General features: G+C 38.1%; 4 protein-coding genes across 13 annotated transcripts; 2 read left to right on the top strand and 2 right to left on the bottom strand.

Annotated features, from left to right (window-relative positions):
- Positions 1 to 31771: 31771 nt before the first annotated feature.
- On the bottom strand, positions 31772 to 38363 carry ZBTB18 (zinc finger and BTB domain containing 18). Of its 2 annotated transcripts, XM_032185177.1 has the most exons (3): positions 38309 to 38360; positions 37480 to 37563; positions 31772 to 35329 (listed from the first exon to the last, which is right to left on the bottom strand). In XM_032185177.1, the coding sequence occupies exons 2-3, from the start codon at positions 37490 to 37492 to the stop codon at positions 33747 to 33749; spliced, it is 1596 nt and encodes a 531-aa protein (XP_032041068.1). In that variant the 5' UTR covers positions 37493 to 37563; positions 38309 to 38360; the 3' UTR covers positions 31772 to 33746. The 2 variants fall into 2 exon arrangements, with proteins under 2 accessions (XP_032041068.1, XP_032041069.1); XM_032185178.1 differs by lacking the exon at positions 37480 to 37563 and having other exon boundaries at positions 38309 to 38363.
- Positions 38364 to 110222: 71859 nt separating this feature from the next.
- On the top strand, positions 110223 to 261196 carry AKT3 (AKT serine/threonine kinase 3). Of its 2 annotated transcripts, none has more exons than XM_032185287.1 (14): positions 110223 to 110330; positions 122669 to 122823; positions 189747 to 189872; positions 203034 to 203145; positions 204621 to 204765; positions 213817 to 213948; positions 218428 to 218493; positions 220143 to 220211; positions 226306 to 226428; positions 228103 to 228231; positions 245303 to 245517; positions 248197 to 248284; positions 257798 to 257900; positions 260114 to 261196. In XM_032185287.1, the coding sequence occupies exons 2-14, from the start codon at positions 122778 to 122780 to the stop codon at positions 260197 to 260199; spliced, it is 1440 nt and encodes a 479-aa protein (XP_032041178.1). In that variant the 5' UTR covers positions 110223 to 110330; positions 122669 to 122777; the 3' UTR covers positions 260200 to 261196. The 2 variants fall into 2 exon arrangements, with proteins under 2 accessions (XP_032041178.1, XP_032041179.1); XM_032185288.1 differs by lacking the exon at positions 110223 to 110330 and adding an exon at positions 110652 to 110684.
- A 5255-nt stretch (positions 261197 to 266451) lies between these two features.
- SDCCAG8 (SHH signaling and ciliogenesis regulator SDCCAG8) lies at positions 266452 to 376001 on the bottom strand. The gene is given in 21 exon segments (XM_032185286.1): positions 266452 to 266797; positions 271363 to 271445; positions 272616 to 272639; positions 273314 to 273440; positions 307374 to 307505; positions 313557 to 313590; positions 313593 to 313664; positions 315779 to 315906; positions 335005 to 335147; positions 346740 to 346856; positions 350206 to 350340; positions 352583 to 352735; positions 355609 to 355747; positions 357386 to 357574; positions 359799 to 359863; positions 361221 to 361361; positions 361654 to 361779; positions 362169 to 362282; positions 368668 to 368750; positions 368870 to 369049; positions 375919 to 376001. Coding segments are annotated over 20 exon segments (2220 nt in total). The 5' UTR covers positions 375986 to 376001; the 3' UTR covers positions 266452 to 266797; positions 271363 to 271394.
- Positions 376002 to 376423: 422 nt separating this feature from the next.
- CEP170 (centrosomal protein 170) lies at positions 376424 to 484619 on the top strand. Of its 8 annotated transcripts, XM_032184582.1 has the most exons (20): positions 376425 to 376587; positions 397831 to 397976; positions 403200 to 403289; positions 412509 to 412587; positions 413213 to 413271; positions 413378 to 413540; positions 415670 to 415804; positions 423996 to 424472; positions 426881 to 427047; positions 427126 to 427518; positions 440669 to 440818; positions 446973 to 447099; positions 458483 to 460306; positions 465940 to 466174; positions 470403 to 470580; positions 472006 to 472173; positions 472448 to 472536; positions 477570 to 477663; positions 479913 to 479964; positions 482770 to 484619. In XM_032184582.1, the coding sequence occupies exons 2-20, from the start codon at positions 397872 to 397874 to the stop codon at positions 483054 to 483056; spliced, it is 4872 nt and encodes a 1623-aa protein (XP_032040473.1). In that variant the 5' UTR covers positions 376425 to 376587; positions 397831 to 397871; the 3' UTR covers positions 483057 to 484619. The 8 variants fall into 8 exon arrangements, with proteins under 8 accessions (XP_032040477.1, XP_032040473.1, XP_032040475.1 ...); XM_032184584.1 differs by having other exon boundaries at positions 426881 to 427518; positions 466048 to 466174; XM_032184583.1 differs by having other exon boundaries at positions 426881 to 427518; positions 470403 to 470499.
- The last annotated feature ends 92097 nt before the right edge of the window (positions 484620 to 576716 follow it).

The raw sequence follows: 576716 nt of genomic DNA, 5'->3' as shown, positions 1-576716 counted from the left end.
ATAATAAATGGTCTCACTTTGCATGCAAGATGTACCCGGGACATTAATGAAGAAAATGTACAGGAAGGAATCCCTAAAACACTGTATATCAAATGCTCAATTAACACATTTGAGCTGTAAGTGCAGATATGTACTAAAAGAAAAGAAAAGAAAACAAAAGAAAACAAAAAAAAAAAAACAACACCATAGTCTCTTGTGTGTTGAGTCCATTTCATATTCAGTTTGGAAATTCTAAGCTAAGGCAAATTCAAAATATTTCAAAATACACTTGAACAATCCAGAGTCAGCGACCCTTAACTCTGCCCACCACTGATGGGAGCATGCCCTCTATCACTACGAAGAGCAGTGTGCCCTGTGTACCCACTGCTAAGGACACGGCAGATGTCCGTGTGATTCAAGGTACCTCTGTACCTTATGGCTGAGAAAACCCTTCTAATCTACAGCAAACTGTTTCCTAGATTTGCACTTTACAACATGCCCTGTGTATCATACATGGGCTAACTGGCTGAAAAGCAGCTTTGCAGAAAAGCCCCTGGGGGTCCTTGTGAACACCAAGCTGACCAAGGGCCAGCAATGTGCCCCCGATGGAAAGAAGACCAGTGGCATCCTGGGCTGCATTAGGAGCAGTGTTGCCAGCAGGCCGAGGGAGGGGATCCCTGCTCCCAAGAAGGCAATGTTGTCTGCACAGAGGGAGAGGTGAAACTACTGCAGGGAGTATAGCAAAGGACCATTAAGTAGATGTAGGGACTGGGGCATCTCCTATGTGGAAAGGCTGAGAGCTGGGCCTGTTTGGCCTGGAGAAGAGAAGGCTTAGGGGGATCTCATCATTGTATAGAAATACCTGAAGGGAGGGTGTGAAGAGGTCAGAGACGGGCTCTTTTCTGTGGTGCCCAGGGACAGGACAAGATAACAGCACAAATTAGAACATAGGAGGTTCTGTCTGAACATCAGGAAGAACTTCTTCACTATGCAGGTGGTGGAGCACAGGCACAGGTTGCTCAGAGAGGCTGTGGAGCCTCCCTCCTTGGACATCTCCAAAAGCCCCTGGGCAGCCACCTCCAGGTGGCCCTGCTTCAGCAAGGGGCTAAGGGACTCAAGAAGACCCTCCTGACCTCAGCCATGCTCTGATTCTTAGTTCTGCAATACTGTTAAACCTTCCAAACAGCAAACTTAAACCTACTGACTAGAGGTTTCTTTTCCACAGGTCCTTTTTCTCAGGCCTACCCAAATACCTCTGGGCTTTGTGTACCACACTGAAAATAACTTCTCTCTGTCAAAGAAACCAACTTGCAACTAAACTGCTGTCCTAATTTTACCTTTAAAACAAATAATGATCAAGCAGTCCAGCATTTATAAACCTGCAAAGCAATTAGAAAGATTTTGATCTGTCATGCTGTTAAGAGCATATGTGCACGCTGTAAGGACATCTATCATAACTCTTCTGGTGGAGTCAGCTTTGATCACAGGGATGTCTTTCATTGTGGCAGAATATTGAGGGAAAGTTATTGGGGGGGGGGTGGCGTGGCCTCACCCTGTTTAAAAAACATCTACTGCTTGCTCTTTTAAAACCTTTACTTTCCATATCAAGATCTTGACTTGGAAAAAAAAAGTCTTAAATTAAAATGTTGAGTATTATTTTTCTTCAGTATTTGTTCTGTTTTTGTTAAATTGTCTTCATTTTCTGACCAGAAAGAACTAATTTACCCAGGACTGCTATTTATTTTAGTAACTGATGCAGAGCTCCAAGTTTCTGGTGCAACCTGGAGGGGATGCTCATACCGGCGGCCTCATGGTTACCTCCACAGGGGAAAGCCTGTCACTGTCGCTTGTCCTAAGGAGTAAGGAGCCCAATTTAGAAAAGCGCAGCCTCTCTAACCTCTATCTGCAAAACCAGCCTTGTGCTCACATTAAATTCCATCCATTTTAGACCTGAGCTGGAAATGTGTGTGTGCAGCAGGTCCGAGCAGCAGGAGAGGTGCCACATGGCTGCTGGGGGGGCCGTGCAGGAGCCATGGTGGGGTGACGGGCACGAGGGGGGCACTGTGAGGAGGGGATGCTCCCCCCGCACCCGCCGAGCTGTTGCCTCCGCGCGCGTGTGTCCTGTGTGTGATTTACGGTGCACGTAGCGTTCCTCATTCAAGCCTCACACTGAGGCGAGTCATTGCCAAAAAGACCCCCCCCCAGGAGACTTCAGTCCTTCCTCACATCATATATTAGCACCTCAGATCTCCTGCACTACTGCTCAGACTAAATGTGCATTTAAAAAGAAAGAAAGAAAAAAAAAACACACACACACACCACAAACCACCCCACACGCGTTGCAGTCTTCCTGCGAATAAGAATCACAAACATGAGGATAACACCCCAGCCCCGGCTGTCGGGAAGCAGTCGTGGTTTGGGGGGGCTGCTAACTCGTCCTCGCCGTGGTGGCCGAGCCACCTCAGCACACAGGTAGTGGAGCGTGTGGAGCCCACCGAGGAGCTCAGCCCTTCTCCTGCTAGCAGCATTACAACCCCTGACTTGCCACATAACTGCAGCCCTCGGAGGTGCGCGGGGCGCCCAGTGACCCTCGTAATTTCTCATTTCTTCCCTCTGATGGAGCGGTCGGCAGGCTGTGCTTTAGGTAGCAGCCTGAAACACGTAGCAGCTCTCAGATGATCTCTGCAAGATGTGCTTTCACTTACCCATGTGCATCTCTTTGTTTCTGAATTTAAAATGTGGTACACTGAAGTGAGGAAAACTAGGTTTCTATGCAGGCTGCTTCTTTTTCAGCTCAGAAGTAAAAGATGTTGAAATATGCTTTCTTAAACAAACGTGCTTAGAGGCTAGAGGCTTTTTCTAATGATTGGAGAAGCTCAGAATGACCAAACTGAAGTAAAAAATCCCAGAATGCTGGGGATCATTATTTTTTACAGATGGCATGTCTGAGCAGTGCTTGGCTTTGGTTCCTGGACAACTGCATCATGTTCTTGCTGCCGGTAGTGGCACATCCAGCCTACCAGAGACGGGGGTGCTGCGAGACACTCCTAGAGGTCTCCATGCTTCTTGCAGCCTGCCTCATTTGGGGCCCTGTGGCCCCTTCTCCAACCCTAAAAATACAGCTGTCAAAGTTGAGGGTACTGAAGAGAACCTGGATGGGTTTCTGAGGAGACAATGAACAGAAATTCCAGAAGTGCATAGAAGAGTTTAGTCTGAGCACCTGAGACACATAGCATCTCTGATAGCTTTATCTGCAGTTTCCCCACTCCAGGTCTGGTCCCTGGCAATGCAATTTCTAACTGGATTTTTTTTTTTTTTTTCTCCAGTGATTTGTCTGAATTCATCTCCAACAGTTTCCCATTGCCAGCACCTGGAGGTGTGTGTAGCCCAGGCCCTGTGATGAGAAAGGGCTCTGGGTGCTTTGTGATTCTGGCTCCCATGCTCCTTCCTTGCAGTCAGCAACTGGATGGGAGGGGAGGAAATGAGCAGCTCCTCCAGAGCCTCCCTTCAAGGCACCCACAGCAATCCATACATGCTGCCCAGGGAAGCATGAGCAAGGTGTTGTGATGGCAAGGTGAAGCACCAACTGCTCGTGGCCTTTGGGCCTGGCCCGACCCCGTGCCTGACCCAGGACAGGCAGGGAGCAGAACTGGAGCCAGGCTCAGCTCTCCCATCACCGCTAAATGAAGCTGTTCATTAGCCAGGCGTACGGCATGAAGCTGAGTGTCAAAACTGGGGATTGACTCGTAAGGCAGAGGTCTAACAATCCCATGGAAGAACTGATAGCATTAGCATAGGCAGCATGTGCCCCAAATCTCTGCTGGCAATAGTCCCCAGAAAATCCAAGCGAGTCCTAAAATGCCAGGTCAGGATCTGGTGGAAGAGCCTCCCCCACCCCCAGCGGTTTCCATTTCATTTTTTGAATTATTAAAAGATCAAATGCTGGAATGCTAGATAGCCTGAATTCATTTGTCAGATCACGAAGTACTCATAACATTTCTCAGCCTTAATAACACATCTGCTCTTAAAATGTGGTCTCTTGATAATAGCTGGCTGAAAGTGTCTGAATTTAGGGATTATTTGAGACAACAGATTTCCTTCTATTTGGAATTGAATGAGGCATCTGCTCCCTCACCGTCAGCTTTGTGGGATATTCTCAAGGCAATCATAAAAGGGCAGATCATTTTGTACATTATGAGAAGGAAAAAAGACCTCTGTTGGCAATTATGAGACTTGGAAGGGTGAATTAGGGACCCGCAAAGACACCACTTCACGTCCAAAAAATCCAGCTACTCTGTGCATTCTCCCCTCTGTGTACGGTGGGAGACGGATTTGTCTGATGAGCAAAGGGGGAGGGGGCAGTTCTCCTGTCACAGCCCGTGTTAGCAGAAGGGAAAGAGAAAGAAAATGTGTTAGGCAAGGATGCACGCCCTCCATCTTGGATAAGTGACCCAGCAACATGTTACAGGGATTAGGGCTTGGGACAGAGTGCGAGGCAGGGATCCCTTGGAGGATTAAAGGAAATTCTGCCAATATTTATGCCAGTTTAATACGTCGGAAAACCAGAACAAAAAAACGAATGCTTGCAAATTATTTAACACATATTCATCATCAGAATCTCCTCCCACATACCAGTAGGAGATGATTAATAAAGGATTAAAAACAAAAGCAACCAGAGCAGAGAGGAGGCGCTACTTTGCACTTTGCAGGTACATCATTTGCTTGTAGACGTGAAATGTTGCAGTCCATGCCCTGACAATGGCATTTGCCAGGGTATGACAGAGTGCGTGTTCTAAACTGCACTCACTTTCCTACACACAACTGAATGCACACAGGCAAATACATATATACATACATATGTACATGTGTATCTGTGTACATACACATATATAGCATATGTGTACAGTCTCATACATACCATACGTATATATGTGTATAAATACATATATATAGCTTCTTAGTCAAGTGACGCATCTTCACAAACTGCTGCAGCTGCTCACAAGAAGGCAGGCATGTACTTAGACATATTTATGCGGTAGGAAATGTGTTCAAGGGATGTGAGCTGTCTCAAAGCCTTTGTGAGAGGAGAGGGAAGCAACCCGTGAGACACCTTGGCTGCACTTGGGTCTGGGGATAATTACATACTGTAGGACTGGTCCTTATGTGAGACGCCCAGAGAGGGACCGCCTGCTGCAGTGAGGGATTATCGCTGGTGGAAGCAGCCCTGCTGCCTCACCACACCGTGCAGGGGGCCTGTCACCAGCTCCTGCTGGAGGGCCAGGTTCTGAGGTTGTCTCTGAAAAGACTTTGGGTTTGGAAGCAGATGGGCTTCCCTGTCAGTTTTACCTAGGCATGGCAGAGAGGCGGAGTCTCTCTGTGGAGATATTCAAAAGCTGCCTGGATGTGGTCCGGGGCAGATGGCTCTAGGTGTGCCTACTTGAGCAGGAGGTTTGACTAGGTCACCTCCAGAGGTCCCATCCAACCTCAGCCATGCAGTGATTCCAGAGAGTGCCTGGCACTGGGCTCTGGTGTGCAGACAGATTTATGAAAATATCTAGCCTTAGACTGGAAAGGCCACCAGGGCTTAAGGGAGCTGCCAATTATTTCACACCTACAGATACCTGCTCAGATACCCAAAGACTCAATTAGGAGCATCATGTAAGGAACCACTTTGGAAAACCTTGGCTCTTCATTTTCAAGGACTGACATCCTGGAATAACACACTAGGACTTTCCTGTCCTTGCCTCAGCTCCAGTACCAGAGCCATAGGCATCATAGGCTCTCCTCCTGGAGATGGCGAGGCAGTGGCCGGGCTTTCCCCCTGTGCAGGTAGTAGTGCCACTGGGTGGGAGCAAACCTGTGGCATATTATAACATACCCACAGGTCAGTGACCATGGCGCATCCCACTCCATGCCTGCACTGCAAAGCTGGTGCCTGTTATCGTTCTCAACCCCAGAGACACACTCTGTAGCTAAAGCTGTAGAGGCTTATGCATGAAGGTCCGTGCAGTCCCCAGCCAGGCAAAGCATCCCCATGGGGCTGAGTGCTGCTCCAGACCTGGGCTATAACAAAATTGTCCTCTGGGCGAAGGGCTGCAGCTGCTGGGTTTTCATGTGGGACCATCGCAGTTTCAAAGGCAGCATTTTAGTGCTTCGATTGAGGCCCACATCAATTCTTCATGTTTTATTTTAAATAGGGCAATTTATATTAGAAGAGGTGTTTGATGTCTCTGATTTTCCCTTTGGTCACCTTCAAATCTCATTTCTAATCCCTTAGCCCCTGTAATGAAGTTCTTGGTAGTTTACATTGTTATTAAACCTCTGTTTGGGGAATACCATTTTAATCCTCATTAAATGCCAAATATAGGTATCAAATATTCATTGTGTAATTACAATTAAAAAATATAGCCCCCCAAAGGATCTTTTATATTAATTTAAATTATCCTGCTCTTATATTGTGGTCGGAAATAGCCTGCACTCCTGAAAATGTCTTCATTAAAGCAATGTCTGTAGTTATAGTTAGAACATCTTGTTTTGGATAAATCCTGTTGTTTTTTATGCCGGAGTCACACAGATATAGAATTACAGCAATATTATATTTGAACCCTTTTTTCCCCCCTCTTTGTACTTTAAAGAAATGGTTGAAATCACTGATTTTGCTTTCAGTGTTAGCAAAGTAGAGTAATTAATTCAGGCAGCATTTTTATGCATTTGACAAAGCTTTGTGTCACATGAACCGTTTTCTCTTTATAGTCAGAGAGAGAGATTCTTTACTCCTGAAAAGCCCCTGTAAATATCAAGAGAGTAGAAAAATCCCCACATAAAAAATTGAAGGACTTAAAAATATGGAGTTTGCAGTTTCAAACTTAAACATGAAAAAAAAATTGTAATCTCTTGCTTATAGATATCAAGGATTGGAGCACATTTCCAGTGTATTTCAATAAAGCAAACTGCTTGCAGTTTACAAGATTATTCATTTAAGCTAGTGTTTGTAGATAATAACACAAACTTAGCTTTAATGTAGCTCTTTTTATTCTTAGGCTGAACACTCTTTACAAGAAGTAGAAAGGTTTTTTGAATCCTTTAGATGATGAATGTTATATTTACAGATGATCTCCGTATTTGAAAAGCTGCATTAACTTGCATCATCTTAAAGTGGAGCCCTTTAGGCACAGCCACACTGCGCATAATGTAGCAGGTCCATTATGATGAAGGAAATCCAGCCCTGACCCTTGGAGGTGATGCTCCCACCAGCCAGTACCACCAGAGACACACTGCCAATATGCTGACTGTGTAGACAGGATCAGATATCTGTATTTAATGACTGTAGAAGAAAACATAAATGGGTGCGTTTCTGTCTGCCACACAGAACCTTTTTTTTTTTTTTTTTTTTTTTTTTTTTTTATAGATGTAGTAAGTATTAAATGGAGAAGCTGTTGGGCTAAAATATAATTAGGATTAAAACAAATTTGGAAATCCAAATCCCACTACACTTGGAGGAAATCCGTAGGCGATTTTTGCGGTCTGTCCTCTATTTCTGCAAACTGACAAAACCAAATGGGAGGGCCAGGCGCAAGTGTTCAGGCTGAAGCCCATCCGTGTTTTAAGCAGGACCTTCAAGGAGAGTGGTGGCAGAGGCAACAGGAGCAGGAAGAGGATTTGGCATGGCAGCAGAGCTGGGGTGCTCCCCACACCTTCCCTTTAACACCCCGCTGTGAGCACTGACTTAGCATGGCAAGCTGCCCAGCGGGACCTCCAGGGAGTGGAGATACCTGTCAGGCCTCTTGGATGCTGTTAGCAAATGACCTTTGGAGGCCAAGCACTCTTCCAATGAAGATATACTAGGCTACTCTTTGAGGTGTCTTCTGCCACCAAAAATATTGTAGGAATATATTAACAACAGTGAGAGACTTGTGTTGTAGTAGAAGGAAGGAGGAGAAGGATGGAAAGTTAAATGGAGTGAAGGCATGAAAGCCACATCCATGATTCCTTGTGTCCTGCAAAGACTGACAGCAGCAGTCCAGCTAAATACGAGTCTGAAGCCTCTTGTGATCCCTGATGTCAGTTTGGGTTGCTCCTCATACTTCCAGCTCTGAAATTTCTGGTCATGACCCATGTGGTTGGACCTGGTGCAGGGCCTGAGCAGCAGGGACTCCACTCCAAGCCTTCATGCCCAGGAGGTCTTATTGCTGCTCTTCACGTAACATCTCCCCTCTTTCTGTTGCTTGCAGTCTTCACTTCCTTGGCCCAAAGCTCGCTTCTCTGGCCACCTACAAGGCAGCTGGGGTCTTGAGACTCCTCCTTCTCCTGGGGTCTCAGCAAGCAAATCCAGGTGGTGTTTGGGAGTAAAATTCAGCCATTACAGGGTAGGCGAAGGGTATCAAGTTGCCCAGGCAGGGGAGGATGCTGGGGCCTCTCTACTCTTAATGTGGATCAAGACACTAAGCAGCACTCCACCCATCACCGGGATTCTCTGTGATGGGGTGAGGCAAAAGCCCTCTTTAAACTGTCAGCGTGGTGGGCCATCACCTTGCCTGTTCACGGTCCCTGTCTAAAACTGTGACAATGGCTGTTCTTGTGGCCATCTGACTTGCAGTTGAGCACTAAGAGGGTCCCTGGGTGTCCCCTTGGCAGATATGTGCCAGGCTGGTTTCTGTGGGCTCCTGCCATCAGGACTCATCCCACAGAGGTCAGTGGCAACCGTGGGTGATGGCGAAGGTCCCAAGGAGCATTATGCTGGGGAGCGTGGGGGCATGGGGACCTTTCTTAATTGACAATACTCAACATCCCTTCCTCAGAGGGCTTGTTCACTGTTTTTAAATAAGAAGCATTGCGGGTTCACTGTCCAAAATTGCACCTGCATTTCTTTCACCCGCTGGTATCTTATCTCTGTCCCCATCGCTAATTCCATTTACAGGCAAGCATTGTTAGTACTTCAAGAATTAATCACATACTGTTCGAAAGAATTTTGACATTTGCATTTCAAAACTCTTACCAATTCTAAACATTTATTCTACAAAACTTGGAAAGATTGTAGTTCTGTTTCAAATTATTCCAGCACCGTGGGCATTGCCACAGAATGTAAAATTACAGAACATATGAGACTGAAACCTGACACCCGTTCTTCCCTGTTGTGAAGTGTCGTTGATGAAAAATATACTAGTTTGAAGAAAAAAATAATTATGTAGGAGCGTGACCTGTTCCCAAAACAGCTAGCCAAATTCACTCTTGTTTCAGAGAGAGATGGGTATGTAAATAGAGTGGGGGACCCCTCGTCAAGTGCAATTAATTCAATTTAAAATAGTAAGAAAACATGAAGTAGTTCCTACAGAATAATCTCCTGATGCTCCTGGAAGAATGTGCGGAGCGTTAGCAGAAATGGAAAAGGGCAGGGTACTTTCTGCAAGCATCTTTCTTCTGTAACAGTGATTTTGTAATCAGAATGACACAGAATTTAGTAAAATCATTCTTTATTGCTATTCTATAATCCTTCTTCCCTCCAGCAGTTTCCAACTAGGCAGTTTTAAGTTTTGTAACCAAAGAGACAGTGACTTTTGAATGTAATAAATAGTCTACTCAGACATTTCAGTCCATTAAAATGATCTAGAAAAGATGATGAGATAAATGTAGAAAGGAACACTTGTATGGAGATGACATGAGTAAAACTGGAATTGGAATATAAATGCAGTTGTATTTTTTTTTTCTAGCAATAAAAAGATGAGTATGCGATACATTTTCTCATTAAAAAATCTCATTTGTGTATTTGTACACATACGTGTGTGCATTTCCATACACATACAATGAGGCAGGTATATGACTTTTTCATCTGAAGAACCCCTTCAGAAAGCTGAATACTGCATTTTGCTGCTCTTATTTTACAGATGGGGAACTTAAAGTGCAGAGAGGTTACATGTGCAAAGCACATTGCTATCTTAACTGTAATAAACAGTAAATGAGTTCCCAGCTCACACAAGAACTGCTTCTGCCACCTCCAGCAAACCACCTGTTGCTTTTGAATGGAGCATTAGCCATTTTGACCCAGATGTTTTGTCTTCCCATTCCTACCTGAAGAAGGTTTAGGATTCCAGAAAGAAATTTTGACATGTTTCAAACACAGCAGCATATTCTTTGAAAAAATAAGCACAGCCTCACACGACATGCACTATTGATTTTCCCAGTTCTGGCTGAAGACCTGCTTCTCACCTGTGCCATGGTTAATTCACTTCCACAAACCCTTCTTTAAGTTGGTAGGTGTTATTTGGTAAGGAGTGAGTGAGAGCAGTAGGCTTTAGCTTTTGAATTTCAAGGGTGGAATAGCTTGTGCTCATAATATGCTGCCTTATTTGAAACAGAAAAATACTTTTTCGTTGTGAAAATTAAATTTAAAACACATGACTTTGAATGTCTATATCTCTACCAAAATGTGTGTCTACTCCTAAGGGCCCTGATTTCACAAAGGTTTGATAATTTTAGTTTGATTCCTTGGGCTGTTCATTTACTCTTCTTTCTCCGATCTGTCCAGGTTACCTGGACAGATAAAAATGAGCTTTCCCACAGAAAAGGTCTGTCCTGGAGGTGTCTGTAGCAAGAAGCCCTCCAGACCCTCAGGGCTCCACAGCTGGCATCCCCCCCACCAGCTCCTATACATTAGATCCATATATATTCGTGTGACTGATCTGGTCACACAAGGTGTGAGCTCACCCGCTGCTGGCAGTGATGGCTGGGAAGAGCTGTGAGAGGAAACCTCTCCCCTACCTGGACAGGTTGTTCATGCTGCGGTGTAAAACCCTGGGGGCAAGGCTTTGAACCTTGCTCAGCCCTGTGCAGGTCTGGGGTGAACATGGGCTTGGAAAGATGGAGCAGTGAAACTGGATAATGGGACCTGCTGTATGGAAGGAAGGGCTTTTCAAAGGCCAGCTGGAAGCACAAAATGGGAGGGCAGCAATGAGGCATGGCCCTCACCTCAGGTTGTGGCCAGCAATGACACACAAGTGCCAGAGTTCACCAGTCAGACCATCAGAAGACCAAGGTTTTAATATGAGCAAACTATAAAAGTGCTCCTCAGTCCCACCATTTAAAATGGTGGATCTGCTGCAAACTGCTGGATTAACTCCAACCACTTCCCTAAGACACTTTCGGTTTCATCCCCCTTATAATAGTTTCACTGGGATTTTGCTAAATAGTATGCTCCTCAGTTGTGAATGATTCAGAGCCAGATTTATAAAGACATTTAGGTGCTCCTTCCCACTGATTAAGGAAGTAAAAGCCTAAATTGGTTTAAAAATCTGCCCTTGGGAGCTGCCATGTGTGTCTGGGCACCCGAAACACTTGAAGATTTACTGCATCTAAGGACCCAGTGAAAATCAGAGAAATTCTTTGCCAAACACAAACGGCAATGAGACATATTTTGCACTGTCAGAAGTACTGCCTTTAATTTTCTAAAGATCAGTGTCAATGAAGAATATACTGAGCCTGGGTTTGGGGGCCAGTTCTGCAAATTGGGTCTAATGCTGCTGCGATGGGACCAAGTGCCATCTCCACGAGAAGCCAGACCAGATCTAAATTGCTTACTGGGTGGTGCATTTTGGTAATATTTCTCCTGTTGAATTGTACCTTATTTGACACGTATCTTCTCTGGAGGAGAGGTGAGATGCTGTGCCCACCGAGAATCAGTGCTGCATGCCAGCCAGCCTGCAGGAGCTGTGTGGCAAGCAAGTGTGCACACGAGCGCTTCTTTTTTAGCATCTGACTTTAACTGCGCGCCTGGGCTTTTCATGCCTAGCTGGTAATGCGGGGCTCTGTAAGGCTCACGCATTTGTTCCTAATGGGAAGCTGGAAATGGAACGTGCTTCGAGATACTTATGCAATTTTTCTATGTGATCTGATTAAACTGATTAGAAGATGTCAGAGAATCAACAAGCAAAAAATGACCTTTTCAAACACAGTCAATTTGTTTGAGTCCATTAGGCTTATGAGAATAAATAAAACCTCTCTAATGCTTCATAATATCAATAATACCCCAGAAATTATTCCACACTTAATGGCCAATTTAAGAGCATTAAATGCTGTTAACAATCAATTTACTAGGTATTATTGTGCTTCTGTTTATAAATGTCTAATTAAACAGGTCATATTTGCTCGTAGCGTGTTACCTTCGGTAGCCAACAGCAGCACCTCGAGTCAAGGCAGTAAAACACCACTGCTTTGCAAACCTCTCTTAAAAAAATAACCTGAAGCCCAAGAGCAGCGCCGGCAGTGTTCCCGTTGCAGATCGTGGGGCTTCACCACGGGCCACGCTCTGGCAGTTCTCGGGGCAGCGCTGCGCGGCTTGGCACAGCCTGTCCCTAAAGTTGTGTCCTGTAGCTGCGGGTGCAAACTCAAGCTGGTCGAGCGCAGAGCTCCAGCACGTCGAGCCCACTACCCCTCGGCACAGCCAAATGGTTCAGCAGCTGCCCTTTTGTCCTGTTTCTTAAATAAACAAAGAGGAGATACAAATTAATGACCTAAATTTATGGCAAAACACACTGCCTTCCCAGAGCAAATAGCCTTAAAAGAACAGATGTTAAAATAGCGTTTTGTACTCACAGATAGGGAAAACAGCTACTGTGCAAATGTAAAAGCTTGGGATTTATAGAAAATTATATCTAAGGAGCCTAATTGTGCCACGCCGCCTCCCTCTGCACCGCAAACAGCGTAACCCTCTGATGGCGTGCTGCAGGGGATAATTATCCACCCCGCGGCACCCCCAGCTCCTCATTCCTTCTCTGACAACCCCAGTAAACTTTCTCCTTTCATTCCTTTATATCCCTTTTGGAGACGAAAAGAGCAAAATGATCATTTTGCCAGCGTGTTAAATAGTGACTGGCAGTCCGGTGCTGTAATCCTAAATGTAATTTAGTCTCAAAGAATTGCGCTCACGCAACGCACCATCTCAATCACCCATTCCTCTGAATTACCTCTTTGTCTTACCCCGAAGGGTGCATTCATTGTGCAGGAGAGATTATTCCTTAGCAATTTTTTTTTTTTTTTTTTGCTGAGACTTATCTTGTGAACACCTATATTTAAGCAATTGTTAATTACGGACATTAAAAAAAGAAAAAAGAAAAAAGGGTAATTAAGAGGGACAGAGGGTTGGGGGGGTATTTTTTGATTTATTCTCCTGCAAAACCAGAGCGAGACAGGATCATGCGCGGGAGGCGAGCGTGCCTTGGGGTCGGCCAGCCGTCCCTGCCGCGCAGCGCTGGCAGGAGCCAGCAGTGCCGGGTCATCACGCCAGGAATGAAAAGGCGTCTCCGCTTGCCGCCCGGCGAGTGCATTCTGTTTATACTACACCACATTGTATTTCCAGTCTTACTCAACATTTTAATATACATCTTCTTGTCAGGCGTCTTGGCAATCGGGTACACGGCTTGCAAGATGGACTGAGAATTCCACAGGTGGACTGATTAGTGGGTGGCATTTCTGAGCTCCAGCAAGCTGTTAGCATTATGTCTGTTTGCTTTAGGTACAGATGTGAAATGATTTGACAGTCAATCTCAAAGTGTGTGCGAGTACTTGGGCTTCTTTTTTTTTTCCCCTTCTTGGTATGTCAAACTCTTCTTAGAATACAATCCTTACCCGTCTGGTTGTCCATTGAAAAAGCATCCCCCCTTCCCCCTCCCGGAGCCAATCTGGATGCGCCATGCATTATTCAGAAGATATAATTTGTAAGTGTCAGAAGTGGCTTTGGTTTTTTTGCTGTTAGCTCGCTCAAGGACCACAGCTGTCGCGACCAAGAGTCCTCTTCGGGCACAGGGGTTATCCCGCCGCAAAGGCGAATTGTTGACTTCGTGCAGCTTGTCCGAACGCAAGTTTCCTTAACAAAGCCACAGTCGTAAGCAAATGGTGTTTGACAAGTGGAATTTTCTGTTGACTTGCTCATTTCATTTTCTTCTTTTGGCAGAAACACTTGGAACTTGATTTTCTTGCAGTTACTATGAGCCCAGAATAATAACTCCTAAATCAACACTGAGGAGGTGGAAAGGTACAACAACACAAACACTCAGTAACAGTCAGGACAGCGACATGGAAATATGAGTTGACATGCAGAATAACCACAAGTGGTGCATAATTTATTGATTGCACCTTGTCATGGGAATGATGAGCTCTCAGCTAGAGGAATTATATTTTATATATTTCACAACTTTGGGGGAAAAATATAAATATTATATATACAAACTGCATATACAGTAACTAATGGATAGAGCAAGATTCCTATTTCCAGATAGTGAAAAAGTTGCGTGCATCCCACAGCAACGTTGTCTGGAGCCGGGCGAGCCCAGGAGAGGGGCAGCAGGCGGGCTGTGGTTCGGCAGTGCTGCTTTGGCACTCGGGTGAATGTGGCCAGCACAGAGTCAGCCCACCTCAGTGGTACAACTGCACACATGTCTGAAGGCAGGTGTGTTACACCGAAAACACTGAGCTTTAATCTTGCCCTCAGTTACGGCATATTTCAGTATGCATCCTAAATGCAACCCCATGGAGAATCGCAGCACGAAGCAGCACAGAAATAACTGCAAATTACACTGAAAATGGAGGGTAAGAAGCACGGGAGCTGTCTTCCTCTCCCCACCCATACAGCCCCCCAGAAGGTGGGCTCTGAGGGATGTAGCCCCAGCCCTGTCCCTGCCTCACCCCTCATGCTTGGTGTAGTGGCTGGGGTGTGTGCTGGGTGTCTGGCTCGTCCTGCCCTGTCCAAGCCACCTGCCGCTTCCTCGCTGCAGTAATCACTCAGTAAGCAGTGTGCTGCAGGTGCTAAGCCTTGCTCTGGCAGTCAAACAGGAGCACCACAGACACAGCACCACTCGCTGAAGGGCTGTGGCTGAGGCTCGGGGTAGCCGGCAGGCAGGGGATGTGCAAACAGGAGGACCACCGGTGACTCCACCAGCATCCCGACTTCACTAGATGGTTGAAACAGTGAACACAAAGGTGCAAGAAACCCAAGTGTTCTCCCTGTCTCAGTTTCATCCCATGGGAGCAGGTTAACAGGCTAGCCAACTGAGAAATGCGTTTCCACTGCTTTAAATAAATTGATCTTTCCTCTTTCTTTCTGCACTGGAAAAACATGTACGCTCTTTGATTTCTGCCGATTACCTACTACACTGCTCCATTTCCAGCCCTGGAATCAAAGCTTCCCCCAAGTAGCAAAGCTGTTTCTCCAAGTGCCTCTTTTCAGTGCTATGAAGAAACATGTCAGAGGAGACACAGCAATGCACTCCAAATGAGAAACAGGGGCTCAGCTCAGAGCTTGCTGGTATCAGCAACAGATTTGTCTATATCACCTTCTGCAGCTAGGAGAGTTACTGCCGTACATTTGCCATTTAAGTTGCGATCTGGTCTCATGCTGCTTAAGGAACAGCTTAAGTTGGAAAAAAAAAAAAAAAGCAGTTTCATCAGAAGAAACTTGTAGCAAAGCCTTGGATAGCGATAAATTTCAGTGGAGAGGTGCCCCTCCGTACCCCTAGGAGCAAAGAGCCCCCAGAGGGCTGGTGGCCTTCTCGAGAACAGCAGCAGCCTGGGCTGAAATGCAGTTTGGCTTAGCTGTGCTCAGGGCCCACCTCAGTTATGACACACGCTTTGCTTTATTTTCTCCCTCAAGACCCAGAAATATGTTTACCACCCTGCTCCAGGCAATATATATCTCACCATTTTCCATGATTTACAATTAAATCTTATCTCACAAGTGGAAATAATTTCTGAGCTGTTTATAATGTGAATGTGATGGAGACCTATGACTAAACATCTCATTTATTATTTTGCATTAGTCTTCTGACTTTTTATGAGGTTCCTCCACGTTAAAAATAGAGAGCGCTCCTGTTAAACACGTATTTTGGGCGACCTTCTCGGCAAAAGAAATCACCGGGCTGCTTGCACCCAGATGTGAATCATGAGGAGCGTGAGGACGACTGTCACAGGAGGTGAAGGCCCCTGTGAAAACGCTACAGCAGGCTGCGGCGAGGGGAGCGGGCAGAGGTCTGCTGCCTACAGCAGGATCACGGACCTCGGCAGCCAGGAGCCTGGTGGGCACAGGGACACACTGAGCCCTTGCTGGAGAGAGAGGAGCAGAGCATGGCAGTGCTGAAATGCCCATGTTTTACCTCACCTCGCCCACGGTGCCTGCAGCTCCCCCGTCCTGCGCTGTGCCGCTTACTCATGCTTGGCTCCGTCTAGATGCCAGGGATGCGGGAGCACCACGGGCAGTACCGGCACACCAGGCCATGGGCCCCAAAGTGCACGCTGCTGCCTCTTCCTCGGAAATTAATATCTCAGCTAGCTAAATTAAAGCAAGCGGGGTTTCACCCAGGCGTGTTGTGATCACACCTCCGGCTTGCAGTAGAGACTTACCATGTAAACTGCTAAGCAAGGTAGAGCGCTCTCCCAGCAGGAGAAGACAATGTCTGGGAGCAAGGAGAAAAGGCGAGCACATGGCCTCAGGAGGGAGAAGGAAGATGTCTGCGGCTCCTTCTCCAAAAAGCTCCCAGATAGATACGTGCCTGCACTGAGGAGAGCACTGAGCTCAGAGGCACACACCTCGCTGCACAGAGGAGGCCAAGCCCACCCCACCACAGGGCTGGGCAAGGTGGAGCAGGAGCTGCAGAACCACCGCTCCCCAGCCCGCTGCTCGTGGAGGAGGCTGTCCCTGTGCACCCCAGCCAAGGGACACGCTTTATGGTTTCTGTGCCTCTGTGCAGGGCTCAGGGTTTGCCTCTGGGTTGCTTCTCCTGCTCTCCGCGCCTCTGTGGAGTGCTCTGCGTGCAGTTTCGCTTTCACCCGCCACGCTGGTGAGGCTGCTGGGTTTTTCTTCCCTGCTTCTAAATCAGTATAGCTGTTACCATTTTTTAGAAGTGTGAATAGCTGCAACAGAAGCCATCAATTAGCACGAGCAAGCAGGGCCAAAGTCCTTCCTTCCTCCTCCCCCACAGCATATTGTGAGGAGAGCTGTGTTCTTCTACTGTAGGGGTTGCTGGAGAGGCTCTGGAGTTGCGCGGTCCCACTGCCGCCGTTGCATCTGCTGCCGGCCGGCCGGTGTGCTCGGTGCGAGGGAAGCAGGATGGGCTTTCAGCGCTGGCAGGGAGACAGCGGGAGAGAGACCAGCTCCACAGCAGCAGCAAAGGAGAGGATTTTTCCCCTTTCTGTTCCAGAGAGCCTTCCAGGGCTGGGGGATGTTGCCAGAGGTTGCTGTTTTTTTCAAGCACCGTTCCCCTTCCCAGAGCGGAGGAATCGGCAGAGGGAAGCCCCTCCAGCAGCTTTGCTTAATTACGCTGATCTGTGGAGAGGCTCAAAAAGCCTCTCTGCTGAATAGTTTGCAAACTGGACCGCACATGCCAGAAGATTTCTGTTGATTAGATGATGCAGAGTATTAATTAGAATATAGATTATATGCAGGGGCTTTACCATAAGTTTGCTGCCATTTGGTACAGGCATGTGCATTTCTTGCCACATCATGTTTTCTCCCAGAAAACCGTCCTTGTGGAGCCCAGTTGCTACCATGGCTCCTGCTCAGCGAGGAGGAGGCAGGACTGCATGCCCATGTGTTGCCCCCCTGAGCATTGGTCCTCACCAGCCCTGTGAAGGATGCCAGGAATTGCAGCAGCATGGATTAGAGCCCAGGGGTGGGCGAGACCCATCCCGCCTGCACAGCTCCTTGGCTGTTGCCACCATACTGTGGCTGGACGCTGGTCACCGGCCCAGCCAGGCGTGTTTGTGGCCACTGCTGGAAGTGCCAGCGTGTGCTCAGCACAGGCTCTCTGCTGTCCCTCTTAGACACAGCCTGCAGGAGAGGCAGGCTGCTCCAGCTGCTGGCTGCCCATGGTCAAAGGGGTTCCCCCGTATCATGCCCTACGTGCTGGGAGTTGCACTCCAAGTGCAGAAGGACATCTGGGATGCAGTTGCTCCTAAAAAAAAAAAAAAAATCATTTTTTTGGACCACAATACAGGCCCACAACCCATCTCACCTGCTGCTCTTGCCACAGATACTTGAGAGTGAGGAACAAGGAGCCTGTATGGGGCAGTTTGGGAAACATACGGCCCACGGGTGGGATGTTTCTTTCCAACCTTTGGTTGGCTTGCTTTCTAAACTGTGATTTATAGCTCATTATCCATATAAATACCTGTGTTGTTTTTTTTTTTTCTTTCTGCAACCTCCTTATGCTCTTTAAAGGACTGGTACATGGTGGCACAGCGTTCCAGTGGTATATAGCCCACGCTTGATGAAAATTTTCTGTTGCCGATCATGTATAAGTAAATAAAAAATTACAGTCTTATATACAGGGAACGGGAGCACATGCTCATCTCCACTGTGCTCTTCACTGCCTTACATACCTCTAATGTGCCCCTCTTCCTTATCCTATTTCTAAATTAAACAGTCATCCTGTTTTTCACATCTCTCATTATATAGAGGTCTTTCCATATGTCTAACATTTGTTTGAGTCTCAATACATCAGACCATGTAACATGCTGATTCACAGAAATCTCACGTACTGTAATGACCCAGCCTTCAAAATCTGCCTGCATTTTTTAAAATCTGGCTCAGATTTTGACTTATCAAATGTTATCTGACCACCTCTCTTAGTCAGGGGGTTGCTAGCATCACTTTCAAGGCAGATTTAAGTTCAAACATTCAAGTTTGATTTTATAGAAACTTCAGTTTACTGAGAACAGCAATTTTATTCAGGCTTTTACAAGGCAGATAAACATTCCCCTGCCATGTTTGCAATGTGGAAACATCTTGCCATTACCCCCTATTACAGCTCATTTAAAAGCAGGCAACCTGGCTGCTGCCCACTCCAAAATGCCAGCGTTACATCCCAGAGCTTCTGCACCACAAGATGTCTTTGAAACAACTTTAGCCCTTCTGAATCAGGTAGTGTAGTGACAGGATAAGGGGTAATGACTTGAAACTAAAAGAGGGAAGGTTTAGATTAGATATAAAGAAGGAATCCTTCACTCAGAGGGTGGTGAGGCACTGGCACAGGCTGCCTGGAGAAGCTGTGAATGCCCCATCCCTGGAGGTGTTCAAGGCCAGGCTGGATGGGGCTTTGGGCAACCTGGTCTGGTGGGAGGTGTCCCTGCCCATGGCAGGGGGGTGGAACCAGCTGGTCTTTGAGGTTCCTGCCAACCCAAACTGTTCTGTGGTTCTGTGGTTCTGTGATTCTAATGCCATGTTCCTGCAGCAGAAAACAAGTGCCTCATGGTACCAGGGGAACTCCTGACACCTGCTTACGAGGCAGGACAAGATGTGGTGATGCAGAGGAGGGCAGTGGGACCTTCCTGTAGCTATTGCATCGGTCAGTGCTCAGTGCAGGTGGAGGTGGGTCATAGCAGGTACCACCTGAGAACAAAGCACTCTTCAAAAAACTAGCCAGGCAAAATGGCATCAATCTTACTTAATGTTTGACACTGGATATACTCCTGTCTGCCTGGATGAGGTCCTGGGCAGCTGGCTCAAGGTGGCCCTGTGTGAGCAGGGTGTTGGACCAGATGGCCTCTGGAGGTCCTGTCCAACCTCAGCCCTTTGGTGGGTGAGCTGTGATCCTGCAGTGACATGTCTACGTCTGTGACTTGGCCAGACACAGCAGTCTAAATAATGAACAAAGTTGCAAAGTCAGCACAGGTCCAGGAGTGCAAGCTCAGTCCTGCTCAGGTTCACTGCAGGGAGAAGCCATGTGGCTTTGGTCCTGCTGCGCAGGCCTGTGTGGACAGCAGGTCCCCCAGTGACAGGGAGGGCACGTCCTGCCTGTTGGATTTACTACAGCTCAATATGCCTGGGCACATTGAAACATCTCATCTGTCACACCCTCATCTGAAAAACACCTATTTCTGGACCTACGTGATGTATTTCAGTGATATGCATAGGTAGACAAAGTAGAGCCTCCCTGGCTAGCTCTGGAGGCTGGAGGCGCAGAGGGCTTGCAGGGCCCCCTGTTCAGGGCCGAGTGTTTTTCACTGTGCAATTCCCTGAAAGATTTCACATCTCTCCTCCTCTACCTATGAAGCAAACCTGATCCTTTGTCCCCCTCACAGCAGGTGGCTGTTCTTCCCCCCCACTATGTTCACAGCAGTGTCCGAGCAAATCGATCCAGGCCGAGAAGACTTCCTACACACCACTCTTCCAGCTACCCTGCAATGCAACCCTCCCTGCCTTTCACAAAGCTTTGATGTAAAACACCCTAATTTCATGGCTGTAAGAGCCTCTACCTTCTGTTTCATGTTTCACATACTGGTGGATTTGTTTCCCCCTTGTCCTAGCCCCACACCCCTGCTGAGCCTCTGCTTCTTCCTCAGATAGCCATCCTCCAACTCCATTTTCCGAAACACATTTGCTCTTTAGAAAAAAATAAATAAATAAAAAATTTAAAAAAAAAAGGAAAAAAAGAAAAAAGAAGAAAAAAAAAAGCTTTCTTTATTAATTACAATAAATTGCATCATTTTTTACTGTCTACAGATCACCCCATATCCTGGCTTGGATCAATCTTTATGCTCCTGTAACTGATTTCTGTTGCACTGAAAGGTTTGGATCTCTTTTCTGGGGCAGATCACTGGGCTCTAACACAAAGGTATGGCTGCACACAACTCTTTGCTGCTTTTAACCCGTGCTGGGAGCAGGGAAGGGATGGTTTGGGGGCGCGGACACTATGCAGCAGCACAAAGGCTGGTGTGCTACCATTTCTTTTCTGGCACCAGCCTCCTGCCTGGTTTGTGGTGGTAACTTGGTGTGTTTGGCTGTGAGTGTCACAGCGAGGGCTGCCGGTACGGCCGCACCTCCCAGCTGCCACACGTGCCTATGGCCTGGTTTGGCGTGAGATGGGTTTTCCTGCAACACCTTAAAACCCACTGCTGCAGCATGATAATCTAAACCAGAAAAAGAGGGCTGTATTGCTGTAAATGAGAATAATTTAAGTTCTGTTTTAACGCTGCCGATTGACACATTTGCATTGAAAAGCTTTGCTAACGTAGACCGGGGCCAATGCATCTGAGAACCTGACGCAGGAGGGACAATAGGCAATCCAGGCCTCACAGACTATTTAAGAATAAACTCCAGACTGTGAGCTGCTCAGACATCTTGGTTGTCGACTGCATATAGGTGCCATCCTAAAACTGTGAAACTGAATACCCTTAATTTAAAAATTCATGCCCAGATCTGTGCTTTGCCCTTCATCCTTGCATTTACAGAAGGCTAAATCGAGATCCCAGATTTTACATCCAAGCACCGAAATGTTCACAATTCAGATTCCTGCGAAGGCTTGCAGACGAGCACATTTTAAAACCACATCGCGCAAACTGTTTATGTGCTAGAGGAGAGCCAGTGATTTTTCTAATGACAAAGAAATAGTTCTCTCCTCAGGTATAGCTCAAACAATCCCTATAATAACCACAAAGCCCCCTCTGCTTGAAATTTGCTTTGGGTGGATGGCAAGATTAAAGAACACAAAGCCCAGTGACAATTTTTTGGACCACTTTAGGGGCTTGAGGAGACGCTCAGCAGACACGTTGCCCTCTCCCCAGGCCCAGCAGGGCTGCAGGCTGGCTTGGCGGCAGGGACCCGGCATGGTTCTTGCCCTGCGTCCTCACCTCACCCTGCACCTCCTGCCCACCGGGCTGGCCAGCAGCTCCTGCAGCAACCAGGGCTGATGCTGGAGAGCTGCTGGCCCAGCCAGGTCTGCAGGAAATGAGGTCTTGCAGCACTCTTGGCCCACATGGCCCAAAGTGACCCCCACCCCCTACCACAGCTTGCAGACGCTTGTCAGAAGCCATCAGAAGGCATGATCCATACAGAAAGGAGCTTGGGAAAGTGATTTGAGCCCCCTCTGCTAGCTTTTTGCAGCGTCAGCGTGATTAAGGTGGTAATTTATCGGGGTTTCCAATTTCCCTCTGAAAACCTAAAGTATAACGTATGTATCCGCTATGTATGCATGAAATTTCTGGGAACTCCACAAACCTTGTGATTTTAATCCTATTATACGGTTTATATTTAATTGATTGCTAGTCAAAGATGGAAATTTCACAGATCTTCTAAAAGAATGAATATTTTTAATCATCTCATTTAGCTCGCGGAAAGGATGCGTGTCCTCTCTTTAAACCAGCATTTTGCAGTGCTGCGCAGGTTCCGCTGACTGAGGAAGGCAGTTACCCTCGAAAAAAAAACAACACCAAAAAAACATGAAAATTAATCCAAAGCTAAATTAGTGACATGATTGTATTCCCATTGCATTACACTTAAATGCATATGTTTACAATATCCTTTAATAATAATAATAATTAAACATAGTAAAATACTTCCAAACTTGGCTCATAGCATAATTGTACTTCTAGTGGAAAAAAAATTATCTGAAGCCTTGTCAATATGCCACTTCCTCCTCCCCCATCTTTTAACAGAAGCAGCCTCCAGTGAAATAATCCAAGCTGTGTTCAAGAAGTTGGCAAGTGGGTCCAATTAAATGTGGTTTTAGTGTATTCTGGCATTTGCATATCTAGTTTGCCAAGAAGTAATGTTTTAGAAAAAAACACCATCAAAAAAAAAAAAAAAAAAAAGAAACAGAAAAAACCCTGTATCGGTCCAGACAGACTGGATGGTGTGATGCATCACAGAACTTTGTCCCGTGAATCATACAGATTAAAAAAAAGCACTCATTTCTGTCTCAACTATTGCCCCTTTTTGGTTGACAGGCTTTATAATAATCTGTACATACTGTAAAAGCAAACACACAGTGTGAATATTAGAACATCGATGCAGCGGAGCAAAAACCAGCTTTAATATTTAGTGAATCATTCAAAAACTTAAAATCACAATGACCTTTATTTCAGGGAAATATTTAACGTCGCAGCCGAGCCGCTCCTCAGCTATGCGGTGATTAAACACCACCGTCCATCAAAACAGCGCCTGCTCACCGGGACACACCACCGAGGAGCCGGCTGCTGCTCCAGAGCACTGCCGGCAGCGGGGTGCCTGCTGCTGGCTGTCTCCCCGTTCCCCTTGCACCCAGCCACCCACCTTCCTCCTCAGCCAGCGCTGTGCTCGCCCGGGCCCGGCCTCGGCCACGGCCTGTGGGACGGAGGGTGCAACTGCTCACCTCGGCAAGCAGCAAGGAGCACAGGCAGGGGAAGGATGTGTCTGGGGAAAAAATTCAAGTGAAATAAAATAACAAAACAGAACAACCCCCAAAGCCCGCACGCCTTAGTCCTCTGCGATGCTAAGCGTGAAGTTATGCTTAATGCCCACTGGCCAGCCCCTTCTCTCATTTATGCCATAGCCAGGACAACCTGCGTACAAAGCAATGAGGGTTAATTAATAAAATTAGGCAGAGCGTGGTTCTATGGAATCTTTAAAGCCTTTATAAGTTTGCCAGTCCATTAGCAGGGCTGCATTCTCTGCAAACTCCCTGCTCCAATATGTGCAGCAGAGCAGTTAATTTCTTTTGGACTCGGTCTATGGCACCAAGCTGCTTTTTTTTTTTTTTTTTTTTTTTTTTTTTTTACATCTTTATCCAAACAAACTATTAAATAATCAACAAATAAGAATATTTAACCAAAAATAATGAGAGGAATGATCACTCTCCTAAAAACTATAAATTAAAGCTATCCAGTCACAAAAGAAAGTTGAGTCATCCATTAAGCAACAAAGGAGAAGGAAAAAATAGATCACACTCGGATGTTTTTGTGGAGTTCGTCGCCTCACAAATGTGCATCATCTGAGGCCCGAGGAGGACAGGCGGCTGGAGCCTGAAATGGCTCAGAGACCATCACGGATGAGATGCCAAAAGTATTAGAAAGCTCCTATTTAAAAAAAAAAAAAAGAGGTTTGGGGAGTAGAAGGGCTGTGTCCCTCTCTCCAACCTGTGTGTAGGTTCAGACCCATAGCAGATGGGCGAGGAGGCACCATTTCCCTCGCCTTCCCATGGGCAGGGGGGTGCCTGGCCCTGCTTCTTGGGGCCAGGCTCTGACGGGAGCTGTGCTGGTGAGGAGTGTGCCGGGCACCAGGCTGCACGCTCATGGCCACGTGTGCTGTGTGGTCCCGCAGCCAGTCACCAGGCCACAGAATGGCCTCCTGGGGACAGTGGGGCTGGGGGTGGGAAGAGGTAGGGTGGTTGGCCCCTTTGCCTTTTTCCAAACAAAAGATGCTAACACACATACAAAAGGGGTCTGGCAAGTGTCCCCTGATACCTGAGGAGGATTTCAGATAGAATGAGCACCTCCACAGTTACCACCGCTTCGGCCTAAAACCCAGGTGTGGACTTTAATTCAAGCACACACCTCTAGCATTACCCAGAGGGCTTTAAAATTATGTTCTCTCCCCGACAAATACCTCTCAAAGACTACATCCAACTGAAACCCGCTGACAGCAGAGAGGCATAGAGCCAAGTGTAACATCAGGCATCAAACATGGTGCACAAAGGGTCTAGAGAGGTAGCACAGAAGATGTGGTGAAAACACTCGGAAATATCAAATCCTGCATCCAGCCCCAGGATAAACACGGCTTTCACTTGCATTTTTTTTCCATCCTTCTCCAGTGACTTCGGTGCCTTTGAAAGCGGCACATCCCTACTGAGCACTGCCACCATAGGCTCCACGGCCCCAAGCTTTGCGTGCAGGGTCTCGCCCTGACCTGGTGAAGAGCCTTCACAACTGGGGTCCTCTTGTCTGTAAAATCAAGGGAATGACTCTGTCCTTCCTTTGTTCAAAATAAAAAGAAAAAAAGAAAAAAGGAAAAAGAAAAAAAAAAAAAAAGGAAAAAAAAGGAAGCCTTTGAGATGAATTAAAAGTGCTTCATCTTCCACGACTGGACCAGAAGTGAGGACCACAAACTTCCAGTGGTATATTGCTTCCTTCCTCAGAGCAAGCAAAGAAAGAAAAAACTCATAATGCTTTTTGTCCTTAATAAGAATCAAAGTGGTGTAGAAAAGGGTTTTTATACCTCCCATTCCCATATCCTGATTAATGTGCTCTGTCTTTCAACATGTGCTTTCCCTTAAACCTCATTTTTCTGTAATTTCCTTCATTCTTTTAACAATGTGCTTATCCTTCTTCAAAAAAAAAAGCCATTATTTACAGATGTTCCCTCTCTTCTCACCACATTTCAGTCCCAAGCACAGACTCCTCCTTCTTGTTCTAAATAAAAGAAGATAAGATTGGAGATATGATTGTTTCAAAAGGTGAGCACTGATACTAAATTTTAGAAACGCACGTCTTCGTAAATATATATATATTTTTTCTGCTCATGACTATGGTGTGACATATTTCTACCTGCTTTGGGAAGTCACAGTACCTACCCAAAGGACTGAGTATTTCCAAAAGAAGAATTTTGCTGTTAATACAGGCAGTTTTGAAACTTAGCAATCTGGCTTACCCATGAACACTTGTAGGAACCATCAAAGACTCTTGTTAAAAAAAAAAATGCACTAAATGGTAGCACTTTCATGTGGGGGAGCCCTGAATGTGAAGAGCATCAACCTAAAATAGAAGACTAACATTAGGAAGAGTGCTAGTCATCTACTCGGTGTCTTGATAGTGACTCACATGCAGTTCACATCAGGTAGGGCCCACATCTGAACATTTCCGCTTGTATGCGCGTTCCTACTCCGTGAAGAAAGGTTGAGAGATTAGGCAAGTAAATTCACTGCGTTTTTATTTTAATTAGTGCTTGCGAAACAGCACCTAGATATCAAGCCCCAGACCATCTAGTGTCACAATTAGCTCAGAGCATAACATTTTAAAATCAGCTTCTATCATCAAGTACTTGTATGGCTTACAGATCTGTCAGCTCTGGGGAGGGCAGCAAGTGCTCACATCTCCATTGTGTGCCGAGGAAGTGTTAGTGCAGATATTTCAATTCCCTGTTTGCTTCACTCCTCCTCACCCGTTGTCCTCCCACTTCGGCCACTGGAAATCATCGCAGAAGTGTCCCCACAAACCTGTTGTTGTCTTTTGAGGACAGCACTTCTTGCTGCTGGGTGTTTGCCTCTAGTGTGCTTATTGGCAAAACAGCAGGATGTCTTCCAGGCTGCACCTGCAAACCACCCCATACTGTCACCCTGGCTAAGCACAGTTGGAAAGTGGATGTGGCTCTGCTGTGTTTTTGCCACGGTGCAGGAATCCCACCTTTTCTTCCAACCCTCACATCATATATTAGAGAGAATAAAAGAGCATGTTAAAATTGGCGCTCTGATTGAAAAATAAAGGTCTCTCCGTTTACTCCCATTTTTAACTACTGATTGCGGGCTTTAAAAGGTCTCCTTGCAGAGATTTTAAAGTGCATGGGTTTCTTGATGCAAATGTAGGCTATGAATACCAAATTTGGTAAGTGAAGTACCGCTTTATGCCATTTTTTTTTGCCCTCACTATTTTTGAAGCCTTCTCTCCGTGAGACTTTCTTGATCTTTACAAAAAAGAAGTATGTTTTGCGGGGCTTATACTTCTCATGCTGAGCTGGGCAAAACAATGCTTTGCATCTGGCTGGAGGCTCTCCCACAGGGGTACGGGGTCTGGCCAGCAGCAGGGGGCCCAGCGGTCCCGGTTTCATCAAGTGATGTCCTCACAGGTAGCACAGGGATGTGCAACTTCCCGTGCTCAAGAAATTCAGGATTGCCTAGTTAATCCTGAATCCTTAATCAGCTTGTTAAGAGGAGATTCCTTCCTTGAAGCCATTCAGCCATTTGAAATCGATGAAATATTGGTATTTGCAGTATTTTCAAACTGTCACACGTGTACCTGAAAACCATCTAAGAGCAGAAATCAGATTCTGGATACACACTGCCAGTCAAACTACTTTAAAAAATAGAGAACAAGCTACAGAAAATAAAGACCTGGTAGCAATAGCCTATGGAAACTGGATACGTTTCATTAAGATTTTAACAGTATTTTATCTTGGAATGAATTTCCAAAATTATCGTGACACGAATCCTCACTAAGCATGAGTAAATGCAGTTGAAAATAAATCATGTCTTATATGATAAACCTCTATCAGTTTCAAGGGGGTTTATTTATAGGTAAAGTACATTTTTAAAATTGTAAAATGTATTTTGGGCTCACATCCAAAAGTTTATAAAAAGTAGATTTAATGCTAAAATTGAAGACAATTTTACAAAAGCCTAAAATGTAGCATTGAGGGTAGTTTTTATTTTCTTAATAGCTGTAAATAAAACTTAACCAAAATGTATTTCAGGAAGGTTGTGAAAGAAATATTTAAACCCATCTCTATCTCTACATAAAGATACAGCTTATAACATGCCATATAGCTGTTTGGAGACAGTTTAGCCCTTTAATTTACCTACTGCAGCACTAAGGCAGTAACATATTGCATTACCAGTTAAATCCTTTCGGAAGTCATGATGCACATGTAGCTCGCTCCCAAAATATTTTACTGATTTAGAGCCGGGTTTTGTGCACTGGGCTGTAGCGGCTGGTGATGTGCTGTGTGCATCCAGAGCTGGCGTGCTCCCCCCGTGTCTGAAAAATCCCTCCTGGTGCTCAGATTAGCGCTGATAACTGGAAGAACGACAAGCAATAGGTCATGCAACGCAACGTCACGTTGGCTGCCGCATATGAGCACGAAACACGTCTCCCAAAAATCTTCAAGGAATAACTGAGAATGTGATTTCAAAGCACACCTAAAGAAAAATTAGCAAGTTATTTTAAAGCACTTCCTCTCACACACACATGTTCATATACAGTCTGCATTGTAAAGCCCAGCCCTGAGTTTAAGAAATTGCAGAACACCGTACATTAAAATTTCCTATAAAATAACCACTAGCTCCATCTTGTAATTAATCTTTTATTTATTTCCTGCAATCCCAAAAATCCCAAATCAACTCGAAATTTCAGCTCCAAGGCTAGACTGCATGTGCTCTATTTTATAGCCCCAAGCCAAGGCTTGTTACGGCTTGGCTGTAAAATCTCAGAAATAAAAGTATGCAAAAAAACATGTGGCCCAACGCTGGCAGGGGTGGTGCAAGAACCACAAATCCTGCCCCACCGAGGTAGGGGTTTTCTTGCGAAGGGTTAATGACAAGGACTTATTGGGAATGGCAATTCTATAATTTCTGCACAACTAATATGATGTTTCAGAGTAGCAGTCGTCTTGCTAGGAAAAAAAATAAATAAGAGAACTAAATGAAACTGAAATGAACCTTAAGATTTCAAGCATATGACTGAATCAAGTTCTGATAGTCAATAAAATCCACTAACCCAAGGAATTCAGGAATTCCAACGTAAGAGAAATATACCCGGTCAAATATTTAAAAAAAAAAAAAAAACAACAAAACAAACAAACAAAAACAAACAAACAAAAAAAAAAAACAACCACCTTTTTCTGGAAACATTTCTATCGCTTGCGATCTCTGCAGCATGTGCCGTCACTGTCACAGCTAAGCCTACCTCACCTTTGGTTTCATCCGAGCCTTGCTCTACTGGAAGCCGGACGCCTCTCGGACGTTGATGGAGACGGGCATGCTTTGGGTGGTTTTCTCGGAGAACATCTAGACTCTACGATCAGCTAAAAGTACTCTCTTTTTTTAGCTTACAATAATAAAACATATAGTATTTCTGAAAAGTGTGTATACTCTCATCAGTACCACCCGTTACCAGGTTTAGCTAAATTTTATCACACCAGAATGAGCTCCTGGCTCCAGGCTTTAACAAGCAGTGTTCTTATTCCTAGGAGGTTTTTAATTTGCCGAAAAAAGCTAACATTTACACCTTCTACTCAAAGGCACCCTTACGAATACAACTAAGAAAGAACTTCTCTTTTACCAAATAGAAAATAATATTTATTGCCAAGTTCACTATATGTAATGACACGATTAAAATATGACTGGAGAGCATCAAGAATTAAATAAAAAATCACTAAAAAAAAAAGCAGAATATTTTGAAAGAGCCCAGAACATTTGCTTTTTGTTTTTTCCTTCTTTTAAAAATAGCGAGTGGTTCTGTTAAAATTCACGTTTAGAATCCCACTAAACTAAAATAAATCTTACTGCTTTTGCTACCTTTCTGTAATAAAAGATCATACTCCCTGGAAACATTTCTGTTTCAAAATCAGGTGGACAAATAGTGTTAATAATATATAAGTTTGCGAACACTGCTACATAGGACTGCATTATAATATCTTGGACTGATTTCCAGTGTTAGTGTACTTGTGCAGACCCGAAATGCAGTTCACTTTAACTTGGAAGGAATTTACGGTGCTTCGATAGGAAAAGAAGCAGCATGTAGAAATGTTCTCCCCTTCCAAATCTTCCTCGGCCATAAATCGCTGCAGCTTTGTTGACTGTAAAAAGGGGGTCAGGGGTTTAATTTTAGAAACTACTCTGGGAAAATGTATTTTACAAGTTATGATGCCTGAAAAGTCCATGAAAGAGTTAGAATACATTGTTATTGTAGAAGCCAGCTTTAATGAGGAAAAAGTCGATGCAGTGCTGAGACCCCGCTGTACCCGCTGTCCATACCAGTGAAGCAGAAGACACAATTCGGCAGAGGAAAGTCAACCTTGGTGTGCTGCCTGGGCAGGTGAGCGAGCGCAGCTGCCGGGGTGAGGCAACAGAGCAGGGAAAAGCAATTGCCGGTTTCCAGAATTAATTTTAAAAGCATGTTTAGGCTTTCAAATGAAATGATTCTCATTCTGAATATACCTGGAATTGTTTGGTCTTTGCTTTTTCCTCAACAGCTGGGAGCAGAAGAATCACTGGCGATGCCTTCCGTTCATTGACCTGAAAGTTGTGTTTTAAACTCCCGCCAAGTTCTTTAAATTTCACCCAAAGCACGCGATGGTCTTATTAAATACGGGGCGTAGAGAATACCACGCCTGATAGAAAATTTCTCTATTACACCAACCCCGAGTTTAGAGAAATCATGCATAACTAGAGAACAGTAAGTTAACACAGGCAATGGTTAAAAAAATACCTGACTGATATATTTAGTGTATTCCCTGAGAGTCTTAGGCTACAAGTACGTGCAATTAAAAAGTAACAGCGGGCAGTGGCCAGAGAAAGTCTACTGAACCTCTGAAGTTCGCGGCATACTCTCCATCCTCGCAGTTTGCCTTAGACCATAATGGCAATATGAAGAGTAAGGGTTTTGTTACCACACATCCCCAAGCCAAATAAAACATTCTCTCATCATTCACTGTCTAGGGGCTATATTAAAAAAAAAAAAAAAAGAAAAAAGAAGGTTACAGCTATTTAGATATGTCAGTACGTTAGACCTTATGGAGAGAAGCGGCACACAGAAGTATGTTTCATCTTTTCATTGAAGAAACACTTTGATAGCCACAAGCAAGTATGTGCTGCACATGTATATACAGTCTAGATAAAACCCGAATGTATGAAGTGTATTTTGAATTATTTTGTCGTTAATGGCTGAGTTATGTTTTCTGTTACCCTTCTGAAGAAGGGCTCCTTCTGAGTCTAGCCTCATTCGTGATCCTGCGATTCTTAAAAACCTTATTGCTCTAGAACAAATGGCAAATCTGCCTAGAGCTACATCTAAAGCTCATCATCCGTATGCATTTCAGAACTCCTGTTAGGGTTTTTCCAGTCTTGATGATGCTTTAAACTGTTTTAACTACGCACACTACTCTATCGCATGCAAGCCTGGACTGCAGAACAGGTTTGCTGGTAGAAAATGAGGAAACTACATGGCCAAGGATATTAACATTTACAGAAGGAAATGTTTCCAAAATATCCAAAATAACCCACTTTATTAAAAAATAAAAGATGCTTTGAAAATTATTATAAAGAACCAAAGAGTGAAAAGGGTCATTTTGGATAAGTACCAGTTACTGTAAATGTAGGAAGATAAGCAGGATAGTGTTAGGTCACGAGATTCATTTGGTCAAGGTACAAAAACTGAAGATGTACCTAGGCAGATGACAAATGTAATGAAATGTTTAAATTCAGATTTTTTTTTCCCCTCCAAATTCACACTGCCGTCACTGCTACAGACTTCTAATTCAGCACTACTTTTGTATTCCCATTGGGCTCTGCAGGGCTGGTTTCATCCCTAGGAGGGAACAATTTCCTTAAAGAATTCTGGGTATATCCTAAAAAAAAAAAAAAAAAAAAAAAAAAAAAAAAAACCCAAAACACTCCAAAATGCCTTTTACAAAGGTTTCACCATGCTTTACTTAAAAAAAAAAAAAAAATAATAATAATAATAATAATAAGGTTTAGTCTGTAAGAGAAACTCACAAACAGTTGTAGGATTATTCTAATTTTCCTTTGTAATCTAGACAGTTTTGATGGATTGCCGATATTTTGGACATTTTGACTGCTGCTTGCTCTGTAACGTAGACTGACAGTCCCTACCCGAGCAGTACTTCAGATTAAGTTGTTTCCTCCTGCTCTGCTCTCCTGATAGAAAGAAAATACAAAAGGGTGAGCCTGAGAGACCTACTTGGGGCGAAATTTAGCCCAGAAAAGGAATTTTGTATCTTTAGAGAAATTTGAGTGGAATGAAAATTTCTGGAATTGAATAGATGGCTTCTGCAGAAGTCTTTAGGGGAAAAAAGCAAAAATCCCTCTACAGAATGATAGAGAGCTACACACACAGAAATGCTTTCAAAACACAAGCATTTAATTTTTTTTTTTTTTTAAATGTTAAGTGAGATGTAAATATGTACGTTAGCAACAAAGTGCTCAAAAGCATACTGAAAACATATTCAATACACAGTTAGCAATATAAGTCTGTACAAAAGTAATAAAGTTACACATTATAAAAAATACTCCGTAACTATAATTTAAAAGAGGGAAAAAAGACAAGGGAATTGATTTCTCAGTTCATATAATTTATTGCAGTTAGCACACAGTTTAAAAATTCACCAACACACCAATAGTACAAAACTAAACAGCATTATAAGTTATTCCCCCCTCAGGAAAATAAAACATACTATGATTGTCAAAGCTAGATGTCAGTCTAAGTTTTAGAACAAAAGAAGAATGTGAAACTAATAAAAGGAAAAAAGCAATCACTCACAAGGACCACAAAAAAATCCAAGAGAAAGTCCATTTTTCTCAGACACTGATTGTCTTCTCTAAATTAATAAAAGAATGTATTTTTAAACCTAGAAACTATTCAAGTAACTAAAGATAACGCTCCAAGGCCATTTTCACAGCTTTTTTTTTTTTTGTTTTAAATGCCATTACAGCCAAATTAACACACATTTGACCAAATATTTCCAAAACAGTCCAGCAATACACAATGGAGTTTTCCATTCAGTATCTTAAGCACAAAAATAGGCTATGTTTACAGTAGTTAAGGCGATCAAATTTTAAACAAAAGCGGAAAAAAAAAGGAAAAACAGCAAACGTTTTCCATGCTACTCCCATAGACCTTATTTGTAAGTGCAAGACAGGAAAACAAACACTGTGCAAAATGCTTTTGACCTGCGTGTTGGTCATTAAAACCACACGTCAGGCTGCAGTCTCTGCTGCTTGGATACACAGAGCCCTCTACCCTCCCCCCGGCCCCCCCGTCAATCAGGGCTTTCCAGTCCTTTCAGCCCGGGGCTTTTTCAGTCCACAGACCCTTTTCAAGGGGGGAAAAAGAATGACCTATTGTGGATGTGTGCAGCAGGAATCCTAAAAATGCTCATCTGGGTAAATGTATGCACCTAAAGTTTGAGCTGGCGTGGGGTTTGTGCAATTAGAAGGTTTTCTTTTAATGAATGCACACTGCACATGCAAATCTTTAAGCCTGTTTGTAAACATTCATATTTTCCTTGTTATGTAGCTAAATTGTCAACTTGTAGCTTAAGTTTGTCTCAACTGAAAGACAGTGGGAAAGAAAATTTAAATTATATAAAATAAAAACAGTGCATTTATGTTCTTCATAACACCGGCATTTTCAACGGTGCCTTTTCCTAAGGAAATTAAATAATTTTAAACTCACTCATTAAAGTTATACAATGCAAACAAAGACAAAAATATACTGAAACTCATGCATTTCTGTAGCGTTAATATTTACTTTTCAAGACTCAACTAAGAGCATCAACACAACCTGCCAAGTTCTTTGATACCTCCCCCCGGCCCATGTAATCAATTACAGTATACAATAACAGTAATTCACATTTTTTAAACACACAGTTCATCACTGCTGAAGCTGCAATATCCTTTTTCATCCCAAGCAAACCTTCACATAAGACAGAGTCCCAGTGATCCCAGTGTACTCTCAGGGTTTTTGTTTTGTGTTTTTGTTTTTTTTCCAGTGGGAACTGTCAGAAATCCAGAAGTTGCTGTAATAAGTTTTAAGTCAACCGCTTGTTTAAAAATAGATAATCCAGCATTTCAGAAATTTTCCATTTGGGTCTAAAAGCATTCAGGTTTCCAACAGCTAGAAAGGACTCATGCAATTAGAGAAATGTAAAGGAACTGATATAATTGGGAGAGGATTTCTACATTCAGATTTTGAAAGGAAAAGTATCTAGAGCTCAAAATAACGCAGTGTTTTGGGGAGAACAAAGCCAAGCCAACATTTTGGAATTGGAGATTCTTTAAAACTAAAGTATCCACTGGCTTCTATTCCAAAAAGGGGGAAAAAATACGCTCCGTTGTTTATTACTTTGTCATGTCACCTCTAAAGTTCGGTTTTATCAGAGTGCTAAATTAGTGAAATATTCATGCTGCCTTAAAGTGCAAAAACAAGCTAATAGCCAAACTTTGAGTTCAAGGAAACAAGATTGCTTTTAGACTGTACCACAACTATATAGATTTATATATATATTATTTATATATATAAAAATTTTATTTCCAAAGTTCTTGTGAGCTATCTTCTAAGGTCCAGTCTCTGACAGTAGGTAAGCTCAGTGCTTCGCTTTTGACAGACAATGAGTTCACCAACTCACAGTGAAACTTCCGAATGTGTCTGTAAAGGTCTCCGGACTGCGTGAACCTGCGTTCACACCACTTACAAGCATGTGGCTTCTCCCGTGTGTGAACCACTGCGTGGCGGCTCAGGTTGTGGGAGTACTGGAAGCTCTTCCCACACTGGGTGCAAGTGTAGGGCTTTTCACCTGAATGAGTCCTCTCATGACGTTTCAAGGTGTACATGCAAGAAAAAGTCTTACCACACAGCGAGCAGGTGGGGACATTGACATCAGTAGCAGGCTTGCTGCGGATCCCGTCCTGCTCTCGAAAGTGCGTGCTTAAATGGATCTGCAGGATGTGGGGACTGGGAAAGACCTTGTTGCAGAGAGGACACATAAAAATTTGGCCAGCGGGGCTAAGTATGTTTGACACATAAGGGAGCAAGCTGCTGTCCATGTTTCCTTCCACGTGGACTCGCTCATTCTCTGGAGTTATCATTTCATCATCACTTGCCTTGTCCTCTCTATCTAGCTCCCTCAAGACCGAATCTTCCCTCATTGGAGCCAGATGGGTCGGCTCGTACTGTACCCTGTTATTAGTGCTCACACTTTCTTTCACAGTGCTATGTTCCATATCATAGTCATTAGTGCCAACATCACTCTCATCACAGGAAGCCTCTTTCTCCACCTTCACCTGAACCAGGCTGCTTCTAAGCATGTCCTGCGAAGAGAAATAAGAACTGTTCAGATTTTCAACTCCTGAAAGGCTGGACTTGACAGACAGGTCCAGCACGCAGTCAACATCTGCTGAATCCCTCACGGAGGTGACAGACCTCTGGGACAAAGACTCTGTTGAGCTGCAGGGGCTGGCTACTGTTTTTCCAGCTGCCGTTGCGTGTGTCTCTGCCTCTCCGCCAGTCTGGGGAATGCCTGCTGAGTCTGAGGGCAATCTCATCCACATGTTCCCAGGCTCAGCCGCCAAGTCCCTTTTGCTAGGCAGGATGTTCAATTTTTCATCTTCTCCTTCATCTTCATCGCTGGGCAAGTCTCCTGGCATGTGGCTGCTGCCGTCGGAGAGGCTCTCCACTTTGTCTGAGCAACTTGAGGCGTCTTCCTCCTTTTTTGTACTGTCTGCCTCCGTGGTTGCTTTCTCTTTCAGCTTCTTTTTGCAGACTTTGACAATGTCATACATGTGGAGATAACTGGCAGCTGCAAGCACGTCTTCAATGGGCAAGTCTTTGAACTGGAGTTTTCCTTCGTACATGAATTCAAGCAGGAGAGCGAAAGCTGGGGCTGTAACAATGTCGCTGTTCAGATGAACAATGTCTCTTTTGTCCAGCTGGTCCTTGTAAAAGAGGTGGAAATACATGCTGCATGAAGCCAGTACAGCTCTGTGCGCTCGGAACTGGGCATCTCCTACCAGAACAGTGCAATCACAAAGAAAACCCTGATGTCTCTGCTCACTCAGACACTGTAGCAAATGTCTACTGTGGTCAGGAAACTCCATGCTGTCTTCATAACCTATAAGCAACGAGATTTTAAAAAATTACATGTAGGTCAAAACAACAGAACTCACGAATCCAAGTTACTCCACTCCAAACGCCTGGCATTTATATTGCCAGAATCCTAGCGCTGCCCCTACGCAAAGATTATTTAACGCGTACGCACACTGGCCACCCTCTCCCATCAACCACTGAAGTCATGCCTTCCTCTCAGAGGGGAAGATGCTATTCTAATAAGCACTCAGCTGCATTATTATATATATATCTACGGTTTTTTTTTTAATTTTTTTTTTTTTTTTTTTTTTAAAGTAGCACAGTTGTTCATAAAATCTGTTCAACAGTTATTTTTCCAGGGAACTTCCTCCAGGTTGCGTCCCTAGGAGGGCAAATCAAAAAAATTAAAAAAAAATAAAATTAAATTAACACCAAGTTCGAGAGATCACAGAGCGGGGGAAAAAGAGAAAATCAGACCATCAATATTCTTTTTAAAGTCAAATTGCAGTAACGAGGGAGTCCTGAGCACGAAGAAATGTTAATGTACCCAAATCTGAAAATCTAACATTCATAAAGAACATAGATCGACAAGGGTAAATAGTATTTATCGATAGAAAAAAAATCAAAAATTTAAATTTTTAGAAATTTAAGTTTGCATTGTTTTGTTCTCCTGGTAGGTACAGTTTCAGGTTTTGAACCTTCTCCATACTGTACAATAGAACATAAACATTTTTTGCTAATATGCAGAATTTACAAAAGAAAAAGAAAACTGTCAACTAAAATGCCAATGAGCATCGCTTCCCCTATGCAGAAGGACAGAAATTTCCCTCCCCTCCCACACCAGCCAGTCTGCAGTACCAAACTTAAAAAAAAAAAAAGTCATTCAGCACGAGTGTGTGTGCACATTTAAAACGAGTATCCTGAGCACCGCTCTTAGCCAAGTATTTTTCTATACACCCTCCTTGACGATAAAAAACAAAACAAAACAAAACACACTTCAAAGAAGTAGAGAAGTCAAAACTCAAACAGAAAGTAAAATCTCTCAAAACCTGTCTCAATCTATTCTTCTGTGACTGATGGCAACGCTCTCCCAAACCATCCAGACAGATCGTGGATCTCGAGGCTGGCAGATATTATTGAAAAATAGTCATCGCCGGCAAAGCAAGGCGTACTAAAACTTGCAGCACAACCCCTACTATATTCTGAAAAATACCATCGCTAGAGTAAAGCACGAAGATTTACAATACAATCACTTTAAGTGCCCCACAGCCAACATCAATCCTAATCCTTAAGAGGGCTAAAAATAAAGATTGGAGGGCAGCTCACAAGGTAGCTGTGATCAAATTAGGAGGCTGAAAGGACAGAGAGGGACGAAGAAGGAAGCTTATAAACATCTGATCCAGCTGACTGTGGCCATATGGCAGCTGCTGCCCAGATAAAGAGATTAAGAATAGAGGAGTGCGATTACAGCTGTCTGGCCAATTCAGGCAGCTCAAATCTACAAGTTCTAAATTAGTCGCAAATACAAAAACTCCTTCAAATAATTATTGTTACGCTGGAATAAAAGATCTCAAATACTACATGCAGGAAAGAAAAGAGGAAGCCAGTCGAGCTATTCTCCTGGGTACAAAAGTTTTTAAACACATAACTGATTTCTATCTTTCAGAAGCACTACAGCTGTATGCTACTACAGTTCTGGGCTGCTGGATATTTAACCACGAAGTTTAATGAAAGACTGCACAACAAACACATTTGAGTTAGCACGGTTCTTTTTAAAAAAGCACGCTGGCGTATGCTTCACCAAAACCCCCCATAAAGTCGATTTAAAGATGCAACACAAAAATACAAACCAGAACTCTCATTAGGCTCGCCACTAAATACATTTCGGTTTTTGGTCTCCAGAAATTAAGCCCGGACTTGCTCTCGCCACGTCCTAAAACCAGAAATTTTCTTCTCACGACATGCATTAAAGTTAATTCTATCAACGTGCATCAGAACTGATACTCTCAAACTAGAGCCCAAGCCTTTTCGACTAAGTCCACTTATCTATTTAATACTCGATTTCATATATTACCTCTAAACTTGGTTAGAAAAGTAATGTGATTTTTTCCTGAAATTCAATAAACAACACACCAAAACAGAAATATGCTGTATCTAATCTATTGCTACTCCTACCTTTAGTACACATAAACCTGATTAAGTCCTTTCCTCTGAGTCTTGCTGGCTCCAGGTCTGTTAGATCGGTGGAAAAAAAGCAGACTAGGAGAGACAGATGCAAAGTGGAGATGATGTTAGAGAGGAATGAGATACCTTCTCCACACACAGATCTGCACACACTAACTCCCTGTCTGTGTGTTAGAATAAAAGGCTGAGGGATGGCAGGCTGTCAGCTGCTCTGACATCATGTTCAGATGGAAATGCTACCTCCAGCTGTGCTCCTTTTAATGCCATATGCTACTCCTCTACACTCCTGCCACCAGCTTTTTCTTAGGAGAACTTTTCTCTTCTGTTAGTATAAACAAAATACTTCAAAGTCTCTTTTTTTTTTTTTTTTTTCAAACTTTCTAACAGGGGGAGAGAAGAAAAAAAAAAAAAAAAAAAAAAAAAGAGGAGGGAGAGAGAGAGCGAGAGGGAAGAAAATCCTAAACATATGGGGCTCTGCCGTCTCCGCAGCCCCGCTCCGCTCCGTGCCGGCTGTGCTGGGCGGGCAGCGGCCCCGGGGCTCCCCCCGCCGCCCCGAGCCGAGCCCCGGGGGCGCCCCGGAGCCTCCCCCCCGCTCCCGGCGGCGCCCCGAGCCCAGCCCAGTCGAGAACTTGCACGGGGGTAACCGGGGGGGGGCAGGGGGGGGCCCCCGCATCCCCGGCGGCAACTTTGCAACGGGGCCGGCCCCGGGGCTCCCCGCTCGGTGCCCCGCTGGCGGCGGCGGCAGCAGCGGAGCGCCCCCGCCCGCCCGCCCCCCTCCCCGGTCGCGGCCCGTCGCGGGGCTGGGGGCGGCGGGACTCACACTCGGCGGCGGCCCCGAAGTCCCCGCGCTGCCGCCGCCGCCGCCGCCCGCCGCCCGCCGGCTCCTCGGGGCTCGCTCGGCGCCGCGGGAGGCGCCTCAGCCCCCCCCCGGCCGCCCGCCCGCTGCCGCCCCCCGGGCTCCCCCCTGGCGGCCGCGAGCGGAGCGGAGCGGAGCGGGCCCCGCGCTCAGCGGCTCCCCATGGCACCGCCGGCCGGGGCCGGCCGCGGGGGAGGGGAGGGGAGGGGCGGGGGCCGGCGGCGGGGCGGGCGGGGGCGCCGGGCGCACGCACACGCACGGCGGCGGCGGCGGCGGCACAGCCGGGCCCGGCGGCGGCAGCCAGATGTTCCCCCGCCGCCCCGCCCCGCTCCGCGCGCGGACCCCGCTCCCTGCCCGCCCCGCCCGCCCGCCCGACTGACTGAGTGACGGGCCGGCTGACAGCACGGCCCGCCCGCCCCGCCGCCGCCGCCAATGGGCGCCCAGCCCCGCCGCTGAGTGACGGGCGGCGGCGGGCGGTGAGTGGCGGAGGCCGGCCCGGGAAGGCCGGCGGCGCGGCCAATCGGCGGCCCGCAGGGAGGCGAGGGGCGTGAGCGCCGGGGAGGAGAGGCGGAAGGAGGCGGGGCCCCGGCGGCGGGGAGGAGGGGGCGTGGCGAGACAGCGAGCGAGGGGCGGGGCCAGCCCAGGGGGCGGGGCGAGCGCGGGAGGGCGCGCGCGGGCCGCGGCCTCGCGCCGCTTGCCCGGAGGGGAGGGGGCGGGGCGGCCGGGGGGCACCTGCGGGGGCGGGGGGCAGCCGGGACACAAAATGGCGGCCGCGGGCACGGCCGCACCTGGGGGCAGCGGGACCCGGGGGGGAGGCTGTGGGCGGTCCTGGGGAACCCCCGGCGTGGGGCGGAGGGGCCGGTGGAGGTCGTCCGAGGGAGCGGGGTCTGTGCCCTGCTGCCCTGCGGCGCCGGGTGCGCGGTTAGCTCGGCAGGTCGCCTGGAGGGAGCGAGCACCGCCGGCAGAGGCTCGCTCGGGGCGCGGGGCGAAGTAACTTGAGTGCTAGTAATCAGAACTGCTCGAGCGGCCGCAGGAACAAGGCGTGCGTTTAGTCCCCTTCAGCAGCGTGAAGCCGCTACGAGGAGGCGCAGCGAGGTCTGGCTGTGCCTAACGTGTTTGACAGCACTGCTGCCGGTGTCACGCAGCGTGCCTCGAGGATTGCATAAATAAAAAAAACAATACGTACGCGCACAAAAACACTTTTATCTCTGTCCTTTGTTAAACTGACCGCTCATGCACACCTAACGTTGTTTTCCTAATCATTTCCCTCGTCGTGTTTTCCGTTCGTCTTAGTGATACGATGCCACGCTTAAGCTGTTGGTGTTTTTTTTCCTTCCATTGGTAACGTGTTCCTCAAACTCAGCGGGGTTTTGCCCTCGTCTTCAAGATGCAGCAGCTAAGATGCTGACTCTTCATGTTTTCCTGATTGTGTCCTCAGTGCTAATAATCACTTCATCCGAGAAAAATCAGTACTCCGTTCCCTGCTGCCCATCATTTCTTGACCGTCTTTCTAACAACATTTTTTCTTTAAATTCCCAAAACACATTTCAAAAGAATTTTATTGGGAAGTACTGCTGAAAATAGCTCTACCAATTGTTTTAATACAAAACATACAAATAACTTATGCAGTTATGGATGTTTGAACTGTCAGTGATTGTGCCTGAAATGATTACATTAACTATGTTGTCCTAGTTCTGCGAACTGCATCCTTCCTCCTTCCTACATCACCAACTTCTTGGGGTCTGTTAGTAAGACCTCATTTTATGTATACTTACTTATACAAGTGCAGCTTTACTGAGGGAGGCAGATTTGTCATTCTCACGATACAAAACTGGGGAAAAAGGAGGATGCTGAATGTGAAAAAATCAAAGAATTTATTTGCTAAAGTAGATATTTAACAAGTAGACTTTTATAGACTTTGACAGCAGCTAGAATTACTAAATACTTTAAAAACAAAATTTCATGGGATGTTATTGTTTATATTTTTGGTCCACTTGCCTCCTCACACACATAAACTTACATTTTTATGTTTTAAGACATACTGAGAAAAATCTTATTGCTCTTCACTTACTATTTACAGTGCCAATTACTAATTAAATCTGGTTGTTTTCTCTTTTCCATTCTATCCCTTGACAATATGACCTTGGAGAAATCACTGTCCTTTTTGCCTCCTCAGAGTGACTCACCTTCAGGGCTATGGACTATTTCTTACTACAGTTATGTTGTATTTAAGAGAGTGGTCTGCAGTTGCAATTTATACAACTATTATAATAATAAAACAATTTTTACTATTCCTAAGTAGGTGATGAAGTGAAACAGAAAAGAAGTCAATGTAGGTAACACTTCGAGATTAAAAATCTTCTTGGCAGCGAGTCAAGCTTCATTCATTTAAACCTGGAACTGTTGACATTTCTCTGCGATTTTTTTTTTTACGTGAAAGGAACTCTAATTTTAAAGAGTACTTAGAGAGGTTTAAAGACTTAGCATTATTTTAAATATAGAAATGAGATGATAGATAAGTGAATTAAGAAAAAATCCTATACTGGGAAAACTCATAGATACCTTGTAGTCCAGTTGATGCTCTATTAGAAAAAAATAATATAGGACGGGCCTTGCACTGGAAGGGATCGTGAAGCCTTGTTGTAAAGGGACATAAACATCTGGCAATACACCTGGTCTCTACACACATTTATAAATCACCTCAGGCATCCCAAGGTACCGTGGAGAACACACGTGAAAATTGAACTAAGAGCATTCATAAGCCAAAGAAAATAAAAATGGTCTCAATTCAGTGTGGAAAGAAATGAGTCTCATTTACTGCATAAACACGGTTTGGAAAGATGTGATGCAATTCTGCACTTCTTGCACCTTTGCACCTGCTGACTTTCATTTATATCCTCCAGGCAACAAGCAAGCCTGAAGGCCTTTGGCTCATAACCAATGCTGACGTTGCAATGTGGTGCTACGGGACTGCCGGCGGCTCTGGTGGATCCTTTCTGCTTGCCTCTGATCTGATAACACATTGAGGTTTCTTGGCATTTTTAAAAACAATTTGTGTGGTGAATTTCCCAGTATGGTATTGTTTGTTGCTGCTCAGGATTGATTGCTGTGTAGCAGGATGGTTTGCAGAGGCCAGCTTGCCTACAGTCCTTGAAATGTGTTTTTCACATTCATTTCTGTGGCCTAAATTTTATTATCTGCTCTTGGAAACTCTTCTTGAGAATGGTCCCACAGAGAAGTGTGAGCTGACAAAGGTCAGAGGTGCCTGCAAGGTATTAAGGTCCAGAGCCATAGATTTCAATGTTAATGTAATGCACTTATACTGTGGAACCAGCTGCAAATTCCCCTGTTAATTCTTCTTGTTATACCTGCTACCACACAGCTTTCTACATTTTCTTGTAGAGTAGTGCTGTGCTAATTACCATACATGCCATCCATTTTGTTCTTTTTGAAAAAAATCAACAACTTACCCCACTCATCTTAGCCAGATGCTTTGGGTTTTTGCTCTAAAGGTTATTTAGGACCAGATACCATCACCATAGGCATTGCTGCTCTTTTGATTGATAGGACAGCGGGAAGTAGGTACCCCCTTGGTTAGTTAAAACTCTCCCAGAATGCTTTCACTAATGGGGTTGGAGGTACAGCAGCAAATATCCCATGGTTATGGATCCCAGTAGAGTGAAAATTAAGACTTGTGATCATAGCACTCTTGATCTATTCATTTTTACTTATTTTTTTTAAGTCGTAGTGAAACTTAATTAATGGCGGTGAGGTTTTTAGAAAAAAGAAAGTTAAATAGTATTTGGAGCTGTCATCCCACTTGTGGTTCAACTGATGTCACTATGGAACAGAGTTTTCTCTCTGGGGAACCACTTCTGGGGAAGTGTCAAGGTAATATAATACAGCCTTTGCGTGAATTGGCTAAGTGTAAATCTTACTGTGCCAGAGTCTGCCTAGATCGGTAATTCTTATCAGCCTTAGCTGTGCTGGGCGAGCCACCATGATTTGCTCAGCTAAGAGCTTTTCTTAGCACATGGGCCAAAAATTTCTCTCTCCTTTCAAATTCTGTCGTGTAAAGGAGAAAGAGCACCATGTACTGAAACTTATCACCGTGGTGGCTACTAGCATGCTTGCTGCAATCTGAGGCACCACTGATGTACCTCCCCTAGGTCCAACTGCCCTTTTCTGGAGCATACGTAATCCATCTAGCTTTAAGCTACAGCGCCTGCTTCACATGGCAAAAATTACTGAGATCAGTGACTTCTTTGTTATGTCCTGAAACAATTCCAAGGCTCTATGTAAAAATTTGATCATAAAGAATGGAGTTGGCCTTGTGGATGGAGACTTGAGCTGGAGTTCAGTTGAATTTTGATTGTTGAGTACTAGTGAGATGCACTCGGTCACTAGAACCAGCACAGAAGTGCTTCCTCTCAAAAGATGGCTAGATTTGGATATGAATGATTTGCCTCCAAATTTTTAGCATAGGAATGCAAGGCTGCTCATGCCCTGTGGCCCAGAGCTCTGGCCAACCATGGTACGGATGCATGGTCCAGGACAGACCTACTCCACGTGCCACCGCATGCTCCCATGCACAAGAACACAAAAGGATTTCCCCAAACACATCACAAATGCAAGACCTAGCGTTCAAAAAGACAAGACAGAAATCAAAGTGTACTGAAAGAAAAAGAGTGTGAGTGGTTTTTAATTAATGCTGTAGGCCCCTACAGTGGCAAAGAATTTATTTGGTGAAGATACTCAGAGGATATCTTCCTTCCACAAAACTATTCTGCGTTCCTATTGAGATTGCAGAGGTGCGGTAGTGTATTGTAACTGGAGTAATTGTTGGGAAGTTTGAAAGTGTGAAGTCTTTCCAACTAGTGTTGTGGCTGAACACAAACTTATGTTGCATTGCAGTGTTTGAAAGTTAATAAATAGGACTCCAACTTAGTTTTGAAGACGGTTTGCTTATTTTTTCCTCTTTACCTGTTCTATGTGGGTGTACACATCTGTGTACATTTGGGGGTTGGCCTCTCTACAAGGGCATACTGCAGAAACTAAATAATAGCTGCTACGATGTTATTTCACTATATTTAGGGCAGACCTGAAAAATACAATATTTAACCAAAACCCAATTAAATTGTCTTATGCTTTTTCTGTAATTTCTTTCCTATCATTACAGATTACAAAGACATCTATGCCTAAACAGAAGCTGTCTTCTTCCAATCAGCCTGCTCTTTCTGCTCAGTTCATTCACTAAATCATTTAATCACCCAAGGCCATATGTTACCATCTTGTGTAAAACGGGTGGAAGAGAAAAAAAAACATGCAAAAATCTCTGCACAAGAGTGGGTGTCAGAATCCAGCATAGCTCCCACTAGGAAGCACAAAATATGAAATGTTATCACCAGTGAATGTGGCTACAAAAATAAACCTAGACAGACAAAAGGAAGAGACAAGACAGCAAAGGTGAAGGAGAGCATCTTGGAACCTCACTTTTGCATGGAAAAGTTACAGACTGGATGTTAAGTGTGAGTCCAGATGCTCACAGGCTCAATATTCTGCCTGTAATATAGTTGTTGTGCTCTGCTGTAATTAACTTGAAAGTGCATTAACTCATGCTCGCTGTGCATTCCCATTTTTTACATCACATGGGTAAAATCACATCTCTTGCTTGGTTCCCACTTGGCTCTTCTTTGTCTTTCTCCTCGTGTACTCCCCAGGAGCTGCACATACGATAGCCTGCTGGCACACACTTTGTCCCAGGTATTTCTATATGGAGTCATTTGCATGTAGCACATGTTTTCAGCTACTGTTCTCTGTCGTGATTCTTTCTCATGGCTTTCTTGGCACATTTGCTGGGCGACAGACCCTAGGGAAATGCATGGCTCAAAGTAAGTCATGGAGTATTTGCTCCAGCAGGGAACAAGGAGGTTTGAGAGAAGTTAGAGGTGGAAGATCTGTTGTTTTTAAAGAAGACCTTCCGCTTTTATGAAAGGATCTCTGTAATCCATCCTCTCTTCAAACCTTCAGGAACCCATTTTTGAGTTTTCTTGCCAGTGAGTAGGTGCTACTGGTGTAGCTGGAGGTGGGAGAGCAGCTCTCATCCCGACAGAGGACAGCTTTCCCCATCCAGGCTACTGAGGAGCTACTGCTTCTCTCTCCACTTGCAGAGGCTCCAAAGACAGAGGCATAACAATGCAGACCACAAAAAAATACTTTTCTAAAACTGCACATGCTGATTTATCCTAAGACTATGAAAGCATAAAAGATTATATTTTCATTTGCATGGTTTGCTGGTTTTTATTTGGCAGCTACAATAACAACAGGCTACACTGAGCCCATAAAACAAAGTGAGAACAGCAGCTCATTTTTGTGGCAGAATGTAATGGCTATGGCTAAAGGGCTTACATAATTCATCTTAAACCCTTATGCCTGTATTTATTGATGTTTAAATGAAAATTAAACTCTTAGAGCCATAAGGAGGCTTCTGGTATCTGAAACGGGCTTTTGATGCTGATATTTTTATCTTACCCAACTAAGTGAAAGCTCCAGTCCGTGGCACTTAAAGAGAACAAGGGAAGCATTTGGTAAGTGAGTCCTGCATCTCAGCAGGGTGGTGCCTCCCCTCCCTTGCCTGCTTCTCAGGGTGACCATGAAAGCCCTTAGAGAAGGATGCTAGATGCTAGAGCACTGACTGGCCATACCTGGGGGTCTGACCTGGCTCAGGAAAAGAGAGGCTGCCACCATAAGCTATTTCTCCATGGTAAGAGGGTGGTCACTTGGGTGACCTACTAGAGTGTATTTGCCACTTTGACAAACCATGAAAAGCTGCAGCAAAACCGAGGCATCTGGCTTCTTTGAATGCAGCTTATTGGAAGCACAGCATCACCATGAGTACTGTTCCTACTACATGAAAAGACAAAAGATTCAGCTAACTGTACTGTTAGAGAAAGGATTTTTATTTCCCAGAGGCTTTTAGAAAGCTATTTTGTTTATTTCTCAGATTTTCCTGCAATGTGTCATTTTTTTTTTCTCTCTATTCTCCACAAGATAGAGCAGACTCAGGAAGTGAATTGCTGCTTAGGGAAGTGTCCTGCCTCCAAGCTGACTTATATAGTAGGACATATGGCATAAGTTATATTTGGACAGATGTGAACAAGTAGTCAGTAGATTTGATAAGATTCTTTATTTAAACTAACTTGCACAGTGTCACTGTTCTACCATCTTTCTCTCCTTCCTCAATCTGATCTTTTGCTGTTTTTAAATATTTTAAATATACTTTGCTTCTAACTAGTCTGTAATGCTTTAAATGCATTTAAGAGCATTTAGTCATGACAGCAATATCTGATTTTCTCCACAACATGATTGGCAAATATCTGCTTTTGGTGATAAAGCCGGCACAGATGATAAACCGTATGAGTTGCAAACCTCAAATGATTACTGGTTTGAGGCAGCCAAGTTCAGTGGGAGTCATTTTCATTGATTCGTTCAGCTTGGCCTCTGATACTTCTGCTTCACTGGTGTGCAGTTGAGGCACAAAGTAGCTCTGTGCCTCCCATGAGTAACACAGAAATCACAAAAAATAGGACAGAATGAGCTTCAAGAGATCACTTATTTTATCTTCCTGTCTGCATCCCTGTCAGGATCATCTGTATCTGTGTTGTTTCTGACAAATGCTTATCCCTCTTTTATTTATTTATTTATCTATTTATTTATCTATTTATTTATTTATTTATTGACAATTCCAGTGAAGGAGATTCCACAGTCCATCTAGGCAATCTGTTCCAGTGCCTGCTTAGCCTCCTTAGCATTAAGTTTTTGCTGGTGTTTTCTCATTAGTATTGTTATAAGAAGCTGGTTACCTTTTGTTCTACACAGAGTGGCCATGCAGAAGAGTTTCTTTCTTGTTTACACTAATACCTTGCATATTGGAGGTCAGCCATCGTGAAGGAAGTCACCTCCTTCAGTCTTGTCCTCTTTAGATTAAGCAGACCTACATGTTCCTTTTAGGTCGCATTTTTCACGTTTTGTTTCTTTGTTTTCATCTTCTACATTGTCCAGTTGGTCCACATCCCTCTTGGTCATTCCCTGACTGTGAATCCTGAATTTGCAGTTTGTTTCCTACCAAAGCAGAGGGTTTTTTTTCTTTCATTGTATCTGCTATGCACCAAGCTTTTTCTGGCCATTTTCCAATTTGCCAGAACCCTTTTGAATTATGATCTTTCCTTCAGCATGCTTGCAGCCCATTCCAATCTGGTGTCATCTGCAAATTTAGGAACTGTAATCTGTTTAATCTGCTTATCTGTATCATTAATGAAACACTTGAGTTGTATCAAACTTAGGATGGCTAGCTGGAGAACTAGCCTCATATATTACTTCAGTTTGGCAGTGTGTCTTCAGTAATGATTCCCCATGTGTGGCTTTTCAGCCTGTCTTGCAACCATGACTGCAACCAGCTTCAGCTTCAACGTGTGCTCTGGTTTGGGCCAAAGAGCATCAGGTAGGTCAATGCAGACAGCCCAGCTGTAGGCAAGATGTGGTAACTCTGACCTCTCCCCTTCACTCAAGGCCTCTTAACCTGTCTCAGAGAGGAACTGGATTTGTTTAATGTGATTTATTTGTGACAAATTATTTCAAGATATTGCTCACTTGCTTGTGGTCTTCTAGGTGTTTTTAAAATGTTTGATTATTTGCTCCAGTTTGATAACTGGCCTGTAATTCTCTTTTCATCCTCTTATAAGGATAAAGCACCCTCTTCCCGTCAAAAATTCTCAAAAATAACTGCTACTGATTACCAGATTGCTTCAGCCAGTTCTTTCATATCCTAGTGCTTGAGAATAAGTGCAATACAGATTATGAAATAATTACATACTGAGATAATGAGCACCTTATAAATAGCACTGGCACAGGTTGCCCAGAGAAGCTGTGGATGCCCCATCCCTGGAGGTGTTCAAGGCCATCTGGATGGGGCTTTGGGCAACCTGGTGTGGTGGAAGGTGTCCCTGCCCATGGCAGGGGGTTGGAACCAGGTGGTCTTTAAGGTCCCTTCCAACCCAAACCATTCTGTGATTCTGTGATACATTGAGACTATTTGGTAATGTGATGGACAGGTGACATTACAGGGTTTCATTCCAGCACAACGCTTTCTCACCAGCCTCAATGGACCCTGCTCCCTGTGTGTTTACTTCTAAACCACAGTTCCTCAAAATTAAGCTTTGAACTTTTATAACGTTATAACTCTCAGAGGATAGTGTGGGTGAAAAAAATGCAGTCCTCAATGCTTGAAAATAAATGTAAGTGCATATTTGGCATAATGCTAACACACGCACACACACACACACAAATCTATGGAAATGCCTTAATTGCCAGGAAGATGAGTTTTGACTGCCAGTGGCGATTCAGCATACAGGTCGATAACTTTGCCCTATGATCACCTTTTTGGTGTAGGCATTTGCCACACAAGCATATGTGCTATCTTCATTTGCAGCCCAACTTTGTAATGGTTAAAAGCTAATTAAAACATACAGTGGCATTTCGAATCAATATAGCGTATGGACTGCTGCAAGTTCTCTCATCAGGCGCGTTGCCCTCAGGAAGCAGCATTAACTTCAGCAGCAAAATACTGCTATGAGCTCATTAATCATCACATTCAGAGGCTGGCTTGGTCACAGCGGCAGCAGCTCCAAGTCTTTCTTGTGGTGAAGAGCAGATACAATGCTTAGATACGTGAAGTGTTGCACAAACATTAACTGCTATGGCCAACTGTCTTTGCAATTGGAGTTTGTTGTCTCAGCTCTTCAGATCAAGAAGCTGGGACATTTCCTGAGGTGGATTTCCCCAAAGTGACACAATAAATGGGTATCATGCTAATAATATTAGAATTCAGCACTCTGAGTTGCTAACTCTGAAGTCCCCTTATTTCCCTGTAATAAAGAAAGGAAAAGGAAAAGGAAAAGGAAAAGGAAAAGGAAAAGGAAAAGGAAAAGGAAAAGGAAAAGGAAAAGGAAAAGGAAAAGGAAAAGGAAAAGGAAAAGGAAAAGGAAAAGGAAAAGGAAGGAAAGGAAAGGAAAGGAAAGGAAAGGAAAACAAAACAAAACAAAAGAAAAGAAAAGAAAAGAAAAGAAAAGAAAAGAAAAGAAAAGAAAAGAAAAGAAAAGAAAAGAAAAGAAAAGAAAAAAAAAGAAAAGAAAAGAAAAGAAAAGAAAAGAAAAGAGAAAAACAACACCTATGAATGCGTAGGGAAGACAAAATTTAAAAGAGGGAGAAAAAGATAGGGAATGCAAGTGGAAAGAAAAGAAGTACAGAAATCTAACTAACAGCTTGAACGAGATCTAAGGTTAGAAGAAATCAGGCAGTAAAGGGAAGGGAATTGATCTGGATACATTTATATATATAAACAGTCTTCAGTGCCCATGAGAAACTTTGAGAGAATCTGGTGAGCTCTCTGCTCCAGTACAAGGTGCTCACTGAAACCAAAGATGTGCTTTTGCAGCCCTCCTCCCCAGTAAGAACCGTCCTGGTGGGTGAGATAGGGCTCACCAGAACAGAGCAGGAAAGGCTCCTCACAAACCCCTCTGTCCTAAACTGGTCACCCAAAGGTTCACAGGCACAGTTTTCTACTACAGCCTGCTAAGCCATGGCAATTTTGCTGTGTTTGCTGTAGAAAGGAGCCCTTCTTACCTTTTGCTGGGGCTCTGATGAGCAACTTCCAAGACATACAGCTGACATGCATCGTGTGATCCTGCAACATATTTTTGTGTACCACTGTGGTTTTCCTTGGATGTGTGGAAGAACAGAGAGAAAATCTTAATACTGGGCATCAGCTTTGTATAGGATTGAGATGCTCAAGTTCCAGTAAAAATTCTTTTTGTTGGGACTTTTTGTGTAGAAGGATTCAATTTTTTTCTCTCCATTAAGTCTTTCTTATTGTATTACTTGTATTGTATCTTATTACCGGGGCATTGCTAGCCATAAGCAATAGCCATACAGCACACATGAAGCTAAGCAGAGCCTTTCAATGCTGTGTGTATATGCTGTAAGGGAAGCTAGAGCCTTCTCCTGAGTCCTTATGGATGGAAGGTGAACAGTTAAGCTGGGGATATGGAAGGATAACAGTTAAGCTTTGTGTCTTCCTCCTGCATGGCTTTCTCCATTCCCCGTGACCCCTCTTCACTCCTGCAAGAGCGCTGTGAGCCAGGCGCTGCCCTGCTCAGGGGACAAGGTGGTGTGACTGCAGACCTGTCCTCATAAAAGCTGGAGACAACATAGAGAAACAGCAGTGATTGATGAGGGCTGAAAAATTGCCAGGAAAAAAAAAGAAGCTTCCAAAGAAAATGCCGTGCTGTAGGGTCTCAGGCTGCAAATACGTGATGCCTCTGTGGCCGCCAGAGCATTGGTTGAAAGTCCCTCCGTTCATCCAGGTGGAAATACCTGCATCATCCCCATGGTGGTAAAACTTCTACTCAGCAGCTGCTGGCATCATGTGATTTATGTACTCCCTCATCACTGTCCCTTATAGCTCCATTGGTCCTGCGTCTCCTCACAGCAGAGTTGATTTTTACGCCAGGCAGAGAGTTTTGCACCTTGCACTTCTACCTGGGGAGCCCTGCAGCTTCTCAGAGCCCCTGCCAGGCTGTCCCTCCTTAAGGTGCTGGGGTACTGGGGTTTGTTCTCTCTCTTTTTTTTTTTTTTTTAAAAGCAATTTTTGAATGGAAGATGAAAAAAAAGATGTGGGGGGAGAAGCACAGAAGCACAACAGGGAGAGAGGAATGCCCGTAGGTCTTCGTGCACCTTTTCTCAGACTCTCCCGACAGGGTGCTTTGTTTGGCTGCTGCTGGGGCAGGTGCCACCACAAGGCAGCTGCTCGGTGATGTCTGTCCATCTGTCCGGCAGCAGGGAGGGCTGCAGTGCTAACCCTGAACCAAGCAGGGTGAGCCCTCACCAGGCCTTCCAGGCACAGGAAAGAAATAAGGTGGTGTAACATAAGAGGGCACAAGAGAAGGATTCTGCTCGGTAATGGCAAATTACCCACTCAAAAATAACATAAAGAAGGGAGGAAAAAATTAACGAATAAAGTCTGCACATTATTTTAAATCACAGAAGTGTCAAAAATGGTAATGCCTATATCAAGGCTGCCCTAATGTAGCTTTAATTTGCATGCCATTGGCATTGATTTGATGTGAATATTTACTCTCCTATTCAATTAAGAAAATCCATAACTGCCACCATATTTTAATGTTAATGTATTTTTACACAGCTCTCTGTTTACCTTATTTTCTCTTCTATAACATTAACACTTTTTTTTTGTTAAAAAATGTGTGAAAGATTAATTTGTAGAATGACGGGATATGTGGGTGTGTAGCACAGGCCAGATGGAAGGGGTGTAACATGACAGTTTTCTTCTGTGGCTTCGTTTTGTTTTTATTGTTGCAAGCGAGCAAAGTATAACTAAAATTATCATTTCTTCTCTGGGCAAAAAGAAATAAGTGGTAAGTTCCTCTTTTACTCCCCATGGCTCGACATGATTGTCATGCAGCTGCAACACTGTTCAACAGAGCTGACAGGTTGATAAACATTTGTCTAAAACTTCAGTTTATATGTTTGAAGAACACTGTTATTTAAAGAAAGGAATTTGTATGTGGGGCTCCATAATTCTGCATTGTAGAATAGGTCAGGATGCATATTTAGTCATAAATGAGAACAGTTTGGTGATTTATCAGTCTTCACTTGTGTGATAGGTACATAAGGGTAGAAACAGCTACTAATGCTGAAAAAAGGAAAGAAAAAAAGAAGAAAAATCTATTCAAGACAAAGCCTTTTTATCTATAAAGCTATCCATTCAAGAAGGCTTTTTAACTGTTGAAAGAGGGCTGTTCCAAGGCCAAATTCTAATTTACACATAAGTATTGTAGGAGTTTGGTATAGTAAATGTCCTTATTGAAGAATAAAGCAATTAGCACAGTAACTCGTTGTCATCTGGCACGTAAAGGCATTCCAAGAAAAAGTTAAGTGTTGAGGAAAGGAGAGAAATTCAGGACAGCATGTGGGAGAGGAATATGGAGGCTCCTTTTTCTGCCACTCAGGAGAAAAGGAGGGGAGAGAAAACCCACTGCAAACTTCGTCTGCCTCCTTACCTCATCATAAATTGACCCAAGTTTCTTCCCTTCTTTTCAGAGAAGAGAAAAAAAAAAAAAAAAAAAAAAAAAAAAAAGCCTGCCTAAGTTTTTAGAGGCTGAAGTCCTGAAACCATTTGTCATAAGTGATACTTGTACATTTGGCATCCTTGTACATAACTGCTTATTTTGCTTTGCAAATGTGCATGCGTGCCTCTGAATATGCACACCCTTTGTGAGTGAAAATGTCTTTTAATCAGCCACTCTTTGAGCCTTCCACGGGAGAGCCACTCACTCACCTGCATGGGAAATCGGCACATAACAATTTTTTTCCACAATACACACGCACACCTCTACTGCTATGCTTCAGTGCCTTGCAGCATGCCAGGTACACTGGCTACAACAACCGGGAGCTCTGAACAGGCACGTGGGACCTTGCTGTGTCTATAGGCACCTACATACAAAAACGCTATTAAGTGTTTGCGTGTCAGGAGACATTATCACTTGTCATTTCAGTATGGGTGCATGTACATGTGTATAGCTGAAGGATCTCTCTTGCTCCATTCTCTTGACTGAAGAAAAAAGGTTTTTCTCAAGTTTTCAAATAGATAAGCACATTGGTTTTGTTTAATGCTAAGCACAAGCCATTTCAGTCCAGGGAGAGGAAACTTCTGAAAAGCCAAAAGCTAATGGAAATTGAACATTACAAGTCAAATAACTACTTTAGCAATAACTTAATTTGATTTTCTACTGTTAGAATAATAAAATAGAGCTAGGAAGATGCATTACATTTCCCCACCACTGTCCATCCATCCTACTGTAAATGGAGGATTATTCCATTTTGGATGTTTTACCCAATCTATGTTGCTCAGTCTTTGTTTGGTGGTTTCTTAAGAAAAAATATTTTTTTACCAGTTTCTCTAGGAAAATATTGCTTTATGCTAGTGTCATGTCATTAGTCTGGGTCTTGCTGTGTCAAAAATATGTTTTCCTTCTTATATTTTCTTTATCTTTTATCTTTTTTTTATTATTATTATTATTTTTATTTTTATTTCAAAGATTAACAGGTCTATGCCCTAAATTTAATTGACAGATAACAGATTTCCACTTTTTTTCTCTTTAGTATTTCCCTCAAAATTAGTCGTTCCAAAGCTGTGACATGTGTAGGTCCCCCCGTTTTCTTAAGATGTTGATGTTTAGCTACTTACTGAGAGTGACTGGAGAGTGCTCCAGAGCCACTGCTGGCTTAGCTGAGCTGTCTTGGCCCTGTTTGGCTGGTGATGTTTTGCTCATATGTTGTATTGTGGACTCATATCTAAGGCTAAGGAAGTGATGCAACTGTGAGAAAAAGGAAAACACTTCCAGTGAACCCCAGAGGATGCTAGAGCAGACCACAATTGTTAACATTTCTGCTTTTCTATGTGTCTGTGTGTCTGAGTGCACATCCCTGGTCCAGCTGCATCTCTTCCTGGCTTTGACCATCATCTCTCTGCAAGGCTTGTCAACCCAGCAGCTGACAATTCAGAGCATCAGCAAGCAGTTTTGCTGAGCAAGGCTTCCTTGCATAACACCGCGTTTGCAGAATAACACCTGAAGGGTGAACTTCCTTGCAGATGTGTGCAGGCTCTGGGGTGCCATCATCACAGCGCCTTCCCAGAACTGGCTGGGTGTGGTGCACGGCATCCAGGTGCCCCTACCCCACAAGGATCTCGTCACCAGGCCCCCACCAGCTGTGCAGGACTCACCCCAATGTGCTTTATGTGTGCACTTTAAAATGTGCCAGTTCTGTGTCTAGCGTGCCCAGCCCCTGCCAGGGCAGGTTTCATTTTCTAACCCAACAAGAAATGGTGAAAGAAGTGAGACCAGTGAATGCCATCAGGGAGGGACATGTAGAATGTAGGGAGAAAACTAGATGAGGAGAACGGGTTCCACTTCCACTAAAAACATGGTGCTGCTCTGGTTGACTACCAGGAGCTGTCATTATTTCAGCCCGTATAGCAGTGAGCAGTAGCAAGGCTAGCTGCAGGGAAGGCAGGCTGCCCATTTCCAGGTAGCCGTGTGCTCCTGGCTCGCAGGAGGGTGCTGGAGCCGCTTCCGCCAGGCCCAGCAGCTTCCACCCACTCCTGGGGATGCGGCAAGTGCAGGATGAGGAGATAACTGAGCAGAAACAAAATGCATCGGCAGGCAGGAAGGTATGTTTGCCTGGGAGGACCCTTTACAAATCAAACGAGGTAAAGCAAGCAGAAAGAATAACAAACAAAAGCTTCCTCAGCCCGGGGAGAGAGACTCAGTTCTCAAGCCTCGGCAGGGAGCCACGCTTCCCCACAGACATGTTCCCCGTCTCTCCAGCTGCCTTTATTATGTCCTGCCTCTCCCTTCCTTCAAGGGGTGGAAAGGAAAGCTGGAGCTAACCGCCTGCTTCATACGGCCATGTCATGCCTGTGGCTCGTGTCCTGAGGGAAGCACAGAGCATATTCGTTCTTCCCACCTTCCCCGGATGGCGTGTGCTTGGCTGCTGCAGAGCAGGGATACCTCAGTCCTTCAGCAGCACTTTGCTGTTTTGGGGTAATACTTCTTCTTCCCCTTCCACCACATCCCCCCACTTCTTTGGAGATGCTGAACTTTGGTTCCTGGTTGAAGGTGAGCAAGAGCTAGCCGGTGAGCCACTGGTTTGGAAGCTGGGCCATGCCAACACTGTTCATGTGAACCACTGGCTGTGTGTTTATCTGTTTAGATATGGACAAGCAGTTTTTAGTTTTCCACTAGGAATATAAATAACAGGGATCTTCTTTTTTCCTTTTAAATAATCCCAATTAAAACCCAGGTTTTCACGATTAAAAACTAATTGCCAGTATCTTTTCTTAAAAAATAAAAAGTCCTGAGAAATCTGTCATCAGAGCTGCTAAGACAATAGGGCTTTGAGGATGAATGGGTTTCAGGAGAGTAGGCTTCAGAAGAGGAAAAAAAAGTGTGCATTTCATCACTATGAAAAAATACACAAATTCTGACTAAAATCAAAATATTGAGGGACAGCAAGCAGAATGTCAAGCTGCATAACCTTGTCCACTGCCATCTTCGTACCTGGTGTGCTCCCTTCAATTCAGGACTGCATATCTTAACTACATTCAACATTTTCTACCCTCTTTTCAGAATGCTGCTGCTCTTGCTGGGTGCTTTCTTTTTGTCCTTTGGAGGGCTGTGCTTTCTCTCTAGGTGCAGTTTGGGGTGCAGAGGGGTGGGGGCATGCCAGTACTGGTGAGCACTAAGAGCACTATGTACTGGTGATGCAGAAGTTTCTTGTACATCTGTCACTACTAAAAGCCAGCTTGACATGGAGTCACATGCTTTTTCCAAGCACAAGAGTCAGTTTGACCAATTTTAGCAGGAGGCTGGAAAAAACTTTATGCACAGCTCTAGAAAATATTCCTTGCCCCAGCCAAATGAACAAACATTTTGCAAGGCTGAGCAATAGCATCGTACTTTCAAGATATTCTCTGCCAATGTTTTTGCTCTCCTGATGTTACTTAAGCCTTCTGCTGACAGGACAAAGACCTCCAGGAGCTGACCACAGCCAGAGCTTTCCAACCTCACTGAGAGCACAGGGCTAGCAACAATTTCAGGGAAAGGGATGAACAGGCAGACTCCACTGCAATCATCTGTAAAGCAATAAATAATTTGCCCTTGTTCCTTTATTTCAGAACCGTTAGATAGTGAAATATTGCTGTTTCTTTCTTTGAGACCTTAACCTCAGGACAGGCCAGGGACAGGTGACTGCAGCCCAGCCCCACCACCTGCCACCCCTTGGTGGGGGCAGATTTGACCTGACCGCCTTGCTTCTGGGGAAGTGCTGACTGCTGTCCTGCTGCATGGGGCCTGGGTGGAGCTAGTATGGAGAGTGTTTACTTGTTGATGTGCTCCATTTAAAAAGGCGATGCTCTCAAGATGCACCCTCTGCGTTCAGGATGTGTTTTGTCAGAACAGTGTGATGAGCTGCAAGGAAGTCATTTGGGAGGTATTCAGTTTGAACTGCAGCACCTGTAGGAAGTGTATGGTAGAGAACATCACAGCTACACTCCCACTAAGCTACTTCAGGCAAACCTCTATTTCTTCAGTGGCATCGGGGGTTCCCTGCAGGGACCCCAAGAAGGGAGAGAAAGCAGTGAAGGTCACTCACTGGGCAAGGACTCGGGAGATGGCCCAGGCTCCTCTCTCAGCCCAGTGGTGTCCCCTGCCTTGATAAGGGAGGTTCAAGTTACCAGTGATGTGCTCTGCAGAGCTGCTTGGGAGGTTCTCAGATCAGACGGCAATGAGCTCCACAGAAAAGCTTATAAATATATTAAATTTATGAACATTTACTGTACGCTGTACTCTGAAATCTGCCAACACTAATCCAAAAGAATTACACATTTTAGGCCTGAACATAACATACTGTATGCAGTAACTCACATCAGAGCAACCCATATGCTACTGTTAATGTGCCAACTGACACATGTTAAGCCACAAACATAAGAAAGGATTGGATTTCAACTGCATTTTTGTATTCCAGTTATTCCTCGGGTCCATTCTTTTTATTCACCATCATCTTCTCTCCTTTCTCCAGACAGCCTGCCCTCCCTTATACGTTTTCCTCTCCCCCTACCAGATTTCCTGCTGGATAAAGCCTGCCCTGGAGACAAGGCAACTAACATAAGCACACAGGGCAAGCAGCACAGAAATAGAACCTCTCCCCCCCAATCTAGGTCACTTAATATCCTACTTTCAGGGTTCTCGGTGAACCCTGTACCCACTCCTGCTAGGCAAAGAAAAACCCTGAGAAGAAGTGGGTGGATGAGTAGACAGCCAGCCATTCCAAGTGTCAGATCTGACTCCTCGGGAGAGATGCGCCGAGGATGCTCTGACAGAATGTGTCTGAGCTGGAGACAAATGTTTTTGTATTACATTCATGTTACAAGAGTTCTGCCACCTTACAATATGTGCACATTGTCACTGCTTGATGGTAATAACTGGATTTTTCCAGGGAGCCGATGAAAATGCCCTGATCCTTATTACAATAATTGGGTCTCAAGGTTTATTGAGCTAGGATAACCCTTGAAAAATGGGTGCATTTTACATAAAGCAAGCCAGGAGCAACAACAGGAAACTCTGAGCAGAAATGTGCCCCCTGTAGCAGAAGGGAATCTGCTTCTCACCTTTGAGGTTTGCCAAGGTGTGACACCAGCAATTGAAACATGTGACAAGGGACAAAAACGCAAATGGCTTTGGGTTTCTTCCCTACCTAGTCACACTCGTGGATTTGCATGGCATTAGGGGAAAAAAAAACAAACATGTTAAGGATGTTATTTCATTATATAAGCAGAAGGTTTTTAAAGAGGAAAACTGAAAACAAAACAAGAGCACATGTCACCATGCTGATTTAAACCACAAACTTTCAGTTAATCAGATAAATGCTACTTAGGGAAGCAACTAATGTATTTTATGTAGGCCAGCTACTGAAGAGGATCTGATACAGATTTAAGTGATAGATTCCGCAAGTATTTGGCAATGCATCAATAACGTACTGGAGAACCAGACTCCCAAGTCTCTCCTTGATTAAAGGAAAGCAGCTGCTAGAGCCTCAGAGCTAGAAAAAGCGACAAAATGTGCCATGTGGGAAACCAGGATTCTGTTCCCACCTCTGCTAGAACTGACCTGGTATAAATTGTGAAGTGAGGGAAATAATGACTGCCTTGTGCTTCAGGCATAATGTGAGGCTGCACAGTTAAAATGTCCTCCAGTGCATGGGTGGAGGGAGACCGTGATGCACATAACCCCAGCCTTCAGTTCAACATATTCCTGTACATTACTCGGAGCCTCCCTCTATCTCTGTCTTTTTGGCCTGTGTGGGCAATGCAGCATAACCAACAGCAGCACGTGCTGCAAAAGCTAATAATACCCTGGAGATGATGGAAATAGAATCCTTGAGGTAAGAGCATGCACTTTAATTCCAGCACAGTGAAATCTTGTGGGATCCCCTTATTCAGAGTTATATACCTCACTCTTTTCTGGAAACTTCAAAGACTTTTATGCTAAAGATCCCTTTCATCATGTTCTCAGGCTGGCTTAATTAAATTTAGGAGACTACTGCACTTTTATAAAATAAGCAAAAAAGTCTCTACCATTTAAACATACTGCTATATTAAATTTATTTTTAATATTATTCTGATTTTGTATTTTATTTGAAAAACACAGATAAGATTTGCATGTGAGTGACTACAGAGCCTAAACCCAATGAGGTTAGTCGTGTTGATAGCCATACTCATGAAATCTGCAGGTTTTAGGCATTTAAGACAGTTCCGAATATGTCAGAAGGGTATTCATGATTTTTAACTTTAGCCTGGTAAAGACAGGCTCCCAGGACTCTCCTTCTAATTACTGAAGATAGAAGGACTCCCCTGAGGTTTCTTTGTTAGACCTGTGCTCCAGGACTGTGCCCAGCTCAGGGTCCAGGGCAGGACCTCCCCTCTCTCTATTGCCATAGGGAAACATAGCAGACAATAGCTGCTAAGCAACGTCCCTAACAGAAGTATTTGGAACAGGGTAGTGTGAATGATCTCCACAGCGTGTTCAAAACAATGCCTGCTTTTAAAGCCTAAAGCATTTGCCCTTAGAGGTGAGACAGGAGTCCCTATGTGCAGTAAATGTCTGAAGTTCAGTAGCTGAAGTTCAGTTGTGGAAGTTCAATGGCTAACATAAGACATGAGGAACGTGAGAATGCTCTGTCAGACAGTGTTCATCTAGTCAGATAGTCTGTATTCAGCAGTGGCCAAAATATGTTGCGGGAAGGGTATAAGAGCAAGAGAAGCACATGGTGAAACACCTCCCATAGCAATTCCCCAGCCTACAGCAGTTTGTGTCTCAGTGACCTTCTGAGCTAAAGGGAGTATTTTGGTGCTTAACAGTCCTCAGTGTGCTTATTTTTTCTTCTATGAATTTCTTCAGCTGCTTCTTAAGCCTGTCTAAACCATCAGCCTCTTGTGGCAGGCCATTCTGTGGCTAAGTACATCCTGTATGTCAAGGTGGTGAATCTTCCTTCATTTATTTTGAACCTACCATCTGACAGCATAGCTCTTGTATGAGAAGAGACAACAAAAAATCCGTCCCTATTCACCCTTCTTACACCACTCTTCTTTTTATAGACTCTTGTAATCTTCCAGGCAGAGTCCAGCTCTACTTTGTCATTCCTAGTATGATTTGCATAAATCTAAAAGAAAGATGAAAATTAAAATGTTTTGTTCAAGAAAAGCTAGAGTAGATACATGAACCAGAATGCTTCAGCAGAAGCATAGAGAGCACCAGGAAAATGATTAGGTTTTAGCAAACACGGTACTTCTAGCCCAGGACTCTCACAGGGAGAGGCAGCTGGAACTCCTGCCTCAGTCTCCACAGGTGTTTCTCTTGGACTGATGACATTCCCTCAACATTTACCAGGAAAAGCAAAACCTAATGTTTTCCATTTACCCTATTTTTCCATCACAGCTGTAGAAAGACAGGTGAAAAGAAACATCCTTCATGCTCTAGAAGTTGTACTGGGAAACCCTCTCTTCCCCCAAAACCTGTTTTCCTCCAGGCTTGTTCTATAAGCAGACTAAACTGGAGAACTTCTTACAGGTTAATCCTTTCCTCCCAATAGCTTCAGTTGATCAGGGATGACCTGCTACCCTCCATAAAAACAATGAATAACATTGTGAGCATGTGTATGTGTGCATTCATGCATGTATGCTGCTTCTGCCAGTGAGGAATGCCGGGGAAGATGCTGATACTGGGATGCTGCCGGGGTATCTGCATGCATGGTTAGCATCCCAACTGCAGGCACAGCTGGTTGGGAGGCAGGAAATCTTTATGGATGACTCCTCCTGAAAGCGAATGTGGTCACTGCATAAACAAATGTCATTATGACATCTTGGGCTCCATTCTAACGCCTTTTCAGCTTGCACTAAAATTAATAAGGAGAGCAGCACAATGGCTGAATTTAAGACTCTGTATTTAAAGTGATTTTAAAGCCTAATATTGTCTTATCACATCTGGGGACACTGCAGATGGAGTTGGGACCAAGATATTGAAACACTACAGCGTTTCTTTAAAAATAGATTATATTCCTAGTGACCTTCCCCTGCCACATGTTATCTGGAAATAGAAGAGAGCAAGTCGATAATTTCATTTCCATCATTTGAAGCAATAGATTTGAGATGTTGAGACTTCTCTTTCCACCATTCAAGTGAGAATGCAATCTTTTTTAAAGTGCTGCTTTCATTTAGCCATAGGACCTAGTTTGTTCTTGTTGCCAAATGGAACATGGGTATACGTCAGAGTAGATCACTCTTGACTAATGAAATGGCAATTAGTTTATGCAACTTATTAGCATTAGTATTTATTTTACTTTACAATATTACCTAAAAGCAGCCTAGAGCAATTTAAATTGCAGTATTATCTGTTCACTGCTATCTTTTAAATAAATTGTTCTACTAAATGTGAAAAGCTGGCATTTGTACCGTGTGCACCTATGTTATCATCGTCGCAAAGCAGATGCAGAATGTAAGGCGACTTGAACAATCAGCACTGTAATTTGCACAGTAACATTGTTTTAGATCTAATTAGCGCTTATGCAGATCCCTTACAAAAATGTGAAAACCGCACCAGGATGTAATTGTTAATGAATTTAGTGCAAAGCACATCTGCATAAATTCCATTTCAGCAGGAAAAAAAACCCAACCTCTAAGTTCAACTGCTATTTGCTCAAGAGCCAAAACACTGTGAATTGTGCCCACTATGTTTTAGCCTTGCTCTGCTGGCTTTGATATTTCAAATAAATACTACAAAGTTAAAGCCTCCAGCTGCAGACCAACCCATCTGTAGATGTTTGTTATATTTGGCAGTATTCAAAGATGATTTGCCTTCCTGCTGAAAAATAAAATAAAAAAAGAGGTTCTCTCAGCAAAAAATTAAAAAAAATTTTTTGAAATACTTATCAGCCAAAAAATAAAGTTTAAAAATATTCTGTGTGGGTCAAGTGGCAGAACTTTTAGAACAGAAGGCATGTATACTGCACCTACAGCTTGAACTCCATACCTCACTCCATGTGTGTGTGTAAGTCCATCTGCATTTGGCTTTTTCTGTGCTGCAGAATATAACCAGGGCTCGCAAGGAGTGCTACTGATGAATGTGGATAACTGATCTTAAACTTCATTCAACAGCTACCTTAGAAACTGCTTACCTGCCCTTCAGGAATAGCATGAAGGTCATCTCCATACACATTTGTATCTTCAGAATTGTCTTTTAGGTTTTAGACAGGTCTCTGAAGTTAATCTTCAAACAAATAACTGGACTCAGAGCTTTTTGTGATAGCATCAGAAATCTCACTCAAGATTTTGAAGTTTGCCATGGGCCAGTTTCAAGATGAGAACATCTGTTTGCTGGGTCTTAGCTTCATTTATGTAAGTCTTGTGACCGGTTCTCCTACTCGGATAGAGTGGATGTGGTTTTAACAAGACCAGTTAATATGATTGTTCTGAGTGACATTAGTCCATTTTAGAATTAGGGGAACATAGGAGCAGAAGACAGGCACATCCAAAATACACGCCTGTCATCCTACCCTGTTACAGCTCAGAAACATCTTCTGACAAACTTAAACCAATTAGAACAAGGTCTCAAAATCAGAGACATAACGTGTGATATTGAATGATATGTGTTACATAATGTGTGATATTGAAGAGGTATTACAGACCTGCACATTTATACTTATAGGTACACAGGACGTATACTTGAAGTAGACTGTCAGTCTCAGTCTTATTTTTGGAATTTCTGGCAAGTTTTCTCCCACAGCTGGCATACACAGTCAGTTGCAGACCCTTTCACTTGGTTATTGTTATCTGAAGCATTGTTCATATCTGCAGTTTCTTATAAGTATCATTTCGGTTTTCTGTCCACAAGGTCTGCCCATGTATTTTGTCTAAGAAATCAAAATGGATGCATTGAAGAGGTGGTGCTATTCTAAGAGCTATCCCTTACCAGAAGCACTGTCACAGACTTCCTATAGATGATTAAATCATGCAAGCAATTTAATCTTTCCACACCTTCATTCATCATTTCTGAAAATGAGAAATGGTAACACTGGTTTACCTCACTGGGACATTCACGATGGATGGCTACATTAAAGATTTGGAGACATTCAGATATCATTTGAGGGATTCACATAAAAGTCTTAATATAATCCAGATTCTTGGATTGAAATGGATAGCTTCACAAATTAATACACAAGGCTGGTGAAAACCTCTGTGAGATTGCAATCCTTAAATTTGTTAAAATGAAATTAGTAAAATACATCCTGGTCAGCAGGTTTCATGTTTCCTTTGGTGAGCAAAAGCACGTACTAAGTGCCTGAGGCCCTCAGCACTTTAAATTTCAGCTGATCCCACGCCAGTGACAACTACTGTGTTAGCCCCATAGAGACTGAATCAGTGCTCCCGAGCTGCTAGCAGTGAGTGTTCATGCTACAGCCTCCATAGCCCGATGGAGTAACAGGAAAGGAACAAGAGGTAACCATAGCAGACTGATAAGTGATGGAGGCTGGAGCTTGAGGACGACACCTAACATGCAGTGAGATGCCCACAGCATTGTGCCTTTGTTGTTTGTGTGTTCCTTTGTACATTCATGCATCATGCATAAGAAAGCTTCCCTGCCACACCAAGTACCACGCAAAGAACTTCAGAGAAGTTCTGGTGTGTATGGTCTTTTTTTTTTTTTTTTTTTTTTTTAATTTTATTATTATTATTTTTTAACATGATATTCACAAATGTGGAGGACTTAAGAGACTGAGGGAAAGAAAGAAACTCTGATGGACTGAAGTACAATTGAACTTGATGGAAGGAGAAGTGGAGATGAGATGGTCAACTGAAGGAATGGAAAGAGGTCAGAGAAAGGTAAGGAGGGCAGAGAGAAGTGGGTGTCTTTTCAAGGAAACCAGGAGACAAAGAAAGGAGTAGATGTGTGTGGTCTGTACAGTAAGAACATCTAATGCAACTGGTTTGCACTCACTTGTAGTGGCAGAGAGTTTTGGCAGGCATGCTGGGGACATTAAGAACCTATTTTCATTCAGAAAGTAGAAAGTCAGAGATTGTGGGCAACCCACATAACTGTTTCCCCTTTTGTTCCTTCAGGATTGTTAAAATAACTGGGATGATTCTGTGATTCTGTGAAAATACAGTTTCCTCATTTTTCTGATCAGATCGTCAAGCACTTCTCAGTTTCCAGTATCCAAAGCCTCATTTTGTACACTGGGAAGAAGAGGGGATATGCAAGTCACCCAGAGAAATGGCAGCCAATGATGGAACCAGTCTCTCATCTCCTGATCTGTTCCAACATCACTGACCCGAACTTCAGATACCAGAAAGATTTTTCTGCTTAAGCAGCAGTTAATGTTTCAGACTTTACTCATAGAATCATTAAGGTTGGAAAAGACCTCCAAGATCATCTGGTCCAACTGACCCTCTACTACTAATGTCATCCACTAAACCATGTCCCTAAACACCATATCCAGCCTTCCCTTGAACATCCCCAGGGACGGTGACTCCACCACTATCCTGGGCAACCTGTTCCAATGCCTGACTGCTCTTTCTGAGAAGAAATGCCTCCTAATTTTTCATTGTTTTGGTTCAGTTTGGATTTCTTTTCATTTATGTTACAGCCATTTCCCTGTGCTCTCCATCTGTTGCTGGAGATGACCATGTCTATCTGCCTCTTTTGAGAACGAGTTCCTCCAAGCAGTTGCTTGTGTGACTTGCGTAGCCAGGGGAGGTAAGGCAGGAAACTAAAAAATGGGAGGCAAAATGGGAATTCTGTGGGACTGTAGGAGAGGGGAAGCCTCTTTTCAGTCAGCACATTGGCTGAAACCTTGCATGCAGGGAGGACAAGCAGATATTTTCCTCCTTGCTCTGAGAGTCCTTCTAATGTTAACTGAGCAGTACAGAAAATTCAGCTGTTCTCCATTCCTGCAGGTTAGCATGGATAATAAAGGCGCTTCAGTCTTTGCTTTCAGATATTTTTCTAAACAGTTTTGATCCTTGCAACATTTATACTAACAAAGAAATTCCTCTGCCTCCTTGTCTCCCTCCCTTCCACCCCCACCCCAATAACTTGCTCTGTCTTGTATCTCCGACTTGATTTTTGGCATATATTTGCATACATTAGAAACGGAGAGAGGATTAAAGTTTAAGAGGAAATTGTGGCTAGTGTGAAAGGGGAACAAAAGGACATCTGTGAAGTAGCCCACAACTGGCAAGGAAAGCTATTCCACCTCCAGCACCAGCTGCAGGGGAAGTGGTGCCCACTACCCCAACAAGACCTCCTTTGTTGTGCTGCAATAACTGGGAGTGGCAGCGTTTAAAGTGATACAATTTGAGGTGAGGATCTTCTCTTTTTGCTGCTCAATTCCAATATTATACAGTAGCAGATGTTTCCTAAGGAATTAATTCCTCCCACTATTACCCGAATAATCTTCCAAATGCAGAGGGGGCAGAGATTCGCGGCTCTGGATTTCTCTGCACCCCCAGGCAGGCATGCAGGAGTCCCCTCTGCAGACCTCCCCAGGCCCCGCCACCTCCTCCTGTGAGAAGGGGACATTTTCCAGGGCTCTTTGGTCCTGCAGCAGCAGGAGCTGGGGGCTGTGCAGAGGTCCTAGGAGACCTTGGTGAGGGTCACGCAGGACAGAAAGCTGGGGGTGAACGGGGAGCCTGAGAGCAAATGAAGGGAAGGACAAAAAGCAGGTGCAAACTGAAGGAGGAAATGTTGTGTGCATAGCTGGCTGTGGGTGAGGTGAGAAGGAATTGAGCTTCTGAATAGGAATCAGAGAGAGGAAGGAGATGGGGAAACATGGCAACACTAACCTTATCCCTTCCAGCTGCAGGACCCTTCTTCTCTTCTGAAATGGTTGAGGCTGTCCAACCACATCATAAGTGTCCTCAGTGTGGATTTAGAAAGTTTGCTCATAATACGCACTGAAAACCGTACTAAAGCTGTACTTGAACATCCCCTAGAAGATGTAATATGTTCATCCTCTTACTGGGGAGCATAAAAAGAGAGATTTTACTGGTCTGGAGGCAGACTGGTAAAACTGCTGTCCTAACATTTTCTTTTATAAAGAGTTTAAAGTTCTGCTGACAATCCCCCATCAATATTCCCTGAAAAAAAAATATATATATATATATTTTTTGCCATGAGCTATGAGCCATTAAGCCTATGTCCTGCTTTCCTGGGTGTGATAAGAACTTGAACTGTTTGGTTTTATTCCTGTCTGCGTTGGTCACTTTACTGTTCTCTTCACCCCCAGTTGACTTCCCACTTAATGACTGTTGGAGGCAGTGAGACCAAAAATCAGTCTTGGGGGATTTCTTGTGTGACAGTTATGGCAACATATTGGTGAAAACTGCCCATTGAGTGCTTCAGATGGCCTGCAGTGTGCTGCTTGCCTGTTGTGATGAGTAGCTTCCAGAAAAACTCATCCATGCCACTTTTATGGGGTTGTCAGAGTCCCTCCCTGTCTTGCACCATTGAGCTTTAATTAAAAAATAAGTCTCCAACCATCAGCTTTAAATAACTCTCATGGAAAATCCAATCAGCCAGACAAAAACAAACCCTGACTGGGCTTTTATTTGAACATATGTGACTAAATGTTTTTAAAAGTCTCTGGAAACTCTCGTGTTGATTTGATCTTCTGTAAAGCACCCAGTAACCACCAGGCTCTGCTCATTTGTTGTGCCACTTGGAAGAGGAGAAAAGGAGGATAGCTAAGCTTAGAGCATGCCCAGGAGCGGCAGAGCTGAGGTTTTTCAATTTTTTTTTTTCATTTCTTGTTTTTTTTCACTTTGTTCACAATCTTTAAGATGAGAATTATAGTTGAAACCACTGACGAACAGGAGTAACAGCTGCTCTGCTCAAGGTCACATAGTTTTTAAGGACACTTGCAGTAAAGACACATGGAGAAGTTCTACAAAAGAATCTTCCATATTCAAATGATTTTGTAGGAAAATTATTTTGGTTCTTGAAATTGTAACCTGTTTTTTGCCATTGTTGGCATACCCATGTTTAAGCTGGTATGTTTCTAGCTGAGAACTTCCCAAATTCCAATTTGTGAGGGGGAAAATTAAACACCAGATGCCACTTAAAGTTTTACATTTCTACCAAACAGTTTCCTTTTAAGTTGTTACATGGGATCTTCTGATGAAAATTGACTTGGATAGATTTGAAAAACTGTCGTATTTATCCATACTGATAAAATATATTATCAGTATGGATATATATTTTATTATCAAGCTTAATATATATATTAATTTTTATTATCAAGATTTATATATATATACACACATATATATATTATTTAATTGTCAAGCCTGAAAAATAGCCTAGATTATGAAAGAGGATATAATTTTTTTTTTTTTTTGGCTCTCAGCTTAACTAAGCTGACTTTCCATTTTGGCCTCTGCTGACTCCCACTTTATTGTGGGTACCATCAATCAAGTAGACCAAGTCTGCTGGCTTCTCTCTTTGTTGGCTCCCAGTCACTGTGGAATAGGCTGTGTGTATTTCCCAGGCAGAACTAGACATTGCAGATGGAATTTGAGGGTTGATAGCGGTATGACTAGTGCATCAAAAGGAAAGCAGCCCAGATGAAAAGTTGTAGCTTTTCAGAACGTGCCCACATGAAAAACAGTGAAAAATGACATTTATCACCGAAATAATAGCATGGCTGTATCAGCAAAAGAAACAGATCTCAAGTGTAAGATGGTGCCATGTTTTCATGGCAGTTTCAGAGGAGACCTACCCTGAAAGATGAGGTGATGAGCTAGGTAGCCAAATAACACAGAGCCGAGGAACCTGTTCAGAAGTGCAGAGTATGCAGATGGACAAACATTTAGTGTGAGAGATGATTCATCTCAGATTGAATGGTAACAGCCACTGGCCCTGAAAAAGGAAAACCTACCTCAGAGAAGAACCAAGCAACTTGCAAAAAAAAAAAAATCACTGAAAAAAAAATATTTATTTATTTTTTACTTGACACCTATGTAGCTGTTGGATATTAGCATGTAGTTTTCATTATGGTGCAGGCAGATTTTGTGTTTACGCTTAGTGGCTGACTGAAAAAGGAAATAATATTAAAAACAAATGTATATGTTTGAAAGTGTTGAAAATATAATGTTTTCCTCTATTTTCACAAGAGTGAGACTGACAGTAAACACATTTCAAAGTGGCTGTTTGCTGTTCCAACATTGTTCTATGACCTTTTTTGACAGTACACAATCTAGTGCTGATTCAGGACAACGTTTCATGCCATGTCAGCCCATCATTGGCAGGGGAAAGAAAAGAATGTATCCAATCCAGATGTTTCTCAGAATGTTCTGATAAACTCAAGATTTTAATGGCATTTGCTACAGTAGAAAAATAGTGAAACAAGGGGGAGAAAAAGGAGAGTTGGAATGCTGGGCAGTCATGCAGAGGTGATCACTAAATGTCCTTTATGTACGCAATTCGTTCTTGATACTTAAGGACACTGTGGTGCTTGTACATGAACTGAAGCCACTTGTCGCTGGAAAGGCTGCCAGGATTAAATCAGTAAGAAATTGTTTATTCAGCCTGCTCAGACAAAAAATGAATTGTTTTGATGAATGAGATTTTTTTTTTAAATGAATTAGCACATGTCATGCCAGTAGTTTTTAAATGTAAAGCACTGAGAGGGTTTTTATTTTTTATTTTTTTTTATTTTTATTTCCTTTTATTCTGACATAACTGCCCTAAAATAACTGAAGGATCTGGGCTCCTGCAGCACATTACATTATGTATTCCGAAGGACATACTTGCAACTGTAGGTAGACAAACAGTACTTAAAAACAAACAAACAAACAAACAAAACCCTTCATACATTGTTTATATTCTGTAGTAGCTTTGGCAATATTGTCTTTATCTTCTGCAACAAAAATCCAGTGTTTCAGTTAAATGTGCTTCCAGTGATGATGGACATTTTTAAAGTCCCTCTTTTAGTATTATCACCTGGGCAAAACTCCAGGTTCTCTTGAGAGGTGGTAAATTGCGTATATCAAACTGACCCCCAACCTTCCTTACTGTTTTCATGCAAGAAATAGCATTAATTTGGGGTTTGAGACAGAGGACTAACTTTCCACTTGCAGAAAGTTTTGTACTTGCTAAATCTTAGGTTACTAACAGGAGGTGACCACAGCCACACATTGCAAATGGATCTTTGGTTGAAAGCACCACCAGTACCCCCGGCTGTTTCTACCCTTCTGCAAGGGGTGGAAAAGATGGTGCCCCTCCATCTCCCAGGTCTGTCTCACTCCAGTAAGTGAACCCAGATCGAAGATGGAGGCAGTTTCAGCAGGTGTGACTACATCTGCATCCAAGCTCTTTAGGGCAATACTAAGGCCATTAGTTGTAGTGTCCCAGGGGTAGTAGTGGCTTCAGGTGCACAGTGCTGCAGCATTAAGGTTTGTGGCCTTGCATTTGCTTATGATCTAACTCTTCACCATGCTACTCAGATGTAGAAGAATGTCTCAGTCCGTGTATTACACTGTTATAACCCTTGTTTGTGAGGAACACAATACAGCTGTGCAGTTTAGAACACATTGCAGCTGGAATTCAGTATCTGGAACAAGATAGAGGTTTTGAAGGTAAAGATAACAATATTTGGGCTGTGGAATACAGAAGAACCAAATCAGGGTGAAATTCATAAGGGGTAAATTCAATTATATCTTTGATGTGAAAAGAAAACCAAGAAAATCATACATAGGTTCACCTTGTCTGTGTGAGCACTTTCAATATTTCAGCTTCAGTTAGCATTATTGGGCATTAAGATGGCATTGGCATAATCTAGTTTACACTCTGGTCAAGATTGGTTCCCCTTGGAACAAACGTGTGACATCAGGCGAAATGAGGTCATGCCCATTGAATCTTCGACATCATACCTATTGTGGATTCTGTCTGGAAGGGGGAGGGCATCCAGAAAAACCCTTCTTTGTAATTAGCAACCAAAGCTTCCTCCGTGCTCGAGGCAGGGAATCTGACATGGCAAATCTCCAAAAGATTTTCCATCTCATTCCAAATTGGCCACCATTGTAACATAATTAAGACAATAGGGACTTTATATTTGGAAACAAGGTGCTAATAATAGGTTACCTGATTTAAGGAGCATCTCTTCCCCTGATAAATTTTGGAGATTACTCGCTGAAAGAAGAGAGGATGAAGAGGAGATACAATTCACTACTACACATGGAAACAAGTAGTCAAAATCTAAATGCGATTCGAAAACCACACCACCAAATTCATTTTATTTTATAAGATTTCTCAATTCCTTGATTGCAAAAATAAACATGAAGGAAAAAAAAAATATATATATATAAAACAAATAAGTACAGAAATCCATATTGGTTGTCTCTTCTGCTGTGTTGATCACTTTCTTTTGAAGTTGTAATTTGATGAAACAGAACATTCACAACCTGCTTTGATCAAATGCCATGACATGCAGGAGTGCTTCCTGGGTACCCAACCTTCTTACTAGATTCCCCAAAGCAGCGTGCCCTTCAGTAGCTGGTGGTTGTTGCTGGCAAGACCTTTCTGCATTTTATTGCTCAAGACTAGCTAATTAAGAAAGCAAACTGGTAATGAAACTCTACATTTTAGCTATATTTAGAAAATCCTGAGAAATTTTGCATAATCTCCATGCCCAGATAGATTTATCCCTGTTAGCACTTGGATTACATTTCTTTGGTTAATCTTTTTAGACAGTAATAGATAATGTTTACAGAGCTTTCACATGAGGACTTGGATTTATGTTGCAGTTTTCATGTTTTTACTGTTTCTTGTGCCTATTGATACAGCAGATGGACAAGCATTGTTGGTTTCATTTTACAGGTGGTGGAAGGCATATGCAAAAGAACTTTGCAGACTTTGGTGAAATCTTTCTGAGACTTCTTTTCCTCGTGTATAAAGTGTAAATGTTGCTCCTGGTAGTTCCGAGTCCATCATGGTGACCCAATGGGGTGGTCATACACCCCAGCAGTGGAGTCACACAGTAATAGCACTGCAGCATTACTGGGGGATTTCCTTGCTATCCTTGAGTTCACAGTGTCAGGTTGAGCCTGGAGAGGGGCTGGCAGGAGAAAGCTACAAGGTCCTTTACAAAATACTGGCCACTTGTTCTGTTTTCCATCTGAAAACATAACATATGGCATATACAGATAATTAATATCTTGTGCTGTTCTTGATTTTGTGTGGTATTGCTTTCTTAGACCTTTGGTAAAGTTTTATGTACACACAAACATACTAAGTCTATTATCAAAATTTCTTCTGAGATTTCCCACCAGCTAAAAAACATTAGAGCCACCAACAGACTGTACCAATACACCAAAATGTACTCTGGTCTTTCTACGGAGTTTGAAGCATTCTTTTACAAGTGATGGGAAATAGTAGCTGATAGCACTAAGGGCAGGGTAGGAATAATTTTACAAATGACCTTTTGAAGGGTCAGGAAAAAGTTAAAGACATACAAGTCTAGCGACAGACAAGTGTCTATCAGATGTATTAAGGACAAAGGAAAATAATTTAAAAAATCTAAGGTGCAGATGGGCAAGGGAAAGAGGAAGAAGAAGAGTATAATGCTGGATCACTGTCTGCACAGTAATTTAGTCTTTCTTCCCCAGAGGAGTACACAGTGGTATTCTCTCTGAGAACTGAACTCCAGTTGACCAAAACGTCTATCACCTGAAGCCATACCATGTCTCCTAGCCTTTCGTGGCATCAGATGCCCATGCTAAAAAGCAGAAAAAAATGCTCCTGACTGTAGAAATATTTTGTTATTCATGCTTGAGCTTCACCTAAAAATGGAACCTCTTCTCCAGCCCCTCCCCTGTGTCAGACAATCTGCCATTTTAAAAAAACAAGGCAAAACTAAAAACTAATAGATCTGGTCATATTTGACTTTAAATGGCTGCATTATTCCCAGGGTAATCCTTGGAGGAGCATTTAGAGCTGCCCAGTGGCTTGGGGCAGTCTCCAAGGAGGATGGAAGGGATCTCAGTGTTCCCAGCAGCTTCGTCACCTCCTCACCATTTTCCATACTCAGCACTTCTGGGTTTCATGGTGTGAACACTGGCTTTCAGAACACTTCCTTCCCCTTGATGCTCTAGATAGCCAATGTCAACTTTGGGTAGACTGACATTGTATAGACTGACCTGCTACTTTGGGCTGTTTTCCTTAGTTTGATCCCTGAAGTTAAGGTCCTCCTAGGAACATTTGCTCAGATGGTTTTATCCTGGGGCTGGTAACACACTGGGCTGACTTGGGCCTGACAACTATTCTGCTTTCACATCCTTGTGGGAGTGGAGTGACTAGATACAGAGAGTAGTCTTTCACCAAGGATGAGCCCCTGATCAGGACAAGCTCCAGGAGCCTTACCTCCTTTATTCCCATTTGATCAGCCAAGGGTGAAATAATACTTATGCAGCAAAACTCCACATAGGCAAGGACATCCATACAGACAGAAAAGGCTGGGGTTAAACTGAGAGGTGGACTGCTTCTCCTCCTCTCCTTCAACAGCGTATTCTGAAGCCAGTGAGATTCCTCCAGCTTTGAACCAGCGTATCTAAGAATCAAATATGGTCCTGCACTTGGCAGAAACACAGATACAGAAACATTATGCACAGCCAGATCTGCAAATAAAGATCTGCTAGATTAAAGGGCAGATATACAGTACATGTTTTGCTTTCCTGGTAGCCCGGAGAGAACCACCCAGACATCTAACTTGTGTACGTATACTTTCAAAAGGGCAAAAATGTTGCTTTCATAAATTAATTTCACACACTTTACAGAGATAAAAATAATCACTGTGACATTTTGTTTGTCTTCCTTTCTTCCTGTGTGCAAGCAGCCAACTCTCAATTACTTACAGCCCTAAATTTGTTCCGCTCAATTGTGAAAAGCCCCCGCAATATTCAACAGGAGGGGAAGAATTCTGATTTGTGGAAAGTCATCGTGTTTGCAAAGAAAGCAAATTTCCTCCTCTCCCAATATGCTGTATATATCAGCCAAAACAAGACTCCTATACTGAGTGCCAACTGGTATGAATTCCAACCACTTCATGTATTATATATTAATGTTACAAAAATATGCACCCCAATTTCTTATAACAAGAGAATTTGTTATGGCAATATCTGACACCACTTCTGAACTGACGTAGAAGTGACAGCCTAACAAAAACATGCCTGCCAGACTGATGGCATTGGCTATGGATACAGAATTGCCGCAACAATTCGCTGGGTTCTGTACTGGCTTTTCTTCAGTAACAACCATGTCAGACTTGCAGAGCTTTATTCTGTCTACTTACTACACAGCAAGCTCAGCTAGGTCTAAAAAAAAAAAAAACAACAAACAAAAACCAAGTTTTGATTCTTCTGCTTTTTATATATTGCAAGTAACAGAAACTGTAGGCACTATTTTGCTGTTAATATTTTTCCATTGCCTGGTGAGTGACTGTCCTGAATACGTGAGTTGGATTAAGAGAAGCCCCTTTTTTACCCTATAAAATTTCATCTACATTTTCCTCCATGAGGGGAGCTGTCTCACAGGAATATATTCCTTGTTCAGTTGCTTCTTTGTGGTTTCGGCATGCATTGAGGGAAATCATTACACAAACTCGATGAGCCTCAGGAGATGCCCAGCAGAGCTGCACCTTACACAAAAATAGGGTGCCATTGGCATAGCGGTGTGCCTGCTGGTGTGACCCACTGCTGTGGAGTTCTCCAGAGGTGCCACATGTGTGTGTGTGGTGTATGCACAGACTGTTGTGAAAGCCTGAGATCAGCACACAGGTTATTGAATCTGTTTTGTCCTGAATATAGAGGAAGCACTGGATAAGGGCATGTGGAAGCTGGGAAGAAAGGTCCTGTTCTGACAAAGGGCAGAAAAGGTAGGAGAGAGTAAGTGTTCATTAGTGCCAAGCATCTCCTCAGTGCCGCCCTTGACTCATAGCATTGAAGTATATAGGAATTTAGAAAATTTGGCTGATAACATCTCTGAAGATACACCTAAGTATTTACTTTCTCATGCAAATTCAGTGAGCCCTATCTTAAGGTAGTGCAAGTCAAGCCTATTGCTGAGACATGGGATATGAGTGGATGTCCTGCACCTCAAGCAAGTGGTGCAAAACAGGCGTGAGTGAAAGAATGAGACACTTGCATAGCAAGTGCAGCCCTGTCCTTTCATTTGTCCTCCAGTCTCACGAATTGTCTCTCTGAGACTGGCACAGACACTGATTAGTGGGTGGTTATGATAGAAGTAAATGAGATGGTCTATTTACATAATTACCAGAAGGTATGACAAAGCCAAACACTGCCATCTCTACTCATCGTGAAAGCTCGTAGGAATAACTTGCCTGGCTAAGGACAGTTTGCTGGGCTTTGGGCTGCAGGGACAGGCATTTTCCTGGGCCCACAGGCGGTCCACCAGCTCCGTCTGAATTTCAGGGGCGGCAGTGCCAGGGGCCTCAGTGCTGGCTATGTGTGGTGCGGGATGCTACGTGCGGCTGTGCTGGCCAGCTGCTGGCGGGGATTAGGAGGATCTGCCCCGTCAGTTGCTGGTGTTGTGCCCCTTCGTGAGACATTTTTATGTGCTGGTAACCTCCCACGTAGGAGGCAGCTGTTCTTTCTCCTTCTTATCCAAATGCTTGCTTCCCTTTAACCTTTGGTTTAAACTGCCAGCTTCTGGTTGTGGTCCTGCGAAAGAGAGACCGCTCATTGATTTCAAAGAGCAGCCCAATAGAAGTTAGTGTAAAACACTGGCTGTCCTGAGCGTATGGTTTTATCATTGTAACTTTGTTAGAAAGCTGGTTTTGTTTGTTTTCCCTTTTCCTTTTCCTCTCCCTTTCTCTCTCCTTCTTCCTCACCATCTCCCCCAAAACCAAAGTGATTTCCAGCTATCTTCTGTCAGACCAAGGAGGAGCTTCCCCTGAACTATTATATTCTGTTTGATCTGTTTGATTTTTTCCACCTGTCCCTTCCAGCAAACCTACTTTTTTATGCTGCTTGTAGGCACAAAGTCACGGCAGCTACAGGAAATGAGTGGTTCCATTCTGTCGTTCAGGTGGGATGTGGAGCTCATTTCCACTTCAGCAGCATGCTGTTAGTATTCCTATTAGTATTGCTCATAATAACTGCAATGTGCATCACACAAGTCTGGGAACCAGAAGCAGGACCCCACTTCAGGCTAGAATTATTTAAAAATACATGAACACCCCAAAACACTTAAAAGTAAGAAGTGACTTCACTGTAGGGACGGCTACTGAAACACTGAATATGGGTAGCCCAAGAAGATTATTCCAGTCATTTATACCATCTCTGAACATCAACTGCTTTTAAGGGAGTGTTGCAGATGAAAAGACCAAAGAATACAGAAACCTACTGGAAGGCGGTGAAGCCTGATGTGTAGCCCTGCAGCACTGAGGGTTTGGGGATGTGGAGCTGAATTAAACATAATTCAGCAATACTGGTGCCAGAAATCTCAATAAACTGTGCTTCATCCAAGATCCTGGTGCACTGGGTACCAGAAAGCAAAGAAAAGAATATCCCAAAGGGACAAAAAAAGCAGTATAGTTTTTTATCATACTCTGCACTGCCACTCACAATAGAAAGTGTAAATCCCATTTCCTCACTGGAGAAGGCTCCTCCGTTAAGTCCAGTGAGGGGAGGCTGTGCAAATCCTGCCCAGGCTCATAAACTGAAACGGAACAGTGGGCTGTGCCCAGTAGCTGAAAACAGTTGGTGCTGGAACTGGCTTTGCACCTCACAAATTTGCTTTCTCAGGTTACAAGTAAGAAAGGCAAAGTAGAATGAATGTGTAAAAAAAGAAGGAAACTGGAGGCCAGTATCACAGGCTTGAGGTGACATGGAAGGCCCCATGCAGAGGCAAAACTCAGTTTGTGTTTCCCAGAGTGATTGCAGCTCCTGAGGAATGGAATTAGACCTCTGAAATGCCAGGATATGTGGTCCTGGGTACATGGCTAGCCTCAATAATGAAATTTTATACATGAAAAGTCCAGTCTTGATGGGAAAAATATTGTGCAGTTCTTGAGCATACAAAGCCCAGTAAATCCCAAAGACAGAATCTGCAGAGCCATTTGTCCTCTCTCAGCCACAGTCACATCAGAAAACTGCAGCAGCCAAGAAAAGCAGACGATGTAATGAGATGACTCTCACCCAGCCCTATACATCATTACTTATTTTATCTTCCAAGGCAAATGTACAGGTATTAGGCCCTGGTCCAGGAAAGCACTTAAGGCCATATTCTGATACCATGCAGAACAGTGCTTTGCTCAGTAAACAGCACCACTGAAGTCTTTGAGATGATTTATGGAGTTAAATTTGCGCTGTGTTAGTGAAGGCATCAGAGTATGTCTTCTGAGCATTTGCGTAGTGTTAACACCCATGATGCAAATCACTTGCTGGAGGTTGCTCACATGCACACTGCGCTTTGCCAATAGACCTAATTGATTACCCAGGACATGGAAAGAGCAGCAGACCTGCCTCTCTGACTCCCACATGAAGCCTGCAGTGAGCGTGGTCAGTCAGTGACCTGCAGAATTTGGGAATTTGCTGCAGAAGTGCACCTGCCCTGTGGGCCATGAGAGGGTGTTTCAGGCCACAAGCTATTAATTCTTAATTAACTACATAAACTATTCAGGCAGGAAGCCAAAGGTACCACTGGATGAAAGCACAAATACTCTGGGTTAATGTTGGACTAAGAGAGATGGGTCATCTTCCCTTGTTCTTCTCCAGGGCCCCTAGAAGATACCCACTGTACAGTCTAAGCAGTCTAAGCACCTAGACCAGTCCTGGGTAAATGATTTAGGGAGGAGTGAATCTTGAAAATGCCCTGATTCAGAGCCTAAGGGGCTCTGACCTAATTGAGTTTTGACCTAATTGAGTTCTGGGTCAAGGTCTACAATAGTCTTCTCCAGATTTGACTGTAAAATCTACACAAAATACTGGGGACAAAAATTGACAATTATCTGATGTAGCAAAGATCCAATGCTGCTAGATGAAAGAGTGCTCATAATTTCGATCAACAGAAATCAGGTTAAAATTAATTTAGAAAGTTAGATTAACTCCATCAATATAGGAATCAATTCATAGTAAGGTATGGAATTACAACAAAAATTGCTGCCACTCTGTTCATAAATGATTAATTGGTGATAGATACACTTACTGCAAACGCTGTGACTCTGAGGCTCTGGGCAGTAAATGAAGCCACTATTCCTTTTATTCTGTGTTTGAGGCTTAGTGTAGCAATGGTATGAGAGACAAAAGTACTAAAGTGGAACTGTTAACCAGACAGGACACAGGGCTATTTATTTATTTATTTATTTATTTATTTTGAAATGGGAAAGCTGGTCTCCCTGCCTGCTCAGGCAGCTAAAAGCAGACATGCTATGGTTCCTTATGGCAGTACCCAAACAACCAGATTTGCTTGGGTACTGGGAGAATACATCAGTCACAGTGGGCAGCATGTGAAGTGGGTAAAAAAGGAACTCGCAAAGGCTGGTGCCTGAGCATACAAAGGGCCATTACTCATTATTTACTAACTTGATGTCCAACCTGTACCTCCTGTCACAACAGCGTGTGCTTTAATCATATTAGAAAAATTGCACTCCTGCTTCCAAAATCAATTTCATGGAGATGTTGCCTCCATAATACACAGGGCCAGATCCTCAATAAGGCAATCAGCAGAGTTGTGTTGACTTTGGAGAAGATGCAGTGATTCAAATCTGCTGGGGAACTGATCCTCAATCAGACAGTATTGAGATGAGAGAAAATGTTGAGCTGTGATGACTGAGCAGTGTCTTGAAAATGATTAACAGGTTTCCTTTCCAGAGGGGTGGGTGAAATATAGTCTACGCGCAGAGAGGTGGCACTGGTCATGGACAGTAATTAAATCCCACATGACCTTAATTTTGAATGTTTAAGTGGAGTACAAGTGGTGCATAGGAGTTGATTTTACAAACAGCCTTTGTTTGCTTTAGAACACAGCAATCTCAAGTCAGAAATTTGGGAAGAGAAAATAAAAGCGCAACACCCAATGCAGTAGTCAGATGGCCGTCATATATCATTAAGGGGCATCCACTACACCAACACAGCAGGGGAAGAATGGACTTCCACTGCTACCATTTCTCCATGAACACATTTGTTCAAGATGCTGCTTGGTCATCACTTTTCACTGCCGGACAGGCAGAGAACGTGAAGCCCACCCCAAGGTCGGCAGAAGTGTTCCCGGGGTGTGCCTGCCCACAGAGGAGGGGATTAGCGGCCAGTCCCCAGTTGCCATCCCAGCTGGAGCAGCAAGATCCAGCAGTACTTCTCCGGGGACAGCAGCAAGCCAGCATGTGCAGCAACTGTTTGAAGGGGGGGATTAAAGCACGTCATAAAATCTTGCAGCCAGAAGCAAGGGAGGAATGTTTTCATGAGACGTCAGTAGGTTATAAAGCTCTGGGCGTGCAGACAGCTATTAAATAAAAGGCAGATAGCAAAGCGCTCATGAAACACAGGAAACCACATGTTTATTTCTTCTTAAGAAGCTGAGCAAGCAGCAGGTCGGCAGCCCAGGGGAGCTCCCCGTCCCCCTGCCCATTCCCAGGTGCTCCGGTTAGCTCCTGTAGCAGATCTGCACCTCGTGCATGACAGCAGTGACTGGTGTGGTGGCTGACAGCTCATCGCTGTGCGACCAGCCATGTGGGGTGATCGCTGGCACCAGGGAGGCTGGAAAAGTGATGTTGGCCACCCAGGCACTTCCAGAAACCAGGAGAGCTGTGGTGATGAGCTACCCTTTGCTTGAAAGAACCATACCTGTTTGTGGTTGGAAGGGCCAGCTCATCAAACAGGCAGCCTGTAAAACAAAAATTCCTACAGCTAAGTCAATATAAGGGACCCCTTGCTAACTCTGAGGACATTTACAGCCTCGGTTTTGCAGCCGTCCACTCACACCAATACATATCCATGTCTTGCAGGCAGGAAATGGAGGCACAGGAAATTTGAGTTTTTGCTTTGAATGTCTCCGTGACTTGTGGCATAGCTGGAGCCACAGCTGAGCGGTACAGCTTCTGCTTCCCCTACTCCAGGCTATTTCCTTTTTGTTTTATGAGGGTTTAAATTGTAGTTATCGTTTGATATAAAGCACATCTGACTAACTAGTGGTTTTGCACTCTACAGCACGAGGTAGGGGAGCACATGACTAAAGAGAGGACAAAGACTTGCTTAAAATGGCTGAGTATGAAAAACCTCTCCAGCCGCGACAGTACGTATGCATTTGTGGTTTTTCAAGCTGTTAAATATTTTTCAATTCAATATTTTTATTAGTTTGTCCTGGGTCTTGTCCTTTTTTTATAAATCCCCTTTCCTGTGAATTCACTTTACTAAAAATACCAGCCAGCGGCCTCTTTGTGCAGCAAAATCAGGTTGGTGAAAACTGGTTTTGTGCAAGCAGCATGATAAAAGATGCATTCAGAAATATATCCAACAAGTAAGCTCTCTGCAGGGTGTAAGTCTTCTGAAAAGGGAAGCTGAGTCCTGCAAGCCCTTCCATTGCAGGCTTGTGCTTCTATTGAGGACAACCGTGAATAAGGTTTTGCAGGATCAGGCCCCAGAGTTCAGCAAAATTTACTTCCTGGCTGCTGTCCACACCATTTAACAGCCTAAATAAAAGAAGGAATTAATTTCTGGTTTAAATCCTTGGCAAGCAACTTCATTTCATTGCTTATCTTTTCATCGGAATCAGAGGACCCTGCCTCGTTACAGCCACTCGCAGAGCAGGGGCTCGAGGGAGAGCAAGGTATTTGCTTTCTCAGATGAAAATCAGATTCTGAACAGTGATATATTCAATAATGTTTAACAAAGCCACGTTGCTGAAGAAAAGGCAGTATCATGGCTTCTCCATTCTTTCACTCTTGCCTTGTTCATTTTTCAGCCAGAGTTAACCATTTCTGAGGTGTACTCTTCTCTTCCTGGTGGTTTCTATCAAACACCATTTTATTGTGAAATGTTGCACTTTTGGAAAATATATCCCACCAATTTGGTGGTAAACAAGTCTTGGCTTTAAGACAAAGCTTGTTTTAATCTCCATGATCAGGCTACAGATCTGACCATGTTTTTTAACAAACCTCTTATGAAGAAATCCTATTCATGATTATTATCTATATGAGAATAAAAATGTCTAATTACCTTATATTAAATCTGTATTTATCAATTGTGGCTTTCTCTGGGAAATTGTAATTTGCAGAAATGCTCCACATTCCAGGCTGTAACAGTTGGAGGTGGATGTCCTTAAGGATGGGGAAAAAAGTTCTTTTTTAAATGGCACATTTACTAATTATAAAATGCTCTTATCTCTCTGCAGCCAAAGCCAAAATGAACATGTGCCTTGCACTAAGAAATCCCAGGATTGTCACAACTTGTGCCAGCTGTTGAGGTTATGACACCTGTGCCAGCATCGCCAGCTCTGCCCACTGTCATCTGTTCCAACTGTTCCATCTGCACTGTTTGTACCAATTCTCCCATTTCTGCATCTGTACCTTCTGCAGAAACGGGTCCAACAATGCCAGCTGTGTCATCGGTGCCAAATATGCCAGATGTTCTATTTGTCCACCCTGGGCCAAATCAATGTAGTTTTGTGCTCATTAGTTTTAGCTGGTAGATTCTATTTCACAATTTTTTGAGATGTGCTTAGATCGAATCAATTCTAAATCACCACTACAACTGCTTTACATCTATCTAGCCATAAACAGAACTTTGTTTGTCATTCCGCATTCAGTCAAAATTATTTTGATCTTATTAAATCGCGCGTGATGATACAAATTCTGTCTTACTGACAAGATTTTTTTTCCTGTAGAGGATGTAGCTGCAGAGAAGTGAACAGAAAAAGATAAGGGTCGTGGCAAACAGGCTGTAAATAATCCCTGTGGTTGCCATGAAAATGGCCCACACATTGATATGCTGACCTAGAGAGCTCTGGTTTCGATCCCCTGACCCACCCTGCAGACCAGGAGTAGCCCACCAGATGCCAGTTTAGCTGCACGGAGTAGGTTGAGCTGCAGCCCAGAGAGGAGAATGAAGCTCATGTTGTGTATTAACCAGGGATGTTCTCTGGGGCTGTGCTAAAGGGCTGTGCTCCCCAGGATGTGCTCGTGAAAGGGAAACGTGCTGCCACATGCCTATGTTCACTGAAGGTGGTGGGACTTCTGGGAGCATGGTAGCCTCTGGGGTCTGGTGGGGTCAGGAATGAGACAAAAGCTGCCACTGTCAGGTACCTGGAAATAAAGACCATTCCTGCCTGAGAGCACAAGCCCAGTGCACAATCCCTGTCATCTCTCCCTTTACATCCCTGCCTAGGAACAGCAACAGGACAGCACTGGAGACCACGCTGAGCTTGTCCCTTGGCTGTCAGGACAAATTTCATCTCACAGGCTCCTTGAGCCCTGCAGGTCACTGTGCATGAGGGCTCCAAAGTGCAGTCGCCTCTGGCCTGTTTGTCCCTTTCTTTGATGGGATTGAAAAATAGGGAGAAAACAGAGAGAGAAAATAAGAGAGAAAAGTTTTCTGCCTCTGGTTTAGGACAGATTTATAATCAAGGAATAGCTCTCGCCATTTCTCAGACAAAGCTGTTGAAAACTATGATTCATAACATTAGAAATCCCTTGAGGTCCCAAATCGCACAACTGGAGGACACAGTTCCCCGGTCTGCCACCTCTTCCCCCATGGTCTGCAGCCACCTGTCAGGCTTGGTCTTTACCTGTACAGTAAAGCCCTCAACATGGCAGGTAACTTTGTGTTTCTGCAGTGTTAACAGCAATGGGGCCCTGATCTTCACTCTGCCTACTGCCAAATACAGTCTGAATTAACAGAGTTGACAGTAGTAACTAAGTAACACTTACCCTGCTTCACTGCCTTTGTGTAGTCTTCCCCATCTGCCACACAGTCACAAAGCAAGGCAAGTCCTTCACCCCACCTGCCTCAGCAGGCTTTATGTCCATAGGAAGCATTTCTGAGGCTGCCTTCCTCAGAGCTCCCTGAGCTGAAAAGGTTCTGAATGAACCTTTTTCTCCAAGCTGGGTTGTCTAGGGCCTTTGGGCTATTTACTTACTACTCAGTGCTTACCACAGATCCTGTCTTTGCTATAGGGCACTGGGACATGTTTGGGAATTGTTGCCACTCTCCGTGCTGCCCCAGCCTGAGCAACAATATCAATTGGCTGCCTAGACGTCTGCTCCATGAGTTTTGGAAAAAAGGAAAGCCAGTCCTTCCTTTAAGGGAAGGAACTGTGGCAGAGCCCTGAGGATATTATCAGTTTTCAGTTCTGTCTAAATCTCTGAAGAGATTTATTGATTTATTCCTTTATTCCCTAAAGGCCATTGCTTCCTCCCCTTTCAAGTCTTCTTGAATTACATAAATCTCCTGCTCCTTGTCCCAAGCAGCACAGCTGACCCTTTAATCACTCTGCTTGCCACCTAGCTAGCAAATGTAAGTTACTTTTATTTATATCTATATATATCTATATATATAAGCCTGGGAATACTGAGCAGCTCCCACTTCAGCTCATATGCTCATAAAGGAAAGAGAAAGTGACCAAGAAGGCTATGTGTCAAAACCTGACATTACAGAGCAAGAACTATTTAAAAATACTCACTTTGCTCCTTTAACACCACCATGAACGTGCACGCATTCACACGCACACACAAATTATTGTCTCTTTACTACCATGTTCGCAAGCAGTACAGTCCAGCTCCCATTAAAGCCAAACTTGTGATTTCACTGGGCATAAACCACATTCTTTTTTTTTTTTTTTTTTTTTCAATACCACTTATAAATAAACATAAGAACTAAAGTATGGAGAATTAAAAATATTTTATTTTTCCATTTTATCAGCACAGGAACTCTCCAGATTTACTGGGAGGGAAGATTTGCTCACAAAAGCCACGTGCTCCATCCCAATTTGCTTCTCTGTCTGGCCTAATCTTAGGACTGGCCAAAGGTCAAAAATGGTCCTTATCCCATATCCACTCTTGGCAGCTGTCCCTATGGAGAGGGATGCTTCATCAAAAGGCACTCCCACTCTGGCTGCCCCCCTAGGGGAAATTCACAGTTAGCAGAGTTTAGCAGAGCAATGGAAAAGGGATGTAATAGGAACTGAGATTGTTTTGAAAACTTTTACAGTGCTCCTGTTCTTTCTCAGCTTTTTCCCACTCTTCTGGCTTCATCTGGGGAACAGAAACAAAGACTGAAGAATCCACTTTAAAATCCTCCCGAATTCCCCCAAAAAGGAATTTCCACAGCAAAGTCTGCACATGAACAGCTCAATGGGTGTGACTGGAGAGAATTTTTCTTGCAGCAGCAAACGCATGGATTTTTTAAAAGAATGAACATGATTCAGTATTTTTATTTATCTATTTATTATTGCACACCATTTAACAGATGTCCTTACTTCTAGCTTAAAAAATGACACCGAGTTTGTGTGAGGTCTCCTGATGCTTTTTTCATTACTCTGGTGGGCAACAGGGACAGAAAGGGGAGAAAGGAGGAAAGCAGCTGAAGGGTGCCAAAACCTGACAAATATCTGTGCAGCAAGAAACATTTAAGCGGTACTGAAAAATTTACAGCAGTAAGTGGTGGTATTGGATTGCCTGTAGAAACTTTTTATAATATGAGAATAGCTCATTTGTTGGATTTTCAACAAATATCAGATTTCACACTGGGCTGCTATGAAGAGTGGAAATTTTCTTGAAAAATTGTCATTTTATACAACTCTAATTAGCAAACTGTTCATATAAACCCGCAAGCTGTGCAGCAGATTTCACTTCCAACATCTCCACAGACAAGACAGAATTTCACCTACTTATTTACTGATCATGCAGCAGCATCCTTTTCCTAGTCGCTGATGACTGTTCAGTGGCTTATGTAAAATGAGCCAGTGACTTCATAGCATTTTTATTGAACAAGTGTCCACGTGCTAAAACAAATCACCATCACTGGCATGCTCCTGTTGGCAGTCTTGTTAGGCAGCAACCAAGGAGCAAAAGACTGGATCATCTTTTTGCCCTGAGAGGTGGTACAACTAAAAGCACTTGAAACACTTAGATGGGGCTGTTTGGGATGTCATGTATTCCCTTTTCCCTATTGGTGTACCTTTCAGGGACATGAATATTTATGACTGTACTTTGTCCTGTTACAGGCAAAATAAGGGATGCCCGGGGGGATTCAGTCAATGCAAATAAAAACAACATTTGCAAGCATGAGTAAATCTCAGTCACAGTTCTTGGCATTTTATGTCAAATGCAGCTAAAACACAAAATTGCAAGAGATAGAAATAATTTCAGGACAGAACTGTTGTTGGAAAGTCACTGAAGAACTGGAGCCATGAGTGTTGACTCCTCCTTCTCTCAGGCCAAGGGTCAAAAAGGGCTGTCTGTGCTTTGCATGCAATCACTTGGGGATCATTCATTCAAACCGAATCTCGTGCTTCATTGAGGTGGTGAACTCACAAATGCTGTCTGGCTTTCTCAGTCCTCCTACAGCCCACTTAGAGCTTTCACTGTTTTCTTACATGTTGAAAAATGCACTTTTATGCCTGAAAAGCTTTTCCCTAAAAATCCTTCAAATCTAGAGCTGTTGGACACCAGGACAAAGGTTGACGAGGAAGGATAACATCTGATTAAAAACAGGTCAATTAATTTCATTCTTAACTCATCGGCAGCCCATCTGTAAAGAAGAAGGAAAAAAAAAAAAAAAAAAAAAAAGAAGGCAGTGCAAGAAAGCTCATACTCTGTGCAAGCATCTGCTCAATATTTCTGATGAAAAGTTTGCTTTCTTTCCCTAATTGTCTTTCACTATATCATGTGGAACAGAAAACTCCCTCTAACCATATCCATTTAATTCCACTGCTTTTGCCAAAATTTAGAAATACAGATGACTAGGACAGTGCAGTATTGTTGTTGCATTAGCACTATTGATAGTTAAATGAGATGCATGACATTAAAACTGTTAATATTTATTTTGCCATTCATTTATACGTCAATCAAATTAAATTTCTCCCAGTAGAGACAGACCAAATGAAAGTCTCCCTGTGTTCTTCATCTGGCTCTGTAAACTTAAAGTATTCTCAGATACACTGTCTTAGTATAAAACAACATGATTCTTTGTTCATTTTGCCTAGAGTCATTGTGACTTCCAGTTTGCAGTGACATTACTAAATGTGCATTTAATTTGAGCTGTGAAAGAAGGTGACAGTAAAAGAACAAGTGTGGGGAGAGGGGTCACTTGCCAGTGCTTAAAATGCAGACTGGCAACCAAACCTAGTCCATTCTTTCTAACATACCTCCAGTGTAGGGATGGGAGTCCCTGAAGATGCAAATCTGAAATGAGTTTAAGTTCTTCACCTACTTGTAACTAAGTGAAGGTATATGGCAGCACACTTTCAGTGCAAGTATTGAGTCTCACCCATTTAAGCAAAAAATCAAAGATGTGGTTTCCTAATAAGGGCACAAGCAGGGACATTTATTGAATTCCTTAATCCATTCGAACACAAGCTTTCTTACAGATCTAGAGAAGGAACTTTGTCTTCTGAATTAAACATCGGCTTTTTGATAACAAAGCTCGTGAAAGATCAAGAACGATTCTGACATCAAAACTATTCATCACCAAAGACATTTCTGAAGGCTGAAACACTAATGCTGCATATAATTATGCACTGTAAAAGAAAGCTATCCCAATGCAGAAGACCAGCACAAGTCAAATGGAGTTTAAAATCCTTGATCACTTTATCAGTGAAGTTGTTATGGTACATAGGACTCATGCTGTTCATACTAGATAGGGATGAATTTTTTCCTAAATGAAAGAAAGATTGGGTCAGAAGTGCATATTTATCATTATATTTAATATGACAGTTTTGTAAAATACATCAATTTTGTTCTGTTTTTGTTGTATGTATTTAAGATGATATATTTTGTTTTTACTACTTTTTAACAAAGATTTTAATACACGAGAACCAGCTTCAATGCATCTTGTAACATGGACTGCAAATGAAGGAAAATACTTGGCTGTGACCATGTTTGGAAGCCAGGCTGTGTTACCTTGATGTTAGGAACAGGAGTTCACTTGAGACATTGCTTAACATACACCATGCTATTGTCTACAAAATGTCAATGATATTGTCATTTACTAATGACTGTCCTCTTGGAAGCTGAACATAAATGACACTGTTCCCAAGCATGGGAACTATCTCTGCAGTCTCAGGTCTTCTGTTGTAATTCTTGATGAATGTTTATTTTTCAGTAGGGATGACAGGATGGTACTCTGTATTGCTCTTATAGCTCAAGTCAGGAGTGATACCTCAAAGATGTCCTCAAGAAAAAGAGATCCTGAGTGGACTGCAATGGCAAAAAGATAACGAAGTGACAAAAAGATGCACAGAGAGATGCTGACAGAAAGCTTGGATCTTTAAAAGCCAAGATTTTGATCAAGGAAGCTCATAGCTTGTCTTTTGACAAAGAGAACAACAAAGACTTTAAGGAGGGAACATGAGATATTAATTTTCACAGGGCTGAATGTATCAGTGAAATGGAAAGAGAGACTCATTTTTCCACAGGGAAATTGCCAGGGTCCGACATTAAAAGATGATCACAGGTATCATTTCAGTATTTATAAAACTGGTTGCTTGTTTATCATTTGACTTCCTTTGTTGAAATACTGCTCCAACATGTCATGGAAGGGTGACAATGTGTATTTTCTGCCTTTGATTCTGTGGGTCTTTCTGGTGAAAGGGACATGTTGTCCACAACAGGACATGGTACTGCAGCTCGGGTACAGAGGAAAAGCTAGTGATGAAAACCAGTCTTTTAGAAACTCAAAATTAAGGACCAGTTTGCTAGAAATTTAGCACACACCAAGCAAATATAACCTGCACCTGCATAGTTCCACTATAGGAAATATAGTATCACGGTTACCTCCTTGCAAACAAATTTTTTTGGAACACACAGCAATTTCCTAATGTCGGTATTGACCATTTCCTTTATTATCAGTGCTGCAGAGGTTTGAAGAATCCTCACAGGGAGGAGGCTGGACTCTCCCCTGGCGGAGTCCTGTTCTGCTCCCTGAGGGCATGTTGGCCACAGGCAAAGCCGAAATGCCCAGCACCTCCCAGCCTGCACCCTGTGCACCCTGGAACACATTGTAAGTCCCACACTGCCCTGTGGTGATTCCCCAGCTGAGGTTGGACTTTGTGTGGGCTGGCTGGAGCAAGAGCACACGCTTGTCTCCTATCACACGCACATCACACAGTGTGTGTCAGGATGTCTTTCCTCAGGGTCCAGGTGCTTCAGGGGCAACCCACTCTAGTAGTGCAGCCTTGCTGTCCCTGCAGCCCCTGCTTTGAGCATATATGTGGGTTGGCAAAAATAGGATGCTCCAATAATGTTGCGTATCTTGGATAAACCAGAGCTGAATGTCTGAAGTTGGGATCCCAAGCAACTGGACAGTAAGAGGTTTTGGCCTGAATTTTCTTATCTCACCTCTGTTCTATAACATGAGTGTAATCAAACTGCTTATGGTCATAGGTGCACTGTAAAGAAAAATGATTAGAATCCATGGTTAGAGCAATGTAGAAAAAGTGGTGAGGTTAACAATTTTGTTTTCAGTGTAGAGTTTAAATCACACTACAAGGGGACAAATAAAAGTTTAATGTGTGGTATTACATCTCCTATATACTAACTGGGATTATTTGACTTTGTGGCTATAGCATGCTTTCACCTTTTTAAAATGCTGGTGTTGATTTCAGTGGAGTTGCGCTGACCTACATCTGCTGCAGATTTGCCCCACTACAATTCTGTTGGACAGACATGATGTCTAATCACAGCGGCTTCATTATCAAGGCCTTCAAAATGTGGTTTCTAATTTTTTCTGGGAACTTAAGTAGTAATTCTAAAGGGAAAACAAACATCCAGTATGAATCATTGGGAATTTTTTGGGAGCAGAAAGAACTGTTAGTGGAACTCAGGGTGATGTCAAGTTGCATTACTGAGACATCTATTATTTGTAAGGTCAAAGAATAATTTATCAAAGAAATATGTGAACACTGTGACTTGGTACACCAGTCATTGAAATGAGCACTATCTATTGTAAGAGTAGTATCTGTTGCTGTACATGTTTTATATATTTAAAAGTGTTTCTTTTAACTTCAGAGATGTATTTCCTCTTCCTTAATAATGGAAAATATTTGCATGTTTACCACTTTGGCCTGGGTTTTAAAGGCAGAAAAATCACAGAGTAGAGCCCTCAGCACATCAGTACACTGAAGACACTTCCTCAAGTGACAGAATAGTCTTAAAGGCCTAAAATGAAGAGAGATTTGGTGAACTTCCAGAAGGTGGCTGAGCCAGGAAAGAGATTGCCTGAGCCTTTGCTTGTAAGGGCCACTCCACGCTGCTGATCAGCGAAAGGCTTAGCAGGCAGCAGGTGTGGGATGCCTGTGGCTGCTATAGTCCGTGTCTCTTGGCAGGGGTTGTGATGGTGCGTGATCATATTTTGAGCTTCTTCAAAGGAATGAAAGGAATGAACAGAGGTTACTGTAGTGCATTATCAACAGAATAACCCCCATTCTCCACTTAAAGTAATAATCCTCTCTTTGTGAGCACCAGTAATCTGCAGCCAGCACGCACAAAGTCATTTGTAATTTTCTTTCACTTCTGGACAACCTGCAACAGAAAAACACAGAGGATACCCAAAATAACTTGGCAAGCCATTTTCTTATGTGTATACAAGCACAAATGAGCAGGATTGCACTGAAAAGAATGTTACAAAGCCTGAACTTCTCTCTGTGGGCTCATGGCTTTCTCATTGGATCGCATAAGTTTCCACTTGTTAATGGAGCCTTCATTTTTCTTTCTTCCTAAAACTTCATTTTAGCATACTAAAATGTTTTCCATAAGTTGTCATCAGAAGCAAGAGTAAGAATGTTGCTTTTCTTGGGCTAAATGTAAACTCTTACACTTTGTTGAGCCGCTCTTTTTGATTCTGAAGAACAGATTGAACAGAGAAAGGCTTATTGTTTCAAGCTACTTGTGCAGAAGTATTTTTAGAGCTTGTCAAAATTGCAAACAATTATGCACAAATTTGAAAGGTTGTGCCACAAATTAAAGAAGCAGCAATTTACTTTGTCTTTTAATGAAAAGGTGGAGATAAAAGGCAACAATGGTTTTATGAATGCATTAACAAATAGCCTGAAATAAAGAAGAAATTAATTAGTTTTAAAACCTTGAGAAACTCTTCAGAAAAATAACTTAAAAACTACTGGTAACTCTGCAGTCTCATAAAAATAGTTTCTCAGGTATCATGTTTTGTTGAAAAGACAGTATTCTTGACTTTTCATCTTAATAAAATCTAACGACCTGTAGTGCCTTCTTTATTCCTTTCACAGGTATAGCAAGAAAATTTGTAATTATGCTTTGTAATATACCTTATATTCCTAAATTCAGTACATTGTTACAAATTCTCAGGTATAAAAAGACAGAGGAAACACAGTTGATACCTGATGCTAGAATTACTCCAATACACTAGCATTAACAGCTGAAGACCAGAAGTATTAGGCTTCTTACTAACATGATGATGAGCAATGGCCATCTGTCTTCACACAGGATTCCCAGCCAAAAATGATTACCTCAGTCCCAGTAAACTCTTGAACTTTTCCTCATGGCAGTAAGGAGTTTAATGAAGGAGTTAGAGAATATAGGCCCAGACCCTCCACAGTCTATTTAGGTGTTAATTCTTGTATAGGCTCTCTCTTCCATGAAAAACTGTACTCCAAAATACGGTCTAAAAAACTACTTGGAACAATGTATACCTTCTTTTTGGAAGATCTGGAATAAAAAAAGTCTGTGGAACCTAGATTCTCAAGAGCAAGCTTTTTTCATCCCGTTCAAGTTCTTCTCTCTTCTGACTTCACCAAAATCTGAGTTTTGAAGTGGAAATGTATGGATATTTGCATCCACACAATTCAATTGAAATGAAAAAGCCCTACCGAGGGTCTATCCATATGGATCCAATTCCTGTAGAAAACCTGTAAATTATTAGAATTAGATGGTACATAATCTGAACATGGTCAAAAGAATCACTGAACTGCTGAAGGTAAAAGGACCAACACCACTATAATTGAGAGAAAAAAATAGCACTAATTAGCATGGAACTGTAAATTATTACTCACATTGATAGAAAACAGGCTGATTTCAAATATAAGATAGATGAAATTACAAAAACAAATGCAAAATATTGCTATTTAGGACTTCTGGAGCACTTTTTTATTCATAGATCCCAAAGCATTCCAGAAGAATATATGAAATTCCTTCCTCCCGGGTTCGTATAGAGATTAAGTAGGGCATAGAGGAACCGCAGTGACCTTGCTAACATTTGTCTCACAGTGCTTCCATAACTACCAGCATGGGGAAAAAAGGTCCTTGGGGCTGGATTTTACAAAGGTAGCTGATACTGAACATATAAAGGAACAAAAAGGACTTCAGAAGAAGAAGATGAAGAAGAAAATAAAAATGGGAAATAAATAGGAACAAGGAATGAATGGAAATGTAAAAAGAAAAGGAAAATACACTAGAGAGTAAAAGGAGGTTTGTACAAGTGTGTAAATACATGCACATTTACTGCAGATACACACGGGCAGATTTACATAGCACTTGTGAGTTTTTGGTAGGGGTACCTGGGCAGACGAGGAATGTGCCTGAGCTCTACATGTGGGGCTGTGGCAGAGGGCCCACAGCACAGCTCCCACAGTGGGCTGGAAGTAATTCCCACTAGCATCACCTTGAGAAGCACCACCTAGGCCAGTGAGATGGGCCCTTCTGTTGACTAGGATGCAGTCAGCTCAATGACTAAACAGTTCAGCTTCCTACAGAAAAACCTGTGAGTTAGTGCTATATTAGGACAATTTTCTCACCCTGACTTTTTTTTTTTTTTTTTTTTTTTTTTTTTTAATCAGCGAATTAAGAAGTTTCTTACAAGGACAACCTGCATTTTTTAAAGTCAATTAAAAAAAATGTAATCCGTATGAAATTTGAAACCAATACAGGCAGTATGGGGAAAAATTGTTTGTAAGTATGATACTAAAATGAAAATCAATGATGTAAAATGGTAGCTTTTTGCCCAGAAATATTTAGTCAGGAACTGCTGTTTGCTTTAAAAGCAACAGCTTCAGTGCTGCTTGTTTGTGCTCAAAATGCAGCAATGCGGTGTCTCATCAATAAGCTAGTTTACCTGGTTTTGATTGATTATACTTGTGCCAAATTTTCAGACCTCTTCCTTTGGTGGCCTGATCCGAATCCTGATGAAATATGGTCTTTTCATTCACTTGTAAAAATTTATCTCAGAACCATGAAGATTGGAGCTGCACAGCTTTTATTTAGAGCCTGAATTTCACATCCCGAAGCCCTATGTTGTATGAAAAAAGAACTCATGCCCAACTCTAAAATGTCATGCTGATTTTTTATAGCTAGCTTATAGAGAGTAATTTTTTTTAACTTCTAAAGGAAGTAGAATCAATATAAAAGGGAATAAATGCAGTACCCTACTAAATCATTTTATAAGATCAATCTTCAGATATTTATAATTGATTTACTATAGCAAGCTTTCTTTTATGACTTTCATTTCTTCATTACTGTTTTTCCTCTATGTGACTGTAATAGTCCTTTAATAATTTTCTGTTTATAATTTCTTTAGCTGTAAGTAAGTAACAGAAGAATAATATTAAATAGTTTGATAGTGAAAAATTTGAAATAGTCAATTTCCCATGCAAATTAAAGAGTCAATGAATGACTTGAAAGAAGCAAGAAAATTCAGTGTGTTTAAAAAATGCATCATCAAAGCATAACACAAGCCTTTCTCATTTAAACATTTAAGGTGTGCAATTATTTAATTTCCAACTGGGACTACTTATACCAGAAGTGGGATAATGAGGACTAAATTGCTAAAAACATTTAGGTCTGGATTTAGGCATCTGTGCATTTTATGCCATTGCAAATTAGCCCCTGAAAGCCACTAGAACTGACCAGATTCATTCAATAAGAACACTCCTTCATTTTTCCAAAAATTGTGAATGCTTCACAGTAAATATGTGCTTCATACTGCAGCTTAGGCTCCACTGCATATACATTTGCAACGTAAACATGAAGGATGATAACAGCCACAGGTCTCAAAATATTGAAGCAGTCCCAGAATAGGATTTGGGTAACATGTCCTAGGCAGATCTCTTCTTCGATGACAGATGTCCAAGATGTGAACCAATCTTTTGTAGTTATTGATAAAGCACAGTTGACCTATGAAACAGAGATTGTAAGTACCAGCTCCACTCATTCCAGACAGTGTGTAGGCTGTAATTATCATGCCAATTTTTACCCACTGGAAAGCATTTAGGTTGTCATTGCATAACTTTTACAATATTTAATAAGATTTCTCAAGATGTTCATTTTGAAGGAGGGTTAATATCACAGTGAACTAATAATAGATTAAAAGGAATTCAGTACATCAATATTCACATACTTTGTTAATCCACAGAAGCATGCTTTTCCTTACTCTTTATTACTTTTTTTTTTTTTTTTTTTTCATCTTAGCATTTTCATTTTGAAGGAATATTTCAAATTTACTTCTAGTACCAACAGGGATGGTGTCAAAATTCCTGCTTTGACATCAACCATAGACCTGCTACAGACAACAATAAGAAACTTATAAACAATATAAATAAGCATGGTTAGGTGCACTGCCTTCAAATGTGGGGCATGTCATGGAAACATGCATCAGGGCTTCGGATTCAAATGGAGGATAAATGAGAGAAGAGCCAGTCCTCTAAATAAAAATATTCTGAAAACTGCTATACTCTCCTGATATTTCGAGCTTTGGGCCTATTTATACTCCCACTGATCCAGTCTCAAGAGTCTCTTTAGAAACACGATATTGAATAAATCATTATAATGATAAGATTTAATGGGGAAAAAGTCAGGTTCTCTGACTTAATGAATTCTGTAAGAAAAAAAAAAAAAAAAAAAGAAAAAAAAGAACAAAAAGAAAAAAGTTTAGGCCATAGGCTTTCTAGATAGCATGACAACTACCACAAGACATGAATTACTCAGAAAGCTATACCAGGACCACTGAGTAAGCAAAGCACATCCCACTCTTGACGGAAACTGGAGAAAGCCTGGAGACCTGTTGTTATTTTTTCAGCCCAGTAGGGTTGAATCCCCTGAATGAATGGATATTTGAGAAGAAAGTCCTCCGGATATATTAGATAAATCAGAGGCATTCTCATTATTTTCTGAAATATAAGATTTACACACATCTGGATAGGAAAGGGCTGATATGACTCAAAGGGTGGGGGATAACAGAAGGAGGGTAATTTAGGGCAAAGGGAGAAGATGAGCACTGGTGAGCAGCTGAAGCATGGGCTGGGCAGGAGGGGAGCATGAAACTCTTCAGAAGGAAAGAAATCACACACACGTACATTTCTGATCAGGGTCAGCCTGGTTCTCCTCAATGTGGGAGGACTCTATAGGCTCAAGAAAGACAGAGGAACAGTTAATCATCAGGGTTTCTGCTGAATCTGAACTTAGTTCAGAGCATCCTCAGAGTATGAAGTTGAAACAGCAGTTTTTAACCATTCTGCCTAATTCAAATTCTAGTATGTTTTATAAATATATGTATAATTTCTCATTACATAATTATTTTCTATTACTTCTAAGCTAACTTCTGTTAGAAGAAAAATTGCCATTAACAATTGCAGCTGATTATTTTCGTTCATTGTAACAATACAAACCAAGTGAACATACTAAATATAATTCAGGACTGACTGTATTAGTACAGTACTAGTGCATTCCAGTGGACAGTAGATGATATTTGTCATACAAAGAGCTTATTTAATAAAAAAGCTGTTTTAAGGGCAGTCACTGAACTAAGCTAATGTTGAAGACAAAAAGCAAAATGAATAGTATTTTGTACTTTTTTTTTATTATTGCTACATCTTGAATTTGAATTCTAATAAACAACAAAAAAATGCTGAAAATAAAACAAAACCCCCTTTTGATTTACACATTTAATTCAGCCTTAAATATTACTTTCTGTCGCATGAAGCAAAAAATCAGAAAATCAGTTATTCTAGAAATTTGAAAAAAAAAAAGGAAAAAAAATATTTACTCAAGCACACTAGAATTTACAGTTAAAGCAAATTATGACTACCTAAATTAGACTTCTTCATAATAAAAAAATAATAGCAACTAAAATACTAGCCTTCAAAGACATGCACACACCTCTTTCCATTCCACATACAGGGGAGCAGGCCCTTTTCCAGCCTGAGCACCACAGTCACTGCTCATCCTAATCCTTCCACTGTTCAACATGGCTATAGCTAGTGAAGTTAACACAAGCATTAAACTTTCTTAAGGTTTTGTCTTTGTCTCTACTGTTAGAAAAACATTTTACAGATATGTTTGTGAATAAATGACAATACCCCTAATATTAAAGCGTCTGTAAGTACATATTTGAAAAGGAGGGAATTTTATTTGAGTGCTGTTGAGAATTGTGAGTCTAACTTTTTTCTTCAGACATACAAAAAGTATTGATAATGAATATTCTTTACCAGCATTATATAAGTTCAAAGAAACTTTAAATAGGTGTATGAGTGATGAGATTCATCTAAAATTCATAAACGTTCACAGAGGAGTTTATACTGAAATTCAGTTACATAAAGAATTCCAAAAAAAAGGCGAGGCATAGTTAGTAAAATTGAATGGTTGCTTTTCCAGTTTAGCTATAAAGGCATGCTGGGTTTCTCCTTTACCCCAGTTTCATACCACCTGAGTTGAATGTGTCATTTCCTCCTCAGTTTTCTGCTGCGGTTCCATGACAAGGCTATCAGGAAACACACCTTATTTTTCATCAATAACTGTAATTGCTGGACTTCATGAAGATCTCAGCTGCTGTGTTCTACTCTGTGCTAACCTCTGCATATTAACAATTTTTTTTTTTCTTGTTTCCAAACAGAAAGAGATGTGCATTCAGTGAAAGATAGTATGTAAAAATAATTAGTACACATTCATAGTACGCTATAAAAAAACACTGAACTAACATAAAAAAGTGCAGAGAAGAAACACATGAGGTAGGCCAACAGGGATATCAATAGATGTTACACTGCTTACAAGGAAAGATTGACATCTAAACATTAACAGAAACATGAAACAAAATCTGTTCACTTAATCGCTTGTGGCTATTACCTTGAGTTTTAGGGAAATGAAAGGGGTGGCATGTAAAAACAGTGGCTATTGAGTAAGAAACTCATCTCACTATTTGCATTGCTATATAATGAGACAGGAGAATAAAAATTAGAATGTATACACAACATTTTTTTAGATGTCTTTTCTTGTTATTTCCAGTAGAATTTTAATGGATAAATTGTCACAGGACAAATTATTGCAACATCAGAGAATCAAAAGACCCTTTAAACTTCTGGTTATGATGACTTTCAAACTCCAACACAAATCTTTTTTATTTCTTTTTTGATGGTATGTATGTGGCTTGACTTCTATGCTTTGCGAAGAACTGTGAATTAGCAACAGTGTTGTTATAGTTCCATTTTATCTACTTGACATTCAAAACTTGGTTTGAATTTTATTTCAGGTGGTAATTGTTGTGAAAATTCTCTAAGTTTGTTTGAAAGCAAGCGGGACCGTACCCTTTTTTTTCTCAATTGCAATAATCCTTTCACCATAGTTCTGCAGTTCTACTTCCTTATGTAGCACCCTTCTCTACATAAGTTAATGGAGGTTTCCTGGACATTTTTACATTTGATACCCATTTATTATCTTTCAGGGAACTTTCTTACACATAGTATCAACATGTGATGTCAAATATCTATGTATACATGTTCAAGGGCCAGAGCCAAACTGGTGCTGAGAGTTGTAGTGAGTCATTGCCTGAGGATGAATCATCCCCTCAGCACCTGGGACTGAATCATCCTTCAAGCAGGCAACCATTGGCTGCTGTCTTTACAGACACAAACACTGTCTCATAGATAGCAGTTGTCTACATTAGGATTTCACTTGGCTTGTTATTGCAACCATTAATTGAAGAGAAAAGAAATGGCTAAAAAAGTCAGCTTTGAGTTAGAAAGTCTTCCAGCCTACTTTCTCCATCCTTCAGATGCTTTCTGGTGTCCTTGGAGGATACTTTCCAAACACTCAAGAAAAATGCATGAAAACTTTGTCACTGATTTCATGTGAGAAGTGCAAATATTGCTCACAATCTCTAGTCTACACAAATGTTGCCCTACCCCTGCCTTCCACTAATTCCCTATTCCCCGCCCGCAGTTATAGGCTTTCCAGAACCATCTTTCAAATCACTGCTTTTCCTGATTAATCCTGCTTCTGACTTTGGTACCAGTTTCTTTCTGACTATAGTATGGCATGACCAGTAGTTTATCTGTCTTGGCTTATGGATATTTGCTTCATGAACTTGTTATGAGCTGAGGTTTTCCGATCTAGCTGTCTGAACCTGGCTTGATCTCTGATTATGGGCTGTCTAAGACCATGAGTGTGCTATCCAGGACCTGGACCAAGGCACAGGACATTGTTTTCCACTGTTCCAGTCAAAACAAAAATCTAAGAATTTATGTACTGGTGTATATTTCACCAGTAAAGGCAATACAGTTAAAATACTTCTTAACACAGAAAAGTTTTTTTATGGAGAGAGAGAGACAGAGAGAGAGACAGAGAGAGGGAGGGAGAAAGAAATGGTGTTTGGGGATTGGTGACCTGTAATGTAGCAGAAATGGAGAAGAAAAAACTTGCTCATTCTGAAATACGGGTTAGGTATGCTATATCTGCTATAGTTGCAGTGATCTAAATTAACACTATGGCTTATAACAACTTACAATGTTTACAAGCTCTAAATGAGCTGAAAATGACACACTATTGAAGTAACAAAGGTTTCTTATTGTGTACAAATGCATGCTTTCCCCTCTCATTTCTGAAAAAGAGTATCTATTTGCTATGATTATTTAATGATGGTATTCAGATACCATAGGTATCCATGCTATTTTGGATGCCCTTGGTATGTTGTCACTCCAGGAAAGCAGAAGTCTCCTGCAGGTTCTGTGTCTATCTAAAAAAATTTATGGCATCTTAAAAGGTACTAGACACCTAGAGACTACACTGGGGACATTCCTTGCTCAGCTTAGAAACTATCAAAACAAGTTGCTTTACCTTTCTGCTGTAAAAGCAGAAAGTGCTACTGCTTTCCTCCTCTGCCAGACTATTTTCAGTCTGAAACAAGTTTTACATAATAGAAGCAAACAGAAAAGTCTAGACTCCAGCTAATGTTTTCAGAAAATTCTCCCGTTGTTCATTTAGAAAAATGGTTGTTTCATGAGAATAAAAAGATAGTCTGGAATGGATGTAAAATAGCACGCATATATAAATACAGATGTCTTCTTGGCCATTTCTGAAATGAAGGCCAAATTAGCCCAGATCTGCCTCAATAGGCAGGGCAGTAGCTTTATTCTACTGAATATATTTCCTTCATTGAAACAGAATCTTTCTGTGAAGTCAATGCTGTGACTTTATCAGAATAGAGTTTATGTCCCATACTTCTTTCACAAGCAGCCCAGGTCACACACAGCAGTCTTCACACCAAACTGGGAAGTATCAATAAATCCATATTATGAGGAAATTATTTCAGCTTTGTTTCAATAGCCAAAACAGCTGAAGCCAGCAGATTATCCTGAATATGCAAAATGTAATTTCACCTATGATATTCTCAAAGTAATTTAACAGCTTTTCTTTCAAGAGATAGATCTCAAAATATTTCAAGACGTCAGAGATTATTAGTAGGCTCATTAAAATTAAACAGTTTGCTCTAGTTGTTTTGTCTTCATGTATGTGTGTGTGTGTGGTTTCCTGAGCTCGTGGTAGAACCATGAGTGCTCTCCAAGGTCCTGAAACACAAGACTGGACCGGAATATATTATTACAATTTCACAATATTAATTTTGTATTGGCACCTTTAACTAACTATGAACAAATAGATATTTACTTAAAAATAATGATCTAAATTCAAAATGAGCAGGATCAGTCTTGGAAAAGAGAACTTTGATTTAAATGCATACATGTATTTATATCACATTTAGATACTACAGAGTACAAATGATAGAGAAAAAAAAAAAGAAAAAAAAAAGAAAAAACAAAAAATAAATAAACAAACCAAACCAAACCAAAACAAAAAAACACAAAGCTAGGCAACACCAGAAATGCAAAATAACATCCTTGTGAATGAAAATATTTGGGAAGAGTTTTTTGTGGATGTTGATTTGCTAGAAAACAAGGTTGCCAAGATTTGCTAGACCAGTTGAATAGTATGAAATTATTGCTGATATTGAGATATCAGTATGTTCAGTATTAATAAACATTGCTGTTTTTTCCTCTTTTCACGTATGTCCCCTAACACTTTTGAACTTGGCAGTGGCTTTTGTACCCAGAAGAAAAGTAACAGAAGAAATGTCATTAGCATTTGTCCTGAAAATTGAGGCATTGTGCTTGTTTTCCATTCCCCTTTAGCACTAACTTAGTATGACAGAGTGGTGTAGTGAATGTTTTTAACTTTTGGATTTGTTGTCCAAAGTTAATGTAGCATCACATGAATTCAGGATAGCAGAGATTATGTGTAGATTTCTATATACTTGTTCTGATCTGCAGGAGCTGATATTGTGAAACACCTCTTCAAGCACTGAACATACTGGTAGTAGTCCAAGTTGCTCAATATATAATGTATATTTCCTGTAAGTTACTGTGGTCTTATTGCAGAAATATACACCTAAAGATGCAACCAGCTGGTAATCTAGTAGACTTAGCGAAGAGTCACTAAGATTCACTGAATGTGAATGTTGGCTGAGCTATCTGCACTTCCTTGCTGTTCTTATCCTGTATCAGAGCTCAGGAATAGTCACCAAGTTTTTCAGAAAAGCCTGCTCTGCTGAGCTATTGATGTCTTTTTTTTTTTTTTTTCCCAGATAATTAAATGGCTTTTTTTTTAACCTACCTTTAATTTGATTTTTCTTAACCACTACCCTAATTAAAATGAATAACACAGTATAAATTAAACTTGTATTACTCCACTACTTCAAATTTCAGGGAGAATTTATGAGTAAAGTCTCCCTACCATAACCCCTGAGAGGTAATTTATTTAGAATGCTTTCTTCATTTCTTGCCATGCTTTCTAAATTTTATTAAGATCACATACAAACAAGGCATAGTTCTTATCAAGCAAAAATCAGGACTACTGAACACAATGCAGTATGTCAAAATAAAAATATCAGGAAATACTTTAAATTATGAAGTAATATGAAAATACTTTAACCAGAATTATAGCATAAGGAGAATATAAATCATAATCATGAATTAGTGGTAGAGCTGTCACCAAAATAAATAATTCTACAGGTAGGAAATTAAGAGTAAAACAACAAAGAAAACAAAAACAAAAACAAAACAAAACAAAACAAGACAACAAAGAATACTAAAAATATTTCTTCAGAAGTTCTTTCTCATTTAATTACTGCTTTGGACACCTGATTCAAGAAACTGTGTAAAGGAAGAAGGATTTTAATCAACAAGCAATTCTCTAGGTACTTCATCAAGAAGAGCAGCTAACAAAGTGGAAAGACATTTCTGGACTGGAAGACACAAGAGTTCATTATGAGAGTAAGCACAATCAGACAAAAGTGAAATTAAAAGAACATTCATTATAATTGGAAACACCAAAACCTAGAATCTCTAGATTTGCAGAGGACAGTAAGAGAAAGTTGTATGAGCCATTTAAGGAATGGGCTCTTAAATACAGAATTAATACTGAAATAGTAAGAATACACAGAATTAATACTGAAAAACTGAAATAGTAAGACTTCTTGCAAGCATGCCTAAACAAAACCAGTGAGCTTGAAACTGAGCTTTAAGGGTATTCTTCTTGTTAATTTTAGTAGTTTAAAAAAATTTACCACCCACTTTTCCACTGCATATATCGATAACCATTATGAAGGACTACTGAATTTGGTGCCACAAATAAAACATATTTTTGCACATGTATTTTTCAAAAAATACTTGGAGCTTCAAAAGAGTGATCGAAATAAATCAAAATTATCCCTCTCAGCAGCTTCAGGAGCATACTTCATAGGCAGGAGATGAAATCCATGTAAGAATTGTTCCATTTCAGCAAGGGATAACTTTTGCGTAGTTGTAGGGATATTTAAAAAGGAGGAAGATCACCAACTTCATTAACCACTTAACTGTGAAAAGAAGATATGAACTAAAATCTTTGCAAAATCTACACAGAGTAGTGTGGATATCCTATTGCAGATTTATTTGTGTGACTTTCAAATTAATCTTCTATTGCAGATAATGGTGTTAAACTAAGACTTGGACTTAGAATTTGAAGGTTGAGAAATACTGCTCACAAATTATACCTAGATGATGATGAAATTCAGTTTCCTGAGTTGCAAGGTAAGGATTTAAGTCAGTATTATTTGAGATTGGTAAGACAAAGCTCAGGTGTCCACACCTTTAGTGCCAGCAGCTACAACTACATCTATTTTTTTTGTTGTTTCCTGGAGAAATCTCTTAAGGTCATAATATGCTTCCTTGTGTATAAAATAAAACAGATTTCCACTAGAAGATAAAAAGATATTGAATGTTACTCATAAAGCTTGTGTTGCTCCACTCCTAGGAAATTAAAAATATTGTTACCAGATGTTCCACGTGGCCCTGTGTACCGAAGCTGTGGAAGCTTATGTCTCTACTTCATTTATTGTTTCAAAAGCCAGATGCAGAGAAAATAATGGTGTTTACATGTATAAAGTGGCACTCTGAGGAACTCTGCTGTGCCACTGTCCTCTAAACTTGAGGGCATCAAAATATCATAGGCTTTAGTCTGTTTTCCTAAGGTTATCAAGTTATTTCATGTTGTTATTGTCTGTTCATCTTCCAGTTCTTCCCAATAATTTTTGAATCCATTAGCCAATTCCAGTCAAATTTAGCAGGGACATAGTAGTCTCAAAAGCACTACATTTCTTCATGAAATTTTGTAGCTATTCAATGAAGAGAAAAAAAAGAATCCTTCCTTACCTCCTCCACCGGGGGGTGGGGGTGAGGGTGTGGGGGGTGGGAAGGGGAGGGTGGGGGGGGAGAAGAAAAAAGTACAACATTGAATTCAATAATCAGCTATCACATTCTGTTTCTGAGCTGAAAACATTTTCATATGAACTTTAGTGTTTGCATAAACTCATCTAGAAAGACCAATTCAGTTCAAATTCAAGTCTTAAGAAAAACTGTCTTCTGTCTTGTGAACCTGTGCAAACATTGCTTATTGTCATTACCAGTTTTCTGATGTCTTTCCATCCAGTTGCTGCAAGATTTGAATTTCTACGGAGTACACATTTCTTGAATATTTTGGAAGAATCTTGTACACACTGTGGAATACTGAAATGGACTAAGAATAATGGGTCTATCACTTCTTCTAGCCAAGAGTGACAAAGTTTTATTGACCATATAGGGTTCTTCTCTCACAATCAACTTTCTTCTTTCACACTATGAGAAACAGATGACATTTATTTTGTTGCAATATAATTCAAGAGCCAAATCAAGATGGTAATTAGCACAGCACTAAACCATTTTTCCTTCTATATTAGCATTCTCTACTATCACATTGTTCCTTAAAAAATGATGGAATTGCCATGGAACAGACCAGTAGAAGTAAGGTGATATTCAACACATGTAACTTTAGCCACCCAAATTACATTTTTGAAACAGAAAGCAAATCTGCTGAGACCACTCACAAAGTCAATGGAGCCAGGCAGGTTCTTCTAAAAGGTGATTTAGAGCAGGACTCCATTAAAAACATAGCAATCATCAAGGAATTAGCCTTCTAACTAGTATCATAACTTAGACTTCTAAATGTATAGTTGGGAATTCTAATAAAGATTAATCCTGAAATCCATTTTCATCTTATTCCCATGACTGTAACCCTGTGTCCAGGTTCAAGAGTTACTATAGTAATTCGTAATTACAACCCTTGTAAAACAGATAAACCTACCAATGGTTGCACTGACTAGGACAGTAGAAACAAACAAACAAACAAACAAACAAAAAATTAGATTTTCACATCTATTGTACACAGAATTAAGACCTGGCCTTTAGTACATTTGGAAGGCTTTGCTAGCTTTGTTTGCAACTGGAAAGCAGGAAATAAAAAGCTGTGGCAGTGACAGTCTTTCTGCACAGAATTGGCTTGCATAGATGAAGGATGCTAAGGAATAAATAGTTTGAAAACAAGATAAATGATAAAAATTCTATGACCTTATATTCCAGGTGACGTCTGTTAGTAGTACTATGTTTCAGAGATGATTCAAAGGAATCAGCTTATAACTTGTGTCAAGAAGATAAGAGCAACAACAGTCTTAAGTGAATTTACTCTTCTGTTATGAGTATAATTTAAAGAACTACTGCGCAGTAAGAACTATGAGTTATTTAAACATTTCTGTAGGGTTTAAAACATTCTGATGAATCATTTATAATTAGCTATGATTAAAAAGTCACTGTCAAATAGACAACCCTAATGAAAAATATGTTACAAAGCAACTTTCTCAACTAACAATACCTTTTTTGAAAAAAAAATTAAAAAGATTTTACTATAATTACAATCCCATATTAATGATTCATAAGGAGATACGATGTTAGAGTGCCTTTTGGTAGCTGGCCTTGCTGGCTAGTGAAGGGAGATAAATGTTTTTTGTTCATTTGAAATTTCATCTGAAGATTCTACAAAAATGTTTTTCAGATCAAAAAGGGACAGAAGTGAAAAGGCTTCCAGAAATACATGCTATATAATAGAAAAAAATATCAACCATATGTGCATTTTAGATTTGTAGATGAAGATATAAGTTATAATCAGATTTTGACTCCCTAAATATTCTAAGAGTTCTAAATATAATGTTCTGTTTTTTTTTTTCCCACCTGAAACAGTTACATAGCATTGCAATGTGCAGTAAAGCGAGCCGTCTTTTTCAACTTAGAGAAGATTGGATTTGGTTTGTGAGTGAAATGACATTTAATACTCCAGTACGGTCATGTATGAGTGTAAAGCATACTGTAGAAGCAGATAGTATGCTTTCATACAATCAGTATTTATTTAAGCAGTCTCAGCCTCTTGGAATGTTCATTAAAATGTATGGCAAGGACAACTTGCAAAGGAAATTCTTCCACTGTCTTTATGACCCTCTGACTACCTGTCCTTTCCTGTCCAATAACTTTTTATGTCTTCCTTCTTCCATTTTTAAAACAGAGGTGAAAGCTTCAGAGATAGTGCCTACAACTTTCATGAGAAATGGACACTGAGTGAAAAGGTTCTTTTCTATATGACAAAGTCCGAAATAAGAACTTAATGGCTATCTTGCTTGCCTATCATCTGGGCTATCAGTCTGTGAAAGGTGGCCACTAAGTACATATGTCAGAAGCAGCTTACTGATTTTTGCCCAGCAGACAGTTAGTGGGTGCACTGGATACTCTCAGAACAGAGACTGGTATGGAACTGGCAGAATTACTGTGGTCTTGGGCACACGGGAAGGACTTACTACATTTTTGAATAGGTGAGATATTAGGGATCTGCAAGGCAGATGGAGTCAAGAAGTGTAACGATATGGGAAATAGGAAAGAATTAGTCTATAAAGAATCCTAGATTCTTTAGTTCCACTGCCTGTGGAACATCTTATTTTTTGACTTATGCTTATCTACATTTAACAGCCAATGTTTATCTCCAGATCACTATCTGGATCACTAAGGTTCAACGTAAAGAAAAAACAACAATAAAAAAATGTTCATAAACTCAGATTTTAAGACCAGAAAATATTACCACAGTCATCAAATCCTGACTGTCAAGTTAATACAAACTTCAGCAATTTCCTAATTTCTTAATCTTAGGTGAGCTAGAACAGGGTATTTAATTGAGATCTAAAGTAGCAGAGAATCTAGCACATGTTACTTAAATTATCACAATTTAATACTGCTCCAGGATTTAATAATTCTTGTGGGTAAAGCTGTAATTTATTTCTTTTTGAGTTTTGAGTTTGCTCTCAGTTTTCATTCACTGGATCTTCTCAAAGACCCATAAAAAAGACTGTTGCCATTTTATGTTGAATTATAGAGTACTCCATAGAGTGCTCTAATTACTCTACCATAAGTTCTTACACAGGAATTTTCTTACTACAAAGTCACACTGCAGTCTTAACTCTTCCTTTTGTTAAGAAGATCAGACTATAATCTTTCACTGTAAAGTAAGATTTCAACATCAGATCGTTCATTTTAAAATTCTTTTTAATTCTTTCTGCTGATTTTAAAATGGGAGCACTGTCTGGGCATAGTGTTCTAGTACTGCTTTAATTAATATGGTAGTAACCCATCTATCTACAATTACTGAAATTAATACTTCAAGTTTACTAACATTAATTCACCTTGAGCAGCTTATCATGTTACCTTTATTTCAAACCAGATGTCACCTCAATAAATAGGTTATACCCTCAGTGTAGGTTCCTTGTTAAGGATATATTAAAACTATTTCAAAATTTCTTGCAGTTGTCCTGGATAAGAAAATGACTTATTGAAAGGAGCTGAAGACTGGTACTATGAAGACGACATACTGACAGCTTACTAGGAAGTTCACCCTTGAATTGTCTATAATAATAGTTTTTTCTTGGTTTACAAGATAGATAGATTATAGAATGAGACAAGTTATGAATTCTGTTCAATAGTAATAAGAATTCTTATCTGTTGTTCTGAAAGGGAATTGCCAAGAGTTTTTAACATAACAAACAACCAATAATGCTTCTGACAGCATGAACAGTTACAGAGATAACATACAGCTCTGAATTCTAACCAGTAAATCTGAATCTGTACACAAAGGAAGATATCACAAAACCCATACAAACACAGAAGTAACAAAACATGACAAGAAAATCAACTGCAGAATTTCACAGCATCTCCTCTGGCAAAGCAGGACCAAGAAAGAGGAGCTTCTTTTAGGCCATAGTGAGACAACTTGAGAGAAATTACCCAAGTCCACTAATTAAATATGGACGTCCCCTTTGCAAGCAATGATAGATGGGCCTTCAAAGTTTATATCTTAGCTTTAGTAAGTGAAGTTCTTATTTTCCTGCTACTGCTTTGTTTTCTTCCCAATTCCTTCTTTGCAAAAGAATATTTTATCACCATATATTTGTGCATTTTTTTTTTCATCTCAGTAGTATAAATTCCATAATTTCTACTGGGTGGAATTCAGCTGTCTTCAAATGCAAGTCCAGTTTATAAAACTGCTATAAAAATGAAATCTGAAATAAATGAATGATTTACCTACTGTCTAAATCTAATAAGCAGCAAGCTACTCTACAATATTGCATTTTAATACACTCAGTGAGAACTCATTGTTTTAATGTTAACTTGAAATAAATTACTATAAGAAAACGTAGGTTAGAATTACAATGATTTTTGAAACAATACAGGCACTAGTGCAGTTTTTGCTTTGTTCATGATGGTGGGCTTAAAACAATTCAGGGAGAGGGGACAGTTTTGTTACAAAAGATTAAATCCTTCCCATGTTAATGTATATGCCATTCTCACAGAAGTCAAGGACATAATCGTGACTCAACAGTGTCAATGGGAAGTCAGAGGATTAATTAACTAGGAAAACAAAGCAAATTCTTAAAAAAGACAGTTTCAGTGGCAGAATTGTTAAGGATAGTACTTGGGGCTTACGTTGATGAACGTCTTTTCTAAAAAATACACTAAATTCTTGTTGCAGCCATTATAATATTAACCACCAGTTTATAACATTTACCTAAAGTTTATTTTAAGAGAAGCCTTGTTTTTAACAATCATCTTAAATCCTAGTAAACTGAAGAATTAATTAGCAAGCATGGAGGATCAGCAAACTAATGCTTTAGTCTGTTAAACCATCTGCTCAGGAGCACCCTGTTCAAATCTTGGCATTATGAGAAGATGGGTGAATGCTTTTGTCTCTTGCACTTAGTTAGAACTTGCCATTCTTAGCTAATATCCTTTTTTTTTTTTTTTTTTTTTTTTTTTTTTTTTTTTTTTTTTTTGTCTTCAGCTCATGGTAAATAAAGTTAAAAAGAGGTCAATAATTGATCAGATTTCTGTTATCATGAAGTTTGCTAAACAGATTGCTAACAAACGTGGCAGAAAATCTTACTGTAGACATTCCTCTTTTTTTTGTGTGCCATGTTCTTGTATACAATAGGTATGTACAAAGGGCTGGATTCATCATCATCTTTTGTTAGTTTTACTTTGTACAAAGCAGATATATATCCAGTCAAACCACCGGAACTTGTGCAAGGTAACTGAAGGCAATCTGCCCTTCAGTTTTGAAGACTATTAATGAATGCACCATTAATATTTTAGTATATCGTTATACCTCTTTATTAACAAGAACATACATATGAGATCTGAGAAGGTCCTTGTTATCACAACCCCAATCTGTCTTCGTGTTCTAAACTTTTGTGCTAATTCTTTGATTTCATGTCACAGCTTAGATTCCAGAAAATGCAGGTACTCTCTAGCATGGAATGTATCAAAGGCAAAGAGTGTAGCCAATGGCTTGGCCGGAACCAGTGGAATAGCGTTATTGTTGACACTAAAGCAGTCTCCTTGTACTTCAGCCACTCTCTTCAGACAAAATCACGGCTACAAGCCAGGGGATTGATACTGTGGAGAAGCAGCCCAGCAAATCACATGGTAAAGTCTGTATGGTATCCAGGGGTGAAGGAAGGTGCTTTAAGTATCACACTTAAAGGATAAGGTGTGCTTTACCACTAATAACTTGATCATTTGCCAAAGAAAGTTCCAAGCAAAGGCAAAGATCTGGGCTCCATCTGGCAATAGATGGCTTCCCTTCCCTTCATCAGCAGCCAGCTTTCTCCTCAGCTGCTTCTTTCTAACTCTGGGCAGCCATGACCCTCTCAGGACCACATGGGGAAAATTCACCTGGTCACAAAACCTCTGAAGAGAAGACATCTGTTTAAAATTCTGTCCCTCTCCCCATTAAACTTTACGTTCTCTGATTTTGCTCATGCACTACAGACTTGAACCTTCCAAGTAGCATCAACTGGCATTTTCTCATTGACTTCAATTAAGTGAGACCAGGACACAGACAGGGTGCTGTGTTAGAAATTTCTGTACGCTGGTAATTGCAGAATTTTATTCAAAGACATTTTTTATCTGCACTGATGAAATTAAAATCGGATAGGAAAGAGAGGGAGAAGAAAGCTCAGGCAGAAAGGCTGGCATTTTATTTCTCTTTGGCTTTCTTCTGTGGTAGATTGACCTCCCTCAGATAAATCCGTGCACCATGGAAACTATTTTCTCACTGAGGAAAAATTTCCAAGTTCAGCTGCAGGCCTATACATCAACTTAAGCATATAGCTAAACTGTGCATCTGTGTAATCTTACTGCCCTCTTCCCATCCTTCCCTCTCGTTGTTTGTCATACTTACTGTCATATCTTGTTTCAAAGTCGGGTAAGGTCATTGGGGCAGGGCACGTGCCTTCCTCTGTGTTTGCAAAGTGCCGGTGTGTGGGAGTACAGGAAAGAAGGGGAAGGAAAACACGGTTTCAGATCTTTGGAGGATAAATAATAAAGCAATAATAACATGCTGTAAAATAAATGCTATCAACTGATATTTACACAGTCCTTTATCTGAAGTCTCTAATGTGTTCAGCATAATTATAGTGCTGTTCAGCAAAATATAGGTGGACAGAATAATAATTCCTTTATTGCTATCTTGCTTTACTGCATATTCACAGACAGCCTACACCCTGTGGGTCTAAAATAATAATAATTTGAGTCCATATATTAATACCTTTGGTAAGCACTGATGAACCGTGACTGTCCACGGAAAGCAGAAATTTCTGAATCCAGACAATTTTTGCAATGGACCAAGGAGCCACCTCGCAGCGTGGGGCAGCTCAGCCGCATGGCACCTGATGGTGAAGCCCAGTCTCATGGGACATGCAGCAAAACACTGGGTGCAAAGGCAAAATCTACATGGCAAGGTTTTCTTGTTTGAAATAAATGGATGACTCTTTCATGTTTTTGTTTTGTTTTGGTTTGGTTTTATTTTTCCCAAACAAGTCACAAATATCCAGGGACAGGGGGAAGAAAACAAAGCAAGTTTACAGAAGCAGTGGGATATTGCCCTCTGAGAGAGCCTCAGAGACAGAAATGCCAAAAAGAAATCAACTGGGAATCAAAGAGAGTAAAGAAAAAGGAGAAAGGTATTACAGCAATAAAGTTATTTAGAAGTGAATGTGACAGAAAGGAAAAAAAAAGCACTGTAAAATCCAACTGCACTTGTGTAAGTTTTGTTTCCTCCCAGCATCCCCTGGATTGCAACATCCCCTGCCTATGCTTTTCCTAAACGTCTTATCTAAATTGTGCAGCTTTACAATGAGCTGCCTCTGGTCGCCAGGAATCTAATTGTCACAGGAGACAGCTAGGGTTTGGGCAGCAGTGGTTAGAGTCCTGAATCAGCTGTGTGCCTGTGACAACACAGAGAATCCAGTCACAGCTCAAGATAAGACAAACATGTTCTCCCTCACAGCAGCTGAACTTATGCTGACAGACGTTTAAACTTTTTAAGAACTACGCATATATAAAAAAACTTAGGTCATGACTTTTGGAGGCAACATCTTAACTCCACTACAACAAAATGCATATCTCTTCTAAGCATCACTGCATGTAGTGAATTTCTTTGCTTTCCTGCCAGTCAGTTGCCACTGATACTTGTGTGCTCCTCAAAGCATAACAAGACAGACATTAATAGGGAGTTTAGAGGCAGAGATTGTCTTCTGACCTACTGCCTTTTTTTTTTTTTTTCTGAAAATTGCTGCACTTTGAGTTAAAATTGTTTTTAAAATGCATTGTTACATGGAAGTAAGCTTATTAGCTGACACAAGAAAAAAGGAAACAAATTAAAATGAAGGCAACGTAATGCACAGAGGCAGAAAGAACCAGTGCTCTGCAGGCTGTCTTCTCCTACTTAACTATTTATTTGCAGGAGTTATATCTATCTCCACAGTCTTAGACTCTATCACTCTGGTAGTATCACACTTAACATAGACATGTTAGGTGAAACAAGGCATATGTCCTTTTTTTTTTTTCTTTTTCTTTCTTTCTTTCTTTCATTTTTTATTTTTTTTTATTTTTTTTTTTATTTTTTTCTTCAGAATGGGTAGAATTTGCAGAGACTGTATTTGAGTTTTCCATTTGGTTTCTGTAGAATCATGATTATCAGTGATCATATAAAAGTTTATCAACCTTATTGGCCGTGCCAGTATGGGTGACAACGAATGGGTTTTATTCAGGGTTCTGTATTAGGAGCATGCAACCGCAGAGGTTCCTGTTTTCTCTTGTATTTACATGTAGTCCTATTGTCCTTACCATGTGAACTACAGTAGTTTCTTCATTAGCATATGTTGTTAATATGTTCATTAAATTCATGTCACATAGTCATTAATCTGAAAATGATGTCATTTCTGCAGAACCTACAACCTCATTATGTTCACAGTATGTACATCACAGCCATGTTATTTCTGAAAGAGGTATGACACTATTTGGTTATTAATCCAGAGGTCACTTCTGCCAACCTTGCAGTGATTAACTCTTTGCAAGAAATCATTCTGATGTCTTGGAGTAAAACACTAAGCAGTGTTATATGCTTTATATGCTGTAAGAAAAAATAAAATACAAACTGTGGCATAGAGGCATTTATTTATATAGCACATTTAGTAATCTGTACAAAAATTATAGGTAAGATTCGGCTCACTGAGGTCAATATGTAAGGCTGAGCAGCATCAAAATGTTAGGACTAGTTAGTAACTACGAATTTCCAAACGGAGCAATGATCTTTGATTTCTAGGGAGTATGAAGGTGGTGAATCTGATTTCAAAGTCATGCTGGGCAAAATACTATTAACTGGTGTATAGTTGTCCTTATTGTACAGATAAATCCAAAATATCCTAATGGAGAACTACTGAAAAAAATTCATTTAGTCTCCAGATCAGTTCAACAGATTTCAGCATACTCTTTCAGCAATTTGTAACAAAACAAAAACATAGAAAACTACAGTTTCTTGGAGATAAGTGTTAGCCTCTCTAACGAAAGTGTTTTCACCATGGAGCATTTTTTTCTTCTTTTTAGATTAAAAAAATGTGCATTTAGGCCAGATTTTCCTGGGTGATATACACTGAGTATATACGGATAAAATTAAGCAAATTGCTGTCCTCCTAGAAGAAGTATCTGTTAGGCAGCTTTTTGAAAGTGAGGAGAAATAAACTAGGATGATCAACTACACAAATATACTAGTAAGAAATTTGCTACTGTTTGCCCCAGGGATCAATACACAGCAGAAATGCTACAAATTCCCGGTCTGCCTAATACCAAATACCTCTGCTTTCTGTGGGCCCAGATTTCACACTACACATTTGGTGCCTGAACAGTTTATTGCCAGTCCATCAGCTACTGCCCATGCAGACTTCATGCTGCCTCAGGTTCTGGGTTCTCTGCGGGGATAGCGGCCACCAGAAGGCACCTTCCAAGAACCAGCCACACCTTTCGTTTCTCAGAAGCAGCATTGTGACAATGGTGAGGGGAGACGTTAATGCATACATCCATTTGAATAATGGATATTATGGCTTTACGTGCATCTTGATAGATGATGAGATACTCATCTCAGTCAAGTTATTTTGAGGAAAGAGGAAGACTGAACCGTAAATTCGGGGAAAGGAAGTAATGCTTGGCAATGTACTTTTATTTTTATTTTTATTTCCCAAAAAGTTGTGTTAATCAAATAAATATTTTGTTGCTTTTCTTCAGAATTCAGGGGACGGGGAGCACAGGGTGCAGCCTGCTAGTGCAATCAGTAGGGCAAACAAACTCTGCAGCTCGAAGATGAAACTCAGCAGCTTTATGAATGGGATTGTGCGGTACGGTTGCCTACCACAGCAGGGAATGGATTCGCTGCCCCTGGAGGCAACTTTCCAGTCCTATGCCAACTCATACGATTATTTGGATCCTCTAGAAATTCTCGGCGAAGCCCTGCAGCAGGAGAGGCAGAAGCAGGACTGGGCTTTCAAAGGGCTGTAGAGGAAGGCGGGGTGCGGGAGGGAGGACACCCTGCGACACCAGTCTGGGGCACCGGCGCCGCGTCCTTGTCGCGGGTGGCACCGGCAGCCGAGCCGTGCGGGAGCATCGCCGCGGCGCATCCGTGTGCCCGTCGGGGCGACCGCAGCCCTGCGGATGCCGGGGCTGCAGCACCACCGGGGCCGCCCCGCGGCGGGCGGGCGGGCGGGCGGGCCCCGTCCCCGCCGCCTCCCCGCCTCCTTCCGCAGCCGGCGGCGGCCCCGTCCCCGCCGCCCCCCTCACCTCAGCCGCCCCCCTCTGTCTGGCTCCCCCCGCGCCGTCTGGCGGCCCCCCCCCGGCCCCGGCCCCGGCGCGCTTCTCGCGAGAGCTGGGCATGCCGCCGATGCCGCCGCCGCCGCCGCCGCCGCGGAGGGGGAGACACGCGGGGGGAGCCGGTGACGTCGGGAGTTTTCCTGAAAGTCAATAACGAGCCCGGCGGAGGCGGCGGGAGGAGCCGACAGCGGGGCCCGGCCGGCTCCGGGGTGAGTGCGCCGGGGGGAGCCGCCGCCGCCGCCGCCCTCCTCCTCCTCCTCCTCCTCCTCCTCCTGACCCCCGCGCGTCGATGCCGCCGCGGCCGCGCTGCCCGCCCGGGCGGCTCCGTGCGTAGCGGGGCGCGCGGCTCCATGTAGCCGGGGGGGGGCCGGGGCCGCCTCCTGCCGCCCCCGCGGAGCCGCCGGGGACCGCCGAGCCCGGCGGGGGGACGGGGGAGGAGGAGGAGGCGGCAGCGGCGCCCTCCTCCCCTTCTCCCCCCGGAGCCGGAGCCGCCGCCGCCGCCGCCGCCGCCGCCCTCCGGCTCCGCAGCAGCGCCCGCGGCGCCGCCGCCGCCGCCTCTGCAGGTACGGGGCGGGAGGGGCCGGGCGGCGGCGGGGCGGGAGGGGCGGGAGGGGAGGGAGCGAGGAGGCGGGCGGGGAGCGGGGGGGGAGGCGGGGAGGGGGCGCGGAGGGGGCGCGGGGCGGCGGCGGCGGCGCGGCCGGGCCGGGCCCGGGGCTGGGGGGGGACCGGGAGGGAAGCTGGGGATCGGGGGCGGGGGTCCCCCCCCCGGGCGGTGCGGGCGTTATGTAACGGTGGGGGGGGGGTCGGGCAGGGCGCGCCCCCGGCGGGAGCGAGCGCAGCCCCCCCGTTATCCTCCCCCCCACGTTTTTTTATCCCCCCCACCCCGCGGGAGCGCGCCGGGGGTGACTGCGGCGCGGGGGTCTGGCAGCCCCGCGCGCGTGCCCGCGGCGCGCGTGCCCGCGCCGCCCGGGTGATGCCGCCGCTGGCGGCTCCTGCCTGCGAGTAAACAAACCGGCCGCCGCCCCCGAGCCCTCCTCCTCCTCCTCCTCCTCCTCCTCCCGCACCAGCCATCATGGAGGCCGCCGCGCACATGCCGAGCAAGTTGACGCGCGGCGGGGGCGCGCCCCGCACGTGCTGCACCCCCCCCCACCTCATGTCGCCGGGGCGCGCGTGTCGCGATAGGGGGGATGCTGTCGCCGTGTCCCAGCCGCAGGGGCCGGGAGCTGGCGGGGAGGGGAGGGCAGCGCGGCGGCGGCGCGGTTGCTGCTGGTTCGCTACCCAGAGCCTGCCACGCTGGGTTATCTAACGGGGTTAGGCTAAAAAAATGTAAAGAAAAGCCCCAAATTCCTGGTTTTGTGCGGCTGGTAGGGAGTAAACAACTGCATTGCTCCACATCTTCATGCTATATTTTTAATGTAGCTATCAGTTGGTTGGCTACTCGGCTACATCTACAGGATCTCGTTTTTATTTTTATGAAAATAACGCCTACGGCTTGACTCGCTTAACTTCTCCTGAAGAAGTTCTGTTCTGAAAACCCCAATGCCCCAGGTACCTCCATCGCCAGCCTTTCCCAGGACTGAAGGAACTCGCAGCCGCCTCTTCTGCCGCTGTTTGATTAGGACCTACCAAAACTTGGCGAATAGGCAGATGTACTTCCCCCATACCTCACCATATTTTGTACATAGCAATCAATTTCCCAGGGCAAGAGGCATGCAAATGAGAGGTCCTAAACTTCTGAGAAAGGACTTCTTCAGCGTGACCTGTTGTTGCTAGCTTCTGTATACAAATATGAAAAGTGTGTATGAAATAGGGAAGAAAGCTTATTTTGGCTCTTAAGATAAGCATACAACTCAAGATCCCGCCTCTAGGACTGTTTTTTTTTTTTTTTTGCTTGTTTGTTTATTTTATGGCAGGAGCCTTTAAGTTGACCCCAATATCACTAATTGGATTGGATTGCTAATTATAGCCCACGTGGATCTGTTTTGGTTGGATGCGGACAGTCAGTCAAGTTCAAATGAGAGCCAAAGAAAAACTGTAGAGATAAGAAAAATCCTGTTTCCTGGAAAGCTTTGTATCATATTTCAATAACTCATTTTTCCTCTAACATAGATGTTTGGTGTATGCACACACACACAGGTAAAACCAGTGAAACTCATATTTGAGGTGGTCAATGCTGTGGTGCGTTCCTGCCTTCCTCTAGCTAGGTTTGCCTTACCTCAGCGGGCTCTTCAGCTTCATGGGCAGCTTCATAGAAAGTTGTATTTCAGCATCGTGCTCCCTCACTTGTTTGGCAGTTTGGGGGAAGATGATGCCTGGTTAAACAACATGCTGCTGCTCTACAGGAAGCCCATGAGACATCTGACACATACGAGTTTATATCTTGCCCCAGTTGAAGCAGATACAGTGTTAAGGCTGTGATGGCATTAACTTGTACTGGAAAATGTTGACATCTTGACACTGGAACAAATGCTTTGTGGAAGGAAGGGATAACAGTAGTGTTTTTTCTTTAGCTTACCCCAAAACCACCGGAGCTCTGCTATTGTTTGCAACCCAAGCTTCTGTTTGCAAGATGTTCCCAGAAACCATATCTTGACTTCCGACTTCAGTTTGAAACAGCATGTGTCTGAAGTTTGTATAATAACTGCGGCATCCTTCAGACTACTTGGAATTTGTCTGCCACTGGTTTATTTAGTCTTCTTTCACTTTCCGTGTGCAAATTTTCCCAATTTAAAGAGATAGTCATTTCTATACCCAAGAAGTTTTTTTGTTTGTTTGTTTATTTGTTTTGGTGAAATAACTTTGAAATACTTGATTGCTTTGGAAGGTATGATACCTTTATTGCAGTAGTTCAAATGTTAAAATAAATTTGAAATTTCTGTGCTGTTCTTAGTATAAAGAAGATTCAGTTTCTAATAAATGTATTTGGTTGTAATTTCATTTTGTGCTGCTAATGATGCAGCAGGAGAGGTCGACTCTGTGCGTGGAAGTCCAACTTTGGTGGCATCTTTGGTGGCTTTGGCACGATGCTAGTTTTAACCAACACTGGAGAGTGGGAGGACCTTGAAATAGGTAGAGTGAAAACTTTCTTGTAGTGTACTTCCATTTCAATATGGTTAATGCATAAATGGAGTTGCTTTAAAAGGAATGCACTAGACTGTAGCTGCATGCTTAGTAGGGATGTTAGTTGTCCCAAGTCAGCCAGCACTATGTGCCCAAAGACCTCTGGTTTGTTTTTCCCAGCTAATAAAGTAAGCGTTCTGTTCAAAATGTGCAGTGCTCCTTTTGTGAACAACATTGATGGTTCAAAGAGAGTGGAACAGATAAATGTGTGCCTTCGCAAGTTTTATTTACCTTAAAATGTCAGTTTTGTTTCCAATATATGTATGAAATTTACCATCACTTGTAAGATTGCCCTTCATTCTAGAGTATTAGATTGGCTCTCATTCTGTTAGGAGATGGTTACCAAGGATATCATGTCAGGGACAGGGGTTGCTGTCTAGCACAACAGGTCCGTCAGGGAGTGTGGCACTGCCTGGAAAACAAGGGATCTTTGGGATGAGGAGCCTCGTGTCTGCTAGTATGTTGCCTCCTGGTTACATGGAAGGGCAGCCCTGAGTGTTGCAAATTCTTGTTGGTAAATTTGTGGCACTTGTTGCTTGTCTTTGCAACAGGTTGGCAGGCTATGTAGAAGACTCTTTTCTAAGCCGTAGTTACATAGTAAATGGAAAAGCTTATTCAAAGTGTTTTACAAAACTATTAAAGCCAGAGAAACAAACAAAACTACTGAACAGGAAAGGTAACTTCTTAGTGCTTTGTGTGGTGTCAAATCATATTTAAAGTTTTGGTTTGTGTTTTCTTCTGGGCTGCTTGTATGAAGCAGATTCAGGGCTGCTTATATGAAGAGAAAAATTATAAAAAAAGCTTGCAGAAAATGCAAGGCTGTAGTAATAGATGGTATGGCATTTTGTCCTTGTCCTGTAGCTCTACATCAACATTAAGTATGGCAATTGAAGTAGTTTTGGCACATGTGATGGATTCCAAACAGATTCTTTTTGTCTTTGTTATTTAAAGGTGTTGTTCAGGTATATTAGGAAGCTGTGGCAAAGTCTATACTTACAAAAAAAAAAAAAAAAAAAAAAAAAAAAAAAAAAGTTACAAATATCATTAAATATTCTTTTCAAGGAGAGGAAGCATTTTTGTCCTGTGTATAGAAAAATGCTTGCTTTTGATCATTTTAAATATTTCTCAGACTTTTGATATTAGTGTCAACATTGACTATGTTTAGATGAAATAACTTCTTATGTCTCGCATCCATCTTGAGCAACCCTATCTTTCCATGTGTTTCTATGCGAGTGTCTAGGTATGAGTCCTATTGATCAAAAAGAGTATTAAGAACAAGCTCTTACCCTGTGAATTTTTCTGGAATATCCTGACTAAAGAGCAGCAATAATTCCCTTAAGAATGCAGCCAGGACCTCAGTGTTTCATACATGGCTGAATGACGTGATAGCACTGTTTGTCAGATGTTACTGCATTGTGTGTGCGATGAAGTTATTTGAATGCATCCCACAGTAGGAGCACAGGTGAAGAGCCTGATTCAGCTTTACAGAGATCAATAAGGTCTTGCCACTGGATTTTTTTAGGTGTGGGGTGGCAGTGCCTAGAGGTCAAAAGCTTCTCTTACAGGTGGTTTAACCCCACAAAAGTGATACAGTATTTCTTGGTGGAGTCTCAGCAGGCTTTCAAAACAATTTTTACCAACAAAAGTGTTTTTTTTTTTTTTTCTCTCTCTCTCTCTCTTTTTTTTTTTTTTTTTTACCAACTGTTTAGTGCGCTTCCTGGGATATGTGATTGGTACAACTTGTCTTGTGTTTTTCTTAAAGCTACATACTATAGGGCAAAGAATTAAGGTTAAATGTGTGAGTTTCATGTAATCTGTCTTTTTGTATAACATTTGCTGAAGACCTTTGTCTAGTAGGCACTGCATCTAGCCTTAAATGTGTTCAAGTGACAAGATGCTTTTGAAAAATGAACAGTGTACATTTGTGGTTGTAGAGAATTCATTCTGTGCTTAGGACATTCAGATCTCAAGTTGATGAGAATAATGCTTGTGGAAGATGAACAAGCAGATCCAAAAGGTTTAGATTAGAAGCTGGAGTGTAGTTCTGGTCATGTTGTAGTGGTAGAATTAGCAAGTTCAGCAATTTTTGATGGCTATGTGGGAAAGAATCCCTTTTTCAAGCAAATTCAGAATTTAATTTGTACAATACATAAATAATAATAAATAAATCCTAATTTAGGAGTTTGAATGAAAGTCTTTTGGTAGACATGTCATTGAACTTTTTTCATCTTGTATATTAATAGTTTGAGAGCACATATTTATTTCAGTACTTTCCTTTTCCCAGTACTCATGGTACTTTGCTTATTTCTGACTTTTATTGTCTTAATTCTTTGTGGCTTCACCTATGTGCTTGGCATTGTGTATGCACTATGGTGCTGTGCTCCACAAAAGTTACTATCTTACCAAAAATCAAACATATGAGCTTAATGAAGCTCTATTTTGTATCTCTTAGATATCTTTTAACCTATCTCATTGCAGAATGTATGGGAATTTCTTGGTTCTGTGACATTTCACAAATTAGACAACCTGTTTCAGGGTATTATAGACTTAAAAATCCAATTTAATTTGTTTTCAAAATATGAAACTTGAGTTTAATTTTGCTTGGTAGTTTGAGACATTACAAAACTTTTTTTTTTTTTTTTTTTAAAGAGTGAAGGAACTTCATCTTGAAATGGCAAGAAAGAGTATTCCTATGTTAATCCTCAGCAAGTTAAATTTATTATATTTTGAAGTGTTGAGTGGAATATGGCTGTCATAGTTATGATCCTCAACTAATCTTTAATTTGACTTCTTTTAAGTCTCAAAACTCTCCCAAGTTCGTTGTCTGAGTAACTTTTTTCTCTAATGCATAACTTTAGCCCTCCATTCACATTTACTGCTTTAAATATATTCTTTGGTTGAATTTCAGACCTGTATTCTCATACGTTTTATTTTCTCACTCTCCTGTCTGATTTTTTTTTTATTTATTTTTATTTTCTCTGACTGGGGAGAGAAAAGGATTCAAAGCATTTTTGTCAATAAAAACAATGCAAACAATGGGTTGTTATTTTTTCATGTGGGATTCTAGAGAAACAATTTAGCTACTGTTAGAAACTTCCTTTATACCTTGGTAAACAAAGACAAGGGTGGGTTTGTTCACCTTACCTTAATTGTACCTTTGTCCCTTAAAATAGCTTAATTTGTCATTCTAATATGAAAAAGAATACAGGATTATAGTTTCTTTATTGGCAAATTACTCAGTTGCAAAATCTAACTGAAACACATAACTTAATATATTAAAATTTAAGTGTGACTGCAGTCACAACTGAATTTATCTAAAGTCTCTAACTCGCTTATCTAAACATGTATGAGTTATGTGCAGCTTTTTGACATACAGTAAGTGAAGACAGAAGACTGAAAATATTAAAGCACAAAGTATACACATATGTGTGCTTTATAAAGACCTATTTATCTTTTCTAAAGCATCTTGTTTTTCCTTACCACAAAGTGTAAATATTGCTAGTTTTGTTATCCTCCTTCTAATTCCAAGCCAAGGCTTAGGAAATAAAATTGTCAGGAATAATTTTTAATGTCAATATTCTTAATGACATCGAGATTTTTAGTGCAGAATACGATTAAAAAAAATATTTGCAATGCCTGTTGCAGAGATATCTTTTTTTTTATCTTTGTTGTAAAATTTGTAAAATAGGAACATATAAAATTAGAAATTGTTTAGGGGTATGCTTAAGTGTCTTAATTGTGCATACAGCAGTAAAGATTTTATAGATTTAGAATGTATTTAGAATGTTGGTTTTTATTATATTTCTTTGTATTGTAAAACCAGTTAATGTATTTTTTGTGATTTTTTTTTGTTGTTTAGAAGTTCTTTGAAGTTGAACAAAAATTATCTTTCTGCAGGTTCCTTTTTCTCAGTCTAAGTAGTGACACTATTTAAATTAGTCAGTTCTCCTGAGACCATAAAGAGGGGCATAATCCAACTGCACCGTTTTTGAAGTATAACCAAAATTGCAGAATATGTAGTTTGTAGAAGCCTGTATAAATACACTACTTTTTAGATAAACCACTGAACTGGATGTGATTCTTCCATTAGTAATACAGGTTATTTTGATTTAGGAAGTTTTGTAACAATCTCTGTTCTGCAGCATAGTCTTTTGTGTAATTTCTGATGCTGTGCAATGTATCCTCTTATTGTTTGACCAGACTTTCAGATAACAACTTGTGTAGGGGAAGAGGATATGGATGCATTTTTCATATAAATAAAACTTGAATCTGAACTTTACATCCTACAGAGAACTGTTTTTAGTTTGGAGCCTTAACTTTTTAATTTCTCACTTTGTGATTACAAACAGTACTGAAGACTGCTACAGTACAGTCTGTTTGGATGCATTGGAGGATTCAGACTTTGGAGGATATGAGAAAACCTCCTAAGAACTTGATCTGGAAAAAAAATGCCCCTAAAACAGATAAACAAACATGGGTATGATAGCCACTAGAGGATGACTAATTAAGAGCTTTTTTTTTTTTTTTTTTTGTATTAGTGTGTGTTTTGTGTGTGCAAACATAATTTTTCAGTGTACCTTTCTGAGAAATGATGTAAAGATGAGGAGATTTGGCTCTGATTATGTTGAAGACCAAGGAATCTCAGTGAGTCAGGCAAAGAGAAAGATTCACTTGGACATCATCCTCTATCCCCACCTCCCCAGAGCATTTTATTAAACAAATGGTTACTTGAAAAAGGTAAAATGGCAGTTCCCTGATACATTTAGGTTTATATAATCACTGGGTTGTGAATGGTATGTGAAGTTGTAGGGGTAGTCATTGGAAGAGGTGAAGCTGATCCTGTTGGTATTCTCTCTGGTAGCTTAAGTTGGTAAATGTGAGAGTATCTGTTTTTTCTCAGCTCCAAAATTGTTGAAAGTAGGAGCTTCTGTTTATGAAAGTTCTTACAACAGAAACCTGAATCATACAATTTACATTGAATTTATGGGCACTGTCTTCTGTACTCAGCTGTCTCTTGTCACTGGGGAAATGGGAGGATGCCCAGATTCCAAGGGAGTGTTGTCTGCTCTTACGAGTCTTGATGATTATTCACTTGCACATAGTGGTTGTTAAGTGTAGACCTGAAACACTGTTCTTGCTCCTTCTGCTTGGAAGGAAAATATTTCCTTCTCCCCATCCACTGAGTCTGTGGAGGTGCCTGACTGCTGCAATGGGCGTGAGTGCCTCATTTAATTCAAAAATATAAGTTGAGAAAAGGTGTCTTCTCCATACTGAATAGCCCATTGCTTCTTTTAAGAGTAGGTCCTATAGTTCCTAGGCGATAGCATCATGAAACGAACTTTTTCTTTATACTGCTGTTAGTCTCAAAAGTTCAAGATGAAAACTGAAAAGGTGTTGGTTTTTCACCACACTTTGGGAAAACTGTGAGTCTCAGTAGGATCTGTTGCATGTAGAAGTTTCTGTTTGATCCTTGCTCAGAAAGATGTCCTTGTGACCATTACAGCTAGGAACTTAGAATTCTTTGTAGTATTAGTCCTTCTGAAGTGTGCTGAAGTGTTCCATGTAATGCCAAAATGTGGCTTAATAGTTTTCCAAAGAGGAAAGAAAAAAAAATTAACTTTTTTTTTTTTTTTTTTTTACAAGATCCAAAAATAAATGCAGACATTTCGTTCTTGTAACCGGTCACGATGGAGTAAGTTGTCATAACTGCACCACAAAGCATGCAGATGATAGGTTTTTGTATTTATTATGCATATTCATGACTGACTGATACATTGTGCAAAATACATACGATGTACTGTTGGAAAATTACCTCTTAAAAGTTCTGTTTGATAAAGTGGAAAAGAAAAAAGAAAAAGCAATCCAACCTGTTCTTCAGTTGTTGGAACATAAATAAAAACCTAAGTTAGGTTTTTCCCTGTAGGTAGCAGCTGGAATGCAAAACATCCTCAGCTTCAGTTCTTACACATTTTTTCCCCATTCCATCCTATAGCAACAGGGGAAACTGTAATATTTACTCTGTAACAGCTGCTGGAACTTGAAGTGCATTGGGAGAGCAGAGTTGATGGCTAAGGAGTATTTAAGCTCTGTGCAGGCTGTGTAGCATGAACGTTTCTGTAGGTTTTCTTGAAATAGTTGGACTGTAGATGGAATGCTATTCCCTTATGAGAGTTCTTGTTCCATATGTTATAGGGAACTATTTTATGCCTGTAGAAATGCACCAGTGCATCTTCAGGGTAAAGGTTTCTGTATGTCTGTTTTTCATTAAGGTCAGTTTTCGTCACAATAGGTAATTTTCAAAAGTGTGTTGCTGGATGACTTTCTGAGTGAATGAGTGTAGCTTTTAGAAAGCCTCAAAGGAATTTAATAAGGGATAATACTACAGATGCTTACAAATGGCTTCTTGAAAGTGTAGTGTGAATGTATAACCTTTATTTTCATTAGTCTTTTAATGCTTCGATTTATCTTCTACAGCTTCCTGTGTAATTCAGATTGACTTTTAATTACCCATTAAGGGAGTGATCACTATAACCATTATGTCTGCATACAACTGTTGATAATTTTACTTAAGTTGTTTCTGGTAGCACTGTGAAGCTGAAACAGAGATAATTTGGTTAGTTTTGTCACCATATTTATCTGATTTTTGCATTTTGGCATTTTTGTTTGAAATTCAATGTAGTAGTCCATGGAAGGAGTAGGATGCTGTCCTACAGGCTTGCATTTAAGGTTATTGGGACACAGGCAGAGATAAAAATCAGTCATAGATCAGATTTTGATTAAATAACACTAACTTAATCATGATCAGTGGATAAATAGGGAGCTTTAAGCATAAATTCATTCATTAAAACTATATGTCTACAGGAATCATGGACTTAATGATCAGTATGTGGGCAGACAAGATCATTGCTACTTAGTGCAGAAGTTCATTTCTTACAGCTTAGTCTGTACCAATAAAAATAAATTATTGCACTTTCCATAAGAACACACCAACATTGGGAACTGCATTAGATTAACAGATAGGATAAAACAAATCACAGCATATGCCAGCCCAGGCTAAGTATTTTGCTTATTTTGTCTTTATAGTTGAAAAAAGTTGCCTGTGATCATGTGTTAAGGAATGCACTGGAAGCCTGGTAGGAAAGTCAAACCGAAGTCGGGTGTTGGGATACTGATGTGCTTGCTTGTGTATCACAGAACAGCTGTTCTTGCGTCATTGTTGCTCCCCCTGGTTCTGTAAAGATGTGTGTGCTTGGAGTAGGAACTGATACCGTGCTGCCCTCATCCATCCAGGAAGGCAGAACTGGCACCTGTGTCAGCCGCATGTCTCAGTCTCTCTCTGTCCGGGCACAGCTGTTGGGCTTGCTTATCACTGGACTGAAGAGCATAAACAAAACTTCTGATAGAGTATGGCCCAAAAAATAACTCTCTAACTAGTGAGGTAAAGGCCGTGGAAAGCTGTGCTTGTTGTGTTTATTTCTGCCACATTGTCTTACCTGGTAATGCACAGTCTAACCAGATAAAGATGAACTGACACTAATGAAACCATCTCCTGTCCTTCCAAAACCTTGTATGTAACATTTTCTTTTAATTCTTGTAAAAACATGAAGGTCTGAAGGCAGTGTGTGTTTACATAAACAGAGGTGTCTGGTGTCCTTTTGGACACAGTGGGGCGTGATGCTGTTGCAAAAGGGTGTGCATCACCTGCATGGGACTTCCCGTCATATCTGCCAGTGCAAAGGGATGTCACAGAGGCAATGCTTTCAATATTATTTAAACTTTGTGCTACTAAATGATTCAACGTTGCAGTTTTTAATTTTAAGTACCTGAATTACTGCCTGTTTTTGAGAAAACAAGTGAACGCGTAACTGTAAAATGGATACACCCTCAGTATTTCTGAGTTGTGCTCTACTGCATTATTTGTTGCATGCCACGTGAAAAAATGTTCATACCAAGTTTTATGTTGCACAGCACAGCATCCATACAGAAGTAGCCTTCCATCTAGCTGCTGCATGGTGCAAATACACATTTTTAAAATGACATATTGGAAATAACCTGTGCACATATAATGGTTCATTTTTTACCCTGTTTTTGGTTGGATTAGAACAGTTTATTTCCCCGTCCATTCTCCATTCATTCATTGCACAGGTTGCTTTTAGGAGAATTTGTTTCTATTGCGCTTACATTTGTTGGTCAGTACACTAAATTGATATGTATATGCTGGATTTTTTAGTACTGAACTGGACTGTGTGTCCCTCCTCCAGTGTGTACAGGTGTGCTCCTGTGCGTACAGCCATAGAAGGGTGTTCCTCCACCATCACAGAAGTCCCTTTCCTAGATTGGCATGATTTGGATGTTCCTCCTTGTTTTGAAGGATGGAGGGGAAAGGCAGTCTGCTGGCAAAAGGAGACCTCTCCTGCCCTCTGACTTCTCTTCCTGCTTGGTTGCAGTGCTATTATCTCTTCTTCTCAGCTTGTTGGTAGTCTGGGAGTGAGGTGGTGGAAGGGAGAGCTGTGGCTTCTGGGACCGGCATGTCCTGTTGTAGGGCTGGCCTCCTTCCGCCCCCTGCGAGCTTTTTTTCTTCTTTGTAGGGAAGAGAGCGCTCTTGTCACCGCTTGGCTTAAAGCCCTGAGAAAACATGCACTCCTTCTTTTCATAAACTAAAGTGTGGCTTTTTTGGTTAATTTGCAGTCCTAAAAAGTTGCTTCTCTGTTCACATACTTGTTGGTGCTGCTGTTTGTAAAAACTTAGAGGTTTGTACTGGCTATCATGTAGGTATAGTGGAAGTAGGAAGAATATTATATTTCAGTAGCCTTTACTATTTCTTTTTCTTCCTTTTTTTTTTTTTTTTAATTAATTGAAACATTTTGAAAAAAATAACTGCATGGCTGGTGAATTGCTTAATACAGATTTTAACAGTTAAGCATTATAGGTATGGTTATCATCATAAGGCTTTGGCTTTAAGTGCCTTTACAGAACCTTTCCTTCCATTTCCTTTCACTCTTGATCTGATCAATGCAGTCTTAATAATAGAATCACTTACCAGTTGCATGGATTCTGACAAATGGGGGAATGGTGAAAGATACTGTGGCTTCAAAGCTGGACCTGTGAAGCAGTACTGGCACCGTTTCATTTAACAGCATCCTGTGCATCAGTACAAGGAATTTTATTGTGTGCGTTTTATAATAGTGCCACGTGACTTAAAATGTAACACATCCTGGGTCTGTTAAGTAGCAAGGTGTTCATGGAAAATGTGCTGTAAGACTATAGAAATATGATTCCGTTATATGGTTAATTAATAAAAAAAAAAAAAAGCAGATTTTTAGTGTGAGCTCAGTCAGTGGAAGACATCAACAAAGACTTTTTTTGTTGGCTGTCAAATGAGAAAAACAGAAAAGACTTAAATTCTTTCTCTAATATTTCCTTCCAGGGTGACTCATCAGTAGAAATTGGGAAGAGCAGCAGAAGAGAAGCCAAGCAGACAAGCTGATAACTCAAAGAAATACTCTTTTGAGTCGGGGGTTCAGAGTGGAGCCATCATGAGCGATGTTACCATTGTGAAGGAAGGCTGGGTTCAGAAGAGGGGTAAGTTCCACTTCCTAATGCAAAGTTCTTGTGGTGTGTAGCAGGCTGTGTGCAGTGGCATTGTACAGTTATGCTGGGAGCATTCTTGATTTATTTTCTAGTCTGCAGCAAGCTAATCTGACCATATGGAATTAATGGCCATTAAGACCTGGGTCATGTTAATACTTAACTCTCAGCACTGCCCCTGTTTTACGTGGGTAACTGACAGTAAGGAGGAAGCTGGACTTGGTAATTCCCACTTAACCTTGCTGCTGCAGCTCTTGTCACCCCTGTATCAGACTAAGTAGGTGGTGGTGGCAGCTCTTAGAGGTAGAAATAGAGGGGCACAGTTGAAGGTTGCATAGGAGCTGTTGTGGGTGCAATACTTTGTGTAACTTCCTCTATGCCAATATGTGGCTCAGCTTATATTACATACTCAAGTAGTCCCTGTAAAATCGATATACTACTTGTGTAAAGCTCAGCATATATCTAATTGCCCTGCAGACCTTGAAGCCATATGATTAAAGAGTAAGTTCCTAATTATAAGCCAGTCTAAAGTAATATTTTCTGTTATGGTTAAATTCCTGTGAATTATTGAGATGTCACATCATAATCTGTTACCGTGTGATTTTCAAATTTGGGAATGTTGCTGTATGTTTTGAGTGGGAAACCTCTAGAAATAGATGGCATTTGTACCATGTAATGGACTTTGAATGAAATCTTCCATAATTCATGCTGCTTTGCTTTGGGTTGTGGTGTTGCACAAGATTATTTCCAAAAGAACATCATCTCTCTTGCAGAGAGAAGGTGATCTGGATTACAGGGTGATGTATGCCACAAGCTTCTGTGATTCTAGCCCAGAAGAATTTAGACTTGAATAGTGTGAACGAAATTGCCCTTAATTTAAAAAGAAATGCTTTGTTTCATTAGCAGCATGCAAAGACAAAGATCATCATTAGCTTTCTTATTGTAGATTGACATTAAATGTTAAAGAAGCCAAGAGAATGAGAGAAGTTTATTATTCTGTTATTTCTCCTGCATAACTCTATTTCGGTATTTCATTGTGGGTATTGCAGATGAAAATGGGCTAATGTACAAGAAGCTGAAGGCCTGCTTCCCGTTTTGGAGTATATATTTTTTGTATATAACAAATCAAATTTTGCATGGCAGGAGCTATTTAAATTTTTTAATTGTTTCTCCTTCCCAACTTGTTGCTTGCTCTGTTTGGTTATCTGATTTCCCTTGTTGTTTATTTCACATAATTTCTTTCAAGCATATTATAAAATGATTAGGGTGATCCAAATAGTTCTTTCTTACATAATGTCATATAAATTGCTCATTCTTACTAAAACACAATAGCAACTGTGATATGCATTAATAACTGAGGTCCAGAAAAGGATTGTAATGTTGTACAGTGAATCTAAATGTCTTAGTGAATATTTGAAAATTGGAAGTGTAAAAGTTTTCCCTCTCATGCTGTTTTACTAATCTATTAATTAAAGAAAAGCTGATGGATTTTGCATTTTTATGTCAGTTTTGTTAGATATTTTATTTTCAAAGACACTTCATGACATGCATTTTTTCCCTCATTTTAATGAACTTTGAGTGAATGTATGGTTGTTTTGTTCCTTCTTGCTATTGGTAACTTTTTTTTTTCTATGCTTTCTAATGTTTTCCTAAATTTTCTATGACCTATCACACTTATTGGTCAATTAAAGTGTTTGTTTTGCTTCTGAAAAGAAGAAAAGTGTAGCAGAGTTTTTCAATGTCAAAAATTTGTAAGCATGTAATTCGATGGTTATACATTTCATGTAATTACAGATTCTACCCTGACCTTGCTCTGGAGACAGAGTTGCTAAGCACTTTTGTTATTGTTGCCAAGGAAAAGTATCTGAACTTAATCTAAACTCTGAAAGTTGGAATTTGTCTGTGCTCAGTGTACACTTTGTCAGCTGAATATTCTCTGTCTGTACCAAGAGGCACGGTGGGATTGGTTAAAGTTGCACTGCTTCTGCAAGCTATAATGCTGTTACAGTTTTAAAGGCTGCTCCCTGATCATCCCTACTTAACGCTTCTTGCTTCAGTTCTCCAAGTGGTTTTGGTTTTGGTATGTACAAACTAGGTTCCTCCTGGAGGAAAACAGTGTGGAATCTCCTCTACAGGTATGCGCTGAGTAAATTCCAGCCCCTAGCTGAGGCATAAAGGTACAAACCAACAGCTGGTGCTTTGGAAAGCCCTAAGCCATGTGCATGGTGTAATGTTCCTTTTGAGGCACCAGACTGAATTTAACTTGAAATAGACTTGTAAACCCTATATGCTGTAAAAACGGGGGCCTGGGCACCAGCTGTTTCAGTTGACTGATCTGCTTCTATTATGCCAAATTACTTGGTCATGTGGATATAGCTTGGGACCTTTAAAATCTATTGCCTTTAGCAGTCAGGGTGGTGATATACGTCAGGGTGGTTTGTGATGTAAGGAAAAGAACAGAGCAATCTCTTGCTGCAATTTGGAGCCCAGTCAAGGAGTATGAGGATGACTTGAAAGTATGGGGATGAAGAAGAGTTTTGAAAAGCCAGCTAATGAGATAGGCCAAAAGTCGAGTTAAAGGAACTGAGCGTAGGAGTGAGAGGGGAGGCCGAAAAGTTGAGATGGCATCAACTAAAAGTTGAAGCTGAGATAGAGACTGGGGAGGAGAGATTCTGTTAGTGCAGGGTATTGTGATTCTTAATGGCTGTGAAATGCACTGAGAAAATGTTTGCTTTATTATTCTTTGTGCTGTATCCGTGTCAATAGAGGGCTGACAGTCGTACATTTGTAAGTCTTTAACCCTGCTCTTGAGCATGAAGAGTCAACGTGATTCTACATGAGAAGCCTCAGTGTGCTGTTGTTCTCCGAACACTTAAATGATGAAGCTGCTAAATTATTCCTATTTTAAAATCATTCAGCACTCAGGGTAAAGAAATGCCAGAATTAAGTTTACTTAATTAAGAATGGTCATACTTAGGCCTTGAGCAGTCTTCACAAGAAGATGTTTCCTTGCGGTGAGAGTAGATGACACTGAGGAAAAGTAAGCTGTTACATGAGCTTAGGTGAGCAAAAGGTGACAGTCAGAAGTTGAGAACTTCAGATGATAGAAGGCAGTGAAACCCAACATGAAGCCAAGCCCGAGAAGCTCAGAGAACCTCAGGAGCCGTCAGGTCCCATGTCATAGGTGAAAGGAGACCCTGAAGCATAGTGGCTGGGCCTGCCTGAGCAGGTGATGTGGCCCAGTGAGAGCAGAGCCAGAGAGTAAACTAGTTGGTGATGAGGACTTGGTACTTAGCTGCACTCAAGGCATTTGCAAAGTGAAGTGGGTGTTACTTTGGTCTGGCTTTGGACTGCTTCTGTGCCCCATTAGCAGTGGTAGTGCTCCGGCGTCCGTCTTGTGGTTCACTTTCATCTGAAAGGAGCCAGGTTTCTGCACTCCCAGACTGCATCATTCAGGAAAGTGCATTAGCTGGGGTGATAAGAAGTTTTGTTCTCCTTATCTGAACTGAAGTACTAACACAGATGTACCCTATGAGACATCACAACTTGTCCGAGCAAGAGGCAGATGTATGACTTTAATGGTTTTGGGTTTTCTGCTGGAGTTTTCTGGAGGGAGTCTCTGCTCAGTCAAGAGAGCAGTGGGAATGCTTTTCGTACAGACGCTCTTATGTTTGTCTGTGACTTGCTGTCTCGGCTCTAGTGATAAGAACCAACCATCTCATGGCCTTCTGTGCCTGTGCTGCTGGAAAGATAATGTTGCAATTTACTAGCTGAGTGTGTTTTGTTTCAGAGAGGATAATCATTTTTGTTTCTTCTCTCTGTTTTCCCACTATTCCTGTGGCCAGATTAGAATACAGATGTGTTGTCTTCCTTTGTGAGTGTCTTTTTTAAATGACATCAGTGTTCTTTCCTTCTAATGCATATAGGTGAAAGGGATGTGATTTTGACGAAGAATCTGAAATAGACTGATCCAAACCTAGCTGGTGACATGCAGAAGTTATAACATGTATTTAATATTCATGCAGTTAGTGTAAGGACTCTGCAGAAATTGCTGAAATTACTTTTCCATTTTGGGTTTGCTTATGTGCACAGTGTTTTGCAGTGTCTTTTCAAATTATTGTAAGATTTAGTATTTTTAATTTTACTGAAAGCAAATTGAATGTCTTACAGAGTGGGGATGTATTTTGAATGTATCAGTTTGGAAACAGCTGTTCTTTTAAATGGATGAACATGTTTAGTATGATTAGAGCATATCATTACAAAAGAGGTTTTTATGCGTATAATTCAGGTGATTTTTTTTTTCTTTAAAGCTAGTTTCACAAGTTGTAGAGCTGACCTTGTCTGTGGTCTATAATAGTCACAACAATTAGATTTAACAATCATTAATAACTATGCTTAATTGCAACCTAATTTCTTTATATATAACCTGTGCACAAGATTTCAATTAGTTTAAACATATGAAAAATTTTAAGAGTCTGTGTTACCATGTTATTAAAAGATCATTTGGGACAAAGGAAAAATTGACACAGATGCTAACTTTTTAAAGGACCCAGTTTTAAATTTAACATGTCAATGAACTTTATTTTGTGTGTATGTTGAAAGGGTAATGGTTTTTCATTGGGGAAGAGTATACCTAATGTGTATTACATAACAAGATGGCTAAATGATTAGCGAAAGGCAAAACAGAATGTCAGTTTAAGTCTGTGCTTCTATTGTACTTCAATTACTAGGCCTCTGTTGGACTTCTGCATTCAGGTATGCTAAATTAGATAATGCTGTTTGTCGTGGCCATGTTTACCTTGCTTTATTAGATATTTTTACACAAATTATATGGGATAGATAATGAATCTGACTTGTTTGTGGGGGTGACATTAGTCTCAATTTTTGATGTCCTGATTTTATCTTGCAACATTCGTATCAAGTACAGAAGTACTAGTCTACCGATTTTATAGAGAGGGAACTGAAGTACAAAGTTGCTATAACTTAACAATGGTAACTTAAGAAGTTTGCTATAATGAGATGGCAGTAAAAAACAGATGTTGTGAAGCTTTCTTGTAATGAGATTGTCCTGTAATGATTGCATCACTTGAAATACTGTAATATCTTTTTCACTCAAATGCTGTTTATTTATTTATTTAAAATTATAGCTTTTCATAACTTCCTGGTATCTGGAATACAATTACCTGAAGTAATGTTAATATTTCTAAACTCATAGATTTATAGAATAAGATGTGTTTGATTTATTGTGATGAGAGATTAATTCAACTGCTGGTTTGTTCTCATTTCTGCAATGTAAGACATGATGCGATCATGTTTTAATCATGTCGAAATCATGGGATTTCATGAAATAACCACGTGGAAAATATTTCATGTTGTTGTATCTACTAATTAGAAGAATAAATAATGTGGTGGAATAAATCTGTTGTTCCAGGTAGGAATCAAATTGATCTTTAAAGTTTGAATTGTTTACAGTTCTACAGTAACTTCTCTTCTATACTCCCCCCTCCCTCCCCCAAATCCTGAAAAAAGCATGAAGTAAATTAATGGACATTGGGGTTTGCAGCTGAATCAAGACCAAAAATATGTTAATTTTGGAAATACACATGAGAGCTTGAATTCATGTGGTATGTTTTTTTTTTTTTTTTTTTTTTTTTTTTGGGTGGGGGCAGGAATGCCTTGATTGAAAAAATAATCTCAGAAGTTATGGTACTAATTGGATGTTATTCACAACCTGTCAGAAATCTTGTTTGCAGATTGTCTGAATTATTCGAGTAGTTTAACACACCTCTAACAAAGACAAATTTAAATAGACTGTCTTGAACATCTGCTACAGAAAGTAGAAGAAATGCAAACTATTTTTTTCTAATTGTCTTAGCAAATAGTAGTTTTAGGTAAAATCTTCATCGATGAACCACTTGAAACTAAATAAATCTTTGAAGTTCCATTAAAACTTTATTTATTTTTTTAATGTTCTGGGTTCAATATAACTGTAATATGGCCTTTTCTCATTTCTAAATCATTTTACAGTTGAGATTCTGATTGGTAAAAATTATGCTCCTCTAGAGCTGTATTGTAGATGGTAGTAGCTAAAATTCTGTGTGTGTTCTTTGATTAACCATATTATTTCCAATAATGATACATCAGATAGAAGATGCAAAGATGCAATAATACGTTCAGAGGGAGAAAGGTGTTATCCTACGTTTAAGAGGATATTATTAGTGGGTAAAAATCACGGGAGCATCAACATGTTTGACCTTGGTGCTATTGATTTTCAGATGTTTGTTTTTTTGCAAAGTTGAAAGATTCAATACTCAAACCGAATCCCTGTTATTCCCACCCTTCTGGTGGTTGGTAAGGCATGTTTCTGGGCTTATCACCTTGGTCTCTGGGGTGGGGGGAAGAGGAAAAGGGAGAAATCATTTGACCTCTCAAGTGTCCTGAGATTTATGGTAGAAAAGTGCTTCTACTACTCCTGACAACAACAGGTTGCTTGTTACACAGGAAAACACCTAGGCAGTGTTTTTTTGGAGCGTTCTGGATAGATATGCATTATATTTTCATGTATTTCTGTTCCAGTTCCTATGCAGTGAATGCTGCCGTAGTGTTTGTTTTCTGAATCCTTTCTCCAGTCACTTGTATTCTTTCCAGTTTATTACCCATGAGAGCAATACTTTCCAAGAAGCAAGGTTAATGCTTGTGGTTGCAGGGACTGGAAAGCAAGGCTCTAACAATTCAGTGTCCTTTTCCTACTCGCAGCTCTCACAGCCTGGCAGTGCTGCATGACCAGATGTTTGAAGTATGCTGTCAGGGAGGACTTTGAGGAACTGTTTCTCTAAGACATGTTCCTTATTAAATAAAACATTTTATTTTATTTTATTTTTTAAGCTTAAATGGTCACTTTACCTAATGCTTTCGGCATCCTATAGTCTGCTGATGAAACTTAAATCCACTTGTGTTTATGCCACTTTCACATTAAGATTTCATTCTTGTAATAACTTGCTTGTAATAAAAGAGTTTTTGAAAGTTCACGAGAAGTTTTATTCCCTCAATATACCTATGTGCCAGTCTTAACAAATGTTTCTCCTAGTCCTTCTTTTATTTCAAAGGCAATCCATGTACCCTTGCCTCAGCTGGGCCGGTCAGTTTATGTCTCTGTGGGACCCACTCCTCTTACACTACCCTGCTGTAGTTGTCAGAAACATTAATGAGGTCAACAGCTGTGACATGAAACTAGGTCCTGAAGGAGTTTTAGGGATGGAGGGAGAAGTCAAAAAGGTCTAGGGCACAAATATCGAAGAGACAATTGAGACTGCAAATTGAGATCCTGAAAAATCAGATTTGAGAAGAGATCAGGCTAGTGATGATTGAGAGAGTGAATAGAAGGTGGAGGACAAGAGAAGAAGGTTTTGTAACCACTCAACTGCTGTCTTGGTTGCACTTTGTTTTCTCAGAGAAAGTATTGACCCTTCATGAACATCTGTGCAATCTATTGGCAAAATGAGGTTTTCTTTCCCAGCAAATATGGGAGGAAGTTGATGGTAGTGCCTGGGATTTATTCAGCCACAAACTTACTGAGAGCTGACTGATCTTTTCCAAACTGCAGGCAAAAAAAAAAACAGCGTTGCTCCATTTCAGCAGCATAGACCTTACTTGCACTGTGTGGGAAGGATTTCCTGGGTTTTGGGGTAGTTCTCCATTAGCACCTAACACAGCACAATAGAAGATATTCACAATCTGTCTGGACACAGTCTTGGGCAACCTGTTGGAGCAGAGGCTTGGACCTCCAGAGGTCCCTACCAACCTCAGCCTTTTGTCATTCTGTGGATCTGTCGAGTGGAGCAGCTAGTGCTTAGATTTTGATGTCCATGCTGTTCATATTTCCAGCACTTTGGTTTGGACTCATTGTCATGTCCGTTCCTGTGCTTTTAGCAGTGGGAATGTATTAAGTGCAGTCGTGGTGTAAGCCAGAGCTTGTAATAGTTGGTAATTCAGATATTTGCTTCAGATGTATATTCCCTATCTGTAAAGCAGATGGACTTGCAGTCTAATTTTTTTTCCATCCCTCTTCAGCCCCATCTCTAGCTGTGTCTTGGGTACTCTGTGCTTTTTATTGGTATTATTATCATATATTGTTTATAATAAATATTACTTTATGGTATTATTGATAATTTCCCTTGCAAATCAGGGCGATGCTAGCCAATTTTTAGTAAGCCAACTATAGTAAACTAACTAGTAAACTAACTACATTTCTTTGTAATTGGATCCTTATCATCAGACTGACGTCCAGGTTACCATAAGTTCTGAATTTATTAGTTTGCTTTCTTATACAGTGCTTTCTCAAGACTGGCAGGGAAATAGGAAATGAATGTATTTGATACCAGTACACAGATAAGAAAATGCTTGCTCCTTTCCAGTTAGATTTGGAAATTCATTTGTGAAATGTTGGGGGGTAGTCTTCACAAGAATATTTATTCACAATATGGTAGCATATTACTAGTGTGAAAATAGAAAGTCACCATTTTCATTAATGGTTAACATTTTTACATTGAAATTCCAAATTGTGTAATCCTCAATTCCATTTGAACAGTTGAAGTGTAAAAATTTTACTGTAAAAAAGAAAAACACAGTATTTTTCACAGATTGCTGCTAACTAGGCCTAGATAATGAGAAACACACAACTGGAGAGGGATCTGGTATCTACTTTACATGAGTGCTCTGTGGTTTTGGCTGCAATGAATTTGGGGACAACTATCTAATGAAGAAAGATGCACAAGATGGTAAATGCTGTGAAGAACTGGGCCACCAATGTCTTAAATTTGGCACTCTGTGTTATGGATTTTAATTTGTCCAAGCCACAGTTTTCTTCTGATAAAATGGAAGGTAGTATTGGTACTTTACTTTAGGGGCATCCTGAGTGTGAGTTTGGTAGTCCTTGTGAAACTTGGGGTGCTTCACATTGCAATATTTGTGCTTTTGATAATGTAGCTGTTTATACTGTTTATATAGAAAGTAGAATGAGCCTAGCACTAGCTGAAGTTAGCATGAAGAAAAAGCAGTGGATTATTTGTTTGTTTTGTTTATCTTCCTGATGTTTTGCAGAGAAAATGGTGATATTTGCCAGGGGTGTGTAAAGGGAGGAGTTTATAATTAGGTGCAAAAACCAGTAGTACCTTATCAGTTCTTAAGGTTAGGTTTTTTTGCTAGATGTCTTGCAGAGCAAATGGAAGAAACCCCTGATGAGCTGTTCCTGGGCGAGGATTCCATAGGAACATGGTGACATCTCCACCTACTTGTGTGCTCTTCTGACCTGATGAAACTGCAGATGTATTAATGGTCTAACTTTTACACATGAAAATACTTACAAAACAGTGTATTATTGTACAGCATTGGTTGCTTTACTTTAAGGCTAGTGTTCACTCACTTTGTTCTGAACTGTGCTGGCTTTTATAATATCATGCCAATTTGTGCATGCTGACTAATACATCGGAAACTTTTCTGAACAAGTTTATTCTTATCTTGAGAAACAGCAGCAGCTACTGAATTTTAATTAGGATCCTGTGAACTTGCCCCTGATAGATGCAATCCCGTGTTTACTTGAAACTTGTATTAAGTGGAAGCTGTTGCTGAAATGGGGGAAGTGTCATGTCCTCTTCGTGCACTGTTGTGTTGGCATTTGTGTTCATAATGGTCACAGGGTGAATCATACCAGGAATTTTTTCTGGCTGAAAACTAATCTATTTTTATTTTCTAAGCTAACTTTCGGATGGATCATTTCCCTGGTCTGACTCACTGCATAGCTGCACAAACAGTAGTGCTGGCACAAATGGGAATGAGAAACCCAGTTGTGGAGTTGTGTGAGAGACCCAGAGGTGTGGAGGGGCAGGGCAACTTCTGGTACTGGGAGCCTGCACCTTTGCAAGAGTAAATTGGTTATGGAACTGCACCGAAAACTCAGGCTGTGACTACAGCCAGGCTGCAGCACAAAAACTTTTTTTTTTTTTTTTAAATTTATTTTTTATTTTTTTTATTTTTGTAACTCATGTTTAGAGAGAAGCAATTGACTTGATGTTGGTGCTGGTCCCAAACTTGATTGAAGTAAAAAATGCTTTTGGGAGGTTAGCTAGTTCCTATTCCCATAGGTTTATAGTTTTTAAACAGTAACGTGTAACAGCGTAGTGACTTGGGTAACGTCTGAAACATTAAGCAATGTCTTAATCCATGGACACAGTAGCTTTGTAATCCTCTTGGTTTTAGACTTTGAGAGTGTTAAAAAAAAGAATATTTTAACTAAAAATAAAATAAAATAAAACACCAAAAGCTTATGTTAAATACCCTTTTGAGGCTGGTAAGTTTGTTGGCTTTTGGGTGTTACTCAAGATTTAAACTATAGTTACTGTTCTCAGACTTCATAATGTGTAGACTACGTTGGTGGATGATCAGTAAAACTTCAGATAATGTTCATTTTAATGCCTCCTGTGTTTTTGCAGATTTTCTGCAATATTACTGCCACATTTGATAGTATTCTTGTGAAAGTATGCTTTGGCTGAAATATGTTCTTTGTAAACCTGCTTCTGGTTTTGTTTGGTTATATACCAAAATTTGGAGGAGGCTTAAGTTCTTTATGATTACATCTCACACAATGAATACTCTATTTTTGTTATAAACATTTGTATTTGGGAACACCATGGAAATTTTTCCATCACAGTGAAAACTTTACACATTTAATTTATATTATGTGCATAGGATTTTATGTAGACCTGCTGTTGGTACATAGGGTCTTGTGTAGAGCTGATGAACTTTCCCCTCACTTGATCCAACCATCCTTTCTTCTGAGAAGACAGGGAATTGCTGTCATGTGCAGCAGCTTGGGCAGCCACACTGATGTTACACCAAACAGCATGCACTGGCCGTGAGATTTGTATTTTCCTGGTACTTACAAACATGTTGTAGTTTACTCTCTGCTGCAAACATAATGCTAGCTCTCCTTTCTTAAATAAAAAGCCAGCTTTTTAAAGGATATTTTTTGATGCTGTGTGTTCCCATGCAGCCAGTCCAGGATAAGAACCGTTACAGACATTATTTGTTCTACAAACACAGAGTTAACAAAACAGTTATGGTCATGGTGCATTATTTGTGGTATATAATAGCTGTGTAATGCACAGTTATATGTAAATCTAAGTGAGGTATTTTTCTCTGTGCCAGCCTCCCAAATGTTAATATACTCATTAATTGAGAATGCCACAAATGGTGTGAATATTGCTAATGTCAAATGTATTGGTGGTGGGGTTTAAATAATCTGCTATAGATATGCAAATAATAATAAATATTGCTTTTGTTAGCAAAAGCGTGATCCACTTAAAGAAGATCACAGTATAAACATTTCTAGTATTTTTTTTTTTTTGAGGAACATACTATCATAATTTTATGTTCTTATGTAAGTGTAGGTTTAATCTGGATTTTTTATGTTGGCTTTTTATAATGAATTTTCCTGTAAAAGACATAGTAGGTCACAACTCCAGAGCTGAGTAAAATGAGGAGAAAAATGCCTATTTTTTTAATTGTAAGGCAATGTGAGTGCAAAAGCGTCACTGTCTGATTTTCCATCATGTGTCTAACCTTTCTTTACAAAAGGAAAATATCTCTATGAAATAGTGAATTTTGCCAGAGAAAAAGTTGCAGGTCTTTATATTCAGTGCAAACATGCAAACTTGTAAATTGCCTCACAATAGGCGTTTGTATTTTTGTTGTAAATTATGATACTGCATTAGAGGTTTAGCATATTAATAGCTTTTTCTTTCTTCCAATCCACTTTGTTTCCTAAAAGCCAGCCATAGTTGGTAGACTGTTGATGTCAATATATTTGCAGCTGTAGCATAGAAGAAAGTTTTATACTGATTAGATGCACAGTTTATAAAAAGAGTGGCTTACCACAATCTCTGTGTTTTGCCAGTTGACATATTTAAAAATGCTCCAAATATCTTGTTTTCTTTGGAGTTCCTTGAAAATCTGTTCATATTTCTTGACTTTGGGAGTACATATATATTTTTTTTAATATACAAAGCAAGAAATGAATCCCCTTGTTAACATTTTAATCTTTCCTCAAAATAGATAAATATCAACAATTGCTGTCTAGCAAGAAAACATGACGCATCGTAATTCAGCATTTGAAGAACATATTATTAAATGCTGCTTAGAATGTACCGTGCAAGAAGAGAATGGTGTTTAAAAATGCATTGTCATCTTAAATATAAATGCTTTTAGTGTACATAAACCCTTACAGAGTTAAGATCAGAAAGATAAGACTGCATCTAAAGATGCCAGCTTCCTTAAGTCCTCATTCATTGTGAGAAGAGAGGTGGATCTCTTGCTCAATTTTAGCTGTATTGATGTGCCTTTTCAATTATAGAGTGGTGCAGGGTGCTGTGGAGTCTGGGATATGGAGCAGACACTGACAGCAGAAAAGATCAGGAGAACTTTCTGAGTCTGTTGTGAGCACATTCTCCAAGGAAATGGCCTTTTATGCTCATGCTGTGCCAAAGAGAGCTTTGGTCTCTGAAAGAGAAATATGCAGCAGTGATTTCAGCTTCTACTGTAGTTAGAGATTCTGTTTCTGGTCTGAAATGAAAAAAATGCGAATTGGGATGTTTTACAGGTAATTTCCTTTTGCTTCATACTGCAACTGCTATTAGTAATTCGCAGTGTAAAAGTCTGGCATTAGTGTTGCTACACCTTTGCCTTGGTCGCAGTTGTGAGGTTGGAGGAGTTGCAGGTAAATGCTGCTGTTTGTGCTGGCGGGCCTGTGAAGGATGGAGAGCGATTGGTATAAATGGGAAGGATACAGAGCAGGGAAACCTATTTGAAAGATGTGTTGGCTAGACTGGGAATGTGAGTGTCTTTGGTACAGAAATCAAATAACCATTGCTATATACAGTAATATAAAAACAAACAAAAAAACAGTTAGAAAGTTTAGTGTGAGTGTAGGGTTTCTGAAAAAGTACTGAAAACTTAGATTGGAGAGACTGGTAATTAATTATGAGATCATGGGAAGTTTCCATAACAAAGAAAAATTACATGGTAATTGCAGTAACTCCTGAGATGCCCCAACATGTGCTTGTCCTTCAGTGACTGGGAGATGAAGTTAAATAGAAAAGCTTTTTTTTTTTTTTCACTGTTACTTATTCAATAGTATTACGTTATTAAAAGAAAAAATCTAAGCAAATATAATTAATCCCTGGAAACTCCCAGCTCGAATACTACACTGGAAAGTAAAAGAATAAAAGAAGGGAATAAACTTGTGTATCGTGGTCATAAGGTGCCTGTCATCTGGGGATTCCGGAACGGAACTGGCGTTACAAATTGGCAAGGCAACATTTTCATTTACCAACTAAATAAGATGCGGTCATGAAAAAATCCGTGTTTTAAAGACCAGGGTGTGAAACTTCAACTCAGATATTTCTTTCTGTCTCAACATATGGATGTGAAAGCTGGAAATCTAACAAAGGTACAGACATCTAAATGCCTTTGAAAGCAAATGCCTTAGAAAAATACTACGTATTAAATGGAATGAATTTATAACAGATGCCAAGATTCATTAGACAGCTCAAAAACCCCTTGGCTCTAAAGTTATCCAGAAAAGAAGATGGAATTATCATCTGGAACATATGTTAAGAATGAAGCCAGAGCATCTGTCATGGAAAGCATGCCACTGGGCAGCTGGAGGAACAAGCAAAAAGCACCAACTGAAAGAATCTCTCCATTGAACACCTAGGTAAAAAAAAAAAAAAAAAAAAAAAAAAAAAAAGACAAGAATGACAAAGGAATTTGTGGGTTGTTTTCTATTTTTTTCCCCTGGTGTGTGTAAACTGGAGGTTTTGGGTTGTTTTCTGTTAAGATTGCAGATAATAAGGGATCATTAATAAATGAAGGTTGGAATTAAAAAGCACAGAATAAGTACAGTACTTAATTGTCATGTATTTCATTTATTTTATAATTTGTATATAACTTTAGACATGACAAGAGAAATTAAATAAATCTTCAGATACAGATTAAACCAACAGGAATGTGATAGAGAATTCTGGATTACATGGATAAAAATCATGGTAACCTAGAGTTAATGATTGAGTTAACTATGGATTTTCTTTTCTCTGGGAATGTTAGCTCTTATCTGTTTCTATGTAATAACATTAATTTCTGTCACTCTGCAGGAGTTCTTGAGTTTCTGAAGTAGAAGCTCACTCTGCTCTACTCTTTTGATTTGTCCTAGTATTAGCCTAATGTTACAAAGGTTTGTGTTGGAAACACCTTGGGAGGATATAAATTTCTTAAAAGACTTCTAGTTGAAATGTAAGATTTCAAATCTGTTATCTGAATCTATCTGCTGTTCTCATGTAATGGAAAACATTTTATTAAAATGTAACAATCTGAATTAATTTAGGACAAAGTAGGCATTTGGTACTGTATTAGACTTCTTAAATTGACTTTTTTGTTGTTGCTGGAGTTTTGTTTTTTCTTCTTCCACTTCCCTTATGATTTCTCAGGCAAAAAAAGGAGAACTCTCCACTTGATAACATGGAGCTGCTCCCAAGCAAGTGTGTGTGTGATAAGGCTTTTCTTTTTTTAATTTGGTTTACCTTTTTTTTTTTTTTTTAATCTAATTGAGTAAGCTCGCTGACACCCAACCTGACATGTGGGGCATAAATGCTACTTGTGAGAAATTTGAATGTTTTCACCTTCTGTATACTGAAAAATCAGAATCATGGTATTTCATAACATTGTTGAAGCCACCTATGATTTACCAGAAACAATTTTAAAATGTATGCGTTGTAAATACAGAGAAACAGTCTCCTGTTTTTTGAGTCTTACGTAGTGAGCCAAGATTCAGTTAGTTCCACTTCGCAGGGTAACAAGTTTAGGCAAAGGGAATAGCTCCTCAAACGTTTTTGAATGTGTATTGATAGCTACAGCTTTTCTGTTTCTTCCACTTACGGTATAATGAGTATTAGGCTGAATATATTCCTTAATGGCTCATAAAGGTGAGAAAAGCTTGCAAATGCAATTCAGCTGCAATTAAAGCTTCAACACTCAGGAAACATAATTTGGAAACATAATTTGTTTTTACTATTCTTTTTAAAAATGTTTACCGGTTTCTTTTTTTTTTATTATTATTATTACTTTTTTTTTTTTTTTTAATCCACTTTACATATTCAGGGTTGATAGAACAAAGTTGAGGTGCCTTCCTCCCATTTCTGGGAGTTGAGACATGTAGGCTGTGAAGCACAGTCAACAGCTACTTGGTCAAGATTTTCTACTTAGCCAATTTTACAGAGTCTACTGCTGATCTGTTGTGTAATTAGATGCAGTTAGGACTGCAGATAAAATGGTGTTTAACAAAACTTTATTTATTCTGCCAAATTCAGAGCTGCCTTTGGGTATGTTTTATGGAAAAATAAACCCAGAACACCCCTGATTATCTTTTCTCCCATAGTTTTCATGGCTCTTTGCTCTTTTGTGTGCTTGGGAATTTCTGTGTAGTTTGTAATGCTTTCGGTACTACATTACATGTACTTAAAAGATAGGTCTCTGGAAATAAAAGAAGTAAAAAGGCATTGTATGGTATACTATTTCAGGTTGTACGTTGACTAGTGTTTTGAAATACAGTTGTCCTGTACTCACTGCTAAAGGTTTTTGCCAAACAGTACATAACAATGAAAAATACTCAAGTGCTAAAAATACAGGATTACTACATGCTCTGACCTCTGGTCAGTGAGTTGGCAGGAGTAGCGTTGTATTGTTCGTTCAAGGTTTGTTTGAAGAGAACAATTATAGGATGATCATTAAAAGTATTGACATATTATTTTTCAGGACTAGAAGATTAAAAACACCTTGAAGAAACAGGGTTTTTAAGAATTCAGTAGGATTGCATTAAACAAAGTAGGAACAAAACACAAAACATTTGTAAACACCTTCATTTGAAAACATACTGAATTCTAGTTATTGAGGAAGTGGTTGCTTATGGAAATTGTGTATTTTTTGTATATTTTTATTGCAGTATTTTGAAACAATATACTAGAAAATCTTGATTTAACAAAATTTTGATCTCTAAAGAAGAGAGGCTACCCCTTCGGGTCGAAGGTCTTATGTTGGATGAATGGATTTTTGCCAAACTAAAAGATTTCCTCCCCCCATTTTGATAAATGGTCAAAACCAAATGACACTCACAAAATGGTAGTTAGGTCTAAGAGGGGTTGAATGAGTGAGTCTCTGCTGTAGAAATCTGGCTTCCACGGGTGAGTGTGTGTGGGGGTTTCCAGAGCACAGCCTTGCTGTTTATGCCAGACTTTTGACTGAATTAGTTCTGTAATAAAATTGGAATGTTTCAGCCTTTGTTTTTCTACTGTGTATGGTCAGCATGCCTGCATTATTTTGTTCTTGTCCCTGTCTAAACTTTATTCCTTTCACAGCTGATTTGAGAGTTTTTTTGGGGAACTGACTGTGAAGAAAGACTGTAATTTCCTTCAAATTTTTCTTTGAGTGTACGGAATATAGTTGATTCCTTCCTCCCAGAAACCAGTACCTATAGCTGAGGTTACAATGAGCAATAGCAAGCAGATAGGACAGAGCTGACTTCTTCCCAAGCTGGGAAACGAGCCCGTTGGGTTGGAATATGAAAGGAGATGCATGGATAAAGGACCTTTATGTTTGTTTGTTTGTTTGTTTGTTTGTTTATTTATTTATTTATTTATTTATTTATTTATTTTAACTTCAGTTCAGGTTTTATAGTTCAGATAGAATTCAGTGCTTTCTGCGCTGTTCCTGTTGCCAGGCTGGAGGAGATGAGATGCAGACTCTTTGTCTGTGAACAACTCCAGTTGGTCTTACTGAAGATCCAGGTGGAATGAGAGGTGCTCCATGTTTTCCCCAGTAAAATTAAGTGCAATAAGAAATTTAACTCATGTCCGATTAAAAAAAATAAATAAAATAATCTTCCTTCAAAGACACTTTTCTTCAGATTTAGGTAATTATAAATTTTTGATGTTTGAAGGTGCTCCATGACTCTTGACAAGGTTGCAATTAGGATGATGAAAGAGTTTTCCATGTGTATAAAACAGTATTTATTGAACAAATGGGCAGATGCAGGTCTTTGTATGACTATGCATTTCTCAATAAGAAAATCTGCAAGAAAAGTGTATCACTTCCTCATTAACCTCACTGAGCTAGGTGAACTAGTACAGCTGTCCTTATGTTGCAAATTATCTACTAAAATAACTAGTTAACTTCAAAAATCTTGGCCTGTGTTTCTAACAAGGCTGCCAACTTAGATTATGTATTGATACATTTTATTGGACTTAAAAATGTACTGTTGGATGAGATTTTGAGTGCTAGTTGTCTGTCCCCTGTTTTGATGAAGAGACAAAACCAGAAAAAAGTCCTTGCGCAATGTTTGTCAGTGGTACTCTTGAAAGCTCCAGCGACCTCCTGACACTAAGTTGTTCTACAATTTAACAAACTTTATTTGGACCAACTTTCTAACAGTATGTAATCTAAATTTCCCTGCTGATCAATTTTTGTACTGCCATCTGTAGATGTGAAGCACAATTAATCACTGTCCTCCTTATGAGACTCTCGCATATTTTAAGAATATTATATTCCGCCTCCCTCTTATTCCCTACCATATTCTTTGTTCTAGACTAAGCTTAGCCAGTTATTTTAACTCTGTTTCAAACTTCTTGTTTTCTGCAAGCAAACACAAACTTTATAGTTTTATTGTTCTCATAGGGCCTTTTCCAATTTATTTATTTATTATTATTTTTTTTAATTTGGTAGGTCTCAAAATTTGTAAATGGTGATATTAAAGAGCTTTTATCTTTGCATAGTAAAGAACAATAATTTCTTGTGGTTAGATATTTCCCTTGATTTAAAGACAATATCTTTGTTCATATATAGCATGGTGATATTTATCTCTTATTATATTTGTCTCTTTTGTAACATTATTGTATTGTTTGTTCTTACCGGGTTTTTTCAAAGACAATTAAATTTCTAAGTTTGGATTACTTTTCTAAAGAGCTATTGCTGTCTGCTTGTCCCCTGACTGATTTGCACCCAGATATTTTTATTTTATTTTATTTTATTTTATTTTATTTTATTTTATTTTATTTTATTTTATTTTATTTTATTTTATTTTATTTTATTTTATTTTATTTTATTTTATTTTATTTTATTTTATTTAACTTTTGGAGGATTTCTCTTGTATTTTATTGTTCTTTACCTGATTTACTAAAAAACTCTAAAGTCTTTTTTTTTCTTACTGTTTTTGAGATGCATTTGTCTGTTCTATAATAAATAAAGCCAGCAAAAATGCTAAAGATAGATTTTTCTTTTTTTTCATTATACCTAAATGAATGGCCTCTTCAGTATCTCTGTGACATTCAGGTCACTGATCAGTAAAACAGAATTCAAATAAATAAACAGAAAATTATTTTTCCTTCCATCTTAAATAAAAATCTTGGGGAAAAAACAAAACAAAACAAAACACTGAGGCATGATAGTTTTGGGATACTTTAGTTGGCTTTTAATGGGATGAAGCATCATAGTGATCTAGCATATTTTCCTTATTTTGGAATAGATGAATAATATTAAAATATTGCTTTTTTGATCTGTTGACTTCCATCAACTGTGGTAGTGTTATTGTAATCTCATCTTTTATTAACATATCCTGTTACATTTAATTTACCACTGTCTTCTTTTTTTTTTTTTTTTTCCCCTGAGGATTTTTTGTTTGTTTGTTTTGATGTACTATAAAGAGAATTGGAAATAGTGTTTAGTTGTTTATTTGTTTTTAATCTTTTGTTTCTGTTAGGATGTTCTAGTAATGTTTAGTCTTTCCTAAGGAAAGCAATGACCTTTTTAAATAGAATATATTTTTGTGATGTTTTACTCTTGGAAAAAAATCAATTTCTGTTTGTTTATATAAAGAACAGTAATTTCACCTGAGGAAAAATAAATACAGTGATCGGAGAAAACAAATATAATGATATTCTGAATTATCAGAGGTGATAAAGATACCCGGAGCAATGTTGTATGAAATCTTTGACCAGTGATTAGCACAGAGCTCTTGTTTTGATGCAAGATCAGATTATGTCTGCTTGTGACCCATGCTATTAGGTATTTTGGATAGATTTGCACATTGTGTGAGGCTTACAAAGTCTGTTTGAAAATTGGGCTGAGCTTAACTGGTATGTTGTTTCCAGTATATTTACTTCAGTTTCAGAGGTTTTCTTTCAAATTTGTGGTAGCACTAACTTCAAAGAAAAATTAGCAATTTCTCTTCAATTTGTTTGCTTGTTTGCAAAAAGGGCTCTGTGGTTTGGTGCTGCAGTAGGCTTGGAAGTGACCTTGGTAGTCTGGGGAAGCCTTCCTGGTGCTTGTGTTGCCTTGGCTGTTCCCTTTGTACAAATGGCTTGTGAATGTGGTTGTATGGGAAACACATTTCTGAGGTGTTTCCCTCTTTCCCTTTTCTTTATCCCTAACAAAATACAGTAGGGAGCACTATACCAGTATGTCCATGTCCCCGAATGTTAGTGTGATATGATACAGGTTTCCTGAATAGATCCCGAACCTTTACCAGCTATTTTATTCTTTTTTGGGAAACTTCTAGGCAGCTTTCTCTCATACCTATCTCTGTCGGAGGCCTTGCATATTGTCGTTACAGCAAGGTAATTCCTGGGAGCGCAGAGCTACACGTGACCGCTCGCTTACACTCAGCAGTTCACCTTGCTCCACTTAGCAGTCAGTGACAGACTGACTAGAGTATCTGAGGCTGCTGGAGAAGAGATAATCTCTTTACAACCCAGCGTGAATCCCTGCACGAAGGAGAATTCCTCCTGGGCCTGCCCTAGTAAGAAATGGGTATTTCCTGCAGGACCGATATATTTCTTGAACAAGGGAGCTATGTTAGCAGGAATTGGTACAGCAAATAAAGTCTTAACGCAGGGGATTTTTTTAAAAGAAACTGTTTTGCCTATAAAGCAGTCTTTATTTATTTATTTATTTATTTATTTATTTATCTATTTATTTATTTTTGCCAGTGAGTTCTTAGCTTCAGCTCTTGGATCTCCACAAAAATATTTGTGATTCTAGCCTCCAGTGTCAGGGCCCATCACACTAATACAGCTTTTCCTTTTTTAACCTTCCAGCCAGCGACTATAGAAGCTCCAAAATCCTTAGAGAACTTGCTGATCATAGCTTCCCCAATATATGGGTAGCTGGGAATATGTACCAGGGAACACTGTTTCTGATAGATGTTGATTTTCGTTTCCCTTCTCGCCACCCCCCAGCTTTCCCTGATCTCCACTGTCAAGGACTTCTGAACATGATGTGCTGGTAAGCACTTTTCAGGGCTTGGATTATTTTGGAGATTGGAAGCACAATGCAATGCTAGCTGAAGATATGACATTCAGTATACTTTTCCCGGGAAGTTACTGTACATTTCTGTATAGAATTCTGCCTAAATTCATTGCGTTCACTCCTCTTCTGGTACAGTTTTTTCATAGCATGGCATTTTACACTCCTTTTGTAGTTAGAGACTCACATTCCCTACTTATTAAGCAAATTGGGTGTTTTAATGTGATGCTACAAGTGCTCATTAAAGCTATTTTTCCAACAGCTGATCATTATTTGTCCCTTTTTTGATTTTTTTTTTTTTTTTTTTAGTTTGAGAAAGCTAGCCAGCAGAGACTTTTATTTCATTTGTTCTACGTAAAATAGTCAATTCCTTTTCCATTCTTTGTTCTTACACTTAAACACTTCAAAATCTGTTTTCAGTTGCACAAGTAGCCTGCAAAAGTTTGTCTGTTTTATTCTTACCTGTGGAATATAGCTGGACGGTTTATTTGTGGTGTCAGACACAACAAGGACTCCATAATCTGCTAAATTCTACTTTTCCAAATGGGTCAAATGTTACAGGAATGTGAATCTGCTTTCTAAATCCTACTTCCGAATTTTGAAGTGTCTCTTCCAAGAAGCGTAAAACATGGCAGTAGAAGAAATGGAGTTGCAAACGTTGATGATATTGTAGCTTTATTTTTTCATGTACTTATTTCAAAATCAATTTCATTTTGTTAGATATGAGGATATGAGTGCCCAGTGGCCCAGATGGCGTTATTTTAATGTTGTAGATGATGATATAGATTCTTTTTAGCATCTCTTTTGATTTTGCATTGCATAAAGAACTTTTCTGGATCAAAAAAAAACCCAAATTCTAACCTGAGTGTTACTTGAAAGTTTTTTTTTCTTGCAATTGAACATTACAGAATTTTCTTGAAGTTGGTAAGTACACAAAACACCACTGCAGCAGTGTAAGAAGATGATACTGTAATAGTTCTAAATGTGGCCTAACTAATTTGTAGCAACAATTTTTGCATTTTCTGCTTTTAAAAGTCATTTAGATGGGTGTGTTTTCTTCAGAAAACATAGCAATGAGAATGTTGTTCCCTGGCATAATGTAATATTTGCATAATGGAATATAAGGGATGCATTTTTGAATTAGTACGCTTGTGCAAATTGCATATTAGGAAGTAAATTAAATTTCCAATTATTCTTTTTTTTTTTTTAATCATACACCAAATATTTGTAGTTTGGTAGAAATGTCGAGACTACAAATTTATTCCTTGTGTAGAGAAATATTTTCATAATTATGGTATAGTCCCTTGACTTACTGCCTTGTTGCCATGAGATTTAGAAGACTTACTCAAAAATGGACCAAACTGTGGTCCTAGCCACACTTAGGATGTAAAGCTTAGAACCACAGCCATCAAGGTTTGGGCTGGGGAGGAAGGACCCGAAGCTGTGAGTAAAACTTACATTCTGTTAGTTCACATCAGAAACATAAATTGGGACTTCCACTACATTGAGGGCCTGTCAGGGAAACTGAGTAAAAGTATTAAATATTTAACAGACCTGTAATAATAATAAATGCTAGTTGACATCTTTTAAAAGTTCATTGTCAAGCCCCAGACTTTGAAATTGAGGCTTCTAAGATGAAACAGGAATTGTGTTTAAATACCTGAGATCACCTGTAGAAATTTGTAGTAGTATTATATGTGAAACAGCAGTCATCCTTTAGCAGTTTACATATACAGTGAAACCTTACATAGATAAAAGTATGAATGCCTGAAGTGCAATCCAGCTCTGCAATGATACTCGTGTAATTGAATGCTTACGTTCTGCAGGAGGTTTTGCCTGTAAGGGTCTTTGATGTCTGTGCTGAGCACTGTTGAGATGCATTTGAATCACTGCCAGTGTATTGCTCTGGTCTGTTACAGCCTTATTTACAGCATTGCTTTCTCCTTAAAATTACAGATTCCAAGCTAACATGACACTGCATTTTAAATATACATACTTGAAGATCGGGTGTAGGGTAACAGGTAATAAAAGAAGACTGAAGGAAGGCCTTGGCCTTGCAAATGAGCAGTGACCCTGCCTTCAGGTCTGTATGGGAGCTGGCTGTGGGGGCCTCCATGGGCAGCGCCCATGGCTCGGGGCTGCCCTGGGGGCCCCTGCGCCCCAGCAGGGCTTTGCTGGAATTTGGGCTGGGTGACCTATGCTGCTGGCTGGCAGAGGCCTGGGAGGGGAGGAGTGTGGCGAATGAGCCCGGTCTGTTGTTTTTACCCTGCTCCTGCTGTTACTCTGCCCAAATTATTTAAGTCTTTGTCCACTGCTGTATTTTGTGTTCTCTTTCTTTCTTCCCCCATCCTTAATAGCCAGGATGTTAACAGCTTACTAGCCAAAACAGGTACCAGAATTGTACATCCTTAAGTATACGGCTGTTTTTCTGAAGGTTCTGCATCCCTGCTGGCTGTATTAACCTTGGTGGAGCCTGTAATGTTACACGTTGAACTGTCTCTAAGTATTGCACTGCCTAAAGAGGTACTTAGGGTCTGCCCTCAACCAATATATCATTGCACTTACATAGCTCCCCAAAATCACATGTGCTATAGCTATTATAAAGTTATATGAATATTTATATGCATAATTTGTTAAATGTTAATGTTAAAATTGGAAAAGTATTTTGAAGTCTGCTCTTCACATAATTGCAAATTCATGGAATCCAGGCAGAATCATAAAATATTCTTTAAAGATTCTTTTAAGATGATATTTTATTGCTTACTTGTGTCCACAAAGGAATCTCGCGGAGTAGTGGTCTGTTCTCCAGAAATGATGTTACTCTAATTCAACCCACCTCAGGAACTTGGTGGTAAAAATTTTGATGAGAAACATACTTCTACAGCAGAAGAATGCAGGTGCAAAATAGAAAAAGCAAGCATTTTTTCAAGTGGTATTGATTGTTTTCACTGCAATATGTAGGAATACCAGAATATTTTTAGATTAAAAAGATTAAAAAATTATCCATTGCATTTGCGAAAGCTTATATGTTTGGGTTCATATTTACCATTAGAAATATCCATCGTGCTATCTTAAGCATTTTAATTGGGTTTCAGCATCCTGGCCTCAGGCTGGGAGGCTCTCGTGCAGTTGTTGTTGTGCTCGGGGCGAGCGCAGCACAGCTGCCTCGTGATGTCACGAGCTATTGAGACGGCACCGAGCGGCAGAGGAAGGGGATGAAAAAGGCAGTTTTTAAGAAAAAAAAGTGTCTTCAGTAAGCAAATTATTTTCGTCTGTGTTGTTTTGATTAGGATATGAAATAACAAGCAAAGTCTGATTGCTACAAAAGAAATTACATCTGGAGAGTTTAACTGGGGCAGTTTCAGAAACTTTTTTGGTGAAGTGTCTCATCTTGCCCCTGAAGTTGGGAGAACTGTGGAGCACCTCAAGCCAAACCTCCTGTCGTGCTCCTGGCCATGTCCATGTCCCGGCATTCCAGCAACATGGGATCTTCTTGGTGCCTGGCACTTGTCATGGTATTTGAGGGGGTTTCTTGGATTTCGTAGGCTGGGGTTAAAAGAGACAAAGATAATTTCTGTTTGTTTTTGTGATCAAGGGTCTTGGTTTCCAGAGGTGAAAGATGTTTCTGAAACATTTTGTATGATGGATTGGCACTTTCCTTTTTGATACATCCTCACTGGCACATGGGTCCTGTGGGAGGGCAGGAAAGGTGGCTTGATCAATGTTTGTAGTGAAGCATCTGGTTCAAAAAAATAGAAAAAAATCAGAAGATTTGTGAAGTACATCAATAGAAAATCTATTTTAACACGTGTTCATTAGAAATTCAAACATGGATGCAACTTTAATGGTTAAGTAAAATTACTAATATGAGAAAGGTCTTGAGCAACTAAAAAGGTGGCCAATATGTGCTAATGGTTGTCATGAGATCACCAATGCGGGAGTATAAGGATTGTTGCTTGAGCATACCAAAAAACATGTTGTGCTATCATTAAACACGTTGTCTGCTCGGTAGCTGAAACCCATGGAGGTCATGATTTTTGGTTTGCATGTTCATGTCCCTTACAGCAGTCTGAATAAGAACTGATTTTCTTCAGGGTTCACTACATCTCTTTGTGTGGGTGACCTGAAAATGGGATACAGAGGATGATAGTAAAGATTAAAATTTGCATTTTTAAGTATGCACATATCCCTAGCACACAAAATTTCAGTTTAAAAATAAGTATGATAAAAAGATGTACATGTATTTTAATGTAACAGAGCTATTTCTGTGCTACCTTCAGAGCACCTTTAAGGATGTAAAAGATGCCTGTGTAAGGATTTCTTCTGAAGGTAGGTATGATTTCTATCAGTAAGGAGTCATCAGCTTTTTCAGAATGTTCCTAAAGAGATGTCAGTCAACACCTGTGCACAGAGGACAGGAAAGCAACCCTGCTGCCTTTATGCCTATTCCGTAGTGTTTGGAGACTGGTTATTAGAAGAATATTGTAAACTCAGTTTTCTATTTCAAGCAGAAGCATCCCAGTCTTCTTTTTGGAGTGGAAAGATTTTTTTTCCCCCCAAAGTGAAACAGATAGAATGAACACTTTTTAAGATTAGTATTCTGCTTATGCTGAAGTGCAGCCTGCAGATGGTCCAGTCAGTCTGGCTTTTGGTGTTGAAGACAGCTACCTCAAAATCCTTGCTGGCTGTAAGCCTCTTCAGCTACTGAGCAGGGTGCATTGGGGTGGCCTGGGGACCGTGCTGGGGCTGGAACTGCTGAATGCTCCTGCGCGCCTCTGTCTTGGGGCTGCTGGTGGCTGCTTGTGGCTTGTTCCCACGTGTGAGCCCCTCCATGCACATTCTTCTGTTGTCCACTGTGCATGTTCCCCCTGTCCAGCTGGTTATGTATCTACCCCTCTCCTTGACAGAGGTGTCTGCTTTCAAGGATTTTATGGGAATGAAGGGGAGATGCCTGCAGCTTTGTCACATGTAGGTGGTATCAGCTGCTGGTTTTAAAAGCTGTGGGGGAAGGAAATAGAGTTGTTACTTGAGCACCTAATTTCCCTGGTCTGTTGTTGGCTGGGCTTTCTGGCAAAACTCTTTCCTATAATTTGCCTCTTTCGCTCATCCATTGCCTTATGAAAAATATAACTCTATTGCAGAAGCTAACTCAAAGAGAAAATAGGAGCATATGTTGGCTGAACTGTAGTTTCCCTGAGACACCACAGCAACAATTCCAAATTTAATTTGTCCTAGCTTTTTTTTTTTGGCAAAACTTATATTTTGTTTTAGTTTTGATACAGAAGACATGGAAAGGCTATGGGGAATTATTTATGTGGGAATGGATGAGTTATGGGGTAGGCTATAGTTATGGCTTGCTGGTTGTAGAGAGTTTGTCTAGACAGCATTTTTTTCTTTTCATTTTTAATGTATGATTTTTTTTTTGTATTTTATTTATAATACAGCTGTACTCATGAATTTTCACTCATGAATTTTTCTTTTTATGCTGTAAATATTTTGAATATTTATTTTGAAGTCAATTTTGTAGCATCATATTGTCCCTGTATGTTTTATCCAAATATAATTTCTATGTGGTATGATCATGTTTCACTATAATTGGCCCATTGTTATTTTGTATACCCGACCGTACAGTAACAGATTTAATTAGAACTACTGCATACTGACACCTTTTACTTAAATGAGAATAGTAATTTCTAGAGAAAGATAGATTTACAGTTCAGCATACACATCACTAATTTATATTTCTAGCAATTCTGGTACACAGAAAATCTCACCAAATTTAGATTGAAATAAAAATAAAGATATCCAACGACAGTTGAATGAATACTTTCAAATAGCCATAGCTACTCAATTAAAATATTTGAAAATATGTAGACACGAATAAGCTTTTGAATTACTTTTTCTTTTGGAAGACAGCTTTTTGTTCTTTCATTCATTCTTTCTCATTTTTAGTCCAGTTATGCTGTCATTATACAGGGAGTTAGGGTTTGTTAAATGTGATTTTATTGTATTTTTTTTTTTCCACCATAGTTAAAAAAGACTGGGTTTGTCTTAACTTTTGGCTTAACTTTGATAGCCTAGGTTTATGGTACCTGTAGACAACGACAGGAATAGCATAGCTACCATCTGTCCTGTTCAAAAATGTATTCCGTTTTAGTATTTTTACGTGTGAACCCTTGCATGTATATGACTGGCTAAATTTATATTCTTGTAGCAAGGGGTAATTTTGACTGTGGATAAAGTGGTAAGAACCTTCCTCTGAGCTTGGAGGAGAAGAAAATGTAGTATCGAATTACTTGTTTTACTTTCTGTGGTGACATGTTACATCCTGCTGCCTTAAGAAAAAGTCTTTGATGTCCGTTGGTCAAAACATGATTGTTTCATGCTTTTTCTTGAATTATTTGATTGTTCATTGGACCTTTAGTTGATAACTCTGTGCAAGGTTAATGGCTTTGTATAGAAGTTCCTGAAGAAACTCCGAATGTAAACCTTCAATAGTGATGTAACGTGTTTATTTTCATATTGTTTGATTTTTACAATGAAGTACTGATTCTTTTCAAAGAGCCCTATACTATTTTGCTTAATATTTTTGAACAATAGAATATAGATTGTAATATTAATTTGTTATTTTACATAATTATTGTTGATAGTAAAAACATTTAGAATTTGTGTATGCCTGAATTAAAATAATTTAATGTTAATATTTTTTCTGTTGGATAATTTTTAGACTTAGGAAGCTGTTGGAATAACTTTTGCAGATATTTTGTAACTGTCACAACAAAAGAAATCAGATTTGGTTGTGAATGCCATCTACCAAGACTGTTTGTTATCTGTAAGATAAGCTTGAGACCCTCTGCCAGGATGGTAGGTGGGGTGTACTGTTTTATTAGTATATATCTTTGCTTGTTGGTGCTCTGTCCTTCTGACTTTTTCCCCTTATATTTTATTAGGTTCCTAAATATGGAATCAATCAGTCCTCATTGTGCTCATGTTATTCTTGAACTTATTTTTTGCTATTTTTTGTGAGCTGAGGTGGCAGTTGAAAGCTGAACTTTCCTGTATTGTTTCAGTATATTTGGTTCAGCTGAGAGTCCAGGTCAGCTCTCAATATTTTGTATAAATGAACCCAGCTATGCGAATTTATTAGAATACATTCTCTTCAGATTATTCAATGTCCAGTTAAGGTAACTGGTATTTTAATGTTGCTCGTGTTTCTATATTTGCTATATAAAATGATGACTGTCTTTGTAGCATTTTTGCAGTTGAAAAAGTAATATTAATTTAAAATAAATGGTCTTTTTATTATTAACTACATATGCAAAAGAAAAAAAAAGGAACATCTGCCTTCCAAATGTTATTCAATGATAGTAATTAAAAGGTTAAATAAAAGCTGAGGCAAGCTTTGAATTTTGAAGCATTTGCAACAGCTAGTAATCTGACTTACTGCAGACATTTTTGTCAAAGTTGAAAAAGTTAGAGCTAATTAATTTCTTGGGAGACATATGATGAAATTGTAGGTGTGATAACATATTTGAGTAACATATGGTCGTTATGGGGCACCTTTCTAATGACTGAGCACCAAGTTAAATATAGACTTCCCAGTTTTTCACTTCTTCTATTAGTAGTGGTTCTTTGTTACTACGATTTAAACTCCTCTTATTTTCCATTGTGTGTGAAATAAGATTTTCTTATATAAGTAATTTAAAAATATTACTACCACAGTGCTGTGCTTTGGTAAAATTGAGTCTTCTGGGGCAAACAATTAATCTCCCTTTCTCATAGCCTTCTGATTTTGATAACATTAATTGAGATTATGTGCATTTTGACCTTTATTTTGTGAAACATGAAACGTGCTGCTGAATGTTTTTGTATGCATGCTTGAAGGTAGGAGTGAGAATGTTTTTGGAAGATTGGTAGAAAATGCACATTACTCCACCCAAAATATAATATATTGAAAGTTTATTTAATAAGCTATTGTTATTTATTATGTCATGAAAAGGAGAACAGAAGTATTTTTGAAATGATTTCTCAGTCTACAAGTCATAATAAACTGTTCTGTATAATGTTTTTTGAGAGGTGGTTCTGCCATTCGCCAGGAAGCTGTATGTAAAGACTGTATTAGAATGAATAAATTAGAAAGAATAAATGATTTCTTTTGTACTAAAAGTAACTGGAAGTTTTACCTAATTTTAAATCGCACTGAACTATTTTTATAACTTAAAGCAAACACAAAAAACTTTGTTTTAATGTCAACAAGTGAAATGAGCAACCCAATGTATAGTTTAGTGATAGTAATAAACAAACAAGATAGGAAAAAAAATCATTAAAGTAGAAGGAGAAAGGTGCCTTTTCTGGTGGTGTTCTCTACCGAGAAGGTAAAGGACACTTAAGAAAGCTGCTTTTGTTGGGGCAGAAAGTAAAGGATGCATGTTAAATGGGGATAGGACTTGTATTCTGAATTGAAGAAGCTTGTTTTTTTGTTGTTTTTGTTCATTTGTTTTGCAAGTCATACTTTTGTCTGTATTACAGTATCAAATGAAACTGAAGATGTAGGTTTTTTATTGCTATGAAATTGTTGATGTTAATTCATTTAGTTCTAAAGGAGCTCTTCCTCACCAATTTTGCATTGCCAGAGATCACAGACTGCTGGATTATCACAGGATCTGAATTCAAAGTAGCTGCAACTTCACTTTTGAAGCCTTGTCGTAGAGCCTGTAGCTGTGGCTACAGAATGAAAAAGGGGTCTTAACTATTGCAAAAAGCATGGTGACAATTACTGCTTGAATGTGGACGTGCTATTCTGACAGAGTGAAATCTGTGCTGATGCTTAGAAAGAGAAAGAAAAACTTATGTTGCTTGAAAGGAAGGAGTAAATGAAGAACTGTGTCTTGGCAGCTATGGTATTAGTGGGGAAAAAAACGTCCCGAGGAAGATAAGACTGGGAGAGTCTTTTTCTCTTAGCCAAGATGTCTAGTGCTACGTACAATGTTATTTGAATTTCTTCTTGCACGTTTACGTTTTTTTTTTTTTCTTTTTTTTTTTTTTTTATTTATTTTAGGTAATATTTGCTAAAAGGGAACTTTAATATGTTTCTTGACTCTTTTTGTGTAAGGTGCTCAGATGACATTTTTGGTTTTCCAGAATCCGTGGTAGGCTTTTGGCTAGAGAAGAGAACCAAACTATGATTGCTTCACATGGAATTGTGTTTTCCTGTTTGGTTTGCGTTGATTTTGCATGGGACTTACAACATTTACTAAGAATTACTCATGAAAATATTTTTAATGGATATAGTAAACTTCTTCTAAAGTTACATTTCTCAGAGCTGGCCTTCCCCCCAGGCCCTTCAGCTGAACAAAATATTTATTTACTTAAATATTTAGTTCTGTATATCACTGGATTATTAAGAGCACAGATGGAAATAAGGGGAAGCAGTTTAAAGTTTAGAATCACTTTTACTTGATTTAACATTTGAAGATTTTGCTTTTCGTTAATTTAGAAAGATTTCTGTAATCTTTAATTGATAATTTTGTCTAAATGGTATGAACTTTGTCAGTAAGTTACTCTTTCAGGAGCAGGAGGTGATTGATTACCTGCTGACAATACGCATAGAGGAATGTGGCTGGGGAGGAAAATTTGAGGCAGATATGTTCCGTCTGATAAGCCTGATTTGCTGTATATGTTTTTATACAGTTTATATACATGTTTTTATATTTTTATTTTAACCTTTTTGCCTACAAATAGATATGTTTAATTTCCAGAATCTTTGTGCCTAAAATCAGCAATAGTATACTCACTATGTGTAAATTGTCATGCCAGATGTGAGGGGGGTCATCACTCCAGCCATTCACAGATCTAGTTATTGTTAAAAATTGCCTAAGCCCTGAAGGGACTAGTGATCAGGAAGGAGGGTGTATGTTAAAAATCTAATTAAAAAAATAAGAAAAAAGCATCTTGTGGCACATGATGAACTCTCACATCTAAGCATTTTTGGACGCTTTCATAGCCATCTGTAGAGGGTGGATCATTGATTATGCATCAGCCAGATAAAAGAAATCATTCTGATACATTTCTTTCTTCACCAGATAATGTTTTACTGCAAAATAGTATGGTATCTTGATCAAATGATAAAAACGATTTTTAAGGGGTGGTAATAAAAGCATACTGTACAGAGAACAAAGGATATGCTACAATGAAAGGTTGAGTTTATCTTGGTGGTTTCTGATAGCTGTATAAATCAAAGGAGGGAGGAGAACCTTGATGAATCACATTTAAAATCAGTCACCACCAGGACCCCCCACTTCCCTCTATAGGTGCAGTTTTGCTACAGCCTTGAGTTGGAACACAGCAAAAATAATTGTGATAAAACAGTGGTTTCTACTTACAACTTCGAATGTTCAGGATTGCATTAATGAATCTTCATATGTTAGAGAGCTCATGAAAAAAGATCAGTCGTTACACAAAATCAGTTGTTACGTACAAATTTACCACCTGCATTTCTTTAAGAAGATAAGGGATACTGTACTAAGAATGTACCTCAGACCAGTTAGATTCTATAATAAAGAGTGTACAGTAGTTTACAAAAAGAGACATGAAGGGAAGATCCCCATAGTTTTCATATGTGAGACTGACGTGATTTAGCATGAATTCCTGTTCTGTTGCTGATCACTTTGTTAGAGGTGTTAGATCACAGCATAAACTTCATTTGCCTGATATGAGTCCTGTAATGATTTCTAAGGAATGGCAGATAGCAAGAAAGCATTATTTTTTGTATTCATTTGTTTGTTTTCTCTTTAAATCAGTCTTTCAGTTTTCAGTATTGAAGTAATTCCAAACATTCAAATGTTAAAATATCACATTTGGCATATGACATTTCTCATTGAGGAACAGATCTGTGTTTATCGCTTTTCTGTGGTTTGGGGTTTTTCTTGGGGCTGGGGGTGGAATATGATAAATGTTTGCAAGTTCTCTATTGCATTTCTATAAAATTTAAAGGAATTTTTATATTCCAATGCTTTGCTACCTGTGGGAAAAATATGGAACTGCAGGAAATAAGAAAGGGAAATTGCCCATTTTCTTTGCAGGTTTACCTCAGCAGTTCAACACTGAAAGATACGCTCATGTATTTTAGGTGATGTATGAGCTGGAGCAATTTCTGTTGTTTCACAATTCTCAGTTATTTGTTACTGTCAGTGAATACTCTTCTATTGCCTTTTTTTTTTTTTTTTCCCTGAGAGATCTCTAGATGCAGAAATGCAAGAAAGATATGGTACACCAACAGTTACTCTTTGAAATAAAAACATGAATTAAATTGTACATTAATAATGTAATATGGAAAATTTGCTAACAAATACATAGATATAAAAATAAGAGTATTTTACATGCATTCAAGGCTTTTTAATACATAACTGCATATAATGATTCTTAAATTCAGAGAATCTGATGGAGAATTTGAACAGAGAATATGAAATGGAGTTTGGGACAACCCCTAAGTAAAGAGAAAATATTGAGTATCTTCTTGCTCAGTGACAAGATACCCATGCTAACATGTATGTACCTGAAACGAAGCCTGCATAGTCAGCTTTAGTTTTATTATTTTTAAAACTTCCTTCAGTTTGTAATGAGTCAGTCTTTTAAAGGAGTTTTCTTTGGATGTGATTTCCTATTTAAAAGCAAACTGAAAAGTAATTATATCACTTGAGTTACAGCATCTCTCAGTTTGGGTTAGAACAGACATTTGCACTTGAAATATTTAATTGGTAGCTGTAACAAGCTCTTATCTGTAATGACAACTAGCTACTAGAAGCAGTTCAACACAGCTTCCAGCGGTTTTCACAGCTATTTGCTGACAGAAGAACGTAACAACTTAGGACCCCTAAGTTCAGCTCTTTTGGGATAATGTGCTTTCTGACCTTTCCACTCACTTGTCTTTCCCCTGCTACTTAATCCCACATTCCCTTTGCTTTTGTATTCATGCTCTCCTCTTGGCTACCCTGCTGCTATTCTTTTGCTCTCACACCCTCCAGCACTGGCCCTCTTCTTTCTCTTTATTTTCTCAGACTATGGGAGTGCCAGCTCCTGTTTCTTTATTTCTGTAATCAGTTTGAATTTCACTCATCTCTCTATACTTTCTGGCCAACCACTTGCCCCCTCTGCCCATCTTCTGCATTTTATCTACACCTGTCCTATAACCGTCAGAGTTCTGCAATGCATTTGTCCCAACTTGAATTAGTCCTTTTGGACTGCTTCCTTAATCTTTATGCTACCTGGACATCATTAAAGGCAATGTTTGGAGTGCAAGAAAGTGTGTCTGTGCTCTCATTTAGCTGCGTGGCACTGTTGCAGAAAATTGATTGTCAGAAGGAGCAATTGCAGGAAATGACCTGGTCAGACCCTGCATCAGGGGAGAGAAAAGGGTCTGCGTAACAAGGCTTTGGAGAATTGGGCTGCCAGACTCAACAAGTCTATTTTACCAGGTGTGAAGCATTTTATTTATTTATTTATTTATTAAAACTCATCACAATTGGGTGGCTCTTCTTGGAGACATCTTTGACATCAAGTAAATCCCATGCCAAATTGCAAGTTCCAAGTTAAATTTCAAAGCCTAGTTACTAGTGCTTCTCAACAGAAGGGTTACTGTAATGTTTTTGTACAACATTTGGACAGTGTAGTAGCCCCCGATTCCCTGAGAAATAGCCAACTTGCTTCAACTTGTTTCAATTTGTATTCAACTTCTGCTAGATCAGTGGACAGACCACCTCCAAGTAAGATGGGAACTGGGTCAGGCGGCTGAGGTTCCTCCTGTTCAGGGAGGTGGTGGCAGCCATGTGTCCAGTTTTGCTTTTTCATGCTTTGAATACGGTGATGTTGCTCTTTAGTACTCCCAGACTTTATTCTAGAAAATGATGGTTGTTACACCGGTAAGGAGGAAGGTAGAGAGGTTGAACAATGTTGACATATTCTTCCTTGAAACACTCAGGTAATTTAAATGAATTGATTTGCATTATGAGAAAAAACAATTTCAAAATGCACATACAAAACCTATGATTTAAGTGTATGTAATCTAAATATGAATGTCCCATTTATTTGACAAAAGTACTATAGCTAATCCAATGCAGTATTTGAAGAGCTCTTAAAATGTGGATGTGTTTAAATAAGAAAAGGAAAACATATATATTTGTGTGTGTGTAATTTTGTATTTGGGACAAAATAAACTGAATTTTGATAAATCATAGTTTTAAAATTGTTTAACGTTTATAATTTTGGAAAATTATTTCTAATGTTAGTTCAGCAAAAATAATGGATAGTGGTTGCTGGATGTGGATGCCCATATCTTGGATAGTGGATGCCCAAGAAGTCCAGACCTGTAGGTCTGTCAAAATAACATGTGTGAAGTATGCCAGTTAGTTTCATAGTGTCATCAGCACACAGTGGAGCAGGAGTATGTCCAGCATCCCAGCATCTTGCTTAGCACCCTTGAAGTCCGCAGTCTGAATGACCAGAGAATGAAGTTTACAGTGGATGTTACTTAGCAATTTTCATTACACAAGTATAATAAGAACAGCGCTTGTACACTTGATGTCTAGTAAGATTCTGTAGGTATGTGGTGGCAGAGTTGTTACTTCTTTTTTCAACTCATTCTATTAATGTAAGAAGACTATGAGAGTGAGAAGTTCAAAAAAAAAAAAAAATCAGGCTGGCGGGTTTGTAAGGAGATGGCTTGAAATGATTATGTGTACTTGCTTTGTGAGTGCGCGTATTGGGAAGTACTAATTAGCATGGTTATTTAGTCACTTTGATCCTGATAGAGCCCTGTTTTTGTTCAAAAATGTTTTGTTGCCTCATATCTCAAACCTGCTTTTTTCAATCTTTTTTTTTTTTCCCCTTTTAAATTCCGTAGAAAAAGTTTCTATCCCACCATTCTCAATGTTCCACTGCAAATAAATGTTTAGATGTAAAATGTGACTTAATAGTCTCTTTCACATTCTTTTACTGGATTTTTTAACATCTGTAAAATGATCAGTTCTGTTTCCCTTTAGTTATTTTAATGATGCTGTACTTCAAAATTAAGATTATCAGTGTCCTGCTCTCTTGGAATCAGCCCTTGGTTTTAAGGGAGTTTCTCAAATAATGATGTCTCTGTTTAGGAAGATGAAGTTGAGAGTTACGAAAATGGAACATGACCTAGAAATCTAGAATGGTCATTATATTACTAATTTTAACTGTGCTCATAGTTGTTTATAAAGATGATGATATTTATACTGGAACTCTGTAGATAGTGAATTAGTCATCAATAAAATGAAACTGCAGAGGTTCTTTTTCAATCCTAAATGTATCAGTGTTTTCTTTCCTCTGTCTCTCCCCACCTCGCTATATATAATCTGTTTTGCAAAGATGCTCTTATATTGGTCAGATAATGAAATTCATCTCATCTGTAGATTTTACTTTCTGCTGTGTATGTGGTCTCAGTGTAACTACCTGTTTGATGCAACAAATATGAAATTTCGACATCTGTTTTAATTTGAAAATTGCATGTCAAAGCAAATATGGCTTGAGTGTGGTCAGCTCTCACTAAAACCATATGCAAGAGCTAGGATTGACATCAGAAAAAAATCTTCATCTATCTGTCTATCTCTGTTTTTGAAATTCTTTGAAATACACAGCACTCGTGTTTATAGCACCTGTATCCAAAAATGACTGAAACGTAGTTCTAAGTTTTGAGACCTTGCTTCTGTGTCCCAGGCTTTAGAGACGTTCATGTAGGCAGGGATCAGAATTTGAGAGAGACTTGAGAAAGATATATAAATATGACAAAACTATCAAAACAAATTTTTGGAAAGAAATTACACCTCAGAAATCAGAGTTGACCTCTTGGATGCCTAAGAAAGACTCTCTACGATGTTTTAATATTGAACAGAAAACCCTGTCTAGAAGAATCATTCAGGAGAAGCCACTTGGAGGCAAACACAAACAGTTTAACAAAATCCATCTCCAGACTAAATCTTGAGACAGCCAAAGTCCTGGAACACACGCATGGTTGTGCTGATTCAGGAGCTTATTATCAATTCAATTTGGTTATACCTATGGAATGAATATGTAGGTTAAGAAAGAAGTAAGAATAGCCCCAGTGGCCAGTCTGATGTATAACCTGTGATGTTAGGTGAAGCTAGGGAGAAGTATAAGGAATAGGGAAAGATGTTGTCTGAAGTCTTTCTATGGTTCATTACAATTGGCTTTCCTCTTTACTAGGCAGAACATCTTTTCTCATCACCAGCTTTGATTTACCACACCTTCACACACCATATCTTCTTTTCCCAGTCATTTAAGTCTATGTCAAACTCAAGGTAGGTCACTGCGCGTCTCCACTGATGACCCTCCTTTCATTGTGAAAACTGACAATTTCGCATATATTTTATTTATTTATTTATTTATTTATTTATTTATTTATTGGTGAGAAGATCATCCCTTTTATCTTGTGGGGAGTAGGATTTTTAGTAGCCTTTTAGCCTTTTTTTTTTTTTTTTTTTTTTTTTTTTAACGGATATTGCCAAATGTTGTTTGGAAACTGAAGTAGTCTGTATCAACTGGATTTTTTTCTGATCAAAATATTTATTAATATTTTAATACTTTAAAAGGAAAACAACTCTGATTTAAGGTGTAATTTCTTTTTACAAAAGCTGTTTTGATAGTTTTGTCATATTTAAATCTCTACCCACTATTTCTGTTCTCAAGAATAGGTTATACTAATTTGCTCAATACAGATACTAAGATTTTTAATTTTCAGTTTTCTGGCTCTCATTTAGAGCTCAGAGAAACCAAAATTACTTCAAACTAGATATTGCAGGAGGAATCAGAATTGCTCAGGAGAAATTGCCAAGGTAGCACTTCTTGAATTATTAGCAAATTCAAAGCAGAAAGTTAGGCCATTATTTCACAGAGGCTAAAGGTTTGAAAGCATTGTCAGACACCAAAGGATGTTTGCTTTGAAGGAAAGCTGTTACTTTTTACATTACTTACCTCATTTGTATTTTAGCAAGAATTGTTAAACCATTTGGTCTGATTTCATTGGTTAGTGTTTGAACTTAATGAAGTTTATAGCTTTTTTTAGCACAGCCACTTGGGCAAAAATCCTCAAAAAACATGATCAAACTTGTAAATGTGTAGTAATCTTTTTAAAGCGAAAGTCCTCTGCCTGAGGAGGCGGCAGAGTGAGTGTACATACACAGGCTAGTGGAAAAAGGTCAGAGAGGAGAAATGGATGCTTATGGAATTTGCTTGTCAAAAAATACAAGACTTTCTCACCTGATCTCAAAACCATGCAATAGTTCAGAAACACATCTTTATATGAGCTGTTCTGCTTTATACCTTCCTTTTTTTTTTTTTTTTTTTTTTTTTTTTTTTTTTTTTTCTTGTTGTATGTAGAGCTTTTAGCAAAAGATAGGGAAGGTGATGCCACTATGAACTAAAAAGCTGAGGAGATCCTTTTGCTTATATATATGTCATCCATTGTGGCCAAGATTTTTTTTTCCTTACTTTTTTTTTTTTTTTTTTTTAATCATGAAGTGGACTTCTTTCATGTTGGAAGAAAACATGGCATGTTGGCTTTTTATATTCTGAAGATTACAAGTCTCTTTAGTTTGTAGGCTTGAATGGGTTTGGGTTTGATTTTTTTTTAGAGAGAATTGTTAAAATTCTTGAAAATACAGTAGCTCTGCACTTTCACAAAGTGAGTGAAAGAAGATTGGAGTTTAAGAACAGAACCTGAAATAAAATTACAGGATGTTACAAACTGGAGAACTGAGGAGGGAAGAAAAGGGATTTTCAAAAACATATTTTGTTTCTAATTTCCTAAAAGAGTGATTAAGTTCCTCAAATAAAGTTACTTACCTATATATGATCACATTGCAAACTGCTATTCTGCTGTGGTCAATATATAACTATTTATTGTGATAAGTATCCCAAAATAAGTAAAAATCTGTTTGGGAAAGAAAAGTAAAATCTACTGTAACTGTGAGACTTTGTCAAACTTGCATGGCCTCTGTATTTAATACATAGCTGATATGTTGCTAGTTGGCATCCTTCTGAAACTGTTGTATGTTCCAGCTGCTGTTGTGTAGTGCTGAGCACAATGATTTGGTCTGCTATGAATATGAAGGTTGTGGCCATGTACTAAGTGTTGTAAGTGCAGTCACTATGTAAAATTGTTACCTTCATGACCACTATGATGCTGCATGGATTCTGGGAGAGAAGATGAAAGAAGAAAATGGAAATGGACAGTTAATTTTATCGTGGTATTCTTCTTAATAGATTTCACTTAATATATGGCTTTTTCTGATACCTGCCACAAGCAGGTGATAAGATAAATTAGTAGTACAGTCCTGGTCTAAGAAACAGAAGCTGACAAACTTTGAAAATCCACTTGGCTGAAACTCATGAGGAATCTACTCCAAGACAAGAGCACCAGGGAACTGAAGTGGTTGTCTCAAACTGTGGAGAAAGCTTTGAATTTCCTCTGGGACTGTATTCCAGTGCCTGTCAGCTAGTGGTTTAATCAGCCGACTGTCAGCCTGGAGGTGCACATCGCTATGGTAGGGGTGTCAAGCATGTGCTTTTCAGCAATACTGAAAGCATTGCTGAAGACTTTGAATAGCTGGGGTCACAAAGTGATGCAAGGTTTATTGACTATTATTTTTTTCCATGAACTTACTTCTGCTCTTTATAAGTTTGTGAAACTCGCTAGAAAAGGTTTGGTTTTCCACAGTCACACAAGACCTTGATCACTTTGGAAGGGTCATAATCGATATTCTGGGGATGTCTCATGTCAAAGCTAGAGACTTCAGAGAGTCTAACTTACTGATGTTGAAACCCCTTGCTACGTAGACATTTGTGATGGAAATACTGGGAGCCTGACTGAGAAGCTGGGAGGCAGACTTGGGAATATTTTCAGTGAATTTTGTTTAAGTTTTTGTAGGAATGTATCTATTTAATGCCCTTACCTGCCAGGAATTCAGGTGAACACTTGGACATTTGAGAAAAAATGATGTATGGTAATAAAGGTAATGGATTGAAAAGAACATGAGATATGCCTTACTAAATTATTTCCTAAAAAGGTACAGCTTATAACCTAGATCTTCTTTAATTATTTTAATGCAGTTTTAAATATACACATATATATATATTTATAAATATATTGTATTTATATTTACAAATATCACACAATTTTGTTTTATCATATATGCAACAGTTACTCCATACTAGTTTTCCATGCTCACAGGGAACATCCAGAATGAATGAATTACTGTAGGTAAAATAAAGTGAAAAGGCAACCTCCCCCTCAAGATCATATCATATGCCCAAAATATATCACCAAAAATTCTTTTTTTAATGTATCTATACGTGGAAGAGTTTGCAAGTTCAAAAACATATTAGCACCCTTTCTCAGTGGGAGAAGTAACCTTGCTTTTAGCAAAGCTATTCTCTTAACTGCTTCTTCCTTAGTTTGCGGTTTTGTCTGACAAGTTAATGAGCAACTTTGCAATTTTTTTCATTAATTTTTGAACTCTACTGTCTAAAATGGGAATTCCTTCTAGAAATCAGTGGATACGTTACAGTTTTCTGTCACCTTATCTCATGTAATTCTGTATAATAAATACCTTCTAATGCAGAATTTTAGTAAACATGCATGAAAACATGTTGTTACCAATTATTTTTGCTATGTGAACAACATGTTTCATTGTGTGAAATGTAGTTGCATCATCCTAGAAATCAAGGCATCCCTTCCTTTTTGGGTTTATGAGATATCCTCATATCTAAGAATTCAGAGTGTTTGAAGTTAAATTTTCCTTCAAAAAAATTGAAGCTTAAATTTCCAATTGCAAATGAAAGGTGGTAAATTTGAAAATAGAAATTTGAATTGTCCAAATTTTTAGATCAGAAAATTATTAATACTCATAGATTCAGCTATAGTATTGGTGAAAAAGGCGGCATGCATTGTAGGTCTCATTTTTTTTCACTGTTTACATCAAAAGCAATAGTAAGAGAATAAGTTAACATTCTGTGCAACTAGCAGATAATTATGGCTCTGCCGCCAAAAGTAGAAATGATGTAAAAGATTGGAAGTTACTGCTGCCTCATAACTACTGATGTTGATGGATTATGTACCCATTGCCATCTTAAAAGATCTGTTGTAAGTGTCAAAAAAGAGAATTTCAAGATGTTTGTAACAAATCTGGGCAAAGAGATTTTTGAGCACTTTTTGGCCTGCTACACTATTTCTCATGATGTGCAACAAAAAATAGTAGTTTTAAGTGTGCGATACAGGGCTTGATTGAATGGGGACTATAAGGAAAGCTAGGGATTTGAATGGTATAAAGCCAGTACACCAGAGTTAGCATATATTAAACTGGATACAATCTGTGTGTTGGTATTAATTGCAGTAATCTTGTTACTTCAATTTTGAGATATGCAAGTTTATTTGATTTTAAAGTCAATGTAAATCGGTCTTCATTTCTACCTGTCCACTAGGGGGTTGAATTTCATTGATGATCCTAGGAATTCAAGATAGGCACCAAAGCAAACAGAAACAAAAGATGAAGAATATGTATTCTTTGCTACTTAAAATAAAATGTAATGGCAATTGTGCATTAAATGCTCTTTGCCCAGTGTGGCACTCAAAGGAAAGAACATGTTGTTGGCTGTGTTTCTCAGTCTCTCAAGCTTACGAAAGTAGCCCAGACAGTTTGCTGACCTCAAATAGACCTTTAAGTCTCTGACTTGTCAGACAAGAGGGGCAGTGCTCCTCATTGGCATTCAGATCACAGGCAGCCACTGGGCTCAGTGCATAGCCAAGTACTGCTTTAGGATTTAGACAAAGCCGTTCTGGCAAAACATCCCAGTTGTCAGGGTAGCTGGCGGTTTCCTAAAGAACTGTTACATAATGGAGAGACTGAGAAAAGCTTTAGGATGCAAATTTTTTTAAAAGTAAAAATTAAAAAAAAAAAAAAAAAAAAGTGGCGGTAATTTGTGAAAAGAAACATCCCCCCCCCACCCCTCTAGATGATCTCATTCGTTGTTTCCTCCTTCTGTTTAACTTCTCAGGGTCATAAATGTAGTTTGCTGTTTAAAACTGTAGTGATGTCACTCCAAAGGTATTTTGTGGAAGAGGGGAAGAGAATTATCTGAAAGTATTTGGGAATCAACACTTAGGGATTTATTAGCTTTACTAGAGGTCAGCTATTTGTATTTCTTCTTTGTATTTATGGTAGTGTAGACTGGGAATTCAGCTGCAGAGTTAATGTTTACATTTGAAACATCGCATGTAACAGAAGTGGACGTTCTGCTTATTGCTTCAACTGCCTCCCAGAGCGAAGCTGTGATCTGAAATCTGGCTGGTCCGCGTCCAGATTTACAACCTGCATCCATCCCTGTGCTGATTCCGGCGCACAATGAGGGGGTTTGGCGCTTCCTGGTACTGACTGTTCCCCTCCAGCAGCACCACAGTGACATCATGCTCGGGCAGTAGCGTACTCAGGCTGCCTGCAGGCCTCTCCCTCCCTGGGAACTGGATGTGAGAGAGCGGCAACAGCGTTATGCTGTGTTAGGGTCGTGAAAGTACCATATAAATGTAGGGTGAGGGTTGTGAAAGTTCCATAAAAACATAGGGGGCTCCACTCTGTTACAATGTGCTAGCGCTGCTGTGGATATTTTGGCATAAGCGTTTTTGTTTAGTCAGGCTTAGTTGTAAATGTGTTATATTGTTTTAGTTATAATATGGCCCTGTTTAACAAAACACTTTTGAAAGTGTACTTATTTAAATATTGTACAAGTGCTGCTGTCTCACCCCTTTTAAATACTGTTCCAACAAGTACACATTGCTTATTTGTCAAGCAGCAAACTGGTGGAGTGCTTTCACCCAGTATGCTGAAGAAGGATTTCAAAGCACATGTATGTTTTCTGTTAGCATATGGTCTTGTTTTGTTTTTGCAGGAAATTAGTAGGAATGGGTTATGGAGGCATCCAGAGAACACAACTTATCAGCACAAGTTTTGCAGGAGAGTGTATTCTTTCTAGAAGCTTGGTCTTATGAGGAAGTATGCAATTCTTTGCCAAAACCCTGTTGTTAGGTGTTTGAGGGGTCCTAATGGAAAGCTTATACATCCCCAACTTAATTTCTTTCTTAGGAAACCAGGATACTGAATTATGTTTCCTAGGTGTGGTCTGTAAGCATTAATTTCCCCATCACAGAAGGTCAATAACACGAGGAAAAGATGATGGAAGATCAGTTTGGGAGGTCTGAACCACTGAAAACAGAATCATAACAGCATCAGTATTCATCCCCCAAACATGCTGGCAGTACTCCTGACCCAAATCTCCTGCAGCTACGAGGGCTTGCCAAAGTAGCCAGCCACTAATCCCATTCCTCTAGTTGTATTCCATTCAGTTTGCTGTTGGTAGAGTAGTCCTACCTAGTGCCGGGGTGTTTATTGTCCCCAGTTGCCAGGTTGTATAAACTGTTGTAACTTAGGGTAGTCACTATTGTATGGGTTTTAGTGCTCTAGAATATTGATTTGAAGGGTGCATCCATGTCAGGTTGTTTCTATTGATCATTTTAACTGCTCATACTAACTTTGTTCACTGGTAGTCATTTCCAAAACTGGACTGGTGTCTGACTGCTCTCACTAGTGATGCTTGCTCTGTCAACCAGTCTTTTTGCTGCAGCTCTTTGGATCTCCTCTCATAGCAGCCCTGGAGTGTTTCAGCTTTGCAGTAGAGTCATGTAGGTCTGCACCCAGAGGGTGGTCGGGCACTGGGACAGGCTTCCCCAAGGGAAGCGGTCACGGCACTGATATGCAGGAGTTCAAGAAGCATTTTGACAATGCTCTCAGACACATGGTTTGAGTTTTTGGTGGTCCTATGTGGAGCCAGGAGTTGGACTTGATGATCCTTGTGAGTCCCTTCCAACACAGGATGTTCTATGTACACGACGTCTGTGAAGTCCTTGTCACAGAAGGCAGACTTTCTGATAAGGGATTTTCCTTTCCTTACCAATTACACCTCTCACTTCTTTGGCTAAAGTTCAGTTGTCAAAGCTTACAGGTTACATCCACGACCATGGCCTACATGTGGAGAGTACTGAGCACAGTTGAATTGTCCATGCTTTGCTGGTTAGCATACTAATAAATACCATAATTCCTCTGTCATTGCAAGTTAGCTCATCTTAACAGGAAGGCTTCAAAATAATATTGAAAATACATGCAAGGCCTGTGTAGGTATGATGCTTTGGCCTGTGCTAGCCACTTACCTGTTTACTCCTGATGAATACTAGCTATCAAAGTATTCTTTGGAGTTCTGAAAGATAGGATTCATCTTCCCATTCAGACTTCACCCTTTGCTTACATGAGCATTTGAAAGGAGCAACTGGTTCATCCTAAAGATGACTAAAGTCTTCTTGAGGCAGTTAGATCTGACCAACTCAAATACAATGCATTTATAATTACTATATTTGTTTTGCAGGAAAAATATAATCTCAAAACCATAGTCTGTTATGAGACTTGCTTGGAGCACTAGCTCAGGACATCAGCTTGGTACAAAATATTCTGTCCTTTTCATCTGCCTGACTGTCTTTAGGAAGATCTCACCTTTCACTAGAACACATGGAAGAAAAAAAAAAAAAAAAAAGAAAGAAGATCTAGATGCAGCATTCATGGAAAAAAATGTTTTTGAGAGAAGAGTGTTATGAAAAGCAGTAAATTAGAGGTAACTGTACTGCTGTTAAAGCTCAAAAGGGTCTCGTTAAAATTACGTTTCTTTCTTCTTTTAAACCATGCTGAATAGTATCATTGGTTTTTCTTTGATTCATTTAAAACTTGTGATTTCAGAGTGTTTCTTCAGAGTGATTTCATATTGATCTCATGTGCATGCTTAAATATATATCCTGTAAATGTAAACACATGCATAAATTTTTCAGGATGTTGCTAGTTTATACAACTTTAATATCAAACAATGTGCAAATACTGATAGTGAACCTCTACAGAAACTTTCAATTATATGCTATTCTTTTTTTCTCTCTCACATTTTACTTGAAAACCAGAACAGTACACATTGTGTGTGTAAATAGGATACCAGTTCTTATACCCCTCCTTATGTTTGGATCAATACAGTTATTTCTCTTAATTAGATCCCTTGTGTCTAGCAGAGTGTCTTTAAGCAAACAAACCAAAGTGGACGTGTCTGCATGTATCTTTATGTGTGGTGATGATGACATGAATGAGCAGTAAACACCCTTATAGCTGTATATTTTGCTTAGCATATAGTTGACTTATTTGACAATAACTGAACCATATTTGCACATCTACTTAGAGCTGTTTAAGCATCCCACAGCTGGTTCATTTGCCCCTTCCAGCCCCTTTCTTGCAGTGACTGTAGAAGTTACCATTCCCATTAGAAATTCTGCAACAAATTACTACTCTTAGCCCTTCAGATTTTGAAGTAAAAATGGGCTGTTTTTAAATCATACATATCTGTTCATATAATGAGACAGATTATAATAGATTAGCTAAACTAATACTGTGGTTCTCTTTAGAATGGGAGGGAGTGGGCTGCTCACTGCAACCTTTGCATATGCATTTCTGCAATATCTTTTGCCCTACCAGCAGTGTTCATCTAAGCAAGCAGTGTTGGAACAACATATTAAACCAGCAGAAAAAAAATGCCCTGAAACAGAAAGATGTAATTGCTTCCTTTCTACTGGTCTAGCTCCTCGGATTACCTGACTTCAGGTCAAAAGAATGGTTGGTGCTATGGAGTGGTTGCATTTTTTCAGTGGCTAGCTGTGACTGCATTGTGAAATTTGGTTTTCGATTGCAGTGTAAGAACTAGGAATACAAATCACAAAGATTACATTAAGACAGACAACATTCTCTGGTGTTCCTTTGCATTTAAATACATAAGCTGTAGATTTAGTGATGTATCACTTTCAATGCGTGCCGTATGAGCTAATGCAAGCCACAGTTGGCTTTTTGTCCTCTGTTTGGGCTAATCAAACGGTAATGTGTCTCTGGAAGAACCCCCAAAATTAGTTTTGCCTGGAATTTTCTAGACATATGATGCTCCCAGCATTTTTGTGGGAGGTCTTGTGATATTACAACATTTATTAAAATCTTTACTTGTTCTTTTGTTCTCTTAGGGAATAACTGCTATGAATACAGTGTCGTATTGCTTGGCTGGCCCAAACGAGCTGAAGCTATCGTATCATTTCCAGCTGAGCAGACGCTGCTGGAATGAAAACAGTGGACATTGTAGAAAAAATTATAGAACTCTGTAGATCACCCATTGTGGACATACCCAAAATAGAACTCCTCTATTACAGATGGAGAAGCATTAGAGGGACCTCAGGTATATTTTGATATTGGTGGAGGATGTCAAATTAACTAGTCAACAGAAGGCTGTCTTCCTGACTTGGAAAGGTGCTGCATTCTGATGATGACAGATTTTCCTGCCTGTTTCACACAAGGTGAAAGAGACTCTTTCTTTCAGTCTCCTGTAGCCTGTCCTTATCTTAGTACTGTGTATTTATCATCTTTAGCCCTTCTTCCCAGCTGTGTTCTTACTCCCTGGGCAGTCCCAGTCTTTGCTTGCTAAGCTTTTCATTTGTGAAAAAAAAATCATCCCTCAGCAGATGCTGAATATGGAATTATTCTGTTCAGTCGTTAAAATCTGGCAAATCATAGGGTAGGAGAATCAGATTTTAGCTATCTATAGGTGGCACAGCCAAGCTTATGAAATTAGCACATTAGGATTTGACTTTGGAGATGAGGCAACTAGATTTATTCATCGTTCGTGTTGAACTCACCTGTAGAAATGCATCACTGCGGCAGAAAATTTGGAACTGCTGAAAACCAAAGGCTGTGCAGATGCCATGAAATGCTGAGGCAGGAATGGTCAGATACTTAGATAATTATTTAAATAATTATTATAACATGTAGAGGTGCTTTGTATGTATTATTTTTTTCTTCATTAAAGAGAAGGAAGCACGTGATTTCTCTCTAGATAATTATTTTAAACATTTACTTGAAGCATGTTCTGAGGAGTAGATGTCTACAATCAGGACTTCTCACCACCCATTGTCTGATAAAACTAGAAGTAAAGTTCTTGTTATTAAAAATAAATCTTGTTAGTTCCTGGGGACATTTCTGTTAAAAAGGGAAATCCTGAACATTGAAGGCTTACTATTTTTATGGTGCTATTTTGGCAGTTGTCCTTGTTTTCCTACTCATGATGAGTGTTACATGAGTGACCTGACATTTGTAGGACTGCTAAGTTATTTTATGCAAACATCATCTTATAACTGGTGGCACTTTAATGATAAATATGAACTTATCATAGTTCATGCTGAACTGAAAGGATAGTAATCTTTAAACAAGAGGCTAGAACCTCAGTTTCACTTGAGCTTGCAGATTGCAACCAACACAATACTGAACAGGTACAGGAAAAAAAAATACCCAAAGTGTAGGAAAACAGCTAATTATAGTAATTGCAGCTGGTTTCAAAGTACTTCTAACAGTTTGTGCATAATGCTTACTTGAAAGCATCAAATGGGCGCTAGTTGTGAAATAGAACACCTGTTTGTTGTTGAGCATGTGTTTATGCAGATGATTTTTGTTGTCAAAGCACCTGATGTAGAGTAGTCCTGTTTACATTTACATTCTCCCAAAGGATTAACAGTGTTCTCTCAATAAATTTGCAGTCTATTCTCCTCTCAAAGGCTGCTGTTTGGAGGGTGGTGTGAACGAGGCAACAAGTGCTTGCTAATCACTTGAATATACATAATTAGCGACAGTCTGGTGCACTGGAGTCTTTGTACAACCATAACAATACTGATTGGCAGCAGCAGATAACAATGGTTGTGGCAAGGTGCTATTTGTTGAATATTTGAAGGTGTTTTTCTTTTATATTTGCAGTGGGTATTTTGAGTTAATTATGCCATTATTCTGGAACACTCTTACCGTGATGTGTTCATGTCAGAGTTAAAGATCGGTCATGAGGCCTCTTGTACACAAAGGAGTAAGACTTCCAGTAAATACTTTGCCTCTTTTGAGACTGGACTGGGGTTTTTTGCTTCTTCTTTCATATTTTATGACCGGTAAGCCTGGATTCCCTCTTTTTCTTTGGTATTCCTATACAACTCACTTTCTACCTGAAGTCAGACTGGAAGGTATGTCTAAAAGTTTGGGAGATGAAGGTATGTGATGATACTCTACTTGTATCCTGCAGCGATCAGTTTTACACCTGTCTCTCTTTGGCAGGTTCAGCACTTAAGAAAACAATTATGAAATCGTCTATGATAACATTTAGAGATCACAGACTAGTATAATAAATAACACCGAGAAAGTTATCCGGATTGCTTTTCGTGTATTTTATGTTCAACCAAAATGTGTTTTAATAGGGCAAAATGCTTGACATCGATTTAACAGAAAGGAAAATACTAGAATAAGTAGACTATTTATGAACATCTAGAAAATAATGAGATGAGTCACTGTGGATTTGGCAAAGTTAAATTGCATCAAACTAATCAAATTTCCTTTTACTGACAAGGTAGCAATCTTTGTGCATAGGAGAGAAGCTTGGGATGTTGTATCTTGGATTTAGTTATGCTTCTGATATCTGTGAATAACATTTTCATAAGGAAATGAGATGCAGAGATTAAATGAAATAACTGAGCTTTGTTTCTAGCAGCAAAAATGGTTTAAAAAAAACACAACAACTGTGCTGAGCATTTATTAAATGCTCTCTATCAAAATTGAAGTAAATATGGAACAGAAATCTGCTAGGCTCTGTCATGCATTCTGCCTAGTCAGTACTTTCATTGCGGAGGTGCTTAATGGAGAAGAGAATGGTTATTGATGTCTTCAGGTGCCTCCAAGGCAAAAGGGACTGCAGGTGTGTTGGAAGATAGGATTGGTATTTAGAACATCAATAATGTCGAGATGTGGTTGTGAGGAGCTAGAAGCTATTTGGGGGAGCAAGTTTGACACAAACACTAGAATGATCAACTTTACAAAAGAACAGATGGAGAACAAGTGCTTCAGAAAGAAGAGGTACCAGTAGGTACCACGGATCGCAGTCAGGATAATAATTATATCTCAGTGTTCTGAAGAAGGCAAATGCAGGCATGCATACACAGTTTCAGAGCCTGTGAGAAACATCTTTCAGCTCCACTGAGCACTTTAAGTCTCGGTTGTCAACTGTGTCCATTTCTGGGTGCTGCAGTTCAAGATCATAAAGACTATTAACAGAGACCAGCAATGAGAGTGATCAGTGTTTTATGAGTATAGGTTGAATGAATTGTAATTACTGAAGCTAAATGAAAAAGAGGAAGTGATCACATCTGTTCTTCATGTTACAGCAGAGAGTAAAAATAAAATAAGAAATGGTCAAACTATATCTGAGTCATACCACTGTCCTATCTAGCCCAGTAATCTGCCTGTAGCAAAGGAGATGCTGTTCAAGGAGAGCCTGAAAACTTGGCTATGTTCTTGCCATTCATTCCCCTTGCATTTTCCCAGTGTCCAGAACTGTTGTATTAGTAATGTACATCCCTGTGTCATCTGTGTAGTATCCATGTATGAACCCGTTGTCCGTGAATTTAAACTTTTTGAACATCCCAATGCAGTCTGGCTCTGCAGCTCCCTGTGGCAGTAAGTTTCAGAAGTACATTAAAAAAAAAAAAAAGGCTTGCATAAAAGGTTTTCTTCCACATTTTCAGTGTATCTCCTGGTAGCTTTGCCAGGTGCCCTGGTTCTTGTATTGTGGTATTGGGTGAATGACAACTCTGCACTTATTTATGGCCTTTTGATTTTGTAAATGTCAGCCATAACCCCTCAAACATCTCCTCTCTGAACTGAGAAGTCCCTGCTTCTTAATCCTCTCTTAGAAAAGGCAGCTGCTCCATCCCCTGGATCCTTTTGGTTGTCCTTCTCTCTATGTCTATTTTTTTTTTTTTTTTGCAATTGCATTGCATCCTTCATGAGATGTGGAGACCAGACTGTGCAGGTTAATGAAGATGTGGGCACAGCAGTGTTTTCTGTGTCAGCAAAATGACATCCGTTCTCTTCACAGTATCCTTTTTGAAATGCCCAACATTTTGTCAGCTTTTTTTTTTTTTTTTTTTTTTTTTTTTTTTTGGCTGCTGCTGTACATGAACTTATGATTTCATAAAGCTGTCAGCAGCGACTCCAGGACTCTACTAAACTGTACTTCCTCATTCTAAGATAAATGTTGCGATGCATGGTTTAGATTATTTTTTTATATATACATTATCCCACATTTTATACCTGTTGTTCATTTTCACCTTTGCCAGCTCAATTTTGTGAGGTCCTTCTTTTTCTTTTTTGTTTCATGCCATTGACATTATATTTGACTGTCTACAATAGCATGATGTTACCTGTAAACTTTAAGAGTTCATGGATCATACCAACGTCCATTGATTAAGATGTTGAATAAAAATGATCCCAGCATGGATCCCTGTGGGACCTACTGTCTGTCTTTCTCATGCTGAAAAGAGGCCGTTAAGCCTTATGTTTTGTTTCCTGTTCCTTAGCCAATTTTCAGACTGTATAAAAAAACCCTCCACCAGTCCTGTGCAATGTAGTTTCTTTAACTGTATTTGGGGAGGAACCTCATTAAACACATTATGCCTACTGGGTGCCTTTTACCCTCATGTTTATCACCTCCTTATTGAACTCATCAGGTCGGTGAGGCAGGCTTTCCTTTCATAGCCAATGTGCTGGCTTTTTCCCAGCTGATTGGAGTTCCGTTCCAGTTTCTCTTTTAATATTTAATATTAAAATGAATATTTAAATCTGGGAAAAAAATAGTAGAGAGGAAAGATTGTTTTCAGTGTTGAGAGAATTGCTTTAGAGCATAAGAGTGAGGAAACCTGTGCAGATATTGAGAAGTATCCAATTGCTTGGACATAAGAATGGGGCAAAGAGCTCTCGAATGTAGCAGGGTAAGGATATTGGGACCGCATGACTGAGTGTTGAATCCAGATGTATTCAGAATGAAGATGCGGGTGACTATGAGGAAGACTGGAAAAATACTAAGGAAAGTGTTTTGACAGCATCAAAACAAGATAGTGCATGAGATATGCACTTAGAGAACCAACATTACCAATATATACATAACAGAGAAAATCTTTAGCCTGTTGTTTTCATGAAGAGGTTAGACTGAAATGATCAGATATTCTTTTTTGTCTTAAAATATATGATACCATGAGTAAAAATCACAGAGTGTCCTATACAGGTTTGAGCACAAGAAATTCAGGGTGGTAATGAAACATGAGCTTGTTAAGAATTTGTCCGAGACCTGTTCAGAATATTATTCAGATCCAGTTGCTCTTTGCTGAGGTGCCTGTTGACACGCACTGTGTCAATATTAAAAAATAAATTTACTGTAGTTCCTAGTGAGTTTCATAGTCCTTCTTGGCTGGGTACTGCTTTTAGAATCAGTTTAGTGCCTTTGTGCTCAATATTATTGTTAGTTAGAGGTCTCTCAATTAATGTAGTGTCTACATACTTCCCTTGCTGTGCTTCTCTGCTTTCTGTTCCACCGAGTCAAGCCCATTGATCCTTTGTACTTTTCTCCATGACGGCATGTGTTTGTGATAATCAAGTAATTTCTTAATATTTGTTTGCTAAATTATGTAATTAGTGGTGTTTAACAACAATGCAGTGTTACTTCCTGTAGTGTGCGGAGTGTTGCTGGGTTAAGAATTAAAACGTTGTGTTGGTGGTAGCACAAATACAGATTTTGAGAGAAAGAGAGAGAGAGAGAGAGAGACTAAAAGTATCATTTAAGGCACTGTTCATTCTCCTTGAATGAAGGCAGAGGTTATTACTGTTTCTGCACTTTTCCTACCATAAGGAGCAAACGTGTGTAAAGGATGCAACTGGGCAGCATGATCGTCCTTTCGCAAACAGAGGCCACAGTAAGAAGATACATGTCTTGTGCTTTGGTGCATGTACAATTAACAATAGATAGTCATGCAGCCGTCCTACTTGTTACCCACATGAATACAGCATTTAAACAGATGCCTAATGTGCCAGAGAGAGGGGGAAATTTTTAGAACAGTATCCAGAGGTTGTTTTCTTTCTACTCTTCATCGTATCTAGCAGATGCTGCTAATGAATGAAGGAGGAGGTTGAGCTAAACCCTGTCTGGAACGCATGCCTGTGGCCACTTCATGCAGATTCCAGCAAGAACATGACTTCCAGGCTGATGGGGTCAGTGATATGATTTGATGGGACACTGTCCTATTCCTGCTCTCACCTCCCCATTTGACATCCCCCCCCTCTTCTCCCCCCTCTTCCCCCCCCCCACTTTTTTTTCTTCATGTTGTACAAGTGAGCCGCACAATTGGTATATCAGATCAGTAAAAACAATGGGCTGCAGGATCCAAAGGGTGAGGAAAAAAAAAAAACACCCCAAACCCTACAAAAACAGCATCTGCACTTCTCTGAGGTGTATGGTTGGAACTGGAGGAATCTGCAAACAGACTTATTTCAAGAGAATGAAAGCTTCTAGGGGGCCAGAGTGTTTCTATAGTTTACTCATTCTTGATCACTTGGTCCGACCTTATTCTGCTCCGTACAGAGATAAAAAGTGCATCAGAGAATAGCCAGATCTCTGGGAAATGGCCCTCCCCTTAATCATCTCAGATTGTCTGGAGAGGGCTTGCTGTCTGTAACCAATAATCATGTCACTAAATTTCAGTCATTCCCTATCAAACATGTGATCTGTTGGTACAAGATCAAGCTGTCACTGAAAACTAAATAGTCTTGGTATAAAATTTAACTGAATTAAAGTGTAGGCAGTCAGAAGACAAGCTTTTGTTGAAACTGTTTCAGCTGTGCTGCCACTACTTGCTATTCTTACATGCACACTTGATAAACAAAAAAATTGAAGACTTTTAGGACAGAGGAGATGAAAAATTTCTGTCTGTTTCACTGATGGTGAACTCAAATTCCCTCGGGATCTTAGCACAGAAAAATGCATCAGCATCATAACGGGCACTCATCTGCAGCACGACCCCCAGAAGACAAAGCAACGTTTTACCTCGTGGGATTAACAAACATGTGTGAGCTTTAGTACGGTTGTTTGGTAGTCAGGTGATAGACTGCCCATATGTCCTCATACCTAATTCTGGTATTAGATTTGTTTCTCTTTGAAATACTAGGTAGAAGCATAGATTTATTCCGTCGTCATTTGTTCCAGTTCTTAACTCATAAATACGAAATTTTAAAAGATGTTTTAAGGAGTTCTGTATATAAATCTCTTTTTCTTACTTGCAAGCTTTTCTTGGCAAGGCTTTTTCTTCATTTGATGAAGTTTACTGGGGTCATATAAAAATGCTTATAGAATATAGGTGGCTTGTATCAAATGAATCTTACTATTTCTGTGCTCTACATACCAAGGTGAATGTTTATGAGTTTTTCAGGCACCTGCACAGTTGGAATCCATTCCCAAAGGGCAGCATGGCACTTCTGGTGGTGCCATGTTTCCCAGCTGCACAGGGAAAAGGGAGAGAAGCAAGTTTATTTTCAGATGCCTAAAACCTTAATCTAAGTGAACAAATATCCCCATCTTTTTAAAACTCTGCCTCTAAATTTTTTTTCTGGGTGTTTGGACTGACCACTAAAGTGAGGATTTCTTGACTCAGGTGCTCTGTTAACACCCAGATGTAAGAAAAGTAATTGAGTAGTTAGTGTTTTGGAGTGGGGAAAATAGAAGAAAATATTTTTCTCCAAAGTACAATGAAGTTGAAAGGTTTATAATACTTTATCATTGGCATTTTAGTACTCTGAGGAAGTTATAATTTGTAGGACGTTTCAAGCAAAGGAGAAGATGTGAATGTTACATCAATGTTATGTGAACATCATTATTAAAGCCTGATGAAAGTATAAAGTATAGGTTTCCCCTCACTCTTACATGATTTTCTACATCCATTATAGATCAGATCCAGATAGTGTATTTCAGATACATAGACTACTTAATCTATTATTTTTTAAAGGGAGCTGCAACCATGATTCTTTAGAGAACTCTGTAATTCATTAAAATAAAAACAAAATACACAACTACCTCTAATAAATGTTTTGATTAAAATGGACGTTTCTGAACCTTCTACAGACAATACCCGCTCAGATGTGACAGCATTTGTGACATCACCAGTACAGACTTTCACAAGGATTTTGAAGTCAGTGTTGTAAGTCAGTTTCCATTTTGTTTGTATTAATTAGAAAATTGTGCTGTTTGCTTTCTAGAGGAAAAAAATCCACTAAAACCATACCAAATTGGTTTTGTTAATTTAATATTAATGCAAATATATTTTGGAAAATTACAGTTCCTTATTGGTCCCTATTATTTTGGTGTCACAAATGTTGAATATTTGGTGTCAGTTAATAACTGTATATATAATCAGTCTGAATTTCAGGAAGGCCAGTTTTAGGAAGAGATTATCACAGTTTTCTCTTGTATAAAGTTTGCCTTTGGCATTGAATAAGATAATTTGAGTTTGCCAGGATCTATTTCAGGTTGTCTGATAAAATATTAGATTACCCTTTGTGTCAAAATTATTTTGGAGGCAAAATCAGTAAAAACTGTTCAGTAATTCAGATTAGAAAAAAATGTATACTTGTAGTAGAGAAACCACAAGATGTGCATGTTAGTGAAAAACAGTAACAAACCTTATCCTGAGTTTACCACATTTGGTTAGTTAAACTTGTGTGTCTTACCTAGGTCAGTCATTTTTCAGTTCTACCTTGTGGCTGGAATTTGGGGGTTCCTAGTTAAAAGCTCTGTTTTTAAGACGTTCAAAAAGAGTGTTTGAAAATGAGGCAAAATTTTTGTACTAGTAAAACTGCAGGTTAAAGAATTTCACATTTCTGCTCACGAGCAAAGCTTTCTTTTAATTCAGAGGAGTGGAAAAACTAAGCCTTTACAAGTATTTCACTTGCCTGAACCTTTATTCCAATTGTAATATAACAAAATCATGCAAGATAAAATATTGTAAAATATGTATATTAAAATTAAACTGTATTGTGATTCATATGTGGGTGTTAGGAGCAGTTTTATTCATTCTAAGGCAGTAAAATATTTTAGAAATATGTAGAATCCTGTGGTTAAAAACTGGAGTTTTTTTTTTTTATATATATACATATAGTTTTGATTGCATTAATTATAGTCTGCAAGTTTAAGAAAATACGTTACTGACCAAGTTCTCATCTTCTTGGTGCTGTTTCTAGTATAGGAATTACTGCATGGCTAACTCAAAATATCAATTAGCACTGGGATCTCTGTGTTGCTAAGATTTTGTTGACATCATTAAATTGTAATTGCTACTTCACAAATACATGTCAAAGTACTTTATTTCAAATGATTTTTCACATTGAGAATTTTAAGTGAATTTTCAGTTATTTGCCTGAGTAGAAGGATTCGTGCATACTCTTTAAAGCTAACAAAATTTTTTATCTATAATTTTTGTATATACATGTATGAATAAGGTTGTCAGGATATATTCTGACACAGGTCAGAATATACTTTGTTTATATAAAATGTGAAGTTGTATTAGGGAATTTCTTGGCTTAACATTGTGTCAGCAGTAGCATCATTGCTTAATGATGCAGTTGATCTTAGAAATTTGAATCATTCAAACCTGCTCTTGTAGCTTAACTGGAAAACAAGAATTGCAATCACGTGGTAGACCAGCACTCCAATAAATCGTTAATCTTTCAGAAGTTCATGCTGATGCCTCTTCTCCCTTGCATCTTTCATGCCTCCAGCCTATTGTTCCCCCGTTTCTCCTTTGTGCAAATACTCATTATACAGTGAGCTGAAATAGGTCAAAACTTTCTTTTTTTTTTTTTTTTGGCATGGGCTGGCTCAGCAGACACAGTGAAGTGGGTGCACATGGGGTGCACAGCACACTTCCTTCACACATATTCCTTGCCATCCCAAGCACATTGTGCTGGTGGTAGGTTGCACATAAAATGACCCAAAGTGGCCAAGGACTGGGACTTTAATTTGCTGTCAGCACTGTCTGGCTGAGTAGCAGATTCGCGATAGGACAGAAATACATCGCAGTTAAAAGGAACAATCTGCCTCTGTCGAATGTTTACTCCAATTTCCTCAACGTGAGACTTCCTTTTAAAAAAAAAAAAAAAAAGTGTCCACACGAGTTTGAAGATTCCTTACAGCACTGAAGGAGAGGCTTGATTTTTCTAAAGGTGCGAAGAGATACTGGGTGCTGAATTGGTGGCAGAGTGGCTGCATTGTAATGGTGCAGACTTCAGCTGTAACTGTAGGTGCTGGATGCTTGAAAATCCGCTCTTGAACCCTTCTGAAAATTCGTTCTTTTCAGATAACTGGTATTCTGCTGTTGGTCATTTGTAACATTAAATCCTATAGCCATAGACCTTTCTTTGAAACTGAAGCCTAATCTAGTCATTCTCTCCTCTGTAACTCCGGTGATTTTTTTGTTTGGTTGGTTTTGGTGCATTTTGTCTCTGAAGCCTTTCAGTTCTGTTGCAATTATTATTATTTTTAAATATAGTCAGCAGAACTGTAATTGTTTATCATGAAATGATAATATTTTCAGTGTTCCTAAAATTGTGTACCTTTAAAATGATAACATTTGATTTTCTTTCTTTACAAAGCTGCACACTTAAGCAATGGTTACATTAATTGGTCTTTGGTGGTTAATTTAAAACTATACACCTTGTATGAGTATTGAAAATTGTTCCTGTATTTATTAATTTCAGTAATTCTTCAGTGCTTTTCATCTCAGCTCACTGGAATAGCATTGCCACTCAGAAATGCTTCACATTCTTAGTAGTCTTGAACAGTTTTACTGCCTTGCAGTACATACAGTGGTGATTCCAGATCACTGATGTACATATTAACTAAAAATGTTCCTATAAAAGAACTATAGAGCATTAGTAATTGAAGTTTGACCATATGATCCTGCTTAGCCGTCTTTCTTTTACCCAGTTTCCCATTTCTATTTTGTTTTACCACACAGCTTTTTTTTTTTTCTTCTCCACAGAGCTACTGTTTCTTTAGACTTATTAAATGCTTTTTAGAAGTTGAAATAAATTGTGTCAGTTAGTCTTTGTCCATTTTATTTTCTTGATGTTTTAGAAGAAATCCCTTAGGTATGATGGGCATGATTTTTCTACTGAAAGGCAGTGCTGCTTTGTTTAACTTCTGTCAGTTTGCATTAGTTAAGAGTATGATTAAAAACAGAATTATAAACAGTTTTCTTAGATTACCATCCAGCCAATTGACTTGAAATTTCGGTTTTTGGTTCTTATTTAGGGGAGGGAGTTCTTCTCTGTTCATTGCCCTAAGACACCTTAGCCCCTAGCAAGCTGCTCAAATACCTCATTTTTGATCTAGAGGCAGTGAAAGTATTTGTCTGTTACCTGGAAAGGCACAAAGAAGATTTCTGTTGTTGTCTTCTGAGGTGAAGGCTAATAGAAAGACACCCTTCTGGTTCTTTGCAAATACCAGGATCCTCAGTTGCAGACTTTGTGTCTGGTTAATTTTTCATCAAATTTGCATTTTTTCTTCTGCAAATTTTATTTTCCTTGCTTGGAAGTTCACTACATTTCATTTTCTATAAACAGCACCTCTAAGATTTATTGGTCTTGCCACTGATATACAGCGTTTTCTTTAAATAAAGAAACCTACATTTTCCCAGCTTAGTTCAGCTGGTTCCTTATCTTCTGTGCTTTCCATCTGATTTGGTGGCATAAGCAGGGTGAAAAGGTGGAAGTGTGTGGCAAAGAGTGAGCAGACCTGGAGGGTTGAATGGTATATTTTCATGATTTTGAAGATTCTTGTGAATGAAGTGTTTGAATTACTAACAAAAATACTGGAAAATACGATCAGGAAGAAAATAGGGGATGAAAACGGGGGGGTGGACTTGAAGTCTATGTCTCCCTGCCATGCCACACTCCGAAGTTTAGTTTCAGCATGTTAATTTTATGGAGCAATTCCTTTTCCAAGTAGGATGGAACTTAAGTGTTTTGGGGTTTCCCTTAAATGCTTCTTGAATTAATTCCTCTCTCTTCTCCTACATGGATGACAAGGGAAATGTGTCCTGCTTGTGCATTTTAGAGTCAACTGTATCAAGGAGTACTGGTGTCAATAAATTACTTCTCTGAACCTTATTATGTATGATATTTAGCCAGTTTGACAGAAATAATAAAAAAAAAATCCTTGAAGTGGACACTATTTAAATTTGGGGGCATGGGATTTTCTGCAATTAACTAGATTGCTACGGTAGGCCAATATATTAAGCTCAGGCAGTTTTGTTGCTAATTACACACAACTTCTCTAGTGTATCGGATATTCAGATCCATTTTATGAATATGGTAGAGAGAATAACAACTGTAAAACAAAGCACTGTGCATGTAAGTGACTGTTAGCGTGTATTTCAGAAGGGATAAATGCTCACCATATGGTACAATTACTGTGTCCAAGTTTTCAAATTAGCTTCTCTCATCCTCCTTATTACTGTCTTTAAAAAGAGAGGAAAAAAACCCAACATGATTTATCTACTCTGCAGCAGAACTCTTGACGCAAAACAGCAGCCCAGTTCTGTCCAGTTTTTTTTTCCTAGCATAATAGAGGCTGTCGGACTTTTTTATACTAATTACTGTGTGAGCCTCAGATGAACCCCCTTCAATTCACAGGGCTTTGTTAAGGGAGGAGCTGTCAATGTGTCTGCCCGTTTGCAGCTGTGCTGTGGCTTTAGCTTGCTTAACATTATGCTGCTTTTTAGACTTGACAGAAGGGATTTTTTTTTTTTTTTTTTTTTTTTTTTTTATTAAGGCAAAGCAGCCTTGTAGCGAAATGGTTTAAGCAGCTGCATTGTGGGGAAGCACAAAGAAGTTATTATTGTGTCTGTTTAGGGGGGTCGGATGGAGGGGGGAGATATTCGGCTGCTGTTGATGCCGATTGTTGACTTGCCATCTGCCAGATAGGGAGAAGAAAAAAATGACAGCTCCAGCAGGGTGTTCAAGAGGTTGTTTGGAGAGACGCATAAACATGTGCAGATGTCGAACTGAATAATGGCAAGAACTTGAGACGGTTTATGATGCTGCTGTTGTGTGTGCATATACAGAATGAATGTATGTGGAGATTTGGTTAGGAGGAGGGTACATATTAATTATCATTGTCCCCCACCGCCTCCTTTACTTCTGTTAATTAGTTCAGGAGTTTAATATCTTCCCTCCTTCCATTGTTTATTCCTAAAAAGAGCCTTTTCTTGCAGCAAAGAAAACTTTTGATTTCTCCATGTGGTGGATTTAAAGAAAAAAAAAAGTCTTGATAAATTTGGTACTTGGAGAAGTAGAAAGAATAACGCAGTTATTTCAGTCTCAGACATTTGGTGGACAGGTGCTACACAAGTTCCTACGTAGCTTTGTCTACTTCAAGACTAATATGTTGCATACCCTTACTACTGCATCCTGAGCTTTTCATATGCAGACATTGCCAATCGATGATTGTCTGGCATATAGTAGACAAATAAATGCTAGGGGTTAGCATGAGATTAGCAACTAATTTTCTCTTTCAGTTGATCTTATTTTCAATTTTTTTTTCTCCAAAGGCAAGGAGCTGGTCAGCCATAACTTGTGTATTTTCCTGTTTGACAGTTCCAAATAAAAAATAAATAAAAAATTGCATCACTATATAGGAGTATGGTTTTCTTTCTTTCTCTAAAATCCTTTCTTATTTCTTGTTTGGCGAGTGCTTTTCAATATGAGTTTCCAGGATAATGTGAAAGAAGTATGAAAATGGATACAAACATGAAAGGAAATTAAGCTTGCCCCAAAAGGCTAAAGGAAAGCAATATCTTATCCAGATGATTTAGTTTAAAAATGCAAAAGGGAACTTGTAAGCCTTATTTATTTTTCTTAAATATTATGTGCAAATTCAGCAATCTGATATCTGTATTGAATTGAAAAGTGGAGAATGAAATAGTGGTTGAGGTGTACTGTAGCTCTGCGTTGCAGATTGTCTTCCAGTTACTAGTATATATCAGGGATTTTTGGTTAGTCACAATATGCCTTAAATATTACCAGAATGAATCTAACAACTGTTTAACCCCAAGATTTCCTCCCCACCCTCCAAATTTTCTTAAGTCTTCCATCTTAGATCATTGATAACAATAACTCTTTATGGGAACATTTTATGTTTCCTCTTACCATCATCTTGTCTAAGCATAAAAAGTCAATTTTGGATTATGTTTACAACTGAAAATTTAGGTGTGACTGCTTCCTACCCAAGTACTGACTTCTGCACCTGAATCTAGATGCAGGTCAGTGGCACTGCAGATGGTGAATTGCTTTTCACCTGTTACCTGAGTTGTTGGTTCTTCTCTACAGAAATGTTCAATTTTCTGTTGTGTCATGGCTGGTGTGAAGCTCAAGGTACTCTGGGCAATCCTGTGTCATTGTTTATCATGATTTCATGCACCCAAAGAGTTTTCAAGTAAATCCTGAAGCATACAGTGGTAACAAAACTGTTCTTTCTGCTCAAGCATATTGAGGAATGTTTCTACGTGTCTCAGGTTGATTGTTTGCAAATGATGTGGGCTGAATGATAAAATGAAAATGTTGACCTTAATGGTATGCTTGAGGAAAAAATTCAGATGAATGATGTTAGTGCTCGTTTTGTGGCACTTGATAAGGTCTTAGGCTACAAGCATATTTAGTGACAAGCATAAAGTTTAGAGGAGCTATTTTAAAATTATTGTGATGTGCCAGTTGTAAAAGTGAGACGGTTTGCTTTGAAAAAACATGCTAGGAAGTATACCAGCTTTAAGAGGGGTAAGACAGTTTTTGACAACACATTAATCTGTCAAAGAAACTCAACTCAATGATAATACTATTGTCAAACTTATCATACTCTTTTTGAAAACAATGGAAAGTTTGAGGTTTCTTGCGTAAACTAGAGTTGGCTGTTATACAAGAAGTTGTAAGTAGGGAATGTTAAGATGATGTTTAATTCAACATAGCTACATGTAAAAAATCATTTACATTTTATTATCTTAATAGATATATTTCTACCAAGTACATCTATTTAAATCATTACTGCCGCAGCTATCTTTTTCAGTGTAATTTATAGATAAATATTTGTATGCTTGTTCTACTCTTAAAATACTTGCAACATCTAAAAAAGGTCTTTTGGTCTACTAGTACTTGACAGAAAAAAAAAAAAAGGAAAGTCTTATGTTTTCTGTTATACAGTCTACTAATTAGTGCCGATAGTTCTGTATAAAAAAAAATATAAATATTTAAAAGTACTGAGAACTTGAAGTTTTTTTTACCAATACAAAAATCCTGTGAGACTACTTTTTTTTTTTTTAATTGTACTTAGTACAAATACATCTCAATACTATTAAAAGCTACAAAACTCCTTTTAGAAGCAGCTGAATACTGTAGCATTTTGTGCTTTGATACTGTAAAACCATAAGCAAGAGAGAGACTTAAGAAATGTGAGCAGTGTCCCCAAATGTTTCCAGCATGGGTTTCCACTCTTGAATAGCAGACATTTAGAAAATATTGATCTCCTTTGTTGTTCAGGGATGTCAATGGAATCCAGTACTATGTTATTCCAGACGGTATGTGCTAATATCAACTTCTATTTAATTTATTTATTGTTCTAATTCTTATCCTTTAAGAATGGAGGGGAAGTGAGAGTGATGTTGAAATTGGCAAGTTTTTCTTCCTGTTGGCTCAAAATGGACATGGTAAAGGTCAATTCTCAATTTGTCAGGATGTCAGATAACTTTGTATTTCTGGTACAGATTTCTAAAAGGACAAAATTTTGTGCATATCAAAATTGAGTATGAATTGCTACCATTTATTTTCCATGAGATGCCAAAACACATCGGTAATTTTTAGATACCCATTTAGAAAACTGCTTGCCATTTGAATAGTGGCATGTCTGTCTTTTACGGAATATTTTCCTCTTGATTTTTATATATTTTAAAGAAAAGATTATTAATGCAACAGAAAAAAGGTTGAATAAACAACAGAAGCTGAAGTAGGGTTGCATTTATACAAGACAGGACACTGACTCACTCCAGTGGTCCTAATGAGATGATGAGGGTGGGTAGTGATGTGAGCCCTGGTGAAACTCTCACTCACTTTTGTAGGTTGCATTCAGAACCTGAGAGGAAGCAAACCCAGGAACAGAAGCAGGGAAGAACTTCCCACTGAGAAACTCAGTTCTTCCTGTACCTGTATGTGCAGAGAAGCACACTGAGACCATGGAGAGTTTCTTAGTGCCTCCACCCTACGTGGTGACTCCATCTCTGCTTGGAACTTGCCTGCCTTACCTGTAGCAGTCCTTAGTTTTGATCACAACCTACTGTTGCTTCAGAAAAAATGATCCTTTTGTTTGCCAGCTCTTCAGTACATCTTGGTTGGCGTAAGAGAGAGCGTTGTGTCTGCTTTCTTCTTCTCTTGCTCAGCTGAGTAACTTCTAGAGCATGTTCCTGAGTCTGCTTGCTGCATTATGCAAAATCATAGCATCTGTGTAGTTTCCACTGGTTTCTCACCACACAGCTGTGAAAAGCGGAGCATAAATTGACCAGTCTTTGTAACTTCGTTGGGTGGTTGAGATGTCATAAAGAAGTTCAAGTGCTTTGAACTGTCCATATGACAGCATTTTGCTTACGCTGGTATCCAAACCTCATGTTTGGAACCATTGCCCAGTTTGTAGGAAGTGTAATGGAAGCTTAGCTGTGGTATACACTGATGCCCATGTATAGCATGAAATGCTATATACTATTTTCTTCTTGTGACTGAAAAAAATCATTTGTCTAATGTAAGTACAGATGTGCTCAAAATGTCACTTAGTGAACTGGGAACTGTGGGAAAACCGTTAGCATGAATAAATAATCATTGTGTTGTGGTATAAAAGACAGAATCAAAAAATTTTAGTTCCAAATTCTGCTCTTCTTTGAAGTGCTGGAAAATTCTTATGAGTTAGCATGTAATAAAAAAAAAAGTTTTAAAAATGCTAACGCATGTTCAAAAAAAATAGTTTCGCTTATTTTTTTTGGCATGCAGTAAGATTTTTGTCAAACCTTTTGCATGATGGTATAGTTACACACATTGTATTGAAGAGCATATATTGAATCATGAGGACAGGTATATCTTTTAGCTTTTTAAAACATTTCTTTTTTTACAGTAGCTTTGAACTGTGTTGCAAATTTGTTGTCATGAAATCACAAGTGAGTAAATATTAAACAGGAGTGCTTTACATTCACTAGTGTCTACAGACTTAGTCAAATAGTCTACTGCTGCTTCTAATCGTGCGTTAGGTAACACTGCCCTCAGAGGGCCAAGGTAAGTAAATTCAATCTCAGAACCACTGGCATTGCTTCTGATATTTTACTTGACCTGGCATTAATTACAGTTGTTTCTTTTAAAGAAAAACTGCATATGCCTATAGTTATTTTTTAAAAGTTTATTTACTATAATTTTGTTCTTAGACACATTCACTTTTTTTTCCCCAACTGTTTATTAAATGCTAGTGCAGGGGAACTACGGTCTGATTTAACACAGAAGTGCCTCTTAAAGGAAAAAAAAAAAAAAAAAAAGAGGAGAGAACCATATTTGTATATTATTTCTGTTAAAGCCATTTTTGTAAATTGGTGACACAGACGAGAGGCAGATTTTTGGTGTTCTCTGCTTGGAGGGCTTGGTTATTTTTTTTCCCTTCCCTTAAATCTCACTTATGTCTGTGTGGCAGCTGTTGCTTCTTTTAAGGAAGCAAGTTTTTGAACTCAGGTTTCTGTTGCTTATCAGCACTGTATATTAAAGACATTTCCTTCACACCTCTAAAACCATTTACATATTAAAAAATGTAGATGTTTTGCAAAAGTGATCTTTTAAAACTTACAGTTAATTAATTAATTAATTTATTTATTTATTTTAATAATGAGATTAATTTGGCTTTACTAAGTAAGTTTTTGAGAATTTCTAATTTTCCATATGCTGGGGATTACAAATGGATGAGGCTAAAAACTGCAACCATTGAATGCAACTTGAAGTGTATGTTTGAAGAGATGATTTGAGTCCTCAGGTGAAGTGAAAAAATTGCAAACTTAGAGTGATATGGTTAATCTAATGTGGGTTTGTTGTACACTCACATGGTTTCTTAGAAAACACTTCTTTGTGAAGCTCCTCCGCAGTATCAAAACTACAAACATTGCATCACTAGAATAAACATATTTTCTGAAATGTCCTGAAGGCAGGATTCTTGTTACTATCTGTCAAAGGCAAAAAAGAAAAATCATTACAATTGCAGTAGGCAAGTACAGAGCTAGCTGCAAGGGTCATGTTCTCTGAACAGACCTTCTTTAAGCATTCTTTGTTACTGTTGTTATCCAGTGTATTTATTATTAAATCCAGCATTAGTTAAAGAGTTGCATTTTGTGAGGGTGCTTTTGCACAAAGATCAGATTGTATTTTCATGTGCCTCAAGAATGCTCTGCTGTATTATTTCCACTTTGGGGTGTATTCTGCTAGTAGCTGTTAAAAAAGCACACCCCAACAACCTAGACCTGATTCTAAATTTGTATTGTGAATATGTAGTTATTGTCTGTACATATTTGAGATATGCATTTTAGTGCCTCTTTTCTCAAGCAGCTTTAAAAACTTTGACAAGAATTAAAAACATGTATGTATTACTTGGCTTTCTTTGCTGTGGTGGTTGAAATTAGAGACCTCTTCTTACAGTCTAATAAATAGATTCTATGAGTACATGCTTTTCAACTTAGAAGGGTGTAAATTTAAGCAAAATAATAATTTAGCTTACATTAACTCAGCAGGAAGTCGGGTACAAACTGATTAATTCTCTATGGCAGATCCACTGCTTTTTTAAGTACCACAGCTACATTTCATTAAATTGTCAGGCTGTCTTGTGTGTTGGTTAGCCTGTGTGGACTCCTTTCTCCTGGAATTTCTTTTCACTTGAATTACTGACTTTCCAGATGTAAACTTCTTGTTGTTTGTTTTTTGTTACTTTGTTTTTTGTTGTTTGTTTTTTGAGGTACTTGTTAAATGTACACCCCAGACATATTTAAAGTAATTAAATACTGCTTAAACTATGAAAGATGTTTTTGTTTTATTTGGGCTGGTAAAGTAGAAGTCATGAAAGTGTTTTTTCTTTCCAATACTCTGTTGTGTTTCAGTGTTGGGTTTCTTATTGTTGTTATCTTGTTTTTTTTTTTGTTTTTTTTTTTCTTCCTCTTTTTGTATGGAGGATTTTTCTCTTTCAAAACTGTCCATTAAACATGTCTATTAAGAAGTATGGACTAAAATATTTTTCTGTCGTTAAGCAAATACTATAGAAGGAATGTGGTTATAAGAGATCACCTAGAGTGCATCTTGGGAGCCATTAAACCACTTCAGCAGTTAAGTGAACTGCTTACTGATGGCACTGTTTACTTTATTCTTCAAAAGTGTTCACCCATTTGTTAATTAAATTACAAAATAAATAAAAGGCAGATGATAAATATTCCTGTATAGGTGTTGAAGAGGGATTGGAATATTGGTCATTTCAAGGAAAAAAAGGGTTATATATTTGTGTATGTGCATGAGTTTGTACAGATGCCCTGAAAAAGGGGTGTTACTGATTTCATCTTGGGGAACCACTTAGGAGAAACATTCTTCAAAGAAAAATGTCTGTGAAAGAAATATACAGTATTCTTATGAAGCTATAGCTGTTGCTTTTAAACTGTGTGTCCTGTGTCTGGCTATAGTTTGCAGGGTGAAGGGAGAGTTGTGCTCATGGATAAGCTGTTTTTTTTTTTTTTTAATTTTCATTCAATTATTTATATCTTCCTGTGATTAACTTTTGTCCAAAGTGCCTAACTCTCTTCAAAAAAGCTTGGAAGTAGTAGACTCTTCTAACAGTTTTTCTCTAGGCAGGATGTCAACTGCATAACTGACTAGATGATCAAAAATCTGTTCAGTCTTCTGCTTAAGAGACTGAGTACCTAGCAGAAGCTAAATGTGATCTTAAATGTTGCCCTAAGAAGAGAAGGGAGTAAGTGATAGAGAAGTATGCACTGCATCTCTTAAGAGCATGTGTATGTAAGTTAGTGATGGTTTCTCTTTTTTTTTGAGGCGACTAACTACTGTTCTTACCTTGTCATCCCTAATTCTGAGAGTCCAGTCTGCTTATCTCCCCGTCCAGTTTATTCCTCACAGAAAGGAGGACTTTCTTTGAAACCTGAACCTTTGAGCTGGCTTGGGTGTACTGGTGTTCTGTCCAAACTTCCCTTGAACAAGTTTTCTTCTATTAGCCACCTGCCTCCCAGTGAATGCACCTTCCAGAGAAGACTAAGATCTTGATAGGTTTTAAATCAACTAACAGGGGCACTGTCTGTCATAGCAGTCTCCTAGAAACAAGTAAGATGTAGTGTATGAGAACCTTACAGAAGGTTGTCATTATGATCTGCTCAACTTTAGGGAAGTGACCAGGCTGCTAATATTTTTAAAACTCATACTGGATGAACTGATATGTAAGGTTTTGCTTTGGCTTCAGTTCTTGAGTCCAGGCAGATTTCAGCAAAAAATGGAACATGTATTTCATGGAACATATTTAAAATGTTCTTGGAGTCATACTTTTCCTTAGGCCTATGATTATCTTGTTTTCAAATATTCAGCAAACTTAATTTAAGAAACGTATTCACCTTTTTGTGTAATTATACAGTTTTTGCGCTTTTTTTTTTGGGGGGGGGGGGGGAGGAGGGGAGGGCTTACTTTTATTTGAGCAGGGATTTCCCATTCTGAAATCAATTTAGACCAGCAGGATCAGCGTGGATGTTCCCAGCTGAACTAGCACCAAAGATTTAAGATAGAAAGCTTTGGGTCAATACAAATGTAATCAGTGCTGTATATCTGCTCTATTTTTTGGTCAAATTAAGTAACACTGAACTTTTTGAGTTTTCTCTCTACTTACGTGAAAATCTCTAGATAACAAAATCAAGCGGGTGCCTTGCTATCCAGAGATATGAATAACTAAAAGTTTTGCTACCGAGGGTCAGGAAACAAAGATTAGCCTCTAATGGAGCAATCTCGGTGTAAATTTCTTTTAATGGGTGTAAATTTCTGTCTGACCTCTGAATTGTGTAAAAGCTGTGTAGCTACAGTTAGCAGGGTGCTGAGGTAATTAAGCACTACTCAAGGACTGAGTTTAGTCCAGGGACAGTGCAGCCTCCAGTTTGTAGTCAGTTCTGAGCATTTTGCAAACTGAAAAATTGAAATAATTTTTAAGTTTCAGCCTTACTGAACTTAAAATTGTGTGTGTGTTTTTTTTTTTTTTTTTTTTTTAAGTTAATATGAGTAGGTCATGATTCTTATTTCATTGTGACACATTGCTGTAATCTTTAGAGTCTCAGAGAAGTATTTTAGCATGCAGCTTACAAGTGTGTAATAAGTGGCAACTTCTAAGGACATTTGGAAATTCTGTGTTGGTACATGCACTTTTTTTTACAATGGCTTATTTAAAATCTTACTAGATGCTTGTATGTATATTATTTGCTCTGTAGAGTTGAAAGAAATCAAAGATAGGGAAAGTTGGGCTGGTCTAAATGCACTTGTATTTACCTGAGTAATTACACATTAAAAAAATGAAGTTGTTGCTGAGATTTTGGTGTGGCATTATAAAATATTGCAATATTAAAGAGATTTTTCACCCTTAAATAACAAATAAATGACACTGATTAAGGTACCACCTCTGTGCTGTCCTGTTTACATTGCGGTTTCTGAATGAATACCTCATGGCTTGCAGAACTTTCTGCTCAGACTGGGGTAGGAAGATAGTGGAGGTGATGAGTTTATGGGTAGACTTACCTTATAAAAGATTACTGGCTTCTGCTTTTTCTTCTTTATATATTCCTTTTGCTTTCAAGTATACTTGTTAAGTATGCTTTGTGTACATTCTTCATTACCTTGAGTCTTCTTACTGATAGATTATATTTTAAGGAACTTGATGTTTTTTGCCTCAGCAGAGTGAATATTCTACCTTGTAGTAGTTGAGATTTATTTATTTATTTTTTATTAAAAGTTGAGCTGTAGTGCTTATTTTCACCTGTATCAAATTTCAAACTGTTTACAGGTATGAAAATGTAGGATTTGGAAGAGTATAGTATAATAAAATTTAGGTTTATGGAGTATTACTGTACAGTTCTTGTAGCTCCTTATTACAGAGGCATTATTCTATAGCCCAGGCTTACCATTGCAATTCCATTTTCTCTTCTTTTGGAGGGAGTTAAAGTTCCTTTAAGTTCCTTTGTAAATTGAAAACATCTGAAAAGATTTTGGTATAATTAATGTTAGACACTGATGATATGTTATGCTTTTTTAATATCAAAGTTTTTTTTTTTTCTACATTACTAATGAACGTGTTTTTTTTTTTTTCTTCTTCTTCTTTAGGAGAATATATAAAAAATTGGCGGCCAAGATATTTCCTGCTAAAGACAGATGGCTCTTTCATAGGCTATAAGGAGAAGCCCCAGGATGTGGATCTGCCATATCCACTCAACAACTTTTCAGTGGCAAGTATGTATTTCCAGTATTTATTATTCTCTCAGCATATTGACAAAATATCTGTTACATATTGCTTCATGTGAAGGTCAGAATTTATTGGTAACAGTGCAAGTTTGATGCCACACGTCATGCTAGTTCCCCCCTAATCTCATGTCCAGCTCTACAGGATATTTTTACAGATGGCATTAAAAATTTTACCATGGGTTGGTTTTTGAATATTTTTTTAAATCTAAGTACTCAGTTTTTATCTTTTTTTTTTTTTTGTCTGAGGTGTCTGTAACTAACAATAACATTTGAGAAATGATTGCTATAAGAAGAAAATCCTTGGAAAGCTTACCTGTATTCAGATCATTGACCTCATTTTTTCTTTTTTTGGTAGTATCCCTGAATTCACTTGAAAACTCAAATTAATTAGAAAATTATCTAGACTGTCAAATGGCACAAAATCATGCTAAATTATTTATCTCTTGGATAATCAGGTAATCAGCTCTCCAGCCTGGTTAATCAGTAATTTTGAGCAATCAGACAATTTGCATATATTAGCAAAGCTATGAAGTATGTATCTGTTGGGTAAAGTGAAGACATTGTGATTTCTTCTTTTCCCAGAATGTTTCTAAGAGATCAATTTGTAGGTTTTTTTTTTTTTTTTTTTTTTTTCATCTGGCAAAGTGAGATTGATAGAAGAATGTTTCTGAATAGAAATTAAATTATTTGTGGAGCTAAACTAATCAGGCAAGAAAATCTCCCATAATATAACTGTTTTGTATATCATAGCTAGAAACTTCCAAAAGAACACTAGAAAACCAGAAAACTTTGTCAACTTCTTTGAAAATGTTTTTAGCATACTGCAATATAATAAATAGCAGCATTTAATTTTGTAGGGGAGTACTGGAGCCACAAGAACGTGTACTTAGGGAATCTGGATACCCTTTCTCTGCATTGCTGAAGGTGGAACAAATTCTACTGAGACTGAATTTGCCTATTTTCTTGATAGGATTGTTCTTGAGATTGAGTCAGCTAGTGTATACAAAGTAATTTGCACATTTTGTTATTAAAGAAATCATCTTGTGCTCCAAGCCCATGTCTTGTCCTACAACCAGAAGAGGAAAACCTTGCATATTCTGATTATGACAGAAGTCTTTGAAATGGTATTGAGTATACAAGCCTTTTAATAAATATACAAGCCTTTTAATAAATATACAAGCCTTTTAATAATATTAGAGGCTCATTTTACCTTGTTGCTATCCAGTAAAAAAACAAACAAACAAAAGAAAACAATAATACCTTTATGTTGTTCATATGAGTGGGTAAACCTAGCATTGACTAGGTCATAGGCCATTATTCTTTAGTTATTCTACTTAACGTACGAACCCAGTCATTTGTAGCAGTTAGTAGTTTCTTAGATACTTCTTGCCCTATACCCAGCACAAAGAACACTTGTAGTACTGAAGTACTTGAAGCACTGAAGGTTTTTTTTGTTTGTTTGTTTTTTAATGTCCTGATTTACTATGCTCTTCATTGCATTTCTAGTCTTCCTTTGCCATTACAACTAGAATGATGATCCAAATAGTCGTGTTGCCAAGTTGATTGACTGGTGTTGATTTTTTTTTTTCTGTCCTGATACCCAGAGGCCAACTTATGTAATGCTGATATTAGAATGCTGCCACTAAACTTTGTTTTGATGGGAATTGGAAGATTTCTTATTGTTTCCCCCTCAAAAAAAAAGGGGAGGGGGGGAGGAGCAGTGAGCAGGGAGTCCTTTCTGCATCTTGCAAAATACAGTTTTGGTAAGCAAGATGAGTTTTTCTGTTTTCTGACAGGAAAAGCAGTAGTTTAATCAGAAATCACTGCTGATCAGGGCAAGAATAGAGAGATATTTTCACTCACTAAAATAATCCTATAAAATCTAAGTGAAGTACCTATATGGAGTTCACAATGTGACAAACAAAACATTTTCTAGAATCAGAATTCTTGGATAAGATTCCAATTTTTAACTTGGTTTTAATTAAATGGTTTCTGTTTGATTTTGAATAAGAAGTACAGAATTGCATGACAAGGAAAAGCTGAAAATATAAGGCAGTATGATAATACACTCTGAATTGCAAAGGACTGTAAGTTTTTGTTCACCTATTTTATCTGTCTGAAGATGAGATCATCAGCAGGGCAAACAAACAAAAAAAAACAACCACTAACACTATGTGAATGAATTGGATCTCATCTGCAGTACCTGGTAAATGTCAAGTACTGGTCTCATGGCCTCCGATCTGTAAGTTCCTGAGCTGTTGCAGTAGGTTTGTGGCCGCAAGCAGTGCAACATATTTTTCCTGTAATAGTGAAGTACGTTTTTCATAAATTACTAGCCAGGCAGATGGAGTGTGAGATCACTGTTAATACCATCTTGATTAGGTTGGCAGGGATTTAAAGATATGTCTTTATAGTCCTATCTTCATGTAATCTTTGTAGCTATCTGTAAAGTGAGTGTGGTCTCAGTCTACTTTTGCTCTCCAAATGATAGACATCTTTGGCTCTAAGTTACAGCTTGTTATTTAAGCAGAAAAGGCCAAGGCTATGGTATTATTTTCCTTGCACTGTTGGAGTTGAACACTGGAAAGTTTGTACTGCTCTGCTTTGTATGATACTTGTTCTGTAGTTTAAAACTTCTTTATCCACTCTGTCAAACCAGTTACTTTGATCGCATAGATATTTTCCCAACAGTGTGGCCCCCTTCCTCTCTTGCAAAAGACTTTCCCAGATGTAGTATTGTTTTCCCTATAGTTGCTTCCTGATTTTTTCCAAGATAACTGTAAGAAAAGCAGAGCCAGAGCCCAACACTTAGCACTTTTCTCTCCTTGATGCTGTGTAGCCAGTGTATTCCCTCAGGAATCCTGTGAGTGAGAGGAAGGCCTGAGAACAAAACTATTTTATATCCTGTTAATGATGCTTCCAGGAGTGAATATGCCTTTATTCATAATGCCTTTCTCATCAGGTGTTATTTTCTCATAGGATGGAGTGTATGGATAGCATTTCTTTTCCATGGAGTGGCTGGGGAGGAAATAGAGGGGAAGGCATGAGGACACAGCACTTGAACAGGTAGAAGCTCTCTGTAGACAGGGAGAGCCCAAGGCAGCACATGCTCCTCAGCCTGCAGTTGTCTGCTCAAAAAGCAGGGAAACTGTGTGGGCCCAGAAATGGTGGTGGGTCCCTGGAGGCAAGATGAAGTTGACTGAGGGGCACATGGGGCATGGCGGACTGGGGCTGGATGGAGCTGAGCCCTGTGGGTAGGTGTGGGACTGGCCCATTACTGGCTGTGCCCTGAGGCTCCCAATCAAGGGCTTGGCTTCCCCATGGGAGCTGCTCCCCAGCCCTCCTGGGGCACATGCAAATGTCAGCAGGAGTGCCCTTTGCCACATACACTGAGCTGCCACGGGGTTGTGGTGGGGAGAACAACATCTTGTGACACTGAGTGGTGTGTAGGAATCACTCTGTCAAGCCAGCTTATTTTACAGAGCTTTTTTTTTTTTTAACACCTTAGTTCAGAGAGAGCTGTGCTTTTGAGGTATGCTTTCAGTTCTTAATGGTCATCCCCTGACACTTAGACTCACTAAGAGTTGTGCTGTGGTATTTAGCCATGCACTGGAAGATAAATGAGGTAGGAAATTCAGTGTGGAAACTTAATGCTGATTGATGCTGGTTTTTGGGAGGTAACCTCAGAAGTATAAGCTTACCTGAACTGACTAGTTCAAAATCAGCTTAGCTCATTTCAGGTATAGACAAGCAGTTGCAAGTAATGAAGTTATTGTAGTTTGAAGAGACACTGCTGATTGACTGAGTCATGGTAACTGAGTGGGTGTGCGTTCCTAGCCCACCTCAACTGCAAAATAAAATATGTTAATTTAAATTGCTTTTGCTTAGGCATTTATGCAGTCAGAACCAGTTTAAAAATAATTTTGATTTGATTGCTGTAGCTTCTCTGTATAGGCAGGGGCCTAAAAAATGCCCTGTCTTTTAAAACTCCATTATTTTTTGAACAAAACTAGTACTCAGGCTGTGCAGCATGACAGGATTTATACCCTCAGTAGTCCCTAAAAAGAACAGTATGGTTGCACAATACTGTTTTTAAGTGGTCCAGTGCTGCTGAAGCAGAATCAATACTGCTTTGTGTAAACCACCTTGGTCTTTGACGGTCGTTATTATTAGGGAGAGCAGAGTGGGGAAGAAGAGGCGGTTGTTTCCAATCCTACTTAAGGAGCTTTTGTGGCCTTACTGGTATAAATAAATAAATAAAAACAAAACAAAACCACTTCTCACACATGCAATGAGTATGTAAGTAATCACACAGTACATTTGGGATGAGGTATCTCTAAGAATTGGCCCTTTGCCTTCATTTTGATCTTCACGCGGAGAATAATTGGAAAGAGATGTATCCCATTGCAGTAGCCTTTGAGCTTTGGCCAAAAGTGATGTCACCTGGAATTTCTATGGTATCTTGAAAGATTTTGCTTTCTAAGCACTCTGTGGTACAGCTACCCTCCTTGCCTTTGAAAAGAAATAGCAAAGGTGAAATAAATTCTAGTTATTGTGAGAAGGTATCCTTTTATAACATGTTTTTCTTATTTTTTTTTCTTCTGTGGAAATTATTATTGATGAACCCTGGCTACTCTAAATGGAGAATCTGTACTACTTTTTACTAGTCTTAACCTTTTCAATGGGCCAGAGACAAGGTTTATTATTTTGGGGATTAAAAAATCTTCAAAACATGAGGATTGAAATGTTTTCAGGGAATGGTGTTAGGAAATGAACAGGAAAACGAAACAAAACAAAACATGCTTTAGCTGAGATCAACTTATGCATGAAAATACTTTGCCATTAGGCATGACTTTCTGTACCAGCAACTCCACAGTTAATTTTTCAATGAGATTTAATTTTGAAGTCCCAGGTGTTTTTAGTCGTCTCAACATTGGATGACATGAGCACATGGATACACATGTAACTAGTTACTTATAATTACAGTACAAATTTAATTCCAAAGTAATAATGGTAAAATTGAATAAATAATGTTCATTCAACACTGAAAATATTTATGGGGAGGAAAAGGCAATGTATATGTAGTTTACTGCATATGCAAATATGTCTATGGAAATTCAAATTCAAATCCACTGTGTATAACCAATATTACTGTGTTAGATGGGCCTATGCTCATCTTTTTGGAAAACTGGACCAGTACTTTTCTTTGGGAGCCTTTCCTATTACCTTATGAATGGTTTCTAGGTGGCATAGTTGGTATTCTGTCATTTGACTTAGAAGTTTGGATTTAGTTGTTGGCTTGGGTAGTGAATGAAAATAGGTTCCTTGATCTTATCCTTCCATTTTAATGGACAGTGCTTTCTCAGAGAGCAGTTTACTGTTACTTAGTCCCCAGTTATCTTTAAATAGGGCCTGGTATAAGCATGGCATGTCAAAGTGAAAGTGTATTGGCAAGTCTGAGAGTTTTTTATCCTGTTGTGATACACCCAGTTGCATAAATGAAATCAAGGTGTTTGTATGAAAGACAGAGGGATATATAATGTTACTACTTTCTGTGATAACAAGCAAAACCCCAGGTAAAGCCCAACAATAAGATACAGAAATCTCTCGTTTTCATTCTCTCTCTGCATGAAAGGGTGACCAGCAAGCTAGTTGTCATGATAGAAGCGTGTGGATACTACTTCAGTGCTTTTTAGAGTGGTGGAAATAAACTTTTCCAGTATGATGAAGTGCATCAACAGTGATCTTTTTCAGTTTCAAGGAATACATACATATGTTTTTTTTTTTTTTAATGTGTGTGTGTGTTTGTTATGCAGTCATATATGTTGTTGTGGCATCAAAGCACATACAAGTTCTAGTCATGAGCCAAGCACTGCAGAAGTGGGATTTCTACCCATACAGAACAAAAAGTCAGTCCCTGCTCCAAGATACTAAAATTCCAAATATAAAACAAGGGACAGCAGATGGATGCAAACAGATGGGGGGAGTATGAGAAAACAATGAGACAGTATTAGCCTGTAGTACAGGCAGTGGTCTCAGCACATCAACAACTAATCCATTGTCAAGGTTAGATTTTTTGTCTCTTTTCTGTTCTCCCTCCCTCCTTCCGCTTTTTAACACATCATGGTGAAGGAGAGTTTTAAGGAGGATTTAAAGGAGAACAGTACAGCAAACAGAGAGAAATTAGGAATGATTTTGAGAAATGGTGTTGAAACTGGAACAGTGGGAGGAGGATGGATGGCAGGAATGATCGTTTGGATACTGAATAAAGAGTAATAAAGAGGATGAGATTAAGCTGTGGGGATAGTCCATGTTGAAAAGTTACCACTGTCTGATGTGCTAGAGCTGTGTAGGAAATGAGGAATGTGAAGAGAAGAATGATGTGATCAAAGGGACAATGGAGAAAAATAATCTGTGGATTTTTTTTTAATTTTATTTTGTTATAATCAGTTTGGGTATGACATTTTTAGGGGAAAACTGCATTTGCTGAGACCAAGGAAAGGATATTATGTCATTCACATATATCTCTGTGTGACCAAACTTATCTTTATGGGTAATATAAAACAAAATAAACATAAACAAAATGTAGTGAGAAAAGAGGAGACCAAGGACAGAGTCTTATGGAAAGCCTCAGAGAAGAAGAGTTACCCTAGGGAGTAGATAAACAGCTGAAAGAATCAGGAAAGGAACAAGCTAAGGGAAAGTGTGTGTATACACATGTATTTGTGTGTGTATATATACATATATATATATATATATTATCAGGGCTTTTCATACGTATATGAGCAAAAACATGTTTATCTATGTCAATGTTATGATAATGGTACATTAATTCTGCTACTTGTCTAACAAAAAAGGTCATTAGAGAAAACTGGGTATTCAGAGCACAAAGAGAGTGGCAATAATGAAAAAGTAATTGTAAGCAATGTGTTTCTACATGAGACATAAAGCATTGGAGTAACAACTGAAGAGGCAAATGTTGGGACAGTGAGGTGTATGTCTTCTGAAGGAAAGACAGAAGAATAAGAAATTAAGGATTCAATTATAATGCAAATAAATATGTAGGTATCTGTTTATAGCTATCAGTCTATATATGGAAAAAATACATATATGCTACGCAATGAAATCAGTGGTCCAGTACTATTTCTTTTATATCATGTGATAATTATAGGAAGTTCTCTTTTGTGCTAAAACTCAGTCTGCATTAGAAATATTTTCTCAAATATGCAACCTTCTGTTCATTTTTTAGTGCATTTTTTATGGCTGCTTTTATGTTTAACATGCTTGTCTAGCCATATCAACAAATTCTGCTGAAGTTGAAAACTTCCATATATGAAATAATAATATGATACTAGTGTTGTTTCTGTGTTTTTGTTTGTTTGTTTGTTTGTTGGTTGGTTGGTTTTTGTGCTGCGGGAGTGCATTTAGGAGAAGAACACTGGTGATTATATGGTTAAAGTTATAGAATTCAAACTTTAAACTTTTTAATAAAATCTGAACAGATGATCTGTGCTTTTTTTTTTTGGAACTGGCAGGTTTCAGGCCCTCTAATTGGCTTCCCAGCTTTGCAGAGTAATTACAGCTTCAAGCAAACTTTGTCATCTGTGGTTCAGAATGGTGTAAAGTAAACAGAACGTTTTGAAATACAGTTTGTAGTTAGAGTTGCTCAGGAGAGTTTAACTAGCATAACTATTTAGATAGTAGCATTTATTTGAAAAAGTCTAACATTTCAGAATTGTCACACTGTTTGTGGGTAAGGAAATGAAAGTTAACCTCTGGTATAAAAAGGTAACCTTACCTTTTATTTATTTATTTATTTAGTAAGGAAAAAAAAAAAAGCTCGATAATTGAGAAATATCCATTGCATTTTTTCATATTGGTTCTATTTCATTTTTCCATTTTTTAGATCTGAAAATATTCAAGCAAGTACCACAGACTTGCTGGAACTGAATTGTCAGTTTCTGTTACAGATTTTGTATTTTGCTGCTTTGAACAAGTGTTCTCCCTCAAGGTTTTTTATCTCCTCTAATATTAAAGGGGAAAATTTTCATGACCGATGTTTAATCCTAGCAAGACAGAACGCTTTAGGATTAAAATGTGTAATTCCAAGTTGTAGATGGCTAGCATACAAGAACACAAAGTTGAGTCTGTCTGTTTACTGGCTTACTCATCTTTTTGAATGATAATTTAGAGTTCCAACTGTTTTGAGTTGAGATTCAGCCCTTTAATTACATATGTTTATGTATAGTAGCAAACTTGAAGACATTATGGTAGAGTGTTCTCTCCTCTTGGTAATGACCCAACTATCACTCGAGATTTCCGAGCCAGCTTTCAGTAGCCAGTTTCACTCATTCTTCTGTGCTTTTGTAGTTTCCAAACTATTCTCTCTGTCTAAAACTACTACAGGTTTTCCAGTAATTAGTAGAAAAATATTTTGGTAATTAGCAGTAACTGTGTATTAGAGTACTTATTCATCTTAATAGATTATTTTTTTTGGTAGCTGTAGGTGAAAGACATCCACAAAAGTTTTTATTCATGTTGCAATCATGATAGGAATGTTGTTTATCCCGTACGTTTGTATACAGCAGCATGTGAAGCATGTGGGTGACTAAATATCAGCAGACTTCAGTTACTTTTATATACTTCAGAAGGATGGGTAGCACACAACTTTTAGAAATACATTGTTCTTCCACTTCGTATTGAAACTCTTTGTTTCAGAGAGTAAGACACGAACATATTCAATTTTAACCATATACAAGGAAATTACACCTTCATCCAGTTTTAGTAGAATATAAAAATTAAAAAACACAACAAGAAACAACACTTGAGTAAGGTTTCCTGGATTTTATTTTTCAATAGCCTTCAATTGTAATGAAATGTTTTTTGTTGTTTGTTTGTTTTTATGTTTTCAGTGTCTTTTTCAATTGCCACAGCATTTTTTTTTTATTATATTTAATTGATTAAGTTGATATTTATAGTTAAAACCTGAGAGAGTTAAGTACTCTGTGGTAGTTACAGAGCTCAGTATATGCATCTATAGCTAAAATGAGTGTTTTGTTCTTGTTAATAAAGTGCATCACTTTAAGGATGGTCTGAAAAAATAATGATATGCAGTACCAATAATACATTTATGTTAGATACAGATTTACATGCATATCCATACAAGTATATATCAATAATATATTCATTATATACAGAATACCTTGTAAGTAGGTAAAGGTCATATTAGATATAGCATTTGGACATAGGCAAGTTTAATTCCACTTGTTCCTATTTTTGAGCGTTTGAGTTGGCAAACTTAAATTAATGCTATTTTAATGTATGCATTTTTGTATGTATTTGCAATCAGCAAATGAATGGTGAAATTCAAAATCTTTGGCTCTATTAGAGGCACCGGGAAGGATGTGCTTTAATTGTACAGAATTTTCTGCAAGTTTGACTCTGTACCTTTTTGCCTTCAGATTGCACTAACATAGTCATCTCTCTTTTCTGTACCTGGCAGCTTCTTTTACCTTCCTTCCTACCTCCTAAACTAGCTCATTTGTATTATCACTTTATGGTCTCTTGACCAACTGCCACTTGTAGTTTCCTCTTGCAGTCTCCCCATGTTAGCTGCAATTTAATGCTGTTCTTCCAAGTGAGCCTTATTTTATCCCCCTAGTTTTTCTTTCCCACACAGGTTCCAGTCTTTTTCTTGTCTATTTACATTCTTCTGCCTTTGTTCCTTGTGGTTTTTTTTTGTTCCTGATATCTCTTCTTTCACTTGCTGTATATCATTCCATATTGGATTTTACGTCAACCAGGTTGCTTCTTTATCATACTGTCTGAAGATAGCAAGAGTTGTTATGAACATAGTGCTTTCTGTTTAGCAGTTGTAGAGGCAGGAGATAGCTGTAGCCTCTGGATTATATTTAATGCACAGATTTGTAAGAATTTTATACTTTAGTAAGGTGTTTTTTTTTTTTTTTTTAAACCAACCCCACCCTCCCCTCAATTTCTTCTGCACTCTTCTCTCTCCTGCAGGTAGTATGGACAGATGTGTCACATTTTCATGGGAATACTGGAAGGATATCAATGGTCTTGGTTTGCCAAATTTTAAGTCTCATCTCCAAAACGTAGTGTTTTCCAGCAGTGTGCAGCTTTAGGCAGACACCCAGCAAAGAAAGTTTCAGCCTACGTGATTGAAGTGTGATAGGATTAAAGATGGAGGAGATGGTTTTGTTAGGGATAAGATCAGGTGATCTTAGAACAGGCAATGCTTGCAGTCTTGTCTGTTACAAAATTAGCCCTATGCTTTCCTCAAAGCTACAACTGAGGAAGTTAACAAAACAGATAGCCTGTTACCCCTATGCTAAGTATCATTGTGATTGTAACTTGGACTTCAGCTGTATGCCTGAAGAAAGGGGTTTCTTTGCTCTCATAATACTTGCAGCCAGCCACAAGCCTAACTGTGTATCCTAAGCAGCACCACTTCATCATGCTTCCCAAGGTCCCTTCATCTGCTTCTGTTCTCCGTGTTTCTCTTCCAGCTTTTGTGTTAAGTTCCCTGTTCTTGTATCCATCCTGCTCTAGCTCTTTCCACTAAATGCTGAGGACGGCTATCAGCCCAACCAAGACTTAGCAGAGTATATAAAAGCAGTGAGATTGGATCACAAAATCACAGAACTGTAGGGGTTGGAAGGGACCTTGAAAAATCATCGGGTCCAACCCCCAAATTACTGTTTACTGTTTACAAATTACTGGATTACTGTTTCTCTTTTGAGTCTACATAGTATATGCAGGTTCGTGAAATGTACTGTCATCTCCTTGAACAGCAACTAGTCTGCCTTATATAAGTTATACATGTATGGAGAATACATTGGTTTATGCATTAAGGAATACACACCTGTGTAGTACAGTGTTTACTTTATTCTTTTTTTTTTTTTTTTTTTTCTACATATGTCTATCAAGCTTCTGAGGCATTCTGCTGATCTGCAGAAAAAAAATCCTATTGACAGACTTGTCCACTTCTGCCCTTGACCAATTTTCCAAAAACACCATGCCAGCCTTTACAACAGTTCTTAAATCTGGGTTTCCTCACAGAGAACCCCTGAACATCAATACTTTCATGCCTGTATTAAGGATTAAGTACAAATGCACTGTATGCCAGTACAAGTAAGTCTGATGACATCTGCTGTAGCTTTATAACAGAGACAGAGGCCATTTCTCAGATAATGGGTCCCAAAACATGTAGGTCTTCAGGCATACAAATTAATGCCTTGGACAAAGGCATTAAGCTTGTTATAAACTAGTAAAATGAAAGAGAATTGCTTTAATGTATTTTCAGTATGGAGCTGCACTTCAGAAGGTCAGTTATGAGTATGCAGCTTGTACAATTAACACTAGCAACAGGAATAAGAGAGAAGGGAAAAGCAGGCTAGAGGGTACTGAAGTATGTTGAGTGTTTAGAAATTTGCTTGGTCTGATGCGGTTCCTTGGAGAATATTTAAAATGCATTCCTATAAAATTATGGATGACAGTTGAGGTGTCAGGACACTGAATTTGTGTGTGGGGAAAAAAGTTAGCCAATATAATATATACTTCAATGAAAGAATAGCCTGCCTTGCAAAGTGGTACGTGTCATATAACATGACTTTTGTAAAATGTCAACATTAACTTGAATAAATAATACGTAATTCACCAAGAGTAAGTGCAAGGTTTTATGCAAGATTTTTATGTTATGCAATTTTTTATAGAATTCAACTCCATTGGTGAAAGGTGCAGGCCAGCTGGTAGGTGGTAGCTGTAAAACAGAATTTAGAGTGGATCGTAAACAGGAATTCTGTTGCCATATTCATTGTTGATCAATTTGTGTACTTGATCAATGACTTGCGATCACACATTTGATCTGGATCAGGTTTGAGCAAACGATAGCGTTCTTGTTGAATTACCGGAACACGAGACGTGATGTTCATGTCAGCTTTGTGGTGGCTGCAAAAAACAAGTCATACTTTTGACAGAGTAACCTTGTCTTCCCAAAAAAAAAAAAAAAAAAAAAAAAAAAAAAAAAAGTTGTTTAAATATGTTTGCATGAATAAAGAGTTCTAGTAGGTCAGAGTTCTGCGTCACACAAATGTAATTTTTTTAGTATAGTATTCTGTATTATAAAATCTAGCATACAGTCTCATCGAACCATTGCCTGAATCGATAGTGTTGTGCTCTTGTGACAGAGGTATAGTAGATAGTCTACTGTATGTCTAGATTTGAGTGACAAGAAAGATCTTGGATCTGAATGCACAACCTGTGAGGATAGACTGGTTGAACTGATGTAGGCCTGAGAAGACTGAAGAGAGAAAAAATAGTCTTCAGATGTCTAAAAGGGATAGCTGCTAAAATAAATAAACTGCTCAACAGGGCAAAAACCAATATGCTTAAATTATTGGAACAGTTGCATTAAATGCTAGGAAAAGTCTTCTAGCTATAAAATAATTAATTTTCTTATAGCTGGATGAAATATTTGCTTACAGAGGTTTTGAAATTACTACTTTGGGGAATTGTAGAAAGAGTTTAGAGAAGCAGGAGAAATAGTCTAGGTGGACCTGGTTCTGCTTAGGGCCACTAAGAAAAATCAGATGACTTCCTGGGGCAGCCCCAGGGTGTGTGTTGGGGGGTAATCCTGTTTAATAATCAGACTGGTTTCAGCATCTGAATTTTCCCAGGTAAGATTTATGATAAATCTAATCCTGAGTTGATGGTAGCCTGAGTTATTGCAGCATGATTACCATTGAAGGAAAAATGTCATATTCCTCCTGCCAGGTACAGATGGAAAAATGTGCCTTTGGCTACTGCTGTTACCTTGGCATACTGGAGCAATCTGGGATCTAATACTCTTCTTACCCTCAAAACAGACCTAGTTTGCAAATGGACATTACTCTCTTTATATGTGGAACAGAACAAGCTCCATCAATTCCTTTGACTGATTTCTTCACCTTATGGTCATTACCTTCTACCTTTTGTTCAAGCCCATGGTTATATTGGCATTCTGTATTTCCTGCTATGTGCTGGATAGGTGTATATGTAAACTATATGTATTTTATCAAAGTAATGTTATTTGCTCTTCACCCATTAACTGGCAATGTATAAAGGAGGAAATGTCATGTATTTCTCTAGAATGTCAGCTAATGAAAACAGAGCGACCAAAGCCAAACACGTTCATTATCAGATGTCTTCAGTGGACCACTGTCATAGAGAGGACGTTCCATGTAGACACTCCGGAGGAACGGTGAGGGTTTTATTTTTGTTCTGCTTTCTGTATTCGTTATATACAAGTCTCAGCTGGGATTGCTCAATAATCAGAGTGGGGAATTGTGACATTCTGAGCACTTCTGAACAGTTATTTGAAGATTTTATGTCAGCTTCTGTAAAGTATGATCCGAGCTCATAGCTAGTGTAAAAACTGCCTGCAACTAGGTAGGATGAGTGTGTTCAAATAAGCCAAAACTATGTCATGATATGTCTCTGAAGTGTGAAATTTTGAACAATAGAAGCCTGCTTTTGGAGTATTTTCCAGCCTTGCTGTCTTAGATTTTCCTTTTACTCCTCCTAATGTGCTCCTTTTTTTTTTTTTTTTGGCACAGAAAGCAGTACGTTTGTTATAATTTATGTTGCTTATTAGCTTTTATTATTTCAGTAACACAAACACACTCTTAAGAGTTAACTTTTTTAAGACACCAGAACTCTATAGAAGATAGGACGATGTGCCTTGCTGAAATAATCTTTACTGTATCTCTGGTTAGATCCACTGTGTCTTTCCATTGTCCTGTTGAGACCAATACTATGGTTTGGCTTCATTCTTATTGTTTATATTAATAAGTAAACAACGATTTTGCTTTTTGCACTGTTTCCTCTTTTACATGTATTAGTGTATTCACTTAGAGCTTTTCAATTTTACCATGATACTGTTACTCCACCGTATCTTCCTTCTGTGTATGCAGCACTGTACCTCCTGCTGCATTCCATAACACCACCAGACTCCTCTTGCATCCCTTGGCTGAGCAAAAAGCAGCAGATACTGCACTTGGTGTGGGTCTGTGGTGTGCAGATTGGCCTGCTGCTAGGTCTATGCAGACCAGCCAGCATGCCAAGTAGCCAGGGGCTCAGCTGCCCCTGCTTTTCCCTCGGTGGAAACCCTCATCTGGGCCTGCGCCTTCCATGCAGCTGCTGGTTTTTGTGGTGTGTGTTGGAATTTAATTATCTTTGAGGACCTTGGATTCTGAGGGGCATGTGAAATTGGCCAATAAGTTCAGTTTTAAGAGGAGACAGACAAAGAGTTGAACATATGGTGTAGATTAATAAAACAGTTATTTTCTCATGGTGAGGGGGAACACCAAAAACACTCTTAAAGTAGCAGATTATTATCATACAATATCAGATAGGATATGACATACTATGCCCTGACCTGTATTATACCTGTAGCAAGAGTTTTCAAGCTTTCAATATTAAAGTATTGGCAAGATTAGATACTGTTAATTCTTGAAATAAACTGTGCAGTGATTCTTTTTTTTATGCTGATTAATTTCACCGTTTCTGTTATGCAGAATTTGGAAAGAAATTGAAACAATTAATTTATATGAGTCTACTGTTGTGTAACATGAAAATTGCACAATGAAGCAATGTTGCATGTGAAAAACATTATATATAATTTATTTGGATCAATTTTATAAGTTTCTAATATGCTTGTTGGCCTGTTCGTGATAGGGAAGAATGGACAGAAGCAATCCAGGCTGTTGCAGACAGACTTCAGAGGCAAGAAGAGGAGAGGATGAACTGTAGTCCAACTTCACAGATAGACAATATAGGAGAAGAGGAGATGGATGCTTCAACAACCCATCATAAAAGAAAGGTAATAACCTTCAAAAATATCTAGTAAGTCTAATATGTAAGTAACTTCTGCAGAATGGTCTACTTGGTATAACAATATACAAGCAATAGTGTTTGTACACAAATTTCAGCATATTACAAGCATAAAAGTAAATACTTGTTTTATTTCAATGAAGCTGTACTGCTCTAGTTTTATTTATTTGTTATGCTGTCTGCTACAACAATTTTCAGACACAAAGTTCAACCATTCAGGCAGATGTTAGCATTCTGCTTGTTGTTTGAATATTATTTTTGTCTTTCCCTTTTCATTTGTTTACTTTTTTAGAAATACAGAAATAAAATATTTTCTTTAGACAAGTAGATTTGCCCCCTTTCTCATGCAAATAATACCCAGTACAAATTAGATGATTTGCATGAGAAAAGCTAGCAGGACTTGGCTTTTAATGACCTTGGTTTTGCTGTCTGGGAAAATAACTCTGCTTTTATTTTCAGTGACATACAAGAAAATAATATTTTACTTTTTGCTATCCTTTGCAGCTTCTGCTGTAAGTAGGAATATAAGCATAGCTGGCTACAACATACTTGTAGGTGTACCTTCAGAGTTAACAGGACAAACACACAACTAAATGTATGTTTAAAAGATAGTGTTACACAAAATTTGTTATTATTTTGTGTTTCCATTTTCTCTTGTGTTTTTGGAGGTACAGACTGCTCTTGAAGAATAATGAGGGATTCAAATGGATGTTTCTCGTTTACTACATGGGATTGACATGGCTCAAGAAAAGCATTGAAATTGCAGGAGAAATAATAACCTGTTTCTATAGGACTGGCTTCATTCTTTCTAGATAGAAAATGAAAGCTGTAGAAAATTAAGTGGAAGTCTGCAGACAGTGCATAATAGTCCCACAGCTAGTGTAACTGAATGTCTTTGAATGATGAACAGTGAAAAGGAATATTGAACATATGCCTTTACTCATAGAGCATGTTTTGTTCTTTGCACTATATGAAGCAAGAATTATAGAAAAATCAGTGGCTGACAACTAAACTATATCCTTATGAATATAACAAAGGTGTGACAGGAAATCTTAGTTCTATCATGTCCTAACTTTTGATAACCTGAGTTTGCAGTACAAGCATAGTACTTTTATGTGGTTTCATTGTATGTAATTTTCTAGGCTTTCTTTACTAAACAAAAATGTAAAAGCTAATTATGTACAGGTGTAACAATACTCTCATCATACATTATCAGGTTGGAGAGGTTGGCATTGAACTTTTAGCCTTGCAGCACAGAGGTTTAGTGATTGTGTTCCAGGGTGAAATACGATAAGTGACAGCAAGACAGAGGCTGTGTTCAAGATGTGTCAGTCTTCTAAGAGGCTGTGTGATTATGTGGAAGGGATTTGGGTTTGCTTTATTAAAGATCTGACCACTATTCCAAGCTTGTGTATCCTCTTAGTGGAATACAAAAACACTGCATAAAAACAAGCATTTTCAAGGTGTCAAAATAAATGCTGTCTAATATAAGTTGTTTATCTGAAACGTATGCTTTCCTTGTTCACAGTTCAGTGCATTTTCCAGTACAACAAAAGGGTCTGTGAGAATACGAGTAGGAGGAAGATCAGTTTTGTTTCTGTCTTGCAGCTTATGCTCTAAGAAATGCTGAAGATACTGGGACAGTGCATGTGCAGTGCTACAGAATATTTAATGGCTTTGGCAACAAGCCAAAAACTAACTCTACAAATCAAACATGAAATGAAAATTGGTGATATTCAATACCTAATAATAGATTGGAATGGAGTCTGCGTAGCCAGTGAAGAGCACACTGATAACACCAAGGAATTTCCTTTGCTAAAACTGAAAATCATAGGTTTCTGACTGTTGGGAGACTTAACAAAAGGTTCTCAGAAGTTTTTGGAATAAAAAAGTACTGAGAGACCATAATGAAGGGAGTTGTTACTTCCTCTGTGTTAATAGAAATTGCGAAAAATATTTCTTTGCGGAACTGTTTCTGAAAAGCTTCTGTTCAAGCATTTGTAGTTGTTAACATAATCAGAACCATTTCAGTTATAACTCCTAAACGCATTTTTATTGCCTTTTCTTGTACTGGATTTCCTTTAATTTCAGGGATTTTTTGCACATTGTGTCCTACAAGCTTGTTTTGTCACCTGATATTACATCTATGCCCAGCAAATTTTGCTTGTGCATGCACCAGACGGTATACATATGAGTAGAAGAGCATAATCAGATTAAGAAACAAGGCAGAGAGGAGTGGCCTGTTCTCTCTAAAAGGTAGCAAAAGATTTACAAAGAAAACAGTGTTTAGGATATGGAACATGATTGGAACAGACATGACAGCAACATCCCTGGCCAGATTAGCTGGAAGAACCAGAGACACTTTTTCACTTTGCAATTTTGATAAATGGTGTCAATATTGCCACTTAAGTTCTACAGTAATAGTAACATTTCAAATACTAGAAATTGTAGCAAACTGCTGCTTTTATTCATTGCTGGACTATTCTTTGTAAGTAGAGTTTTCTTCCTCATGATGTTGGATGAAAACTCCTAGTGATATATTCTTTGTGCATATCAGGAATTTTTAAAAATTAGTTCCTTGAAAGGAATTTCAATACCTGTAGTAAACTGTAATGTTTTGAACAGATCCATAGCAGGAGTAAATAGGCTTTAGAGAAGGCTGAGCATTTTGTGGTTCTTTGGTTAGTTTTCTGTAGCTTCACTGGTTTTTATTTATATACAAATTTGTTTTTCAGGGTGCAGTGTGAGTAAAGAATGGATTTTTCAGATAAACCAAAAGTAATGTAATGAGGAAAAAAAAAGAAATCACTCCTCAGAGTTCAGTAGGAATAAAAAAGTGAGAAAATTATCAGGGAAACAGCAATCAATCTTATGGAAGCCTCCAAACTTGCTTACCAACATCCCTCAGGTTTAGGAAGTATTTCAAATTTTCCACCAGTTTTTCAGTACACCCTTAGCTATGGCATCTGTGTTTTTATCTCCCAAGGTCTTGTGTTCTTTGGCAGACTTTTTGAGTTACCCTGCACTGCGTATCATCTCTAAGCCTTCTGCTAAGATTCTAAAGAATGAGAGCATCAGGAGACTTTATTCTTAGAACTAGCACTACTGCCATAACCTTCTGTTAAGCCACAGCTTAAAATCTTGCAAAACTATTACTTTCCTCTTTCAAATCTACATATTTTAAAAATTTGTTTGCTCTGAGCTTGCAACTAGATTCATGACTGCTTTTGTGAACATTATGGTAAGCAAATTTTGGGCGAACAAGTCTTTCAATTTGACTGGCTTGCTGCCCTTAGCATCAAGCCCATGTCTGTGATCAGTTGAGCCAAGATCCTCCCTCTGTGTGTGGGCAAAGGGCTCCTTTATGAGCTGGCTTTGTTCAGGTCTCTGATAGTCTCTCTCTAAATCCAGTCTCTCAAGGAAGATCAGAAGTATGGGAAAAAGTTACCTCTTTTATGCTGTTTATGGTCCCATAAATTTTTAACTGTTAGAAGTTATGACCTTTTACGGTTGCTAAGTATTTCTTTATCAGTAGAACTGTTGGCCTTTCTTTGTGAGGGAATTTGATAACTTTATGAATGAAGATGGGAAGGTTCTGCCCATCTTCTACATAAATTGTTGTGTTAAATGCATTTTTGTTTTGTGTGTGTGTGATTTTTGTCATTTTTCACTCCTTTAGCACAAAGGCAGTTTCTTTGTGTGTTTTTCCTTGATGGTTGTCGTAGAATTATCAAAGTAGATATCCTGACTTCCCAAAATTAGGGTGACGAAGCTGGTGAGGGGCCTGGAGAACAAGTCCTACGAGGAGCGGCTGAGGGAGCTGGGCTTGTTCAGCCTGGAGAAGAGGAGGCTCAGGGGCGACCTTATCGCTCTTTATAGTACCTCAAAGGAGGCTGTAGCGAGGTGGGGGTTGGCCTGTTCTCCCACGTGCCTGGTGACAGGATGAGGGGGAATGGGCTTAAGTTGAGCCAGGGGAGTTTTAGGTTAGATGTTAGGAAGAACTTCTTCACTGAAAGGGTTGTGAGGCATTGGAACAGGCTGCCCAGGAAGTGGTGGAGTCACCATCCCTGGAAGTCTCAAAAGACCTTTAGATGTAGAGCTTAGGGAAATGGTTTAGTGGGGACTGTTAGCGTTAGGTCAGAGGTTTGGACTCGATGATCTTGAGGTCTCTTCCAACCTAGAAATTCTGTGATTCTGTGAAAATACTGACTGTGATATTTGTGAAGTCTTCTCTTTAGTTGACGAAGTAGCAGTTGTGACTGTAGTGGTAGTAGTAGTACTAGGGTACACTGTACAAACATTGTAATAGTGTTTGGATCACAATCTTACATGTATGTTGTACCAGTTAACAAAATTAAAAAGAATAATTTGAGAACGCTCTTTTACAGAGTAAGTTTCAGGAATTCCCAAGGTAGGATGTGTGACCTTGAATGTATTTCTTTTAACTTGATGGAAGTAAAAAATTGTTGGTATTTTTTTTTTTTGGGGGGTGGTTATGACCAGTCAACAGTGATTTCCATGTGATCCAGTTGCGCTTGTACAGAGAGGGACATAGCAAAGCTAATAGATTTTTTTAATGCATGTTTATGCATACTCATGCATGTACATGTGCATTGGACTTGTTTTTCCATAAATTGTAACTTTCCCTTGTTAATTACTGTAGCTTGTTTTGTATCTTAGTCTTGGAATCCCAAGTGATGAATATGAGTGGAAATAGTTTTTGTGGAAAGGAAACAATCAAAACAAAAATTCTAGGTTACAGTGAAAAATCCATCTGTATTTCATTGTTTCTTACTTAATCCTCCTAATGGTCCCTTTGTATTTTGAGGTAGCTGAGAGGGATTTGTTCAGGCTAAATAATATTATTTTTAAAATTGTCAGTATAGTTGGTGATATGTAATATACAGAATGAAGTTTATCATGAAAGTCTATCTTGAAGAGGTTTAGACAAATTTGTTATTCAAACTCCCTTCTATCCAGCCTTTTTTAAAAACATACGTGCGATTTCCTTTACTTATCTCTGCATTTTCCAATACTTTCCTGTAAAAGATATTTTAATTCAAACAATAAATGCGCTGATTATATTTGCTACATGACTAGAAAATAACTATGTGCTCCTTCCATTTCGAAAATCACCAACCTCAGATTGATTGCCAGTGCCATTTTCTCAATATAGATAAAAAGCTACTACTAATTATTACTTACACTTGATATTCCTGTCGGTGATGGGAAGTAACTTTTTAGATTGATGGTAGTGCTTTCTAATATAGACAGCATTTTCCTCTTGCATAAGGCACCTGCATTCCACCAGCTCTCCATTACTTACTGAATGTTTTATGACCTTGTGAAAATGTCCTGCATTTATATAACAGGTTATTTGTAGAGCTAAGAAAAATAATTTTATGAACAGAATCAAAGATTAAATAGGTTATGGTATTAAGGCAGTATATATTGATTTAGAACAATTTGTTAAAGGTTAGGAGCTTGTGACTGAAAAATGTTCACATATGCCAGTTCAAAATCAAAATCCATGTATTAATATTATTGTCTGTCCTCTAATAATTCTTGCTGTTTTACATTAATTACTCTTTGCATTGTTTATCAGGATTATAACAAGTCGTGTGTATTTTCCTTTTCTCTCCTAACCAAAGAAGAAAGCTCAAAATTATTTAAAGTTTGAGTTTGCAGGAATATGACTGGAGACAGAATAAATGGAAGAAAAAATTAGAACCCTGATAAACAAAAGGCTAATGTGTTGAAAGGATGCTAGTGCCATAAAAGGCACTTTTAATTACTAGTTGGATCAGTATTTGGAATAAAAAAGATCATAAAATATTTATAGAGAAGTAACTATTGTAGGTTTTGACTAAGTATTAAAAAGATGTACAATTGTAGCTGTATGACATACTTTTCTTGAGCTTGAGCATCGTTTATGTTTTGGTTCTAAAGTCTGTGCATGATCCAAATCCTAGAGTTTACTGTTAACAGAAGTTTCATTTTGACAGGAAAATGTTTCATAATTATTTTGTAACCACTGATATACAATGAATGAAATATGAGCTTCTTGTACTAATAATAAATCTATAGATGCATTAATGATAGACCTGCATTTATACTTACCTATAATTTTCCCAGTTTTGTGCATCACTAGTTGTAGCACATTTTATTAGTTTTTGAAAAAGTTGATCATTTAAGGTGATCATTAAGTCTGTGGTCATAAACTTCAAGTTTTCTTGCGTGAATTTACTTTAACTAAAAAGTATTAGTAAGTATTTTAGTATTATCTGAAAGCCCTGTTACTCATATTTCTCTCTGGGATAAAATGGAGTTTTATTCTTCCTGATGTGAATTGTTTTTGGCAGCAAAACCAGACCCATCAATTTACGTGTGAGCCAAGAATGAAATTCACCAAGGTTAGTTTGCTTAGCAGCTACCGAACTGACATTACATGGGAAAAATATGTAATTTCTCCTGATTTAGCAAGACAATTGATATGTGGAAAGCATCTTTAATTAAGCTTTGCAACATCCAGCTATTCAGATGTTACCTGAACTAGTTTGTTGAAAAATTTTTAAAGCCAAAGAGCTTTTAAGCTGCAGGACAAAGACCTCCAAACGAGGGAATTACAGCACTAATGTGTTGATGAAACTTGAGTTCTAACCCCTTCCTGAGCAGATTTCAAACTGACTCAGGGTGAGTGACTGCATAAATTATTTCCACAGTTTGTTGGCAGGACTGGAACACAGCAACTTCAGATCTATGGTAACAGTCTCAGCACTTAAATTTAAAGGAATAAATGATTTTAGAGGTAAATTTTGTCCTCTATTCTTTCCCACGGGAGCAAATGTATTTTGCTGCCAGTATTTCTGACTACATATTTCTGACTGGGAATATGCCCAGTAACTCTACACTACTGGAATGCGTACGGGATACACAGACACTTTTAGAGGTGTTTCTAGTAGGAATAAGGAAAGTACTAGTTCTGTTTCATAAGATGCAAATAGAAGTTTATCTAGAATGCCATTGTTCAAGAAAGCTACTTGAAACTGCAACTGGTGTAAGAAAGGGATAGTAGGAAGGTGAAAAGAAAGGCAAGATCTTTTCTTTTCCTTGTACATAACAGAATTAAATAGATTTAGCTTAGTGAAACTGAAACTCAGAGAGAATATAATTACTATTTATAAATGTTTGGAGGCATATTACTCAGTAAGAAAGAAGGGGAGAGTTATTGATACTACTGGACAGTCAATAAAAAGAAGAGTTGAATACATGTGCAGATTGTAGAAAGAAGTTCCAGACTGTGAGACTGTGAGTGTCTGGAATAGGCTTCCCATTGGAACAGTGTAGAAAAATCAGGAAGAATCATGAGTAATCTATACTTAAATCATGCTTAATGCATTTATAACAGGGGTTGTATCATCTATGACAGCAGAGGCCCTCTTTTCAAGTTGGAATCCTGCCTGGTATTCCCATCCATAGTAGCATTGGAGCTTAGAAAGTGCTATTCAAAGGATGTATTTTGTGCATTTGCTTTTTTTATTTTTTTATTTTGCCTTTAATTAATAATCCTTTGTGAAAAACAGGGCTTCCTTTGGAGAATCAGCCGAAGCACTCTTGTGTAGCTTCTGGAACGGTTAGCAGAATTAGAATTTCCTTTCCTTAGAGAAGATGGGTGTTTAGTCAGCAATAAGGCTTATGGAATTCAAAGATAATCACATGAGCAGTAAAAGAAACAAGTCTAGGGTCCACATTTATCTGCTTCTCAACCGCATACTTCTGGCAAAGTTATTTTAGGAAGGTGACTTCTCTTTCTTTTTTTCTTTTTTTTTTTTATATCTCCTACCTATTGAGATGACTACTTAAGGTGTAGCCAACAGTATTCCTATGGAATAGACAACATTTCTGATACTCATTAAGATAAAATTTTCACTTTTTGCCTGGGTGGCTGTTGTGGATATATCCTGTCGATAAGCAAAGTGAACAAATGAAGCTTGATGAGAAAAGGTGTTAGAACTAGAATAACTGTTGAGACTACCTTTCTACTACAGCCAAATAAGAGTGAGAAATACATGCTTGCCCAGGAGCAACCCTGCAGTACGTGGGTTGTGTTGTCTTTCAGAGCTTTTAACTGCTTTCCTCAATGCTCCTGGGTACCTTAACAGGCTTTGTGTGCTTGTGCAGTGCTGCACCCAAACCAGTAACACATTAGGCTGAAAAAAAGCATTGTGGAAACCACTGCGATTTGGTCCTGAGTTGGCCAAATAAACTGTATTGTCAATCCAAGGCAAACCCTGCACAGAGCTACTCTGCAGTTGCTGCGTTATGCTTCCCAAATGGAACTCAAATTGTCTGGTGGTGGAACCAGCTCTTGGATGCCTGTGGCTGTAGTATGTTTACTCTGCAAAACTCAGGCAATACTAGATGCTTGACAATTCACTATAATGGTATCACATGAAAGATTAAAATTTGACACTTCCTTCTTTTTGGAGCTGTATTTATTAATGTAAAACCCATGTAATAGTAATCTATACTTAGAGTTTTAGAAGTCAACCTCTCATGCAAATGTCACTGTATACTCTTACTGGTAGAATATTGCAGCAAGGGTTACGTATATTCAAAAAAAACAAAACAAACAAACAGTAGTGCAGTGGCTGGTGTTATGAAAAGCCTGCTGAAATGCTGCATTATTGTGGTAGTACAGGAGTTGATGAGCTTTCTTAGAATTGCAGAATTCATGAAATGCTGGTATAGAATAAGGTCTTGTTTTATATGTGATTTCTAAAAATTGTGTGTGTGTGTGTGTGTGTGTGGTATACTGTGCAGTATTTGACTTTAGGGAACCGTACTAATAGTAGTGATCAATACACCTTTATGGTTTAAGGATATAGCTATTATGAGCTTAATCATAGAAGTGTACCTATTTTTGTAAATTGGTCTTATTATATTGGTAATATCATTTGATTATATGCAGAAACATTTTTGTATATATTGGAACTGCATAACAGAAGTCTTGGTAATCCTTGTTCTTTGCTCCTTATAGACAATGAATGATTTTGACTATTTAAAACTACTGGGCAAAGGAACATTTGGCAAAGTTATCCTGGTCCGAGAGAAGGCCAGTGGGAAATACTACGCCATGAAGATTTTGAAAAAAGAAGTTATTATTGCAAAGGTAAGGGAGGTTATAGTTTTAATATTATGTCAGTTTTTGAATGGAATAATCAACATCCAATACTTAAGGTGTATTTGATTTTTGATGGTAACTAAGTTTGACAGAAATATAAGTGCAAAGAAAATGAGTGAAATATACTTAGGTGTACAGATTTTGTATGCCTTTTTCCACTCTCTTATAACCTAGAGTGTGCAAAGGCATTGAGATAATTCACTGTGCAAGAAAATAATGTGATCAAAGTTTAAAAGAAGAAAAAGAGCATTGTAGGGTATATTGTACACCTAAACATTTCCTAAGTGATCTGCAAGTTTATTCAGATAAATACAGTTAATTTAGTGGGCCTATGCTCTATTTTTGCTATGTTAGATAAGAAAGCTGTGCATGGGAATAACATGCACATTGTTTCATTTTTTGAGGAAAAAGAGAAGTCTGAAGCTGATGTCTGAAAAAAATTATTTAACTGGAATTGTCCAGTCGCTTAAACTTGATTAGAGTAGCATTGTTAGCTCTTGTGGTTGGTTATAATTTTACTCAGTTTAAACTTGAAGATCATGTACTCTGAGCTCTATTTCTTGAAGTTCTAGAGTTTTGAATCCTGTTTGCACAAAACAACTTGAAAATAGGAATGCTACACACAGTTGTTATCATTATGCAATTAAAATAATCCCAATTACTAATTAAGGTGGTTTTTGAGGGATATGGACCTAATTGAAATTTTTTGAATGCTTGAGGCTAAGAATACTGTTATTCCTAAAGACTGAATGTGAATGGCAACTACTATGTATTATATATATTTTATTTTAAAATATTCTTCATGTTTTTCCAATTTTCCTGTTGACCAATGGAAAGAGAGCTTACAGCATTCTGCAGGCTATTCTATGTTCATTTGTCTGCCTCTCACTCACTATCTAATAACTTTTGAATGTGTTGATCATTCTTGATTAAATTTAATAAAGGAATAGAAACCTCAAAGCGATTACATTTCTTTGAGCTTCATGAAAACCAGCCCCTGTGTTGCTTTTTCATCAACTTGATTCTGATCTAAACCTCATGATTCACTGGAAAATGGTAGATTCCTTTTTTTCCCCATGAGGGTGATAGCAGTTTAGATAGGTTGAAGATTTGCTCAAATTACAATTGATGAAGAATGGGATTTCCAAAAATCAGTAAATGTTGTCTCAGTTTGTTTTCATTAACATGAATAGGGTCAATATCAAATTAATGTTTTGTGCATTTGGAAGCTTAATAAAATAATTAATGCTCAGTAGTAAGATTAGTGAGAAAGTGTAATTAATCCTTACCTTTTCCTTTAACAGTATTGAAAATTATACCAAAAAGTAAAAGTAAATTAGTTAAATAAGAATTAAAATAGATTTTTCATCACAGTGTAAAAAGTCTCTATAGTAGTATACTGCAATGCTATGTATGTCTATTAAAATTTTCCTCATAGATAAGCTCTTAAGTCTACCTCCACAAAATTAACATACGAGGGAAGCTTTTGAACTTGACATTTCATAAAATTGAGCAGATACCTAAATAACTCACATTCATTTTTAAAAATATTTTTAATTTGGGATATTATAAAATGCATTTACAAGTAATGTTCTGTTCTCCCTCCTTTTTAACCTGTAGTCTGAACCTGAGAATGAACTTTTTTTCCACATCACCAATAAAAAAAATTATTGCAGACTAAATTAGATCACTGAAGATCAGAAAGATCAGTAGCAAGTCTGTTCAATTTATTTTCATGTCACTGTTTATTACAAGACTGTCCATCAGATATTAGATAAAGTGTTTTATTCAGTTTTGCTATATCATTGTTAATTTTTTCTTACCTTTTCACTAACTCCTTCATTAATAGATACGCTTCATACTTTAAAGTGGCCATTTATGTTGAAATCTGATGGTGTTAAGAGTCATTGGTTGGGTGAAGACATTGAAGTTCCAGTTTTAGCAGTAAAGCAGAACTTTAACACAGACCTCCTTAGTATGGAATTTTGAATTCCTTCTTTTTCAGTAGTGATACAGAAATGTATTATCCTTTGCTCAGTAGAAGATATCGATGTCACATAGGTTGTCTTGGGTTGTGAACTAAACTGGGTACTTAAACTTTGCAGACGTACTGAAAAATTTTATGAAATTAATGGAATAGAAAAAAATGTAGCAATAAAAACGTAAGTTGAAGTTTACATTGTGTTAAGATTTATTTTTGTTAGGCTAGAAACATCCACTTTAAGTCCTGTGGTTCTTAGGCTTTTTCCTGATGTTGCCTTCAGCCTTTCTCCTTTGTCTTCCACAGTCTGAGCATCTAGAGTATGTGCTGGGTGTGAAGCACAGAGTTGCAAGGTGCAAAATAAGGGTGCAAAAGTTTCAAGGCTTTTCTTTGAGGAGCATATTCCTCTTAGACAGGGGCCCAAGATGAGTAATTTGGGAATTATTAGGAATATTTGTCTATCAAACAATAGAGAGAGAGGGTTCTGTGAGCACCACTCACTGCTGGTGCTCACAGTGGTAGCTGCTACCTCCTGTTCAAACTTTCATGTCTTTCTCAACAACGCAAGACCCAGTCCATTCTCTGGCTCCAGCACCTTCTTAGCAGTTGCACCCTTCCTCCAGTTCCTCCACCCAGCTGGAAATTGTTCATCAGGTCAGTTCACAACTTTCAGGAAACACAGCTGTATACTTAAGGGAGAGAGAGTGAAACTTTTTTTGTTTATTCATATATTTTAGTAAACACAGTGAATGGGTTTCGTGTCCCCCTTACCCCAAGGGGAGAAATATCCACAAAGCAGAGGATGCAACTTATAAAGTTACTTCATATTGCCATTGTTCATACGGAAAACTTCTAAAGATATGCTGAAAAATCTTTAGACTTGCTTTTTCCTTTGAGTGTTTTTTTTGTTTTTCCTCCAGTATGTGGCTGTCTGTATTAGCTACATTCAACATTACGCTGTTATTCAGCTAAATGGCATCATAATTTATTACTGCTAATTCTGTTGTTATTTTTTAACTTCTTATTTTGACAATTTTAAACGTATAATTTAAAACTCCTGACATCTGTGTTTACTTTGGAGTTTAATAATACCTTATCTTCAGAGCAGAGCCTGATAAGCACATACAGGACATTAATGTTATATTGGTGTTATTTGTAGCAATATTAAAGTATGTTCTGACTAAACAAATTTACTTATGACTGATGCTTGAGTCACCAAGTTAGTCTTTAGTTCAGTCTAATACTCAGCTGATGCTTAATGCCACAGTAAATGTCAAAAAATAGCCTTGTGCTTCTCAGGCTTTTTAGGTCAGGACCCCAGCAGCCTGGGGAGAGGGGGATTCCCAACATGTGTTACTCAAAGAGCAGCATAAAACAACCATATGCATATAATATGAACTTCCTAAATTTACTGTCCTCCTCCCTGTCCTCAGGAGCTGCACAAGCCCTCTTCTGTGCCATCCTCTCCTGCTTGCCCCGCCAGGCCTGTGCCTGTGCTCTCTGCAGGCCTGGTGGTGCTGGGCTATACCCTGTCTCCAGGACTTTGCTCCCTCCTTGGAGGCTCCTTCCCACCTCTGGCGTGCCTCCTGCCTGGGGACGGCCATAGGTGCAAGGACGGGCGAGCTTCCCCAGGCACAAATACCTGCCGGGGCCGACTTAGTTTCTTTTCCGTTTGGAAGGGGCTTTTGGTAATCCCTGCCACATAGGCTGAGGGACAGGAGAGCACGTCTGTCTTATTCTGAATTGCCCCATTTTCAAAATCTATCTGGGAATGAGGAAAGTCGTTTCCTGGATGTTTCCCATCTTGTTTGGAGAAGGTCTGCATCCTTGGGGAGGGAGAGTAGGCACTGCCAGCGAAGCACTTCTCGTGTGGCTTCTGTAGGATTTTGTGGGGTCTGAGGAGGGCTTTTGTGTGGTTTCTCTTTAATTTTGGCTGAATGATTTTAAACAAAAACAAACAAACACCAAAACAACGTTTAGAAAACAGAAAAATGTTGTGGCTATTCTTACCATTAGGCTAAATTAGACTATATTCTACAGTTGCCTGTCAGCTACTAACTGTGTATGTTTCGTGCATATTGATTCAACTTGTGTGTACATTGTTCAGATAATGCACATCGGAATGGCATTTTCTGATGACTACATTTTTAAACTATCAAAACAGATATCTTTTTTTTTTTTTTTTTCCTTTTCACTATGCAGTGGGTATAAAGACTTCATTTTAAAGCAATAAAATAGAAGAAAAAGAAAAGAAATTCAAATATGCATAATTGCATGGTGCCAAACTTAGTTTACTTTAAAATGTATTCTCAAAAATTCAAAAATATGAATACTTTTCATTTTTCCTTTAAAGCAAGCAGGTTAATTCATTTTCTAAATCTGAAATATTGCTTTGTTTTTGGAAGTGTTGACTTTTTCCTTGTAGTTAATTAAGTAGGATTTTATATCTTACTTCAAACCTGCTTCTTGTACTTTTTATTTCTCAGGATGAAGTGGCTCATACGCTTACAGAAAGCAGAGTATTGAAAAACACCAGACACCCTTTTTTAACAGTAAGTATGAGGAACTTAAGTTTTAAGTGCAATTAAGAACTTGTAACAGGTAATTTTGAATGACATGGGCATTCCATTATGAACATAATTTATGAACGAGTTTTTTTGAAGTCTTTCTTATGATGATTTATAAAGATGCAACAGCTGTCTGGTATTTACGATATCTTTTATATCTTTAATGTTAAATATGCATTTAACAGTTCAGAAATAAAGTTTTGTAAAGCTTAACTGCACTGAAAGCAAATTTAATCGTAGAATGGAACTGTTGAGGGACTTTTTACGATTTTTGTATATGAACTCTTTTAATAAATCTTTTAGAAGTTATTGATTTCACATAGTTGTCAAGGAAGTAATTTTTGCAAAGAAAACTTCAAATTGTTAAGAATTCAATAAAATGATAAAATACCTATTAGTTCAGCAAAAGCAACCCATGACGCAAGAAAGCTTAAATACCTTCAATATCTGTGTCTTCATGTGGTTAATATTTAATAGAAACAAAATACTGAAGAGAATATGAGAATTTTGATACTACTGACAAATTATGGTTAATAATTTTAATTTTATAACATACTTCCTTCTATGGAAGTAATTCTTACACTCCTGCTTTGGTAATACATTAGAAAATCTTTAAGTTGATTTCAAAATAAATAACATGTTATTCTGAGATAGGAAACTTTTTTTTCTCTACTAAAAAAATGAAAGCATGGCATGGAAGCTTCCTCATGTAGAAAAACATAAACCCTTTAGAAAGGAAAGGATTGCATTTACATTGCTTGGCCAAAATACTCTTGGAAGTTCAGTCAATGAGATATTTAAAAGTTTCTTAAATTAGAATGTAAAAGGTAAGGAGGAGTAGGTGTATTTTCACTGAAGTCAAGCAAAAACGTCACTATGGTTGTATCTTTATATCTTTCTGAGATGAACAAGCGTTTTAGAGACACAGTATTTAAGTTATGTGAGCCTCCTTATGATTTTGTTCTACTGCATTTCTTTTTTTTAGGCCAAACCTGCATCTGTAGATTTTCTTTTGTATCATTTTTCCTGACAAAATCAAATAAATTTTGAAAAGTCAAAAATTGTAATTGATGAAAACATTTGTTACAATTTAAAAATGATATGTAAACAATATATGCATTTGGCACTCTGTGTTTTTAACATTACATACTATGCGCAAATAGAAAGTACTTGTTTTGGAATTGAAAGCAAGCTGGAGGGTAAGATAACTTCAATTTTATTTGGAAGAAGAATGAAAGAATATGTACTCTCAATTGTGTAAATCAACATAATAAGATATTAAAATGATGAAAGTAGATGAATGGTACTATGTATGGCAGTAAGAAATGCAGTAGAAAATTTTGTAGTTTAATAGCTATTTAATATTTTATTATAAAAAGCATCCTGTTTTCATTTTCAGTGGACATGTAACAGAGATGAGGGAAGACATGAAGGTTTTTATGTTAATTCATCTCAAGCTCCAGATAGGTTAATTAAAACAGTGAAAGTTCTCACCAAGAAAGTTCCTGAAAGTTCTCACCAAGTCAGAATTGTCTGCTTAAGAGGATAAAATTAAATTTTGTTACTGTTAAAATGCAAGAAATTGGTTTAATACAAGATGATAATTGGTTTGCTTTTGCTGTTTTCTTTGCAAGTCCTTGAAATATTCCTTCCAGACAAAGGATCGTTTGTGTTTTGTGATGGAGTATGTTAACGGAGGAGAGGTAAGTTTAAAAAACACATTCTGCACTTTTAATGGTAGTGATGCCACTGGGCCACAATTTAAAGGGTGTATTTTTTTTTTGCCATTTTTGCTTTCTAGTATCTTTGAAGTATCTTTTTTTTTTTAAAAAAAATTATATTAAGAAAAAAAAAGACTCTTTAAAGTATTATCTCAAAAACACTTCCCATTCTTGAAAAATTAGACTGTTATATTTTGAAAGATAATTTCACGGGAGAGAAATAATTAAAAATACCTTTTTAATTTAATTTAATTTTATTTTAATTATTATTTTTTTTCTTCAGGTTCTGGTATGATATGGTTTTAATCCAGTGCAAACAAGCTAAAATAGTTTAGGGGTCTTGCTTTTGTCTTAATGTGAAATATGCATTCTTTTCTTTCCTATAGCCATTGCAAGTACCCAGGAGAAAAGAATGGGGTGTTCATGTTTTTCTTTACTTCTTTCCCCTTTGCTTGATATACTCTCTGGAAATTTAAACCTAAGTGCAAAATTTTGTATAGTGTTGTAAACCTTTGTTGTCCTCCAGGTGTTTTACTGAAGAGTAGAGTATCAAAAACTCTAGAGTATCAGTCAAGTGGAATTAAAAATAATTGCAATATAAGAAGAGAGCTTTCATCTACCTTTTGAGTGCCTTTAACTATTCAGATGTTATCTCATTACAACATGAACTAGGGGGAATTTGTTATTTTGTATACTGCATGCTGCATGATAATGTTAAAGGACTAAGCATTTCCTTTATCTTTTTTTATGAAAAAAAAAAGTGTTAATTCAGGAATTGTTGCAACATGATGCTATGTTTTACATTATAATTTTGCTGCATTCTCCTTCAATAAAACTGTCTTCAACTGCAATTCTAATGCCTAAGCACCCGCAGGGTCTTGTGTTCCTTACTTGTCTCATGTTCCTTGCTCTTGCAATTTCTGGGTCCAGTGTCCATTTACATTTTAACTCATCTGTGGCTACCCTATACCATTGGTGGCCAAACATGTTGGTGTGGGTTCTCATATAGGAGGATGTATTGTTCAACTCAGTATGCATGAACCCAGCATCACAGGCATTGAACCATTGTGGCTAGTGACAGTAGATACAGAATTTCCCTCAATGGTTATGGGATAATAACCTTCTATTGAACACTCAGTTGGCTTATTTGGCGTTAATCTTGTATCACTAATACTAAATCAGTGCTACTTACAGGGAGTTTTTAAAAGGACTCCTTGTAAACTAGCTAATTCTTCATAGTCATTTCTGTAATCTCAGGAGATGTACTTTGAAAGTATGTTTTAAACAACAACCTTAGAATTTCTGTCAGAAATTTATGTCAGTATCCTTGACTCTGACCCAGGTGAAAGCAAGAGAAATTCAGGCTTCTGCCTTACTACAGTAATAAAAAGTCTATTCAGTACTAGGAACCTTCAGTTTCTCTTCCTATGATTAGGAAAAAGACAGTAAAATGAGGGGTCCTTGATTTTCATTCTGGAGGAAAATAAGTTGTGTTAAAGTGTGTTACTGCATACAAAACGTAAACTTACTAATTTTCTTTCAACTTGAAAAAAATTATTTTCTTTAGCTAAATATATAGAAACAAAATGTTCGGGGATTTTTTGAAGGAAATTATTCAGATGGAAATATTGACTGAAATTTTTCTTATCCTGGCAACTTTTATAGTTTATTTTCTGCTGCTTAAGGACCCAATCTTGAAATAAGTGTTTTTTAGTGTTACTGTTAGACACTGTGGTTGAAATGTTTAGCAATGTCTATTGATCATAAACTATGTTACAGTATAAAACTAGGATGATACTTCTGGCATTATGTTTACTTCTGAATACCATTGTTATCTTGAAGGAATTACATTAAAGTACCATGTGATTACAGTTTAAGGTTTAAGTTAGTAGTATATTACAATGTTCCCACAACCTTTTGGATGCACAAAATGGGTAAAAAATGTGGCATATGAATTAATTTACTAACAATGGCTCTGTTCTTGGGGAATGCTTTCAGGGTGTATATTTCCCATTTTTGATTTCTGGTATTTTGCTGTAAAGGCTTAAATGCTTTAGGAGTGAAATCTATCACATACATTACTCTACAGGATACACTGATTCAGTTGATTAATAAGTTGATTAACTTCCGTGCTTTGGACTTTCAGGATAATTCCACATTCTATACTCTTTAACTAACTTAATTGGTAATTATCTGTATAATAAAATTAGACTCTAAAATTTGTTCAGATGGTTGCTCCACACCAGGATTCCGAATCATTGTTCTGCTTGCATATTTCTTCTGCGGTTCTTACTTCAATTCATTAGTGAGACAGAACCAAATGTTTTGTTGTAATTGAAAAAGCGTTATTACTGTCTAGAAAAAAACAGAGATGATTCACAAGCTACCTGATGAAAAATAACTGAATATCATTGTAAAATTTGTTATTTTTATGTGGATTGAGTCCTGTTTTCTTTTCCTGAACTCTGCCTAAGAGAGAGTATTCGTTGGCCTTAAATTTTAAATTCTTACAGTCCAAAATACTGGTCCCTGTATTTCTCTGGGTATGAAATTTGCCTAGAAGTTCTATGAAGTCTGAAACGATAAAAAAAAAAATAATTCAAAGTTTCAAGGATGTTAGTTTGCAAAACAATCAAAACTGTAAGCATACGAGTAAGCTTTATTACAGAGCTGAGCAAGCCTAATACACAGTAGCAAGAGCCAGTCATGCAACATTCAGCATACTAACTAAGGCACTAACATTTGTAGAAGTTTAACACATTGATTCGTAAAGGTTGGGTCTTTTACATATTTGGCGTGCTAGGCTCTGCAGTTGAATATGCTTTTATATTTGACTTTTTATTTTTATTTGTAGAGATTTTTCCATTATTTTTTTATTAGAAAAAACACCATGGCAACATTGTTATTCAGTTTTTAAATACAGACATACTAGGAAATTTATAGCTACAATCTTCACTGTAACTATAGCACCCTCATGTATGCCATCAAAAATTATGCACAAAATGGCTTTCTTTGTGCCAAAGCTATTTCTACAGCAATTCTACTGACTTTAGCTCACATATTTAATAACTGTAAATCAATAAATAGTGCAAATGTTGGAAGCTCTTTTCATAACCTGCCATCAGATATCTTATTTTCCTTCCCAGACATAATAAATCCTGTCTTCATGTTCTGACAATTGTAAATGGAGCCTGGTGGCCTAATCATTCCAAAACAGTAAACTATACAATTAGCTGAAAATGCTGGTGTAATTTCATGGAATTAGATTTTTCTATTATAATTCTTAAGGTTGCTTTAGGATCTTTAGCATATGTGTGAGTGTATATGAATTCACTTCTAGCATGCATTATTATACCTAAATAATCATTCTTCATCGAAAACTACTACATATGGTTTGATAACAACTATGCTAGGTGCTATAGTAATACGAAGAATGCTTATGACAACTGACTGTATTAAAATGGTAATGTTTTACTTACAAGATAGTTCATATTTCCCATCAGACACACTGCCCACTCTACCTGCTAGGTAAGTAAGGCCCCAGGTTCCTGCTGTTTCACACATGGTTAGTCACCACTGTTGCTTGTGGATGGAGATGTCAGAATACATGTGCATGTCTTAAAACATTTTCAGGGGCTCTGATTCACAAACAGAGGATTCTGCATTGGATGGTTTTAGTGGTCCATAGTTGTGCTTATGCTAACAGTTCAGATGCATGGAAAGCAGAGGCTGGTCCACCACAATCTGTAGCTGAGTTTTGGCTTTGGTTTTGTATACTGTACTGGGCTGCAGTCGGGGGGTATGCTGGCTGCAGTGGGAACAACTGAGCAATTCCAGTGGCTAAACAGCTCAGGGAGAATAATTTGGCTCTTCACCCAGTTGGAGAACCATATTAACTTACTTCTCCTTAAGCCGCCTCGTGTTCAAAAATTGGTTCTTTCTCAGCCAAGACAATGATGAAAAGAAAGTGGTTTTGGTTGCCTTTTTTTGTTTGTTTGTTTTTGTTTTTACCTAGTCATACGTAAGGGAAGTGCTTAACTTTATAACTTGCATGTGTCCACTTTGTGAGTTACTGGTGGAAGGAAAATTGGAGCATTTGTTACAGACTGGACATACTAATGTGCATTAGTATGAGCTAATAAATTCTGGTTGTATGTAACATTAACATAAACTGACTTGGGAACTCACAATCTCCTTTGCAAATACAGAACAATTGCTAGTTGTTTCTAACTGGTCATTTTACTTTGAATGAATATTGATAGCATTTTGTTGGAAAAAAAAAAAGAAACACTAAAGAAAAATTTTGTCTACACAGTTTATCTACTCATAGATTCATACTGGGACACTTTATAAATGTTGTATTTTGCCTTTTTGGGATGAAGATCTAGTTATTTAATGGTGTTTATTTCCTATGTAAATAAATATCCTGCAAAAATGCATGGAAAAAAAATATATTTATTCTTTACTCAATTTTCTAATATCTGAAGCACTTAATGAAAACAGAGTTGCTTGCTTAGACTCTGTGTATCTTCTGTTTATGCTGGCAAATAAGCTGTGGGATAGTACAGAAATCAGGGTACAATAGGCTTGTCTGATATCAGCATCAGGGGTTGCTATTTAAAGAGGGTATGAGTACTAGAAACAATTGAAATGCACACAAAATAATGATCCCCCTTGTCATGCAGGTATTCCGTTTTTGTACAGGGTATTTTGAGAATTCAACAAGAGATTGAAAGGGTAATGCAGATACAATTAACAAAAATTAAATACTCTCTTTAAATCAAAAGTATATTAAATTATAGTTTCTGTGTGTTTCTCTGAAGTCTTAGGTTATAGAAGGATATACTGCCAAAAGGCTCAATTTAGTGGTAAGTTTGTTTAGCTTCAGAAACAATATACGTTTTTTGAAGTACTGCTGTCAGGAAAGGTGACTTTTACAAGTTTGTAGGACTGACTTTTTTTTTTTTTTTTTAGCAGAGAAATTTAAAAATACACAGTTATGGACACCCTTGTCTATAATGTACAAAATCATGTTTCCTGTATTTCTCTTTTGTTGCTCATTAGTTTTTGTGGTAAAATCAAAACCATCCTGACACGGAGTAAGGAAGGCCTGCTTGGTCTTAAGTAGATTATGGAAATATACTTACTAATCTGTTTAAAGACTTTCCTAAGCATTCTTAACACAGTAAATGCAACTATCAACTTTAGAGTGACTTTGAATTAAATGGACAAATCCTGCTTTCTTGCACGTGCGTGTGTGTTTCATGTTTAGAGTGATGTTTTATCTGAGAAGACAATGATAACCCCACAGAACTTTAGCATCATCTTAGGCTTTTCCATTGCAGATGATGTTATTGAGAATACATAATGACTAATAATTTTCACTGAAAGACTTATGTTAAAGAATTGTTTGTGAAGTATTGTTAATTATGACGTATTGAAAAAGAGAGAAAAAAGAAAAACCAAAAAACAAGGAAATGTCTACGCTGTAGTAAAGAAATACAATAAATGCATAGGTTCCTTCTTATAAGCCCTAAGCAGATGTCTGTTTGCTTTTTCTAATGACTGTAATATCATTAGCATTATGAATTTGCTGTTTTTGTAAAATACCAGTTCACCTGTTCAGTCAAAGTCTGCTGAAGAACTAGACATCCTTACAGTGCAAAGAAAAGTTACTAAATTACTGAAAAACTTAAGGTGGAACCATCATATAGGTATTTTAATGATATTTCTCAATGGCTTAAAATAAAATTTTGAGGAAGTGGTGGAGGGAGAAGCACAGAATGCTGCTGCTGCATACTTTTTTTTCCTCCGGTAACTGAAGGTTAAATGAGTAGCAAACAGAATGCCTTAAACAAGATTGGTATATTGATTAAAACGCTGATTTAACAGCTCGCTTTCTCCCTTTGGAAACCTGGAAAAGATAAGCCAGCTGCTGTCTAAGAGTGCTGAGTGTCCACTGAGAGTATACTATCTATCATCACAATATGGTGATGAGAGGTGTTTTATGTTTGTGTTAATTTCCCCCACTAAATCAGTAATTATTACAATCCTGTCCCTGCTGTTTACCCTGCAGCTGTTTTTCCATTTGTCGAGAGAGCGGGTGTTCTCAGAGGACCGCACACGCTTCTATGGTGCAGAAATTGTCTCTGCTTTGGACTATCTGCATTCTGGGAAGATTGTGTACCGTGATCTCAAGGTAAAAAAGAAAAAAAAAAAAGAAAAAAAAAGAAAAAAAAAGTAATCAAAATTTTGTTTCTGCAGAGACTATTGGGACAAACACGAAGTAATTATAAAGTTGCACTATTCAGAGTTAATGGGGAAAAAAAATCTGTGTTCAGTTTAAAGTTCTAAGTACCTTTATACTGAAGGAATCAGTTTGGTAGATACAGTAGTCTATAGATGGATATATTGCTTGAGTTTTTCCTGAACACAAACAAACCAACAAAAACAACATTCCTTAATGATACCAGTTGAAGGAAATTTAAACTTCCAAACTTTTTTTTTTTTTTTTCCTGTTAATTACAACTTTATTCAGGTTTCAACACAAACCTCAAATATGTTTCCCAGTGTCTCCAAATGAGGGAAATGGGGAATTGGGAAAATGTGACTACATTCTGTTTATCTCATCAAAGAACTATGTTTTGAGAACATTCCCAGAATAGTTCAATAGGAGAAGAATTTCAGCATTAATTTTAAAATTAATGTCTTTTGTATATTGGAAAAGATAATAGTGGAATGTAGTTTGTCTTAGATTTGTTTGTGTATGCAGTTATCTTACTTGCTCTCTTGCCTGAAGTGTCTTTTATATGGTGCTGCAGACACACTATGGGCATGTTTTATGAAAAACAACCCCACTTTCAATAGAAACATTTTCTAACTTACATGGGAGGAACCTCTAATTTCCATGATGAGACCATTTTATTTTTGTGAAAAGCCTAATATATATATTTTTTTTTTCTGTGGGAGATTGTGCCATTATACATTGTCACATTTTACGTGTGCACCAGTGGAGTTCATTCATGAACTCCCTTGTACAGGAACTGAAAACAATGAGGCTGTGGTAGGCAAGTTTTGCTCAGGGCAGTAGACAGAAAACAAGATACCGGATTGCACGTTGGTAGCAGAATCTGTCGCAATAACATGGAGTGCTGTGATCTCTTGGAAAAATATGCAGTTATCTGGCCAAGGAATGATATGATATGTCATGATTTTTTGTTTAAATTCCAAATAAGGAAAGAGTAATTTGAAAAAATTCTTTGCAAGTATACAAGAATTAATTTGCCTCAAGATTTTATTTTTACAATAGCCTCTCTACCCCCAGTTTTGTCTGTTATTAAAAAGACTGTGGAAAATAAAGATATTTTAAGAATTTATTTTCAAAGAATGGGACATGGATATATAGTAAGTGTTTGATGACAACACAGTAAGTAAAATACATTATGATAAATGAAGATCATGTATCAGCAAAGGAAACCTATGAAGTCTTACCAATTGATAGTCATGTTTGTGACCTTGAATTCCTTGATTTTATCTTGAGAATATTTAGAAAATTATTTTTCTTACTTTTTATGGAAGATGCGCCAAACTTGTGAATGAATATAACTTTAGAATGAAAGGCCATGCTTTGAATTACAAGTGATTTACTATTCTAAACTGTATTAAGTAGCATTAAATAGTTATTTAAATTGTATAAGAGTAAACACTATTAAATGCTAGTATGTAATAGATGTTGATTTTTTTTTTTTGGTAAATTATAGACAAATTGAACTGTAAGTTCGTAGCTTTTAAAAAAAAATAAAAAAAAATGATGTAATGCATCAGCCTGTCCTCTTAAGAAATACTAAGGGAACTTTTTTTCCCCAACACACAGTTAGAAAATCTAATGTTGGATAAAGATGGACATATAAAGATTACAGATTTTGGACTTTGCAAAGAAGGAATCACAGACGCAGCAACTATGAAAACATTCTGTGGTACTCCAGAATACCTGGCACCTGAGGTATGATTTAGAATATACTCTTATAATGTACTATGCAATGTTTATTTTTCATTTAATTTTAGACTGCAGTGTTTGTATGATGAAAACTGTTCATTGTAGTGAAGAGCTGACTGTCTGCCTGAATAATACTATACAGTTGTTATTCAGAATTTTATATGCTTGCTTTTAGTGATTTTAGTGATTGTATGTATACTGATGCTGTGCTCCTTAGTGTTTAAAAATGCCTTTAACACGCATTTTCCTTCTCATGTTTGCCTTTCTCTGTTAAAATTTTTATCTTCTGATGATTTCTTCAAAAATAATCTTCCATCTGTCTGTCACTTGGAACATATGATTTTACTTGACTGAGCTGTATAACTAGAGTTTATATAGTCCTAGTGGACCAGAGGGGGGGAAGAGGAAAGTGTTGAGTTTGCTGGGTTTTATCTGAACTCCCCTGACTCAGGGAGAGAGTGTTGACATTTGAGATATTTCTGCTAAAAAGTTGAGTGTATCAATCCCTGAACTGGTTGAGGTAGGCACCAAGAACCAGCGATCTCCTAGTATGTATGCTGAAGTGCCATCCCAGATAGTACAGCTCCGTCTTTACTATTAGCTAGTGCTTGGAGTGCAAAACATCACACTTCTTCAGGATTGCCAAAAAGATAGACACAAGGATGTTGTTTTGGTTCCCTTCATAACTCTGGTTTGGCCACTCCAGAATCTGCTGTGAAAGCTTGTCAGTCAAGTAATATGCTCCAATATTAGTGCTGACAGCTCTGCTACTGATGATGCCTATTGAAAAAAAAAGCCAGGGAAGCACACTGAGCATTGGGTTTTTGTCCTCTCTGGTTTCAGTTAACATGTACTGACTGTGGTGCTAGGAGAGGTCATTCTGCCTCTCCCCTGAGGCTGTGAAATTGCAGCATGGTATTAACATGAGAGGCAGCATTGTTTCTTAATGCCAAGGATTCTGTGGATCCTGAATAAGCCATTAGTTCCATTCTCATCTGTATTGAAGGATCAGGAATGGACACAGTACATACCTGATACACAACTTTCTATGTAACTTAAAGGACTTTACAGAGTTCTTCAGCCTGTAAGTTCTTTTTAAGAAGCATTCATCAAGGGATTCCCCACCTCTTGCAGCAACACAGTGCTACCAAAGTTTCTATCCAAAATCTTCTTTGAAGAAGAATATGCCTTAGTTTAAAGAGAGGGAATTAAGTGTCACTGGTTCAGCATGGCTCTTCACGCTCCTGCTTTTGGGAATATTGAATCCTGAGCAGCAGTAAGAAACCCTGGAGCCTATTTGAGCAAGCTGGTTTAGATTGCCTTTGAATTCTCATTCTGAACCTTACAATTAAGGGATGTGTAGGAAACAGGTAAACATCACCTTCAGGATACCATTGGCTGGATACGAAGATCTAAGAATGGACAGGTTTGAGGGTCTGAGAGTGTTCTGAAATGTCTTAAAGCAAATTTAAAGTCTCCTTCAGTTTTTGCTCAGGGAAGAAACTGAAACTGCTAATAGTTGGTTATGAGTTTAACATGGTATGTAGAATTAATGAAACCACCTTGCATCATAGCAAGATCTTTTGATACATTCTTTTTCTCTAACTATAAAGTAAGTATTGGCATTCTTAGGAGCCCCTAGCTTTCTGTCTCCATCTTCCTTAACTGTTTCAGCAGTGAAGAGAAATATGAGTAGTCATACTCTCACACTACAAGTTTGAAGAACTTAAATAATTTTGGTTAAGTGTGTTTGTTCATTTCAGCTGTCTAGTGAGTCATCGCCTGCTCTAGTTGTGAAGGCAAACTCACCCATGTTGGTCTCTTTTGCAGAACTCCATCTCACAGATTCCAGGGAAGACTTGGATGCGGATTGTTGTTCTCTTTGATGATGTCTGACAGCACCTTTGCGTTTAGTGCAGGGGCACTTGAAATTTATCTGAATTTGTAGATTCCAGAGCTATTCGTGTCCTGCTTTGAATCCTGGCTGCTTAAAAGAAGTTTCACTTCCACTTGTTTGGCATGGTACAGTGGCCACTCTTCTTGTGTTCCATACCCAGAATCTGTTCTAGAAGAGCACAAGGGATGATACTATCATCTCTGGCACAGACCACAGTTGTCATTGCCAGCTCTTATCCCCTCATTGTCTTCTTGTCAGCAGTCCTGAAAACTTTCTCAAAGATGCAAATATCCTGTTCAGTTGCTTCCATCTACTTTTCCATCTCTCACTTTTGGAAACGTTAGCTCTCTTCTATCAGACTAGACAAGATTTCAGTTATTGATGTAGCATGAGAAGATTCAACACCTTTATCAGCACATTCTTATTTGAAAGGGTGAAGTTAGCAGTAGAGGAACACCATTAGAAAAAATAAACCTTTCCCTTTGAACTCTCTGCTGCTGCAATAGCATTTACCAGTTGCTCATGTGAGACAATTGTGTCTATTTTCATACCTGGGAGATCTGACTGATAACTGGACCGTGATGAGACGGGGTGCTCCATCTTTTCATGGGCATGTGTCAGGGAAAGAACACGCAAAAATCACTTCTTGTAGGTCAGGCTACAGAAATCATTACCAGATGACAAACACTGTTTTTTGTTTGTTTGTTTGTTTGTTTGTTTGTTTGTTTTTGACAAATTGCAGTTCATACGAACTTAATGTTACAGCTGGACTTTAATCCTTTTACTATGGTGAATTCCTGCTTGTTTATCCCAAGACAAATGGCAGCATATACTTATATCTTACTGGTCATGGTGTGTGTAAAGGCAGTACCCTTTCTTCACTAGCAAGGTATTCTCCAGTTATGTAGAGACTTACATTCAGCATCTGTACTTTTAATAATACCTTTTCATCCTCTATAACATTCAGAGATAGCCCAAGGTTCCCGTGTATCAGCCAGGAAGCAGTTGATTGACCCAGAAACTGTTGCACTGTCAAGAAACTACATCTAGTCTGAGAACTGATTTAATATTTTTGTTTATATGCACTCAGTGTTATGGATTCACTTGGTTTTCTGAATGCTTTGTGGACCATTGTTTGAGGCAGAGTCCTGCTTGCTGTCTTTTTGTGAAAGACAGACTGCAGTCACTTCAATGGGAAAAAATGAAGTAGCAAATCCTGTGTAAGGGGGCTTTGTTCTTACATGACCTTCTTGCAAGTGCACGTGTCCCAGTGGATCCATACAGAATTATTTTCCTTGGTGATTTCAGAATTGCTCTTAATCAGAAAGTAAGTGTACCTGTTGCTGTATTTTGCTTGGAAGCCTTATGCCTCTGGGACTGTCCCATCCAGTGAGGAATATACTCTTTCATTTTACATTGATAAGACCTTTTATACAGGACCCCAAGACTGACTACTGATGTCTGGCAGAGCCAGAAGAATGTCCATGCGAGGATAAATGGATAGTGGGTCACGGGAAAAAAACTTGTAATGAGATTGCCAGGCTGGAACCAGTTTTGCATCACTGGAGCTAGAATTACTTTTCTGGACAGTCAATGATTTATTGTTCATGACAACCACCTAGAAGTGTATGCATACCTTCACCAAGCACTGTGCTGTTACAGGGGTGTGCAGGGCTTCAAGCTAGGTGGCCTATGTGTACATTCCCTTCCCACTCTCCTCTCTTTGTCCTTCGCTGTTACTCAACCCTGGTATTCTACAGTTCAAAGAAAACTAAAATAACATTGACTGTGCTTTGTCTTAGATAATCATGTACCAAGAATAAAAAGGGGTAGGTTATGAATGCATCCTCTAGGCAGAAAATGGTTACTACTGTCAAATAGCAGGGCTTAATATATTTACAGTACAGATGTATGTTTTGGTCACAGTTACTGAAGAACGAGTAACTTTTTATTTGTGAAATGGTATAGGCTTTTGAGAACAATTTGGTTATCTGATTAATAATGAAATTCTTCATTACAATTAAATTTCATTATCAGTTGAAAATCTTTTGCAGTTTTGCAGTGGCAAAGGCAGGACAGGACCGTCTGTGTTTTCCAAACAGTATCATTTGCTTAATAAAGAAAGAGTAAAACTGAGAAAGTACTTGTACTTGTAAACATACCTTTGAGACATTTAAAAGCAGTTCGGATTTTGATGGTTTACAGTTGATCATCAAGGATCAAAGACTTGTTAATAAAGATACAGACCTCTAGAGTCTACTTTCTTTAACAGAATATTCATGAAATTAAGCTACTTGGGCAGAGAAATAAACGTTCTTGTAGCTCCAATCATGTATAAAGGTAATTTCTTATATGAGATTATACTTTCTGAGTTTCAGCTCAAGCCCTTACCAGCAAGTATAACAGCAAACCCTTAGCAAGAGTAGGGCAGTCACTGTGGTACTAATTTTTGGTGTCATGGGAGATGTGAGATGAAATATCAGAAATTAATTTTGTATCTTTTCACTAACAAGAAATGGGATGTTTTGGCTATGAACAAGACTGTAAAAGACTTCCATGCTTATTCAAATGACTCATCGTAGATATTGATGCTTAATGATATTGGTGTGTTTCTCCATAACAGGAAAATGGTAGAACCTCGTTAAGTTTAATCCGTGTAGAAGCACAGAGTAGATAGATGAATACATTCCTGCAAGAACAGTAGTTTTTATTTAAAAAACAATCAATCAATCAAACAAACAAAACAGCAAGACCACTTTAATATAGTTTATGCAGTTTATGATCACTTAAAGCTATACAACAATAAATAAGACAAGAGTAGATTCATACTTTTGTCCATAGGCATAAAAAGGTCTGTATGCTTTATAACTTGCTTTATAATAAAACCATTGGATGGTTACATTATGAATATGTATGAGATGAAAGACATGTTAAGATATGTTACCTGAAACTTGTTTGGCTTCTTTATTTTTTTATTTTATTTTTTTTTTAATCATATTTCTATTAGGAAAAGGAGTAAGAAAGCTCATATGTAATCAGTTATTTCCCTGAATGTTACCTCATAAAAATGAAAGGTAAAACTCTTCCATCAAGAAGCAACCACTGTCTTTCCTCACATTTCACTTAATTTCTTATTTACAGCTTTTACTTTTTGGAAGGATATGGCTTTGTTGTGTGAGTGAACCAGAATGTAGAACTTGGCCATTGAAGGTCAGTGGCTGAGTTTAAGCAATGGGAAGCATGGTGCCCTGTGTTGCAGGCACAATCTGAATCAGAGTAATTTGTCTTGCAGATTTTGTCATAGCAAGAAAAAACTTTTACCATGTTTTACGGTAATTGCAGTTGAATTTTTACGGAATGTTGTGGTGCATGCAGATTATATGGTGACAGAGGCAGAAAAAGCATTTTGTCACCGCTGCAGCTATACATTTATTTCATTCTTTTAGCACTTGCTTATATTGGATCAGGCTACTTACCAAAGGCAGTCTGGTAAATTTTTGTACTGAGAATAAGATGATCTAGCACATAGCTTGTCTGATGCAAGCTGAAATTAACGGATGTAGGCAGAGAGGGAACCCCTAGAATGCAGTGAAACAGTCTAGCATGAAAATTGGTGTTTTAAGCTTCTGCAAAACCGTGTGTTAAAGATGGATTTTAACTCAGATAAAAGTAGTGATGTGAATATTACTGAAGAGCTCCTTCGGGTGTGGAGAAAAGCATGAGGGTGCTTGTTTGCACAGAATTTGATGAAGGTACCAACATCATGGACAACAGAAAGGGCTGGGTACTCTGGTACCAATTGAGAGGGTTAGGTTAGGGTGAGAATGTAAAGAGATGGGCATGTTACACAACAGAGAAAATTAAGTTGCATGACTAATATAGCCAAAACTTTTTTTTTTTTTTAAGTTTTCTTTTTACTTTTTAAATGGGGGGAGAGGTGAATTTCAGTAAACTAAAGAAGAGAATAATGAGGAAGGTTAACAGGAGAGAAGGGAGATTCAGGAAAGGAATCTAATGGTCTCACTGGTAGGTTGCTTGGCCAGCAAACAAAGCTTGGAGATGAGAAGGTTTTTCTTACGGAGGAAAACATGGTTGTGGGCAAGAAGGAAAGCTTGAGCTAAACTAAAAACAATTATATTACTTTGTTAATTTTAACATAAATTAATAGAATGTTTTGCAGAGAGACAGGAAAGGCAGTAGAAATTGATGAGCAAATTAAAATGGAAAGGAGCTAGCTGGGGAGCTGTTTGTCCAGGAACATAGAGGAACTGAAGAACAAGATGATTTTTGCCATGGCTTAAGCACTTTCCTTTTTATCTCCTTTTCCTTTAAATTTCATTTGAGTTTAAAGATAATGGAGGCATTTACGTAATGTGTTTTTTAAAATTCTCTGCAACTTTATATAAATAATAGGTATGTGCCATTATTTTCCATCTCTAGAACCCATGGATAATAAAGGTAAAAAGGGAAAAAAGGAATTTGTGGAAAATGGCATAAGTTAAGGTATGGCATCTGTTAAGATGTTGCTAGATGGCACCTGCATTCACAAGGCTTTAAGAACAGTGTGAATTTCAAGAGCTGGAACAGTGCTGTTAGGAGAAACAATGGAAAAGAGACTATTTTGTGCTCCATCTTCCATCATGCTGTAGAGAGCGAGTTCTCACTCCTGTTGAGTTACCTCTGGTGAGCATTAATAAAGCCTACTTGTTGGTGGCTTTGGGGGTTTATCTGGGGGAGGGGATAGTTTCAGTTGCTAGTGAGATTCTTTTTATTTTCTTCACTCAATTCTTTTTTCAGGAAAGGATAAGGAGACAGTCCACCAAATTGTCTGTATCAGTACTAATATATTTGTAATATTGTGCATAGTGGTTATGCTGAAACCTGAAGCCTGTAGTGGTGCTCTAGCAGGCTGGAAAGAATTTCATACATAAAATTTTCTTAAAGTGAAGTTCTCTTTCCTTTTTTTTGGAAGGTAGGAGATAAATATGTTTCTTTAGCTTTATACTTTTTTTTTTTTTCTCTTTTTCTAGTAAAATTTGATTAAGAAGAGCATTTTGTGCTTTGATGGCAATTTCCAATTACTTTGCACCTAGAAGCAGTGCCTGCTGTGTTGTTAAGAATGCATTCCATTTCTGTGCATTCCTACTCTTGTCTTAGCTTCTTTGCTCCTCCAGTGTTTCCATGAGATTTCATACACTCTTGTAATTATGGGAGTCCTTTATTCCTTGTCCCCTGGCAGCTTAGAAAGAAGACAGGTTGCGACTGTCCGGAAGTAAGCTTCTTGTAGCATCTTATCCGATGCCTCAGGCAACATTGTGCAGACAGACTCAGTCGAGATGGATGTGTGAACTCGTGTGGATGTATTTCTGGGTTTTGTTCCTGTCTTTGAATATAATCTTTTTAGTGCTGAGCTAATTATGTAGTCTCAGTTTTACTGTTGAGTTAGAGTACCTGATCAACTTTCCAACTGTAAAACAGTTTGAAAATCAAATGTAGCTTACATGCAAGACCCAACAAAATTAGAAGTGTTAAGTACGTTTTGGCAGTTCACTTTTATTATGCCCAGTCCTCAAATGTACCAGCAGACAATCATCTGAATGTTAGTTATTTTTCACATGCTTATGTGATCACACAAAAAGTACATGCTAAAAAGAAGCAGATGGTGACAGATGGGGAAGGTTGAATAAGGTGGTTTTGGAAACCTAGAAAAATGCACTTCTGTAATAGTGTAAAAATAAAAATTCTTTGATCGCCAAGTTAGAATGAACAAAATTGAGTGCCCCCCTTCCATTCTCCCCCCCCAACCACCAAAAAGAAAAAAAAAAAAAAAAAAAAGAGGGAAAAAAAAAAAGAAAATCAACCAGCAAGCCCACAACACCCTCAAACTTTACTGATAGAAAGAAATGGAACCTACAAGTGTTCAGTGTATATTTAGGAAAATATGTCATATGGTGGTGTTTTGTCTGAGGACAGAATATTAATTTTTATCAGCCAGAGACTTGAAAAGGTGGAAGTTGTGTTTTTTTCTTCCTTTGAAAATGATGCATTCGAATCAATTGTTTTCCATGCTCAAAGAGTGCTGTCAGAAGAGTTGTACTTTGATGTCACCTATTTGTAGTGTTACTTGTATATAGGCATGTCATACTTTTCCTGGGGACAGCTGTATAACTAGAGCTAATCTGTAACAGGCAGTATTACATATTTGTCATATAGGCAAATATAAGGCTGAGAAAGAAGAGAAGATATAATCAACGAAAATAATATTGCTGTTTTGTCTGTGGATTGCTACATCCAGTAGACCTACCATTAGCATGAGGGTTTAACATTTGCTTATTCCCTTGCATTAGTTTAATGGAGTTTTAACATAAATATCTGTTATGTAAATAAATTAAAAAAAGATACCTTTAAAAAAATTTCAGTGGATGAAATGTATTTTTCTCCATAAATTAAAAAGTATTTGATCTGTTAATCTGATAAATACTTGCTAAGTCTTCTATCGACGCTGATGCCATCATTATTTTTTTTATTTTGATAATCAAGTCATACTTAACCTATAGCATGAGGCATTACTGCTTCGTAGTGACAGAGAACATTTTGCTTTTGGTCATTACCTTTTGCTTAAAACCAACCCCCCTCTAATTCTAAAAAGTGGTACTCGTTTTCCTGAAAGTATGTTTAATTTCTTCAGTACCAAAACACTTGAGTTACGTTATATTCTGGTTCACTAATTTACTTTTGGCTTCAAAAGGATAGTTCAAGTTTATTTACTCTCTGTTTACCATATATAATCTGATTCTTAGTAGAGAAACAATAGAATTTATTTTACCTGTGGAAATGTGGTTTAGTGTTGGCGTGTGCTCTTGAACAGCTGTCTGTTTTATATTTGGCTACATTTCACTTCTGGGTGAAGACCAGTCGGGGGTGGGAGGAGAAAGAGCACGAATGCCTGAAAATAGTTTCCCTTCTGATTTATGGGGATTTTACAATGCGGAATTTTCTCCTTACACTGGAATTCCAAATACCAAATTGATTTTTATGTTGAAATGAAATGGAAATACAAAAAGTTGTTTTAACTTGAAATGCTAGTACCTCATGAAAATCTCAAATGTGGCCTTTTTTCTGTTTTGTTATCACATAGTATATTTTAGTGTACCGCATTGCCTCTTCTTACATGCTTAAGTCATCAGAAATGCTAGGAACTTGAATTTGAGCATTTTTGTCAGCTTGGCATTGCCAGCAGGGCCCCGAGGTGAACATGATGGAATATGGACAAGACACGGTATCCAGAGCAGAATATTTATTTATTTGTAATCACCAGCATCAAGATCAAAAGATGAGTATATGAAAGCATTGCTCTGTTACACATAGAATGAGCTGCTGCAACAAGAGATAAATTGGTACAGGAGTTAGACTTTCACCTGAAACTGGATAACCAATGACGTAACATGATTTTGAATTTTCATGCAATCTAGTTAATCTCACCAGACACAAAAACTAATTGTCCACAAGCAATATCAGACCTCTCAAGGGGAATGATGTAACAAATAAGCAAAAATAATAAAACAAACAAAAGACTAGAAAACAGATTAGCTCCATGTTGCCTACAAATAAACTGTTGTATTCAAACCAGGACTTAAAAGCACAGTGCGATTTTCTTACGAAAAACACATTTTTGTGTAATACAAGTATGACAATTCTTATACAGACTGTCTCAATAATATACTTGAAGCTTTTTTCATTAATTATCATTTAATCAATGCACACATTATTCCAATCTCAGCAAAAATTTGTGAGCAATGAAAAAAAACAAAAGCTGAATAAATTCTGTTTAACATGGGTAAAAATTCAAAATTATTCCAGCAAGAATGACAAACAACCAGAAAGATTTATCACAATATTATTATTATTTGTTATTTCTTACATGTGTTGCATCTTATGCATGTTATGGACTCTGCTGCCAGTACAGTGACATTTAATAGAGATATTAACAGGTCTGCAGTTTTTCATAGAATGGAACCAATCTAGCAGAGTCATGAGAGAGAACTGCCACAGAATCATATGAACAGAGAATCGTCTAGGTTGGGAAAGACCTTTATGATGATTGAGTCCAACTATGAGCCTGACCTACTGAGTCCCATCACCAAAACACGTACCTTAGTGCCACCTCCACACATCTCCTGAATACCTCCAGGGATGGGGACTCCACGGCTTTCTTGGGCAGCCTGTTCCGATGCCTGACCACTGTCTCCCTGAAGAAATTTTTCCTAATCTCCAACCTAAACCTCCCCTGAAGCAACTTGAGACCATTTCCTTGTGTCCTATCAGTTGTCACCTGAAAAAAGACACCACCACCCTCCTTTCTGCAACCTCAGGTAGCAAAAGTAGCTGCTGGAAAGGCAGTTGTAGAGAGCAATGAAGTTTCCCCATAGGCTCCTTTTCTCCAGACTAAACAGTTATTTTACTATCTCTGGTTTTTGGTTGGTTGGTTGCTTTGGTTTGGTTTAGTTTGGTTGTATGTATTGAATAGGTTTTACTTTTGGGGGGGGTCTTTTTAGTGTGTTTTGATATATTATTTTTGATTGCTGGGTTTAAACTGGTGTCTTAACAGTTCTTTGTTAGAATACTTTTTTTGATGTGCAATAGCTTAATTCCTTTTTTTTTTTTTTTTAACTCTATTTAAATTCTGTTGCAGGTTCAGTCCCTTCTAGAATGTTGAACACTATCAGTATTGCATGCTTTTAGCTCTAGTAGGCATTGCTTAATTGCTTGGTATATATTTATACCAAGACATAAAATTTCTGACACAGCCCAGCATGTGCCTGTGAATGAAAAAATTTAGTTTGCTATTTATTTTAAGGTTACACTAGGAGAGGCTAGGTAGGATGTAGGAAATCTGTAGAACAAGAATGTATTAGGGAGATTGTCTGTATAATGACCAGAAGTAAAACAGAAGTGCAAGCCAGATAAAGAATAGAAAAAAATGATCTGCAAAACTTACAGCAGTATTGGAAAACTTTTTTCCTTTATTCAATTCTCAGATATCCATTTCCAAGGATATCTATAACCTTGACAATTTGTCTTTTCAGCTCTGTAACACAAGCAATAAGTATCCATTTAAGCAATGCTTTCCCTGTTCATAAGAAGATGCAGTGACAGTAACTAAATTTGTATAATGTTCGGCAAACATACCCTTTTCTAGGGAGAATTTTAATACATTTAGGATAAACATCTGTTTCTATTAAAAAAAAAAAAAGTGTATAACCTCAGTTCATTAGTGTTAGGTCATAAACTTTCTCTTTGTTGCAGTAGCTACTGCAATTGCTAGAAAGTTCTAGCAAATACACTTTATAACTTTTGTTGAATAATATGTGGATGAATATTTGTTAGCAGACCAACACCTGCAGCAATAAAAATGTGTGAAGGGTTACCAGGAACGCTTATGGAACATACACTCCACCTGAACTGTAAGGTTAATTGAAAACAGTTTTTTCCCCTTAAATTAACAGTACATTGGTGTATCCAAGTTCTCAGTTTTCTATCACAACATAGGTGTGCAGACAGTTTGTTTAGATGTTTAAATCTTTTCCCATCTGTTCTGTCGAATTTATTGATTGAGCAAGCTATTTGTTTGTAATGTCCTATCGGAGAGTCTATATATAATGTATTAAGAGTAACCATAACTAGGTAAATATGCAATTTTTTTCCCGATAAGTTGCCTTAGTTATCTAGCAGAAAGTACCAAAATGAGATTTTGAAGCTGTTCTTTTAAAAATGAAACCCATTTGTAGAAGATCAACAACAAATTATATGAAGCCTTCCATTTGCAATGCTATTGCTATATTTGTCAGTTTGTAGAGTCCAGAAGTTGTAGCAACTAATTAATGTTTAGTGGTCTGTTGGAAGTATAGTTCTTGATTGTGTAAATTTTTGGTGTGCAACCAAAAAATATTCCAGAAGTTGCTTATCAGAGATGTATTCTTTCAAGAAAATGCAGTACAAATAAAGTTAAGGGTTTTTCTATATTCATCTCAGTTTGTGATTATTGACATATCAGAGAATCCTAGTTTCACTGAAGTCAAGGGGAGAAAAAAAAAGACTGACTTTAGATGATCATAGGTTTCATATAGGCTGCCAACCTTCCTTTTTTTTTTTTTTTTCCCTCCACAAAATCATGCGCATTGCATATGTTTATGTTGACTTATCTTTTTTCTGATTCATTTAACTGCCTGGTTTCTAAGTCTCTGTCCCAAACCTTTGTAAATAAGAGTTTGCAGATGTATCTACAAACAGTTGTGGCAGGCCAGAAAACTTTTGGCTCTAGCTACTTAAGGTAGAATTTTGAGTTTTGTTTAGAGGGTTTGATGGTCTTTGCTCTGTTTACGTAGCACTATCTCATACATCCTTGGCCATTTTTTACTGTCTTATCCTTACCAGCAACTCTGAAGGGTGTAGACACCCTTCAAGAGAGTAGAATCTCTGGTGAATGCTTACTTTTCACTTTTTACAGTTTTTTTTTATTTTTTATTTCCCCTGCTATTCCAGTAAGTTTTAGAGAGAGCTGGGAGCAGTGTTCTGAAGCATGAGAAACTGTGGCATGGACTACTACTGCTGTCCAGCTTTCTTTGAAACGTATATATATGTGTGTGTGTCTGTATAGAGATGTAATACTTCTTATATATAGCTCCTGACTAATGAAACAAGTACTGTTTTAGCTAGTGTTGAGATTTTAATGTAAAACAAGCATAAGAGCTGTGCTTTGTTGCCTTCTGTGCACAATACAAATGAAGTTATAAGGTAAATAAATAGCTTTCCCTTAGCTGAAACTATAATATTGTCCAGTGCATCTAAAAGATCCATAAAAGCACTAAAGTACCTGCATATGCCTGGAAGCAGATGCCTGACTAATGTTTCTTGGTTGTTACAAAGTGTGTATGTTATTTAACCTCCTGCATGTTTATCTAAAACTGGAGAAACACAAACTTTAGTAGCACCTGTGCAGCTTTTTAAAAGCATCCATATAAATCCAGGCTATGTCCTCTTATTACAGATGTAAGTTTTAAAGCAGCATCAATGCCCATAAAAATGGCAATGGTTTCAGTGCAGCAATTAGTTTTTGCCCACTTTGGAGCCCTTTCGTACTGCTAGAGTGCTTTAGAGAAATACAGGTTGGGAAGAGAATCAGGCCCTTCATCTTGTCATTAAGTGAGAATGGCTGCTGCAGCTGTCTGTGTGCAGGAATAGCTGGGAGAGTCTCTGTAACTGCTGTGGTGAGGACTGTGGGTGGAGTGTAACAAGCATTTCTTTCGGTGGCAATTCCATGTTCCACACCACCTGCCCTGGGATTTCCACTTCTGCCTTCTCACTTGTGCTACTACAGCTGTTCAAGTAATTATTTAGTGACTTAGGCCCAAAGACTTGATTCAGGTTGAATAACCCAGGGTGAAACACTTTTTTTCTTTTTCTTAGTACTGGTCTACTCTCTGACGTAGTGTTGCATACTTTTAGCAAGATAAGTGAAGTTGTGGTGAGGGAAGAGAAATGAGAGCGTGCATGAGGCTGGTGCTGCCTCTGGAAGAACCAGTCACTGAGCTAGAGCCCTTAAAACAAACAGTAAGATTCTGTAATAAAAGTAATAAAAGTGATGGTCGCTTCTTGTGTTTTATTTCTCATAATCTATGGCATCATCCAAACTGAACATCACTCAGCAGACCTCCTGTGTTACTTGACACTGGGAAGTCACTGGTACAGTGCTGGATGTGAGGTGTAAAATAGGGATGAGTGACTATGAACGTTATCCAGGCACTGAAATCACATCACACTGGAGCTCTCATCTCCTAAAACCTCCACTAGATCTTGATGAGGTGGCTTGGAATTTTCATACCTTATGTGTAATGGTAGAAGAGGCAGATGAAGGAAGAGAAGTTGTATACTTGAATGATTTGACCATTTTAATCTGGGGGAAGAAAGCATATAAACTTCATCTGTACATGAAAATACACCTGACTGGAGTATGTACTCAGTATAGCTGCTCTGTCTGTAGTTTATGAGTTCCATGTGATCCTTCTGTTTGATACCTTTAGAAAACAACATATTGGTTTGTAACAAGTATCAGAGTAGATGAGCATGTGCCTTTTATGATAGTTTTGGTGGTCCTGCTGCCTACCCTGCTGCAACTGTGAAGGAAGTGGGTTGTTAGGATAGTGCATTGTCTTAAAGACAGATTTGTGTGCCCTTACAGGGGAACAGGAATTGGATGGAGATGATGGAGGTTGCTTTAGAGGGCAGTGTACAAAGTCTGAGACCAACATTTCTGCTGAGGCTGGCCAGGTGCTTAGACTGGCACCCCCTGTATACAAGAGTACCCCACATATACTGGAGGAGAGCAATAGCTGTTCGCCAGCCCTCACAACCTCAGGAGACATTTCTAAAAGCAGGCATCTGCCTCCTGATATGCAAAAGTTTTAATTACTCACAGGTACAGAGTATGCAACTGTGTCATGTTTGTTTAGCACTGGGCTGAAGCTTTCTTGTCCTGTGTTCAGTGTAATTAAAACCAAATCCCTAAACTCGAAGAATTGTTTGAAAAGGACCCTGTAATGCTATAGACGTGTGCATATAGACACGTTCTTGTGCCTACTGTAATTGTATAGATTTCATCATAGGAGCTGTTGGACTCCAACACTTTCATTGATTTCTCACAGTCCAGAAATCCTGGGATTTCTTAACACCATGAGGAATAGAAATGTCCTAAAGAAAATAGTTGTGTGTATTTACTGTGAAAACATTAAGCGCCATTTTATTCCATTTATATTAAAATAAATTGAGATGCAGTTTCCTTTATTTACACTGTTTTCAGGCTGTTTTCCTTTTGCCTAAACGAAACCCTTTTGATGCTCTTGCTGGTCTGGCTGGCTGTAAACCAGGTATTTAAACAAAAATAAAGAGTTGCCAGTTTTGCCAGCTGGGGATGAGAACCCGGCTGGTGATATGCGGGTTCGGGTGGCAGTTAATCCAGCTTTTATGCTTTTTTATGATTTTATGTAAAAAGAGGTTAAAAATCACATTTGGCTCTTTCTTTGTACCACTGTTTTGTTGCTGTTGTGGGAATGCAGCAAAAGGTTGCTCATACTTTTTATTATTATTAGGTAAAGTCCTGCATAAATTAGGTAAAGCCCCAGATACAGTTTGCTTTAGCTGTTGGGCATGTGATTTGTCTTGCTCAGAGAATGAAATGTTTTATGTTCCTGTTGCCTTCTTTTGTAAATTGTATGTGCAAAACACACCTCAGCTTGCTTGTAAAAAGAATCTACCACTGCCTCACAATTTTACGTATTTTAGTAACTTCAAAAGAAAAAAATAGCTAATGGTACAAATAGGAGAAATAATAACAGTGGTAACACATGTATCAGAAAAAATATATAAATGTTTAAAAATATATAATGTTTATATTTATATTTATATTTATATTTATATAATTTTATTCTGTGGCAGAAGAAATGGTGATTTAAAGACCCAGTGACACAGATTTCATATAATTTTTTTCAGCAAATAGCTTGCAGTATTCTGAAACTCATAGAATGTTTAATTATTTTTAAAATGCAGGAGTTATTTTAGTTGGTTTTGTCATATGTACTTATTCAGATAATTTGTTGTGTTTTACACTTTCCAAAATTTCACCCTCTATTTAGAAATATCAATGATGTAACGAGTCTGTGTGTTTTGGCACAGTTGTAAATAGTATGTGTTAATGTGTTAATATTTATGATTTTTTAATCATATATACACAAGAGGGATTTGCAATACACTTCTTTTCATCATGTTTCTACTACGTATCCTTAAGGACAGTGAAAACTAGGAATATGAATGCATTAATTACCGTGGGATTGTCAAAATTGCCGTACTGAATCAGATGTATGTTCTACTAATAGCACGTAGGAGATACTTCAGAGCAGGACTTGGTTTCACTGTGGAAGAAAAAGGAGAGGCAGATAAATGAGCTCTACACCCCATATTAGGACTGGCTGGTGTAGTGCGCATGTCCTCATATGATACGATGTGGTCATGGCCACTTGGTGTCCCCCGATAGGTGAGGTCTGTGTCTGCCCTTGCTTCACAGAAAACTATTGGAAGTATTCTTATGCTTTTTAGAGAGTCACAATATAATATGCTCATGGAAAAAGTTTATTTCTGATCTTCTAGAGTTTGCCTTATTCCTTGAAGCCTGAAGGTGTTACTACACATCACCAGGCTTTCTCTAGCATGTATCTTAATGACAGTTTCTGTGTGTCTTCCTGTTTGAATCGGGATAAGCTCTTGGTCGTTTTTGTTGTCTGCAATGGTGTGTTGCAAAAGGCATTTGTTTTCTGTGGATTAGTTTATGTTTTTTAATCAGTCGTGTATGCTGCTTTTCAGAAGCTGCCTTTTAGTGATACAGAAACCACGGAATATTCTTTAATTCTTTATAGAGTTCATCTATATTAGGTGCATTTCTTTGGTCTTTCTTTCTGCTCATTATTTACATCTAATTTCTTGTTTTAAGGTTTTTGCCTCTTTAAAATACATTTCTACAGCAAATACTGGCAATTTAGGCACACACCATTGTAGTGCCCTCTGTTACCATTTATGAACTTCTAATTTTTATGACTTTTGAGTGAAAGGGTGTGATCACCTAGTAATGCACAGAACTATGTATGTATACATACAGTAACCTTTAGTTTCCTTATCCCTTATACAGACTCATTCTGAGTCTATGCTGTTGTTATGTTGCTTCTATTTCTGTAATTCAGTATAAAGAGGTCAAGAGATACTGTTTAGATTCCTTATTGCGATTCTCTAGAGCTCCTGAGAGGAGGACTGTGGAGTAACTATTTTTAAGATAAGACACACAACATTGGAGGCATTATCATATTAACAAATGATATAAGCATTATATTTCTGTGATCATATCATATAAACATACAGTATCGTGGTAAACATAATATTGTATAAATGTTGCCGTACTTCTATGCACTAGTACAGTTCAGCTGTTTCGGACTACTTCATGGAACATAATGAACCTTATTGCATGGTATAGAAGAAAACACATTCATATAGAGATGCATTGAATAGACTGAAATTATCATGCCTGAAGTAGTGCGTGTATTACACGTGTATTACAGTTGGCTTTGATTTCTGTCGTAGGTGTTGGAAGATAATGACTATGGTCGCGCAGTGGACTGGTGGGGATTAGGTGTTGTCATGTATGAAATGATGTGCGGAAGATTACCGTTCTACAACCAAGATCATGAGAAACTATTTGAACTGATACTAATGGAAGACATAAAATTTCCTCGAACTTTATCTGCAGATGCAAAATCATTACTTTCAGGCCTACTGATAAAAGATCCAAATAAGCGGTAAGTAAAATTACTTAGGTATACAGTGATAGTAAATACTCTGATTATAATGGGTAATGTAGGCCAGTGGTGCCTGGTCTTCCTGACTGAAGGATCTTTCAGTCATAGGAAAGGGCCATACACAGCCAGACAGAGTTCCACACAGCCTCAGAGTTCCACTTTTTCAATGCAGCAATAATATACAACAGTGAGTTTAACAAGCAAAAGGAGAAAAGGGATGTGGAAGAGAATACTTTTTTAATCCTTCACAACAAAGTCAGATCTTTTCAGGTTTAGATTTTGTACTGGAACAAAGGGAGTGCTCTAGATTGCTTTTCAGAATATGAATTAGCCCTGAGTTGGCTATAATGCTTAATGGGAATAAACCACTTTTTCTTGGAAGTGATCATGCCTGAAGACATGTAAAAGCTGCCACAGCTAAGTTTTATTAAAGCACGTAAAAAGAAGACGTATTAGATCACGTAAACTATAAACTTGTTAGATAATACATCTTATGTGTGAGATGTAAGTTGTTTGGAAGCAAGCATCACCCAGCTGCTGCCTACACCTCTTTGTTGTGGGCTTTTTCCTGGAAGATTGTTGTCTAGGTGATCTATTTTCCAGTGCCTCCTGCACTGGGCCAGCAGCGTCCAGTCCCTCTGGTTCCAAAACAAATCTCTGTCTCTGTAAATGAGTGAGATTTGTCTCTTTTTCCCAGTCTTCCTGGTCTTCTTGGTCCCTTAGGCTGCAGGCATTCTTCTGTGTGTCCTTCTCACTTCTCTAGTCCTCCTTCATCCTCAGTTTGTACTCAAGTTTTCGGTAGCAGGCTTATGCTTGCTGGCACTCAGGGCAGGACCAGTCACCATGTACCTCTGAGGGACTCAGCTGCACTGAGCTTGGTGTAGCAGCCAGGACAGTACAAGAATTCAGCCTTTCCATTGCTGCCCATCAATATCTGTTTTAACTAAATTTACTCCATGTACTAAAAGCAAATTGTGACCAGCCAAATAAATACATGGAAAGTAAAGTAAAAATTTATCTCTGTAGTAATTCCTAGTGCATTTTAACCTCCAAACAATTTGAGCCATCAAACATATTAACCTTTAGAATTGTAGATACTTCCCTGTAATTAATCTTTGCAGACAGTAGTGTTTATTACAGACTTATATTTACAAGCTTATTCATATCCAAGTTCCGGTGCTAGCTACTGATAAATAGGGTAGGAGCACAAAGGTTAACCGCAGCACAGCTTTTCTCTGAGCAGCTGGATGGGAAGATACTGAGAGAAGTCTGGAGACTGCAGATTTGGATGCTTAGTGGAGATGTAGCAAATTTTGTAATGGATAGCTGAGAAACAAAGAAAAATACTGCATGGAAATGAGAATAACTTCATACCCAGGCACTACAGGACTGAGGTAGTTGTCCAGAATGCTTCTGTAATTTTGCAAATTATTGTTCTTTGCTATAAATGCATTAGAGAGGAATTTATCTTAAAAGGTTGCTTTAAAAACTTTCTTTATATCTTTAGCAATTCATTTTAATGAAACACAAACTGCCTGTGTCATTCTCCTTGTTAGTATTTAACAATTATGGGCTGTTTGTTCACTTAAAATTATTATTATTTTTTTTTTTTCATGTTGCAACTTCTTTCAGTTAGACCATAGGATAGCTGGACTTGGGAAGAAGTTAGATGAAAGTTGAGCAGTCCTGAAGTCCAACAACTGTTGAAAGGGGGCAGAGGTTCCTTCCCCTGGATGTGTGGCTCTATCTCCACCAACAACAGCTTAAGGGAGCTCACTGAATGTTTTTGAGTCAAATTTGATTTGCTAAAGCAACAACAACAACAAAAAAAGCCAGTTCGTTCTTGTTTTCTTGTTGTAGGGTTTGTTTTTTTCCACATTAGCGAGCTGACTCAGCTCTCGGACTCCAGTGAGTATTATGATCAAAACGATGCTGTAGTTGGAAGTGAGAGGGGAGAGGTATGGGCAGGTGTGGGACCCTCCTCTTTTGGCAGCAGTGACTGCTTACATGAGCTCAAATCACCCCGTGCAAGTTCTCTCAAAGTATGTGGAATTCACCTCCTAAGATGATTTGCCAGAGTCTGGCTTTGGCAAGCTATGGGCCACAGTGAATATTGTGGTTATTTACAATGGCCTTTAAATAACCTTCTCAGCAGGCCTACAATTTATTAATTTATACTAATTGACTCAGATTGAGACTATTTTATGGTAATTGGTTAATTGTTACAGCACCCAGATGCAACAGCAGCGAACACTGTATAAAAATGATGTGTGAATCATTACTGATTCAGTGCTTGGCACCTCCCTGGCAAAATTTTGTGTCAGTGCTGTTAGGTTGGTTATGGTTTTTAATAGTGCCAGAACTTCAGTTGGTCTTTCAAGAAAACTAAAGTTAATTATGTCTTTTAAATGAGTGGTTTATTAAAAACTGATTGTGGACAGTAATGAACACCGTAATTGGAATAATCAAATAGAACAGAATATGGTTTGGACAATTCTGTTACTGCTTTTTATCTTGATATCACCTGAATTCATATTAAACAAGTGAGAATTTCATATTAAATAGGTCAGAGTTGTTCCTGGATATTCAGAAGTTGTCATTTTTCTAACAATTAAAGCAATTTAATTTCCTTTTAAGAGTAATGATTGTTTAATATAATTTTTAAAATTCTCTCTTTAGACTTGGTGGAGGCCCAGATGATGCAAAAGAAATCATGCGTCATAGTTTCTTTGCTGGAGTAAACTGGCAAGATGTATATGATAAAAAGGTATGTTTTTATATGACATTGAATAATCTGGCTTCTGTTAGATTGTTTCAACTGATAAGTCATAGAACCGTTGCTCTTTGGAACCACATTTTTCTTTGCAACTTTTCATGTTAATACATGCAAATAATTATTCTGAACTAGGTGAACTTACTTAATCTTCCATTTTTCAATTTGCCACTGGACCAAAAATAAATTTTGCAAACCAAACTAAACTCAGCAAAGACTTTTCTTTTGTTATGGTAACGTCCATTTTTTTCCTTTACTTTTTTTATTCCTGGTTGTTCAAGAGAAAAGTAGGTGTATGAATCAAGAAAATGTTAAAAAATAAAAAATAAAAAATCCTGAATTTTATTTCTGCCTTTTATTGAAATATTGATTTTTTTTTTTGAAATTTTATAATGGGGAGATTGAAAGCAAAAATCTACTTTCTGATTATTTATGTTTAAGTAGATATTTTTTTCAAACTAATTTTTAGAGAAATATATAGGAAAATTAAAACAGCATTATACTTCTGAGCCAAAACAGCTTGTGGAGAAAGAGAGTACTGGGAATTGGATTTGAACAGTTTTGTCTAAACGCAGTCCTGTTCCCGTAATGATCAACACTTAGAGAATGATTTTAGAAAATGAATTTATCTTACTAAGTAGTGAAACTCAGTTTGACTTAAGTTGTTTTTATATACATAAGCTGATTTTATCTCAGTACTTGTGTAAGAAGTTTCTTGTTGCTATAAAACCCTTCTATTTTGATGAAGTCTTTTTTCTGTGCTTTTTTTTCCAACTGTTATATATTGTTAATCTGCCAGTTGAGCTGCGTAATTTTAAAATTTTTCTCCTCTTTTGCTTTGTTCAAAAAAAAGGAAAATGGAAGACATACGAATGAGCAGAATATGTTTATGCTCCAATGTCAATGCTACAAACTGTTTTTTCAGTTGTTGTTGAACTGGGATTTTAAAAATGTGTGGTTGTTGGTGTGGTATTTCTCTGACAAATACCAGAATTGAAATGCGAACCTTATATTATGATACAAAATATGGTACTCTCTGAAGTTACTTGATACAAGTGTGATTTTTCCCTGGCAGTATCATGATGTTTCAAGAACCTTGAAAATAAATAATCAGGACAAGTATATTGATTAGGTTACTGGTTGGTTGAGTAAGGACATTGTAGAGAAATATTTGAGGATAAAATCTGAAAATGGAAGTTGAGGACCTGGAATTGGTTGGATTGACACGTGCTATGATTGAATGAGAAAGAAAAAACTGTTACATTACTCTTCCTCTGTTGAGAAAGATTTCGTAATTGTTTTGCATTAGAAACTGAGTTCTCAATTCTACACTGTGTTCAACATCAAATTCAGTTAAGAAAATATATATACTCTTAACTTAAAAGCATGTGCTTCAAATCTTTCCAAATCAACATGGCAAGTGCTTTACAGTCATGATCTTATTCTGAGCAATTAAAATAAATGGAGGTATTTTGCTTCTACATAAACGTAGGTATTATGTATGCCTTTATGCTCGTGGAGGTGGATATGGCTTGTTGGAGTGTTATAACTGGAGAAATTGCAGTCACTCTTTGTTTACTCTGTCCACTGCTGCTTTGAGAAACTAAATTTGATAGTAAAAAATGAATTGGATTTCCTCAGTTAACTTCAAGGACCACAGGAATTATTTTTGTGCAGTATTGGCATACAATGTGTTCTTTATGGGTAAAATAGCTCATTAAAACTACTTCTGACAGTACATTTTTCTGTTTAATTCAAAAATAGTTTTATTGCTATTATGAAGCCATTTGTCTGGTTGGTTGAGGTATACAGTCATTCCTCCTGTGCACGCACTGTCTTACCAGTTCTGAAGTATGCAGAGTGGAATACTGTGCTCGGAAATGTAAACTTCAAGCATAATAATAAGCTTAATGAACTTTAACTGAGCATTTTTATTACAATGCTTATGTGAATATTTTTGAGATTTTGGTGTGTGATACAATTTCTAAAATAACTCAGGAGTATGCATCAAACACATTTGATTTTCAAATAGCTTTATCCTTTATGCTTGTTTCTCTGTTGCTGTTTATTATTAGTAGTAGGGTCACTTGATTAAATTTATAGTTGATATAATTATTTGCATAGTAAAAGTATTTCACAGTATTCTTGTTTGAGGTTTATGCACCATGAAACTGTAATTTTCTGGCTGCATTTCAGGCATGTGTTTCTGTTAGTAACGAAAGAACTGAAGTTCACATTCAGAGTAATGGAAACCAAAAAATCATGTGGATTTCAAGTAGTTTCTGGGGAATGGTTTTGTGCATGTGCATGCTGTGCTGTTGTGCCACTGATTTTATCATTTTTACTCAAGATTAAGGACATCACTGTACTTACAAGGGTGTCTCTTTACTGGTGTGATTAGAGACAGAATTCTCTGTCTGTAAACTTGGAGTGTTTCATGCAACGAACAGCAGCTCTGTCAGGTCAAATGGATCCAAATGGTCAAACAGAATTATTAGCTCTCTGATACTGCTAACTAATTCAACTAATTTGGTACTTCACAATGATAATAAAATGTTGCATGGTACACTGGAGCAGAGAAGGTCGTTGCCTTTAAATGAAAAATGTATAGTACTTAGCATTTGCGATCAGATGTGTTTATTTTTGGCAGAAAAATCATGAGGGCATATGAAAGAGAGCAATCTGTGCCAGGTTCTTCCTGTGATCAGCTCAACCCTGATGAGTTTTCATCTCTGTGCATGAGTATGAGAAATTGAATAGTTTGGCAAACTCTGAAGACTTCAAAAGCCCGTATACTTCTAAATAAATTATTTGTTTTATTTTTAGCTAGAATCAGGAAGCTTTTTGACATTTCTCTGTTACTCATTTAAGAACAGTTTTAGAGTATTTTTATTTGGGTTGCAAAAATATTCTAAAATTGTCAGATGTTCTGTCTAGGATCTTTCACTGAACAAAAAACACATGGGCATTAATTTAAAGGTAGGAATTTGGGTATGTCTTCAGGCATGCAGCTTGAAGCACTCGGGTAGCCTCATGTTAGAGGAGATCCAGACCTTTTAGCGAATTCTGGGTTTCCTTCTGCATGTAATCTGGATGAAAAAAGGAGGAAGCTATGCAGGAATTTGGGCTGAGTTGCATATATCATCTGATTTCTGCTAGTGTCTCTGGTTATTCCTGGAGCAAATTTCTTTGTTAGTACTGGGAGAGGAGTAGGGGCAAGTGGCAGCAGTGGTTGCAGCTGAGGTGCCCAACCTCGCTGAAGACTGATGGAGCAGTGCTGCCAAAGGCACCTCTCTTACAGCAGCATGAGGTCGGACAGCTGCACAAAGCTGTTCCTTATCCTCCAGCTGTGACGGCTTTTGCTTTAGTTAAGGCACAACCACAACAGATGATGAAATCCCATGATTAAAGCTCAGGGTTCAGGTCTGGCAAAATCTGCGACATAACTACAATGCTGAATACGTATTTAAGTGCTTTCGTGTATCAGATTTTAAGGGAAGGGGCAGGAGGGAAATATGAAAATGCCAACATCTGGTTCTAAGCAGTTGCTGTTTGAGTCGTACTATTTTGGCACAATTACCTGCTGTGTAATAAAGCCTGTAGAAATGACCCTTGTTGCTTGCTTTTGTGTTGTTGCCATGCAAAGTAGTAAAAAGATCAGAAAGCTGCTAACCAGTCTGATCTTTTCATTGTGTTTCCAGTGATACTATAAACTGTACGTGCACAGCTAGTGATTGATTACCACCCCTTTGCCCAGCTGCTTGAATTTACAAAGAGGAGAGTATAACATAAGGGTGTCTGATCCTTAAACAAGCCATTGCTGCTGTAGCCCTAAGGCTCGTGACTTCCCTCTGCCTTATCAGCTGCTGGAAAAACTGGGTTCAACTGTGGGCAACCTCCCCGATGATGTGGTGTGTCCCCCTGCACTAAAACCCCAGATCTGCCTCCTCCAGGCTGTCTGAGACCACCTCCAACCCCACAGCACATATGGTTGGTTTCCTACCAGGGCTTGTAGGCTATTCCTGGTTCCCTGCTGTCCTTTGGCTTGGCCACCCGCATGGGGCAGAGGAGCCAGTCCCCATGGCAGTACTTGCTGAGCAGCATGATGCTCAGCTCCGGTCACTGTCTTGCCCTCAGTGGAAACCAGTTTGGGGGTGGGATGCAGCTGGGGATGGCTCTTCTCTTCAGTGAGCTCAACTCAGTAATTTTGTGGTCTTTGTCTTTGCTCCATCGTGGTGCATTTGCCCAACCATTCAGAATTTATTATGGAAGGACGTACAGACTGACAGAGTGCTCATCAGCTCCTTTTTCCTTTGGTAACTGAGCTAGCGTCAGAAAAAGGACACAGGGTATCATTAGGAAAGGAAAACCAGTACTTTAAAGAACTTACATATTTTTATTTAAAGTGTTGTTGACAGCCTATTGTTGAAAACTGAGCTAAAGGTTTTGTGTTTTGGTTTTGTATCTCTGCATGATTTTTAGGATCACCAGCTATTTGCTTTGAAGGGAGCTTAGAAGATATAAATGAGGAAACACATTGACAGATATGCATCAGAAAAAAAGTCAGATTTTGAGACAGGCTTTGCTAGTGTCCTTTTAAGGTTCTTTATTGTGGTATTTGGTTGTTATATTCATTTATATAATGAATTTCAGTTTATGTGAAAATAGGCTGTTTACTTGGAATGTCATTTAGTAAATTATCCAGTCTGTTAATGCAAATACATATTTCTTTAAGTTAGGAAGTCTGAGAATTGTGACATGTTTTCAGCACTTAAAGCCAAGCCTGCCTGTGATGAAACACAAAGGTGTGTTGCAGTGACGTGACCCCATTCTCTTCTTGCCGTGTTATGCACGTGTTCTGCCATTCTCATTAGTCTCATCTGTCTCCTCTGCTTGATTCTTGAGAATAACAGTTTTGCAGTTTGGTAACATAGCTCTCCAGGGAAGGTTAACAGAGAAGGAAGTTTGATTCCTGGACATCAGATTATGAGCACTTAACTACCAATACATAATTAACTTTCATAGCCAGAAAGAACTGTAACATTTGACACAATTTTTGACATATGTCAGACCTGAATAATAAACTAGATGGCAACTGTTGAAATACAGCATATGATGACAATACAAGGCATTATTAAAATATCTGTTTTGTAGTTATTTTTATAATACATTCTCAAAATACATAAGCTGTGAGAAAAGCAGAATTCATCTCGTACATTGTAATTCATTAGTAAAGAGGAAAACATGTTGGGATGCAACAGTGCTTTTTTTTTTAATTGGACAGCTCACAATGTCATATTCAAGTTGAACCATACATAAAAGTCAAACAGTTATTCCTCATGATTAAAAACTGAAACAGGACAGCAGTGCTTACTTCTTAATATTTATATGATACTTAAAGAATTAGTGTGTTTGTGAGTTTTGTGGTTATAAAATAATTACTTAGTTTATTTAAATACCTTGGGTAATTCAGTGGGGGTGGTGTATAGCTGCACCTCATATGCCTTTAACACTCATCTCAGAGTATTATTCAGCTGTAGGCTGTTGGTGGATGAGATTTTTATGATTGTGTTAATTTTGAGTCTTTGGAAGGAAAATTCCTTTTAAATTAGAAGGAGAAGGAAGATCACACTGCAATTTTCATTTGACAGGCCAGGTCCATCACAGTCACTGAAGTAGCTTCAGCCACTTCCTGTGCAATCCAAGACAAACTGATCCTGTCTGATAATCTTTGAGCTAATAAAGTTACCTATTTTCTCTCATACTGAAGTATTTGCAAAGTTGTTTAGTCAGAGTGAAAAAGCTGAAGGTGTAGCACAGTCTGTCTGTTCATCCTCATGAATGCAGTAGTCAGGTACTGTATCTACCCCTTTTGTTCCCCCAAGAGATGGGTGTCAAGTTTCCCAGGTCCTGAATTGTGGAAAAACAGTGGTGGTCCTCACATGCTGCTCTTGATGGATGCCAGGTGGGAATGCCACTCCCTGGAAGTAGTAAAAATACTGAGAATTTGATACTGCTTCTGCTGTCATTTCTAATATCAAACCTTGGAAATGGCTGAGGTACATTCAGACTGACAGGTGCGAAATAGGATTTGTCTTAAACATCAACTCTTATAGCCATTAACTCACTGCTGAATTTGGTTTTTCATTTCTTTATTTGTACGCATGTGTATGTATGTACATATACATCTCTGTGTGTGTGTAACACATGAACACACGTGGTCTGTACTTCTGGTCCTTAGAGGCAACTGCTGAGTGCTGAACATGTATAACTCTCCTGTTTGGTCAAGTGTCCTCCTCCTGAAATTGACCAGGCTGCTACGAGAGGGCAAATTGTCACGAGGTGAAGATAGGCAGCCAGGACCAGGACTGAGCACCACAAGCCTTGCACAGACTGACAAGGCAGAGTTTAACCGAAGCTGGTATTGTTGCTTTTGGCCACCCATTACCCTGTGTGCCTCGCAGTGCTCACATTCTCCTTTTGGACTTTCTGACTTCTTGGGTCAGAAGTGGGGAGAAGCTGTGGTGAGAGCGGCTAGATGCCATGTCCTTGTGGCATCACAGCACAAAATGTCACTGGGTATAGAGAGACATCTTCATGTTGTGATCATCAGAGATGTACTCAGTGTTGTGTGCATTGTTCTTTGTCATTGAGCCTCTGAGCTTAAAGCTTTTGGGCTGTATGGAGAAATTTCTATGTTATTATTCAGGCCCTGTGTCAGTGTAAGTGGTTATCTCTGCAGCAGTTGCATCTTATTCATCTTTCTAACAGTTTCATTACAGCTGAAATTTTGGGAGATTTTTACTTTCTGCTTTTAAATAAAATCTGACAATTAATGAACAAAGGTGGCATCCCTCCAGAAACATAATTGCCAAATTTCTGTAGCATGGCCTGGCATGTTGGTGACATGGCTTACAAAATCTGTCTCACATGAATGGTTCTGCCTCTAATCTCCTGACTGTATTGTGGAGGTATAGTGTCCTTCTGTGTGCACTTGTGCACATCATTTGTACCGTGCTCCCTGCTCCTGCTTTATGTGGAAGGATGTAAGGAAAGCACTTTATCCCATTTGCTCCATTTTCTTCTGGAGGTGATACGCAAGCACTGCATGCCAGTTCCTTTTTTCTTGACAGGAATTGTGCAGCAACTGGTAAATTATTTTAGAGGCTCTCCCTTTAAATTGGGGAGTCTGTGTTGAAGGTATCTCAGCAATTATGTGGAGGTCAGAGAGGGAATTTATCTCTGGAGGGGAAGGTGTGTATGTGAGGGCAGAGCAGGCCCCTGCAGCGCGACTCTGAGACTTTAGGCTTGGCTGTTCTGGTGTGGGGGGTTAGAGCAGGTCGAGGGGAATGAACCCTGTCTCTGGTTATCCTCTCAGCTTGGAAGGTGGTGCTGAGAAGGAGGCAGAGCATGTGGGAAGAGAGAAAATACCTTCCTCTTGCTCTCTCTTGTGTTGTGTTTATGCCTCTTGCTCTCAGCTGCCATTTTCTCTTTCCCCTAGGCTGTCAGTGTTGGTGTACGTGAAGGTACAGCCTGTGTAAATACCAGCCACGTGGCTGCAGGGTTTGTGTTTACAGCCACTGAAGCCCACTACTGCTTTTCATGTCTCAAGTATGAAAGGTACTTCTGTAAGATGACTGAATCCCGTAGCACCAGTGACATAAATCTGCATCAGGTTCCTCCCTTCTGGTTATAGACTGGAGTTCTGTTTGTTTTTCTTGTTTCACTTCCCCAGACTTGTGGCATAGCCGCTGACTTACTGAATGGCGTTGATAAAGAGTTTCCTATTAAACAGTTGGAAGTCTGGCTACCGAGTGTGGCATGGGAGGACCAAACCCCCTCCTGTTACAGAATGTGCTTGTTGCTGGTGACATTTGTGTTAGTGGTGCTTGTAAAGCCTGACTGAAATTATTGTTGTAGTCACTTGTTCCTGAAGAGTCCTGAGTACTGTACTTCCCTTACTAACATCATAGCAAAGCCTGTTGATCTCAGTGGACAAAAAAGAGAGGACAAAAAAAGAAGAGTAAATCAGTAATTAGCCAGAATTTTTTTAAGGAAGAACCTGCCAGCTGATGCATTACTTTTTTCCTCTTCAGTTGCAAATCCATGCATTGCTATATATTATGATCTTACCTTGCCTGTCTTGTCTTTTTCATTACATAATTTTCTGGATAGAGATCTATTCTTTCTTGAACAAGGTCTTTCCTTGGCTGGTTTTATAGCACTACATAGTGCTATAAAGGCATAGCACTACATATGCACAATATGGCCCTGATAGGACAGGCTAGCTATGTAAAAAAGTCTTTAAAATATGCATTGAACATAGTAAAATAACGAAGACTCATACTACCATAAAAAGGGATTATCAAAAGACAGCTTCTTAAAGTACATCATTTCTGTCATGAAATGAGTCTAGTGCATTGAGCCTAGTGGGAGGAGGAGGTTAACAGCAGCTTTGCTTCCTATGTGGGGTAAAATTAACAATTTACTTGCTCAGTGTTGGTGTTCTGGAGTTGACAGAAATAAAATGAAACTAGCGAAAAACACGCACAAGGTCTGATAACATCAGTGAGCCATAACTTAAGCTCTTATGTAGAAAGGGAAATGGATATGCTGTCTTCAGGGTTTGCATTTTAAGTCGTATGTGAGTGGATAACACCGAAGGGCTCCAAGTTACAGACCAAAATGCTTCCCTTCCATGAACTGCATTACAATATCATATATATTAACCTGCTGTGTAGTTTTGGACTGGCACAATACAGCATGAAATCCCATAGTCAATGTGCCTTCCAGTTAAAACCTGTGGCCTGTAGGATGTTCTTTTAGAGGAGAAGGTTTAAGGTGAGGCTGATGTGAGGGAGCGCTGCCTGTAAGCAGTGAGCAAATACCAGTTACCTGCTGCTGGGAAGCACTGCACTGTGTTGTGGAAGTAGGGGACAGGATCAGATCCAGAAATGTTGGGTTCAGGAACCTTACTTAAGTATGAACTGACCTTTTTCAAACATAAAATTTATTTTCACATTTACATGATTTATTTTAAAGGTAAGTTCTCAGCCTTACTGCTGAAAAACGGAATGCAGTGTGCTTACTGTACCCTCTGTGCTGTCCCTTTTGCCTCAGCTGTTCGTGCCACGCAGGTCTGGCAAGTACCTGGAGGTGCCTTTGCCTGACAGCTATGTAGGTAATTGAAACGGCCCAAAGAGTTTCTAGGTAATTATGCAGCTCAATTAATCTGCAAGTCATGTGAAAGTGATACTTTGAATTTAGCCTTATCTTGCTATTAGCTAGATTCTGAACTAGTATTTTTGGGATTGATTCTAATGACATGTATCTCTTACTAGGAGTTAGAGACTCAGCTGTCTCTTGTTGGACCCTCTTGCAACTTCTTGTTTGACCTAGGGCGTAGAGAAAAAAAACAACTTAAATTAAAACTTTAATTCCTTTCTTGGTAGTAATTTGGTTGGCTTTAGGTATAGTAATTTTGTTTTGTTTCTTGGTCCCTTTCAGCTTGTACCTCCTTTTAAACCTCAAGTGACATCTGAGACAGACACCAGGTATTTTGATGAAGAATTTACAGCTCAGACTATTACAATAACGCCGCCTGAAAAATGTAAGTCAAAAATTATACATAAGCATAACTTAAAAATAATCGCTTTATAATAAAGCACTATGTATGAAAGTTCTTTTGTTTGAATGGAAAAGCTTACTAGCAAAAATCTTCACGTGAAAGTGTGTAAATAAATTCTCAAAAACAGTCTTCATTTGAAGAAGGAATAATTACAAAGCTTGAAATATTAGATGTTAGACATGCTTTTGTTTGTTTGTTATATTATTACTATTATTTAACATAGGTCACAGTTCTGTAGTTCTTTCCTTAGGGAAAACACCAGCTTCAAATGTTTGCTGGGTGTCAGTAAAGGTCCCAGTTCAGCAAAGTAAATTGGAATATAGACCCTCCTTGGAGACTGCTATTGATTTCAGTGGGTTGTTTAAGTTTAGTGAGACACACATATTTTAAAGTACTTCATAGACCCCACCAATCCCCAGCCTCATCTTCCTGCTTGCCCACCCCCCAGAAAAAACCAATCCCTTCCCCACGCCAAACTGACAGAGATGAGTGGATGCCTTTTGTGTTGATATCCATTACTTGAAAATTGAATTTCTTAACAAGTCCTGTGCTTTTTCTGAGCACTTAAAGAAGTTATTAATATAGATGTAATCAGTGCACTGAGGCTTGCACAGACCTTCTTTGTAGGAGTGAATTTCACTCCACCACAGTTTGTATTTCTTCATCTTCCACTGCACACACAGGAATCGGACAAGCTAGGGCTTAACAGAGTTACTACCAAGCTAGTGCTAAAGCATAGTTAAAGTCTTGCTGCTGAATTCTTGAATGAATTCACTTTCTAAGTGAGATTTTTTTTTATTATTTTTTTATTTTTTTTTAACTGGGGGGTTGAGAAAGGAGGAAAAGGAGGATCATAAAAGTAGGCAGGAAATACTGTAATTAAGATTGATTATCCTGTCATAGAGCTAGCTCATTTTTGGGTGGATTAGGATTCTCAGGTTTAGCCACAGTTCTCTGTTGCTGAACAAATCTGGAGTAGTTTTCTGGGTTTTGTATTTATAGTGGTTCAGTTTTGTATTTTTAATATAAGAATTTTTTCATATTTGTAATTTTAACAAATTTTAAGTTTGGATTAATTTAGAGACTATTGGTTCGATCCTATAAAGCCATTATCTCTTAAAACTCCACATATGCAATGAGAATGGATATTTCTCCATCAAATGTTGAAGCAATACAAAATACGAAGATGCTACCATGACTTCAGCTTTAAATTTATTGAGTTCAGGGTGGTCAATTAATAAGAACTCTGGGAAACTACCTGAAATTCCTGTCTTAGCCTCTAGTAATGGCGTGACTGATGCAGCTTGAAACAGTGCAAGGCTACAACCCACCCTGCTCATAAAAATAATAAAATAGGGGTGATTGCCAGCACCAGTGCACAAATGTTGAAAGTATATCTTGTATCTACAGTAACCAAACCGCATATATCACAATAAATTTATGCATATAAATCTATTGTTAGGATAACAATTTCAATAGGTGTCTTTAAGGACACTGTTTAAAAATCCATGCGAGAATGCAGATCCAAATGCTCAGAGTTAGGCAACATCTGGTGTCTGGTTTCCATTGGCAATACAGGAAATATGTAAATAAAAATATTTATGAATTTGGCTTAGTCCGTGTTTCCTCTGATCCCAGAAAATACTGTAAAAATAAATAGTTTACTAAATAATTGTATGTAAAAATTGAACTAAAAAGAACTTGTACGAATTGTTCATTTTGTTGGTGTGCTTTCTTTTAACTCCCTTCAAAATGGAGAAGCATTTAAGTATGTCTACAAGATTATAATTTTCTGAACTCAGTTTAAGAAGCAATGAAAACTGCTTCTCTGCTTCAATCAGCAAGGACTTCTTTTCTTTTTCTTCTGTGCTACCAATAAATAGATGTGCTGGTGTGTTTTGATTAGCCTAGAAAGGGTAGTAGTGATTGAAGTCCTTGTGTGATAGTCATAATAAAATAATAAATAAATAAACAAAAAAAAATCCCCATACTGCTGTAGTGATGACCTACTGAAAGGATATCTTTTCCATGAGCATCAGTCTACTGTATGAGCATAAACTTATGTGAATGAAGATGTATTTTTAACTCGAGCCTTTAACTTCAGCATTGAACTCTGAAAGATGGGCTGCATGTTAGGTGAATAATAAAATTTTATAGTAAATATAATGATGTTTTGAACTTCTGCCTTAATACAGATGACGAGGATGGTATGGACTGCATGGACAATGAGAGGCGGCCGCATTTCCCCCAGTTTTCCTACTCCGCAAGTGGACGAGAATAACTTTTTTGTTCTGCTGCTTCACTGTCATCTTAGGTTTATCACTGAAAATGATTCCTGAACATCACCACCAGTACTAGATACTATTTAAGATAGCAGGGGCACTTTCAGAGACCATTCCAAATTGAACAAAGTTATTTCCCAAACCTACCTAAAATCCATTTTGGTTTTGCATGAAATATGGTAGCTCTCTATGCTCTCCTGCTATTGCTGCTGCCCACCGTCTCAGTATAATAGCAACGTCAAGAAGTTACTAACAGTTTCTTTGAAGGTAGATGACTTTACTTCAGCGTTGTACGTTTTGTGCACAAAGTCATCTATTTTTCCTCACAGTGGAGGCTAAACAGGAAAACGTGTTGGTCCAGCTTATCTTCTTCTAGAAGATGAATCAAAATTGTAATTAGTCTAAAAAGACTAGTCTATAATATTTTCTTGCATCTGTTTGTGCTGGTTAGAACAAGAAAACGTAGGGGTGGTGATGTACATATGCAAGGTTTTTGTTAGGCATATCATTACTTGAAGCAGGTCTCTGTCATTAACATCTGGCTGGAATTTGCTTGGGAAACGTTTGAGAGAAGGACTTAAACTGTTGATATATATAAATATATATATATATTATTTTTTAATTACTGTTGGATACTACAGAAGAAGCAGAAGGGCTGGGCTCACCCAGCCTGCCACTTAGAACTTCCAGGTTCATGTGCAATCATGGAGAATCGAACATTATACATGCAAGAAATGAAGGCATAAAAGCAGCAGTTGAAGTTGTTTAGGGGTCTTATAATTTGCACCAGATAACATCTTTCTCATGCTTTTCTTTTTCTTTCATGATATACATCACCTCTGATGGCTGAAGAATGTAGACAGGCATAATGGTATTGCTTTTCACCAAAATGTGTGCACCAAGGTAAACAGTTGTTTGCCTTACTTATTTTTGAGTTTGTGAATTAGCTTTTTCTACAGGTGTTTAACTCTGAATATTCTTCTTTTTTTCTTTTATTTTCTTTCCTTTTTTTTTTTTTTTTTGTTATACTGCGGTAGTATTTATTTTTAGAGATAAGGTTTGTATGTGTCATGTTTGCAAATGCTGCTACATCTTAGATAGAACAGGCTTATAGCAGTTAATTTTGTAATATATGGAAGGACTGTACAAGCTGAAGGGAATAATGCACTTTTATCCCATGTGGAAATTTTAACAAGGCTCTGAAATTGTACATACTGCTTAGAATCAGATTTTTGTGAATGAAATACTGTCTTTTAATTCTTTGGCAGTGGAGGTGAGGAGTTCCAACTTCATGTGCCAAAGGGTTAAAAACAAATAAACAAAAAAGCTACATCTTGTGCTCTATTCAGGATAAAGATACTGTAAAAGCCTGATGGCACAATAGAAAATTTCTGTCCTATATGAAGGAAACATATTTGAACAAGGAGGACCCCAGTGATTACAAGAAAAGCACTTTAATAATTAAAATAGTAAATTTCTGGGATCAGCCATTCTCAAGGAAAGTTTGTCCTCAACCAAAAGAGTTACGAAACCCAGCATGTTACATGTGACCATGGTACCCGATTGATGGAATTTAAAGCATTGCAAGAAACACTCCACTGACAGGAAAACGTCTTTCCATTTCCGAAGATCTGTATCTAACAGAACATGTGCACAAGCTTTAGCTTTGATCTTCAGCAATGATAATCTTAATAATAAACCCTTTGGTGCTAGGAGCTGGGATATTTTGCAGTGCAGTAATGGTGTGCACGTGCCCTTGCTAACGGCGCCTGAAAGCCCTGACTCCATGGGATTATCATTTGAAGTATCTCTGTGTTCGTATCTTGTTAGCTCCCACAAAGACTGTGATATCACAGAGTATTACTGATTGCGTTGTGTGAGTGAGGAGGTGAGTCTGAAAGGAGATGTTCATACGCAGATGCCTTAGCCTCTTGATGTGGAAAGTTGAGTATCCTGGCGTGAAGCCCACTGCTGGCAGTGCGTATGCTGGGACAGTCAAGGGGCCAATGGGCATTTTAGCAAGGCAGCTAAAGACGCAGACTAATTTAGACAATTTTTCATGTTTCGTGTTTTATCTTTAGTAATGGGTGGATAATCAGTCAGAAATATATCATGATGTATATGCTAACTACATAGGATCTCATTCTGTCTCCTTGTAACACTAAACATGTAGAAATTATCCCTCTGTAGAGAGAGCGAGCACAGTAAATGCATTGCAGGTCTGTAGAAGTGTCTGTACTGACACAGTGAGTGAGTGACTGAAATAACCAATTACTTGGGAGACGGGCATTAATTAGTTTTCTGCAAAGGCCTCGTACTTACAGACTAAAACTATGGTGATTCAAAATCTGTGTTATATGCCTGTGGTGTTTTTTTCTTTTTTTTCTTTTTTTTCCAGCTTTTAACAGCAATAAATTTTTTGACACAGGGCACCTATAGCTAATGACCAACTGGAGTTGTGCCTCTGACCAACCCTTCCTCGTGCTGAGAAGAAAGAAACCCTGTGGCTAGGTTCATCACAGTGTAGCTAGTTAGAGTGCAGTTCGCAGTAAATATCTGTGGGCGAATTATCTGAAAACTTTTTAAGGCTTCAATCAGTGTGTATTGTGTTATCTGCCTTCCAAAATATCATAGATCGAGTTCGTGCTATGGAGAGAGTCAGCAGTCATTTAATGCTGCCGGGGGTGGGGGAATTCCCTCATAGCAGTGTCAGAGATAGAAGAAAGAGAAATTAACAAGCTGTGCTGGGAGAAACTCTCAAAGCTCTTCTTTGCCTGTTTGTAGTTGTAGTTGGGTTTGGACAGTGTGTGGTGGTGGCTGGTTACCTTGATGAGCCTTTTGAGCACAGTACATTTCAGACTTTGACTCCAGCTTGTACTGACTTCCATGGCAGACAGTATGCCCTCTTGTACTGCAGCCATCTCGAAGGAAATAGGTCATTTCTGTTTGGGTTTTGGCAGTTTTGCACACGGCTTTGCTTTCCACACTAATCCATCTTCCAGTACATTCCTGTTGCTTACAGAACATTTATTCCAGTATTGTTTTACATTTTTTTCATCTTTACTTGCGGCTTCTTAAAGCTGACTGTTCTTGCAGGGGCCATGTGCTTCTCCTAGAGTACAAAAGTAAGGTCTTTCCTTACTAACTGCAGGGTCTATATATTACACCTCAATGTACACACTTTGCTGCTACTGTTTGTACTGTCTACAGTAGAATTTCCTTATCTTGCTCCTGGTAGTGCATTACAGGCAAGCATGAAATGTAAAGTATTTATTTAAATAAAAACCTCTAAATTGGTAATTGAATTACCTCCCTGTAGCTTTAGAGTTTGTGACATTTCTTGACCTTGCTAGTTCTTTCATTAGATCCATGCAAGATCTAGTCATATGGTTAAGGATATTAAGCAGACACGACTATGAACCCAAGAAACCGTATTACTGTTGGTCATACTTAAACTGTTTATTTCCTTAAGTATATGACCCACAAGGATGTGAAATAACTACAAGAAACTGTTTTTGTACACTGTACATCCTTAGTATTTTTACACGTATATGATAGGGATGCACATTATTTTCCTTCGTACAGACAGCTTAAATAAAACACTATGTCAATCTGCTACTTCTGTGTTTTTTAATGCTAATTTGTTCTGGAGGTTTGTAAATATATTATACATATGTTCAAGCTTGCCACAAAGGACGTATTTTTTTATATCTGCACATTATTATTAAATATCTTAGAGGATAAAGTTCCTAATCTGTTCTGTGTCAGAGAAAGAAAATCTGAAACGAGAAGGCTATATTGCAGATTACGAAAGATTTCTCAAGTTTTGGTTTAAATATTTACTTCATATTTTAAAGTAATTTTATATAGGTTAGATGTTTCAATCCTGAAATGCACAAAGAATTTACTTAATTTCTTCTTACAAGAAAATGTACATCGTTATTTTTTTATCACTGTATATATAATGATCTGTGCATGATTAGTTCAAAGTTTTATTTGCTGTGAAGTCCTAGTGATAACTGTAACTTGATGTGACGTATTTCAGATACTGGGTGATCAGTTTCAGCTTGTAAATTAAGTTACGGTATTGTCAAAAAAAAAACAAAAAACAAACAAACAACAAAAAGAGGTTTTAATGGCTAAGCAAGATGTATTTGTGCTGTGGCCCAAGGCTATTTCCATACAGGTGGTCTGTGTTAACTCTGCGAGGTGTATGTAACTTCTAAAAGTAAATTTGGGTTGTACTTTTCAAGTACTGATTATGCAGGGCTACGTTCCTATCAGAACAGCCAACATTTAAGCGAGTTGTCATCGAATGAAAGCCGTAGCCTCAAGTTGCGTAGCGTGGCAGCATGCTGGAGGAAGCAAGGGGAAGGTGTGATTTGCAGGGCACCTCGGGGTGGGACTCGTTGACGCCCGCCAACTGGCCCAAGCCTAATTGCAGCAGCCAGCCAGGAGGGCTGAGTGTCCCTGGAGCAGTCGGTCATCTGGGTTTTAGCTCAGTTCTCAGGCATGAACCCTTCCCTGGAATGTAAGTAAGTGTGTGAGCCGGGTCTTTCTTGTTTTCCCCTTGAAGTAGGCCAGAAGGAGCAGAAGAAAGGGACAAACAGATGGACAGTAGTTGCAATATTTGCAGATCAGTGACAGGACTCAGCTGTGGCCATGGAAGGAGCCACTGCTCATTCTGCATGGAGGCACAGGGGTGATGCCTCGGGGGGGGCGATGCTCTAGCTGTGGGCATGGAAGCTCCTGGATGCGATCGCCTGATCTGAACTTTGTAAACTTTGTAAAAGTAAGCAGTTTGTGGGTAAGGACAGGGTGGGGTGGGGAGAACAGGAGCGGGGTAGCCCTGGCACTGTCTGTGCACAGTGAGTAAATGATTGCTATGAGTAGAGTAGCTGCTGCAGAGAAATTGATCCTTGTAGTCACAGTGGTGGCTGCAGCAGGTGAGGTAGGTCCAGAAAGGTTGAGGGTCCAGCTGTGCCGTGGGCCGTGGCACAGCAGCTCCAGGATCTCAGTGAAGCCTAAGTGCTGGGACTGGGTGCCTGAGGTCCTTCACGCATGTGGCTGATAGGCACTGCTCCTATTTAAACACAGATTTATGGTGTGGGGAAAAGTAATAAGTTTGCAGATTTATAAACATATAGTCTTACCTATGTAACCATCTATAAAGTAGTGAGAAATAAAATAAAATTGTCCACCTGACTAGCGTGGAGAACCCGTAGTTGAGCTAGAAAGGAATTTTCATCAGCAGCCTTTCCCTTCCCAAAAGACCCGAGGCGATTTAAGCATGTTTATTGTCATAGTGGTGAAGCAGTTTAGGGAGGAGTTCAGATGTGTTTGGCAGTTTCATATGGCAGGAAATTGAAATGGGAAGAAAAAACACTTTGATGTTAAGGCTGTACCACTAGTAATTCTTAAAATACAAGGAATGAAAGATTGTGTCCCACAGCAAATGGTAACTTATTGCATGTGTTGTTACTCCTACTTCTGTTACATTTTATGTGTTCATGCTGGCTGAAGTAGCCTTATTGACTGGGAACTGTTCTTTGCACTTTTTTTTTTTTTTTTTTTTTTTCCCTCCCTCTTTACCAGTGCAATTCAGGAACTACACTGAATGTAAAAACCTTTTCTTACGTGGTTAGTTTATTATGCACTAGTTCAGCAAAAGGTTCAGATGAATTCTTTCTGAAACAGCCTGGTACTTGGAAAGTAACCTTTACAAATATAAAGTTAACTGGAAAGAAGTCCTCCAAATGTAGCCTCCAAATGTTTTGAGTTCAATAATTTTAAGCAGAGTTCAGCTGATGCCCATCCCCAAGATAGTGAAGTATCTTCCAGGGGGAAAGTCTAGAATCACTTCAGTGTTGAGAGCCAGGCACCTCATGTACGTATTAGCCTTTGCTAACAAAGGGTCCCTTTGTCTCAAAGGAGTTAGCCAGTGACTGTTTTGATGGGAAACCTACCCTGTGGAAATTACTCCACATTACAGGGAATATTTCTCAATTGTTCTTAAGCCCTTCTGATGGATTAAGAGTTGTTAGGACCCTGACTTTTGTATAAAAGTGGCAAGTAGCTTGTACAACTGAAGTTCCCAGGTAGATTCTGGTCATTCCCATTCAAAGTTCCCTGGTAGATTCTGGTCATGAGTAATGAACTTCAGCACACTGTGATTTCTGTGAGATTTAAACACCCTTTCCTCCCCAAACACACATTTTCCCTTGAATGCAAAAGGACACAACCAGGAAAAGTAATGAATCAAATTCAGTTTATTGGTATTGCCATCTGTAAATAAGACATCTATGTTAAATTACAAAAATAGATAAAAACATTTTATAAAACATTGTACAAATTATGAATTAAGCTGATGCTTCATAACAGCTGTTAAAACTGGATTGCAAGCTTAGCCTTTTCTTAGAAAAGTCTCAGCTGTCTTCCTAGAAAGTTTGGTAGGTGAGTAATGTTTCAAAATATTTATGATTCTGTAGTTAAAACAAATATAAACCAGTTGAAATTAGCCAGTGTGTCTGTTTTCTGCGAACGCTTATCTGTGTGAGCTTCAAACAAGTCCGAGTTTCAGACGGGTGCAAAGGAGAACTGAAAGACAGAAGAAGGAGATGGGAGTGTAAGTAAGTAGTCTGTATGGAGCTGCTTGCATCTCTCATTTGTGTCACTTCAGCCCGTGGGTGAGTTCTTAGAAAAGAAATACGTAAATGGTTAAGAATGTGGCAATGCTATGTAAACAAGCTCTGTTTCAAAGCCTGTGCTTCCTGTGGTCCTCACCGCTTTCTAAGATCAGCAATCTTACAGGTAGCAAGAACAAGAGCTATCTGATTTCTGAAAAACAAGATCTCCATGAGCTTTAGCCATCGCTCATGTTTAGCAGTAAATAACTAAGCTCTTGTTTTGGGGCACGTCTAAGATCCTGCCCCTTCTCCCTTCCAGGAAGGAGGAGACAGGTTTGTGCCAGAGACTGTTTACTGTGAATTGTACAGACTGTATATGGGGTGGGCAGCTGTAGCAAAACAGGAAGCTGCCTGTGTGCTGTTAGGAAACCTCTGGTGGGAAGGCTAATTTGCAGTTTATAAGCTCTCGCATAGCTATTGTTTGTGCCTCCTCAGTAGCACTTCACGACTTAATTAAGGGCAAGACATCAAACTCTAGTGGAGCTGGGGTAGCTACCTAGAATTAAGCAACTGGAGTTCTGAAATTTGAATTTAAGAGATGTAAATGACCTCAAATAAAAATAAACTTTCAATTTGGGCTGGTTTTGCATTAGAGGACTTAGTGTTTTGCTTTTTTTTTTTTTTTTTTTTTTGAGTTGGTAAGGTACTGAGGACTGAGTTAAGAAAGGATTTATAATGTTGCAGTTCATTAAAGAATTAATTAAAAACAATAACATGGTACTTTTTTTTTCCCCCAAAAATACATGCACCATGTCATTGCTATGGTTGTATCCACAACCAGTGCACTGAAAATCAAATTACATCCCTGGAAAGAGTTATGGGTCAGACTCAGCATCAGGGTGGCTGTTAGTGACAGCCAGAGGAAGCCCAGGCTGTGCTTCATTAAAGGGCCAGCATAAGAATACTAACAAAAGATTAAAAAGACAAAGAGCACTCCACCCAGCTCCTGAAGAAGTCTCCTGGCCACCTGAGGCTTGTCAAGGCTGCCCTTTGAGGTGCAGCTGAATGCCTGGCCTGTTAGTGCACTGCTCTCTCCCCTAGCTACTGGTATGAGTATCCTTAGTACCACTGCTTGTTCTTTTAGGTACCCCTTCTCAGACAGCTGTTTTCTCTCACCAAGCCTCAAAACATTTCTACCTAGAAGTTTCATCCTGTCATCTATGCCTCTAACTAAGGAGCTGCTGTTGCCTTTCCTTACCACCTGAAGCCACAGAAAGGTTTTCATTAGCCCTGCTCAGATGCGTGTAAATGGGTTAGGTACCAAAACGGCCACCTCTAGTGCCGCAGGCTGCCTGCGTTTCTTCCATCGGCACAGTTACTCCAAGTTAATGCTTTGCAAGATACTGAACCTCTGCATGGTTGACGAAGTCAGCATTTCTCCATCTGACTATAGGCAGGCTTCATCTGCTTTAAAAACAAAAGTGCAAATACTGGCAAAGTCTCAGTGTGCCCAATGGCACAGCAGGCTGGATGCTAAAGCAGTTGTTTGGGATGTGCCGCTCTCCTCCTCCCAGCTGAGTGAGCAGAGTGCTGCAGCACAAAGTGCTCAAAGTTCTCCCCATGCTCCCTCCCCTCAGGGGCAGCTCTTTTAGCTGTGTGGCTGGCTAGTCTTACAGATTTCATTTTTGTAGGTAGCAGAGCCATAGAAACCCCAGTGTTTTAACTGATGTTAATGCTAGTCACAGGGGCGGGGAGAGGAGCCACTAGATGCCTGTTTGGTCAGCATGGTGCTCTGAGAGGGGCCAGGCCGCACTGCTGCTGCCACTGCCAGACACCTCCCGGGCCGTCCTGGCCTCCTGCACCCAGCTGCAGCATCACAAAACCCGAAGCTCCACCTGCCGTGGTCTAACGCTCATCACCACTTGATTAAATGCCACCTAAGCAGTAGTCATGACCTTCCTTTCTCCTGCTCCAAAAAAAACCAACACCGTGTCTGTAGAATGTCACTAGCTGTTTTAAAAAAAATCCAACATGCACATTTTTGTACATTGAGACCACAATAAAAAAAAAAAAAAAAAGCCCACATAAGGATCAGCCTGAATCAATTCTGACATCAGAAGTGGAAGGGCTACTCATTTTCTGGACATACAGAAGGCTAGCTTTAACGTTTAAATTGAGAAAAAAAAAAAAAAAAAAAAAAAAAAAAAGCAAAATGGGCACTTGGGAGCCCATCAAACACTGCATTTGTTGCTGGGGCCCCACTGAAAATTCATGCAGACCTAGGAGAACAAAGACAATCTCAGCCCAGGACCGGCTGTAATTCAGACAGTACCTCCCACTAAGGCACAAGAGGCATGACGAGGGGAAGATACTTAAGGGTGAGTATATTTTATGTTCTGTTTGGGAAAGGAGTGGTTTGTTCACAGAGCAATGGGATCACTGAAAAACGGGACATCTGAAACGAGGGACGAGCCAGTTTCAGCAGCATGACAATCTGGAGAGCACGGGGAAGGGCAGACTTGCACAGGGAGATGTCCAGGGGAGAGGACAGACCAGCGGTGTGGGATGGCAGATGTGGCTGGGGGTAATCCCAGAGGTCCCAATCCTGTCAGCTGGCCTGCACGCTGGCGGGCTCAGCTGGCCAGAGTCTGCAAGGGGATTAAAACTGGGACAAACAGCTCTTTCTGTGAAACTGAGGGACACCAAGGCAGATCCCGCAAGTGAAGAGCATTCCAGCCTTCAGAAACATAAACACACTGGGTGGACAGTGCTGAGGTTTCTAGTCATCTCAACTTAAATATTATTTTCCTCTATTACACACGTTTGTATTTAGTAACTATATAGAATGGGAGTTACGTATCTCTTGCTCTCCTGATTTGCAGTAACTTGCCGGGTAAGAGAGACTTTCAAAGGTAGAAACACAAAACCTGGATCCTTCAAAAGCTTTCAAAATCAGAAGTAGAAATCCCGTAATTAAACTTTTGACTACCTTTTGGTGGATCTGCCTGTGTTAAGCTGTATATCATTATTAAATATTACTGCCATCTATTAAATATTAATGCGAAGGCTTCATCTACAGCACATGCTGTAAGGTCAGGCCAAATTATCATACTGATCCTTTTTAGCTCTCTGAAAATTAAAATTTTGGTGTGAGCATCTTCATCATGTACGCATTACCACCTTCAGTGGGAAGGACAGAATTTCACTCCTCTGCTTCTCAGGGGCTATGCCTAGAGCCTACTTTACATTTTAGAATGGAAGATACACAAGAGAAGTTTGACAAGGAAATGAACTGGAAAAACAATGACAGTGACGTAAATCTCTGCTAGTGGTATGGGTAATGGGAGCTTTCTGCTATCCTCTGTCTGTGGGACAAATATTTTCCAAGTGAAGATGGCCTAGCCCAAAGGTTGTGGGCAGGTGATTGTTCTGAGCTTCCTCCGGTACCATGAGATTTAACATCATTATTTCAAAAGCCTGTAATTCATTTCCAAGGATGAGAAAGGTGTTTTTGAATCCTATAGTTCTTGCCTTGGTTACTCCTTCAACAAGGATGCAAAAAGCTTTTTAACTCATGTTGCCTGTAAGGAATTCAGTATGTAGCAGGATCAAGTATTTCTTTTAAAATGGCTTTTTTTTTTTCTTCATTCATTATGAAACCAAGAATTTTCCTTACATTATCACATGAGTTTTCCATGAAAAACAGATTCTCAACACACCAAAATGTAGCAGGATTTAAAGACCTCTTTCTCTCTTTCCATTTTTTCCCCCAGATATGGCAAATATGAGCACTGGAAATCCTATGAAGGCTAAAGGTTTGGCAGTAGTTTTTTGTTTGTTTGTTTTTGTTTTCCCCGTAAATCAGCTAGATTAAAATAATGAAACAATTTTTAAAATCTGGGACTTCAATTGCATTTTTTTTTTTAAAGGTAATGCTTACAATGCTATAGGAACAGCTATAAACTGTAGCAGTGCTGTCATTCCAACAGCATCACTCCAAATGCAATTATTTATATAATGTTTCTTACAACATGACACTGAGTTTTTATGATTCATTATAGAACAAGCTGAAGCCTTTCTAAAGAAATAGCATTTTGCTTTCTGAGAAGGAAAATACTATTGCAAGTGACAAAGCTAACCAACTCCAAATCAAACGAGAACCCACAGTGGATTATCTAGCCCAAAAGGTATCTAAGGTAAAATTTGAATTGTAAAAGTTTCCCACCTTGCCAAGAGTTGTATGTCCTCCTTGCTCTTCCAACTTAAATTATATTTTATTTTTTTTAAAATTCTGTCAGGTAAACCTGTTTCTTTCTGGAGAGCTTGCCCTACATTTTAACAGTATAGAAAGAAAAAAACACAACATCACACAACCCTCCCCCCCCAACAATTTCTAGCCCCAAAACATTTCAAACACTTTCTTCTCCCTTTGTCTTGAAGTGTTTGCCAGATTCAACCCACATCTGCAAATAGTTTTAGTCCTCCTTTCCTCTCCCTCCCTTTCCTCTATATATAGTGTATAGAAAAAATACCTACTTATGCTCATTTCTCTTTATCCATCCAGGTTTTTACTTGATTCCATCTGTGTCCTGTTTGAGATCTGCATCCCATTTCTTTTCCTGAAATATGCAATTGCAGAGTTACTAGTGGCTTGTGTTCCAAGATATAACACCAAATTTCAGTCAGTGTATTTTACATCATTTTTAAAGCATTAGGTATGAGTGGTTTCTCCCCAAAAACTAACTGCAAAGGATAGCTGTTGAATAACACAGTAAAACATGGCATAAGTCACTTTCACCTCTGATCAATACTGATTATGCAATTGATATTTTTAACATATATTTCTATAATAGCTACATACATCTTTCTGTAGTTAAAATCTCCAGTTTACAGTGAAATGTCCTTTAGTTTTCTTCAAACAATCGTCTGATATTCCAGACAGCTTTTTTGGGCTGAATTCCAATTCCCAGAGAATCACTGTTGCTTTCAATAGCAACAAACAGATTTTTAGGACTTGTAATAATTAAAAAAATATATATATACTTCTCTTCTGAATATTCACATGTTAAAAAGTATCCTCTGGAACACAATTAACTTATAATGAACAGAAAAAAGGAAGATTTTGCTAGTCAAGTCTTGGTTGTGTATCTGAATGATTTTTTTTTTCCTCATCTGTACAATTTAGTACTTTCGCCCAACCTCATAAAAACATGCTCAGTTCCAGATAAAACACATTATCAATGACAGAATCTCTGTGGACTACGTAGGAAGTCTCTTCATATTACCTAGAGTGCTTCCCTTAGAGTAGCAACTTTCATTTTCTTTTCTGAATGGCAAATGTTCTTCAACCATCTTATAGAGAGAACACTATGGTTGCCCTAAAATTTGTCAGTAATTACTACATGCTGATAACCTGACGCTATCTTGGGTTACCAGGTTTGTCTACCGACAGTAAATCCTGTAAAACCAAACACACTGACATGATTAAAAGCGTAACAAAATATGGATCTTATTTGCCTAGGTTAAACATTTATTAAATCCTACAGCTAAAAAGCCTATGAAAAAGAGTATGATGTAAATATTTGAAAGTTGTAAGACATCTATTTTCTGTTTACTGCTAAGTGTACTACTGGACAACATTTTCTCCACTGAACTTGTTACCCTTTTAACAGAACTCCAGTTATTAGTTAGAAAACATCATGATATGGTTGAATTAGGCGATTCAATTAGTCACAAAACAAGGGTTTGATTATTTAATAGTTTTACTGAAAACTTCATTCTATACTTACTATCTCTCTTTCTTCCTCTTTTTTCTGAAACAAATGGATGAAAGGGAAAGAATGAAACAAACCATGCAGTCCTCTCCCTTAGTTCTAAAGCAATGGGTGAAGAACAGTGGTCAAAAACCCAAGCAACAACAGCCCATGGAAACCTGCAGCATCCTAGAGACCACTGGAAGCAACAGTTGGGCCTGCCAAAGGTGCACTGCAGTGAGTAGTGCTCAGGTGGATTGATTTCACATTCTCCACCTCACATTTGGGTGAGTGGTCACGAAGCAGCAGGAAAGAAAATAACATTTAAAAATAAGGGGAAAAAATCACAGTGGTAGGGGGACTTAAGCTGACAAATGTCAGCAAAATGCTCCAAGAAATTACAAGTATCAAGCTACTATTTAAATGTTAATGCTGTGGAAGAACAGATTTTCTCTTTTCTCTGGAAAAGGAACACAAAATCTTGCAATAGGAAAGCTAGGAACTGTAACCAAGAATAAGTACTGCTGTTCTATTGTCTCTTCATTTAGTTTAAGTGGGACTCTGATCCAGCAACCAGCCTATCTCCAGTTGCATGGATTTTTTTTTTCATAAGGCAATGCCTTACTTAGAACAACAACAATAAAACCCCAGAGCTGAGAAGAGACTGCTGGTGGATTTCTTCGCTAAAGCTGCAGAATATTCCCTTCAGACTTTCTTTTCTTTTGGCACAGTACCTGGATTCGCAGAAACTGCACCTCTTCTGTTAGCAGCTGCTTCTCTTTGAAGAGCTGATTCTGTTTGTTGAGTAGCTCCACTAACTGCTGGGCAGTGGCCTGGCAGTGCTTGTCAAGCTGGTGCAACCTGGAAAAAATAGATAAAAAGAGTGCAGTGTGTCTGAAGTTGGAGTTCTCTGCAGAAGCTTTGATCTTTGCACTGGCAGGTGCAAGCTCCCAGATGACACAGCTCGGCCTGGTGTTGGGCTGAGACTGAAATATTATTACTCCACAGAAGGGCACTCAGTATATTTGATCTTGACAGTTTAAATGAGCACTTTTAAATGTCTGCACTTCTAACTTAGAAGCCCTGTCGTGACATGACAAGTCAGTTTTGCCATTCAATGACATCAGTAAAGACCATAGGACTCCATCCGACATCTGCAGCTGAGCAAGCCATGCCTTGCTCTTCTTTCCTACAGAAAGGGTGCTGTGAGTTCAGGGCTGTTCTTGGGATACGGCAATAAACCTGTTGGCAGACCTATGCACCCTACAGCTCCTTCAGAAACCAGTTTCCTGATTTTAGGCAGTTATTTCAATGACATTAGCCCAGATTATAAATCCAAGTATCCCAACCCCCTGACAAACTGGACCTGAAGTGACGGAAAGTTTAGTTTTCATTCCACTGCTCTTTACACCCTGGTCAATGCCCAAAACTTATTACAGAGCACAACATTATTTAAAGTGAGCTTAGTGGTAATTAAGCATGTCAGCGTTAATCTCTAACAGAGATTCCTCTGGAAGGATTTAAGAGCCCACCACTCCAAAGACTTCTCATCATGGGCTGCAAAACAGGGAGAACAAGCCAGTGGGTGTCAGCAGGGGTACACAAAGGCTTTGCTTACACTTGAGAAACAAGTGTAACAACATCCTTGTAGAAAGGGCAACTGCACCTTTACTTTAATCTCAAAACCTGGAATGTCCCCAGTGACTGGATAGCCCTCTGAATCCTGCCATGAAAAAAATCTTAAAAAGTTTGCTTAGATCTGTAACAAGGAAAGTAAACAGAAATAAGCTGAAAATTGTGTTTTCGCATTAAGCGCATTTCATTCATTCTTTAAGTGGAAACATCTTTAACTACAAGTCCCTGCAGATATCTTAGAAGCTTCTGTTCTTTAAATATCGGTGCTCTAGAGAAAAGTCTGTATGTCTAAACACTATGTATTTAGGGAGCATGAACCAACCTGGGTTTTGCTATGGTAAGTTCTGGATTTAAATTCTGCACTTGTTTTGTAAACCATTTCTTGCTCACCATTTCGAAAAACAGCTTCAACTGAACAAGGTGCTTAGGCTCATATCTCTCATACAGTCTGTGTTTTTAATAGAATTAGTTATATGCTCACAATAAGGCATGTGATTTTCTGAATCCTTCTACTTTCAACTCCATGTGGTAGTTTTGAGTTGTACAGCTGTCATAACTCAGCTAAGCTAATCACTCTGAATATTCACATTCTTAATCAGGATCGTTCAAATAACTGCATTAGTAAACACCCCTGAAATTCTTGATAAAAATCTAGTAAAACTTAGCTGAAACAAATTTGCCAAAATTTATGTGAAAAACGGTATTTAGTGGTCTATCAGACACCTCCTTTGAAGTTGAACTGCAACAATAATGCAGCAAACACTGTGAATGGACATATTTCATCCTGTCCTGTTACTCTGCTAATGGATAGCTGCAAAAAGGGATTTGAGGAGCTGCAGGACCATCTCCTGGGGATCAGAACAAAAGTAACTGCAGCTAGCTGCAAACAGTGACAGCTGGTTGTAAACATCCAATGAAGTAAACAAAAAGATCACTTTGATAGCATAGAATATTCTACTAAATACACACTTACATGCTGTGTGTCTAATTTCACAGTCCCTGTATGTTCTAAACTATAACATGTTGATACATGAGCTGTTTATGCTTGATTTCTTTACAAAGGGTGACTTCAGAGGTGTGGAATTCAACAAAACAAACAAAAACCACCACCAACAACAACAAAAAAAAAGAAACAAAATTCCCTCACAAACCAAAAAAATGCACGTGTACTTTTTGTGTTCTGTTTTTAAGGACACTAGCTCCTCCAAGAGCATCAGATTGCTCCCACTGAGTGCACAGACAGTGGTACTGTTTGCTGGAGGCAATGTAGCACAGTTTCAGACTGGAGAGCTGAGTTCTGCTTACTATTTTGCCATTGATTTCCTTTAGTTTGAGGATTTGTGAGCTTACTGGACTCCTTTATTTGTAATAAAGTCATCTTCCAGTCTTTTATTTATACCATACTCACTACATTATAACAGTACTGGTAGGGAGATGTAACTAGAACGTGCTGTCTTCAGACAGACAAGGAAAAAACTCCAGTGCCTCCCTCCATAGGTGAAGCCTTGAGACTATGAAATCCTCTCTTCACACAAGGTCATCTCAGACAGCATGAAAGCCCCACTCAACAACCACCAACTGTTGTCTGGATTCAAGCCTTTAAATTTCTGCTGACTTCTATATTTAATTAGTAATCTTTCCATTATACCAGTGCTTCAGTTTGTTTTAAGGGTCTTTGAGACACCATCTTACACAAAATTGGCACTCCTAGCAGCTAAAGACATGGTTAAGTGTGTAAGCCCCTCAAGCAGCAACACGGTTGTGCTGCCCATTGCTTAGAGGGCCCATTCTGGATGCAAGAGCAACAACCAATGAAGAAGCCCATGAGGAAGGCCCTACCAGGCGTCTCCTCCTGCAAGAAGGCTCCAGCTGAAGAGCCACCACTTCAGTGCAAGGAACTTCCTCCAGTTCTGGCATGCAAACTGAAGTAAGTTCCAGCTCATGTAAATTCTACATCAAAACAACACTTTCTACTAGATACTCACAGGCAGCACATGCAAATTTCAAAACATCGCTGGATATGAGCCTTACTGCTTTCTATTGTAAGACTATCTACAGGATCCTATCAGATCCTGTTAAAGTTTATTTACAATAGTTCATCCAAATTAAGAACTCTTTAATTATGGCAATACTACTCAACTACACTTTTCTGTTTTGTAACTTTATCACCCACCATGTTATATTAGACTGTGCCCTTGAACAAAGATGGAAAACAACACAGCCACTGAACTAGGCTTTACTAGCAGACCACAACTTGTATCATCTGTATCCAGCTCCAGTGCTCGAGTACAGGGTTAATAATGTTCCTTTCTACAGTTCTGGGTCACAACAGATAATGAGGGAGTACATCTAGTCAGCACACATCTCAGTCTGTGAATTCCCAAATTCTGTCTACCAGTCTGCTCTCCCAAAACTGCTGCCAAGCTGGCCCTTGGTCTGCACGCTGGGACTACCAGCCTGCTCCGGTGCATTTAGCTCCCGAGGACAGGCTCTGGGCCCTCTCACAGTGTCTGCTATTACGTGTGACATGTGCAGCACAGCCACACATTCCCATATGCATTGTATCTGGCCTGCCTGCTGATCTCGTAAATGATTCAAGATGAGAAATGAACAGCTCCACCCACATTCACTGTACTTCCCATATGTTACAACTGCACATCGATGCCTGCCATCATTTTTACAACTGGGTGACAGAACCTTCTGCACATTTTGCTAATACGAGTGAGTGAGGTTGCACAGTCACCATGTTCACTTTGGCAACACCACCGACCAGGCAAACGTGCGCTGCGTCCTGAGCATCTGCGTGACCACCACATACTTCCCCTCCGTTCCAAATGAGTTCATTTTCCACCAAAGTGGCAAGTGCTCTCCAGTTGGGATGGCAGCGACTGCTGCTCCGTGGCCTGGGAGTGCTGAAGGGTAGGGCCTGACTCCACCCTCTGACATGTTACTTCAAAGCACAAGTTTCAGACATGTAACTCCAAGTGTTTTATATTTGTACTACTTGCAGGATAACCTTACACCAAGGGGTAGCTCATATTTAATAGTATTAGTACTGTTAAAATAATTTTCCATGCAAACTTAACTGGTCTAAACCAGAATTCCTGTTTCGATATGGCAGCAGGTAAGAGACAGCTTTGTGAGGCAAGTGCATCCATAGAAAAACAAAACTGAGGCATCGCAAGCTGCAATGAGCACTTCATGATGAGCATTTCATTCTGATGCTCAGTATTTGAATGCAGCTTTATGTTATCAGGGCTCCAAACTACCTTGTTCATTTTGTGCAGCTCATGCTAAAACCTGCAGTAGAGCACATCTTTCACTCAGCACAGAAATTAAATTTGGATCCAAGATTAGGCTAGTACCTAGTTGTCCTGAAACAAAATGGAAAGGGAGAGATATGTTTTGCTACATTTGGACAGGTAGGAATAGACATCCCTTGCAAGACACTACAGAATCTGTGTGAAACATGGAGCACAGAGCAGACCTTTGGTACCAAGGTGAATTACACCCAGCAGAATTAACTTCCACAGCGGTCAGCAGCACAAAGCTGAACTAGCACTTTGTGTCCTACAGACAAAAATAAAAGCTTCTTTCTTTTCTATAAAGACCCATCACTGAAGCAGGGGCACCCGGCAGGCTCCAGCAGTGAGTGCGCAGTGAGCCCCTGCCCTGGGGAAGTCACAGGTCCATTAATCCGCAGGCAGCCACGAGTGCTGAAGGGAAAAGCTGGTACAACAAAAGCCAATACAACCTGTCGGCCCTCCTCGGGGTTTTAAAGTTGATTTGAAATAAATTAATATGCAAGGATCTGTGGGTAGCGTCCATCCATCCAGCAGCGGGGATCAGTCCTTGACAAAGCAGAGGCATTAAAAGGTTATTTACTCTTTCAGTACAGTCAGGGTACTAACGTAAAACGCTTTCCCTCTACTCTGCAGAGCTGAATTTGCTGAAACGGCGTGATTGGATTGCAGCAACCTACAGCCGCTAAATCACCAAATCCAATAACCACGCTGCATTTACTGGCACACATCTTAATTAGGTTTTAATACAAGTAATCTGATAACTACCGCTGGCCAGCCCGCGCAGAGCTGTCAGAGCTGAAAGGGCTGTTATTGAGCGGTGCAGCCGCCCCCCGCTGACCCCCGCCAAAGCCCCCCATCTGCCGGTTGCCAAGGAAATGGAGGGCGGCCCACCAGGCCCGGGCCCAGGGCCTCCCCACCCAGGCAGCCACAGCAACACTGGGCACGGCCCCTGCTGCTCGCCCGCTGGTGAGAAGGGTCCTGAGGCTGCAGAAGGCCCAAGTCATGAAAAGGTGGCATGGCGCAGCCAAGAGGCTTGAAATGACACGTCCCTTTGCAGGAGAAGGGCAGAGCAACAGGCTACATTCCTCATGGCGCTCTCCCAGCACCTGTGGGCCTGGAGGTGGATGCAGTGATCAGACACTGCTTCTGGTGGCAAGGGGGAAGTTCAGGAACAAGGCCACAGACCTGTGAGGCTGCAGAGATGCTACTGAAGGACGATCTGCCCCAAAATGATCAACATCAGATTGGTGGCTGTCCATTTGTGTACCTCAGGTGTTTCTAGCGCACTGTGAACTTTGAAACCACATGCAGGATTAAAAATAAGGTGGTTATAATAAGAGGGAACAAGGCAGTCAGAAAAGACAACAAAATCCAGTAGATTTTCCTTCAGCTAACTTCTACCCACTATTAGGGTTTTTTTTTTAGGTCATCCTGCAAATCAGCTATCATACTAAAATGGTAGGGAAGTGTTTAAGTTGTGATACTTCACAGATAGTTGTAGAACAACACGTTAAAGGATGTTGAATGTGTATATTCAGATACTCAGCATTAGGAAATGCTAGAGCAAAGGCTCTCTGTGCAGCTTCTTCCCACCCTAGCTTCCACCTCCGCTGCAGCTCCCCTGCTCGGCCTCTCACCTCTTCCCAAGGCTCACCATGAGCTTGCTGAACAGTTTCAGCCTAAAGCACAAGTTTTGGCAAGCCCAATGAAATCACAAAGAACTTAACAGTGTCTTAAAACAAGAAGCACCACACAACCTTAAATACAAACTGGTGATCACAGCTTGCTCTTGACACAGATAAAGCAGGCACTGCCTACAGTAAAAAACTGCTACACATAAATCAAAGATCAGGCTTTCTCTGCCTACATGAGAGTTTTGGAAAGCCAGACTTACTGCCACGTGAAGAGTTTGGGTGTACGGCTGGTGCTCACAGTGAGAGAGGAACGGCTTGTCTCAGCAGTCCCAGCTGCTCTCCTGCTCTCACTCCCCATTCCCTCTTGCAGGGACAGCAGCACACTTCCCCTCTGCTTCCCAGCTCAGCTCTGCTATTTTTTTTTTTTTTTAGCAGAAATGATGTTGTGCCCCTCTTGTAAAGACAGTAAAATTTACATCCACCATCTCTTCATGTCTTCAACCAGCTCCATGGAGAGCTAGGGCACTTAAATCAGTAGTAAAAGTTAGTTCTTTGTGGATTGCAACATTCACAAATTTATGCACTACATTTTGAGGTAACTAAATAGGATTCTATACATTTTGAAATACAGATAAATAGAGGATTATAAGCCAAGGTTTAGATGTTTTCCTAAATTGGTATTTACTTAAGATGTTGAGGCACAGATCAAGACCTGGTGAGATCAGCATCTCTGAGAATTCCCTGTATGCTCCCTAAAGTTAAAAAGAAACATCTGTACTATCTATCCTTTAACTGAATTCCATACTCCCTTCTAGCTTCAAAAGCAGAACGCTATGATGCAGCTTTCTCAAGTTAATGAAAGAAATCTAAAGAGAAGAACAAAACAAAACAAATACCTTGATTAACACTGTTTTAGTTCTGTCTCACTGGAATTCCTGACTTCTAACATGGAAAGATGGTTTAGGGCACATTAAAAGATGTTTCTGTGGCATTTCCCACCTCTCTGAAACATGAAATGACTGTCATTTGTTTAGCCAGATAGGAATACAATCAATACCACTTCTATTTTAGCAAGGTAAGCAGTTCCCTACACTAGAGACAACCAGCTCACGTTAACAGATGGTAACTAGAGGCTAATATTTCTTGGAATAAGACACTTAAAAAGAAAATGTCCACATTTCACCATGGAACCTGTGACCCAAGTGGTTATTAATTAAGCTTTTTTTCTTCTTCTTCCCCTCCTACATGTGTTTTGGGTAACCTCTGAATTTCCTTTTACTAAAGAAACTCTTAATTTTTCCACACACTTTTCAAGAATTGTCTACACTACATCTTCTCCAAGAAGATAACAAGCCATAGTAACAACTGCAAATAGAGTTTAATTAAAAGTTTACATAGGAACAGTAGCTTCTGCTTTGTTTGTGATTTCATCACTGACTATGAGAATACATCTTCACTTCCACAGCTGGCCCATCAGGTTAAACAATCATGTAGGAAACCTGAGTCTGGATCTATTCTTGGGCTCATGTCTGAAATGCTGAAGCAAGAGCATTATCAGCCTGCTCTTTAGTAGGGGGTGTAGCAGCTGGGCTTAGCTGATATGATGGTCACTTTTAGCCCTCCTGGGTTTTGACAGGAAGGAAACACTTTGAGAGAATGGACAGGAAGCCGTAAAAGATACGGGTGAAACCTTCAATAACATCTATTTCTGTCTGAGTCTCTCAGCTAAAGAAGTTTTTTCCTCCTTCAGAATAATACAAAATAATATAGTCTATATTAAAGTCAATATTATAGTAATATTATAGTCTATGTTACAGTCAATAATATAGTCAATATGAACTCTGGATCAACTTTGTTCTGGAGAAGAACAGTTCTTGTTAATATTTTTTGCTTATTGCTGAAAAATGCTTAATAAAATTTTTTCAAACTGTTCAGACTGCCTGTTAGTTTAGAATACCTTAGGAGAAAAGGGAGGCAGGGCTTGCTGATCAGATCTTACACAAGTTCCCAGTGAAGAAACTGTCTTGATATGTTAAGAGATGCCTATCTTACCAAGGTTTCAAATGTGACCCCCTAAAATGTTTATAAGGATCATTCTACAAGGTACATGTCTACATTACTGAAGTATTTTTTTTTTTATGTACTTGTCTTACTAGTCCCAACTCCTTCTGTGGTTATTTCACTTTTTGTAAATGTGTGCTCCATTTTCCCCACAGCTTACCAATTTCTCTTATTTCTTTTATAACCAGACAAACTTGACCCTTTACAGATTGCTAGTTAGTGTCCAGGTGTCCACACAAAACAAACACTATATCTGAGTCAGAGATTGATAATTTTTTTAATGCAATCTGCCCAATCTGAACTCCTTCCTTCAGAAACACTTTGCCTTTAAAAGGAAATTCCCAGCATGAACCTCATCAGAAGCGACATGTAACAGACAGTACATGTGGTGTTTGGGCAGGCAACGGAGAACTGAAAAAAGTCTTTACTTTTTCTATCCGATGGCATGTGCAGAATGTACATGTGGCCCAAGCTGACATCAGGCATTTGAAGCAAAAACACTGATAAAAGCATCAGCTTCTGTTAATTTACTTTTTCAAACATTGTCTTAATTAAAAAAATACTACTGCTAGAAAGGATAGCGCAGCTGAGCTACAACTGCTTCAGTTGTTTCTGACAGTTGCAATTATAGGCTAGCAGAACAGCTTTGGGTTCAGTCCTGCTGTCCTTGCTGAGCCCAAACTCTAGCTGCTATCAGCATGGACTGCAGGCACTGTATTACAAAGAGCATAAAGCTTCTGTGCTCATAGCTATTAGTACCTGTGTTTGAAAGGTAAAATGTCTCTCAGTAATGACCTTGCAAATGGGAGCTCAGGGGTGCCAGGTATGGTCCTTCTGATCCAGTTATCTGCAGGGGAGTCTGCCCAATTTAATACTTATATATCATAGCACTTCAAAAATACCTCCACTATAAAAAAAACAATACTGCTATACTGTATAGTTTGATTGTTATAAAAAAAAAAAATCAAACACCATTAAATATCTGTGCAGGCATCATTCATTAGTTCCTTTGCTTAAACACCATCACCCTTATTTTCCACTCCAGGGGTGCCAATACACCCCTCTTTCCAGCATCACTTCAAATGCAAGATATTGCCCACAAGCTCTGGCGGACTATACACATTTGCTTACTTCCAGGGTTCACACAGGGTTATTGTGGTTTTAAAAATTACTTTCACTGTAATGATAGATGTAGATTTGTAGAGAAGAAAGTTTTATGCTTGTGACATACAAGAGGATGAATATGACTTTAATGTGACAGAGATAATTTCTCTGTGCAGCATATTCAGATGCATGTTTCCCATACAAGGCCCTTGCTCTCTCCACACAGACCAGATTGCTTCCATTTGTGAACTTGTCCCTTGCCTGGCTTATTTCCTCCCCTCATATATAGCTCTATCACATGTCTATTTTCCAAACCTATTCCACCTAGGAAACAAAACTCAGTGTAGAGGGGAACATACTGAGTGAAGATATGGAGAAGATACTGGGAAACAGGTCACACCAAGAGATCAGCTGAGCAGAAGAGCCTAGGGTGTGCATGAGATGCAGAGAAGAGCTGTGCTCAGGCACACATGAATTTATCCAAGGGACCTGAGGAGGTTTCAGCCTCTGTTTCTCCACACAGCACAGCACTCTGTATCAGCGTCGATCTCCCTGGCTCCCTTGGTGTGCCATAAAGCTCTTCTGTAGAGAGTGAAGGGAGAGTCACAGTGTCAAACAAACACCAAGTGAGGAAGATAACATGGAAGACCAAAGGTAGGGGAGACAGAGAGGGTTACAAACACAGCTTTTGTATTGGAAGCAGCTCAGAGGAACAGAGTTTCATCCTGAGAAAGCAGAGATCAGAAAACAACAACAAAAAAAAGCTGGAGGATCTGAGCAGTACTGTCAGCTGACCTTCATGGGGCTCAGCTCTCATGAATACAGAGTCCACTTGATGTTTGTTTTAAACTATATTAAAAGCACAGTGAATTTGCATGTGAAGTATGTGAAAACAGCAGTTGCTTAGAAGCACTGAAGGAAAACAGGGAAGCATTTCAGAGAAAATACATCTTAAAAGTGACTCTCTGTAAGAGAATCTCTGTAAGAGTGGCTATTTCATGATGTATATATATTAGTCCATTTGTGCTCTGAATGGTGCACCAAGTCTAAAGGCTGAACTCTATCACTGCTACAAAAAAAAAGGAATTTTGTTCCTGCTTTAGAGGCGAATATCATTACAGTTATCTTCAGAAAGCCATTAACCCTTCCACAATAAGGAATATTACTGCAACCAAGCAGTCTGGAGACGAGTATCAACACACCCAGATCACAGCCAGCGGGAAGGGTCAATTATGCCTTTCTGGTGAGAGAATCTTTGCTTGTGGATGAGAATAACCATTCTTGGGTCTCTGTGATAGCAGCACTGGGCTGTCAGGAGTACCATGCACAACAAGCACAAACGTGGCTCCAGCCTGGCTCTCCCATATCACTGCTTGGCCTATCAGTCAGCTGTCATTGGACCCTGCACAGGCATCCCACCACGCTAAGGCTACTGGCATCTTCCTGCAGAAAAAATCATTCTGTCCAGGACTGCGCATACACATATTCTTCTGTTTGTCTCCACAATATTTTAATTATTGTCAAAAAGTCCAACAAAACTACTAGCCTTCTCTTTACTACAAGTTACAGTAAGCGTTACTAATTTTCTTGACACTTCTTCAATGTGACTACAGGTAGACTACTTTCTCCTTTAGACTATATCAGAAGACCTTAGTTTTGGTGGATGAGTTTACTTTTCTCACATTATTTCTTTATATCCTATTCTTCCAATGGTAAGTAACAGGAAAAGCTCCATGAAACAAATGTTTAATCAGAAAGCTCAGAAATCTTGTTATACTTTTGGGAAATGATCATTCTCACTTACATAAGTGATTGGATGATTAAAATTAAGTGCCTGAAATCACGAGTAGTAAATTAAGAAAACAAAGCTGTGCCTGTATATTAAAAAAGACAACCATGGTTTTTGTTCTTCTAAGCTGGGATACAGAAGACAAATGCAAACTGAGAAGCCAGAGACTCCACCTACTAATAATCAATAATGTAGCTTCTAGACTTGGTAACCTCTGATAGCGTAGCTGCAGCATAAATATACTATTATTCATAATTCATAATTATTGGGCAACTTCCACAGAGAAATGAACATTTCCGGATGAAATGTACACTTCCAGTAATGTGTCCACCACTATGATGGTGACCTCACATGCTCACAGCACAAAAACCAGCCTGGATTTTGGAAAGATGGTGACAGTTCAGCAGAGGACCAGAGCACCAGAGGTCCCTGCGGGCTGTCACCGGCCCGGCCCCGCTCCTCCTAAGCAGCCACCATGAAGGCTGCCCAGAGCCTTCCAGATAGATGCTGGTGGTCTTGGCACAGCTCCTGGCCAACAACTGTCCACCTCACACCTGGCTCAGCCGCGGCGAGGTAATGAACAGGCCGACAAAACGAACCCTAGCCTCTCTCCCCAGGGAGGCCACTTTTGATCAATGTTGAGCAACATATGTGGGCTTGAGCAGGGGGGCAAAAATGCAGCTCAGCAAAAAGCAGGCGCTGCTCTACTGTAACTAAACTGCAGATTAAGCTGAAGGCTGCTGTTTCCTAAGCTCCAGATAAGGACCCTTCTGGAGAGTAAGGAAAGAATTAAAGAGAAAAAAAGAGCAGTAATCACAGTTTTGCTTCTAAATGATTGTGAATTTAGGCTACATTAGAGTAGCATTTGTCTCAGTTTAAGATAATACATTTTTCTGCAAACATTCCCAGTAGGGAAGATGCTTCTGTAGTTAATGGTTTGTTTCTAATGTCTCTGAAGCCATAATGTTACCTGCTCAGCAGGTATTTACCTATGAGTGAATATTTAGGTGTCTCTCATGTTACCTTGTTACATAAAAATTGTGATACGGGATCATAATGCACTTAAAGTCTCTTCAAATAAAATAATCCTAATTTAATTGAACTCCTTTACTGCAACATCAGGTTTTAAAATTTCCTCTGAAACAAAGAGGATTGGGGAGATAAAACTGCACTTAACAGGTGTACTAAGAGGCAAGATTTCATTGACATACAGAGCAGCATAGAATTCTATTTTGTGACAGCAGAGAAATGACTAAAACCTATTTCTGTTACAGATCTAGACACAAAAGCTTTCATCCTGATCCTGAATAACTCCCGTGAGCTGCAGCGTGAACTACAGAGACTCCCGTAAAGCACACAATGGCCCACCGAGAGCCCAATCCTGTGTTACAAAAACAAAAGGAATTTTGCCTTTAATAGGAGCAGGCCCCTTGTTTGCATAAAGAGCAACTTGTCGAACAGAATACCAATGCCAAACTGGTACATTACAGCCACCAGCTCAATAGCCCCAATCTTGTTTTTAACTAAGTAAATCCCAGAGAGAGCAGTTTCCCCAAAAAATCTGGGCATCGGCTACAAATGCAATGAATCAGTGTCTCAAAGTATTCACGAAGGATGCAGGAAATTTGCAGAAGGGCAGGAGCCTCTCATTTCAAACAGAGGGAAGCTGTGTGTTTTCATTATAAAATACGAGGGTGTGAAAAAAACCTAAACACACAATAGTTCTCTTTCAAGGATAAAGTTCAGAATTAGATCTCCGAGTTTCCCGTGTGTTCAAAGAAGAGCAGAGAATAACGATATAAAAATCCTTCACGAAAAACCAACAAGCAAGGATGAAGCAGTACCCGCCTGGGGGCCAATTGCCTCTCCAGCAGCGGTAAGGCTGTTACTAGGCTTGCAGTACCATTTGTTCCATTACACAATCTCCTGAAGCCTTTTACAGAGAGCTAAAACAACTGCCTGTACCAACACGACACATGGCTTTCCATCCCGACTCTTTGCTAATCCAGACGCTCCAACCATCTTTCTTTAAGATGCCATATGGTTGGCAGAAGCCTGTAGATCTAGCAGCACATCTGCTTGTATGTTACTTCTCCCCTCCAACTCCCCCCTCCACACCACAAAAGAGAGAGCAAATAATTATTTAACATGTAACCAGTTAAACTGCATTTAAAGAGGACAGGAATTATTTAGCTCTAGATATTTAAAAATATAGATTGCTGCAGAAGAACATTTGTCTCTCCGTGATTTGAGGAATACAGAGAAAGAAAACAAAGAAATGAAAGGCACATGGGCAGGATGATTGCTACATTTGAATTATTTAAATGACTGCCATTTCAGACCTTATGCCCTAAGATTTATTTCCTGCATTACCGTGCCACTGAAGTAAGGGATTGAATTTTCTCTCTGCTTTTGTCAGAGGTGAATTAGACAAGCAGACTAGGAAACTATAATATACCGAACCATGCTTTGTTAAGCAAGCAGAGTGAGTCTGTATGCTAATGACTCTGCAGGAATACACTGACACACTGATTTTTTTGGTATGATGAGCAAAGATTATTGACACTGTTGAAATCCTGGTTGCACTGGCATGCAGGCATCCAGGTTGTCTCTTTAGAATCCAGACGCTAGGAAGACAGGCTGCAAAAATAATTTTGTTTGTGATGAGTTATCATTTGACCATTTATGACATAATTGACTATAACAGAAAAGAAAATATACACTTTGGAGCCTGAAATTAAAAAAAATAGATACCTATAACATAAAAATTATAAATAAATGCTCCTATAAAACTCTCAGCAACCACTGTGATGAATAATGATCTCAGTTAATGAAGGACAGGCAGAGATAGAAATGTGTAAGGACAGACGGCACTTTGCAATTTTGTCTGCTGAGGATTTGCAGCACCTTTTGTTCAGAAACACTATTTCCTCATTCAACTTTTCATGCATCAGTAAAATAAGACATCAAAGAGATAAAAGATAACAGCTCTACCTCAAATGCTGCTCACATGCATTGTTCATATGACGATCTGTACAGAGAGCAGCAGTACGTAGCATGAGGAACACGAAGCACATGTGTACGTTCCAGTGCTTTTCAAGGATAGAAACTCTGCATGGATTTGCTCCCAATAATCTCCCCACATCAACTCTCCGTTTTAAGAAGCACAGAGCGTTTCATTGCCTTCACAAAGCCAGCTTTCCTTACAACATGGGAATGCTTGTGTTTGGCTATGGAGGGTACAAATTGTTTTTAACTTCAGCTATTTAGCAGTTGGAGTTCTTAAGAGGAAGATGGGGAGGCCAGGTCCTACCCTCACAGAAAGGGCAGACCAATGCTGAGGCTTTGGTTCAGAACAGCATTTCTGAGGACACAATGCTCAATTTCTAAGCTGTTTATTTCATGTGTTTTCTTTTTTTCTTCTCTGTCTCAAGGCTAGTTTAAATTTAATCAAAATTGCCATGGACAGTTTTAACTAAAAACAAACAAAAGGGCCACTTTCTCCTCAAACAATTCATTTTTTCTCTCTTTTCCTTATGAAAAAGATGACAGAAGTTCAAAACACACTTGAATTTCAAAATGTAAAACGTGGCAATGTATTCAATGATGTAGCAATTTAGCTCAGTTTAAATTTGATAGGGCTTGATTTACCAGCTATAATAAATAAAGAACTGTATCAGGAGATGTTCATAAATAACTACTGAGTAAGATTTTAGTTACATGCATACTCATCAAAATTTATAAATTATGGAACTACTTAAATGTAAGAATACAGAACAAAAAACCCATACACACACACACACACACACACCCAAAAACAACAAAAACTGAAACAAACAAAAAGTCCCTCAGGCCTCTTAGATGAACGTCTTTCAAAGCTCGTTTGCTTTGCACACATTCCTGATCATTAACTGATTTTCATTTCAGGTGTTAACAGCCAGGCACAGCCGCCTGCCCCAGCCTTCTCAGAGGACTCTGGGAGATGTGAGAGAGAACTTTTCACAACCATCTGACAGCACATAACTTCCTTTATTTTCATTGATGAAGGAGTGGAGACAGATTTTCCCCTGCATTTTCCTGAAAGATTCTCAGTAATCTGAATAGTAAGATGTCAAAAATGCCTATTTTACCTATTTGGTTGCTTTGGATATTACAGCTATAGCCTCTACCAGCTCAGGATGTCTCCTGGACTGATCAGCCAGAAGCTATAACTACACGGGGCATGTCTGAACATCAGCTGCGACAGCAGCTCCAGCAGGCAGCGTGCTTCGAGTGCTGTCACGCAGCCTCCCACGCCCTGCTCGTCCCTCGGCAGCAAGTTTCAGTACATCCTCCCTTCAGTGAAAGCCCATGCAGACAGCAGAAACGGAATTTCAGAAACGGGGGCTGGCCAACAGAGGTCCTTTGGATTATGTGAAACATGCATTGGATTAAGCGTTTCAGAATTGACACTTACTGTGAGCATTGCTCATTATCTTTGTGGTGAGAGGCAAAACATACGGGGCTTTTTTTAGGCATGAGAAGGAAAGTGAACCTTGTACACCTGCTGTATCTTCTTGTTTGGGAACAGGCTTCTCCCTTGACTGGAAAGTGCAATTACAGTGCCTCATAAGATGCTCACCTTGTATGATGTCAGGCCAAAAGTGCCCATGAGTTCACTTGCAGTTTGTACCATTTAAGATAAGGACTAGTTCTGATTAATTTACTGCCATATCTTGGACATAGCTACAAAAACAAAATGAGGTACTGCTAGCGTTAGGTCAGAGGTTGGACTCGATGATCTTGAGGTCTCTTCCAACCTAGAAATTCTGTGATTCTGTAAAAACAACAATGTAATAATCATGATTACAGAAATTGTTGTAATGCTTGTGGTTTTCTTACTTTAGGTATACCTAAAATGCCTGATATCAACAACAAACAAACAAAAAGTAAATCATCTACCCAGTTTTATTGGGCACTGCAGTAATGTGTAGAAATAACTCAATGTTCTTTCCCTCTTGAGACAAGGAGAAATGGGGAATGCAAAGCAAAGCCCTTTTAATTTGAAAAGGTTTTACAAGAGGAAGTGGGGATATTATGAAGGGAATTAATTTCTTCCCTCCTAACCACATGAATGTCCTTAACATGGTCATTAACAAAGCAGAAAAGCACAGAACCACATTACAAAATGGCAGCACTTCAAACCAGCATTTTTTGTTTCACAGTTCCTATTTTAGTATCATTTCTAGTTTTGGATGGTGACTTCATGTATTTAATTTTAAAGATATAACAAGAAAACATACCTCACAAAGAAATTAGGTATACAATATGGTACCCGAAAGATTTCAACTAACATTTCTGCAAGCTTCAGGGTAATCAAATTATTCCAATGCAATTGGTTTTACTTTTCTATCTCTTTGGTATTACCAGCCTTATTTTAATAAAGAGGGTGACTCTTCAGCATTTTCTAGGTGCTTACTGAACAATCCAAATAATAAAGATTTTTCTTTTTCTTACTTTATTTTTCTTCTGCCTTTTAATTTTTTTTTTAAGAAGCCTGACGAATTTGGGTTTTGCTTTTATGTTCAAAACCTTGTCATTAAATTGAAAAGAATGTATACAAAATTAAATAAGAGCAAATAAAGAAATTGCAAAAATACCTATGAACGTTTTTCGTTTTCAGTTCTACAGTACTGAAGTTCCAAATTTCTGCAAGTCTCAATTCTGGAACCACACTTACATGGACTTGTAAACTTTACCTCCCTTTATTTTACACACATAGATCATGGAAATGTTCATCCTTCACGTTGCAATTTGTGACATAAAAAGTACACATGAACAGTACCACCACAGTGAATGATTACTTATTCAATAATGACATGTCTTATATATAGACGTATTTTACTATATTCATATATTAAGACCTATTATTGCACAGTCAGTTATTGCAGCATCTTTCTATAGCACTTTGAGTTCTGAAATTTTACTTGCATTGTGGTGTCTCCTCCATCACAGCACTGTTATAAAAATTAATAAGCCAAGAAAGTCTTCTAAAATTAAACTCTGATCTGAAAGGTACATTTGAACATTTGGGGATCTCTCTTCAGATGCTGACAGCGAGACATGTGAGCGGATGTAGAGAGAATCTGGATATATGGTTCACATATGGGCCTAACAAGAGCAATCTCTTCATATAAAGACACTATTTCTCATGCTAAGTCTACCTTGTTTTCTAATGTCATCTGAAAGGAATGTTGGAAACTGGGACAGTTTTCTGCATCTGAGTCTGTTATTTAGCTGCCTGATGTCAAAATTATTGCCTAATTTCACAGGACCTCTGTAGGTTGGTTGTTTTGCTGTTCTGTTCTTTTTTTGTTTTATTTTGCTTTGCTGTAAGACAACCAATGCTACACCTTCTTAGGAAATCTTATTATCTTTCCTTATTTTTCTACCCAAAGCACCTGCAATTAATAAGCTACCCTTATTGATAGGAGCAACCTTCAAACTCCTTGCCTGAGTGTTCTCCCTAAATTAAGGTAAGCTTATTTGCATTTTTTTTTTTTTTTTTAAGTGAGCTGCAGCTTTCTGAGCAAAATTACCCTTTAGGTCGCATGGTATGTGGCTTCACATGAACCTCTGCCACATGAGGGCTAACTTAGCAACAAAGATTTGTTTTACACTTCTTCCTCCTTGTTGCTTTTATCTTTCACTGACATATTGGATTTTGTAATGTACAAAAGGAGGCCCGAAACAACAGCTAGTGTAGCACTGTGCCAGGGACCTGTGTATTTGGATCTCAGATAATTAGTATTAGACTCATATAAAGGACTTGTGATTAAAAAAATTCAGTGCTCAGCAATCCCAAACACCAAATTTCTTTTCTAACATTGTAATCTCACAGTTCTAGTACATTATTGCAAACAAACAAAGAACAACAACAAGAACCACAAACCAAACAAAAAAACCTCCTCACCTTAACTTAAGGAAAATGCTCAGGCAAGAAGGTTGAAGCCAAAAATTGCTTCTTAGAGCTGTCCAATTATTTTACAGCTAAGTCATCCCAGAGACAAAGGAGTTTAATAGTTTACAGCCATGAGTCATCGGGTTCACCGACAGGTCTCCATTTAGCTCCCCACACCCAAAAGAAATTAAAAATTCTCTTTTTAATTCAGTGTTCTAATTAAGATGCTAACTGGAAGAAATCCAGAGCCACTGCACTTGACAACAACAACCTACGTGTTTACAACCATCTCTTTTGTAGCATAGAGTGAGGGGAAAAGGAAGACTTAAAGTACTCTAGACAAAGTACACTGCCATACCCAGTTGAGGGCTTAACTTTTCCAAGTTTTCATTTCAGGGAGTCCGGGACTTTGGAGGGAACTCAGGCAGCAATTCAGGCAAAAACTTCTACAAAGAATAAAAAGGTGGTTTTTTTTGTTTTTTTTTTTTTTTGTTTTGTTTTTTTTTTTTGTTTTTTTTTTTGTTTTTTTTTTTTTTTCCCCTCTCTTTCTAATAAAAGCAACATCTCTGAAACGAGAGCACAGAAATGAGGGAGGGAGAAAACATTACATATAGCAAGCAAAGCTTTTAGTTTATGATGCTACTGTTTCACCCATGAAATATCCCAGTTGTCTTCATCATCATTTCCAAACCACCACATTATATAAGACAACAGCGGAGTACTAGGCTGGTCTGTTACCCATATTTTTAGTTGGCTCAGCTGGAAAGTGAATACAGACTATTGCCCCAGGATGAGTGAATAATTTAACTCAAATGCAGTTTTGCACAAAATCACTTTCTCAATCGGAAGGGGAAGAAAAAAAATAGCATGGCTAGTCAGACTCCTTTTTCTTGGAAATATAGCAGATGGAGATTTGAGGGTTTTTCCTAACTAAACCAATGTCATCCACAAAGTTTAACTCATAGCGTTACTGTTAAATAAGTGAGGTATAAATCTTGACATTAAGTCACCAGGTTTTTTTTTTTTTTGTTCTAAGAGTTTACTGCTCGTGCACAAACAGCCAAGTATAGTACTTATGCATTACATCTCAAACTGTACAGCACTGGCCTGGGAAATCTCTGTACAGGAGTAAAATTTATGCTGAAATAGATGCAAGACAAAATCCCCAAATTGTACACCAATATTTAGGAGAGGTCTGTTGCATGTGGAACTGTTTTTGATCTTTAGATCATAAACTCCTGGAGGCACAGATCTTCTTTAATTACATGACTACAAAGCACCATGTGTTTCCATTATGCTATTTAAATAATAGATTTAATTTGAATTTACATTTGTTGATGTAAACATTACTGACTGTAACAGTACCCTCCAATCTGATGCAGAAAATCACTGAAGTATTACGAAAAAAATCTTTCCCATAAAGACTACAAAGGAAAGAATCCCCAAATGTACTATTTGAAAATATGAATAGAAATTAACTTAATAGGAGAGAATAGATTTTAGTAGGATAGATTTTTTAAACATATTTTCACACAAATAACACTAACATCTCAGGTAACCCACATTTTCAATTCTGTTGTAACACTTTGTTGCATTTAAGGGACTAACCAAATTCACTTGTTTCCAGCAGCCCATGTTTGACTGGTTATTGAAAACAGCATGGGAAGGCTCATTCATTTCTTTTACAATACTGCTTTATCTGAAGTGGAACTGGGAGCTTTGATAGTGAATTTAGCTGTCAGGACTCTAATCCGTTCTGCTTTTTACCAAAATTATTTTTTCCTCTGATTTTGCATAAATATCCCCTGTCATTGAAAACTTGGTGTCGCTTCTGTAAGTTAGATGGGGCTCAAATGGACCGGGGGGTTCTGAGTTCAGAGAGCAAGTAAGAGGAAAGCATTTTAATACAATATAAGGTAAGCTTTTCTTTCTCTCAACAGTGCATATCCAAAACCTTCACTACTGTTATAAGCAAGGGATTTTAGTTTTATTTTACAGATGACCTGCGAACACTTAAAATAGTTGCAACAGTTTCTCTGTTTGGAAGAGCCTAGGCAAAACGTAGAAAAACATTTATGTACCATACAGTCAAATGCATTGTTCAGTTAATGTCATGTTGCCATTAAAAAATTACTTTCAAATAGTGGATTTTGTAAATCCTATATAATCAGAACTTCTAAGCATTAATTTACCAGCCTAAAACTTGCCAGAATAGATACAGTTGAAATTGAGAGCAGACAGCTAAGAGTGAAAAGTAGTAATATTCTGTAAAGATTTTATTGCTTTTGACTTTGATTATTGGTTTTGATGACAAGGCAACCAAGCAAACAAATAAGTTGCATAAAAAATTTTAAGCAAGAGGAATTTTTTTGCTGTGTACATTCCAAAAATTTTCAGAATTTTTCAGAAGATTTAGAATTCAGATTTTTTTTTCAGAAGATCAAGAAATATTCAGCACATTTTTTACCAGGATATACTCCTTCCATGTATAGACATGAAGTACCTAAAATTACCTTAAATCAAGAAAAACAAGAAAAGGTATAGGGGAAAAGAACAGAAAACAATACTGTAAGAAATGTTTTTCTTCTTTCATTTTAATTGATGGATTATTATTATCATTTTATTTTGTACGTGACACCCTCTGACCCCTTCCTCCTTTTTACTTTTGTCCTTATAGAAGTAAAGGGTGGAATACAGGGCCTTATTTATAATCTAAAAACACATAGGCAGGAAAAAAAATATCCTGGACTTCAGCAAAAGATGATGGCCAGACAACAACATATTGAGCAACTGAAGTGCTATATTTGACCTTACTACAAAGCCAGAAGTCTCCATATTAGATTAAGATCACCACAAACAGTCTCAACAGTGTAAGCATACCTGACACTGTAGGCAAGGGATCACCTGGAGTTCAGAAAATCTTGGATTTTTGATCATACCGTCAACAAATACATGTACTTATGGTAAGGTATTATGCAAAAAGAAGGTATACTAAATATAAAAATCATAAGACTTACAGCTTTCTTAATACTTTGTGCATGGGAAAAGACTACAGCCACTATAACTTGTTTTGTTCTTGATCTTGTCCAGTCCTCCATAGCTAACTCTCATTTGCATACACACCATAAGAAGGTAAAACCCTTTGTAAAACTGAGTTTTTTGTTTGGAAAAACATGCAGTGGATCTGTCAAATTTGTCATGAAAAAAAGTGCAGGCCTCCCTCATGAACTTCCAGAGGCTACCTAAATGATTCTAACAGCGACTAACAATTTTCAATCCCTAACGCTGCACAAAAGTCAATCTTTCCTTTTGGAGAGGAAAAGGCTTATTAAGCTCATTGAGTCATTAAGCTGGTGCATGCACATTTTCTCTCAGATGTTAAACACTCTCCTTTTACTGCAAGTTGTATACAAAACTGGATGACAAAGCCCTAATGTTATTTTTGGAAGAAAAGCTCAGATCCAAGCAGGACTTTCAAGAGCAGCCTAATATATTTAAAACAAAAAAAAATTGTTCCAAGATGGTCTTAGTACCCAGATGTTTACTACAATGTTTGGGTAACCTAATAGTTATTGAAGCAAGTCCATACAACTGTTCTTTGAGGGGATGCGGAGGGGGAGATGCCATTCCCCCTGCATAACTCTCCATAACCTCCTTTTGTTTCTTAAGCTTCATCTTCCTGCAACAACTTTCTCCAACAGGTTGATGAGGTAAAAGTTGGCTACATTCCCATTCAGCTAGTGGACTTGGACAGCTCTCCTAAACGCACCAGCAATATAAACATATACAAAACAAAATCACACAGAGTTAACGGCATTTAGCGTAAGCTTTCGTGCAATGGAAGTCTTTATAGTACGGCTTCTGCAATCTTTAATTTAAGGTGATTCTGAATGTGATGCACACAGAGGTTACTGGGCATACTCTACAGTGGAGTCCTTGAAGAACTGGGCTTCCTTTAGAAATGCTGGAGCTTTTTTTCCTTTAGGCTGAAATGTAGGGGCACTAGTTCTGTCAGCAGCTGTTTTACCAGCTCCTGGATTAGTTACGGGAGAGCTAAATACTGACATTCACTCTCCCAGATGAAAACATCCTTATTCATGCAGTGTTATAAAGAAAGTCCAACACTGCTGTAAACACGAGCAGCAATGCAGTCTTGGTTCTTGCCACAGAGTACTGATTTCACACACATTTGCAAGAAAAACACTGTGCAAGCTTTTCATGTAGCAGTACCTTTCTTAGTAGCATGACAAAAGCCTTTGTTGCTTTCAATATAGCTTGAAAATAATCCTGTAGCATATGAAGGAGCTAACAATTTAACATCCCTTTCCCCCTTCTCTATCCCAACACAAAACACTGAAAATAGTACTTTTGTAGTATTCAATTCCCCAAAATGTTTTTTCCAAAAATAACTTTCTGCTTATAACATTTAGACTATTTTTTGTTAAGGTCATCTCACTGTATCTTTTATCAAGGACAGCATCATCTAGGTTAGGACAAGAACAGCTTTGTTCACCTTTACTTTACACAATCCACTAGCCTTTGAGAATTAACTTTCACAGGTTGTGGAATTATCCCAAATGCACATCAGGGTTAACCTAGGATGAGTTTCCAAGGTTCTCCTGCAAAAGGCTCAAAAGAGTTCATCAGCCATATAGGTATGGTGCTGACACAACATAGTCTTCGCTGAGATGGGACACAGCCCACAATAATGCAGTAAAAGGAAAATATATCTAAGATGCAATGGTCACAATCCTTCTCTTAACAGAGGTGCCAAAGGATTTCTAACACTTAGGCAGAATAGAGGACATTTATAAATGGTTTTGTCCAAAAGACTCTCACATACTTTATATTGCACAGTACTCTATTTAAGTAACAAAGCTAACTATCAAGCAGATGTCACAGGGATTTGGATCTTTTGTTCCTGAAAGTCCAGGAATTTCAAATAAAAGTCTCGGATAAGTAACCACCCAATCCATTTTAGAACAACATACTCAAGCAAAAAGACCTTATTGAGCTTTAACATATACTTCCCCATATCTGCTAAAACTGCAAACAGCAAAGGAAGATGTAGATGAGTGTGGTTAAACCTTTCTCCCAGTGATCATTATGGTATCTTTCCATTTTCAGAGACAAAGTGACACATATAGAACTGTTCATTTTATTTCCCATGCTGTATTATTTTACACAATCATATTCTCCTTATAAAATGAGTGAAGAACTGTACCTTTCAGATATCTCACAGGGCGCTACCGCAAACAACTGCCTGCTACAATTAGCCTTTTTTGGCATGAAACCCGGGCTACTTCATGCTATACTCTAATTCAGTGTTTTTTCCTTTTCTTACTTGCTACCAATTTCTCAGAGCCCAGAAATGTCAAGAGGTCAACAATTACATTGTTCAGAATATATCCTGAAAGTAAGAGTGACCCTATGTTATATCTTCATTTTTCCCCTTTGATCATCGTTTTATTTGACTGTATTTCAGTAAATTATCCATGTAGTTTTTATTTTGACAGCTCTCTTTACAGCAGTAAAACAAAATGTGTGCATTGCAAATGGCAAAGATTCAAATTTCAGCTATGTTTATCCAAAATAGCACTGAACTGCTTCTGTACTTATGCTATACTGCCTACAGCCTTACGGAAGGGGAGACAGATGGGATGAATTTAGCAGGGAAACAGCTGTGGCTTGAAGAAGAGACAAGCAAAAGTTTTGCTATCAGGCTTCATTATGTATCAAGGTACCAGTAAAATGTGTATCCGTAAGGCAGCCAAAAAAGTGTTTTTCATTTGACTAGTGATAATTACCTTTTTTTCAACAGCTGACAATGTTCTAAGCAGCATTCAATAGGTATAATAATTAAGCAATAAGATAAGACAAGCAGTGCCTTGCTGGGGATTATGGCTCACCTCGGGTGTGTTGTGAGGCACAAGGCTGAAGGGCGAGTGACTTCAGCCACCCGAGAAATGCAATAATCCCTCAGAAATGCACTGCCTGTAGTGTTTTCCTGCTATTAAAAATGGAAATTTAAAAAGGACAAAACGTTAGACACATTTCCTGTGGATTTTATAGACATGGGTTAATGTTACAGAAAGCCAATGAAGAAATTCCATTTCTGTCCAGCCTCTGAAAGCCCTTTCCCCAGGATGCATATACTTCAAACAAGCCCTTCAGCTTGTTTGTCCATTTTATTCATAAAACTGGTTTGAGAAGCCCAACTATTTGCACCACCTAATACATGTGTGATCAGGCACAGCAGATTACAACAGCCTTCATGATGGTAAAAGTTAAAGTCAGAATGCTTTTAAATCAGATATCTCCAAATACTTAATCTGTGCAATTGACTAAGTTTGGTGTAATTTTACAGACAAGCTTTTTTCAGTTTTGAAACTGCATGCATGTTTGTGTGCGTGTATGAGAAAGGTCAGCCACTTGAGTGAACCTAGCAGAGAGAGAAAAAATAAAAATAAATCAAACTAAAAGTTGTTTTTGACTACATATAATTCACATAGCTAAAACTAAGGCTAAATCCTTCCTAGTGTGGGAAGTGCTAGTGTAGCACTCAGAAGGATTACACCACTTTACATAAGCAGAGGAAAGATTACTATAATTTCAGTCTTACCACTAAGTCAACCTTTTGAGTCTGTGGACCTGGAAGTATTCTGCAACCTTGACTTGAATCAAATCAGAATTCTAAAGGCCTTTAAGGATTAAGTCTTAAATGAGAGATATTTGGGACAAGCATGTATTTTCATACATATAACTAAAGCTGGAATATGGCTGCTAGAGGTTAAAAAGGTCTTTAAAAACAAACAAAACAACAAAAATAATTTCTTTTCCTGCACACAAGATTTTACTGTTCACAAAGAACAAGTTAAACAACCATAGAATAATCTATTACTCTTTTCCATTCCTTTATCACCACTTTTTTTTTTTTTCAGAACCAAACTAAGAAGCCCACAGCACACACAACACTTCCTTGAGTACATTAAAAATGTAGATGCTAAGTACCCCTTTTTATACTGTCTTTACTTACAGCCACTTCCGTACTCCCAATTTCAGTATAACTTCTGATATTTAAGGTAATATTTCTAAAAACTAACACAATGCCTGTAACTCTTAGGCTACTACCATTTTGCACCATCACAAGACACAATAAAAACTTAGTTACTTTATTATTATTATTATTATTATTATTATTATTATTATTATTATTATTATTATTACTATTACCATTACTATTACCATTACTATTACCATTACTATTACCATTACTATTACCATTATTGAGTGCACTCAGAATCGGATAATGAATGACTGAAGTTCCAGAAATGAATGACAGTTTAAGTTAGACAAGAAATGGGCAACAGAAGATTCTATCTGCATTTTAAAGAACAAAAAATGGTGCAAAAATAAGTCTTTAGTTTCATAATCCAAAACCAACAGCACTTCCAATGAATTTGATAGATCAAACCCAAAAATCACGAACAAAAAAAACCTGTAAGTGAAATGTTAGTTGTGTAACTTACTGGCACAAGACACATCAAGGCTAAACAATCAAAGATTAAAAAAGAAAAAAAAGGCTAGATGGGAAAAATGAAAGCATCCACAATTACATCAACTTCCAAAGGAGCAGAACTGCACCTTGTGGAAGCAATCAAAATGGTGGAGTTATCAGGAAAAAGCTGCCTTCCAGTAGCCTTGCAAAAATCTACTCACTTCTGTATTAAGAACATAAATTGCCACTAGTTTGGGGTCTCCTTCACTTCAACAGTAACCCTGGAAGCAGGCAGGTGCATAGATTTTGTTATGGCACTGGTAAATTTTCATGTCACACAAAGCCTTCTGAATGTTATTCATCTGTCTGTTTTCACTTCCCCGTTATATGGGAACAGAGGATTTCAAATAGCCTTAGTATGAAAATCTAAGTTATACACAGAGAGCGAAACCAAAAATGAATCTGCTACTGCTTAAATGGGTTAATAGCTAGATTTTACAAGTATTGTGAGTTCACTTAAGGCCCAATAGAAAGATCCCAATTATTATTAAATATCCCAACTGTGTAGTTGCCACTGATCTACTGCATAGTGTTAGTCTCACAGTGACTACTTGTAAATATATTTCTGAATGTTCTGACATACCACATGGATATCACAGAAATATAGCACAGAAGAATGAACTTTAAAAATGCAGATGCAACACAATATAGAAGCAAACAAGGTGACTGTAACAGTCAGAGATTTCAGCAGTTTACTTTTTAGATGGTCTAAACAATCAAGACTTTCTAAAGTAACACAGGGAGGATTGTCCTCCAGAGTTTCTAATACATTGCGAAGGGTACTATCCTGGGTAGAAACCTTTATTCTGTTGCTCTGGATACCTTTTAGCAGATGGTTTCAATGAACTGTGACATGTTTTGGTGCTGTTTCTTGCCATTAAACAACAATGTTTCTATGAACCCACTGGCAAAGGTGTGCTTGGACCCATCCTGCTCACTTCTTATTTCACATCTCTGGGGAACTGGTGAGGGAGGTGGGTAAGACTGGTCTACTGTTGTGGAACTGAAGGGCTACTACCAGGCACCGAAGACAAAGTATTTCAAGAAGATACGGTGGTGGTTAAGGTGTAATTGGTGGATTAACACAAGAAGAATTGTATACGATCACTGGAAACAACCCCCATCTAAAATAAAAAATTAAAAAAAAAAGCAAGTTTGTAGCAAATAAGCAAACGTAGGAGCAAAAAAAGGGGGTTTCACTGGAAGGCCATGGGTAGGCTTGCAATGTGTGCTTTTTCCAACATCAGCGTGATGCACTGCATGGCACAAAGCATTTCTAGATCTTGACACATCAAGGGGAGTCTGGGCTGGGCTATTAAAAGTATCACCTTTATCCACCTCCATTTCAGAGGAGAGAATCAAGAATTCTTTGTTAATGCTAAATTAACATTTAAATTTGAAACTCGGCAACTGTGCTGACAACAGAAAGTAACAAGAACAGCCTGGAACCTTATGTTGTGCTGTTTTATGTCACACATTTCAGGGCTTTTTACATTCCCGGTAGACAAGAGCACAAGCTTACTATTAGTGAGCTGAAGGCTTTGACTCCCAGAAGTTGATGGCATGAATAAGAACTAACCTCATGTCTGTTCTGGAGAAGGCTGAGCACATCAAAGCAGTCGAGTTGAAGATATTCTCAGGAGTGGACAATTACCAGACCCTTCACAGAAGGGGTGTTAGTCAGAGTGTTGATAGCTGTTCAGAGAAGCAAGCAAACCTGGCTATTTTTCCACCTAGCTTTCCTTTGAGGCATGGACTATCCCCCCATTTATAATATCCCAGATATTATTCTCCCGTTTCTAAAACACTGAAGTTGTGGTGACCAGCTGTCCTGATAAGAAAAGCGAACACAGACCCTGTTCCCCTCTCCATTGACTACATTGCTAAGATATCAAAGCTAATCCTTAAAAGAAGGTAATTCAATAATGATTGGCCTGTTAATGTGACTTCAAATGCATGAAAAGTGTACAAGACATTTTGAAGGAAAAAGAATAAATAGGGACATAAAGGTAAATGGAAAACACGAGAAACTGAAACACAAATTAACTCACGCAGATTCTGCTACATCAATCCTAATTTCTCTGGCAGCTGATTTTTATTTATGGATATGGAATAAATCTTACCTACATTAACCTAACCAATCCATTACATATCATGCCACAACAACAATTGCTAACTAAGCAACTAGTCATTGTTGGTAAGTAACTGACTTAAAAAAGAGCACAACCAACAGGAACAACTGAAGCTAAGGAAGAAATTTAAGAATTTCTTCTCATTGAGTTTAAACAGATATTTTAATATTTTGAATTACGACTCAGCACAAAAAGTGGGAGTGGGCTGATAAATTTAAGAGGTATCATAAACTTAGAGAAGGTCTGGGACACTGCACAGAAAGAAACAGATGACTCAGAAGAATGGAACTGCAGAAATGGGAAGAAATTTGATAATACAATGTCTTACACTAGAGACTTAATGGGTTCTTAGTTCACAGCAAAAGTCTCTGCTAACAATTTGGATTTACTTGTGAGGTAGAGGTCCTGGATGCACTTCTTGGATAGAGATGGATTACCAGCTGCCAGTATTATGTAGCTGTAAGAAAGGCAGATGTGATCATAGGATCCGTCAGTCAAGGAATTTACAGTAAACATATTAATTCCACCATCCAAGACATTCAAATGCCTTCTTCCAATACCCTGCAGACAGTTCTGATTGCCTATATTCAAAAAAGATCAACAACCAGAAAATGGAGGGAGAGGAAAAGCTTATTGTAAGAAGAACAAAAGAAAAAGGCTTCATTTATTATTCAAAGTAGGACTGAATGGGTACAACCATTGTCTAGAAATACTGTGCAGATAAAATAAAAACAGAACAAAAGAACTACTTACACCAGTTTTGGCTCAAAGAAAAATAGGTACAAGCTGGCCACAAATAAATGCAGATGGAAAATAAGAAAGGCCCCAATCAGTACACCAGTGGTGCTAGAAACCCTTGACCAACTTAAGCAATGAAGCCTAATGACTCTTATAATGGAGCCCAATACAGTCCCAAAGGAATTATTATATGTATATCAAATATATAATCATATAATATATGTATAGGTTCACTAATAGCAGTAGTAGAGGAACACAGAACTCAGCAAACTAGAATACAACTTACAGAACATTATTATGTTCCCTAAGCTTCTATCTGAAAATTGTGTGTGATATTTCCCTCTACTTCTCATTTACTTCTCAAGAAAGGTAACTACTGATCTGTGCAGTATTTTGCAGCATTTTCTGAAGACTCTGTATTTTATTCTTAGCACACATTTTCAGGTTTTTTAACAACTAAGATACTTGTTGCTTTATGTATATACTGGTTTAACTAGTTGGGGAAATAAATCTTTAAGGAGAGTATTCAGGAGCTTATATAATCTTACACAATCTGTTAACTATTTTAGAATGGAAATACTGATACATATAATATACTTGTAAAACTATATAGATATATTGCATATACATACACGCTGTATATACACCACACCTATAGATGATAATGAGAAGGAAAAAAAATTAAGTAGACAGTGACCTGGGAGAAAGAGGGAGTGAGAGTTTTGAACATCTAGTTCCTATTCCAGACCATGTGCACTGTGTTAAAACATTCAGACATGTTAATCAAAAGCCAAATACATTTTCAGATTCTGACAGGATTTGCTACACATACTATCTGTGTGCGTTGTATACACACACATTTGTAGATCACTTCTACAGTACTTCTCTGGAGTATACAGTACTCAACCTAAAATGTGAGTCTATTAAATAGCAATAAAAAAATAAGTAAGAATGATAACCCCAAATTCTGGACAGAGCTGAGAGTTTTATCTGGCTGCACTGCAATGCAGAATGCATTGACCACAAAGCTTTTTACCACCTCACTGAATGAAAGGCTACACAAACAACTCTCTCCAGTTGTTGGAGCAATCCTGTTACAGCGAAACCACACCAAAGATACATGGGGAAGAATAAGGATGCTCCGGAAAAAGCAAAGCATACTGCTGTTTAAACACTGAGGCAATTCTAATAATCAAAGATTTATGGACAATACATATACTTATCACTATTTTCAATATAAAAAATAATGCCTTTTAAACTAAAAAGCCACAACTTTATACAGCTTTTATTCTATAATTGCATTTCAAAACAGATGCTTAGTCTAGTGAGTAGAAAGTAACAATTGCTTCATTATTACTTAATACTAACCTATCAGTACAACAAAAATAGGGAAGACAATATATTCAACAAAGAACAAACTGGATTTGAAAGAAAAATAAAGGTCTTTTAAGCAACGGTCAAAACTGAGTTTTTACACCCATCATCATTTCTTGAAAAAAACAAAAAGGCATCACGATCTTTAAAAAGAAAAATGTAAAATATGCAGTGCAACTTATTAGCTTCAGTTATCAAGAAATAATTTCAACCAATTGTTCTCCTGGAAAATTACTAAAGAAACCCAAAATCTCTATTCAGATTGTAGTGGTGACAGCAAACCACTTCTCATGATTTCATGTATTAGCTACTTGAAATAGCTGGTATAATCTCAATATATATGCCTCATTTCTCATAAATCTGTGTTCTCTCATGCATATGCAATCTCTCAAACACTATTCACTTAGTAACAACAGCAATAAAACTAATGGTGGAAGAACATTAAAGTCATTGTCGAACTCAGTATCATTTATTCTCCCTAACTCCTATAGAGGTCCACTTAACGATTAACATTTTAGTAAGTCTTCCACATACGCTTATCCCCGTAAGAATTCATTACGTTTCCCCAGAGTGGAAAAACAAATATAATTTGTGACATCTTGTGCTTGTACAGACATTTTCGGCACAGTTCGCTGCACTCCTCTACCATGTCTGAAGGGGAAGGCACCCCAGGTAGTTGGCTGCAGACACATCTCAGCAACATGGCACGTAGTTACAATTTGACACATATAGTCTTTATAAATCCAATGTCTATGAAGTCAAACAAATCTCCTTCTTATTTATAGTAACAGGCAAGAGCAGATCTCTGCCGTCTTGTTACACAGATGGTTGTAACATTTTTATAGTTAACTTACAACCACTGATGCCTGAGGAATAGACACACATCTGCCCCAAACTGCCAGTCCTGTAGGCTCTCCTTTTTAACTTTAGCTACCAAAAATACAGTTAAAACACATGCATTACCATCAACTCCCCAAATTACCACCGCAAAAAGCCCCAGGTTTACCCCGTGGTGTAAAATGCATTGTTAATGTTGCATAGATTGAACAGTGAGCACCCACAGCAAAATATATCATTTCCAACACCAAAATTGGAATTTCACGAAAAACTTATAGCTCTAAATCCCCATTTACTAAATTTACTTAAAATTAGTTCTGGAAACACTAATTAGAAGCCTACAGTTTTATGTTTATTAACAATATTTCAACAAGGGGCCTTATACTTCATGTAAGTATACAAATATGCTCATTCTCTACTATGAACCACACATCTACAGAATGGGAATTTGAAGAATTTAATGTAAAATGCTCTTTCAGGTTGAAATTGACATCAATATGCTCTTTTTGCTACACCACAGACATTTTATTTTTTCCAAGATTCAGCCTTGTAAAGGCACCACGCTGACCAGCTCATTTTCCACTGGCAAAGCCCTGTACCATACTACCTAATATTTTTGAGATAATGTGCTTTAGCAGCTAAAGCACTGTCTAAAATGAAAAGCCCATAGGTACAAAAATACAGAATAAGAATATAAACTACTGTAAAAAATCATACACAGATCTAAAGCAAAGATCCTTCGGGCGTTGCTAGATTAACAACATTAATTGAACACCTGTTCTGAAGCTCCACTGCAGTCTTTAACCTGTCACCATAGTCCCGCAAATTGCACTTTTCAATATAAGTTTGTTCCAATAGCACGCGTCCTCTGTGTCACTTAGATGGACATCTACTTCTTTTAACACTGCATTTCAGTGAGCAAAAACACTGAAAGGGATGGATATTTGCATTACTTAAAAAGACTAATTTTAAATCACCTTTAAAGACTGTAATTTAAAGCAACCCTTTCCTTTAAAACCTCCTTATATCATTCCAGACAATATGCATATGTAGCATATAGCCCAGACTGAAAGATTGGGAATGGCAAAAAAGGTTATCTTGTTCATTTTCAGCAGTGTAAATATCAAAACTGTCCAAATGTTGCTTCAAAATAAATTCTGATTGATCAATTTAGATCTCGTTCCTTCCACAAAATAGTTACAGCCGGGCCTTTGTGCTCTCATAGCAGAACGAAGTAGTGACAAAATTTCTTAGGTACAAATGGCACAATTTCATATGATTCAAATGCAAATGTTAAGTCCAAAATTAAGTCAAATTAATTTTGCTACAAGAAACTATCGAAAGAGAGGCAGAATAAAAACAGATAGGAAATTGGGTAGGAACCCACTGCACATTATTGTGTTGCAAGACCACCAGGGTTATTTGTAGCTGCATAAAAATGGGCAGCAAATAATTGTGACAAGAAATAATCACCCTTAAAATTGTGATTATTAGTATCTGAGTGATGGATGGAAATCTGAGGCAAAGCACATCAGTATTTGTTCTTATCTCAATTGCTACATACCCTAGTCAGATCTCTAGTTTCAAAAATCAGAAGAGGAAAAATCACTGTTTTTTATGTGGTAGAAATCGTAGAATTGTAAAATCATTAAGGTTGGAAAAGACCTTTTTCTTCACTTAGAACTGAATAGTTCATAGCTGATTTATAGGGAACTGATACTGAAAACTATTATAATTTTCACATGGAGGCTAAAATCAGATTACACTGAATTTTTAAAGCTGTTTATTAGCCTTGTCGTTACAAAGCCTTGTCGTTAATTACCTAGATTTTAAATAAATACAGAGTAAGAACATAATTAAAAATGTTAAAAGAATTCCCTCTGAAAATGTTGTTAAACTATACTGTCAGTGATTCAAATGTCTGATAAATCTCTGCCATATTTAAATATTCTAAAATACTAAATATGACAAATACCATCACTGTCCTGTTTTCTCTCCTTGCCATCATCAAAACAGCAGCAGAAGGTAGGGCACTGCCTGCAGCATGACCACTCTGTTTTCAAACCACTTTTCTGTTCTGGATTAATGCTTTCAATCTTTTCTAGTGTATAGTCACTGCTGCTGCAGCAGAGAACAAGCAACATTTTCCAGTAGGTCTATTTGGCTCTTACATAGAGGAAAGACTCTCCAAGAGACTCACAAAGAGTTCTCATATCCACCCAGATACTAGTAGTGCTACAGGGGAACAGCTAGGGAGAAAAAAAAAAAAAAAAAAAAAGAAAAAGATTTATATCCCCCCCCAAAAAGTAACAGAGTCCTCAGTGCATGTGTCCCCCAAATGCTGAGAATCTACCGCACACAAAAGAAAAGAAAAAAAAGAGGTGGGTGGGGAGAAAGAGGTGAGATCAATGGAAAAATTATGCGGTCACAGACTAGGGACACAATTGTAGTATCTTGAGTTTCTTTGTTCTCTGAGCTATAAAAAATGATGGTAATTCTGGGGTACGGCGGAACAGGATGAGGTTCAGACAAATCTGAAAAGGAAGAGGAAAGAAGGGGGCTTGGAAGACTGAAAAGAAAGCAGAGAGAGTGCAAAAAAAAAAAAAAAAAAAAGATGTTAAAATGGACAGACAGATAATGAAAAGATGGAGATAAAAAGTCAATAGTTGGAAAAAAAAAAAAAAAAGTAAACATACTGGATGTTTCAGTATGTGCAAACTCTGTTCTTGTCAGGTGGTCAGTGGTCAAGAATAACAAACTTTTCCCCTGGCTGGACTACTTAGCCCAAATGAGCTTAAACTGTACTCTGCCTTTCACTACTGACAAGAGATTGCCTGGTTGACTACTATTGCACTTGCTATTTCCCTTCTTTATCTTCTCCTACCCCCTCAACCATGCCTCAGCAAACTTTGATGTCTGAATACACAGAGAGGAAAAAAGAGCAAGAGGGAACAGATGAGCTTTCTGGTACCAAGAAGAGTAGTCTCCCCAGTGATCTTCAAGGCTATCTGACACAAATCACAGCACAAAACACTACCAGTCTGGACACTGTGGCCAGAACAGTCATTGGGTAACAGTGGAAATACCCCCATGAGTTTTGCAGTAGCTGCTCCCAGCTCTTGGAGTCACCACCCCTCTGAAAAGGCTAGGGGCACCTGGAAGCTGTAATAGCTCTCTGGATACTAAGACCTTCAAAAAGATTTTTCTGTTTATAGAAGTTTAAATTATTGATAAAGGTAAAATGGAGATACTGAAGAACATATTTACAATTACCTTACAGAATCCACATCTGTAGCCTACATTCACATTACTGAATAGCCTCCCCTCTTCTCTACCCCCCTGCCCCCCTCCCCTCCCTCTTTTTTTATACGGTAAGACAATTCATCCAAGTTAGAGCAGAGAACAGCCGAAGCAGCCACACACATATGTACTAGGCTTAAATTTCTTTGGAAGACTATGTTGTTCAAGCTTTCATTTTATTTATCCAAAATGGCACAAGCAAAATATGTTATGAAAAAAAAAAAAAACACACAACTTCACAGAATGCTTGAGGAGGGGGAACGGGTGGTCATTTTCATAAAGCAAAGAACATTACTTTCAAGCAATCTAGTGCCATTTTTTATGTTCAGAAACACAACAGGTACAGTAGAGTGTACCACATACTGACAGATTAACAGGACCTCCTACCTCGACTTCATCCTCTCATGCATTCTCCCATGCTGGATACATTGTTGGTCCAATTCATCATTCCGTTTTTGCATCTTCTCCAATCTGCCATGAAGATACTCTTTTTCCTGACTAAGCTGGTTGACTTCAGATCTACAGAAGTAAAACACCAGTGATGATGGATGTTGTCAGATTTCATTCCTGCAGCGTGCCATCAATATGTGGCTTCAGCATTTATAAAATTTCATACATGTATATAAAATGCATAAACAGAGCTATTGACTAGAACTTACAGAAACAAGAAACTATTTCAAATAATCTTAAGGTGGAAGAACATGATGCTGCAGTGTATTTGGGAAATATGTCAGTAGCATTTACTCAGTCAGAGGTTGGCTATGCTTGTTCCAGATGAATTTAAACAGTCATCTCATTTGACATTAGGCACTGATATTAAACATCATTGATAAATGTAAATTCATACTTGTTAAGCAAAAATTTGTCCAGCATTTTGACAATAAATTTCAAGTTCTTTATTGGTAAAAGCTAACATCTAATTTTAAAAATCACTACTAAAAACTTGTTCAACCCTTACGGCACTGTACAGGTTGAACTCTCAATAGTACTACTGTTTTAGAAAATTTATTAACATAACATGCCCAAATACCACTACACAGATAAAAAACATCAAGAGGAAAATGAATAAATCTTAAAAAAACAAGGTACAAATCATACAGGCATACTGTAATCTACATAAGACTCAGCACAGCCTTTAAGAAAATTAGTCACTTCTAGCAATTCTTATTCTTCACGGGTGAGCAGAGACACCAGATCCATGAATGACCTGGGACTGTTACTTGCTATATCTCTAACCATCAGCCCATGGAGAAACAGGCATGAGCTGTTTCTTAATATCAGGAAAAGATCTCGGATAAAATTGTGATAAAATATACATTATGCACTTGTACAGTTTAACTCTTTGGAAAAGGTTAATGAGAACATGTCAGAATCTGCTATACCATCAGAACGTAAGAATTAAAAGCAAGCAAATTTGTTTTATGGCATCTGCCACTCCAGATCTTGAGGTTAAAAGCTTCGGAGATATCTTTAAATCATCAATTTAAATATGCTGCAGTTACAGAATGAAGAGACTTTACCTTCCTGGCTGTTACAGAATGCAACAACAACTGACATTCTGAAAAACACAACAAAGTGCAGGGAGAACGGAATACTCCTCCTTCAAAAACATGTTGTTACACTGACAAGTCAAATCTGGAAATGACAACATCATCTTTTCATATTTAAATGGAGAACAATACATGATATCATCTGTGAATCTGGAAAGAATTTTAGCAAGGGCACTTTGGAAGAAGACTGTATACAACTGAATTTACATACGGAGTTACAGCTCTATTAAGGATCACCCAAAAAATACAATCAGAATCACACCAATGTTCACATCAAACTTAAATGCACAAGAGTTTCCTGGATGGGTGCCTAACAGTGGTCAGGATTGTTATGGAGAGGGTAAATGAAGTCTAATTCTTGCCTTTTAAAAGAAATATGGGTAGCCGGTGAAATCTCAGCATCAAAAAAGTATTGTCAGTTGGACCAACTTCTTATCACACAGGATGAATGCAGCCTTTTCTTGATACTGACATTGTGAGAGACAATCACGCGGATAAAAAGCAAAGGTCTGTTGCAAAGCAGGTTCACCAGCAACCTGATGTAACAGAGCCCAAGCAAGTGCTAACAGGGATTAAAACTCATCTGCCATCTTGCGTTCCTTTTTTGCCAGGAAAATGCAACAGCAATGTTTTCCCTGGTAGGAATACTGTGATTATCACATTGACGGGGTTCCCAACTGTGGGATATCTGCTTCTTTTTCTGTATTTCTTAATGTGGCTCTCTGATTCACGGATACAGCAGAAGCCACTTCAAAGAGGTAAAAATCTAAAAGTTTTAAAGGGGACTTGCTCGTCTCTAGCACACTTGAAGGTGCAGGAAGTCTTTTCTGGAAAGACCAAGGGCTTCAAACCAACCAAAAACGCTACTGAAAACTACATTAAAGAAACAAAAGAAAGCACTGAATTCATTGAGAACATGAGTAGCATGACCTCTTATCGCTAATACACAGCTCTAAACACCTGATGCTTTGAACCATGTTTACTTGTGTTCTCTTCTAGATCTTTTGTAACATAATTAAAAGAATGAAGCATTTTGTTGAGTTGAGGAACTCAATAAAAAAAAACGTCATTCAAATTAAAATATTATTTACAGAATGGCCACTCTAACTGAAATATTTAAGAATCTGAACATCCCGATTCAAGTATTTCATAGCACTGAAATTTTAGAGGACAGCACAAGGGCAGAATGCATACTGCAGTCAATGTAGAAAAGTTCAGTTTGGCATTAAAAAGAGAACACTGGACCCAATACACAACTGCATACTGACAGTTTGCATCATCTGACAACGATTCCTCCTGTAGCTTTAAATAAACTACTCAACAATCTCAGTTTCTGAAGTTAATTCTATGTGGTTTTTAAGAAATTTCAAAATTTTGGGTAATAAAACAAACCTGTAAGGAGCCCGAACACCTGCACTGTGACAGCGAGAGCAAATTTACACTATGAGTAGTAATTCCACCCAGCCAGGGGCAGTACACGGTCTGCGTAAATGCTTTTCTGCTCATAAGCCATCATATCAGGAATGGGATATCTTCAAAATTATTGATGATGCCAGGGGGCACAACCACAGAAAAAAACCCTCTATTTCTGGATCCAGCCATCTACCACAGAAGCCTCAATTACTAGGTAAAAAAGTAAATTACATGTAAGTTTTTACACACACACACCCCATTCTTGCTGGGAAAATCTTGGAAAAAAAATCCAAGCTCAACCAAAACATTCAGATTAGAGGCAAAGAACCAGCAAATAATAAATAGCCATAATTTAAAGTCGGACTTAGGATATTTTTAGGATGAACTGATTTTTGAACGTGAAGGTGGCAACACTGCCTTTATTCCTCTCAACCATCTTTTGCACTGCAGCACTTGGACTCACAGCACAGTGTTTTTTAAGGCATTGTCTTTTCCTGCTTTAAAGCTTATTATTTACTTTCAAAGCAATTACATATATGCTCTAAAATATTTTCTGCTATCACAACGAGTATCATTGCATGTAATTTTAATGACTCATCCTGCAGACAGACTGCTGCACATCCTCGTACAGCTACCCTCAGCAAACACGCTACCCCTGGTACTGAGCGCAATAACTGCAGTCAACCAAACATGCAGAAAAATAGTTCAGCCGGGTGTGTGTTCTTTACTTCAATTAAACTCACACAGTTGGATGCTTACTGTTGCCAAAACAGTAATATAATTTATACATTATAGTCCAAACAGTAAAACTACACTAAAAGTCATTTAACAATATTTATAACACCATAAAATACAGTGTTAAAATATATGAACTGCAATATGTACCAAAATTATAAAATTTGTTTCTCATCATCAGTGATTAAAACCAGGATCATTGCTCTAGCTTCAATACTCACAACCCTGGTGACAGATTAGAATTCAAATCTTAATGATCAATTTACAATTAACAAGATAGAAGTGAAACAAATTAAACCAACCATTATATATAACGAGACCCAATGGACTCCCATTGTTCCCCTTAATTACAAAACGCAAATCACAAATACACAGTGGGCAGTGTTAAGCATTAATCCACAACCTAGAAACTCAGATAGTGACAATCAGAGAAAAAAAAAAAAAAAAAAGAACAAAATAACGGAAAAGAAATCAACAAAGGACTGTATTTCTAAACATGCCTAAGCATATAAAAACCTTCCCAGACACTATCTTCTTTCTGCACAGCTTGAGGGGTTTATAATTCAACTGACACTGTCTTTCTGAAGTTTTTCTAATCCTGTGTAGGGGCTAGCTCACAAAAAAATGGCTCCAGCTTACATATAAACAAGAAAACTTCAGTTTAGATTTACCAGAAAACCTATATTTAATATAAAAACATACACACAATACAGAGGTGTCCACCTTAAGCACTTCTCACAAATAAATTTCAAATGTCTCTCATTACAGATGGACCCTTTATTTCCTATCAAGAAACAAAACAAATAAATAAACTGACTCATGCACCTCTTTTTAAAGAGGCTTGATCTGCTTTTAATAATGTACACAAGAACTAAGTTATAAAATCTTTCTAAAATGATCCTTTTTTTCCAGAGAACAAAGGTATAACTTTCTATCTCAGAACTGCATTTTACACTATCACTGGTGATGATGAGTGTGAGGACTGCCTTTTGGAAAGGCACTACAAAAAGATAAAGAAGGATCATGCATTTAAAACCTAGCTGAAGTCATTTTCTGCAACTGATCTTCTGATCACATCATTTTTGAAGCCATCTATTAAGTTACCATTTTACACCATCTCCAGTTCTACCTTTCTTATCTCATTTTCATATGCTTTCCTAGTTTTGTCCTTATGTATCTGTCCATTCTTGTTACTGCCTGCAGCAGCACCCACTCCAGCGCAGGCAATCTCAAGCTATTTTTGGGCAACTTCTCAAAACTGCTTTCATACATTCTTCCATATTCCCTGTGCAAAGTATACCACTTTGTGGGGATCCAAGAGGGCTTCTTTTCCCCCTTCCAGGTTCTTGACATAGTCAGCTAATGCTGCTAGGTGGAGAAACACTTGGCAATCTCTGGTATTTATTTTCAGAGAATAATGTGTTTTCACAGTATGTTTTCTGTCTTTCCTTCATCCTTTTACAGTTACTAGTCTGTGACTGTGAGCTCTAGCAACAAAGTCTGTGTGCATTTTTATTGCTGGAATAATAATATGATTTGAATCTATTTAGATTTTGTATTACTTTGGCAGAGGAGCTCTGCTTTTTCAGAAGAAAAAAATCAGTTTGCTTCTCTCTTGAATACCCACCGCAGCATTTGCAGGGGAAGGTCACTTACATTTCTTCAAGTTTCTAATTTCTTCCTCAAATACTCAGGGTGGGATTCATCTCCCAACTTTATTCACTTAACAGTTAGTCAACACTTTTTATTCAGTGAAAAGCAGGATGGACAGTGGAGGCAGTACCTGTGGGAAGCATCATATATATATGTCTGCCCTGCCATCTACTTATATCATTCCCTTTTGACCATTCCCAAAAACAGGATACTGGGATAAATAAGCTCTGTCCCTGAGTGAGTGTTGACCCTGCTATATTACCTCAACAGGATGACTGAATCCATGCATCAGAAGAAAAAGCTTATCTTGAAAACCAATTTTACCTTTGCTGAGTGTTGTCTTACTTCACATAAGTCATCTAAGATGAATACTACTTTAATTAACAAATTCATTTTGCATGAAACTTACAGAAGTTGCAGAATACCAACTCACCATTTCAGCCCTGTTTAGTACTCTAAATATAAACCTTGCAGAAAGTTTCTACAAAAAGACTATTTTCACACTTAAAAAATCCTATTTCTTACTAGTGAAGAATACAAGGGCTGGATCCACAGAATTTGTATTTTTTTTAAAAATAGTTGTGTGCTATAGAACTTAATTTTCAAAGATATACCTTAATATTTTTGCATTTATTGAAACCAGTTATTGCTTCTAGTTTTTAATTCTACTCCAGAATTTTCAATGGCTTTGTATTTAGACCTGCTATTGATTTTAATGAGCACCACATAACAAGTGGCAGCAGAATCAGAGCTTCAATGACAAGCAATTTTGACAACAATTTTTTCAGAGATAATTATTCAGTGTGTACTATTATGAATGAAGCTTTAAGTAAATAATTTAACCAACATACTACAGATTGGAGAATTTAAAATATTTAGTATTTTAAATATAATTTCAGATAAACTAGAATTGTAGCTCCATTAACAATTTTCAAATTTTCATATTGAGTGTCAGAACATCAGAAAGAATGCAGTACTCAATTTTTACATTGGAATCATCTAGGAAATTTGAATTAATAGCCAGAAACATTGCATGAAAAGTAGAAAAGTAGAACTATCCCGGAAAAATGCATCCACGTTATTTAAATGTCATGTATTATATTGAGAAAATATGTAATACCTGGGACAAACATGAGTAGTAACAAATATTAAAGTACAAATATAAAATAAGGAAGCATATCCTAATAATAAAGGGGACAGGATAAGAAAATATACTAACCTGTATTTTTCTGATATTTGTTCCAACTTCTTGCCAACAAAAAACATTCTTCCTTTAATTTTGTTATGAATGTATTCTGGGAGGTCAGCAATGAGTCCAGTTCATTTACTAGAAATTATAAAATTATAAAACTAGAAAAATATTTTGAAACTGTATAAATTTATAGAGAATTTAGGAACTGTTTAATATATTCTTAATTTCTTTTGTCTAGATCCCACTGTTCTTGGTATGTTTTTTTTAAGCTTCAACTATCTGGACATGGAATTTTAACATTGTCATTCATCAGATAAAGGCTGTATGTCAGAATAAGCTAAAGCTAAAGTGTTAAACTGAGGTGACCATTGAATAAGGTCTTGTGTGAGAAGAATCACCATGAAGACTATGCATCTAATCTGGTGTTTTGCTTTTAGCTGGAAGTTTACTGATATTTCTGGAAGGAATAAAAATTAGCAATCCATGCCTTAGCAGCCTTTTGCTTACTCAACTGGTGCAGAGGGACACACTAGCAATCCAGACGCTCACACTGTAGACTCATTCATTTTGTCATTTAAGAAAGCAATTATTTTATTTACTGTGTCCTGTGCTTACTGTAATTTATTCGGTCTTTTAACAATGAGATAGACTTACTGTCCAGTGAGAGTTGTAGTGAAACAATTTTATAAATTCATTTTCAGTTACGTGTTAGCTTGTGCTGTACCAAAATTCACTATGAAAAATTAAAGACCTTTATTCTTCCAAAAGGAAGATATTGCAAAATTATATTTCTTGATTCTGCTTTTAAAATCATTCAGAAGAAAGACAGACCACTGTTACCCAAATTTCCTATATGCATGAAAGATCATAATACAGAAGGGTTTTCTTTATGTACATAAACAAATGACTTTTATTTTCAACTCCTAATCCTATTACAATATATAAAAACATACTCAAACTTAATGTTGTTTCATTTTTTGTGTACTGGACAATTTATGCACAAGGAGGGCAAATTACACATCTCTTGTGCAAAATTACACTTGGTTCATATGCAGATGTGCTGGCTAGAGCAGTGAAATATGATTGAGTGCTTCTTCTCTTCTCCTACTGTGTAGATAGTAGCCATAACGTAGCAGTTTACATTCCCTGAACACAAGATAAGGTCCTTGTGTACTGTGATAATGTTGCTAAAAAGCAAAAAAATCGATGGAAGATGTAAATGTGCCTGCTACCTCAGGCATTAGCTGGCACTGCTTAGTAGTAATATAAGCAACATCATTTTTCTGAAGGCACTAGATGACTGGTGGATAATAATGCTATTTCATTAAACATATGAATATACCATGTTCCATTAAAGCTGGAGCTCCTCCTCCTTTCCATGCTCAGAGGTTAGAGATTTCCTCCCTAAAAATTATTTTTTGTTTATAAAATGAATTTTATTAATTTTATTGGCATAGTATTTCACAATGACAAAAGGCTTTTTTTTGGTTTGTAAAACCCATTTTACTCCCAGATTAAAGGTTAGAAGTTATTGATCAGCTAAATCAGTGCAGTGGAGTCTCCTGTTATGACAAGCTGAAGTATGCAAGGGATTAAATATCTTTCTTCTAGATTAGGGGTGTGGGGGGGGGGACACATACTAATGCTGAAAATGTTTGAGGCTGCAAAGATTAAATAAAGGAACATATCAATTTGGAGCCAGTGAATTACATCCAGCTGCGACAGTGAATTAAGAACCGATTAATGGCTAAAGCTTTTCTCCAGTTTGGATGCCGAAGCAAACTCATTAAGCTTTTAGAGTAGCTATAATGTGTGTACTGTGGGAACTGTTCAATGCTATTCAGGAGACTTTAACTGTAAGCTCAGAGCATTTCCCGCAGAGCTTCTGATGCTATTTTCTTTATATAACATGTGTGCCTGAAAATCCAGCCAAAAACAAGCCCTTTGTTTTTCTACTTTGTTGTGGTCTCTCTCAGCTTTACGTTTCTTGAACACAGGTAAATAAACTCATAATCCAGATGGTGCAACAGATGTGAGAGCAGCACTCTGAAATCAACAGACAGTGGGCAATACTTTCCATTTTCTCTTTTAAACGCTAACTAATATGTAATTCGGAATCTCCGGTGTAGTTAGCATCTGCTCCCTTCGGCCAGCCAAAGGTTACAGGTGTTCCTGATGTCATTTCACAGTAAGGCGTGGGCCTGGCTTGTGAGTGAGTGCCCAGGCTCTAATCTTTCCCTACCACCTACCAGTTTTCTCATGCTGGGCCTCCATTTGCTGCATCTTCTGTGTCAGCTCCTGCTCTCTTTGCTGGGCCTGAAGGGCTTGGGCCTTTGCTTCATTGCTAATGCTGTGCTGAATGCTCTCTTTCTCCAGTCTATAAAAAACAAAGAAAAATAAAAATCATGTATTGAAAATGCTAAATAAAAAAGGTAAAGTAGGATATTCAATTAATAAAAACAAAGAAGAAAATCTGGCCAAGATTTCACACGAAGCATTCCTTTCCCATGGCAGGTTATACGAACTGACCTTTTTCTTACAATGTCAAACATTCTCTAGTGACTAGTAGAAAATTGATTAAAAAAAAAAAAAAAAAAGGGATTCATTTCCTAAGCAAAAATTAGCCCTTACGACTAAAATATCATTTTATCTTTTAAAATTTTAAACACAACTTCTTTTGTGTAAGGAAGTTCCCCAGCATACAGTTTGCACTCAACAGATTATTTGCATTTTCTTTTAAATGTTATCTATTTAATACTGCAATGAAACTTAGGGACCTGACCCCGAGATGGACTGGTTCCCAGTGAACCAGCAGGAGACAAGTCAATAGGAGCGATTGCCACAGTGCTCATAATTCAGCTACTTTCAAAGCCTAATGAGTTTTTTTTAAGCAACCAAGCAAGTTTTAACTATTAATTTATGCAAATAGGAGATGAATGCATCCATAACAATACAGAAGCCTGTTTGCACCACGCAGGCCCAGCCCGTTGTGGCCCTGCTCACTGGGGGGTTGTACAGGAGGGTCTGAAGCCCAGTACTATTATTGAAGTACGCAGGCAAGAGAGCAATTTACTTGACCAGATATGCAAGATGGGGCAATCTACTCCCGAGGCAAAACAAATGCTAGACTACCACACTCCATTGAAGCATTTTATTTAATGCAAGCCAAGCAAAAACAGCATGGAAAATAAGAAACAAAAAGATATATGCATATAAATTAGAAAAGATCCTCAATTGCAAATTCATATCTAGACTTTCCCAAAGGTCGTAAATATTTATCTGGTGCTCATCTGGACCTAGAGTCAGAATTTCTGTGAGTTCACACATACAAGAACTGATTTCTAGATTTCAATGGACATAAATATGTACACACTTTTCTCCTGAAACTACATTTAATAGCTTAGGATAGGTTTCAATAGTCTTATAAATGTGTGATAATTCCCACTTCAGGTAACTACAAAACAGAACACGGGCATAGATCATATAAGGATAAAGCCACATCTCATGTGGTTGCTGCACTTAACCTTTGGATCAGTGCCTAATAACCCATCCGAGATATTGCAATATCTCAGCATGACATACACTATGTTAAATCTTCTCTCTTAAATTTACCCCAAAGCAATACAAATGGTGGGTCACATTACACTAATTCCTGGTCCTGATGTTGCAAGCCCTACCTGAGGCAAAAACTCCATTTGAAATCACAGGCAGTTTTTTTTCTGAGGTGGGACTGAGACTGATACGACAGAGAATATACTTAAATAACAAGAATATTATAGCTTTCAGGAAACAAAGCACATTTTAAGGAAATTTCAAACATCGTGCTACACCTTATCACATCATTCTCAGAATTGCTTCGTAACTATATTGGGGCTATCCTAAGGAGTGATGCTTACATCACTTCCTAAGTATAAGCTCCAAATCTGGAAAACATTATTATGAAAAATAGTTCCATATTTGCTGGAAAGGTCTATCTAACCCCTTCCCCCGCTTGCAAACCTCCTTTGCCTTCAGACAGTTGTCACGAGCACTGGACTGCTCAAAAAAAATGCACCAACACCTAACACGTCCCCCAGACACTTCCAGCTAAATAAAGTGCCATTTGTACATTATTTTGTTTAATTAATATTTTGTTTGTCTTTGTGTGAGATGGCTGTGGGCAGTTATCTGGCACACAGCTGGTTGGCTAGCCTTCTGCTAGGGGTAGCCTTCAACATGTACCAAGCTGCACAGCTCAAGCTACCAAGGTAAGCCTGTACAGGTCCATTTCTCATTGCTGGGAACACTCCTGTCTAACAAGAACACATTAATGGAAGAGAGCAAAATAAATGGAGAACCTGATGTCACCTAAAAACACCTTCTTGCTAAGGGGACCCATCCAAAAAAGCCACTCGTCTGTGGTACCTGCTGGGTAGAGTGAATGAACAGGAGCTCAGAAATGGTGGCGAGTTCCTTTTGTCTGAAGTGTATAAGGGGGTGGGTGAAAATAGGAGATTTATGTAATGGATAAAAGCTTGACTATAACGACTAGGAAGACAGTAAATCTTTAAGCAGAATGGTAGCTGACTAGTCTCAGCCTTAGCACCTGGAAAATTTGTGGATTGAGACATACCCAGTGCCATATAAAGAGCAGGACCCAGGTGTCTAGAGCTGCTGAGGAAACGAATGTCTGCTGGAGCCAAAGCTGTCTAAACTGAGTGGTGAATCACCCACACAGTGATTTGACACCTTCCTTGTCCCCTAAGTTCAATCTCTCTGCCCTCCTACAGAAAATTTCCCCGATATATTTTACACATACAGAGAAAAAAAAAAAAGCATGCATAAAGCACACAGAAGGCCCAGAAATTTCAGAACTATTAGTAGGACTCCTGATTACAACCAGAAAACACTGCAAGAGCTTTAGAAGATTTGAGAGTGGCTACTTATTTACAATTACTCTGAAATGTGAAAGAAAATGAGCTTAATTTAAGAAAAAGCAGAGCTATCAAGTGTAGACACACAGGAAACAGTTTTCGATGACACAGGTAAGATCAGCATCAGAAACAAGAGCTCAAGATTCACCAGACCTTTTTAAAACACCAGCTATGGCTACCAATGACAAGGATCTGAAGCAGTTCTGCTCTACTGGTCTGTTCTCCAGCAGAATGCAAACACCCAGGCAAAACTGGAGGCAGCAGCAGGAATTCAAGTTCTTTAACACAATACCCATTCTGAAATACCGAGTAAATGCCTATCTGATAATTAATTCTGGATTTGGCCATAATGTTGTTCAATTTTACTAAAGCAGGAGCATTGAACTCAAGGTGACTTTCATTTTTGTGCCATGAAGTCAGAAGCAACCAAAGACTCACTTGCATGGAAGCAAACTTAAGCTCTCCTTGAGCTCTACTCTGAAGTAGAAATTTTCCATGATTTTTATTCAGAAACACCCATTCCTCTGAGCCTGACTTATTGTTGTCAAGAGCAGCCTACTGGGTTAACTTGTTCACATATCTCAATGAACAGCATAGTGGTTTGCAGGGTCTGAAAGTTCTGCTTTCCAAATAATTGTTGTCAAAACTAAGGCCAAAATAAAGTGTAGTTTATAGCACATGAAGGAGACAAACACTCCTTGCTGAAAACAAAGTGAAAATTCACCTTGACCTCAAAGGTGACATGAAAAGTACACTGGCTGAATTTGAGCCACCAAATTTAATAAAAACAAACAAAAACCTTCCCCACCACTAGCAAATGAAAACTGGATCACAGGTCCATTTTCAATAGAAAACTAATTCTCTCTGAGAAGTGGCTCTCAGTAAAGGAAAAAAAGAAAGAATTTATAAGCTAGTGAAGTTAAAGTCAGATTTCATAAAAAATAATTGGTTTTCGGCTGCAAAAGGACAAAATTCAGACTGATATAACTTTGAATTTCACAATGCAGTTCAGCAGTAGGTAATTCTGCAAGACTTTTTGCTCTGGCGAGAGTTCAAATGCAAAACAAAAAGCCACAAGATAAACCTCAGTGTAGAATTAGGCCTCTGACTGGAAGTTGCCAGCAAGCCTTCTCACAAACAGCTATGCTGTGAAGCAACCATGCTTCCTATATCGACTATTTGATTTTTCCATGAGATCAACATGTGACATTTTGTAAAAAGCTAATGGATCCATTAGGAAGGACCATGAACTTAATTGAACAAATTAAAAAACTTGAGCTATTATGTCAGTTCAGCAGCCCACCAGAGTTTATCATAACCTTATTTGTGCCATCTTTGTTTCTTGTTAATTATAGTTAAAAATGTAATTATAAAATACTGTGGGGTTTTATGTTTTACTTTACACTCTTCTAGAGGAAGTGAGCTTCTCCCAACATTTTTTGCAAATAAATGCATAGCATAAGCTGCTATATATACCAAATGGAAAATCAGTTTTGAGAAGGTACCTACTCACTTAATTCCCATTATCTTTCTAAAAATCTGGCTTGCAAGCACTTGAATCAATTCAAACACTTTTGAAAACAGGACTTGAAAGCCTATGTGTGTTAACAACTTCAACGACTTCAGCCAATAACTTTGGGTACAAAGACTCAGCAATTCTGTATGCAGTCTACTTTGCAGCACCTGAACTTTCTTACAGGTTGTTCATGTTATTATTTCAGCTACAGGTGTCAAGGGAAGAATAGAAATCAGAGCATAATCTTGCTCTTCTCTCAAGCAACATAGCAACACTTACAGTAAAAAAAAAGGGGGATGGGGTGGGGAATAAAGAACAAGATGTTGCAATAATCCTTTTCTGTAAGGCAAAACATTAGAAAAACACTTGCAGTCTCCTACTGTACTATCAGAAAGCATTGAAATACCATGCTGATAAAGGTCATAAAAGAATGTATATAGAATAAGATCATACTTTGGATCAGAACACTTCACAAATTTCTTCCCTCTGTCCTCCATACGTATCTTCATAACTGTGTCATATGCCAAAGGATAAGGGATTGTGTTTTTTTTCTAGTGAGTAGACAAGGCTTAAAGGCTGGTTTTCAAACATGAAAAAGAAATTGTAAGGTACCTAGAAGTCATTCTTCCCTGGAATGGTCTTAAATCATTTTCTCTATTAATGTAAAACTTTTAAAACTGCTTTCAGACCTGCCTTTTAATTTAACATCACTGTAGTATAATATTCAGTTATTTTTAATGGAGAACATGTTTACATATTTATGCTATCTAAAGTTTTAGTATTTCAGATACTTAGATAAGGAAATACAACACTGAGATCCCAAATTGTGCTGATAAAGAAGTAAATGTTGGCTTTAAGTGTAGCCATGATTCAAAATTATTAATTTCCACATCTTACAACTTAACAGAGCTCTACGAGCATGTACCTTCTCTGTATGTTAGGATAAAGTCAATAATAAGACTTAGGGCCAGAAGATTTCTCTCTCTTAAGTCACGCTTCTAGGAACCTTTTACTTAGTGTTGGTTGGTTCTTCTTTTATAAAGCTTACATATTTTCATCTAACTGATCCTTGTTAATAAAAAGGATTGCTGTGGCTGAGGATATAGCTGGACAGTGCTTCATGGTTTCCTCTTACCACTGTAGATTTTTTTTCAGTACCTGTTATTTTTGTAGTAAAAGTACTGATATTTTTCCATACCTGTGCAAAACCACTACAGCATGCTTTGGCTGGCTAGATTTTATGGCGCTCGGTGCTTTTACAGGACTGAAGGAGATGAATGTTCTGATGTCCAAAAAGGAATGAAAAAAAGATGTACTCATGCATACAACTGCAAGAACTACATAGAAATATCTTGTAAAAACATCATGATCAGGTCACTTCTTTAAACCTCTCCAAGGAGCTGATAAAGTGCCCTTCCTGTATCCTATTGTGGGAATTATCCACTGAGTTGCTCTTTATGTCTGTTTCCAAGAGTTGACCGGATGCTGATTCTGGAGCTGGCTGCCAGGTCTTCTCAGAAACCTGGAAAGCTCAGGTTTCTGGAAGCTGCCCCAGCCAGCACACTGTGTTTGGTGAACTTTGGTACAAGCTACATGTGTATGGTCAAATTCTGTAGAGACCTGATTATTACTCTAATTGGTAGAATTGGAGGTTTGCATCATTTTTAAGAATTCACATGGTTCTATTTGAATTGAAGTTCATAAAAAAAACTTTTTTTTTTTTTTATCATGTTAGATGCCTAGTTACATTAGTTAGTAGATACAGAGAGTTTCATAAGCAATGAAACGTTACAGTTTTCTTGTTATAACCATATGAAGAAGCTACTGAAAGTAATAAAAAAAGTTATGCAAAGGCCAAGGGTGGTATGAAATTAAACCTTCAAATTGACTCAAAAATTAAATATGGATCTGGAAGACTAGAATATTCTACAGCTATAACTTTAAAGTAAAAATACCTTTGAAGTAGGTTAATGGACCAAACATGAACAAAACTCTTTACTACCCTTCCTTAAATAAGTGATTGGAAAAGACAGCTCTCCCAGGGTACTACTACTTCACAAAAACACCTCAAACACAAGGATCATTTTTGGGGGAGAAAACAAGACAAGATGTTACATTTTAAACTTCCACATTTTAAACTTTTGTCAAGAAACTAAGTACAAACATTTGACAAAATCATCACAACTACTTTCTCCACAATACAAATAATAAATAAGGTTACACAACTGTATCCCCATCCCCAGAATCCAAACGATGTCAACCTCATTATAAGACATTCTGCTTTTTTCTGAGAATTTCAATTTTGCTGAGATGGAAAGTTAGTGCATATGACTTTCTTGTTCCCACTGAAACTTTTTTTCCCTGCTTTCTCTATTTAAAATGTAGTTGCACAATTGGAAACAGCTTATAACTTTTATATATGTTTGCACTTTATCCAGTATATAGTATTAAGAGATCTATTGACAAAATAAAACAAAGTCTAGACTTCTGTTTTGACCTTTAAACCCTGCCAGAGGCATCAGAAGATAATATTTTTAATGGCTCTGCATGAAGATGATTCCTACTCTACTTCTAAATTACTTAGTGTACTTGAAAGCTACTTCAAAATTACCACTAATTGTAGATACTGATGGGCATGTGAAAGATAAAAGTTGTAAGGGCACACAAACTGAGAAACACAGAGTGTTACTCCTATGCAAGTTCATACAGTATGAAGAAGCTTGAGTATAGCTAACTTCAGTATATGCATTACTGGTGGTATATCTACTGCTATGTAGCAGATCTATTACAATGAGAGGATTGGATTTCTTACTCACTTTAAATCCAGCATAAAAGAAAGAATTTGCAAATGACTAGCTTATAACACTATTCTATTCCTTTGGTGTCTTGCCTTCAATGTAGACTATAACTACTTTTCAGTCTAGATGGTTTTCTGTATGCCAAGCCACAGCTAAACTTTATCATTAACTGCCCTCTATTTCATTGTTAGAGAAGGCAAAAACTGTCTCTAACAGTAGTACCGTGTTAGGTCAAATATACTGACTTAAGACCAAAATGTTGTTTTTCTGGTGCATCTATAAGCCTTGTCTGCCAGATATGTACATTGCATGTAAACACCCATCCTGCAATGGTTATTAACATCAGATTGTGAACTATTTGGCTGATAAAAACAGATAGAAACACACAATTAAATACAGAAGTTGCATGGGAAGATGCATCATGAGAAGTGGTTTCTGCGAAGTCAGTTCCCAACCCTAACCACTTCACAGTACTATGCTCTTTTCTATAGAATATTCTTTCCCCCTTCGCTCTTTGCCCTTTTCTACAGAATCCTCTTTCCACCTTTGCTCTTTGTCCTTCAAGCCACTTCCACAAATGGCTAAACATTGAAATGCTTGCTTACCATATAATATTTTCGCACGCATTTACTTTGCACACATAGTTATGAAAATTATTTTCACTATATTTAAAATAAAGGAGTAATTTGCTTGACTTATTGTGATTCCTGATCTTGGTACCAGCAGTCTCTTATGATGCAGTTTCATAACAGGTTTAAGCCAGTCTAAGGTGATGTTGCCAGTTTAAGGTCTCTCTTTTTATCCTCTAATAATTAGCATTCACACAACTTATCCTGCAAGAGCATATGATGCTTTTTCAATTTGAAAAAGAACCCCGTGATCATAAGGGTGCCTGTCTTCCAGTGCCAGCACATGTAAGGGCCTAGAGATATGTGGCCAGGCAGAGCCACATGTCACAACTCTAGGGAATCTGAGTCTATGCTTCAGTAGCAGCACAGACTCAGACCACCACAGAACAATTGTGAATCTGTACTCCAAGTCTCAGCTTGCTAACATGATACAGTAAATTCAGTCTTCAAGCTCCTTCTGTTGAATCAGAAAATGATGTAGCTAAATGATGCAGAGATCTGATCTATTATGAACTCACTCTGCCAATTTCATTTTTTTCAAAAATTATTTGGGTATGTTAATTTTGTACCAGCCAGTTTTATGCTGAATCAGGTATCATCTGTCCTACTGGAGCAAGCATCAGGTCAGCATAGACACTGCATTGCATGCTCTGCCTAATTGAAAAGAAAAGTGACTGTGTGCCCACACCTGATCCACATCAGATCAGCACAGCTGAATGATCCAGTAGATCACAGATGCGCTCTGAATGCCTGCTGAACAGCCACCTCAAATTTTTCAGACATTCTGTTTGGGCAGACATACAACTTCCAGTTTACGCTACCACGCTAGCTGCAGGTCTGAGGCGCTGAAGTTGTTAACTCTTCTAAACTACTGCTGAAGTTGAGAACTTAGGAAAAGTATTCTCTGCCTCCAAAAGACCAAGCTTCCCATGAACAGCCTGGGAAGAAGAACAGCTTCACACAACAAATCATCCCTCAGGAAGACAATCTGAAAGAGAATATTTGATTTTGAGGGTATTTGATCTAGGGAAAGTTTGACATCTCCCCCGCCCTACATCAAGATACCACACGTTATAGCAAACGGACAAAGTTGTGACCAAAAAGCAAGACCAATCAAGTACTGTGCTAACATTACATTGTACCTGATGTTAATTTGCTTAGATTTTACAGAAACATCCTAATAAAAGACATGTTTACCTACCCGCATATCACAAGAGCTAGATATGAACAGGTGAGTCAAAAAATAAAATTCTAGCCTCGTGTATCCTTTATTGGTTCTTTACTTGTCTGACTACCTACAGCATAATTTTGGTGTTACCTGATTGCAACATTATTTGTACATTAGTATTAGAAATAATGGACAAGCAGTATATTTATTAGCCAAAGGTGGTGGTTTTTTTTTTTGGTCAGTTTATAAAGCTCCCGTCTTTATGCTGTCAAGATTAAGGAGAAACATGTTTCAATAGCAACTTTAAAACTAAACTCACAATTACTACCATTATGTTAAGTGCTAGATATCCCACTGTGCAGTTTTGCTTTGTGAATTTTTACCTTCTTCCATGCACACTTTTAGCCACTGATCGCACAGCCTTTCAGTGTTTTCTGCCTTTTCCTTTAAATAAACTGGCTCTGGCTCCTTCCATCTGGTTCCCCTTCCGTCAGCAACCCTGCACCTGTTCACACCTCCTCTCCTGTTGGATTCCACTGAACATTTCCTCCTCTGCCAGGGCTATTCTGGCACTCGCAACCTTTCTGTCATTCAATCCATCTGTCAGAAGTGAACTTTGTTTACCGCAAGCTTCTGCTTTCTTCTTCAAGAAGCAAAGCCCCTCAAGGTCATTGTCAAATGAACTGTCGGCGTGGATTTAAATCCACTTCTGCTAACCAGCAGAAGATGAAGTTCTTTACAGTTCTCTATTTGTGAAGATAGGTTTGGGGTGTAAGAGAAATAATACAGAAGTAAAATAAGAGACTTTAATCATTTAACTACAACAGCTAATATGTTCTAATTCACATACATATACCTCCTTGCAAAGACTGGCAGAATCTCTCAGGACTTGCAGAGAGATTCAAAGAAGTAGAAAAGGAAAAAATATGACAATAAAAATAACAAACGAAAGCTTTTGACTCACTTTAACACCATGCAACAAAGATATTGACTAAAAATGCAAAGATAAAATGGGAACAGCCAAGTAAGTTTACAGTAAAACCTAGATGCGGCCAACAGCATTCATTGTAAATTATTTTATCTGCGACAGTTTTTTTTTTCCCCAAACTTACCTACAGATGTTTAAAATGCAACACTCTTTAAGGAGAAAAAAATCCAGAATATTTTTCCTGCGTTTAAGCCTTGTAAGCACACATATGCAACTCTTTGTTAAAATACTGCCTTACACATTGAGATGAATTGTAAAGATTCTTTGTCAGGGCTGAGACTAAATTCACATTGTTAACAGGATACATTATTTTTAGCAACTCCTGTGCCCCTATCTCTTTTCAGGAATAAAATAACCACAAACTCCTGAATTATTAACTAACCTCCTTGACAGTCTCATTCTTCTAAAATAAGAAATACCTTTCAATTTCACTGCATTTATCTTGGGCATCCTTTAAAAATAAATAAAAATGAAAATAAAATCTTTCACTAAGATTAACTATAGTACCAAAAATATAAATACATATTTTAAGTTTTAAAAGCAATTATAATGAACCACCCATTTTATTACCCTACTACCACAAATGAATTAAAGTAAAGCTTTCTGGGAGCAAATCCAGGAGGTAATCCAATCTCATTAGCAGAAATGCAGTTATACTTATGTTAGGTCTGAATTTGACTCTAATAAAAATTGCTTTGACATATACTACATAAGTTTAGCTGAATAATAACTTAATACTGATACATCCCTTACATGGGAATTAGTCCCTGCATTTGCAAAGGAATGTTTTCTGATTTTATGATCTTCCATAGTAAACTACATACAGGTCAACAAAAGCAGTGGAAATGGAGGAAGAACTTTGGAACAAATAGAATATACAGCTGTGTCTACAGCTGTACTACTACCATCTAACTACAAAAAAAAACAAACAAAAACAAACAAACAAACAAAAAAAACTTTTATTCCTTATTTTGATTTAAGCCCTGTAGAAGGTGTCTGAACAAGGAACAACTAATCAGAAACAGTTGCTCCTATTTCTGCAAAAGCTTAGTTTGATACTCAAATCACCAGGAACACAGGGGCAACCAATGGTAGCATGCTATTAAGCTTGCTGGGCTGCCAGCACAGACAGGGAAAGGAGGTCAGCTCTGTCGAGCAGCGGATGGCAGAAGCAGCGCTCATCTGCTCGCTCGGGACACGCTGCTCCCAGCTCACACTTCCCCCTGGCCAGCTACCGGCACCAGGGCACCGGGCACAGGGGTGGCAAGAGCAGCCCAGCAGCCAAAGCTGGCATGCTCAGGTAATTCGCCTTCCTTTCTCCATCCATTTACAGAGTTGACAACCTACAGTTTGATGTTCTTAAATGTCAAGTCGAATCAAGTCCCTAATTAAGGACCTTTGGGTTCTCTGTTGAAATCTTTTCTGGGTAAGGATTTCAGGAATGGAATCTTGCACAGGAGAAGAAACAATCACTGTGACTGCATGAAGTAAATGACTTCCAGTATGCTATTGAAAGCACAAGGCAGCTTTTAAAATTAAGTTCACAAATACCATGCACTGATATAAAAATTATATTTAGCTTGTTGTAAAAACAAGCCTTCAGATGGACTTGAGAGAAAAGTCCTAGAACTAGTCAAGAATAAGGATAAAAATCAGAAACATTTTTCCAGTAGCAAATTCAGCAAAAAATCCAGCAGCTTTGAATATGTGTCTGAAAGATTATTATGGTATAAAAAAAGCAAAACAAAACAAAAACCAAAAATCGTTATCCTGTTGTCATTAGTCACACAAATAGAAAGCCTAATTTGAATGAGATCAAAGTAAATATTTGGTACACACACATAAACTTATTACTGTTACTGCTGAATAATAGCTGCTCAAAACAAAGACCTTATAAAGACGCTTGTTTTCTACAGCAGTTAGTCTCTTCTGTATTTCATCTGAATTCGCTGCTCGCTCCAAAGCGCTTTAAGTATTGTCACCGCTCCTGAACTACACTCTCCATGCAGTAGCAATTTGGCTGCCTCAACAACCTGACGCGATGTATAAAAGATGAAATCATTAGAGAAATTTGATGTGACCAGTTGCAGTTTAAATGCCACAGAGAAAAATTTTGATAAATCTAAGACTTGAAATCTGAAAATGTATTATTGCTTCTTCCTGGAAAAAATGTATTGTAGGACAATAAATTCAATTGTAAACCATGTTTCAATTCTTTACAAATGAAAAAAGATGATTTATAATGATTTTCATATTCAAAATTAACAACTGATTTTGGATTTCTTTTTTATTCATTCCCTTTATCTTTTTTCTTCCTTTTAAACTTCAACAATGGCCTTTAAATGTTTGTACAATGATCTTAAATATGTTTAAATGACTAAATAGAAAGATATTTAAATAACTGTGCATTATCTTGACACGAAGTTTATCAGCTTCAAAATTTCTAAAAGGCACTGCCAGAAGACGACAGAGCCGATTTATTTCAAATCATTCAGAATCAGTCTTCGTAAAGCAGCATATGGTCTTATCATGGCAGGTAAAATATTTTACCTTCTATAATAACGCAGAGCAGCTAATTTATCTACATGCTGTATAATGAGATAAACAATTTCAGCTGCACCATGTAAACCTGTAGGCAAGGGAGAAATATAACCCCCCACGTTACTGATTTTTCTGCCTGTACATTCACATAATTGCTAACAAAAGAGGTTATTCTTTCTTCTATCCTCTCCTTCAGTTACCTTAAGGCAAGACCTTCTTTTCAGTTGTGGAAATATTTGCAGTGTCTACAGCTGCAGGACAAAGAACTGAGACATTTTCACAGAGTTGCTCAGGGAAAAAAGAACAGGGAAAAAAAAAAAGCTTTGCGGGATTCTATTGCAAGTAAAGCAGAGTGAATGACAACTTTCAAAGCTACCACAATCATTTACTAATGTGCTGCTATACCAAATAAGTCTAATTTTTTTTGACAGCACCAAATTAGATTTATTGCAGAAACTGCTGCATAAATAGCATATGGCTATGTTATACCACCTATTTCAAATCCCTGTAATGTTTCCTCCCCTCCCTGCTCAAAATGGATAATTGAGCCAAGCTATAAACCTTCTGCAAAAGAGAGAGACACAAGTTCAAAAGTAGATGCAGGAGATGCATGTTCCTTTGTTAATTGCCTAAGGAAGTACCCCACATCACAATCAAATACAACTGGGCAGTAATAAGTCAGGTCTCCGTTGTTACAATTCACAGTTTTATTTCCTACATCCTTGATAAAATTTTGTTTTCATTTCTCTTTCAAGCTGACAGTCATCAACAGAGGGCATGTCCTAGTAATCCTCTCTCACATGGCCACCTCTTAACTCGCACAAGAAATCCTATTGATCTTTATTCTTACGCAAGTAAACTTATTCAAGTGACTGAAGATCAGAAGGCTCAGACCTCAACTTGCTTCTCACAAGCTCTCATTTATGAAGAAGGAAGTTCCTCCTCCGAGCAAAAATAAAACATCACAAAACTGACTTCATTCATCGGAGGGGCCCAGCCCTGTGGGACGATGCTGACCTACAGCTTTTTGCTCCATGTCAGCAGGAGCGAAGTTCTCTCATTGGTTTGCCAGATCAGGCCCCAGATCTGTGTGTTTTTGTGTCTCTGTAGATCTTCAAGTTCTACATTCAACACACTGCCACAAGAAAACGCAAATCCACGTGCCCTTATATCCTATGACAGAACTAAGGGCCAAGACATTTTTGAGGGTAACAGGCAGCACAACACAGCAAGACAGGATGGGCTCGATGCTCAGGAGGCTGCAAGAGGAGCTGGGCAGCGAGCTCGCACCTCCCTCCACCACCAGCGGCATCAGACCGCTCTGTCCGCCTCAGAAGTTTGCACGGCTTCTGCCCCAAAAAGACATTGCAAGGTCTTCTCTCAGACCAACGGGCACACCACTGCACACATCGCACGGAAAGCTGCGGCTACCCCGCCGCTTGCCTCTCAGTGGTCAGTCCTCCCAGCTGCCCTATCTGTTACTGTCTGATTAGTTCTGCTAAGGAGCCCCTCCCCGGCCAGCTTTCCCCGCCATCTGTTCCACACGCGATGGCTGCCGCCCAGCAGCCTCGCGCTGCCCTCCTACCTGGCACCCGGCTCCCGGCCTTACCCCAAAGTGCTAACACAGGTTCTCGCTGCTGGCAGAGTCAGGATTTCATTACTACTACTTTGACAAGTGCAGGGTTGTTTGTAATTTCTCTTTTATCCTGATTTTGATTGTACAACCACCTCCCACTGATTCAGTTTGCTTCAGTTTTGTTGCTCACAGATTTTACTCTCCACATTAATCTCCCTCTGGCATGTTACTGCATCTGTTCCCTTTTTTATTATTAATTTTCAAATTCCCACCATTTTTGACAAAAAGGAGGTAATCTACACTCTGCTTCTGCCCATTTCATTTTCTTTAATTTGGAAGATAAGTATGAAAGCATGCCAAAGAAGTTAATTCTCCGTTAACAGTTTATTTTCTGGCATCCCGATGCCTTTGTATATGAAAAACAGATAGAAATAAATGTTGACTGAATCACAACAACACAGTCACAACCATCCCTAAATTTAATGAAAAGTAAACATATGAAGCAGAAACTAAAAAGTTTATTAGTTATCAGAGTTGTTTCACGTTATCACTCCTCCCTGCATTTTAAAATAATGGTTTTGTACAAAATTAGCAAATACAAAAAAAATAGAAATCAATCACTGCTTACACTTCATTTCAGCTTTCCCCCTTTCTCCCCCTACAATGCAAGTGTTATTGGTCCTTTCATCAGCCAGCCAGTCTGGGAACATAAAACATATCTCAGTCATTTAATATTAGCAACAGCATTTCTTCAACTGTTATCTCATTTCCAGCATAGATGATGGACTCTTTCTAATGTGCTAAAATTCTTGGAAAAAGCACTGCAGTAAGTGTGCTGCTGACTACCATTTACTACTAGAAAAAAAAAAAAGACCACAACACACCAGGTACTCTGCAACTACCTAGAGGACTATGTATAACTAGCTCCAATCAAGAAGCCAGTTTCTATTTTATAATTTCATAGTGTAGTTTAAATTGGGCATTTAATGTATGAGGTAATGCTGCAATTCTAACAAGGAACGCTGATGACATCATGAAGCACAAGAGCAGTGACTAAATAATGCCACAGGAACCTGGAGGTGGAATGATAGATCTACGTGCTTTGTTTTATTATACAAGTATTATCGTAAGTGTTAATGGAGCCATTGAAACAAGCAAGAGGCTGCTAGAAGACCTGTGCATAGTAAGAACTGCTACAAAACACTGTACTCACCAAATACCACTGTGTCAGATATACTGCTTTCTAGACATCACATCATTTGTACAGATGGGGGAGAAAAGATATATCACATAATTGGAAAGATCAAGAACTACAGCACCCCTTTGTCCTCACTGTAATGTTTATTTTTATCCTTCAAGGGAGTGACACAGGCATTCAGGTTTGTCTGAAAGGTCCCATGTTAGTGAACACGGAAGCATAGGTTGTTACACAAGTTAGTAATTTCTCCCCACCTATAAGTTGACATTCAACAGTGTTTGTAATGTTTCATATAAATAAACAACAATAATAAAAATATTAATTAAAAAATCTGCTTCAATTCCATCTCCCAACAAATGTTTGATGACATTTCAGTCAAATATATCTCAAGTCCTCTACCTACCTCCAAGCCTGAGAAAACACGTGATGACATAGAGAAAGTTCAATTCTGAAATTCATCAATTCTCCCACTTCTTAAGATTTAAGTGTTCTGGCATATACAAACAGGAACTACATCTGACTTAAACTGAAACAAGTAACAACTTCAGATTTGTTTTGTAACAAAAAGAGGAAAGATTTTTAATGACACTTTCATTACATTAGAATAGTGAAAATTTTTATTAAATTAGATGATGTGCTAAAAACTGGGCAAACTGTTAATATCTTGTATCTTTTATGTGATCTTTTCCACCAGCATACTGACATGACTTTTAACAATTATTCTCATGAACCGAGAAAAATTGATCTGTATGTTTTCTAGTCTCCGAAGAATAGATTCAGATAAGCATCATTAGCAAGACCCAACTTTGCTAAAGTAAGACTAATTTACAATTGACTTCAGAAGTAACTTCTTAAGATCCTTCTACTACAGTAACTAATACAAATAAACACAAAACAGAAATTAGGGTTAAAAAACAAAAAGAAAGAAAAAAAAAAACACAACAGAAACAAGAAGTACACAAGCATGGTCAGCTTCATAGCATGGTGACATCTGCAAAGTTAAATGACAGACAACCTTAACTACACCGCAAAAGTTCTGTATTTTCCCAGTCATTTGAAAACATACAAATTAGAATTACTAACTAGATTCAATATCAGAAATGCATGTTAATAGCAAAGATTTCTAAGCAACATATTGCTCCAGAAACAAAGGTGACAGGAAAAGGCAAATTTAAACTCTGTGGCAACGGTTTAGAATAGCTAATTGTAACCTTTTTCTTGATTTTTTAACAAGTACATTTTGTTAGCTTAGAAGCTGTTTAGCTGGTAATCAATCAACGGTGTTTGAAAACTAGGATACAACAGAAGTGGGACTCCTGAAGAAGAGCACAATTTCACAGAGCACTTTCTCTTCTCGTTACAAAAGACTGCATACTCTTTCTCATTTAATCCATTCATATAATCTTTACCGTCTAATACTCGTATACTAACATCTAAAGCTCTTGTATTCATTTTATTATTTTATTTACAATATCCAAGCTTAGAATCGGTGGATTAGTAAAAAGCTTTTCTTGTTAGTAATACCTGAAGTCATACAAAGCAAAGAACTCAAACTCCTCAGTTACCTCTATTTTTTGCCAGAACAACAAAGAGGGTTCATGTGAGGCAACAGAAAAACTATCCACAACAGTGTAACAGCAGTACAGGCCTCCCTTAAGTCCAGCTTTGAAAGAAGACTTGCAGTTGACCAGCTGGTTCTGTCCTGAAAATAGGGAAATCAGCAAGACGAGGCCAAGGCCAGAATACCCAAGAGATGCACTGAATCAGTGCAATTTCTGCAGCAATCTCCCACAGGCAGGACTCTAGAGCTTAAAATCTGTTCTCCTTGGCAAGTATTGCAGTGAATGGTTCCATAAACCCCATAGGACTGCTATTACCACTACCCTTCAAGAGAGTATTTTCACTGGCACAGCTGCCATTTTAGGTGAAGGGAATAAAGAGCGAAGGAGGACAGACTGCAAGTGAATACAGTTCACATGCAACTACCATGGATGTACCACCATTAAAAACATACTGGCTTTAGAATGCAAAACTGTAATGCCATTAGAAATTTAACTCGTGAACCTTCACTAATACAGAAAGCTTGCTCTAGCAGAAGTGATCCGAGAAGAAGAGGATACAGGCTGAGCAAAAGTTTAATTTCAGTAGGGGATGTTTTCCTCTGTGACTCAAGGAAAACAGAAGACAAAGTGAGAATACCTAACTCTAACCTACCAATATAAGTATACAGGGACCACGGATGACGGTACAGAAGCAATGAATATCTCATCCTTCCCCACCACCACCTGTGACAGCAACATCACCTAATATACTCCTGGAAAGCAGATGCACTCCAAAGATAAGAAGGATACAAAACCTACAATGTATTCTAGAAGTTGAGGAATATTATGGTAAAAGAATTGAACCAATTTCCCATGCTTTAATGTATACATTTTTCTGATAATAATATGTCATTATAGAAAACATTTTAATGCCTGAAAAGTATACTTATAAACAAAGGCTATAATATGAACACAAAGTATAAAATAAAGATTAGGACATTCCAGAAGAGAGGCCATGCTAGGTCAGACAAAGAAACCGTGCTAATTCAGTATCTGTCTCAAACAGCAGATAAAAGCAGATGTCTATTAAATACTCTAAGAACTGGGCCAGCACAGGGCATTACCTGCCCAAAATACTGTTCCCAGCCTCCAGTGATGTGTAGCTCACAAACTACCTGAGTCAAAAATTGTAGATTGAAAAGCTACCTGAATCATCAGTATTCTAGTTACCCAGCTGTAGGTGCCACACTATGTAGAAGCAGTCAATAATGCTCATTTTAACAAGTCAAACATTTTCACAAAAATATATTAGCTAGTCAGATTTCCTCCAAGATATCCAGAGTTTTACTGCATATAATCAGCCTTTTGCTAAAAGGAGCGTGGTAAGCCATTTGGTTAACTATCACAACAAATCATTATTAATAAAGTTCTGCTAAATCCAAACTTTAGATATCTTAACAACTCACCCAAAACTTTTTTCAAGTTCATTAACCTCTAGCATATTTTTTTCTCTAAATACAGGCTGTTAGAGTGGTACTTTCTTCCATCTGTTAAACTACCGTGCTCTGAATTACACAGAAATGTAGCTGAATAAAAAACTGATTCATTGAATCTAATAGTTTAGATGAGGCTATTTTCTTTCCATTTACTCAATGGCAGAATTCTCACAAGGAACAAAGAGTCTACAAGACTTGGATAAACATGCAGACATTCTGTTAAGTGATAAAAATCTGATTATTTTTTTTCCCCCTCCCAAGTAAAATTTAAACTCACTCAACTTTTTGCTTAAAGACTGAGTACAAGTCCTTGTTTCTGGATATTCACTCTTCGGGGAGGGAGGGAAGTCGGTTAGAAAAAACACACATACAACCAAAACCTTGTAACAGTAAGACAATGTTGTGTGGTAAAAATTCCTGCAGTTACCAAAACTCAAGCTGGAATGAATCATTGGCACATTAATCTTCTGTTGGTTTCTAGAAATGTATACCAAGTAATAAAGTAAGTGGGTTCAGGGGCTAAAGCAAAAGATGGAAAAAGCTCTTGGAAAGTCACTAGTCACACAATGCTTGCATTGTATCACATTTCCACTGAGAAAGTAACTTAAACACCCTCTTCACGCACTTGAGTTTACTCTGTATGTGCAGAGAGTAATATTACCTTTTGATTGTTCAACCTTCAATGAAGCTTAGCATGGTTATGTATATTTATATGTTCCTGGTCACTCTGCTGCAGAAACGTCACGTTATTAATCTGAAAATTCCTATGCCTAAGGGTGTTGCTGTACACTCAAATGACATTTTAAAGTATCTTTGTCCAATCAAGCACACTTACAACAAAAGAGCTCTTCCCGGCTCTTCTGTCCTGCCCAAAAGTATGGTACCTCATCACCAGAGCTGAACACTGCCTTTTCTACACACTAGTAATTCACTGTCAACAATTATAGTTCATAACTCAGTCATTCAAATTTCCACTTTTAATATGATTGCGGGCTGCCCATGCAGTCAATGGCAGCAACTATCTATATCAGCTGTGGGGAAGCCTGTGACAAAAAAAAAAATAATAGCAGAATGAAATTGGTACTACAGCATGTAATAGGATAAGGGGTACCTGGTGAGGTGCAGTTGGTGTTCAGATTTACTCAGCAGTTCTGTCAGTTTTAGGCACTCCTCTCTGGCTTCTGTCACATCCTGCTGGGCTTGTTCCAAACGCTGTTTGTTTCCATTCAGCTCTAATCCCAGTTTTTCTATTTTCTTAGAAAAATTTAGAACGAAAGAAAGTATATTTAAGAAATGCACGGAAAAAAATTTTAAGACAATAAATCTTAATGTGATCACAGCTCATGAAAAAGAACGTGGTTTTGTTTTAGAACAAAAGAAATTCATCAATAAAATCTGCAAAACAAGTAAATTGTAGTATTTGACATTACGTTCTTATGGAAATCCAAAATGCACATCACATTTAAATATATTAATACACAATCAATGCAATTGTCTTCATGGCCTAAGAGATATACACATAAAATCACTTTCCGGTATCCTCATGTGAACCTTCCATATTTATGTCCACAATTCACCATATTAAAAACACATAAAGCAGAACAGTGGCCATCGTCAGAAGCTGTTGGATAGAGGATAGCTCATGTTCACTTCGTTTGCTTATCTATGACATAAGCAACAATGCAAGGGAATCAAGTTTTTGTTATATTCTCCTAATACTATGCAAGAGAATAAGGTCATTTTGATATTATCTTTACTAAAAATAAGTAATTAGTGACTGAATCCTAAACACATCAGCCACTATTAATCCTGTCATATTCATTACATCGTTAGTCCTTACAAGTCAACTAAAGCAAGTAAATCTAACTTCATTAATAAGTGTATTAATTTATTCTACATACAATGGTCGGCAAACTTGTATGAGCATATCTAGATTCCAGTGAAGCATACTGGACTTACTACCTCTAACTGAATCATATTGTCATCAATTTAAACATTTTTCATACATATTCTCAGAAGGAATATGTTTTGCTCTAAGTCCATGTATAGCATACAAGTACCTGTAGGAACATATTTGTAACATAATACTACACTTTGTCCTAAGGACAGTTTTAAGGAGGGCAATGTAGTACAGAATAAGCTAACAATGTAATTTTTTTTAATGTAACTATTCTACACTGACTCCATACATAAATATTTATTCATCGCTGGGACTAGAGGGAACTTGCATGTTGTTCAGTCAACTAAACTGTGAAAGGTCATTTGTAGCTCAGAATAAAATTGTTCATGTACGGAGTTAGTGCTGAATAGCTATTATATTTTAAATTCACACCATAACTTATTTTATGAGAGCTTCCTCATGTAGACAAGCCTTAATATCTTCTTCAGTTAATGAAATTATTCATTCAAACAAGAACAAATGAATGTATTTTGGTGCCAATATTTGCACTTGAAGCACCTTCATAATAATCTTGTCTCTGTTCCTCCCAAGAAATGTTAACCTAAATCACTTTAGTATGTCATGATGTTGCAAACACAATTTCTTCATCCAGAAAATGGTTTCACGATGTTCGTTTTTTTCTTATTTAATATTTTTAATTTTTGTAATTACTTAACTGAACACTTTTTCCCCTAAGAGCACTCAACAAAGGCTTACGAAGAAAATTTTGATTAGAATTTGAATGTCACCTTGCTCTATTACACAGACCACCTAACAAATTAAATTGGTAATTCCAAGTTTGAATACAAAGATAGTGAAACTATTTGCAAGATCATTAGTACTCTTCACCTCTAAAGAATGTAACAACCTATTACACTGTCAGAATATTTTAAAACCAGGTATGCAAAGGTATTCAGCTACATATGCTTTCTCTTTTCACTTATTTCTAGAGACTTCTGCTTACTTAAAATAGAACAACAGAAATCTCAGTGGGTTCTCTGTACTCTATTCTTCTCAACAGCAGCAGTTCATTAACATTATTTCTCCATTCATAGTAAGCTGGGACATGTGTTATTCCCTGTATTTACAAGTTAAAGACAGGGACAGTCTGCAACACTCTTAACATTTCCTTTAAGAATACACCTATTCTATACACCTTTCAGAAACCAAAACCATGAATTAGCTAAAAGTATCAACTAAGTATTTGAAAAAGCACAACTACAGCTGAGAACATAAATACACTCTACAATCACTCTGTCAGGGAAAAGCTTCAGTGAACAGATGGGCTTTACACCATTCCCTCTAGTTAAACAGGCTCAGTCAGGTTTTGACACAGACCTACAGAAGGAAGTAAATTCCAAGCACAAGAACCTCTGGTGAAAATGTTCTGCCTCCATCAGCCAGATGTTTACCCTGCAAGGTTTGAACTCCAAATGCATCCACAGATTTCAGCTGTCATGAAAGCGTAAAAGAAACAAATTCTCAATCATTGACTCCCTAACAGGATCTTTGCATACAGAGACAAATAAACATATCTTAAAATCAGAGTATTTAGAGGTCATCACAATGTGAGTGGTAAGGAAAGTAGGAATTCTAACCAAGAATTCTGGCAACGACTATGGCAGAAATAGCAGACAACCTCACAAGAAAATGATGGGAGAGAACTGTCACCCAAGAGGGCATGCTAACAAGCATCTCAGAAACCAGAGGTATCTAATCCAGACATATTTTAGGGATACCACCTAAACTATTTCTCAGACACCAGAAGCAGTTCATTAGAAATAGGAACCTTGTAGAAGCCAAATATCATTATGCTGAAAACTCACAGCCCAAGCTCTGAATGCTACTTGTTACTTTGGTTTAGCAACTCAGACAATGGTTTGAAACATACAAAGCCTCTGAACTGGAAACATGTTCATACAATGAAAACAAAACCTTTCCTTCTACTACACACAACCTTAGGCTCAAAAATGTATACACTCTGTCCTGAAATATGTCAAGTCAGGCTCATCATAATATAATCAGAATTCAAAATATAGAAAAATTCAATAACCACCAACTTCTTCATTGTTCCTGCAGGGAACCTTCTCAGAGAGTGTCCTTCCAAAACTACTCTGACTCAAACTAGTTTTTGTGTTACTTTTAGTTCTTAGTTCTTCTCCTGGGAAGCTCCAAGCAGTTCTGTAGCTGCTATCTGGGCCTCAGCGTAATTGTAGGGAGAAACAGAAACAAACCACCAACTAAAGGATTTTGATGACAACTCCGCTTCTCATGCAGCGTCAATTTGATCCCTCAGTGCCTATCACTTGTGATGCAGCTTTTTACAACATGATCAGATAGTATTTCTTTGAGATACTTAACTTTTCAATGTATGTGAGAGACAAGAGATGGAGCACAGAACTGAAAAAAGACAGATGACAATCTTGCGTTTAAGAAAATCTGAAACAGATTTTCAGTATAACAAGGAACAGAATTATCATAATGTATATGTACAACAAGACTACATTAAGGTTGGAACAGGCAACTTCTGGTGCTTAACTCCCCAGCTTTAATATTCTTATTACTTCTGCACATAATTTTAAAAGTATTATTTAATCTGTCTTGCACTGCAGTTGCCTAACTCCCATGAGTATCAACAGGCACTTTTGCCTTTGAAAGATGGCAGCCTGAACTTTATTCTATAGAACTTTTTTTTTTTTTTTTTTTCCTGAGTATTACCACCAAACATGATTTATATTTGAAGTTCTACAGTTTGAAGCATATAGTGCCTTCTATAGTTTCTTGAAACTCTTAGAAGTGTTTTACTTCTCATTCATTAGTTCATGATGAGTTTACAAATAGCCTTCTGATTTTCACAACGCTTTTTTAGATGAGCACACTGGAGATGCTCATTCAGTGAAATAAATGCAACTTCCTGGAAAACGTATAGTAGCCCTCAAATACTGGATCAACCTTCATATACCCTCTTCATGAATTATCTGAAATTATCTTCACCTAACAATGCTTATGTGTGTTGTAAAAACGTGCTGTTTAAATAACTAGACATTTCTTTATCTCTACAAAATCTGATAAAATGAAATAATAAAGTAATTTCATTCAAAACAAGCTAAATTAAAGATTAAAATAATTGCCTAATTCTTTTCATACTGATGCTGATTCTATTGTATGCAGAAAAATGGAACTTTAAATTCCAAACTAGCAGATGTTTTTCATAGAATTTTAAATAGCAGCAAAGCTGACAGAAAAGACAAATGCTTTTTTTAAAAAACAAATGAGAATGATTAAGCAGTGATAAAAAACTCACATTCTGAATTAAATGCAAAAACAACTCTAAAAGCCTTTTAACAAATCAAAAATATACTGAAATCAACTGACTTAAAAAGTGATTTATGACATTCACTGTTATACCAGTACTCTTACACATCAGGTAGGAAAACGCACAACATAACCTGAAAAATAAATTCTGCACTAACTATACCATTGCAGAAATTCTGCAGTACAATAGTTCTGGAGGGGAAGGTATTCTCATGAATTTACAATATTTTCTTTTCTTTGTTTCATATTTCATTATCTTAATTTTTATATATTAAAGGGATAGAAAATAGAACCAAGAAATAGAATAACAAAGATAAAGTAACAGAAAGTGATGGATAATTACTATGATTGTTCGTGTTTGCAGATACACCCCCAAAAGGCAATCAACATCTGTAAAATCACATACACTTCAGAATAAAACATAATAAAATTTTACAGGTCCCAGTGCTGAGATGCTTAGTTTCACTTACTGAAATAGCCCTTCAAAGCACAGAAATTATTGGTAGTGCACAAGACTGAGGCTAAAATTAAGCTCTTTTTAAGAGTCACCACCAATATGGCCTTTCAAGTACACTTAAACATGATATATAACAGCAATAGGGAATTTTTGCATTGTCTAACACTAATCTCAATGTTACTTATTTATCTACTAATTAATCAGGGACAGAACAGTCATACGCTACTATAAGCAATGAAACTTTTTTTGTTGTTGTTTTTAACTATAAAAAAGAACAAGCAGTTTTTACAGCAAGATTTCAAGGTATTCTACTTGGAGGAAAGAAAATTAGTAGCTCACATGCAGCAGGGGTCACTTGCAGTCATTTCTATCCTAATCCGGGTATCAATCAAGCAAGTCTCGGATCTGAGTAGTCTCTAAACCTCAGACCTCCCAGGCATGGCCATCTGACATAGCATATTGCACCTGAAGAACTATCCAACTTTGTAAGGAGAGTTAGGGCCATCACAAGGTTAACCCCTGCCAGGTCCCAACAATCTTTTTCTCCCTTTTAAATTCTATGTGAATTGCTGCTGCTTCCTATTCAAACCTGAATGGGGATCCAAAGCAGTTATGAAAGCTAAATCTGTTTTTCAAAGGTAAACCTTTTCAACTGAAGTAAATTCTCAAAAACCACAAAACAACTGCAAATTCTACAAATCATTTAGCCCAAAACAGAAATCCTAAGTTAGGCATGAAATTGAGAACTCATTCATATATTGACAGGAAAGACAACTGACATGAGCAGAAACAAAACCAGAAGCATCCCCAATAAACACACAGGGTTCTTAGACTGTTAAGAAATGTAATGACACCTGGCAGTACCATGGCACCCTGTGTGCCGTACTAAAGTGCAAAGCTTTAAGACCAGAGCCATCAGCTACACAAAGGTCAGGAGCAACAAATCCCCTGCATCCAAAACGTTTGGGAACCAAGAGGCACGGTGCTACAGTTTGCTACAAAGGAACAAGGGTACTGAAAGGACTAGGAATAGCATGGAGGAGGGATGATCTCAAACATTTTTAAATCCCATCGAAGCAAACTTTCTATCTGTTACTTGCAGTCAGGGCAAGAAAAAATTGAAAGACAAGATTCATGTTGCTAAATATGTATTTATGAATATGCACACACAATTTTTAAATTAAGCAGTATTCTTACTGCTTAATTTATTCTTACTGCTATTCTGTCCTTGTGCAACTTTTCTTAAAGAGCAACATGGCCCCTGGATATTGTGGATAAGTGCCTTGGAAAACAAGCAAGAGCGAGTGGCTGAAATATGCTGTAGAGGGATTTTACCTCATTATTTCCTTGAAAATATTTGTACTGCAATACTATTTCAGGACCAGAATTTCCAAACCCATGGACAACATTGTTGTACTACAGATCAGCTCAGCAGCCACTAGCAGAAAATGATTTTCTACTACAGTGAAACAAGTTTTTTTTTTTTTTTAAAAGGACTGAAGTTGTGGGTGAGGGTACAGGGGAAAATAGGGTGATAGAGAATAGATGGCTTACTCACTGAAAGGAATTTCAGAAAAGGAGGGATGCATATAGAAACAAATGAAGGAGATTACTCCTCCTTCACTATTGAGAAACAGGAGAGGATAAAATTTCTTTCTTTTATCCTTTCAAATATGTCTTTCATATGACTGATGCAGGACTGTCTCTTTTTTTTTCTTTTTCTTTTTTTCTTTCCCCTGTACAACATTAAGAAAAACTACAAAGTGACAACAGACAAGTGATAGTCAGGGACTTTTACACTCTTTTTCTTTGGAGTAGATAAATGATGGCAAATGGTGACAAAACCACTAGTTTTCTAGTCCTAGAAAAAAAAAAATAGAGAAAATAAGCGTTTCTGTAAGTTTAACATATACGCATGGTACACCAAAAGCTGCACACTTCCTATTTCAAATAACATGTAATACACATAAATGATTTTATGTGCTCAAAGGGTAACACCACACCTGATGATAGAACATGGACCAATGTTACTTGGGGTTACTTGCAGCTATGAGAAATAAAATCCTGATAACTAACAAGGGCTGACAGAGCTCAGCTCACTCCTCTTAGCAGGCCTGCTGCTCTGAAGAAGCAAACTGGTACAGAAAATGAGCAGCACAAAAAAGTTCTACTACTGGGAATCCCAGTCCCAGGGATTTTTCTCGTGAAAAGAAGTCAAAGAGTATATTGATGACTGATGATCCTCACTGATCATTGGGGATGGCTGACAGAAGAAAGCAAAGCTATAGCAGCAGCCATATCGTAACTGCAATTAGACATTTCTTTGTTATATACTGCAGGGCTCCATATGAATGTGTTTCCTAAAAAACATTGAGTCTAGTAAGTCTAGATTGTCATAAAAACAATCATGTTCCTCCTGAACAAGTCAGAAAATTATTATCAAAGCAAGCCCTAAAGTAATATTTCACTCCCTCCTCATATACCTATTTTCACATCAGTGCACTGCATGTCAAAAAGAAAGAAAGAATAAAGGAAGGGAAAAAGAAAAGAGAACTATATATTAAGAAGAGTTTGGTTATAGTGGAAGGTTATCACAAAATTTTTGTTTTTCTTAAGGCTTTCTTGTCCAAAAGCAATTTTTTTTTTTTTGTTACTCTCAAGGCCATTATATTCAAGGTCTGACTAGGTATGAAAATAGTATCCTAAGCATTTCAAGCTGTCTGTGTTTTTTTTTTTTCTCCTCCTTGACAAACAGCACTCAAATTTGCTTATTAACTTTACAATTTCTTTTAAAAACAGAACTTGCAGAAGATCTTTGTAATTAATGGGGTCACAAAATCTTCAGTATAAAAAGGAGCATTCTTCTAACAGTTCTTCTAACTACTGGTGCGTAATCCTAACCCATCTTCAACAGGGTTATCAAATCTTGCAGTTTTATTGAGTTTTAAAACATCTGGTGATATTCTAAGTGTCCAAGCTTGTGAAAAGCCTAATCTTTTAAAACCTGACTCATAGAAGTCTGATATCTCTTCATAAGGCGACATTTCAGGGAATCAGTGTCTTCAGAAGATCCTATTTGTTTTGCATCAGACACGCTCTCAGCATTTCCAGGATATACACCCAAATTCTCGACCTGTTTTATTTCTGATGAAGACAGTCAGTAATCTCTCCATTTATAATGTCTAAATTAGGTTACTATAAATCATGGGTTTATGACAAATGAGATAAACATTCCCAAAATACCTTTTGGCAAAATGCTTTTGGACTGCAATTTTGCCAGATCTTTATTTGTCTTCAAAATTGTCATTCAGTCTATAGTGCATATAGACATCATTTACGTTCTGTCATACAACACATAAATGCAGTCATGTACAGCTCCTTCCATGTGTAGAGGTTGCGCATATCAGTGACTCCAGTATCTCTTTATTTGGGCTCAGAAGCTCATGCACATTATGTACAGACAACTTGTTAAACTCTGAGGAAGGGGAAGTATAGTATGTCTGGAGCTTTTCATTCTGTCACCTACAAGGTACACAGCAGAATTCTGCTACCCCCTGCTTCAAACTACATTTGGAGAATTTTATAAAGATGGTATTAAAAATGTTTGTTTGTTTTTCAGTTTAAGAGTAGAAGCTTCGATTTCTACAAAAATTATTTTTTCAGTATTCCATGGTAAAAATAAAATTCAAGTGATTGATCTTATAAAGTTGGATTGAACACATCTTGTTGCTTTATTCAAAGGCCCTAACTCCCAGTGGTCTCACACCACCACTCAGAACTCTCTAATAAGGAAGATGCCCAAACTGGCAGGGACTATGTAAACCAGTAATACAAACTTCTACATGCTGAAGCTTGGAAGATTTTATAAACCAAATGAAAATGATTTTACAGACAAATAGAAAGCAAACGATTAATAGTAGACTTAATTTTATTTTTTATAATGCAGTGCAGAAAAGAGCAAGTAATGCAAATCTGAGAAAAAAACAACTTCATATTTCCAGAAGAAAATTCTACCAGAAATGCACAAATCATGCCATGCAGTGCTTCCAAATTCACAGAAAAAGTATTACAAAAGTGAAGTCCCTCAGTGTCAAACATGCCACAATTTTTGCTCTGATAACAGCTATTTAGGCTAGGGCGTGACTTTCCTCTGATATAGCTGTGCTAGTACAACCCCTAGTGTGGACACTGTTTACTGCCATGAAGGCACTACACCCGTGTAACTTATAATACTTTACCTTCTTAGGAAGGACAAGTATTTTCTTTCAGCACAGCTACATCCACAATGGGAGAGCTGAGACAGAAAAAGAGAGGGCAGTAGGTTATGCTACTTTATGATCTACTGGGCCAGATGAACAGATGCAGTTTTTGTGTTGAGAAACTGTGGTATATACCTTCTTCCTCCCTCCTCCGGCCCAAACCCTAACATTAATCAGGATCATGATGGATGATATCACAAAATACTTATTCAATTTAAATGGTAGCATTGATCATTGCTTCTTTATATTAAGATATATCAAATGTTAGTAACAGGTAGTCTTACCAAAGTGTTAATATTTGAAATTAGTCCCAGCTGAGTAATAAATATAGAAAAGTACACATTAAGAAAAAAACAGCACAAAAGACCAAATATATAATTTCCTTTAATTTTCCTAAAAGATACAAATTCATTTTCAAAGAAATTTATAGATAAACTAAAGATGATACTTATCTGATCATTCCAAATTGTACATATGGGAATTTATGACTGTTCTGACACACCTGGATAACATTAATCCTTTTTAGGAAGTCATTACCTATCAACTAAAGTACAGCTTGAAAACTAAAATTTATCTGTGTAATTAAAAAAATACAATCACATCAAGAAACAGGAAACATATTCAATGTATCAAAAGTGAACTTGAAAAATATATTTTTCTTTTTAAACAGTAAATGCATAGTGACACTGTTTATACACTATTGTCTCTCTACTTTTAAAAAATAAATACGTATTTATTATGAACAGATGGTGGCCACGGAAGGTATCAACTCTGTGTCTTAGCCAGAAGGTCAGGTCATGGCTGAGAGACCAAAGAACGATTACTGTTTGCTATTTGGTGTCATATAAGCTGAAACATTTTAGGGTTTTCTTTAAATACAAAACTAAATGTGATTAAGCTGTTTTCATTTCATTTATAGGAAATGATTTGCAGTAACTAAACTTTTTTTTTAAAGCAAAGTTAGTGAATGATACTAAAAAAACAACTCCTTTTGGTTACCTTTAAAAATATTATTTAATAGGTATTAATATTAGTAATACCTAAACAGAACTTTCTTGACTATTAGAGTCACAGCTATAAACCAGCTGCTAGATACTGAGCCTAAGTATTTTGAAAAATAGTTTGTTTTCCTTCTTCCCCCCCCCCCTTTCTTTTAAAAAGGAACCAACAATCGTATGTGAACTACATAATTACTTTAGATAATTACTGAATTACTCTAATAATCTTTACTGATAGGGAATCCCCCTCCCATCACTTCAATTATATCAAATTATAAATTACCACATTTTGGTGTATTCATTCCCACACTGAATAAAATACCAGTATGTCGATACATGAGGTTAAAATATTTTGTTAAATTTTGCAATTTGCTCAGAAGGCAATCCTGAAGCAAGTTGAAGAACAGGATTTAAAATCCAAGATACTTCTTCAAATATCTTATTAAACACATCCTGTTTTATTTGTATGCCAAGATTATGCCAACTCTCTTATCTGTGATATCTGTCAAGACACAGACGACAAGCCTGCCTTTTTTTTTTTTTTTTTTTTTTTTTTTAAAAGTGTCCTTAGGCCTAAAGGATGCAGGAGGAAAGAAAAAAACAAAACAAACAGAAAAAGAAAACAAAAGGCTTTGGAAGGCCCCTGTTTTTCTAGGCTGTATGATTTTTCTTTACATATTTAAGAATTATTTTATCTAGTAGACTTCACTTTTTGATTTTAGGTACCTTATGATTATAATTTGAATTAATATTGTCTGTAGTCCAAGCTCACACTTTAGTATACTTACTGTTTCAGTAAACTTACTGTCCTATACACAGATTTGGGGTAACTGGTGGATAAAGTATAATTTTGGAAATACTGCTTTTACTACATATTTTCGTACACAAGATCTGATTTGTTCACTTATTTGCAAGAAAAAAAATACTTAACATCTGTTGGATAGACTGCTCTAAGTACTAAATCCATATAAAAATTATGTTTCTGTGCGTCTTATACATTCCTCTGTGTATTCAGAAGACATTCACTCTCATATGAAAAATCACAGCTTATGAAGAAATAACTACAAGTTTGAATACCTAGAGAAAAAATGGACAGAACCTCAACAAAAAGGGCACTTCAAAAGACACGGAGTATACCAATTCAAGCTGTTTACCAAGTTTGTTGCACATAATCCTAATAACCCTTCTTATTGCAAGGGATGTTTTCTCACAGTCTACCTGTAAAGCATATACTGCTTTTTTTTTGCTGTTTGTTTAACACACAGTTTTAGATAATCAACAACCAATGTCTACTGGAATTTTTATTTTATTTTTTTTTTCCTACCTAAAAGGACTTTTTAAAAAAAAAAAATATTTTGTTTGTGCTTTTGTTAAAAAAAAAAAAAAAAAAAAAAAAAAAAAAAAAAAAAAACTTTTCCATGAAGCCTTGCATTTGTTATCCTTGAATCTTTAAAGAAACTGGAAGAGATTTTTTTCCCCCCCTTCGTATAGTTAGGTTATACTTGGACTTCTTACTGTTTTGTCACGCTATATGTATACCTAATTACATGTGGATTTATTTGTGAGAAAAAAGGTGTATAAACATATGTATACAGTATATACAATTCAAGTACATTGTATGAATTCATATGATAGAGTAATTCTATATGAAAACATGGGATGAGTACTATGTAAAACTGAACATACTAGGGCTGAAAACAAGAATAACATAACCAAGAGGTATTTATTTAACAGTAACAGCTGGCTCATTGCCATTAATTTAGAAACCATTTAACAGTAATAAATGACCACTATTAGAAAAACGAATCATTCCAACTTCCAAAATAACCCTATTTAGGCTTCTAATAACTGCAAAGTTATAGCAGTATCATCTCTTACCTGGTCCTTAATTTCAAGCTCCCTTATAGTTTTTGTTCTGTACTCTCTGAGCTCCTTTTCTGCCTCATCCTTCTTCATTTTGGTTTGATTCAACTGATAGCGCATTTCTCCACACACCTGTTAGATTATACAGACAACATGATCTGTAGCTTGAAGAACCCATAGCCCAAGGTTTGCAATTAGATCTTTTGGTGCCCTCTAGAGGCCGTTTAAATGCAACGTATTTCAATTTACAGATATTTTAAAGACTACATATGATAAATGTTTTTATATAAAGGTGGATCTGAATTCTCTATATAGTGATTAACTTTGAAATATGCAGTGCCTTCTAGATTCAATTATATTTGGATCAAGATTTTGCTAACTATAAATATTTATATTGTAAATATATGTGCTACTAAACACTGTTAAACTACTGTTGCTTTCATATTCTTCTCCCATTCTCTTTAAAATCCCAAGAAAGTCTATGCCAACACTTTCAAAACCTAGAAGTAAAGGATCTAGCACACTCCTATATAAGGGCATAGTTTCTTGTCTTGCCAGCTCTCTGCTGTTAAGAAATAAAATGTTTAGATGTTAATACAATAATTTTCAAAGTTGGATCAGAACGCTATAGACTTACTACAAAATGAAAATAAATTATTTTCAAATTGCCTCTATCATATATGTGCATGGGCCAGAAGAAAGGGATCAAAGCAGCATTTACAGACATTTAAGATCACTTCCACAAAGCCAAGTACTCTGTGCTGCTGAGATGTTCAACATCTTATCCCTCTTCTTATTTTTTTTATCTTGTTTTTTAATGCCTGAAGACAGCTCAATTTCAAAGTGCCTGAGGGAGAGAGCCCAATCCCTCCCACAAAACTATTGCTGTACAGGGCTATTGCTCTCCAATTTCCCTAAGATTTTTAATGGATTCTATTTAAATTTATCTGCTGGAAATGGAGAAGGATGGGGATAAGCTGTCTGCTTTTTATCCTGTGCAATCACTTCTAATTTGTGCCTATTCATTTCACCTTAACATGAAACGAACATATGCAAGATTGCCATCCCTCACATTCCCCAATGAAAACACAAATGTGTTTACTTGCAGCTACTCTCAGAGAACTTTGTTTCAAACTCACCCTGTTTGCCTGCCCTGTTCATACTTTCAGACTTGCTTCCTAAATATGCACATTTTTAGTTTGCTGCTAGTCCACTGTACTTCTCAGCAACCTCCTCTCACACATTCTACAGTCTAAATTCATTTTTAATTTTCAGTCTCTTCACATTTCACCACCCCAAAAAAAAAAAATAGAAGGAAAAGTAAATATGCACAGGGCAATCAAATAACCTTATAGAAGAAAACAAACAAAACCAACTGTTATAACTACAAGGAAGCATCACCTACAAATCAAAAGCACTAGAGGGTAGAGGAATAATTTTCTTGGAGGAGAGCTTGTGAATTTAGCTCCAGTGCAAATAATGGAAAGTAGCAAATACTCTGAAGACTGTTAATGTTCTAATGTGTTTTTTTTTTTCCTTTATTTATTTTTTAATACTGAAATATGACAGGCAACTGAAAAATCCTAAAATGCAGCTACATAGATTGCCAGCCCCATCTAAGTCCTTCTTTCTTTATATTAAGAGTGAACAAGATGTAGTATGTCCCTTTCTCCAAGGGAAATAAAAAAAAATACAGCCATCCTTGCCTTTGTCTCCTCTGGACATGGTACAAATTGAGAAACACAGAAAAATCAGCAGATGGTGCTGTCCTAATAACTGATTCTTCAGCCTCCTAGTAGTTCATAACAAAGGTTAAAAAAAAAAAAAATCTCACCCCAAACATTTTTTTCCCCCCAGCCTTCTAGTACACGCAGGGGTAAAAAAGCATTTCAGATATAACTCAAAAGGAAAAACATTGCCATTATTAAAACCAGTAACTATTAGTCTTAATTTGGATGAGTCAGAGCCATAAGGGGATTTAAATGTCACACAACCAGTGCAAACTGTCATAGCAAAGTACCTAGTCCCAATAGCTCAGTTATTAGAACTTTCCTCTAGGACGTGTAAAAATTCTCACGTGAGCACACAGTCATGGACACCCTTCTCCAGTTCCTCAGGACAGTGCAGTGAAAATATAGTATTGACTATTGTAAAGTAGCCTATTCAGCTTTGTATCACTTAACTCAAGCAAGGACTGGAACCAGTGTCATCTCTCCCTAGAAATTGCTTCAAATTACTGTTATAATAGTTCCTTCAAACCAGTGGATATTCATATACATCACTTCCCTCCTTCCTTGGCTCCCTCCATGGATGGCTACAGCCATCCACGAGCCCAGTCTGGAAAAATCAAAACTCTTACATTTCAGAAGTGGTAAAACAAACTGTTTTGACATTCTTAAAATGCTCATTTGTTTGTTTCTCAGCTGAATTTGAATCAAGTTTTCTAACTCATTTGGTTGGCTTTTTGCTGTAAATTTTCTACAGTACTTCCTTCCACCTATTTCTACCAGTAGGGGCAGGTAAGGAAGATAAGAGTGCTGAAAACTCTCCAGAAGGGGAGGCCTAAAGAATGAATCGCTCCCCAAAATCCTGCAACTAACTGCTAGGTAGGTAGGATTAGCTCTAGGATTACTGGGCAGGCACAAAGACACGTCAAAGGCTAACAAATTGTCATTTGCAGTTTGTCAATTTTATAAAAATTTAGCATCCCCTCATATTCATTAAGTTGAATTTATTTCTATAAAAAGTGACTGATAAAACTAAGCTAATAAAAAATAACTACTGCAATAATATGTCATCCTCCAGCATAAGTTTTAGAAAAAACATTTGCAGTCCTTCTCACGTTATGACACACATTAAGGCTCTAATTGGTTGAGAAACATGCAAAATAACACACCCTGAAGTGATATATGTACATAGACATATATATGAATACACTTTAAAAAAACAACAAAAAAGATCTATCTATCTATCTATATATGAAAACAGAAGGAATACATGTATTTTAAACTATAGTACTTAACTGGAAGAAAGATTTCTTTGTAAAATGCTTACCATCAACGTTACTGTATAAAACAGCATACCACATAGCATTTTGTACAGGAAAATACTTGAAAAACAGTAATTTACTACTGCTCCCTTTAACACTGCATAACCCAGAGGAAGAAATTACAGGACAGGGTTGAATACTGTGGTGTCTCATTCACACCTAATGCAATTTTAAAATGAAACACTGGATTGCAATTTTAAATAAGATTTACATATTCCATGAGAAAGTAAGCATAGTTTTTGGATCACAAGGTGACTTGACAGACTTCTCTCTTTACTTGTAAAACTGTCTCTGGAGTCTTCTTCAGATGAAGTTGATATTTATCATGTGCTCTTTACCAATACATAGGAAAATGGAGAAAAAAAATTCTCATATTTCAAGTCACAACAACAAGGAAAAGCAAGCTCAAGACTTATTTGTAAATATGCTTACCTTATTCATCTCCGTTTCATGAGATGCAAGTTGATGTTGTGATTCTTCTAACTGGTTAGCCAGCGAGTTCTTTTCCCTTGTAATTCTCTCTACCTGAGCCTCTAACATGGCAACATTCTCAGACATGGCTGTCACCTGCAAAATGCCCAAGAACACTACAGTAATGAAATTCAAGCAGCTACAGATCTAAACCCTGTTGGACTTCCTCCTTGAAAGGAACTGTAGTTACGTAGCAAAATAATATGTAACAATAGGTTCATTATTTTGCATTAATCCCAAGCAATAATAAATTTATTAATTTACAGATTAATTTTTTAATTAATCAGAATAGTCTCCAGGATTTGTTAGTATGGGAAAAGTGTCAGAAGCAGCTGGCTGCATTACTCTCGCAGCTGTAGGAGTACTATTTAACACCTTCTTATCAATCCTTAAGTAGGATTAATTTCAATCAAACCATGTTCCCCCAGCTATCTCTTGCACCAGTAAAAAGAAAACTGCCATTGCAATGACATCTTAAATTAATTCCAAGTTCAGTTAATATTTCAGCACTGTAACTCAAAGAATAATATTGTACAAGAAGCATACTGAAATCATATGTTAAAAAATCTAATTAATTCAGATCAAATTTTGCTGAATGGTAGAAAAAAAGTAACAATAAAACAGAGACAGTGACCCTTCAGCTATTTAGCCCTGAAGCTTACTAATAAAAGTGGAAATAATGGTATCTGACAGTTCTAGGTTAACTTAAAGGAATTCAAAGCCAAACCTAGAGGATTATATATTCATAACTATTTTTCACTCATTATACATCCACCTGATTTGGGGATCATGCCAATTCTCCTCCTCTTAACTTCTTAGAGCAAGTGATAAAATTTCACATGGAGAGTGACTTAATGCATAATACGCTATTTCTACCATTTCATTTTCCTGAAGCATAAGCACTAGTTAAATCATACGTAGACTTAAATCATAAATATAGATCAAAGATTTCTAGAAAGTCATCCCAGATCATCCTTAATTACCAAGAATGACATCATCATATTTTCACTATGTCATTTAATGTAAGTGTATGATTTAAAAAAAAAAAAAAAAAAAAAAAAAAGACTAGAACTCCAGAGATGGGATTAGTTTCAGTAAAACAGCACCAGGTGTGATGAAATACAAAGTGATATGGAGACACAGTGTAATTTTTATTAGTAGAATAATTCACAACGTGCTTGTCTAGTAGGCTGTATTTTAGACTGTATACTCTGCTCTAAAGTAAATCTAAATGGCATAAAATAGATAATTTCCAATAGATAATGACTTGAACAAACAACTGCTTAATGATAGCTCACTGTGTTCAGTGCAATTTTTTTTTTCTTTTTAATTTCCATTTGTTCTGCCAACAGAGTTCTGATGATCAATTACAACAGCTCACTTATTAAAAATATCAAATATCCCTTAATCCTTATTACTGTACTTAATTCCTGTTTTAACATCTGGAATTGGAGTCAAAGGCTGCAACTTCCGATCTCATACTACCAGAAATACAACCATATCATCTCAGTTCTCTATGTTAGAAGCTTTCCAGTCAGGTCACATGCAAAACCACTACTGAAGAAGCTCCTCATTTTTAAACACTTCAGTGATTTACCTTGTTCAGCCCGAGTTCTCTGTTTTATAATCTTTATGGCTTATTTCTAAAAGGAGATAATAAATACAAAAAAAAAAAAAAAAAAAAAAGAAAAGAAAAGAAAAGAAAAGAAAAGAAAAAGCCTATAGTCAGATGAGAAAGTCACCATATTGTTTCCACACCTCCACCAGAAAATGGTTGAAGAGGCTGCAAATCAAACACACCTCATAGGTTTACTGCTCTAAGCATTAAGTTTCCTCTGTATATACCAGTGGGCAGAAAAAACTTGTGTTTTATATTCACATTACACTAGGATATAGAAGAGTAAAACAAGGTTAGCATGACTCTGTTGTAATGGTTGGTCACAATATAAATGATCAGAGAGATTCCATTTCAGAAAGTTAAATAAAAAGAGATTCCAACACATTTCTGCAGATGGGCAAATCAAACATTAATAAGACTGCTCTGAAAAATACCATATTAGAATGGTATTATGATATTGTAACATTAATAGATCATGTAAGTTCAAAGTAGCAAAGAGTCCTAACTTTGACATGTGCTAAATACTGAATTTTTGACTCTACAACCTAAATTACATTACTTGTAGGAAGCTAGAAACAAACCTTGCTTTAGAGTAGTAATATAAGTGACTTGCTGGCTTCTTAAATCCAAAACCGGAACAAAAATTAAAGACATGCAAACAAGTTTAGAGAAAGCTTGCACTCCTTGTAATAAACAGATAGGAAAGAAACACTCTCATACCATTGCTGCCAAGTCCTCCCTTTCTTTCTTCATTTCTTCCCGCAGTGCTTCTTTTTCATCAGTCCTCTTATTTAACTGGGCAGCTAACTCCTTTTCAAGACGATTTTTCTGGCGTTCCATCTCACTTTTCAGTTGCTCACATTGAACTAAAGCCTTAAAAAAAAAAAAAAGTAACACAAAGCAAACAAGTTTAAAACAAGTATTAAACAACAGCTACTTTTTAAGTGAAAGAAACCTAACGTAACTGTGATATGTATCTAATGATTACAGAGAAACCAATTTGCTATTAGAAAGGATTTTTTTTTTTTAAAGATACTTCCTACAATGTTTTTGCATATCCTACTGTGTCAACATCTGAAATAGGCCTAACAAATTGAAAACATGTACATTTGTATGTATATACATGCCCTACTATAATTTATAAATTCTAAATTAATTTAGAAGTCAGGGCAAAGATGAAAGCATTTTTAGTGTATATTTTCCAAATAACTAGCTGTTTTTCTACAACCACAATGATTATTTGTTTTATATGTAAAATTCCTGAATGCACATCTCTAGAACCAGCCTCTAATACCTGACTCCTTGCAAACATTGGAAACCTGTGGTTACTGCTCAACTGCACAGCTGAAGGAAAACTTAAACTACGCATTTCTACTTGTTCTCCCCCAGACGGAAAGTACTGGGTGCAGAAGGCTAGAGAAGAAGCCTAGAAGATTTAAGAAAAGATAAAGAAAAGCTGATAAGACACAGGTTATATATGTGTCTCATGTGAAGTGTGTAATTTTTATTTGCCTGAACTGGATTATTGAAAGAAAAGCAAGTTTATACTTAAGAGGCACAATAGACACTCTCTTCTAAAGAAGCTAAAAGAAAAAAAAAACAAAAAAGATTTAATTTCACCGATAGAAGTGAAATAGTATATTCTGAATATATCCAGTATATATACACACTGAAATAGTGTATCCTACCTGAAGGAGGCTAAAGTAACCCATGTTTAGGAATACTACCTTATTACCCTTTATTTTCAAACTTGTTCTTTTTTCAAAGTGCTTATTTTTCTTTTACTCAAAGCCAGTCTCTGGTACTCAGTTTCCTTGAGTATTGGGCTGTTCACAAGGGAAACAGATCAGATCATCCCACATGCCTGGTGACAGGACGAGGGGGAATGGGGTGAAGTTGCGCCAGGGGAGGCTTGGTTGGATATTAGGAAAAAATTCTTTACAGAAAGGCATTGGAATGGGCTGCCCAGGGTAGTGGTTGCGTCACCATCCCTGGAGGTCTTTAGAAGACGTTTACATGTAGAGCTTAGAGATACAGCTTAGTGGAGGACTATTAGTGTTAGGTCAGAGATTGGACTAGGTGATCTTGGAGGTCTCTTCCAACCTAGACGATTCTGTGATTCTGTGATCATGTTTAGAGGATTATCTAAGAGTCTCCGTTAGTTAATGTCAATTCTGCAGGACCCTTCTCAGTGTTTTTTTTCCCCATCAGCAAAGTCTACCTTGGAAAGGCAATCCCTCTGTTATTGCTTTGAATCCTTTTTTTCTTGTTGCTTTTGAAAATGTAACATCAGCATTAGTGAATAATTGTACGCTTAATATTGCTGTAGCTTGGTAGACATGCAAAACACAGTTCTTGCAACTCTAGAATAAATAAATAGAACGAAAAGATTTCTCTTCCTGTTCCGTCATATTACTACAGTTTTTGAGCCTAGAAAAACAGACTACTGCTCTGTCTTATACACAGATGTAATACTTCACATTTCCTTGCTGCAGGGAAGAGGTGGCCTATAGAGACCATATGGAGCTGCTTTCTTTTTTATGTCAGAAGTAGTATAGGTACAAAGACCCATTTAATTAAAGGTTCTTTGTTTCAGTAAGCCATTTCTAACATAAGCTACCCTGAGTAAGATAATAGGGATTTTCTTTTTGAATATTACAAAGACCTCCAACGGCTACTGAAAAACAAACAGGAAGATCTGCTACTCTTATTTTATTACATAGATGAAAAGTATTTGGTACAGTTTTAAAGAAGAGTAAGTGAATAATGGTTGTATGAGACAACTTTGCCTGCCCAAAGAAAACTAGTTAGCAATTGAAAAATGTAACCCCTCAGGACGGGGTGAAACAGGTGATTACTGGAGAACAGTGGGTTCAAAAGGATTCTCTCTTTGAGTAAAAAACATGGAGCTATAATACTCAAGTTTAATAAGTATATAGGATTTCTAACTCTTATATTTTCCACCACTGCTCACAGTTAAAGACATTCCCCCACACACAAACTGGATAGATAGTAACAAACACTACTGATATAATTGTTCTATTGACCAAATAAGCAATTTTGTCCACTATTAAAAACAACAGCATTTCATTAAGAGAACAACATAAAAAGCCCCACCTCTCAATTCCATAGTAATTCCCTAATAACACAGTAGATGTCACTAAAAATCAAGGAAATAATTTAGGTCAAAATTAGTTGATTATATATACAGCAGCTAGGTCTAACATAAGCACTAGATAAGCACTGGATTTATCACTATTATTTTCACAGTTCCAAAAGGTTCACGCAGGTAGCATTCACACAGCACTTCTCATCTTCAAAGCATTACATTAGCTAATCAGTTCTTGCACTGCACTCATCTGAGGTAAAAAGAGGTGTCTGTAATCATTTCAAGTACTCTTTCCAGAGCAGCTCATAAATACGATATAAGAATTACCTTTCCATGTGTCTTGAATGCCTCTGAAAATTCTAATCTTTCAATTTTTATCTTCTAGTTGTGAAACTACATAAGAATTTAAATAATCGCTTAAGACTGCAATACAACCTATGGTGTTAGATGACAACTTAAGAATCCAAATACAGAGTTCCTGTTATTGCTCATAAGTATTCACACAATACAATTCTTTTAAAGCTACTACATCAGTGATAGAGGTCTTACGCATGTATTCTCTCATTAGCATGAAAACTAATTAACATTTGTAGCAGTTTCAAATACTCAAAAACTCTCATCTTTTTGATAAATTTACCTTTGTTTTTTCTAGATTGGCTTCTTCTGCCATTTGTACAGCTTGTTTAACTTGCTCATAAGCATTGGATTCTCTTTGCTGCATCTCTTTCATGTTTCGTCTCACTGAAACAAGGGCATCCATCAAGTCATCTCTTTCTCTGTATATAAAGAAAGTGAGACTTCTTTCATGTCTTCCCACAAGGGGGGTAAAAACAGGTATATCAAAGATAAAATGTTAACATATAAGAAACAAAGGTGAAAAGCAAAGCAAGACTAGAACTACCATGGGTTAAGCATGAAAGACAGAATATTGCTAGGTACTGAGAATACTCAGCAGATACTAAAAATATCAATTGCTTGCTGATCGGTCCTTCACTTCAGAATTACTGACGGTAAAGACAGCAGAGCTCAAGTCATATACATATTGAAGCTGAATAACACTGAAGTTGGCACTGCATCATAGGAATCCATGTTAAAAAAAAAAAGGAAAAGTTTCTAAAATATCAAAGTTATATGAAATTACCCTGTAAATGTAAAATAGAAAGAAAAAAAATATATATATTTAGGGTCAACAAGTAATTCAGATCAAGCCAATTCAGTTCCAGTTTGCAGACCTTTGCTGCAAACTGGAACTGAAGAATAAGACTCCTGAATTCTACATCCCTCCATAACTTCTTGAACTAAGAAATAACTGAGAGACTGAGACCTGTACCAAATGGAGTAGCATAATCAGTAAGAGCGTAGTACTTAATTTCACCTGTTCATTATTTTGACATGAAGTCTTTTCAATTAGAGTATCATTGTCTCCATTTATGTAAGGTACAACTAAATTCTGACTGAAAATCGTTGCTGTTTTGTGTGCATCTGCTGGATGGAATGGTAAAATAGTTGTGTGTGTTCATTTTAACATTTAGGCAAACTACTTAGTCCCTTTGAAAATCCCTACTGCAATATATTTGTCTTTAATAAGTCTTAGATCACAAAGATGTAGATTTCAGATTTTCCTGACACTGAAATGATGGTGTAAGAGGGAGAAAAAAGGTTAGCTCAAATCTTTTGTTTCAAACCCCCCTATAACACAAGGTGACAAAAATGTACTAGTTAATAGCTTGTTCAGATTTTCCACATGTTCTGTGACAAATAAATTACCGTATCTTATAGATTTTATACAACATTACATATATATAGCCTGTATCACTGTTTATTTAATCATTTAAATAAAAGCTACAATTTAAAAATGGCTGCTGCGAATAATTTATCTCTTAATCAAAGGAAATCACCCAAATTAGTTAGCAGTACATCCTATCCCAAACCCCAGACCTATTAAACAAGTCCAAGGAAAAAGGGATTACAATGGTAATGTATTCTAGATGTCCCTGGTAATAAAAGTGCAACATAGTTGTGTAAGAAAAATTTCTAACTATAGAAAAATAAGGAACTTATCAATCAAAATATACGGACTTCCATAACATTTGTCCTGACAGAGCAAAGGGTTTTCCTGTAGAATAAGTGCAGAAAACAATGACTATTAACAGCACCACACCTTGCTGTTTCCCACCATAATTACATGACTAATATTATTTTGCAGTCAGAATAAGCAGAAAAACTACATGGATTTCAGAGTAGTTCTGAGCTAGTCATATTCTGCCATCAATTTAGCATCACAATTTGAACTTGGGACTCCATTGTCCTGTAAAGGCACATCTTTACGAATGCAACCAAACACATTAGGACTTCTGTGGTTTAACATAAATAACTGTGCTTTCAATGAGAAACTAAATACCTCACAAACGTACTTTGTTACCCTCTCGATGATCTGCACATGAACATTAGAATGTGTCTGTGCAAGAACTGCCTCATGCTGTGCACATTTCAGACACAGACCACCAACCCGACCAGAATGTGTGGCTGAAACGAGGGACTTCTGGTGTTTTAGCCTTCCTTCCAAATCTTCGCATGTCTTCTGAGATTCTGAAAGGTCTTTTCTAGAAAGAAACAAAAAAATATTTCAGCAATAGTCAAACACTTTTACAGCTTATATTTATATGCAACATATACTTACAGATGAAGACTTATAGAGAAGAGGAACTCTAAGAGTACCTGTAATGCATATTATTTTACACACCAGCAGCGTAAAGAAAACTTAAGAAATAATAGTTGAGCAACCCAAACGGAATTATTTATGTATATGAAACAAAACTGTAGTTTGTTCTTTCTGTACTGCCAGAAAACAGTGGAGTTATATAGAAAAAAGATTAGATGAAAATTGTAGACTTACCTATTGGCAAGAATAGAGAAAAGGATTCATCAGCAATAAAAACTGTGTAAATAAATTTATACATCAGCTGTGTGAATATTTCAGTATCCTAAGATATTTTTTTTTCCTGTTCTTCTTGCTTATAGTATCATTAAGTCCACATTTCTCCTCTACTCTCATATTAACAAGAATGTGACAACTTAAAATAAAAGTCCCCTATGTTCCCTAAGAAAAATCCAGGTTTATTCAGCACATACTCTGATCACCACACACAAACTTGAGGTCAACCACATCTCCAGATAAACAGGGAAACAGGGGTAGGTTGTGTTTTTTTTTGTTTGTTTGTTTTTGTTTTTTAATAAATAAATAATAATAAAAACAACAACAACTTATCTCCAAAATTTTTACCAGGTGTTGTGAAAAAAACAACAAACAAAAAAAACAAACAAACTTGCTCTAGAATTTCTAAGCATCTGTAAGGCCAAGTAGAGCATGAGCAGTAGGAATGCTGACATCAGGAAGTTCCAGACAAATGCACACTGTGCACATATAGATCAATTTGACAAATTGTGCAATGATTCCAAAACTTTTGGTTTGTTATGCAGGCCATCTGGGCAGCATACATGTAGCACGTCTGACACATTCTGGTTGCATTAGATTTACTGAGCATGCATGTTTATTTCCATCTGGGAAATCTGCATACTTTGCCCAATTTTAGTAGTCAGTGTATCAAATAGAATCACTATAACCTGAACAGAATTTGCTCTGCATATATTTTTTAGATGGCCGTGGTACAACAGATCTGTTGTTGGGAAGTCTAGGGCAGAAACTGGTGAGTCCAATGTAAATTCATGCTAAAAGTTAAAAACAAGGATAGTCCCACTGAAAGGAGTTTTGCACTTGAAAAAAAATAAAATCAGTAAATCTCCAAATGCTTTGCAGAGCTTATATCTTCAAAGATCATGCCCTTCAGCGGAAAACAAGAACTTCAGTAGAGTAGTTACAGGAGTTTTCAGACCATTTGAACCTCCAATCTTTTTCTCTGAGTATATTTAACACTTCAAGCCAAGTGGACAGGAGAATACACAGCTGAGATTTAAGATTCTCCTTTACATTCACTAGCATGATTGGCTTTGCATATCTATGATTGCATCACTTCAGAAGGCATATTTAAACCATTAAGTCCTTTTACACTTGCACAGACACAAACACACAATTACGTAAATTTCAGGTATGTGAAATCTCAATTTATTCAGGGAAAAAAAAACAGCTTCAGCAGCAACATCATGAATGCAAGTATACAGGGGAAAGTTTATTCCAGAACACCAAATTCTAAAGTGAATGCATCTGTTTCTGGTTTTCCATAGTCTGCTGACTATAATCACACCACTGTTACTTTGAAGAATACATTTCTTATTTTCATTATGTTTTTATTTTTAAAGATATGCAGGTTGCATGACTGGAAACACAGAATGCATGCTTCAAAACTGTGTTCTCATCCTCCAAAATCATTATCTGGATTAAACTACTTCAGTGCTTAAGATTTCTAAAAGTTGTGACACCAAACACTAGCAGAAGAGAACTAATTATGAAAGAGCTCACAAAAGTTAAAACTTTATTTTTATTGGGTTATCTGAACAGACGTGGAGTTTCCACATGGAAAATGGGTAAAAAGAATAAAGATTTCATATAAAGCTCTAAGGCCTGGTAACATCTGTAAATACAACAATTCAACTTAATTTATAAAATTTATATATTGACATAATAGCAATAAATTCAACTACATTACATTTCTATTTGAGAAAGCTTCTTGTAAAGCCAGCTTCCAGGGACACTACTAGACAACATGACCCATTCTGTTACTTAAATTCAAATAAAGAATGGTTCAGGTTGTCGTGAGCTGATAATATTTCCTCAACAATAATTTTAAGAAAAAAAAAAAATCACTTTACCTTAGAGACTTTACTTGAGCATCAAGGATATTGACTTTTTCTTGATAAAGAAGTTTTAATTTCTCCTTTAGGAAAGATGGGAGAAAAAAAGTTTTTTAGATTTCTTTAAGACAGTATTATGAAGAAACCAGACATCAGCCGCATTCACTCTTTTCCCCTGAAGATATAAATCTGAAATACTAGATCCAGAGAAATCTAAGTATCTCACATTATTGTGAAAATTTATGAAATGAATAACCCTCCTTTTTCTTATTCCTACTTAATGTGCCAGATTCTCATATGGTATGAACTGCAAAAGTTCCAGCAGTTTCAGTTATTTACAATAATTTAGATGAATCTCTTCAATCTTGCCTTCATTTTGCTCTTACTCTCCCCTAATTCAGCAGAAATAGTAGATTCTTCTAGTAAAACAGTTATTTATTTATAACACAATAACTCCAATTACCTGGAAATCCTATTACCACAAACTACATAAATGAATTAACCACAACAATGGCGAACACAATGGTGGTAATGAGCCAAAGAAACACCAGAGATTCAGCTCACTGTGATGTTTATAAAGAAGTCACAATCAATACGATACTCCCACTTTAACATGACAGAGGAAGAAGTGCAATTATTATAAAAACTAGCTTTCAAATAGGCGTTATGGATCACTGAAGATGTTTTCAGCTATAGATGAGGCATAAACTATCAAAAATACAGTTTTCTGTGAGAACTTAATAGATACCAATAATTATCTTGGAGAATTAAAGTGCCCTTTCAATTCCACAGCACACACATGCACATGGATAAAATACACCAAAAATTTAAATTAATCCTGTTCTTATCTCAGAAACTGGCAATGTTGCCCAATTAATTTAGATTAAAGCAATTTAGAATATCATCCCAAGCTGAAGAAATAAAACAGGCACTACAACAACTCTGAATCACAAAGGCTCCTCAGTATCTCTAAAAGCACAAAAAGTGTAATTTGGCTCAGGAAAGGCAGACAAGATAAAGCTACTTTTGTACCTTACTGACCCTGCACTGCTACTGTAGTAGTAAGGCTCATTGCAAAAGAGCTTGCCTAAAGGCTTGCCTGAATTACAGCAACTAGCTCCCACTTGCTTGTGGGTTGTGTTACTGCCAAGAATCTCCAAAGTATAGTATATGCCACTACTGACATGACGTTCTTAAACTGAGACTTATGTCTGGAAGTCAACATCTGCAGCTACACTCTGCCATCCGTATCTAACTGGATAACAATATTAATTAGGGAATAATGAGGAAATGATGCTTAAGACAATAAAACCTGACCTCCAATTAAGCTCCAGTCAACTAAAACTCCTCCTGTAAGCCTGTTACAAAAATAATTTTCAGAACTGCAGCAATAACAAAGTACTGAAAGTTTTTCCAAAGGTAAAGAATGCTAATACCAACCAGTTCTACATGCCATTTTTCTATTTCTCCAACAGATGCTGTAACCAAAGCTGGATTTTTGTTATCTGCTGCTGATGAGGTGACTGGCTGATGCAGACTATAGTCATTACCACCTACAGGCCAGGAGTTCCGAGTATTTGCCTAAAATAAAAATATTAGTGCTTCAGTTATACTTATGTAGGCTGTATTTTTAAACAAATATTAATTATGTGAGTATTGAATCTTATGATTTTCATCACAGTAGAATTTAAGAACCAATAAACAACTTAATTAGGTTAGCAACCTGTGAAGTTATCTACGGAAATCCATGTTTTCAAACTGTCATTAGGTTTTGACTAAAATTCAGTTTGAGGATGACCATTTATATAGCCTTCATTAATAGGAGTTATGTCTCTGAACCTTGATTAATACAACAACAAAAATAAAACCTTACTGAGGTATCTAGAAGAGTTTGTTCTCTCAAAGTATGTTCTGCAGCCAGAAATTTCAGTTTCTGATGGAGGTCCTCATTTTCAAGCACAACCACTCGAACTTGTTCTCTCATCCCATACAATTCCTCCTATATGATAACAGGAACTGCATGTAAAAGGCTCCTTGAGACAATTAAATACATCTTGAGACCAAAAGTCTAGGTTAACACTTTCAAACAAAATGAGAATGTTCAAAGAAGGAGTCATTATATGGATATTTAAGGTACAAAAATACTTCTTAAAAATATGCTTATTTCCATTTCTAAGATAAAGTAAAAATGTCTTTGAAGGTCTTTAGACTCTAAATAGACACCAAGATACATGGTAAGGCTCAGTGTTGACTGAATTGTGGCTTGTTCGTTTTTGGTCATTACAACAATCAACCTCAAGGCTAAGTGCAAGAAGCTGTTTTTAAGGCAATTCTTCATATTTGGGTACCATGGTTTCATATTCAGGTGAAATATATTGTGTAAAATACCTTGCAAAACTTCACTTCTGCTTCTAAATGGTTAATATACTGAGACTGATCGTTAATTATAGGAACAAGATCAGAAAGGCCTGGTAAATCTTCAGCTGCAGCTTCTGGAGGTTTCTGTAGGAAGTAAAGAATACTGTGTGTTATTTTCTGATTTTCCACTTACTGCAATAAGATGTTACTTACACACAGATTATTATTTATGCTTAATAAAAAAAACAAAACACCAAGTACTAGATCATGAGGAAGGGATAAACAGGAAAAACTTCAAATCTTCAGTACAAAAAAAGTAAATTTGTCATTCCTGTCAAAATGTGTTACTGCTTGATTAAGCACACTATAAAATCAGGAAAAAAATTATACCCACCGACCAATGTCCAAATGAAATTCACACCGCTATTTATTATTCATTTTAGAAAAGTGTTCAGGAATATTTTCTGCTGTGAGATTAACATTAAAAATCCCTTGAATTTTAATTGGTATGCATCAAAGGATACACCTCTAAGTGTTCATTAATAATTGCTGCAGAAACACAACTATGCCAGTTCAATAGCTCCACAGAAACACACAAAAATATGTAATAGACACTACACTTAACAAAGAACCTGGTATTTTAAGAGACTCTACAACTTTACAGAATTTACTCCTAAGAATACAGTACGAATTAATTAAGAATGTAAATAAGTCTACTATTAAAATATCCTTCAAATCATAGCTGAAATGTCTTCCTGAAAACTACCACCTCTTTGATCCTACTAGCAACACACAGGCTTTGTCACTCTGAAAAAGGAGCTAATTTAGAGTAGTTATTACACAACTATTTTGCATATTATAGTAATTTATTGAGATCTAATGAAATATGACATACTTTAATAATTTTAATAGAGTAACAACATTAACCATGAATATGATAGTCTACAATGAAACTGCTTCTGAATTTGTTAAATATTTTTGTGACTAGTCTCAAACGACAAATTCAACAATCCACTGCTTTCAGAGTCTCACTCATCCTCTTTACATATTTCAGTATTGCTGTACTACCTTAGTTTGATTTTCCACTATTGAACTATACTAACTATTCTCATTCCTGAAGGTAATGTCTATCAGTGCAAGCCACCTTTGAAAAAAATAAATAAATAAACAATTAAAACCGAGGCAGTCAAATTGGAACACATTTCTAAACAGAACATACATCCTCTTGTAAAAAAAAAATCTGCACTTTTCAGTAATTTACTGAACTGGAAAACATAACTGACAAACATAAATAGGGTAAGTGTCCCTTCTTTGTATTGTTTTCTGGAAAGGATACAAAGTCTGCAAATTAGGTCCTCTTGGAGGATGAGCAGATACATTTCTAGCATTAGTTTGCTGTTCCGGACAAAACAGGCTCCTTGTGCTGATCTCTAGGTAGTTTTGAAACTGTTACAATTCTACCTTCAGTGATCTTAGGTCAGAATCAAACCTTTTTGTGCAAAAAAATATCAATTGTATGCTTTTCAAATACACCTAAAGTTTTAAAGATTCTAGAACTCATTTTCAGGAACTACTTAATTGAACAGCTGGACTGTTAGTCTTCTGAACCTCCTAAAATATTCAGAAACCTACATCTTTGTTTTGAAAGAAATAGAAACGTTCACCATTTAAAATAAATTAAGCTATTAGTGGCTAGCTATTGCATCTTATAGTTACCTTATCTAGAAGTTGGTCATCTGACAAGAATTGACAAAAAAAATGTTATATTTTCCAAGATGAGGTATTAAGACTCCCTGCCCAGCTTTAAAAAAAAAAAAAAAAGGAAAAAAAAAAACAATAAAATCCACTAATTGGGTAAAACCAAACAGAAAACAAAACAAAAAAAACACCAACCACCATACACACACAAAAAAAGAAATAACTATGCTATGATGGCAATGAATATCCAAACCTTACATGAGAATGAATAACCATACCTGTAAAGGCAACAGAAATTTCTGGCAAGAAAAGCCTTCCTATCAAATGATACCTAATGTAAATTCTGCCATAGGAAAGTGGGATTCTTGAGAGATCTAGAGCTAGAATTGAGGAGAAAAATGCAGGGTTTTCCAGAACCATCTAGAAAAACATTTATAGAATAAACTCTGAATCTGTAATCTATTTCACCTTGGCTCAGTGCATGTAAGTGTTCTGTATACTCAGAATTCACAGTGCTTTAGAGGCTATTTATCTAAATTAGTTTATATAGTTTCTTTTTTTTTATTAAAAAAAAAAAAAACAAAAAAAAAAAAACAAAAAAACATTTGTTGGGGAAGGGAGAAAGAAGAGACAAAATATACATGTGTATGTGTATCCATATATCCTAAATAGAACATATTACGGTTCCAAGAATATTTGGAATCCATTGCTCTGCTCCTCCAGATCCCAATTGACTTCCCAACTCTTCTCTGAAAGTTTAAGACACTGCAGTTGAGAATTCGTATTACCTCACTGAAAAGTTTACACAACAGTGTTGTTTGACAGTGGGAAAAATTCCTTTTCTACTCAAATTTTTCCACTGAAGAACAGTACTCATGTTTAACCTAAGAAACACTTGCATAAGATATGCAAGAGTGCTAGAGAAGAGTTTCAACAAAGAAAAGAATATGTAATATTTTCTTCTGACAGAGAAGCAACGGGGGACTAGTTAATCCACAGCCCTGTCACAGTGATATTTCATTATTTATAAGCTTCTACCTGCCATTTGATGGGATGAATGCTTGTTAGATAATTAGTGATTCATTTCTTTAACCACATAATTGTTATCACTTAATTTGGGAATTTTAATAAATTTTCTGATCACAGCCCCAAAATAATGTGTTATAGAACAGAAGAACAGAGGTCAAGGGAAACATATTTAATGTAGGCCAACTATAAAAATCAGTATGAATTACAGAATCACAGAATCACAGAATTTTCTAGGTTGGAAGAGACCTCAAGGTCATCGAGTCCAACCTCCAACCTAACGCTAACAGCCCTCCACTAAACCATATCCCTAAGCTCTACATCTAAACGTCTTTTGAAGACTTCCAGGGATGGTGACTCCACCACTTCCCTGGGCAGCCTGTTCCAATGCCTCACAACCCTTTCAGTGAAGAAGTTCTTCCTAACATCTAGCCTAAAACTCCCCTGGCTCAACTTAAACCCGTTCCCCCTCGTCCTGTCACCAGGCACGTGGGAGAACAGATCAACCCCCACCTCGCTACAGCCTCCCTTGAGGTACCTATACAGAGCGATAAGGTCGCCCCTGAGCCTCCTCTTCTCCAGGCTGAACAAGCCCAGCTCCCTCAGCCGCTCCTCGTAGGACTTGTTCTCCAGGCCCCTCACCAGCTTCGTCGCCCTTCTCTGCACCCGCTCAAGCACCTCCATGTCCTTCTTGTAGCAAGGGGCCCAAAACTGAACACAGTACTCGAGGTGCGGCCTCACCAGAGCTGAGTACAGGGGGACGATCACCTCCCTAGCCCTGCTGGTCACGCTGTTCCTAATACAAGCCAGGATGCCGTTGGCCTTCTTGGCCACCTGAGCACACTGCTGGCTCATATTCAGCCGACTGTCCACCATCACTCCCAGGTCCTTCTCTGCCTGGCAGCTTTCCAACCATTCCTCTCCCAGCCTGTAGCTCTGCTTGGGGTTATTGCGCCCCAGGTGCAGGACCCGGCACTTGGCCTTGTTGAACTTCATGCAGTTGACCTCAGCCCATCGGTGCAGCCTATCCAGATCCTCCTGCAGAGCTTTCCTACCCTCAAGCAGATCGACACACGCACCTAACTTGGTGTCATCTGCGAACTTACTGAGGGTGCACTCGATGCCCTCGTCCAGATCATCGATGAAGATATTAAAGAGGACCGGCCCCAGCACCGAGCCCTGGGGGACGCCACTAGTGACTGGCCTCCAACTGGACTTGGCTCCATTCACCACGACTCTTTGGGCCCGGCTATCCAGCCAGTTTCTAACCCAACGAAGCGTGCGCCAGTCCAAGCCAAGAGCAGCCAGTTTCTTGAGGAGAATGCTGTGGGAGACAGTGTCAAAAGCCTTGCTGAAGTCAAGGTAGACCACATCCACAGCCTTTCCCTCATCCACCCAGCGCGTCACTCTGTCATAGAAGGAGATCAGGTTCGTCAGGCATGACCTGCCTTTCATAAAGCCATGCTGACTGGGCCTGATCGCCTGCTTCCCCTTCAAGTGCTGCATGATGACTCTCAGGAGGATCTGCTCCATGAGCTTTCCTGGCACTGAGGTCAAACTGACAGGCCTGTAGTTTCCTGGGTCAGCCCTCCGGCCCTTCTTGTAGATGGGCGTCACGTTTGCTAGCCGCCAGTCGATTGGGACCTCCCCCGATAACCAGGACTGTTGATAAATGATGGACAGTGGTGTTACCAAACATTTATGCACAAGTCTCAGAAATGTTGTTCACATTTGCATTCTTGACACTGAAAAGTTTACCGTATGAACACAAGGGTTTATAAAATATAGATGCTTGGCAGCTTTAGAGGTTAGTGTTCTACACACTGACAAATAGTTTTGCCAACATCCCAAATAAGTTGGTCCACCTTGTACTTTTACAGAATGCCTCAAATTTCCAAGCCCCAGGAACTGGGCACTCCATGCTGGCACTCTTGAACCTGCTGCCCTGTCAACTGGCACGAGACAACGGGAAGCAGTTGCAAAAACTTAAACTACAAGGACAGCATCAGGATCTTGGGCTGGGGAGTACGAAAGGCAAACCTCTGCCTGATTATCTGGGTGTGGTTTAAAGAGAAGTACTTATTTGATGTCTCCTGCACTTGTAATCAGCAGGCAAAAGAAAGGAATTTTGTTAGGGCAAATGTTACTTATATGTACAAAAAGTTGTGATGTTTACTAAACAGTATGCTTGCTGTGAAATATTTTATTTACCTATAGAGTCATGTAGTTATCTACTACTCAGTAGTCATCAGGTATTTCATCATAATTCAAAGAAAAAGGTTAAGGTTACTCATAATATGTGTTTGTTTTCCTTGACTGTTAGGGAATTGGTTTGTATTTACACATGAAGCATTTCTGCAGTATCCAGCAAACCAACAGACAAGATGGTATCAGACAAGGATGTGTGTAAGCATATGCACGCACACTTTTGTAGCTGCACATTCTTTGACTTTTACACTGTGTCCTCAAAACACGTGCGCATTTCTTCCTTTCAAAGGCTCCAATGCTCTATCCATACAATAAATACCATATTTTCTGTTTATTCCTCCATCCTTTAATAGAATCATAGGATATCCTGAGTTGGAAGGGACCCACGGGGATCACTGAGTCCAACTCCTGGATACAGCCCTTGAAATACACCACGATTACGCTTGTTTCTTTGGAAAAACCATCTTGTTTTCTCAATTTTTCCACTTGGCTAAAATTTCTTTAAGTAGAAAACTTGGACAAAGATGAATTAAAAGATGCTTTAAAAAAGAAAAAAAAAAAAAAAACACACTTTCTCCATCCCCCCATGGGTTAACCACAAATTGATACTGAGTCATATAGCCTCAAGATCAAACAATGATGCACCATTCCCCTGAGATACAAAACTCTAATTCTATCCTGCACTACTACGAGGCACAAGTGCCTGTCAGGACAATCAGACTGAACTCGGGGATTTTGGAACTCTATGAGAAGTTGAACTTTCAATAAAATTTTCTCAATATCAGAACAGTGGAGCTAAGACTTATTACACAGGCTCAAAGCAACAGAAGAGGAACATGTCTTTCCAATTTCCCTACTGCTAATTCAACTTTGACAGGGAAGAGTTGCTTGCATGGTTTGGTGCAAACCTACCCAGGCAATAGAAGCCACTGTAAGATTGAACTGAAACAATGTCTTCAATTGTTTTTTTTCCCCTGCTGGTTACAGAAAAACTGCTATATACCAGTAACTGACCTGTATACTGCATGTATTTTGGTGCAGTTCTGCTGCAGGAAGGATACATTTGAGAAGACAAGATAAGGCTATCCCTTCCATTTAGTTTACTGACTTTGGCAGAGACCACTGCATTTTGGTGCAGAGCTACAAATCCTGTTGTTACACGGACATCTATAATCCTCTAGAGAAAACGCACGGTTATAGCGCAAGTAAGCCTTTCTGAGCCCTCTGAGTATAGTCATAAAGGAAAACAGAGACTGCTTTTACAGAAATTTGGCCATGCAGTCAATCCCAACTGTTTCAAAAACAAAAAGGATGAATTTTAGTGGAGAGAAGATGATGAGAAAGCTTAAAGTAATGTGAACTGTCACCTATGCATCATGGTCAACAAAAAAAAGAAATGTCTAGATCCTGTATTAGGAATTTCTTTTTCTTCTGCCATAGTCATAAACAAGCCAAGTTCTGACCACATCCTAGAAAAAAAAAAAAAAACCTTACATTTTGGAATATAAGAATGATTCATCCTGGATAGTAGGAAATTACTGATCTCAGCATGCATGCTGTTCATTCAAATAACACAAAGAAACAAGAAGAAACATACACAGAACAGCATCTTCCTCCTTGATGGAGAGACTTCACTTTCCATTCTTTCTTGATGTTGCAACAAAATCTTAAGTTGATTAGCTAGGAAGAGATAAAAACATTTATTGTAAGCAAGAAGACTGATTTTTTAGGGGGGGGGACGACTGATTTAATATCGCTTCTAACAATTTTTAAGCTATTCGCCTTCTGAGTAATCTTACCTGCATGACTGTGCTGTAGATCCTGCCAGGCTGAATTCTCACTGTCATCATTGCCATGGTCCACATCATCATTGCCCTTGTCCACAGAGGACTCATCAAATCCAACTTCATCCTTACCCTCTGCAAACTGTCTTTCCTCCAAGGCATATTTCAATTGATGGATACTTTCATTAGCACGCTCTGCAGTAAAAAGAAAAAAAAAAAAACATAAAAGAAAATATTTACTGATTGACAATTTGTTTGCAAAAAAATGCAAAGACTAAATGCATTCAGCATCTGTTTAGCTTGACTCCTTCATCTGAGGCCAGCCGCTGGAAGTAATTGTCTAATGCAAACACCAAAACTATGATATGTCAACAACTTGAGGGAGAATCATTTACCACATTTGTTAAGAACAAGCCATAAACAGTATGTTAGCCTGTCAATGCATTAAGCCTCTGCAACAGCACAAGTACCTGCTATTAGAAATTGCCAGCAGAAAGAAAGCTTCAACTACTTATTTGACCCCAAAACATTTCCTAGTATATATGGCTCTATTATTTTTAAATGAATATAAAGCTCATGCTATATTTCGTATAACGTGGAGGATCAGGCTCTAAGGACAACATTTGTGAATTCTAATGGTGACACCTCACATGACAAAGCAACGACTAGTACAAATGAAAAATATCTGAGTAACTGAAATAAAAACTCAGCAACAGGAAACTGTGATTAAATAAAGATAGATGACTTCTGACCAACTGCAAAAAAAACACATCATTCCAGAAAACCAAAAGCAAAAAACTATTTCCAGATAAAACGAAATACTTTATGAACCCTTCCAACAACTGGCTGACTTAGGGGTGATACAGCAACATTCTTTTCTCATTTTCAATATGTTTTTCTTATATTTATTTTTCCCTTTTCCTTCTTTCATCTGATTTCATAAAAACAGCAAACTTTCTAACCACAAATGCCATATCACTGCACTACAGCTGAACACATCTGATATGCCAGAAAAGAAACTGGACAGATTTGCAGCTGAAAAGGTGACAACTGCATTACAAATCAGAAAACATGGGATTGGTTTTAGACAGTGACACTTCTTTTTCACGCTGTAGGACCTCAATCAGTTAATTCACTAACTACATTGTTTCTTTTAACTACCTGTGTATAAATGAAGATGAGTAATTTCTCTTCCCTTTAAGCCATGTATATACTAACTAAGACAGGAAAGTAATCTAGCATAGTATGGCTTTCTGCAATACTCAGAGCAGAACCTCTAGGTTTTATTTACTGGTAAAGCTCTTTGGTTTTCAGTATTTAAAGGACTTCAGATCCCTGTGAAAAATTGCAAGCTAGCAACAGAACTTGATGAATCTCTTTTCTTTGATGTATTGGGCTCAATCCAACTGCTCCATAAAAAGTTGCCAACTATCATGTATAAGTCACAGGCAGTACTTACCATAAGGGACAAGCAAATAACTTACCTAACGCCACAGCTGGCCAAACACCTAAGAGAACGAAAACCACTGCGAATTATCTCAACAACAGAAGCAACCAGGGAAACTAACTGGTTCGAGACCTCATTGCTGTAGGTACAAAGAAGCCCCGATCCCTTCACCTAAACATCAGTACAATCTTGGACTAGATTAAGCTCAGTTAAGCATAATGGTTCAGACAAAACCAATAGGACCCTAACTGAAACATTAATGTTCAAACAGCATGTGCTATATATTCTACCTGCTTAATAATACTTCCATGTCCTGAAAGAAGTATTGATATCTCTTTTTATTTTCTCTACTCATTTTAACTACAACATCTAAGTATTACATTCTGAAGATACATTACAGGTATCCTTTTTTCCAGAGAAGAATCTTTATATAAATATAAAGGGTAGAAGGTGGTTTGTTTTGGGGGGGGGGGGGGGGAACACCACTACTGCTGCAGAACAACTTTAAAAAATAAAAAAAAAAATGAAAGACACTACAGATCCATTCAACATATCAAAAAAAAACTTTAAGATAAAGGCTAGAGTCAAAACACAAAATACAACAAGGAAGAGGTTGGTGTATTTCCAAGTAAGTAGTAATCAGTTTTGGGGAAAAAAAAAAAGATAAAAGATTGAGAACAATTTGCTACTGAGAGGAAAGCAGAGAAAAAAAAAAACACACAACAACAAAACACAAACAGTGAAGGCATTGAACTGTGTCTGCATTGCCTAAACAAAAGACGTTTTTTCAGACATTGCCCAAGACTGTCTATGAAGAGCACTCCTTTAAACGAAAGCACCAAAGCTACCTCATTCATGAACTCAGAAATGCCACAGAAAATACTCTCGAGCTAATGGAGAGCTTAGCAAAAGAACCAACCATCCACAATAACAGAAGTGCCTGCAAGAAACAGAAAATAACTCCAACTGACAGAATTGTTGAGCAACATAAATTGGAGAAAAACTACAAAGTTGCTTTACCTCTATCATCTACAGAAAAAGGTCTAGTTCTAATAATGTTTACAGGAAGATAAGTGGAAGTTTAACATGTCACTTGTTAATATTCCACAGTTCCCAATCAGAACAGCCCTAGAAAGTAGGAGGAGACAAAATTACAGTGATTCTTTAGGGCTAAAATAATATAAATAGAATTTATGTGAAACATTAACCAACAAGACAGGAAATTAGACCAGTTGGTGAAAACAAAGATATTTAAAGAAAATTTTACAGTCCAAAGTATATTAACATTGATTTTGTTTCTATTGACACTTATAAAACTAAAAATAGTACACCATGTAGTCTCTTTCTCTGGAGATATTCAAGGCCCATCTGGTCACCTACCTGGGTAACCTGCTTTGGCAGCGGGGTGGGACCTGATGATCTCTTAAGTCCCTTCCAACCCCGACAATTCTGTGATTGACTTCCTGAATATCTACTCATTCTTGGAAACGTGAGGTATGCAAGAAGTTTTTAAAGGTTATTTTGTTTTGAAACAGAAAATTAGTTATTTATATTAAAAATATTTGCTGGAGAGATTTTCACAGGGTGGTAAAAAAAAAAAACACAACAAACTGTCCTTCAATAACAGTAATATGCACTCACCTCATTATTTTAAAGTAAGTATTCAAGTACACTAACTAGAATTGATTTTTTCATCCCCAAGTGAAAGATGGTTGATTGAAATGAAATTTCACATGAAATATCTGCTCAGAAACAAAGAAGCAAGCTGAGAAATTGCTTTCAAGTTTTTATTGTATTTTGTGCGGGCTTGTAATTTACCTTACTCACCATTCTGCTACAGAGCTATTCTTCATACCACAGCCGTAGCCAAGCACAGGCACGTGATCTACCATGCCACTAATGCACTACATGGCAGTTTGAGACTGAAGCTATTGTATTAAATGTGCTTCTAGGACTTTACATGTAAACATTCAACAACAGACGATACCAGGCTGCTCATTAGGCCAGGCCTCTAAAGGTTGTAAGATGTGTTTAACACACGGATGTCTCAGAATAATGAGTTACAGAACCGTCTGGTTTGGCTTCTCAGCTTTCATACTTGCTTTGCATTGTTACATGAGAAATCTGCTATTTTCAACACCTCCTTTAGCCAGCTATCTTTAAGAGGAGGTTGTTCTCTAGAGCTGCAGCATTCATCCCTACCCTTCCCTATACCAGCTTTTGCTGCAGAGTATAAAGTACATGTCTACGGTCTAGAGACCCTCACCTGTTGGAAACACCGAGCACTTCCCAATCCTTTCTGATGGATTCCCCGACCTTGAATGCATGTTACATATTCTGTTCAGCAAGAACACCTAGAAACAATTGCCAAATAAAAAGCCTAATAAAAAAAAAAAAAACCAACAACTTACAATTATAGATTACCATTTAAAATTTCTTAGCTGCTAAAGTGTCCTAGCTCACTTGGAAAGCTGGTAACTTGGCCACATCTCATTTTTCCTGGGACTGCATGTCTCTCCTAATTTACTGAAAAAGACACAGAGTCACATAAGGCAGATGCACAATAAAGTTTTCTTTGTAGAAGTCTTGTATTTCCTCTGTTCTTACAGCTTCATCCCCTGAAACTACATAAAAGGATACTGCACTTGGCAATGCAGTGGAATAGAGAACATTGTTTCCGCATTTCCTTACAGTAAAGATTTATAAGTTGCCTCTATCAGACATTGTAGCTAAAAGGGATGGCCTCTCCCTTCTCTTAAACCAACTCTGACCCAAAAGCAAGACAGCGTTGTTCACTTCAAAGGGTTGCTTATTTATGGGGCAGAAAATTCATATTAAAAAAAAAGTGAACAATTCTCTGTCCAAAGAGTTAGGTGAATGCTAGAAATAAAGTACACTCTAAAATCACATCTTTCATGTATTGACTGCTGTTGAGCAGAAAAGAGAAAGCTGAGCTGAAAGGTCACCTGCTGTCACACCCTCCTCCCTCTTCATACCAACGTAGAAGGAGGCTCGCTGGATGTTCACGCCACAACTGCCCATTTTTGGTGGTTAGTGTGACTACAACAGCACAGCTCTTACTCTCTGTTAGAAAATACCTCTCTTCCCTTGGGGATAACTTAAATAGAAATGCTATTATGGGGATAACTTAAATAGAAATGCTATTATGGGGATAACTTAAATAGAAATGCTATTATCTCCTAAAGACTTTGAAGTTCATTTGAAACGGTTTCAATTGTGTGAAAGTTTACATAGTAACCTAATAACCCAAGCCGTACAAATACCACCCTCCTAACTCTGCGTTACACACAATGTGAAAGATTGCAATTATACGAAGTCTAGACTAATCAGGAAAAGCCCTGCTATAAAGCCTTCATTATTTCCATCAGAAACCTCTCTGTTGGGCTCTAAGACCAATTATATTTTGGTCACATTTTTGGCCTGGCTTTCTGCCCTCTGGCTACAGGAGTCAGTTCACTGAACACTTGGGCTTCCCCACATACCAGTACTGAGGGATTTTTCTTAACAAAGGACACAGCACTGAAGAGTAATTCGTAATCTTTGTGAACTTGTGCACTCTTCCATCATACTGAGTAAGGCTGTGAAATGATTCTTCTGATCTCCAGAATGGATGGTTATAACCTGTTGCCATGTGTCAGCCTGGGTCCAGATAAAGTCAAGGACTACAAACAGTGTAAATGCTGCATATCAAAAATACGTAACAGTGCCCAAGGCTATCTGAAGCTCCTGAATCCAGATGACATGAATGATACAGGTTTGTAAAAAAAAAATCCCAAATTGCGTAACTGCGGGTAAAACAAGTAAAGAATTAGGTTCAGCAGCACATGAAATAATAGATCTATTTGTTCCACATTAAATCCATAAAGCTACCAGGAACAATGTGAGCAATGGGGTTGTTTGTGATATTGCCCTGTTGGTATCTGCTCATTGTGAGGCACTCCTGGATGTAAGGGATCAGACCTACCTCTGCGCTGTACAGAAAGTCCCTGCTTCCCAGAGGGGAAAAGAAAACAGCCACTAGAAGATTGTGCTCTGAAGTAGCTTACAAACCATAATGGATATCGAATAAGGCAATCCAGTCAGAAATAGGAAAAAACAAAATCTGTTTTATGAACAGAATATATCCAGTCATTTGATATGGTGAGCTCTCCTGTTACCCTTATACAGAGTTAAACAGTCCAAGATGCAAGATTCATGAGAAAGGCCCTTTGAAGTTAGTTACAAGAGAATTAAAGCTATCACTTACAGCATCCAGATAACTTGGTACACAGGCATGCTTCAGACTCCACATATGAAAACACTATAATCTTGTCACAACTACGAAGATACTGTATACACAAGTATATATACACACATACTTGTGTGTATGTATGTACACACACAGATATATATACAGACACACACACACGTATATATAAAACAGTCCCCAAGCATCTCAACAGATTTTCTAGTTGAGGGAAAGAGAAATTCCACTGGAACATTTTAAATGCACAAAGAGCCTAAGACAAAATTAGAAAAACTGGAGCTCTGTTGCAAAATACTACAAAAGCCTGTTTTCATGGCAAATTTGAATCGAGGAATGAACCAAACTTACCAAACCACACACACAAAAGAACATCTACATGAAGAAATATGAAGCATGCTGAAACTATGAGAACACAGGCAGAGGGCTGTGGCTTAGACTCCAGAGGCTTTTGGCTTCCCCTGCTGTCACGGCCTAAGGAAGCCAAGAGCGTCACGCCCCGCAGGGAGCCCAGGCAGCTCGATGTAACCACTGAATCCAGACATAACCACTGAATCCCCACATTTCCCTGTGCTCCAGCAGGACGGACGCCGAGCAGAGCACACTGCCTGCATGCTCTAGAGCTCAACTACACACACCAGTGCATCTCCTGGAGGATGAGCACAAGAAACCCGCCTTCACCACCACACTTTGGACTCGCAGTGGCCAGCAGAAATTAGCCTCCAACGCTTAAAATGAAGAAGCAGGTCAGGCGCTGCACTGTACGGAACAGGAGCTCGAATTCCTAAGGTATTTCGGTGACAGTGCAGCCCCCTGCCAGACCTGCACAACAGCAAGCAAGCAAGCCTGAAGCAGCGTTCCAGGCAGAAGATCATCACAAGCTCTCTAAAAATACAGCAAGCGCTGTGAAACACGTCACATTTCCGACACATTCCTCCAGCTTGTGCCTATGCCTGCGCTGGTGCAGCAGAAACGAACAACAATAATAAGCCTTCCTAATCGAAACTCTCTCTTGCGCGACAGCAATACTTTGCACTGGGGCAAACCCGTTTCGCCAACAGAAGTTTTACCCAGCAGTAATTAAAACGTTAATTTATCGCCCCTCCACGGCCAGGCACAGCCCCAGCCGGAGCCCGCAGCCGGCACACCGAAGTTACCCGGGGCCCCCTGCCCTCACCGCAGGGGCGAAGGAGCACGGCGCCGTGCTGCCGTTGCGGAGGAGCTGCCAACGGTCACCTCCGCCAACGGCTCCAGCCGGGCAGCACCGCTCGGGTAGGGGGAAGGCGGGGGGGGACCCGTGTGACCAAGAGAACCGCTCCGGGCCCCCCACCGCACCGCGCCGCCCCCGCTCACCTCGGAGGCGCCGCTGGTAGCGCTCCAGAGCCGCCGCCAGGCCGGGCTCCCCGCCGGGCTCCCGCATCAGGACGCCGCCGGCTCCCGGGACCACACTCGCAGCGAACTGCCCTGCGGCTTCCAAGGGGCAGGGACTACAAGTCCCGGCACGCAGCGCGCCGCGCGGGGGCTGTTGGGAAGTGTAGTCCCCGGGAGGAGGACGGGCGCCCCTTTGTTGGGGCTGGCGGCCGCGCTCGCGCCTGCGCACAAGCACGCGCCTTCCGCCTACGTCCCCGTCTCCGCAGCGGCCGGGCATAGCGCATGGCGGAGGCGCGGGAAGCCGCGTTTGCCTCCCCGCGGCGCGTGCGCGCTGAGCACAGCCCCGGCCCCGCTATTGTCTGCAGCCGGCGCATGGGCAGCTCCCTCCCCGCGCCGCTCGGCGCCCGGCGCCTGCGCACCGCCCCCCTCCCCTCCTCTCCTCCTCCCCCCCCCCCGCATTGTGTGAGCCCGGCCGGCGCCTGCGCAGTGCCGCGCCCGCCGTGCCCGTTACCGCTATGTGCGGGGAATAACGGCGGCGCGGCTGCACGGCGACGCCGAGCCCTGCGCCCCCCCCCCCCCCCCCCACACAGCAGTACCGCCGGTACCGCCGCCACCAGCACCAGCAGCGCCGGGCCGAGCCGCCGCGAAGGGGTGAGTGAGTGAGTGAGCGCGGAGGCGGAGCGGGGCCGGGGGCTCGCCGAGCCATTGTGCGCCGCGGAGCGCTCACCGCACACCGAGGGGGGCGGCGGGCTGGGGGGGGTGCGGGAGGGGGAGGAGGAGGAGGGGGAGGAGGAGGGGGAGGAAGGGGGGTGATAAATGGGGAGTGGGCTCGGAGGGGGGCGGCAGCGCTCGGGGGAACGGCCGCCTTTGTGAAGGGGAAGGAGGGAGGGAGGGCGGCAGCGCCGGAGGTCTCCGTGCCCGCGCCGCCGTGACAGCGCCCTCGGCCCCCCGCGCCCGCCCTCGGTGGGACGGGGCGGCCCGGGCGCGATTCAGCGCGAGGCGGTTTCCTGCGGGGAGCGGCCCCCGGGGGCTGCGCTGCGCCCCGCTGCCCGTGCGGCGCCTCCGCAGCGCTCACGCCTGGGCAGCGGCAGCGGGGAGCGCCGCGGCTGTGAGCCCTACGGGTCTTCCCCTTGCTTCTTGTTTTTTTTTTTTTTTTTTTTTTTTTTTTCAAAAGGTTTGTCAGTTGCATGCTGATTTCTGATGGTGTGGTTTTTTTTTTTTTTTTTTTTTTTTTGGTTGTTTGTTTGCTTTTGTTTTCTGAAAGAGGTCATGAGGGCTGGGTGGATGGAGAGAAGAGGGTTGCCCAGGGAGATGGTGGAGTCACCGTCCCCGGGGGTGGTCAAGGAGAGGTTGGACTCGGTGTCTGGGGACATGGTTTAGTGGGTGACATTGGTGGTAGGGGGATGGTCGGACCAGATGATCTTGGAGGTCTCTTCCAACCTTAATGATTCTGCAATTCTATGAGTAAAGTTGAGGATACACAGAATTATCTGTGCAAAACCATAAGACGCGTTTTTGTTTTCATTTGTTTTTCTCAGATTTCTAAACATATTATCTATAATGGATCAGCTACAAATCTTTTTTCTTTCTTTCTAAAATAAACATTGTGGCATAAAAGTTGTTACTAAACTTACTCTATCATTGCAGTGTGATTTTTATTTATTTATTTACTTCTGGACATCTGTTCCAAGTATTCTGAAGGTGACTGCCTCCCATATCTATTCAGGCTGGGCTTTGCAACTCAGGATGGTTTCTCACTGTCTTCTGCTTCCTAACTGTCTGGGACTTGGCAGGAAGGATTTTCAGTAATTCTCTTGGTAACACAGAACCCAGAAAATAACTGTCAGTTACAAATGTGAACTAAAAAAGTCTGTGTTCAATTGTACGCGAGAGCTAGGGAGCTTCTTTGAGTGACTGCAACAAAGCCTAAAACGTGAATGGCTGCAGAAATTGATTTTGAAGTACCATTTCCAGTTCTTGCAAATGCAGGCAAAAAAATGTTTAATGTACGTAGTTACCATAGTACCTCCTCGAGTCTCTAAAAAAAAAAAAAAAGACCATTTCAGTGTCAGTGCTGCCTTTCTTGGCTTTGCAGGTAGAATTAAATTGAGGTAAAACAGATTTTGAAGAAAGAAAGCCAAGAATTCTTTCTTTTGAAAATTTTGAGCAGGAGAGTCAGGTGTTGAGTCTTCAGGTAGCAGAATTGCAGAAATTCTCCCATCTGCCTCTGACATTTGTGAGGTTACAATGGCACGCGGTCCCTTCTTTGAAGAGCGTGCTGCTTGCTGTAGTAAAAGTTGGTACGGTTGTAGCCTGGAGACTGAAATTTGAGGAAAAAAGAGCTCTTTGTTACTGGAGAATGGAGCTGCTCATTCGCTGCCTGGGAGCTGATGCTAGATGCATGGTTTTCTACCAGCGTTCCCTGTGTCAGGGCTAAGGGAAGCAGGGAGGTGCCTTTCGTTGGCTACAAGGCTTGTGATGCTCTTGCTGAACGCCTGCAGTTGTGTTCCAGCGTCGATTGCCGTATCTGTTCTTGCATTGTCTTGTTCCTTATGCATCCTCTGTAGAGTGGTCTGCAGATAGCAGCTTCCTTCCCTGCACAATGCTTGTGCTTCCCTGCATCAGTCCATCCTGTGCGCTGAATGAGGCAGATGTCCTGGGGAAAAATAGTACGTGATCACGTGGCTTAAATTATAAGATAATATATGCAAATGAGGCTGGGAAGAGAGTACAGGCTACTTGCTTAAACAGCTTTGTGTGTGTCTGTTGTATTGCCACAGCAAAATATTCAAACAAATCACAAATTCCCGGTCCGCTTTTATAATTTAGTTTCTCCCATTCTGTCCTCTCAAAGCTGGGAAGCTGTTTCTAATTTAGTGGTGCTCTTGTAGTTTAAGTCATAAGACTGTTTTAATTGAAATTTTGTTTGACCTAAAGGGAAAAAAAAAAAAACACACATATTCTAAATTAATATGGTTTTTTTGGTCATGTATTATGTCAAAATAATACTTGGGCAGCCTGTTCTAAGGAACCTGCTTTGGCAGTGGTGTTGGACCCCATGATCTTTCGAGGTTCCTTCCAACCCCTACAACTCTGTGATTCTGTGAAAAGCAGCTTGTCCTAAAAGCATTAAATAAAACCCACAGAGATGTTTTAGTGGATTGCCTGTGAAGTTGAAGTGCATCATTCAGGCCCTTTAGATGGTTGATAAGGGGTAAGTCTGGGAGTAGGTGGGTGTTAGAGGAGGGTGACTGGCACCTGTAACATCCTCCTGGTCCTCAAGCTCCCTGCTTACCCGCTTCCTCTGCTAATGGTGCAGCATGCAGCTCTGCTACTTGGCTGAGAGTGGGAAAAGTTGATTTGCTTGACTAATCCAGCAGTTTCTTTTTGTTTTGCTTGACTTTTTTTTTTAATCCCTTGGGTTAGCAAATTGAATTATTTCATTGTGTGGTCAGATGAGTGCCAGAGCAACTACACTGAATGGGGACAGCAACGTCAAGCCTGGAAGAAGGAAATTCTTTTTCCAGTAGCAGCAATCCATTTGGTCTGCTCAGCTCTATGCTCTGACAGTCTCTCCTGCAGAATACTGCAGTCAGAAAGGGGATGTGTATAAATTCAAGAAAGCCATTAAGGTACTGGTTTTGTTCTTTTAGTCTTCATTTCCTGTTGTTGGTATGTAAAATGTCCACATTCACAATGTTCAGAACGTAACTGGATGAAAAATAATGTTTCTTTATAATAGGGGTATGAAAAGAGGTTCTGGTAAGCGATGTGTCCTTTGCATAAGAAAAAACAGGGTTTTCATACCAGACTAACAGTGGCATCTTCTCTTCCACAGAATTTGAGGTTGTTAGTTTTCAGAGGCTTTTGCAATCTTTTTACTTCCTAGTCATATTAATTAAAAAGTGTGATTTATTTATTTATTTTTGAATTGTAGAAAAGTGCTAATTGGTACGTGTTTAGATAAATTGTTTTTATTCATTCAAAACAGATACATGGTACATCTCTCATTTCATCCACTGAATGTTATACTTAGGACGACGGGTATCTCTTTTCCTACATGCATCTGAAACAATAAACAAAGTTTATAAACAAAGTTTATTGTTTCTCCTCCTCTTTTTGTTTGCATAGAAATTGTTATTGGAAAATAGGTTTTTCCTTAGCAAAGTGCTTTTCAGAGCTCCATCAGCATCCACTGGTGGGCCTAGGAAGCAGGCTCTGTACCAACAGCTGCAGCCCTCTTACAGCCTGGCTGCTTCAGTTTGTTCTGCTGGGTTTAGTGCAAGAATTGGCCTTTTTGTTATAGGTTCCTCTGTTTACTTGTTTCCATCCGTGTGAACTAAAATGTTTTGTATTCAGAACTTTTCCCTGAAACTGAGGTGGTATTTTCCTCAATATATAGCAGAATCTTCTAAGTCTGTGTGATGGGCTTTCCAGATCTCCAATCACTGTACACCATTCCAAACGAGACTCTGGCTCTGCCCATTTTGCTTCTGTCCAGGGCCAGAAGTGATGCTCCGCCCTGGCATTTCCAAGATGCTGCTTTGTGCACAGGGCATTTTGCTTGTCTTTAGCTGTGGTAGTGCGTGATGGGCTTGTAAGCAGTCCATTAGCTAACCATTGTGGTCTGGAGGTAGCAGCAATATACTGAACCCATTAAATTAGATGTACTTAGGACTTCTCCTTCTAAATAATTTTCTTGATGATCATTCTTTTGAATTGCAAATACTTGGCAATCTTCATATGTATTCTCTTCTGTGGTCAAAATCAAGACCTTTTCAATTATCTCTTATTTGTCATCTTGTTGTGGATTACGTTTCAAGATTCAGAAGAAAAATCCAGGAACTCAGAATGTCATCTCTCTTCTGTTTTCTCATGAATACGATTTTTCTTGCTTTCATTAAGTCTCGCTTCCAACCCACAATTGCTCCCCCAACAATGCAACTGGCAACATAGTCTTATTATACTTAGCCTTATACTTAATAGTAAGACTTATCATACTTAGTTTCGTAATTTAGTTTACTAAATGGAAGACAGTGAGAAATATTGTAGTTTCATTTAACTTAGATTTTTGTTTTTGGCTTTTCATAAGAACTCAAGAATGGCCATCTTGGGTCAAGCCACGAGTCAATCTACTGAAGCCTCCAAGAACATCTACAACCTGGTACCTAGAGAGCCATAAGAAAGGTGCAGGCATATGTGATTATTTTCTCCTAAAACAAAGCTAGTCTCCATCTGTTTTCTGCTTGGGACTTTTGAGTCGGGTGTGGTTTCTATTAAATATTATTCTTTCTACTTGATCTGCATTTCTTCAGCATTGTCTTGAAAAGGCAGTTCAGTTAAACAGTCCCTTTCTAGTTTTCAGACCTTTGTTTCTCACACATGTTCATTTTTTTTACTGGATTAATTTAATAATAACAATCCTGATTTATTGCCTCTTTTTGTTATTAAAGAGAAGCCGACCTAGTTTTGTGAGGTTAATGAAGATTCTGCTCACCCATCTCCCCTTCTTTAAATGATATGTGTTCGTATTGTACTTGGTTTCCAAAGGGAATATTGCTGCAGTGTGAGGGTCAAATACTTCCTATAAGAATTGCTGCTTGGGGTGATTCACAGGTCAAAACACAGATTGAATTTTAGTTTTGAGGTTGACTGTAAAACTGGCTATTACAAATCTGTTTTGAATTGTGAGCAGAAATTATTCAGGAAGCCATTGAGAACCCAGAACTCCTTTTTGTTTAGATTTTGGATTAGCAGAGAATTTTGAAAAATGACCACAACTAGTGAAGCCAAGAATAATGGAACAGCTGAAGTATTTTCATGATATAGATAATATTGCCCTCTTCAGTCCTTCCGTGTTTTTGTTGCTATTAGAGATCACAATGATAAATATAAGAAAATCTGTCAGAATTCACACCTGTTTGTTAAAATCAGTATGTATAGTTCTAACTATTACCATTTAGAGTACAAATTTGGTAGCATATTTTCTCATTCAGAATTTGATTTTCAACTTCCTTGGGCAAAGATGAGTTGTTTGTTTGCTCAAGGTCTTGGTGAAGTTCATAAGCTTCAGGTACTGCGGCTGACTTCTGCATATGGGATTGTTTTTTACACAGTTCAAGGTCCAACATAAAGCTATTGCATTACATTCTTCAGCTTACTATAGAAAACTTACTCATTTTAGGAAAAGAGAAAATGATGCTATCGGATAATGCCAAGCAGTATTTCCTTCTTCAGTATTTGCATCCTCTAAATCATCACATATAATTGTCTTGCATACTGCATGCACATTTTATTTATTTTTATTTTTTAAATCATTTTTCTTAAGTAAACACCTTTGCTTTTCCCGATTTTGTAGCCCAGTTGAATTTTCTTTAACATACTGTATCAGCATCTTCAACTCTCAAAATTAAACATACTCTGGGTGTTGCATTGCTAAACCTGCAAATAGCAACAGTCAGCTTCCTCCTGTCTGACCGGGTGATACTCCAAAACCTGGTTTGCGGTTTGCATTGTTCTCTTGCATGATCCTCACTGTAGGTGTAGCACTTCTAAATGCTGCTGGTTAGCTGCTCTGAGGGGTTTGGGGCTTGTACCAGAACTGAGAATGGAATTATCCGTCAGCCTCACTTCTGGATGTCTGAATCATGCTGCAGTATCCACGTACACTAGAAATGCTTTAAAGCTTTAATTTGTCATGTCTTGAGCTGTATTTGGTTGAAAAGCAAAATTTTTTACTAGAGCTTCTGACATTGCCTTCATGGTCTTCAATTCTTTCTACCTTCTTTATGCATCCTAAACAGTAAGTTTTCAATTGCTCCAGTTAATATTACTGGATTATTTTTATAAACCTCTGACAAGGCAAATTCATTTTTATAATTTCTGGGCAGCCTATAGCTTGTAGTGAAGTCCTTTATAAGGTGGCAGTGTAAAAAAACAAAAACAAAACAAAAACAAACAAAAAAACAGACGAGTGTCAAGATGTGACAGTGACCCCTGAAGCCCTGAGTCATACCTTGCCTGATTGTGGTAAATTGAAGCCTTTGATTTAGTAGAAGATAAACAATCAGTCTGCTGTTTTAAATGCAGTTCATTAATTACCTTTAAACAGTACTTTGGGAGAAGGTTTGATTTAGTAGGCTTAGATTTGAGTTGCCATATTTTGTGGGTCTTTTTTCTTGGTGCAGTTTCATTCCAAAACCAAGAAAAGCACTAAACCTATTTTTACCTAGTGTGCTTTTTGGGAGGCAATGCTTCAAAAAAGACTGTATTCAGGGCATGTGCATTGCTTTATTTGTGTAGCTTACCTCCATGGGAATTCGTGCTTTCTTTTCAAGGTATTTATTCATGCTTTGGGGACGCTAATCTAAGGCAGCATTAGAAGAAAGTGTTTTCTTCATTACCCATTACAGATTTTAAAAGTTGCATTATCCGTGAAGATTATTTTATTAATATTTCTTACAGTTACTGTAGACCTAAGAAGTCCCATGAGATTTTGGGACTAATGTAACTGCAGTGGGTTCTCCTAGCAGCCTAGGCGGAGCTGACTCCTGGCTGACCTGGGCCTGCCTTTTTCTCCCCCTGCAGCTCTGCAGCCCCACTCCTTTTGCTGTGGTGCTAGATTTCTGTGTGTTAACTTCTGGGAACGATTCATTTGTTTGTGGGAGTGGAGAGGACGGGAGGAGTTGGTTTGTCACCAGCTGAACGCGCTGAAATAGCTCAGCTGCACAGCCCCAGCCCCAGCAGTCCTGCAGCCAAGGCAAAGGGAGCGGTCGGGGCTGGGGCAGGGTGAGAGGGCTGGAGCCTGACAGCAGTCAGGCTGCATTTGGCTGACGTGGGACCACAGCATCTTCAGCTCAGCGTTTGTATGGTGAGGGTCAGAAGTATGTATTTGCCTATATTTGCCTATTAACTGTGTCAACTTCCCATGCTAACTCCTACTAGGTTATTTGGGATTTGCTGCAGTGGAAATGTAGGTGCCTGAGCAGTTAATGAAGAAGAGATACCATACTATAAATTCTTATCTCATAATGCTGTCCAGCAGACTCTTCCTATGTTTAGAGACTTAATTGTGTCATTTAATCGAGCTGCTAAAAGTAACTTCTCCATTTCCACCAGTAAAACTTTGGGCACACACAGCTCCGATCTCATTAAAAATTCTGAATACAACATATACTTCAGAATTCATAATCTTGTCAGATCTTAAAACTTGTGGAAGGATTTGGAAATAGAATGCTTTTTCTTTTCTTTTTTCCTTTTTTTTTTTTTTTTTTTTTTAATTGCCTTTTTATTTATGGAAGCTTCCAGACTGTCACGGACAGGTATGTTCTAGAGCATCTGTTCCCAGCTGTAGAGCTTGACTTTTATGGATGTGTGGGCTGGCACGGCTGGGCCTTTATTACTAAAATGTCTGTTTAATCCATTACGGTGTTTGTGTGTTCATACTTGCGATACCATGTGAATGCACTCATTCTGTTAAAAAATGTCTGTGTGCCCAGACTGGGATTGCCCACAACCTGTCTGACTCGTGGACCAAGTGCAGGGAATGTGCAGGTACATCCAAGATTGAAGGGAAAAAAACACTTCTGAATTTCTGGCAACACTGTGAAAGCACTTTGCTAGCAATTCAAAGTAAAGCAATCCTATTAAAAAAGAAAAAAAAGGAGAGGGAAAAACAAAAAAGGAGAGGAAAATCATGCAGAAGAACATGTCTGGTTTATTAAGGATATGTCTTGTATCAAACCATGTTGACCCTCCGTGTGAACACGTGCTCTTTCTTGTCTGCTTGGGTGGGAACCAGCAATATTCTGGGGGGAAAACAGCCTGAATGGCCGAGCACAGAGGAGCCACGCAAGTGCAGGGTGGGCAACAGGCTGCAAGGAGCTGGTACCTGTCAAATCTGTGGCATGGTGTTTCTGCCAGCGGGATGATCGCCAAACTGCTTTCCATCATTTATCAGCAGTCCTGGCTATCAGGGAGGTCCCAGCTGACTGGAGGCTAGCAAATGTGATGCCCATCTACAAGAAGGGCTGGAAGGAGGATTTGGGGAACTACAGGCCTGCCAGCCTGACCTCAGTGCTGAGGAAGCTCATGGAGCAGATCTTTTCCCAAGCAATAAGACAAAGAGGAAGTAGCCTCAAGTTGCGCCAGGGGATGTTTAGGTTGGATATTAGGAAAGATTTCTTTTCTGAAAGGGTTGTGAGGCATTGGAACAGGCTGCCCAGGGAATTGTTTGAGTCACCATCCCTGGAGGACTTCAAGAAACGTGTAGATGTAGAGCTTAGTGATATAGTTTAATGGTAGATTTGGCAGTGCTAGGTTAAAGGTTGGACTTGATGATCTTACATGTAGAAGTCTTTTCTAACCTGAATGATTCTTTGATTCTACAATGAACTTGATCTGTACTCAGCCCTCCTTCCCTCGGAGCTGGTCAGAGTCTCTTCAGCTCTTAAAAGCTTGCTGCTAGGAGGAGAGAATGGTATAAAGAGTGGCTGCTTAGGTCACACTTGCTCAGGCAACTAAATAATATTTCAGTAAGAGTTTTAGTTACTGAGTGGCAGAAGGACAATGTAATTAAAAAACGTAAATCCTAAATTGTTTAAAAAATACACGCTCTTGCTGGATGGGAGCAATATACCTCCTAAAATACGTCTGGGGACAAATAAAAATGAAGTCTCCAACTGGGCTATTTTTGGATTAAGCATGAGAAAATATTAGCCTTATCTGTGACAGATATGTTAAGTAAATATTTACCATCTCTTAAATGGGAAATATACAAGAGGTAAAGTCTGGGAAGAGCGAAGGCAAAACAAACAAACACAGAAATGCAGCACTAATTTATTCTAAGATGTTAGGTGTTGTAATCTATTAAGCTAACAGCGATGTTGCTTGGTGGGCACCAATAGCAATACTAACTTGTATACCATGGGAACATAGAGGGATTTAACAAACAGAGGAAATGAATCGTTCCAGCCTCAAAAGAGGGAACTGGTGATGATCAGTCTTAATCAACTTCTTATGTTTTTGTCTGTATTTAGTTTGGTGATAAATGATTTAAAATATTTTTGGTAAACCAGAAGACTATATCAATTGCAGCCATGTGGTCAATGTTGCTTAATATACCTTTGACTTTTTTTTTTTTTTAATGTAGCTGAACATAGCCAAGTTCCCAGTCAAATCTTTGTGTTGGAAACATAAAATGAGACTTTTGTAGTAACTGTGGATTTAAAAAAAAAAAAAAAGGAGGAGGGGGAGGGAACACACCAAATCAGCAGTTGTTCACTGAAATGCTGGTAGAAGGGATGACTCAATCCCTTTTTGTGGATGAGGTTAGAGCTCTGCTTCCTCTTGGTTCTGTGCCTGCAGCAGCATTTGTGGAGGTCAGGGCTCTTCCCGTTTAGCCTTCCCTTTCACATCTCTTCCTTCTGGTCCTTTATTTTAAGGCTACTAAAGTGAAGGTGCCAATTACTGAACTTACAAAGGAAAATCCACATAGGTTTCCTCCAGCAGAACTACTTGAATTACAGATATCTGTCTACTGAAAAAAGTGCTTGGAAGCATTTAATAGCCATTAAAAATATTTACTTCAGTGTAATAATAGAAGTGCTTTCCAGTAGTCTCCAAATGTTCCAAAGTTAACCAGATTTACATCGTAGTAGTCTGCAGAACCTATGCTAATGTTGTACCAAATCAATTGTAAACCAAATTATCACCAGTCATTTGTAAACCAGCTTATAAATGTCCATCTGAAAATATTCTACTTGCGTAGCAATAAGGGCTTATGATAGTAATTTGCTTGAGAGATTGTAATACACTGGCTCAGACGAGTCCTTGCATAAAAGTGTCAGGCTGTATATACTCACTGTGTTTGGTAATAAGCTTATAGCAACAATCTCACACACAATTGTTTGAACATATTTAATAAATAAGAGCTAGTGTAAAAAATATTAAGACTTTTTAATTAAGACTTTGCCATGCTGTAGTCTGGTAGCTATATTCCTGTTTAGCTGCACACAACAAAGGAATGAGCAGGCGCTGCAAGCAAATGTGGAATAGCTTCTCTCCAGGGAAGCCATTTCCTAGGTACTAATTACAGACTGCTTTAAAATCCGAAGTGTAGTCTATGCCACTTTAAAATCTTTGCAGTAGCTTATGTTTATCATTCAAACCGTGGGTATTCTTGTTGTTTGTGCAAACGTCTTATCCTACTTCATATCTTGCTAACTGTGGAGGCTTTTCTGGCAGCTGTTTTCACATGATTTTACAGTGAGAAAGTGTTTGTGCTGTCTGTGGTACCTTGAAGTTTAATTTTATGGGAAGGAGAGAGGAGAAAGGATGTGACTGAAGAACTGAAAAAATAGTTTAAATATAAGACACTTTAAGCCTTTTTCTACTCTATTTTTATGTGAATCCCCAGGAAGGATACTACCCATCAGGAGAAGCTCTTAAAAATTGAGTGCATAATGTGATCCTGAATTACAGTCTGAGACTGAGAAATGGCAAACACAAAAAAATGCTCTCTGTAAGTCATAGCGACTGTGTTAATTTTTAAAGAATTTTGGTTTTAAGCTTGTCATTATATTAAATAGTCCGTGGAATACCACTGTAGCACAGCATAATTATGACAGAGAATAAATGAAGTTTATTACATGTGAACATGCAAACATGCTACCCCCATCTTGAGACAGTGAAGGTTCCCTAGAGCACGCATCACTTATACCTTTGAAGAGACAAAATTTTGAGCCTCTGGTTGTTTTACAAAATAACTACGTCCAACTTTTTTTCTCCTTTTTTCCCCCTCCAGTGTAGGGCCTGTGTTACTAGATCCTGGAACAAACAACCCAGTGTGTTTCCAAGAAAAATACATCTGTGGACTTGGCTGTTGAGAATAATTGTAAAAAGCTCCAAAGCATTCCATAAGGGAGAGGGTAGAATGTACCAAATATTTTGTATGAGCCTAACTTCAGAAGATAAATACATTTTTCATCACACCGTGGAGATGTAGCAAAGATTAACAGTTGAATACCTGTTTGATGTGATTTATCTGTGACACGGTGAATGGATGTGGAGATCAGTAATGCTGACTGCAACAGTGGTCCTCCAGTGCTTCTGCTCTCGTGGTCTGTGTTTGTGTGCCAGGTCAGGAAGTACAGCAGGACTGGAATCTGAAAGATAGACGTTAAAACTACTTAAATACATGTGTTTGGTTGGCTTTTTTGTTTGGTTGTTTTATTCCCCTTTGGAGAGTGTACTTACCTTCATATCCACAAAGAAAGTAATTGCTTGTGTTATGGAAGAAAAAAATCTGCATTGCTTTTGAATGTAATTTAATCTTACTAAGTATCTTGGGATGTGGAATAAACTCCATATATTTCACAATTTTGGGGGAAAATGAAATCACCACCCTTGGGAGGTCAAAAGGTCCAATTTTCTTTGCAAAGCGGTGTTTGTATTTTCAGTGCTGGTCGGCACTGTGGTCAGTACTTAGCCAATGCAAATAAACCTGCCCTTCATACAAAACCTACAAAATAACACAGGCTATGCCATGATGGAGGCAGTGACAACAGGAAATGTGGGATGAGGACTTGACTACGTCTTGATTACATTCTGCCTGAATGCAATGCCCAATTATTTTATTTATTTTCCTGTTTGCTTTTCTTGGCGATTATATAATCTGATGATATAGTGTGATAAGGGAATAGGGGAAAGGAAGGATTTCTGAAGCTTTCATTAAAGGAATTTTTTTCTTAAAGGCAATTTGGTTATGGCTTCTTTAACCTGCTTGTTTCTTTAGCATGCTGGTAAGTTAATCTCTGTATAGCTGGCCTTGTTTAAGTATGGCGAAATAAGAAAATTTCAAAATACTCTTCCTTATGCATTTCTTTAGTCAGAATGAGAATAATGAACAAAATATGAACATTTGATTGTTTGATCATAAGTTAAAATATTTTTATAGGCAGTCATTACTTTACTCATTGTTTTTATCTGCTTATTGAAAGCAACTTTTGGAAGTGTTGCATTTCAGTGTAGGAAGGCTGCAAAGAGGAACATTCGTGAGAGCTCATTTCTCTCATGCATGTAAAGATTAGGAATGCAAATTTGCCATCAGTTGCCTTTTAATAAATGCAAAATATCCTTATTATCTTCATCAAAGGCTAGAATAAGCTTTTTTGAAGTCTGAGAGTGGATTTATCCTCATGACTAACAACTGAGTATGCTTTTAACAGTATGGAATCTAATGTTTAGGCTGACAATACCTTAAAATTTTACAGTTTTTGGTTTTGTAAACCCTCAGGTACCCCTGATCATTATAAAAACAATATGCAGAAAAGAATTACGATTCTTGTGAAAGACAGTAACCAACCACGTACAGCTTCAGTCCTGTGCTAAGTTTTCTCATCAGTCCTTTTTAAGAATTTGCTGTTTACCAGTACTGTTGGTAAAGATACCCAGTATTTTATTGTTTTGGTGAGTTGCTGAAGTCTTTGTTTCCATCTGCTGACATCACCTTTAGTCCAGCAAATTGCTCTTGATACAGTTTAATCTCCTAGCTTCTAGTAGGAATTGCTGCTTTTGATTGCTTTTTTTGTTTGTTTGCTTTTTTAAAGGGGACTTCTATGGTAGGGAATAAAGCATGACTGTCTTCATAGTTCCTGAAACATTTAACTTCCCTTTCTAAGGGTGCTTCAAATGGGAGATATAGTTTCCACTGTGTGAGTTTGCTTACACTTCATAGGAAGTCTTAATGTTGGGCTTCATAATTGTTACAGACATCCTGGTTGTTTGTTTATGAAAATAATATCCTTCTGCATATTGTGACATTCAATTGATTGCTAGCTGTTATTAAGACTTTTTCATATATATATTTTTTTGCAGTATTTGTATGTTGATGTTGACAGAGTAGCAAAAGAAAAGTTTGGGGGCTTTTTTTGTCTTTATCACATCCAAAACGAAACAGGATACAGTCTCACAAGTTGTTGTCTCCTGTCCCCCAAACTCAAAAACCCAAGCAACTTCCAGTGCAGCTGCACTGCTGGCAGAAAGAAAGGTTTTATTGCAGTTGCTGTTCTGACAGCTATTCCTGTGTGTCACAACAATAACATAGATGTAATTCTGCCCTGGACTGGAGGGAGAGGATGTTTGTGCAGCCGCATCACAGGAGAGAAGTGCGCTTCTTCTATCGGGTGACTGGCAGAGGGCAAGAACCTCCTGCTCTGCTTTCTCCTCCTGCCTCCATCAGATGTGTGGGGGCACCTGCAGAGAGAGGGGGCTATCTGGGGGCCTTCTGGGGAGACCTTAAACTCCTTGAATGCAGGAGGAAAATCTTGCTCTGTCCTTAGCCTCATGCCCAACTAGAATGCTTTTATGCCCCTTTGTCATTCAAATATCAGGGAAGAAATGCTTCTTCCCACAAATGCTACCGAGGAGGCTGATGTGATAATCTGGCCCTAGGGTGCCAGACTGGACCCCCCAGGGAATTCAGTTTCCTCGCTGAAAGTGCTCCCCTGCCAGCCAGACACCCTGAGAAATACATTGCTGGTGCTTTAGTGAGTGGGAGGAATGCCAGTGCTTGTTGTTTTGGTTGGTCTTGTGCAGTGGGTTATTACCTGTGTTGGATATATATTAGTAAAAATATCAATAAATGAAAGGGGGGAGGTAGCTCAGCTTGGTCTCCTGATGGGCAGTAAATGCATTTACTTGCACTGGTTTTCACTTCTATTCTGTTTGACTATATATTTTTTTTCTTCTCGTGAATCTCAAAATTATTTTCAAAAATACCTTTTTTGAATCTCAGAACTCACAGATGTTGCAAGTGAACTATTTTATCTGCCCATAAACAGAAGACCTGAATGATTTTCTAGACTCAGATTCAAAAAGTTTACATAGCCGCCTTTTGCTTTCTTCCCCCTCCATGTGCAAAAAATGAGAAGAAAAGAGAAGGGAGGTGGGGACAAAAAGAGGAAAAGAGAGGATTTTTACAGGGTAGTGGTTAAGAAGGGGTTCTTTGCTCTCAATGGTTCCCTTGTTCTGTAGAATTTGGCGTGGTTACATCTCTAGACGGACACTGAGAGAGGTTTTAGAAGAAACATAAGGCTTCAGTATGAATTTATGATCTTTCTTCAAGGAATTGTGGCCACATTCAGAGATTTGAGCTAAGATGGAAAAAGTCATACCTCAGAAGCAGAATGAAAACCCAAGACTGTTGTTCAATTGCCTTATGTCTTAAATTTATTATGAAAAGCCAGCAGACCAAGGGCTGGGATTTTCCTGTAAGGTGTTGTGGTTTAGCAAGAGGGACAGTTGTCCTGAACATACTTAAGCAATTGAATATTAAAAGCAAATGAATAAATAGGGTAAATTGAATGGATGCTTCACTTTTCTTCATGTGGATTTTCTGTTTTCTTCTACTTTGCCAATTTTCATGCTTGCCATCAAGTTCTGCAGTGCTACACCAGTGTAACTCCACAGTAATTGTGCAAAACTTTCATGCAACTTGCCAGTGTTCCTTTATATAAAAATTCCTGTTAGTTCCCATGTGAGCAGGAGCACTTTCTTGTTCAGGGCTGTGTATGCCATGTGGATGCTTCTAAGAACAGAGGGATCTGTTCAGCTGAATTTTCCAGCCACTGAAATATTTGGTAATGTAGCAACTGCTGCTTGTTGGACAGCTTTTGAAAATCTGGGATTGTTTTGGTCAATTTTCATAAGCATGTGAGCTCATCTCTGTGGGAAGTGACAGAAGAGTTTTTCTTTTAAACATAACCCACCTTGTTTATACTTCCATTGAGTTGTTTAATTTTTTTAATTTTTTTTTTTTGTAGCTTTTTATGCCTATATTTGCATTAACCTATATGGATATTGTCAGAGAACTTTGCAAAGTGAAAAGTGTTTCCACTTGACACGGTGGTCCAAGCATTATTTGGGTGGTGTCTTTTTCTGTGCTACACTTCTACAGATGTGTCCTGTGTTGCTTGGCAAGCAAGGACCAAGGCTGAAAGTCATCTTGTTTCCCCTTCTGAACTACGCTGTCTGTGACCTCAGCAGGTCCATAAATTCAACAAAAATTGCCATCTATCTTTAGCTTAAAATTCTTTAATTTTCAATGGGTTTAAGAGCATCAAGGAGCAACATTGCGCACCACCACTGCTTATGTAGCCTTAGTCTCAGTGGAATTGAATTCCAGTTCCTAATGAAAGGTGTTTTTTACCTGCACAAGGTAACCTCTTTATTAGCAAATTTCCTTGGTGGGCTAACTCTAGGAACTGGTGAGAATAGCTTCAGCCAAGAGATTGAAATTTGTGGAACCCTTTCTCTCCACTTCTGGGATGACGGCTGTGCCAGTCATGAAACCGGTGGATTACAAAAAACACCAAGGATAGTTTCATGACTCAGACATCTAGAAGCTACCGTACAGAATGAATTCTTTTATTTATAGGCCCTGCGATGAGAGATGAGCATTGCCTTCTGTTTTGGAAGGATGGTCCTAATTTTCCTACCAGCTTACGCCCACACTCTTTAGCCTTACTTGCAAAAGGATTAGGCATTCAGTGACTTAACAAAAATATATTAGACTGTAAAAATAAATGAGAATGCGTGTAGTGGTGCATAAAACTAGCTGCTTTAAGATGAAGTGCGGTTGGTTTTAGAGCTTAAATAGTTCAATATTAAGGTACTTAAGTGTTTAAAAGAAAGATACCCTCTATAGTTTCCCATTTATAATAAACCTTTTACAAAGATGTTGTGGAGCTTTTGCCATAAGCATTAGTGACTTTTTCATACTGTGGCAATGAGCATGGCAGATAAAGTCAGTGGGAAGTTAATAATTCACAAAAGGTTTTAGTGATGTGTGATAAATAAGTACAGGCCAATCAATTGATGAGGAGAAGGAAAAAAAAACAACAACCCACCCTCATTAATTGATCGTCAAGCTTTATGTTTTAACCTTAGTAAGGTAGAGGTCCTGGTTAACTATACCACCGCATAATATTTTAAAGGTTATTTTTGAATGCTGTATGTAAGTAGGTTAATTATGATTGCATATGAAACACCCCTTGTGATACTGCCCCACCTCAGAGTGTTTTACAGAGTAGAACTCCATATTATTATGGAGTTTTCCACTTAACTTCCTTGATTTTAATCATTTATCTTTATAGAATACTTTGTAGTATCAGCTGTGTTGATACTGTAGTCTTGTCAGGGTTGGAATTACATTCACTTTGCTTCTTTCTTTCTATAGCATAGATTTCTCTGTTTCAGTCAAAAATAGACCTGCCAGCCATGGCATTCTCAACTTCTCTGGACAGTCAGTACAGCAGCAGTGGGCACTCTTTGCTCACAGCATTTTTTGTTGACTTGGGAATCATCTTGAAGTCTTTTCCAGTCACTGCCGATGCCGTTAGCACTCTCTTAATTCTGATTTCTCCCTTGACTTATACCTGATGTTTTCTTTCCTCGAGTCCTGGCTGCAGAGTCTGCCTGGCTCCTGCTCAACTGCCTTGCCTGGCAGCCTGTCCCTCCGGCTGCTGTCCCCTCGCCTTCGTGCTCTGCCATCAGTGATGGCTGAATTGGGAGTAGTGGGCAATGGCACGCTGGTTCCCATTCAGACTGTCACTACAGCATGGAAAAGCAGTAGTTAAGGCAAACGCAGGGCATGCTGCGTGTAGACAGATGGTAAGAGAATTTATCCGTGTACTTGCTGAACTAACATGCACATAGGAAGTTTTCAAAAGCCTTTTGCTTGTCTGTGTTTGGATCAATTTGCACAGGAACAGTAGTAGAAGGTACAAACTGATACTAAGGCCTCCTGTCACGTTTCAGTTACAAATCTGCATGTATCAAGTACTTCTCCCAACTATTATTGTTACTATTTCTTACACTGGTAACATCGAATTTTTTTCACTTACTTTGTTTCAAAAATGTTTGAGTCAATACTTCTCAAGGTTCACCTGAATACACAATTACATGTCAAAGAAGATTTGAATGAAGTTTTTAGCAGCTGGAAACAGGAACTTAAAGCAGCAAATACTGGGCAATGTAGGGATTGTCAATATTGTGTATCAGCTTGATGCAGAGGTGTTTTTGAATGTTACTTTAAAGTATTCTAAATAATTATCCCATTGCTGTACAGTACATTTTATGTACTATTAAAATTATATGATTTTCAGTTTTAATCTGGAAGACTGGTGCTTAAGCCTGATCTTGGCGTATGTTAGGTTTAGCTTTAATTTTAAAGGTAGCTTTTTGCTTCTCTGTTTGACTGGCATCTCAGTGCTTGCTAATAATCTAGCTGGAGGAAACAGTTGGATCTTCTCAGTTACAGGCAAATACAGAAATGTAGACTCCAGATTGCTCAAATGTGAGATTATTAAGGGGTTTTGCTTACAATAACATTACTGTATCAAAACTGTAATCTTGGCAATGTTTCTCTAGACATATTTGAAATTGGTTACACCCATCTTTTGGCGACATAATGTAGGGCTTTAGTTGTTAGGGCTGAATTATATTTACAGGATGATGTAGCCAATTTCCCTTTGCTGCTGCATCTGTTTCAAATGACTTATTACCCGTGTGTGTTTTCTTACACACTGATTATTGCCTTTTGAAATTCATCGTCCTTCACCATAAAATGCTCTTTCTTCTGCAGATGAGGAAACGTTTCACAATTGTAATAGAGGTCTGAGAAACAGACTTCCAGGGTATCTAGGGCAAAGCATTGGTTTGGATGATTGAGCCTCAATAACGAAATCTTTCCTGGGTTAAAGATTGCAACACAGTGCTGCCCTTTTAGCAAAGACGAATAAAATGTTTCAATACAGGGTTTAAAATTGGCTTTGCTGAGAGGAAATCCTACTATGTCTGATGAGTACTTTGGCTGAAAGGGGCAGTCTGTCCTGAGGTAGGACAGACAGGTTCCTCCAGGCTTCTGTCGCCTTCCCCACAAGCACAGGCTCTATAAGGAAGGGAGCACATTTGCTAGGACGAGACCAGGGGACTTCTCCCTGGCTCACAAATGGGATTTAATAGGCACAAGGATATTTTTTTCTTCCCTGAATAATTATCGCTTTTTGACCCAATGTAACCTTCTAGTATCCATAGTGTTTAATTGCAAGAACTACCATGGCCTAAATTTGCACTGTGTAAAGAGCCACTTATGATGATTTTGCACCTGTCCTGTAGTAATTTAATTCGGTATCTCCTAGACGGTGAGCAGCCATTCATCCTCTTATCGCTCAGAAACTCTCCACTACAGCCAGAATACTTAACACAGCAGTGTATTAAAAATACTGTTAAGCTTTCACGAAGTTTTCAGGGCACAATGCACTTGTTCATATACTGTCTATGTAACTAATGAACAGCGTGGTTTCATACAAAAATTTGAGCGCACTTTTTTTCTTCTGATATTAAGTAACTTGATACTGTATCCTGTACTTTCAGTTAGTTTTGCCATGTGCGATTTCAGCAGAGCTTTGCTGATCAAAGGCATTGGTTTATTCTAAAGAGTACTTTAAAATAAAATATGTATCTGGGTTGATGATTTGTCACTGTTGAGACAGCGCTGTTTGAAAAGAACAACAATATTAAGTTTGACAGAAATGGTGATGGGCTTTTAACTACAAATGTGCTGCCAAGCTGTGCAGCAATGATTGCTCTGTATAATTCCTTTTTAAAAATTATTTTCAGATAGCTTAATTTAATCTGTTTGTTGTCAGGCTTTATCATTTGCAGGAGGTTTGGAGATTTTGTTTTTCCTTCTAGCTCAGTTGTTGTTGACCTACTTGTTTGTTTTAAAAATAAAAACGGAGTTTTTATTGACAGTCTATCTGTGTAAACTAAAATCTAGTATTTGAATATGAACTTTTTAAAATAGTTTATATCATCTTAGAGTTCTCCTGAATTCCCTATTAGTGCAGGAAGGCCTAATGGTAAGGATGGTATTATATCGGTAGATAGGAGATGTAAAAGGCAGTAAAATACAAACTGAATGAGTTTTGATATTGATCAGCATGCTTGCTCTAATATGTCCGTTTAATTTCCTTGTTAAAAGTGGGAACCTAGGCTGGCAATTTCTGATGCTTCCTGTTTCTTTCTTAAAAGGAATTCAGAGGTGTCATTTGATTGGCCTAGTTTATTTTCTACTTTTAAAGTAGGTTAAATGAAAAATATAAAGGTTAATTTCCTTCAAAACCGCTGAATAAGCTGTTGCAATTATTAAAATCCTTGTTTGGTAACTGAACTAAAATTTAAACTCATCTAGTAAGTTATTATTGTAAATGCAGTTTGTAATTGTAAGGGAGGACAGAGATGCTGTATGATTTCTTCTGTTGAGTTGGAGAACATTAAGTAGGCATAGGCTTCATTTGAAGAACCTGCTGCGATGCTGTAATGGGAAGATTATCCTATCATATGTGTTGCTGTATATGAGGAGCTCTGTTGCAAATGCTTATTTACCCTTTTAATGGAATAAGTATTTACCGCATTGAATCCTCTAATTTCCTTCATTTGAATTCAATTTTTTTTAATTGGATTTACGGCTCTGCTGGTTCATTTTTAGCAGTGCCATAGCAAGCTTTCAACTTACTGTGGCCTCTTGTGTCACTTTCAGATGCAGTTTTGCTGTAACTCGTTCCTCTTTGTGTGGGCTTGTAATTTGTGGGATCTCTCCATGGCTGTAGGTTGCCTTATGGGGCGGTGCTGGCTTGGCATTTTATTTGGTACTTACCTTTATTCCTGGGTTTGAGAACCTCACTGCATTCTTATTATTATGCAGATTATGCTCAAATCTGCTACAGGCTTGTGTCTACTTACAGTATATTTGCTACCCTTGCATAATTTCACTAAATGGCATAAATAAAAGTCCAGAAATACCACCTATTTGGTACTGAAAAGGAATGCAGACTTGTTGCTTTTTATTTTCAGCTCCCCTGAATGAATAGAGAGTAGTAATGAATGAAAGAAATGATTGCTTTGCCTTACTTTATCTTGAAGAGAGATTTTTAAGCTTTTACATATTCCAAATCATAGTTGGATGTGACTCCGGTGGTTGATAACTTTCCCAGTATCAACTATAGAATAATTTTGGAGAGTGCTTTTCATCATGGCTTTATCTGGTGTCAAATGGGCCATATTACGTGAAGAACTTTTCCATAAAAGTACTATTATTGAGTTTTCAAACTTTTGTTTTGTGTTTTCATGGCATTTTAAATGGCTAAATGTTTATTTTTGTTTGATGATATGTGTCATGTTTGGTAAATTAAGCTAAAGTATTATAGGAACACTGCTTTCAGTTTTGTTACTTGCAATTAACTTCTAAATTGCTCATTTTGCTCGTTTTTGTTTACAATTCAAAATGTATTCTGACGAATTTCCAAGATTAAAGTTTTGTTGAGAACATCTCACAGTAAATAAGAAGCAAAATTTAGTGCTGTACAGAGAACCTGGGTTTAAAATGGAATGAATTTAAGTAGTTCTTCACATGAAAATGTAATGACATGCCACACGTGCAAGTTACTTGCTGTCTTTTGTGAACATTTGCCATGCTGTTTATTGATTGTGGTAATTGCTACATTAATGCTTCACTATCTTGATAATAAGCTGTTAAATGTTAAAAGCTTTCTGACAACTTGATGTATGACTTCGGCATTAGCTGGCTGCTCATTTATTTTGAGGAAGCTTACCTCTCATTCAGTTTGCCTCGTTGCATGAAGCAAAGTCTCAAGACTATGGAAATCTGTAGCTTGTCACTTCCTCCAATCTTGGATTCAGTGCCTGCTATTGAGAAATGCTGTATTTTCAGAGGCTTTAGATATTCAGCTCAGTGTTTGCTGAGTAGGAACTGTTGCTAAAAATAACCAAAAATGAATTCCTCTGTCCCTTTTTCTTTCTGTCTCGCTGCAGGATGACGTAGCTTTGCCAAGGATTTATCAGCTAAGCAGAAAATGAGCTTAACATCCTGGTTTTTGGTGAGCAGTGGAGGCACCCGCCACAGGCTGCCACGAGAAATGATTTTTGTTGGAAGAGATGACTGTGAGCTGATGTTACAGGTAATCGCATCAGCCTTCCATATGCAACTGCTCAATCTTGAGCCAGTTTTGTATTCCTTTTGAAAATGAAACTTGCCAGATGTTGGGAGGGGCAGTAGTTCTGATTAATCTTTTGTGTTCTTAGGAAAAGTTAGTTTGAATATATTGCCATCAATCATACGCTTATTGTCAAAGCATAGGGGATCAGATTTCCTTTACATAAATCACATACAAAATGCAGAAATAGATGATTAAAGAAATTTTGCAGCATGATGAGTAAACTGTGTGCTCTGTAATATGTGATAATGCTAAGTGCACTGGATGCTGTTGAAAAGAGCTTTCTTTTTTCTGCAACTTGTAATCTAATTTAGTCACATGATTTGATGCAACTCTATTCCCATGTCCTGATCTTGCACAAAGGCAAATGAAATTAGTGGAGAAGAGTATTTCTGTATCTCTAAGGAAGTTGAATGACTCAGTCTCAGTAATGGTTTCATTTTAACTCTAAAAAGACAAGTCTTAGTCAAAATAGTTTAATGCTTTAAGTAGGTTCCTCAACTTTTGGATCACTATGGGGAACACTTAAAGGAGGTGTGTAACTGTATTATTATGTATTATTACTACGTATTATTATACAGCAGACACTTTGCCTTATCAAAGCTGAAGTCCTCTGAGCTTCTTTCCAGTATATTTGTTTTTGAATGACTAATGGTAATATTTTGGAAAAAAAAATCTTGTCTTTGGTTACTGTAGAACTCTTACAAGGATTAAACTTCCATATGTCCAAACCGCTCAGTAAAATATTTTCTTGTAGACTCTTTGTTCTCAAGAATTGTGTATGCAGCCATCAATGGCCAAATCAGAATTTCACTTGCAAATGAAGTGCCTAGAAACCTACTTTTATGTGCATTACTGAGAATGTAATTTCTGTAGGTAAAAGGCATTTGGTTCTCAACCTCAGAATCTATCCGAAAGGTTTTAGTGATAGAAATACTTTGTCTTCTTATAAAGTAGTTGAAAATACTCCTAACTGTCTTTTTTTTAAAAAAAAAAAAAAAAAAAAAAATTAAGTATGGAGTATTTTGTGAGAAGTATTTGTTTTAAAAGGGGAAAAAAAAAGACAAGGTGGCAACAACAACAAAGTATCCCACATCATTGGTTCCCACCCAAGAAATTATAATTACAAAATACTTTTATTTTTCCACTAGCTTGTTTGTGGTTTGTTGTCCTTTTTCTTTCTCCTATTCTTCCTCCTTTTGTTCCTTCTCTGTCCATCACTGGTACGCATCTTTTTCTGCTTTAGGTCATTAAACTGACAACAATCTCCACTTTTTTAAGATGGGGAATTAAATGATAATTTTATACCTTACATGACCACACTGTTCACAGGTTGGAAAAATGTAAATGTTGCAACAGTGTAAAAGTAGTGATATGCTTCAAATAATTTATGTCTCGTTAGGTATGTAAGAAAACTGGTTCACACCTCCTCTTCCCAACAATAACTGTTACTCCCTGTTTAATCCAAATAGTTTTTCATGTCAGGAAGAATGTTAAGAGTTGCAACTTTCTAGAAAATGACTAGTTTTCTACAAATTTTGTATTAAAATCCACATATATGTGTTTTCGCTTGATGCTATTGACGTTACGTCATTATAATATTTTTATGTTGATTGCAAGAACTACTGTTACTTTTGTTACTCTAACTGTAAAATTTTGTTCAGTATGAAATTAGAGAGGCAGAATTCTCTCATAGATGGTAGGGAAAGTAGAAGCAATTTCTTAAAGACGGTGATTTCTCAGCACTTAGTGTTTTTTGTTAACTGTTTTTCTTTGTCTGTCATTCCTAATATTCCCATCTCTACCACAGTACTGATTTTTATTGTACTTTTTAATCCTTTAGTATTCTACTTTAGTATTCTAGTATTCACTTGGATTGGCTGCCTACAAGTCACTGTGGCATCAGGCCAGCCATAGATCTGTTCTTGTCCAACAAAACGATTTGTAGACAATGTGTATATAATATACACTACTGCAGATCTGTTTAGCTGAGTAGAAAAGACCAAGAATTCGCTGTCCAATAGGTAGTTAACAGTTCATATGAAACCAAATACCAAGATTAACAAAATGAGTTCTGGCTGACATAATTTTCTACCTTCTGCTACCTAAATGAAGGATTTAAAACACTCCTAGGAAGGATTTTTGTAGCTTTATACACGTAAACCAAGGCTGAGTTCCTTGCTATATGTTATTTTCCTGAAGTTTTGCCATAGCTGGAGAACGTGTGATACTTTTTCCTCACACAATGCATATGTGGTACATTTGATTTTGCAGTTTTCTCATTAGTAAATAACTTAGGTTTTAATGGTCCACGTCTTCAGCTAGTAAGTCTTTAGAGCAAAGCTTAACACTCGAGCGTTTACTCTTTCATTTTACAGAACTTCAGTCATCATCACCTCCAAAAGCAGCTCCCTCTTTGAGTAATATTTTAAATAGAATCCAGTCATTTATGGATGTTAGTTGCTCTCTGTTGACTTTAGGGATAGTAAAAAGAATCGAGGGGCCTGGTGATTTTTGAGAATATTCTTTGTAGCCTGCTGTTAGGTCTACATGCCAGCATGACTGACACCACAATTGCTGAAGGGGGGAGGAACCCACCAAAGGAGAAGCTGATAATGTGTTCTTGTTCTGTATGTATAGCTCTTTGTGTAGGACCTTCCATTCCACTCCTGACAACTTGGTTGTTCTCTTACTGCAAAGCATGTGGACAATGCATGATAAAGAAAGTGGAATTTAATGCTTTTATTCATAATCTCTTGACAGAAAGCATGTTATAAAAGCCTTATTAAAAAGCATTTCAGTTCTGTTGTGTGCTTTATAGAATTAGACCTCAGATCTATGCCTGACCACTATTCTTCTACTAGGGGTTTTGTTCAGGCCTGGGAATACAGATTTACTTTTAACTGTGTTATTTTGTAAATGTATTCAAATGTGGTATTCAATCTTTGTATTAGACTAGCTTCTCCAATACACCACCTTTCTGCGTTTTCCCCTTCTTTTAGCGTTATGTTTAGAAAACCTTTTGGATCTTGATGGTGGAGTTATATCCTTGGAAACAAAAATAAATAACTTTGATATTACTAAAAATATAGATTTATTTCAAAAGAAGTATTTTTTTGTATTCTGAGAATACATTTTAGTAGTATGGAAAAAGTAATGTAAGCTACAAATTTATTTTAACTGAATATGGAGTTTTCCTCTTCATATGCGTACATCTCTTAGCACAGTTACACTGTGATTAAAATTGTATTCAGTTGTAGATAGATCTTTGTACTGAATCTGGCAGGGATGGAGTTAATTTTCATCATTACAGCCCTTAGGGTAGTATGCTTTGGGTTTGTGACCCAAACAGCTGATAAGACCCTGTTTTAGCTATTGTTGAACAGGGTTTACAGTGTCACAGCCTTTTTTGTTTCTCTTTTCTGCTGCCTTCCTTCATGAGTATCTTGGGAGTGGAGAAGGTGGGAGGGGACACAGCCAGGATAGCCGGCCCCAACCAACCAAACAGATATTCTGTGCCATATAATGATGAGTTCAGCAATAAAAACTGATGGGAGGTGATTTTGGGGAGAGTAGCCATCGCTCACAGACTGGATGGGCATCAGTCTGCTTGTGGGAGATTGTGAGTTAGTGCCTTTGAGTCACTGGAATTGTTGTTGGTGGTTTTTTTTTGTTGTTGTTGTTTTGATTGATTGATTTTTTGTTTGATTGTTTTTTTCCTTTTTCCTTCACACTTCTTAAGCTATCCTAAGACAACCCATTTGTTTTATTGCTTTTTTCTTGTCCTATTCTCTTTCACACCGAGGGAGTGGAAAGAGCAAGCAAACGGCTGTGTAGTGCTTAGCTGCCAGCCAGGGCAATGCAATCTTATAAAGAGTAGTTGGGTAGGAATTATATTTGAATGGAATGCAACAATAATAAATCTGAAAGAAACGTGGTATTTCAAAGATTAGCACAATGTTTGGACTTGTAAAGATCATCTGTAAATAATAAAAACATGTTCTATTATATGCAAATAGTCTTCTAAGCCTGAGGAGAGCTGTAATGTGCAGAACTTCAGGTGCTGCTCTAAAAGCCACAGACTCAAGTAATTGTTCTTACCATTTCAAAAATGTGACAAAATATTGTGAAGCTTTGAGGATCTTTTTGTTAGTTTCATTTCCATTTTAACTTTTTTTTTTTTTTTTTAATAGGAAGTGGTGTGTAAAGATTAGAAAATAACTGATTAATAGCATAATATATATTTGAATAAAATAATTGGGAGAAGTTCAGATTTTTTTTTTCTCATAACCTAGGTAAAGATAGGCTAATTCATTTGCTTGCATTCTTGCACCACTTGTGTGGGAAAGCATAATCTTGATATTGTAGGTTCAGCAGAACACTCACATCAGTGAATTTGATTTTACTGAGCTTTTTTCAATTGAGGAAAGGTTACTAAACCCATATAAAATGAACTGTAGCAGTGTATCTTTACCCACTGTTAAGAACGCTTAACTGATGTAGTGCATCAGTGACCTTGCTGTTCATTTGTCTCTCTCTTCCTTTGTCTGTCCTTCCCCCCCCTACGCCCCACTCCCTGTTTATATTCTAACACCCTTTCTATTTCCTGTAGAGCAGAATGGCTAAAATAACATAATAAGTATAAGCAGAAGAGAATCCACTTCTATGAGGAGAAAACAAAGCAACGAAAAGTTGGCATGGAAAGGAAGGAAATTGAAGGAAGGAAGAAAAACAGTACTAGCAAGTCACAAGAGATACAGAAGGAATGAGATAAGGGATTCTGAGAATAGAGAGTGTTTCCTTAGGAGTCCTGGATGCATGGTCTTAAGGCCTTGAACTGGCTAATGTGCTGATAACCTGGGATCCTTAGAACTGACAGGCACTGCTGGTGCTGGGACAGGAATGAGCACAGAAGTCATTCTTATCACTGTATAGGTATGGGACCTATATTTGAGGAAACATTAAGAAAATCATTATTCAGAATTTTTTGATTCTGTTATGGGCACCCAGGGTCAGCGTTGGATATGGTTAACTCTCAAGTTAGAGTAGGCCTAATTTTTTTGTATACAGTTTGAAGAAACATGTGGAAAGAACATAATTGCAGTACTCGCAGAAATAGCCATTATTGCTATATTGATCTGTTCTTGAAATGCGTTATTTTATTTTGTATTCTTTTTAATATTTTAGTCACGAAGTGTGGACAAGCAACATGCTGTACTTAACTATGATCCCTCTACAGATGAACACTTGGTGAAAGATTTGGGCAGCTTGAATGGGGTAAGATAACATCAAAAATGTATAGTTTCCCTTAGTCTTTTTTTTTTTTTTTTTTTTTTTTTTATAGCAAGGATGCTATGACTTAAGTGTTCGTTAATATCTTCTTAATGCAAGTTTGCAAATGGATGGAACATTTGAAAGGAAAATGTAATTTTGTGGGGCATCAATTAAAGGACTGGAACAAAGCACCTTAATAAGAGGGCCTTGACAAGACAAAGAAACTCGAATACAAGGGGATATTTAACTTTTAATTTCAAACATAAATGCAGAAAGCCTTAAATTGATTATATGCTTTAAAAAAGAGAGCCTTTCAGTCTCTAAAATTTCTGCTTAAGAAATTGATCTATACTTATCCTGTTTTACACAGAAAAGAATGTTACTGTACTCTATGTGAAAACAAATCCAAAAACCAAATTGCATGTAAACTTATTTAACATATTTTATAGTCGTATATTCTATCTCTGTATCCTTTGTGTCAAAATCTCTATGAATAATGTATAAATGTCAGGTTACTACAAACTAACATAAGACAAATGCAAAGTTATGAGCAAAATGAAGTTTCATATTATTTTACATTTTAAGAGTTTTCTAGGGATTGCATATACAAAATTCTAGACAAGCTTCACCTTTTATAAACATTTTGAATATTGTAATGGATTATTAAAAACTTAGTTGCTTTGTCATATTTTTGTAGCCCTTTAGATATTTGTTTGAGCTGTTTATAGATGGTAGCTATAGTTGGTACTTTCTCAGTTTGTCATGAATGTGCATAGAGTACCAAAAATTGTGAGTTCATCTTTGATAACTACTCATTATCAGTAACTTCCTAAGTATTAATTTCAGTAAGCAGTGCCAAGTTTTAAATGTACATGTGTATATATATATAAGTATATATATAAGATGAAGAAGGAATCTCAATTTTACTGTCTGTTGGCATTGACTTTTAACTTGGTGTTTCATCTTGAAGTGCGTTTCAAAATACTCGGACTGTCTTTGTTAGTTTTTCTGTATTTTAAGGTACAGACCTTAACATGTATGTAGGCAACTTGGCTTTCCAAAGGGTCAGAGTCTCAACTCCATCTGAAACCAGTGTAACCTGAAAGGTTATATCATTTGAATAGCTGTAAGCAGATGAGAACTTTGCTCCTTAAATATTTAATACACCTCTGCATTTTGAAAGTCAGTACACTGTTTCAAGGAAATTATCAAAATTCAGCTCATAGTAATTTCTTGCTGAGAGACTTGATTTTATTCCCCAATTCTGTGTTATTCTTGCAGTCAACAGGCATACCTGATTTTCATTGCCTTCTCACAAAACTTGAGTTTAATTTAAAAAAATGCACTATCTATATTTTTAAGACCTTAATTTGACTCCTTCATGTATGGTATACAGCTTTCAGTTATTTTCTTCTCTTGATCTGATTCATTCTCAAGTTGGAGCTGTCAGTTAACTGTGTAGCTGTTTACCCAGAGACATCAAAGCAGCTCTTCTCACAGTTTGGGGAATATTAAATTATATCATTGCAGTCCTTGTTTCTCTTCTTCACAGTGCTTCCTTTACTGTCTGTTTCCAACTGTGCGTTTTCTTACATACCTCTACCTATCCGGTTTCAAGTCTGAAGAGGAAACATACAATTTTCTAATATGGTACTTAAGTCAAATTGTGTAGTAGAACAGTATATGCAATGCCTCTGTACCCTGCAATGAACTACTAACTAGGCAATGGTTCTTTTAGTCCAGTTAAAAGTTTCAGTGTTGACTGTATTTACCATGCATATTGACATACAGCAATACAAGGCTTTAATTGGCATTCAAAATGACAAAGCATAAATTGGACAAGGGAGGGGGCTGAGACAGGAAGCCAACAGAACCCTAAAAATCCAGCACATGCCTTCAGACCAATGATCTTGATTTTAACTTTAAATTTTTGGATGGTTATCTTTCTGTGACTATATTATAGCATAATTCAGCCAGCTTCTGTGTGTAAAGGCTGTTTTAAGTCGCCTTTTGGAAAATAGTTTCTGGTGTGGGGATCAGGGAGAGAGCTACTAAATCTAATAGTATCTGTGATAAATTAGATAACATAAATAAAGTAGATAAATTAGTGAGAAAGCTTGCTTGTTACACCGTGGCTGTAACATCTGACTTGGTTTTGGCAGACTTTGTTGATGACTTCCTGGAGAAAATGGTAGCTAAATTCTCCAAAGAGTTGTTCTTCTCAATATAAGCTTTCTTGTTACTGTAACACCAATAAGACATTCCAAAATACATGTATGACTCCATTTTTTGTGTGCTTACTACACTATTGCTTTTTATCTATGAAATCTGTAGTAAAGTGACATTCGGCTTTTCAAGACATTCAACTTTTTTTTTCATTCTCCTTTTTAATGTTTCCAGGATATAAATGCATGTTCATAGAATCATAGAATATCCCGAGTTGGAAGGGACCCGTAAAGATCGTCAAGTCCAACTCCGGGCACCACACAGGTCTACCCAAAAGTTTACACCATGTGACTAAGTGCACAGTCCAAACACTTTTTAAATTCAGACAGGCTTGGTGCAGTGACTACGTCCCTGGGGAGCCTGTTCCAGTGTGAAACCACCCTCTTCGTGAAGAGCCTCTTCCTGATATCCAGCCTAACCTTCCATTGCCTCAGCTTGACACCATTCCCACGGGCCCTATCACTGGTGTTTACAAAGAATAGGTCACCTGCCTCTCCACTCCTCCTTGTGAGGAAGTTGTAGGCTGCAATGAGGTCCCCCCTCAGCCTCCTCTTCTCCAGGCTGAACAGGCCAAGTGACCTCAGCTGCTCCTCATATGTCTTCACCTCTAGGCCCTTCACCACCTTCGTCGCCCTCCTCTGGACACTCTACAATTTAATGTCCTTCTTGTACTGTGGTGCCCAGAACTGCACACAGTACTCGAGGTAAGGCCGCACCAGCGCAGAGTAGAGCGGGACAATCACCTCCCTCGACTGACTAGCAATGCTGTGCTTGATGCACCCCAGGATACCATTGGCCCTCCTGGCTGCCAGGCCACACTGCTGGCTCATGTTCAACTTGCTGTCAACCACGACCCCCAGATCCCTCTCTGCGGGGCTGCTCTCCAGCGTCTCGTCGCCCAGTCTGCACGTAAAGCCAGGGTTGCCCTGTCCCAAGTACAAGACCCAGCACTTACTTTTGTTAAACTTCATGCAGTTGGTGATCGCCCAGCTCTCCAATCTGTCCAGGTCTCTCTGCAAGGCCTTTCCACCCTCATCCGAGTCCACAACTCCTCCAAGTTTGGTGTCGTTGGCAGATTTGCTCAGAACACCTTCTAGTCCTACATCCAATCATTTATAAAAACATTGAAGAGGACTGGCCCTAAAATGGAGCCTTGAGGGGACCCCACAAGTGATCATCCGCTAGTCAGATTTGGCCCCATTTACCACAACCCTTTGAGCCCTGCCCATCGGCCAATTGCTCACCCATCATACGATGTTTTTGTTAAGTCCAAAAATTTTGTCCAGTAGGATCCTATGGGAAACCATGTCAAAAGCCTTGCTGAAGTCCGAAAAGATCACATCAGCTGGTTTCTCTTGATAGACTAGATGGGTGATCTTATCATAAAAGGAAATCAAATCTGTTAGGCAGAACATACCCCTCATGAACCCATGTTGGCTGGGACCAATGACCACATTGTCCCCCAGGTGTGCTTCAAGAACTTCAAGAATCGTCTTCTCCATAATTTTACCAGGCACTGACGTGAGATTGACAGGCCTGTGATTGCTAGGGTCTTCTTTCTTACCCTTCTTGAAAACTGGTACAACATCTGCCAGCTTCCAGTCTACTGGGACCTCTCCAGATTCCCAAGATCATTGAAAAATAATTGAGAGAGGTCCCGCAATGACATCAGCCATCTCTTTAAGCACCCTGGGATGAATCCCATCCGGACCCGTGGACTTGTATGGATCCAGGCGGAGCAGCAAATCCCCCACATGTTCAGGGTCAGTTGGGAGTCTGTTGTTCCCATCGTGATGGTCCTCCAGTTCAGGCCACCCTGGGTCCCAAAGCCCATCATCAGTGTTGAAGACAGAGGCGAAGGCATTAAACATCTCTGCTTTGCCTTTGTCATTGTCTGTGAGGAGACCTTCCCCATCAAGTAGTGGACCTGTGTTTCCTTTGGTCCTCCTTTTTTCTGTTCACATATCTAAAAAAAAAAACAAAAACTTTTTATTATCTCCCACAGACATAACCAGCTTCAACTCTAGTTGGGCTTTGGCCACACGAATTTTCTCCCTACAAACACAAACAGCATCCCTGTATTCCTTCTGTGTCACCTGACCCTCCTTCGAGCAGCCCTACACTTGCTTTTTTTCACCTAAGCTCCAGTAGAAGAGCCCTGGTCAGCTGGCCTTCTGCCCCGCCTACCTGGCTTCTGATATTTTGGAATTGCCTGATCTTGTGCTTTTAGGAGGCAGTGCTTAAAGACTGACCAGCACTGATGGACGCCAATGCCTTCAAAAGCAGTTTCCCAGGTGACCTTGCTGACTAGTTCCCTGAGCAGCCTGAAGTCTGCTTTCCCCATATCCAGGGCTGAAGTTTTGGTGGCAGTTTTCCTTCTGTTGCCATAAATTCTAAACTCAACCATTTCATGGTCACTATGACCAAGATGGCCACCAATTGCCACGTCTCCCACAAAACCCTCTCTGTTCTCTAGCAACAGATCTAGGAGGGCACCTTTCCTAGTTGGCTTCCTTAGCACCTGCACCAAGAAGTTATCATCTAGATGCTTTATGAACCTCCTGGACTTGCTTGTGTCAGCCATGTGGTGATCCTAATTGACTTCTGGCAAGTTGAAATCTCCCATAAGGACAAGGAGAGTTGAGCTCGAGGCATCTCCTAGTTCTGCAAAGAACAGTTCATCGACATTGTCATCCTGGCTGGGTGGTCTGTAATAGACTCCCACTACGACATCCCCTTTATTTGTTCATCCCTTAATCCTTACCCAGAGGCTCTCAACTTTGCCATCACCAACTTGAAGTTCCACACAGTCCAGCCCATGCTTCACATACATTGCCACCCCACCACCTCGCCTCCCCACCTGTCCCTCCTGAGGAGCCTGTAGCCATCTATTGCAGCACACCAGCCACAGGACTCATCCCACCAGGTTTTGCTTATGCCGATGATGTTGTAGCTGTGGGACTGGGCCAAGACTTAAAGCCCTAAAGTCCCTTTTGATCACTCTAGGATTTCTTGTTGCTACCTCATCATTACCAGCCTGAAAGACCAGTAGCGGGTAGTAGTCATTGGGCCGTACCAGGTGCTTGACTTTCTTAGCAAAGTTTCTCACCCGAGCCCTGGGGAGGCAACAGACCTCCCTGTGGGTTGGGTCTGGTTGGCATATTGGGCCCTGTGTCCCTTTCAAAAGAGAGTCCCCCATGACAATAACCCTTCTTTCTCTTTTGACAGATGATGTAGCAATGCGGGGGGGTAGGTTGCCTTGCCTTAGGCACCCTCTCCAACTGGGATGGGCTTTTATCTACTTCATTGTTCTGACTGTCGTGTTCTAGAACCTCATACCTGTTACTTTGCTCCATTTCTTCCTCTACCAGTCTGACCTTTTGTATGGTGTGTAAGTTCTTTAATCTTTGAAGAAATTTAAAATCAGCATTGTTGAGTGTCAGTTTCTCTCCATGGTCACTGATTCTCTAACATAGTGTCGCTCATAATCTTGACAGATAACTGTTTTAGCATTGCAACTGATGTTTTCAAAGGTCATCTTTACTTGTTTGAGGGATGCTCATTTTCTCACTAGTCTGTGTGAAATGTTTTAAATTGTGTCTGGTATCTGTGGGTCCAGGTTCTTCAGACACTTTTTTACTCAGTTGCCACTGAAGAGTAACAGTGTATTTTTGTGCTTCTGTCAGTTTCTAGTGAAGAACATAACACAGAGAGCCAGTAGTTAGTGGTCAAGTGTCTCAAAATTGTAGGAGGAGGTTTTTCTTACTCCTTTGTCTTATTCCTCAGTATCTTTATGGAAGTTCTGTGTTTCAATTTCTAGGCCAATTGTGTACATGTGAGTGCACATCTGGTTTTTTTGGTTGTTTTTTTTTTTGAGTTGTTTGAAATGCAACCATCACCCTTGGTAAATAATGTTATATTTGGTCTCAAAAAGAAGGTGGTTTACTATACAAGGTTTTTTAATAATGATACAAGTAATTTTCTTATGCCTCTCTTCCAAGTTTTTTGGAGAGTGCCAGATGAAAAGTTCAAAGCAAGTTGTAGGAGAACCATTTATCTACTGGAGCTGAGAACCAACTTGTAGTTTTTTATAACGGCATTTTAATTCTTAATGTCATGTGTACATAAACTTGTGTGGCCAGGTGACCTCTAGACGTCCCTTCAAACCTTAACTTTTCTGTGATTTGGTGTTTCATAAAGGTGAGATAGAAGCATATGTGATTCTACAAGGACATGGTATGTAAGGAAGCCCATGGTTTCTCTGAAGACTCAGCATTTTTGTTCTCTCTAGTTTAAAAACAAAACCCAACCAACAAGAGCAGTTCCTTCAGAATTTTACTCTTCCTTGAAAACTGCATTTAAATTGAGTTAGGTAGGTAATTAGGAGGTAATATGGGTATCAACAGATAAGCTCTCCCTTTAATGTAGGCCTGAGCCCTTCTTTCTTCCAAAAGTACTACACGTGTTCTTTCAGTACTGTGGAAGAAAGGTCCTGCTTTTGCTTCATTGGTTTCCACCCATTCTTATCTTCCTTCATCAAGAACAAACATTTATTTTGAGTCTCTGCAATTAGTTTGATTTCCTTCGAGAACGTTTCTGGTGTAATGCACTTTAGCCACTAAAGGTAATTTGAGGGTTAAGGGGAGAAGGCCACTGCCAATGCATAAGACTGTTTCTTTTGAGTTTAGTGAGCCCAATACACTTTCACAAGATGGGCTGGGATTGCAGTTGATGCCCTGGTACCTGAACACTCATATCTGTGTGGCTAATTCATGCTCAGTTCAGAGAAAATGAGACAAGTCTTCATTCTGGACTTTGTATGTCTAGATTTGAAAATAAAGCAAAAAAAAAAATTTATCAGATTCACATAATGCTTTATTTCCAAAAAACAAGTAATTCTCCAGCTCATTCTTGCAAATCTTTTTATTTCATACTAAAAAGATGGATGAATTTGTCTTTTCTGAGGAAAGTGTACAGTTTCTAATATAAAATAATTATTTCACCAATATCAAAGGACTGTATTTTCTTCTTTGTGTGTCCTCAAAGCAGTCTGAATTTTGGTAATTTACTGAGATTCAGGCTGTCTTGAGGATATTCTTGGCATGGGTTTTTGCTCTGGACTCTCATAATGTTTAAGTAGAATAAATATGCATTAAATACCGCTCTTAAGTTTTAGCTTACTAACCGGTAAATAGTTGTACCTTTAATTCTTATTTCTTGTGAAAGATACCTACGTCAATTTTATAAATGAGATAAACATTATTTTTATTTAGAAAAAGGACAAAACAGAAGACCCCTTTATTATTTTAGGGGAGGACATAATTTCTATCCTTAGAGATTTCATCTAATACTCAATGTAGATGAACAAAACAAGCGTTTAAAGATTCAGATACTTGGCTTGCCTATCTATTAAAGTTTTATTTTTTTTTGTGTACTCCTAACTTTAAAGTGCTTTAAAGATGCCAGTCTTGAGCTGCTCCAGTCCTTAAAAACGTACATACTGTTGTAGAATTTGCAAGTTTAAAATAGAACGATCCTGCATGGTTGTGGCATTTAGAGTCCCTAAAACTGGCACAAAACAATAGTAAACGTCTTTCCGCAAAGCTCTCTCTGAATGTTTAATCTCCTATCTGTAGAACTAATGTTTGGTTGTTCTAAAAAGTAGAAATGAACAAGAATCTGTATTTTTTTTAAGGTACAGAAAATGATACCACTGATAAATAATTCATAAAATAATGCAACAGACTCATCCAGCTGAACCATAAATATTTTATTTCCCCTGAATTTGTCCTAAATGAAGGCTTTTTAATGATTTGAAAAAGAGGATGAGGGAAATATAACCAAGAAACAAGAGACTGGTCATATGTAACTGGTTAGTCGTATTTCTTATGGGGAAGATGCTACATTATTGTATGTTTGGATGCTACATTCTTTTAAGGTAAAAGGAGAAGGAAGATTTCAAGAAAGCCCAGGGAGAACATACATGTAGGGGAGAGGAGCTTTGAGTGTAAGTTCAGCTTTGAGTTTCAGCCTTGAGGAATAGTTTGAGGCAAGTTGCTGTGCAGAAGCTTTTTCTCAGCTCATATGGTGGACGGATTCTTCAAGGATCTGAGTTCCAGAATTAAGTTTAATGTCTTTTTTTCCTTTGAAAATTGATGGTATTGTTTGCCAAATCTTCCAAATTACCTTTCTGAGATCCAGTTTGATTTTAACATGTATTATTCCTCCTCCTTGTTGCTTCTGTAATTAGCTGTTGTCTACATCTCAGGTGTTCTGTGGAAGTTAATACCAGTATCTTTTTGTAAGCTTTTTGTTATTTGTTGCTATTAAGATTGCCAACCACACAAACTGCGAGGTCTGAATTGTTCTGTACTACCTCTTAACAGCCAACTGATGTGGCTGGTGAAATAAGGCAAACTTTCAGGTACGTAAATCCTTCTTCACATCCCAGAAAGCTTGTCTGATTTCTCCTGCTGTTTCCAACAGTGATTTGAAGGAAGGGAGGATTAGTTTTGGTACAACAACTGAATTTTCAAAAGACATTGTTAAGACTGTGGAATTTGCCCTGTTTTGCTGCTAGCTGTTAGAATAATTGTTTCTGCTTACAAGTGTTGTTATATCTGTTGCCGTTCAGGAGTCGCAGTACATTGAGTTATTTATCACTGGTATGTGGAATTATTTGGATGCAGTAACTTGGTCCATGTTTGTTTTCCATTAAGTCTTTTAACAATGTTTAGAAATGATAAACTACCTCAGAACTTATGTATATAATATGAAAAGGTGCACAAATGTAATGGTATGTCAATTCTGACAGCTAATTGAGATTGAAAATGCAAGCTACAAAAAAAAATAATGATGTTAGATGCTAATTTGAGGTAACATTGCCCAGTGAATCACTGGTAGAAAATCTGCAATGCTGAAAACGTTCTTATAAAATTAGTTTAGTGACCTTTTTTTTTTTTCAATTTAACAGTATCTGTCTTCATTTATTTCTAGACATTTGTGAATGATGTGAGGATTCCAGAACAGACATACATCACTCTAAAGTTAGAAGATAAGCTGAGATTTGGATATGATATCCTTGTCATAAAAAATGCACAATGTGCTGACATGCTTTTCTTGCTGAAAAGTATGTTTGCATTAAATGAAATGTTCTCATACTATTAGAGAAGCAACTTTGAAATACCTGTTTCTTTACGAGAAAATCGCAGGTTTTGGAATACTATGCCTTGGTCAGAAGTATTGATAAAGTACATGTTGTTGTTTCTTAACAAAAAGAAACATTGATTTTCAATTGCTATTTAAAACCTCTGTATAGCTATTGCTGTAACATTCTTAACATGTAACTTTTATGTTGCAAACAAACATTACTTTGAGGCAAATAAGAAAATTCTTGTATTACAGGAAATTGTATGCAAATTGTAAAGATTGCAAGTAATTATTCAGCAAACTACTAAATGAAAACAAAAGGAAAACTTATTGCAACATTAAGGTATCTATTCAATGTTCTATTTACAAGTAGTAAATAATTATATTGTGCATTTGCTTTCAGAAGTACATGTATTATTGTGCATTCTAGTCTGTACAGTAATAGATTTGTAAAACAATTGTCAGTACTGTAATAGCAGAATAGACTACAGAACTATCGCCTTTGCAGAAAGTTGTCTTGTGAGTTGAGCGTTTTCCTTAGCATTTCCTACATACTAATCTTTTTACTGTTGTCAGAGGAGAGATGAGAGTACCTGAAGAAGCACTTAAGGTAATAATGGACCATTCCTAGATGTTTTTCTGTCATCGCATAGTTACTGGTAAAAGTTTTTTACATTCTTTGAGATAATTTATTTATTTATTTAACATTACATTAGCATGAAAAATTTACAAGCCAGCTCCAGTTATCCCAAAAATCTTCAGAGGCAGAAGGGTCAAAGCAAACTAGCTCCAAAACTACAGAGTCCAAAGGAACAGACTCCACAAATGAAGTGCACAACAAGACTACTGAAGCACTGAAATCTGAAGAGAAATCAATAGGTAAGGTGCATTTTGGCAGCAAAAAAATGTAAACTTTGAAAGGTTATTTATTTGCTTTGTTGGGGTGCCTTTGAAATTGTTCAGTTAGATGTAGAAACATCATGTGAAATATTAAATGTATTATAAGAATAATTAATAACTTTCTAAATTTAGTTTCTGCCTTTTTTCCTAGCATCCACATGTTAAGAAAGCTCCTAAAGGATTCTTTTTAAGCAGCATTTAACAGATCTTTGTATTTCTTTTCTCAAGAATCAGAAATTTCCAGTATCTATGGCAGTAAAGTGATGTGTTTTTTTACAGTTGAATTGTACAAACTGTTCCTACTGTTCCTATAGGACTATTTTTCATTTTTTTCACCACCATTCCCAAGTGTTTTCCTTCTTTTGATTTATTTTCTGTTTGTTTATTTGTTTGTTTTTTGTTTTTAATAGATATTAGCATACATTGTTAGATGATAGGATGGAATTAAAGCATTCTATAGTACAAAAATGGTGGAAACTAGTTTCTATCTTGTTTCTACATCATCTTTATATATGTTTATATTTAATATTTATGTATTGTGTCATGGTGGCTTTGCCACAGATGTCTTAATGTTAAGCAAGCCACACAACGAAGTTGATTGTTCATTTTAGGAATTACCTGACCATAATTGCTTGCTGTGCTACAAGCTACTACAGGAGATAACCACAAGAATGAGAAAGGAATTGTGTATTGTTGTGCTTTTAATATTATTCTGGCTAGGTCTGACTTCTTAATTCAAGGCAGTTACAACATTGTTTAGGTTGAATCCATTCTTCTGGAAGGCTTACTTCAAGTAATTCTCTCCACCACCTATAGGACTCAGTGGTATAACTAACTTTTGGCTAATCTGACATCCTATTAAGGATACATAAAGCTTAGCCAATAACTTAGTATTCCTATTTAATATTGCTTTCCAGCATTTAGGTCCTCTTAAATTTTTATAGTGAGCACAGTGGGTTTTCTTCTCAGCTTCGCTTTCTCTTTACTATTCCAAAAATAACAGTAAAAGTTAATGATAGAGTTTTATATTTGACTGCAACTTATAAGCATTTTGGGAATTGATTCTCTCACTGACTGTATGCAAAGCTGTTTCCTATTGCTAATTCAGTGCACGGGCATCAGCCACCATGTTTTTAAAAACAATTGAGTATTAACTGAAGTGTTTTTTTGTCCTTTTTTGTTACTGTTTTGTTTTAAAAGTAGTTAATATCTTCAAATCATGCTGCTCTTTGGCATGGCTATGAAATTATATGTAACTGTTGAATAAAAACAACGAAAATCATGGCAGACAAAGCAATAGACAACAACTAAGATGGATTTGAACAGGTCATGTTCTTTTATATAAAAACTTCTTAAAGTATCCTCAATACATATGTATGATACTGAAATAGCTAAATCTCAGTAGCGTGAATATCCTCTCCGGAGTTCAAATCAAAACTAATCCAGTCAATTTATCATGAAGGTACAAATCTTAATTATAATGGTGTCTTTCCTTACTTAACCTTTGTGTTCAAGTGTGTTTAATCATGTTTATGTATCCTATATAACAAACAATTTTATTGTACAGCAGCTTGTCTTCTGTTTGTTTCCTGTTTTATTTTAAAATTGTGCTCACTGATGTTTTACACTAGGTAACTTTCAGCACTCTGTAGTAGCTGTCAGTGATTTGGAACCTTGGCAGCACTGCAAAATTTGATCAGTTTTTTCATGCTGTGAGTTCAGATTTCAACAAAAGGTCAATGTGGGTAAAAGTGAGACTCTTCTCATAGAAATGGCAATGAACAGCTTTTAGGAATGTACTGCTGTACTGATGACTCCAAACTGAATGCAGAAAATAGTGTTTGCAGACATCAGGGTAACAATAAGAGATGTCAGCTGCCTTTGCAGAAATGTTTGTGCCAGAAGTTTTGATCAGGTCATTAGTAAGCTTTTATATTTAGAACTCAGATCACTTATCCAGCCTCTAAGTTGGTTGCATGCAACCAATTCAATTCAGCTTCCAGGAGAAATGATCCTGGCAAATCACTCTCTCTTCTTGTTGCTTGAACCTAAATACCAAAACTAAACAGAAAAGCAATTTCCTCTGCTGTGGGCTTTTTTTTTTATAGATCTTTCTGCCATGCCTCGTGGTACACCTCTGTATGGACAGCCAGCCTGGTGGGGTGATGATGAAGCAGATGAAAAAAGTGGTTGTAAACCAGACAGCAAACGTGAAGAAAAAATGCATGAGACAGGGGCTTCGGGTAAGTTTATCTTTTCTTTTTCTTACTCTCTCTTTCTTTTAAATATTTGTAGGGCTTTTGCTGCTTAGTAGAGTACATGTATTCTGAACTAGAGAACTAAATGGATATCAGTTTTTCTAAGTTCCACAGATGGGTTGCACAGATGAAAGCCTACTAAAATTTAACTTTGAAAAGTTATTCTCAAGGAACCAGAAATTTCCAGAGACCAATTTCAGACAAGATACATCACTTTACTAGTATCTAATACTAGTTTTGTCAGTAAATATAGAAATGTTTCCAGAACCAGTGTCTCTTTATCAATTTAGTCCATACCTGTCATTTCATGTACTAAAAATTATAGATTAAAGTGGGATATTTTAATAAAATCACTTTTTTTTGTTTTGTTTTGCTTTTGACCCTTGGCTATATAAGGTGATCCGTGCTAACTTTCTGTCATGTAATTTAGTAATGTTGTATTAGCAGGAATTGCATTTCATATTTTATGCAGTAAAGATTTACATAATCTAAAGATAAACTGTTTATCAAGTTTATTTCCCCATAATACATATTTTTTTAGTCAGCTTGTCTAGTTGCAGTGTGTGTTGCCAAAACCTAAATCTCAATGTCTATAATTAGTCTCCTAAATCTATCATCAGACATATAAATAAAGTGACTGCTTTTCTAATAAAGGGCATAGCTTCAAAACTTACTGAAGCTGGGGCAAAATTCAACCTATCTTTGTTTAGCTGTTTAGGTGCACATTTAAGGCTCAACTGTTTTAATTTCGGAGTTCTTTAAACTACTGAGGTGGGAGTTTCTCTCTTACTATAATGGTAGTTGCTGTGGTTATCATGAATCCTATTTTGCAGGAATTGGAATAATCTCTAAAACAAGTGAGAACAAACTAAACACTTCTGTGTAATGAAATCAACTCCAACTCCATAGCTATCTTTTTCTTACTAGTCTAAATTACTCATGACTCTGACAGTAAGTCGTTTGAGATTTGGACTAGTAGAAGGGAAACCAGGAGAAATCGTTTAGTGTAGCGATAGTTGTGCAACTAAAACAACTTTGTTGCATAGGAAAACAACTGGGTCATAGTGGAGTACAGTTGTAGGACACTTTGTGTGTGTCAAAGGCTTGTCTACTGTAGATGGTGTTAGGCGCTATTGTGTGCTACTATGGAGGCTTTTTAAGTACGGAATTAATACCCTGCATTAGAAATCTCTGGTTCTATAACTCCAGTTCAAATCCATGTTCAGTCTAGAAATGTGTTCCTCAAATGCTTCTAAGCATTCTTAAGGAATACAATCTTTTTTCCTAATGTCAATAATAATGGAAGGCAGACCGTTAGGTGTTTTTTTGTTTTGTTTTGTTTTTTTCTCAAAAAATATATGTCATCAGTTACAAAGAAAAATAATCAAGCCCTTGCCTTCAAGTTATACCATTCGTACATTTGCTAGCCAAATGATTCTTCTCTCTTTCATGACTGGAGGAAACATTAACTATCGTCTATGATTCCTCTGACTCTATTCCTTGCTGCATATACTAAAAAAAGGGTTGGTAGTCTCTGGTATTTGTGTTTTTATTTCTTTGATGACAGTCACTGTGCCAAAGCAAAATGACAAAAATATGAAATCATGATGCTTTTTCTTCTTGCATATATCTATCTACATTGTTTTAGTTTAGAAACATGCAGGTTGTTTATCCTCATTAAAAAATAGATTATTAAAAAACATCCGGAAGTCTGTGGTTTTGATGCAGTACAATTAACAAGGTCTGACACAATATTCCAGCTTCTATTTAGTAGCTATGTTTGTTATTTTCCTTTTTTTTTTAATTGCTTTTTCAGAAGCAATATAGCATCAAGTGGTTTACAATGTTTTTATTCACTTTACCAAGAGTCTTTTCACAAAGTGATCAGTGCTTCTGTCTTAGTTCTGAGTTCAAAGAAAAATAAGATGTTGACTTTGTCTCAAACTAATCAAGGAGTTACAGTTTGGTTTCGTATTCTAGACACAACTACATTGACGGGGATATTTTTGAAATAAATTGTCTTGGTGAAGTAATCATAAGGATGGATAGATAAGATGGACTAATTATTTCTGATTTTTCTTTTTTTTTAATACACATGGGGGGGTACTTACACTTTTTGCAGAATACTTTAATTTCAGAGGATGTGTAAATATGTATAGAAGAGTGATTTCTTTCTCTCTCTGTCACTTAATCTCTTACTAATGGCACATCAGTCACATGTTTCTCTTCATCTGGTTTTCAACTGTTGTGGATGTTTTTCAGTGGTGTTGGCAGAGAGCCTGAGAGGACAGACCAGATAAGAAACGGTATTTTCCTCCTCAGTCTCCAAACGCTAATTTCATCTGTATAGAAGCATACAGAAAATATCCTAAAGGTTTTCATATGATTTTAAAATAAAGAGATAAGTTTTACAGGCCCCTGTGGCCTACAATTAAATTCCATACAACTTCCATGAAGTTAATTTTCAAGAAGTTTGTAGTTTCTTTATGGGCTTATGTCTTATAACATAGCTGAGTATAATAATTGGAAGTCACTAAAAAGAAACAATGAAAGAAAATCGGAAACTTCACAAGACCTTAATGTCTGGATATTTTTGAACCGAAAAATAAATTTTAATTTAGCAAAAACTGTTCAAAGTGGATGCAGTTATTTGTTCTTTTATGTGCTAAAATTATGTATTTAAAACACCAGTTTGGAGCAAGGTTCTTGATATAAACTGCCTACAAGAATTAATTACAGATGAGTTAACTTATGTAAGTTCTTAAACTTTTTCTTAAGTAACTCAAATACATGAAGCATCATGTTGATCATTCTAACAAATTAATGCTGTGAAGAATTTGCTTTATGCTTTAATGATTATTCCCTGAATAGAAAAGAAGGCATGAATTATAACAGATGGGGCAAGGTTTAATGAGGAGATTCAAATGGGAGATTTGTTTCTGCTAAGCCAACTATAGACAATTAGTCTTTACAGTCTCAAGTTAATAGGATTATTTTAGTGTTACTGTCTTTCTGTCTCAATGGAAGCTCACTAATGGAAGTTATTTGAAAATGGAATAGAAAAGCCTGGAAAATTTTAAAAAGAAAGAAAACTTTTTTTTTTTTTTTTTTTTCCCCAGACGTGCACGTTGCTTTAATTTAATGATCCATGAATCTACTAGCCCCAATTCAAATCATCTGTTGCATATAAACTGATGATATGACATTGTTTTATTTATGCTCCAGCTGTTAAGCTTACATGTTAATGACAAGTTTCCTGGGTGTGTAGTTAATATTCTGGCCATGTGTTATATTCTCGCTTCCTGGAAAAGTAAAAAAAAAAAAAAACAAAACAAAACAAAAAAAAAAACATTTTCTGCTAATCTAATTAGTACTTGTAGAATGTTTTATCAATAATACCTTTACTGGAAATCTAAGAAAAGGCAGAAGTAATAATTTTTAAATAGGTTTTAAGAGCCTGAAATCCTTTTTTTTTCTGTTTGGCATGAAGTACTTTTTGAATTCCAGCATTGTGTAACTCTATATCAGATTAAATGTTCTTACATACACGAAAGAGTCATTCTAGGCTAAAGCAGGCTAACCAGTATTTTAGAAATATCGGTGTAAGCCGTATGTGTAAGAGATTACATGCATGTATTTAATCAATGTTAACATTAAAGTTCTGAGAAATTTGTTCTAGAATTTTACTGTGTTTTGGCCTGGAATACATGCATGTGCTGCACTTGCTTTGCGAAGATAGAGAAGTGAATGTAGACACTATGCACCAGGGAGTGCTCAGAAATTTTTAGAGCCATGACTACAATATATTTAAGATTAGTTGTTTTCTTTTGTTCAACTCCCTGAAAGCATTCATTTAAGTTATTTATTATGAGAGGTGGACATATCTATATGATACTACTTTGTATTTTTTAGACAAGATATGATGACATTAGAAGACAAAGGTTGTTTTCTTTAGTATTAGGTAAATCATTTTATGTATTCTTCACAATTTGGCTTTAAATATCAAATGAAAAATAATGCTGTTAGACCACTGGATTGCTTCAGAAACTAAAAGCTAAGTGTAATATGGAAAGAAGAAAAAAGGGAAAAGGGGAATATTAACGAGCAACTGAAAGCACTGACTTCAGCCAAATATGAAATTAAATACAAAAATATTCGGGGATATTGTATAAATGTGGCATTCTGGCCTCTTTTCATACCTTCTGAAAATAAATATTTTGCTCCACATTTACACAATTTTTTTTCAAGAAGAGCTGTGTAAATTCCAGACAATTTTATTTTACAAGTTTTATTGTTACAATTTTGTCCTTCTGCCTTAAAAATACAGAACTTTTTAAAAGCATCTGAACACTGGAAAATGTCTTCTAAGATTTTACCCTATATTTGCTGTTGATAATAACTTCATATATGCACACACTTTCTTGTGTATAGGATAGATATTGAATAGCAGAACATCTGCCACATCCGTTGTCTAGGTTGTCAAGTAAAATTTTAACGTACTAACTAGCTGTGTGTTTGATATTTTAAGGGAAAAAAAAAGTCCTAGAAAGTATAATGCTGTTAATGTTGAAAAATGAGCGTTGGTTTTACATGGTTTCCCATTTAGTGAGCTCTGGATGTTCTAGGAGACTGTTTTATTAATAATCATCAAATGCCTGTACAACAGCGACATTTTTTTCTTCCTTGCTTGTCCTGTAGAAATCATCACACCGTTCTTTTGTAGCTCTAGTCTGTTTTAGAATGAGAGCTCCTTCTTTCAGATGCCTATACTTTCAATTTCACAAAATTTGGATTTTCTTGCTATATAAGTACTCTGCTAGTTCTGTTTATAAATAATAATTATTGCTATTACAGAGTTGTGATGACTACTACCTTAAGAATTTGCTTGAGGTTTATCTGTTACATCTATTTATATTTGGTCTGATAGACAATTTCCTTTAGCTTTGCAGATGACTTTATAATAGAAATTCATTGTAAAGTAGCCTTATCTTTGTGTGTATATATAGAAAGCAATAAGGGCTTGCATTTAGTATTTCTGAAAAATTCGGAAGAGTGATTTAGATCAGTATTCACCTTAAATTTTTGTTTCATCCTTGCTTTCTATTGCTGATTCTAATCAATGATTATGCATTTAACTCTCTTAAAAATGCAAATATTTCCGACTGTAAACAGTATTTTTAAGTAACTAACGTTAACTTGTACTTTGGATATTTCTCATAAAAATAATTCCTTGGAATTTTTCTAGACCGGAAATTGTTTTACATTTGTAATCCACTTTCTCAATTCTTTTGAATAAACTAACTGTCATAATTTAGATTTAAAAAGCATTATATCATCTGTTTAAATAAAAATATTAGAATCAAATATTAGAATAAAATAGTATAAACAGTTGACTTCAAATGTTAAATTCATTGCAGGGAAATTTTACAGAAGATTTTTCTTGAAGTTGTCCATCAATGCTTACAAACCAGTGTTAAAGACGCACTCAGCCTTAGCCTACCACACCTCTGATGTGTTTTGGCTTCAATCTTAACCATTTTCAAAAATCAAAAGATGGCAATGAACCAATGATTTCATATATTCTGAAAAATATTGTTTATTGTCTGGCCAGTAGATTACACTTTCCAGGCCCCAAAGTAGAAATATTTCTTTAAATACAGTATCTTGGGAAACAAGAATCTCATGAAGATCAACAAGAAGTGTGAAGTCCTGCACCTGGGAAGGAGCAGTCCCAGGCATCAGTACTTGCTGGGGGCCACCCTGTTGGAAAGCAGCTCTGCAGAAAAGGATCTGGTGGTCCTGTTGGACATCAGGCTGAACACGAGTCAGCAATGTGCCTTTGCTGCTAAGGAGGCTAATGGTATTTTTAGCTGTATTAGGCAAAGTATTGCCTATTGCTGGCAGGTCAAGAGAGGTGATCCTTCTGCTCCTTCAGCATAGTTGAAGGTGCACCTGGACACCTTTCTGTGTCCAATTCTGTTCCCACTCTCCCACCTCCCCAGTACAAGCAAGACCTAGACAAACTGGGAAGAGTCCAACAGAGGGCTTCGAAGACAAAATGATCAAGAGACTGTAGCACCTCTACTATGAGGAGAGCATGAGAGAGTTGGGACTGCTCAGCATGGAGAAGAGAAGGCTCAGGGGAAATCTTGGCAATGTATGTAAGTACCTGAAGGGAGCTGCAAAGAAGACAGAGCAAGACTCTTTTCCATGGTGTCCAGTACCAGGGCAAGAGGTAGTGGGCACTGAAACACAAGCGTTTCTGTCTGAACATCAGGAAGCACTACTGTACTGTGTCAGAGCACTGGTGTAGGTTGCCCAGAGAAGTTGTGGAGTGTTCCTCCTTGGAAATCTTCAAAAGCCATCTGGACATGATCCTGGGCAACCTGCTCTAGATAGAACACTTAACCCCGGGTCTTCTAGAAGACAAGCGTCTGTAAAATAGATTCATCCTTTATTGCTATATCTGCTGTCATAAGAGTTTTCAGGTTGGAGGATGCCATTTCTCAGAACGTGGTGTAGTCAGGTGCTGTTGTAGTGCATAAAATGTACCTGCCAGGGATGAGGTAACACAGGCTGGTTTAAGAGCTGACAGTGTAGGGGCTGGTTTAGAAAGAACTGGTATCAGTCAAACATGTTAGCAGGGGTATTCTTAGCCTGCAACAACAGAGTTTAAAAAATGTCTGAATTCTAAACATCTTTTGGGCTTGTAGCAGCTACATATAGATGAAATAAAATAACTGTGTACCTGCATTAACGTTCTTTAATCCTATTGGTATGAAAGCATGGTGATCGATAAAGAATATGGACTTGTGTTATCCCTACCTAACATCATTCTTTTCCAACTTTTCTAACTATTATGCTATTAGTTCCATTTCTCTTTATCAAACTACTCTCCTCTTTTATTTCTTAAGTTTTACCCTTTTCCTAAACCTTCACAAGAAGCAAATGTTTGCAAAGAACAGCATAGGTGTATTAAACTGTCCTGCATCCTTGACCCCTTAAACTCCTGACTTATAGTATGCATGTTTCCATTGCTACCTTATTGCTTAATTATTTCATACACAAATGTTAACTGTGTCAGCTGATATCGTGTGGCTATTTTTAGCCCCAGAAATCTCTTAATTGCATTCTTACTCCTTTTCTTGGCAATCTAATTTGATTTCTAAAACATCTTAATGTGGTTCATGATAAATCACGTAGGAACTATTCAGAATTCTTTGCTGGAACGTAACTTGCCATTGCTGCTAACATCTCAAGCATCTGTTGCTTATAGCACATCTTTATACCAGATATTTTGGCTGGCTTACTGCTTCATGAAATGCAACCAGAAGATTTGTTTTCTTAAAGACACATCAATAGCTTTGCTAGCAACCACAAGAAGCTTTAACCTTCATTCAGTCTATATAGTGGGACTTCCCCATGCTTTTTTCCACATTCTGCTGTGTTTTCCCAGTTCGAGCATGATTTTATAACATTATGCACGCTTCCAGCTATTGTTGTTTTTTCTTTTCTTCTACAAATTATGGAAACAGGTAAAATAAGAGTGGATGACAATAGGATTTATCTTGATTCTTGGATTTTACCTTTTGTAGAAATATAAAAGGTGTTTGAATTCCAAAACACTATCCAGTACCTATCAGTGTTAAAACTTCCAAGTCAGACTTAATGTATATCTTGTGTTTATGTGTGAGTCGTTTTTCCAAGTTTTTACCAAATGAAATTAAACTAACTCTCCACTGTAGGAGATGGAAGCCACATCACTAGCACTTGTTTTAGGGGCACTTTGATCTATGTTTCTCTAAATAGCTTGAAAATTGCCAATAGTCATCCTCCCAACTATTTCTCTAATGTTTTATGACTGTTTTCCATGTTACTAATAACTCATGTGACCTTTATGTCATCTAAACATTTTTGGAGTGCAGATTTCCTTTGTCAAATTTAAGTGAGCTCTTTCCCACTTTACGCTCCTTACAGCCAGAGCTGTCTTTTCAGTAATGCTTTTCATATGTAATTCTGGAATTATTTTTCCAGAACTATGTTACTCAATCTTCTCCACAATTCTGCTATTTACTACAGAATTTTCTTGAGTGGCCTTTACAAAAATTCAGAAAATTCTTGAAGAACCTGAAGTTCCCAAGTATTGTGAAATCTATTTTTTATTTTTTTTTAATAGGATGCAGCACAGATGCCAAGCAAGCTGAGGAACAATCTGCAGCTGCAAGTGAAGAACTTTATCCTTTCTGTAGGGAGCCAAGTTATTTTGAAATTCCTACAAAAGAATTCCAGCAATCTTCACAGGTAGCAGAGAGCACTATTCATGAAATTCCCACAAAAGATAACCAGAGCTCCCATGCAGCAGGTGCGGGGCATGCCTCCTTTACCATTGAATTTGATGACAACACTCCAGGGAAAGTAACAATCAAAGATCACGTAACAAAGTTCACATCTGAACAGCGTCACAAGTCAAAGAAGCCTTCTTCCTCCAGTGGTCAGGACCTGCCTGGGCTTCAGAATGTGATGATGGCTGCAGAGAGCAAAGTAGCAGATTGGCTAGCACAGAACAATCCCCCAAGAATGATATGGGAACCAACAGAAGAAGATTCCAAAAGTATTAAGAGTGACGTTCCAGTGTACTTGAAGAGACTAAAAGGTAAAGTGAGTAATTCCAGCTATGCTTATTTCTGAAGGCAACAATTCTTCACCAGAATCCAGTAAGTGGGTCCTTGAGCCCTTGTGGAGTTCAATTGAAATCACAGGTACTCCACAGGAGTGCAAGGATCTGTTCAGGGATATCGTATTGAATATTAAAGAGGATAGTAAACCAAATACCAAGTCATCTTACAGTAAGCATACTAATTGGAGATATTATAGTACAGCTAACAAGGTACAAAGAAATCATATTTTTAAAACATTGATCTTGAAGGGAAAAAGAACAAACTCAAGCCTTTAGTTAAATTTTACATATTTCACTTTTTCCTGTGTATTACTTTAAAAAGCTGAATAGCTTTACAGAATCAAAGTTCGGAAGTTCAAGTTATGTTCTGTGAATATTCATGTACTCTAAGAAAATCATTTGGTGACAAAAAGTACATTGTATAGTTATTCTGCTTAAATTGATCATGTGTGATGAAGTCAAGTTTGTCTCCGGAATCTGAAGTAAACAAAAATCTTTGATTTTTATATTATGTTTGCAGGATATTATATTTATAAAAACACTGCTGTTAAATGAAGTAACAGTTAAGACATATTCACTGCATACAATGACATTTCCAATAAAATTAAATCAAATCTTTAGTGTCTAAAGTGTACTTTCTTTTGGATCCAACTTCACAGAATAGAGAAGAAAGTAGTTTTTATTTTCAGTTGAAGATTCCAGTGACATTCAAACTTTCAGAATGAAAATTCTGACAAATTTTTTTGAGTCTCTGTTATTTTCTGTTTTTAAATTCAGCAGATTTAATCTGCTATTCCCACTTTCTTGCTTCTGCAACATTATCATGGTTAACTCTTAACCCAGCTGGGATTCATTACAATGTGTTTTGTCTTTCTAATCAAAAGTCTGTATTTTAGGGCTGGCTCTTCAAATTAAGCTGAAAAATAACGTTTTCAAAACAGAATTGTATGGGTGCACTAAAATTAAGATACTAGCATAGTAGTTCTTCAGAGAATGTTACAGAGCATTCTTTTATCTGCATGATATTGTATTATATTCATGAACCTTCTTTAAAACATTAACCATATCACTATGGCAGGATTTTGTTTACAAGGCCTTAGCCCTTTCCTGGCAGCAGAAACTTCCTGAAGTTTGATAAATTTTTGACTGAGGGAGCTGTAAGTTATAGGTTGCATTTGGCCATAACAAATATCTGAATTTTGTAATCTTTTGTGATCTCTTCATATTCTCATTAATTCTCATTAATTCTTCTTTGTCAAATCATAAGGGTAGAGTATGTACCTAACTTATTTGAAATTTTTGGTTTTTAAATAAAAAACAACACAAGCAAAATCTTTCTGATTTTTATGCTCAGCTTTTTCCTACAGTATCCTATATTGATGTCACACTGCTAAAATTGTTATATGACTTTCAGAGTGGTGTTGATGTTTATTGTTATTGTATGGTATCCCTATGGCAAATAGGGATGCTGTAAAGATTTCAACTGAGTATTCAGTGTTGTTAGTCCCCTAGGTAAGGGTTCCCAACATACAATTACCATTTAAATGAATAGTAGCTGTGTATCCTAACTATGCAAGTATAGAAAGTTTCATTGTACATGAGGTTGCTCAGTGTTAAGCCTGATTTACTGTGTATAAGTACCCAGTCTTCCATACATTTTTCAGGCCTCATTACTGAGTATATTTATATGTCTATATGTGATTTATTAAGTACGTAGTCCTTATTCATAGATCTCAAAGTAGTTTGAGAAATGAATAAGTAATAACAGACATTTTGCATGCATATATCAGATGCCGAGAGGAATGAATGATGGCAAAATTCATTCTACTTCTTGGAAAAAGTAATAAAGAATTAATTTCAATTTTCAGTAGACATTTGTCATGATAAACTGTTGTAACAATGTGAGGAGAAGACCATCTAACAACATCAGTTTTGTCACTTGACAGGCATTCTTATGTACCAGAAGGTCTGTCTTAATGTTCTTCTTTTTCATTTTATCCTTGCCTAGAATGTTTCAGTAGTCATTTGTAATCAATCAAATGGCTGTGTAACGAAATTGATATAATTGGGAAACAAGCCACTTCCATGCTATAGCACAGCTGATAAAATACTGCCTTTTGTAAATCACTGATAAGTACCTGTAGATTGCAATACTGATGAAAAGGGTAATTCAGATGCACTGATACTATTGCTTAGCTTATGCATCATCAGCAGCTGTACAAAATTTCCAGAGCTAGGTACAGAAATGTGTTGGATTCTGCACAGAAGAACAATTTGAAATTCTTTCTTAGTATGCAAGTTTACTTTGTATGTGTTGGGTTTAGTGTTTGTTTTTTTTTTTTTATAGCTTCATTGTGCTCTATTTTCTTTTGCTTTGATTGTAGGGAATAAGCATGATGACGGTACACAGAGTGATTCAGAAAACGCTGGTGCACACCGGCATTATAGTAAGCGGGCAATACTTGAAGAGCACTTAAGACATCATCATACAGAGCTGAAAAAGGCTCACCAGAAAGTCCATTCCACAGAAAAGCAGCAAGAGCAAGCTGGTGTGAGTCAGACTGCTTTTATGATTGAGTTTTTTGATGAAGACCATCCTCGAAAGAGACGTTCTTATTCTTTTTCCCAGAACATAGGTGCTCTGTGCTCAGAATCTCCATCTCCAACACCTCATGCACGAGCTGAAAGAGTGAAACCTACATCAGGAGAGAAAGCAGTTCCTTCATCTGTGCAAGCCAGTTCATCACATCACAGAGCAGTACATGCAAAACTTTTAAAACAAAAATCAGAAGACCCTTCTGCTGCTTTACCTGTCTTACAAGCTGCGTTGTTAAGGAGTTCAGGAAGCCTCGGCCATAGGCCTAGTCAGAACCAGGAGATGGACAAAAAGTTGAAAAGCCAACATGTTTCTGCTGCTACTGAGAAGGACAATGAGGATGACCAGAGTGACAAAGGTACTTACACTATTGAGTTGGAAAATCCCAATTCTGAAGAAATGGAAGCCCGCAAAATGATTGACAAGGTGAGAAACCAAAAATGTGTGTTGCTGCTAAACTGGTATGTGTTATGTGGGTGGGCAACAGTCTACCTCTTCAGTTCGACTTATTAAAGGTGCTGCAATAATGTAAGTTAGAAGCCAGTGTATAATGATGATACAAAGAATATAATAAAAGCAGAAGCAGTTATTTGATGAAAAGTTATTGTTTGATACTGCTGTTCTTCTATTTTGGTAGTTTAAAGGTGTTTTCAGTAGGGTAAGTACCACGAATGTACTAAACAATGAAGTCAAATTAGTTAAATTTTTATGATAATTGTTTGATTACAATTTATTATGTCCCATGGAGAAATATTTACCTGTTCTTAAAAACCTACGGTCTTTGTAGTTTTTGGTATACAAATCAGTTCCATCCAAATTATCATGTAAAAACATAATGCATTTTCTATACTTATAAATAAATTTCTTAACTGCAATAACTTAAATTTGAAAGCATAAAATGCTTTTATTTTCCCAAAATCTTTATATGATAGTGATGTCATTTTCATGGTTTGATTATAGATATGTTTCATTAGGCCTAGGAACCTTATAATGACCAAATAAACTTCGCTTATAGGTAAAAATAGAAGTGAACTTCCTTGGGATTCAATAGGAAGATACCAGTAGGATAAACTACATAGAGCCATTAGTCCTAACTGACTCTTGAGCGGGATTTTCTTTTCCTGTTATTGTATTTTCATAAATAATCCACTGTGGTCAAATGCTGGCATTCAGTTTTAGGCATATTTTTGGCCTTCTTAACAGAGAACATATTGCTTGTTATAGAATTACATAAGAATTGTTTGTGTATCTATGATGTGTTTTGTTTTTCTTTTTTTTCTCCCCAGTGGTTAAGTATTGGTTAATGTTTGTAGTGTTGCATTGAAAAGCCTTTGGGTATTATAAATGCCCCTTACTGCTAACCTTTTGAAACTGAAGATTTATAATGAAGTAAAGTTGAGAGATGTATTGTTTGAGGTCTCTTTTCACTTTTATTTAAGATCCAATTCAGAGATTCTGATTTTTTGCAAGTAAGCTTTGTGTCATAATTCTTTGCTTTGGGAATGTGGAAGAACAACAGCAAGTGAAGAAAATCAAAACCAAATGGAAGCCAAAACTTCTTGCTCCAGCTCAGCTCAGCTTTGCTTCCCTCCCATTTAAAATTGCTAATGCTGAGGATTCTTTTAGTTTGCTAAAAGGTGATAAGTGAGGAATAAGACAAGGACTTCTGCTGGCCTGTTGACTGCTGTGCTGTCAAGTATTTAAGAGAATAGTTGGTATGCATTTAGTCAATAATTCCAGCATAACCTCTTTTTCTTGGCAAGTCAGTCTTTTTTTTTTTTTTTTTTTTTTTTTTTTTTCCCTGAACAGCCTGCTGATTTGAGTCTCATTCAAAGTCTGTTGAGTCAAAAGATTCATTGAAATTCAAGAGTTGGATTTGCTAGGATTGGGATGAAAATGCATTACAAATAGCAAGGATAACTTTCTAAAACATTTGCACAAATAGTGCAAACAGTCTGTCTGTAAAAATTTGTTAGAGTGGTGCTAAAATTCATGTCTAATTTACCTGAATAATTCCCTATGGAAAAAAATGCTTTTCGATTCGGGTATTTTTTTTTTCATTTTTTTTCCTCCTTTTTACTGGAAGGAAGGGTGAGAACAAACAAAATACTCAGACTACTTCTGTGACTCATTCATTTGCAAAGCCTTAGCCATAGTTTTGCCCTTGTAGGCAAAGCCTCTGCTCTTTGTTGGAGGGCAAAAAAGAAAAAACACCTGAGAACATACCATGAATTTAAGTGCAACATTAAATTGTCAGATACTAAGTTGTGATATATAATGTTGCTTTGAGTTTATGATCCAAGAGAAGCATTCAGGAAATCAATGTCCAAATTATCAGAAAAATGAAAAGTTCTCTGTAACTTAAAAAAACAAACGAAAACACACCTTAATTGCTTTGACAAGATTCCCTTCAAATCAATATTTTTGCTTAATGTAGCCATGTAGCTTTTTTCTAATGATTCCAGGAAATATTCAAGGAAGACATAGTTATTTGTAAAGATTTAATAATCAGTAAATGGTGTTGTCTTATTTATTCAACATCTTGATTTTATTTAAGGATCCATTTGTTCTTTCACTATTCTTTCAGCCTCTGTAAAGAGACCATAGCAAAAGAGGTGTAAAATAACAAATGTCATAATTTTTTAATTTTTTTTTAATTTTTTTTTATGAACGTCTTAAAAAGCCTGTCTTTTGAAAAGAGAATAGAAGAAAGATTACAAACCTAATCAGAAGGATAGTGGAAAACACTTTCTAAGTTACAGAGAAAAAGGCCTTTTAGTTAAATACTTCTCCCTAAGAGATAGTTGCAACCATTCCTCTGTGATGACTACCTTGGAGTAAGCCTAGAATGAAGGGCTCAGTAAATTAATTTGAGGCTTGGTCCTTTCTCGACTTCCAAGACCAAGGAAATTTGTTGAACCTGTGAAAATGAGACATCAGTATCTGACAGGCAAAGTCACTGCAATGAAAGCAACCTATGTAAATGTCCACCAAGACTAAAATGAGTGGGAAAAGAGGTAATTGTTAAAATGTTAGCAAATGTGCATTACTTTTAAAATAGATTTGATTTTAGGACACAGAAAAGCAGGACTTAAAATGATAAGCAGATAGTTTTCAGTTTTAATAATAAAGAAAAAAGAATCTAAGACCTATACATGCCTGGAGTACTCCAAAGACTGTTCATTTAACTCATGTTTGTTGGTTTATCATTTGGATTGATTATATTTTAAAATCTTCCATTCTTATTATCAGCCATTATAGGAGCTGAAGAAATTAGCTAGTATCTCAGAAATACTAATACTTATTTCCTCTGTGCTGTTATTTGAATTTCCTCAGAGGAAGTAAATATCACGGGCATGTGGCCAGCTTTGAATGATTAGAAGTAGTATGTCACTTCTCTCGGAACAAAGAAAAATCTTAGAGAGTAAGTTTAAAAAAAAAATTTAAAAAAAAGGTACAGATTAAGAGAAAAAAAGAAATCACCATGCATGTTATTAGGAGGAGACAGAGAAGCAGTCATAAGACTTCATAGTTGTTTCTAAGCTGTTTCTATTTTAAAACATAATACATATATGTATTTAGGACAGATATCAAAACCAGACTATCGCTGGAGGAAAATGGATATGGCTTAAGAGTTTGGGTTCTATTGTTTTTGCTTGTTCCAATTTCATTTCATGATTTTTCTGAATGGAAAAAGCTTTAGAGGTAGTGGAAAAATAGTTATAATTTGCAAACAATGGAGTCTTCAGTTGTTGTTCACTTTAACTACTTTCTCTCTTTAGTCCATAAAGTGCTGTCTTAGAAATATTCCTGAGCTCTCTGAGAATTCAGCTGTGCTTTTCACAAATAGCATGAACCCATGCATATAAAATCTATCTTGTAGTATTTAAATTCTTTTAAAACGTTTTGCTAGGGCTTCTGACTGACTTTATTTTTGAGTAACTTGTCATTATTGCTATTACTTTCAAACTCTGTTTTCCAGAGTGAGTGAATAGTGCCAGTATTAGTATGGAGCTGAGTTGTACATTCTCTCTTCTGTCTGTGGTTTACTTGCATTTTTACTCTCACATGGATTTCCATATGGTCCTCTGTCAGCTTGATTTTATACAATGCAAATTCTAAGCTAGATCAGTCCCGTTCCTCACAAACTCACGTGCTCTTTTTGCTTGTTCTCTCCAGTATAAATATTGTATGTCGTAATGTTCTTTATAAGCAGAGAAAGCTTGAAAAATAGCACGAAAACCTGCTTCTTTCAAGTACCATGTTTATCCAAGATTTTTACATACCAATGTTCAAATAGCAACTAAGTTCATACAGAAGTATGAATTGGTTACTAGGCCAAATAGGTGTAGAAAATAAATTAATTCCACGTTAATGATGTGGAATATGGTTCTAACTGAAAAATAGATACTGAATCTCTTTTTATACTTGTAGAGGCCTTTTTGAAGTTGCCATTGAGATCAATTTTATCAGTGTGCAAAGGAGAAGAGCTGCTCTTACATACTACGAAGACCATCTTAAACATAGCAGGCATACAAAATTCTCTACTCAAATAACTTCAGGCATCTTTGTAACAGAATAATGCTCTTATTGTTGCACCTAATTGCAAAGTACAAAACAAATTCAGGATCTTGATCTAAAACATTTTCAGTGACATTTAAACACACAAATTAGAGAAGTATATGGGGCATAGTCAGGATTTGCTTCTTACATCCAGTTTTGCCCTTTAGATAGGTTCAATGCTTTCTATTTCTATTTTCTCTATTTTGCGCTAAATTATGAACTTTATATGTTTTTCTTTTTTAATTACATTTGTTCTAATAGAGGTAATTTCTCATCAGTTGTATCAGGCAAAAAAAAAGTATTCCTGGACCACAGAAAAGGTAAGTTTCTGAGTGGATGAAAGAATTCAGAATGAAGTTTCTGCAGTTCATCTTGGGGCTTGGACCTGATGAACTCTTGAGGCCCCTTCCAACCTGTACAACTGTGTCATTCTGTGATCTTCTTTTTGTTGATATAAAGATTGCAAATTACCAGTCTAGTGAGTTTCATGTTTTCAATAAAGCAAAATACTAGTAATAACTTATTATAAGTGAGTGTGCAAATAACTCTGGATGTGTTTGGAATATTAAAATATTTTCATCAGGCTATATATTGCAGTAAATAAAGATCAATTCAGGGAGTTTTGTGTAAGCTCTTTGTATTTTGGGGGGAGGCCCTTTTTGATTTATGTGGGTATTAGGAGTTACTATAGCAGCACTAAACTTCTCTGGATATCAGTGAAGGGAAAGAATATAATAGAGCTTACATGTATGTTTGTTTTGAATCTTACCAGCCTTTTGCTAACCAGGGAATTGGGAATTTTATAGCAACTTGTGGAAACATTGGGCTTGAATAAAATTTTCTTTTGTCCCAAAATTGTATCCTTCACTTGTTATATACTTGATTATGTACCATGTGTCAGGTATACATAGAATAGCATTCTGTTGCTATAGTTGTGAGGTTTTCTCCTCTTTAAAAATTTGGAATAACTGTAATAGTTTTGGAGGGGGCACTGAGCAGGTGTTGATGTGGACACCAGGTTTTCATTTTCTACATCTTTCTGTTTACAGTGATACTTATATTTTAGGTGTTTGTTTGTTTGCTTTGGTTTTAGTATGCATATAAATAAGATTTACAATAAGATGGGATCTCTTTACTCATTTTGCTCCTGAGGTATGTCTGCTCATACTATATTAAGTTACTTACTAGTTAATATTGCATTCTTCCAAGGACTGTTCTGTGCTTCTCCTTGCTGAGCTAGGAGTTTTTAATGAGAGAGTCTTTATTGGTTTTGTGTTGCAAGCAAGAAAAAATGCTTAATATCAGATCATTTTTACATCGAAGGCAACTTTGGAGGACAGTCAGTTGGTCATAAACAAATAGCCCTAGGTGCCATTATCTATGGTAACTTCTAAAAAAAAAAATACGTTTCGAACAGCTTAATGTTTGACTGCGTGCTTTTGAAAGGCGTGGGGTTTTTTGTTTGTTTGTTTGTTTTTTCAGTGCAGACAGCTTGTTTACTAGATATTCTCTATTGCAAACCTTAAAGTTGTACAGATAATCTTGCAGGTACTGTGAAACCTTGTATATACATTGTATATACATGTACATATATGCATACATATTTATATTTAAGATCTTGAAGATGAATTAGAAAATATATCAGATTTATTAAAACTGTGTTCATCCAAAAATGCACATTTATGGTGCATAGGAGCAGGTAAGGTGGTGATATTTTACATAGCAATATTTAATATACAAATTGATGGTTTATTTTAAGTGGAACTTGGCAAATTTTTGCAGTAGCGGCAATGACAAACTATGTGAAAAGATTCAGAGGGCAGGAAGTTAGGAGAAAAAAAAAATCTGCATGTTTAAATAACTGTTTAAGGAACAGAGACAGATGTATCTATTTTCAGAAAATGGCTTTCAGATCTCCTGTCTTTTCACACTCTGGATTTAATTGCTTTTGCCATTGCTTCAGTGACTTTTTCCAAAAAGAATTAATTTTAGCCCTACTGAGTGTCTTGTTTGCAGAGGGACTGTATTTTATGAATACAATTTTGAAAAAGCAGTAGAACAGTTGAAGCCTATCAAGTCGTCTGAGGATATAAATTTTTGCAAGAATGCAGTGTTTGTAATTTTTTTTTCTTCTGGGCTGCGGGAGGGTGAGGAGTCTTACAGTCTCTAAACATACCATTTCCTCTTAAATTTGGAATTCTAAAGAAAATGAATTTTTCATTGTAGCAAACAACTACAAAATGTGTATGCATGTAAATATGTAACTGGCTTCTGGTAAGAGGAAGTTATTAGACTTGGCACATTGATCTATTCATTTGCCTATGTAGCGCTTTTTTATACCAGCGTGTCTTGCGTCTGATTCTGTATCTTCAATATATAGTTAAATGCCATAAACAGCTTCTGTGAAAATCCATGGCTATTCATGAGCTACTCCCTGCACAGGACACAGTCTGTTTGCCTGGGATGGCTAGGCTAACTGCCAAGAACAAGCATAAACTATTAAAATCAGATGTCTCAGAAGCAACTTGGTTAAATGCAGTTCTTACAGTAGCTTAACACAAAATGAACATAGGCATTTTACTTTGGCTCATCAAACTTTTTCAAACTGATAAAGAAAATGTTTGTCTTTTGTCTTTTGTTTCCACCAGATCAGTAACTTCTAACAACCAATTTACTGTATATTATGAATGTTCAGACTACCTTCTTAGGAAGAATTATGAGGAGCTCAGTCTGAACAATAAGCTCAGCACTGCCAAGTTGATCTGAGTATGGATCCAAAGCCTCTTCCATTTCCTCACTCTTTGAAATCCTCTCTTCGTATCAGTAAAGCATCCTTACGGTTTCAGCTTATTTACACTATCTTATCCTTGTTTAGCACATCTAAACCGTGTCCAAATCCAGCATGTGTTTCCAAATTAATATCTCTTCCCTCTTTGTTTTTCTTGCTGATTTGACTGTGTCAGTTCACAGCGCAGTTCTTGAAATTCGCTTTTATTTGCCTTCCCTAACAGTTAAACTCACTCATCATCTTCCTTTCCCTTAAAAAGTTATGAAAAATACTTGCTATTGTAATCTACATTCCTTTCATTTTTCAATGGCAAATAACTTATTTAAAATTGAATAACTTGTTCCTTGTTATTTTGCCATGGTCCTATCTTTAATGCACTGTGCAACATAGCCCCGTGTCCCTAAACCAGCCTTCTGCTTTGATTCAATTTGCCCTTTTCATCATTGAATTCTCTTTTATACACCTTTTGTGTTGGGATTTTGCTCTATTCCTTGTGTGCAGACTGCCTGCACTGAAATGAATAGCATATCAATTACTTTCTTTTCAAATACCTCTCCAAAACATATATTTAACTGTAGTTAAGGTCCAAACTGAAAGAGGGGAAAATTTTCATGTACTTCTGGTTTACAAATATCATTATTAATGGGATAGGTTCCTAGTTATGGCTCTCTGAATTGTAACTATTATCCTAATAATTTGTCTTTCTGTTTTCTTAATAATACTGTTACTTTCTGTATATCCTTTATCAGGACTACTGCAGTAAATCTATGAAGAGAAACTTTAGAGAGTATGTTAGTAGAACAACTGAATCCCTATTCCAGTATGCCTCATTTGCTATAAACTGAGTGAACTTATTGAGAGTCACACATAAGACCTTTTCTCCATCTGTATCTCTGTCTTCAGTAACGATTTGGATGGTGAACTAGAAGAGTGGACATAAAGTACTGAGTAATTACAGTATTCTACATCTGCAGTGTGATTTTCATGAACTGTGAAATGTTTTAAAGTTAATATCCTGAAATTGAAAAGAAACTATAATGTCCTGACATTAGGAACTCTAAAATGCATGCAAATGAGACACAAGATATGAGATAGAAAGATACAAGATAAAACTGGAGAAGATTCTTAATCAAGTACTTAGAAGTTTATTAGAAGCATATTAAGAAAATGTCGAGTATTTTTTTTTAGCTATTCCATTTTCTTCCTTGTGATTCAGAAAAATTATTCATGTTGCCTCTAACTTTTCTGACTGGTTTTTACTTTTAATTTCTAGAAGTTCTCACATATCAATAATGAAAATGGTTTTAAAGAGTCATCACTTTTGTTAATTACTGCTAAAGTCATTATACTGACCTGTAACAGTTTATCTGTGTAATATAACATTAACTCATCTATTGAGGGGTGAAGAAGTGAGTAAGACCAGTAACTGATCACTAAAGCTGTTCTGTGTTGTGAACCGCTTTCACAGGAAAACGTGCATGGCATTCAAGGAGAGAGTACTCTCCTTTCTCCAAAATAAGCCCCTGTAGAATAGGACGAGGCATGTGCTCAGAGTTGGTCCTGTAACTCACACTATCCCCCCTAAATGTGCCAGTACTTCTTGCAAGGACTGTCTTGGTTGTTTTGTGTTACATAGATTTTGTTGCCTCTTTTTTTTATTACTGGATAAAGGTTTTTTTTGTTTGTTTTTAAATGACTGGTTTATGTTGGTAAAGTTATATTCTAAGTTATAATATTGTGAAACTGTTGCTAAGTTAAATTGATGGAATTATCAATATCTACTTCAAGGTACAACTACGTTGCCATCAGTAGTTCATCTCTGTACTTGTCAGGCTGGGTTTGTGTTCCAGCAAGTAAAAACATGATGCTCAGGGACTTGCTATATTTTTAGCTTGCTGTTTTGTCCCTTTGTTTTGCTGGGAGAAGCACAGGATGTTAATGGATTATCACAGGGACACGTCTGGAGAATTTACCATTTGTTGGTTTCAAATTTAAAAGTATGTTTCAAGAACTGCCATTTTTCCTGTTGACATGGAAGACTTTGTTATATGTCTGTTGTTATACATCTGGACGTTGTGGCATTACTGTCCAGAACAGGTAAAGAGGGATCTGGGGGTTGTGGTTGATAGCAAGCTGAATATGAACCAGCAGCATTCCCTGGCAGCCAGGAAACCATACCCTGGGGTGTGCATCAAGCACAGCATTGCTAGTTGGTCAAGGGAAGGGGTTGTCCACCTCTATTCTGCACTGGTGCAGACTCACCTCGAGTACTGTGTGCAGTTCTGGGCACCACAGTACAAAAAGGACATGAAACTGTTGGAGAGTGTCCAGAGAAGGGCTACAAAGATGGTGAAAGGCCTGGAGGGGAAGACATATGAGGAGCGGCTGAGGTCACTTGGCCTGTTCAGCCTGGAGAAGAGGAGGCTGAGGGGGGACCTTGTGCACATTGTCCCTTGTCCTCCTGCTGCACACCACTGTGAAGAGCCTGGCTGTGTCACCCAGATGCCCTTCCCGGAGGTACAGGGGGGCTGCTTTTAGGCACCCCCAAAGCCTTCCCTGAGCCCAGCTTGCCCAGACTCTCTCCATAGGGCAAGTGCTCCAGTCTTGACCGCTTTGGCAGCCCCCACTGAGCTCTCTCCAGTTTGTTCATGTCTCTCTTCTACTGGGGAACCCAAACCAGATGCAGTCCCTCTATCACATGTTATTTCATTTGTGTACAGGCCATTTGAATTTGAGGCTAAACAACATTATTTCGACTATGTTTCATAAACGAGGCTTGACTTCATGTACAAATGTTGTTGTTCCCCTGCCATTCAAAATGTTCTGGTTTGCAATAGAAATTGTTTCATGCTTCTTAACAATTAAGTTGTTATTTATAAACCCCACCAGCACAGCTTACACAATGTTTCTGACAGTTCCACCATTACAGCCGGGTGGTGGAGATGCTGTAGCAACCCCAAATAATGCTGCAGATTTTGGCAGTGTCTAGATTTTTCCCCCATTGGTCATATTTCAAGGATTCTGGGAAAACTATGATCCCATTTTCTGTTTTGTAACTTTATGAAATTTACAGCTTTCATGATAAAATAAACTAGTCTTTCTGCTAAAATACCATTCCATAAAAATGAACAATAATAGACTAGAGCAGGCCAGAAACCTTTAACTTTTGAGTTAGCTTCTTTGGTGAGTTTATAGTTTCATTTTGAAAAAACATGTTTAAAAACAGTATTAATATCTTAAATAAACTTACAGGAATTGCTTTGTTTGTGTTACTTACAACTACCTAAATTTAAAAAAACAAACAATCAAAAACAAAACAACACACTACTCTCTATCCCCCTGGTGTTCTCCAGAAAAAAAGCAAAATCATGATTTTATGGAAGTTTTATTGTTTGCAGTGATGAAAAACACACAAACAAAAACTTAGCAAACCTGTTTTTTCACTGACCAGCAGCGTGCTTGGATACCTGTGATTTGAGATGGTTGGGAAAGTTTTCAAAGCCATAAAGAAATGTCAAAACTCTCTTTACCTATTTTTGCAAATTTAATTAAAAAAATATAATAACAATAATCCTTCTTAGTTTTCAAACAACTCAGCCATGTCCAAACCTGCATCTTGTAATCTGGCTTCATTTTTTCTTCTCGAAAACACAATTGATCAAAATAGAGATGGTAGTTGCCTCTTGTTTAAGCTATGGCTGCTGTTTCTGACAAATGCAAGCTTTGCAGAAAGAAACTTCACTCTTTTCGTATAAATAGCGAAGAGATGCAAAGGTAGGTGTCACCAGCATTTCCTCTGGCTTTTTTTTTTTTTTCAGTGGTAGTTAAGTTATCTCCTTTGAAATCAAGAAGTTACTTACAGAACAGAAAGCTCTGAAGAAATGGCAATCTTGAAGAATGTTTTTCACTCTCTTTAGGAGGATAGAGGCTTTTATCTGTTGAGGCTTCAGTCACAACACCCAAACACAAACCTTACAACAGCAACCAGTTGAGTACAAGTAACATTTTTTCTAGATGGAAGCAATACAGTTTCCAGCACGAGCCTTTAGATTATTCCATGGCTGTTTATGCTGAGAGTATATTTTCATTATTCGGTAGATATTGTAAGTGGATTGGTTAATCCTGAAATTCTGACAGTATTCATTTTCTGGTGTGTCTGGAATGTTCTGAATTTTGTGAAGCATTAAGTAGAAGTTATTTTTATATTTTTAATATGTTTTTTTAATAAGTTATTAAATTATTATTTTTTATGTTATTTTTAGTTTTTTAATATCCCCACTTTATTTATGGAGGGTGCATTGGAAGTAGTATTAGGAGGTAAATCTATTACTTGGATCTTATTGTTGCAAATACCGCCTTTCACAGAAGAAAAAAAAAAAGACAACATTCAAATTTGCTTTTGCTGTAATTTTAATAATGGAAGAAGAAAACTAAAAATCGCTTAAAAAAAAGGCTTCAAGAGTAGAAGAGGTAACTGAATGAAAGAAACCTAGGTTATGTTTGTGATACAAGTAAAGAAATTCAGCATAGTAAATGAGTGTGCCACCAGCTAATATTAAGAGTTTTGTAAGCAACATTTTAGATCTGTAGTCCTAATTCCTGTAGCTATGGAAGTATGAATTCATATTTTCCTTCAGATGCTTAGGTAATAAAATTAGAATTTCATTTAATTTAAGAGCGTAGAAAACTCTAGACAGTAGAACTATATTAAACAAGGAAAAAGCTGCAAAGTACCAATATATTCAAAGAAAGGAGGCACTGGATGACAACTGGTTTGTTCCTATCTTCAAAAGTTGCTGCAACTGTACAAATCAGAAGTATATCTTTACAGAGAGGAGTTTTATGTTCTGTTACACTTTTTCTAAGGAAATAAATATTTATAAAATACTCTCAAGCAACTCATGCGTAAGAACACCTAGACATGATTTAATTTTTTTATTAAATTTGGGAAGTATTAACAGGAGCAGAATCATTGGGTGCTTTTTTTTTTTTTTTTTTTTTTTTTTTTTCTCCTTTCCTCTGCTTCTTAGACATTAACAAACATTGTGGTTTGTGGCCATCTAGTGGTGAATCCCTTTAAAATACACAAACATTGTGGAGGATTTTAATAAACTAGGCCTCTAGCTTTACTGTGCAAAACTGAATTACAAAACCGTTTTTTTGGGAAAAAAATAATTCTGTAGCTCTTTCTCTTTTGTACTAGTACTTTTTTTTTTTTTTTTTTTTTTTTTTTTTTTTTTGATGGGCATAACACATGTGAAAGTCATTTCCACTTCTTCTTTAAAATTAACCCGATATTATAGCTTCTTTCTAGCAGCCAGTTTTAATGTAAATTTTATAAATGGTAGGTGTATTTCCAAGGTAAAAAGTATTCTGTTAAATATCTTTGAAATATATGTAAATTCTGAAAGCAATTGATACTCCTTAATGACTCAATAAATTGGACAGAAAGTATACTGGCTGGTTATCCTGCTTAACTCCCTTTCACTACATTATCTTGTTAATAGCTCAAACATACCTAATGTTTTTTAGTATTTTTCTCTATGACCTATGGTTTTGAATGTCGTGGGAAAATTATTTCTCACAAACTGTATACTATAAGCAGGGATATCATGGATATATATAACGGATGCTATAAGCATCAGTCAGAAACAATAAAGTAGATGACACATACCAAGGCACATCTGAATGAGATTCTTGTACATTGTGAGATCTGGTGAACTTCTGATGTATGCTAAGTTCCTGAGAAGTGAAAAATTGCAATCTTGTTTGTATTAAAGAAATAATTTAACGAGCGTATTAGTGGTAAATATAAGCTAAGCATTTACATTTCTTGTTTTCACTAGATAATAACAAAATTCTGAAAATGTGGTGGGTTTAGTTTTTGATTTTTTTCCTTGACTGGGAAATGGATTCATGATGATTTTTGTAATAATTTTGGTTTCACTGTTTGTTTCTTTCATCAGTGTCATTTTTTCATATGTGACCATTCCAGATAGCAGATCCTTGAATTGTCAGTGTTGACATAAATTTCTGTTCTTTTTTAAATTGCAGTAGCTATTTTTTCTATTTAATCTGTAGATTTCATAAAGATGTCAGATAAACATAATACAACAAAAAATACTTGAACTCACTATCCAGCATGCCACCATCCATCCATTAACATTGAACATTGTATCAGGATGGTATTGGGTTAATGTGTGTAATGGTTTGTTTCATTTTCAGGTATTTGGAGTGGATGACAGCCAGGATTATAATAGGCCTGTTATCAACGAGAACCAGAAAGATTTAGTAAAAGATTGGGCTATAAATTCTGCTACAGTAGTGCTGGAAGAAAAAAGACCACTGAGTACAACTGGATTTCTTGACACAGAGGTAGAATTTAACTTTTGATGGTCTTCTTTTTTCTTCCGATGAGAGAGCACTAATAATTGAAAAATAAGTGTTAAAGAGCAAACAAAACCTTGCCTGGAAAATACTAGCTCAGGTCTCTACGTTCTTTATTTTTCTTAGTCCTTTATTGCATTATTGAAATCTCTATGTCAAAGAGAGGCAAGTAAAATTGGGAAAAGTTTAAACTTTGCTACTTTTCCATGTGCACTAATACCAGTGTATGGGAAATGTAGCAAGAATTTTGTTGCAACATTGCCTTTGCAACACACATTTGCACAGTATATGTTTCTTGTAGTTTATACAGTGGAACTGAGGAAAAGCTGGTTATGTTTTATAGCCCAAAGCAAGTAACTATATTAAAATTCAGAAATAAGGTATATGCATTTAATGTGTGATACAAAGCCAGCTAGGGAAAAAAAAATACATTTCAGGTTATTTTTTTAACGAAGCCAGAGGTTTTTAAATTCAGGGTTTTGTTTCTCAAGTGAGATGCCACTCATGAGAAATCACTTATGTTAGTTGCCTCAGAAGCAGTATAATTAAATCAGTTGATAAAAGATTAGGCAAAGGAAAATGTCTGTTCTTTGTATATGACTCAAAATATGCACATGAGCTAGATGTTAATCATATTGCATATTGAAATCCTGGGAGACATTCTGATATCATGGTGATGGATAAAAGATAGCTTAAAATGTGTTAGAAATAGAACAGGCTCAGACTGGAGCAGAATTAAATTTGATAACGAAGCACATCACATTTATTCTGCTTGCCATGGCAAATTGACGCTGAAATACCATCTTGTAAATTAACAAACTTTATAAATAAGCAATTTTTCTGGAAGACATAAAAAGCTTAAAGTACGACGGTCTGCCTGCCATGCAAATGTATTGGTTTTGGTATCTAGAAGACTGCTTTTCATAGAAAAAGTGTACATTGTCATTTTTGTATTTGGGCTACTGTGCAGCCCTGATACACTAAATAAGTCAGTGTATCTAGATTAGTGTCCTTGAGTCATTTTTCTAAGGTTACTGTACCTTGCTTCTTTGAATGAATCCGTAAGTGCAGTTTTACTCTTTTTCATGCCTTTTGCAGCATTCAGCTCTTTTGTGCCTTGTGAGTTTTCAAGATTATCAAAAGTACTGATTTGTTTCCATTTCTGTATTTTTTTCCTATTTATAATAGCAGAAGAATATATGATTTACTTTATGACCATGATTGAGCTTTCCAGGTATCATACTTTACAAATAACAGGTTGATTTGAGAAGACCGGGACTTCTGCAATCATAGGACAGGTTTAAGAACCCTTCTGGCAATGGCATATGAACACTCCCTTTGAATTAAGTTGAAATTACAAAAATGGTCCCTTTTTATTACTATGGATGCTTTGCTGAATACATAAGCTTTCTTCATGTATTGGGAAAAGAGTGGGTTAGTAGCGTAGTCATAATTTATAGGATTATTATGAGGCATAGCAGGGGAAAAATGGTAATTGCTCTGTAAGTAAAGGAGATGAAACAACATGGATATAGCATGAATTAATGTAGGGTAAATGATGAGGGTAAATGAAGGTTGGTAAACAGCCTACTAGAGAAACTTAAAAATAGAAGTAAGTTAATACATATGTGGAAGTAAAAGAGAAGCTAGTTCAGAAAAAGAGATGTGTTTCATAATTTTGTAGTAGGGTAATAGTAATGAGGATAACTATTGGTTCAACTAGAGAGAAGGTTGTAATATTTAAACTTTTATTTATTTTTTTTTTTAACCAAAACAGATTGTTTGAAAGGGAGAGGAAAGGGAGAGGCAGGTGTGTTTGATTTGCAAAATACATGAGCATCGTATTCTTGTTATACGTGAGCTTTTTCACTTGTGCTTTTTGGAAGTCTTACTGTATTAGTGAGCTGCAGATCCTAAGTGAATGAACCTTATTGAAGATTTTGCCTAAATAATCAGGTAACCTTGGGGTAGCTCAGTGTCCCAGGCTGTGGGGAGGTCTTGGTGCATCTGCCTATGACAGTTGCACCTATAGATGATTTAGAAGAATGAGATGAAATCAGAACATGTTTGAAATAGAAGAAGGGGTTAAAAGTTAAAGAGTATTCAGTTCTGGAAGATGAAAAAGATGGCTTGGGAAATTATGAGGATTTATAAAATCATTTTGGGGTTGAAAGATTATCCTGAGTTTAAATATATTCACTTTAGAAGGCACATTGTAAATAACTTGCTTTGAAGGGAATACAATTTGCTTTTCTTATAAAGAAATTCTCCCTTTTTCCTTTGGTATGACAAGCTTTGGTACTTTGAAGGAGTCATGAGACTAGATGAAATGCAGAATAAATGTCTGACACAATTGGATTGAGCTTGCATGCTCTGTTTCTTGCCTTTTCAATGGTTATAAGCATCAAAAATAAGCATTAACAATACTAAATCCATGTATGTAAAATATTTAATTTTTTTTTCTATATTATGAGCTGCCACTTGCAAACCAAGGTAAGTGTGGTTTAAGAAAAAATATTAAATATGATAGAGAACAAAGAGAAGTAGGGTTATGATTTATCCATCCAACTTCCATTTAATTTTCAGTGACTATATGCTAACCACAGTTCTTAAATCATGTACATGATTTATCAATATCATTTTTAATGTGCTCATTAAGGACATACCTCTTTTATTCTTCTGTGTCTGCAGGGTCATCAGTACCATTGCTGACAATGCTCCTTTTTTTGTTTTGAATGCCTACTTCATGTCTTTGTCACTGAAGATTAAAGTAAATAATAGTGCTGACATCGTGAATACTGAATAACTTTATTCATGTAAATACTTGTATTGCTCCTTAGAAGCAGAGAGCAGCACACGTATTTAGAGGCTCTATGCCCTTTTGTTGTCTGATCTTATTACACAAATTTCCTATCCTTTCATAGAGAAACCATTGAGTCTGAAGTTTGATGCTTGTTTTTTGTTTGAACTTAGATGCTATGAACTTAGAACGTAGGATGATTGTGTCACCAAGGTCCTATGGCTGTGAAAAGGCAAACATGACTCTTGGATGCACTGGGCAATATATTGCCAGTAGAAATGGGAAGTGTTGTCTCTGATGGGAAGTGGTGGTGAAACTCTGAAATATTGGCGTGAGCTTTGTTACCATTCTTGTTTAAGAAGGGTGAATTCTAAACTACAGAGAGGTGTGCTCAGATGATTAAGTGAATGGAGACTTGCTTTACAAGAGCTTGATACCATTTAATTTATTTACTATAGCAAAGCAGAAGCTGACATGGGTATGATGTGGGGTTTGCTGTGTTAGGGAAGTAAATGCAATAGAATGAAAAAAAAGAAGTATTTGAGATAGATGTCAGTGTTGTTCTGTAAGCAAATGTGGAAACATTGGTATAAATAGAGTGAGTACGAAGATCTGAAAGAAAAAAAAAGATCACCACTGCTGGAGGAATGTGGTTCAGAAACAGGGATGGAAAGGGGAGAAGCCAGAAGACTGCTTTCAAAATGGCACTTAAATTCATGAAAGGATGGCATAGTCTGATTCTTACAACATGAGACGATTGGAATGTGTGTCTTAAAAGACTTTGATTCTGTTTGTTGAAATTTTTTTAAAGTTACTATTATTGTGCTGTGAAATGCCAAGTATTGGAGAGGCTTTCAGGTGTCATTTGCATGTGCTGTGGCTTTTTTCAGATGTAGAACCTAAAGCTCTGAATCTTCAGGCTGCAAAATTTGTCTACAGAAATCCATGGGTATTTTTTCTGTGGATGTGTTTCTCAAATTCAGTTTGAATATATGATAAACATAAAGGAAAGGAGATGCAATGCAACGTTCACATGCTGGTGTCTCTTATGTAAGCCTGGCAGTAAGCCTAAAAAACTAGGAAACTCCTCTTTTTATTCAAGAGAAGATTTGGAGGATTGCTTATGGAAAGCCTGCAAGATGCAAGCACATGAAATAGTGGAGGAAAATAAATAAAGGTCACATTCTGTTATCCTAAATTTTTTATAAAGCTTTCACATTTGGATATTAATCTGTTCGGAGTTAAGCTTTATTATAGTGTTGCATATTAGATTTAATAAAAACCATTTTGTAACTTTAGTAAAGTACTAAAATCTCCACGCTTAAACTACTGTTAAAAGAAACTTGATAGCTTTGTTGTTTGTGCTTGTATATACAGAGAGTTGATAAAACACATTGGCATCCACTGCTGTGTAGAAAAGGTTTTTTGGCAGGGTAATTACAATTAATTCACAAAATCTTTGTACTTCACTGCAAAGTGGAATTCAGATTGCTGATTATGTGTCAGAAATCGTATCTGTATGGAATTGGTTAGATGGTACACAAAGAATTAGGATTTTCTGTAGCAAAGATAATTGGGACTGCTATCATATTTACTTTAGGCTGCAATTATTTGCTTTATTAAAGATGGATGTTTGCTAGTAGGGACAAGAAAATAGAGTAGACAAAATTTAGACATGAAAGAAAAATGAAGCATCAGCACTGGCAATGGTTTTTGTTGTCAATACATAAATGCTGCACATTTTTGCCTTTTTTTTTTTTTTTTTATTTTAATAGTATGATTCATTCTGGCACTCTTTCCTTACATTGTGTTCAGAAATGCCCATAAATAACAGAAACATTGAATTGCCCTACTTTCCTGTTATTAAGATTTTTATTTTGTAACATTTTTGTTATAAGATTAATTTAGCATGTGGACACAGTAGTTGATGATTTGATCGGTCTGTACATGCTTCATTCATAACATTCTGAAATAGATTCATGATGCTTTTGTTTTCATTAATTAGGGTCATCCATATAATTAAGAGACATTCAAGACCATAACTTCAAGTTTGCTTAGACATTTGATGTCTAAATTACTTTTAATTTGAAAGAAGCCCTCATACACTAGACGACATTTTTCACCATTCCATTTCTGCTAAATAAATTTTATAAAATATGAAGAATTGGTTCCTGATCAAAGAGTGGAATCCCAGAGTGGCCAATGAATTAGGCAAAAATCAACATTTTGGATATAAATGCCAAGATCTGAACAGGCAGCAGAGCTCCATCTAACCTTTGCAATAGCACCTGCAAATTTTCTTATGAAGCAAGTTACTCGTATTTTCATGTCCTTCACATCTCTCTTATTGATCTTGAATTGTAATTTCTTGTTTTACGTGTCTATAGTTATGTAACTTATGGAGCTGCTATCAGTGACTTCTCTTATTTGCAGAATTTTGTGTTTTGATTCCAATAAGGTTGACCAACTAAACTCCTATAAAGCTTTCAGTAGTGTACAGACCACATATGTGCATGTGTACATACATATACATACAGCCATAGTTGTCTGCTGTCTTCTTTTAGGGAAGTAAGCAAGCAAAACTATAGTATATCGGATAAAACAGGAATATTGCATTATATTTAGAAATCTGGTTTGGGGAAAAAAAAGGTTTTTGTACTGTAAGGATACAGCATAAGCAGCTGTTTTGCTTTCTGTGTTTCTTTTTTTAAATGGAAAAAAGTTTCAAAAGGCTTTCCCTTCAGGATATCAAATCAATTTCCTTTTCAGGTCAGCTACAAAAAAACCAAAACAATCAGATAATGATCCAGTAGGATGATATAAAACTAATCTTTGCTTCTTTTGTCATTTAGGCCAAACAAGTGATCTGATCTTCCTTTACTTTCCATCACAAATTATTTTATTCTTTCAGTCCTTGAGGTAGTCTTTCCCGAAAGAAGTAAATACAATATTGTATTTGGACAAAAGTGTCTTTTAAGCTAGTAAAATGTCACTTTCTTATCTTCCCGAAGCACGTTCTTAATTCTTGTGCACACACTTACCATGTTTCTCTCCTGCTCTTCTGTTTTGAAGCAGACAAGTGTTCTAATGTATTTCCTATGGGTTCTGATTAAAAGTTCATTGCACTAGGAAATGCTGCTTATTCTGTACTGATTCTGTGTCTATATAGAGTCACTTACATGTATGTTGCCATTATAGAACTGATAACTAAAATTTATTGAAGTAAACTCCTTTTTCAACTTCCTCCAAGAAAAGTGTCTAACACTTCTATTACAGGAAAACCTGTAACGAGAGCATGCTTTTAATCTATAAGTAATTTTTCTTCTGCTTTATCTTCCTTAGGAAGGTTCTCCTGCCCCTGGACGTAAACGTTGGGTATCACAGTGGGCCAGTTTGGCTGCCAATCACACACGTCATGATCATGATGACATCAGATTGGAGTCACCTGTGCCTGCTCCACTAGAAAACGGTACTAAAAGCAGTTCTTGTTGTCATAATATCTGATGAAGAAGCCTCTGAAAGGGGAAAAAAGCAGTAATGTACATAAACAAGTAACTTTATTACTCTTTGCACATTATCTTCACCTGAAATTCTTCCATGTCTTTGAGAAGAAGCAACAGAAAAACAAGCTCAGTGATTGTGTTTTTGATGTGTCAGAAGAGTGTCAAAATTAAACTGAATGTTACTAAAAAAAAAAGTGTGTGATATAAAAGAAACTTTCACTTGAATGAGATTTGATTTGGTCTGCATAGTATGTTTCTTTCTTTACATCTTTTTCAGTAATGCCCAAGTTCAAAACAGGATTTTAATTTTAATATTAAACGGTCTAACCTGAAACTCGTTATTCAGTTATTAGTTAGCTGAGTAGTAGCAGTGTACTTCCTGATCTTGGAAACATAGAAAACATACTTTATCTCCAGCAATGAACAACTGTCTGTCCTTAGTTAAGCTATGGAAATTTGTGACTTTAAGTAGTATGTTCTTTAGGGTCTGCACTCTTGACTGTGAAGCAGTTGCTTATGTTACTTACCTTCTGTTTTCTTCCTCTCAGTTTCAGCCTAGAAATGGTAATTTAGTGGAATTTTAATACTGGTATTTGCATATTGAGGTAGAATTTAATAAATCTTGCAAAGTAGTTCCTCAATTGTCTTCTGTAAATTATGTGAGTTAATGTGGCTCTTTGTTGCAAAATTGACTGGTAACTGCAAAAGGAGGTCATCTCAATGAATGTTCCATATTCCAAAAGTGATATGCTGCTTAGTGACCAAAAATTTACCAATTATAACTCTGCCTGCTGGAGAGAGATTTGTGCCCTGCAACTCCAGCCTTTCCTCTTACTCCAGTTGACATTGAAATTTACAACAAAGTTTTAAAACATTTTAATTAGGGAAAAAGTGTACTTTAAAAGTGCAGAGTGCTTTTCTGTGTACACCACTGTGGAAGATACACTGCCATCTACAGAACGTGTCCAATAACCTCTTGTTAGACATTGGTGAGTAGAATAAATTATTTTTTCTATGGTTCTAAGCATCTTTTTAGTTAATATTTTTTTCTACAAAGTTACATTCAGAAATATAATATGTGTTCCCTATTTTTTTGTTATAGCTGCTGGCTTTGTTCAGATTTTCAAGAATACACTGTCTGTTAAATTTCAGAGCAAGTTATATCTTTGACTTTTTAGTTTCTCAGAAGAATGCATTTTCTACTGATAAAACCAAGCCATTATGTAAAGCTTCCAGAGTGGAATAGTGGAATCCTGTGATTCTCTCCCTGCTTAGTCCGGAAACCTGGTCTCAGCATTCTGCCCAGCAGTCAGACCTTCTGCAGAACAAACTTAAGCTTGTTACTCAGTTTCCTGTTTTGTTTTTTGTTTCCCAGCACAAGCACCCTTCTCCTTGGGTCCTCAAACAAGTGTAAAACTGTAGCAGCAGAGATTTCTCCAAAACATTTATCGCTTCTATGTGACATTAATAAATAAACAAATAGTTCGGGGATTTTTTTTTTTTTAGGCAAAAAAGCAGTTTCACATCCATGTTTTTCTGTCCAAATTATACGTTTCTTGGTCAGTGCAGATAGCTAACACTGTTTCTCACCTGCATTATGAGAACTGAACCCTTGTCTGAGCAACTCAATCTTGAATCCTGTAATGATTTTTTTTTTCTTTCAAATTTCTTCTATTTGTCCTGGAACATCTTAATTTAGTTGTAACTAATGGATGCATTTCCTAAGTGGTTTTGTCATAGATTTACTTCATTGCCCTCAGATTTTAGATAAAACTAGTAAATGAATTCAGATACTTTCTGTGTTCTTTATCTTATCTGTAAATTTTTTCTGTACTGGAAAAAAAAAAAACAGCTTCTTCACAAAAAGTTAGCTTTCAATTCTGTGTATTATTCTGCCAGAATGAAAGGAAGAGAAAGGAAATTAATTTTAATTCTAAAGTTAAATTAGTAACTTAGTAACTTAAAGTTAAATTAGTAGCAGTATGTCCTGGTTTCAGTTAGCACAGAATTAATTTTCTTCCTAGTAGCTGGTGGAATGCTGTGTTTTGGCTTAGAATGAGAAGAGTGCTGATAACACTCCGATGCTTTAATTGTTGCAGAGCAGTGCTTATACTAAGCCAAGGACATCTCAGCCTTTGCTCTGTCCTGCCAACGGGCAGGCTGGGGGGTGCAGTAAGAGCTGGGAGGGGACAGACCCAGGACAGGTGACCCAAACTAGCCAAAGGGGTATTCCATACCATCTGACGTCATGCTAAACAATATATAGGGGTGGCTAGCCGGGGGGAGGGGGCCGGACTGCTCGGGGTTAGGCTGGGCATCGGTCAGCGGGTGGTGAGCAATTGCATTGTGCATCACTTGTTTGTACATACTATTATTACTTTCGTATTATCACCATTGTATCATCATTATTATTATTATTATTATTTTCCTGTCTTATTAAACTGTCTTTATCTCAACTCACGGGCTTCACTTTCCATTTCTCTCCCCCGTCCCAGAGAGGGAGGGGGGAGGGTGAGCGAACGGCTGCGTGGTGTTTAGCTGCCAGCCGGGTTAAACCACGACAGTCTTTTTGGCGCCCAACGTGGGGCACGAAAGGTTGAGATAACGGCAGATCTGACCAGAGTGTGTTAAACTAAAATTGGTATAAGTATTAGACCTGCTTAATAGTCACTTGTCATAATGCTGATTGCTTTAATCTCAACTGTGCTGCGCCTGTTTTCCAAATTGAGTATTATAGCACGTTATTTTCCGTATGTGCTCTCTGTCATGTTGTTTATCCTCTCCGGGCCCTGGTTTCAGACCATTATGGTACTGTGTGTTGTATCAGTGGCTTATGAGATGATGAAATATCTGGCCATGACTCTAACCTGGTATTTGTACTCAGTAACATCTTCGATTCTATACTTTGGAAACTGTATTTTGGAAACTATTAGCAATTGTATCTGTTGCCTTTTTTCATTAGGGAGTCAATCTGTGGAGGGGAAAGGGGAAGATAATTTTTCTTATTTGATCACTCTCCCTTTCTCCTTCACCACCCCTGTACCCTCCCTGATCACTCTCCCTTCCTCCTTCACCACCCTCTTATCCTCCGAGTTTATTACAATAGCTCTCCAAGATATTGAATATCCTTGGGATACTCAGACCAGCATAGTCCTGTTGCTCTGCCTCCTGAATGCACTTCAGGTTCTGCTTAAAGTTAAACAACTACTTAGGAAGCTCATCCGGAGATCTGCCCGGAGGCAGTATAGTTGTGGGTGGCAGGGAGTATGGGAGGATATGGGCAGGCATCTAGACCAGTTGGCACCCCCAGTGTTTTGGAAATTCACCCCTGAACAAGTGCAAAATCCTCAAAAACTGGCAGAATGCTTGAATAAAAGGTGTCGCGATTCGGGAAGTTCCAAAGTAACACAAATCATTGTAACATGCTGGGGCCTGGCTCATGCCTATCGAGCTGCCATGGATACTGCTATCAACTTAGTGACAGACCCTGCGGCCACTCCAAGTCCCGTGACAGATCCAACGGCCACTGTGACCCCTACGGTGGACTCTGCAGCCGCTCCAGTCCCAGCTTCTGCAGCCGCTCCAGTCCCAGCTTCTGCAGCCGCTCCAGTCCCAGCTCCTGCAGCCGCTCCAGTCCCAGCTCCTGCAGCCGCTCCAGTCCCAGCTCCTGCAGCCGCTCCAGTCCCAGCTCCTGAAGCCGCCCCAGTCCCAGCTCCTGAAGCCGCCCCAGTCCCAGCTCCTGAAGCCGCCCCAGTCCCAGTTCCTGCAGTCGCTCCAGTTCCAGCTCCGGCCGCTACTCCAGTCCCAGTTCCTGCAACTGCTCCAGTCCCAGCTCCTGAAGCTGCTCCAGCTCCAGCTCCTGAAGCCGCTCCAGCTCCAGCTCCTGCAGCTGCTCCAGTCCCAGTTCCTGCAGTCGCTCCAGTTCCAGCTCCGGCCGCTACTCCAGTCCCAGCTCCTGAAGTCGCTCCAGCTCCAGCTCCTGAAGCCGCTCCAGCTCCAGCTCCTACTGCTGCTCCAGTCCCAGCTCCTGCAACTGCTCCAGCTCCAACTCCAGCTCCTGTGGCCGTGTCAGAGAAACGAGCTGTAGCAGTGCAAGTTGACCCTGCAGAGGGCATTCCAACCCCTGTGGCAGACCCTGTAACAAAGTCAGAGAAACGAGCAGTAGCAGTGCAAGTTGCCCCTGTAGAGAAGGTGAAAATATGGTATAGAAATTCAAGTCGTTTAGAACGCAGAGAGTCTTCTGCCAATCCAGGTAAGGCTTCTGCCAAAACTAAGTATAGAGATGACGAAGATGATGACGACGCTGGGCCGTCAAGGATTCAGGAGGAGGAAGATGAGGATGCCGAAAGAGCAACAGTAACTACCCGAAGCCTAAACGAGCGCGAGCTACGAGATGTGCGAAAAGATTTTGGTCGCTGTATAGGTGAGCAGCTTGTCACCTGGCTGCTCCGGTGCTGGGACTCTGGAGCCAATTGTGTGGAATTAGACGGCAGGGAAGCCAAGCGGCTGGGATCCCTTGCTCGAGACGCCGGCATTGACAAAGCAATTGCAGATGGAGCACGACCCACCAGCCTCTGGAGGCGTCTCCTCTCAGCTGTGAGGGAAAGGTATCCCTTCAAGGAAGATATTTTATGTCTACCAGGCAAGTGGACCACTATGGAGAAGGGAATCCAGTACCTGAGGGAATTAGCCGTACGGGAAGTGATTTATGAGGATCCAGACCTCAAACAAACATCCACAGATCCAGATGAAGTCAAGTGTACACGACCCATGTGGCGGAAGTTTGTACGGAGTGCACCATCATCATATGCCAGCTCATTGGCAATAATGGCCTGGAAAGAGGATGAGGAACCCACAGTGGGTGAAGCGGCTAAACAACTCCGGCAGTACGAAGAAAGTCTCTCCTCTTCCTTACAGGCCTGCGTCTCAGCTGTGGAGAAACTTTCTGAAAAGGTTCACCAACTTGAAGAGAATCTATTGTCCTCCCCACCTGAACCAACCAGTGCCCACCGACCAAAGGAGAACACTTGGGAGAAACTTTCTGAAAAGGTTCACCAACTTGAAGAGAGATTATTCTCCTTCGCACCTGTACAAAGCAGTGTCTCAGCTGTCAGGGGTAGGCGTTCACCCACACAAGGAAGACGATATGGTGGGTACTCACCCCGTGCCACCCTGTGGTTTTACTTACGAGACCATGGAGAGGACATGAGAAAGTGGGATGGAAAATCTACCGCGACCCTAGAGGCACGGGTACGTGAGTTGCAAAAGAAAACAATCAGGAAAAAGGGATTCTCCGAAAAGTTTGCTGCTCCAACTTCCAGCAGACAGTCCTTCAAACACAGAAACGAGGAAGATTCTGACCAGGATTAGGGGGGCCCTGCCTCCAGCCAGGGGGAGGAAAGGGACAATCGAGTTTATTGGACTGTGTGGATTCGATGGCCTGGCACATCACGCGCACAGAAGTATAAGGCTTTAGTAGACACCGGTGCACAATGTACTATAATGCCATCGAGCTATAAAGGACCAGAGCCCATCTATATTTGTGGAGTGACAGGGGGATCTCAGCAGTTGACTGTATTGGAGGCTGAAGTGAGTCTGACTGGGAATGAGTGGGAAAAGCACCGCATTGTGACTGGTCCGGATGCTCCATGTATCCTTGGCATAGACTATCTTAGAAGAGGATACTGCAAGGACCCAAAAGGGTTCCGGTGGGCTTTTGGTATTGCTGCCTTAGAGACAGAGGGCATTAAACAATTATCTACCTTGCCTGGTCTCTCAGAGGACCCTTCTGTTGTGGGGTTGCTGAGGGTCGAAGAACAGCAAGTGCCAATTGCTACCACAACTGTGCACCGGCGGCAATATCGTACCAACCGAGACTCCCTGATTCCCATCCATAAGCTAATTCGTCAATTGGAGAGCCAAGGAGTGATCAGCAAGACTCATTCACCTTTCAATAGTCCCATATGGCCAGTGCGAAAGTCTAATGGCGAGTGGAGACTAACAGTGGACTATCGCGGCCTGAACGAAGTCACGCCACCACTGAGTGCTGCAGTGCCGGACATGCTGGAACTTCAGTATGAACTTGAATCGAAGGCAGCCAAGTGGTACGCCACAATTGATATCGCTAATGCATTTTTCTCCATCCCTCTAGCAGCAGAGTGCAGGCCACAATTTGCCTTCACTTGGAGGGGAGTCCAATATACCTGGAATAGGCTGCCCCAGGGGTGGAAACACAGCCCTACCATTTGCCATGGGCTGATCCAGTCTGCACTAGAGCAGGGGGAAGCTCCTGAACACCTGCAGTACATCGATGACATTATTGTGTGGGGTGACACAGCAGAGGAAGTTTTCGAGAAAGGGAAGAAAATAGTCCAAATCCTTCTAAAAGCCGGTTTTGCCATAAAACAAAATAAAGTCAAAGGACCTGCACGGGAGATCCAGTTTTTAGGAATAAAATGGCAAGATGGACGTCGTCAAATCCCAATGGATGTGATCAACAAAATAACAGCTATGTCTCCACCAACTAACAAAAAAGAAACACAGACTTTCCTAGGTGTTGTGGGGTTTTGGAGAATGCACATCCCAAATTACAGTCTGATTGTAAACCCACTCTACCAAGTAACTCGTAAGAAGAATGAGTTTGAATGGGGCCCTGAACAACGACAAGCCTTTGAACAAATCAAGCAGGAAATAGTCCATGCAGTAGCCCTTGGGCCAGTTCGAACAGGACCAGATGTAAAGAATGTGCTCTACACTGCAGCCGGGGAGAACGGCCCCACCTGGAGCCTCTGGCAGAAAGAACCTGGGGAAACTCGAGGTCGGCCTCTGGGGTTTTGGAGTCGGGGATACAGAGGATCTGAGGCCCGCTATACTCCAACTGAAAAGGAGATATTGGCAGCATATGAAGGAGTTCGATCTGCTTCGGAGGTGGTCGGTACTGAAGCGCAGCTCCTCCTAGCACCCCGATTACCGGTACTAGGCTGGATGTTCAAGGGAAGGGTCCCCTCTACGCATCATGCAACTGATGCTACATGGAGCAAGTGGGTTGCACTGATTACTCAGCGGGCTCGAATAGGAAACCCCAGTCGCCCAGGAATATTGGAAGTGATCATGGACTGGCCAGAAGGCAAATACTTTGGGATATCATCAGAGGAGGAGGTGGGTCGTGCTGAAGAAGCCCCACTGTACAACCAGTTGCCAGAGAATGAAAAGAAATATGCCCTGTTCACTGATGGGTCCTGTCGTATTGTGGGGAAGCATCGGAGATGGAAGGCTGCTGTATGGAGTCCTACGCGACGAGTTGCAGAAGCTGCTGAGGGAGAAGGTGAATCGAGTCAGTTTGCAGAAGTGAAAGCCATTCAGCTGGCTTTAGACATTGCTGAACGAGAAAAATGGCCAGTTCTCTATCTCTACACCGATTCATGGATGGTAGCAAACGCCCTGTGGGGATGGTTACAGCAATGGAAGCAAAACAACTGGCAGCGTAGGGGCAAACCTATCTGGGCTGCTGCATTGTGGCAAGATATTGCTGCTCGGGTAGAGAACCTGGCTGTGAAAGTACGCCACGTAGATGCTCATGTGCCCAAGAATCGGGCTACTGAAGAACATCAAAACAACCAGCAGGTGGATCAGGCTGCTAAGATTGAAGTAGCTCAGGTGGACCTGGATTGGCAGCATAAAGGTGAATTATTTATAGCCCGATGGGCCCATGACACCTCAGGCCATCAAGGTAGAGATGCAACATACAGATGGGCTCGTGATCGAGGGGTGGACTTGACCATGGACGCTATAGCACAGGTTATTCATGACTGTGAAACATGTGCTGCAATCAAGCAAGCCAAACGGTCAAAGCCTCTTTGGTATGGAGGACGATGGCTGAAATATAAATATGGAGAGGCCTGGCAGATTGATTACATCACACTCCCTCAAACTCGCAATGGCAAGCGCCACGTACTTACAATGGTGGAAGCAACCACCGGATGGCTGGAAACATATCCTGTGCCTCATGCTACCGCCCGGAACACCATCCTGGGCCTTGAAAAGCAAGTCCTATGGCGACATGGCACCCCAGAAAGAATAGAATCAGACAATGGGACTCACTTCCGAAACAACCTTATAGACACTTGGGCCAAAGAACATGGTATTGAATGGGTGTATCACATCCCCTATCATGCACCAGCCTCCGGGAAAGTTGAACGATACAATGGCCTGTTAAAGACTACCTTGAAAGCAATGGGCGCTGGGACGTTCAAAAACTGGGATACGCATTTGGCAAAGGCCACCTGGTTAGTCAATACTAGGGGATCTACCAACCGAGCTGGACCTGCCCAATCAAACCTGTTACGTACTGTAGATGGGGATAAAGTTCCTGTAGTGCATGTAAAAAATATGCTGGGTAAAACAGTCTGGGCTACTCCTGCCTCAGGAAAAGGCAAACCTATTCGTGGAATTGTTTTCGCTCAGGGACCTGGATATACTTGGTGGGTAATGCAAAAGAACGGAGAGGTCCGGTGTGTACCTCAAGGAGATTTAATACTGGGTGAGAATAGCCCATGAACTGAATTGCACCATGTTAAATAGTATATTATACTGTATATTATCACTACCATGATTACTATAGGTGACTAATTAGAATGTATGGAAAAGAGTGTAACCTGAGCATGACATAAATGGTATGGAATAAGGGGTGGATAGATGTCCTGGTTTCAGTTAGCACAGAATTAATTTTCTTCCTAGTAGCTGGTGGAATGCTGTGTTTTGGCTTAGAATGAGAAGAGTGCTGATAACACTCCGATGCTTTAATTGTTGCAGAGCAGTGCTTATACTAAGCCAAGGACATCTCAGCCTTTGCTCTGTCCTGCCAACGGGCAGGCTGGGGGGTGCAGTAAGAGCTGGGAGGGGACAGACCCAGGACAGGTGACCCAAACTAGCCAAAGGGGTATTCCATACCATCTGACGTCATGCTAAACAATATATAGGGGTGGCTAGCCGGGGGGAGGGGGCCGGACTGCTCGGGGTTAGGCTGGGCATCGGTCAGCGGGTGGTGAGCAATTGCATTGTGCATCACTTGTTTGTACATACTATTATTACTTTCGTATTATCACCATTGTATCATCATTATTATTATTATTATTATTATTTTCCTGTCTTATTAAACTGTCTTTATCTCAACTCACGGGCTTCACTTTCCATTTCTCTCCCCCGTCCCAGAGAGGGAGGGGGGAGGGTGAGCGAACGGCTGCGTGGTGTTTAGCTGCCAGCCGGGTTAAACCACGACACAGTAAATTAAAAAAAAAAAAAAAAAAGTGAAACACAAATATTATTGGGAATTTCTCCAAAATGAATCTAGTTTTATGTATTGATAACTCATCCTTTGGGTGGTTAACCAAGAGGTTTGGGTCTCACTTGTTCTTTGGATTTGTTTAAATTGTCAGTTTCAGATGGGATTCTAAACAGGATCTTTGGAGGGATGAATGCTTTTTTTTTTTTTTTTTTTGGCCATTATTAGAACTTTATTGTAAGGGAAGCAACAACTGTGTAGTGCATACCCATACTGCAAGAATTCTAAAGTACTTAGGGTGAAATTTAAACGGCATTCAAGCACCTAAGATGTAATGAAAATACTATTTGATATGCATGTCCAAAGAACAGTTTGCAAAATCTTTAGTTGGCTTAGATGCCTATATTTTCTTCAGAAGAGCATTCCCTATCCACTAAGAATTTGATCAAAGTGATGTTTTTCTTCTGATGCTTTTTATACCTATATACTTTATTTACTCTATTGGTGTTATATATATTTTCCTGTATGTACATATATATGTGTATATAGAGGACAAGCTGTATGTTCTGGTTGGATTAAAAACATATTTTCTGCTCTCTGCACAGCAGCAACCACAGTAATTTCTTCATGCATAGGGCTTTTCAATACTGAAAGCTACTCTTCAGTGGTCCTTGAGCGGTGGTTTTGCAGGGATGGCCTGCAACCCCTTGGTGAGACAAGCAGCTGTGGAGCAAGCGAGTAGAAAGGAGAGGGTCTTAGTCGATTCAGGAACTTTGAAATGTGGTGCTGAATCTGTTTAGGGATGTAAAACTGGCTTTCCTGTTCCTGTTGTAATTGTCCCCTGATGTAACTGTGATACATCATGTACCTATTTAAACCTAGAGTGTAAAAACAGGTTAATACATACGGTGTTGGTGTACTTTGCTGGCAAAAAGTTTGTTTTCAAGGAGAGCTTCTCACATAGCTCAAATTCTACATATTTATGAAAACTTTCCTTTATATATGAGAGCAATCATAGACCATATGCTACACAGATACTGAAATTAGAATGAAGCAGGAAAAAATAGTTTATACCCTCTGCAGCAATGACATACATGTTTATAAAGCATTCCCTTTCACAGTATACATACAGAGTATCAGGAAGGTAGTAATTAGCCCAAGATAACAGACAACCAGGTGATCACAATCAAGATTTTTCATCTTTGGGAAGAAACCATGTCAGTTTGAAGCATCAGAAGAGGAAAAATGTTGTTTTGTCTTTGCATTCTTACCCTGCTTCTGCAATGACTCCTTCCATTTTCCTGCAAAATGACATTTTTAGAAAGAACACTGAGAAGAAAGATGGCTTTTTCTGACCTGATCAGGTCTCTGACAAACCACAAATGGTTCATTGTAGTAATTCCCTTGCTACCTTTTAGAAATTGTTTTGGTAGACACATGCAGTGTATCAGCAATGTTAGGTTGTAATGACGTTGTGTTGAATAAACTGTTCTTTTGTATGGCACTCCTAATATTGTAGTTCTAGTAATACAGAAATATCTTTTTATATATCTGATGCCTTTAATCAGGAGATACCTGTTCTAAAATTGTGTTAACATACATGATTTTATTCCGTTTTTGTTACAAAGTGAAATGAAATAATAGAGCCAATTATGTTCAACTTATTGATTATAGTTTAGGAAGTAGTTAATGTAATTCACAGTTTCCACTCTGTAATAATAAGAATGTTTCCACTGTTACCCATAAGATGAAATTATGCCTAATGAGAATAGGACAAGTGCTAAGCTGGAAAATTATTTGAAGAGTTACCTACTCAAAAAGCTTATAAGAATAGTCAAATCTCCATCACCTGAGAGCTTGTTCCACCTTGTATAACATATGTTTACCTAAATATAATTCATCCTACTATAGAATAGATAAGTGGACAAATGACATTTTTATATTCCAATGACTTTTTGCAATTCTGTTTTATGTTGCTGGATTAGTGTTATGCAATCTTAATAATTTAATGTTTGTGTTTAGCTTGATATTGAATGGTTTCTTAGCTGTTTTTTCTTTCTCATTTTCAGACACAGACATCAGCGAGTCTGGTATTTCCATCAGAAGCGCTGGTTCAGCAACTTCTGTGACCAGCCAAGGTGAGCGAAAAAGGAGGACGCTTCCACAGCTTCCCAAAGAGGAGAAAGTGAGTGAAGGCTCCAGAACAAAAGCTACATCTCATCAGAGATCAGAAATAGGTGAAAAGCAAGACACTGAACTTCAGGAGAAAGAAACTCCAGCTCGTGCCTCAGATGCTGACAGCAGAAGTATAGCTAAGTCAGGCAGAACAGTGAATGGTCTTTCACCAAAAGCTACAGGAGAAAAAGTTTTTTCTTTCCCTAGCTCCAGTAAAGAGAGAGCTGAAACTGGCAGAGAAACTTCTGTAGTGAAACAAGCTTTAGCAAAAATTCAACAAGAACGAAAGGAGCAAGGACACTGGACACCCTCAAAACTGTCTTCTACAAAACCTGCTACAAATCAAGTTGAGAAGGGTAGGGAGGAGACTGCTGTGTCACACAAAACTTCAGATAATCAAGACAAAGCTTCTGGACATGTTACTGATAAAACAGAAGTGAAGTTGGCACAGAATGAGGGAAAGAGAAGAAAAAATGAGGAAACTATTAAAGGACAAAGTCCTAAAACATCAGGAGGAGAAAAAAAGGAATCTTCAAAACCATTAGTGAGGCAAGGCAGCTTTACTATAGATAAGCCTAGCACAAATATACCGATAGAACTTATTCCTCATATTAATAAGCAAAGTGGATCTGTTGCCCCCTCAGCATCTGCAAACAGGACACGTGACAGAAGTGATTCAATGGACACTGATTCCAGTCTAGATACAACGCTCATTTTAAAGGACACGGAAGCTGTAATGGCTTTCCTTGAAGCTAAACTCCGTGAAGAAAATAAAACTGATGAAGGTCCTGAGACTCCTAGCTATAACAGAGATAATTCCATATCACCAGAATCAGATGTAGATACAGCCAGCACAATCAGTCTCGTTACTGGTGACTCTGAAAGAAAATCCACACAGAAACGGAAGAGCTTTACAACCTTATATAAAGATAGATGTTCCTCTGGTTCCCCTTCAAAGGATGTTTTAAAATCTTCTGCAACAAGTGCCAGAGAAAAGATGGAAAAGAAAACTAAAAGTCGTTCTTCAGATGGTGGGTCTAGAGCTGATGCTCGCAAAACTGTGCAATCTAGTGGAAGAATGAGACAACCATCAGTGGATTTGACAGATGATGACCAAACATCTAGTGTACCTCATTCTGCCATTTCTGATATCTTATCATCTGACCAGGAAACCTACTCTGGCAAATCACATGGAAGAGTTCCTTTTGCCTCAGCAGATGAACTTTTACATTCCAAAATGGAAGGAAAGTCAGCTAAATCGAAAAGCACTCCTGTTGCACTTGGGCAATCTAGTAAATCTACTACTCTTCCAAGACCTCGTCCTACAAGGACTTCTCTCTTGCGCAGAGCACGGCTTGGTGAAGCCTCAGATAGTGAGCTTGCTGATGCTGATAAAGCTTCAGTGGCTTCCGAAGTGTCCACTACAAGTTCTACATCAAAACCTCCTTCAGGGAGGAGAAGTATTTCCAGAATAGACTTACTTGCTCAACCTCGCAGAACTCGACTTGGCTCTTTATCAGCACGTAGTGATTCTGAAGCAACAATAACTAGAAGCACTGCCTCATCTCGTACCCCAGAAGCTATTATCAGAAGTGGTGCCAGGTTGACATCAGCTGGAGATAGTAGTAAAGTTTCTGCTAGAACTCGAGCCAATAGCATTTCTCGACTTTCAGATTCAAAATCCAAATCTTTGGCTTCAGCTCATAATTCTCCCTCAGGTATGTCAGATTATTTAACTAGCTTCTACAATACCATATATTTTGATTTTTTTTTTTTTATATTTATATACTTTTATAAGGAATGTTGTTATGAAACAATTTGTTGAGCTTTAGTTGACTCTTTTTTTCTTTCAAGTAAGAGTCTTCCTTGCTGACGCTTGTGGATGTTTCTCACTTAAAATCACAAAGACAAGAAATTTCAATCCTTTACCATCTTGGATGGATATATATGTTTGTTTATTTTTTGTAGCTGTAGATCAGTAAGAAGGAATTCCAGTGAGGCATTCAAGTGTGGCAGCACTGATTTGATTTGTGTTGGTACAAAAACAGGGTGGAATCTCTCTGCGCTAGTCATGGTAGTAAGTGTTCAGAAGGTCAGCGATGCTTTTTACTGCATAGAAAATATAATATTTATTTGTTCAGCATATTTACAAGCCCAACATGTAGTATTTCCCAAGGAAATACCCTGAGCATTTTTAGGATAATCATACCTGTAATTTAAGATTAGCTTCCAAAACCACAACCATGAGGTTTGTTTAATAATGATGATAACAAAAAAGTTTAAAATTAAAAAATTAAACACAAATACTTCCTAAATAAACACCATAAAGTAATTAATAATAAAATGTTTGCCTTTCCTTGGAGTAGTTTTTGTTTTCTGTTCAAAGTCATGACAATTTATGATTTCATCATTATTTCCAAATCATGTTGACCTTCTTTAGTGTAGTCGCATATTTACAGTAATATCTTATCTATGGATGAAAAAAAAATATCCATATAATTGATGAATTATAACCTGCTGTTTTGTTAGAAGCTAACATAACGCTTTAAATATGAACAGTGTGAAAGGCTAGCTTTTTACCAACAGGAATATTAAGTCAACTTAAGTAAAAATGAGGTGATTCTATCTAAGTCATCTCTCATATTAAATGGATATCTATAATTGGTGATCTCTTGCTCTTTGAATCGTCAAAGATTGTCCGTATTTAGAGGCAGTCCACAATCTAAGAAAAATAAAATAAAATTACAATAGCTTCCTTACTTGCAGTGCTGAGTGTTGCCACTGAGATTATATATTTTACTTTGCTGCTTCCCCTTCAGAGTTGATTTAAAGGTCTGCAATAGATACGTTTCCTGCAGCCCTTTTGTTGCTTGTATATTGTAAATGTACCTTTTTAGGATTCTTAGCAGTGTTTTCTCCCAGACAGGTATCCTTTTGTTGTGTTATTTATTAGCTTAATAGAAATTTCTGAAGAGATACAAATGAGGTGTTCACTGAACTATATAGTTGAATCTGTTGCAATATGATGACAGTTGTCTACAAAGATACAGAAAAAAAATGAAAAAAAAAAGCTAAGCATCAGATAAACACTCAATCTTTCCCTCTAAGATACTATTGGAAAAATAACATTTTTTCACTTTTAGTCTGTTTTAAATTGATTTGTGCAGCCTGAAAGCTGGCAACGTTAGGCCAGGGAAGAGTGTCGTTTAAGACTGCTCATATCTTTACGAATTAACACGAGTTCATATCCTGATATTGCTGATTTCTGAAAAGGCAAACCCCAGATGTTACTTGCTACTTTGCTTTTTTTTTATTGTAGTTGTTTTTGTTTTTTTTTTCACAAAACTGTATGGATTTTGAGGTTTATGTACTACTGCACGTTTCCTAAATGGGTTCTCAGATTGAGATGGTTTACTTCTTCTGTTAGTGGATTGCTCTTAGCTTTCTCTTTCCTTGAGTGTTCATTTCACTGCATTACACTGTTTACTGTGGCTTGTATAAAATATGCTGCTTTCCAAAAAAAACAAACAAAAAAAAAAAAAAAAAAAAAAAAGCAACTTCTCATGAGCTATCCCAACACAGTAAGATAGACATTATAAAAATACAAATAAAAAAATACTGGTTTGAAAAATTTGTAGTAGGAATAGCTCCTGTTATTAAATGAATTGATCAGTTTGATCAGTTTACTCCCCAAATCAGGGAGTAGCATGTAGACCTTTTAAATACTTCAGATACATCTGAATTGCTAAAGAAGTATAAAATTTTCTTATATAAGCCACTACTCAGTGTGTCTCCATTTTTCCTTTAGCATCTTAAAAATGATGCTAATAACTACCCAAAAGCTCAAGTTATTAGTTATGCTTTATAATAACACTATATAATAACACTTTATCCCTATTTAAAACGTCTTTGAATAGGATGTACTATTCTCTTGCATTATATAAAACTGTACTACAGCAGAAGCTTTTGGATTCAAAGCATCCAGTTCCTCAACTTAATTTTGTTTCTAGAAATGTCAACAATTCACTTAAATTGCCACACTCCTGGAAATGACTAATGAAGTGCCTGATAAAAGTACTTCAGAATATTTGAACTTGTTTTCCTTTGCGCAGATTTAATCAAGACATAACTGTGATGTATTTTCTTGTCTCCCTGGACCTAGATAGACTGTAAAATGGATGGTCATTACCAGTAAATTAGTTTCTTTTTCTTTTACCAGAGGATCAGTTGTGATTGAGGTGTTAAGGTTGTTCCATGGGCCTTCTCATCAGTGCAGTTAGCATTACAACATTTTAGATCACTAAGCATTGGCAGCAGAATCACGCTTTTAACTCCAATCTACCAAAGAGGAAATTATTTCTGCATTTCACAAATCTTTTTCAATGTTCAGACATACATGCCTGTAGAAGGAGGGCAGAAAAATGACCTACATTGATTGGATATTTTTATTGCCTTCTACTTCATGTGGATGAATTGAAACATAATAGCATTAAAATTGTCAGAGCTGTGAGCAAGTCCATAATTTCAAGAATCTATTTGAAGCTTTGGTAGGCTAAAGCATTGCTGTTCTCTTTTAAATGAAAGGGCAAGCAGATAAGTGGAATGTCTTGGATGGGAATTATCAGCATTAAAGTGATTATCAGGGTGTTTCCATGGCAGGAGGCTTGATAACTGGCAACGCTGCAAAAAAGCTGTGAAGCAGAATTAGTAATTCTATAGTACATGCAATGAAAGATTTAATCAAAGCACTAAATTGACAAAAAATAGTGATCAATAAAACTGAGAACACTGAAGAACTTTTTCCACAATTGTGGAGGAAAATTGCAGATGATGTTAGAATAGTATAAAAAAATAAATAAAAGTTTTACAAAAAAAAACGTTGGGAAAAAGAGCAATGAATACAGGCCCAGTGTTAAGAGTACCAAGCTGCAATCATAAAATTCTGCATTATGTCAAAGCAACGAGACCTTGTTCAGCAACTAGTTGTATATAGCAGCTCTGCTGGCTTGCTGACCTAGTTGTCATTGCAAATAATCAGCAGATAGGTTAATCAAAGATGTTGAGGTATCCCTGAAGTAAAACAAAGGTTTCAAGTATGGAAAGAAAACAACCCTTATTAACTGACCTTTAGCCTTATTGCAAGTATTGAGCACTGAATCTCAGGATCTTTAACACAGATGATTCCTGAGAATGCATCAGTGAGAGTAGAGTATTTTGTAAGGGTTATGCTTAACAATTCTTTCCCTAAGTCTTAAAAGTAAGATTATGGTGTCCAAGTTGCTAAATTTGCCAGCTTAAAGTATTATCAATACATTGTGCTTTTCACGCAGTAGTCACCAATTTAGATTTGCCTACTGGTAGGCCTACAATAACTTTTCCTCCATGTTAATAAGAAACCTTTTGATCATACAGAAATAAGCATTTTAAGGTACTAACATATAAAAAAAAATATGGTACTACGTAGACAATTGTTATTGATGTTGTTTCAGTTGGATAGTATCTCTGATATGTTTAAGCTTTCGCAAAATTCTTTATTTGTGAGTGTGTAATTTAAGACTCTTTTCCTAAAAAGTGTGGGGTCAATGCTGTGTGAAAAAGGAATTAATACTAATCTCATAAACAGATTTTATTTAAGCAAATGATTCTAATTTGAATGTTTTAATACAAATTAACATGATAAAACACTATTTTGTACACAGAGAAACCCAAGCTTCTCCCAGACCCAGATCCTGATGTTGAAACTTACAGTGGTAGAGTACTAGAAATCAAATCTGTTTCTGATATTTCTGATAATTTCACTTCTCATTCAATCTTTAGTTTTTAAATGTATGACTACATATGCTCATTGTACAGTGCTGAGTTGCTGGACTACCTCACTTGAGAGATTTTAAGATAAAATTTGCATTTATTTTCATACGTTTAATTCAAACCAGAACAAAGCATTTAAAGAAAAATTAATAATGAAATTTGGGCCCAACTCATAAAACTCTTTGGCCTTCAGTCACACGTTGCTTGCATGCTACTGGTGGGGAAATGTGCTTTTTCTGCTTATGTACTATTTCCCTTATAAAAACGAGCTTGAAACCCCCTAAAACGAATACAATAAGTAACTGGAGAGGCATTTTTCTTTTCTTCAGAAAGTTAGAATATTAAAAAAAAAAAAAAAAAAAAAAAAAAAAAAAAAGTAGAACTGGATACAATTTGAAGACTGCATTTAAACCTGAAAAAATTCTGCAAGCATGTTTGTGTTTTTGGATGGATTATTTACATGAGGGAAGGGATGTAAGCTTATACACCAATGTCATATTTTACACACTATAGACTTTAAAAGCACTGCACAAATCTTTTATCAATTAAAAATTACTTTCAGTATTTGTTACCTAAATTCATTGATACTTCATCTGTAATCTTTTGATGGTTCGGGAGTAGTCATTATTACTTCTTACATTTTTCTTTCATATACTAGAGCCAATATGCATTGCTTAAATCTACTACTTTTAAATTACCAGAATGAGATCGCACACTTTTAAAAATGTCTACAGTAATTGCAGAGCCTCATAAATGTCAGTGAGTTTAGGGGATTAAATCCCCTGCAAGAATTTAGCAGGTTGCAGTGATGAGCACTCATTTAACGTTCAGTGATCTCTCTTCCTGCTTGGATTGCTCAAGGACAGTATATCTGATACACATTTTCTAGACTTGACTAATTTATAAGGGGAAGAGAGCCTCCTACTTAATTTCAGTACTCTTATACTTCAGTCTGTCTTCAGCAACATGGCTGTATATGCTTTGTGCTTCATGTGAGAAAATACACTTTTTGCTCTAAGGCTGTTGTTTTTCTAGATGTGATGCTGGTTTTTTGTGGCACAGTATTATTGGTTTTCTTTCTAGGCTAAATTGCGTCTTCTGTGATTTTTATGCTTTCCTTACGTAAGCATGCATTCTAGGCTTGGTGCCAGCTCAGTCCTTCCTTCATGTCTTTTCAGTTTTTGTGTATCACTTAAACTATAAATGAAACTTGGGGAAAAAATCTGCAGAAAAAGTGCAACCTGACTATATACTTAAATGTTAATGAATTGGGCCCTTTTTTTGATACAGTTCACTTCAGCTCTTATACAGTTACTGGCTTTTACATCTTATTTCACTCATCATTATACAAAGAGCATCCGTTTTATGTTTTATTAATCAATATTATTTAACCTTTCTTTTTAAGATGTAGTAAATAAACCTTTTGTGAGGTATCTGGGGATTGATAATGAATAGTTGTGTATTTTTGTGATGTTACTGAAATATTTTTTTTTCTTATAAAAGATGCAATAATAATTCTTTTTTAATAATTAAACTAATTTAGTAAGTGCAAGATGGAGGCGCTTTCCTACAGATTATGCTTCCACCTCAGAAGATGAATTTGGATCAAACCGTAATTCCCCTAAACATACCCGTCTACGTACCTCTCCAGCCCTGAAAACCACACGACTGCAGAGCACTGGGACAGCAACTCAAAGTAGCAATACATTCAAGCACAGAATAAAAGAACAGGAAGATTACATTCGTGACTGGACTGCTCATCGAGAAGAAATAGCAAGGTTGGTTTTCAAGGAGCACCACTAAAATTACAAAGATTTGTATCCAACCAGTTGTATGGGTACATATATGGGAGAATGTGTGAGCTGATGGATTTTCTGTATCGCTCTTAGTTTTCATTCACTGCCTTAATGGGTAAATTTGAATTCTGACAAGAGACTGACAGAACACCCATGTTACCTGATGATGGTCATTTCTGAATTAGGATAGCTAGATCCCAGAATACAAACTTCTGGTTGCGTTACTGGGACTTCCAGAGGTACTTTGTGTGGAACTCTCGGTTGCTAATGGTGTATTTCTTGAGGCTGAAGTATATCGGATTTTATACTGCCTTTACAATGACAGTGAGGTAAAATTTCATTTTGGTACCTGTGCCTCTCAGAGAGAGGAAGGGATTTGGGCAATGTGAGAGACCATGTTCTTGCTTTAATGTTTAGTCTGTCTGGACGTTATTTCATGTTAGATATTTTCTGGCTTAAATCATATACACTCATCAAAAAGTAATTTCTTCTGAGACCCTGAGATTAGTGTAGCAATTTCTTCATTATTGCTAATAGCACTGTGCTTCACGTTAACCACGTAAAAGGCAATCACTTCTACATCCTGGTAACCTATTATTCCTGTGTCGTGCAATAACCAGGCAATGAAAACTTCAAATAGCTTGCACAACATAAATAAAACTACATAAGTATTTAAATGTCATTTAAAACTTAAATGCCAGTGTTCAAGTTTTGAACCTTTTCACAGAACTTAATTAGGGAGCGTAATCAAGAAATGTGTTTTCTTTTTAAAATTTATCTTAGTGTGGTCTTACAGCTGGTGAATCACTGTGCTTTGCTTAGTGTAATTTAGTTTTGCCTCTTCTTGGTAATATTTTTCAACGTATACTTTTTCTAGTGTACTGTGTGCAAAGAGAAAATACTTAAGGCAGACTTGATAAGTCATGAGTATCACTATGAAATTAAGTTTATTAATCAATTTAATTCAAGAATATGAAAAAGATGTGATTAAAATCAGAAATATGTAAAGCTTAGAGACTTCAAATGTACTATTTCCTTATTGTAGCTTAGTTGATACTGTACCCTTAACACAGATTGAAGACAGGTATTTAACATCATAAATATATATGCTCTATGTATTTGTGCACATGTGCACATTTATACACATACATTGTTTGCACAACTATAAAAATATTCGATTCCTACCAAATTCTGTGAGTCTTAGTTGAATAGCTGATCAAATTGGGGAGCGATAAAATTAAGTATTACTTAAAATAAATGTGTAGTTGAAAGTAGAGGTTGTGTGACAAACATTTAATTTCTTCTGTGTTACCATCATGCTGTATTTAAATTGGTCTTCAAAGATTGATGTTTTGCAGTTTTCACAGACTCTAAAATTTACAGATGTTAATAAAACTGAGAATTTGAAAGAGATATTTAAAAATAATGGAATAGCCAAATCTGGTCTAAAACGTTTTGGCTTGGGTTGAATATACAATAATATGAGCTTCACATATATTTTGTATAATGGTTTCAAAGTATCATTGCAAAATTAATTGACTCAGTTTATGACATAGTAGACTAAGCATAGAAATGTTTTCAGTAATCCATGAGTAAAGAATTACGACAGATTTCTTGGAAGCATTCCTATTTTATTGTAATTTTTGGAACACCACAGCTGTTTTTTCAATACAGGTAAATAAGAGTTAGAGTTCAAGGTTGTTCAAAAAGATCATGCTCTCCCTATTCCAAGCCAAGTGTTCCCACATTTTTCCTTGTGTTAGATGAAGCAACTGTGTAGTTGTGGGGAAGAGTCTGTTCACAGAGCAAATCTGGAAGCATTTCCTTGGGTGGGTGGAGGGGCTTGGGAATTTGAGGTTTGTTTTGGTTTTGTCTCCCTGAATCCATTTGCCTTCTGTAATTGCTAGGACTGATGCAATGGAAGCAGTAGAAATCTGCAAGACAACCTACCATTACAACAGAGTAAATAGTGTGTACATAAATCAGGGAAATAGGCTTAGTCTTTATACAAAACATACTCCTTATATTTAAGCCATACTTTTTCTTTCTATAAGTTAATGCAGAATGATTTGATAATTGAGCAAGCCCAACTCTGAGTTGTTTCGTTTTTCATAATGCTTTTGATTTAGCACTCTATATTGTTTCTGTACAGAAAATTACAGAGCACTGGCTATAGCTTACTATCACAATGAAACTGATTCCAGATTTTGTTCACATGGCTGGTGTTTGACTGTGGTGATTGTGTAACAAATTGCTTGTCATACATGTTAGAATTGTTCAATATGGTATCTTTAGAATTCATTTGAATTCAGTTGGATGTGGACATCTGACATTTTTCTGTAATTTTGATTGCTTGGTAAGAATTCAGCAGAAGTGTCTGTTGCATGTCAAAGCATTGGTGATTTCTGTAAAGAGTTGTCCTAGTTGATTTATACTACTTTTGGTTTTAGTGTTTAATGACATTTGTCTTCTGGGGGATTTACTGATAATAGCAATTTCCTCCTTATTTTCTCCACAATAATTCATTACGTGCCAAATTTTGTCCCAGAGATTCAAAAGTGATTATTAGCTACAACTACCTGTTTATGAAAAAAGTGATGTGGTTGTGTGAAGCGATGGAAGCAGGTGTTCTAGTAGCTCTTCTACTTGGAACAGTAGCTCAAGCCTTGGAGTTATAATGGTGTACATATGTAAGCACCTGAAACAAATTAAAATTGGATCAAAAATTGTAATAATTAGGTTAAATTAATGTAGAAATAATTACCACATCTTAATTTATAAAACTGATCAATTGACTTGATTTGTACTTTTGTGTCCCAGTCTTTCATAGCCTGAATTCAGAAATACTGTCTTTTATGTCATAGGTAATTGTCACATATTCTCTGCCAGCCTTATTCCAATTATATATACATTTATGACACAATCTTGCACTTTGTCATGAATTGCTGATCATTAGCCACAAAATCCAGTGTTGCCATTTGGCTGGGAATATCTCTAATTATTTCTGCTTTTCTGGTTTTAAGACTGAGTGAGTAGAACTATCTCAAAATCAATGGTGTCCATTTGTTCAGACTTGAAGCCAATTTCAAAAAATAAATAAATAAATAAAAGACAGCAAAACTCACCCTTAAGCACTGGCCAGCATCACGTGCATCCCTGTTGCATGCAGCTCCTTCCACTTAAATGGCGACTGCTGCTATTTCACAGCATCCTTGGTGGTGCAGAGTCAGCACTGCTGACTTCTGTGCCTTTGCTCCTCTTAGACAGAGGTATGAGCGGGGATCACTTGGGCTGCTCTGAATTCTAGGTCTTCTGAACTGTCTGCTTGAAGCTGGAGATTCAGGGTGCCATAGTTATTGGGAGGCTCTTAGCTTCTGCTTTGGGTTGCTTTTTGTTTTTTCTATCGGTCTTTTGGGGTGTTCTGGGGAGGAGAGGCACAAGCAGAGCTAGGCAAGCTCCTTTGCTTTGCTTCCATGCTGCTGAGCAGAATACAGAGCAGGGCTATTTTGTGATGTGGTGGATCAGAAGAAAGGAAAAGGCAACTGCAGAGGAAGGCTGCAGCAGCAGTTTGGAGAACTTCAAACAGTAATTAGTTACAGGAATCTTCAGCTGAGAAGCTGGATATATTTGTATTGCTCTATCATATCCAAGCATGTTCTGTTTTTCCAACTGGCAAGCTTGTCTTGATTTGACGATTTAGGATATTGGTCTGGAATTTCAGGCATGTAAGCAGCTTGATGTGAGCAAGTTGCAAGGCTGCTGGGTAATCACAGGTCCTGAAGAAAGTTCTTTGTAAATAGGTTAACTGAGATATAAATTAAAGGTATTCTGTGCATTTCAGATTTACTGCATTCACATGAGTCATCTTTGCAGTAGTTTCACAGTATTTCTCTTGAATCATATGTTGTACATAACTGTGTGTGTGTTGCACACTTCTTTGCCTGGGAATCCCAGGAAAAAAAACAAGGATGCTCTGTCTCTTGAGATTGCCTTCTATCATCTTCCTCTATAAACGCATATTATTAAAAGCTTCAGTTAAGAATTTGCTTTTGTGATTCCATGAATAGACTTTCTATTCAGAGGGGCATGCACATTTTCATAGCACAGTTACCATCAAAAGCTGGAACTTAAAAGCTGAAAGGCTGCAGGTTGGACTCTACTGCTCCAGTAGTATTTCTAGGGAAGAAAGTAACGCTGTCTTTATTACTAGGATCAGTCAAGATCTGGCTCTCATCGCACGGGAAATCAACGATGTAGCAGGAGAGATAGATTCAGTGACTTCATCAGGCACTGCCCCCAGTACCACAGTAAGCACTGCTGCCACCACCCCTGGCTCTGCCATAGACACTAGAGAAGAGGTAGGAGATCTTCATGGAGAAATGCATAAGGTTCTTTCTTTTCTTTATTTCTTTTGCTTTTAGCATTTTGCATAGCCTTTTTAGTTATTTCCACCCAACCTGTACGCATGATCTGTTCTCTTTTGATTTAAAGTTCTTTTGCGTTCTGATAAATTACCCAGAAATGATTCTGTTAACACGGATTGTAAAAAATATCACCCAAATGCATCCTATCTGTCTGTCTCTTTTTTTCCACAAAGCATAGGACCTAGATGGTTATTTGTTTCTTGCTTAACCGTAGCCTTAGATATTGAATATTATCTAAGTGCATTTAAAGATACTAGAGATACTAGTGTGTATGCAGGGATATATATATATATGTATATGTTTAATACTTTGTATAGTAATTAAAAACAAAAAAAGCCCCTCTTTTCACAGGTGACGTTAAAGTTTCTTCTTCTGAACATTTAAATGCTTAGGCACCATCAGCTAACAATAACTTCATATTTTCTCTCCTAATAACATTGTCAAAAACTGCCTTGAAATAAGTTTACCCTGTGATTGATTCTATTAGTTCTAATTTTCTTTGACTATCTCTGGTGTGCTTTTGTTTGAATACATGTATATTGACTAACTTGTTCTAGTAACCATCACAGTTCTAATGCCAGTAATTTGAACTGAAATCATCACTTTCTACCATATTACAGTTCATCCTAATAAGTTATAAATGTTTACTGCATTTTTTTTCTTCATAGTACTCCTTTCAAAATGTGTTTATTCATTTTTGTGTATGTTAAGTTTGGCTAATGCATCAGTCGACTTTTACTAGTAAAATACTGTCATTTTCTGTGGAAAAAAAGATATAAACAGTGACGAGAAACCTATGAGTTGTGTACTTAGAAAAATTATAATTACACCCACATAGATTTTATTTTTAATTCTTATGGACTCATGGCTAAACTTCAGCAAGGAAAGTGCTCATTTTCTCAAATCCAGCTAGACTGCTCGGACTATTATGCTACTGTTTATCTTGTTCTTTAAAAAAAATGCTGTACAATGTGTACATACTACTGCAGGTGGCAGTATGTCCTCTAAGTAGGTATAGGTGCTTCTGTAATACTACAATTAATTGGGAAAAAAAAATCTAAATTTGCTTGTACTGTACTTAATTTCACAGATATATTGCATTAGTTAAAGGCCAAACCAGTTTATAGGTAACTGTCATGTTACCTGTCTGTAAGCAAAATTTCTGTGGGCTGGTCGTGTAGTTACCACGTATGTCTGCTGTTTTGAAAAACGGCATTCATTTTTACAAAGTATCATTACATTGGCAATCCCTCAGTTTATACTACAAAAGACAACAGAATGATTTTTATTTGATAGACTTCTTGTAATCTGTTTCAAAAGGAAAAAAAAGATTTGTCTCACTTCACCATTAGTTGGTTTCATAAACTGTATTTTTCTTTTATTCTCCAGTTGGTTGACCGAGTATTTGATGAAAGTCTCAATTTTAGAAAAATCCCTCCACTAGTGCATGCCAAACCACCAGAGGGGAATGGTCGGCCTAATGATGCTAGACCTCAGCTACCAGATATCACGGATCCCCCAACGATTACCAGAAGGAGGACTTGGAGCAGAGATGAAGTGAGTACACAACAAGTTTCTCTGTAGTAATAGGTCTATTTTAATTTTTCACAATTGTCTCTCTGCTTAGTATTCTACACTATCCTTTCATTCCTACCTGTATCAGGTAGCATTAATCCCAGAAAACATTCTTTGTGTGTTATTTAATTTGCAAAATGTTCTAATATGATTGTGTAGGATACTAATTAGAACACCAGTGTGTTTTTTTAAAGGTAAAAAGGTAATTGAAAATATATGGAATTGTTTGTTTAATCTTACTTAAAACTTATTTCAGGTTATGGGGGACAGTCTGCTGTTATCCTCAGTCTTCCAGTTTTCTCGCAAGATAAGACAATCCATAGACAAAACAGCTGGCAAAATCAGGTAGTTTTTTTTGTTTTTTAATTGTTGTTATTGAAAATGTTCTGCTCTCATCGACATTACTAGTAGGAGACGTGTATTATTCAGATACAGCAAAAGTGTTTGGTAGCAACTAATGCTTTAAAAAAGCAATGTTAGTTATGTTGTGTTTTTTTTTTTTTTTTTTTTCTCTGTAGTGTTCAATAAGATTTGGAATTAATATTTTTTCCATTATTGCTTGTGTGTGTTACACATTATATGAAGTTAAATATCAGTAAAATTTGCATGGACAGAGTAATATTTATCATATTTCCAGCCAAAGTGCTGTTTCAAAGCATGAAAATGCTGTGCAAAATCTACATTACCTCTATGCAAGTCTAATAGAACTCTCTTTCTTAAAAGATAAGCTTAAAGTGTGCTAAACTGCGTACTTGCCAAGCTGATGTAAGGATCAACCATTTTAGGAAGAAAAACAATTGGAGAGAGGAGAGCAGTTTCAGTAAACCCTTCTGAAAAAGAATTTGCTCTGGAGACAATAACTAAAATAACAGATGATGACATCTGTTATTTTTAATTGAAAACTCCTGCTTAGATAGTTAGATTCCTGCCAAAAATGTCATAGTAGCTAGCAGAAAGTACAGACATGTCAAAAATGATAACTTGTTTCTCTAGCAACAGCTGCTTTTAACTTGAATGAGTGAGCGTACAACCATTTGGTGACCACTTTATTTGACAAGAGGAAATACAAATTCTAAATAAAAAGTTCAGGGTTGTATAATTCACATGTCCTTCTTCATGTCTTTGTGCAGTTAATCATTTAAAAATAGCATAAATAAAAGAAAAAGTAAGTCACTTGGCTGAACTTCATGTATAATTTTTTTTAATGTGAGAAAATATTAGGTTTGTAATTGATTTGTTTGTCTAGTAAGTGTCCCATACTGAAATCTTGGATGGATGACCAAATCACAAATTAAATTCATCATAGGGTGATGTAACAACTAAAAGCAGCAAAATACTAGCATATTTGAATGTTGTATTCCCATGGGACTATGGAAAAAGACTTGATCATATAAAGCAAGAAAAAAATCAATATAAATCAGTAAAAACTGTAGATTATCTGCCATTTCTAGTATTACTGTTTCTAGTAGGAAGAATATAAATAAGAATCAAGTCTTTAAAACAGTCCATTCTTATTATATCTGTTTTATTTTTGTGTGTCTGTTCTATTGTTACTGGTGGTTATAGGTAACATTTGTGAGTATGTTATTTCTGCTATCTCAGAACATGTTCCCACACTGACATTTGTCTTGCTTCTTGTTCCAATTTACCATTTGCAGGCTACAGGATTATAATAATGGAATACACTGTTCGCTGCCTTTCCCTTCTTGGTTTCCCCAGATACATGATTTCATGTATCATTATTTATTAAAATATCCTTAAGCAAAAGACATAAATATCTATTGCTATATAAATTTCAGATACCAGTGAATTTGTGAAATGCAGATTTACAATATAGTTACCCTCAAAACCTGTGTCAAATTAACAGAGTTCAACTTTATTACGCAGAATTTATTACAAATTGTGTAGAAATTCATAACTTATTCAAGTTTAATTTACCTATGAGTGCACCATATCATTTACTTTACCAATTGATCCCAACAAGTAAGCAAAGAAACATGTACAAAGAGATACATAAGTGTGAGTGTTCTTTGAAAGTCTTTCTAAAAAGCATTCAAAATACTGCAAACAGAAACATTGCAAAAATATTACATGAATTTTTGCTTTGAGCATAATTCTCTGGGGAAATACAGTGACATCCATGAGGAACTCTGCTTACCAATATATTTTTTTTCCTTTTAAAGCTGCATCATCGGAACAAGAATCTTACTTATTGACTGACTTTTTTATGGTAGGCTTGTAGGATGTTATGAATCTTAAAATGCCTCAAACACAGTAGATAGTAGATGCTCTATTCTTTTTGTTGTGCTGATTTTTCTTGATGATTTGAAGCTTGTGATCTGTAAATATTTTGCTAGGACAGTTGTAGTTTTTTAACACAAAAAACTGTGAGTTCAGTACAGTGAATTAAAACAAATTTATGTATACAAATGCATTCTGAGAAAAACAGGTATAATATTCTTACATTTTTCTGCTAAGTTTTCTGAGCTTAATGGGTATGTCATATTACATTATAATTAATGCAACAATTATTTGATCATGTATGAAACTATAAGCATAAGCATACATGTAAATATTGTACATACATTTAAAAAGAGAGGCATTACATTTTTCAATAAAAATATATTGGAGAACTTTTATCAATATGTAATTCTTGAGCATAATTCCCAGAACTGTGATCCAAACTTCCTTTTCCTGCTACTCAGAATGGATTTGAATAATATGACATTAATCATAATGTCATTGGTATTTTGAATTAGAAAAACACAATAGTTTTAGAATTGTTTTTAGAGAACATACAAGGGAGCAAAGAGCTATGTACATAAACAAAACTAAGGTAAATTCTGTAGTAAGTTCAACAAACTCCTGTCCTTCCATTCATTTCACTGGAGCTAAGCCAGTTAAAATTTCTGTCCACAACAGATACAATGAAAATCAGTCAGGATTTGTCAAGCAAACAGTTGTGTGTTCTTCCAGAGTACTTGACCCTGAAAGAAGATGAGAAAGTTTTATAGGCACCAGTGAGCTTGATTATGTTTTTAAGTCCTCCTTCAAATTTCATTCTTCACCAATGTAAGCTTCTTTCACAAGAGCATAGACAGTATAGTGCAATTACAAATTCCACCTAATAAAAAAAAATAAATTACATCCCTCCTGAGTTCATATGGTCAAAGATGTGCTTCCTGTAAACATAAACATTCTTCTTTCTGTAATATTGTAGTTGCAGAAGCTAGCTTTACTAAAAAGACCAGTATCACTTCAGCTAAAATACTATTATCATAAATATTTTCAGTCATTTTCAACAAGATGATCTATTGGAAATTAAAATGAGCAGAAATCAGTCGTGAAAATAAATAAATCGGAGGGGAAAAATAAATGTGTATCTTTTTGGCTTGACAATTTTTTTTTTCCCTATTTCATCAGATCTGCCATTTTTGTTTCCTACTTTAGAGATAATGTTCAGAGTTCTACTGAGTTCTGTCATCATTCCTACCTTCTATTAAGAAATAGGATTGAGAGAAGCTTCTGATGCTGTATTCTTTGGCTAAATCCTCTCAGAGTTAGCCAAGGTGTTTGTTTTTTTCCAGGTCATAGCATGTTGTTCAGCTTGAACCAGGTTCAAGTGCTCAATTCTTTCCTTTCACCAAACCCTCTGTATATTTGCATTTTTCTTCAGAATAAGGTCATAGCTTGGGTGTTGCTAATATACTTATATTCATTGGTGTGTGTAATCAGGTTCTTACCCACTGGTGTACACCAAACGACATTGTAATTAAAAATTCTGTAGCACTCTTGCTTGGTATTCTGTAACCAATTCTTTGCTTAAGAATTACTGTGGTGGCTTCACAGGAAGCAGATACACAGCTTGTTTGCTTTTCTGTCTTTGTATGTTGTAATGCGTTTGCAGGAATTTTCAGAGGTTATGGAGGGAAGAGGTAAGTACACTTTGTAGTGACAACACATACTGGTTTTTATATGTGCTGTACAATAAGAATGCAGTACTATTGGCTTGACTTGCAGCAGGCAAGTACTTGTTCAGTCAGGCAAAATCTAGGCAAAGCAATCAGCTCAGTGTAGGCACCACTCATCAGTTCCTGAAGTTGTTTGTCTATCCTCCAAAGTGCAACAAAAGAAAAACAAGGACTGAGCACAACCAAAAAAGAAAGGTTAGATTTGCAACAAAAAGTCTGGGAAAAGGCAAGAGCAGAAGGAAGAAATATTGCAAAAAGGAAATAGGATTCCTCAAATAATATCAAAAACAAATTGGCCAGTCCAATTTATAGTGGAAATAATATCATTTTTAAATTACTTTTTCCATTTTTCCTATTGTTTTAAATAACTTCTGAAGTGTAAATTTTTCAAATTGTAAAAAAAAAAAAAAAAAAAAAAAAAAATTAAAAACATCATCTCTAAAGGAGAATAAGGGTGAAAGCAGGTCTGTTTTACTGAAGGTTAAAGTCTAAAGTTAAGTCTAAAATATCATTAGTGTTTGCTGCAGTTGCATTTCCAGCTAGAGTTAGTATTTAATTATAGCAATTAAAGAAGCAGATTTAGAATATACTCCACTAATGTCATCGTGGTGTCACTTAGGGAAAAATAAAAATAATAATAATAATAAAAAAAAAAAACAGATCCTTAAATATACACGGATTCCTTGTTTTCAGTTGTGTAAATATGGCCAATTTAAATTATGTTTATAATACAGCAATGTTATCACAGCAGGAAAGCAAAACAGTAAAATCAAACAAACAAAAAAAAACACCTGGGGATCTCATAACATGCTTTAGGATTTTACAAATAAAAGAAGTGACTTCTTTAAACAAGTAACTTTTGTATTGCTAAACTATGTGTATGCAATTTGTGCATTGAGAGTTTTCATGCATTAGAAAAACAGTATCTTCTGTGTAACATATTTTTAATTTCCAAAAGTGTTCTTTCTTTAAATTAATATAAAGTACAAATGTAGAAGTTGAATTTATTTACCAGTGTTAATGTTTTTCATATATTTTGCCGTTGTCATTAAATGCAACATTAACAGGAAATTCTCTGACTACTACAAAGTAGTTTGAAAAATAAAATAAAATTGTCTCAGTGCTGGCAGAAAGAATCAACTATGCCTTTTCAACACCATAAGCAAGTATTTAGCTACACTGCTGCTATTTTAATGTAAATACAAATGATGTTGCTGAAACTCTGTATGCTACCCTACAAATTCAAACTTTGTGGTTCAATTCAGTCAGTTTTTAATATTTTCAGATTTTGTTTTTATTCGGGGTTCCATAGGCTGCTTTCTCGGACTGTGTATCTAATCTTTAAGTTTTAGTTTGTTTACCTTTTGTCTACTTTAAACATACTATTCTTGCGTTTCTTTGTTCTAGAATATTATTTAAGGACCAAGACAGAAATTGGGAAGAAATTGAAAACAAGTTGCGAGCGGAAAGTGAAGTTCCTATTGTGAAAACATCAAGCATGGTATGAATGCGTATCTTTTCTGGGATAGAATGAATGTCTCTGTTGTATATTTTCTAAATAATAAGTAGAAGAACGTGCTATATTCAATTATGTTGCAAACAGAATACCTGAAAAGGATACAAACTGTTTATAGACTTAACTGATCACTATTATTTAACAGAAGGTAACCATCAGTTTGAATGGTGGATGCTTTCAAATAACTTGTTTTACAATTTCAAGACTACTTTACCTACTGATTAATCATATTTATGAGAATGAGTCGTATTTATGAGAAATAGTTATATTTTGATATATGGGAAGGAAAAGAATCTGTAGGCATATTGTAATAAAAACACTCTTCAAATCTAATCATTTTAATTTTATGCTGAAATGACAACTCCAAGATACCAACCACAGCTCTGTTTAAATTGTACAGTCTTCTACCCCTGCATAATTAGAAATATTTCATGACTAGACTGTGTGACAGTGTGAGGGAATGGAGCACAAGGGTTTTTTCCTGGTATACTTGTCCTCTGCTTCTAAACACAGAGCATAGGGTTTGAAAAACATTTCTGCATGTGAGAGCAAGTGGAGAGCCTGTATTACCCTGACTGCTGGAGTATTGTGTTGCTAAAAAATTAACTTCTGGAGGCAGCTTTCTTTTCTAAGGGAAAGGCTGGGAGAGGAAACTCCTCTTCATGTCCTTCATCCTGGACTGATACAGAAACAAAATATCCTCATAGTTCCTTTGGTCTTGAACTGGCTAGTACTTCTCTGCTATATCATTACAAGTTCTTTTGGTATAATATGCATCCAGATTGATTTTTCCTGAAAATATTAGAAACTTGGCCTGTAATTTCTACAGAATGTTGGGGGGTTTTGTTTGTTTTCAAAGTTTAATTAATCAAGGTTACTCATGGAAATGTGTAATTTCAGAAACATGATAGTATAATTGATAATGATCCTATCTATAGATATATATAGATATCTATAGAAAATAGATAATGATCCTATCTATATACAGAATAATAACAAAGTTTAATATTTTACATTCTAAATGCCATTAATGTGTGTTTTTTAAGGCTTTCATGAAAAAGCACTATTTTTTGTATATTTTGCTCAGCACTTTATAATTCTTTCTTCCAATGCTTTAAAGCATCTCACAGTGTTTGAAAGTGGTTTTTTTGTTTGTTTGTTTGTTTGTTTGTTTTGGTCTATGCACTTATTTTCAAGTTTCTGCTTAGTTTTCAGAGCGAAGTATCGTTCAAACACATACTAAAGTGGTGCTTTTTTTTTTTTTTTTTTAACCACAGAATGTTATGAAAAGATAGCAGAGGACAGTTGTAGCTGATGTTTGCTTTGACCTTGGGACATATATGTCCAGGTCAGATGTGGAATTTGCTTATAGATAATGGCTTTGTAAAATCCAAGATACAATTTCTTGGCCAGCCACAAAAATTCACATCAAATTAGTTAGGGCAGAAATCCTTCAATAGGTTTCTGAAATTGAGCACCTTTGAAAATTATCTGCTTATAAAGATCGCTGATAGCTTTCCTTAGCAATCAGATTAGCAGTATTCTTCAGTGCAGGATCCTGCAGCAGTAGGGTTTACATATTCATAATCCAAACTGTGGTGCATTTAATAATTGTTGTGTTCCTGACTGCACAGCTGTGGCTATGTCTGTGTTAGCAAGCAGTGCAGGGCAGAGGCACTGTAAAGGCAAATGAGTGCTGAAGGCCCAGCGCCAATGCAGTGCAGGCCCTCACAAGAGCAGGGCCCAGTGGTTGAAGGTAAAATCCTAATGTAGTCATCTTACTGCCTGTTCTGACTCGCATCTGAGCAAGGTTATGAATCAGCTTGTCTACCCCGTTGATACTGGGTTTATATGTTGACTTTCCTTTGAAGGTTTGCTTTCACTTTGCCTTGTTTCTACACAATTGGGATGCCTATCAGTCAGTGCTTGAGAAAAATTAGTGTGGGCAATTAAGCAAGGGACAAAATGAGGCTTTGTTGATTTGGTTATTGGCCAGTCAGGAAGAATACTTCATTTCCAAGAGGGCCACAGTAGTCCGTCCTGAAGCACCTAGGGCCCATGGTGTAAATGGCACAGCCCCACCCAGCGAGTATTCTTGATGCAAGGAGGGACAACACAAACACCATATTGCAAAATCTGGAGAGAGGGGTTATTTGCTACTGATACATAGTTTGGATGTATTTTTCCTTACTGAAACATGTCCTTGATCATTTGAATATTTGATTCTTTCCTAGGAAATATCATCGATCTTACAAGAACTGAAACGAGTTGAGAAACAGTTGCAAGGTAGAGATCCTTTTTTACTTTTCTTTCTAATCATTGTCTGCTTCCAAATTCTTATATAGAGATTTATTTTATTTTATTTATTTATTTATTTTGTATCAGAAATAGTGTGGCCAACAAGACCAGGGAAGTGATTGTCCCACTGTACGTGGCTTTGGTGAGGCCTCACTTCAAATATTGTGTTCAGTTTGGGCCCCTCACTACAAGAAGGACACCAAGGTGCTTTGGATCATGTCGAAAGAAGGGCAATGAAGCTGCTAAAGGGTCTAGAAAACAAGGCGTATGAGGAGCAGCTGAAGGAACTGGGGTTGTTTAGTCTGGAGAAAGGGAGGCTCAGGGGAGGCCTTACCTCTTTCTACAACTAGAGAAGGTTGTAGCAGGGTGGGGGTCAGTCTCTTCTCCCAAGATAGGACAAGAGGAAATGACCTAAAGTTGTATTAGGGGAGGTTTAGGGTGGTTATTAGGAAAAATTTCCTCACTGAAAGGGTTGTGAGGCATTAGAAATTAGAATAGGCTGCCCAGGGGAAGTGAGTGAGTCACCATCCCTGGAGGCATTCAGAAGATGGGTAGATGTGGTGCTTAAGGACATGGGTTAGTGGTAGACTTGGCAGAGCTATGTTAACAGTTGAATGTGATTATCTTAGAGGTCTTTTTCAACTTAAATGATTCTGTTGTTTTTTTTTTTAATATATATATGAAACAAATAAAAATGTCACATCTTATTTAAAATATGATCACAGTATGTTACATAATTTAATACCATGTAATTACTGGCATATCTGGTAAATATACATCACCGAATTGTATTAAAACAGAACAGTGATATATTTTTTATGTGGGTGAGAAAAGGCTCAATTTACAATGAAATAGTCCAGAGAATCCCAGAAGAATTACTTGTGAAACTTCCTTAATATAAATATTTCTGTGTGAAAATTTGGAAGACTAGGAGACAGCATACCCTACTGAGATTAGGCTTTATAAAATAGTTTTTGCACATCAGTAATACCCTCATGTTAGAACAATTCAGTATAAGTACTACTCTGGGACTATAATCTATAGGAGATCAAAAAAAAAAAAAAAAAAAAAAAGTCATTTATCTGACACCATAAAATGAAAATTTAGGATCAGTTTTTGACATCTTCCCTTCACACTACTAGGTCTTTTCACTGTAGTTGCAGCATCCACAGACTATGAAATAGAACAGTTATTTCTTTGCTTCTTTGCTTTTTCACATGCAGACTTAACCTACATGTTTAAATGGGGGGGAGGGGAAAGAGCATTGGCAAGGTCTGTTATTTAGACATATATTCCATTTATCAAAATCAGCTAACAGCCGCATATATTTTAAAATTGAGACAATTCTCTCTTTTAACAAATGACAGGACACAAGGGAACAGCACAAAGTGGTGCCAGGGGAGGTTCAGGCTGGTCGTTAGGAAAATTTCCTTTGCAATGCGAGTGGTCGAACACTGGAAGAGACTTCCTAGTGAGTTGGTTGATGGCCCATGTCTGTCAGTGTTCAAGAGGCATTTGGACAATGCCCTCAACTGTTGCCTGAATGCTTTAACTTTTGGTTAGTCCCTTAGTGGTCAGGCAGTTGGACTCGATGATCTTTGTAGGTCTCTTCTGACTCAACTATTCTTATTCTAAAAAGAGCTTACAGTTATGTGTTGTTTATACTTAGATCATTGCTTTACTTGGAGGAGTCAAATGAATTGATTGTCCTTGTTCATGTATAATCATAATTGTATTATCTTTGTTTTAAATTTCCTTTTTTTTTTCAATTCAGATTTAATCCTCCATTAATATGTATGTGTGTTTTGTGTTTTGTTTGTTTGTTTTTTGTTTTTGTTTTTTGTTTTTTTTAAAGAATATTTCAGGGGAAATCATTAGTAACGTTTATTGGCAAATTAATATTTGTTTCATGCTAGTTTTCAATAAAATGTTAATTTGTTACAAATTATGTTATGTTCAGATTACATAACAAAGAAATAAGCCCAGAAAAAGAGACCAAATTTCTTCGTGTATGCAGTGGTATTCAAATGTATGTTAATTTAGTTTTGGAATAGAACAGAGAAAGATTCTGTTAAATATGACACGTATTAATAGTTCAGCAAAATAAACATGTACTGGATGCTTTCAGTTTGCCCTCACTATCTGGAGGGAGAGGGACAATAAATCCATCATTATGTATAAAAGGATAAGTGATGGCTTTTTTTGTACAAATTTCATTCAGTTGTGGAATTAGCAGCTGTGGATACTTGGGCATGGGGAGGGATGCAACATACTGCGCTTATAAGATTAAAGAAACAGTTCCTTAAACATGACTAAAAATCCCATCTTTCTTTTAAGTCCCCATAAGCTAGTTGGAGACTGTTAAATCATCTCTTCCCACCCCCACATCAGGCAGTGTTTAATTTGTGCAATTCCCTTTCATCTGCAATTTTAATAAATGTAAATGCTTTTAAACATATGTATCATATACAACATATATGTTGTATATACCATTATATTGCAGTGGTCAACATATATAAAAACTTCCTGTCTGTTATCATAAAAATAGAAGTGTGAGAATAGGATTTTACATCTCTAATTAGATTCCGAATAGTTGAGAGATAACTTCGGTTATTGATCCTGTTGGGATTGTTTGTAGGCTTTTACTCTAGTCAGAGATGTTAATATGTGAACAGAATAAAAAGTATGGAGATACAAATAAGCTGTTTTCATTAGTGCAGAAAATAATGTTTTTCATGTTGTTTTTTTTTTTTTTTTTTCCCCTATCCCTTTCATCTTTTCTTGATTGCTTAGCAATTAATGCTATGATTGACCCTGATGGTACCTTGGATGCTCTGAGCAATTTGGGATTTGCCAGCCCCATCTTACCAGCTCAGCCGAAGCAGAAGTCCAGTCCTATTTCTCAAAACACCCGTCCTCAAGTGCAGCCAAACTGCCAGCCTGAAGCACGGGCTCCTCGACCCACTGCTGTTCCTGTTGCAGCTGAATTTGAGACCACTGAGTCTGAGTCGGATTTCAGCATACATTTCAATAGGTTTAATCCAGATGGTGAAGAAGAAGATGCCACTCTGCGTGAATGACATCTCAGTGTTGATAAAAATACCGTTCACGTGGAATGTTTTGAAATAATGGAAAGATTATAATATTGGTTTTATAACTAAAAAATAAAAAAAGGCTTGGTCAAACAGTAATTGTTTTATTAAACCAGTTTTCTTTAACTGTGATGCTTTGATTGTCACACAAATCCTTTTCAAATCATAAAGACATGCATAGATACCAGTGTAGGAAAGCAGATTGTGGCAGGTTTGCCCTTTATGGTTGTGTGCTTTGCAAAAGAATTACTATATCAGCAGTTTTCCCTTAACAGATTTATTTCTTTTTAAAAGCCATGCGAGCAGTCTAACATTTAATGTTACTGAAACCCCAAATCTCTTTGCCAAGCTGCTCTATTTAATGGACTTCCTCCTCTAAAGTTTGTACAAAACTGTTGAACAGTTACATTTGATCCTGAATTAGATGATTTATATAGGAAGCATTATCTTTGACTACAATGACACATTACTGCAAAAGGTAAGACAGATTTCAGAAAACATTCATTCTTGTGTGCTGAGAATCTCAAACAGTTCTGTGATTTATATAACCTTGTTGCTGCGTAAATTGTCTTGGGGTTTACAAAGTTCACATATTATGTTTGCACTAAGATTTGCTGGGAGTGGTAGTTGAACATATCGATATCATTAAACAGCAAACAGTGTTTTGGTGTACATAGAAAACTGATAATACTGTACTTGCATTAACATTGCAGTGTTTTAATTTACTTTCTGAAAGGACTATTTGGCACTTTTTGATCTTCAAATGTCTTTTTGATGTTAATAAAAGTAGAAGTATTTCATATTCCTGTCCAAATGTTTGTTGAAACTAGGAAACAAATTTAAACATACAGCAATGTGGGACATTTTAAAGCATATTGAGGCAAATGGGCTCTCACCAATTCAAATGCAACATAAGCTTATGAAAGAAATTACTGTTCCTTGGAATGATCATGAGATGTAAAATTTTCTTTAGGGACTTGAAATAGAGTTGTCATAATTTGCTTGATCAATAGATGCACTCCCAAGCAAATGATTTTAATTTGTTTCTGTATATTTTCCCATAGTCTTGCTAGTAAAGCTGTCTCTGTCTTACATGTTTAAAAGGATTCTGGAAGAAGACTGCTAACACAGACATTTTGCTTAAACCACTGAAAAGCAAGTCTATTTAAAGTTTCCTATATAAGCCTATTTTCCTTATAAGGTGTCCCAGTAACTTAACATTTGGAAATAATAATAAAAATAAAAGTAAATTACTTTGTATTTCCAGAACACTGTAATTTGGAGGAATGTTATTTCTGTTAAATGTAACTAATAGACTGGAATTTTCCTATGTTTGCATCAGTCTCTATATATTAAGGTTAAAGATACAGTTTTGCAGCTTTTATGAAATGGTCTTTAATATCAGCAATAATCCTATATGACATTTGTTTAAAAAATCTACTTTCTGTACACTTTTAAATTGTACAGGCTTTCAGAAATCAGTAAAAGTTGGACCAGTTAATAAAAACACAAAAACTTTTTTTGTAGAGATGTAAAAACAAAACCACTAATCTGTTGTATAATGGATTTCATATTTTCTTTAAAAAAAAAAATAAAAGCAAACAGCCTTCATGTATGACTCAATATGCTCTACTCCAGCTAACTGTGGAAGCCTGAACTACACTAGTTTACAGGGCTACATGAAAAGTTTTAGAAGGTGCAGAAGGGCAAAAACAAATTGAAACTAGAGCTAGGTATTGAAAACAGAGTGTACCAAACCATCGCCATAATTCCTTCTTTTGTTTAATGCTTGAAAACATTTTTTCTGCAGACTCAAATGGGAAGTAGGAGATGGCTAGGAAGGACTAAAGGAAGGATTAAAGGTGCAGGCTCTTCATGCAAGATTCTGTTTGTGTTCCTTCAGGCGTTTATACCTTTATGTTCTGTAATAAGCATTTTGCATTACTATGTTCTTATTTTATATGAACATGTTCTCCTTATTTATTTTTGTTACATTTATTATGTATGTTATTTTGTTATATGCATTTACAACTCCATTTTTAAATAAAGTGTTTCTGGAACTTTACAAGCGTGTGAGTATGTAATTCAGGGCTGGGAAGTTCACACAATCCTCCTGCATTCCACCTTCCCTGTACTGAAATAGGAAATGGCATTCTTCATAAATACCTTCTTTACTGAAAAGGATGTAGCATTGCCACCACTGCATCATTTATTCTGTGCTGACACTACTGGCTTGCTTTCCTATACTTGGGTTTGTTACAACATTTGAATTGATTTTTGTGTGCAAAACTAAAGGCAAAAATAGTCCAGTATGCTAGTCACCAAATAGTGACTGTTTCCCCCTTTATGTAGTGAAAATAAGTGAGCTTTATTGCACCTGCCAGGTGCTATATCAAATTGTTTCCAGACTGCTTTCCTTGTGCTTCATATATTGGAAAACTTTATTGAACATTCTGGTTTGGCTCCAGGTTGGTGCCTGTTTTTCTTTTGTCCCAGCTTGGATTTTGCACAAACTTTCCTGCAAGATACTGCATTTCCTCCTCTGTAGATAGTTTCATGCAAGAGCAGAACTGAGTTTAGTATTAAATTTCAACAATTCTTTCCCAGCTTGCACGTTTCAGCATTAATGAACTTATCTCAGGGCTGATGTTAGCACCTGACGTAGAATCACAGACTTAGGTATGTTGGAAAGGACTCTTCAGATCATCAAACCCAGCCATCAGCCTAGCACTTCCAAGTCCACTCTTAAACCGTGTCCCTAAGCTCTGCATCCATCTCTGCATCCATGCATCTCTTAAATACCTCCAGGGCATACTGAGCTTAGAAGAGGTGATAAGTTTCAGCCTACCTGAGCGGGTTGGTTCATTGCTGTAAGCACCATTTGCCAGCTGGAGTTTCTGGGAATGTGTTTGTAGGCTCCTGAGCAGATGTTTGAGAATCTGAACTTCCAACCTTGGCCAATTTAAGTACTTTTCAAATCTTAAAGTGGCATTAACATAAAAACTCATTTCCTTTTTAGCGGTGAAATGGTTTTATTTATAAAATATATGTTTTTTTATGCAGCCGTAAGAAAACTGTTCAACAAATCATGTCTTTGTCCCCTAATGCTCCAGCACACGATCCAGCACACAACCTCAATTACAGGTTTAAAGTTAAGCATAGCTGCTCTCCATTGAGTCAGTGGAAGGGTTCGTCTAAGTGAAGTTACATACCTGCATGACTGAGCGCAAAATCAAACCACCGTGTTCACGTTTTTGCTTGCATGCACTTCTGTAGAGTTCAGAAAAGTTGCCCTGCAGCACAGGAAATTTTCAAGTGTTTTTAAATGAGATGATTATAAGCTTTAACCCGAAGTTGCAAAAGCAAGGATTTTTAAATTAGTAGGAAGAAATTCATCCTACTTGAGATCTGTGGTTTCTTTTAATTGATATTTAAATTCCTCCAGCCTAGGAAACATGCTGGAACATGTCCTACTGCTTTAAAATGCAGTCAGCCAAAAAATGGAAAGCATAAAGTAGCAGAAAAAAATCTATAAAGCAAGAGGTATGATTAAAAAGCATAGCTGAAGGAAATTTCTAATTAAGGCTTTTCTCCAGGGAGACACAGTGAAAGCTCGAGGCTTTGGAGGATCACTGCAGATCAATGAAGCCGTCTTGCCACTTTCTGAAGTCTCCCAGATTGCGGGATGGAGGGCTGGCACAGATAATCTTACAAACAGCACAATCACCCGTAGGCTTGCAGCACACGACTGAGGCCAAAGAAGGAGCTACAAGACCCTACCCTCCAGTGGTGCTTTCTGGCTGAACTGCACCTTCCCAGCTGGATCAATTTGCTCCCTCCCTGCCCTTTCCCCCACTGGCTTTCTGGCAGTGCTCCCTGCTGCTGGGCTGTAGGAATCCCCAGGGTCGGCCAGCGAGGCACTTTGGAGCTGCTGCTTCCTCCTGGCAGACCCAGAGACTTCAAGCATTGCACGCTTAATCCCCAGCGCTGTGCTTCTTTGACATTTTCATGAGTCTCCAGAAAATCTTTTTTCCAGGCCTCTCCCTATTTCTCTCTATTAGACAGCACTGAATGCCATGATGTGTATCAGTTTTCTTTGAATTTATATGGTTTGTATGTGCATGAAGTGCTGTAATTTCCCATGCAAATTATCTTGGGTTATGTGTATATATTTAAATATTTTAATCTTTTTTATCTTAAGATTTAATGAGCTAATGGAGATCGTATCTATAGAAGTTTTCAGCCACTAATACCTGCGGCTTTCGATCTGCTGCCAGCAAAACCCTATTAACCAGTTTTGCAGCGCTGATGCTGCTGTTCATTTTAGTTTTCTAATGTAATTTAATGTTGTGACTCCATTTCAAAATATAGGAAGAAGCACAAAATAAAAAACATCCAAGTAATTGCTTTTTGTTTGATTGTCCAAACATTATCAGGAATACATGAACAATTATATTTTTACAACACTATGGTTAATCACAAGCCAGTTTCCCTGCAGGACAGCATGCAGCAGGAGGGTTCTGTAGGAAGGCTCTAGTCCTGAGCCTCAGTTACTGATTGTGGCCTCATTGCTCTTGTATGTTAAATGTCCACAGGATCGTGATACCAAAAAACATATTGGCAATTACAGTATATACTGCTCAGAAAAGATCTAAAAGCCATTCACCCGCCTGTCAACTTCTCATAAAAAAAAAAAAAAGATAAATACGGTGAGGTACCATGCTGAGCACATGAATTCTTCTGGAAGAAAAAATTCTGAAGCCTCTAAAATTTTCTAGTTAAACTGCTACTTACCAGGAATTCAAAGATGTTGTTTTGAGAAACGTCACATGCCCCATTAAGTCTGGTGTCCTTTGAAATAAGATCAAGTTGCCTAATTTCTTCTTGAAGGCTCAGGATTGTGGCTGAGGCTTTCATCTCACTCAGGAGTTGGGAAGGACAGAGCTAAGTGGATAATCCCATGTTCTGTCTGTGGTTTATTACCGTCACTATCAAAGGAGAAATGAGAGGCAGAAGAGCCAGTGATCATTTCATGATGGTCAGGTTATCTCTGGCCCCTCCTGGCTCTGGCTATGCCAGCACTCAGGCTCTCCTGCTTCTCTCCTTTAAAGGCAATTTCAGCAAAAAGTATACTAGATTTGTCTCCCTGATTTTCTCTCTGATATAAACCACTGTACTGAGCTCTGAAAAGCAGATCGTGAAGACAAAGCACTGCTGCTGTTAGCAGCAGCAGGATTTGTAAGGAAAGGAATTGTGATCAGGTACAGGGTACCTAGCTGAACCAAGCTGGAACAAATAATGTATGGACTCAGGGGAATCCAAAGAAGTGCATTACAGTCAGCTCTAGCAATTCCTCAGGTAAATCCAAGGCGCGGCGAGGCAAGGCAAGGCAAGGCAAGAGATTTCCATGGAAAAAAATCAGGCTGTGCTGAGGAGGCTGTCCTTACCCAGCAGAGGGTAAGGGTAGGGGGGCATTTTGCATTTTCTGAGACATTCATGTTTGGGACCAGAGAGGGCAGCAGGAGCTGGCAGGGCCGTTCCCATGGTTCTGCAGACCTCGGGCATGGGCATGGCAGGCAGCTGAAGCAGCTGCGGGGGTGTCAGTGGTGGGACAGGGACAGGAGTCCAGCAGACACGGAAGGGTGACATGCCAGCAAGGGCTTTGGAAAAGAGTGAGTCCTCCCCTACAGGATAAAAGCAGGGCGCTGGCCATATTCATTATATTTTGAACACTTCCGAAAGCTTCAGTAAATGATTACATCTGTTTCCTAGAATGAGTGAAACTTTTGGCAACCCAAAAGTGAGGGCAGATGTTCAGCTCAGTGACAGAGCTGTGAAACGAAGGCTCTTAAACAGGGCTGCTTGATCTAGATGAAGGAAGTGCCTCGAGGGCTTTGCGAAGTCTCTTGAGACTGTTCAAAAACATGAAAGAGAAGGAAAGGGCCATTGCTACACAGAGATACCAGAACCAGCCACATGTTGCTGCTTAATCTCCAAATTTAATATTCTTTGCTGTTACAAAGGTCCTCAGAGATTAAAAGAAAATGAAGTTCTCATGTCAGAGTTATAACATGAATTGTTCTGGATAAGTTTATACATTCACTATCTTATTTCTAAGTTTTTTCTTGTGTTCCTTTGACTGACTGGGAAGTTGAACGTCTGGAGTACTTTTATCCCTTCCATGTCAGTACATGATCTATACATGCATAACAAAAAAAAATAAAATTGCCCATTTACTTTTCTTAGTACTTTTTTTTTTTTTTGCCTGCTGACAGATACGAAAAATAAGAAAAATACATTACATATGAGTGAATGCTTTCTAGCCTTTACCACACTGAAAGCCCCAGCTACAAGCTGTTGCAAATGCAGGTTGGAGAGTGACCATTTAGTGCCTTTACACACATGCCCCAGCACTATGAGGGCTTAAAGCTTCCCATCACAGCCTCTTGCTCTCCTGAGGAATCCAAGAATTTGAACATCATACAGGAAGAGTTTTGAATCACCCACAAGTACAGCAGCCCTAAGCTTTAGTCACTGAGCAGCACTGACTTGCAGGCTCACCACTGAGAGACAAGGTGCTCCCTCAGCCTCTCACGGTGCCCAGTGCTCTGCTGCTCAGCAGTTTCTCTTTCTCCTCTCTAGGCTGCTTGTACTGATTTTTTTTTTTTTTAATAAAGAAATTAAAAATAATTTTTTAGAAATATTTTAATGTGCTTTGCAAAGAATTTAAGTCAAAATACAGTTGATAATCAGGTTATCAAATCCCTAGCATTAACGTCATAACTGAGCAAATGAAACGTTTCCCATGATCTACACAAATGTGGATTTGACCGATTTCTATGGTCCTTATCCATCATAGGATCGCTCCAAAAATTGCTTCTTGTGCCATTAACCATGAAATTCCTGTCCTGAACACGTATGCATTCAAATAAATGTCACTGTCTTCAGATCTGATTGAAGACCACTTTATGGGCCCTTCGGTACCTTCACAGACTTTCTATGTTCTGTGCTGGTTTTTTTTTTTTTTTTTTTTTTTTTTTTTTTCTTTCCCCCAGACACCATAATACCAGTTTCTGATCAACTCATTGCAAGGAATTAATTGGACACTGGCCAAATAATGTTATACACACAGGCAACAAAAAGCGATAGCAATGCGGCTGGCAGGTGGAGTGCAGCACCAGGAGCTGTTTTATAGTTTCTCTGTAGGGCAGATACTTTCATAAGGCAGATATTCAGTGCAAAGCACTATCAAGCAGCTGCTCTCTAGTGATGAAGCACAAAAACTGCAGGGGGAGTGCACAGCGAAGTGCTGCATAGCACAGTAAGCCAGCAAAGCTCCCTGTCTCCACTGCACTACAGCTAAAGGGGTTGGACCAGATTTCCACCAGTAACTGAATCTGTCTCCAGCAAAATGCACTTTCTGCGTACCTAGATCTACGTTAATTAATAATTATTGTTTTGTAATGGGAGGAGATGATAACTAAAAGTAAAACCTGCCTTAAAAATCATGAGAGCTTTCCTTGACTGATTTTCTTTCTGTTGCTTGAAAATACAACTTAGTATAGTACCAGTTATTCATTTATTTTCCTTTATTATCAATCAGCCTTCTGAAGAGCAAAATGGGACCATATATTTCCATGTGGATTTTAAAGAGCTCTTTCTAAAAACAGAATTCAAGATAAATCATTTCTTCTCCACAAGATAGAGATGGTGTAAATAATTCTGCTGTCCTCAAATTCTGGATGTGTCTGCCAAATGCAGGGTGGTCTCTGAGCCCTTCCCACTGAGAGAGAGAAGTGGCTCTTCTAAGGGTATTTATTTATTTTTAAAAATATTTATTTATTTATTAGCAACCCAATAATTCCTATATTCTGCAACTTCACTGCATCATAAATCTGAGCCAAATATTGACAGCCAATAGCATGTTTCCAGGCTGGTCTCTATGCCTATAAATGAAATTGAATTAATTTGTTATTTTTTTACTCCTGAGCTAAATAACCAAGATGACAGTGATATCTCAAAAAAGATGAAGAACCCAAAGATCTTCATTTCATTCACATAAAAGCAGGACAGAAGACACAAAGGAGCCTGTCCCAGGAGGCAGGCAGCCTCCGGGACATCACCTTGTCCTGAAGGTTGGGAAAAGCTGTTTGAGCAAGGAGAATGCCAGATATACTGGAGCTCCTCCTGCATCTGCTGTCACTCAACATCAGTTAATCAGGATTATTTTGGTTTTGTTATGAGCCTGACATCAATCATGAGCACCTATGGATTTCCTGATTTTATCATCCAGTGTTTGTGACACAAATGTGATGGAGTTGACCACAACAGCAATAGGAATAGGACTTTGGGACAGAACATAATATAGGTGGCTAACAAGGAGCCTCTCTTATCTGACACATTTCCTCTCTGCAGGTCTCTATTTGACACATTTGGTGGCAGCTCGGGCTCTGTTTTCCTGGAATTTCCCATCCTGATTTCCAGCTGCCTCTCTGGCTGCTGGCCTCTCCTCTAGCCCATCACTTCTAAGAAAGCCCACACCAGAGCTGTTCAGGATAACTACTTCTCCCATGAGTTCAAGCCATTTCCTCCATCACTGCATCCATTAGATAGGTACAGTCGCAGACTCTGTCCCACCGGTGCCTTATAGGAGAGAGAAGAGCTATTTCAGCTTGGTACTTCTGTGCCTGTACTTACTCGCTAATTCTCTGTAATGTTTTCCAGGGGAACATCAATAAGAATTAATACGTGTCAGCTGTGCTGAGCAATGTAATTAAGTGCTCGTGGTGAGAAGCTAACCCACTGCTGCAAAATGCCAGTTGGCACTTATCTTGGTTTCCAGATTTGTCACGCTCTCAGCCACATGTATTATTATTTACATCAGAAGGTGAATCAATGACCTATAACAGTGCTCTCAAAAATTAATGTAAATGAAAAATGTAGGCTGTCACATTTGACTGTTTCCAGGAGTGTGAGTTACCTGAGCAGTGATGAACAACAGCTATTAGGTGGGGAATGACCAAGCAGAATTAGTTTAAATTAACCTGAGCTAGCTTTAATAAACTACTGTAAATAAGCAGTTTGTGCTATGTGATCTCAGCAGTGCAATGTGTGAAGAGATCATGCATTAAGTATGTAAAGTGACCATTCAATAGTGACATTATTCTTGCTACAGCCAGATGCTTCTGGGAGTTGAGCAACAACTCTTCTTGATTCCAGTGAAGCTGTGAAGAGCCAGCTGCTGTTAATGATCAGCCAGGAAGGACTAAAGCAAGTCTGGCTTGCTTTAGCCTGGGTTAGGAGGAAGGCTGCCCATCATCAGCCAAGTCACATAACAAAGTCCTAGCACTGCAGGTTGCCCCGCTTTTGTGCGCTTCTGAGAGGTGGAAGAGGGAAGAATTTCAACTGAAAAGGCTTTAAGCGTGCAGTGAGGATATTTGCGGACCATGAGATTAAAAGGTAAAAATGTAAAGTAATGTCTGGTGTTCCTTTCACATTTCGGCACACCTGGAATGGTTGGATATGTTGTGGTTTGTTCAGCAGGAATGTCTGTCTGAAGGGTCTGCGAGTGAGGGATGTTGTTTTATATAGGAAGATGAGAGTACTGGGTCAGTCTCCTAGTCTGGCTTTCTTTCACCTGGAAGGGGATAGTTTTCTGTCAGAGAAATGCAAACAGGACAGCTACATCTCTCTATTGTTTGATACTAAGCCCTACAGTCCTGGTACCAGTGGGTTTTGATTCCTACTACTTATGTTTGCACTCCTGAACAATGTGACTCGAATAAACTCACCACCTAATTCTGGGCGTTGCACCCTTGTCACCTCTGGGGTACTTTATTCTTTGTCTCATCTGTTCTGTGAGACTTTACTGAGTTTAGAAAAAATAAGGACAAATTGGTGAGTAAGAAAGCTACGGTGGTTTTTGGTTATAACTCCATAGAAATTCTCCATGGTACAATAGAAGGACTAAAGCTGATGTTGTAACTTCTACATTTCTCATGCACACTTGAGAAAAGACAGAGAGGATAATGTGATAGTAGATCACTAGGGAATTAAGCTTGAGGCCATGAGAAACAGCCCTTAGGATTTCAGCATTAGTCATGGAGTACAGTTAATGATATCAAATTAAAGCTCAAACTACAACATGACTTTTCTCAAATGGCATTAAAACAACGTCCTGACTCACAGTGCAATATGCCGTAGCTCATTCCAAATTTCAGCTCTTATGTCTCAACTGAACAACCAAATACAGCAATTCAGAGACAGATAATTAATGGTGAGGCTACATAAATGGCTGATGTAAAAAATAACTGGGGTATGTGACTGCAAATTTTGTCTGTGGTATGCCATTGGACACGCAAGGTAAACTGACAATTAATTTACTTTGCTTTGTATTCAGTTCTGTTTCCCATATTCACCATGGATTTCTGCCAATTTCTTCAGATTTTTGCACATAAGAATCAATTTCTTGAGGACTAGAGAACCTCTCTCATCTTTCATCCTATTTATTTTCATGTTAAATAGAGTCATTTGCCTTATTTAACAAAATTTTTTCATTAACAGGAGTAATCTGTGAAACAAAACAACTAGATAATGTCTTGCAAGCAAGTCCCTGAAGCTTTGCCAATGAACTTCAGTGACAATTTGTACACAAGCTTGGGTTGCAAATGGCTATAGATGTATGTTCCTGGTGCTGGGGAAGGAACCAAGACTTCAGCACTTCAAACTCATTTCACACGTGACTGGCATCTGGAGATGAAATAAGTTCATTGTACTTCCAAACTTGTGATTTAAATCTGTTTTTATTCTGTTGATGCCTGGAATATGGCAGATGTATTAACTATGTGGTTAAGAGAAAACATGGGAAATCATGTCTGAAATGAGGATTTCTGATATGAAGTCTTTTTTTCTTCTTTTAATCAAAAGAACTTGTAATTTTTAATTTTCTGTTCTTTGTGTGGTGTGTGTGTGTTTTGTTGTTCCCCTTTAATTCCTGCTCACCTCTGAATCCTGTGACACTATACTCAGGCACAAAGCTGAACTACGGAGTGAAGTGATTAGAAAGATTTATATCACTTAACCTCCCCATATTTAAACCAAGGGTTCACACTGCTTATTTTCAGCTGTTTACCCTTCAGCGATGCTCATTCCATTCAAGGAATTAGAACTGCTTAATCAGTTTGATTATTCTAGACTAAAAGTACCTGCACTATTCTCTATCAACTCAAAATGTTATCTGTGTCAGCCCCCACTGATACTGAGTTTTTCTAAACATTTGCAAGGTTATCCCAGCTGTTTACTAGGTATGGACTATGAGACAAGTGCTGTCTTCAGCACTGGCACAGACACCAGGCTGTCTCATACCTCTTGATCATTCCCAGCACAGGGTTAGATAAGAAGAGCAGATAGTCAGGCTTTCTGCTCTCCATGCCACCTACTTCTGCTGTTCAGCAGCTATTTCTAGAAGCTTTTCTGTCTCAACTCTGCATGGGTAACTCTTCCGGTCACCTTCTAGACATCACCAGAGGGCAAAGGAAGGTGCTGTTGTTCTGGGAAAAAATAAACAGATTGGGCCAGATTCTTTAATACCTGCATATTGGTGGAATTGTTTCTACACTTGTGCAACATAAATATACCCAGAGTTCAATACTAATTGCAACTAAAATCGGTTGAGGAAAATAAAAAAGCAAACATAAGCTATAAAAGACTGGAGGCTGTATGTCTCTGCACTGACACTTGTTCCGTTCTCTCTGTCTCCCACATCTCATTTCTTCTCCTCTAGGAGAGCTCCACCTGTCCGCCTTCAGATCAGCCAGCGTGTGACACCAGCCATCCAGCTGTGTGGCAGATGGCTGAACTGTGCCTTGTCCTATATACAGCCATACAGATTTGCTTATAAATATCAAACCTGATACAGTGACTGACTCAGCCTACTTTTTCAGCTGGTAGCAGGATTGTTCTCAACTTTTAGAATCCGTAAAATTTCTTTGCTTGACTCAGAGCACAATTCTTTAAAAAGAAGTCTTGGATGTAAAATCAATTGCTTATGTAGCAATGTGCAGCAAAACTCAGGTGTTACCTATTTAGGCCACTTGAGTACCTTGTGGGATGATGCCCTGCCCCCAGCTGTCCTGGGGGAAATGGACAGAAACATCACTTGGGCTTGCAGCTAGTACATGAATGTAGGTAGTGGACTGAGGGGGGAGAAGCACTACCATGCTCAATGTAGAAAGCTCCTTGCACTACTGTTCCTACTCAATGTAGGAGGTACAGAAGGAGGAGAGTAGAGGTAAACAAGAGAGGAAGTGAAAGCAGAGGAAGCTGGATGGTGTGGGGCTACGGCTGCTTCTTCCCCACAGCTAGTTTAGAGTCTTTCTCTGCCCATCCTGCTCAGCTCCCACTCCTGAATAGCATGGGCAGAAGTAGAAGCAAGAAGATAATTCTTCCAGTTCCCGGTGTCTGCCTGCCTGATGCCCAGAGTCTCTGCTCTGTGGATTGCTGCCAGTCAGACAGGGCAAAATACCTTCTTCAGGGATGCTCTAATTCTGTGTGATTTAGGGAAGCTGGGGACCTGCATGGTGTGACTTTCCCTCATCCTTACTGATGCAGTTGCCCTGACTCAGTCTGTAGTTTATTGCCATTATTACCTTTTTCTGTGCTATCTGGGAGCTATTAGAAACCCATCAGACATGCAAATGACTCCAAACTCCTCTATTAGACTCCAGCTGAACTCAGCAGGAGCTCTGCTCGTCCTTCTGTGCAGCATTGGTAGTATTGTAGTTGTGGGTAGTTGAAATCATGGTGGCCACTTGAGGAGGTTGGTCAAAACCATCTAGGCTCTGACCCAGGGTGTCCTTGGTGTCCTGGGAAGCTTTTGGCATGCATTTCTTCAACTTGTAGTGCTCTGTGAGCTGAAGAACTTCAAATCAAGTCACTGTTTTTTACTGGGAATGCACATTTTACAAAAATAGGAAGGTAGAGGGGAATACTGGTGTTACTATTGAACCTGTGCTATCGAAGTTGCTTCCAAAAGGGAAAGAAAAGATGATAAGACATAAAAGGAAATCTGACCTCTGCTACTGTATAACAGTATACACATGTGTAACAGGTTGTATAGTTGTTTTACTGTTGTATCTGCTACTTGCTGTAATAATGTCTGAAATTCCTCAGCAGCTGTAAGTTCACCTATCTGCATCCTTTCCAGGAGAGATCCCAAATGTGATGAGAGGTATATAAGGCATACCAACTGCATGCTTCTCAAGGCAGCTTTATTAACATGCTGTTGTTGGATAGTCCCATCCTATCAGTCCTTGAGAAAAGAAATTACAGTGAATAGAATAGTCCAGTTGGAAGGGACCTTCAAAGATCATCTAGTCCAACCTTAAGTTTGTGCCAGTCAAAATAGTTACAATGGTCACTGCTGTTCATATTTTGGCTCTAGAATGTGGCTGTGACATTGCAAAAAGAAACTCAAGGCCTTCTGTCAGCTTCCTTGTAACCATGCCTGACAGTAAAAAGATATAATGCAGATGATGATATTGCACTGCTGAATGATCACCTCTTTCTAATATTTTAAATTAAGCACTTTTTATTTTTCTAGAACAGAATATTAATCTCTCTTCCCTAATCTGCTTTTCCTCCACGAATTTCCTGGCAACTGTACATTTTCAAACTTAAATGAACCCCATTATAAGCTAATCAAGCTGTTCTAAGTGCAGACAGAAAAAAAAGAAGAAAGGACTACTTATGTCCAATATACCTTCTTGAATACCTGGGAGGTTCTTGGACCACTGTAAATGGAGGACTTTCTAAGAATATGGATACTAAACATAGTTTGAGAGGCTGGAAATAAGAATTTCTACAAAGCTGTCCATTGCAGGCTCAGCATTTGCTCAATAGAAATGCAAGCACAGGTTTTTATGGAACTCCAGTTTCTGGAGTCTGGAGAGTGTGTTCTTGCACTACAAAGTAAAAACCTGAAAACACAAATCTCTTCCGAACTCAAGTGGGCTCATCGCAAGTCAGTGATTTCTATTTCAGATAAAATGGAAGAAACAGTTTGGTTTTCAGGCTCACCTGCTTTGTCACTAGATGGCACATTGGTCTAAAGTTTCAGAACCACTCGCTGTGGTGTTGCTTCCAGTTACGGCAGCTGCATGGACAAAGAGCAAGCTGTAGATGAGAGAGCTAGTATGTAATTATGTCTGTGCTTGCCCTGTGTGTGTGCATGTACACGTGCCTGTGTGTACAAGTCCCAGTATGTGGTACACCTGCAGACAGGAATACAATTCTGCAGATGCTCTTTCTGAGACTGTTGCTTTGTATATGACACAGTAATATACAGCACACAGGTATAACACGGCGCTATTTGAGTGCCACCTTTACAGACCCGTCTGTTTTGTACTTGAAGTGGCTGAAGGTCATGTCAGACTGTACACAGCAGTGCCTCCTCAAAGCAGCTTTTGTTACCTAGCAGCTTGTATTTAAAAGAGCATGGAAAGGAAGACCTTAGGAACTTTACCTGTAAATGACTGAAATAAGTGGTACATGGGGGACAAATAAGAAGGATTTTTGTATTTGTCTGCAGAGAGAGGTGGGGTCTCCCTCCAGAATCTCAGTAAGGTGCTTCCAGATGTTATTTTCGATGTCTGTTCCTGAACTGTTGAAAAGGTCAAGATAGAATCAGGGCCCAGCACACTGTATTGCATGTTGTCTCTTTTATGTCACAAATAAGTGCATTATGTAGTTAACCACTGCCCTTTCCTGCTGCCATCCTTCTCCCTTCTTTACAAAGAAGCCGTTTGCCAACTTCAAGAAGTCCCTAGTAGCTTAGTGAAATGGGTAGTTGATAATGATTTATTTATTTATTTATTTATTGGAAAACAGGTAAACTATCTGTTTACCTGTTTTCTGCTGTGCTTTACTTCATGAGACTGGTATTTGTATATTGAGAAAAGGCTTGGATTTAGGATTTGAGACAGCTGGGAGATTTCATTGTCAGAAATAACTTCAAATTCCGGATTCTCAAATAAAGGCAGAGGTCTAGTAAATAGTAAGAGCATTGGACTGAGGTCAATCTGTGGAGAAGATACTGCATCTCATTTTTTTGTATAAATTTTCATTTTACCCTAACTTTTCCCAAGTCATTGGAAAAAGCAAGGCAGGTTTGGAAGCTTACTAAAATATAGTATTAATTTTCAGCCTTAGAAAGGCTGTCCTATACAGTAAATCTATGGGAAAATAAGCACCTTCTGTTCATTTTGAGTTCTACTGCACAGTAAAACTGATCCCAAATTTTAGATTAATTAAGTGACTTTCTATTCCCCTCTCCCCATTAATTCTACTAATGTATCATGCATGAAGTATTTTGTCCTGAGATTAGATCTTCAATCAGTTTAGACGTTCATCTGATTGTTTTTTAGCAATCTGAGAAATATCATGCTAACCTTTTTTCCTCTGATTACCTGTAGATAATAGGTATTGTGTTTTGAACACTGATCCACACATAATCAAAATCCATACCTTCATCAATAAAGAGAAATAAATAAATCAAAAACAGAAAAAGACAAAGAAAATACCCAAGCAGACACAAAGCATAGTGAAGACAGAAGGCCAGTACAGAAACTAGTATGACTGAGCACATGCCAAGGTTAAAGAAATTGCTTTGTTTTGTAGCTTTTGCAGGTACTTTAAATGTTGGAAGCTTAAACCCTGATATATGATAAATAATACTAGCTCAAATCCTTTCCAGAACTATTATTTGGGAATTAGATATTAAATACATTAACAGTTTCACTCCAGTATCCTTTCATTACCACAAAGTTAATGGAAAAAATATTGATTGGTAGTTCAAGCCATACAAATTAACTTTGCTGAGTAGTAGCATACAGAGTGTAACTATTCATGAGGAAGTGTTTCACTGGTATAGACATTCCTGTTTTAGGCAGCATAGCCACAGCAATATCTCTCACAAAAAGAGTTGTACCACAATATAGGCAGTGTTGGCAGCATTTCCTATGTAATTTGCACTTTGTGGAATGATTTATTATGTGCATTCCTTGATGTTGGCATTCTTATAAATTAAGAGCTCTGGAAACAAAATTATATTTCTTACATTTTGAAAATGATTTTCTAAAAATCTTATCAGTGGCATCACCCAAAAGTATTGACAGCTTATGAAAATTGTCACCTCTCAAAATTAACTTCCATGTCTTATGCCCCCCAAATTGAACTCCAATATGTTAGTTGAGGCTTACAGAAGGAAGAAAGTGAAATAGTATCAAATGGAGGATTTCAGAAATCTTGCATGTTCTTCACTGTACCAGTTTCTTTTTCCTATTTTTTTTGGGGGGGTGAAAATTATAATGGTGAAGTCATGTGAAATTTACTTTCCTGTTCTCTGTTTTCTTAGGAAAAACACAGCAGTATTCTGGATCAAAAACTTACCCCATTTAAGCTATTATACAAGCAAAAAGGGTAAGATAAGGAGGGATTTGCATCCTAGGTTTCTTTCCATCTTTCGGAATGGACAATATTTAAACTGCCATCCACAGGGGAAAAAGAAGAAAATATTTCAACCTCAGTTCACCAGGAGGCCAGCTTCTCAGCATAAAAAAAAAAAAAAAGTCCTCCTAGGTGAAGCCTATTTCCAGTTTAATAATGTATGGTAGTTATCAGTTGATTCTCTTTTGAGCAAAACATCTGCTTCATAATATGACATGCATTACATGACATGTCAAGTGACAGTAGATTCAGAAACACGGCTGCTCAGCCAAATTTTGTCTGCTGATGTTTGGCTAGAACATTAATTTTATCTTTGCTTTGAGCTGTTTACTACCATTCGGTCATTAATCACAGATAATGACTGTTTTCCTGAGGGTTAATGCTTGAATGCATTCTTCAAAAATTGAAAAATATTTCTGTATTCAAGCATATTCCACTGCCATGCAACACAGAAGCAAACAAATGTTGTGCTCCTATTATACTGGTATTACTGATATATGTCTCATTAACATACTCCGGATGTCAGCACTATTAAAATCTGTCACTCTTCCACATAACTGCTAATTTGTTATAAGGAATAAAATACCTGGTTTTTGGATTGCAAATGTTTTTAAAAACAACCCTTCGGTTACATTTTCATCCCAGAGCATAATGCATATGAACAAAGGAAATGTAGTGTCAGTAAGATTCATTCCACCAGGGAAAGTTGGTGGTAGCCCATTTATTTACATCAAGAAATACCTGATTTGTGTTTCAATGCTACAGTGTCTGGCATTACCTCTTCCTCTTGCTTCCCCAAATCCTCCAAGCACTCATTTATTAACAAATATCACCATCCATAAAGTATTCATGCTTCACAGCAGCAGTAATTCATTAATCCCACCAAAAAAAATGCAGTTTAAGTATCAGTTGATGGCCTTCTTGCTCCCAGTGACTAGCCTTGTGTAAGCTTTAAGTCTAGGTGTGCATGCAGTGCTATTTGTTGATACCACGGCTATCTTTCAAGCCCCTAATGAGACAGTTTGGACTAGGAGAGTGAGGTGGAGGGATTATAATGCTACAGGCTTGCTGCCTCATGCAGCTCCTATTTATAGACTGTCATGGTCTAGCCCACATGCAGACTCCAGCAGTGCTCCATCTTCTTTCTGCTGACAATACTACAGTCTCCAGAATATTTGGAAGAATCTAGCTGAATATCTTTCATCTTTGAGCATCTAAAAATACAATGAAAACCAGCTTTAAGACTTGTTCTCATGCCATAGACCTGAAAACAAAATTAAACTAGTGTCATGTGTCACAACACTTGTCATAAACTTATTCAACAAGGAGTAAGCAAAGAACTTCAAAGATAAGCAAGAATATCATTAAATAGCTGAAAGGTGGATGAAGTAAACAGTTGCTAATTAAATATCTAGGTCATTAATAAAAGAAGGTGTTTGAAGTAGTCATCCTCATTCTGTCTGTGGAATATTAAAATAGTTGCAATGCTGTGCTAAATATGGAGGCATTGCAACTGAGGATCAGCTCTGCTTTGAGGTCCTATCAATAACAGGAGATACAGAGAAAACACATGCACGGATTCTGCTTTTGCTCACAGTTTTATAGGGGTGCCACTATACTAAATTTTACCTTGCTCTGGCTCCAAACCATCAAGTTACTTTCACAAATACAACTTAGGGGACTCCTGTACACCAAAGTACCTTGTTGTATTTAGGCCTTTCGTGTATATACATGACAACAGACTAGAATTCAGGAAGGAAAGATGGTCTTAGCTTAACTGAAGTGAACTTGATCCCTATTTTATTTCACAGAACTGTAGGTAAAAGAAAGTTCATCGAATCAGAAGGGAACTCAAATTTTTTACCACAAAGAGATTAATAAATATTTAAAATATGGGACAAGTTGCAGTTCTATTTAAAATAGATATCTCTCACAGCATGGACCCCTTCACCCCCATCAAACTAAGATTGCCAAAGACCTAGGAGATGCTAACTTCTCCACAAAATTTATATGTAAGGCTTTATGAGGTTATTTTTCCTCTCTGAAGTCAGTTCTCACAGGAACAGCCTGGATTCCATCTAAGGTATGCCAGTAATGTAGAAACAGCAGGCTCAGTCCAGGCACAGTTCTGAGTTTTTTGCCTTGAGTACATACTAGTCTCTTACTTCTGGATGCTTTAAGTGCCCAGTTTGCAATAAGATCATCATGAAGACGCAAGTGGCCGCCACAAGTACAGCTGCATCCTGCCCTAGCACTAGTTATCATTAAGCTCATTGATTGGCATCTTTTGATTGTTTTGTCCATCTACTTAATGGAAGGTAGGTGGCGTTTTACATAGCCTTATTCAGCATTTAACTCCTTTTTTTTTTTTTTTCTTTTTTTTTTTTTTTCCTCTTGGTACCAACAGAGACCTGCTGGTTCCTGATGGCCAGATAACATCTGTTACAGGAAGCTGTCTAAAATATGTTCCTATGCAGCTAATAGCACAGAGAGGGATACTTCTGTTTTGGTGAATAGATAGAGAGAGTAGGCCAAGTGCCACAAATTTGGCTTCAATAATAGAACTATTCATCTTCGTAATGCAATCTCACTAAGTTTTTGGGCATTCATAGGTTTGGGTCACAGTGCCAAATGAGCTATCAGGAAAGACAAAAGATACTAACCAGCAATCCAGGAGAGCCTTCTGTTTATGCAATTTGAAGACACAATTAACACTGTTTCCAGAGTCTGTTATTGGGTAACAACTCCCAAACAAGCTAAGATCAATTAAGTTTATTACATTTAGTGCTTGGATTGGGTTTTATTCCTGTTTCTTTTTTCATGGGAAGTGACCACCTTGGGGTGCGTGATGCTGGAGACTCAGGCTGGGGGAAGCAATGCAGGATAATCAAGTTAATCATACTTCATAAAACACAATTTTTCCATTACTTGTGAATTTAATGCTGATCTACCAGGAAAACCTTCTCTCTTCCTACCAAAGGTGTTTTGGAAATGGCCATAATTGCTGGTAGGATAAAGCTGTATCACTTTAACTATTATGCAAATACTTGCATTTCAGGTGTTTGAATGCAGCCATGGTGGCAAAAGGAAGGGAAGAGAGGGGGAAGTCTAAGTGTTTGACATTGAGCTTGCACCATGCTGGGTGATAGCATGAGAGGACACACTTCTCCATACTTGATTTACATGTTGAACCTCATCTGTTGATTGAAGTCATTTAGTTGTTGTTAGCATTGTTCTAAGTTTCTTTCCCTTGCTTTATTTCCATGTTCAGGCACTTGTTCTCAGTGCTTTAACTGCAAGAAAATGGCAGCCACTGATCTGCAAAAACACTTTAATAAAATGTGCACAGACACATACAAAAGCTCAAGCAATTTACATGAACCAATTAAATGGCACCCCATGTCCCTAATGAGCAAGCTCAGAGATACAATTAACTGATATATTATTTGTTAAATGAATCGACCTTTGCCCAACACAATCTATAAAATTAATTTGGCACAGTATAACCCTTGCAGATTGGCAGTCCATTCACACCAGGAGTCTAAAAAAATAAGCACAACAGGCATTTCAGTACCCTATAACATATTTAAACATGTCCCAGGGTATTTCACAATCCATAAAACAGTACTAGCATTTGCAGTCGATTATTCATTACAGCTACAATATATGGCATCGATGTTAACTTGTATGGCATTTTAATTTCCCTTGACCCAGCCCCATGTTGCTTGGGAGAGGGCACTGTTTATTTGTGTGAAATGGTGACAGGGTCCTTCAACAACAGGGAACTTTAGCTTGCAAAATACTTCTTTCTTCTTTTGTAGACATTGTGTTCTAGTGGGAACTTTGCAGTCCATCCAACTTTTTTTTTTGTTTGTTTGTAACATTTGCATCTATGTGTTTCTGAATAGAGTGCCACTTTTTCAGCCATCCAAAGAGGCACACCAGCACCAACTGTTGAAAGCACATTAGAATTTCTTTGTAGTGATGTGGATTGTATGCTGGGTTCAGTTACCAGTGGGAAAAGAAAGGACAGGAAAAAAAAAAAAAAAACAAACAGGTTGTCAAAAGCATTCTCATGATTGCTTCATCATTGGCAAAGTCAAAGAATACAAATGACAGATATTCTGAGAATGCTGTGTTGCAATTTGTCAGTGCTTAGCAGTGATGTTCATGTTGTTTTCCACATCCATGATACAGTACTCCTTGGTTAACATGCACCTTGGCTTTTTTTTAAGCACTATCTATGTGCACCAGGTTCTTATGCTACTGTTGAAATCTACTTTAACTGGAAACAATATTTAATTTCAGCTACATCCTTGAAATCAGAGTTGCCAGCTGGCAACAGCATTATAATTTTTCATCACCAGCAACAAAACAGGTACTTGCCAGTGTTCAGTTAGTCACATGCCTGTAGCTCTCTTGGGAAGCTCTACCTTGGACTGGTAAGACCACATCCATAAGACTATGGCCTTCTTTACTTGTGTGTTCAGTGGTGCAAAATGTCTTTTTTTGGACACTGGCTATGTCTGTGCTGCAAAATAGAACTATTATGGCTGATGGTGGGTTCTCCTGTCTGCCTTGGAGAGGACCCAGCCAGGACAGTTGGCATGAAGTGACCAAAAGGATATTCCATACTGTATAACATCATGCTCAGATGTAAAACTGAAGGGAGCTTTTCAAAAGTAGCTGTTGCTTGGACAATGACTGGGTATCAGTTAGCTGGTGGCAAGTGCCTTTGTATAACTATTTTTTTTTCCTCACCCTTTTCCTTCCCCACTCCCTTTGACTATTAAACTGTCATTATCTCAACCTGTGAACTTTTTTCCCCTCACTTTTGCTCTTTGATTCTCTCTCCCATACTGCTGCTGGGAATGAGTGAGTAACTGGATGGGAGCTTGCCTGTCTATAGAGGTCCACCTACCACAGACATCATCTTTTTTTTGTGTGTGTTTATCTGTCCTTCTCTTAGAAATCCTTTAGTCTAGGATCTTAACACCATTCAGAAAATGGCCACAAGCACAGTCTGGAAATGGGTGAACATGGCTTTGTTGCATGAGAAAAACAGTGTGGATGAATGAAGAGCAATTTGTCACCTTGGACCTTGCATACCACACACATGAGCATGCAGATACTCATTCCTAAAACATGCAATGTTATTTTGTTTCTGAGTTTAGGAACACCTACCAGGAAAAATAAAATATTGTAACTAAAACTGAAAATAATGCAATTTTAACAAGGTAATTTGTATGGGGCCATAGTAAACTTTTGACTTATCATCTGGGAGAACTGTAAACTACAGACGTCAGTCAACAAATTCTGCAGTCTTATTGAGCGTCATAACTGCAACAATGCTGGTGAATGGAATTTTTATAAGATGTCCTATGGCTGTTTGCCAGGTTGAACAGGCATTTTGTTTTGAAAAATTACCCATACCCCAGCAAAGGACAGCCAGAGCTACCTCTATACTTACCAACATTGACTTGTGGAATTGAAAATGATGAATTGCTCAAATTTGGTTCCAATCATTCTTAACCGTACTTAATAGTGCTTTTAATCAAAGAGACTTGTTATAAAAACTACGTAAATTCAAGGCAGAAAAAAATCTTTAGAGAGCAGGATAATTATTTATTAAAGACAATTCTGGGCATAGTATCAAAAGCTATTTAACCAATCAATATCATTTTGGGGTAAGTATCTGGGGATATAATTTTGTCATCCATATAAATTTAGGGAAGGCTGCCATCTTGATGACATTAGAAAACATGAAATTATGTAAGTACTAGAACTCTCTAGGTCTCCAGTCTGAAGTCAATGAAGTTACTCTGACTTACATCTTCAAAGTGATAATAGGATTTGGCCTAATTTTATGGGAAGTATGCTCAGAGGAAATCTTTAATTTTCAGAAATACCAAATACCTCAGACTGTAGATTTGAATTGTCTTCCCTATATTGAAGAACTCTCATTCATTGTACAGCCAACCAAGATTTAAAAAGAGCCTCTAGGTCCATGTGGGAAATATTAATAATCACCAAATCATAATGAGATTTTAAAATGCAGAATCTTCAACTTCTATTTTTCATTTGGTTTTTCAAAACTGAATAGCCTGTAGAGAAACTAAAATGAAAGAAATCATTTTAGAGCAGTGACTTATTTGAGAGTAAAATAATTCAGCACTTCTTCCCCAGGTTTCCAGATGAAAGTGATTAATACTGAATATCCGAGTTACTGACTTCTCTAATGCCAATAACACTTCCCAGTGACTGAATATGCCATGAACATCTCAGATGGTTCTGTGCAAACAGTTTTGAACATAAAGAAAAAGTGAGAATAACAATGTGCAACAGTGCCAGTCTACAAGAAGCACTGTTGATACGCTAAACTAAACCAACCTAGACTTTGATTTAGCTTTTACCTTCACCAGAGCTCAGATTTACAGGGAGGGCTTGAATGCAGGCAACCAGCTAGTTTTGCCTACTGTCAGAGCAGTGAGGGCTGGCTGCTTCCAGAGGGCCAAGGAGCCTTGAGCTGTGGGCACTTCCTGGGCTGGCAGGACAGGGCATCACCAGCCAGAACTTGTCCCTCAACCCCAAACAGGGAGAAGGACAGGCTGGTGGGACAGCTGGGGGATGTGTTAAGGCCAGGCTGGTTCATCAGCCCACAGGTGAAGGCAACCAGGCTCAACCAGGCTTGGTGAAGTTAACCAGGGTCAGCCCCAGCCCCAGGAATGTGACACCTATGCTTGAAGTTCTCTTTATGCCCATAACGTTGGGGCAAAGTAAAATGTGTTCATCTGCTTGTATGAAGATTTAGCAGATGGACTGGAGTTATTGGCAGCAGTCTGTGTTTCAGTGGTGGAAAGGAGTGGTGTGGAGATTCATCCTTCTGCTACTCAAAAGTTAAATCAAGTTCTTCAGTGTGGTGAAGGAGGAGGAACCACCAGGGAGATGGGGAACTGAATTTCCCTCAGCATTTTGGATGAACAAGTGTGGAGTAAAATGTGTTTAATAAAGCCATAAAAGAAGGCCTGGGTGGGTGGTGAAAGAGTGGAAAGACTACCTCAGAGATGAAAATATCAGAATAATAAATTTTCAAAAAAATCCCTTTAAAGCTTTATGTGGTTCCAAATTAAAAATCTGAGGGGAAGGGCTCAGTGATAGCTAGTAATAGAGGAACTGCTGAACTAAGTGACAGTGTTGTTGGTGTTCTTCATTGCTAATGAAGAAAAGTTTGCAAGCCATTACAAAAAGCTACAAGCCATGGAATGGTTTGCTACAAAACGCTCTATGGGCGTATACCTTTTGAACAATGACTGCAAATGGTCATACTATTAACAGAATTTAATATCACTTGGATGCAGGCTGGTATTTTTCTGTTGTCTGTACATGCAAAGACAGCTTAGTTCCAGACATCACGGGTTTAAATTTAACGCAACAGAAAGCAACAGTCTGAGATCAATGGCTGTCATCCTATGGAAAGTGATAAACACATTTTCCTTCCAAGAGACTGTGTCTAAACAATGTTTTAATATCTCTGTGGAAAATAGATGTGGCTCATGGCTAATCTGAAAATGCAGTTGACTCCCACACAAGGGACTGACATTAATTTGTTGGTGTTTACAAACCAAGAGTTTGTCTCTGATATGCAGCAGTGCTAAGAAGAAATCAGATGCATTAACAGCTTGAGACACGTGCAAATGACACATTTCTCTTTACAATATGGTAGTAAACAAACATATTATAAATAAGAATCCATACTAATTCATTCTCTAAAGAAATTTGATTATATCAACAAGGCCACATCCTCATTTATGTCTGTAGTAGGCAAGTTTAAAAAGAGCTGTTTAGTCAGAATGTTATCACCTAGGTCACTTTGCATTGGGGTAGCTAAGTACAACTGATATAAGACTATGATGAATTAAATTTGTGGATTTATCACAAGCCTATTTGTCAGAATTAGTCACATAAGACTAATTCTGAAGGAAGCAAATGAGTTGACAAAAATGGCAAGAATTTGGAGGAAGCATCACAACTATGTCTGGTCCTGTTAAGAAAACATTAGACGAGGGAGGCTAAAATTTGGAATTACAGTTTTTTGTCTAGTACCATGGACTCAAGCAGTTGGATTATGTCTTTTGTGGGGTTACAGTTTCAGAATGCCTTTAATAAATTGCTGGATTTAAAATATCTTGGCTTCAGTGAATGATGATAGTATTTACATTGAGCTTTTGAGATACAGCATTGTCTTTCTAGCTTTCCCTCTGGCTTCACTCATATAGCCAAAGGCTATACCAAGAATCAGATTTTTACTTAGGCCCTTGATATTATGTGGATTTAGCTGCACAGCTGTAAATCAAAGTGATAGTTGTTTCTCTCATCTTTTTTTTTTTATTATTTTTTTTTTAATTTATTTATTTTTTTATTTCCCTATCCTATGTAGATTTTGGCTAATCTCTTATTCTTGATGGTTGTTTCTTTTGATAACTTCAAAGGTATATTTCGTTACTTGTGCCATTCATTGCTTTCTGCACACACACAAAAAAAGCCTCTTTACTGTTTGCTCATGTCGTTTATAGCTTGAATGCCTGATGCTTCAAGGAACATTATAAAAGACAAACTTGAACAGTTCTGCTGCAGTATCATTCCCTATTATCTGTAACTCTTTCCACATTTATCATTACTTAAAAAATTTACTATGTGATCATCTCATTAGCATTCAGCAAATCCTCATGGCTACTTCCTGCTGAAATCATGACCTGAGCACAACTACAGCAATTGGAAAAGAAACAGAAAATTGAGATATGCAGCAGTTTTAGACAAATTCATGAGATGTTGGTGAAGTTCAAAGTTATGAACAATTTGGAAAGGTTAAATGTCAGGACTTCCATTGTATACTTAGTAATATTTTCATTCTGAAGGGAAAAAAATATAATTCAAAGCATATCGTTTCAAATATGTGCACTGAATTAATATGATGAGCCAACAGGTAACTGAAAAAGCTATTTGCACATATTACATTTTGGCTGCACAAATTTATTTTACTGTATGAGTCATCTACTGCTGAGGGGTCTTAAGAAGACCTCTAACAGGTTATTTCTTGGAAAGGTAGTCTGGAATTAGAGAAACACAAAACATAGTTGCACGTAATAGATGCTATTCTTAAGTGTTCCAGCATTCAATTATAATAAGATTTTACTAGACTTTATTGCCTTATTGGATTGAAGATAGTATTATCTCAGAGATAAGAAGACATTTTCACAGCCATGTAATGCAGAGAGATACTAGCTTTAAATATATTGTTTTTTCTTTCTTTCTTTCTTTCTTTCTTTCTTTCTTTCTTTCTTTCTTTCTTTCTTTCTTTCTTTCTTTCTTTCTTTCTTTCTTTCTTTCTTTCTTTCTTTCTTTTTTTTTTTTTTTTTTTGAAACAGCCAAAAGTCTTCCATTGTAAGAAACCATATCTGAATCACACTTGTAATTTATTTTCTTTATATATTCTGCAGTTTGTTTGCAGAATTTTAACCCTTGCTGTGGTTTAGGCACATGACTGCAGTGGCATTAGCATGAACATGAAGAGTTGTATTGTTTCAAACCATGCAGTTTGAGTTCCAAAACGTACATGATTCTTTTCCATACTGCTCTTGGTCACGGCTTCACCAGTTTCCCAAGGAGTGTGCTCAGAGTGAGCAGACAGCTCAGTGCAGGACATAGTCTTTTTAAGATGTATACTTCCCTGTATATAGTCCTATAAACAGAATATCCCACTTTTTTTGTTGTTTGTTTTCAAAGTGAATATGGGCCAATCATTTTTTTTCTCTCTCTCTCTCTCTATATATATATATACATTTTTTTTCCCATTTGTGGACAGTTTGCCTATCAATGTGCTTTGTCTTCTGTCAGTGGTCTGTTGTTTTAATTACTTTCAAGCTCTCCAACCTCATCTGTAAATATTATTAGTGGTTTTATATCTTTTAGGGTCTGGATAAAAATTCTTCAGAGTGAGGGGGGAAAACCTGAAGAAATTTGTTATAAATGTAACTGCTTTATTCTGGCTTAAATGTGAAGATTTGTCAGGTATTCATTTTTTTTTTTTTCATATGTAATTTAATTCCATCAAAGTTTTTTTTTTTTTTTTTTTTTATATAATAATGTTACAAACCAATTTATTACATCAACAACTTCACCTTTTCTGGGAGGGTGCATTTGCACCCCAAATTGTAATGCTATTAAACAATCAAATTAGTGAAAACAACCACTGTTTGCAGCCACGCTGCTTAGCTTCAATTGCCATCTCTAATTCCTCACTGGCAGTCTTTTCCAGCCATTCTAGTCTCTTGGCCAAGACTGATGTCAGACGGATGGTCTCTAATTAGTGTTTTTAATATTGTCACAGCATGCATTTTTTTTCCATCATCTGGAACTTTGCCAGTGTTCCAAGAATTACCAAATATCAGTATTAATGATTCTGAGTTTCCACAGAATCACAGCATGACTGAGGTTGGAAGGGACCTCTGGAAGTCACCTGCTCCAATTTTCCTGCTCAAGCATGGCCACCTAGAGCCCGTTGCCCTGGACCATGTTCAGATGTCTTTTGAAGATCTCAAAAGAGGGAGACCCCACAACCTCTTTGGGTAGCCTGTGCCAGTGCTTAGTCATCTGCACAGTAAAATGCTTCTTGGTGTTCGGTGTTCAGACTGAAACTGCAAATTTGTGCTCATTGCCTCTTCTCCTGTCACTGGGCACCACTGTAAAGAGCATGCCTCCATCCTCTTTATGCCCTCTCTTCAGGTACTTGTACATATTGATAAGATCCCCCTAAGACTTTGCTTCCCTAGGCTGAACTGTTCCTGCTCTCTCACCCTTTCCTCATATATGAGATGTTCCAGTTCCTTAATCACTTTGATGACCCTCTGCTAGACTGAAGATGAAATAGGTGACATGATCTTGAACATCATCAATAAGCAAATGCTTCATTGTTATGTTTCCTGTTTTAAACATAAATACATGCTACTATTACTGTGATGGCTCTGTGCTTGAGCAATTATAGAATAGGTCTGCCTTTTTAGAATAATTACCTTGCAGTAAATCTGAGCAGAAAAGAGTTGATGAGGAAGCTAGTAGGAATCCATCTTGGAGAAGCCACAGTGCAGTCTCCTGTGATTAAAGGTTTACACTTGCTCTTGAACAACTTTATCTTTGACTTATGAGAGTCCCTACAATCATCCAAAATCCTGAGCACCGATGACTAACACTTCCCAGGGATTCCCATGGGCTAGGAGACTTTTCTTACTCTGTGAAGTAATGACCTGGCTTCAGTTACTCATGTCTTTGTTACACCTTCTGAGGTGTAACAAAATGAGGCATTTTAAATGTGCAAGTAACCTTAAGTATTCAGGAAAATCTAGTTATTGCAGCATGGCACTCTTCAGCAACACAGCTTACCACAGACACTTCAGACCTATTGTTCCTTCCATAGTCCTCCTCTCTAAGGGGAAACAAACAAACAAACAAACAAACACCTAAGGCCACCGTCTTCTCTCTGAGTGCTTGCTGACTAGAGACAGGAAAATCCAAGGGATCAACTAACAATGATGAAAAATGAGACCAGGAATTTTATTCCTCAGAAACAATGAAGTTGAATTCAAAAAAAGTTATTGCCTTTCTTCTCATGCTGTGTGAGGAGTGATCTCCCAAGAAGGACACAGTAATAAACTAGGCAAGTGTGAGAGGAGGAGTAGCAGCTAATAAATAACTGGTGGAACTGCTGTATCTTAGATGGCCTGAGTTTTCAGCTTTCCCTCACATAACTCTACCAACTTAACTGGGAACTTTCACTCATGAAAGGACAATTAGGTGCATTATTATTCAGATCTCTTTCATACCTTGTAACATACAATTATCAAAGGGAAAATTGTGACTCTTCCATTTAAGAGTAATTGCTACAACAAATTCAGTTATGTATTACAAGGCAGAACTTGACTTACAAAAATCTTAAACTTGCCCTCTAAGAACTTCATAATGGTGTCAGTAGCAATAATAAAAACTATGATTTGTGCATCTTCTCAGCATTACATTTAACACATGGATAGTATCAAATCCAAACAGTTAATTTTCTTTGTTATACTTTCATTATAAAATCTCATTTTTATATTTTTTTTTTTTTTTTTTTTTTTTTTTTTTTTTAACACACCTATATTTATTTATCATACCCAGAGACTTTAATTTAAGTCCTGACACTGTTGCTCTGTGTGCTGTACAAACACAGAGTAAAAGCCTTTGTCTCTCAGGGACTGCAGTCTAACTGCAAAAAGCAGGAAAAAATGCTCATAAGGGAAGAAAGGGTGGTTGGTGTGAGTTGTCCAAACTCATACAGAAGATTTGTGTGGAAGCTTTGAATTGAATTCAGGTCTGCAACCTCCTTGTTTTGTTCTTTATCTTCTGGGTGCAAGTGCCTCTCAATATTGGTGAAAAACTGGAAGAGATTGCTTCTTTTCACTCTTATCCCAGTGGATGTTGCTTTCAGTCAAAGGCACAAGTTCTGCAGAATTCCATTTGCACAGCTGAAACAAAGTCCATTCTTTTTTTTTTTTTTTTTTTTTAAACTTAACAATAGAAAATTTTATGCAGGATTGGGATTCTTTATTTATTTATTTTAAGTCCCATATGCAATTTAATTCACTAAATCTGCCTTGTTTAGGATGTTATTTTTCTGTGTTGTCCTGTGAAGCATTTTTATTCTTTCCTGATTAGTTGTGACATCTTCATTATCACTTTGATGGAACATATTTTAACTAAGCACAACTTTTGAAGACAATCTTCTAGATTCATAAACTGTGTGACTTACTAAGCTCTCCTGACATGCACATCTGATTTTTTTTTTTGTCAGATTCAATATCCTATATCTAGACAGACTGATTCTTCATTCTTTCATTTCTGCAATAGCAGAAACCTAATTTAAGTCACTTATTTTGCTGATGGAAGACTATTATAAACAGAACTAATCGGTTGTTTGTTACTTTGGAAGGTGTTTAGATACAATTTACTTTTTTTTTTTCTGTCTGGTGTTGATAAACTGTTTTATATTAATTATATAACATCACTCAAAAAAAAAAAAAAAACACCAAAAACCACCATGATCTCTTTATTTCCTGATCTTGTTCCTTTTACTATGTATCCTGTTAAAATATATTTTCACATTCATTTGATTTCAAACTCTTTATGATCATTACATTGTCTCCTATTAAACAAGGGGAAGTTCTAAGCAAATAGTGCATCTCATTTAAGTAGATTCACTTCATATTCTATGATGCTATGATCTGCTTGTTCCCATAAAGGAAAAAAAAAATACAGGTCCCTGTAGAATCAAAGTCTCTGTGTTAATCATTTGGAAAAACATTACTGGGAGAAATGCATTTGTGTTCACTCAAATCTTATACTAGTTATTTTCAACCTGACATTAAGGACACAATACCTTTTGCTTTTGAATGTCTGCATTAGCAGCATGGAACTTGCCATAATTATTTCATCTAATTCATTGCTAAGACAGGAAAGCCCATTTCCCTGAGTTAAATTCTCATCTACCTTGTGTATTTTCCTTTTATTTGCTGGGGAAGAAACAGAAGTATGAAAATAAATGGCTTTCCCTGACTTTGGGGATGTCACTTTCAGTGACAGTCATTTTTACACACTGGTCTCTTAAATAGTACAGGAGCCACTCAAAAAAAATTCCATTGTCTTCAGTATGACTAATGTGCATAAAACTGAGTATAATGTTTATCATATCTAGGACACAAATTTTAGAGCTGCTATTGATGGTTGAGAAATGGAGGCATGCAAGCAGTCACTAATTTTCATTTTTCCTCAGTTCTTTCAGTTCTCTGACTAATTTGGCTTCTCATTTAAAAACCATAGATCATAAATCAGGAAAATACTTGTATATGTACCCGCTTTTAGCATATGATTTAAACTTATTGACTTCAGTCATTCCATTAGAATGAAAATTGCCCTAAAATAAGGTCTAATCTTGTTTACTTGCATAACATCACATTTCTTTAAACACAGGGGGCAACAGCTTTATTTCAAAATCTGTGCATCTGTGGTACCCTTATCACTACAAGTTGCATCTATGCTCTCAATTAGGCATGCTTGCAATTTCTGCCACTGGCTTTTTCCCTCAAACTGTAGAGGCTGAAGTCACTAACCTAGGATCCTAGCATGTACAGTTACTATACCCACTAATAATATAGTTGATCCCTCTTTATGCTGGTTATGCAGCCCTTGTGCATTTGAGTTGTAGCTCCCATTTCTTGTTCTTACAGCTGGAACTGGTCCAGCTAAGTCGGAAAGTGCTCATGAAACAATAATGGTTCTCCAGCAGTAATTCTATGTCTAGACAAGACAGATATATCTAAGTGTAGGTTATGTCCAAGGCTAAGGGCTAGGGGTTAGAACAGTGGGTACTGAAGAATTATGATTTTGACTGAATACTGTAAGACATAAAGTTGCTGAAGCCAGCAAGACAATTTTTTCTTTTCCTTATTCTGAGGGTAAGGTTAAGGCTAGTTATGAAATCTTGCAAGATACATACAAGAAAACAAAACAAAACAAAACAAAACAAAACAAAACAACAAAAAGAGGACTGGTGCTTTTGCATTGGCAAAAGCCATCTGTTCTGACATAACACTTGCTACAAGCCAAGATAAAATAAAGGTTAGACTGAAGAACCCACCAGATCCTCTGGGACAAAATTATGCCTGGTATGGTAATGAGAATGGTGCTGTTGTGTATGGTACTTGTAGAACCAGGGTTGGGATTAACACAACTAATAAGATTTGTTTTGGGTTTCTTCACGGTCCACTGAGCTAGATTGTCAGCTGTTGCCAGCGATGTACCAAAACCATACCACAGGTACGTTTTGGTTCAGGGAAGGATTTTGCCTGAGCTTTGTGCTAACTGTTGCATTTTCTTCCACATTGCAGGTTTCAGCAAGACCTAAAAGGCTACATTTAGGAGCATTAACAGAATGGGTAAATTCCTTACCAATATCATGGTAAGACACAAAACAAATCTGAGGACTATGTTATGAGTTGTGTTTTGTGTTAGAATTCAGCTGTGCATTGTGTATTCAAATGTATTGTGAACTTATTGCAAAGAAGTAGGGATGAAAGCTAAAACATGAAAATGCTAAGTATGCGATTCATGTAAACTCCCATAATCCTCAGTAAATCGACTTATTTCCAACTGATTAAACATCTAAGTAAAAACAATATCTAATCTTGTTTAATATTACATATTGTTTAAAATCTTATCAACAAAACACAAGTTATAGGTAGGTCAGAATTCATATTTCTTATGTGGTTTGTAATTTATTTTTTTTTTAATTTGTAACTCATCAACAGCATATTTCCCAAACACTACACTATACAATTATTGAGCTTTATCTCCTGTAATGTTTTTCACACATGCTCCAGCTCAACAAGTTTGGGGAATCTAGGCCAGGCAAAAATAGTGGTTTTATTTGCATTTAAATCAAATGAATACCTGTAAGAGTTTTGCTTTTATGTTTATACTCTACTGGTTATGGGTTTATGCAGTTATGAGAAAATTCCACAAGCTTTGAGTACAAGAGCAATATTTGCTGTTCCATAAGAGAAGTCTCATTTTTTACAAGAAATGCATATATGGCACATTTTTTCTTGAAGCTGCAAATTAAATAGCTCCATTAGGAAGCCAGCATCAGTCAGGAAAACATGTATCCCTTTAGTGTCAGAAAGAGCAGTTATTCTGGACAAAGCATCTCAATGATTAGGTATTACTGCTTTTGGAATTTAAAACCTAAATCACCACTTCAGATTTAAGAGAATACGGCACCACCATTTTCACTGTTACTGTTACAAGCTGGTTTTTATGTTTACATAGTTATCTTGGTTTCAGAATTGTGGTTATCTTGTTTAATTTTCTTGCATTTGCTAGAATTAGTAAGTAGGCACACCAGGTAACATTCAGTGGAAATAAATGTAAATTGATTCACATGGGAAGAATTTCTAAGCTCATATACAAAGTGGTGGGCTCTGAGATAGCCTTTACTTTTCCAAAGCAAAATCTAGGGCTTATGATAGAGGGTTCCAGGACAATGTCTTATCAGTGCTCTTATCAATCAAAAGTATAAAAGAAACACTAGGAATTTTTAGTAACATGACTACAACATTGTAGGCTTTCATGGTACCTTTAATACTGTAAAGCATTCTTCTCTTTCCCCCACCTCAGAAAAGACTCATTAGCAGAGGGCAACAAGAAAGAATGAAACATTAAAGAGCTACATGCTGGAAATGGCTAAACAGTGCAACTGAAATCACAAGCAGTGTGGAAATGTTATACAAGTATTAATGAGGTATGCAAAAACTAAGGACATAAAAATAAACTTATAGGAATCAGTTTTCTAACATTAAAGAAGTTGACTTTTTGTGTGGTAGGTGTTTGAGCTGTGGAGCCCATATTAGTGGTTATTTTGGTGCTAGAAATCTGTGTTTTGTAGGGAGATTGGTCAACTTCACAGATCAGAAATCTGTCAGTGGGCACTACAAATGTAAATGAAGTCCCTGAGCTGGAAGTGCCTGGAGGGTGGAAAAGCACCGTTGAGAAGCAGCGTCTTGCCTTCTTCTTCTTCTGCTCCTCAGACACCTGCTCTTGGCATCTGGTAGAGTTAGTCCAGGGTTTGGTCCGACTTTGTGTAGTTGTGCTATTCACCCTACGTACTAACTCAGAAAATATTTATTAGCAGTACTCCTATCAAAGGGGAAAGTTAATTGCTTGCTCTTCCTGAGGAAAATCCATGGAAACAGTGAGGCTAAAATGTAGAAACATGCCTTAACTACCTGAACTAATTTAAAGGTATCATAAGGTTGTGGCAGATGGTAAGTTAGGGAGAAGAAATGTTCTTATTTATTTTTGTTCACTGGTAGGCTCTTCTGTAGCTCCAGCAATTTAGCAACAGTGTGACTCATACAAAATTAATGAACATAACCTATCAGCAACCTTCTGCGCCAAGTGAGAACTATCGTGGGATATCTGCAGATCCCTGAGGTACGGCTTTACCCTGCATCACCTCCAGGTATAGGCCTAAGATCACAACTACAAGTATTGATTCACTTCCACATTCAGTGAGGAAAGGGTGTAAATCATAATGCTTTTTTTGTGGACCTCACAGGTGAGGTTGGCTTCCTTCAGCTGCATAAACCTGAGGCCACGAAAAAAAAAAAAGGAAAAAAAAAATCCCAATTTTGAGGTTGTCTGTACTGGACAGTTCAGATACTTCTCATTTAGACTTATGAGCTCGTTTAACTTACAGACTAGAAAGTACAAGAAAGTTTCAAGGCAGGAGGGCACATTTATTTTATTTTAAATTAATACATTTATATTTTTTGGCATTGCCCTGTTAGTAATTGTTATTCAGACTTTCTCTTTGGGCTCTTTACCACAGGAAACCGATCATTTTAAATCCCCTTACACAGATCTAGAATTAACCTGAGAAGACTACAGGTGTACACAGTACATAAGAGAGCCTAGAATGGCAGACGTCTATCTTTAAGGTGTCTAAACACTTTGATCTAAAACGAGGGGTTTGACAGCGACGGAGCCCGTCGCCTCAATGTCCCTCAGAGGAAGGGTGTGGAGCCCGACGCAGCCACGGCCCCAGCGCGAGGGGACTGCTGCCTCACACCGTCCCTCGCGCCCGCCGCCTAACGGTCGCCGCATAACGGTCGCCGCCTAACGGTCCCCGCCTAACGGCCACAAGAGCGCAGGGCTCCGGCGTCCCGCCCCGCCGCGCTCATACAGCGCTGAGGGGATCCGAAGCTGCTGAGGCTGCTGCTGCCTTGTTTTCTCTTTTGTGTTCGTCCCTTACTTTCTAGTCACTGCCTCACGCGTGCCCGTTACTCGTTTGGGGTTAAAGCAGGGCCGACGTGAGGGCTAGGGAGACGAATGAGTCCACAGAGGTGTTTGCTCTAGCACGGGACGGGGCGTGAGGTAAATAGGCTGCCTGAGGAGGGGTTTAGCCTTCTTTTACTGTTAACACACATGAGAGTCATTGCAACGAGTAAGGCTAGATGCAGATGTGATGGAACAGCAGAAAGGAGGGCTGCATGGCTTTGTGATATCTGCTGATACTGTGTGAGAGACTGTGTGAAGTCGGCTATGTTCTGTGGAGGCAGCAGTTGCCTTTGTAATTTCCATTGAACTTCTGTCCTGTTAGAAGTATGTGGTAAGGCATAGCTTTAGATGGTGTGTTCCTGTCAGCCTAGTCTGTGGAAGAGAGGAAGAGGAAGTTCTGTGACTGGATACACAAAAGATCCTAAAATGGAAGAAGACTTAGTTCAATTTTATTTTGTCTTCCAGTGAACAATGTAGGAAAGGAAAATTGAACATTAAAAATATTGTCAAATCTTATTGAAAAATATAAAAGACTAAAATGTGACACAAAATGCTTGGGAAAGTAGAATGTCAATATATTTTAAATAAATCACTGACAAACTTATTAAATCTTTCTCTAGAATAGAACAATCTCCTTAGTACATCATGAGATCCAACAGTGACTGTCTACAGCCTTTGGATGAGTAGAAAGACTGTTGGGAGTGTTGGAGTATGTAAGTAGATCCTGGTGTTTAATGCTAAAATGTAAATGGATATGCGCGCCAATTACATTTTTGTCACAAGAATATTTCTTAAAAAGCAAAAGCAAACCAAAAAGCCAAAGCAAACTTAGAGCTGATTTAAACAGAATTATTATCTCATACATCAAAGGCTCCAAACGTAGAGTGCCCCCAGGACTTGGAAGAGAGTATAAAATGGCTGATAAGTATGTACTTTCATGTATTAGAATATTTTTGTCTATGTATCCAAATTATGCACAAAGTATAAAATCAAACAACTAAATAAGAGTTTAGAAGCAAAATGTTTGGTTGATTTAGACATTACTGATCTGAAAATGCAGACTTTGAACTGATTATTTTAAACATTTGTGCTTGGCTGGGTGGGAAAATAAAAATGTGTGTTTCTACTAGGCATAAATTACAGAATATAGTTATGGATCACTGCATGTACAAAAGCCATTTTTAAAAAAAATCACAGATTATTTTTGCTGCTGTAAGCAATGTATGTGTATACAATTACTACTGACCTAAAAATACATAGAAATTTCCACTGAAGTGCCACTTCATTTACCTAAAAATAGAAAAGAAAAATGAGTAAAAAAAAAGTGTGCAAAGAGAGATGAAGGTAGGCATTACAAGTAACTGTTGTCCTGCATAATATTTGAAGATATATTTGTAAATTAGACTGACTAAAATTTGAAGAGGGCTTATTTTTGATTTACCAGTCAGAGGTTACTTTCTCACATAATTGCATAATCATGTTTATTACAGAAAGAGGAATTGTATGTAGAAAGCATTACAGTATTATTTCCCAACTTTTTTTTTAATGTTAATAATTGATGATTTATGTGGGACTGTTTTTATCTTAGTGTTCTCTTAAGTACTTGACTCCTTGGTCAGCTAAAAATAACTTATATTGTCTTTTGGGAGAGCCAAGTCAAGAACTGAGTGGAAAGAAATTTTTATTTACTTGTTGACTCTTCATGCTTGTCACCATCAAAAAGTTAAGCACACATGAAAGGATGAACAGCACGGAGGAGCTTTCTTTCTCATTATCTCTACTGTGCTTTTATGCTTATGTACAGCATTATTTTTAAGGGCTTTAATTAGACTTGGGATGTGAGGTGCTCTTATTCTGCAGGTGGGGCACAATGACAGATTATTAGAAGGATACTAGCTGAGTATCAAATACTTGAAGAACACATATTCCACAAAATGCAAATATATACACCTGTCATGATCCATTATTTTGATGGGTACAATAATGTCACTGCTTTTATCTGCTTTTCTATTCTGTTTCTAATTTTTCTTTTGCTGTTTCACCTATTTCTGCCTTCTATTTTCTGTCTTTTTCTCTGTAGGCCTGATGTCCCACATCACTTTGTGCTCAGCATGTCAGGAATGGGAATGACTTCTGTCCAGTATTCACACTTTTCCCTATTTTTAGCTGGATAATATCACTCCTGTTTAATTTAGAGCACCTGACATTAACAGCATACTGGAAGAACTGCTCCCCTTGTAATGTCTTAAACTCAACTTTCTTCCCTTGTTCCCAAGAAGTGTTCATAATTACTTCAGTCCCTTCTGATATGAGAACTATATATATCTGCAAGAAAAGTGAAACCTTCTGCATTATATGGGAACTTTAGAACTGGAATAATTTGAAATGCAGGTGCTTTGTTAAGAAACATTGAAAGCACAATGTGTTTCCTGGGAGGTCACTCCAACTCTCAACAGGAGTCTAAGGAGTAACACAGCAATAAGAACGGGTGAAAAATACAAAAGTAGCAAACTGAAGGGGAGAGGACAGCAGACAAGATTAACTGTGAAATGATTGATAAGATCTTTTGCCTAGTGAGAAAATGAGAGAGAGAAAAAAATTTCCTTGCTGTTTTAGATGTTCAGCATTTAGGTGCCTAACCTGATCCTCTGTAAATAAATTTGATGTTCAGACAGCTAGAACATCAGTGGTCCTTTAATGTCTAATTCCTTTGAGATGTTTGAATTTGGGTGGCCAGAAAGCTAACACAATGGAAGCCATTAGTCATTTGAAAATACTAGAATCACTGTTTTGAGATCAACAGAAGCAGTACTAATCTATGGTGATGCTGAATATGAATGAATGGCCATCCATTTATTTTTTCTCTGACTTAATCCATGCTCTAACATGTCCATTTAAAAATGAAGTCACAGATTTAAACCAAGATTTGATTTGTAGCATTGCTTCCAATGAAACCACATGGACATAGGTATTCTAATGAACTGAGCACTAATAACTTTCTTTGGACAGGAGTAAATAGACTTCACGTAGACTTGTAGTAAGTAGATCTGTAAGTGACAAATAATGATTTCTGTCTCATTCATATCCTCTATAACCTTCTCTCCATACTATCTGGATTAATGCCAGGTTGTATCAGTACTTCTGTCTTCTTTTGTGTATGTATCTATTCACGTGGCAAAAAGACAGCAGGTACAGTGACTCAGTTAGAATTTGGTATGTTCCTAAGTCAGCTATCATACTGGCACTGAAAGGGCAGCTCTCTGCTGCCAGGGAGATGAAAAAAGCAAATTGACTCCCATTTTTTCACTCAGAAAGTTGCTTTCTACTCAGTTAATTTGCCTTCACCCAATTAACCAATTTTTCTGTAATTTGTAAGAAGTTTCATTCTGAAGACCTTACCCTTCTCATGAAAATTTTGAAATTAGCTCATGGGTGTAAAATTTACCTTGGAGGGGAAAACCAACAACGTGTTCTATAAATCTCATGTCTTTAAGCAGTAGACTAAAGATAGAGTCAGGTCCATATTTAAAAAATAATATTCTCAAATAACTGACATCAATAAATTAATTTTTAGTTGAAGTGGTGTTTGTAATACCCATGGGTACATAAAGATCCATCAAAAATACAACATTTGAAGCACCTCTGATTCCTAAGAGCCCTTTATTTGTAAGAATATTTGTAAAGGAGGGATATTAAATGGTGCAGAGTGAGGCTATTTTCTGCTGCTAAGTCTCAGAAAATTTGAGTTAATTTACTTTTACACCGTTCTTTTTTTGTTGTTGTATAATAATAGTAAGGTTTAAAAATGTAAAATATGTGTATTGTCAAAGGTTTAATTTTGTGGTGATAGCTTATTTCAGAAGAATCTATGTAAGTATAACTGAAGAAAAAATCAATTGAAGGATGAATTCAGTGCAAAACGTGGTAGGGCTGTCCTCTTATTTATTCTGATCTTGCATTAATTCCTTTTAAATGTATTTTATTTCCTTTTTATTGAGGTAATATACAGTATTGATATGTGCATTAATGTTTTCATTACATTGGGATACTTCTTTGTCTTACCAGAAAAGGACAAGCTCCACAAAAATAATGCCACATCATATTAATTTGGGGACACTATCAATTTTCTACACGTCTTCTGCCTCACAGTATTTAGAGAAATCAATCACATAACCAATCTTGCTTAAAGAGCTGCTCTGATGTATATTGCTTGAGATGGGATGCTCGACATAAGGCTAAGCTAGTGTTTGTGCTACTTTGCTTTTCTCTTTGCCTCAAGTCACACAGGTATACTTTACAAAAATTAAAAAAAAAAAAAAAAAAAAGAGCTATATTTTCTTACATAATTTTGAAGAGTTTAATAATGTGCTAATAATGTACCATTTGAAGAGTACCCTGTAAGAACTACAGTGTACTGCTCAGAGAGCTAAGAGATAGGCGCATTGATCATCAATAACTAGTTTTAAGTGAGTCATTAAGCCTCCAATTTTTTATTTATTTTTTTTCTTATATATGGAATATTTAAAAATAGATTTTCAGTAAGTAAGGCTTCTCTTCAGGGTAGGGAATCCCCAGGATGCTTAATGCTTTTGAACTTCCTATTTCTCTCCACCCTGCTTTTATGGCACCGTAAAAAATGTATCTCACTGCTGAGACAGCTTTCAGTATACCATAGAGAATAATTTTTAGACTACTGTGAGATTACTTAAATTATGCTGAGAACAAAACTAGCACAAACCTACTTGGGTGTCAGAGAGTAGTTATGGATATTTCCATTTTGCTGTACCTTTACTTGTGTCTAGTACTCACAGGGTGAAAGAATTAAGCACTGTGTCTGTCAACTGCATCTAGATACAATCCTATTGTATTCCTGTGTTATTTGTTATATGTAAGTGTCATTTAGTCCAGGAACTATACAGGAAAAAAATAGAGGTCAGAAAAAGAGGTCATTGTTACTGATCTTCTTTCCTTAGACTTTTCTCTGAACTTGCTCTGTCATCTTAAATACATTTGGACAGCAGCATTAAAAAAATAATAATAAAAAAATCAGTTGATTAGTATGACACAAGTGTGAAATGTGCATGATACTCATTTAAAGGAAACAGTTAATTGTGTATCTGGAAAACTACACATTTTCGTCTGCCCTGAGTATAATAGGTTATGAAATTACAGAGAAAGGGAAGAAGCCTCTAATTGTACAACAATGTAGCACACTAATAGATCAAAGTATCTCTACAGAGTAGTTCAATATCAATGCCATTTGCCTACAGATAAAAATGAAAGATGATAGGAAAATCAATCAGGACATTGATTTTTCACCATTAAAAAACTCTGGAAAGGAGGAATATTGAATTAGATCATCATTTAAAGAATCATTTGATTCCACTTGTTTCTCAAGAGCATGCAGTTTTTTAGCCTAGTTTGGGCCCTCCTTCCTTGACTTAGTGACTGATGGATTTTTTTTTTTATTTTTTTTTTCTCCTGTAGAGGACCTCTGTAGGCAAAACTCTTCAATGTGCTGTAACAAATTTTAGTTTTTAGGTTTGTGACTTTGTGATACCGAGATGTGCCTCAAGTATGTGTTTCAGTACTTTGTCCATCTGTAGCCTAAATACATGTATTTATTTTCTGATGCAAACATGTATTTAGTATAGTTGCTGACTGTTTGACATGGGAAGCTTGAGATGATGATTTCTGAGTTCTGCCTCTGCCACCTACGATAATTTTAGTTCTGTAGTGAGTACAGTCTTGACACAAAAGTGTTGAATTAAAGGTAGCCTTACGAGCTATCAGAAGCCTTGGTAATTTGTGTTTAATATGTAATAAAAGTATTCTAATCACACACATTAATTGAAAAAAAAAAGAGGCATATTGAAATAGTTTACTTGAAGAATATCCTTCAGTTACTCTGCATCTTAAGCATTCTTAAGTTTCTGAATGCTGAACACAAATCCTGAATCAACGATTTAAAATGCAGGAGGGAGAGACTCAATGGTTAAATCAGAAGAGGAAAGATGGACCTTACATTCACAAGGAATGTAAGACTTTGCTTTCAGACACAAGTTCTTCCATTTAAAATGGCTTGCTTAATGCAACACAAGAAAATTCACTTCCTTCCCCTATGTGTTCCTCCCTGCTGTGGTCTCATTGTTGGCTTAAAGGAAGGCTTATACTGGTAGTATTTCTTTCTCTTTTACAAAATGATTGATCCACATTGGTGTAAGCTTCTCCTGGGAGACCTACGTACATACTAGAGTCTTTGTTTCTGTGTATCTATTAAAAGCGTAACTACAGAAATAATAAAATTTATACCAAAATATATAGAACTGGCTTTATGAAGTTCTTCACCCATATATCATTATCAGAACTATTTTACATGTATTTTTTAACATTGTCCTTAATTGAGTGAGCCACTCTTTTGTCATCCTTTTTTCAGCTTTTTTATTGAAAAAATATAGTGGCACAATAGAAGAGGAAATGAAATTCTCCATGGCCAGTGAGGACAACATTTTCCTAACTTTTACAGAAAAACATTCAAGTGGGTGGCTTTAAAAAAATACCACAAATCTTACTGGAGTTCATTATTTCTGAAATGAGCTGAAACGTTCCCTGTGGTACTTCATGAAGTTATTTTAGTTTTATACTATAAGATGGAACACTATTGAAGTTCACTTGCATATTTTTTAAAGAAGAAATGAATTCCTCTCTCTATATTTGTAAAACACAGCTCTCAAATGTATTAAAATGTCCATGGTATGCAAGGTCTAAAGAATTTATCCCTGTCAAACCTACCTATTGAGTAAGTAGTTATAATGGATAGTGGCATACTTATTACAGTATGCCCAGAGAAGCTGGGATGGCCCACCCCTGCAAGTGTTCAAGGCCAGGCTGGATGGGGCCCTGGGCAACCTGGTCTGGTGGGAGGTGTCCCTGCCCACGGCAGGGTGTTGGAACTGGATGATCATTAAGATCCCTTACAACCCAAACCATTCTGTGATTCTATGATATGACAACAAATATTTTTTCTGGAAAAGCAGGAACATTCTTTGCCTAATTTTGCACAAATCACAGAAAAGCCAGACTGAAAAGAGATTATTTCTCTCTTGAACAAATGCATTTTCAGTTCTGCAAGTTCCTTTCTTAGAAGAAAGGCACTTAAATATATCTTTCTTTGCATTTAATTAGACCAATCACTCATTAATATTTTTGTACATATGGAATGAGGAGAAATTGTGAAAGTGACCGGAGAAATTTTTATGACTCCAATAAGTAATAATTAATGTCAATACTTACTTATCTTTGGTATCAGTGTATCTTATGAACCATCTAACATGCAAAAAAAAAATTAATATGCTTACTTTTTCTCTTAATTGATGCAGAGTTTAGTGTTTACCCCTGATTTAACAATAATAAGTAGAAGACATCAACTTATTCCATGTACAGCACTTTTTAGTTGTTATTGCTATTTGTAATGCACAGCAAAAGAAAACCATAAACATGTATACACATGGTCTTTTCAGGACCTCTGTCTCTGCATGCAGATATATTAGCATTTTTCAGTTTTATGGTATTAGAAAAAGTTATAATTCTGTTTTGGTCATTTTTCACTTAAAAAACAAAACAACAACAAAAAAAACCACCTTTTACTGCTATCTGCTGGTGCACATTATGTTGTAAATTTTAATTCCCAAAACTAAAGAAAAGAGATAAATTTTTCAGCACAACCATCTATTTGAAATTGCATAGAAAATCGGGTAGTAGATTACACTGAAAACAACAAGAGAGAGCAGGATACCTGAAAATACCCGCTCTGAGCAGAATGCTTTCTGAGTCACTCAGCCTGTTATTTGGGAGTGGTGCTACAGAAGCTATTTAATGCACATATAGAACATGTTAAGTTAAAGTGACTATGAGATGTATTGCAGCTACCATGAACCTGAAGGATATAATACTGTTTATTTTATATTTAAGCAGCTGAGCCACAGTCTGTCTGAAGCATAAAACATATGACTAAACGTGTGTTTCAGTCATAATCTAGGGAAGAAAAGAAGGCAAAGAAGAGATATTGTGCAGCTGTAGTGTTGAAACAGGTCTCATAATATAGGAGCACATGCTTTATTGGGCAGGGCTCTTGAGAGTGAAACAAGCACCTGCTAATAAATTCATGCTCATTCTATATTCAGTGCAAAATCAAATAGAATTTACAAGATTTCAAATGATGTAATTTATGTGAAATAAGCAAGGCACAGCTCTGTTGTATTTATAGATAGGAGGAGCCTGATTTGTGTAATGTGCCAATGCAGCACTGGCATGTCTGGAGAACATTTCTCAGCATGAGACAGCAGCCAAACAGCTGTACAAGAGCAATGCAGCTTTAATAGGTGGAATTTTTTAAGAAACCAAATGCTGCAGGTTACTCTGGTAGACATATGGTACCCTGTGGAAGTATAGCTGTGCCTATCTGGGGGTCATTGGACATGTTTTCAAGGTAACAAGATTTTTCTTAAAGGAGCTATCTCCTTCTATAATGACTGCTGAGAGATCAGTATTCTGCTATTGTCAGCTGCAGCTGTTTACGCCTGAGCTGGTGCAGGCACAATACCCCAAGCTGCAGTATGCCAGAAATAAATTTCAGGTGTAGGGGAATATTTAATTGCATTTAGAACCTGTCTGATCTTCCTTGTACCAGATATGATAGAGCTTCTTAACTGTAATGATTCAAACACATGTAGGTGCCCTCTGCTTCTCTTTCTCTGCCCTCATCTATTCATTTTCTTTAAAGGATACTTAAAGTACAAGTGTGCAAGTTGCAATTTGGCCTTATTAACATTCCCCTCCATGACTATTCTGGCCGCATGTAAATCACACCCAGGGAGCTGAACAGAATGTTGTGAGACTCAGAAGTCACACATTAGTCCTCTTCCTTGCTGCTGTGTTGTTGTACTATCAGGCAGGTGCGGCAGGTTTAGATCTGTCATCTTCTAAACAGGAGGCCTGAGTGTATTGTTGCAGCAGCTGTTGCTTGACAAGGGAAAATTTGAACTATTCACAACCTTTTATAAAAGAAAGAGAAATTTCCTTGATTTTTCTTTCAGACTACGTAATGTAATGAAGATGGTTTTGGAAACTCTTTTTCATTCTGAAAATTTAGTTCTGTTTCTTTCTTTTTTTTTTTTTTTTTTCTTTTTTTTTCTTCTTTCAAAGTGTTTCTATCCATGTAGCAGCAGCATTACAGTCATGCTTGGGATATCTGAATACTCCATTTATTCTACAAGCAAAAAGTGTGCTCAGGATCAGCAGTCAGAATCAAAATAATTGCTTAAGAGCCTGTATCTTAAACTAACCTTTTTTCCTTCTAACATATATTGTAATGTTCTATCCAAATTTGTGTGAACTATTGCAAGGTGTATAATGATTGCCATAGTTACATACTGACTTATGCATTGTAAGTATTTTCTCATTGCCTCTGGGATATGTGGAAATGGAAAGATGTGATACGAAACATATTGTCTTCTCTTTGATTCTATTTTATTTTCAAAAGGACTTTTGCAGAGAAGAATTGACACGATAGCTAGAGCTTCACTGGTTTGAGCAAAATGCTTGGCTACCTCACTTTAAGCAGTAGTATATGTAAAATCAATTCAGTGAGACTGCAGAAGAAAGAAAGGTCAGCTGCTTAAGAATCCAAGTGAATTCACAGTCACGGATGAAAGCTATTCTAAACGCCAAAGAAAGGTGCATGTACTAAGATTTTTCATCTTCTCAGTGCAGATCACCACTCACTTGCATTTTCACTTAACTATTATTAAATTGCTGAAGTTATAATCTATAGGTTTTTAAATGGTGTGTAGGAAACGGAAATGACAATACTTTTAAAATAGCAAATAACAGTCAATAACGATTTTAGATGCTATGCAGTAAGTATTTTTGATGCTTTCCAAAACAGCAGATATGATTCATGTTTTCCTAAAATGATACCATGATACATTTCTGATCCTCAGAAATCTCCTCCAGGGACGCATTAATTACTGGTAGGACAGATGAGGGCTGTATGAGCTGAAATCTGCTTTTCCCTCTCTTAGTAGCAGCCCAGAATGGAAGCCTGGAGGAATGGCAAAGGGGCATCTGCTCAGCTTCTCTATTCAGGTTGTAACTACTCCTGCTGCACCTACTCCCATGCTATGTGAATACACATTACTGTTTTCATACTGAATGTTTTCACTGAAGGCTTTTTCTGAGGGAGAATGAGTGTTTACTCTATTTTAATATTTTTAGCAATATTAAAAGAAACAACTATTGCATATGATTTCTAGTAACTAATTGTCCTTTTCAAAGCAAATTAACTGAGAAATGAGAAAAAAAAAATCTTTTTACCTGCAAGAATCCAGTATCTCCCCTAACCAAAGTTCCGGCCTTAGTATAGAGACGATTGTTACTGTGGAAGATGTTTGTCTTAATGTCGATAGAAAAGGATAGTACATGTATATGCTGCTGAACTGAGGGTGTTTCATCCTATTTTCTATCAGAACTCTTGTTTTTTAACTTTCAAAACCAGTTAGATAGTTGGGCAATATGGGAAGTTTTTTTTTTGTTTGTTTGTTTGTTTTTTAAATCTTCTCCCTTATAGGGGACATACATGTGTCCAAGACATAATTTGAGTTTCCAGCTATGTTTTCATGAGCAAGTGCTGTTGTGAAGTAGGAGTAGATCTTTGGAGAGAAAAAATTAATATTTTGTGAAAATGATGTCTTGTGAAATGAGTGCTCTTTCATTTTAGAGTTACACTGATGAATCCCAGTCTCAGTGGTATCAGAAATAGTGTCAGGGAAGGTCTGTGTTTAGTTTCATAAATTGCACATTCTGTAATTTGTATAATAAAATGAAATTCAGACATATTAGTATTATTTTTAAACATGACACTGGGTATACATAATAGTTTTGTACCCTCAGATTTCGAAGTTTTCTGTTATCCATTCTACTTTCTTATCTTCCAAAAAACAAATGCGGGAAAATCACAATATCTTAATACATGCTTTGATTCAACTTCAAAATAAAAGAAAGAGATAAGCAAGTGTTTTCAAGAAAATTAACACAGTAACTTGATCTATTATATAATCAGATATGACCCAGTCTTTGTAAACCTCAAAATAATTTTTTTTCAGGTTGCCTGTAACATATTTGTTGATGCCTATACAACTATCCAAGATGCTTGCAAAAAAGCTGAATTTCTCTCTTATTCTGAACTTCCATGTAATCTGAATTGAACACTCAATTTTGAGAAGGTTAAAGATAGTGTAGGTAATGCCAGGCTAAAGTAGGAAATGTCTGTTGTTGACTTCTTGTAATAATTTGCTTATTTCACACTGGGAAAGATCTAAGTTCATTTACTGTTGGCTTTCACAGTTCCAGCATTTCACCAAACATTAGAGAAGCTAATGACTATATGAAAGGTGAACTGTTTCTCATTGGTAATGATAAAATACTTCAAGGAGGTGCTTTCAAGTTGCTGTCATTCAGGACAAATTTATAACATAAGCTCATTTTTTTTGCATGCAGTGGAGTGAGAGAAAGAAACAGAAAACTTGCAAATGTGATTAAATTGGACTTTTATGATGTTTCTCTATGTCAGTATCCATTGGTGCCCCAAGAGCACTGCTTAATATCTTGACAAAGTCAGTCATTGATGACTTTGCAGTCTTTGTTTTTTAAACCAAACTTTCCAAACTTTCTTCCAGATTCATACATGTACAGTCTGAAACACTTTGATTGTGTTAGTTTTATTTTTTAATTCCCACACTTAGTTTTATGACAAACAGATTTTAAGCATCCTGAAATAATGCTTGCTTCATGAGCCAATTCATCACTATATTATTTGCCAATTAAGGTCTTAATGTCCTCACTTTTACTTTTCTTCATCTTTAAGTCTCGAATTTCTGTTTAATACCTTCATTGTAACATTTGTAAAGCTTAATGCAGTGTTTTCACGTCACTTGGCCATTGTAACAGAAGTCTTCTGTAAGATACCAAAGAAAAAAACAAAAACAAAAACAAACAACAACAAAAAACAACTAGCTATTTACTGAAAGAAAAATGAAAGTCCATAATTTCATACCCAAATATCAGAAATCTCTTTTCTTAATTCATAACTTTTATTGCCATATTCATTTGTAATTGCTTATAGATTTTACTTTGTTTACTATCTTATACTGAGCCTTTAAAAAATTCATCCGGAAAAAAACTTTACATAAAAACTACCATGCCTTCTGTGGATGTTTTTCTCTTCAGTGTACCTTTCCAGGTAATTTAAGAGCCTTTTTTTTTCTCCTACTTTTTTACCCTGGATCTATGAAATGTTTCATTACTACCTTAAAAAAACATTTTTGATGATCTTAATAGATCTTTCTGGTCAGGTTATATAGTGTCAGATCTCATAACTAAGACTGGATTTAATAAATAGCATTGCTGGCTGCTGTAAATCAGGATGACATTATGGACATTTCTAAAGATCTTCCAGGCTAAGTCAGGAAGAAATCAGCTCTGTTGTGCATTAAATTCAGACTGTCTGATCGTATAATAATTAATTGTTCAAAGGAAAGTTTAAACACTGAATATGATGCAAGCTAAATAATTTTGAAGTTAGAGGGAGGAGGGAGAAAAAATTTATATGCAGTGAATACAGTACTACCTCTAGTTTGGTTGTCAAGCACTGGTTTAGATTAGTGTTGTTCAATGAAAATAAGTGTTCCCAATACAGTGTTCTACATACTGTTTTTCAAAATTTTGCATATTAGAGAGACTCCTTGAGTGTTAACTCTGGAGTACAGCTCAGTGACACCAACCAATGTCAGTCCTCAAAGCCAGATGGAAATTGGGCTTTTCAGCATGGTCTGAAGCCACTTTTACGTATAGCAGAGAAGTAACATTACAGATTGGAGAACGCAGCATAAAATGTACAGGGGTTTAAGATCAAAAGGAGGATTTATTCCATTTTTTATATTTTTTTTTTCTGCAGGTGATAGTGAACTCTGAGATTTGTAATCTTTACTGAAGACAAAGAGTGGCTGATCTATATTCATACAAACTTGTTGAATTGATAGTGCAGCTTTTTAATTGCAATTACATGGATGGTGGATGTTCTCTGGGTTTACATGTATTCTTTTACATTTCCAAATGTATTTGCAGAAAGGAAAATACTGTGTGACCTTTCTTAACTAGCTGAGCTGTATTAGTTAAAAGATTAAATTCTGTGGTCTAGGTTAACAGTATACTGAGTTTGTTTCCTGAATTTTAACTAAAATTATTCTAACAATGACAATACAATATATATTGCATACTTGTATGCATGTTGTATAGAATATATGAAAAGAATGTGAAAAAAGAACAAAAGCAAGACTGAGCTAGGAAATTCAGTTTAGGTTTGAACCTACACTTTTGATTACTTTGGCAGGGAGATTCAGTTTCAGTAATCTGGTCAGAACCTCTGGTTTTGCTTTATCATGAAGAGATTTCATTCAAAATCAGAGTTTATCTGACATTTTCCCTTGTGGATTTACTTTCATTTCCACCTGAAAGATCCTTTGCATCTCTGATTGAACTGAATTCTGACACAGGCAGCTGTAGTCCAGATGGAATCTCTGGTTTTACTGCTCATCCTGCTGCCTTTCTCCAAGGTGTGTTGTCTGGGGCGTTTCTGCAGACAGACCTTCTGAACATCGGATGGGAGTTCTGCTTAAAGGCAAGGAGAACAAAAAAAGGCAACACTGTCAAGTTACTGACCTGCTTTCCCCATACAGCCTCCCTGTATAAGGAGACTCTTTTCTCACCAGTTTTATTGCTATGTGAGGGAGATATTTACACTCTGTCTCTAAGGTTCCAATTTAGTAACTGAATCAGTCTTTCAAGGTAACTAATGCTTTCAGTATTGTACTGAAAATCTGAGCTCCCGCAGTTGAGTTCTCTTCAATATAGCTCAGGTACATGCTTTAAGAAGACTAAAGTAGAAATGTGAATCACCTCTTGTGCCTCATTCTTTTGCCTACCTCTGCTGACCTACTCTGTGGTATTTGAAAGTTTTTGGTACAGTTTGTATATTTTCACCTCTAGGTGTCAAAATATAGTCCCCTACTTCTGTCTATTTCTCTAGAGGGAGTTACTATCAGAGCTTTCTTAACTTATATCAGGACACTGATGCTTAAAGATTCATTTATAGTCTTTGGGTGCATTGTTTTCCTGGGAAATATTAGGATTAGTTTAATTTTCTAGCATTGTTTCTACATGTCCTTGAAATAGACTTCCCTGCAGTGAGTCCAGGTGTTTCTGAAAACATTTTACACCCCCTCCTGCTCATGCTGGCTTTGAGTCTGCAGCTGCACTTCATTGTTTCCTACATCGTGGAGTGATAGCACATATTAAATAGAATTGAAAATAAATTAAAAAAAACCACTCCTATAATAAAGGAGTTGAACACAGAAGACCTCAGAAATAATAGGAAGCTTTGCAGTTAAATTTCTTTTATGAGATTAAATTCACATGTTGTGACTCATCTTAATCAAAACTTCAGATGGCTCTTTATTAAGCATTTTATTAGTATTTCTGTGAATAATCTGAATATATCTGAGTGCTAAATACAGCAAAACAAAATTATTTTTGAGGCAAAGTCAAAACCATTTCATGGGCAAGAAAGCCTTGCCTAAGTAAGTTCCTGCTAAATTCCTGTCTTCCTTGCTGCAGGAGCCCAGTTGATTCAGAAGGTACACCTATAAGGAAATTATTTAATTATGGGATGCAATTGAATTCCATAAAGTCCAATATGTTAAGTTAGTAAGACGTAAAATAGAGGTAGTAACCATGAAGAGACAGAAGAGTGGAAATTCTCCTCTTTGCTATACTGTGGAAGACGGTTGTATTTCTCCTCTAACCTAAAGTATAATTTTAGTTATTAAAAAGTTACAGTAACAAGAATCCCCAGTAAATGGATGTAAATGTGACACCTACCTCCACATTTCCTCGGTGATTTTATGTTTTGCCTGATTGCAGTGTCAAGGCCATCTGTGTGTCTTGCATTTAAATACTTTTTTTTTCCTTTGCTGCCTTTATAAGCTAATATTTAATTTGACTTTTTAGATCATTATGGGGTTTAAGAAATATGTGCTTCTTTTATAAAGCAATTTCCTGCAGCATCAGAAAGCCCTAGAGAAATTTTCTGTCAGCACAATAATGTTGTTATCTCAGAAGAATTAAATGCATCGGGAGTCACGTTGTAATTAGGGCCACCATAAGATTTTTGCAATAAATGGTATCAAATAATACTACTAGGAAGCTTGACTTTGGAAGATTGTCACATTTTTCCATGGAGTGGACTCTGACTTAGAGTTGGCTTCAGGAATTCAGTTTTTTACTCCTTGCTATGACAAATAAATCACCCTCAGACACTGAGTTACCTGAGGGATTATGAATGGTTTTAAAAGGGATGAACGGATATTAAGTGGTAGCAGTCAGCAGCCATTCAGATCCTTGGGAAAGACATTGGGAAAAAAGACGTGTATTGTAAGATATAACAAGATCTCAGATCAGCTCTCAAATTTTTGCCCAAATGCTAAAACAGAATTTCACCTCATATATTCCTTTTAATATTAGGAAAGCTCTAGAAATTTATGTGGTCTTAACGTTTTACTCAAAACTCTTTTCCTTCAGTGATAAAACAGCAGTGAGACATGGGGATAAATCTGTGATTCTTTCTCTCCCATTTCTTCTAGTTTTAGAATTCAGTTCCAGGATTCTCTTCTGGCATTCTTCCAGTTAATAGGATCTACTTGCTGAGAACACACATCTCTCAAGTCAGTGTGTCATGTTGCCTAGCTGGAAGTGAAACAGCTTATTTTCTCTTTTAGATCTCTTTTTACCATTCTTGTTCTAAAGGATTTACCATTTTATACCTTCTAAATCCAGAGAACTCTAGTCCTGTGGAACATGGAAGAACAGATTCTGTCTATTGACATACTGATTAGATTCTTTACAGAAAGTGCTATATCCTGATGTCCAGACAAGGCCTGGTTCTGGACAAAAGTTTCTCATCATGCTGTAAAAAGCTTGAGATCTGGGCTAGCTTCTTATTCCAGCCTGCCACACAGTACTTTTTATTCTTACAAAGCTATATAATCAACTCTCACTGTTACTTACATGATGGGTCTTTGGAGGAATATAACTCAGGAATAGACACGGAAGAAGCAGCTGCATTATTTGAGTCAATGGACAGATGCTTCAGTATTCTGGAGCTTGTCTTTGGGACCAGAATATCCTGTTTTGCCATTCTACTCCATCCTAGTCTTGTTTTTTCTCCTAGTAATAGTTGCGTATCATAGTATTAAGTACCATAACATGTTCTAGAAGGTGAAGTAATTCAAGACATTGGTAAAATAACCTGAAAGGATTATTACTATGCTGACAGATACTGCCAAAATGCTAAAAATGAAAGCAGTAATAGGCTCAGCTTATCCTCAACTTTTATTTTTAAATTAGAAGTAAAGATACTAAATAGTGTCAAAATATTTTGCTTAAAATGCTTGGAAAATAATGTAAATATTTTCATTTAAGAGAATTATCTTCACAGGTCCCTTCCAACTCTGGCCATTCTGTGATTCTGTGATTGGAGTCTAGAGATATTCAGAATACAGCCAAATTCAGAATGTCATAATTTGTCTGAGCTGTGGTAAAAGTTTATTTCATATTCTTAAGCATAAGGTGGTTTTTCAACCTCTTTTGCCATTGTTTCTTTTTAATGTAATCTGGAGGAAGGAGAACACTGATTAAGATGGAAGGACTGAACTGCTGTGAACACAACCTCTGTCAAAGATTTTTTTTTCTATTAACTGAGTTGGTAGTGCTATTTATCTAGTCTGGAAGGATTCCTTGGGTAGTATCTGTAAGGGACCATCACAGTATGCACAAAACTTGTGAATGAAATGTACTTGGATGAGGTGGAGGGGAGCTTACTGCCAGAATCAGCCCGATGTAATTGGAGAGGCCTTGCCCTCCTATGGTTGGCAGGGAAAGGAAAGCTACATGGAGGAAGAAGTCAGAAATCATGAAAGCTGTTGTGGGCAGAATTGCTTCCAATGTTATTAGCTGGCTGAAGTTCAGTGAGACTTTGCTGGGAATTATGAGCCACAGGGCACCACACAGTAAGGAAGTCTTCCTCCATGAGACGTTATCAAAGGAACAATCTTGTTCTGATAAACTTTTGGATGGTTTCCGCTATTTGGTCCTTTACAAGGATATTTTATTATCATGGCCTATTTCATGCAAGTGAAAGCACATGCCAGTGTCAATTATTTTATTATCATTATGTTCTGTAATAATGTGTTATTTATTTATTATTATGCTCCTCCACTTCAGTTTTAAAAAATCAATACTTTAGATGAACTGTAGTCAAGTCAATATTTATGTCAGTCCCCCATCAGTAGGGGAAGAAGTGTTTTCTAGACGTACTTCTGTAATTTTCTTTCCTTTTACTTGCACTGTAATTTTACAGTGCCAAGTTCCTTTTTATACAGAATCATATTTACTACTCTTCTTTTTACTGTACTTCTTAAGGGCCAATCAGGAGAGTGGCTGACTGGTGTCAGACATTCAATGGAGAACTAATATAAATGGAAGAAGTGCAGCAGCTATGTGGCCAGCAGGTGAGGCAGGAATACTCACATCTCCCTTTAAGAAATTAAATCAAAAACATTTTAAGACTCCTACCTGCTCCATTCAAATCCCTCCAATACCTGTTTTGCACCTAACATACTTTCTTTTATTTCCTAAAATGTTTTTTTTCAGCTTATTTAGTTTTTCAGGGACAAGTCTCTGTTCACAGTTATTTAAGCCTAAGAATTTTATACCATTTAAAGCTGATGATAGAGTTGTGGCTATCTCTATTTCTGCCGAAGTGTTTTGAACAGCTGAAAACTGTTGTGGATTTTTTTTTTATCCTTGCAAAATATGGCAAATATGTTGAATACACAGTTGGTTTCAAAACAAGGAATTAACAGTCTTTCTGCTTTTCACTTGAAATAATGAGAATGTTTTTCAGTTAATGTGCTATATCTTCATAAAAGGTAGAGAACACTGAACATTTGGCTTCATCATGTTGATAAGACTGTGAATTCTTTATCTACAACTATATGTTTGGATGTTGTTACCTACCCTAGAGCATATATTCAGAGAAAGTTTTAGAAACTACAGTTGCTGTTTTTAGTGGTTGAATACAGTTTTCTGATGAATATCAGCCTCTTTAAATCCCTTGTTCTGTGAACAGAATTCATTCTGTTGAAAACTTACCACCTTTTAAAGTTTCAGTAATTGTAAATGTTCTCATCCTTCTGGTGATAGACACATCCACTATTTCTTCTATTAGTTATGATTTAATAATATATTTAAGTGGAAACGTATGTACATTTGATCAATACATTACCGCTTTTGCAGTCAGGAATCCCATGTGTTATCATGGTTAAACTTGTACCCTTCTAGCTTCAGAGGAAGGTTCAATAACACTGCAGATTTCAAATGCAGAAATAGCAGGTGGATCCTGGCAGTTTGCACTGCATACTTGGCTCTGGTCATGAGGGAGCCCTGTAGGTTGCTGTTGATGCTCACAGCTACCCTTAAGGGCTTTGCAGTAAGTACCTCTTTGCTTCCTGTTGCTTAGGAGGCTCTCTGCTCACGACCTTGCCAGGACTGTGTTCATACTGCCAGTTTCCATTGCACAAAGAGTCCCTGAACACTTCACAAGATTTAGAGACCATGTCAGCACTCAGTTTGAAGTATGTTGGTGTTTGAGAATTCTGACAGAATAGCATACAGAATAGTTAGAAAGTCATAAGGAATCCACAGCTACCTCTGCCTCTTTCAGCTTTCCCGTAATTTAATTTATTTTTCAGTGTTGAATAGACATTTACAATTGCTTTAGATAATGTTGTTCATTTTGCTCAGAAATCATCATATTTGCTTTGCAATGAGAGGGTACAGAATACAGAACAGACCAAAAAAAAAAAAAGGTCCAAAACAAGAGCCTTCATTTCCAGAAGAATGTGGTTATGTGGAATCTTACCAGCATTTTTTTTTTTTTTCCTCTGGCTGTGAATTGCAGGCTATTTGTTTGCTTCCAGCATGATGCCTCCACTCACTGAACAGGAACCACAGCCTTCTCCTGGGATTTCATACCCAAAACAATTCCAGAGCACTTGTTCAGTAGTGGCTTGAAGGCATAGATTTGTCTGCTATTTTTTGAGACACAGAGGAGAAGGAGACTAGTTCTGCACTGAGTATTCTTTGCGTGTCTTAATACCCTGATTTATTTTTCAGAAAAATAGTTATATTCAGCCCTCTTTCAATGCTGCCCTTCTCTCAGTCCTTGTAAAATGTCTCCTTTTCAACAGCAGATTTCTATGTGGAAAGCCTATTAAGAGGGTCCTTGCAGAAAATATTCAAGAGTTTGGGACTTGTTTGAGCAGCCAAAAAATAAGTATAGTTAAGATAGTATAAAATACCATACTGAAAAGAAATGGTGTGTGTGTGTGTAAAACAATCAAAATGTGAAATCATTTCTGTATTAATACATCGCTCAGAGTAGACAGAATGTTTTCATTAAGGAATAGCAAATGCACTTACTAAGGAGCACTGCAGCAGTATACAGTCAGATAAGTTTTGAGAGAGGCAAGAATACTGCTGTCTTGCCCTGTGATGTGGCATGTGGTTTGATTCCCACTATGTGGCTTAGAAAGAATTTGAGACATCTGTGCCAAGTTTAAGATGTTGCTGAGTGATGCAAGTGAAGGACAGCCACCACAGAACATGTCCAATATGAATAAACAATTGAACAAAAGAAAAACCACCCCCAAAATGTAACTTGTAGATTTAACAGCAGCAATAAAACTGCAAACAGCATCAGGCATCCATGACCTGGTCATCAGATTGGCGAGTAGTAATTTAACAGAATCACAGAATCACAGAATTTCTAGGTTGGAAGAGACCTCAAGATCATCGAGTCCAACCTCTGACCTAACGCTAACAGTCCCCGCTAAACCATATCCCTAAGCTCTACATCTAAATGTCTTTTAAAGACTTCCAGGGATGGTGACTCCACCACTTCCCTGGGCAGCCTGTTCCAATGTCTAACAACCCTTTCGGTAAAGAAGTTCTTCCTAACATCCAACCTAAAACTCCTCTGGCACAACTTAAGCCCATTCCCCCTTGTCCTGTCACCAGGCACGTGGGAGAACAGACCAACCCCCACATCACTACAGCCTCCTTTAAGGTACCTGTAGAGAGCAATAAGGTCGCCCCTGAGCCTCCTTTTCTCCAGGCTGAACAAACCCAGCTCCCTCAGCCGCTCCTCGTAGGACTTGTTCTCCAGGCCCCTCACCAGCTTCATCGCCCTTCTCTGCACCCGCTCAAGCACCTCCATGTCCTTCTTGTAGTGAGGGGCCCAAAACTGAACACAGTACTCGAGGTGCGGCCTCACCAGAGCCGAGTACAGGGGGACGATCACCTCCCTAGCCCTGCTGGCCACACTGTTCCTGATACAAGCCAGGATGCTGTTGGCCTTCTTGGCCACCTGAGCACACTGCTGGCTCATATTCAGCCGACTATCCACCATCACTCCCAGGTCCTTCTCTGCCTGGCAGCTGTCCAACCACTCATCTCCCAGCCTGTAGCTCTGCTTGGGGTTATTGCGCCCCAGGTGCAGGACCCGGCACTTGGCCTTGTTGAACTTCATGCAGTTGACCTCAGCCCATCGGTGCAGCCTATCCAGATCCTCCTGCAGAGCCTTCCTACGCTCAAGCAGATCAACACACGCACCTAGCTTGGTGTCATCTAACACTTCAGTGCCTCTCCTTTATCCTTTAACAGGTCCAGTGACTCCCTGGTTCCCTTTCCTCTGTAACCTTTCACTTGAAGGGTAAAAGTGGTGCTCCCTATTTCTCTAACTGGTTACTGCCTTCAACCAAAAATTGTAGCACCTGACAGATGCACTTTAAATGATAACACACAAATTATTTAGTCAGTTTGGGAAGAGGTATGAGACACTGCAGCTAGCATCCTGTGCAGTCATACAGACCAGCCTTGCTTCACCATTCTTTTTACCCATCTGGTTGCAAGTCATGAATGGATTGTTGCTCTTTTCTGTCTTTCAGAGCTGCTAGGGTGAGCTTGGCTTCAGCTGATGTTCAGAAAATGACAAAAGGCAGCTTCTTCTCAGAAAAGTGTTTTTTGTTTTTGTTTTTAATAAAAAATTAATTATAATTTCAGTGGGAAATGAGAGATTATCTCCAGACACCATTCTGTAGTATTTAGCGGTGATTCAGGACAAGAGCCTTTAACTAGATGGCTCATTCTTGGTGATTTCCCACCTCACTTGCTTCCACTCGATGTGGGTTAGTCTATAGGACTGTAGAAAAGATATCCAGAAGTACAAGAATTCTTAGCTTAAATAGACTAGGAAACCTCTGCCTCATATTCTAGAAATGTTCCTTAAGTTGTTTTTGTCCCCTTCTACTACAACACATCTGATAGAAAAATTCATTCAAACAGCAGAGAAATATCTTGTCTACAAAAATAATATATTAACCCCCAACAGCTTTGGCAAGCATTAGTTCAAGCAGGGATGTATTGCACACTTATGGCTTTTAATAAACAGTATCTGGCTCTGAATTTGTTCACAGCAGAGTATAAATGATCACCTTGACAAATAGTGTTCCCTTTCTGGTTTGTCACAGAGAAACTATTTACCCCTCCAGTGTAAACTGAGCCCCAGCAAAGAACTCCTTTCCTTCTCTGTTCTAGGATTCAAATGTGTATATGACTGAGTGGACTGCTCGTATATTAAAATAACCGTACCTCTTTCTCATGAATAATAACTTGAATAATTCACTCAAAAAGAAAAAAAAAAGAAAAAAAAAAAAAAGGAAAAGATTTCTTCTGACTGAGAGTCTTGGGACAGGCTTGAGAGTAACACTTACATGCATAAATCTACATTTTGATCTGTTGTAGGCTTAAATAGTTGATTGTATGGTCTATCAGCTAGGTTTATAATCACTTCTACAGAGTGTTTGTGTACTTACATGTTTTTGAAAACTACATCTAAACTACTTTGAACTACACTAAATACAAAATAAATAGCATAATTAGTACTCATGAATATTCTAAAGAAAAAGAAAGGTTGTGGTGAGTGAATTGCAAGCTTTCCTTAAAGTTGTAGACATAGTTTCTCATTTCTTCAATCTTCAGGGACTTAGGAAAGCTTGTTTGATGCTTTTGTCCTTCTAAAACTCATCCTCCCCAAAGCTTACAAGTAAGGAGACAAATTAAGAAGAGTTGTAGCTTTGTTTTTGCAGAGAGAATGTTTGCCTCCTGGAGTCTCAGCTGAGGCAAACTTTACATGGGCCATTGACCAGACAGAAGTTGCTGGCATCCTGATAAAAGCCTTCTTATCTCATGACTAATCCTCTTGGCTATTCCACCTGAGTTTATCTCCTGATGGCAGCCAGAACAGAAAATAGCTGGAAATAGAAATGGTTAATAATAATAGCTACAGATGCATAAGCGTTGTTAGCACAGGTTGGAAAAGCTATGATGGAAGGGCTGCCTAATCATTAGATCTTTCCATGAAGACCTGCAAGTAAAATGAATCCCTTGAAGTCCTGCCTAAAGTGGGTTTAACGCAAAAAGTGGCAGAAATAACAGAATGCCATGCCTAGAAGTACACAGGATGAGAAAGGTATCTAAGGTTTTTGAAAATTATCATGTAGTAATGGGAAGCTACGCAAGTACCTTAAGTTACACTAATAATTCTCTTTAAGTTTGTTAGCTAAACAAACAATAGGACAATAGTTTTCTGTGACAAGCTGCCATCCATATCTGCCTTTTCTGTATGGTATAATTAAATGAAATCTTACAGTAAACATTTCCATTCCAAGTAGCTGCCCAGGAGTTGGAAATGTTTTTGTAACCATTTTAGTTAATTAACCTCCTGTAAGTGAATCTGCTATCTCGTGACTCTTTTGAGTAATAGAATTTATGAGTAATGGAATACTCAAAATAATTATTTTAATGATTGTTTCTTTCAACGGATGTATTAAATAAGTGATAATTAAAGGAACATTTTAAATAGATCACAGTATTAACATTATTCTGTAATCCTGGAGTGAAACTGTTACTAATCTTTCAGTACAAAAGTGAAAAAATTGTCCTTTAATTTAATGATAAGAATGAAATTCACTACAAAACTTTCCAAAGGAATTTTAGATTGATTTGGGGCTGTCTGTGTCTCAGTAGTCAAAGGTGAATAACACATGATATGAATGTTCATGCCACACAGGGGACATAAAATGCAGCTACCATGGTAGTGAAAGTCTACTTAGTATTCAAATAAATGAATTAAATAGAACCTTAAGTCTCTCCTTTTAACCAAGCTAATCCTATTCTCCAAAATGGATTTGGTTAAGACTAGAGAAGATGGCCCACAGAGTCTCTTGATGCTGTAAGGGAATAGGAGTTTTTCTTAATTTATAGAGTCATTTAATGAACCCTCAGCCTCACTGAGTATAGAAATCATTAAAGCATATAGCAAATCTACTAATCCATCATGAGGCTGCACACTGGAAAATTTTGTATCACGTCAAAATCCACTGGATTCTTTCTTAAAACTGTTGTGTAGTTTATTGTCACAAAGGGGTATAAAGGCTGCAGTTAAACAAGCAGTGTTACATAATGTGCTTCCTAGGAAGAGACTGTTTAACTTCCTCATTTTCCCCAGTTGATTCTATTGCAGATGCTTGTGTTGTGCATATTGTCACTAAGTAAATCCTCTGGAATGTGTCTTAGCTAGGTCTCAATGGACTAACTGTATCTCCAGAGTTTAAAGATGCTGTAAGCCAGTGTTTTAAACATAGTTTGTTATCCCTTGCGATAATATGGAAGCTGTGCCCCTGGTCCACAGAAGGACTGGTGAGCTACAGACCCATGCATGAACATGTTTATTAAAAGATTGCTAAGAAAATGGGCCATAATTTTTTAAAAATATTTGAGTTCCTGAAATATATGCTAAAGATAATATAATCTATTTTTTGTTATTGTTTACTTTTATCTGTACTGTACCATCCACTTGTAGATTAGAACCAGAAATGCAGAGCCAAGCATTTAATTGGTGTGCTTTTACTGCTTTTATGCTACAAGCTCACCTGACAGCAGTCAGAGTTTTCTTAGTGAAGGTAAAAGCCCTTTGGTAGTGGCTGGGAATGGTTTTTTGTGTTTGCAACTCTCCATTGCCAAAAGCTAGCAATGGGCTGTGCATACGAAGGCAGAAAATCCTAATGTGACAAGTTTGTTTCTATTTCCCGTTCATTATTATTTTGCAGCCCTTCACTATAAAAGATTGTTCAGTCTCAGTATGTAAGTTATCTAATACCTTTATGCAGTGAATAGAAAAAATGTCATTGGTATATCTGCAGGATGTATTGTGCAAGAAGAAATAAATGATACTGTTGCATTCATTACCCTAAGGGGGTTGCAAAAAATAGAGTATATCTGCTGGGTTGTTTTGAAAGAACATTTTAAAATTAATTTAATATTCCAGCTAAAACACTCATGCAGTGAAAATCTACTCCTTCCTTTGGGAGACTTATACTGCCTGTCTGAACATTAGAAATCAGTTTCTGACATGAATACTTAAAAGTTCTTTATCTTATCTAATCCGTCTACTCCTAGGTGCATTCTTCTTTCTACCACCGTGATTTATTTTTTTCTTTCATTGCATGTTTATCATCATTTTCATAGTTATGCTTTCTTTTAATTATTTATTTAATGTAGACTTTCACAGTTGTATTAGTGTTTCCTCATATCTAGATTTCAGATTAAAAATGTTTGCTGTTTCCAACCTCCTCTCATTTTTCTATCTGCAGTTTCAAAAGATCCACAATAACTAGACAAAGGCCTTCCTGTTGAGGCTGGTTTTAGTATGAAACCAGAGACGACCTGTGTAAAGGTAAAGGAGTCCAGGAAGGCTGAACCTTCTTCTTGAATAAAATCTTAAAGGTGCAGAAGCAGGCTGTCCCAGGGTGCCAAAGGTTGAGCTGGTAGGGGAGAAGACTAGCCTGGCTGAACGGAGAGCTTCTTCTGGAACTCAGGAAGAAAAAAAGAATTTATGAACTCTGGAAGAAGGGACGGGCAACTCAGGAGGGCTAAAGAGCTGTTGTCAAGCTGTGCAGGGAGAAAATAGAAGGGACAAAGTTCAACTGGAATTCAGTTTGGTTAAAGTAGTAAAAGAAAATAAAAAATCCTTTTATAAATATATCAGCAGCAAAAGGAGGATTAAGGAGAATCTCCATCCTGGATGCAAGGGGAGAATATAGTGATGGAAGATGAGGATAAGGCTGAAACATTTAATGGCTTTTTTGCCTCAGTCTTTACTAGAAAGGCCAACTGTTGTCAGGGTACCAAGCCACCTGCATTGGAAGATGATGACAAGGAGTGAGACTGAAGCCCCTTTAATGAAGTGGGAAACTGTTTTGAACTTTCATAAGTCTATGGGGCTGAACAGGATTCATTCAAGGGTGCTGAAGGAGGTGGCAGAAGTGCTTGCTAAGCCATTTTCAGTAATTTACCACCAGTTCTAGCTACCTGGGGAAGTCATAGTTGACTGGAGGTTAGTGAATGTGACTCCAATCTACAAGAAGGGTAGGAAAGAGGATCCAGGTAATTAGAGGCCGGTCAGTCTGACCTCAGTATGAGGGAAAATTGTGGAGCAGATCATCTTACAGCTTCATTAATATGCTTTAACGTTTGGTTAGCCATGAAGAGGTCAGGCAGTTGGACTGGATCACCTTTGAAGGTTTCTTCCAACTGAACTATTCTATTCTATCCTATCTTGAGTGGCGTCACATGGCACATATAGAACAGCTGAGTGATCTGAAGCAGCCAGTATGGGTTTATGAAGGGCAGGTTCTGCCTGACTAAACAGATGTCCTCCTATGACAAGATGGCCCACTGCGTAAAGGAGGGAAAGGCTATGGATGATGTTTATCTGGAATTTAGTAAAGCATTTGTCATTGTTTCCCACAATATTCTCCTGGAGAAACTCTATAAAGAACTGGCTGGTTTGCCAAAGGGTCCTAGTGAATGGAGTTCAATAAGTTGGTGGCCAGTCACCAGTGGTTTTCCCCAGGGCTCAGTACTGGGAGCAGTTTTGTTTAACATTTCTGTCTGTGATCTGGATGAAGGGATAGAGTACACCCTCAGCAAATTTACAGGTGATACCAAGCTGGGTGGGAGTGTTGATCTGCTGTAGGAAGGCTCTGCAGAGGGATCTGGATAGGCCGGATCCATGGGCTTAGACCAATTGCATGACATTCAGCAAGGCTCAGTGCAGGTCCTGAGCTTGGGTCATAACAACCCCATGCAGTGATACAGGCTTGTGGAAGAGTAAATGGAAAGTTGCCCATTAGAAAAGGAGCTGGGGATGCTGATTGACAGCCAGTCAAACCTGAGCCAGCACTGTTCCCCTGTGGCCAGTAAGTCCAATAGTATCCTGATCAGCACTGCCAACAGGAGGCTGAGGGAAGATTTCATCATTCTCTACAAGTGCCTGAAAGGAGGTTGCAGCAGGGACGGTGTTGGCCTCTTTTCTCAGGTGACAAGTGATAGAATATGAGGAAGCAGTGTCAAGTTGCTCTAGGTGAGGTTTAGGTTGGACATTAGGGAGAATTTCTTCATGGAGAAGGTGGTCAAGCATTGGAACGAACTGCCCAGGGAAGTGGTGGAGTTCCCATCCCTGGAGGTATTCAAGAGATGTGTGGATGTGTCACTAAGGGATATGATTAGGACTTGGTAGGTCAGGTTGATGATTGGACTTGATGTTCTTGAAGATTTTCTCCAACCCAGTTGATTCTATGGTTCCGTGATAATAGGTTAGAATTCCAAAGCTAGGAAGAAAGTACAGACAGTATCAGGTAGCAAAAACAGAAAATATGGACTTTATTTTTCCTTGCTCTTAGGCAATATCAAGGACTGATTATCAAATGCCTACTCTAGCTGCTTGGAGGCTGTGTCAGAACACAAGCACACTGAGTATCATCAAATTACAGCGGTATCACCCTAGCACACCCCCACTTATGACAGCAAGAGGAGTTTAGTGCGGAAACAGTCACAGCCACTTAATGTCACTGAGAAGCATCCCAACACGAATCCTTTTTTAATTGTGATTGCTTCTATTTTTTTTCCTTAACTTACCCTCTTCGAAGTCAGAAAAAAAATGGATGCTGATATCAAATGAAGTAGAAGCAGACCCTGAAAATAAAACTTACTGTCTCTCAAAGCCTTGGAAAGTTATGGAGAATATTTTCTTTCTCTGGGTAAAGGGGTAAAATGTGCAGCCTCACAAGCTATACTGTTCACACAAACAAGATGGAAACCAGGTAAATTAGCTGAATTTCTCCCCTTGTGGTTGTTTCCCTCTGAATCCTTTAGCAAACACTTACTAATCTAACTCTCAGTGGGGAAATTAAGGTAGCAATCTTAATTGTCTCTTTGAGCCCAGAGGCTCAAAGCAAAAAAGTCTGTTTAGAGCAAGTGACTCTCATAAGAATGTTCTTGAACATGTTTTATTGGGTGTTTATAATACCAGTCAATTCACACTGGTCAAGGCTTGTTCGCACTGACTTCTGTGTCCTCTGGGAAAGTCTTGTCATCCCACTGCTTATAAAGTCATATCAGAATGCTTAGCCTCTCATTTGGCTGGGTTTTGCTTTGTATTTTCTTTCCTGCTTGGCAATCATTGATTTAAAATTTTCTTTTTTGTTACATACAGATTTACCACTGCTAAAGAATAGCATTTTCAGTCTGAATTAATCAGTCATAGCTAGATATCAACTAAATATTGTTGCTTTACAACACATCTCTGAGACAATGAGTTATTATTTCCACTGCACAGATAAGGACTTAAAGCAGAGAGAAAATTTTTGCTTGTGCTTATGGAAACTCAGAGTATCTTCTACTTCTCTTGATATCGTTGTAAATATTCAGAAGTTTTGAAAATAAAGTCCTTTGTGTTTCTGAGATGAGCAATAATATACAGAAAGCCTGGGACAAAACAGCTTTCTGGCTAACGTCAGTCACACAACTGTCTTTTCTTAAGATGTAAGACTGAAAAGGATCCCAGGTGGTCAGTGTGTCCTACTGTAGATTATCTCATCATGTAAACTGTTTCAAAAATGATTTGCTTCCATCTTCAGACGGGTAAGTTGTCCCTTTCCCTATTCTTTTTCTGTTTCCACAGAGGATCCTAGGCAGAAAATGTGTTTTGCTCTACACCCTCCCTTCCCTGAGAAGTCAGCACGCTACCAATTTGTAGTTTAGCTGTTATCTAATACCCACCTGGATTTTTTCTTGTACACTTTATTCTAAAACTTCTCTTACTGATATTTGATCTCACCATGCCTTAACTAATTCCCAACTCTTTCTGACTTTCCTTACAGAATTTTAATTCCTGTGATTTAATGTAATGACTTTCCTCCAAACCTCCATTTTGATTTCATCTCTTTTGAGTAAGGATAGCTGGAATTATACACAGATGTGCTTAAACCCACATCTTATATTATATACCACTAATACTTCAGATGTTTATTGGAAAGGCCTTGACAGAGATAGCCAGTATTTATATTAAACTGCATATTCTGGCTGGCTCAGTTCATGCTGTGGTTGGCTATCACAGCCAACCATTTCTCCTTCGCTGTTGTTGCTGACTGATGACTTTTGAGTAAAGTAGTAAAACCTGGGATCTGTTGTATATTGATTACTTATTTTTATATTACTTGGTATGATTGTTTTTGAACTTTTTTTTTTTTCTTCAGAAATTTTAGTTTCATAAATTTCAAGTTTATAAAGCCTGAATTTCAGCTCAAACTTTTATTTAATCAGTTAAAAGAAGTAAAATGCTCCAGTTCAGGCAGCTTACAGATCACCAGAGATAACCACAGTATTTAAACTCCTGAGTTACACAATTATTATTTTTTTTAAAGTGAGACCAGGATTTTGGGATTCTGATTTTACTGTTGTTGACATTTTTGTTTTCAAGTAAAGAAAATGATGTCAGAATAGAATATTAAAATTCACTAGCTGTTAGCAAGTTTTGGTCTTAATCCCTCTGAGGCCATATTTTAGGAGTATTTTGGCACTTAACTTCTCTTGCTTTCCATTGTGTGTTAACCACCCAGTACTATCAGGAATCTAGACTACCATCTTCATTTATTTGCTTCCAGTTTTATTCCCTGTTAGAAGTGAATTCATTAGAATATCTCTATTTTATCCATCCCAAACACAGAATTCTGAGATGTTAATTTCTGGGAGCTAGCTGGGTAAAACTGACAGGATAAAACATTTGTCTGTCATAGTGAGAATCTGGGCTCTATTCCCAACTCTGCTATAACTGACCTTGTCCAACGCCCCTGCCCCAGACACTCCTAAATGAAGGGGCTGTGACTTGCCTGCAGTTTGAAAGGAAGTCAGAGGACTTTGCTCAGTGATGGAATAACAATGTATTTCACATTAAACATTGGAAGAGGTGACAGAGAAAAAGCAAACATGTACCTCAATGAAATTAATGGAGTAATCAGGATGCTTAGCTATATATCAGCAGGGGAAAAACGAAACAACAACAACAACAAAACACCACCACAAGATACATGTAAAGATTCTTTTTGTCTCTTATCCCTTATCCTTGGGAATATATATTAACATTGGTTCTGTTTCATTAGGGACTTAAGTGTGGCAATGAAACAAATAGATTTTGAAGGCCTCGCCATAAATTTGGAAAATCTTGTTTTCAGCTTTGACTGTTTTTGTACTGTCACTTTTGAGCACAGAAATCTTCTAGACCAAGCCAGGGTCATTTTTGAAATGATAGATGGAGTTTCATTTTGTGACAACCAGAATCCCATTTTATGGAAGGGATTTCAATAACAGATCTGAAAGAACTGAGATGGTAAGCATCAGTGTCACCATTTAAGGATAGACCAAACTCAGGTATGAAGGAGTTATAGTTCTTTGTTCTAGAGAATAAGGTAGAAACAGGCAGAATCATCTTTTTAATCAGTGATGTTGGTAATAAACCAGTAGTGTCATTTTCCTTTATCATAAAACTGATTTACTGGAAAAAATCTAATAAACTTCCAAGTGGAAACAGCAAATTTCTGCCTTATGGTACTATTTTATATCAGGGGAAGTATAACTAAATAGGGATGCTCATTTGGACCTTAAACTTGTAAGAACAGTTAGGCAATAAAACAGAAGCCCAAGGGAAACTGCTCAACTACTCCCATTCCAGAATACATATCCGTACATTAACAGTGATTTAGGTTAGAAGAAAGTTCTGACACAATAAAAAGGTACGGTCTTTTCTTTCTCAGTAATTCTGTACAAATGGCTAGGTGAGGATTGTGACATCTTATTTACATAGCACTCATTCTCTCATAGTTGCTAAAATACACAATTGCTATTTATGGTGCAAAGTGTTAGGATAACGTAATGTAAGTAATTGACCATGGGTATTCAGTGGTGTTGTGTTTAATCTTTCATCAGGCTTTGTGTGAGATCACAGGTGACTGAATCTATCTTTTACTCAGTTTCCTTGTTTGATTATTTTTATAAGAAGGAGGTTACTTACTGTTTACCAACAGGTAAATAAAATACTTATTGGAGTGGGTAGGAGAAGTTAGAAAGCTATAGCCCGATGATCTTTGCTTGTTAACACCATCTGAACCCGTACGTACTCTTCATCACATGGAGCAAAAGAAATCTATGCAACCTATGTTCATGAACATCTTGGTAGTACCCACTCTCTTTAAGAGCACATAGGTTTAACAGTAGAAAAGAAGCACAAGAAATAGTAACGACAGGATAATGGAAGGCACAGAAAGCTTGTTGATGAGGACAGAGAGGAGAAGCAGAAGATTTTTTCAGTGAAAAAATGAGAGGTTGCTTATCCAATGACACTTCCTTGTAGTATGTGGCACAGATATTTTCATTTTTAATGCACACAATGTTGAGTTACCCCAAAATATGTTATACAGTGAAGGTTTTAAATGACCTAATTGGTGCCCCCCTCAACATAGGAATTGGTCCAAACTAGACCACAAGGACAGTGTTTATTAGAGCTGCCAGATAACAGATGAACCCTGCTTATTTGAGATTTAATAAGAATGGGTGAGTAATAAAAAACCTTACTTATGAAGCTGTTTGATTTGTGTCATTTGTAAAATTGAGGTGCTGTAGTGCTTAGTATACAAAGTATATCAGCGTAACTACTCTATTAGTAACTGCGAGTGCTGTTAAAATGTTTATTATCTTTGAATTTTATAAAAGTGAGCTATGGTTAATTTTCAGTAATGAATGATCTCAGACTTCTTACTATGTGTCTGAGACATATGTTTCAAGTATATGTTGTTTATAAATATGCTGTGATGATGTGCCATCTACTTGCAGATGGGGATTACTGCTTATGCTTGGAGCTATGATAGTCACTGCTGACTGAAGAAAAAAAGTTGTAAAATGTAGATTTTGTAAAAATTATTTGATATCTTTTCTGAAAATGTCCACAATATTCCAGATAGGTTGTTTTTTTATGAACTTCTGGGGTCTGTAAACTAATTATGAAGGGTCATAGGAAGAAGAAAAGTATGTCCATATATAGAGTACAATTCCGTACAGCACATGTGGAGAATTTCTAAAAACTATCCACTTTTTCATGCATAGATAAAACATACTGTTTAACAAACCGAAAAAAAGGAGGAGAGGGGGAATCCACATACACATTTTGAAGGGATTAGTCACTACAAAATGGAAATGACTTGCAGAAAGGCTTCACAGACCACTTTGTTCTGCCACTAGAAGACAGTAAATAGTAATTTGGTCCACCCGTGTGGTGAAGTATTCACGGCCTCTTAACTGCCTATATGCATGGAGATGTCCTGCACTAGTCAGCCCAATGAATTTCAGGTTCACAGATCTGCCTTATTTCAGTGAGAATTTCACAGAGAAGGTTGAAGGTTTTATTTGCCAAGTTTCATTATTGAAGTTAAAAAGAAAAACAAAACAAAACAACAACGACAACAAAAAATACAGTGGTATTGCCATGCCATTAGAAGATGAAGAGGGAACTGTTGTAGGTTGCAAGGGGAATTTTTCATCCCATCTCAGGAATATGTATTATTTGAACATTTTTGTTGCTGCTATAATAGATGTGGAAATACAAACCTATTGACATTGTTGCCAACTGTGAAATATTGAGCTGATTCCCAAGTATTGCTTTGTATGTAAACCATGAATGAATGTGGTTCTGACTTAGTCTGGTTATACTGATCTACAGGCACAGCTGGAGCTCACTGACCTGGCTTCCACTGGGTGGTTGTAGTCCAACTGTTGGGAGCAAGGAGCAGGTGTGCTGCTTTAACTAACGTTGGAACACAGTCACAGTGATTTATTGAATGCACTTTTTTTTTTTTTTTCTTGAATAGACTCAAATGTGAATATGTTTTTTTTAAAGAAACATTTATTTGGGGTTCTTTTTTGAAACTGGTTTCATGAAGTGGCAAGAAAGAAGTTATCATGCTTTCTATTTGTCCAGACTTTCAGATCTTAGATCTTCTGAAATCATTTAACAATTTCTACCCATTAGAACAGTGCTAGTTTCTATTCATGAGATTTAATTTTGTTAGGATTTTATTAGAATATGTGGCTAAATAGTGAAAGCTATTAAGTGCATTCAAAATCTTAATTCAAAGTGCATTCAAGAGCTTCAGCATGAGTTTTTTTAACTTGGGCTTTGTAACAAAGCCTCTACATGGGGAAAGACATTCTCAATTTTCCCACTCCAGAAAATTGACTGGACCTTAAACATTTTTAAACAGCAGAAAATGCAGCCATGAAAGAGAAATACATCAGAATCCTGCATTCTTGATTCGAGTGCTCAGGTAAATACTTGCCGTTAAATATTATCTTATATTTCTTGTTGATACACTGTTGTTCTTCTCATTTTGATTGTATTGGAAAAAGTCACGTGAAAAAGGAAGCAGCTTCAATATTTCTGGTAGAACAAGAAGTGGGAAAGTTACGAGCCCAGAATAAGTTTGGCCAGCATTTGCATTGTGCTCATTGTTAAAGCAGCTGAGCTACACAGCTTAAATGGTCATAATATAGGGTGTGGTTTTCACAGAACTCAAAATTCCATATGAAAAAAGTACATTGGCTGGGACTTTCATTAAAAGGTTGAGAGAGTGTTTATGGGGCCTCTTTTTTTTACAGACTTAAAATCTAGAATGAGAACAGAATGTTCTATTTCTGGATAATAGTTTGATCCATTTAGAAGGAGATAAGCATAAGGCTCAAAACCTGCAAAAGGCACAGGTTTGTAGTTTATGTTTTATTTATTTATTCTTCTCTGAAACCAGCTTGAAATTTTGTCAGGTAATTGATGACTACTGGGCTTTAGAGTTGGTAAACATATCTCACTGTTTGGTGTATAACAAACTTCACATTTGGTGCCTCATTTTATTGTGATAGTTTTCTACTTTTTTTTTTTTTTTTTTGAGATTGTCTTTCTTTATTTAGCTGTCCTTTGAAAAATTCTTAGTATAAAACTGGTGCTGATACAGACACAGCTCACACAAATTGTTCCTTTTATCTCCATTGTAATTTGTATTCATTCCTTATGATGATTTACTTGCTCTCTTGAGATTAGCAGATGCTGGCTTCATTGTGTAAAAAAATTCAAGTTTTTGACTGTTTTTTTTTTTTTTTTTTTTTGCATAAGAATAAAAATTATACCACGAGTGCAATTTATTTGAAAACAAGTCTGATGCATGTGCATCTTGTAGCATTTATTTTGCCCCAGACTAAGTGATTATGTAAAATATTTAGTGTTTGTGTGTGTGAGGAAGAACACCCGCGTTAAAGTTTTACTTCTTTTAATTCAGGGCACATTCCATCATCTCATAGCTTTCTGATTCAGACAGATGAGGGAGTTGAATGGATATTGTAGATATCCCATATGAATGTTAGGAATATAAAGCTGAAGTATAAGATCATGACCTTTAGCATGTCTCTGTGACAATATCTCTGCCCTCCCCCTCCCCTGCTTTCTTCAGCCTGACCCTCTCTCTAGGTTCCATGCAGTAATGTTTTGTTTATTCATTAAATGGATGTGCCTACAAATAGCTGTATGCCCAGAGGAGAGCAGGAAGACAGATAGGCCTCTCCTCTTCCAGTGGTGGAACTGTGTTCAACTTCAGTGAATCTGCTATTCGAGCCCCATGAGGGCACTTTTTAAAAAACCAGCCCACTGCTCAGATCAGTTTTTCTTTTCTTTTCTTTTTTCTTTTCTTTTCTTTTCTTTTCTTTTCTTTTCTTTTCTTTTCTTTTCTTTTCTTTTCTTTTCTTTTCTTTTCTTTTCGTTTCGTTTCGTTTCGTTTCGTTTCGTTTCTTTTCGTTTCTCTTCTCTTCTCTTCTCTTCTCTTCTCTTCTCTTCTCTTCTCTTCTCTTCTCTTCTCTTCTCTTCTCTTCTCTTCTCTTCTCTTCTCTTCTCTTCTCTTCTCTTCTCTTTTTTCTTCTCTTCTCTTCTCTTCTCTTCTCTTCTCTTCTCTTCTCTTCTCTTCTCTTCTCTTCTCTTCTCTTCTCTTCTCTTCTCTTCTCTTCTCTTTTCTCTTCTCTTCTTTTCTCTTCTCTTCTCTCTTTTTTTTTTTTTTTTTTTTTTTTTTTTGTGCGGTTATCTGACCAACAGTGGAAAATAAATGTATTGTGCAATCTAAAAAATATGTATTTTTTGATCACTACTGCATGAAATATTGTCCTGAGTTTGAATCAAATGGCACACTGATACCATATTTCCTCAGAATCCTAGTTGTAGGCATGCTGGTCCCTTTTTTGTTATACCATGAGCTGGGCAATATAAGAGTTGTTTCTCACTACAAATGCATGAACAACGTTTGCGCTTGTTTCTTAGCATTACTAGCTGTAAATACTGGACAGTAAGTCTGTGAGGGCTTGAAGCAGTGTCAGGGAGAATTAGGGAAGCCTGTGGATGAAGGACTGAATTAACCATTGTCAGTTCTATTTTCCAAACTTGTTTCCTTCAAACATTAGAATTTCATTCCCATTTCACTAACTTTTCTCTCACCTATCCTCTGCTCTTGCTTGCTCTTGCTTTCTAACTTATTTCTTTGCCATCTTTTGATCAGCTTTGCCCGTGCTGCTTTTAGATTTCTTCCTGTAGCTAGTTTTATTCTTAGAGATCATGCTTGGCTGTGGCAGGCAGAGAGCCCCTGTGCTGTGTAATAGTTTATTTCCCTTCTCAGTAACCAGATGGAGAGGGTGGCATTTCAACCCACTCTGACTCCCAGCAGCTAAGAATGAACCTAACAGAGATGCAGTTGGTGATACAACATAGGACAAAGAAATACGCATGTAGCACTGTGCACTGATCTCTTCTATTACCTTTAAGAGTCTGTCTTGGTTGTGCTCTCTGTGGTGGAACCTGAGTTTCACCAAACATATGTTTTCCAGGTGAAAGGGCTGTAAGAACAACTCAGTGGAAAGGCCTCTGAATGTTCCTGTGTGATGAGATGAAGCTGATGTTTCTTCCCCTCCTCTCAGTTTGAATCTGCAGATCCAGTAGTAGGAAGATTTAAGACAAGGGTTCCCTGCTCTCCCAGGAAAAACCGAGACACTGTTGATGGAAGTTTTCTTTTTCTGGGCACATCAGCAAGGTCCTGTCACAATGAAACGAGTGATAGATTTTGCATTTGTGGCTCATACCATACAGTCTGTGGGCTGGGCAATTTTGCAGAGATCCCTCAGACTCCTTTCACTTTACACTCCCCCCAGTGGGGCTCCAGGTGGCTGCACAGAGGCTGCTGCAGACTGCAGCCCTGCCCTGTGGTCCCATGCAGCAGAGGGCAATGCTATGCTGGCAGCTAGGTACTAGGGGTTTCAGTCTGAATTAAAAAAAAAAAAAAAAAAAAAAAGTAGAATTGGCAGTGAGTTGCCCTTTTGAATGGCCTGACTCAGAATCCTACTTTGTTCTGACCTTTCTCTTTATTCTCCTTTGCTGACTGTATCTTTTAATCTTGCTGTCTTCCCTTGAATATATATATGCTGCTGTCACCTCATTTTGCCAAGTGATGCGTTATGAAGGTTTATTTTATTGTCCCATTAGCACTGCTATCCTCACAGCAAACTTCTTTCTCCAGGACTGATCTCTTTGTGTACTATAGCTTTTGTACGCTTGTACTTTTATCTCTCTCTCTCTCTCACTCTTTTTTCTTTTTTTTTTTTTTTTTTTTTTTTTTTAATGCTCTGATGTGAATAGATACTACATTTGTTATGGGATTTGAAGGATATATCTTTTCCTGTTGTCATAAACAGATACATTTCATAAACTTAGTCCGTTGTTTTGTTAAGAGGATTTTTGTCATCTAAGTAGTTACACCGATGGGACCCAAATTCTAGCATCTACTGTCCCCCATTATTTCTCTTCTGTTTGTTGTGATTCATTCTGCACGCTTACAGATTGCTGCCTCAGACAGGTGAATCCTCCCATGTTGAGGGTGGTTCTTTGGCTTAAAGAAATCTTAAGGGGTGGTGGTGTGGCTCTCTATATTAGAGAGTCTTTCGAGGTTGTAGAACTCGAGGTTGGGAATGACAAGGTCGAGTCCCTTTGGGTTAGGATCGGCAGGGACAACAAGGCTAGTGTCCTGGTCGGGGTCTGCTATAGACCGCCGAACCAGGATGAGGAGACGGATGAGGAATTCTACAGGCAGCTGACAGAGGTTGCAAAATCATCAGCTCTTGTACTCGTGGGGGACTTCAACTTCCCTGACATATCCTGGAAGCACAACACAGCCCTGAGAAAGCAGTCTAGGAGGTTTCTGGAGAGCGTGGAAGATAGCTTCCTGACGCAGCTGGTTAGTGAGCCTACCAGGGGAGGTGCCCCGCTAGACCTTCTCTTCACAAACAGAGAAGGACTGGTGGAGGACGTGATCGTCGGGAGCTGTCTAGGGCAGAGTGACCACGCAATGGTGGAGTTCACTATTCTTGGCGAGGCCAGGAAGGGGACCAGTAAAACCGCTGTATTGGACTTTCGGAGGGCTGACTTTGAGCTGCTCAGGACACTGGTTGGTGGAGTCCCTTGGGAGGCGGTTCTGAAGGGCAGAGGGGTCCAGGAAGGCTGGGCGCTCTTCAAGAGGGAAGTCTTAATGGCGCAGGAACGGTCTGTTCCCACGTGCCCAAAGACGAGCTGGCGGGGAAGAAGACCGGCCTGGCTCAACAGAGAATTGTGGCTTGATCTTAGGAGGAAAAAGAGGGTTTATAAGCTTTGGAAAAGTGGGCAGGCCACTAAGGAGGACTTTAAAGAAGTAGCGAGGCTGTGCAGGGACAAAATTAGGAAGGCCAAAGCTCATCTGGAGCTCAATCTGGCTACTGCCGTTAAAGATAACAAAAAACGTTTCTATAAATACATCAACACAAAAAGGAGGACTAAGGAGAATCTCCATCCTTTACTGGATGCGGGGGGAAACTTAGTTACAAGAGATGAGGAAAAGGCGGAGGTGCTCAATGCCTTCTTTGCCTCAGTCTTTAGCGGCAATACCGGATGTTCTCTGGATACCCAGTACCCTGAGCTGGTGGAAGGGGATGGGGAGCAGGATGTGGCCCTCATTATCCATGAAGAACTGGTTGGTGATCTACTACGGCACTTAGATGTGCACAAGTCGATGGGGCCAGATGAGATCCACCCAAGGGTACTGAGGGAACTGGCAGAGGAGCTGGCCAAGCCACTGTCCATCATTTATCAACAGTCCTGGCTATCGGGGGAGGTCCCAATCGACTGGCGGCTAGCAAACGTGACGCCCATCTACAAGAAGGGCCGGAGGGCTGACCCAGGAAACTACAGGCCTGTCAGTTTGACCTCAGTGCCAGGAAAGCTCATGGAGCAGATCCTCCTGAGAGTCATCATGCAGCACTTGAAGGGGAAGCAGGCGATCAGGCCCAGTCAGCATGGCTTTATGAAAGGCAGGTCATGCCTGACGAACCTGATCTCCTTCTATGACAGAGTGACGCGCTGGGTGGATGAGGGAAAGGCTGTGGATGTGGTCTACCTTGACTTCAGCAAGGCTTTTGACACCGTCTCCCACAGCATTCTCCTCAAGAAACTGGCTGCTATTGGCTTGGACTGGCGCACGCTTCGTTGGGTTAGAAACTGGCTGGATAGCCGGGCCCAAAGAGTCGTGGTGAATGGAGCCAAGTCCAGTTGGAGGCCAGTCACTAGTGGCGTCCCCCAGGGCTCGGTGCTGGGGCCGGTCCTCTTTAATATCTTCATCGATGATCTGGACGAGGGCATCGAGTGCACCCTCAGTAAGTTCGCAGATGACACCAAGTTAGGTGCGTGTGTCGATCTGCTTGAGGGTAGGAAAGCTCTGCAGGAGGACCTGGATAGGCTGCACCGATGGGCTGAGGTCAACTGCATGAAGTTTAACAAGGCCAAGTGCCGGGTCCTGCACCTGGGGCGCAATAACCCCAAGCAGAGCTACAGGCTGGGAGAGGAATGGTTGGAAAGCTGCCAGGCAGAGAAGGACCTGGGAGTGATGGTGGACAGTCGGCTGAATATGAGCCAGCAGTGTGCTCAGGTGGCCAAGAAGGCCAACGGCATCCTGGCTTGTATTAGGAACAGCGTGACCAGCAGGGCTAGGGAGGTGATCGTCCCCCTGTACTCAGCTCTGGTGAGGCCGCACCTCGAGCACTGTGTTCAGTTTTGGGCCCCTCGCTACAAGAAGGACATCGAGGTGCTTGAGCGGGTGCAGAGAAGGGCGACGAAGCTGGTGAGGGGCCTGGAGAACAAGTCCTACGAGGAGCGGCTGAGGGAGCTGGGCTTGTTCAGCCTGGAGAAGAGGAGGCTCAGGGGCGACCTTATCGCTCTTTTTAGGTACCTCAAGGGAGGCTGTAGCGAGGTGGGGGTTGGCCTGTTCTCCCACGTGCCTGGTGACAGGACGAGGGGGAATGGGTTTAAGTTGAGCCAGGGGAGTTTTAGGCTAGATGTTAGGAAGAACTTCTTCACTGAAAGGGTTGTGAGGCATTGGAACAGGCTGCCCAGGGAAGTGGTGGAGTCACCATCCCTGGAAGTCTTCAAAAGACGTTTAGATGTAGAGCTTAGGGATATGGTTTAGTGGAGGGCTGTTAGCGTTAGGTTGGAGGTTGGACTCGATGACCTTGAGGTCTCTTCCAACCTAGAAAATTCTGTGATTCTGTGATTCTGTGATTATAATTAGCAAGCATATCTATCCCCTTGGGGACATTCCATTTATTATTGAGAAAACACCTCATTCTCTGAAAGAATAAGAAGTTGATTACAATTACTGTCATTTGAAGTAGTAATGCTCATTGATACATTGTTACAAACCACAACCTTAAACAAGGCATTCTGATGTTAATTTACAATTTCTTTTGAAAAATTATATCATCCCAAGCCCTGCTTCTGCATTTCTTGACCTGTTTGTTTAGGTTACCTTGACATGGATGTCCAAAAATTTTTTTCAGCAACATGTCTTGCAATCAAGAAGTAAAATCAATGACAATAGCTGAATACTTCATTATGATTTTTTTTTTTTTTTTTTTTTGAATTGTGGAATAGAGGAGAAATAAGAGCAGTGTAAGGAAGGCACACAAGCAGTTAAGTGTCCACCTCTGCTTCTCAACCAGTCAGTCTGCAGTGTGAATGAGACGAAACAAAACAAAACAAACAAACAAAAAAAGATTTGTGGTTGCATGTTATGGAATTCTAATCATAACACCTTTGATAGTCAGCTTGTGATTTTTTTTTTTTGTGTGTGTGTGTTTGTTTTGTTTTGCCTTGTTTTAGAACTAGATTTTGCAGGTTCATACTGAGGGATTATTCTCTTCCAACACCCTCCCTAATTTTAACCAAGCTTTCATAGATTTTCATTTATGGTTCCCCTCTGTATCAGTAGAATTGGAAGGTGCCTAGCACAGTTTGCCATGTTGTTGTTGAGAGACAGGCAGCAAAGGTGGAGTCACCATCCCTGGAGGTCTTTAAAAGACGTTTAGGTGTAGAGCTTAGGGATATGGTTTAGTGGAGTTAACGTTAGGTCAGAGGTTGGACTCGATGATCTTGAGGTCTCTTCCAACCTAGAAATTCTGTGATTCTGTGAAATGGAGCAAACCTTTAGTGCTATCTTTTTCTGTTTGGTTTCTTCTCTTTGCAAATACAGATCCAAGACTTGCAGGTGAATAGTCATGGGCAGTTCCTTATCCCTGTGGATAGTCTCACTAACCTTGTCAGATGACATCTGAAAATTCATCTCAGCCATCTGTTTGTAGGATCAGGAAAACAAATTGCAACTCAGAATTTTATTTGTAGAAGTGATTGTGTGTTCCATGAGAAAGCAAGAAGAGAAATCTGCAACAAAGGAAGTCATATCTCATCTAATCTTCCTGTTTAATAATTTTCTATAATGTCTGTTAAACAGAGGAAATATTCTGCAAACTATAAAGCCCATTTCCAGTGAGATGCTGACCTCATTTATTCCCCTGGGACAGGAACAAGAGGGAAAACTGGGTTGCTTCACCTTGAGAAAAAGGTCAGATGCCTCTGACGTGAATATTCTAAGAATGGAGTCAGAAGAACCAGTGCTCTCCCAAAAGGAAAAAGAAAGAGGGAAAAATGTGTCCAAAATACACAGCCTCTATATTTGTTTGACAGAGAACTCCTCCTCTGACTTTTTTTTTCCATCAAACTGTGCTATGAGCTTCTTTCTGAGGGAATGTCAGAGCAGGAACAATCATAATGGAACAGTATTTCTTTTCCGACATTGTGCTTTATTTCAGGTTTTGTTTCAAACTCTAGATACTACCTTGCTGACTTTGACAAAATAGGTGGTGATTTCTAAACACTCAGAAAAATAAAAAGTGTATGGCAATGTAAAAAACTCCATCCCTTTTTTGTATTCAGTTTTGGCAAATGAACTCCAGTGTGCTTGTCCCTGTACTGAAAGTTGGGATGGGATTCACAGTCAAACCAAGTTTTGACTGCTTTGTTTGCATGTCTCTTTCCCCACTTCTACAATTAGTCATATTTCTTTTGTAATACTTTTCAATCTGACTCCTCCGTTTCTTAACATTATCCTGGTAATCCCCTTATTGCTGTTTAATCGGGCTGATGGTAATGTTAAGTAAACTTTGTAATTGTGAATTTCCTCATCAGTGCTATATGTCTGGGGAGAAACATCAGCTCAGACAGATATGGGTGTTATACATACTGTGTACGCTCACACTCTTACTTTACCTGCCACTGTTACCCAGGCCATGTTTCTAAAAGTACTAAGAGGAGACTATGCAGATTCCCTTGTAATATATATCTCAGGAACCAAATGTGTTGGCAACTGTAGTCATAGAAGAACTCAGAGCTTAATTATTTTTTAAGAGTTCAATTGTAGGACATTATGTATTTTGTGAAGAATAAGGCAATATACCTTTTCGTCACCAGCTTCTTTGTTAACAACTCCAGTTGCAGACTCTTGAGCCCATTTCCACTGGCTCACTCCTGTTCCCTTCTGAGCTTATTGTCCTCCCTTTTAAACTTTTTGCCAGTTATATTGAGTAGTGTTTCTGTTCGTGCAAAACCAAGAATTGGGTCAGTGCACTACACAGAGGTGTCATCACTAGCTGTATATCATTTAGCACCATGCTGAATTACTAATCCTGCTACTTCCATGTAGTCAGTGGTAATGGTGTCACATAACAAGTGATTAGTGTGAAACGTTCTTGGAATTTGTCATCCAAGTTTCACCATGATCTGTTAATCACAGATGTTTTAATGGTAGATGAACATTCTCCAGTCCAGCTGTTTTCTCAACATCCTTCTCAGGTATGAACATTTCTGTTCTTCAAGTGATACTCCATGGTTTCATTTATCTTGTTCATAGCATAAGTATACAACCATTCATATAAATTTCCAGCTTTAGTAGTACCTATAGGACCTTATTCATGTTTTACTTCATTTCTGTGAACTAAACATGGTATAAAAAGTCAGGGTACAGCTCTGAAGCCTCCAGCTCCTTTCAGTCTTCTAGATAATTTTGAGCATTTCCTCATTGGCTTACAAGCAATGGCCTAGTCTTCTGCAGCTTCCGTCTTCTTTCTTATTTAAGGAACTTTAAAGTTTATTTATTTTTCTTAGGGGCTGTTTTTATTATCATGTACTATTATTATTGTTGTTGTTATTATTTTACTCTTTTTATATTCCTTCTATGTTTTCTGTGGAACTGGCAGGTTTCAAGATGTGCTCCTTGACCATTGTGAACCATAGGCACTCTTCCTATAAAGCTTGAAACTCAGTATATTGTCTAAGATATTCTGTTGGTTTCTTCTGACCAAAAGGAATTATCAAATGAAAGATCTTTTCTGTCCTGGGATAAAGAGGGTGTAATGTAATACCTGTTTATTGGATGCATTTTGACTGCACCGTGATATCTCCTGAGAGATAAGTACATTGTATTTGTCTGTGAAGTTGGCACCCAACCTTCTTCATGTTAAATTTGCTCCACCTGGAGCAACCATGTGAATTCTGGATTTATTTGGCCACCTTGAAATCCACTTCCTCACTCTAGAAGATCTTTCTTCTTGTGGAACTTTGATGAAATGACACATCTGTGTCGGGGCTGAACTTTCTTATTTTATACCTGTCCACGAACAGAAAGAGAAATATGAAATTCTGCAGCTCTGCTTAGGGAGTGTGAGAGATGGAACACTTTAGAAAAAACTGGGCTCCCACCTCCCCTTGACCTTCGTTGCATATTTGAAAAAGACCATGAATAACCTGAACTTCACACAGTCTGATAAACTCCAAACATTCCTGGATGCTGTCCTGCTTGATATGGCAATCCATAGAGAAAAAATTTCTCCCAAAATTCAGAGGAAAAAACCTTATTCATTGGCTTTATAATCCATTCTGACAGAAAGAATCATTTGATTGCTTCTGTAGAGAGGATTAAGACTTCATCATCCAGATGCCTTATTTCATTAGAAATGATGGAAAGTGGGGATCCAGATCTCCTGTTTAGGAGATTTAGAATCATTTCATAGGCTTTTTAAAGCAAAGGATATTTAGTATGGTTGCTTATGTCTATTTTTTTCCTCCTCCCTCTCCCCATTTATTTTTTTAACCTTTGGTATACATTTTTTAAATTGTTACAAAGCAGAATCCCTAACTGAATTCTTGTAAGTACAGAGCTGCTGGAACAATCTTGGTCCATTTTTAGGCTTCTTAATAAGGATGTTTGAGCAATAAAACCAACTTCATTCTTATTTCTGTACGTAAATACTGCCAGACAATATAATATTGGTCTGGAAGACCAGAACTGTGAATGCGCAGAAAATTTGTACTGCTCTAGGGACATATGTGTTATAGAGCAGGAGTGATAGATTTCTATCCCTGTAAGCCCCAAATGAATCTCTACAAACACAATTAAAGTTCAGGAGAATGACTGAAAGACCACAGAAGTTTCCTCTTGACCGTGGTGAGATTTGGTTCATATTCAAAGGATAAAGTGGCTGTATTTTTGAGTTACAGTGGAATCTCTGTTTATGTAGGACAAATTGGGACTCCAGAAATACCTCTAGTAAACATACATGTGCCTGCATATGTTTAATTGCAAAATATTTATTTACAGTTATTTATGGCTGAATTTGTTATGTATTTATACTGAATAAACAGCACAGTCAAATAATATTAATTTCTCAGAAAAAAAAAAAATTGAATGAATGCTTTGGAATAAAAGAAAAAATAACATTATTTTCCTCAGATATTGAAGACTGTTGTTCAAAGCAGATTTTAGGAGCACTTGACTGATGTTTCATCCTTAAAATTACTGAAGATGTTAAGTTACTGTGAGGAAAAAAATCATTCATACATGTATATGACTATCATTAATCTAATACCTAGCACTCTAAAATTATTGCAGCTATTTATTTAGATAGAACAATGACAGAAAGAAATTCAATTCAATTATTCAATTATTAGTCTAGCACTGTAATGAGTCTTGTGCCTGAAGGAGTACTAAGCATTCAAAAGTTAAACTAGAAAGAAACTATATGGACATTAATAGAGAAATTTGCCTGTAAACAATTCTTTAACACTAAGTGAACCAAAACTAGGCTGACAGGCTGAATAAACAAACACAAAGAGAATTCACATTATTCTATGCTTCATTCATTACACTAGACAGTTCAATTACAATTTAAAAGACTTATAGACCAGTTAGCACACTTCTTGTCCATGGACTTTGGGGATATATGCAAAATGCCTCTTTTGATGATAAGCCTCTGTGGCAGAATCTCAAATATGGTAAGAAGCATGACAGGTCAACCCAGCTTTACCAACTTCAGAAGGTTGACACCACGCATATGTCTGGACTTCTGTTTGATTCTTTGTGTAATCGTTCTTCAAGATCTCTTGGATACAAAATTAAATTTCACTTCTTCATAAAGATGATGCTTTTACACTCTAGAAATATGCTTTTAAAGGCTATATGCAGATGGAGAATGGGTTCTTTAGTTGTGAATGTCATCCTGTTCTCTCATTACTCCCTGTTTTCAAAATGCTTGTATCTTACTCCTAAGTAAATTGTCATTTGTGCAGGAAGGATTAGCTGTGTCTACCTTGACTTGCAAAAATGCACATTGTTACATTTTGTGCATTTTGCTTGAAATTCACTCTTTGACACCATTCATACATTTTTGTTGTGTCTGCAACCTCTGTCATTGGCAGGACAGGCCTTTGCATCTGTTCTGCTCTGGGACGCCAGCTGCTCCATGCTTTTTTTTAGGCCTCACTCAAGCGGGAGTGTATGTTTCTTTAGGGGGTCCCCATGTCCAAAGGAAAAAAGTTAAACTCTTCCCATTTCATCTTTGTGCCACAGCCCTATCCCACTGTGTCCTGCCCACTAGACATACCCTTACTCCTGACTGAACATGTACTCTTTTTCCCTTCTTTCTTCCTTCCCCACACCTGACCTCCTGATTCTCTGTGCAGTGAATAAAAAGTGACTCCATGTTCTGTGGATAATCACAGTTAGTGAAACAACAACCCCCCCCCCAACAATTAGAAAAAGAAAACAGACCACCAAACAGGTCCAAGTTATATATATAAAGAAAACTACCAACCCCGGGAATGGACCCAAAAGAAGAATAAAGTAACGTACAGAGTTGCAGTTCAAAGTTCATCCACATCACTGTGTGTGGAGTGTTACAGAATTTAGTTGTTGACATCATGAAGTCACAGAGTTAACCCGATATTTCGGTGAAGCTTCAGCCCGTTTGAAGTGGAAAAGGTACAAATGAGAAGAAGGAATGGAAGGAAGGATTACATGCAGCCTGGGAAGTTTCTTGGAGAGGGAAGCTCACTCTTGGGTAAAAATTGGGCCCTATTTATATCATTGACACCACCACTCAGGTAACAAGTGCTAATGTTGGTTCCCCCACCTCCCAACACACACACTTTTTCAGGCAGTAAATCAGCCCTCACTTGCTCTGGCAACGTATGTTCCTTTTTTGATTGTTACCACTGGAGTGGTATCTTCAGGCTGCCTCCCATACAAGGTATTCAGCCATGATTAAGCATTCTGGTTCACAGTTTCAGTTTCCGGCCTGGCAGACATTTCTTTTGTCTCTGTTTTAGCAGCCATTTTATGTCAGAACTTTCTTTTTGTTGTCACCTTTGCAACTGCTTACATCACTGTGACAGTCAAAAGATGAAAGCAAAGCAAGGTTTGAATGAAGGGCATATAGGACTTATTTATTTATTTATTTTTGATTTGTAAATGGCTAACATGATTTTTAAATACAAAATTTGACTTCCATATTCAGATTTTACTGAAGTGTCTCCACACTTCTTACCATCCCAAAACAACTGCAAACAAAATATGTTGCAATTTCTTGTATATGATCTGTTCACATTAATGCCTTAACACCTTTCATGTAAAGACAAGAACTTTAAATACGACACCATTTATTTATTTATTTATTTATTTATTTATTTATTTATTTATTAATTTTCATAGTTAAAAGTGAGCCCTAAGTACATAGGATTAGGAAGAAAACTAGCCTGGCAGAGACCACTAGAATTTATATAAACAGTATTCCAACCTAGCATCTGGGTCTGAGCGCTATTTCATTGTGGACAGATTTTTGTTGTATCTATTCTTAAAAGTATTGAATGAAAGATGCACTACAGCTTCCCATCCAATCATTCTAGTAACCCTTTGTCATAATGACTAGGAAGTAGAATTTTCTGGAAAACTAATTCCCCAACTTGTTTTTCATTCTTAGAAGCTCTAAGAAGCCCTTAGAAGACCAACATATATTAAAAATAAGATTATAGAATAACAGAATGGTTTGAACTGGAAGGGACCCTAAAGATCACCTAGCTCCCCCCTCCCCTCCCCCCCCCCTCAAATTTCCCCCAAATTCTGCTTTGTTTGCAAGAAGAGAGAAGAATTAAAATCCCTTTTCTATAGGGAGGTCTTCCAAGAATTCCCTGAAGCAGAGGACTGGGAAAAAGGTCCTAGAAATGAAGAAATTTCTGAATGGAGCTCAAACGAGCTGTTTCTGAAGGGAACCTTATTTGCAAAAGCTCGTTGATATACCAGACAATCATTATGACATCAGATACCAGAGCCTTTACAGACGTAATTAAAAAAATTACTATTTGGACTATTGTGTCCTATAATTACATAATTCTAAATCCTTTCTAATTTGAAACAGATCTCTGCAGAAGTAAGTAACTTTTACTACTTTTACGAAGGATTCTGAAAAATATTGACAAATATATTTTTTCACCTTATCTACTTTCTCCAAGAGAGTCAATTCCTCATTTTTAGACAAGCAGCTTACTGAGATATTTCTATATCAGTGTTAGCTGCAGAAAGAAGTGAATAGAAATAACTTATTTTGAGATTGAAATAATTCTGTCCTTTTGCTATGGCGGTAACATAGAGCCATGTCTGCCTATCAAGAATGCAGAGAGCTTGTTTTATTGTTGCGTAGTTTCTTGTTTCCACTGCCCCTTGTGCCATTTCACATAGTTAAGTTGCTAATTAGATATCTAATTCTCCTAACTCCTGACTGGATCAAGAAAGTACCAAGATAAATAGCTGAAATGTGTTTATGGTGACAAAGCTTTATTATTTTGTAAATTTCATTGCATTTTTAAAAAATTTTTGCAATGACTCTGTCTTAAGTCACCCAAGAGCTTGTCCATAAGTTGTTTAGTGATTTACTAAACACTGTTAAATGTAGATGCCAGAGATAAGTGTGCTAGTATTTGTAAGCTAAGCAACTTTTAAATGTTTTACTATGACTTTACATTCAAAATTTAGAATGTATCTCCTATTTGCTAGTAAGTGTTCCAGAACTAAATATCCACATAACTCTTGGAAATAAACAAATAAAAATGTATTAGCCTTTGAATTCATCTTGGACAAACTTTACACTGCAGTTTTAGCTTTAACTAAATGCATTGAAAATCTTGGCAGCTGGATTAGAGTGATCAGCTTTCAGCTTGTGAGATTTCTGGTGTTTCTTGTGCATCTGTTTTTCATTGGAAAGGTCTAGCAATAGTTATGTAGTTACACAGTTGTTCACATGAGGGTTCAACACATAAAAAAGAACACTCAAAGTGTTGAGGTGCTAACAGCCCAACTCTTGCTCTTACCATCATAGCAGTTTCAAAGAACATTCATTATGTTCTTTGTATAAGTGCTTTATACAGGTGTGTCACATCTATAACTACATAAGTTATATATATATAAATATATGAAACCCACTTATATTAGAATGTGAAAATGAGCTGTGAATTGTGATAGCATGTTTTATTGCTTGTTTTTTGTTTTTGCATGGAATTTTTCATTATTTTTCTGTTGGACCTTGTGAAAACCAGGCTAGTTTATTTAAGTAAAAGTTTGAAAGTAATAGCTTAATTTTTGGTAACATTTCAACTTTGTTTCAAACAGGCTATGAACCAGCTTATTAAAGAGGTTCTAGAACTTGGAGATACAAATAGGCACCTCACAGAATTCATATTTAGCATATTTGCAGCTCTAGTCACCTACCTGTTATTCTACTGGTTCATGATTCTAACTCAGTTAAGGATAATTGACAGCCTTACCTACAGAGTTATAAATTCCGGCATCTTTATGTAGAGTGGATTCTATTCATGTTCTCCACAGAAATTAATCTGGACCAGTTAATATGGTGCAAATCCCTGGAGTTAGCAAACATGCATCTACTTATAATTTTTGTGGGATCTTCAAGATCCATGAGTGGCTGACTAAAATCCTCAGTAAAGCAGTTCCATAATCATTTTATTATGTTTGGAATAATAGGTAGCTACTACCATTGTCAGATTGATTGCAAAGAAATCTCCTCCCTTGAGACTGCTAGACAATTTCATTTTATCTCAGTAGCAGGATTCAGCTTTTCTAAATGTTATGATAATTCCAGTATGTAAAAAAATAATCTGCAAAGCAGCTCCTTAGAATCTATCTTTGTTTGAGTTCTTTGCCGTAGTGGACATTAATTCCCATAGATGACCTTTTAAAAAGGGGAGGCAATCTATTTTCAAATATCCCTGAAAGTCTTCAAAAGACGTTTAGATGTAGAGCTTAGGGATATGGTTTAGTGGGGACTGCTAGCGTTAGGTCAGAGGTTGGACTCGATGATCTTGAGGTCTCTTCCAACCTAGAAATTCTGTGATTCTGTGATTCTGTGATATATATATATATTTCAGCACAGATCCTCTAGCTGAATATCTCTGTCTGCAGTATAAGCAAACAAGACAAAATTTTCCTTACTTAGTTTAATTTATGATAGCTATTATCTGCTAGTCCTCTAAAGTATGGCTTGTCTTAAACTGCTTTCACACCAGGTGCTCACTTTTCATGATTGATGTTTTGTCTACTTTGGGAAATTGTAAGAAACGGAGGTTAGCTAAAATCTCAGACAAGAAGAGATTTATATAAATAGAAAAACAAGTAACTCTTTCTGGCTTTACTTTAATGTGTTCCTATCCTAAACTTGAATTTCAAATAACAACTATGACAGTGTGTTCTGCTCTATCATTGTGAGCAAGCAAACATTGACAATAAATAGAAAAAACAAACAAACAAACAAAAAACAACCCACAGTGGTCTTTGATTGCACATACATGTAAAGCTAATATTTCTGGAGTACTGGAAAAGCATTTATTCCATGGGATATATAGGATATTCACAGACTTCTAAGCCTGTGGAGACTTTTAGTGTGAGGATTTCCTCAGCCTGCAGTCAAGCATTATCATGGCCAAGGGCTGCAAGATTCTTTCATGTCTTTTGCTTTTTCTTACCAGCAATATATTATAGATACTATATTGAAAAATAGTTGCCTACAGTCAGTATAGATTTTTTGTGTACAGAACTAAATCAGTGGCTATATAATTTTCGATGTTAATAGAAATGGTGTTTCCTCTCAGGTATTGGACTGATTGTGTTTCTGCTCAGGTATTGGACTGGAATCTCATAAACTTGGGTGAGGAATGTGGATACAAGCCAGTCTGTGGAACTTAGTGGCACTGATGAATGATTTTGTTCTTTCAGTGCTCCACAGGCAGATATCCACACTCACAAGTCCTGGGAACCACTGCACATTCAGCATTGACCATGAAATACTGTTCTCACATTTGAGAGAAATGGAAGGAGTCTAGAAGTGTAAACTGTTCTGATTCATTCTGCAAAGCATGACAGATGGAAAGTGGTAATGCAAAACAGGACTCCTAACTTGTAGTAGAATCCTGGCTCTTCTAATCTTTTTAATAAGCACTATGCTTTAGGTAAATTGTTAAGAGATGATCAGGACTTAGGTGCCAGAAATGCACAGATGATACTCATTTCTATCACCTTCTCTTTCTGAACAGTTCAGTGCTTGGAACATGTACTCAATTTAGTCTTCTTTGTTTGAAGGCACATATCTACAGATTACTCGAGTTAGAGTGGACTTAGGGATGCCTTCCTGATGCATCTCTTACAGAGGCACGGCTGCCTGCCTGAGTGGCCATTTGGAGTGGTCACACTTCCTGCATGTTGCTCTCTATTGATCAGCTGAGACATGCAGCCATTGAACACTTCTTTCCTGCCACTTGGCTGAGGAACGTGGTGTGAGCCGTAGGCACTGATTTGTATTCTGGTTCTGAAGTCAGGCTCCTAACAGTGAATGAAAGCTACTTTTTTTTTTTTTTTTTTTTTTTTCTGAAAGCACATTACAGCAGTAGTTGTTTCTGTCATCTCTGGTTTTCCATGGAATTTCAAATTAGACTCACTTATTGTCAAGTTAGCACCTGATTTTGGGATGGCCAATTGCTACTGGTAATTTCTCTCTTTCTATGTATCCTTGACTATCTGTGCAGCAAGAGCAGAGTTGTGGGTGTAAAAATTGCCTCTGAAAGACAGAATTTAAGCAGGAGTTGGCTTGTGACCATGGAATGAAATCCCTCCTGGAAACTGAGATTATCAAAAATCTTGTGAATTTCTGCCTTAGGTATAAAGATATTACTTTGATATTGCCTTCCTTAAAGCAAAGAAGCAACAAGTGTTTCTAAAAAAAACTACAAAAAAACTACACACAACCACCACCACCCTGCCAACCAAAGAATTTTCTCCCAAAGCAGTGCTAAACCCTACCACAACAATACAATGCACATATTTTCATTAAAAAAAAAAAAAAAAAAGCTGCTAGTCACTTTGCAGGGCACACAGGGTTGGAATGCATTCTATAAACGTACATTAACACAAGTTTTATGGAATAACATCCATTTCCCCCCTCCTTCTTTTCTTCTGAAGTTCTCTTCCTCTCAGCAGATGAATATCCCATGAAACCAGACCAGACATCGTGTTCCTTGTTCTGCTTCAGTTCATGGACTCCTACAGAAATTTATAGGAGTCCAGTTTCTTGGCTTGAAGACAAGGACATGAATGGAGTTATCTGGTTTGATTCACCAAGGCCATTAGTGTAGATTATTTGTGGTGTACTCATTTTCAAAACTTGGCATAAGCTTCATTCATTTTCTCAATAGCCATTGTTTTATATTACCAGTCAATGAAATTTAAAATCAATATAAGTAAAAGTAGAGGGTATAACTGTACATTTTGACATCCTCAAATCACAAATACATGCTCTATTTTATTGTTATATAAGGATAATTCTGTATTTCTATTCATACAGACTTTTTTAGTCTTTTCCATTATTTTAGTAGTCATATTTTAGACTAAACTGGATTATGATGGAGTTTCATGTGCGTTCAAAATTGTTATAGCCACAGAGCAAAAGAAATTCTGATGTACTAAGCTATTCGATGGAACTTTTAGGTTACGCAGTGTAATGAATTTTGGCATAGGTAGTCTGCGCAACTGAGAAAGCAGGATTGTGCTGGATTTCTGCAGTTTATAGCTGACAAAGTTCAAGATTAGGCGAGTCTTACAGTAGACTGAATCCAATCATTTACTAATTACAGTAGTAAATGTAGTCAAATGAGGTTTTGAGGTCTTGTTTAGTGTTTTTACTACACAAAGACATGATCTGCTGTCCTTATTCAATGGGAGAGAAAATTTTAACTTTCTGAAAAATCTAGATGATATGGGGCACAGAAACTTTGGGCCTTTTTATTTAGAAACCATTCTATAGTTTGGACAAAAGCTGTAGGCCATAGAGATAACGAGAAGGATATTAAGATGCAGTGTTAAGCACATTAAAGAAATTAAAATTCATCAACAATTCTGCCATTTGAAACAGTATAATATTTTGCTTGAGTTGGAAAACTGTTAAATGCGAATTAATAATAAGGAAAATATTTTAAAAATAATCTTTAATTTTTACCTAATTCTTTTTCATTATTTTTAATGTAGAGAGAAAGGGTGGTCACTCACTGGAACGAGCTCCTCAGGGAGCACCACGCCTGTCAGAGCTGAAGAAGCATTTGGACTGTGCTCTTAATTATATGGTCTGAATTTTTGTGTAGACCTGTGTGGAGCCAGGAATTGGACTCAATGATCCTTATGGGTCCCTTCCAACTCAGGATATTCTATGATTCTAATGTAAATTGATGAAATGCTTTTGTTGGTTTTCCTATCTTAGCCCTTTGTCTGATGTAGCTAATCATTAAATGAAATTTCTCTGATTTAGATCTAGCTTGGGGAAAGATAATTAAACAATTTTATATTCAGAATAGAGAAACATCATGTAATTTATACAGATAACTATATAGCTTGATTTTCAAATATCAAATTTATGAGGGTATGCAGAACAACCTGTATATTGCAAGAAATAGGCTGAAATTCATTTGCAAAAGCAAACAAGTCAGTTGGCTGAAGTGGCTTCACTACAGGAATTCTTAAATAAGAACAAGTAACATTTTGTAATTATACTTTTTGAAAGTTGCTTGTGCAGCTCTGGGAAGTAGCTGCTTTGTCTTAGCTGAAGCATGAAGAAATCATTCTATCATTGGCATTTTATCAGTGACATTAATACATTGCTTTCTGTGGCTTCAAGCTTTTGCTATTGTATATTTCATTTAAAAAAATATGATGAAACATTCTTCTGGGAATCTTGATCCTTTGGAGAGCCGGAACTCAATTCACTTCTTTTCTTCCACCTGAAGCTATTAAGAACCCCTGGCACAGTACTTCCTTTTCATTATATGGCTGATGTGATGCTACCTATACATCTGTGTTTTGTTCTAGTACGATGACGTGGAAGTCATAGTATAGATTTCCCTTGGACTTCATTCAGGAGTTATGACAGAGACTTTGGTGACTGTGATAACAGCAGAAACCATAAAACCTCTTAAGTATGCTTTATCTTTAGAATAGAAATAATATTTTCTTTGCCTCGTGTCCAGCAGAATTCAGAGAGATTTGATTAACTGCCAAACATTGTTAACTGCTGGGATTGCTCTCCTTTTGTTCTGTATTATAGCAAAACCCCCCAGAGGTTACACTTCTGATTTATCTGAGGAGCTGTTTTAAGTAAGGTGTGTGGAAACAGAAACCCAGCATCCTCCTAAAGACATATCTGACCACTGTAGCCATCTAATTGGACTCTGCTGTTCTCAGATATGTATTTATTCTTCTGCGCCTCTGCTCCAGTTTATCAGCATTGGGGAAAGCATTTAATTTCTCTAGGCAAATAGATAGGCACATTTTTCTTTGCCTATCCAAACTCAGATGGCAACCGTGGAATGTGAGAAAGATTTAGTTACATTCTGGGCAGCTATAATATAAATAATATATTCTGTCCTTAACTTTGTATACATACTAAGACTTTTTTTTTCTCTCTATAGAACAGAGAGTATTGCAGATGTTAATCTGTATCATGCTTTCTGAAGCAAAATAGAAAAAGAGTTTTAGTTCATAGGATTCTCTTTGTTGTTCTTATAACTCGTGTTCCCTATTTTTTAATTTGTGGGGAAAATCAAATTGATTTGTTGAGCAACAGCAATGTTAAATATGGCCCACAGAATTGAAAAATTACCTTGTTTTTGATAAATTGATCTTACGTCTGAACATTTGAGGCATTATATCACAATCTCAGTAGTGTTTGTGTCTTGTGGGTGATATTTTATTGCTGGAACAAGACATTACATATACGCAGTAATATTATTTATTGTTCATTGAGACATAGAAGTTAGGAATGGAAAATGACCTATTAGATCATCCAGTGTATCTCCCCACAAAGGAAAGAACATCTCTTCAAGTGCAGCTTGATGACAGCTAGATGTATAATCATGGCAACAGCGCCATGACTCTAGACAGGCAAATATGAGGTCTTATTCGTTGTCCCAAAACATGGAACTTTTTTGCAAGTTGAGTCACTGTATAGACTGGTAGAATTATACATGTAGAAAACAAACAAACAAAAATTACGTAGTTGAATTTACTTCTTTTTTTTTTTTTTTCTGTATTAAGCCAAAATACTGAATTCAATTTCATATCTAAATATTAACCAGCTGGAGAAAAAATGATAAATCCATAATCTAGAGTTTGATTTTCTGCAGGTCTTGGAGCAGATAAGCAATTTTTATTTATTTATTTATTTATTTTCTGTAAGGCCTGAACTAGAATCTCACTGTTTTCCCAGGCTAATGAAGTTTATTCTCAACAATGAAGACTGTAAACAGTATTAAGCTATAGTTTCAGCTTAAGATGCAAGTTTTTATTAGCTAATGGTAATCGTGTGCTTTTGCTATTTTTTCCTTGAACACCTATGCTGCAGTAGGCAAAACTAAAATGTTACTGCAACTCCTGTTAGAAAAATGTAGCTTTGCAGTGATGATGTAAGAAGGATAGATGCAAGTCTTCAGGATATCTGAAAAGTCTCTTTCTACATTCATCAACAGAATGGTAATAGTAGTTTTCAAATATGGAGATAGGCACTCATCTATCCTTCAGAAAGATCTCTCCCTGCCTCCAAATGTAGGCACAGCAAGTCAGAGAAGAAAGACAACATTTGTCCTACTTTTAAAGGGGAGTAGTCAGGAGGAAAAAATAATTAAAGTTTTTGAAAAACATTGTCATAAAGGAAAAAAAAATCAAAGAAAAATTGAAAAACATAAAACTTTCAAAGTCTTCCTGTAGTAGTGACACATCACTCTAAGTGGGTGAAAATATTCTGTTTGTAAATGCAAAGATTTGTGAGTTCCTGTCAATCAGTAAGTAAATTCTGCTATGTACAATAAACTTTTTGGTCTGAACAGCCAAACTCTGATTTCTTAGTGAGATGAAAAGTTCGTCATGACTTCTATTATTTAAGAACGAGATATATAGAATGAATTTTTCTGTTTATTTAGGGAATAATTCAAGAATCTCACTCACTTTGAACTGTACTTTAATCTGTATAATGACCTGTTGTTACTAGGACAGTATACAGAGCAACATATCAATCAACATGTGTGATATTGCCAGACTCATGCTGTTATCAATCATAATGAATAATTGTTACAGCACGTCTTGTGCTACTACTTTATTATTGGAGACTAACTAGAAGTAGCTACTAATAACACACTGTGATTTTAAAAAATAAGATTCTCAGAGAATTACATTTGATAACATAATTCTCTGCATTTTTCTCTCTCTCTTTTTTTTTTTCTTCTGTCTGATATTAAAAAATACACTGATTACTGATACGGTGGATGTGGAAAAATTTATGTAATGGGAGCTCTTTATGATACATTACTGGTTTCAGGATATGTCATCTACTGGTTATAAGTATGAGGCAACTGTAAAGGAAAATATCAGTAAGTAAGATGTCTATTGTCTGTTAAGCAGACACTGAGGGTATAAGTCAGTTCCTAAGACACATTTAGGTAACTGTATACTTGTCCACAGGCATGTTAAAAGCTTGGTTCTGTTGCCTAAACGTGTTTGGTGCCTTTTATATAGCCCTAAAACAACCTGCCTTGCTGCCAGGTGTTGCTCTAAAATGGACAAGTCTTCCCATCAACTCCATCTATTAACTGCTAGGCCGTGTGACATCCCTGATGTCTTAGAGCCAAACTGAGTTGTTGAAATGTCACTAGTAAGCCATGCATACTGCCTTGCTTGGGCTCAGCTGCTGCTTCAGAAAACTGTGGGTCTTCCCTACATCTTGTGTTGCACATACCAGTCTAGTATGGTTATTCCAGATAGCCAGAACATCTCAAAGGATGCTGGACATTGCATGTGGGCAACTGAACTGGGTCTGAGATCCTATTCTTTGTCAGTCAATATCTAGTAAACAGACTCTGAAGAGCTCTTTAGCTCCTCTAAAGCAAGCTTACGTTATTTGTGATCAGGAGATCCCAAATTCTGTTGTCTGGGATAGCTTGACCAGAGCGGTGCTTAGACAGACATCTCAATAGATGTGAATCCCATTCTGAGTCACCCGTGCTGGGTTGAGCTAAAGGATCTGTTCATACGGCATTTCATCTGCTATAGGCATCCTTGGAAAAATCACATTAAGAAAATCCAGTATTATATTTCTTGTTGATTCCATGCCAAAATACGGGAGAGGACAAAATCCCCACCTGTATCTTCTTACTTAAATAATTTGTTTTCTGTTGAAGCTATTTTTGTAGATGTCATTTTATTTCAAACTATGTCACCTGTAGAAGAAAAGGGCACTTTGAAACTGTCTTCCATAACAACTCTGCATCCATCAGTTTTATTTAATTATTGCAGTCATTAATATGCAAAGATGTTTGTGTGAACATCTCATAGAGACAAAGCGGTGTCACAGAAAGCGTAACTTAGGCCATATGGGCTCAGCTGGAATGTGTGGCCTCAGCACCTCAAACTGAAGGTTATGGTGCTAAGATTCATAGAATCATAGAAAATCCTGAACTGGAAGGGACCCACAAGGATTATCAGACCACATGTCTGAGAGAGTTGTCCAAACGCTTCTTGAACTCCGTCAGGCTCAGTGCTATGACTACTGCCCTGGGGAGCCTGTTCCAGTCCCAACCACCATCTGGGTGCAGAACCTTTCCCTAACCCCCAGCCTTACCCTCCCCTGTCCCAGCTCCATGCCGTTCCCTCTGGTCCTGTTGCTGTCCCCAGAGAGCAGAGCTCAGCGCCTGCCCCTCCGCTCCCCTAGTGAGGGAGCTGCAGGCCGCTATGAGCCCCCCCCTCAGCCTGCTCTGCTCGGGGCTGAGCAAACCAAGGGACCTCAGCCACTCCTCATACATCTTGCCCTCCAGACCCTTCATTATCTTTGTAGCCCTTCCTTGGACACTCTATTCTAGTTTTATGTCCTTCTTATGTTGTGGTGCCCAAAACTGCACGCAGGAGTACTGGGGGTGAGGCCACACCAGAGCACAACAGAAAAGGGAATGTGTGCATCTCATTCATAGGGAGCTTGGCAAAATTATTAGTGATTCTAGGATGGAAGATAAATCAGAGATGAAAAAAGAAAACAGCCTTATTCTTGTTACCCAGATTCAGGTATCTGACATGGTAGTCTTTCAGCCTGTCCCTCTGTATTTATCCATTCTGCATATGGCAATTTTTATTTCTTTTCATTTTGCAATATGCACCATATTTAAAGTTTGTATTACATAAAAACAAGAAAATCAAGCCTAAGACTTCAGCTGTATCTTCTCCTTGCTCATTTCTAAAGAAAGGTTCTAGCACAAGAGCAAGTGGGAATATAATTGGAGTTTTGTACACATACTATAGCTTGAATTTCTTCCATTAAGCTTTATGAAATGAATTTAAATAGTAGTTTTAACAATCCCCTGCTCCTCATCTATGCATTAGAAAAATATTTGTCAACTCGGTGTGGGAGGTTGCCAATATTCTTGTCTACAGTCATTACTTTTGAACAGTGGCATACCTTTACTGAATAAACCTGGGTAAATATTTCAAAATAAATTCTCTAAATTTTACTTGAAAAGTTTAACTTCTAGCTCGTCTCTCTCTCAATCTCTCTCTCTCTTTCTCTCATATATAAATCATACATTCATCTATATTTGAAATCTGAGGAACAGTGTTAAATATTTGTTAAATAATTTATGCAATGGATCTTGAATTTTTAGAAAAGCTGAACCATTTCTAATTTGACATGCATTTTTTACAATGTAATGTAAAAAGGTCATCTGCATACATAGATTTTATTTAAGTTAGTAACTGCAGAAACAATCTAATTCAATGCAATTATTCTCCAGCAGAACTTGTAGAATGTATATCTCATGAAAAATTAATGTGATTTTTCCATTTTACTTTAGCAGAGAATGGACTACAGCTCATTGGTATTTATAAATTACTGACTCACAAAAAATAACAGGCAGCAAGATATGAAGTCTAAAGGTACCCAACCAACAACACTGGATGATATGATATTCCTCAATTTTTATCTAGGAGAGATTGTAGTATCTCATATTCATGCATGAGGTACTGTAGGAAAAAAAAATAAAAAAATATATAAATATGTATATATATATTTGATATTTACTGTCCATATCCTGTTTTCTCAAGTTTTTCCATAATTCTGCTGTGCAATGGGTGATTTGTACAATCTGGCATAGAGCTGTATATAATCTGGTCCTATGCTACCATTACACAACTGAATCTAAAGATAAAAAGCAATATCCCCTATGCACACGATTCTTGTCATTAGCTTGCAAGTTCATAGCTGCGTGCATCACTTGTTTGCAGATGAGAGGGTTAATATCTAACTCCAAATTCTATTGTGTTTTCACATGTGTCCTACAGGGAGAGAAAAAAGAAACAATTCTAGTGTTGCTTATTGGCACATTGGCCCTTGGTAGATAACCTGAAGTATGTGTCATTCTCATATTCTCTCCAAGCTGTTAACAGTCTGCTAATGCAGTGTGAGTATAACCCTCTACTTGAAGAGAGAATATACTTCACTTCCAGAAAAGTATAGAAACTGCTTCTCTCTACTTTACCACCCCTTAAAACCACCTGTTTGAAGAATCATATCCAGCTATACATATGGACATAGGCACCAAAATTAGACACCTAACACTAGCAATTCACTGCACAAAAACCCTGCCTACTGTTTAAGTAACCTGCTAGTGTTTAGGCAACAACAGGCACCTAAATCTTCACCAGAAACCTGTCGTTTTGTTAGTGTATGTGCCCAGGAAATCTAACAATCATGTCTGAATTGCCCAGCAGCAAACTTCTTTGTAATTCTGGCATTACTGTCCACAAGAACTGCACTTTTCAGTGTTAATCCTGTTGTTTTAATGTCAACTTTCAGGCATGTAATTTCCAGGCTAAACAAACAAACATGCAAAACTGAAGTGAGCATCGTTTTAACACCTACCATCAGCAGGGCTGGAGCCTTGTCAGGCTGATAGCTGCTACTTTAGTTATTGAAGTATTAAGAGCAGCAGCTGAGTGTTGTCTTTCAAGAAGACCAGAAAGTATTATGGGACATGTTCTTGGCATGGTATTTCACTTTGCAGGTGAGCATGAGAAAATCTTGGTTTTGTATAATTAATGTACTGCAGTTGTATCGTCCATCATTCATTCAGATTTTGATTAGTCTCTTTCCTAATTCTTGAGTCCAAACTTTATATTCCAACCCCGGTATTTCACC

Source organism: Aythya fuligula, chromosome 3 (assembly GCF_009819795.1).
Source record: "Aythya fuligula isolate bAytFul2 chromosome 3, bAytFul2.pri, whole genome shotgun sequence".
NCBI classification, from domain to species: domain Eukaryota; kingdom Metazoa; phylum Chordata; class Aves; order Anseriformes; family Anatidae; genus Aythya; species Aythya fuligula.
Note: the sequence above shows the minus strand (reverse complement) of the source record. Positions and strands in the feature narration are given on the sequence as shown.

Bases quoted from the DNA above. Each gene is read 5' to 3' on its own strand.
- AKT3 (XM_032185287.1), top strand. From the start codon at position 122,778: ATGAGCGATGTTACCATTGTGAAGGAAGGCTGGGTTCAGAAGAGGG. The intron at 203,146-204,620 runs GTGAGGGTTTTA...TGTTCGTGATAG, and splicing joins GTAGACACTCCGGAGGAACG to GGAAGAATGGACAGAAGCAA. The intron at 213,949-218,427 runs GTAAGGGAGGTT...TTTATTTCTCAG, and splicing joins AAGAAGTTATTATTGCAAAG to GATGAAGTGGCTCATACGCT.
- CEP170 (XM_032184579.1), top strand. From the start codon at position 397,872: ATGAGCTTAACATCCTGGTTTTTGGTGAGCAGTGGAGGCACCCGCCAC. The intron at 460,307-465,939 runs GTATGTCAGATT...AAACTAATTTAG, and splicing joins AGCTCATAATTCTCCCTCAG to TAAGTGCAAGATGGAGGCGC. The intron at 466,175-470,402 runs GTTGGTTTTCAA...CTTTATTACTAG, and splicing joins CATCGAGAAGAAATAGCAAG to GATCAGTCAAGATCTGGCTC.